The 497,809-nt window shown below is 35.8% G+C and overlaps 2 protein-coding genes across 9 annotated transcripts; both read right to left on the bottom strand.

Moving 5' to 3' along the window:
• Window positions 1-19,180: 19,180 nt before the first annotated feature.
• On the bottom strand, window positions 19,181-329,585 carry Pam (peptidylglycine alpha-amidating monooxygenase). 8 transcript variants are annotated; one of them, XM_046459986.2, is made up of 26 exons: window positions 329,448-329,585; window positions 215,192-215,656; window positions 214,099-214,219; window positions 170,095-170,152; window positions 158,055-158,142; window positions 146,918-147,003; window positions 145,285-145,368; window positions 110,482-110,530; window positions 105,968-106,035; window positions 104,878-104,958; window positions 104,521-104,597; window positions 103,927-104,030; window positions 96,811-96,995; window positions 95,679-95,750; window positions 80,920-81,243; window positions 70,843-70,972; window positions 58,820-58,936; window positions 49,085-49,157; window positions 47,549-47,759; window positions 46,943-47,143; window positions 44,261-44,376; window positions 38,645-38,744; window positions 29,335-29,388; window positions 23,875-24,075; window positions 20,684-20,737; window positions 19,181-20,018 (listed from the first exon to the last, which is right to left on the bottom strand). In XM_046459986.2, exons 2-26 carry the CDS (start codon window positions 215,281-215,283, stop codon window positions 19,837-19,839), a joined length of 2,928 nt encoding a protein of 975 aa, XP_046315942.1. In that variant the 5' UTR covers window positions 215,284-215,656; window positions 329,448-329,585; the 3' UTR covers window positions 19,181-19,836. The 8 variants fall into 8 exon arrangements, with proteins under 8 accessions (XP_046315942.1, XP_046315941.1, XP_058440350.1 ...); XM_046459985.2 differs by having other exon boundaries at window positions 23,875-24,078; XM_058584367.1 differs by lacking the exon at window positions 329,448-329,585 and adding an exon at window positions 284,657-284,800 and having other exon boundaries at window positions 23,875-24,078.
• A 50,435-nt stretch (window positions 329,586-380,020) lies between these two features.
• On the bottom strand, window positions 380,021-381,154 carry LOC124103587 (nucleophosmin-like). The gene has a single exon (XM_046460276.2). The coding sequence runs from the start codon at window positions 381,067-381,069 to the stop codon at window positions 380,311-380,313; it is 759 nt and encodes a 252-aa protein (XP_046316232.1). The 5' UTR covers window positions 381,070-381,154; the 3' UTR covers window positions 380,021-380,310.
• Window positions 381,155-497,809: the final 116,655 nt, after the last annotated feature.

The following is a 497,809-nucleotide window of genomic DNA, read 5'->3' on the forward strand; positions in this document are numbered from 1 at the left end:
TGAGCTGATGTAAACATTGATGTGGCTGCATCACTGTATTGCTGATTTTATGTCCTTTGGGTATGAACCAAGAAGTGGGATAGCTGAGTCAAATGGTGGTCCCATTCCGAGTTTTCTGAGGAATCGCCACACCACTTTCCATAATGCTTATACCACTTTGCATTCATTTTTCTTTAATGTGATGCTGAGGAATGTATTTAGCAGGATTTTTTTTGTAATAGCAAAACATTGAAAATAAAATAACCTAGACATCCATTATGATGGAATGGATATATAAATTTGTTATACAATGAAATACTATATAGCAGTTAAAGTAAATGGCAGCTACCAAATGTAAAAATCATGGATGAATGGGGCTGGGGATGTGGCTCAAGTGGTAGCGCGCTAGCCTGGCAGGCGTGCGGCCCAGGTTCGATCCTCAGCACCACATACAAAAATGTTGTGTCTGCCAAGAACTAAAAAAAAATAAATATTAAAAATTCTGTCTCTCTCTAAAAAAAAAAAAAAAATCATGGATGAATTCAGGTTCCTAATGGGGAATAGGAAATTAACTTACAGAAGAGTGACATGTACAAAGTTTTCAAGAAAGCAAAAAAAGAACCTATGTGTTTAATTGGGGATGGTTCATTCAGGAGAGAATATATCCAAAGGATGTAAAATCAGCAATATATATATATATATATATATATATATATATATATATATATATATATATATTACTCAGCCTTACAAGTTCAAGGATGCTAAAGTATTTGTGTATCTGGTGTTTTTGAGGAATAACTGGGGTCAATGTCACTTAGAGTAAAAGGGAGTATAAAAGGATGTCAGAGAAGTAAGGTGGTGGAGAAAATCGTTTTTTGGTTTTTTTTTTCTTTTTTTATTATTAGTTGTTCAAAACATTACAAAGCTCTTGACATATCATATTTCATACATTTGATTCAAGCAGATTATGAACTCCCATTTTTACCCCATATACATATTGCAGATTCACATTGGTTACACATCCACTTTTTTACATAATGCCGTACTAGTGTCTGTTGTATTCTGCTGCCCTTCCTATCCTCTACTATCCCCCCTCCCCTCCCCTCCCCTCCCATCTTCTCTCTCTACCCCATCTACTGTAATTCATTTCTCTCTCTTGTTTTTTTTCCCTTTTTCCCTCACTTCCTCTTATATGTAATTTTGTATAACAATGAGGGTCTCCTTCCTTTACCATGCAATTTCCCTTCTCTCTCTCTTTCCCTCCTCCCTCTCGTCCCTGTTTCATGGTGATCTTCTTCTCATGCTCTTGTTCTCATGTACTTGTTTCTAGGAACTCACTCTGGTATGTGGGATGAGAGCAGACTGAGCAGTGGTATAGTAAGAGGCAATTGCTAAAAACTCAGGTGAGAGATGATCATGGCCCTGGTTGAAATGGAGATGGTGAGAAATTGTATCTGTTACATTTTAACTCTACTGACACATTGGATGTAAATGGTTACTTACTTACTTAGTTTTGAACATGTTGAGCTTGAGGTGATTATTGTACATCCCAATAGATCTGTTGAAAGGACATTTAGATATAAGTATCAGAGTTCAGAGGACAGGAATTCAGCATTTATTTATGTACACCTCAGAACTCTTAAAACAAAAGTTTGGATGATACATATTCTTTTGGGGAGGCCTAGACCTTCTCTTTGCTGCAGAGATCTGCATGTGCCAGTGACCTGACACACTTCTGGTTAATCATTGCTGAGGAAGCAACAATCCAAAGTTTCTGGTGATTGATTATATATACTCAATGACATTATTTACATTACTTGACAGAACAAACAAATGCTTAAGTAAATTTCTATGCTTTATGAATGGTGGCAGCAGATATATATACACTGTGGATTGAACTCAGAGGTACTTTATCAGACCTTGTATATTTTATTTTGAGACAAGGTCTCCCTAAGTTGCTTGAGGCTAGCCTTGATCTTATGATCTTCCTATCTCAGTCTCCCTGTTTGCTGGGATTATAGGTATGTGCCACTGTGCCCAGCAGGCTTTCCCATAGGGACCTCTCCTGTAGCAAGGAGGGAATGTTAAGGGACACCTGGGGAAAGAGTATGGAGCTGGCCCAACCAGGACATAGGTAGTATGTTTTCACATGTATTAAGGTACAGGTTACCTCAGTGAGGCCTCTTCTTCTATTGACGTTTTCTGAGATGTGTCTAGATTATCTCCTTATTTGTCTTTATCCTAGTTGGAGTTTGTTGAGCTTTATGGGTGTGTACATTATTGTTTTTGATCGAATTTGACATTCTCAACCATTATTTTCTAGCATACTTTTTCTGTTCCTTTCTTTTCTCTCCTCCATTACTTTCATTACACATATATTGTTGTGCTTACTAATATAACATATTTCTCCAAGGCTTCATTCCTTCTACATCCATACATTTTCTCTCTGATCTTCAGATCATATAATCTCTACAGAAAGATCTTCAACAGATTTTCAAATTTGCTTTTTTTCTGTTAAAGATTTTTTTTTTTCAATTTCAGTTTTTACGTTTTCCAACATCAGCATTTGTTTGGTATTGGGGATTGAGCCCAGGAGCACTCTACCACTGAGCCTCATCCCTAATTCTATTTATTTCTTTTAAAATGTTTTTTTTATTTTGATATAGGGTCTCACTAAGTTGCTGAGGCTGGCCTTGAATTTAGCAATCCTCTTGCCTTAGTCTCCTGAGTCAATGGGATTACAGATGTGTGCCACCATGCCTAACTTGGGTTTTAAGAAATAATTTATATCACTTTGTTGATATTCTACATTTGATAAGATATACTTATCGTGTTTACTTTAAACATGATTTCTTTTAGTTCTGTGAATATATTAATATCATGTGCTTTGAAGTATTTGTATGCTAAGTGAAACATTTGTGTCCCTCAAAATCAAGTTTTATTGCTTTTTTTCTTATTTATTAGTCACACTTTTCTGTATCTTTCCATGTCTCATAAAAGTATTGTCTCAAAAAGTATTGTAGGCACTCTTGATACTGATTCACTACAACCACCAGAGCTTATTGTTGTTTTTTTGCTTGTTCCTTTGTTTACTAACATGACTGAACTGATTTAGCAAAGTCTTATTTCCCCTTCAGTGTGCAGTCTCTGGTGTCACTATATTGCCATACGTGATATAGGAATTAAAATGTATTTATTTCATATAGAGGTTTGCTTTTCAGTTACTAGTATTCATAAAAATGCAGTGCTTATATGTATTCTTACTGTACACTATATAGTATAGTATTTCATGTACCAGTTCATTTATTATATTTTGTTGCATGCTAAAAAGTAATACTGACTTTTTTTATATAGGAGATTTTTTTTCAGAGTTGATAGGTTATTATTATATATCCAGATTTATATTTTTCTGTCTACAGTATAAAGAATACATTCTAACCTTACATGATTAAAATATGCCCCCCCCAATTCATTTAACAATAACTTTAAATGCATGAATTGTAGAAAGCATTTAAAATTTTCCTCAGGAAAAAAAAATTTTTGTTAAAATTGAAATGCATCTTTATGTTCTCACTCATCCTGTTTTCTAGCAGATGTCTGGTCACAGAAACTTTCATACAGAAAGGAGCTTCCCTTCTTGATGTTAGTTTTGGAAAATAATATTGGAAACAGCCAAAATGTAGGCCCATACGATCATGTATCATTTTATTATTAAACATGTTTTTTTCTCATTCTACCGCTAGTTCTGAAAGTTAGACTTTATGAACCTCAGAAGTTTGTTTTATAAGACATAGACGGTTTGAGAGCATTTTGCCTTGGCCAGGTTCAACTGGTTTCCATTTTTTTAATGCCAGTCCTACAACTCAGAAGATCATGAAATCATCATCAGTGTTTCTAAACCCTTGTTCATCATCTACTTGACACTAAGTTCTATAGATTTAATTGTCTACTTGCTACTTACACTGTTTACAAGATTACTTCAAATTCAAGTTATACTTATCCCATTTTTATGAGCTATTTGTCAATGGCTTGGAGTCATTCTTCTTCTTCTTTTTTTTTTCCTGGAAAATCAATTTAATGCATTGGTACACAACCAAATCTAAATCTCCATGTTCAAAACAGGTTTTGTTACCATGTTAATCTGTTGTTCATAAAATTTCTAAATCTGTCTTAGGAAACAAAAGTTTTATTTTTGTAATCATTTGATATTATTTTCATTTTTATTTGTTGTAATTAATTATACATGACAGAACACATTTTGGCACATCATACATAAATGGAGTACAAGGTCTCACTCTCCTAGCTGTACATGATGTAGAATCACACAGGTCATATGCATATAGGGAAATAATGTATGATTCATTCTACTATATTTTTACCACCATATCCCCTCCCCTCTGTCTAATCCACAATATCTTTATTCTTCCCTAGCCCCCACCCTTTATTGTGAATTAGTATCTGCATATCAGAGAAAATATTTGGCCTTTGGTTTTTTGTGATTGGCTCATTTCACTTAGCATGATACTCTCCAGTTCCACCCATTTACCTGCAAATGCCATAAATTCATTCTTCTTTAAGGCTAAGTAATATTCCATTGTGTATATATATCACATTGTCTTTATGCACTCATCTGTTGAAGGGTATTTAAGTTGGTTCCATAATTAAGCTATTGTGAATTGAGCTGCTATAAACATCGATGTGATTGCATCACTGCAGTGTGCTGATGTTAAGTGCTTTGGGTGTAAACCAAAGAGTGAGATAGCTGGATCAGATGGTGGTACCATTCCAAATTTTGTGAGGAATATTCATACTGCTTTCCATAATGGTTGCACCAATTTGCTGTCCCACAGCAATGTATAACTTTTCCCCACATTCTCGCCAACATTTAATATTTCTTGTATTTTTTTTATAATTGCCATTCTGACTGGAGTGAGATGGAATCTTAGAGTAGTTTTTTAAAAATTAATTAATTTATTTATTCTTATTTGTTATACATGACAGCAGAATACATTATGATTCATAGTACACAAATGGAACACAATTTTTCATTTCTCTGGCTGTACTCAAAGTAGAGTCACACCATTTGTGTCTTTATATATGTACTTAGGATAATGATGTCCATCTCATTCCACCGTCTTTCCTATCCCATGCCCCCTCCTTACCTTTCCCTCCACTTTGCCCTATACAAAGTTCCTCTATTCTTCCCATGCTTCCCCCTACTCCCATTATGGATCAGAGAAAACATTTAGTCAGAGAAAACACTCAGAATTTGGTTTGGGGGTATTGGCTTACTTCACTTAGCATGATATTCTCCAACTCCATCAATTTACCTGTAAATGCCATGATTTTATTCTCTTTTAATGCTGAGTGATATTCCATTGTGTATATATACCACAGTTTCTTTATCCATTCATCTATTGAAGGGCATCTAGGTTGGTTCCACAATTTAGCTATTATGAATTGTGTTGCTATAAACATTGAAGTGGCTGCATCACTGTGGTATGCTGTTTTTAAGTCCTTTGGTTATAAAGCAAGGAATAGGATAGCTGGGTTGAATGGTGGTTCCATTCCAAATTTTCTAAGGAATCTGCATACTGCTTTCCATATTGGCTGCACCAGTTTGCAGTCCCACCAGCAATGTAAGAGTGTACCTTTTCCCCCACATCCTTGTCAACATTTATTGTTGCTTGTTTTCTTAATAGCTGCCATTCTGACTGGAGTGAGATGAAATCTTAGAGTAGTTTTGATTTACATTTTTCTAATTGCTAGATATGTTGAACATTTTTAATATATTTGTTGATCAATTGTATTTTTTCTTTTGTGATGTGTTTGTACATTTCCTTAGCCCATTGATTAGGCTATTTGGTTTTTTGCTGTTAAGTTTTTTGAGTTCTTTATATATCCTAGAGAATTAATACTCTATCTGAAGTGTACGTGATAAAGGTTTTCTCCCATTCTGTAGGCTCTCTCTTCATGTTATTGACTATTTCCTTTGCTGAGAAGAAACTTTTTAGTTTGAATCCATCCCATTTATTGATTATTGATTTTACTTCCTGCACTTTAGGGGTCTTATTAAGCAAATCAGTTCCTAAGCCAACATGGTGGAGATTTGGGCCTACTTTTTATTCTGTTTGGCACAGGGTCTCTATTCTAGTGCCTAAGTCTTTCATCCACTTTGATTTGAGTTTCATGCACAGTGAGAATTAGGGATTTTTTTTTTAAGAGATAGGTATTTAACTTCCTTTTGCTACATATGGATTTCCAAATTTCCCAGAACCATTTGTTGAAGAGGCTATCTTTTCTTCAATGTATGTTTTTGGTGCCTTTGTCTAACATGAGATAAATGTATTTAGGTGAGTTTGTCTTTGTGTTTTCTATTCTGTACTATTGATCTATGTGTCTGTTTTTGTGCCAATACCATGCCGTTTTTGTTACTATTGCTCTGTAGTCTAATTTAAGGCCTGGTATTGTGATACTTCCTGCTTCACTCTTCTTGCTAAGGATTGCTTTGGCTATTCTGAATCTCTAATTTCTCTTGGAATCATTCTTGACTCAGTTCTCTTCCACATTTCCCAATGTACTGATGGTCTCCTAGTCTAGTCAGCATTTCCTTTGCAATACCTCAAGCCATTCTTTTGAAGATCATTTTACTTCAAACACTTCCCATGGAACTCTCTTCCTCTAAAAGTTGTCATAACTTCACAGTTAAGACTTTTGTCCATTCCACATTTATCTCCTTAATCGATATTTTTGATGTTGTTATTTTTTGTGTTGGTATTTTTGTTGTGTTGGTTCTTATTCCTTAGCACATAAACAGAAACAACCCTTAAAAAGTCTTCTGTACTCCAAGCTGCCCAAATAGTGTTCCACTATTTTCTAAGATATTGTATTCCCCTTTTCAGAGCACTGTTCCTGAGAATTCACTATTTTCATGTTCATGCCTCTGGCCTTTACTGATCACTATCAGCTGAAGTTTCCTCCATATTCTTTTTTAGCATTCTACTTTTTGTATTGCTGTTTTTAGAAGATCAGCTCAAATTCTATCTACTTCAGTAAATCTTACATAACTCCAATCTTTATAGTTTTTATTTTATGAGGAAATAAAAGCAATTACTTTCTTCATTAGATAACATACTGTTTCATACAGTTCTCTAATTGTTTCTTATTTGTTAGTCATTTCTTTTCAGTAAGGCTGTAATTTTTTAAGGAAAAGAACCAGGTTCTACTAATAATTCTTTATAATATGTTACGTAGAACTCAGCACAGAGTAGGCAGTCAATGTGTTTGCTGGCTAGCTGATTGATTTAATAACTTAAGCAAGAAACAATCCAATATGGATCAATATAAATTTAGCCAGGAATCTAATTAGACTGGGGACAATATTGTAACATTTAATTCCTTTGACAATTGCTGGGTTTTTCAAATGTTCCTTCTGATTTCAACACTCAGACTTAGCACACTTTAATCATATCCTTTTCAGTGTTAATAGTGACTCAAGAGTACAGAGGGTGTGGATACTTTCAGTATCTATATAACACCTCACATTCCAGATATTATCAAATATCTAGATGCTTTGGCATGATGCAGACATAACAACTGTATGACTAGCAGCATTTTAAATTATTCTTATAACAGAGCCATTAAATAACATTATGAATGCACAAATCCACAGAAATTTTTTTTACCAAGTTTTACCACCAGATGTCAGCCATTCACTGCAATAGTAATAACTCCCCTGAAGAACTCTATATGAAAAACTATATGTGAATGTCTCCTTCATCTCTCCTTCTCTTGCGCTTTCTTCCACTCTCTCCTTCTATGATTGTCAGGCTAATGATCAATTAAATTATAGCTTTACTTATAATCTACATATCCATGCTAATCTAAGTAATGAAAATGATACAGTAGGTATTTTGAGGAAAATAACATGTAAAACTGTTTAAATATTTACATATGTAAGTGATACTAAAATGTTTTATAGACTTTGGTGTGGAATTCAATCTGTATTTATTCTGATAACTTTGGGTAATTTTTTGGCATTTATTTCAAAACAAACTGTCACACAGTGTCTTTTTTTATTAGATTCTTAATGTGACTTGGGCATTATATACTTATTTGGAAGAATATCAATGGTGTGATGAGAAAATGATGCAATATTAAATTTTTAGATAGATTCTAGGGTGAATTTTTAAAGTTAAATATGGAGAAATATGCAACTAGCATTCTCTGCTCTCAACAACCAGCTACAACTTTCATTTTAATTATTTTTTTCTGTATAATGCCTTCTTGAACATTAACACACATCTTTGATGGTCCCTTGCTCCAAATTTTATCAGGTGTGTGTCTTTACATCCATCACTGAACTAAATTCAATGAATTTATGCATCCTTCTAGATTGTGAGCTCTTGAGGTCAGGAAGGTCAGAAGGTATCTATTAATGGATGAATTTTATTCTCTAAACATGGTCTGCAGCCAGCCTGTGGTAAAATTATTGTCTACTCAACAATCATTTTTATCTTCCTTTCTATCCAAATTTGTTTAGCATTTTTTCTGTGACATTCTAGGTCTTAGGGAAAGTTGATTCCACCCAAGCTTCTTATATGAATCCAAGTGGTCTAAAAGTAATCCCATTCTCTTTGCCATGAATCATCACAGAAATGATCATGGGATACATGTGAGAGAAGTTTTTTAAAGTCTTCAAGAACTGGTTGATAAATCATTGCAAATCCATTGTCATTAAAATAAAATAAAATAAAGTGATGGGAATACTGAATCAACTGTTTGAAACTTTGGAACTGCCCAAAGGCAGAGGTGACACTTCTCTTGAGAATTTCTCAGTGTGAAGGCATCACTCAAAAACTGCCCAGTTGATGGTGATGCCCTCTTCAAAGGGGAATTCTGTTGGAGCCACAGAACTTATTAGTTCATAGCCTTAGGTTCAAATGCTAGCTGCCTGGAGGAAGAGAGTCATGGGTGCAAGTTGATAAGCTCTAATGGGGCTGTTTTAATCACAACTTTATTTTTGTTTATCTTGAAGAAGCTTTCTCACAAAAAATATTTTGATGTTTAAACCTATATAATAAACATGCTAGCTTGCTCATGGTCAGTCTTTCTCCACCAGAGTTTGGCTGATCCACTGAATCCTGTTTTGTTTTTTGTTTTCTATTTTTGTGTCTGTCTGTCTTTTTTCCAATCCCTTCGATGCCGATGCCCAGTTTGGGAAACTGGTCATGCAAGTCAAGATAACAAATCCAAAACACTAGTGTTCTTGTGTTTCAGAATCCTGTGGTCTTTGTGTGTGTGTGTGTGTGTGTGTGTGTGTTCAGGGGGAGGGTGTGATATAGATATGAGAAATGTAAGGGAGTTTTGGTCTACTTTTGAAGACATCTGCCAGAGACATTTTTCATACCACATGGAAAGAAAATTCTAGAGAATGAAGCCAATATGGAGGAAATCAGAAATTTGAGCTAGAAATACAGAGAGTAAGATAAGACAGTGATAAAGATACAGACACAGAGACAGACATAGAAAGAGAGACAGAAAGAGATCCCTGATCTTGTGTGTCTCTAGATTCTCTTACCCTAGAATTTGTGAGCCCATATATTTCCTTCTTTTTAAAACACAATTATTACCCAAGTGAGGGAATATCTTTGAAAAGGGAAGTTTCTTGGGCAGCTGGAAAGCTGTCTTGAAGCTGGGTGGTCATTTAGTAAGTGTATGGTCATTTGAGAACAAACTTGAACTTGACCTTCTCTTAGAGTAAGAATAGAGGGGAGGAAGAAAAGCAGGGATGGGGTGGTTGAGTGATATGAGGACTAGAGAAGCAAGAAAGCCTTGAGGATAGAAGTCTCACTGGTGTTTACCTAATAAAAATATTCAGAGCCTTTGTGACATTCTTAAAGATTTCTGTGAATTCTATGACTGTTGGGTAATATATCAAATTGGATTTCACCAAAATTAAAAAACAACATTGAGGACTGGGGTTGTGGCTCAGTGGTTGAGTGCTTGCCTAGCATGTGTGAGGCACTGGGTTCAATCCTCACCACCATATAAAAATAAATAAATAAGTGGGTTGTTTCCATCTATAACTGAAAATTAAAAACAACAACAACAACAACAAGATTAAGAGAGAATGAATAGATAGCTCACATAGTGGGAAAAATATTTACAAATCCTTTATTTGATAAAGGATTTTTTTGTCCAAAATTTATCAAACATGTTTCCCAAGGATTCCTAAGACTAGCTTTAGCTTTAATTTAATTTTAATAAAACCATTTATATATATATATATATATATATATATATATATATATATATAAGGTTCTTTCTTTGTCCAGTTCAATGGAAAAAACAAAACTTTTCTTTTTAACTTTTACTACCAGATCTCATAATACACGATATATGATAAAATTATCATAATAAATCCAAGTATAGGACATTCAGCTAAATCCCAATATCTCTAAACTCAACCCCTCCTTGCACCAACATGACTTCCCAGGCCATCCACCTTCTGTGCCCTGAACTATCTGGAGCTCTGTAGAATCTAATCCTATTCCCAATCCTCCGCTGTGACAAGTATTTGCCTACAACCCTCCTCTCCTTTTCTCAAATGTCACCTTTTCCTATATTTATTTGTAGAATTAGTTTACTGGATTGTAGACCCTTAAGAGCAAAATCTATACGTTTTTTACTTGGTGTTTTTCACATTAAAAATTGTTAAGTGAATTATTTGCTTTTCATTTTATTTAATTTTTATGTATTATCTGGGTACATATTTTATATCAAATGTTGAGAATTTTTTTGGGGGGAGATTAAACCCAGAGGTACTTAGTCCCAGAGCCACATCCCCAGTCCTTTTAAATATTTTATTTAGAGACAGGGTCTTGCTGAGTTGCTTAGGGCCTCACTAAATTGCTGAGGCTGGTTTTGAACCCTTCATATTCCTGCCTTAACCTCCTGAGCCACTGGAATTATAGGCGTGCTCCACCATGTCCGGCCTGTGGTTGAATTTTTGAGAAAAGATCTGTTTCTTTCAAATGGAAGTGGGGAAAAAAAAGTCCTAGACATCTGAAACTTGTAAAGATTTTCATGAATTCTGTGAATTCTGGAGAATATAACACAAGAGAAAATAAACTGAAAATTTAAAATGCCAGAAATGAACTCAATCAAAAGAGGCATTGGAATTAGTGCAACTAGTCAATTCTTTTCTTTGGGCCATATTTTCTCAAAACTTCATCAATGTATAAGTAGAACACACCCAATCAGGGATTACATCTTGGATCTTAATAAAGGGAAAAACTTACATGCCACTAGAATGTAAATCCCATTAGAGCTAAAATATTGTCTTAAATGACAGGTAAAATGACAGAAATCACCCCCGAATCATGGAAGGGAGCATCTTAGAAAGGAATACAGACCACAAATAACCAGTCCCCGTTTAAAAAAAAAGTTTGATAGAATTCTAGGTTTGGAGGTTTGAAGGGAATGCTCTTGACCCCCAATGTGGATTATGAGGAGGGAAGGCAGGTGGTAGTTCTGTATCCATGAAGCACAGACATGAGAATCACCCCACATCAGAACTCTTAGGTTTCTGTGTGAACTAAAAGAACCCAACACTAAAAACTTCACTCCTTAGAAGCCATGAATAGCACCCAGGGAGGCAGTGTGGACCAAGGCAGCCAGCAGGAAGCTGTAGCCTTTTTAAGGACTGGTATAAACAATATTCAATAGTAACATAACAAGGCAGCAAGAAGCAACAGTAGAAATCTGGAATCACACTTGAATTCTCCCTGCTGCATCTGGAAGCCTACTAATTCTGTGCTCCATAGTCTCTTTTTTTTAAAAAAAATTGTTTTAGTTTTTCAACTCACAGTACACAAATGGAGTGCTACATTTCAATTCTCTGGTTGTACACAGTGTAGAGACGCACCATTCATGCAATCGCACATGTATCTAGGGTAATGTGACCATCTCATTCTGCCATCTTTTCTACCCTCATAACCCCACTCCACCCTCCCCTTTGCCCAATACAAAGGTCCTCCATTCTTCCCATGTTCCCCCTCATCATAATCATAATCATCATAATCCACTAGTCAGAGAAAACATTCCTCCTTAGTTTTTTGAGAACTTGATTTCCTTTCTTTGTTTTGCAATTTAAAAGAGGGAAATGCCAAAATTTAAGAGATTGACAACTGATATTTTTACCAATAGGATAGGTAAAGATCTGAGCAACCATCAAGAGAAAACATTCGGCCTTTGTTTTGGGGGGGATTGGCTTATTTCGCTTAGCATGATATTGTCCAGCTCCATCCATTGAACGGTGTGATTTACATCACATACAACCAGAAGGTTGAGAAATTATACTCTATTTATGTATTCTACTCTCATGTATAACTAATTAGAACAAATAAAAAATACTCAAATGATATTTTAAAGTGATTTATCCAATTACTTTCTAAAGACAAAGTGAAAATGGAACATAAAATGGAGAGATTTGGCAGACACCATATTAACTGAATTATCAAATTTAGCATCACTACTAATGGGGCAAACCAACATATGTGCCCCCTAATATGAGGCAGTAAAATGGAGGCAAAATTATAATCATTAATTCAATCATGAAATACATGAATCCAGACTATGAGACATTTTACAAGACAATAGGTCTGCACTCTTCAAAATTGTTGATGTTTTGAAAGAGAAAAAAATAGCAGTTTCTTACTACAGATCAGAATCAAAGAGATATGATAAATAAATGTATTATGTGAATCTTAATTAGATCCTGGATCAAAAATTAAAAACTCCAAAGGACATTTTGGGGACATTGAGAGTTTGGAATGGGCTATATATTGGTTGAAGATAATAAATCAATGCTAAAGCTCTTTGGTATAGTAATTACTTTGTAGTAATATAGAAGAATGCCCTAAGTCTTAATGATAGATGTGAAAAAATTTAGGCCAAATTTATGATGTTTATAATTATTTCCAGTTCCTCTTGTTTAATTTTTATTTTTCCCCCCAGACTTTATTGAGGTATACTTGTTACACAAAAATTACACGTTGAATGGCACAGAAAAAAACAATTACACATAACACAAATTACTTTCAAATGGTTCAGGCAAAAGTCTACAAGTTAAATGTGTGTGCATCTGTGAGAAAGAGAAAATGGCAAAATGTTAATCCAGCTATCCCACTCCTTGGTTTATACCCAAAGGACTTAAAATCAGCATACTATAGTAACACAGCCACATCAATGTTTATAGCAGCTCAATTCACACTAGATGGACTATGGAATCAACCTAGGTGTCCCTTGATAGATGAATGGATAAAGAAAATGTGGTATATATACTCAATGGAATATTACTCAGCTTTAAAGAAGAGCGAAATTATGGCATTTTCTAGTAGATGGGTGGAGTTGGAGAATATCATGCTAAGTGAAATAAGCCAATCCCACAAAATGTTAACCACTGGTGAGTTCAAGGGAAGAGATGCAGAGGTTTATTGTAATAATCTTCTATATTTCAGTAGCTTCGACATTCTCATGGTAAAGAGTGGAGACTACAAAACACATCATAATTTGCTTGCATGTTTATTTCAGAATAAATCAGACTGAGAACACCAAATATTATTGGTTTATTTATTTATTTATTTATTTATTTTTAACTAAGGCAAATACCTATGTTTTTGACTGTAAGTTGTATTTCCATCAACCTTGGTTGGGTAAAATTGTGATATAATGACAGTGTTTAGACCTCAAATTTCCATTCCTGGTCTTTTGCGTATTTTTTTTTTCATCGTTACTGTGACAGGCCAAAGTTAAACATTTCCGAGCATTTGAGGCTATCTGTATATAAACACGTTACCATTAACTCAGTCACTAAAGGCATCACAGAAATAGCTATTTCAGTAAACTCCTTTATCTCAGAAATATTATGGTTAAGTGGTTAAGGTTTCACTCTAACAATTGTGAATATGTGCAACCTCCATCCCCAGCCTCTACGCAGAATCTATTCTTACTCAATTAGCAACACTATTCCAAGTTTTGAGAAAAACACATCTTTCTCAATCACCAGTGTGATTTCTATGGGACATAACTCTACCCCTGAGTATGTAGAAGCCTGTCTAATCCAGCATCCAGTGGTTCTGAGGTTGGCATAGCACTCAAATCAGGTCAGTTAGTCAACGTATTGGAACTCTTTAGAAAGGAAAGCTAAACAAGTATAGTTGTGCACACCTGTAATTCCAATGACTCAGGAGGTTGAGGCAGGAGGATCCCGAGTTCCAGGCCAGCCTTGGAAACTTAGCAAGATCCTATCTTTTTTAAAAATTTTTTTTTAATATTTATTTTTTAGTTCTCGGTGGACACAACATCTCTGTTTGTATGTGGTGCTGAGGATCGAACCCGGGCCGCACGCATGCCAGGCGAGCGTGCTACCGCTTGAGCCACATCCCCAGCCCAAGATCCTATCTTAAAATAAAAATAAAAAGGCCTAGATATATAGCTCAGTGGTAGAGCCCTCCTGGGTAAAAAGAAAGAAAGAAAGAAAAAAGAACAAAAAGCCATCTTGAAGTTAATTTTAATACTCTGGCTTCCATCTTAATTGCCACCTATGTGGAAACTCTGCATGAAAGTAAAACTTATATAATATAGCCAAACAGGAATGGAGAAAAGCAGAATCCTGTTTGCACTATCTGAGTCTTTGGAATTAGTTATGCCTGAGATTTTCAGCTATGTGAATCAATTATTAATAATACTTTTTGACAAATTATAAATTTCTTATTGTTATTTATTCTACCATTATTTGTTCTTAATAACTAAGAACTGTTCTTAAACCCACTGGAATTGAGTTATAATTTATTACTAAAGAAGCTTCAAAAGTATGATTGTATATAAAATCATAAAATATAGAACTGGGGATTTCAGATCCTTAACCCAGTGTTCTTTCCAGACTTTAATGCCTAAGACAGCACCACACTATTGAATAATGCTTTCTCTTTTCTACATGTAGGATGTATGTATTTGTGTGTTCTACCCACATGCAATCTTGATAATCTCTTTCAATTATAGAGAACAAATTAATTATCAAATAAGCAAAGCAAAGTCTCACAACTAAAGGAAGTTTTATCATGAGAAATCCAGTGAGAAGATGAATTTATTAGGCAAAGAAGTATGAGGCTAGAACCAAAAAAAGAGATACAACTTAACTGGGTGCATACAACACGCCTGTAATCCCAGCAGCTTGGGAGGCTGAAGCGGGAGGATCACAAGTTCAAAGTCATCCTCAGCAACTTTGTGAGGCCTAAGCAACTTAGTGAGACCCTGTTTCAAAATAAAAAGGGTTGGGGATGTGGCTCAGTGGTTAAGCACCCCTAGGCACCAAAAACAAAACAAAACAAAAAACTAAAACCAAAAAAACAAATCTAAACTTTAGTGTATACACACATACACATATACACACACATACATGTATATATATGTATATATCTCTCTATATATAGTATGTATATCCCCAGCAATATATATATATATATACAAACACACATATATACATGTGTGTATACACACACACATATACATACACACACACATATCTTGCTTGGGATTAAATCCAAGTCCTCATGTGTACTAGGAAAGTATTTTATCACACTTAGCAATACTTTTCAGCCCCAGACAATATTTTTTTTTTCTTTTTGGTACCTGGGATTGAACTCAGGGGCACTCAACCACTGAGCCAGATCCTCTGCCCTATTTTTTATTTAGAGATAGGGTCTCACTGAGTTGCATAGTGCCTTGCTTTTGCTGAGGCTGGCTTTGAATTCGTGATCCTCCTGCCTCAGCCTCCTAAGCCACTGGGATTACAGGAGTTTGCCACTGCACCTGGCCCCAGACAATAAAAATTTTAAAGGCATGGAAAATTTAATAGTATAATATCAGAAATAATTAGAGCATTTTCAAGTGACCCATTTATCCATTTTAAGAATGTTTATATGATAAAATGCATTTTCACTCAGAAATGTTAAGAGTTCTAGAGTCAAATATGTTTTTATAAAACTCCTATTTTGTATACCTTCATATGTCTAAATGTAAACACTTTACTATTGGTTCTTCATTGGTAAACACCTTGTCTATACAGCGAATTCTGAAGTTTGTATAAGAAAATACATGACCTTGTTTCCTATCTATACTTTGGACATATGATTGGCTGACATCTTTGTGCTATATAGGGAAGTCACATCTGTCATCATCAACATATTCTCCAAAGTGAACATTCCCTTAATTAAATCACAATGTTGCAAAAACATACCAATGGGTTTGCTTTTGCCTGTAAATGGGATTCAAAAGTTTTAAAAGTAAGTCTAGCATGCAGCCTTGCTAAAGACCCCACTCGTATTTGTTTTTGATATTTTTCTAAAGGAGGTTCTCAGGAAGGCCCTATTATGCTTGCATGCACCTGTTTTTCCTAGTGGAATAATTGGTGTCATCGGACTAAAGAGAGAAGATTCTGTTAAGATTTGGTCATGCAGATAACTCACATTCCGGGTTTTTGTGATCTGAGTTTGAGGAACTGGGGTGGATGATTTCTGAGTCTATCACTCTATAGATTTCTGAGTCTACCTATCTAAGAATATGGACGTTTTAGGTTTTGTTTCTTGATGATAGACTATGAAACATGTGTATCCAAATCACCAAACGTGCTTCTTAAAAATGCAGATCTTTGGGCTTTATCTAATGAATCAAGAACTAAGGGAATGGGACCACGTCAGTTCTCTTAAAATAAATGCTTGCAGTTGATTCTTAGCCACATTTAAATTTTGAGACATTTTGCTATAGACTACATCAACTTCCAGCTACTGTGAAGATGTCTGGGGAATAAGCCCTAATACAAAGTCTATGGTTCCTATTGTCATTGTCTTAAATATCTGATTTATAGATATCTGGGTATAAGTTTCAGTATGAATGGGAATTCTGAAAAGAATATGCTGATTTAATAAACTAAAAAGCTTAAAATAAAAGATTTTATGCATTTGAAAATTGAGGGCCAGTGAATAACAAAGCTATTCTTTTAACTTCTTCAAATTATATTCCTCTAATGATTGAATATAAAAAAAATGAAAGCACAGCTGTTTTCCTTCACTTTCTAGTATATCAAAGATGCTCATTTTAACTATCCAAGAGTCATATCTAACACCTCAGATCCTGTCATGTCTTTCCAAACATCTGTAAACTATATGTGAAAATAAAGCTAGGTACTTGCTGCAATTGGCAGCCATTCTCAAAGAAAATGGTTTCGACTCTGGCTGCACATTGGAAGTACCTGGGGAAATTTAAGAACAAAATCTACACTTGTATCCCACTCTGGGCCAACTACCATAAATCAGGATCTCTGGATAGAGTGCCTAACAATTTTTTGTCTTAAATTCTTAGGTGATTGTACTCTGAACTCAGGACTGGGATCCACTCCACTACGATACTTCCTCAGCAGTCCAATCTCTGACTCAATAAACGACATTTAGCTAAGAACAATTATCAGTGGAAATATTGAACTGAAGTTTATGTAGATTATTAATTTTCAGTCTACCACCTTTAATTAAGCCAGATTAGTAGAATGGTAGTATGCTAGGACAGGATTATAATATCCTAGCAAACTTTCTTTTTTCAATTTCCCTTCCTATAATGTCATGTGCTCTTGTTAAGGGACATGTGCAAGAACAGACCTGCAAGATGGATTTGTCTATACTCTCTATTGTTGAAGACTTTGATTATTCCACATGGCACTGTATTTCAGAAGACACGTGGGAGCTAATTTTTCTGGTATTAATATTAGGAATGCTAAATATTTAACAGACTCATAAATTATGTAGGGGATCAAGTTTTATTTAATTAGCCAATAGAAAATCTGGAGCCAAGTTTGTTTCCATGAGCAGGTATAATAGGAATTATCCTGTTATTAGTTTTTTCCATTTTCATGTTTGTTTTCCTGTTTTTTCTTGTCTTCTTATATTTTATTACTATGGCCTTTGTGTCTATTCAGCTATTGTAAAACTGCAAGAACAACATTAAGTGTATATATCATTTAAAATGTAGCTAATAGAGCTTATGATTGCATATTACACTACAAACGCTATTACCTGGATTCAGTACAGGTGAAATAATTTTCTCAACTTAACAAACCTGAATAGCATCAAAGCCAACCTGTAAAACACATGTCCTGGGCACTGGATTAATTCTGATTTTGAAATAACATTTATAAGACAGTGAAAGTATCAGGTACAATCAGAAATATTGTGGTTGTGATTCTATATTTACCACTGATTTGGTGAAAAAAACATAGATTAATGGTTAGAGGAGAGAAAATGTATGTTTCGTTTGAGAAGGAAGAACACAGGAATCAAAAATAAGTGAAGCCTTCACTTGGGGACAATGCCCAATTTAAGCTTTAATAAGAAGGTGAGGTAAACATATGGAAAGAGACAAAACCTTTCTTTGGTATCAATTATAAGGAGAAAAATCTAAATTGAATTAATTTTTTCAAATGACATAGCTAGGAGGCATTCTAATATAATTTTTGTTTTTTGCAAAGTACCCTGCAGTGTTTTCATGATTAGTCAATTGAATCTCTAATATTTCAACTACTAAGGTACCTCTGATGCAAGTAAGCATTTTGGAGAAAGGGTTCTGGGGTTCAGTTATGTTGAAATGAAATATTACAGGTTCCTATTAAATTTCATTGATGGATTATGAAAAAGGTATTCTAAAAATAAAATGCAGTCACTGTAAGATACTTCCATCATGTCGTATATATATAGAAATTTGGGTGAAATTATTATTTAAAAAGAAAATTATCAATAATAATCTACACTGATGGATTCATTTGTATATGTAATTTGAGACACAAGCTTTCTCTTAACTACGATCGCCTTTTATTAAATTTACTCTCTGATTGATCCACTACAAGCAAAAATCCTCTGTGAATTTTCAAAGGAAGCCTGGTTTCATACATGTGTGTAAACTCTTAGCCTGGCTTTAATTTATATTGCTACATAACAAAATATTTTCTAAATTTTATACAGTACAACACATTTCTTTTGGTTGAAGACATTGAGCAAGTTTTACCATATCTGTGGTTTGTGTCATTATTACAAAAGTTATATACAAAACCTTGTAAATATGCAAAAATTGCAAAATACACTCTGACAGCTAATGCTCTGAAAACACTTTATTACACAAATTACATTCAGATTCTGAAAATAGTGTTCTAACAGTGTAACCATCTAAAAATAAGACATCCCAGAAATACACCAACCAAGGAGAAAATTAAAAAAAGAATTTAAATAGAGACTTTTTTTTCTTTCTTTCATTGCAATATAATGTTAGTGATTTTAAAAAAATAGAAGAAGATTTAGCAGCTTTGTCGTCATGTAGCACAAAGTTTCTCTTTACTGCCACAGGCTGAGAATGCTGAACAGGAAAGGCACCAAAGAAAGACGCTGGCAATGGGAGTGCTATTGGGAGAATACTGTGTCCAAGCAGAGAATGGGGCTATTTACATCCACAAAAAAGTCTCAAAAATGTAAATGAGCAAACTTCCATCATTAGATTAGTACTATAATGGAAGAAGAGGACTGCTTTTCTATTCTATATTCATATAAAGACAATGGCACTCTTATGAACTTTTAGGAAACTCCTCAATTAAAAACAGAAGCCAACTTAACCAAACAAAATAAAATAAAATGTGTACAGTCCCACATAGACTAGTACATATACAATTAAATGCACAAAACTTTAAACGTGCTGAAGGGAAAGGAATCTGGCATTCTTAGTAAATCTCATTCAACCTAAACCAAAGCCCGGTTTTCAGGAAGAGGGAGGTGGTGGTGCAGGCAGAGGTGCTGAATACTCCTCTTCTGATTCGCTTCCATCATCCTCATCTTTCTCTTGGTCACTGCCCTCGGTGCTGAGGCGGTCAAACCCTTTTCGACTATAGCCTTTACGGCTGGCAAAGAAATTTCCAAGGTTTAAACCTCCACTTCCCTTTCCTAAAGAGAGCAAACAACAATGTAGAATTGAAGTAAAGTTTGCAACAGATGAGACAGCTTCATTGTAAATTCTTAAATGGTAAATAAAGTTAGAGGTTGGGAAAAGGTAGATATTAAAAAAAAAGTGACAAACAGCAGATAGATATTACTCCACAGACTTATTAAAAGAAAAAAGAAAAAACAAAGCTCCATGGGCTTATGTGTTTCTGTAGGAATATTCCAGATTGACTTTTCGCCTCCTGTTTTCCCCAGCTCTCTGGAATTGTCATCCCTTGGGCAGCTCTTCATTTCAATGACTTTATGAAAAGGTCATCTTCACTCTGACAAGCTCTGACATGACAGCAGGAATGACAGAAAATTTACCAAAGACAAACGAATCCCGATAAAAGGCAGAGGAAGAGAATAATAGGGAATGGCAAGATGGAAAAACAAAACAAAACAAAACCAAACAATCAACCAACCAAACAAACTGGAAAATGTGCTGCCAGAGCCACACATTTGGTTTAGTTTATGGTTTGCATTCTGCATTTACTTTGGGAGATGTTATGCTGTATACCAGGTGTTTAATTTTCAGAGACATAATATGAAATATCTCCTTGCTCTTTAAAGACATGAACTTGTTGACTTTGAACCAAATATAAGATTCTGAAAGGTCACAAGCATACCTCTAAATCTTCCCAGCACTCTTCCTGAACTTGCCTCAAGTTTGTGTTCAGAATCTGTTTAAAAAGAAAAAAAAAAGATGGCACATTTCAAAATGAATCCAAGTCACCTTCCTCAACCAATGTTCAACACAAAATCAGAAAGTCTTAAATATTTAGGATAGTTTGGCTCATATACGCAATTCTAAGGGGAAAAAGGCAATCAATATGTTATTGAAAAACATAGATATTGAGATGTATCTAAGGGTTTAATTCCTGCCTGTCCCTTAGAGACTGTGCAATTTTGATATATTAATTCCAGAGCCTTGGTTTTCTCTTCTGAGAAATGAAGGATCAAAGATAATTTCTATATATAAGATGAGACTTTGCGTGTGGCATGCTTAGAACATATATATATATATATATCAAATGCTTAATACACTTTAGTTATTGTGTTAGGACAGGATAGAATTAAGTTACCAACAATTTATAAAATTTGAAAGCTTTGGTTACTACAATGTAGGAATATATGTGTTAGACTTTACTCTTTCTATTAAGAATATACATGCACCTCTTGAGAAAGCTTTGGATTTATGTACATCATTTCTCCTTTATGGAAAGTGAAGACACTCGATATGAAACTGTAAGTATTTTCCAGGTACACAAGGTGACCTAAATGCTCTTAACAGGGCTTCCATCTCCATGAAGAATTCTCCTTTCTTATGAGGATGCAGCAACCCCAGTGGATTTTATTGTTTCCTTATCTGTCTCCCTGCACTTTCTCCCTTGCTTACACCACTCTGTTGAGGGTCAGAGAAGCCAGGCCCAGGGTCCTCTTATAACGTTTCCCCAGGAGTGGAGGCCACGTCATGGTTGTATTATCTGTTGACAGGCAGATGACAGAGGAACAGCAGAAGAGCCGATGAGGAAGGAAATTGACAGAAAGGGAAGAAGCATCTACTAAGACTGTCAGAAAGCCAAAATTTAGACTTTCCGTTCCACAGGGATGCAGGACATCCCTCATCCAGTTTGTATCACCTGTGCTTGGCACAGTATTTGATATGAAACACATGAGTGTGTGATGAATAAAGGAAGGTCCTTTAGGAAGATTTCTAAATATTTCACCATGGGTGAAACCCATCAAGAACAAATGTTGGAAAAAAAGGTGAGAAGTTGATCTACTTTTAGAATCAAATATATTAAATGGAAGATTACAAAACTGCAAATTTCTTTAAGTAATGGATGAATAAAAGCAGTTTCCTATCATCTGACCTGTGCCTCTTCCTTCCCAATACATTCTTGTAAAGTCAGCATGAGAGAACAGTGCCATGTCACATGCCCTCAACAGCAAACAGGATAGATCAAACTTTCTTGACTCCTTAGTCACTTCCTCTTCCAATTTAGGTTGGGTACCACAATTCCCGCCATCTGCCTCCAGATTCTAGATGCTCCTAATATTCTCTGTATTTACCACCACACTTAGCACCCTCTATGATAGCTTTTACATGACATCTCTCTTTTTTTATGTCATTTATTCTGAGTGCCATTTATTCATTCAATCTTTCAACAACTACTTATTAACCCCCTTGTGACAAGAATTGTTATTTGTGTTAGGGACATATGAGTAAACAAGATATACAAAACTCCTGTTCTCTTGAAGCTTTTATTTAGCTCCATGAAGATGATGACTTTCTTTCTCCTTGCCCTGCTTTTGACAGTTTCAGGTCTGTACAGGGTCTTAACAGAAGTCCTTCTTGGTAAGAATTAACTATATTTTTGCTGAGATATCTGAATTCAGATTTTTAAAAAAAAGCATAAGAAAAATTACCCTTTGTAACCTATTAAACTGAACTTTGCTTCCTGTTTCTGAGTTCTTTCTGTGTTAGGGCTTTGCCATGGGCACTGAATCTCTGCCATGGCTGCCTTGACCTGGAAAAGGTTAAGATGCTGTTTTTTGATCTAATGCTGCCTCCCACACTGTCCCACTAACTGCTTCCTAGATGCATCTGTAGACTTTTGCTGTAGGACCTGGGACCCCAGTGGAAGGACTGCTATTGAGGAGTAGGAAACAGGGGTTGGGTCAAAGTTTATTTGGCCATTTTTTTTTTGGGGGGGGGGTTCCTAGCATCAAACTCAGGGGGGTACTCAACCACTGAGCCACATCCCCAGCCCCATTTTTGTATTTTATTTAGAGACAGCATCTTGCTGAGTTGCTTAGCACGTCACTATTGCTGAGGCTGGCTTTGAACTTGTGATCCTCCTGTCTTAGCCTCCTAAGCCACTGGGATTACAGGCATGGGCCACTGCACCCAGCCAAAGTTTATTTATTTGGATGTCCTGAAAGGAAATCAGCTGCTGGATTCTATACTGTGATAATGATTTTGTAAAATACTGTTTGAAAGTTTTTGAATAGTCACATTTAGGCCATCAGTATTTTACAAAATCATTATCACAGTATAGAATCCAGCAGCTGAGTTTCTTTCAGGACATCCAATTTTTTTTTTTTTTTTTTTTTTTTTTTTTTTTTTTTTTTACGAAATATGTGCTTTCTTGAGAAAGCTAAAGTTTGAGACAAGAATTTTCTATTACTCTATTACTTGTCACAATCACTGGTGGTGTTGAGTGTTTACTAGGTTCCAGGTACTTTGATAAATGCTTTACATACATTATTCTATTTCCTCTTTTACAACTTTGTGAGGTATTTTATCCAGATTTTATTCATGAGGAAACTGTAGTTTTGAGAGAGTAAGTAACTTGCCCAAAGTCATGTAACTGGAGCTAAGGCCAGTCTGATGGGGAAAAATACAACCTCAAAATAACTGACCCAAGTTCTTTGAAAATAGCCTGTTTCTAACTGAAGAAATCTTCTTCCTGATCTGTCAGCTAAATTATACTGACTCTACTATCTACAGCTTTGTGTGAAGATACTAATTGGGCTTAAGCCAATTGCTAAAAGGCAATGTTAAAGGTTAATTATAATCCAACTGTCTAAATTCCAGAGGCTCCAGACATATTTTCTACTGTGATACTAATTATAGAGAATATCTGAAACAGAGACAATAACGTCAAAAATGTAGAATGCATTAAAACAAAACAAAACGAAAAAACCAGACACACACAAAAAAAATCACAACCAGACTCCTGATGATAATTAGGCCAAACAATCTTTCAAAGGTAGGTTCCAAGTTCAAGTTAAAGGGGCCCGTTTTACTTGCCTCCAAAGGCCCTTGATTTTTTCCACCGAATAAATATGGCAATGGCCAGCAGGACAACCACAGGAATAACCAGAAGGGTTGTAATGAGAACAACGGGTACTCCCGAGCCTGGCTCTTTGATCAGTTTCTGTTTTTCTTGAATCTTCTGCAATTCTGAGGAGGTGGGTTTGTTGTCCATTTTGGTTTCAACAACTGCCTCGGCTTCTTCAGGGAAAGAAGAGTTCACAATATTCAACTGACTCAAAGATTCCAGAACCCTCTTACCCACCCCTACCCCATCAAATCACAATTGTACAGAAAGAACTTCTGAGTCCAGTTGCACCTGGGTTTCATATTTCAGTGTCTGAATCCAGCAATCTGCATACGTGATTAGTTATTTCGACAAAATGGTTTTTCACCTTGAAATTGGTTTTCTTTGGTTCTACCTTTAATTCCACAAACTACATATCCTTTTCTTTGCATTTGTCTGAGTTAAAGTCAGAGGAAGTATGTAGGGAAAAAAAATTGGTGTGAATGCTGGAGTCAAACAAACCTGAGCTCAAATCCCAGTTCTCCTATGTACTAGCTGTGTAACTTTGGGCAAGTTACTTAAATTATCTGGGCCTTAATAACCTCATTTGTAAAACTGACAATAATATCTCCTTCACAAAACCATTACATATAAATTTCTGTCATCAAGAAGGTACTTAATAAGTATTTGTTTTCTTGTAAGATATACAATTAGTTAATGAATTTTCTTTCATGTCTAAGGCAGTATTGGTACTTTACAAGAATAGCCCATATTAATTACAGGATTACAGATTTCCTTAAATAGTCTTCAGCAAAATGAAAGTGCACACAAATCCATGTATATTATTTTATTGGTGATGGAAATAATTTACCCAATTAGGCTGTGACATTGGCAGGTACTAGATAGGTATAGGCCTAAAATACTATTTGAGAAACAAATGTAATAAAACCATAGAAGTTATTTCAGGGAACTCGACTAATGAATTGAAAGTGAGGTTGGGCCTTGAGACATTTTTGCTCCCAAGAAGCACATATGTGTTTGTGTAGAAAACATAGGATGCAAAGGATGACAAGAATATTCTCAGGCTAAAAGTAACAAGCACATCTGCAAAAGACTCACAAGATTTCGTGGCATTATCTTCTGCCCTACAATATAGATAGCATGCTATGTATGGCCTAGTGAAGATTTTCATAAAGTAACAAGGATAGGTGGCTTAACCCAATCAGGATAGTCTTTGGTTAATGTTTAGTATGTACAAACTTAGTTTAACATTTTGCTGGGCACCAAGGAAATACTTCCCAAATTACCTAGCACACTGTGAATATAACTTATGGTACAAATGATTGGCAGGTTGAAACTCTCTTAATGTTCTGAGACAGCTTCCTCCCCAGTCTCATTACAAGGACTGAGCACTTGAGCTATGTCAGGCATTTTTCTCTTTTAACTTTCACATCAAACCTGTGAGTAGGCACTACTATTATTATCATTTAGCAGATGCCTCAAAGTCTTATTTCCTTTCCTGTTCTATGGACAAGGGGAAGCCAGACTTCCCTGCACCACCCCCTTCTTTTTAATCCACAAGCCTGGCTCTTAAAACTTGAAGGGGAGGGAAAGATTGATTCACAGACCCAGATGGTTAAAATTTAACTAAAGTCTCAGTTTCCAAAAGGAATAAAAGTGTGATTCCTGTCTCTTTACTGTAGAAAATATGTAAAAAATTGCTCTATACGTAAACTTACTATATTTAAGCAGAAAAAAAAACCAATAAAATATATCTTGGGATTAAAAAACATAATCTAGAGATGTAGCTTGACATTCAAGTACTTGTCGCTTTTGGAAGAAAGGTCTGTTTCTATTTGAAGGCAGGTATTACAGAGTAATTACCTAGCTCCATTAAATGGACAGAACTGTAGGTGATGTAGGTGACAGACTAAAAGAATCAGCTTAGCATTCATAAAGAGATGATGCAATGAATTTGCTAAGATATATGCACATTACTATAGAAATTTTTTATTTTCCACACCAATTCTGGTAATTTGAGGGTCATTTACTAGAAATACTTGAACATTCTAACTTTTGGAACCAACCGAGTTATATTTAAGATTTAAAAGATGCTCTGTATTTTTTTTTTAGAGGAGGCTAAAATTCTTAAATTTTCCGGTTTTAAAAAGAAGCAATATTGCTGTTCTTTTCAGGACCTTTGTAGATAGAGTAATAAGCAAAAATGATGGTTATCACTTACAAGTCTTATATATTCCAGTCTGAGCACAAACAATCTAAATTGTGTCACATCTACTCTTTAACCTAAATTATTTTTTTTATATCTTTTTAAAAAATTTTATTTTTATATGGTTCTGATGATCGAATCCAGGGCCTTGCACGTGATAGGCAAGTGCTCTACCGCTGAGCCACAACCCCAGCCCTATCCTAAATTATTTTATTAAAAATCTCAGTTAAGGGATGGGGCTGTGGCTCCATGGTAGCACACTTACCTGGCATGTGTGAGGCGCTGGGTTCGATTCTCTGTGCCATATATAAATAAATAAAATAAAGGTCTATCAACAACTTAAAAAATTATTGAAATAAAATCTCAGTTAAGTTGGAACACTCCTGATGAATAAGGAATGAAGATGCTGTAATATTAGGCAGGGCTTTGGGCTTCTGGAAAATTAAGGGGTATCCAGCATGACATTCTTCTGTCACCTAAGATGCCAGATGCCTTCTATCTAGAAGAAAAATGTCTTAAAATCTTACAATATCACAAGTTCTTATAGCATCTTTTTAGATATTTGTAAATAAACATAATTTTGAAAAGCTGACATATAAGAGGTTTTGCTTCTTTAAAGCAATGCATTTAGAAAGGGAGACTAGCTTCATTCCTGTGTGAGTGTACACATAGAAGTGTATGAATCTCTATTATTTGACAGAGGAATTAGAAAAAACTGGGATAGGAAGGAGGGACATTCTTAATACAGCAACACAGAAACTGCCACCCATTCATTGCAGACAAAACTAAAGGCTGATGGTGTTAGATGGCATATTAATAAGTAGCGGTTTAGAAGACATAAAAGTGCATACAGAACAATGAGATGCAGCTCTTTTAAATGCAATGTGCTTCCTCTACAAAAGGTCTAAGAGGATCAATGCATTAGGAAGTTTTGTTTTGTTTTGAATTTTCTTGAGTTGGCGTCATCATCATCATCTTTTATTGAGGTGTGGGACATGAGGGCTATTCTTTAGGTGGGATGTCTGTTTTAATAACTTTATTTGAAAATTAAAATCCCTTTCCTAACTTTTTTTTAATCATTCCAAATTCTTTTATTCCTGCAACTCCCTTAGAACATAGGTTCTGAAACCCTGTAATTTCTGATTATGTGACCATTTACAATGGGAATGAGTATTCTCAAAAGCAACTTGAATTAGGAGATTTGAAATGAACATGCATCACTGGGCTATTAAATCTGGGATGGTGTTTTTCCCTTTCTGCTTGAATTAAGCTTCATGATTTTGATAAAAGATATGATCTAGGGATCCAGTATGATTTATATTCAATTTGTAATAAGAATATAATCTTAAAATGTTTAATGAGAGTCACATAAACTGCTTGGTTCAAAGAAGAATAGAATAACTTCATCTGAATTGGGGTATTCCTATTAAAACTGGACTATTGTGGCAATATTTAAAAAAATGATTTTTGAACTGCTGGTTTCTGTCAAGATGGGGATGTTTTCTGACAAAATGGGCTCAGTAGTATGCACAGTGAAAATAGGAAATGGTCTACAGAAGATATTATTTATCCTTCATTGACCAACCCAAAGGGGTCAATGTGGTTGGTTGGGCTGGTCTCAACAGGCTAATTAGTACAATCAAGACTATTTTGGCGGGATCTATTTAAACAAAATTAGTTTGAGACCATTTTGAAGTTCTGGAAATTTCAGAGTAAACTACAACCATTCTCAGCCGCATTTCCTGGAAGAACTCACAGTAAATAAATTGGTGGGATCCATTTCTCTTCAGCAAGAGAATAGTAGTAAATAATAACAAAGGGTTTGACTCAAACAAAGGTTCACTTCAAACCTGGCTCTAACACTTAGTATCTCAGTAACAATTCTGTTCTTCAATGTCCTTAAATGCAAAATTGGGATAATAGCAATGATCACATGTTGTAAGAATTAAATGTGATAATTTCTGTATAGTCCGTTGATTATTCCACAAGTGATAGCTATTTTTACCAATCTTTCCTAGCATCTTATTCCAGGACAAATATGCTTATTAATATATAACAATGATAGAAAGGACCAGGAACCCCTTTGGTATAGGAATATGATATGAATGTCACTCGGTAGTAAGTATCACCTGGGTAGAATCTCTACAAATGCCAAGTAATTGCTATTTATTTACCTTATAATATTATCTTACCCCTTTTAACTTTGAGCCGGCTATATTTTCTTATCTGCCTAAATAAATACCTAAACTCCCTCTTGGTTCTTGCTTCTTTTCATCTCTTTCAACCTGCTTTCATGAGAAAGGAAAACAAGTAAGCCTCTGGTTAAGTCTGAATATCTAGGCAAATTATTTGTAAAGCAACTAATAAAGAAATTACTTAGTTACTTAAATATTAGGATCACCCCACAAGAAACACAGTGAGTACTTAACTATATAAATGACATGTCAAAACCCCGAAGATGGTAGAAAGTATAGAAATACAAACTGTTTCTAGGAAAGGGAGAATATAATTCAACAAGGATTTTCAATGAACCCAGTGGTTGCTTACCATTAGCTAAATCCCATTTCTGCATTCCTGATATTATATCCCAGTGATGTGGTTTTCATGTATTGGTAAATGTGTCTGTGTGCAATCTCCCTCTCATGCTCCTTACATGCTGTAAGTCTCCTGAGGTCAGGTAGTTTCATTTCCCTTGGATTTGCTATTGTGCTTTTCACATAGAAGCCCTTGGTAAATCTTTGAGGCTTAGTAATACTAGGATAGCAGCTTCGGGAACAGATATATCTTTTCACATCCTTACAGCAATAACTCACCAAAGATTTCTTCCACTGATTTACATTAGAGCCCATTAAGAAAAGTACTTTTCCAGAACACTGAACAGCATTATTCTGCTTGCTTGAGGTCAACATGTTTCCTAACATGACTAGCTGATGTTTTTCCTTTCTAAATGTCTCTGGATCGCTAATTATAGATTTCCTACATCCTTAATCACATTCCATCACTTGAAACCAGTGATTTGAGATACTTATGATTACTCCATTTATCAGAAAAAGCAGTGGCAATATGCAGGTTTAAAGGCTCAGCACATGGCAGAAGACATGGATCATTTACCAGATTGTATTATACTTTTTAGATTGATAATTCTAAAAGTTGCATTAAAGAGCCATAAAATAATTCAACACAAGTATCCTTTGGTATTAGTTATAAAGGAAATATAACCAACCTTTGATTTCCTGGACCTCGATGCCAGCCTTTTTAACAGATCGATGTTCCATTTCTGTAACAGCAATGCAAGAAGAGAAAAATCAGAATCTCTAAAAAGAACATTTGAAAACTTAAATTTGATATTCATTTTTTTTTTTTTTTTTAATTTTTTTATTGTGGGTTGTTCAAAACATTACAAATTTCTTGACATATCATATTCCACACTTTGATTCTAGTGGGTTATGAACTCCCACCTTCACCCCATACACAGATTGCAGATTCACATCAGTTACACATCCATTGATTTACAAATTGCCATACTAGTGTCTGTTGTGCTCCGCTGCCTTTCCCATCATCCACCCTCCCCCCTCCCCACCTCTCCCCTCCCCTCCCCTCCTCTCTCTCTACCCCCTCCACTGTATAACCCTGAGGGTCTCCTTCCATTACCGTGCAATTTACCTTCTCTCTCCCTTTCCCTCCCACCTCTCATCCCTGGTAAATGTTAATCTTCTTCTCCTGTTCTTCGTCCCTACTCTGTTCTTAGTTACTTTCCTTATATCAAAGAAGACATTTGGCATTTGTTTTTTAGGGATTGGCTAGCTTCACTTAGCATAATCTGCTCTAATGCCATCCATTTCCCTGTAAATTCTATGATTTTGTCATTTTTTAATGCAGAGTAATACTCCATTGTGTATAAATGCCACATTTTTTTTTATCCATTCGTCTATTGAAGGGCATCTAGGTTGGTTCCACAGTCTTGCTATTGTGAACTGTGCTGCTATGAACATCGATGTAGCAGTGTCCCTGTAGCATGCTCTTTTTAGGTCTTTAGGGAATAGACCAAGAAGGGGAATAGCTGGGTCAAATGGTGGCTCCATTCCCAGCTTTCCAAGAAATCTCCATACTGCTTTCCAAATTGGCTGCACCAATCTGCAGTCCCACCAGCAATGTACAAGTGTACCCTTTTCCCCACATCCTCGCCAGCACTTGTTGTTGTTTGACTTCCTAATGGCTGCCAATCTTACTGGAGTGAGATGGTATCTTAGAGTGGTTTTGATTTGCATTTCTCTGACAGCTAGAGATGTTGAGCATTTTTTCATGTACTTGTTGATTGACTGTATGTCCTCCTCTGTGAAGTGTCTGTTCAGGTCCTTGGCCCATTTGTTGATTGGGTTGTTTGTTCTCTTATTGTCTAATTTTTTGAGTTCTTTGTATACTCTGGATATTAGGGCTCTATCTGAAGTGTGAGGAGTAAAGATTTGTTCCCAGGATGTAGGCTCCCTATTTACCTCTCTTATTGTTTCTTTTGCTGAGAAAAAACTTCTTAGTTTGAGTAAGTCCCATTTGTTGATTCTAGTTATTAACTTTTGTGCTATGGGTGTCCTATTGAGGAATTTGGAGCCCGACCCCACAGTATGTAGATCGTAGCCAACTTTTTCTTCTATCAGACGGCGCGTCTCTGATTTGATATCAAGTTCCTTGATCCATTTTGAATTCACTTTTGTGCATGGCGAGAGAAAGGGATTCAGTTTCATTTTGTTGCATATGGATTTCCAGTTTTCCCAGCACCATTTGTTGAAGATGCTATCCTTCCTCCATTGCATGCTTTTAGCCCCTTTATCAAATATAAGATAGTTGTAGTTTTGTGGATTGGTTTCTGTGTCCTCTATTCTGTACCATTGGTCCACACGCCTGTTTTGGTACCAGTACCATGCTGTTTTTGTTACTATTGCTCTGTAGTATAGTTTGAAGTCTGGTATCGCTATACCGCCTGATTCACACTTCTTGCTTAGCATTGTTTTTGCTATTCTGGGTCTTTTATTTTTCCATATGAATTTCATGATTGCTTTCTCTATTTCTACAAGAAATGCCATTGGGATTTTGATTGGCATTGCATTAAACCTATAGAGAACTTTTGGTAATATCGCCATTTTGATGATGTTAGTTCTGCCTATCCATGAACAGGGTATATTTTTCCATCTTCTAAGATCTTCTTCTATTTCTCTCTTTAGGGTTCTGTAGTTTTCATTGTATAAGTCTTTCACCTCTTTTGTTAGGTTGATTCCCAAGTATTTTATTTTTTTTGAAGATATTTTGAATGGAGTGGTTGTCCTCATTTCCATTTCAGAGGATTTGTCGCTGATATGCAGGAATGCCTTTGATTTATGCGTGTTGATTTTAAATCCTGCCACTTTGCTGAATTCATTTATTAGCTCTAATAGTTTCTTTGTAGAGCCTTTTGGGTCTGCTAGATATAGAATCATATCATCTGCAAATAGTGATAATTTAATTTCTTCTTTTCCTATTTTTATGCCTTTAATTTCTTTCGTCTGTCTAATTGCTCTGGCCAGTGTTTCGAGAACTATGTTGAAGAGAAGTGGAGAGAGAGGGCATCCCTGTCTTGTTCCAGATTTTAGAGGGAATGCCTTCAGTTTTTCTCCATTCAGAATAATGCTAGCCTGAGGCTTAGCATAGATTGCTTTTACAATATTGAGGTATGTTCCTGTTATCCCTAGTTTTTCTAGAGTTTTGAACATAAAGGGATGCTGTACTTTGTCAAATGCTTTTTCCGCATCTATCGAGATGATCATATGGTTCTTATTTTTAAGTCTATTGATGTGGTGAATAACATTTATTGATTTCCGTATATTGAACCAGCCTTGCATCCCAGGGATGAATCCTACTTGATCATGGTGTACAATTTTTTTTATATGTTTTTGTATCCGATTCGCCAGAATTTTATTGAGGATTTTTGCATCTAGGTTCATTAGAGATATTGGTCTGTAGTTTTCTTTCTTTGAAGTGTCTTTGTCTGGTTTAGGTATCAGGGTGATGTTGGCCTCATAGAATGAATTTGGAAGTTCTCCCTCCTTTTCTATTTCCTGAAGTAGCTTGAAAAGTATTGGTATTAGTTCTTCTTTAAAGGTTTTGTAAAATTCTGCTGTATACCCATCGGGACCTGGGCTTTTCTTAGTTGGTAGTCTTTTGATGGTTTCTTCTATCTCCTCAATTGATATTGGTCTGTTTAGGTTGTCTATATCCTCCTGACTCAATCTGGGCAGATCATATGACTTAAGAAATTTATCTATGCCTTCACTATCTTCTAATTTATTGGAGTATAAGGATTCAAAATAGTTTTTGATTATCTTCTGTATTTTTGAAGTGTCTGTTGTGATATTGCCTTTTTCATCCCGTATGCTAGTAATTTGAGTTCTCTCTCTTCTTCTCTTCACTAGCATCGCTAAGGGTCTGTCGATTTTGTTTATTTTTTCAAAGAACCAACTTTTAGTTTTGTCAATTTTTTCAATTGTTTCTTTTGTTTCGATTTCATTAATTTCAGCTCTGATTTTAATTATTTCTTGCCTTCTACTTCTTTTGCTGTTGTTTTGCTCTTCTTTTTCAAGGATTTTGAGATGAAGTATGAGATCATTTATTTGTTGGTTTTTTCTTTTTTTAAGGAATGAACTCCAAGCAATGAATTTTCCTCTTAGAACTGCTTTCAATGTGTCCCATAGATTCCGATATGTTGTGTCTGTGTTTTCATTTATCTCTAAGAATTTTTTAATTTCCTCCTTGATGTCTTCTATAACCCATTGATCATTCAGTAACCTATTGTTCATTCTCCAATTGATGTATGCTTTTTCCTTCCTTCTTTTATTGTTGATTTTCAGTTTCATTCCATTATGATCAGATAAGATGCATGGTAATATCTCTACTCCTTTATATTGTCTAAGAGTTGCCCTGTGACATAATATATGATCTATTTTTGAGAAGGATCCATGTGCTGCTGAGAAAAAAGTGTAACTGCTTGATGTTGGGTGGTATACTCTATATATGTCAATTAGGTCTAGGTTATTAATTGTGTTATTGAGTTCTATAGTTTCCTTATTCAACTTTTGTTTGGAAGATCTGTCCAGTGGCGAGAGAGGTGTGTTGAAGTCTCCCATGATTATGGTGTGGTGGTCTATTAGACTCTTGAACTTGAGAAGAGTTTGTTTGACGAACATAGCTGCACCATTGTTTGGGGCATAAATATTTATGATTGTTATGTCTTGTTGGTGTATGGTTCCCTTAAGCAGTATGTAGTGTCCCTCTTTATCTCTTTTGATTAACTTTGGCTTGAAATCTATTTTATTTGATATGAGTATGGACACGCCTGCTTGTTTCCGAAGTCCATATGAGTGATATGATTTTTCCCAACCTTTCACCTTCAGCCTATGTATGTCTTTTCCTATCAAATGCGTCTCCTGTAGGCAGCATATTGTTGGGTCTTGTTTTGTGATCCATTCTACTAGCCTGTGTCTCTTAATTGGTGAGTTTAAGCCATTAACATTTAGGGTTATTATTGAGATATGGGTTGTTCTTCCAGCCATATTTGTTTATTTCTGTTACTAAACATTGTTTGTTTTCCTCTTTGATTGTTTCCCCCCCCCCCTTTACTGTCCTACCTCCCACTGTTGGTTTTCATTGTTATTTTCCATTTCCTCTTCCTGTAATACTTTGGCTAGGATGTTTTGAAGAGATGGTTTTCTAGCTGCAAATTCTTTAAACTTTTGTTTATCGTGGAAGGTTTTAATTTCATTCTCCATCCTGAAGCTTAATTTCGCTGGATACACAATTCTTGGTTGGAACCCATTATCTTTCAGTGTTTGAAATATGTTATTCCAGGATCTTCTAGCTTTCAGAGTCTGTGTTGAAAGATCAGCTGTTATCCTGATTGGCTTGCCCCTAAATGTAATCTGCTTCCTTTCTCTTGTAGCTTTTAAAATTCTCTCCTTATTCTGTATGTTGGGCATCTTCATTATAATGTGTCTAGGTGTGGATCTCTTATGATTTTGCACATTCGGCGTCCTGTAGGCTTCTAGGATTTGGGATTCTGTCTCATTCTTCAAGTCTGGGAAGTTTTCTTGTATTATTTCATTGAATAGACTGCTCATTCCTTTGGTTTGGAGCTCTGTACCTTCCTGTATCCCAATGACTCTTAAGTTTGGTCTCTTAATGTTATCCCATATTTCTTGGATGTTCTGCTCATGGTTTCTTAACAGTCTTGCTGAGCTGTCTATGTTCTTTTCCAGTTGAAATACTTTGTCTTCATTGTCTGATGTTCTATCTTCTAAGTGTTCTACTCTGTTGGTAGTATTCTCCATTGAGTTTTTAAGTTGGTTTATTGCTTCCTGCATTTCTAGGATTTCTGATTGCTTGTTTTTTATAACCTCTATCTCCCTGTATAGTTGATCCTTTGCTTCCTGGATTTGTTTGCGTAATTCGTTGTCGAAGTGATCTTTCATTGTCTGATTTTGCTGTTTAATGTCTTCCTTGATACTCCAGATCATCTGAAGCATGTATATCCTGAATTCTTTATCTGACATTCCATCTGCTGCAGCTGTTACCTCTTCTAAAGTTGCGTTGACCTGCATTGCTTGTGGTCCTTTCTTTCCTTGTCTTTTCATACTGCTTGCGTATCTTTCCTGCAGGTGCGGGCGGCGGCTCTGCTCTCTCCTTATTCCAATTGGGGTGTCGTGGCTACCACGCCGGCAGGTCACTGGGCCTGTTCTGGGAGCTGGTGGCGGCTCTGTTCTGCCCCTACTCCAATTGGGGTGACATGTCTGTCGTACCAGCAGGCCACTGGGCCTGTCCTGCTGGTCGGTCGCAGATCTGCCCACCTTTCGGGCACGAGTGGAGGCTCTGCTTTGCCCCTACTCCAATTGGGGTGTCGTGACTACCCCGCCTGCAGGATGCTGGGTCTGTTCCTGGCAAGGGAGGCGACTCTGCTCTGTCACTACTCCAATTAGGGTGGTGTTTGTACCCCGCCGGCAGGCTCCTGGGCCTGATCCGCCGGTCTGTTGTAGGTCTGCCTACCTTGAAGGCGCGGGCGGCGGATCTGCCCTGCCCCTCCTACCACGCCTGCGGACCCCTGGGCCTGATCTGCAGGTTGATCACTGGTCTGCTCACCCTGCGGGCACGGGTGGCGGTTCCGCTCCACCCCCACTCCAATTGGGGTCACGTGACCACCACACCGGCAGGGCCTGATCCGGGCGTGGGAGAAGGATCTGCTCTGCCCCTACTCGAGTTGGGGTGACGTGTGTACCACACTGGCAGGCCACTGGGCCTGACCCGCCAGGCTGTCACAGGTCTGTTTACCTTGCAAGCGCGAAGGGCGGCTCTGCCCTGCCCCTCCTACCACGCCCATGTACTACTGGGTCGTGGGTCTGCCCACCTGGCGGGTGTGGGTGGCGGCTCCGCTCCGCCCCCTCTCCAATTGGGGTCACGCGGTCACCACGCTGGCGAGCCGCTGGGCCTGCTCCGGGGGCTGGCGGCGGCCCGGCTCCTTCCCTCTGGCTCGAGGACAAATTGAGGAGACTCGGGTGACTGAGCCTCACCCCCCTTACCAGGAGACCAACTGCTTATGTCACCGCTGGTATTGATGAAGATCTCTCCTCCACCGCTTTCTGCTGACATCAGATCTCTGCCATGTTGGTATCCTATGCGAATGGCAGCATTTCGTTCCCCTTGCCAGGCAACCCAAGCAATGGGTGAGTCCTGACCTGCCCTCAGCAGGACCCGGACCGAGACACAGTTTCCGCGGGCTCCTAGCCCCGGTCCAGGGAAGTTCCGGGAGCCGGAACTCGGCCGCTCCGTGCTCGGTGTAAGCTCCTATAAGTGTAGGCTCCAAGAAGCAGCCCCCGCGGGCTCAGTTCCGGGAGCCGGAATTCGGCCGCTTAGTGTTTGGTGTATGCTCTGATAGTAGCAGGGTCCAAGAAGCAGCCTCCGCGGGCTCCGCAGCCCTGAGCCAGGGCGGTTCCGGGACGGTTCCGGGAGCCGGAACTCGGCCGCTCTGTGCTCGGTGTAAGCTCCTATAAGTGTCTGATATTCATTTTATTCAGTAGAAAACATTTAGAAATTACTCATCATATATATTACTATATTAGAAAAGAGTCCAACACAAACCATAAATTGGTTGTTGGGTCCACAAATCTTGTGTAAAATCTCCTAGGGAAAGCGGAATAGTATCTTTAAGAACTTTATGAATGAGGTTTTCCTTCTGGAGTCCATAATATATTGCATTGTTTCTGAAATATCGAGTAGTTACATTTGATGTAGCCGAAATCTTAGCTGACTACTAATTCTGCCATGTTGGATTATCAGTCTTCTACCTGACAAAAATGAATTTGACTAGTTAAACACTAAAATGCAAATTAAACTTGTTTAGTCTCCAGTGAAATCTTACTGTTCAAAAGGTACTATTTTCCAGATTTATTATGCTCTGGGTTATGCCGAGGGCTTCTTATTTTGAAGTTGTATGCTATGTTATAGGGCTTATCAAATAGAGGTTGCTCAAAACCACTTGGGAAGGCTTTACAAACTATATTCTATTATTCCTCTTCTTTCTCTAAATCTTGAGGGCACTAGCCATGTGTATTCTTAAGGTTTAGTTATGAGGTGTCTCCCAAAAGCTCATGTGTAAGACAATGCAAGGTAGTTTAGATGTAAAATGACTGGGTTATAAAACCTTTAACCTACCTAAGTAGGTCATTAGGGGCATGCCTTTGGGTTTATATTTTGTCTGTGGTGAGGAGAGCTAGCTCTCTCTGCTTCAATTTTCAGGTGTGATGTCCTCTCCTGCTTTCCTTTGCCACACTATTCCACTATAATTATCGGCCTCACCTCAGGCCTCAAGGAATAGAGTCAGACATCTATGGACTGAGGCCTCTGAAACTGTGAGCCCCCAAATAAATGTTTCTGCCTCTGAAATTTTTCTTGTCAGGTCTTTTGAAAAAGCTGACTAAAACATGTATTTTGAAAATCCTCCCCAGATGACTCAGATATGCATCCCTGTTGAGTATCAACCACTGGGGTGTTTGTTATAAATGGTCTTAGACTAGAATCTTGGTGAGTTAAAGAATCATATTCTTATTAGAAAAAAAAAGTGAAGGTATTGTCTAAATTTCTGTAGTCTTTCCCATATTTAAAAATATTTAAAGGATTTTTTTGTTCTACAAATTCTGAATTTAGTCATACAATTGGGGATTAGCCATCTATCTTTGCTCTTTTGTCTGCCCCACTTTTAGGATACTCTTTGAAGATACAGGTAGTGAAAGCCATATATATATATATATATTTTTGAAAGCCATATTTTCAGGGGGACTGTGAAGCTACTTCTGTGGTGGAGTATTCCACAGGCATCTACATGTACCCTATTATAACTGGGTCTTATTACTAGTTAAATTTACTCAAAGTATAATGCTGAATACAGTAATTAGCAAATTGGGCTCTAAGATCTATATTGCATCTGATTAAAGGCTTTGGATTCCTGGGTTTATTTTTTCTTTCTTATATTTTTTTTTCTTATTATAATTAAATTTCTTTTCTTCATCAAATTTATATGTTCTTATTAGTTCTCTACTGAATAATACCTGTTGCATCTCCTCATACCTCAAATTTATCATCCTCAGTTCTTTTCCTTATCTTTAATTTATCCTGCTGTTTGTACACTACCATGTTTAAAAACTCTGTGAACATTTATATTTGTGGTTTCAGTGCACTTATATTTAAAAAAAATTCTTGTCTCTAGCCTCAAATCAGGAGCTGGTTTGAAATGTTTTTTAAGAATCAGAAATAATATCAAAATTGCAATTATAAAATTACAAAACTAACCAGCTAGATCCTGACAAAGCAAATTTGTCCCCAGACAAAATTTTGAGTTACATGAAAAAATAGCAATTCAGTATGTGAATTCAGGAGAAAGCTGAACCCTAAATGGAAATGTAAAATACTTCCTGTTGGGAATAATATGTGTCTGACACAGATGCTGGCTTCCCTAGATGCTCAACAGCTCCTGAGAGCTAAAGAGCCATGTGTGGAGTGATGCCTCATGGAAACAAGTCATTCTGCTTTGCCAAAGCCATCTCTTCCTTCTGGAACTAAGCTGGAATTAACATTGGCTTTTAATGTAACAGACATTACTTCAGGCGTCAAGAATTTCCTGTGGAATATCTGTGGAAACAAGGGGATAACTGCCAGGAAAAAAAAAAAATGTTTCTCTCTACTTTCTAAAAATTAATTTAGTCCTTGAAATGCATACCAAATAGATTTTTAAACAAATGTCTTATAGCTTGATTTCCTACTACCATCACTAAAAGGAGAAAGTAATGTAAATGCTTCTGTTTCACTTTTTTTCTTTTTTCCCCAGTACTGGGAACTGAACCCAGGGCTTCACACATGCAAGGCAAATGCTCTACCACTGAGCTAAATCCCCCACACTTATTTTGCATATTTTTAAGCAATAAAATGGAGGGAAAATGTGGACAACAATATTGTAAAAGACTTACTTTCATTCAAGGTGAACTTCCACACGGTGTTTATGTGAGCGTCTCCAATGTACACGGTCCCATCTTCAGATGCAACAATATCATGAGGCATGTCAAAGTGCTGCCAAAATATAAAGGCACATATTAGGGTGGTGAGCCTTTGCTTGAATTTATGTTTGAGTATAACTCTAACCAAGGCAACAATAATTCCCAGCAAAGCAACTCTAGACCAAGTAATTTACTCATTCAATCATTGGGTCTTGACTTTGACGGGCATAATTCTAAGCACTAGGAAATGCTAACAGACCCTCACTGCTGACTTTTAATTCTTTTAAAAAGTGAAAATTTACAAGCAGTTTGTTTTTTAACTGCTGTTTAGTGTTTCATTACCTACCTCTTTTTTTTTTTTTTTTTTTTTTTTTAATTTTTTATTGTGGGTTGTTCAAAACATTACAAATTTCTTGACATATCATATTCCACACTTTGATTCTAGTGGGTTATGAACTCCCACCTTCACCCCATACACAGATTGCAGATTCACATCAGTTACACATCCATTGATTTACAAATTGCCATACTAGTGTCTGTTGTGCTCCGCTGCCTTTCCCATCATCCACCCTCCCCCCTCCCCACCTCTCCCCTCCCCTCCCCTCCTCTCTCTCTACCCCCTCCACTGTATAACCCTGAGGGTCTCCTTCCATTACCGTGCAATTTACCTTCTCTCTCCCTTTCCCTCCCACCTCTCATCCCTGTTAAATGTTAATCTTCTTCTCCTGTTCTTCGTCCCTACTCTGTTCTTAGTTACTTTCCTTATATCAAAGAAGACATTTGGCATTTGTTTTTTAGGGATTGGCTAGCTTCACTTAGCATAATCTGCTCTAATGCCATCCATTTCCCTGTAAATTCTATGAAAGGACCACAAGCAAACCTACCTAATTCTTTATATTTATTGTTGCCTTTGTGTTTCTTCTACCTTTTAATCATCAAATTTGCCTTTCTCCATCTATATAAGTGAAAAGGACCAGGTAACAATTTTGTTATTCTTATCAAGCTATCATGAGTTAACTTAAAAATCATTTTTACATTATTGATAAGGGGGTTATTTTAAAGATCCAGGGCATTTAGATTATTTCTGATATGCATACTAGGATATATGCAGTGATGTGGGGTTTTATATTCTTGAAGTCTAGTGTGTGCAATATTTTTAGTTAGCAGAGGAAACAAACTGAGTGCTACTTCCAAGAACTTCATGTACTTTTATACTTAATTCAGATATTTTATTTTTTAATGTTTTTCTTCATTTTACGTCATCCTCTCATTCATGAGGACCCAGGAGATAGAGAACACTTTATGTGACTCAGGGTTACTAAGCTGTTTCCTTATAATGTGCTACTGCAGCTTCCAAAAGTGCTTGAGGTCCACCAGTTGTCAGGACATGGATTTTTTTCCTTTACCTTTGCAGCCAACAGGCCTGCCTGAATTCACGGTTCTCAAAATTATGTCTAGTAAGTATGAACAAAACACTCCCTACATTGTGGACTCATCAGCCAGCAAATACCCACCTTAGCGTACTGAGTACAAAGGACACTAAGGAATCCAGCTGCTGTTCTTCACTCATTTCAGGACTGGCAGAGAAATATGTGCTTTGTAGATACTATTATGTTTTAGAAACGGGAAAAGTTTTGTCTTAAGAAAAATCGAAGAGCTATGTCAATGAGGCCCATTCCTTCATATTATCACACAAATTGGGACAAACATTTAGAGAAGGACAAAGAGTCAGAAATCGAAATGTTGTCATATTGAAAGCTCACAGGTGTGTCATAAACCTTCATCTTTATTTTGAGTTTAGCTAATGGCAATGAACTTCCAAATTACAGCAGTTCCTATTCTAGAATTTTATTCTATATTATAAAAAGTTACATTATAATAACTTTTAGAAACTGCTATGCAAAACATAGTTGTAACATACCCCAGATTTCCTAATAGAAAAAAAAAAATACAATGGTGAGGAAGTAAAGGTGAGGGGAGAATATGTGAGTATCTATTGGCTAATGCCTTTGTTTTAAATAAATCATGGTATATCATAAATTCAAATCTATAATAATAACAAACTTCTTTCAGTGGCTCTCAAACTGATCTGGAGAGCCAAGGTTTTTATTGGAAGTAGTTTGGAACCATTGTAGGGATTCAGGGTCAGGCTTAGTGGGTGGGACCTCAGGACCTCTATTCCTATTGTAATCAGAGAAACTCAGCTATATTTTTTTCTTTATTAGAGAATTATAGTTATTCATACTAGTTGGGCTTATCCTGAAAAAAATCATACATGTATAAAATTTGGTTAACTTTTTAATGAACTATTCTACTTCTCTGTGTTACCTGAAACAGGGAATTATATTGTTGAGTTTTAGGAATAAATATAAGATTTCAAAGTTGGACAAATGTAAAGTCTTCTAATGCAGGCTTTGAAAACTCCTCTCTTGAGTTACCTCTAGCAAAATAAAACTGACAAGAGAAAATAATGGTGGCATCTTCCTGGGGCATCAAGTGAAGAAGCCCCAGGCGGCCTGCTCACAAAATCACATTTTAAAAATTCATAAGGAATTTGTGTTCTGCTCCATATCACAACTATGCACACTTTTATGTAAGAATAATCTTTAAACCTACTTTACTTTTAAGTAAAGTATTTTTCCTAAGAACTTTTACCACATTTATGTTGTGATTTAATATAGCCCTTGGCAAATACGTATCTCAGGAATTAAAAGGTTAAGTGCACTTTTAGAGTTAGAAAAACCTAGGTTTGAGATCCAAGTATGCCACTTATAATCTATCTTTGGACAAGTAATTTAATTTATGTGTGAATCTTTCAACTTAAATATTGTCAAATACTATATAATTCTAATCTCCAATGTGAAAGTTGGAGAAATAACATGAATCTGGGCTTACTGCGCCATTCTTTTTATTTTTCTCTTTTGGGATAGAGGTGTGGGGATCATGCCCTTTCTTTTTTACATTAGATTCCTTGCAGAAGAAAGAAGACAAAAATTCCATTCTGAAGGGTGTGTGAGAAAGCAGACGATGAGGGACATCACCGTCATTAAATTATGAAGAGAAGAAACTAGTGGATGACTGTGTGTGTTTTGTACTCGTTTTTTGACAGCATTTCACAGATCATCTTCATGGTCCTATTATCTTAATTTCCCTGAATAAACATAAAGATGGAGCTCACAGATTCAGAGGTAAACAGTTCTATAGAATCCAATCATGAAAGAGGGAGACCTGAAATATGTGAGGAGATATGGATATGCACAGAGACACAGACACATTATATAAAATTTGACCTTTGACTTGAAGAACAAATCTCTTCTTAGAAGTCCATACACCTATTATTATTTCCTTCACCCAATTTTTTATGATGATAATCTAATTAAATGAAAATTCTGAGAGATTTGTTCATGAATTTCAGTTTACTGAGTGAACATAAAGGAAAAGCAAATCTCATCTGTTCAAGTTTGCTGTACTGACTCGCATATTGTACTCATTCACTGCTGAATGTCTGGTGAGTGCTGATGTTTAGGCACAATGTTTTCTGAAATTTTAATTCAAGGTTGTTCAGATTCTTACACCAGTAAGGTTCATTTAGAGTTTGGCCTCTTGCTTAGCATATAGTTTTGATTTCTAAAGGCATATTTTAGTTAAAAGTTAATATTCTAGTTGACATAGTACAACATCATTAAAATAAAAACATAAACACTCTATTAACACCAAGTGAAGACCTGAAAGAAAATAGAGTTGTGGGGATCATGCCTTTTCTTTTCCACATTAGATTCCTTGCAGAAGAAAGAAGACAAAAATTCCATTCTGAAGGGTATATGAGAAAGCAGACGATGAGGGACATCATCGTCATTCCTTAGATTCCTTAGAGAAGAGACTGGGTAGGGAGGAAGAGCAGGAGAAGAAGATTACCTCTAGATAGGGAAGAGAGGTGGGAGGGAAAGGGAGGGAGAAGGGGAATTGCACGGAAGATGGAAGGAGACCCTCATCGTTATACAGAATACACGTATGACGATGTGAGGGGGAAAAAAAGTGTTTCACATTAGTTTGGGTAGAGAGAAGTGATGGGAGGGGGATAGGAAGGACAGCAGAATAAAATAGACTTTATTATTGCTGTATGTATATATGTGACAGCATGACCACTGTGATTCTGCAACCTGTACACTCAGGAAAATGAGAAATTATACCTCATCTGATTCAAATGTATGATATGTCAATATCATTGTACTATCAAGTGTAACTAATTAAAACAAATAAAAAAAAAGAAAAAAAAGAAACTGAGGGATGACTCTGTGTACTTTGTATTCTTCACCAATAGATATGAGAAAGTTACCTCATAAGGACACAAATTAGCAAAGATCTGAAACACTATGAAAGCAAAATATGTATCATCAATGTAATGAATTTTCTTCTGACAACTGCTATGATTTGATATTTAATTGCTTAATGCTTTTCAGAAGAAATAGTTCTGTGAAAATTTTATTTGTGAAATACAAACAGAAACCCTAAGAAAAAAGCTTGTGTTGGAATCTTTAGTTCAGACTCACTTTGGTTTGATTTGTATACTTTAATTTTTGCTAAAAGCTCCATTGTAGAAGAGGCTGTGTCCACTGTCATTTGGCACTCTTTGTCATCATCAGTATTTGGGACAATATCTGACACAAAGCAGGTACTTAGTTCATACCTTCTCCAATGAAATGTGATAAACCCAGACTGCCAGTAGCCTAACATTAATTTCTAAATATTGAGGCCTTTTAAAGTTCTTTTTTTAAAAAAAAATTGACCAAACTTGGTATCTTATACTCTGATGGCTTAAGATAGTTGCATTTTGATCCAAGTAACGTCAATGACTACATATTTTGAAAAATAATGCTTATTTGAGTATTTTAGCTGGCTGAACTTTCTAAAACTGGTGTACCACAAACACATTCCTGCAGTGTATGTGAACATTGTGATCACTCTGGCAATCATACTGTAGAAAACATGCACTGGGAAGACAGACAGTCTATGTAAACACTGAGCCATAGTCACTGTGTGTGTAAAAAGCACTATTTCTAGAAAAAACAGTGGCAAACTTTTTGTGAAGCCAAAACCACACTTTAGGCTCTGACCTAAACTAAGTCTTTAGAACTTAAATAAATTCCAGGAAGTGCTATTTTCAAGCCTTTCTGCTTAGCAAAGTCACAATGATTAAAAAAAAAAAAAAAAACAGAGAGAACACGATTTCTGCTAGATCTAAGAGAATTATACATGTACATTTAACATGTGATGTCTTCACTACTTGTATTAAACCAGGAAAAAAATACTTTTTGGTATTCTAACTATAATATATTTAAATGTGCTACAATATCTAAAGTCTAATAACAACCTGGGGACTGAATGTAGAGCTCAATTTCATCTGCAGAAATAGATCTAAGAACAAATAAGGACATTTATTCTAAATAAAACATCATAATAGCATACTCCTATCAACATAGCTAAGAAAGTTTTATCAAATCATCTAAAAGTTTTTAAAGATTTATTCAAGATTCATATTTCAGTTTTATTCTCATGAAAATTAAAAACACAGGCAATGTGTGTGAATACCTTGCGAAGTGGCTTGAAGACATCTATAATTTCCCCAGTAGAAAAGTTCATCACAAATCCTTGAAGAGGTTCTTGGTCCCCAAAGAAAGGCTTCCCATTCACTGCAAAGAGCAAACCTGTGACACACATTTAGTTAGTCTTTCTCTAAAATACAGATTGACTGCTTTCAAATATATGCATGTACATTATACAAATAAATAATCCATTTATGTTTAACCTAGTAAAAACTTGAAAATGAAATACTAAAAAAAGTTGCCTCCTACATAACCATATCAGGGGCAAATTAGTTAAAGAACTAAGCTTATAAGGGAAAACCCAGAAATTGGAGGGTTTGCTGTACTTAGAAAGACAACAGAAATCGGGAATACATAGTGATCGACACATACATATACTAACATGTACATATAGATATTATAGGCATCCTATATAGGAATTGGGAAAAGTTAGATTATTTAAGTCAATCATTTGGGATGTCAAATCATTTGAAAAACATGTAAAATATGTATTATCTGCCTTAGCTATAAGGAGAGTCAGAAAGAAATATGCAAAGAAAGTAAGTGAAGTTACAGTATAAATAGAATAAATTTTAGTTTACCTTAGTTTAGTACTAGGGATAAAACCTAGATGTGCTTTACCACTGTATATATCCCTAGCCCTTTTTATTATGTTTTTAAAATTCTGAGACAAGATCTCCCTATGTTGCTCAGGCTGGCTTCAAACTAGCAATCCTCCTGCAAACTAGCAATCAGTCTCCCCAGTTGCTGGGATTAGAGGTGTGCACCCACACCAATGTTCAGCTGAATAATCTGATTTTAAACAACTGGGATTTGAAAATGTGAGATACATATTTTGAACTATGAAATATATTTTTCACTAAGTGAATATTTTATGACTATGTATATTTTATGAATATACTTTGTAGTAAAATTATATTTCTTAGTATGGTAATGTTCAACTGAAATAATAGAAATAGTTATGTTTTGGTTAAATAAACAATCCAGATGTTTGTATATGACATTTTCAGTGATTTAAAACATATTCAAAAATACATAGCACTAGGACTGGGTGTGTCACTCAGTAGAGAAGTGGTTGTCTAGCATGCAAGAGGCCCTGGGTTTGATCCCTAGCACCACAAAACAATAAAAAGTATGTATAGCCCTAAATCACTGTTGAAAATATTTCACCTTTATGTAAGTATTACAGATTTTTTTTACCATATCATACTGTAAAATAAAAATATAAACATCAATTACTGTTGTTGAACATTATACAGATAATGTATAATTTCTTTTGCTCAGATTTTGTTTTTAACCAGATTTCCATTTAATTTTCTCTTATATTTATTTTTGTTCTCTATTAACTTGATCACTTTCTTTATTAAGTGAATGGTCCTGGCAAATAATTCTTTAAATGTGAGGTAAAATGAACCAGAGTGTTTTTTCGTGGTTTATTAATGAAAATCTTTCCTTCTTGGGGAAGATAATCTTGCTCCCTATCCAGTCACCTACTTCATGTCCTAAACAAAATGGGTTTACTTGGGAAGATAATAGCCAAGTGAACCTTTCACAGTATAAAATATGTAACTATTATAGGGATGATTATAAAGAGTCAATGCTATTTAATATAAGTATAGACACATTTTGCAACATATATTTTTAAATTGTGTATAAATTTTATATTTTAAGTTGCTTGGCATTTATTATTTAAATGCTATGTTATGTTATAATATGAATTATGTATATCTTTTTTTTTTGAGAGAGAATTTTTAATATTTATTTTTTAGTTTTCGGCAGACACAACATCTTTGTTTTGTATGTGGTGCTGAGGATCGAACCCGGGCCGCACACATGCCAGGCGAGCGCGCTACCTCTTGAGCCACATCCCCAGCCCTAATTATGTATATATTTTTAAGTTTGGATTACTTCTCAAATTTCTTTTGATATTTCTATTTTTTGAGGGGGGGTATCGAGGATTGAACTCAGGGGCACGCAACCACTAAGCCGAATCCCCAGCCCTATTTTGTATTTTATTAAGAGACAGGGTCTCTTTGAGTTGTTTAGAATCTCTCTGTTTCTGTGGCTGGCTTTGAATTTGCAATCCTCCTGCCTCAGCCTCCCAAGACAATGGGATTATAGGCTTGTGCCTCTGTACCTGGCTGAAATTTCTTAAAGTTAATAAAATATATTTGAAAATAAAAAACAAAATTATATTGGTTATTTCTTCTAGTATTTAGACATAGCCTCACTTATTTAATATATTTATCTCATTTTAAAAATTGGCTACCACTTCTAAAAAAGATATGAAACAGAAATGTTTTGAATGCTGATTTTATCAGACATATACCATCTGTTGATGATGTATGAAGACAATATTAAACGTGTAATAACTAGAGCAGATGATCATAGTTAAGAAAAAATGAAAATCAATATTTGGGAACATTTAAAACCCAATACAAACAGCTGTTAAATCTTTTTAAGTTCTTCATTATTTCAGTACAAGGAATAGTGGCACTTGAGTTGAAAATGATTTTCAGTGCACTAACAATTTTAAGACACTTTAAGATATGATATAGAATTAACCCCTCAATAAGAAACAGATTTATTTTAAAAAGCAGGTAAAGGCAAATACTTTTTTAGGATAGAGTACAGTATAATAAAAACATACATAAAAAAGATGAAATACCTGGTATATAGGAAATTGCAAACACATTTCTTCCAAATGATGCATGCTTAATCTCTCTCACAAATTCTTTGGTGTCAGTTTTAAAACACTGGATCCGACCATTTTCCCTGTCTGCCACACACAACTGGCGCAAATGAGGTACAAGGGCCAAGCTGTGAGGAACACTGAACTGGCCAGGTTTAGGACTGCTCCCTGAAGACTCTATGGAACAAAGGAAAGCCTCATATATACAATTTGTAAAATTATTCAAAGTCTGACTCTACACTTTTGCAATTTTACAAATTCATGATAGGAAACATTAGATATCTGAAAATAAAAAAAAGTAAAGTGGTTTAAAAGTTTATTTCATAATGTCCCTCACTACAAATATCTAAATATTTTTGGCAGAAGCATTCTTTCTCCCTTATAACACGTGTGGGAGAGAGAGAGAGACAGAGAGAGAAAGAGAAAGAGAGAGATATGAAGCCAAATGGATGCATCCAATAGCCCTGTTTTCTTTGCTGTAGAGGAGAATTACATCCTAAAAAATGTGAGAAGTGGCAAATGTCTGGTTCCTAGTGATAATGGCTAAAAATTACAATTAGAAATGAAGAGTATTTTGGGTACCTTCTCCCCACTGTGTGATGAACTTTCCAGTTGGTGAAAACTGCACAATCCGGCTGTTGCAGTAACCATCTGACACATAGATGGCTCCAGTGCCTGGATCCACAGCCACATCAGTGGGCTGGCAGAAGTGATTTTGATCACTTCCTGGTTGCATGCTCCTTCCCAAGACTAAGAGAGGGCCTTCTTTACTGTTTGGATCCAGTTTGAATACCTTTTAAAACATGAGCAAGAGCTTTATCTACTTTATTGATGACCATTGACACACACCCAAATTTCCACAAGCAATTAAGAGTATTAGCTCCCAGAGAATTACTTAAAAGGAGGTACTTTTTATAACTGGACAGGACCCTAGAAATCACCTGCTGTGATTCCTTCATTGCAGAAATAGGCATATTGAGAGGAAGTGATTTGCTCAAGGCCATCCAGTAAATAAATAGTGAATAGAAACCAGTATGTGGAAAGGCTACTGTGCCCTCTCTGTGCTTTCTTCTCTTTCCTTAGCTAACATGACAATGATCTCTAGATAATACAACAGGACAAGAAATAAAGGTTTACTGATGAATGTTGAAGACTGTTGAGAGACTTCACTTAATGACTCATAGTGAAATCTGTGTTCTAGTCCTCCTCCCCACTAATTTTCCTATTTCTTTGCCACATGTATTATACTTAAACTTGTCTTCTGGGGTGAAAGACCTTAAGATATTCTGTAACTGAAGTATAACTTTTCCAAAAAAGGACAAAAATATTTATTTTTTTATTGATAAATTGTATTTACTAGAGACCTTGCTTCCATTTATTGAAAATAAAGATGGTAAAACGTAAGTGACAGAAATAAAAATAAGAAATAGAAATAAAATTCAAGGATAGAGGAAATAAAATCAAATGTAGAAAGCCAAGGTGCTTCAAGGGCCCACAAAGATGGGCTTCTAATGAAGCTCCACAACTGGCCATAAACAATCTTCCAACCCAAGGGGGAAGAGTATCGTCATAATTTACATATTACCTTTTGCTTGCATGAAGTGCTAGAAAAAAAATTGAAGATGTGGATTGATATGGACTGAATGTGTGTGTCTCTCAAATTCATATGTTAAAATCCTAAGCCTCAATGTGATGATATTAGGAAATGGGCATTTTGGGAATCAATTAGGTAAAAAGGGTGAAGACCTGGTGAACAGGATTAATGCCCTTGTTAGAAGAGACAAAGAGCTTGCTCTCACTCTCTCTTTCCACTATTTAAGGATACAATGACAAGTTGACAGTCTGTGACCCAGAAGAGGGCCCTTACCAGATCCCCACCATGCTGTCGCCCTGATCTCAGACTTTCATATCTATATCTGTGAGAAATATATTTCTGTTGTTTACAAGGCACCAAATCTAAGGTCCTCTGTAATAGCAAGCTAAACTGAGCAGAACATGGTTGATCCAATTCTTGTTTTAATGTTATTAAGTCACAGAAAAAGACCTAGATAACTTCAGACCTTTCTAGAGTTTAACCCTGTTATCTTCTATTTGAATACCACTCAATGGGGAGATTACCTGATGGAGAGCCACATCTGTGACCCAGTAATTTCCATCTTTGTCTATACTCAAGCCATGTGGCAAGTAAAACCTGCAAAATAAAAATTACAGCCTTAATTATATATTTATTCTCTAAGTATATGTAAGAGTAGTTTGTTTGTAATTAATCCTTCTAATTAATCTTTTAAAGCCATACACATTTATAAGTTAATAGATTTATATTATTATAGAAAATGAATTGTTAAAAGAACATAATAATAATGTCATAATATAGATTTCCTTGTGACAAAGCTTAAGCAGCATTTAATCAATCATATGAAAATCTATATAAACGAAGCTTATATGAGAACTATAAATATTATACAGTATGTTATATTAAATAACAATATCAAATTAAAAACAAATTTGATCATAAATATTAACATTTTAGAAATATGTATAAAAGAAATTTTCTGGAGAAATTTGATTTTCATAGAATGAACAGGTAAAATATACTGCAAAAATATAATGTTAATATGAAATAGTAAAAATATGACTCTAACTTTTTTAAGAGTGCCCCAAAACAACAAAACATAAAGAAAACAACTTTCAGTAGGGCCGTGATCATCCAGACCAAGTGAAGTGGTGAGCTAGAAAACCATTAATTTATTTAGCCAATTAATGTGGGTGACTTGAGTAAGAATTATACACTGATGTGGACAGAGGCCTGCAGGTTTAAGGAACATGAACAGAGTTAATCAGTACAAGGATAGTATGTTAAGGTTATTCTGGTCAAAGGATATCTGACAATCTACAAGCCTCATCTGTCAGTTTCTAGGCTCCTGGTGTGGGCACCAGTTTCCGGCTCCCACCCTGGCCCATTCTTCCATGGGCCAAGATGGTAACACTCTGATCTCAACTAACTAACTGAACTAAATCACTGTTTTGGCTATAAGAAGTAAGGGCTATGGAGGAGGGAAGATGGCGGCGAGGGGAGTGCATTACCCCCGTGTGCTGCTTCACTGTGTGGGAGTATGACAAGTCAGGACGGCTAAAGGATATCTTGTTAGGAATTTCCAGCAATAGTGGGGTGCGCCGGAACCTGGAGGAAGGATTTCCATCGCATGAGGATCGGCTACGGGGACTCAAACGCGAGAGGTTTGTCGCACGGAGGGTAACACTGCTTATTCAGCAAATCGCCCCGCGGCTAGAGTCTGCAAGGCGCGCTGGGATAGAGACGCAGGGTTACAGCGCTGCAGTTTCTGCCAGACGCGCAAGCACCGCACTCAGGGCTGAATTCTGGGTTCGAGACGGGGAAGGAAGCGGTCCATCTCGGTTCTCCACACCGGTCAGACCACAGAGGAGGCCAGCAGCCACCATGTTGGTAAACTGACGTCACCACACCTGTTTTTGACTGACCGCAGCTCATTCAGCCATAGAACAGGTAATTTCAGGCTGCAATTCGCCTGCGGCTTGCAGACAGATTGCTAGGGTTCAGCGCCTGGGGGCTTCTTAAAATCTGATCTTATCGGAGTGAACACGGAGCGCGGGGCGGCTGAGTCCCGGCTCCCGGAACCATCCAGGAACCGCCCTGGCTCCGGGCTGCGGAGCCTGCGGAGGCTGCTTCTTGGACCCTGCTAATATCAGAGCAAACACGAAACACCAAGAAGCCGAATTCCAGCTCCCGGAACTGAGCCCGCGGGGACTGCTTCTTGGAGCTTACACTTATAGGAGCTTACACCGAGCACAGAGCGGCCGAGTTCCGGCTCCCGGAACCGTCCCGGAACCGCCCTGGCTCAGGGCTGCGGAGCCCGCGGAGGCTGCTTCTTGGACCCTGCTACTATCAGAGCATACACCAAACACTAAGCGGCCGAATTCCGGCTCCCGGAACTGAGCCCGCGGGGGCTGCTTCTTGGAGCCTACACTTATAGGAGCTTACACCGAGCACGGAGCAGCCGAGTTCCGGCTCCCGGAACTTCCCTGGACCGGGGCTAGGAGCCCGCGGAAACTGTGTCTCGGTCCGGGTCCTGCTGAGGGCAGGTCAGGACTCACCCATTGCTTGGGTTGCCTGGCAAGGGGAACGAAATGCTGCCATTCGCATAGGATACCAACATGGCAGAGATCTGATGTCAGCAGAAAGCGGTGGAGGAGAGATCTTCATCAATACCAGCGGTGACATAAGCAGTTGGTCTCCTGGTAAGGGGGGTGAGGCTCAGTCACCCGAGTCTCCTCAATTTGTCCTCGAGCCAGAGGGAAGGAGCCGGGCCGCCGCAAGCCCCCGGAGCAGGCCCAGCGGCTCGCCAGCGTGGTGACCGCGTGACCCCAATTGGAGAGGGGGCGGAGCGGAGCCGCCACCCACACCCGCCAGGTGGGCAGACCCACGACCCAGTAGTACATGGGCGTGGTAGGAGGGGCAGGGCAGAGCCGCCCTTCGCGCTTGCAAGGTAAACAGACCTGTGACAGCCTGGCGGGTCAGGCCCAGTGGCCTGCCAGTGTGGTACACACGTCACCCCAACTCGAGTAGGGGCAGAGCAGATCCTTATCCCACGCCCGGATCAGGCCCTGCCGGTGTGGTGGTCACATGACCCCAATTGGAGTGGGGGTGGAGCGGAACCGCCACCTGTGCCCGCAGGGTGAGCAGACCAGTGATCAACCTGCAGATCAGGCCCAGGGGTCCGCAGGCGTGGTAGGAGGGGCAGGGCAGATCCGCCGCCCGCGCCTTCAAGGTAGGCAGACCTACAACAGACCGGCGGATCAGGCCCAGGAGCCTGCCGGCGGGGTACAAACACCACCCTAATTGGAGTAGTGACAGAGCAGAGTCGCCTCCCTTGCCAGGAACAGACCCAGCATCCTGCAGGCGGGGTAGTCACGACACCCCAATTGGAGTAGGGGCAAAGCAGAGCCTCCACTCGTGCCCGAAAGGTGGGCAGATCTGCGACCGACCAGCAGGACAGGCCCAGTGGCCTGCTGGTACGACAGACACGTCACCCCAATTGGAGTAGGGGCAGAACAGAGCCGCCACCAGCTCCCAGAACAGGCCCAGTGACCTGCCGGCGTGGTAGCCACGACACCCCAATTGGAATAAGGAGAGAGCAGAGCCGCCGCCCGCACCTGCAGGAAACATACGCAAGCAGTATGAAAAGACAAGGAAAGAAAGGACCACAAGCAATGCAGGTCAACGCAACTTTAGAAGAGGTAACAGCTGCAGCAGATGGAATGTCAGATAAAGAATTCAGGATATACATGCTTCAGATGATCTGGAGTATCAAGGAAGACATTAAACAGCAAAATCAGACAATGAAAGATCACTTCGACAACGAATTACGCAAACAAATCCAGGAAGCAAAGGATCAACTATACAGGGAGATAGAGGTTATAAAAAACAAGCAATCAGAAATCCTAGAAATGCAGGAAGCAATAAACCAACTTAAAAACTCAATGGAGAATACTACCAACAGAGTAGAACACTTAGAAGATAGAACATCAGACAATGAAGACAAAGTATTTCAACTGGAAAAGAACATAGACAGCTCAGCAAGACTGTTAAGAAACCATGAGCAGAACATCCAAGAAATATGGGATAACATTAAGAGACCAAACTTAAGAGTCATTGGGATACAGGAAGGTACAGAGCTCCAAACCAAAGGAATGAGCAGTCTATTCAATGAAATAATACAAGAAAACTTCCCAGACTTGAAGAATGAGACAGAATCCCAAATCCTAGAAGCCTACAGGACGCCGAATGTGCAAAATCATAAGAGATCCACACCTAGACACATTATAATGAAGATGCCCAACATACAGAATAAGGAGAGAATTTTAAAAGCTACAAGAGAAAGGAAGCAGATTACATTTAGGGGCAAGCCAATCAGGATAACAGCTGATCTTTCAACACAGACTCTGAAAGCTAGAAGATCCTGGAATAACATATTTCAAACACTGAAAGATAATGGGTTCCAACCAAGAATTGTGTATCCAGCGAAATTAAGCTTCAGGATGGAGAATGAAATTAAAACCTTCCACGATAAACAAAAGTTTAAAGAATTCGCAGCTAGAAAACCATCTCTTCAAAACATCCTAGCCAAAGTATTACAGGAAGAGGAAATGGAAAATAACAATGAAAACCAACAGTGGGAGGTAGGACAGTAAAGGGGGGGGGAAACAATCAAAGAGGAAAACAAACAATGTTTAGTAACAGAAATAAACAAATATGGCTGGAAGAACAACCCATATCTCAATAATAACCCTAAATGTTAATGGCTTAAACTCACCAATTAAGAGACACAGGCTAGTAGAATGGATCACAAAACAAGACCCAACAATATGCTGCCTACAGGAGACGCATTTGATAGGAAAAGACATACATAGGCTGAAGGTGAAAGGTTGGGAAAAATCATATCATTCATATGGACTTCGGAAACAAGCAGGCGTGTCCATACTCATATCAAATAAAATAGATTTCAAGCCAAAGTTAATCAAAAGAGATAAAGAGGGACACTACATACTGCTTAAGGGAACCATACACCAACAAGACATAACAATCATAAATATTTATGCCCCAAACAATGGTGCAGCTATGTTCGTCAAACAAACTCTTCTCAAGTTCAAGAGTCTAATAGACCACCACACCATAATCATGGGAGACTTCAACACACCTCTCTCGCCACTGGACAGATCTTCCAAACAAAAGTTGAATAAGGAAACTATAGAACTCAATAACACTATTAATAACCTAGACCTAATTGACATATATAGAGTATACCACCCAACATCAAGCAGTTACACTTTTTTCTCAGCAGCACATGGATCCTTCTCAAAAATAGATCATATATTATGTCACAGGGCAACTCTTAGACAATATAAAGGAGTAGAGATATTACCATGCATCTTATCTGATCATAATGGAATGAAACTGAAAATCAACGATAAAAGAAGGAAGGAAAAAGCATACATCAATTGGAGAATGAACAATAGGTTACTGAATGATCAATGGGTTATAGAAGACATCAAGGAGGAAATTAAAAAATTCTTAGAGATAAATGAAAACACAGACACAACATATCGGAATCTATGGGACACATTGAAAGCAGTTCTAAGAGGAAAATTCATTGCTTGGAGTTCATTCCTTAAAAAAAGAAAAAACCAACAAATATATGATCTCATACTTCATCTCAAAATCCTTGAAAAAGAAGAGCAAAACAACAGCAAAAGAAGTAGAAGGCAAGAAATAATTAAAATCAGAGCTGAAATTAATGAAATCGAAACAAAAGAAACAATTGAAAAAATTGACAAAACTAAAAGTTGGTTCTTTGAAAAAATAAACAAAATCGACAGACCGTTAGCAATGCTAGTGAAGAGAAGAAGAGAGAGAACTCAAATTACTAGCATACGGGATGAAAAAGGCAATATCACAACAGACACTTCAGAAATACAGAAGATAATCAAAAATTATTTTGAATCCTTATACTCCAATAAATTAGAAGATAGTGAAGGCATAGATAAATTTCTTAAGTCATATGATCTGCCCAGATTGAGTCAGGAGGATATAGAAAACCTAAACAGACCAATATCAATTGAGGAGATAGAAGAAACCATCAAAAGACTACCAACTAAGAAAAGCCCAGGTCCCGATGGGTATACAGCAGAATTTTACAAAACCTTTAAAGAAGAACTAATACCAATACTTTTCAAGCTACTTCAGGAAATAGAAAAGGAGGGAGAACTTCCAAATTCATTCTATGAGGCCAACATCACCCTGATACCTAAACCAGACAAAGACACTTCAAAGAAAGAAAACTACAGACCAATATCTCTAATGAACCTAGATGCAAAAATCCTCAATAAAATTCTGGCGAATCGGATACAAAAACATATAAAAAAAATTGTACACCATGATCAAGTAGGATTCATCCTGGGATGCAAGGCTGGTTCAATATACGGAAATCAATAAATGTTATTCACCACATCAATAGACTTAAAAATAAGAACCATATGATCATCTCGATAGATGCGGAAAAAGCATTTGACAAAGTACAGCATCCCTTTATGTTCAAAACTCTAGAAAAACTAGGGATAACAGGAACATACCTCAATATTGTAAAAGCAATCTATGCTAAGCCTCAGGCTAGCATTATTCTGAATGGAGAAAAACTGAAGGCATTCCCTCTAAAATCTGGAACAAGACAGGGATGCCCTCTCTCTCCACTTCTCTTCAACATAGTTCTCGAAACACTGGCCAGAGCAATTAGACAGACGAAAGAAATTAAAGGCATAAAAATAGGAAAAGAAGAAATTAAATTATCACTATTTGCAGATGATATGATTCTATATCTAGCAGACCCAAAAGGCTCTACAAAGAAACTATTAGAGCTAATAAATGAATTCAGCAAAGTGGCAGGATTTAAAATCAACACGCATAAATCAAAGGCATTCCTGTATATCAGCGACAAATCCTCTGAAATGGAAATGAGGACAACCACTCCATTCAAAATATCTTCAAAAAAAATAAAATACTTGGGAATCAACCTAACAAAAGAGGTGAAAGACTTATACAATGAAAACTACAGAACCCTAAAGAGAGAAATAGAAGAAGATCTTAGAAGATGGAAAAATATACCCTGTTCATGGATAGGCAGAACTAACATCATCAAAATGGCGATATTACCAAAAGTTCTCTATAGGTTTAATGCAATGCCAATCAAAATCCCAATGGCATTTCTTGTAGAAATAGAGAAAGCAATCATGAAATTCATATGGAAAAATAAAAGACCCAGAATAGCAAAAACAATGCTAAGCAAGAAGTGTGAATCAGGCGGTATAGCGATACCAGACTTCAAACTATACTACAGAGCAATAGTAACAAAAACAGCATGGTACTGGTACCAAAACAGGTGTGTGGACCAATGGTACAGAATAGAGGACACAGAAACCAATCCACAAAACTACAACTATCTTATATTTGATAAAGGGGCTAAAAGCATGCAATGGAGGAAGGATAGCATCTTCAACAAATGGTGCTGGGAAAACTGGAAATCCATATGCAACAAAATGAAACTGAATCCCTTTCTCTCGCCATGCACAAAAGTGAATTCAAAATGGATCAAGGAACTTGATATCAAATCAGAGACGCGCCGTCTGATAGAAGAAAAAGTTGGCTACGATCTACAGTCGGTGGGGTCGGGCTCCAAATTCCTCAATAGGACACCCATAGCACAAAAGTTAATAACTAGAATCAACAAATGGGACTTACTCAAACTAAGAAGTTTTTTCTCAGCAAAAGAAACAATAAGAGAGGTAAATAGGGAGCCTACATCCTGGGAACAAATCTTTACTCCTCACACTTCAGATAGAGCCCTAATATCCAGAGTATACAAAGAACTCAAAAAATTAGACAATAAGAGAACAAACAACCCAATCAACAAATGGGCCAAGGACCTGAACAGACACTTCACAGAGGAGGACATACAGTCAATCAACAAGTACATGAAAAAATGCTCAACATCTCTAGCTGTCAGAGAAATGCAAATCAAAACCACCCTAAGATACCATCTCACTCCAGTAAGATTGGCAGCCATTAGGAAGTCAAACAACAACAAGTGCTGGCGAGGATGTGGGGAAAAGGGTACACTTGTACATTGCTGGTGGGACTGCAGATTGGTGCAGCCAATTTGGAAAGCAGTATGGAGATTTCTTGGAAAGCTGGGAATGGAGCCACCATTTGACCCAGCTATTCCCCTTCTTGGTCTATTCCCTAAAGACCTAAAAAGAGCATGCTACAGGGACACTGCTACATCGATGTTCATAGCAGCACAGTTCACAATAGCAAGACTGTGGAACCAACCTAGATGCCCTTCAATAGACGAATGGATAAAAAAAATGTGGCATTTATACACAATGGAGTATTACTCTGCATTAAAAAATGACAAAATCATAGAATTTACAGGGAAATGGATGGCATTAGAGCAGATTATGCTAAGTGAAGCTAGCCAATCCCTAAAAAACAAATGCCAAATGTATTCTTTGATATAAGGAGAGTAACTAAGAACAGAGTAGGGACGAAGAACAGGAGAAGAAGATTAACATTTACCAGGGATGAGAGGTGGGAGGGAAAGGGAGAGAGAAGGTAAATTGCACGGTAATGGAAGGAGACCCTCAGGGTTATACAGTGGAGGGGGTAGAGAGAGAGGAGGGGAGGGGAGGGGAGAGGTGGGGAGGGGGGAGGGTGGATGATGGGAAAGGCAGCGGAGCACAACAGACACTAGTATGGCAATTTGTAAATCAATGGATGTGTAACTGATGTGAATCTGCAATCTGTGTATGGGGTGAAGGTGGGAGTTCATAACCCACTAGAATCAAAGTGTGGAATATGATATGTCAAGAAATTTGTAATGTTTTGAACAACCCACAATAAAAAATTAAAAAAAAAAAAAGAAGTAAGGGCTATGATTTGCTTTGAACACTAACACCCCACTGCCGGCCAAGTTGATTTAGCAGCAGTTGTTCCACCTTCCCTCTTAATTCCTTTCTGGGATGACGGTGCCTCTGAGTAATGGATACAGCTCCAAAGAGACAGGCTCAAAGACAAAGTTTGGCCCCTGATTCATCATCTGAGAATATTACAGAAAATTCTGAGTCTCATTATTACCATCTCCACAAGCAGCTGCATTCAAAGCAGTGGCTTGCTGCCTTTCAAAGAGCTGGCCTTCCCTGTGCCTAAGCAGATGGAGTCGAGTATAGTTCCTGAGGCTGCCAGGTTACAATGGTTGAGGAGACTCTAAGCAGGTGTCCCTTTCTTTCAATGACCATGAATATCAGCCAACATTTTTTTGGCTGTCAAATGCCATCTAGGAATAAGACCAAATAATGAATGGCATTCAGAGCCAAATTACATATGCATGCTAAGGAAAGCTAAAAATGATATTTGTTTAGTCTTCACATTTAGATGAGAATAGAGCATTTTTTCTTATCACTGATTACTTGATGCATTTAGTATGTAAATTTTCTGTTAAAAAAGTTTCTTTTAGTATCAAATCGAGCTGACCAGCATGTGTATCAGTGGCTTTAATCTATTCTTTTTTTAAAGTTTCAGATTGACACATTACCATTGTGTGTGTGTGTGTGTGTGTGTGTGTGTGTGTGTATGGCATACAATATGACATAATGATATATGTGTATAATGTACAAGGATTAGCCAGGGGTGATGATGCACTCCTTCTATCTAAACTATTTGGGAGTTTGAGGTAGGAGGATCACAAATTCAAGGCCAGACTGTATAACTTACACCTTGTTTCAAAACAAAAAATAAGGACTGGGATATAGCTCAGTGGCACAGTACCCCTGGGTTCAATATCCAATAAATAATAATAATAATAATAATAATAAAGTGCCATGATTATATTAAGCTAATTAACATATCCATCACCTCAAATACTTTTTGTGGGATAGTATTTGAAATTTATTCTTATAAATTTTAAAATGGGAAGGAAAAGGATATAAATACAGGTTTCCCAAAAGAGGAATTTTTGAAAGCTTCCCAGATGATTCTAATAATCAGTCAAGGTTTAGAACCACTTATTTAGAAAATAAAAGATGAACTGGCCCAATTAGTCTCCTACTTTCTTAAGGGGAGCTGTATAGCTGAATGAAGCTGGCTGTCTGTGGACTGAGACCTATAAAACTGTGAGCCCCCCAAAAAACTTTTTCAAGATTCAATGGTACATTTTATACAATGCATATAGTACAAGTGTTAGTAACAACATATGCCATTTAACTCACAGGTTTTTCCCACTGGAATGGAGTACTGCAGCATTATTTGGATCAATAACAAGAATGGTGTCTTCTTCAATTGGTCCAAGTCCTCTTTGTTGGTAAACAAACTTGCTGTCAAAAGAGCTAAACAAAACACATTAGAATGAAAATAAACAACCAGAAACTCAAGTGACCTTTCACTTGAGATTCTCAAGAGACCCAAAGAAGGGCTGAGATTCAAATGACTTCATTCTTGTCTCTTGGGTTATGATATATACCATTAGCTATTTAGGGTGGTCAATGGAGCTGTGGCATTGGTTTTATAGGGGAAATGTAGTCTCAGATCCTCCAAGCCTGAATCTGCATGTTCACAGAACCCTGGAAGACTAGGAAACACTCACTAAATCTAAATTTTTAAAAGCTGTCCAAATTTTATAATTCAACAGATAATCTTTCAAATTGCAAAACAAAGTGTAACTTATTTTCTTTTTCTGTAATGATAATAACAGTAGGAGGGTAGTGATAAAAATATGTTATTATGCATGCTATAGGTACATGTGAACACATTATAAGGATATCAACAGAATGTCAAAAATGGTTAAAAACCAAAACCAATTTATTTTAAACAAAAATATGCTTAATAACAGAAAAAAATTTCCATATAACACAACAGCTTTACTATGGAATAATTAACTAAAAAACTTAAGATGAATATGTGAATTTCTGCTTTTTAAGTCAGCACCTTTGTTATTATAAAATTTATGAATACACATGTTCACATATGTTTTAAATTTATATTTCTATCTAAATTGCTAGTAATATATTTTCTTCAATTGACAACTGTCATAGACATTATACTTATTTCAGTGCCTGTTTGAGAAATTACAGTAGTCTGTCTTTATTTTTATTTTTGTAGTTGTAGATGGACAGCATGCCTTAATTTTATTTGTTTTTTTATAGGGTGCTGAAGATTGAACCCATTGCCTCACACATGCGAGGCAAGTGCTCTGCCACTGAGCTACAGCCCCAGTTCCTGTCTTTATTCTTGAAACAAACCTTCCAAGACTCTAGTGGATGACTGAAACCAAACATAATACCAAGTCCTATATTTATTATGCTTTTCCCTGTACATACATATCTATGATAATATTTTTTATAAATTAGTCACAGTGAAAGATTAACAAAAATAACTAACAATAAAGTAAAATATAATAATATATTGCAAAAAATGCCCAAATCACTACTGTGATGGTTTGGATGTGAAGTGTCCCCCAAAAGCTCATGTGTGAGACAATATAAGAAGTTTTAGAGGAAAAATGATTGGGTTGTGAGAGCCTTAACCCAATGAATGAATTAATTCCCTGATGGAATTAACTGGTAACCAAATCAGGTAGGGTATGGCTGGAGGAGGTGGGTCCCTGGGAGAGACACTTTGGGGTATATATTTATATCTGGAAAGTTCTTAACTTCCTGATCATCATGTGAGCCACACTCTTTTGCTATGATGTTCAGCCTCACCTAGAGTCCTGAGGAATGAAGCTGGCTATCTGTGGACTGAGACCTCTAAAATTGTGAGCCCCCAAATAAACTTTTCCTCCTCTAAAATTGTTCTTGTTGGGTCTTTTAGTTGCAGCATAGGAAAAAAAAAGCTAAATAAAACAACTACTCTTGAACTTTGGGGCCATTATTAAGTAAGAGAAGGGTTAGCTTAACACAAGCACATGATACCTGCATAGTCAGCCTGATAACCAAGACATATACGAGTTGACTATTGAAAGGTAGCAGATCTAGCATAGGTACAATGGAGAAAGGGATAATTCACATTCTGGGAAGGACAGAGGGAGAGCTCATCAGGCCCCTCAGAACACTGTATAATTTAAAATGACTAACTGTTTATTTCTGTAATATCCTACATAATATTTTTGGATCACGGTTGACTATAAGTAACTGAAGCCATGAAAAAACAACAAATAAGAGAGAAAAACTGTATATGTCCATGGAAAGAATGACAAAGTCTTCTAATCCAAGCTTATGTAATATGAGGATAAATGTATGAAACACCAAGAGAACAACTTATATTTTTAAAACAAAGTATTGTATCATTACATAGACATGTACATAAACGTGTGTGTGTGTGTGTCTGTGTGTGTGTGTATTTCAGCTAGAGGAAGTCAATGGATGATCAATGCATATTTCTGTAAAATATTTCCATTATAGTATTGGGAAATGCTGTGTAAAAAATTATTAATATTTTGTAGTTCCACCGAATAAACAAAATAACAATTTGAATAACATTGAATATTTACTGAGATATATTTGCAATTTGGGAAGTTGACAGACTGCTTAAATTTGTCATATATCCATTGATTAGTAAGTTGATATTTTTATAGAACTTATGTGAAGTCCCAGTAGAAGAACAAAAATTTTGCAAATTACTTTCCCTTGCCATTAAAAATATTCATCACATCATTATCTGAGCTTCTTGACTATTACAGCCTTTTGTATATATCTTATTCCTGAAAGAAAACAATAAGTCCCTGAAGTAGTACTTATTAATGATGCATTCAATTGAACACAAAATATTGATTCAGCTTTGTCAACCTAAAACTTAAGTAAAACTGTTTACATATGCTATCATGTGCAGTTAAAACCACACAGCAGTATCTAAAAAATACATAAATTAATGAAATGGAAGTAGCACCACTAACAAAACAGATATAAGATGTTCATGGGACCATTATTACATTGAAATGTGTAATACTGTTGGATGTATAAGAATATACAAGGTATTATGAAATCATGAGAGACGGATTTAAGGGCAAACATGCAGTCACTCATGGTTGATACTATGAAAACCAAGAAATTAATATTATAATCTTAAGATATTTTCAATATTAATTTTTTACTTAAAATATCATAATTATTCATTAGGGAAACAAAAGTACTGGATTCAACCATAAATGATTTTTGTCTTTCAACTTGTCTGTGTTATTGGAAAACTAAATTTTGACACATCTAAACAGTATGCTCTAAGTTTCCCATCTATGTGTATGAAACAGGATGTAATCTCCTTATTCATTTTTTAAGGTTCAAGTTTTATATTCCTCATGGTTCAGAAACATTTTAGTGCTTGAAAGTCACCATAATTATATAAATAATGTGAAACTTATGCTTTAGGAGTTACTACGTCTCTCTCTCTTTTTTTTTTTTTAAGGAAATTTTTGAGATAACTGTGGATTCACATGCAGCTGTAAAAACTGACACAGAAATTTTCTCTGTATAATTTACCTAGTTTTCTCCAATGGTAGCATTTTGTAAAAGTATATTAAATGTCACAATTAGGAGACTTCTACAGACAAAATCTACTGATGATATTTAGATTTCCCATTCTCCTTTTTATTTCCTAAAATTTCCATTTATTCTTACAGTTCATTTGCTTGAACATGGAATATAATGGCACATTACTTTTCTACATTATCTAAAATTCAGTAACATGAGAAGTTAGCAAGTCTTCACAATCAAGTTTGTATGTAAGATAGTGTTCTAATTTACCACTGACAGCTAATAATGGCAGCAGTCCAACAGTCTATTACATATCTTATAAGACTTCAGTATATAAGAACTCAGTACACCTAACTCTATATCTTCTCTCTACAGAGTGATGAACCTGATATATTTACTTGATCCTGGTTTTCTCCAAGAATGGGTTGCAGTAACTTTGTAAGATAACTGCCCCCCCCAAAGCCATCTTGTTATTCATTTAAATATTCACCATTGGATCTAAATCTCTGGTCATTTTTTTTTTAATGTAAAACATTCTTACACTTACTGATGGGGGCAAAGTAGAAAGAGCAGAAAGGAGATTTTTCCTCTCAGGAGCATTCATTGAACTTGTATAACTTAAACCATTTCTTATAGATCTAGCTTATTTCTCTAGACACTCAAATATTTCACAATATAAATATTATTCACAGGCAGTCATGTAAGCTCAGAGTCATGGATCTGAAACATTGGGCTTGGCTTCCAAGAAAAAAAGCTGTGTTAAGGAAGAAAGATAAATAATCCAGACCCACAGTGCTGTTCCAGTCAAGTCAAATGAAAATGTTGTAGCTGATGAATAGGTAAGTGAAGTACATCCTTTATCCATGGTACTGTTCTGTACTGCTCACAAATGTAGAAAAAATATGTCAAATAATTTATGGTTTGCTGTCACAAACACAATTTGTGTGTGGGCCTCTAAACTTACAATCTAGAGACTTTAAATTTCTATGAGTGGTAATAAACAGTAAAATTAGGTAATTTGAAGATTATCTATTTTTATTTCATTACCTACTTTTTGGTGATGTAACAGTAAATTGTGAAACAGAAAGTGAAGTAACTGAAAAAAATAAGTAACAAAACTATGTAAGACAGTAAATATGTCAGATATTGATCATCATAAATTGGACCAACAGAATATATCTACTTTCTCAACTTATCAAGGTATGTATTATTTCTGGTGCTGGGGTTGTGGCTCAATGGCAGAGTGCTCACCTAGCACAAATGAGGCCCTGGGTTTAATACTCAGGCCACATAAAAATAAATAAATAAAATAAAAGTATTCTGTTCATCTACAACTAAAAAATATTTTTACAAAAGGCTTATTTTTTAGTACATATTATAATGTAACAACTAAGAATTTGGCCTTATTGTTTATTTCATTAGCTACCACAAAGTACACTCCTGCTATTAGTGTATAAAAAAAGAGCAATTTATGTATTTCTTAAGACTAGCCAATTTTCCATATCTTTATAATTACTTGTACATATTACTACTATGCTCCCCCTACATCTATCAAAGATCTCATTGATTATGCAAGTTCTTGAATTTATTAATTGGGGACTCTAATTTATTAATTGAGAAATGTAATTACAATCCATCAAACCAAGAAGAAAAATAACGGAGAAAAGAAAACATAACAAAACAGAATTCTAAGATGCTCTACTTATATTAATAGCAGTTTAAATATATTAATTTACTTTAGTAATAAAAATAGATAAGAAAATATAGAATTCTTAGGAAGAATTTAGCTGTAAAGGAGTTAACCACAACTCAAGAGGGCCCGACTGCTTCATTTAAAATCTTTGTTGACACCCTTTAACAGATGTCTATATGTTTAAACTGACAGCATCAAGGGACATTAAATCACTCAATTGATTGGGTGTCTAGTCCTAATCCTTTCACTGGGGATGGCTAGAGTTTCATGGAATGAACAGCTGCTCCCTCGTGTTACACAGGGCAAATAATAAAAGAAATGGACTTTTTTATTTAAATGAGAAATCTCTCTCTCTCTCTCTCTCTCTCTCTCTCTCTCTCTCACACACACACACACACACACACACACACACAGTCAAATAAAATAGTTTATAAACTCTTGTAATTCAAAGAACGCTAACCCTTGAACAGTTCACAAATGCAAGTCAGATTATAGAGCTGGATACACCGTTGCTATAGCAAACTGCCTATTAATGTTCTAAAGCAGCTACCCCACATTATAAGTGGCAGAGAGGTCTTTATTTCAACCACATTTAACTTTTTACAGGATATAATAATACCCTGCACATTTCACGCAGTGCCGGAAGCACTGATGATTTTTGTTTGCTTCTCTGAAAAAGCACTCAACTGAAAAGACTGAACTGAGGCCTATGGGCTGGAATTCATCTGTTCTTTATTTTAGCAGTTTGAATTCCCTATTAATGATTTTGCACATTAGCAGCTAATCAAACAGTTTAGATAAGGCTGAGAAGAAATGCACTGTTATATTCACACACACAAGAAGAGCTAGACTAAGGGGAAAACAAACTTCTGTGCCATCAATCAAAATTAAGGAATGCAAAATAAAAAGAATAGCAATGGAAGAAATAATTGAAATATAATGTTATTATACAATATATAATGTAATAATATAAATTTAAGGAGCCAGGGAAAGAACCATAGGTTTTTATGTGAGAAAATAGGTAGGAATGTACGGTTGCTGTTAGGAAGCAAAGACATACCATACAAAGGCCAGAGACTAAGTGGAATATAACTTAATATTATGTTAAACACAGCTACTCCTGAGTATTTGCACTTGCAAAAAATCCCTGTGATGAGGAAGAGAGGAAGGCAGACAAAAAAAACAAACCCCCCCCCCCCAAAAAAAAAAACTATGACTATTTAGAGCCCTGATGAGTCTAAAACGTGAAACACTCCAAATTGCATTAAAGAGAACAAAGAAATAGGTCTGTGGCACCTGCTCTCTCTGATTTCTGTTCAGTCAGCAAGACCACTTGGTACAAGTTGCTTAACAAAGTGCAGTTTGTCATTCAAGAGTATGAGACAGTTTGAAAGCCCTCGTGCCTTTTTTTTTTTTTTTTTTGATAAGGAAACTGAGAATCTTGGAGTTCAAATACCTTAATGTAGTCTCAAAGCTTAGAAACTGTAAACAAAATTCAAATCTAGGTCTCCTGTCTCTAAAAATAAGTGTTTTTTTCTCTTACTAGGATTGGCTTTACTAGACTTGAAAAATCTCCCAGATTCTAATTCAATGCATATATACAGAAGAGATGGAAGACGAGTCAAATAAGGAATTAGAGAAAGTGGCATAAAACTGAAAGAAATTGCTTGAGTAAAGTAAGAAATAGAAACATGAAAGAAAGGGGTGGAATATGTAAACTTTCTTTTTTTAGAACTCAGTCAGATGTGAAGATTCAAGGTGTCCTTCAGTCACTTTGAGTTCTGCTTCCTAGGCTTTTATTTTTTAAGGTGTGAGGGCTGGAGATGGAGCTCAGTGGTTGTGTACTTTCCTAGAGTATGTGAGGCCTTCTGGGTTTAATCCACAACATAAAAAAAAAAAAAATTAAGGTGCTAAGGAATTGCAGATGAAGAAGCAGAACCCCAGACAGATATCTTATTAAGGATCCAGACAACAGGTGAGAAAAATCTTGAACTAATTTTTTTTTTCTCCAAGTTAGGAAGAAAACAGATTTATAAAACAACAGATTAAGGCAAAATTCCACAGAGAATTGATGAAGAGATGGTTTGTGACCACGATTCTCTATGAACAAAACTTGTAAAATCAACCATTCAGGTATTCATATTTTATAAACAACACTTATAAAGATATAAAAGACATGCTTATCAAACAGACAACACAGGGCTGAAAGAAACAGCTTAACCTCTGGTTAATCAGGATTAAAATAACATCTGTACAATTGAAAAAGTGCAATGCTAAATCTAATGAAGTGAAATATAATTAGAATAAAGTCTTGAATTTGATTTTTTAAAAACACCGTATTCGTATAAATTTCTGCTAAAAATTTCAGCATAATTTTATGAAATAAAAAGATCTGAGATTACAAATTCAACATAAGGCAACATATCTGAGGTTAATACAATCATTTTAAACTAATCATTTAATACTAATATCTAGAATCCACATCAAAGAAAGTAATCACAGCATCACTGACCAGATAAATTATATGAGTTATTGTGGTCACTTCTAGACCACATTAAAGCCCTGAGAAGCCAAAGTGCCTTAGATGAAAGTAATCACATCAGCATGAACACTGGTTGAGGACCTGGGAAATATTAAGCATACAGAAGATACATGTTTCTTCAAAATGCAAATATTTAACATGGAGAAAGGGGAACAAATCCATCTGAATTATTGCCATAAGGGTGAATTCAGAGTTAAGTTTAACACAACGAAGAACTTTATAACATCTGAATGGATCTCATAATTATATAACACCTAAAAATTAGGGATAAGCCTCCTAGCTGTTAAATAGGTATGTAATGTGAATTATGCATGGCACAACCCAACCATAGCAGAGATACATATCCACATCTAGAGAATTTCTTGCCATCAAAATATTCAAGCATAGAACAAGTATTGAAGATGTTATAGAAAAAAATGTATGCATTAAGTGGGAGGCTGGAGATAACCCTCTGGTGGACATTTCCTGTTGAGGATCTCTGTGTGCACTGTACTGTTTTGTGTTAATGAGACCTCAACCTTTGTTTGGCTGACCCAACATTCTTTGTTTGCCTTACTCTCAGCCCATTTACTCTAGATGGTATCGACTGTACTCTCAGGTTCAAGGAGTAGAACAAGTCAGGCTAAGCCAAAGAGTGGATTTCATTTCTCCACTCACAATAACTAGTTCAAGGATGGAAGAGATAAATCAGACAAAGGAATGCTATAAAGGCTCAACCTAGACTTTTCTGTTCCCCTATCAGGGATGTAGGCTCTCTTTACTTCAAGACTAGTGAAATAATGTGATGCTGAAGCTGTGAGGGGAAAGGAAGGACATTAATCAATCTGGAAATGGAGCCAACCAGGAGAAAATGAATTGAAAAATGAATCCTGGTGATGTTGCTAGGGCCATCACATTCCTTGAAGTTTTCATTATGCAAACAAAAAAACTTTCTTTTTCCCTAAACTAGTTTGTGTTGGGTTTTCTCTCTTACTGGTAACAGAATCTTAGGCAACTCAACTTCTAAGGTCCCTTCCAAACCCCTGCAAAGAAATGACAAATGAAATAAAGGACACAACTTTAAACACCCCAAAATCCATGGCAAGGCTCATAGTTTAGTTAAGTGGGCGTGTAATGTGGATTCCATTTGATATAACCCAACCACAGTAGAGACACAAGAAAGAAAGGCCAAGATGCAAGGTTTTGATTGCTGTCCTGATTTTAAGATAGAGACCCAGGAACAGCAGTTACTGAGAGAAGTGCTACCAAGCCCCTGCTGAGAGGAATTTAATGATTAAAGAGCTGGAGCTGCCATGCTGCCCTAACATCAGGGCAGACAAGAGGCTCTTTAAAATTTCATTATTCCCTCCTGGCAATAGGCTTTTCCTACTTCTGCTGGAAGAAGCTTCTTAGAGTAGCCATATTGAAGTTAGGTACATATGGGAGGAAAATGGAAATCAAATTGACAAGGAAGTGGCAATCATTTTTCAGGAGGTTAAGTGGTTTATTATTATTAATAATATTACTTCAGTTGCCATGCTCATTTAGCAAAGGTTAAGTAGAAGAATAAGAGCTGATCAGGGCTATCAGATAATAATGATGAGTAATAGTATTTATAAAGATAGTTGATGCAATGGTATCAAAGGAATTTGGGGTACTAAATATTAATTAGGGATTATTAACTCCAACCACTGTCTGATTCATAAAAAAATGATCATCTCCTAAGAACTATGGGGTATAGAGTGCTTTGATTTGATTTAGAGCAAGCCATTATCTTATGGAATTTACAATTTTCTGAACTTAAGAAATAGGATAGGAAAGATTCTAAGAAAAATCAATAGTAGGATTTCTCACTACTCTGCCCAAATAGTATAGCAATAAGAATGCGATTTCCACCTAATCTTTAATTTACACTGTCCCTCATTAGCACATCATATATTCTGCTGGAAGGTGCTGTCTTCTTCTTCATACAATCCTTGGATTTTTAATGGAGAATGAAAAATATGTACTCTAATTAATACAGAGTAACATATTTATACAGTTTTATAGATAGGTAGATAGGATGGTCTTGCACGACCAAACAACAGAGCCACATCTAATTTTTTTCTTTGAAGAAATACAAATTTATTTTCTTAAAGAAATAATTACAGAATAATCCACTTCCAATTCTCTTCATGAATAATAAAGCAGGGACTGGCTTGGAAGCAGAAATCTGAGGGTTGAAAAAGAATTTTTCTTGAAACTATGGATTACAAAGACAGCCAGAGGCCGACATGCAATACCAGAAACACAGAGAGAATGAGAGATAATGAATGTTCTTACATCTGACAGATAAAGATGAAGTAGAAAGAAAAAAACAGATTTAATGAATAAAATCAGCAGTTCACTATAAAGCATTGCATTTTCAATGGTACCCATCGGTTGATGCCATTTGCCAGGGTGAACACACCAGGGCTTTGGCAATGAAATGGAAATCAACAACTACAAGATACTGGTTATCCAGATGAAAACTAGATGCCAGGAAAAAAATCAGTTCTTCAGATAGAACTGCCACATAAGCCACAGAAAATGTTCTTATATGGCTCTTTTTCATAGTTGTGTGTCATCTCCTACCCCAAGCTGGTCTTTATGGATCTCTCTTTCTATTGAACTATTCCAGCTTCTGCTGCTTACTTGAAATGAATATCTTGTTAAAAGGGAAACTTGGATTTTGTCCAATTTAGTTTTAGCCAGCTGAAACAGTATGAATGGGAGAAAATGATGCTGTAATTTTCTTGTCTGGTAAAAAGTGGCTGGAAATCCATGCAGAAAATGTAGCAAAATTCATTAAAATGATGAGTACAACACAGTGAATAGTGATAGTTTGCTTTTAAAAGCACTTGTTAAAATACCATTAGATGTTCAATAACAACTAAGATGATGTATGAATGGGAATTTTAAGTTTGATTGTTTGCTTTGAACTCTGAAATAATCTCTTTCTCAGAATTCACTTCCAAGTGTGACAACTAGAAAGAACAATTAAACGGTGACAGTTACCAATCTGTTTTGAAATTATGCCCAAATTCCATCTTCAAGTGCATAAAGAATACTGCATATATGTATATGTAATAGAGTGAGTTTAACATAAATAAGTTTGATCAACATCTCTGAAAGTGGATAAAAATGAATTATACGTGTAAATCATCAATATTCCAAATGAGACCCTGTGGTTTTAAGTATGAAAGGAGAAGAACTGTTAGATTTAATTAATAAGATATTTTAAATTTTACCTTCAAATGTAAACTTGTGATGAAATAAATGAATAAGAATAACTAAAATAACCTGTTAAATTTTGGAACAAAGTTTTCAAAATTCAATCAGGTGAGTGTGCTTATAAATCTATTAAATGCAGTATCACCAATTGGTTAAGGGGGCCCACTTGAGTTAGATGTAAAGGACCTGAAGCCATACTCTGCCATTTGCTAACGTGACACTGGGAAAATACTTGGTCTTTCATCTGAAAAATGAGTGGTAACAGAGTCCCCCTGTTATAAGATAATTTATGTAAATATTTATAACACTGGAAGGCCAGCAGTAAGCATTCAATAAGTGTTGGACATTTTCCATAAAAATCCCTCTAAAGAGATAGTAGAAGACAGAATGAAAGGACAACCCAGAGGAGAAAGCAGGAAAATAAGACAGCCTTCATTTTCTTTGGTGCTCATTAAAAGAACAAATTCCAGTAAAAAAAATTAATCTACATCAAAATGTGAAGGCCAAGGTATTGACCATCTGCACACATGTGGTGGCCAAACTGCTCCAATCACAGTATCCAGGTTAATTGTTATGTGCGCCATGGAATGATGGAGAGACAGCCCAATGCATTCAGACTCATTTTGTATTAGGACAGGAAATGTACCAGTAACCTTCCTTAGATGGTTGTATATAATTATTAACTTCTTGGTAGTCGTGAAATGTTTTAGCAAGTACAGAATGGACTACTTTTAATATTTTCCCCTTGGGAGGAGGTGGTAATTTCAAGGAGGAGGAAGATTGGTACAACTTTCTTTCCATAAACTAGTAGGTGAGACCACTGTGTTTTAAAAATGCATAAGATTTCCTCTCTGGTAAGGATTGCAGTCATACATTAAAAGAATAAACATATAAATATATTTTTCTCATAAAAATCATGGACACAATATGTAGGATTATGTGCAAATATAAAACATACATTTAACCATATTCCTGGATTTTAGAATTAGAGAATGAGGGGAAGAAATAATCAAAGAAATACTTCAATACACTTAGAGTACCATAATGTTGCATGTCATTTGTTAATAATGAATCCTGGAAAACTTATCACTAATGACTAACATCAGATAAGGAGAGCCATCCAGTGTTTGCATGTCTCTAGATGGATGTACCAGACACATTTTGTATAGTGTTCCTCCCCCAGCCCCAAAATCACAATGAAAATCAACATAATAGTCTTCTCATCATCATTCTTACTTTAATAAAAATGATACACACCACTTTTCATTTTCATTTATGCCATGAAGGAAAAATATTACTTACTTTCCATCCCAGACATGGTCTCCTCTGTGGAAAATCACCAAGTTATTCTTAGAGTCCAGAGCCACCCCAGAAACCTGGCCTGGCAACAGAAAAACTCCAGGCCAATCCAGTGCCTCCTCTACATGGAAATCTAAAAGATAAATCCATACATTTAGAGTAAAAACAAAAGCTGGGATAACTTCATCACTATTCACAATGGGCATAAAAAGCTCATGCATTAGCATCACTAGATGCAAAGAAATTGTCAAGCCGTGCTCTACATAAATCATACCACATGCACATGCTAAGTAGCTTCTTGTGCTATGAAATGTTACAACTGCCTGTAAACTTGTCTTGAAGCTATTTGTGTTCTCTCTCTCTCTCTCTCTCTCTCTCTCTGTCTTTTGATAGTAAGATGCCTGCCTGACAATTTGAAACTTCTACCTTCTTGATATGATTCTTACTTTAAATTGGTAACTTTGGAAACTATTGCAATGATATGGCATCGTTTTAATACAAAGTGGTTAAATGTTGTAAAGAAATAGCAAGAATGGGCAGGCAGTAAGTCTGTCACTTCACTCTCTTCTCTCACTCTTCTCTCTTTTGAGTAAATTCTGGATGTTCAATATACAATAGCGCTCATAACAAACCATTCATTGATTATCCCTTGCATAGGGAACATATAAGATATGAACCTCATTTCTCCTAGTGTACCTATAAAAATGAGACACTCTTTCCCTTTCTGTAATTCATTGTTGCCCAACACAAGAAAAAGGAAAAAACAAAACAAAACAAACAAAAAAGCATTGAGAGTGAATGATTTCCAAGTTATTTTCATTTCTGATCAGAAAACATTTATTCTCACAGAAGACCTGGGTTCATTTGTGTTAGTCCCTTTTCTAAACCTACTCATAAATAAACCGGTACAAGGTACAGAGTTGGTATACTAACTGAGGATATATAATCATGAAGGTTACTGAGAAAGCTATTATATCAGTGCCAATATTTCTTTCCCTCTCAAATGCTTCAACAGAGATGATGAAAAATAGCAATTCTAGTTTCATTTCTCCTTCCCACCCTCTGAAGGATGTGGCAACATGCAGTGGAATCCTCAAAAATAGGTATTAAAATGACTGATGAAAGAAGGGAAGCTCAGGGCTTGTATGATCAGCTCCTGAAAACTTGAGAGGATGCTGAGGTGAGAATAAGAACTTTAAAAAAACAATTCTGCCAAATATATAAAAAGAAAAAGTTCCTTTTTACTCAAATCATTTTTATCTTTCACATTTAATTTTTCTGTAATATAAATTAACAAAGCAGTATAATCAATAAAAGGAGTATACCAATCTGCCAACAACCTTTGCTGAAGCATCTTTGACAAATATTTCCTAAGTGTGTTTTCTAAGTGTGTTTACTAGATTTCTGGACACTATACTAGATTCTGGAAACATAAAGAAGTAAAATGTGTTTTTTGGCTTTGACAAATATAAAGATATAATAGAGATATTTAAAAAACAGGATGGGAATGTAATAGGATACAATAAGAACCAAATACTTTTGACACAACAGTGCAGGAAGGCAGGCATCAGTCTATACTTCTGACTGAAGTTTGCTTGGGCTGGACTGGGGTGGGGTAAAGGTCTACTTGGGAGATCTCCCAGAGGAGCAATATTTGTGTGGGCACTAAAAGGTAAGGGGGTGGAGCTTGCTGAGTCTAGAGAGGGCAGAGAATAGTCCACTCAGAACAAGGGAGGATGTTTATGATTTCAGAATGTGTTTCAAGATGTTTAGAAAACTGGAGAGGAATCCTGTCTGTGCTTGGTGTTTTGGGGAGAGGGGGCAGGCAAGGGGCAGGATAAGCCAACTCTGAGATCTGCTTTGAAATCAGAGAAGAAAATTATTGCATTGTATACTACACAATGAGACATTTAACAATGAGAGTCTGTAGTTTTCAGCTGTTGTGTTTTGACCTATGCTATGATTATGCTTAAGGCATCCTGCAAGTACATTATAAGTAGCAATAAAGAACAGAGTTGGGGAACAGTTTACTTTTGAAATACACCTGAGCTCACGAGGATGTCATTTTCACTCATGTGTATTATGATATGCCTTCTCGAGTTAAGAAGATGAGGCAGAGTTGGCACGCCTGAACTGGTACATAACACTGGGCATAGCAGTGGATCTGAATGGAACTGTAGATGAATTGCATGAATTGTCTATCATGCTTGATTGTCAAAGCAGGAAAAAGGGTTGCAAACTGCTGCCACAGGCAATTGGGAACCACACAAAAGGTTTAAAGCATGAGGTGGCATGATTAAAACTATATTTTTTAAAGTTAACTCCAGAAATAAGGTCTAAGAATTATAATCGGAGACACCAAGATAGCTCAATGGATGGATACATCATTTCCCCAAGAAAATGATTTAAATAGTTTGAATTTGCTTGAGATACAGGTTGTACTTTGTTCATTCTCAGCTTGGTTATAGTGTGTCTATTTAGTTGCCACTCTGTTATACTCACTCCCCAACGGCAGAAACTTCTGTTGGTACTCCACATGATTCTAGGTAGAATTCTTCCAAGGCAGGAATCACATCTCAGTGTTTGGTCAACTTGAATAGTGCTTGGCCACAGTATGGCCTAATAAATGGACTAAACTGAGTCTATGCTCCATTCTCTACTTGTTTATGTTGTGAACATAATGTTTATGTATTTACATGTGTTTATGTATTTACACATCCTTATTATCTTATAATTCAGTTGTATGGCCACTATTCATCCTTAGAACAGAGCTGATGATACTGTGAGGATACTGAATAAAAATGTGAATTGTTTAATTACTCTCATTTAATATCACAGAAACATATCACAGCTCCTGGGACCTTTCTGTTCAGTGGTCCACCAAATAGTACTGGGTGCTAAGTACTCATGAAGGTGCAGAGAAACTAATTCTGAAAGAATATGCCAATGTCACCAAGAGTTCTTTGTTCTGGGACCAAAAATGGAATTCATAAAATATTGGAAGTAACATGTAAAGAACTTTAATATCGTTGTGAATTTTCAAACTATCAAACACCCTTAAACTGGTTAAGAGCTTGAAAAGTCTGCAAAAAAGCATTGACACATGGATTGTTTTGAGCCTAATCATACCTGTTATGAAAATATTGGTTTGTTACATGAACGAATAATTTTTGGTTGAAAAATTTTCAGGGAGGAAAGGCAGTGTGAACACCGAGAACATATTCATTAAAATATCAACTTTTGGTAGATTTTCAGTATGGCAAAGGTGATGTATAAGGAAATGTATGAAGTCTAACACCATGAATAATCTGGTTATTTAAGTATCAAATATATAGAAAAGTTATTAAATTGTATTTGATTTTATTTAAAATACTTGACATTTATTAAGATTACCTAGCTAAGAGTTTAAAATTTGTAGAATATGGGTATCCTTATTTGCCAGAAATTCTAGATAGCTAAAGGAGAACCCAGTTCATGTTCTCCTCTGTGAATGCTGGTCCAGGATGTTGATGCCTCAGGGTCACTGGTTCTTTTTTCTTTTCTTTCCTTTCTTTCTTTCTTGTTTTTTTTTGTTTTTGGTTAGGTAATTCAAGGTTATTCCCTTTAAGATTAAATGATCATGAATTAAGTCTGTCATTTAAAAGAGTGGTATAAGTAGATGGAATTAATACAACTGTTTTTCCCATCCCTGCTTGTCACTACTTGAGAATCACACAACACTATAATGCTATTGGAATTATCCTGTCATTTTCTCCTTTGATGGGAAGACAAGTTTAGCCCTGAGCCAGACTTCAGACCCCATCAAGAATGATTATTTTAAAATCTCCAATTAAGTAAAATTTCAAATCCTTACTAAAAAAATACACACATATCTATATCTATATCTATATATTTTCCCCCTATCCTCTACTTAACACTTTCAATCATGGAGAAATTAAAAATTATAGTTTAGTTTCCCCTTAGAGTTTAAGAAACAAGTCAAAACATGACTAAGTTAATTCTGTAGATTTACAGTTTTAACTTGGAAATTAAATACAAACTCCTTACCTATGACCTTGGGCATCAAACACAGTCTCTAAAGTGTGAGCTACTTTAAATTCAGATGGTAAATGATAAGATTAATTAAAGCTTGATCACTTATGTTTTAAAATCTGGTTTTAAAAATTTATTAGAAGAAACAATACTTTTTTAAAAAAATAAATTTATATAATCTATTGATCTTAGTGGCTTTGATATAACTTCATTGTAATTTCTAAAAGATGAAAAAAAGTGAAAAAAATCCTGAGATTTTATTTATTTATTTTTAAAAATATCTTTATTTTATTTATTTATATGTGGTGCTGAGGATCGAACCCAGGGCTTTCCACATGGTAGGCAAGTACTCTACCTCTGAGCCACAACCCCAGCCCCCTCCTGAGATTTTAAAATGGTGTCATTTTTCAACTGATATATAACAATTTTTATAACAAGTTTAGTTTTCCTATGAAAATTACTTATACTCATTATAAATAAAGATAAATGTTTAGCTTCATATTATGTCATGTATTTAGAAAAAAAATACTACTGTTAGAAAAATTAAATATTACTATTAGAATTTCATCAATAAATTACTAAAACAATTGTACACTTTCCAAGAAAGATTAATGTTACTGATCAATGCTGCTTTCACATGAAATTATTAATAAGCATTTGAAAGGGCATTCATTTATCTGTGCTACATAAGGACTGGTAGAGATAGATGAAGTAAAAATTATATAATTTCAAACCCAGAACTATGACAATTTCAATGAAGCATCTTTGACAAATATTTCCTAAGTGTGTTTTTTATAGGGCATTATACTAGATTTGGGAATACAAAGAAATAAAATGTGTTTTTTGGCTTTGACAAATATAAAGATATAATAGAGATATTTAAAAAAACAGGATGGGAATGTAATAGGATACAATAATAACAAAATACTTTTGACACAACAGTGCAGGAAGGCAGGCATCAGTCTATACTTCTGACTGAAGTTTGCTTGGGCTGGACTGGGGTGGGGTAAAGGTCTACTTGGGAGATCTCCCAGAGGAGCAATATTTGTGTGGGCACTAAAAGGTAAGGGGGTGGAACTTGCTGAGTCTAGAGAGGGCAGAGAATACTCCACTCAGAACACATGAGGATGTTTATGATTTCAGAATGTGTTTCAAGATGTTTAGAAAACTGGAGAGGAATCCTGTTTGTGTTTGGTGTTTGGGGGAGAGGGGGCAGACAAGGGGCAGAATAAGCCAACTCTGAGATTTAAGCCTAAGGAAAAAGAGCCTGATAAAATTACTAGAACATTTCAAGCAAACCCAAAATGTAGTGGTTGCTTTTCCTGCACTTGCCAATTTCCACTGAGTAAAGAAAAGATGCTTTATTTTGATTAGGGATTGTTATTAATCAGAAGTGCCAGCAATAACCATAATTAAGTAGAACTATAGGAGAAATATTTATACTGAAGACAAAAAGAAAACAAGAAATAATTATAATTTTAACTTAATGGGGAAGAAGTGAGAAAGAGAGGTGAGATTCAACCAGGGGCTCAAAAGCATTTGCAGAATTAAAGTTTCTTTCATTGTAAATGAAATTTTAATTTTGGTCAAACAGTTTGGCAATTGACTGAGTAAGCATGATCAAAAGTCATCTACATCTATAGTGATTATAATTGTAAACAAAGATGATTAAATGAAAATTAAACTTCCTATGTATCTATCATCTATCTGTCTTTTCTATATAGTTTATATTTTTGTGAGATGCAGAATAACAAAGTGACTAAAAAATAAGACTCAGGAGCCAGTGGGCCTTGTTTTGTTTCTTGGTTCCTTAAACTGTGGAACTTGGGCACCTTTCTTTGCTTCGATTTCTTTCTATCTAAAAAAGGTTTATAAATAGAGTTATTGGGGGGATTAAATGAGTTAATGAATCTAGAACACTTAGCTGGGTTCAAAGTAAGTGCTATGTAGTTGCAAGTTGTTACTTGCTTCCTCTCCAGAGATGAAAGTTCAACCAAGAAAATGCCTTACTTTATCCTAGGAATTCTGTGAGACTTGCCCAGTAGTAAACATATGACTGAGAATGAGATAAGAATGGTCTCGAAAATAAATGAGTTGTTCATAGGAATTAATGAAAAAGCTCAATGATTGGTAAGAGTAGACTTTCTGAGTGAATCCTCTTACCTGATCAGAGTGTCACAGATGCAATGTAGTTTAACATCCAAAAGTTAGCAGTATATGCTGAATCAGTCTTTTATAGTTAATAAATAGTAGTGCAATCAATCCTTCCTGCTAGAATAGCTATATCTAGTTTTTCATTGTTTGTTCAATAAGCCCAGTTTCCAGAAGGCAACTAGTAGAAAGACAGCTAAGATTTTATTTCTATTCAATCAATTCTATCTCAAAGTAGATATTAAACTAATAATGGCAGTAATTAAACTACATGAAGGATAAAAAAGGAATGCATTTGTTGCCCAGATGACCAAATTGAATATTTCTACATTGTACATCATATACCACATGCAAACACCAAGGTAGATCAATGTAAGTGATGAGAGATGGGAAGAGCCACAAACTTCCATCATGATAGAACACTGCCAAACACTTTCTTAAATTACTAAAGTGTGAAATTTTGCAGCTTTCCTATACCCTGCAAGATAAATATCTTTTACAAATGCTACTTAAGTAATTAATATTTATACTTTGGTATTTAATTTTTGGATCTCAATTCAACATGACATTAAGCTAGTAATAATCATCATAAGTATTATTAAAGTGTCATAACATGTTATAAATGCTTATTATTTTTCACTGTTAGGAAAACTTTCCATATATGTTCATCTGACCCCCACTCAAAACCTATGAGAATTGTGCTGTTATAACCCTCATTTTGTAGTTGGAAAACCTAAAGATTAGAGAATGAAGCAAAAAAACAAAACTTGCTAAGGGCCCACACAGTAAATGGTATAGTTTGAATTCAAAGCTGGTAGACAGCCAGGAGTCTACTACATTCATTACACTACCTCCTTGAAGTGGGTTCCAAATTTTATCTTGGTCAAATGGAGAACTGGTTGGGGATAAACTGCATTGTTTGTGGATATTTGTACTCTTAGGGACACAATAAAAACATGTTGTGCAAAACTGGAAACTGTCTCTCCACTGTGCTCATTATGATGCTTGGTGCTCAATGATATTCAACCCTAAATCATGTGGAGAACCCAACATTAAAGGCAGATGCCAGGGTATGGAAGCAAGTAGAATCCTGATCAAACTAAAGGTTCACAAAATGGCACTGTTTTTGAAACTCTCACGTATTCCTGGGCCTACCATACAGAATCATACATAGAGTTTTGAGCTGATCCATTAATTGCGTCTCTGAACTGTAAGTTAGTCAGCTGGATAAGATATCATATTGCAGTTCCAACTGGTGAACCAGTCAATGAAATCTAAAGTGCTATTGCTAAAACACCTTTGGGACTGTGCTGGTTCCAAGAACTGGGGACATAGAATTGGGCCCTGAGTGGAAGCTTCCAGTTTTTAAGCAGTGAGGATCCAGAACTCCTAGGAAGTATACCTGCACTGAGGAATAAAGTTCAAATCTACTGAATTATAAGGAATTAGAAAGTGTACATTGGGATTCATAAAGTCCAATAATAAATCCAGACTTGTGACCTCATTCAAATAAGTTAATGTCTAATAATATATTTCATGATATCTGAAATTACTATGAGCTATAATAATATCAAGCCACACAATAGTCTTATATTTTTGTCAATAAAATTTCATATAAAAAGTTACTTTCTTCTTTTCAGTTCACACAATTCCTTATAGAAAATTAGGTACTCAGAGAGAGAAAAAATTCTTCCAGACCGTTAGGGTCCATTCTCAGCTTTGCCTAGAGTATAAAGAAAAGGCATGAGGAAAAGGATGAAAGATTATTCATCAAACTTATTCCCCTTGCCCATACCCTCAGGAATACACATGAATTAGACTACCAATATATATTCTTAGGGCTTTACATGTGAATAACTTCCTGACTTTTTATTTTGCAAAATGGAAGTGTCAGCTTTCCTTTGGCTTACCCAAAGGAGTGACACAACATCAAATAAAAACTTAGATATTGCATTGTGCAATAATAAAGAGTGAAAGCAAATTAAGAAAAAGTCTTAGGCTAACTAACTGTGAATTTTGATATATTTACTTTATTTATTTATTTATATATGGTGCTGAGAATCAAACCCAGTGCCTCATACATGCTGCCGCACTCTACAACTGAGCCACAACCCCAGCCCTAAAGTTTGCTTTTTTGCATTTAATTTTTAAAAACTTTTGGAATTAGTGAAATAACATTAAATAAGTCATTAAAGAAAAGAAACACATGTACATTTTCTTTACATAGTTAGGATTTTTGCTATGATTTTGATTCATTAAAATCAGACATTCATATATATATATATATATATATGAAACTAAATCCTGGAGAAACATTTTCTCCCAAGCACCTCTATGTGTTTAACCTGGAAGATACAGGAGATTTGGCATTTTCTTGTACCTTATGAATTTTTTTTCTTAGAAAGCAGGTTTCAGGTTTTAGAAAAAATATGCCTTATATCCTTATATCAAATTCTGATTTTATACTGATACTAGTAATGCTTATAAATGACCAGGATATCATTTCAAACCCAAGAGTAATAAAGACAAATCATGGAAAAAAGTGTGCTACAACTATAGTGTTTCACACCTGAACAGAATCCTATTCTCACAAAGAAGACTTTTTTGCCTTTTATAATTCCATATTGTTTGGGTTAAAATTCACTATGTTTAATATAGATCAGACAATCCTGTGTTTATGGAATGGGCACTGCATGATACACTGCACATCTTAACACTGAACCTTACAGGTGCCAATTCAGTTGTCATCTTAATTTTACTTAAAGACCTTAGGTGATTCTCAGGCAAGGAAGTCCAGGGACCACCTCTTGAGACACAGTTTTATTAGACAAATTTAGGATAAGTTAGAGCAGGGCTGAACCTGTTGAAATGTGAAGTTAAAAGTCCAAGTTCCAGTTAACATCTCAGAGAAACCATTAGACGCATCCCAAAGGACAATGCTTGAAACTTTCATGTGAGCAAAAGGCGCTGTATGCTAATTTTTTTCAATTATAAATAAAAATCAGCTGGGTATTGAATAATTTATGGCTTCCTGCAAAGCTGAATTTGAAAACATCAATCTGGCAGCCAGTGCCATTCCAGCCCACGCATGGACAGCTGCCATACATGCATATCTGTTACTTTTTTGGAGATTATCTCCACATGCTGTATTATCCGGCTTTCCACATTAGCAGGTAACATGAAACACAATCAATATCACAGAGGCCACAACACAATTAAAGACAAAGATGAGGCATCTACAGCTCGCCCATACAGAAACCTGAAGGGAATAAGGTATTGTCCTCTAATTATGGAAGCCAATCTTGGTTAGAAATAAAGATAAATCTGATAGTTATTGACTTACTGGAGGTCCCTTCAGAAATAAATATGCAATTAAAATAGCAACTGATAATGGAACTTGAGAAATCAAAGTCACAAAATGGTTACATTTTATAAGTCAGTTGGACTAGAATGTTGAAAGTATAAGATTCCTTTGAGGGAAATTTAATTACTGTTAAAGAAGATAGTGTATAAGCATCGCATACACTGGGACTTACATGTGAGGTTTTGAATTTTCAATTTCTTTCCATTGAGCAAAATGGAAAATGTTGATTTGTTACCCTGAATTTCATATGCCACCATCCCCCAAATGATCCAACTCTTTTTGGTCCTTATAGCTCTGGTTCACCTATGGAACAGACACTGAATTCATATAGTATTGGAACATTCCCCACTTCAAAAAAGAATTCCTCAACAAAGGTAGTATCTGATATCTTAAATCTGAGGATTATTTTCTCTAAAAAGTCTTTTTCATTGATGATTTTTTTCACCCATATATTTTTATTCCCTTCAGATTTTGCTAATGTGGATTGTAGCACTTTACACTTAAAAAAAAAAAAAAAAAAACCCTAAACGCACCTCCTGTGTGTTCTGGTTCCCGGGTACTTTCACCAGGCAGGGGCTGCTGTAATGAGAAAGCTCTGCTCTCTGCTGGCCTCAAATTAGATTCTAGTCTGTGGAATTTGTGAATTCTGTCTCTGACAAGAACAGAATTGCCCCTTTCCTCATGTTCTGCACCCTCTCTGGCATCAGACCGACCAAGATCCTTTTTTTGGACTACGTTTGCAATCTCAGCTACCAGGTCTGATTCTGATTCTGCCTTTTCTGTAGGATTATATTTGTGCACATGAACAACATCTTCCCTTTCTCCTAGCAGCTTGGAAAGCAGTGAATAGAAATCACCTGTGGAAAAGAGAAGAGATAAAGAGGTGGAGGGTTGATGAGATTGTAAAATTTACAAAATTTGGTGCCTTAAAAATATCAACTCTTGATTCTTCAACAAGTATAGGAAAAAGAAAACAAAGAATTACTCAGTGGAAGAATAATATACCTTCACATTTCAATTACCTTTACTTCTTTCTGTCAAGAGTACACATATTATGCCTATTGACATATTAGTCAAAACAAAATAATGCACATGTGATTTCATGGTACAATTCAATCAACAGCTTTCACAGTATAGTTTAATTGATATGAAAGTTAAGAGTTCCTCAGATTTGTAAAATAAAATACCAACAGCTATGTTAAAGAAAAGATATCTTTACAGGCAAACCCTGTGAAGGTTTTTTTTTTTTTTTTAATTCTATTAAAGTTTAAGCCATCAGAAAGAATTATATATTTTTTTCCAAGAAGATCCTGTAAAATACAACAAAATATCACATATGTGTTTGTTTGGCACTTGGTATGCCAGTTTTATCACTATTTTGTTAGTAATGCTACTGCAAATCATTCCACTTGTTTCCTCTAAATAAAAAATGAGAGAATAATTTTGTAAGCAAAGAATAGTTTGAAGTTAGTTTGAAACAAAGGAGAATATGTTAACAAACTAAAACCATTGGAATAATTTGCCACTAAGTGTGTTTTATATTTTCCTACATAGATAGTATGGAAGGAACTTAAAAATAATAATCCAATTCCCCCCCAACAATTATTTATCAAATATGGTCACAGATAGAAAAATGTCTACAGAAAGTTCTTGAATCATTTTTAATCTTCATCATTTACATCTATGGCTTAAATCTGTGTTGAATGAGAAACATGAAATCATTCTTATGGTAACCCCCAGTTCTTCCTGTCCTTACCCTCACCCTGAATTAATCACTGCTAATGAAGAAATTACTTGTGACTATAGAATCCTATTGCCTACTTTTTAATTACATTAATAGCACCAAAATATAACATTTATAAAACCTGTTTTGTGGATATTTGGAAATAAAAATGGTGATTGGTTTAGCCATGATACATTCCACCAAAGAATATATTAAGAAATTGGTGCAAGGGAATATGAAGTCTTTCCAAAATGTTGCTTAGAAATTCTGTCAGGTATACATATAGTCATAGTCAAATTATTCCAAGTAGGTTTTCAGTTCTTGCCCATGAAATCAGCTTATCCCAGGTGAAATACTCAATCAGAAAATAATTACCAACTAATAAGGGTAATTTCTGTAAAATGAACAAAGCAAATTATAACTCAACCAAACTGGTTAGGCCACAGGTGGCATTCTGCCTCTCAGAAGAAAAATTAATCCATTAATGTTAAATTCTCCTGCCCCACATGCTAAATATAAACAGTTTAATACACTTGTACAATAAGACATTTTATATAGAAAATAAGACACAAGGTAATTTCAGGGAGAGATTTAAAAAAAAAAAACATAGTTTAAAAACTTGATTAATGTCGTGGGGCTAATACTGATGCCAGAATACAGGCTCAAAATTTGCAGTCCTTCAGCTTTGTTAGGAAATATCTAACAGTGGTGATAAAATACTAAATGCAGATCACTCCAGTTTCTTTGAAATTGTCATTACAATTATCACTGGGTTAAGAAAGCAAAAACGGTTAAAACAATGTAATGATCTTGGCTGCAATGCAAGTTGCACTGAGCTTATGAGAGCATAGCTCCGAGCAGAATTTCTATAAATACCTCTTTACATAGGAGAAAGGCCACTAGATGGCTATCTCTTAATTCTCATATACAAGATAGAAAATTGCTTTATTTATTATTTTTGTTTTTTACCCCTCTTTAGGTTTATCAACTAGATGGGCAGATAAAATACTGAAATGTTAACCATTTTTCTTAAGTATATTAAGATCTTTATTTAAGAAACACCTCTGAGGAATACAATGGATGAAGCAAAACATGAACTAAGGAGGTTGGGTGACTGATCTCTGTACCATCTCTCAACTTTTTCTGTCTTTTCAGGTTATACTCCAGCTATCTTGGAATTCTACTTCCTTTAATGTCAACTTTGTTTCTTCTTCCTGGATAACTTGCTGTCACTCATCAACTAGCTCCTCAACCTTCAGTTCTTGGGAGCCAGTTAACCACTCACATCCAAAACACCTTCCTGACAATTCAAATTAGGGGTGTCTGCTGTGTGTACATAGAATACTCAGGTCTTTCCCTATACCCTTTTATTTTTGGTACCAGGGATTGAATTTAGATGCACTCCACCACTAAGCCACATCCCCAACCCTATTTTATATTTTATTTAGAGACAGGGTCTCATTGAGTTGCTTAGCACCTTGCTTTTGCTGAGTGAGGCTAGCTTTGAACTAATGTTCCCCGAGGAGCTGGGATTATAGCGTGCATCACCACTCCCAACTTTTCCCTGTACTCTTAACTGTCCCCTGCTAGTCTATATTTCATACTTGTGAAACCCTACTTAGTAGTTACTCTGTACCTTTAAATAAATTTCTTAACCTCAAATATAATAACTATATTTGAGATTTGTTTTGTGGATTTGAAGGTAGTTAATGTAAAATACCTAGTCCTGGGCATACCATGATAAAGCAGGTACCACTAACTGTAGCTTCTTTGATTACTAATTAAAAAGACAAACTTTAGTTTCAACATGTATCTGCTGCAAACTATGGCTTATCTAAAATTTTAAAGTCAGTACCTATTTCCTAGTCAAATATTGGGATATTCTTTGTTTCTTTGTTTTTCTCTACTGAACTTTATTTTATTTTTTGGTATTTTTCCTTTTTAAAATCAGTTCTTTTTTGTTTTATATAATAATAGGATTCATCTTGACATCATTATAAAAGCATGGATAAAATGTGTTCTAATATAGTCCTCAGTACTTCCATTTTTCTCCCCATCTCCCTCCCCCTGTTCCCTCCCTATATGCTACTGATCTTTCTGTTATTGTATTATAGTTTTTTAAATTAGTATCTTGTGTATCTACATGATGATGAAATTCACTGTGGTAAATTCATGTATGTACATAGGAAAGTTACAAATAGGCAAAAAGAAAAAAAAACTTCTTTTTAAAATTTATAGCACTCTATTTTCTCAACAGGTCAGTATGGCTGCTATAGTTATTTGCTCCTTGACTTTGCCTAAGGAGCCACTGTATCTGTACTTTTTTCATCTATTACAGAGAAGGAACTATTCCTACTATAGTGTTCTGGATGCCAGCCCTGCCCTGACACCCTAGTCTTTCTTATGTGCTCTCTTTTCTCTTTTAATACAACTTCTCTGCCTCACTTGCCTCACAGACTATAAATACACTCACTTAAGGCTTATCTTGAGTGATGTGGAGGTGGGGAGAGATCCTCCCATGATACAACATATCTTTCAAACTCTTCCATCTTGCCATTTCCATTACAAATTCCAGCACTGTACAAAAACCCTTTCTGTGATAATGGAAATATTCTATGTCTGCCCTTCCAACATTATAGCCACCAGCTAAAGGGGTTACTGAGTATTTGTAATGTGGCTAGTGTAACTGAGGAAATTCTAAATTTTACTTACTTTTAATTAATTTAAACCTCCATGCGTGGCCAGTATCTACTATACTGGACAGTGAAGGGGGGCTTTTTGTTTTCCTTGTCCTCACATCCTCTTCCCTCCTTAAATAAAGACATTTGCTTTTATTTCCTTCTTCACCACTATATGGCTTCTTCATGAATGGATCAAGAGATCCACTCAGGTTGCCAAGTTTCAGCCCAGACTTAGCAACTGCCAAAGCCAAAAGACTCATCACTTCGGCCAACTAGAGACATGGAGGATGGATGAGTCTCCATCAGAAACTCCCCTTCCACAGTGTTCTCTCTCTCTCTCTCTGGACACAATACCTTTATTTTATTTTTGTGGTGCAGAGGATTCAATCCAGTGTCTTACATATGCCAGGTGAGCGCTCTACCACTGAGTCACGATCCCAGCCCCTTCCACGGTGTTCTTTACAGAGCTCTACCTGTTTTTCTTTTGCCTATCAAAGGAAAAGGTTGGCATTGCATAACATCTATTTTTAGCATATTTCCCCTCCTGGCTACAGTTTTTTTTTTTTTTTTACTAAGTAATCCCAGTCACTCACAAGGCTTAAACTACCACCTCCAGGCAAATGGTGTCAAAATCTGGAGTTCCTCTAACACCAAACTGTTACATAAAACTTCTGAAAATTTCCACTTGCATGTCTATTTCACAGGCATATGAATTTATTATGTATACAATTGAGTTCTTTATCTTCTCTCCATATTTTTTTTTAATAATAGTATCTCTCCCAGTGACAATACTGTGTTTTGAGCCGATCAATCCCCAAAAAACCTGGATCTGGCCTCTTTCATCAGTGAATCACAAACTCTAAATTATGCTGACTTGTCAACATGATATTTTCTTTCCCTACCAACTGTACTCCCTTGGAATTCTTATTATTCTTCGACTGACATACTGAAAGGCTGGTCTCCTTCCTCAGAACAGGTTTCCAGTATGGTTTAGAAAGTTAAAACCTTCTGGAATGTTATAAAGGCTGCTTTAACCAGGCATGGTAGTGCACACCTTGTAATCCTAGTCACTCAGAAGACTGGGGCAGGGGGTTTGTAAGTTCCAGCCCAGACTCAGCAACCTGGTGAGACCCTGTCTTGAAACAAAAAATAAGAAAAGCTGGGGATGTAGCTCAGAGGTAGATCACCATGCGTTCTGACCCTAGTACCACAAACAAGACAAGACAAAGCAAAACAAAAACAGCTGCTATGGAACTAACTTGTGATTGATGGCACCTCACTTTTTCTGATTCTCCTGGGTTCTATTTCACAGACAGTTTTTCCTCAGCTCTGTCAACGTATGTTTTTCTGGATGGTTATCCCTAATTCTGAGACCCACTGCTAAGGTAACCATATAATGTATTTTCCAAACTGGAACACTTGTGAGAAGGGAAGGGTGTTATTCATATTTTTACAAAAAATAAAATGGGACAGTGCTAGGAAAACTTTGGAGTTTCTTACCATACCTATTATTGACAAAAATAACATATAGAAAGTACTTTATAGACCAAGGAGTGGGATAGCTGGGTCAAATGGTGGTTCCATTCCAAGTTTTCCAAGGAATTTCCATAAGGCTTTACAGATTGGTTGCACCAATTTACAGTCCCACTAGCAATGTATGAGTGTGCCTTTTCTCCCACATCCTCACCAACGTTTGTTGTTGTCTGATTTCTTTTTTTTTTTTTTTATTTTTTATTGTGGGTTGTTCAAAACATTACAAATTTCTTGACATATCATATTCCACACTTTGATTCTAGTGGGTTATGAACTCCCACCTTCACCCCATTGTCTGATTTCTTGATAGCAGCCATTCTGACTGGTGTGAGATGAAATCTTAGAGTAGTTCTGATTTGCATTTCTCTAATTACTAGCGATGTTGAACATTTTTTCATATATTTGTTGATCGAACGTATATCTTCTTCTGAGAAGTGTCTATTCAGCTCTTTAGCTCATTTATTGATTGGGTTGTTTGTTTTCTTGGTATCCACAGGACTTAAAATCAGCATACTTTAGTAACACAGCCACATCAATGTTCACAGCAGCTCAATTCACAATAGCTAAACTGTGGAAGCATCCTAGATGCCCTTCCATAGATGAATGGATGAAGAAACTGTGGTATATGTACACAATGGAATATTACTCAGCATTAAAATAGAATAAAATTATGGGATTTTCAGGTAAATGGATGGAATTGGAGAAATATGATGCTAAGCAAAGTAAGCCGATCCCAAAAAAACATAGGCTGAATGTTGTCTCTGATAAGTGGATGCTGATCCATAATGGGGAGAGGTGAGGCATGAGAAAAATTGAGGAACTTTGATTGGGCAAAGGGGAGAGAGGGTGCATGGGTGCAGGAAAGATGGTAGAATGAAATGGACATCATTACCCTAGGTACATGTATAACTAATTTTTTAATGGTGTGATGCTACATTGTGTACAACCATAGAGATGTAAAGTTGTGCTTCGATTGTGTATAATGAATCAAAATTTATTCTGCTGTCATATATACCTAATTAAAATAAATAAATAAATAAATATTTTAAAAAGTACTTTGTAAACTATATACAATAATAATAGCACTTAATATTTTTTAGAGCTAGTAAACCCAGTCACTTTGCTCAGTATTTTATGCAATTTAATTTCTATGAAATAGTTATTATTGTTGTCCTCATTTTAGATGAGGAAACCAAAGGCATAGTACTAATCTGCACAACCAGTAGGAAGTTGAACTGGGATTCTTTTAAAAAAGACTGATTGGCAGTTGCCTTCGAATTGAGTTTGAACTCAAGGGTTCACATGTTTAATCCCCAATGTGAGGTATTTAGAGGGTGGAAACATATTCTGACTATTGTGTTTGGAGGAGGAGCTTTGGGAAGTGATTAAGACTGGATGAGGTCATAAAGTGTGATCCACCATGATTGGATACTGCTGGTTTTATGAAAAGAGAGAGAGAGAGAGAGACAGACAGACAGAAAGATACACCAGAAGAAGCACATATGTGTGCTCCATTTCTTTCACCATGTGATGCTCTATAGTGTGGGACTATACCATCTGGAAAGCCATCACTGGATGTGGGTCCTAGGCCTCCAGAAGTGTGAACTTATTTGAAAAATTTTTTTTCTTTGTAAAGTTATCCTTCCACAGGTATTTTGTTATAGTAATGAAAACTGACAAATAAACCTTCTAAAACTGGTCAATGTAGTGAATCTAAAATTTTCTCTCTTTCCTGTGCTGACCATTAAACTTTTTCATATGAATTCACCTATTATCTAGCAATCTTACTCATTTTTTTTAACTTTTCAAATTAATTTTCTCCTGAGTTCAGGAGCTGGATTTATTCTTTAACTGAATATTTGTTCTAACTGTCCATACCATAACATGAGAATCTTGTAAACTCGTCAAATACATATACATCATAGCATTTTGCACACAAATTGGCTTAAATAATAGACTAATAGCCAGGTACAGTGATGCACCCCTGTAATCCCAGAGGCTTGGGAAGCCAGCCTCCGCAATTTAGCAAGGCCCAGAGCAACTCAGTGAGACTCTATCTCTAAGTAAAATATAAAAAAATGTTTGGGGATGTGGCTCATTGGTTAAGCACCTTGGGTTCAATACCTGGTACTACTACTACTACTACTACTACTACTACTACTACTACTACTGATTAGTTTTCATGGATACAAGAAGTAGTAGAGCCAGACATGGTGGCATACACTTGCAGTCCCAGTTATTCAGAAAGCTGCAGCAGGGGGAGAGCAAGTTCAAGGCTTGCCTGGGCAACTTAGTTAGATTCTGTCTCAAAATAAAACATTTAAAAAGGATTTGGGATATAGCTCAGAGGCAGAATGCTCCTGGATTTAATTTCTCATACCACCCTCTACCAAAGAAAAAGATTAAAAAAAATTTAGAAAATTTTTTTGTTCTTTTCAGTAGTTTTTACTTTCAATTGTTAAGACACTTTACATCTATGATCAAATTCTATACAATGTTCTAAACAGTTTTTATACATTTAAATTACCTCTGGGAAGGTATAAATCACAGGACATGAAAGCAATAAAAACCTCTCATTTCTTATTCACTGTCATATTCCCAGTGATTAGTACTGTTTCTATCGTAGTAGATATTTTAGTGATTCTAGAATGAAAAATAACTTGTTAAAAATATCACCCTTTGTTTCTGTATCAGTAGATAATTTTTTTCCTTGATGATTTTATACTGCAGTGAATTCCCATTTATTTTCCCCAATCATTCCTTCACGCTTGATTCTTATCTTATGAAAGGCAGAAATGCCCCTGGTCTTTTAAGTAACTTGACTGAGTGGGTTTGGTATTTGTAAAACATAACTGCAGTGGCAGCTACTGTGTTGAGAAAAGGAGAATGCAGGCACAACCAACTAAACTCTAGTCTGTGTGCTTGTATCGAACACCTTATGGCTCAAAGCACATTTTTTATTTAGCAAGGAACATTCACTGTTCCCTCCTCCCAACATGGGAATTTCACTGGTTTCATTTCACAACCATGATGAGAATTAACCAAATAGAAACATAATATTGAAAAGCTGCCCTATGAGTTTTTTTTTTAATAAAATAAAATGCTTTAAAATTACTGGATGAGAAAAAAAATTATCTCTAACTTTTGGACAGTATAAGTTCTTTTTTAAAAATATTTTTTTAGTTTTCAATGGACCTTTACTTAATTTATTTATATGCAGTGCTGAGAGTCAAACCCAGTGCCTCACACATGCTAAGCAAGTGCTCTACCACTGAGCCACTACCCCAGCCCCCATGGACAGTATAAATTCTTAATTGTGTTGCTGTTTTACTTTTAAAAATGAGTAAGACTATCTTCATAACTTTCCAGAATATAAATTCTGATTCTCACATAAATAACTAGTACTTCATTGCCCAAAACAAACAGCTCTTAACACTGCTCTATGATTTCTATGATACATAGAGAGTAAATAGGATGCTCGTGAGCCATTTAACCACTGACAAAACATTCCAAGTAACCAAGTTAATGAGCTTAGAACCATGCAACCAACTGATTAATGAGAGGGATGTGAGGAATGGAAAAATAAAAGCATCCCATTTTAAATTTTAATACTTTGTTCTATGACTCAGTCACGACTGATTTTCCCTTCTGGGTAAAGCCAATTTGGTTTATTGATTGTTTACTTATTAGTTATTATTACCACATTTATTCTCAAGCCTTAAAGAAATAAAACACATCATCATCATGCCTAGCTCAAGGATCACAAGTGAAGTCAACTTTATTATATTATTTTTCCCATTATAGGGCTCATCTGATTGAAAAAACAATCAGAAATGGGTTTTCCTCTTTCTTAAGAAAATGAGAAAAATGCAAAATAGGAGAAAATAGGAGATGATGGCTTTTGCAACTACTGCACAAAGATCTGTATTGGAAAGCTCAACTGTGTGATAAATGATCGTTCACATCTGCCTATCTCGTTATTAGGAAACCAATTCAAAACAGCATTCAGTCAGCTTCCTAGAGCCTTGGGGGGTATTTGGAATTGTGTTTGATAGATGAGTTCAATAAATAAAGACTTGTGAGCTGCTCATAAATCATAACAAACAGATACATTTTTACTGAATGGGACTACACACAAGAATTGTATCTTCTTTAAAACTGCAGTCCAAGTGGCATTCAGAGTGCTTCGAATTCTCCGAGAAGATGATAATAAAATCACTTGGACTCTTTTAGGGGGTCAGAAGGAATGTCCCATTCTGAACAAGGCAAAGAAATATAATCGTATCTACCAAGTCTCACCTTTGTTTTACTCATCCAGAAAATGTTTACCAATGGTTACTTCAGAAAGCCTTTACAGTATGCTGTTGTGTTTTTAACTTGCAACCCTGTTCCCTTGATTCTGCTTATTTGATAAAACATGCCAATGGTAATTCATTTTTGTTAGCATAAAACCACTGTGAAATTATTCTGTTTCACAGAAGGTGTCTGAAGACCTTTAACTATCTGGGGTCATGGAGTGTTTTCCCTCTACAAATTGTATTTTTGTCATATTCTCCCTGCCTTGGGAATGTAGTAGCTCATGCTGACCTTTGAGTGGAAAGATTGATTATGTGAGGGCACAAAGACTACAATGAGAAGAGTTTGGAGCAAACTGAATAAAACATGCTAAAGGCCCTTTCTGCAGAAAAAAAAATGTTGCACAGAGCATAATGCACAATAACAAGGACACACTGGTATTGTAGACTTTGCCTTTCAGTTCTGTTTTGAGTTCTTAAAAATATTGAATATTCCCAATACAACTGACACAAATTTGACCACTACATTTATATTCTGAACTTTAAAGAAGCAAAATGCTAATATTCAAAACTTCTAGATGTAGTTATATAGATTCTTGCTTGCAGCTGCCAACCTTCTTAGTTTCACTATTCTTTGCCTAAACAATGTTAGTAGAAAGCTCTGGATGAACCTATGGTTACAGTAAACATATATAAGAAATCATAAAGCATACAAAATAAAGATAATTTACAAAGCGTGCATTTGTTACCTAAAAGTGCCAACCATAAGACATAAGTGAGTGATATCATTGTGTGTGTCTTGTCTGCTCTAGAGACCTGCACTACCTCTGCTTTTCATATGACTTCCTGAGATTCACTTACCTAGGATTTCCTCCACCCAGAATCACTGTCCAATTGGATTTACTGTTTAATTTATTGCACTTATTACTTACACAGGTAATTTTCCACTTATAATGTTCTTAAAAGATACTGACATTTGTTTTGAATATCCATTCGTGCTTTTCTGCAAGAAGGTAGACATAATCTACTTGTTCACAGAGAAACTCAGTTTATATAAATTGGCTGTTTTAACACTGGTAGAAATATTCACAAATTATGCAGCAACTAAAAATCATTTCTGTCAATAATTTCTACCACTGGAGAAAATATTCAAGATATAATTTTTTTTAAATTTTTTATTGTTGGTTGTTCAAAACATTACATAGCTCTTGATATATCATATTTCACACTTTGATTCAGGACAAATGAATGTCAGTAGAGGGGGCAGAGAGAGAAGATATAATTTTTTAAAGAAAGTTTTTTTTTTTGTTTGTTTTTTTGGTACTGGGGTTTGAACCTAGGGGTGCTTTACGTCTAAGTTACATCTTCCGTCCTTTTTAGTTTGTTTTATAAATTGTGAGACAGGGTCACGTTAAGTTGCTGATATTTTCGCCAAGTTGCTCAGGCTGGCCTCTAACTTGTGATCCTTCTGCCTCAGCCTTCGGGAGTTGATGAAAATATAGGAGTGAGCCATTGCCCCTGGCTAAGATATTATATTTTTTAAAAGGAAACAAAATTGTATATATATTATGATCTAAAATATTGTTAAAATTATGTGTATATGTATATATATGTGTGTAATACGTATTTCAAATACAGGTATATATTTTTTACTTACATATCTGGGTACTATCAATTTTACTTATTTATTCATACTTTATATAATTATGTTCTATAATGAATATTAATTTTTTAATTGGTCAAAATAAACATTATTTTTTAAAAAAAATCTCTGCAGACTCACTTAAAGCCTCATTAAAATTCTTCCAATTGTTTCATGGTCCAAGACAACCTAAAAGGTAAAACTCTCCTATAATGATGCTTCTTTGGTGTCTTAGTAATTACATCTCTTGAGATAGAATCTAAGATACACTTGCCTTATGTCAAACCTTCTTCTATGGAGAACAGATGTAGACAAAGATATTGTCGAAAGTTGATGTGTTTGTGAATAAGCAGAGGCTGGGGGAATACAACATAAATTCATACAACTCAGATGACTCTTTCAAATGCTAGTTAATTTCCAATCAAGATGAAGTCTCTGGCAAAACTTTTATAGCTAGGGTTTTAGTGACAAGAATTTCAAAGAAAATAAAACATTTAGGTTTTTCCTAGAGAAATAAGATAAACAAGGATAATAAGATAAACCTATGTTAAAAAGATTATTTGGTTTCTTTGGATTTTTTTCTGTATGTTGGACATAACCACAACTTCCTGTTCATATGTGCACAACTACATTCTTTTTTATTACAATTATTTAATCATATTAATTGTATAAATTAATGGGTTTTACTGTGACATTTCTATACATGCATATATTGTGCACGGCTACATTTCTTTATTTCAGTTTATTAAATAAGACCTTCCCCCGAATGCATTTTTCACAATCTTAGTAAAGGTCATCTCTTCTTTCTTACATAGTATTTATCACATCATCTTGACCTTTATCTTCCTACAGACTTTCTTATGTTTTGATATAGAAAGCTTATATATACATAAAATCCACATATATAGTTTATATTATCTAGGTAGAACTATTTATATCATTTGCAAGCAAACTGCATCCTGAGTACAGAGCTTGGTTTTGAGTTCATGTCCTCTTGTGTTTTAAGTCTTTTTCTCCCTGCTTCAGAACTGTTCTGTTTCCTATCAGAGTCTGACATGTTTTGTGGGACCAACATAGATAATGTCTGTTTGTTTGTGAATAGAACAACTAAAGTATTCAGAACTTTGATGCATCAAGGTTAAAATGTATTAAAAGAATGAATACAATCTGGAAGAATGCTTGAACACAAATTGTTTGAGCTGAGCATCAAAATAAGGCAGTGGATTAACACTGAGGGTTTACTTTAAAAATTAACACACATCGAATAATTTATTTGAATAATTAGAGTCCTCTTATCAGCTATTTGGTCAATTTGACATCCACAGGAATTAATTTAAATAGATGCTCATGCAAATAAATATCTCTGAATGGTCTTTTAGTACAAATAAGTAGATTTGTCCTGTGTATTTTAAGGAGATAGATTGATTTCATTAGCACATCAAATGAACTAGCTATCCAAATGTGCATTGGCTATATTTCACTACTTCTCTTTAAATTCTCAGCTGTTGGTTCCCAGGGACCAGCAGGTTAATACACAGACCACACTGGCCACCAAAGTGGCTTTAGTGAGGTATTGTCTTCACATAACTCAGGAGGTGACTATTCAATGGACCTGCTAATTTCAATAGCTTATTTTCTACAGTATGAAAATTAGAGTCAGAATAATACTTTTTTCCTTTTTAAGTCATATCACTTTATTTACAGAATTTTTATTTATAAGTAGAAGAAAACAGAAACTATAGGCAAATATTTAATATATGACCATATAATTCTTCTCTGGAACAAATAAGAGTTTGGGTACATTTAAACCTCTCCCTGCACTATAAAACATAAAAGGGTAAATGTATGGCAAAATATGAAAGCGTTTTAAAGGATTTGGTTTGTAGGCATATATGACATTTCCTAAGTCCTACTGTTGGAAAAGAAAAGATTGAATCTAACATTTAAGATTGCTTTGCTCACAATCCTCTGGGTTTCTAACCTTCCAGAGGTATCAATGTCTCCCTTGATCAACTCAGCTAACTTTAAAATTAAACCATAGTCCAACCTCAGTTTCCATAGAAATGCACCATTTTACAAGATGCATCAATTAAATGGTGCTCTCCTTCCATATTATGTCATATATGTTGGTATTTGCAAATGAATTTTAAGATCATTCAAATTATTTTAAAGACAGATTTCAAACAATTTGTGCAAGGTTAAAATAATTCATTCTAATTCTGAATAAGCTTCAGTGCAATTGCAGTAAACACTGTTAATACTAGTATACTTAGGTTGCTATTACTGACATCCTTACAGATATCTAAACACGTTGAATACAATTAGCTATTTTAAATTGTACTTAACAGCCCATTACTATAAAATCATCTCCCAAGTTTTGGCCTAACACACAAACAGAAATGACTTTAAACTAAGCTGTGTTTTTTAAAAGGTTACTTTGTTAGAATAAGATAGAACATATTCTATACAATTTTAAAGCCTTTAGATTGGAGTTTACTTATGGTCTTGAAGACTGCATTTCCCCTTTTCAAAAACAGATTCTTCATTTTACAAAAATAATTAGAGCACAGGTGTTATCTTTGACCTAATATAATACATTTGGAAGAATTCCAATAGCAGTTGACAATGTCTAAGAAATAGGAAAGTACTATATGTTGCTAATAAAAAATTCTCTCTTGTATGCTTTATGTTGTTATTAGACGTGTATTTGTACTAACATTAAGCTAACATTTAGGCCAAAAATCACTTGGTAGGATAATGTACTCCAACATCCTAACATAAAGCACTATCTTCCAAACAACTGGCAAGAAACTAAGATCATGAGAGTAATTGTTCATTATTAGCACATGAAGTATCTGACACATGAGCATCAAACATTCCCCCTTTAACTAAACAGAAGAGAGGCTGAATGGGTGCTTTCCTGACTCATTAAATGACACCTTAACACAGAACTATAAATGCAGAAGACAATGATCCCTCCTACCTTGCTGAAGGCAAAGAAGAGTGCCTTATAGAGACAAGATGCAGGTTTAGTTCTTAATTTCTTTTTCTTGAAACTCAAATATAGTTAGCAAACATACCATACAAGATATGCAAGAACTTAATTGGTAGAGGTCATTAAATTTAAAAAGCAGTGCAATCATTGTTTTTCATGATTATATTTGCACTTATTTGTACTATTCATAAAAGTTGCAATAGTAAACCTAAAGGAACTAAATTACACTAATGAATTTTACTTCCAAGGCCAAGTGCAATAATTGACCATTTCCTTATGAATTATGCATTATATAAGAACAGCAATAATAGCATTTGAGGCTGATACAAAGCGACCTAAAATATCTCATGACTTTATAATTTGGTTGGCTATTTGAATAAGGAATACTTCTATAGGTCTGGTTACAGAAATAAGCATACATACCCTGGTCTAACACTTCTTCTTCTTCCCGTTTTGGCTGTGGTAGTAAAGCAGTCTTATCTTTATTCTCTGTTTCTATAAAGGATCAAAGAAGTTGAGCATAAATTGGCAGCATATATTATACACTTTAAATAGTTCATTGGAATTATGCCATTAACATAAAAATATCATTCAAGACCTTGTGTTTATTATATTATTAAGAATTTATATAGAAGAAACGCTCTAATTCACAATCTTCTCCACCCCAGCATAACTACCAATTACCAGACTTCTGACATAATAACTAGGTCAACTATTTTTTCAGTGATATATAAATGATACTAAATTTTTAAAATGTTTTAACAAAATTACTCATGTTTGTTTTTTTTAAATTGACTCTAGTAACATTCTAAGAATATGTTAAGAGATTTTAAGGTATTTTCTATAAATATATTAGCATCTTAATACTCATTGCTATGCCATTTTCATTCATAAAATATCCACTAGAAAGAAATAAGGAGCTGCTCTGGCATTTTAAGATTGAATCTTCAAAACTCAATAACATCAGCATATTTCATGTAATAAAAGAAGGTGTGGGTTTTGCAACTTTAAACTAAAGGAAGACAATCAATATGACATTTTGCAGACAAACAATAAGTTACTGAACAATCCTAAGAATGAGGCCAAAAGAGCTAAGATTATTAATATCAAGATGGGATCTTTGCTTGAGGAGGCCAATTAAATAGATAATTTAAGGTATTACTGGACATGGTAACCATTTTCACTGGCCAACTGTAGCACTTTTTGTTGCAATTTATAAATTCATAAATTGTCTATGACATTACTGACTATTGGAGGAATGGGATGAAGAAACTAGAAAACATGAATTAAAATGAAGAAGGGTCTACATTTATGGGATTAGCCACCAAAACTAATTTGTTTCATCACTGGCTGAGATTTGTCTTTTTAACTGTTTTGATGGGGACATGCCAGAAAGGGGAGGCACATATGAAAGAGGAAATAAGAATACATATATACAAGTTGATTGAAGAAGGGAATAAAGATGATTTTAAATACTAATCATACAGTCAAGTAAAACACATGAGAATATAATATACAAAAGCATATGCTTCTTTATGTTAAGCACCAATCTCACCTTTGTGATGCCCATGCATCATCACCATATCGGACTTCACAGGAATTGGAATATTGGCCTCTGGTGGTATAGTTCTGAATATATCTTGAGCCACATTCTGTGTACAAGTCATGAAAGAAACTGCATGCTTGGCTTCCATGTAATACATAATGTATAAGTTACACATTTCATCAATAGATGTGCCACTGTAGGCAAATAAAAAAAAAAGTAGATACAACAAATCAGCCATTTGCATAAAATGCATTCTTAATGCAAGAAAAATGCAACCCGTAAACCTGCCAACAATGGAGTCAATGGTGGGGATACTGTGAGTTTGTTTTGTAGTTTTCATTAAAACTCATTAGTTTTCAACATCAGAAGCCCAGTGTCAAAGGCATATTTTCACCTAACAATGTAGAATCAGTCTGTAGATAAACAGGGATATTAGCCAACAACACAGATGGAAATGATTTTTCAGTAGTTGAGATATATTTTCTTTTCTCTTCTAAATCTTTTTATTTTTCAGTTCTTTTCTGTTTGATAAAACGCTTAGACTGGGCAGTTCCTTTTCTCTTAAACAATCACATATTTACTTAATGGTAACATTTAAAATATGTCAACAGAAATATATTACTTATAAGTCTTTTAAAAATGGCTTTTCTACTTAAGACCAAGAGTTTTGAACCTTATTTTTGGTTAAGTGCCTCCTTTTTAATGGTGAGATGAACTGAGAATCATGTACCACACTAAGATGTCATGATATATGATGTCACAACTAGACTGCTACCACAGGGAAGAAAAGAACACCTCAGAAATGATTCAGAATGAAATCAACACTAATATTTTCTCTCAGACCTGACTGGGGTAATGCTACAGAGTGGAATGATTCAGTGTTAAAAATAGATTTCAAAATGCTGTGGATGTTTCCAAGAAAAAAGTTCCAAGTGGTACAAATAATGTCTCACAGCTTACAAAGCATGTTCTCTTCTTCAGTTCACATGGGCTACTTCGTATTTTAGTCTCTTTACTGTTATTAAGAAGAAATGGCTCAGTATACATTTAGAACACTTTTATACAGCAAAGGAATATTTCCTGTTTGCTATTAGTTCTGACAGCTTTTAGCAAGCTTATACAAATAAAAAACAAGCTATGAGGTGGATTATTTGCTCTACAGAAATACATCAGTGTTGACTTTTCCAACAATATAATGCAGCACTCACTTCTCCATAGCAACAGTAATGACATCAGCAAGGGAAAGAAAAAAAAAAGTCTTTTCCAAGCAAGGATTTGATTTCTCTAAGCTTCGAAAATGTAGAGCCCCCAAGAGACCTCAGGAAAGAGCCCCTGTCATGAGAAGCTCTGTTTATGCTTTAGAAATCATTTGGCTTCTCACTCTCTGAATCTGATACCTGTCACTGTAATTGCCTCTCCCATGAAATATAAGCAAATAGTGAAGTGCAACCCCAAACAAACACATGTTCATTACACATATCTTCCTGGTGTCAAAACACCATTCCTAAGAATCACATTTTAACCGTTTTAGAGTGGGTCAGAAAATTATGTGCTATAAAAGGAATGTCTGGTGCCAAAATAATAACCTGGAGGCTCCCCCTACACTATCCTTCCCCTCCCTGTTCAAAAGGAGGAAGTATTCAGGAGACCAAGGAGGAAAAGGAATTTAAAATGTGGCTCTTGCTTAGAAACGGCATCCTCTTGTACAGAGGAAAAGCAAAAAATAATCATTTAAAAACAAATTAATGACAGGAAAAATTTTAGTAAATTCATATGGGAATACATGAAATTTGCAACTAATCCATGGACAAATCCTCATATAGCTTCTCTGTTTAGAAACAGCAGTGCTCATGCTATCACAGGGATGGTACACACACCCACAGCAGCACAGGTAATACAACCAGTATTCAGAGCTCTTTCCTTATTGTTAAAACAACAGAACAAAATAAAATTAAAAAGTTTAATTGCTGGTCTAAATGTTGTTGGCCAACTGGGCCAGAGTGTCTTCTGTTTTATAAATTTATTCTGTGAACTATTATGTTTTCATAAAATACAAAAAATTGCACTATGATACTTGTGATTTAACTCTTAACTATGTAGGAGTATGTATAATCCTAGCACTGGTTAGAAATTACCAACCAAAAGTGGTTCTTTAGTACTTTGTAGATGCATGTAAAACATCTACTGTTACTTTTGGATAACAACCATCACACAATAGACCAAGGTGTGTGCATCTAGTCTAGTTACATAGAACTATCCAAATGCCATAGATATGCACACAGATGTGTATGTAGGAATTTAACATGCTTTATATATAGACAAACATATATTAAATCTACTTATATTATTTTTAATCCATCCATCCAAATATACATTTAAATTTTCAGAAAAAATCTGTTAGAAATTTTCAAAGCAACTAATATCATAGATTTCAAAATAACTAAATAGACTATCTTAATATATATTCCCCAACATATAATTTTGGTGTTTCTAAACTAGTTACATGTCTATTTGGAGGACTTGTTTTTAGTATGCATCTTAAAAGAAATTGTACTGAAAGAGTTCATTTCAAATAAGTAAAAGGTAATCAATTAGAGAACAAAGAACTAAACTGTGAAATGTGTGCTAAGTGAAATTATCAACCAAAGTAATGATCAGGGAAATAATTTACTAAGTCATTTATTCACTGCTATCATTATCAAATCAGTGAACACCAGGTTTTTTTTTTTTAAAGAAAATTATAGAGAGTGATAATAAGGTAGAATATGACATAAAAAGTGGCATAAATTTGGAATAATTTAAAAAGTAATATTGGAGACAAAGACAGTAATTACTATTTTAGAAATAATGAATATCAAGACACAAGATTACATGTTTGAAAAATGCAGTTAACTACACCAAAAAGAAAGCTGTAACTTTTTAAATAACATAACAATTTGTCCTATATGACTGATCATCAAATTTTATTATTTTAATTAGTGAATTTGAGAAAACAAAAAATAAAAATATAAGCTAATGCTCCAAGTTACTTCCTGCAAAGTGAATTATCTTGCCACTTATTAAATCATTTTTTGAGAAAAAATTATACATATATATGTGAAAGTATACAGATATGTAAATGCTTGCATCCACACATATACATACAGACAATACACTAATTCAATTGCACTTACATATTATGTGCTAACTATTCAGAGATATAAATATGTTCATTGCTAAATATTTTTGATTTGGTGAGACATCCTAATCAGTTCATCAATATAGTTCATTTGAGATACTGACACATTGATACAAAATTGAGTTGCTCAAATAATCTAGGAATCTTTGATTTCAAAGAAAAATTTCACAGAATGAGCTGACCATAAAGAAAGGAATCTTGCTTTATTCCTTCCTGTGATTGGACTTGTAGTCAAGGTAACTCTGAGCTCCTATCTGACAGAGAAACTATTATATGTTAAAACTGTGAAGATTCAAATCATCCTGAGTATCAGCATCATAGTTTGCCAATTTTATTCCACATTCATCTTTCTTTTACCAAAAAAACAAAAACAAAAAAGACTTGCACTTTCAGCCTATCACTTTCTGTATTTATTAGGGGGATTTTTGACACACACATCCTTATTTTTCACAGAGCTCAATGTATGCAATTCAAGTCTGCCAATCTGAATGATCTACAGAAGCAGGGAGGCAGGCATGTTCCCAGGTCTATCTTGGCTCCACCGCCTGGTCCTTTTAACATTCCCCAATGTCAATGTGACTCTTTGAAATAATGACTGCAGACATTATCTGTATCCTAATATTGCAGTATGGAATTTTTCATTCTCTTCACAATAAAGTGCTTATGTGATAACCTCCTCTTTTGTAATGGCTTAAAATAAAGCTTCAAGTCCAACACAATGTGATGAGCCCCAAAATAATAAAATTTTAAAAATACATGTTAAATGATAGAAGGATGAATGACTTTGCTTAATAAATGTCTGCAACTTATTATGACATAATATATTATCTCTAAAATATTACACTGATGAATAATGAGTTAAGTAAATTTATGTACTTTCTATAGTATTTCTGAAAAATATTTATATCTCTGCATATCAATCAATTTACTGATATCTATCAGGGTTCTATAGGAGGTTTTATAAAAATAATTATTTTCTATTAGAAAGATACTTAATAGTTATTTAGGAGAGTACCAAGTAGTCTGAAATGTATCACTTTGAAGTCTCCACATGTTGTGTATCAGGCTTGGGATGTAGGTTGTAGCACTCTATTAATTTAATGAGTCTCTTGCCCCTAGCCAAGCCCCTTAATAAACAGAGCCAGGCTTCAATATAACCAAAACAGTTAGTATTAATTTTATTACCTGAAAAATTTAAAGAAAAACATTTTATAAATATGGTACCTTTAAACTTATACATTAAGGAGTTATTATTTATCATATAATTTTATCTTTGTATATAATGTACTTTAAAATGCTGATTAACATACTATTTGGTATACATAAATATTTTTTAGACATTGTCATATTCTTTCAAGTTCATATTCTCATGAAATGATCCATTTTAAATGAAAAGTATGACCAAAATAATTGACTAAATAGGTAAATACTATCTATTTATTCCAAGAATTATTTTGAAATTTCAGTCTATAAACTTTTAGGCTGACTAGCTGACTTAATTAGCTTAAATGGTTGACTTAATTAAATTCTTTCTTTTTTGTTTAAACTTGACTAAACATTTGAAATGAATTTAGAGAAGCATCATATTGAATATAAAATATGTAATGCAGTCAGGCACAAAATATTGCTCCTTCACAGATTAATTAGTACTGTAATCACTATATACTTAGTGCAAAATATTTGTTTAAGATATGCTATTCATATTTACTATGTTAAAAGAAATATATTTGGACAACACATTTTACCACTAAGTATAGTTACTAATATATCTTGTGTTAAATTCACCTATTTGGAACTAAGTGTTTCAGGCTCTGAGCTCAAACCTGTGTCCAGTAGGAGTGCACGTGATGTATGTGGGGTGGAGGTGGAGGTGGAGATGGAGATGGAAGTGGAGGTGGAGAAGTGGGAGAGGAAAATAGGGAAATTTATAGAGTATCATTTAATTTAATAGGAAACATAAAATATTTCTGTTCTTTTTCTTTCTTTCTTTTTTGTTGATTACATTATCAACTGTGACCCTGTAGTACCCTTTGGATGTTGTACCTATTATTTTGAAAAATAGAGATGTATTATTGCTATTACTTTTCTAAAACTAAATAGCAGATTAAATGCTATAATTATTCTGCATTGTTATAAGAGTTGTTATTCATGTCTAAATTCATTCAAACTTGTCTTATAGCTTATCATTCTATTTGGAAAAAACTGATTTTGCAGTATGAATTAAATATTTAGAATGTGGACTTGCCCAATAACTTAATTTCCTATAATTCCTTTCAATTTCATTTATATTACAAAATGTGTTTTTCCTTTAATCCACATGAGATTTATACAAAGCTAGAGTAGTATAGTCATTTTAGGGCATTATTCTAATACAAACTCACATTTTAAAGAAGACTAGAATTATTCTAGACTCATCAAAATGAAAGAGCCCTCTAGAGATTACTTTGGCCTCCCATCCTGGTATTATAACAAGTCATTAATTTCTCTGGCTGATATTACCTCAAAGAGAAAATGCAAAAGATAGAAACTGGCCAAGATGATAAGCCTCCTAAAACTGTAATTTTTGCCTTTGGCCAAACAGATTAAAAAATCTACTTTTTGCACACTTAGAAACTAATACATATAATGTTTTGAATATAATGTTTTGAAGGAGATTTCTTTACTACTTCACTTACTTATTTCAAAGGTGAATAAAATAATCAATGGCATTTAGGTAAGATGTCTGTGGATTTACACTAACATAAAATAGAGAAAGCTGATCAATATCCTCCATATCATTTTACCTAAGGAATTTAAACACTGCCAAGAAGTGAACTCTCAGATTCCACCTTTCAAATCTCATTATGTCTACTTTGTCAACCCTTTCCTTACACTCACCTTTTCTGGAACCTAATAATTATATTGCTTTCTTCAAGTCTCTTTCCAAATTTATCAAATTTATCCAAAAGCAAAGCTGTTGGAAAACATCTTGTTTAATATAAATTGAGAATGTTTTTCTCTTTGTTCTATATTTTGCTTTAAAATTGGTGCTTATTAAAATAAAAATCTTTTGGAGTGACATAAAATCCTTTTCATCCTTTCATTAAATGCCCCCTTTTCAACCTGCATCAGCAACTTTTCCGTTTTCCCTTACAACCACCAGTTAGTGCTGTTGTAAGAATCATCTTCAGTGCATTTAATCCAAATTTTCAGATCCCTACTTTCTGTAACTTCTCTCTGATCAAGAGATAAATGGTTTAAAACTCCAGCTTCCCAGTGGTCTCAGTAAATACCTTAAAACAGAGTGTAACACAGAGAGGAGATTCATTGATGCTTTTCCAACAAAAAGCATAATAAGAAACTTTCTCTTTCATTTTTTAATCTTTTATCTATTTATCTTTTTTGAAAGAGTTCACAGTGCTTTGAAAATTTTACTTAGTGTTATAAAGCGTAATTATTTCAAGGAAGCTTGGCATTTGAGAATTGCATTTTGAAAATTATTTGATCTCCCCCTTTTCGAAGTGCTGCATATTATTATCCTAAAAAACTGGAACTTATAGAATATTCAGAAATTTTAACAGGCAGAAGAAAACATGTTTCTGAGTATTTTATGAGTATTACTAAATAGAAAACTTATTTTCCTAAAAGAAAACCTTTCATAATCATGATATTTTCTTCATTTTTATGTGTCTAAAGAAGTAATATATGGTTTTCTAACTATATAATGGAGAGGCATGATGTTGAGGAGCTTAATGAAGCAGAAATAATAAAAGCACATAAAATAGGCATGTTCTGGGGGTTATCCAAATTGATCAATTTTAATGTTAAAATACTAGTTTGTTCTAATTGTCCATTACAGGGCAAAAAAAATGTACATAATCTATTCACAATAATAACTGTCACCTATGATCATGCCTTGTGTTAAAAAAAAAAAGTCTCTTGAAATAATGAAAGGTGCAGAATCTTACCCAATGTGTGTGGCTTCTGTCCTGCCCTCACCAGTGAATACACATCTTGCTGCTAGTATGTCACCAAAACTAACATCCACTGGGTGTTCCACAGGGTAAAAAGCCTGCCCGGAAGACAAACACAGTGATCCATTGAAATTACCAATAAAACCCAGAACCATATGCTTAAAATATGTGAGGCTTGGAGCACTGCATATGGAGAGGACGAAGAGATAGACATATACACAGATACTCACTAGATAGAAGAGTTCATCTCTAATTAATCAATTCCACTTTACAACTTTGAAAGCATATTTACAAATGCATTCCATGAAACACAATTCGTACAATAACAGAAGAGCTATCTGAAACACTTATGACTAAATGATAAAGGACTTCACTAACATGTTCAGATCATATTGAGAGAACTGGTAAGGAAAACACCAAATTGGAAGTTGTAAAACAGGAGATTATGTAGCTCAGATTTACAGAAAAGGAAAATATGGAGACTGTTAGATGCTAAAGAAATGAACAAGGTATTACATAAGAATTTTTAAAAATTACTTTCTGTTGGTTAGTATTTTTCCTCCCCAAATTAAATTTGATCCTACATACCTGTGGTAGCTGCGGGCTCTGGCGTCCAATCAATGTCCATTGTCCGTTTCTTACTCTGTATCCACTTACTACCTTACCTTAAAAATAAAAATAAACTGTAACCATATGAAATAACACAGAAAAGAAAAACCACATTTATTTTTCTTTTTAAAATAAAACCTGAATCTTTTCAGAACCCTAAGTAATGAGTATCTTCATGAAAATAACATGATGAAACAGCATAAAAAATTCAAGGTATTGGCTGAAATTTCTTTGAAACAGACTTAAGATCAAGTACAATCAACATTTTACATTTACAGCACTAGCAAGCACAATGGTAAATACTTATAAATTTAACATGTAGCTTAAGGTTCTTACCTAAATGGTGAGTGTGAACTCTGTAGGCAAAAACATGCATTGGATAAGTTTTATAATGGCATGAAATATCAGAATTCACCACTGTGAGAAAGAAAAACACAGACAAAAGTCACTATTCAACTGGAAAACGACATTCTTCTTTTCTAAAAGTGAGCTAGTCACATGCACTCAAACCCAGCAGATAGTAAGTGCTCATCCTGTGCCATCCATTTCACCAAGACAGATTAAGATCTTCCTACTTCAGATATTAAAATACCCTGTCACAAAACAGGCTTAATTAATTTGTTATCTTTAACTTGAAATCTATCCAGTTGAAAATCTTAAAAAAATGGCTTTTGTTTTTGGAACAATAGATTTTTGAAAGATTGAATGCAAATACAAAAATCATCAGGCTGAACAGTTCCTGTTGATAAGGGGCTGTCTTCATATACTTTATCTTCCTTACAGTGTAACACATACTAGCAATGCAATAAGTTTCTTTTGGTAATAGATCAGTGGACAAAACAAAGTGCCCCTACTGAATATTAACTTTGAAATTACCAGTAATAACAAACAATATTTAACATGACACTTTTGTTAGAGGGTCTTTAGATATACTGATAAATAACAATTATTCTCATAGCTTTTTGCCAGTTTAGGTGAAACAGCTATTATCTCATTTTGCAAGTAGGGAAATTAATATATATATAAGTTCAAAGACTGAGCTGATGTTGAATTTGAAGCCTGTCGATTTTTAGCCTTCCCATGAAGTAGTTTACATTGTCGCACATTATGCACTTTATCTTTTGCATCTCAAAAATGGGTGACTGATTTATAAAATATTCAAGATTTATTCTTTAATTTATACACCCACTACCTGCCCATGAGTCTCAATTCTTAGCATTTCAATAAATAAACATTGGAAATATAACAAATAATTGGCTTGGAACAATACCAGATCTATTTTAAACATAATGACAATAAAGAATTAGCTTATTTTTCAGATACAAATATTGGTCATTTTTTATAAAGTTGATAAAAAATAAACTGTAAGTCCATTCTTATAGATTACTTAATGAGGTAATGGAAATACAAAGAGATCATTCCTCACCTTTCTCTCCTGGTGGTATAACAGTGTCAACAGACATCATAAGGTACATGCCAGCAATTAAAGGCTGTCTGCAGGAAAAAAGTGATATTTTTCTCAATAATGAGATAATGCCAAAACTATTTCATTGGACAAATAGGTATATCTCAATACATTAGTTTATAGAATGTTATTTTTTGTGAAAATCAAAATGAAACAAACTAGAAGAGGTGGACAATTAAAGGTAGACTCTAACTAGTCTCAGTTATAACTCATTTTATGTGTCAACTTTGTTAAGTTATGTCATCTGGTTGATGGGTCAAACATTAGCTTAGATATTTCTTGGAAGGATTATTGTGTTTTCAGATATGATTAACATTGAAATTAGACTTCATGTAAGGCAGTTTATTCTCCATAATTTGAGCAGGTCTCATACAATCAGTTAAAGGCTTTAAGAAAAAAAACTGGGATCCCCTGAAAAGTAAGAAATTCTGCCTACAAACTTTCTTTGGACCCAAGAAGGCAACAACCTCTACCTTTCCCTAAATTTTCTGTTGGCCTTACAGATTTTGGATTTGTAGGTCCATACAAAAGCATGAGCCAATCCCTTAAATTTTTTTTTGTCTTCCTCACTATCCATCTACTAATTCAGTTTTCTTTGGAAAACCCTGACTAATAAAGCTGTCATGATTCCTAGCTGAGATGAGCATGCCTTGTCTAATTCCCTCCCTCACGTTGAGGGTGGGCACAAATAAAGGTACTAACATATTTCTAACAAATAGAATATGGCAAGACTGATGGTATGGTCACCTCTTAAGATTAAGTTACAAAAAAACTCTGGATTTCATCTTTCACATAATCCCTTGCTTGCTTTTTTACTTACATTCTGTGATGGAAGCGAGTTGTTGTATTGTGAGCTGCACTGTTTATAGCCCTTATGGGGAAAAAAAATGAGGGAGACCTTTGGCCAACACCCAGCAAAGCAATATATCCTGTCAGCAACCATGTGAGTTATCTAGGAAGTGGCTGTTCCCGGGTCTAGCCTTGAAATGACTGAATCCCCAGCAGAGACTCTGCTTGCAGCCCCTTTGGACAACACTGGACAGAGGAGCCTGCTACGTTGTGCCTATGTTCCTGACTCACAGGATGCTGAGATAATACTCATGACTTTAAAACAGTAAGTCTGACTTTAAAACAGTAAGTCTGAGTTAATTTGCCTTCCACAATAGTTTGCAAAGATCTTAAGGTTATTGCTCATTTAAGAAAACCCATCAATTTCAAACAGTGAAATAGAAGACACCATCAAAAGCCTACCAAGGAATAGCATGGATGGTGGAAGGAGACTCTCATCATTATCAAAATACATGTATGAAGATGTGAATTTGGTGTCAACGATACCTTGTATACAATCAGAGACATGATAAATTGTGATATAAAGGTATATTAAGAATTGTAATGTAATAATAATCATAGGAAAAAAAATTAAAAATCCTACGAAGACCTTCAAAGAAGAATTAACACCAATACTCCCCTAATTATTCCATAAAATAGAAAAGTAGGGCACCCTTCTAACTTCATTCTATGAAGCTTGTATCACTGTGATACCAAAACCAGACAAAGACACATCAAGGAAAGAAAACTTCAGACTAATATTCTTGATGAACATAGATGCAAAAATTCTCAATAAAATTCTGGCAAATAGCATACAAAAACATATTAAAAAGATTGTGTACCATGATCAAGTGAGGGTGCAAAGTTGGCTCCACACACAGAAATCAATAAACCCAATTCATCACATCAATGGATTTAAAGACAAGAATCATACGATAATCTCAACAGATGCAGAAAAATCATTTTCTGCTCAAAACAACAGAAATACTAGGGAGAGAGTAAGAACATACCTCAACATTAATAAAAGCTATCTGTGATAAACCAAAGGCCAACATCATTCTAAATTGAGAAAAATTAAAACCATTCCCTGTAAGAAATGGAATAAGAAAAGGATGCTCTCTTTCATCACTTTTATTCAACATTGTCCTTGAAACTCTACCCAGAGCAATTAGAGAGAAGAAAGAAATCAATGGGATACAAATAGGGAAAGAAGAACTCAGACTATCACTATTTTCTGGCAGTATGATTCTACTTACAAGATCCAAAACATTTCACCAGAAAACTTCTAGAATTAATAAATGAATGCAGCAAAGAAGCAGGATATAAAATTAACACCCATAAATCAAATGTGTTCCTATACATCAAAGATGAATACACCAAAAGAGAAATTACCCGATTCACAATAGCCTCAAAAAAATCAATAAATAAAATATGTGAGAATCAACCTAATAAGAGAGGTGAAAGACCTCTACAATGAAAACTACAGAACACTAAAGAAAAAATAGAAGAAGACCTTAGAAGATGGAAAAATCTCCCATGCTCTTGGATAGGCAGAATTAACATTGTCAAAATGGCCATACTATCAAAAGCATTATACAGATTTAAGGCAAGCCCCATTAAAAACCCAATGGCATTCTTTATAGAAATAGAAAAAGAATCATGAAATTCATTTGGAAAAAGAAGAGACCCAGAATAACCAAAGTAATCCTTAGCAAGAAAAGTGACGTAGGAAGCATTACAATACCAGACCTTAAATTATACAACAAAGCCATAGTAACAAAAATGGCATGGTTTTGGCACCAACACAGACACATAGACCAATGGTACAGAACAGAAAACATAGCAATAAATTAATATAAATACAGTTATCTCATACTAGACAAAGGCACCAAAAACATACATTGGAAGAAAGATAGCCTCTTCAACAAATCTTGCTGGGAAAACTGGAAATCCACATGTAGCAAAATGAAATTAAACCCCTATTTCTCACCCTGCACAAAACTCAACTCAAAGTGGATCAAAGACTTAGACATTAAAACAGAGATCCTCTACCAAATAGAAGAAAAAGTAGGCTCAAATCTTCACCATGTCCACTTAGGAACTGACATCCTTAACAAGACTCCTAAAGCAATAGAATTAAAATCAAGAATCAATAAATGGGATGGATTCAAACTAAAAAGCTTCTTCACAGCAAAGGAAACAATCAAGAATGTGAAGAGAGGTGGGAGGGAAAGGGAGAGAAAAGGAAAATTGCATGGAAATGGAAGGAGACCCTCAGGGTTATACAAAAGAACATACAAGAGGAAATGAGGGGAAAGGGAAAAATAATACAAGGGGAGAAATGAAGGTCAGTAGAGGGGGTAGAGAGAGAAGAGGGGAGGGGAGGGGAGGGGAGGGGGGATAGTAGAGGATAGGAAAGGTAGCAGAACACGACAGTCACTAGTATGGCAATATGTAAATCAATGGATGTGTAATTGATGTGATTCTGCAATCTGTATATGGGCTAAAAATGGGAGTTCATAACCCACTTCAAGCAAAGTGTGAAAGATGATATATCAAGAACTATGTAATGTTTTGAACAACCAACAATAAAAAAAATTTAAAAAAGAATGTGAAGAGAGAACATACAGAATAGGAGAAAATCTTTATCACATTCACCTTAGATAGAGCATTAATCAACTGAATATTATAAAGAACTCAAACAACAACAATAAAAACCCAATCAGAAAATGGGGTAAAGAATTGAACAGACACTTCACAGAAGAAATACCATCAATCAACAAATATATGAAAAAAAGTTCAACGTCTCAAGCAATTAGAGAAATGCAATTCAAAACTACTCTAAGATTTCATCTCATTCCAGTCAGAATGGCAGCTATCAAGAACACAAACAACAAAAAGTGTTAGCGAGGATGTGGGGAAAAAGGCACACTCATACATTGCTGGTGGGACTGCAAATTGGTGCAGCCAATCTGGAAAGCAGTATGGAGATTCCTCAGAAGACGTGGAATGGAACCAGTATTCGATCCAACTTTTGGTTTATACCCAAAAGACTTAAAATCAGCATATTACAGCCATATCAATGTTTTATAGCAACTCAATGCACAATAGCTAAACTATGGAACCAACCTAGGTGTCCTTCAACAGATGAATGGATAAAGACAATAGGGTAAATATTCACAATGGAATGTTGACTCAGCATTCATGAAAAATGAAATCATGACATTTGTAGGTAAATTGATGGAGAGGGAGGATGTTATGCTACATGAAATAAGCCAATCTCAAAAAACCAGAAGCTGAGTGTTTTCTCTAATATATGAATGTTAATTCACAATAAAGTGGGGGCAGGTGGCTAAGGAAGAATAGAGGTACTTTAAATTAGACAGAGGGGAGTAAAAGGAGGAGAGGGGCATGAAGGTAGGAAGGATAGCAGAATGAATGGGACATTATTACCCTATGTGCATATAGGACTACAGGACTGGTACAATTCCACATTATGTACAACCAGAAGAATAAGAAGTTATACTCCATTTATGTATGATGTGTCAAAAACATTCTACTGCCATGTATAACTAATTAGAACTACAACAACAAAATAGAATAAATATGAAGAAAAAAAAGAAAGAAAAAAAGCAGGAGGGACTTACGGCAGACGTGTGAGGTGTAAAGACACGCCAGAACAGTCCTTGTGGTTATCTGAAAACACAAAACACATACCTTCAATACAAAAATCAGAAAAAGGGATGCCAAACTAATAAATTATAAGTGTTTAAATATAAAACCTAAAAACTATGTTACATTTTCTGATTTTACAAAATACTTTCATATTCCTTAATTCCTTTAATCACCCACAGAAACAACAAAACTACCTGTTCATGCAGTCTTGGGTATTTCTTGGCTCATCAACTCATCAGTTATGGGCTTTCCTGCAGATGTACTAGCTGATAGAAGAAGGCTGTTGCTACTCTCTTTGCATTATTTATATTGCTAAAATACCCAGAAAAAAATCCAGTCAACTAAAAGATTTTTTTTTCCCATGGGAAACTAAACAATTGCATTTTGTGCTTTTCAAGAACTTTTGTAGCCCATGATTTAGGTTCTGAAGGCATTGTTTTGCCATTTTTAGTTTAATGTCTCAAATTATATATAGGAATCACCTTGTCTTGTAATTTTGGCCATGCATATCCCTACCTTTTAAATAAACAGCTGATCCTAATTCATTTTATATCCTAAGTTCAGCCAAAAGCCTCTGAGTACCTCTTTATCTTTGTCAAACTGCAAAAACTTCTTGCACATCCTCTCTCTCTGTTTCCCAAGTGCAAAATAAAGTAGGAATGAAAAATACCCATCTAAATTCTGTTGAACTTGCTGACCTTCCACCACAGAGATCATGATTAATACACTATTAATTTCTTGTATTTGCAGAGTGATTAAATTTTTTCTACTTCACACTTTACTCTCAGTAATTATAAAAGTTTATATAAAATTTAGAGTTTTTATACAAATAATTATTGTGTGCAATGGGTGTGTGCAAGATTGATAGAGTTATACTATACGCTAAGAAATAAAGTGTGTTAATAAATATCAGCAGGTGGAATGGGGTTTTAGTGGCTTTTTTTTTTCACTTGGTTATCATTTCCATGAGAAAGACTAAGGTAGCTTCATCTAGAAATATATAATAACAGGTAAATAATAAGATGTATTTTGATTTACTTTAGCTAATTAAAGAAACAAACACATCAAATCATGTATAATAGTTTGAGAATAAAATACAAAAAAATCTCTGTATAATATTAATTTTGATCTTAAAATAGTGAATAAAAGATAAGCATTTTTATTCAAACATTTTTTTTTTTGCCTTTTTCATTTTACAAAGGAATCTCTAACACATTGAGTCCATTTCAGGGAGGCAGTGTCTTCCTAGTTATTTCAGGGAAGTTTTTTCTCCATAATTTCAAGTGAGTTTTAAAGAAGGAGGAAGTTAATAATAATAGGAGCTTAGTACCCAGCTCCTAAATACTATTTACTAATTACTGAATGTCTGATTTTTGTTTTTATTACAAAACCAGGGAGACTCCCTCACAACAACATCCAAGAAAAAATTTCAATGTGCTCTGAAAATTATATTTTTGATTCTTGTTATATCTTTGCATTGAATGAATCAAATTTATCACGATTTTAAATATAAAAAGGATAACAGAGTAGCTTCTTCAGTTTTCAAAAAAAGCATTCATTTTTTTAGAACAAGCTCTTTTATATGTACTACGGTGATTTAATAAATGTGCCTCATCCGTACTGCTTTCAAAATGATTAGCTAATGACCTTACGGATAATCATGTAAATATCTCCACTGATCAAAAGAGAATGGTAGAGAATATACCACTCCTTCACACCAGAGGAAGGCCAAACTCCAGAGGCTTACTTAATTAGCTTAGTTCATTGCAGAAAACATTTTTTTCATGTGTATTAAAAAATAACCTGCATTATAAAGTTATTTTGAGAAATAAGAATCACCCATTTATTTAATTAAACTTATTGAGCAGCCAGAGTAATCCCGACCCTATGCTGTACACTTGGATACAGAGGAAAACAATATAATCCAGTTTCCTGCTCTCATGGTTCATGACAGATAGGAATAAAAAAACAAATAAAAAAAGTGTTACACAGTGTATGCAACAGGATGGGACTCTGGGCAGCTGTTTATCTGCTACAGTCAGTGAAGGGGGGGACACCAGACCTGGGGAAGAACATCCATGGTTGAAAGGACAGTAAAGACCTATAGAAGAACAGGATATGCTTATGGGACAGGAGAGGTGATTGTGGGAAGAAGCACAGTAAAAAACAGAATTGAGGTGGTTGTACAGGCCACACAGAGTGGATTTAGAGTCTGGATTTTATGTGGTGTACACAGAAATCATGAAATGAGTGACAGGATCATATAAAATGCTCAAATAGTTCAGTACCCAGCCCCTAAATAGTATTTACTGATTACTGAATGTCAGATTTTTAAGGTTTAATTATAAATTAAATTAATTTTAGACTCTCTCACAACACACATACAAGCAAAAAGTTCAATGTGTACTGAAAATTATCTTTTGGATTCTTGTTATATCTTTGCATTGAATAAAACAAATGAATCATGTTTTGATTTTGTTTTTCAGACTGGGGATGCTCCACCACTGAGCTTCATCCCCAGCCCTTAATATTTTTTATTTTTTTATTTTGGGATGGAGTCTCCCTAAGTTGCTGAGGCTAGTCTTGAACTTTTGTGATCCTCCTGCTTCAGCTTCCTGCATTGCAGGAATTACAGGCAGCATCACAGTGCCTGGCTCATTCTATTATACAACTTGGCAAATTGGCAAATCATGAGTTGTATAAAATTAAATGGAAGAAATTAATAAGTAAGCTAACATAACTCAAGAACTATTGAAAAAAATTTTTATTAAGGCTAAAAGCTGCCACCAAATTAAGAGTAGCAGGAAAGTTACTAATAGCATAATGACAGGTAGCTATTACTAAGAGCAATAAAACATAGCATCTTCCTATTAGAAATTATTATTTATTAGAAATATCTACATGGAGTAGTTTTTTCTTAAAGCACAAAAATTAAAAACAAATTAGAAACAAATTCTAAACTTGCATACTACAACAACTTGTAAGGAAAGCTCGATTCTAGTAACATAATTTTGTCAAACAGAAAGTAGTAAATCTTGTATGGGATTGGGCTGGTGAATATACATAGATCCAAAGTAAAAACCCTGTCTGTTTTATAAAAAGCTTCAGAAATTAAAACCTATAAAAGGAAAGTTAGCAAAGACATTTACTTTAAAATCATACTAGACAGATTCTGCATAATGGCCAAAGAAATTTGCTTCTATCAAATTTATTTGGTCAATATTATCCACTGCTTCAAAGCATTTTTAAAAATGTGGGGTGCATGTGAATGTGTGGGTAGATATTATTTTATATCATGGATAATGCTTTGGGAAATCCATCATTATTGAACCCTGAGGTGGTAGAATCACTATTTTAACTGTGACTTTAAAAAATTGTTCTGTTTATAAAAGGAATTAACATGTATGTATGTATGTATATATATATATATATATATATATATATATATATATATATATATATATATATAGTTTAATAACAATATTATAGTTTAACAAAGATTTAAAAGTTATCTCAAAGTAAAAACATATAAAGCATATTTACATACATTTTAGGCATTGCCAACGTTTATTAATCTTCATACATTCACTATTTCAACATCAAATTTTATTATTCTAAAGATTCTGGTCTCTTCTGATACATCTTTCTACAGTTTGACCTGAAGGCCTTACAGTTCTTGCATACACACAGAATAAGAAGTCCCAGTGGGAACAACTTAGACTCCACCAAACAAAGTGGTCTGGGGTTAAGGAGTGCTACTGGAACCACATCTGCTCTTATAGCAGGTAAAAACTTTGGTGAAAAGCATATTTTGGCCTTAGTGTTTGGCATGAAAACCATGGCCTTTTAACTCCAAATGATCCTTCTGACAGTGATGCATTATTATTTTCATAACCCTTACCCTGGATTTACTCTAGTGAACTCAGAAACTTCAGCTAGTTTTGCATATATCACTGATGATTTGCAACATACTCTGACTTTGACCTTCTGTTGTAATTTCATATCTTGTAGCCTTCTGTTGTAAGGCTACAAGATATGAAACCTCATAAGAATGTATTCATTTGAATTCACCAGGCTGTATATGAAATCTATCTCTGATTATGCATCATCATAAAAATGGATGGTAATTAAAGAGTTCATTATAACAAAGAAATGTATTGATACTTCTGCTAATATATTACCACATAAATTTTTTTAAAAAGAAATCAGAATTGATATATTTAAGAAATGTACAGAAAATGAACTCAGAATACCAAAACCATGAACTGGCTGAACAAGATGGTTGGAAAGACTTATTCTGGGACTAGAGTGAAAGAAAATAAGAGAGAAGAAAGGAGAAGAAGTAAAAGGAAAAGTTAATCCAGGGCAGTAGACCGGAAAAATTGAATAACATCCCTTAAAAAAAATATGGGCATAGCAGTGAGTAAAATAAAATGGTCTGAAATAATTACAGGACTAAATCTGTGTGAATTAGAGGCAGAAAAGGAAGAAACCTATTCCACTGATTTATTCTTTATTTAAAGAATCTTTAAGGTGTTTAATATTGACTTAGATGGTTTGTAAAAAAAAGAAAAAAAGGCATGCTATTGTTCAGTCTTCATCCATAGTGTTTCCATAACCACTTCTTTTTCTGTGGCTTCTTTCAGTGTCCAAATTATATCACATTTCTTTCTCAAGCCCAGACCACTGAAAACAAACAGACTCATATCCAGGGAAATCACCAGATCAACAATGTCCAAAACACAATGCAATGCCATGAAGTAGATAAATAAAATAGATAGTAAATAAATAAAATACATGTTATAGGTTCAGGATGCAGCAATGCAGAGCTCAGGAGCACAGCCATGTTTGTCTTATGTTGTTTCTCAAGTTCAAAAACACCCTGGGGACTATCTCAGGGTGACTGGATTTTACTGCTGTGAAACTGTAGAAGTCTCGCAAGCTCACAGGTTTGTTCTCAAGGTCTTCATTTTTGGATGCCTGAAGGATCATCTCATCCTAATCCAGCTGCTTCACAAAATTTGCTTCTACACTACATTGGATCTTATACATTTCCTAAATTCACAGAGCTCCTTTCTGAGGTTCTCTGCTAGGAGCTGGGTTGTTTCATAGCTTCCTCTTCTTGTCTATGTTTTCTTCTTTGGGGATGTCATCTGCTGGTGCTGTGTCCCCAACAACGGACAAAGTCTTCCACATCATGAACCAGGGCTTGGCATATACATCTGTTTTTGTTAAGGCAGATGTGTAAAATCATATATATACACATATAAAAATTACTGGGGATTGAACACAGGGGCACTTTGCCACTGAGCTATTTCATCCTCAGTCTTCTTTTTTAATTTTGAGACAGGGTCTTGTCAAGTTGCTGAGGCTGGCCTTAAACTTGGGATCCTTGTGTCTCAACCTCCAGAGTCTCTGGGATTACAGGCATGTTCCCCAATTCCTAGCTGTAGTGATCAATATTTATAATAGTAAGAAACTTTAATCTATAAATGAGATGTTAACTTATGAACTTGGCACTATATTTGAAGCTTAAGAAAAATTTAGTAAATGTTAAATGTTACTCCTTCTATTGACAAAAATTTAGCATATGGATATATTACTTTTAAGAAATACATTTTTCTCTTTATAAGTCTGGAATATCTTTAAAATGGAAGAAACTAAAGCACAACAAATTTCTCCAACTTATAACACAGGAATAGAAAGGGGAAAAGAACATGGGGATAGCAAAGAGGTAAAAAGACAGCTTGAAAACAGAATTACAATTGAATTTGTTCACTCTCTGGTTTATACCCCAAAGACTTAAATACAGCATACTGTAGTAACACAGCCATACCACAGCTCAATTCATAATAACCAAGCTATGGAACCAAACTAGGTGCTCTTCAACAGATGAATGAATAAAGAAATTTTGTATTTCTTTGGAATGTTCCTCAGCCTTAAAGAAGAATGAAATTATGGCATTTGCTGGTAAATGGATGGAGCTTGAGAATATCAAGCTAACCGAAATAAGCCAATCCCAAAGGACTAATATATATATTAGTCTGATATATGGATGCTAATTCATACTGGAGGGTAGGGAAGAATAGAGATACTTTAGATTAGACAGAGGGGAGTGAACAGAGAGGAGAGGGTATGGGGCTAGGAAGGATAATAGAATGAATTGAACATTATTATCCTATATGCATATATGATTACACAACTTGTATAATCCTATATCATGTAAAACCAGAAGAATGAGAAGTTATACTCCATTCATGTATGATGTGTTAAAATACATTCTATTGTCATGTATAAATAATTAGAACAAATTTTTAAAAATTAAAAATTCATATTAAAAACAATTGGTGTTATGTGTATTTGGAAAAAAAAGATACTGTGCAAAACAGATATTTCCAGAAAGTTCTAAACTGAGTAGATACAGAACACAGCAGAACAGGGTTGTCAATGAAATAAAGAAATTTTAGTAAGATGCCATGGTCTGGATAAAATGAAATTCTTGATTTAGAGGCCCTTGGGACTGTGAAGAAGTTGACAATGTCTGGTTTCAAGGTTCTTTTATGATTTTTAGCAATAAAGTTCCCCTTGATCAGACTCAAGACAAACTGATTCTTTCTGAGTTCTGGAAAAGAAAGAGTCAGTTCAATGGGATCCTGCATTTGCAGAAGAGAGAGTGAGACCATTTTTATGCTGATATTGAAGTTACTGTTCAACTATTAACATGCAAAAGTCTTGACAGCTCTTCTTTGAACATAGCTCCAATTATTTTTATTTTAATTTTCTTATTCCAAAGTAAATTACTGTCTTCACCTGATTGGGCTCTAGGCTTACTCTCTCTCCCAAGGCACACTGGTGAATATTGGCTGTTAGGTAATAATGTTCTGTATTTACAGAGAATTAAATGAAAGACATCCTTGTTAAGGGAATTTTTCATTTTTTTTTTCTGGCAGTAAGATAGAATTTTAGCCAAAAGGATCCGTTACGGAGGTAGAGAGGAAAATTCATTCAGTAGACAGGCATCAGGTGACATTGGGAGGGGTATTTCATTATGTCCTTGTATTCCATTACAGTGTCATATGTATGTACTAGAAATTTTATAATGGTGAATACAATGGAAAAGTTAAAAGAACATTTTTAAAAAAGAAATGTAAAATAACAGAAAATAATGATGCCTTAGAAATACATCACTACATAGGACAATACGGCAGTAGTGGTGTTTGAGTGTTAAGACTTCTAAAAAGTAGTTTGATGATGAAAGAAACAAATATCTCCAGACACTGGATGAGACTTGAAAATAGCATTCTATCAGAATCTAATCTTGAGCAAGATGAAAACTGGATGACTGCTTCACAAGGGTCTCAGCTTGCCTTTTCTGAGAAACAGTTCCCTGCTGAAGCAGAGATGTATAACCACAGCAAGACATTTTATCAAACATACTGACTCATAGAACTCAGAAGTGAAAGGAGCCCTGGAGATGGAGGAGTTCTACTCTTATACTTTATAGATAAGGAAAAAGAGGGTGTAGAGATTAAGAGTGTTGCCTATAGTAGTTCAGGTAACTGGAGACACACTGGCATCTCAAGTTTAATCCTCCAATGTTAATGATTAATATGTATTTTCTTTATTTTTTCTTTTTTTCTCTCTTTTTTCCCAAATAAAGGAAGTTTTGTTTTAAGGCATTTTATCTATGAAATATCCTAAATATAAAAAGAGCTGGGGATGTGGCTTAGTGGTTGACTGTCCCTGGTTCAATCCCTGCGAGAGAGAGAGAGAGAGAGAGAGAGAGAGAGAGAGAGAGAGAGAGAGAGAGAGAGAAACCCTGAAGGTAAGATGAAGGGATTAAGCAAGAATGAATAAGTAGCCAGTGGTATGTACCGATATCCACTTAAGGAGGAAGTTCAATTCTCTTAATGGGAGGTGAATGCATGGGATATGAGGTTATTCATCCCAAACTATTTAGCTTGCTTTTCTAATAATAGCATGTAGTTCCTGCTTGGATTCTTAGATAAGTAGTCAAGTAAGGATGAGGAATAATGCATGATAATAACCTATTACCTCTTAGGTTCTTAGAGTCTGCTGGTCTCTCCTACTTTTTCCCTCTAGAGATAGCCCTCTACATTGCATGAGCTCATCTCATCCTGGTTGTTTCCTGCTTTAATAAACGAACAGGTCAACCATTGTTCCTGAGGGAACCAATGTATTATTGTAGACTATATCCCACTAATTAGTAAAGTCCTTCAGAAAGCCAGTCATAGAATGGATTTCACTTCACCATACTTTTAGGAAGGCATACATAAGGAATAAAACACCCATTTCCTACTATGCAAAACCAGAGTTTTGGATAACGAATTTTTTTTCTCTTATGGAAGTTCTGAAAAGGTTTGCCTGTAATCATTAATAAGTATTAAAAAACAAAGCAGTAACATCTTTAATAGAGAAACTTGCTCTAGAAAACTTGGAGCAAATGCTTCTAAACTCTATCACACCTTTCAATCTTCCCTCCCCAGAGTGTTCTGAACATAATTTAAAGGACTCATTCTCTGCTTTCTTCCTGTCTTGAGCACATAAATGGAAATGAATCAAAGATAATGCAGCCATCATCAATAATTTTGTAATAATGTATGTACATAGATAGTGTAATAACTACTTAACTATTAAGCTGTCTTGATTTTTACCTTATGGTTCTTTGTTCTAAATTAGCAACATTAAATTAATGGGACAGATGATGTTTTGCTGAGACAAAATCATGGCTCCCAAGGTGATCAATAGCAGGAGATTATTTGGGGATTAATTTCTAAAGTCAGGAAAATTTTGATATAACTAAAAACGACTGGAGATCCCTTTGGAAAATGAAGAGTGATCTTAATAGATCTAACACAGCCAGTTTCCTTGGCATTTGCACAGACTGCTATCAGTTGACCCATGTTGTATTTTGTTTTGTTTCTAAAAAGGCGTTTCTATATTGTTAATCTGTGTAGCTATATCAAAATGATTATTTCTGTGCAACTGAAACCCTGCTGCTGAGAGATGCACACAGGCTTGAGAGGCAAGAAGGAAATAAACTCAAGTATGGAAACAGCAGATCTGTGTTTTATGCTCATTTGTGGCATGGGAATGTTGAATGTAGCTAAGTTTTGGAATAGCTAAGATGCACCTCCTCTGTTGGATTTTTCATAGTACTTTGATTATAAATGCATGTCCAAGTAACTTAACAGTACTGGTAATCATGCAAATTAACTAAAATATGGATATTCTACAGATATTTTTTAAAATTAGAGTTTCTTCAAAACATAATCCGAGTCACCAAATTTCTCCTGCAGAATTTACTGACCCCCGAAAGCATGTTCTCAAAGTATTAGGACTCTCCAGTGACAGATACTTCAAGATAAAATAGTCCCTGTTCATAAAGCACTAACACCTTAAAGTTATCACATCAAATGTATATCTGCTTTGCAAAATATAACTGAAATAGAGGCACTGTTAATATATGACATGAGCTACACACAGGTTTTCCTGGAGGTTGCTGAAAGCTGGCTTAGCAGACAAGTTTCAGTGCTAAATAAACTAGCACTATGAAAAAAAAATCTTCAAAAAAGAATTCCTTTTGAAGCTGTCACTGTAGTGAGTTAGCCTCTTTTGATTTGGTATTCACTGCTTTGGGACTAGAAATTGCTAGCTTCCATTTGCCTCGTGGCAAGGAAGAGAAAATGCATTTATCCATTCTGCAAGAAGACGACTTTCAGAAATGATGGCCTGTGCTGTTCCCAAAAGGGATCAAATGGAAGTCAGGCAGACTTACCTCCCTGCTTTTATAATCAATCGGCGAGAGGAGCATGTTGTGGGAAGACTAGTGTCAGAGCACGTTCCTGTTTCCATCATTTATGAATGCAAATAACAACATGAAGAATCTACAATGAAGTTTGAATTCTCACTATTTCTTCTCTCAGAACAATGAAAACTGCTTTAAAGTCACATATCCAGAGAAGTAAAATTAAAAGACAAAATCCACCAATACTAGGTAAATATGTCGTTTTTTAAAAATATGTATTGCACTAAGTTTCAGAATTCTAGAATTTTTTAAACTCCTTAGTGAAAAATAATATATAAAAAAGCAAAACTATCAGAAGATACAGCATTGGAAATCTGAAAAAGTGAACATGCTAATGTAATCCGCACCCAGATCAAGAAACAAAATTCTATACTGTTGTCTCTTTGCTGAGGGTGTGGAGTTTTTAGCTTTTTATATTTATAGACATACCATATTTAAACATGTATTTGTTTGAAGTAGTTGTCTTTTGGCTAAAACCAGACACCTTTAACTAGTTTGTGTACTAGCTCCTTTAGAGACGTTTAAATATTATACCTGGCTATTAAAAAATATATTTTTTTTAAAAAAATTTCTCTTTCTTTTAGCCAAAAGTCCAAATTTTTGCCTCCTTATTTCTATTGTTAATATATAGCCACTATTAAATAATAATCTTAATTTCCTTTTGCATTTTCCCAATTACTGTCTCTACTTTCCACTGAGGCCAGAACATACCTAAAAAAAGTCCTGGAACCAGCCAGAAAGTACTAAACAAAATAAATAATGGAATAAAACGTGACCTGAAGAGTGTCGATCAAGAAACCATTTTAAATATAAAGCTGAAAACATATTTCTCACATAAAATGCTCTTTTTTGAATTTTTCAATGGTCTTAGGGGTATTTTTAAATAGTATATACCCTTTGGAATTCTTAATTATTTTGTGCATCAATGTGTTACTCCTCTTTTATTTAAGTAAAACTCATGGTTTCTGAGTTATTACAAAAGCATAAATAAATAAAAATAAAAAAGGGCAGGTAACCTAACAGTAAAAACATTCATATTGTTCTGAAAATAGGATATTTATATTCTAAAAAGCTGTAATTTAATTTGAATGTTTTTAAAAGCTCAGCTCAAACTAAAATTAGTGGCCACATTTTGTTTTTGGTTTTTAAGCTCCATATTTTTTTAAAAGTTTGTTCTTTGCAGATATACCTGACAATGGAGTGTATTTTGACATATTATACATACATGGATGTATACATAGAAGCTACTCCAACACTTGAAGACTAAATAATATGCTATTGCATGACCCATAGATAACAGAAGACATCAGGGAGGAGGTAAAAAAAAATTCCTGGAGGTAAATGAGGACTCTGATACAATTTATCAAAATCTATGGGACACTATGAAGGCAGTACTAAGAAGAAAGTTTATTGCATCAAGTACATTCATTAAAAGAAGAAAAAAGTCAACAAATAAACAACCTGACATTACAGCTCAAAGCCCTAGAAAAAGAGAAACAAACCAACACCAAAAGTAGTAGAAGACAGGAAATAATTAAAATTAGGGCAGAAATCAATGAAATTGAAACAAAAGAAATAATCCCCAAAATTGACAAACACAAAAAAAGATGGTTCTTTGAAAAAATAAATAAAATTGACAAACTCTTTGCCACCCTAATGAAAAGGAGAGGGGAAACTCAAATTACTAAAATTTATGATGAAAAAGGAAATATCATGACAGATACTACTGAAATACAGAATATAATTAGAAACAAATTTGAAAATTTATACTCCAGTAAAATAGAAAACCTCAAAGACACTGACAAATTTCTAGAAGCACATAATCAACCCAAACTGAGTCAAGACAACATACACAATTAAAACAGATCAATTTCAAGCAAGGAAATAGAAGATGCCATCAAAAGCCTACCATCCAAGAAAAGCCTAGAACAAGACAGATTCACACCTGTTCTAAAAGACCTACAAAAAAGAATGAACACCAATACTCCTCAAATTATCCCATGAAATAGAAAAGGAGGGAGCCCTTTCAAATTCATTCTATGAAGCTAGTATCATCCTGCTACCAAAACCAAGCAGAGATACATCAAGGAAAGAAAATTTTAGACCAATATTCCTGATGACCACTGATGCAAAAATTCTCAATAAAATTCTGGCAAATAATATACAAAAAATATTTTAAAAATAGTGCACCATGATCAAGTGGGGTTCATTCCAGGGATGCTAGGTTGGAATGGAAATCAATAAATATAATTCATCACATCAATAGACTTAAAGATAAGAATCATGATTATATCAATTGATGCAGAGAAAACATTTGACCCAATACACCACGCTTTCATGTTCAAAACACTAGAAAAACTAGGGATACTAGGAACATACCTAACATTGTAAAAGCTACCCATGCTAAACCCAAGGCCCACATCATTCTAAATGGAGAAAAATTGGAAGCCTTCCCTCTAAAAACTGGAACAAGACAGGGATGCCCTCTTTAACCACCTCTATTCAACATAGCCCTTGAAACTCTAGCCATAGCAACTAGACAGACTAAAGAAATTAAAGGGATACTAATAGGAAAAGAAGAACTCAAACTATCATTATTTGCTGACAAAATGATTCCATACTTAGAGGATCCAAAAAACTCCACCAGAAAACTTCTAGAATTAATAAACGAATTCAGAAAAGTAGCAGGACATAAAATCAATACCCATAAATCAAATGCATTCCTATACATCAATGATGAATCCTCTGAAAGAAATTAGGAAAACTACCCATTCAAAATAGCCTCAAAAACAAAACAAAACCTTAGGAATCAACTTAACAAAAGAGATGAAAGTCCTCTACAATGAAAACTACAGAATACTAAAGAAAGAAATTGAAGAAGACCTTAGAAGATGGAAAGATCTCCCATGCTCTCAAATAGGCAAAATTAATATTGTCAAAATGGCCATATTACTCAAAGTACTACACGGATTCTATGTGATTCCAATTAAAATCCCAATGGCATTCCTTATAAAAATAGAAAAAGCAACTATGAAATTAATTTAGAACAATAAGAGACCAGAATAGCCAAAGCAATCCTTAGCACGAAGACAAAGGCAGGAGGCATCACAATACCAGACCATAATCTATACTACAAAGTTATATCTAAAAAAAATAGCATGGTATTGTCACCAAAATAAACCAATGGTATAGAATAGGAGACACAGAGACAAACCCACATAAATACATTCATCTCATACTAGACAAAGGGGCCAAAAACATACATTGGAGGAAAGATAGCCTCTTCAAGAAATGGTGCTGGGAGAACTGAAAATCCATATGCAGCAAAGCGAAATTAAACTCCTGTCTCTTACCATGCACAAAACTCAACTCCTGGTGAATCAAGAATTTAGGAATTTGACCATAGACCCTGACCCCAATAAAGGAAAAAGTAGGCCCAGATCTTTATCATGTCAGATTAGGCCCTAACTTCCTTAACAAGACTCCCAAATCACAAGAAATAAAATCAAGAATTAATAAATGGGATGGATTCAAATTAAAATGTTTCTTCTCAGCAATAGAAGCAATCAATGAGGTGAAGAGAGCGCCTACAGCTTGGGAGCAAATTTTTGCCACACACACATCAGATAGAGCCCTAATCTCCAGGATATATAAAGAACTCAAAAAGTTCAACACCAAAAACAAACAAACAAACAAACAGCCCACTCAATAAATGGGTTAAAGAGCTGAACAGACACTTTTCATAAGATAAACAATCCATCAACAAATATATGAAAAAATGCTCAACATCTCTAGTATTTAGATAAGTGCATATCAAAACTACTTTAAGATTTTATCTCATGACAGAATAGCAGCTATCAAGAATACAAACAACAATAAATGCTGGAGAGAATGTGGGGGAAAAGGCACACTCATACATTGCTGGTGGGACTGCACATTGGTGCAACCACTCTAGAGAACAGTATAGAGATTCCTGAGAAAACCTGCAATGGAACCACCATTTGACCCAGCCATCCCCCTCCTCAGTCTATACTCAAAGGACTTAAAATCAGCATACTATAGTAACACAGCCACATTAATGTTTATAGCAGCTCAATTTACAATAGCTAAGCTGTAGAAGCAAACTAGATGCCTTTCAATAGATAATGGATCAAGAAACTGTGGTATATGTACACAATGGAATATTACTTAGCATTAAAAGAATAAATTATGGCATCTGCAGGTAGATGGATGGAGTTGGAGAATATCATGCTAAGCAAAATAAGCCAATCCCCCCCGCCAAAAGAAAAAAACAAAGGACGAATGTTCTCTCCGATAAGTGGATGCTGATCCATAATGGGAGGGCATGGAAAAAATTGAGGAACTTCAATTGGGCAAGGGGGAGGGTGAGGAGGGGAGTGGGTACGGGAGCCGGAAAGATGGTGAAATGAGATGGACATGACATTATTACCCTAGGTATATGTATGACTGCACATATGGTGTGACAATACATCATGTACAACCAGAGAAATGAAAAGGTATGCTGCAGTTGTGTACAACAAATAAAAATGCATTCTACTGTCATATATACATAAATAAAATAAATAAATTTATATAAAAAAGAATCAATATTACATTAATAAAAAAATATTAAAACCCTTCAGTGACCCAAATTTCTTCAAAATTTTCTTAGAAATTAAGCAAGTCTTCACAGTATAAGATGTCAGTGTAGAAATGTCTATGGTTAATGTGTGATATATGATATGTCAAGAACTATGTAATGTTTTGATTAACCAACAATAAAAATTTTAAAAAAAAGGTCTATGGTTACCACACAAATTTTAGTTTACATTCAGTTATTAATTATACTACTCCTAATTTGGAAATCAAGAATAAGAAATGCCTATAAAGAAACGTGTTAGAAAGGTATGAAGCACAAATAAATAAATAAAATAATAAAATAAAAGAAGCAAAAAAGAAATGAAGCAGGACTTATAGCCTTACAAGAAGAAAGAGTGTTGGATGTTTTCTTTTTTTAAATTTTTTCTTTTTTTTTAATTTTTAATTTTTTATTGTGGGTTGTTCAAAACATTACAAATTTCTTGACATATCATATTCCACACTTTGATTCAAGTGGGTTATGAACTCCCACCTTCACCCCATACACAGATTGCAGAATCACATCAGTTACACATCCATTGAATTATATATTGCCATACTAGTGTATGTTGTGCTCCGCTGCCTTTCCCATCATCCACCCTCCCCCCTCCCCACCTCTCCCCTCCCCTCTCTCTACCCCCTCCACTGTATAACCCTGAGGGTCTCCTTCCATTACCATGCAATTTCCCTTCTCTCTCCCTTTCCCTCCCACCTCTCATCCCTGTTAAATGTTAATCTTCTTCTCCTGCTCTTCCTCCCTACTCTGTTCTTAGTTACTCTCCTTATATCAAAGAATACATTTGGCATTTGTTTTTTAGGGATTGGCTAGCTTCACTTAGCATAATCTGCTCTAATGCCATCCATTTCCCTGTAAATTCTATGATTTTGTCATTTTTTAATGCAGAGTAATACTCCATTGTGTATAAATGCCACATTTTTTTTATCCATTCGTCTATTGAAGGGCATCTAGGTTGGTTCCACAGTCTTGCTATTGTGAACTGTGCTGCTATGAACATTGATGTAGCAGTGTCCCTGTAGCATGCTCTTTTTAGGTCTTTAGGGAATAGACCAAGAAGGGGAATAGCTGGGTCAAATGGTGGCTCCATTCCCAGCTTTCCAAGAAATCTCCATACTGCTTTCCAAATTGGCTGCACCAATTTGCAGTCCCACCAGCAATGAACAAGTGTACCCTTTTCCCCACATCCTCGCCAGCACTTGTTGTTGTTTGACTTCCTAATGGCTGCCAATCTTACTGGAGTGAGATGGTATCTTAGGGTGGTTTTGATTTGCATTTCTCTGACAGCTAGAGATGTTGAGCATTTTTTCATGTACTTGTTGATTGACTGTATGTCCTCCTCTGAGAAGTGTCTGTTCAGGTCCTTGGCCCATTTGTTGATTGGGTTGTTTGTTCTCTTATTGTCTAATTTTTGGAGTTCTTTGTATACTCTGGATATTAGGGCTCTATCTGAAGTGTGAGGAGTAAAGATTTGTTCCCAGGGTGTAGGCTCCCTATTTACCTCTCTTATTGTTTCTTTTGCTGAGAAAAAACTTTTTAGTTTGAGTAAGTCCCATTTGTTGATTCTAGTTATTAACTTTTGTGCTATGGGTGTCCTATTGAGGAATTTGGAGCCCGACCCCACCGACTGTAGATCGTAGCCAACTTTTTCTTCTATCAGACGGCGCGTCTCTGATTTGATATCAAGCTCCTTGATCCATTTTGAATTCACTTTTGTGCATGGCGAGAGAAAGGGATTCAGTTTCATTTTGTTGCATATGGATTTCCAGTTTTCCCAGCACCATTTGTTGAAGATGCTATCCTTCCTCCATTGCATGCTTTTAGCCCCTTTATCAAATATAAGATAGTTGTAGTTTTGTGGATTGGTTTCTGTGTCCTCTATTCTGTACCATTGGTCCACCCGCCTGTTTTGGTACCAGTACCATGCTGTTTTTGTTACTATTGCTCTGTAGTATAGTTTGAAGTCTGGTATCGCTATACCGCCTGATTCACACTTCCTGCTTAGCATTGTTTTTGCTATTCTGGGTCTTTTATTTTTCCATATGAATTTCATGATTGCTTTCTCTATTTCTACAAGAAATGCCATTGGGATTTTGATTGGCATTGCATTAAACCTATAGAGAACTTTTGGTAATATTGCCATTTTGATGATGTTAGTTCTGCCTATCCATGAACAGGGTATATTTTTCCATCTTCTAAGATCTTCTTCTATTTCTCTCTTTAGGGTTCTGTAGTTTTCATTGTATAAGTCTTTCACCTCTTTTGTTAGGTTGATTCCCAAGTTTTTTATTTTTTTTGAAGATATTTTGAATGGAGTGGTTGTCCTCACTTCCATTTCAGAGGATTTGTCGCTGATATACAGGAATGCCTTTGATTTATGCGTGTTGATTTTATATCCTGCCACTTTGCTGAATTCATTTATTAGCTCTAATAGTTTCTTTGTAGAGCCTTTTGGGTCTGCTAGGTATAGAATCATATCATCTGCAAATAGTGATAATTTAAGTTCTTCTTTTCCTATTTTTATGCCTTTAATTTCTTTCATCTGTCTAATTGCTCTGGCCAGTGTTTCGAGAACTATGTTGAACAGAAGTGGAGAGAGAGGGCATCCCTGTCTTGTTCCAGATTTTAGAGGGAATGCCTTCAGTTTTTCTCCATTCAAAATGATGCTAGCCTGAGGCTTAGCATAGATTGCTTTTACAATATTGAGGTATGTTCCTGTTATCCCTAGTTTTTCTAGAGTTTTGAACATAAAGGGATGCTGTACTTTGTCGAATGCTTTTTCCGCATCTATCGAGATGATCATATGGTTCTTATTATTAAGTCTATTGATGTGGTGAATAACATTTATTGATTTCCGTATATTGAACCAGCCTTGCATCCCAGGGATGAATCCTACTTGATCATGGTGTACAATTTTTTTTATATGTTTTTGTATCCGAGTGGCCAGAATTTTATTGAGGATTTTTGCATCTAGGTTCATTAGAGATATTGGTCTGTAGTTTTCTTTCTTTGAAGTGTCTTTGTCTGGTTTAGGTATCAGGGTGATGTTGGCCTCATAGAATGAATTTGGAAGTTCTCCCTCCTTTTCTATTTCCTGAAGTAGCTTGAAAAGTATTGGTATTAGTTCTTCTTTAAAGGTTTTGTAAAATTCTGCTGTATACGCATCCGGTCCTGGGCTTTTCTTAGTTGGTAGTCTTTTTATGGTTTCTTCTATTTCCTCAATTGATATTGGTCTGTTTAGGTTGTCTATATCCTCCTGACTCAATCTGGGCAGATCATATGCCTTAAGAAATTTATCTATGCCTTCACTATCTTCTAATTTATTGGAGTATAAGGATTCAAAATAGTTTTTGATTATCTTCTGTATTTCTGAAGTGTCTGTTGTGATATTGCCTTTTTCATCCCGTATGCTAGTAATTTGAGTTCTCTCTCTTCTTCTCTTCGCTAGCATGGCTAAGGGTCTGTCGATTTTGTTTATTTTTTCAAAGAACCAACTTTTAGTTTTGTCAATTTTTTCAATTGTTTCTTTTGTTTCGATTTCATTAATTTCAGCTCTGATTTTAATTATTTCTTGCCTTCTACTTCTTTTGCTGTTGTTTTGCTCTTCTTTTTCAAGGATTTTGAGATGAAATATGAGATCATTTATTTGTTGTTTTTTTTCTTTTTTTAAGGAATGAACTCCAAGCAATGAATTTTCCTCTTAGAACTGCTTTCAATGTGTCCCATAGATTCCGATATGTTGTGTCTGTGTTTTCATTTATCTCTAAGAATTTTTAAATTTCCTCCTTGATGTCTTCTATAACCCATTGATCATTCAGTAACCTATTGTTCATTCTCCAAGTGATGTATGCTTTTTCCTTCCTTCTTTTATCGTTGATTTTCAGTTTCATTCCATTATGATCAGATAAGATGCATGGTATTATCTCTACTCCTTTATATTGTCTAAGGGTTGCCCTGTGACATAATATATGATCTATTTTTGAGAAGGATCCATGTGCTGCTGAGAAAAAAGTGTAAATGCTTGATGTTGGGTGGTATACTCTATATATGTCAATTAAGTCTAGGTTATTAATTGTGTTATTGCGTTCTATAGTTTCCTTATTCAACTTTTGTTTGGAAGATCTGTCCAGTGGCGAGAGAGGTGTGTTGAAGTCTCCCATGATTATGGTGTGGTGGTCTATTAGACTCTTGAACTTGAGAAGAGTTTGTTTTACGAACATAGCTGCACCATTGTTTGGGGCATAAATATTTATGATTATTATGCCTTGTTGGTGTATGGTTCCCTTAAGCAGTATGTAGTGTCCCTCTTTATCCCTTTTGATTAACTTTGGCTTGAAATCTATTTTATTTGATATGAGTATGGACACTCCTGCTTGTTTCCGAAGTCCATATGAGTGATATGATTTTTCCCAACCTTTCACCTTCAGCCTATGTATGTCTTTTCCTATCAAATGCGTCTCCTGTAGGCAGCATATTGTTGGGTCTTGTTTTGTGATCCATTCTACTAGCCTGTGTCTCTTAATTGGTGAGTTTAAGCCATTAACATTTAGGGTTATTATTCAGATATGGGTTGTTCTTCCAGCCATATTTGTTTATTTCTGTTACTAAACATGGTTTGTTTTCCTCTTTGATTATTTCCCCCCCCCCTTTACTGTCCTACCTCCCACTGTTGGTTTTCATTGTTATTTTCCATTTCCTCTTCCTGTAATGTTTTGGCGAGGATGTTTTAAAGAGATGGTTTTCTAGCTGCGAATTCTTTAAACTTTTGTTTATCGTGGAAGGTTTTAATTTCATCTTCCATCCTGAAGCTTAATTTCGCTGGATACACAATTCTTGGTTGGAACCCATTTTCTTTCAGTGTTTGAAATATGTTATTCCAGGATCTTCTAGCTTTCAGAGTCTGTGTTGAAAGATCAGCTGTTATCCTGATTGGCTTACCCCTAAATGTAATCTGCTTCCTTTCTCTTGTAGCTTTTAAAATTCTCTCCTTATTCTGTATGTTGGGCATCTTCATTATAATGTGTCTAGGTGTGGATCTCTTATGATTTTGCACATTCGGCGTCCTGTAGGCTTCTAGGATTTGGGATTCTGTCTCATTCTTCAAGTCTGGGAAGTTTTCTCGTATTATTTCATTGAATAGACTGCTCATTCCTTTGGTTTGGAGCTCTGTACCTTCCTGTATCCCAATGACTCTTAAGTTTGGTCTCTTAATGTTATCCCATATTTCTTGGATGTTCTGCTCATGGTTTCTTAACAGTCTTGCTGAGCTGTCTATGTTCTTTTCCAGTTGAAATACTTTGTCTTCATTGTCTGATGTTCTATCTTCTAAGTGTTCTACTCTGCTGGTAGTATTCTCCATTGAGTTTTTAAGTTGGCTTATTGCTTCCTGCATTTCTAGGATTTCTGTTTGTTTGTTTTTTATAACCTCTATCTCCCTGTATAGTTGATCCTTTGCTTCCTGGATTTGTTTGCGTAATTCATTGTCGAAGTGATCTTTCATTGTCTGATTTTGCTGTCTGATGTCTTCCTTGATACTCCAGATCATCTGAAGCATGTATATCCTGAATTCTTTATCTGACATTCCATCTGCTGCAGCTGTTACCTCTTCTAAAGTTGTGTTGACCTGCATTGCTTGTGGTCCTTTCTTTCCTTGTCTTTTCATACTGCTTGAGTATCTTTCCTGCAGGTGCGGGCGGCGGCTCTGCTCTCTCCTTATTCCAATTGGGGTGTCGTGGCTACCACGCCGGCAGGTCACTGGGCCTGTTCTGGGCGCTGGCGGTGGCTCTGTTCTGCCGCTACTCCAATTGGGGTGACAAGTGTACCACGCCGGCAGGCCACCGGGCCTGATCCGCAGGTCGGTTGCAGGTTTGCCTACCCTGCAGGCAAGGGCGGCGGCTCTACTCTGCCCCTACTCCAAATGGGGTGACATGTCTGTCATACCGGCAGGCCACTGGGCCTGTCCCGCTGGTCGGTCGCAGATCTGCCCACCTTTCGGTCACAGGTGGAGGCTCTGCTCTGCCCCTACTCCAATTGGGGTGTCGTGACTACCCCGCCTGCAGGACGCTGGGCCTGTTCCTGGCACGGGCGGTGACTCTGCTCTGCCCCTACTCCAATTAGGGTGGTGTGTGTACCACGCCAGCAGGCTCCTGGGCCTGATCCGCCGGTCTGTTGCAGGTCTGCCTACCTTGGAGGCACGGGCGGCGGATCTGCCCTGCCCCTCCTACCACGCCTGCGGACCCCTGGGCCTGATCTGCAGGTTGGTCACAGGTCTGCTCACCCTGCGGGCACGGGTGGCGGTTCCGCTCCGCCCCCACTCCAATTGGGGTCACGTGACCACCACTCTGGCAGGGCCTGATCTAGGCGTGGGAGAAGGATCTGCTCTGCCCCTACTCAAGTTGGGGTGACGTGTGTACCACACTGGCAGGCCACTGGGCCTGACCCGCCAGGCTGTCACAGGTCTGTTTACCTTGGAAGCGCGGGCGGCGGCTCTGCCCTACCCCTCCTACCACGCCCATGTACCACTGGGTCGCGGGTCTGCCCACCTTGTGGGTGCGGGTGGCGGCTCCGCTCCGCCCCCTCTCCAATTTGGGTCACGTGGTCACCACGCTGGCGAGCCGCTGGGCCTGCTCCGGGCGCTGGCGGCAGCCCGGCTCCTCCCCTCTGGCTCGACGACAAATTGGGGAGACTCGGGTGTCTGTGCCTCACCCCCCCTACCAGGAGACCAACTGTTTATGTTGCCGCTGGTATTGATGAAGTTCTCTCCTCCGCCACTTTCTGATGACATCAGATCTCTGCCATGTTGGTATCCTATGCGAATGGCAGCATTTCGTTCCCCTTGCCGGGCAATCAAAGCAACGGGTGAGTCCTGACCGGCCCTCAGCAGGACCCGGACCGAGAAGCAGTTTCTGCGGGCTCCTAGCCCCGGGCCAGGGAAGTTCTGGGAGCCAGAACTCGGCCGCTCCGTGCTCGGTGTAAGCTCCTATAAGTGTAGGCTCCAAGAAGCAGTCCCCGCGGGCTCAGTTCCGGGAGCCGGAATTCGGCCGCTTAGTGCTTGGTGTATGCTCTGATAGGAGCAGGGTCCAAGAAGCAGCCTCTGCTGGCTCCGCAGCCCTGGGCCAGGGTGGTTCCGGGACGGTTCCGGGAGCCGGAACTCGGCCGCCCCGCGCTCGGTGTTCGCTCCGATAAGATCAGGTTCTAAGAAGCACCCAGGCACTGAACCCTAGCAATCTGTCTGCAAGCCGCAGGCGAATTGCAGCCTGAAATTACCTGTTCTATGGCTGAATGAGCTGCGGTCAGTCGAAAACAGGTATGGTGACGTCAGCTTTCCAACATGGTGGCTGCTGGCCTCCTCTGTGGTCTGACCGGTGTGGAGAACCGAGATGGACCGCTTCCTTCCCCTGTCTCGAACCCAGAATTCAGCCCTGAGTACGGTGCTTGCACGGCTGGCAGAAACTGCAGCGCTGTATCCCTGCGTCGCTATCTCCTCGTTTCCCAGCGCGCGCTGCAGACTCTAGCTGCGGGGCGATTTGCTGAATAAGCAGTGTTACCCTCCGTGCGACAAACCTCTCGCGTTTGAGTCCCCGTAGCCGATCCTCGTGCGATGGAAATCCTTCCTCCAGGTTCCGGAGCACCCCACTATTGCTGGAAATTCCTAACAAGATATCCTTTAGCCGTCCTGACTTGTCATACTCCCACACAGTGAAGCAGCACACGGGGGCAATGCACTCCCCTCGCCGCCATCTTCTGGATGTTTTCAAAGATGTAGAAAAGAGGAATTGATATGCAATGCAAAGAAATGCATAACAGGTGAAAGTTTTCCTGATCGGACAAAGAAGAGAACAAATGTTTCTATTGGGAAAAATAGGGAGGATAAGAAGTTCTCTTCTGGGTTCAGGTAAGGTTTACTTTATTTTATGAATAGAACATTCTGTAAATATCATTAAATATTTCATTTGAATAATTTCATCAAATGATTTTTAAGGTCAAATATCTATTTATTCAGGATACCCTTTCCATTTATCAAATTAAACAGTCAACTAACAACATAAAAGAAATTAGTTGTAAGTGGGAAACGGAATGTGCAAACTCTAGCACTTCTCTATAATGACTTCCTTCTTTCCCCAAACCTCCTAGAACATGATAAAGAAATATCATGGCCATGGGGAGAGCAGTGAGGACAGTGTGAAAGGCAGGAAGCCTGCTGGATATTTGTGGTCAGTAAAAAAAATACCATAACTAGTCTTGCAAGGGAATAAGATTTCTCTAAAACTGAACTGTATGCTCTACATTTTGTCTGAGTCAATGGGCAAGTAATTTCATTTCTCCTCTTGATTTCCTTTAATAAAAAAATGCTGTTTACTTTAAGTGGAATTAATTAATGATTATTATTTTCAAGTTCTGATGAGGCTGCAAAAAGGAGTTAATAAAAAGTTATTAAAAAAAAAAAACCAAAGAAACAGAAATTGCGTTGGGTACAAGGGAGCAGGCTTGTAATCCCAGTGGCTCCGGGGACTGAGGCAGAGGATCTCAAGTTCAAAGTCACCCTTAGCAAATTGGTGAGGCCCTGAGCAACTCAGCAAGACCCTCTCTAAATTTCAAAAAACTTTAAAAAGGGGTGGGGATGTTGCTCATTGGTTAAGTGCCCTGGGTTCAATTCCTGGTACCAGGAAAAAAAAAAGCGTTATGAAAAACATAAGTTACAAAGGATGAATGAAGGTAAAGCATAAGACTTTCTCAAAAACAAAAAACAGAGATAAGCCTGAAATCTAAAAAACTAGATTGCATGTAGGAAAGGTTTCTTCTCCTGAAGACATCAATTTGTGTTGAATTGCTTTAAAAACACCCCATATTTTAAGAGATAAAGAATATTCTGAATATACTCTTTAAAAAGAAATGATAATGCAGTGCTTTATATATCTTTCTATAACTAGGTGAATGAATATGTAATTGTGAGGCTTAATGGCCATATTTAGGCATTAAAATAAACAGGTGTCCAATGAAATAAATGAGATGAATAAGGACCATTTAGTCTTCCATATTGATGATGATTAACCAAATTGAAATGCAGAAAGCTAGAGAATCAGAGAGCTCACATTCATATGATGAGACTGGCAAGAGCAAAAAATACTGTAGGATAATAGGCTTCTTTTGGATCATTTAAGAGGTACTGAGTAGTCCTAAAATCATTCGCATGACTCACATCAAGCTGCCTGTGCACAATGAAAGCTGGAGAAAAACATGAAGAACATCAGAGTATAATTTTGAGATCAGTGGGATTAGAGAGCAACATGATTTAGAAATAGCCCTTTACAATAAGGGAAATAGATTACTCTATACATCGGAATAAAAAAGCACAAACGAGAGGAGGTAAAACCATCCTGATCTTTATTCATATTTATTGTGCATGAGTTCATTCCTTTGGTAACTGTGGCCCAAAGGACTTTAAAAAAAAAAAAAAACTGACTCTACTACATACTAGTTTTATATTGTTAGGGCCTGAACTTTGGCACACATAAAAACTAGAAACCCAACGAAAATTAAATTATTGGTTTTTAATAATGTTCTAGTAACTACTGTTCCACCCTAGGCAAGTCAGATAACGTTTCTAAGGATCAATTTTTATTTCTATAAAATGGAGGGACTGGGCTAGACGGTCCCTTCTATTATGTTTTTCTCGTTCTATTACCCTGAACTCTCTCTGTTCTTAGTTTCTAATTTTAAAAACAGGTACTTTAAAAATAAATTTTATAAGACATAAGATGTATTGTCTTACTCCTTTCTTTTCAGAAGAAAAGTCACTTTGACAATTCCTTCTCAGCCCACATTTCAATCTCTTCCCTATAAGTGAAAAGGCCTAAAAGGCTGTAGAATTTGTGCATGTAGAATGTTACTTTCTTGTCAATCATTCCTTTCTCAGCTAGTTCCATGGTATTGTTCCTTTCTCTCCCTGTTTAGTCTCTGTTACTACATATATTTCACTCAAAAATTTAAAAATGTAAAAAATTAGTAACATAATTTGTTGTGGTCCAGTCTTTAAAAAAGATATCTAGATTAAGTGTGAGGAAAGGGGAATATGCACTGTAAGTGCCTTTTATTATTATATCGTAAGTATCTTTTGTTATTATATTTTAAAATTCAAAGACCAAATTTTGTGTAAAAGTTAAGAATAAAATAAACTCTCCTTCAAATTTCTAAGTGATACAAAGTATGTAAATAATCAGACAGTAATTAAGTGCATTTTCTTCTTTCAAAGTTCCCTTTTTTTCTTAAGAGAATTGAGATTTAATTAAGCTTATTTTGGTAAATGAAAATTATTCAGCTCATGTCCTATGCCCCAGGAGATTACTTTGGCACACCTATAGTACAGAAAAAAAAGTAGGTATGATTTCCATCCTTACTAGGAATATTTGAGTAACAGTTATTAAAGTTTAGCTTGTATAAAAATCAACTGGGGGAGCTTGTTAAAATTTCAGAATCCTGGGTCTAGTGGTGTGCTGGTAACACAACCAGACAAGTGTATTAGTTTATTGTAGCTTTTACTGTAAAAAATATGTAGCACAAACTTTATAAAAAATTTAAAATATACAATAATTTATGTCTTGTGAATGCCATACAAGCAGTTGAATTTCACAGCATTCTTTCCTTGATTTTTGTTGAACTCTTCCATAGCTTATCTATGGTTGCAATTGTCCAATTAGTTCAGACAAGAATGTTTGTTTATATTATCATTTCCTGAAACAACAAAGACCCACACTGGGACTGTACTTGCTCATTAATGATGTCAGCAAAATCTTGGCTGTAGTGGATAAGGGAATACTAGAAGACTATTTCCTCAAATTCTTTGGCCATTCATAATTATCTGTATTAACAATTTTTTTCTATCATTTTCTTTAATCTAGAAAACCTCTAAAATAATAAATCACAGTCTGAGGTACAGCATTTGTTGATGTCCATGGTGAAAACTTTGACAGTGTGGCTAATTTCTAGCCATCAGCTCCATGTCACTGAACACCGAGTTAGGAAGAAATGAGTGGCAACACAATGTTTTGTAGTATTTACACAAATACAACAGATGTAAAATCCCTCAAAAGCACACACAATCACAAAACACAGTAAAATAATTAGGAGGTGATAATTCTTTAGAAGTGACTGCCTTATCCAAATGATGCCTATTTTTAACAATCAGCTCACAAAATACCTGTAAATTGCCAGTTGGCATTTGTAAGCCTCTTGTGAAAGCCAGCTCCAGGACACCACCACCTGAGCCCTACTTGTGTATTGATCCAGTACGTTATTTGAGACAGAAATTTTCATTTTCACCAATGAAAAGTCTGAGTGTAAGTAGGTCTCAGATTAGATTTTCAGAAGTTTTGCTCTAGACTATGTATTTTGGAGGTAATTCTATTAATGCCTTCCATCTAATTCAAATCACTTTAATGGAACATTAAGGAGAGGAAAGCCTTTAAGAAAACCACCACAAAATTTTTAATATGTGAGAATATCTAGTGTATATAAAAGTGTGGGGTTTGCTCATTCACTATGGACTATAAATTATAAAAATTACACTGCTGGGTAATTTGCTTGAATCTGTTAAGAAAACACTGTGACCCCAAAAATTCTATTTCTAGATATCAACCCTATAGTAGCAAAACATGGTTACCTAATACATTTCTTAACATTAAAGTTCACTACAGCATTGCTTGTAATAGCAAAAACTTAAATCTTAAACACCTTTAATAAAGAACAGGATACATAAATTATAGTAGATCCATACAACAGGATACTAGGGAGCCATTATAAATAAGAGCTGCATGTGCTGTCTTTGAAATATGTCCTGGGCACACTGTTAAGTGGAAAAAAAAAACAGATTCAGATCATAGAAAATGTGGTCAGATTTCTGTCCAAAAAAAAAGCACATATATACATGTCTGATGTTTCTACATGTATAGGAAATGTTAAGATAAGTATATGAAACGCTGATTAGGTATAAACAGTAGTTGCCTGGGGGTTAGGGTGAGGAGTGTGAGGGAAGAAAGGGAAATGAGATCAAAGAGGGTTCTATACATTTTTTTTCTTAACAGTAGTGGTATTACAAATTTTTACTTTTCTTTTTAATGCTTTTTTAATATCCAAAAGATGGAAAAATTATTTTCAGGAGTGAAGTTTCTTTTAAATGAAAAACATGCAAACACACCCAGATAGATTCCTCCAATCCTTCAACTGTTAACTCAAATAGTAAGGAATAGGTTTCCTTGTCCCAACACTGGAACTTCTTGCATTCTAAAATCAGCAAAGCTACAGAAACCTGGTGCTTTTCATAAAAGTTTGGCAGCAAAATCTAACCTAAACAGACTGTAACCTTTTTATCTTTTTATCCCTTTTAGTGTCAATATTTGAACATCTGTTATAAGAATATGTGTGTATTTGATTAGGGATGGTGCTTCACATTACCAGATGTGATAGAATGTAATACATAATTTAGGCACTTGAACATCTTTCAAAAATATTAGAAATTCTTAATTCCAAACCACATCTGCCCCAAAATGTTTAAATGAATGCTTGTGTCCCCTCATCAAGGAATATCAGAGAAATTAGATGTGGCAGTTGCAGAGGGAAGGAAAGGAAGTTGGCAGATGGCATGAACAGCACAGCATCAGGAAAGAAAGGGGAAACTGAGGAAAGTGCACTCTTCCTGGAACCAGCAATGAGACTTGCTTATGCAGGGCTACTGTCCCTGCAACTGAGAACATGGAATCATTATGTGTGCTCCGGAATGCTCTGTTTTCTGGAAGGTGGTCGGGATTGCTGGGCCATGTGCATGTCAGGGTTCTGCGCAGGCAAGGTCTTATTTAGTGCTAGGCAGGTGCTATCTGTGTCTCCCTCTCAGTACTGAGATTCAATGGCTTTGGGGCACCTCAGCTGTGGATGGGAAAGAATTGATAATGCCCCTCCTCAATATTTGCAGTTTCAACAAAGATTCTTAAGTATGGAAAGCAATTAAAATGCTTTAAAAATATGTATGTATGTATGTATGTATGTATCTATCTATCTATCTATCTATCTATCTATCTATCTATATCTTCACAGTAGCACTCACTCTGCAAAGTGAGTAAAAGAAGGCTTGGTTTATCTTGCTGGAAAGCATGCAGGCAGAAGGTACCTGTACAGATTTGGGGAAGACAACAAGGAAGCATTGAGAAGCAATCTTTGACCCAGTTTCCCACTAACTTTGCAATCAGGTATCAGGGAGTCAGGAGCAATCAAATACTTACACTGAAGTCAGAATAGTCTGCTTTATTCTGGAATGAAATAATTTTAAGTGCAGTTGCCCTGCCACTGATCTCTGCTCTATCTTGTTCAAAAATGCATTAGCAAGGGATTTTTTTCCAGGCTCACAATTTCAAAGCTTTTTCCAATAGCTTGCTGGCAGTAGTCTTGTAAGAGGCAGAGATGCAGCTGGAGCCACATTGGAATTAGAATTCTTCTGGAGTCCTCTTTCCCCTTCATCCTGCCACTGTTAGCATTCCTGCCTGCTTGCTCTACTACTCCTTATAGGAATCTCTTACGTGTGCACGCATGAGCGTGTGCCTGCACAGGTAAAAACCTGTGTCCAGGAACATCCACCTGCACAAGCAATGCTGAAGCCACACCTAAATGGATCATAATAGCAAGAGAGCAAGAAAAACTCAAGTCTGAATGTCACCAAGTCCAGGCACTAGTGTTCCCATGATTTTATGCAAACAGTTCCCCGTGTGGGCTCCAAGTCAGTTTATTCTAAATTTCCAAATGAAAACAACAACAATGACAAATAAAAAATAAATAAAACAAGTAAGCAACCTAAATGAAAGTTATCTAGATTCTAAATATAAAGCATGAATTCAGAACAAGGAAACTGGTACCCCTAGGAAATCAACCTGGCAACTTTAAAAATCTAATCGACTTGTGATCTTACCTGCTTCTAAGTCCCCTCTTTCACTACACCTACTTTGACTGGTTCACAGGGTCACAGCCATTATTTTACTTGCATTCATCCTGATGGACATGGAACTACATGAGAGAGAACTTTTGTCTTTACTAATCTTTGCCTCCTTGTGGTGTTCTGTTCAAATTAAAATGACTTGAAGTAGCCAGGCAAGGTGGAACATGCCTGTAATTCCAGTGCCTCTGGAGTCTGAGGCAGGAGGATCATAAGTTCAAGGCCAGCCTCGGCAAAAGTGAAGCACTAAGCAACTCAGTGAGACCCCGTCTCTAAATAAAATACAAAATAGGGTTGGGGACTTGGCTCAGTGGTTGAGTGCCCCAAGTTCAATCCCTGGTACTAAAAACAAAACAAAAAACAAAAACAAAACAAAACAAAACAAAAACCAAGAATTGAGTTGAAGTAGTAGCCTGACAAGAAAGGGACTGTAGAAAACACAGAAAAGCACATAGGAGGAGGCAATAAGCTCAGTTCGATGGAAAAACCTCTGTGTACTCTTAAAAATTTGAAAGAAATCAGAGCACAATAGTGAACATTCAGTATGACATTCCATTATTATGAAGAAAGGGGAAAGGGAATAAGCAAGATTTGAAACTAACATTTATTGACAATCTACTCTGTATTAGGCACAGCTATAGGTATTTAACATACACTATCTAACTTATTTTCAAAAGATACATAATATATTTTAGAAAGACATCTATCCAAAATGATTTAAAGGTTCAGCACTTACAAGTCAAAAACTGTAGCTTTCTGAAAAATGTAGCTATTGAAAATGATGATCCCCTTAGGAGTCTAAAATTTTATGATCTAATTTTAATAATGCAATCCCAGAAATTTGGAGACTATACTTTTTAGGGTTCACATCAAGGAGAGTTGAAAATAGGATTTCCAAGTTTGACTCGTTTAATTTTGAATGTAAGTAATAAACACTCACTTTAAGAAAAAAAAACAATCTTTTTTGGCTATATTCCCAGGAACAGGCTGCAATTTATAAAATGCAGGTGCACATTGAGGGCTGTGATGAAGGCGTGGGAAGCAAGGTCTTGAATGTGTGTGTGTGTGTGTGTGTGTGTGTGTGTGTGGTGTCATTGACAACATCTTAGTTTTCCTATGTGTACCATCAGCTTAATGACAGTAGGTAGATGATAGCTTGGAAATTTTGCCAACCTAAGACAATAGGCCCGTACACTTGGGAAGATATCCTGACCTCCATTCTAAGAATATCAGTTCCAACTTCAATTGGTGAACACATAGGATTTCCAATTTGAGAAGTGTACTATTGTTGGAGATTAGGAAGCTTATGCCAGAAACGCCAGAAATCAGAAGGCAGTTTTCATAAGATTCTCTTGGGCCAAAACATTAAAAAAAATTTCAGCATCATTCTATAAAATCTCATAGGAATTTTGTCTTCAGAAAATTTGTTGGGGAAGAAAACAAACAAGAGAAAAACAGACTTTGCTTAATAAAAAATTGACCAAATCAAACAAAACACTGTATGTTTGTGGGGGTGCTGGGGCGGGGAGACAAGGTGGAATCCTCCATTTCCACTAGTCTAATTTCCTAAAAGGGCAAGAACGTGATCTTTGCCCTTTGTGTAGCTGAACTATAAATAATAAAAACGGCTGTGGGGAAGGAAACTCCACATAACTAGGAAAATTCTACTGGCAATGTGACAAACACGAACACAATGCTTTAGAAGGAACCAACATCCTCTATATCATGGGCAATTATGACCAACAGTTGCATTTGGGGAAATTTATCTTTATACAGGGGCTATAATAACAAGTAACAACTTACTACTTACCAGGTACTTTTATACGAACCATTACAATCCAATTTTATAGATGCAGAGAGCAAAGAGAGGCTTGGTGAGAGTAATACAACTAGCCCATGCCAATCCCAGGCTGTCTGGATTTAGGAGTTTGGTCACCAAGCCCTGTACCATGCTACCATGGGAATTTCACTTCTAAATAGACTATATTTCGTTTACATGAAATATTAATTTGTAAAATATTCAGAAGTCCACATTTGAAAAAGAAATCATTCTGACCTTCCTGATCCCCAATGTGGTTCTCTCTGGCTACCTACACACCCAATCCTTTCTACAGAGCTGTGGAAAAGCTCCCAGCATTGTGAAATAAAATTCCAATCAGAATACTTGGAGGAAGAACACTATGAGTGCTTTCAGAATGAAGTCCTACCAGGGATCTTAGTGGCCTTGTGCCTCAGTTTCACCTCTCTTCTCACTTCTTGCCTCTTTTCCCTTCCCGTCTCTTACTACGGTAATGCCAAATTGCCAAGAGCTCCCTGGGTATGGGAGGCTGTTTCACTCCAGTACCTCTGTGCATGCATTTTACCTTTATCTTTAAGGTATCTCCCACCATGTTCCTGCCTACCTGGGAGCTCCTGAACGGCCTTTGAAACCCTGTTCTGGTTCCACCTTCTAGGAAGCCTTTTCAGCCCCTTTTCCCTTCTAGGTCGACCTGTCTGCTCTTGCCTCTCCCAGCACTTCTACTATTGCCTATAAACACGCTCTCTTTGTCCTTGTCACTCCTGCTGGAACACAGTAAACTCTGCTGGGCAGGAAGGTTAGTATATCCAGCACCAGCACAGGCCCAACACTGTGATTGACATGGCATTTCATAAAGTTGACTGTTTTTAAATGATCTTTTTATAGCTTCACATTCTGTGCAATTTCCAAAACAAACAAACAAAATAAAACATACATCTCATGTAATCCCTCAGAACTCACAGCCAATCTTTTCCTACAAATAGAGAACACAGTCCATACAGATGGACCCTGCTGATTTCAGGTTATGCTGTCTCTGAAACTCTATCAAATTCCCACAAGTTTGAAAAGATATTTTATCTTCCCTGCTGGTGCTTTATTCTAGAAAAGTCTTAGGTTTCTCAAATCCTTAAAACCATCCCTGGGTGGAAAAAAAAATGTTCATTCCCCTAAACCAAATATTTCCTTACATTTCGGTAGAATTTGTTAATTTTCTAGTAGTGTTCTTCTTATTTATAATTTATATATATATATATATATATATATATATATATATATATATATATATGATACATCATCAATAGTTTTTAAATCATCAAGTTGTAATCTTCACTGACATTGGTACTAAAAATAATGATAAATTATATGAGTGTATATTTGTGTATGTGGATATATAAATATATGTGTATATAATACATATTTATTTATTTATTTCCCCTGGTACCAGAGATTGAACCCAAGGGTGCTTAATAATGGAGCAACATCCTCAGACCTTTTTAAAAATTATTTTTGCTTTTGAGACAGGGTCTTGCTAAGTTGTTTAGAGCCTCCCTAAATTGCTGAGGCTGGCTTTGAACTTATGATCTTCTTGCCTCAGCCTCCAGAGCTACTAGGATTACTAATATGCATGCACCTCAACACCTGGTGTATATGTAAAGCATTTTTAATAATTATAAGATATGATGATATTATTTCCACTTCTGGGTACATAGGAAGATAAGTAAGAGATTGTAATATAGAACCTATTTAAAACACAATTCATTCCTATAGCAAATCAGGCATATACAATAATTACATTAATTCTTTTGTTGTCATGAGGGAACCAGTGGGAAGGTAGAACACTAACCAGCAGATACTGAAGGATGTAATATGGTGCTACAACTTGTGGAATTTAAAAAATGTAATTATAAAGGTAACATTATAATATTTTAAAGGGAAAAATTCACATACTCCTATCTTTTTTGCTCATAACTGTTTCCCTTTTTTCCCCTTGTTCTTTAGAATCCTTATAAACATACAAGCATACATATACTCTTACATAGTCTGTATTAAATTTTACTATTTGTTAAACATATTGTTTTGCCATTCATTTAACCAGTCCCCTATTAAAAAACATTTGTTAGCTTTCCAGTTTTTCATATTAATAGTTTTGATGCACAAATAGCTGTTGGTAGGCAGCTCCTTGTTAGGAAAAAGAAATCTCTTTCTTCAGAATAAAAGCCTAGAACAACGGACTGGGGTGGTGGCTCAGTAGTAGAGTGCTTGCCTAGCACATGTGAGCCATTGGGTTTGATCCTTGGCACCACATAAAAACAAATAAATAAAATAAAGGTATTGTGTCCATTTACAACTAAAAAAAATATGTTTTAAACTAAGTTTTTTAAAAAAAAGCTTGGAACAAGATTTTACTCTTATATATTAGGTGCATATGGAATGATAAAATTGCTTTCCAAAATATTATACTAATTTATAAAGCCTCCCAAACTACCAGAGTCACTGAAACCCTTGTAATCCAGGGTTTCATAATTCAATCTTCACCCACTTCAAATTTAATAAATGTAAAATGCTATTTCATGTTTTTAATGAGATTTGTATTTTATCATGCAGTTATTTACCATTCTAAACCACATATAGCTTAAGAGGCAAGACAGTACCTAATGGTACTGGATGAATTACATGTTGAAGTTTTTTTTTGTTTTTTATTCTATTACAATAAGTTTTATGAATTCAAACACTAGTAATCATTCTACCTTATATATAACTTCTTTTAGAAAACCTGTTCTTAGAAGAAAATGAAAAATTACTACATTAAGTTTCTCATCTGTCTTATAGTAAAGAATTATATGTTTATGTATTTAAAGTCAGTACTTTATTACCCCTAGATTAAACATAAATTATAAAACAAAATTAACTCATCAGTAAGAAATTAAATTATTACAGTAATATATTTTTTAAAAAATACTAATATACGTCATCCATTTTCTCTCAGGTATTAGTACAGCATCTATGGTACTAAAAAACCAAGAGGAATTAGGATAAAAAGTGAAGTATGAGGTTTTAGAGAAGAATAGAGATGAAGGGTTAGGAAAATGTGTAGGGGTACAGTGTGCTGCCTTAATCTCATGGTTGGGAAGGTCTGCTTGCCATGTTGAAAAAAATTATGATTTTTGTCAATACTGTGGAGGTCAGCTGTCTTAGAATCTGCCTGTTTCACGGAAGCCAAGATGGTAAGTTTATAGATAATTTCTGCTGTTTTTTTTTCTAAAACACAAACAGTATTTTCAACAAATCCTTTTTTTTAACAGTACAGAGATCTTACAATTTAAGATTAGATTCTGTTCCATAACTATTTATGTAAAACTATTTGTGTAAAACTCAAAAGTGTATTTTTGATATAAAACAGTTTTGTTTGTTAGTTAGGTTCACAAGCTGGTCCACAGGAGATTGTTTAACTGATGATATGTGCAGCTATAGTGCTAATTAGTTTTTTAGTTATATACACATATTCTTTTCAACACTATTTTCTGAGGAAAACTATATTTACTATGTTTGATCTTAGTGCTGACAATCTATGGACCTTCCCACCATATGGGACTCTCTCAGGAAAGGCTCTAGAGGGTATTTCATAGGCTTAAACACACAACTACTTCTAGACTTTGTTGCCAGATGGACAACTAATGTATTTGGAAAAGAAAATATATCAGGCTAGTCAGTAGAGTTATGATGTTAAATAGAGAATACAGGAGAAAGTACATACGATTCAGCAAGACACAATAAAAAAGCCAACAAGCCAAAGAGAGCTCTATTTAATATTTACACTCTCACAAACACAAGAGTGAGAATCCAGAATGCAGCTGGAATGTGGCTAAATGCAGCAGAAGGGATAGCAAGCCCTGGAGCTGGTTGCCTTGGGAACAGGGCCCATGCCTCATGTTAATGATTCTATAATGAGAAAAGGGGCATTTAAATACAGTGCATAATACTCATGGGTAGAGCCAAGAGGTATCTGGGAGTACTTAAACAAGTCCACCAGTGGATGGGGTTTGTGCTGTGGACTACAATGACTTCATGAAGTAGCAAGTGTGGATTATACATAAAGCTTGGCATTTGCCTGAGTGTATGAGAACTTCCCTGGCACTGCAGAACCTGTAGACTCTCCCAATGCCTGGCTCATATTAACATAAATAAACACCAGTCCCTTCCTATTCGTTCTAATAGTGTTGCTTGGAATGAGTGGCATTTCTGATAGGGGCAGGAGCTGGCAGATAAGGCAATGCACTGAAAAGCAAAACAACTCTATAATGTCAGCTTAAGAGAAAGCACCGTTGGATGCATGTTTGCATAAGAGAAATAACTTAAAAGTCATTCCTTCAGTAATTCCAAATTAAAGGAATGGAAGACAGCTGTCCCTAGTGGGCAGAGGGTGTGAGAAAACCTTCATTTAATTACGTGGATAACAGTAAATCTACTTAAGCAATATATTACTAAAAATTATGTTCAGCCTGACAATTTAAAAACTTACCTCTAAAAGCACTAATATCTCCATAGTGTACCTGTAGTACAAAGTATTTGCTTCCAGTCTCTCCTCCAACTCTGAAACCAACACCTAAAAATTTACAAAAGATAAATTAATATTTTAGAAACTGAAGTCTACAATAGAGCTAATAATCTTGCTGTGCTGATCTATAATATCCAAAGGGAAATAAAATAGCATATAACATGAAATTATGTTACACAGAAACAAAAATAAACTAGGCATTTACAATTTCTAATATGTCATTTCTTTTCAAAGCTTTGGTGGAATTCCATTCATAGTTTTCACTTCAACACCAGAGTAATCACTGTTACTTTAACCACACAATTCAATCACTCTGAAAGAAACAGAACAAAACAAAACAAAAAACACCTCACTTTGTCCCTGCTGATTCTTTAAAAGACATACATAAACTATTCTTTCATATTGTTTTATATATGGACACATACATATATTCATTTTATTTTCTAATTAGTAAAGGGAAAAGACTTCTTAAGAGCATACAGGGGAATTACTTTTCTTCCCATATAAAAACAGGTATCTACAAACATGTCATTGAGGAAGCCAGTTACTAACTAAATTAAAAAGTCCAGTATGTCACGGAATTTTTGGAATCTAAAGAGTTCTATAATAGTGTTACTGTTAAGAGAGTTTATTACTGAGATTTTTTTTTTTTTGAGAGAGAGAGAGAGAGAGAATTTTAATATTTATTTTTTTAGTTTTCAGTGGACACAACATCTTTGTTTGTATGTGGTGCTGAGGATTGGACCTGGGCTGCACACATGCCAGGCGAGCGCACTACCACTTGAGCCACATCTCCAGCCCCAACTATTGAGATTTTTAAAAAAAGTTTTACAGACATAGAAAATAAAATTTTCCATCTGCTCTTAAAAGGCTGACAAATCTGTGACAGATTTTCAATACTCTATTAGTGTTTAAACTTGTTTGGTGGTAGCCACATGATAAACTATAGACAGAATCCTGAGGCTCACTTGAAGTAATGCAAACAGACATCAATTCGTGATGCTGGCATGAGTAAGGGAGGCAAGAGAGAAACACAAGACCATCCCCAAATCATGGTAGACCTATTCTGTAAAAGAACCACACTATCCCTTTAATATCAAGAAACATCCAGGTAATAAAAGAGAGTCTGGTAATTCAGTCACACACTGGAAGCTATCAACAGTTTAGAGGTTATGTTAGAAAGCCAGCTGAGGTTTGGCATCACATTAAATATCTAGGTTCCAGGACTATATATATAAAAAAATCTGTTTGCTGAAACAGCAATTTATTTAATTCCTAGCTCTCTTGGCTCATGAAATGTTCCTGCTGTCAAGAGCCAATGTGCTTTTTAGGCCAAAGGTGGCTTGAGGTATACTTGGCTAATTTTTAATTCAATCTAAACTGTTGCAAGGCCAAATTACTTACCAATGAGAAGTAGAGAAAAAGTAACTACCTAAATGAAACCTTTTAAATACAAAGTAACTGATGCAAAAACTTTTTAGTGTTATATTGCAACATAGAATATTATCAACAACTATTGGAAAGGATCATGTAAAAAGAACTTCAGAAACAGAATAAAAGAGCAAACAGGACACTCTTCAAGAAGTCTCCAAAGTACCTTTGGGAAGCCTGGTAGGAGGAGCATTTCTTGCCCAGGCATACAGAATATTGGCTTTATCTGTGCAGGTTCCTTCATCACAAAACCTGAAGAAAAAGATGAATAGCTATAATGAATATTCAAGTAGTAAAATGTATACATACTCCACATCAGGGAAAGTATTTGAAAGCAAAATACATCATGTATCATTACTATAATCTTATCAGCTTTAAAAGATCCTGAAAAAATTCTATGTAAAAAAAGCACCTACAAAAGGGAAGGATTTTTTTTTTGTTGTTGTTGTTGGTTTGTTTGTTGTCTAATAATCCTGTGCAGCAGATGCACAATTTATACTTGGATATGTTCATATGTGGAATGTGTTCTATCTAATCAGGGAGAAAAACAAACATTACATAGAGAGACTGCATAAGCCAACATTAATGCAGTGGAAATCTGGAAGTGGACCAAAAGAAATGTCATACACATTTCCCCCACGGGGATCAGTTTGCAGTCAGTAAATCTTTGGTCACAGCAACAAATAATTCCTAGTGTCATAAAGCGAGCAATACAAGTGTACTCCACTTAAAGGGTTCTTGATTTTGAAAATATGATTTTTAAAAGTTTATGAATGTTATGCAAGTCATTTAATTTTATGGAACCTTATTTTTTGTTTGTTTTGTAAAGCATGGAAAATTATACTTACCTCACAGTGTAATTCTATAAATCAAATGAGATGTAAGTGAAAGTACCTTATAAACCTTGAAGCTTTATACCACGGTAAAGCATTATTTAACAGATGTTCACTTTATCTAAAAATTCACTATTGAGGACAAAGTTGCATGGTGGGAAGACCACTTACACAGAAGAACATACCTGGAATTCCACTCCAAGTCCACCCCTAATAGCTATGACTCTTGGGTGTGGTAGAGGCCCTGAAGTCCAATTCCTGCATGGAAACCTCTCTGATAGGGATGTTTTGGTAAAGTGCGTAAGGGATCCAGTACAGCTATTAGATATCTGGTAGATTCAATTTAACAAATGATTAGTTGCTGACTCAAACTCATGCATATTTTTCTAATGACACTAGAGCTCATTGTCCGGTTATAGATGTGAATTTGTTCAAAACATTGGTAGACTACATTTTCATGCTGGTTTTACATGTTTGTGTTTTGGAAAATTGGGGCCTAATAAAGTCAGAGGCAGGAAATTACGTAGATCTGAAAGCTCTGAAGACTCTCAAGGACAAGTACAAACACAAGTCTATTGGGCAGGAATTGGTTTACATAGGAAGAATCCTGTGCTGTCCATGTCCTGGGAGGGAAGTGAAGACAGAGTGTATTGGCTTTCTAAACAGGTTAAAACAGATGCTAGAAAACTGGGCAACACTTGGAACACAAGTATGGAAACCACATTACAAAGTTCCTTCAAATTCAGAGACAGGGTCTCCTACCATGTTTATAGATAGAAATGGGGCTGGAAGATAGGCAGTCAAGTAGACAACTATGGAGTCGGTCTGACTTGAGAGGTGAGGGACTCAGAGCCACGAGGTCTCAATAAGGTTATGCATAGCCAATGCTCTTGGTTCTATAAATCAGCTACAGAAAGAGATTGTGTAATGTGCAATGTAAAACACATCAAACAGCAGTTTCTTACTGTTCACTGTCAAGTGCAATATACTTATGATGAAGGATCATTACCATGTGAGAATTGTGCTTTGGAACGAATGTCTATGACATCCTCATGCCAACTGTGTTAAAAGGCTGAGAGTGTTGGACAGTACCCAAAAGCAAAATTTTTCTTCTTGGCCCCATGCTATAATAGTACAAGAAATGAGACTGTCAGATATGATGAACTTTGTATCTTTCTCCTGTGAGCTACTAAAATTTAAAGATCTGGGTGGCAATTTTCAGAGCTTTCAACAAAGATCATAAATATACAAGTATCTAACATCAAAGTGATGACAGACTTATGTTAAACAAGATAATTGTTTCCTCTGATATGGAAGTTGATTTTCACTGTACTACTAGAATGAACCAGATTGAAATATAATAGAGAAAACTGCTTTAGTAAATGTTTCTAAGCTATGTTTTTGATTATGTCATTTGCTGGCTCAAAATCTTTCAAATGTTTCCCCCAAATAATGTCAAAACAAAATTCAAGCATTGAAGCCTAACACACAAGGCTTTTTATGATCTGGGACCTTGTTATGTCTCCAGACAGAACCCCCTGATTCATGCCAAGTTGCTGCCGGTTTCTAATCTGTCTTCTCTGCTGTTCCCTTTTGCCTGGAATATTCAATTCTAGTTCTCTGCCTAAAAAACTTGCACTCACCTTCTTCAAGATTTGGCTCTAGTTTTGCTCCTTAGAGAATCATTCTCAGACCCCACCCCTCCACTCTTCTTACCTGCAGCACTTGTCCTACCTATTAGCTTGCTTACCTATCTCTCCAGCCAGGTTGTGAGTTCTCTGAGGTCTGGAGCCAAGCCTCCATCCTACACTCCCAGCACCTGCAATCCTGCCTTGCATTTAGCAAATCTTCAGCAAAGGTAGGGTGAAGTTTGCTTCTATGTTAGTTTTTAACTTTTAGTGCACAGGCACTTAAAGAACTGAACTGAATGAAATTGTACTGCACTGTCAGATACAAAAATATTTTTTTAAAAAAACATTTAAAGCACAGTCACCAGTATATTTGAATTATTATTTTCCTGGTATTTTGCACAAAGCAGCTTATATTCACTCTGATATGAACACAGCAAAGAGGGGGCGGGTACTAAATAAGCTCAGAGAGTTCAAGTAACTTCAAAGGTTACACAGCCAAACGGCAATTCATAGCTCTGGCTGTCATACTCCCTTCTGGCTCAATTCATGACATTGACTTACAGGCAGAGGATATTATATGAGGATAAGCTTTGATTAGTAATATATCTAAACTAAGTTGCAATTTGTGTTTGCAATTAATTCTAAAATCAAATATTTGAAGACATATGTTGCACTGATTTATTCACAAAGAAAAAAATGATTTCTTATTTTATTCTTTTTTTTTCTGATAAAGAAGGGCACCACAAGCAAATGTTAGCTTCATTTAAAAAATTCTGAATTTTAATTTTTAGATTCATTAAACTGAAGATGGAGTAAAGAATGATTCACTGGAGGATACTGGGATATTGAAACTAATTCTAAAACTAAATGAATGAGAGGATTAAATAAAGAGGAAAACAAGAGGCTAAAAGAAATGGATTCTACAACTGATAACCACCCAGCAGCAAAGAACAAAGAGCAATTGGATAAAATCCTGGACCTCTTCATTTAATATTTCCATTTTAAATGAAAATGGCATCAGATTTTCTCCACACAAAATTGTCAAAAGGAGACAGTATTGAGTATTTTGATTTACAAAAAATTCTACAAAAAGAGGTGATTGTTACTATTTTTATTAGTAAGAAAAAGCTTTTTAAAGAACTTCTTTTGACTATTTTTATTGGTGCATTGTAAATTATATATAATTGTGGGATTTGTTGTTATATATCCAAATGTGCACACATTATAACAAGATAATTCACTAGATATCTATCAGTAAGAAAGTTTTAAGGCTAGGAGGCAATGTAAGCTTTGATCAAGGGCTCTTATAATTTCAAGTCCCATCACCAGATTTCTTTTTCTTATCATTCTAGTACTGTCTCCTAAAGGCTCCTCTAGATTAAGCCAATTAAATTGTGAAAAGGTTCACACAATTTCCCTTAGTATTCATAGTAAAAATGACAAGAATTAACATTTGAAAATAAGACAATTCTGGATTCTTGGACCTTTCCTATAGAACCCTTTCACCTCTAATCCACGGGGAAACCATTTGTATAGCATGAATATTTTCTGACTGTGCCAAGTACTAAAAAGTGCTACCCTGTCATTTTGAATTATCCAAATAAAGCATGACTGTGAGTTAAAGTACTCTCTGGTTGTACCTGTTAAAGTCTATTTAAAATCCAAGGTCACTCAGGGACAATCAAAACGGGTAACTCATTGCTTCTTTTAGCCAAATAAACAAGTGAATAAAATTGTCATACCCTCAAGTTAAGTTTATATGGCCTCAAATTCCAATTTTAGGTATCTAACAGAACCACAACCAGGAAAATTACCCTCAAGTTAGAAAGTTTCTTTGAAAAACACAACATAATATCAATGGCACAAATACAATGCCCTACCCAAATTATATTTGGCATATGTCAGGTATCCAAATATCACTGACTGCTATATAAACCCACAGAATATTTTTCCCAATTCAGATAATACCATATGCACTTCAAGGCAATGGGTCTGCATTAGCCAAGTAATGAGAGGATACCTCATTAGAAAGTTAAATAAGAACTGTGATTAAGAAGTACTAGCCTGATAAACAGCACTACAGGAACTACCCCCTACACTCCCTCTCCCCAATGAGATTAGAGAGGCAAGAAAAATCCCTAGGAGCAGAGGCTATAAGACAAGTATTCTCAGTGCCTGCCAAAGTGCTTGGCACATAGGAGCTGGTTAATACACACTATAACTATTAGAGACTGAGCTAATTGTCACAGCTATCACTTCTTTGTGCCTGGCACTTCACCAAGTACATTACTTTACACCACCTGATTTATTCTTCATTATGGTCCAATAAGGCAGAATTGGACCCATTTTATAAGTGAGGAAATCAACCAATACAAGTTAAACCATTCAGCTAATGTTTATTACAACTACCAAGAAACAGGGCTGAGATCTGAACCCAAGATGTTCTGATTTCAAAGTCCTGGTTCTGTACTAAATACATGACTGTACTGTGATATTGCTACTCTTTTTAACACAGATACTAGTCCACTGAGGAAAGAAGAACTTAACACAGATGCTAGTCTATCGAGGAAAGAAGAACACCCAAAATTATGGTTTGTTTCTATTGAAACTGTCAAAATGGTGACAACCATGACATTCTATTTTATAAAGTTGACATTAATCTACTAAGAATTGGTTAGTTGCTAAGGAGTTCCTATTAAATCCTCTAATCCAAACACCTAATAATTTTTAGATAAGAAACATAATCATTGATGACTAGAAGTCAGAAGCAGATACCAACTTTATTTTAATGAACTGATCCATTGTTACTATTCCATTCTGAAATATAATGTAACTTACAATAATAAGGTGGAATAAGGAAATGGACCACTTCATTTTAGCTGAGTAGAAATTTATGACCAAACTTTGCTACTGCACTCAAAGATACATTTTATAGTGTATACAACAAAAGATGGTACAGTTTTGGAGACTGTGTTATTTTTATTTATTCTGAGAAGGACCTTACTTATGTTTAACTTTGGAAGTTTCAAATGGCAGAAGAAACAATGAGGACTGCAGAAGATACTGTGTATCTTGACACAGAGTGTATGGATGACAGTAGCTGAGATCTGGAAAGGGAGTATAAAGGCAGCATATGCAAATACCTTTCTCCCTTCTCAACCAATGAATCATTACCATCATGAAGGAGGCAATGGAGTCATAGCCTTATCTAGAAAATAAAATCACTAAGGGGGAAGAAAAAAGTCATTTAAATGAGTAACCAAGCAGGGTGTCTCATATACAGGCTTTTTTTCTATATATATTTATATGTTTTAGCTACTTTTCTCTTTCTCCTCATCAGCATCTGTAACCCTGTGGAGATAGTGGCATTTAAAAAGACACAGCAGGTGGTTAATAAATAGAAGCAGTTGAAAGGGATTTAAGCTAAAGCTTCCTAGGATGGTAAAGCACTACTGCTTTAGTTTTAGACTGATTCCAAGTTGGAACAGCTGGATATGGCCTCATTTAACCAGCTGGGACTCTTCTTTTAAAAAAACATCAAACAACCTGTAGAAGCCATCTTTGATTTGTAAAGATTAGTTGGTCAAAGTGTCATTAGAAATAGTTTTTAAATCAAATATTAATTACAAGAACTAAAAATAATTTTAGCTATGCACAATCATAACCAAGTACAAGGCTAGACACACAAGAAGCCCACTCACTTTAATCACTCAAAAAAAAAAAAAAAAAAAATATATATATATATATATATATAGAGAGAGAGAGAGAGAGAGAGAGAGAATATCACTCTGTGTTTTTGGTTTTGGTTTGCATTCTTTTTTTTTTTCCATTAAATGATTCACACTTTTACTCTCCCAAAATCCTGTGGATATGTCAGTCCTTGTTTTTCATTTTTAACTGATACAAAAAACATCATGTTATGGGATACATGTAATGTTCAATATTATTCAATACTACACTATACAATATGCATTGTATAATGTTTAAATCAAGTTAAGTATATTTATTTCTCAGATGTTTATCATTTCTTTGTGGTGAAAATGCTTTCTTCTACCTTTTTGGAATATATAGTATATAAATTATCTGTAGTCAGTATATTGTGAAACAGTATCTAGGTTTCCCCATATTTAGAACACACAATCTTGAGGTTTGACAATGTTGCTTTAAGCTCTACATCCTGTGCTCACCAGAAAATTCACAAGCCTTTGATCATACATTTAGAAAAAAGAAAGCACTCAAAGTTACCCCAGATGCCAAACTAATTTATATGAACAAAAATCATAATTTTCAAAACTTGAAACTCTCAGAGGCTAACCATTCATCATTAACAAAAAGAGCAAAAACAAAATAAAGTACTCAAAGAACAGAGAAATGCAATATTTCAATTTCCAAGATGTACTAAAAAATTTCTATTTTCTAGTGGTGATCAGTATAAATTCTTACATTTAAGTTGCCCAGTTTTCGGGCTGGGGATGTGGCTCAAGTGGTAGCGCGCTCCCCTGGCATGTGTGCAGCCTGGGTCCGATCCTCAGCACCACATACAAACAAAGATGTTGTGTCCGCCAAAAACTAAAAAATAAATATTAAAATTCGCTCTCTCTCTCTCTCTCCTCTCTCACTCTCTCTTTAAAAAAATAAAAATAAAAATTGCCCAGTTTTCAGCACCTTCATTTCATTACCTTCCCTAAAAAATCCCAAAAGAGGGTTTGGTGATATGGCTCAGGATACAACACTTGCCTAGTGTATGAAAGGCTCTGGGATCCAGTCTTGGGGTTCTCCCCAGTGCATGCAAGTAAGTACACACACACACACACACACACAGCCCAAAGAGCTTCTGCTCATTCATGGCTCATATTCAGCTAACAAATCTGGGTAACTTAAAATTGCTATGCTTTGAATTAAGTCTGCAAGTACAAATAAAGTCCAACACATCATGCTATCACTCTACTTGTTTCAATTCTTGGTGCTGTTACTCTCCATGGGTCCCTACATGTCTCCTCCTTTAAAGCCTAAGAAAGAAGGTATTAGGCTTACACCTGACAGGTTCTGTTGCCTCCTTTACATGGGTCAGCAGAGCCGCTGCTTTTCAATCAGCTGGTCCTTATTTGCATCCTCCAGAGGTATGTTAATTTGGAATTGAGCATCAGGCCCACTCTAACTATAAAGGGACCACCCTACAGTATATTAAAAGGTTCACATCAATGTATGCAATTTAAATGCACATGCACATAATTAACTAGACACATTACCAGTGTGAGCTGCTAATTTGGAATGAGACACAAAAGACCAGAATGCATGTTGAAGGAAAAAAAAAAAAAACTTTAAAATTAAAATGACTTCATAATGAAAACTGCTTCATGCTGTGTCTACTATTTTCATGTAAACTTAATGTAACTGTAAATATATTTTAATGAACAGTAGAAAGGGGCAATTACAAAGAGCAAAGGAGGGCAGCACAACAGTGAAACATCATCAGAATAGCTCTTTGCCTTCATATTAAAAGTGCTACCTGAAGACACAGGATGAATTATAACTTCATAATTTCAGGCAAAAAACGTTTTCTATATTAAAGACATACCTATTTTCCAATCTGCTGGCAATGAAAACAGAACACTCAAGCAAAAAAGCACTGGGGAGTGGGGAGGGGATATCCTAAGAAATACAGACGAGAGAAAAATCCAAGTTTGACATTTTCATTTTGGTGTTAAAATATCTTATTAGTGTGTTCTTCTTTTGTTAAAATATCTTTGTATTCCCCAAAGATTCCTCTGAAGTGGGAAAGAATTCTTGACATATTTAAGCATCAAAAGTCATTCTAAGTACCATAGCCCAAATACATGTGAAGGTTTGGGAGTCTTCATTTAAATGCTGTCTATATCCTGGAACAACTGAAGAAAAGATTTGCCACTGTAAAATGAGTATGATAAATTTCATGACTCAAGAATTTAAGGGAAAGAATACAAGACACTTGACACCGATAGATTTTTGTTAATTAGTATTATAATTCAGGTGAGAGAAAAGGAGGCCAAACTATAGGAAAATACCTGAGTGTTACAGGGCTGAGCTTGTGAGGCATTGAGGGTGGAGGTGAAGATGTTCTGGTGAAGCAACCTAAAAGTTCAGCTCATTAAATATACTGTGAGCTCTTATTCTTTAAGTGGGGGATGGATTTTACCAAATATTGAGGGATAACTGAGGGATAAACATTGTATACCATCTTTATTTTTTTTTAAAGAGAGAGAGAGAGAGAGAGAGAGAGAGAGAGAGAGAGAGAGAGAGAGAGAGAGAATGAAAGAGAGAATTCTTTTTTAATATTTATTTTTTAGTTTTCGGTGGACACAACATCTTTATTTTATTTTTATGTGGTGCTGAGGATTGAACCCAGCGCCCCACGCATGCCAGGCAAGCGCACTACTGCTTGAGCCACATCCCCAGCCCTTATACCATCTTTAAATGGAAAATAAGACTTAATTATAAAGCCAGAGTCACCAGAACAGTTTTACTTAGTGCAGTTTTGGTGCAGTTTTATTTATCCTACTTTGCATATTGAACAGATCCCACATCTACTTTGGAATGTTAAATGAAGGCTCTGGGCTTGGTTTAAAGAAGATGAATAATAGCATCAATTATTGTCCTTGCTTTATGGTTATAAGGCCAATTATTACAAATCTATAGATTAAATGGTAGTATGGGCTAGCAGGCAGATACTGTACATTCTATTTAAATTGATATGGCTGTAGTGTTATCAAGAATTCTAATTACTCAATGATGCAACTGACTGTAAAACTCAGTGTTCTGCTTGCTTGAGGTGAGCAACCACTGCTGGTAATAACTCTTCTATATCTGACTCAGCATTAGTATGCAGTGTATACCCAGAGAATTATGGAATTTTAGAATAGAGTTTTATAAGTCATCTAGCATAAAGCTTTTGCTAAAATGAAGAAACCAACTCTGATACAAATGGGCTAAATATTCTACCCAGGAAATGCAGCCAGTTAGTTCACTGCTCTCTCATTCTTCCCTGTTGCCTTTCAAGTTGTAGTTTTAGCAAAATCATATATAGCAAATACATTAACAATTTCTGTTTTCACTTTCATATATATTTTCTTTGATTCTTCTCTTTCTTTATATTTTTGATACTTAGAAGTCTTTTGGTCAATATATTTTATAGACATAATTCCAAAATAGTATATTTAACTATATTAATAAATATTTTTAAAGTATCAAAATAATGTTCTTGTTTCGATATTCCTTTAACATGAAAACAATGAATTAGTCCAAATTTAATGTATTTTTTCTCAACCATTAGATCCATAATAGTTAGTTAGCATTTCCATGGAGATGAAGCTAAAAGAGATTTTAAAAGCTTACACCCTTTCCGGCAATTTTCAATAATTCTAATCCAAAGGTAAATATTGCTAATTTCAGAAGAATATTTTTAAAGCATGAAGCCAAAGGATATGATTTTCTGAATATGATTCAGAAAAGGCTGTCACAGAATAATCTTTTAATCCTAGAATTTTATTTACAAAAATTTACTGAAGAGCAAAGACTGGAATGTTGATATCAAAGGATATTAACTGTGATTTGCAGAGTCCAATTTTACATAAACCGAGTTACATGAGTTTGGATCCTATGTGATATGCCCCTTTCATCAAATAACTTAAGCCTATTAACAAATGCTTTGATGGTACTTGGTCCATAGAGATTTCCACTAATTACCCTGTATTTTTAATAGTTTCAAATACATATTACAATTGTTTATTATAAAAATGACTAGAAAGCTGTTGCTGCATGCCTTGCAGCAGACGAATGAATATTAGGATGCACAGTGAAAGGTCTATCAGTCTATATGATTATGTAGAGACAGGACATCAAAACTGATCCCTTCTCAGTGCAAGGCAAAGTACTCCTGTCATTCTGGACTGTTAAATATGTAACAGTGATTCTGAATATCAGGAAAAAATATGATGTTTAAGAACATTGTCTTTTTTTCAGAGTTCACTGATCTTCAAGGAAAAAAAAAGAAAAGAAGAAAAGAAAGAAAGGGAAGATCTCAAGCCATAATTATGGTGTAAATTTCTGGGTGTAAAAACATATCTAATTTAGAATCTCCCATGGTATCTACTACCATTCTGGCCCTTGGCATGCATCCAATAGAGGTTTACTAATTGTTCATGACATGCAATTTAAACTCACCAGAGTGATTAAAATAATTTCTAAAACTGCAATAATTATTTGAATAAACAAGAGTCAATGTGATAAAATGGAAATAATTTTGGATTTGGAACCAAAAAAAATTAAGGTTCAGTCCTTGTCTGTAACAACCAGCTAGCTGTGTTACGCTGAGCAAGTTACTAAATTTCTCAGAGCTTGAGCCTTCTTCTCTGTAAAGTGAGGATAATTATACATGCTTTGCAGAGATGTTAGGATGAAATGGTATGTCAAATCACCTTGCAGTGTCAGGGTCAAAAGAGAACTGAATGAACAGAATTACCATGTTCTTTGGGTGAAATCATGAACTTTAAAACAACTAACATCATAGTATCAATATTATAAAATTTTAGGCTTTCTTCTCAAGCCTTCTGCATCTGCACATATATATAACAATAGAAAATTATTTATTAAGTCAGTGACAAAGACTAATACATATGCTCCATAGTGAGCTCAGTAACTGTTATAAACCATAATAGCTACATAATGCCAATGAACAATGTTTTTTTTTTGTGAAAAAAATTCTACCTATTAATCAGTTGTAAAATACTTGCACAAATATGCTTGGTACTTATAAAATCCACACATTTTCTACCTTTCTGTATTGTGAGTGCAATATCCTTACCAGTAACTTCCAGTGGAGGAAGGCATGTTACATCCAAAAAGTAACATATGATGGACAGTATCCATGCTGGCCCGAGGTTTGAAGTCAACTGTTATTAAAAAAAAAAAATACATGAATGTGAATTCAAGTTGTACTTCTACCCACAATATCACAAGAGACTATGTCTTGGAACACTGAATACCTGTATAATAACGATGGTTCTATGTTCTAATGATAGAATACCCTGGTTCTATAAATTATCTTTTTCTTTAAGATAAGCTTGACTTAATAATTTTATTTAGTAGGACAGTACACTCTGATACCGTAAAAAGAGAAAACAATAATCAGTAGATTAAATACTACACATACACATACTTCTTAATGGAAAACCCCCTTTAAAGTAGTGAAAGTATTATGTGGGTATAAAATGAAAGCTATAGCCTATAGAAATCCATACTACATTTCTCTCCAGGTTTCAGCAGAGTGCTAAGGACCAGAGCACACTCCACAGCAGTTCAGTGAAATGGAAATCACAGTGAGCAGTCAAAGCGTGAGCAAAAACATTTATAACATAAGTTTATTACCTAAAAATGACAATAGTAGTCACTGGGATGTATGTGGAAATACGATTTATCAGGAAAGAAAAATAGAAGTGAAAAATATATCTACACAAATACATAGAAAATGTGAAATTAAGTCCTAGGTGAGTTCAGGGCACTTGTTAAAAGGATATTGAAACTTACACAGTGACATTTCTCTTTTTCTCCTGATAATAGTGGTTGTAAGATAAGTTTTATAAGCAAAAACTAGTGCAGAAGTAAAACAGAGAAATATTTCAAAAATTATGTTATTATATAGGTCAGTACCCCTACCCACTCCTGGTAGGGGTTTAGCACAATCCCTTTTTGTTCTGATATAAAATGCTGCCAGCATGTGGTAGAAGTTTATGAGTTGCCTTTACTTATAAAAATGCTAGTGTGATATCCAGAATATACAAAGAACTAAAAAAACTTAACACCAAAAGACAACTAATCAACAAATGGTCAAAATAACTAAACAGAAATCTCTCAATGAAAAAAAAAAAAAGCAAAGACCAATAAATACATGGAAAAAAATGTTCAATATCTCTAGCAATCAGTGAAATGCTAATGAAAACTACACTAAAATTTCATCTTACTCCAGTCAGATGGCAATGATCAAGAATACAAATAACAATATATAAAGGAACACTTTGTCAGTGGGACTGCAAAGTAGTACAACCACTCTGGAAAGCAATTTGGAGGATCCTCAAAAACTGAGTGATGGAACCACCATATGACCCAGCTATCCCACTTCTGGGTACTTTCCTCAAAGATCTAAAATCAGCATACTACAGTGCCACAGCCACATCAATGTTTATATCAGCACAATTCAAAATAGCTAAATTATGAAATCAACCCAGACAGGTGCCAGTCAATAGATGAGTGGATTAAAAATTGTTGTATGTATACACAGTGGAGTTCTACTCAGCCATTAAAAGAATGAAATTGTGGCACTTGCCAGTAAATTGATGAAACTGGAAAATATCATGCTAAGTGAAATTAGCCACACTCAGAAACTCAAAGGTTGAATATTTTCTCATATGTGGAAGCTAAAGTAAAATAAAGGAAAGAGGGAGAAAAGGATAAGATTACATAAGGAACAAATACGAATTAATAGATGAGCGAAAGGAATGCTAGTGGAATAGAGGAAGGAGAAAGGGAGAGGGGGAGGAGGAAGAATGGGAGGGAAGAGTGGGGATCATGAACTGAAATCAATTTCCATGCATGTATGAGTTTGTCAGGATGAACCCAACTACTATGTATAACCATAAAGCTGTAACAATAAAAATAAAGTTCAGTTAAAAAAAAAAATGCTAGGTTTTTTTTTTTTTTTTTTGAGGTAAATGACCTCAAGTCTCAAGTGTGTACAAAACTGCGTCTATTAACTATTTTGGTCTGTTTCACAAATCAAAATAGCTGTGTGGGCACCTGTCTGGGTTGATTTCATAATTTAGTAAAACATCATTTGTTGTTAAAATATGCAGCTGAGACATGAGTGTTTATCAAATAAAGAAGTGTTCTTTATCAAACTGTGGCCCCACCACTTGCAATGGGTGGCTATCAGAAAACAGAGGGGCCTTACTATGGGCTACCTTGACTGACAACTTTCAGAGGAAATAAAAAGATGTGTATTGATTGCACTGAAAATAAGAACTTACAGTCTAAAAACCAAAATTTGAGGTTTTCATGCCACCATTAAAAAAATAACAGGAAAGAGAGAATGTTGGAAAATAGACAATATAACTTAAGCTATATCACAGAAAAAGTCTATCAACAAAAGAAGTATTGTGGAGTGATATTGGCCATCATATCATTATATTGTGTACACATAAAAATATGTAACAACAAATTCCACCATTATGTATAACTATAATGTGCCAATAAAAATTGTGGAAAAATTTTTAAAAAATAATGTATAAAAAGAGAATATTGTTTTCTATCACCAAAGAATACAGTAGAACTATGAAATCGAAGATACCTTGGAAGGAAAGAATCAACTGGAAATTGCAACACTTCACAACTCATAGAAAATCATATTGATACTAAACCGAAGTTTGTTAGCAAGAAAAACAGAAAGAAGAAAAAGGGATTTCACTTCACAGACCACTCTCAGCATTAGTGCAGGAATTCTTTCCTCACTTCCAGAATCCTCCCAGCAGAAGTAAAATTTAAAAATCCCTAAGGCAGAAGGACCTGGAAGTTATTTATTATTTATTCACCTTAAATTTATTTTGGTAGATAACAGATTTGTAATTTTATATTCAATTTTGTCAAATTGCTTAATCACCCTATGGACATCTACTAATTTTTCATTTGACTGTATCCTTTCTTTCTTTTCTTCTCATCTCCCCTCTCCTCCCCTCTCCTCCCTTTTCTTCTCCTCCCTTCCCTTCCCCTCTTCTCTTCTCTTTTCTTTCTCTCTTTTTGCTTTGGTACCAGGGATTAAACTCAGAGTCACTTAACCATTGAGCCACATTCTCAGCCACTTTTTAAAGTTTTGAGACAGGGTCTCACTAAGGCCTTAGGGCCTTGCTAGGTTGCTGAGGTTAGTCTCGAACTTGCAACCCTCCTGCTTCAGCCTCCTGAGTTACTGGGATTACAGGTGAGTGCCACCATGCTTACATTCTTTTTAAATATTATCGCTCCACTAACCTACGAGGGGTTGTCAAACAATGGAAAGAGGCTGATTCCTCTGCTTTTTCATAACTCATGTGGATGATTACATGATCTCCAGCCTTGCGATTATTTTATTAGAGGTGGACAGACTTCCTATCAGAGAATCATCCTTGGAATTTTGGTCACAAATTAACAGGGTCAAGTGTAGTTTATTCCAAGATTAGACTGTTAGATGCAAAACAACATGGGTTTTAGGCATTAGCTACAAACTCAGGTGGAAATTCCAGCTGAGTTGGAATCCTATGTCTTCTTCAAGAAAGAGGTCAGAGAACTATCTATTTGGGAATCACTCAGGGATTAAACCCAGAATCTGTGAAGTTGGACAAATGCACTCAAGATGAATAAAACCAGAGGGAAGGCTCAGGGCAGAGCAATAGGGAAAGCCTTGAATTGTTGTGATTCATTTAGAAGACATCAATGACTTTTTAAAAATGTTAATTCTTTGTGCATGCTTCTTTGAAACAAGGCAAAATAACCTCTTTGGAAAAAGGGTGAGCCATCAGTAACTTTATAAAATTATTAATAAGCAAAAGATTCAAGTAAGAATCTGTGGGAAGAGGAACAGATCATAAAGACAACAACATGCAATCTCTGAGGCTTTTTATTGGAAAGAAAAGAGTTTTCCTGGCCTTTTGTTTATTGAAAAAGATCTGACTGTCTTCTGTGAAGTAAAAAGTAAATCTTAATTACTCAAAAACAAATTCTCTAACCACATTTTTTTCTCATTCTGACATAATCTTTAAGTATCATTTGTTTCATATTGAACTCTTATTAACTACGTTTAATTCCCATGTCTAAAAAGAAAAAAAAATCTATGTCTTTAAGCAGCAATAAAAAAAATTGTTCAGTTCCCTCTCTTGAAACTTTATTCAAACTGACTCACAAATTCCTCCAGACACTCAAGAAATAATTTAATTGATAGATTGGTACAAGGTGAAACATGCAACTTACCACCTTTGTTCATATCCTAAGCAAAAAGTTAATCAGTATTTATATAATTAAGCTTAATGTATAATTTATTGAAAATTGAAGTAAAAATTACCCCCAGTAAAAAAAAAAAGGCATATCAAAAATAAGTATAAAACAAACAGAAGATGCCTTAAAATAATGCAGTACTTAGATAATTTCATTGAAAGGCCTGCTGCCTGTGGTGGGAATGGGCCAGGTGGAGGAAGATTAGTCTGACAGGTTCTCTTCCTGGATTTGCTCCATTCCTACTTATTACAGAAATAATAATAAGACCCCATTCCTTAAAAATAAGAATAAAGTCTACTGAGCACAAGACACACTTATGACTATGTAGGAGATTTCAACACAATGCAAAACAGTATAAAAAAATTAAATCACATCTTAAAAGAGATTCCTTCTTTTTCTCCCATCAAATACCAAAAAAATAAAAAATAAAAAAAAATTAAAGGATTCAAAGGGAAGAGAGCTAGAGAACAATAATGAAAACAACTGCATTTAAGTGTGCAATTCTGACAGGCAGAATAAACAAAGGCAGCTTTGGGATGGTGATAAACAGCTCAAAATGCAGCCTTGTGCGAATGTGAGGGAATATTATATCCCGTAAGATTAAAAGTGCCACCACCTTTTCCAACTCAATACAGAGATGACAGCTGCTTAACTGGAAATGGTACTTCAGTCTCAACGGGTGTCAGCAGTTCAGATCACCTGATGTGTTCTATCAGAGCAAATTCTATAGGTAAGTCCTGGGAACCAAATATCTTTCAAGGCCCCAAACTTCAGAAATAGTGACTTGGACGATAATTAAAGGAAATATGATGCACCGAAAGTGCAGAGGTTGGAGGATTTCTCTAAGGTAGCGTCATCTGAAATGAAAGACTTTCAATATATGTATTGAGCAGAGAGATAACTAGGTATATTTTCTGGAGTTCTAAGCAAAATTTGTTCTAAGAATTTATTGCCTCTCTTAGCTAACATCAGACTACAACCAGGGCCACAAAATTCTCTAATAATGTGACTTAGGAGAGAGTTTCATTTAGCACTTGACTTTCAATTTTTCTTGCCCAAGGAGATATCCAGCTGTACATGTCAAATATCACCTTTTCTGCCATTCTCAGGATATGGAAGGCCTGTGACAAACGTACACAGCCCAGGGCAGGAACCAGCAATGGTGGAGATACCCATGCACACATCGTCAATCCTAAATTACCAGTGGGCATGGCTTCAACACCCTTTTTAGTTAATGATATATAATGGAGGGATATTGTAGACCATGGATATTAACCTAATGAACAAACTCACATTTGGATCTCCATTCTAGAACTGTTGCTTATATGTGCATTAGAGATAATCATTATTAACTTTTTCTTTCCTCCCAGTGGAATCATTATACATAGTGTTTAATTTATTATATAAATTGTTAAATAATTTTCTTCAACAGTATTTTTTAACCTATGCTGTGCACTGGAATTACCTATGGAGTTTGTTAAAAATAAAGTGCCCAGGGTTAATACTGGATCAGTCCCTTCCCATCCCCCATCAATATCTTAATCAAATCCTCATAAGTCAGAGGTGAGTAATAGGTGATTCTAACTGTAGTCAACAGTTTCAATGGCTGGATATATCCTATTGTGTGAGCATACTTAGACTTCAGTTAAGAAATCATAGTTAACTTGGTATTATATTGCTCTTTTAAATGTATAGCACAAAATAAATAATAAAAAGTTTTTGAAGATAAAAATTAATTGGCATTTTAGAATTGTTTTATTAAAAGAGATCACTGGGAATCTACTACATTATATAATCCTTTTAGGATTGAGGTCTGAAGCAGACATACAAATGAAACTTTGGTTATTATGTTTACATCTGCAAAAAAGAGTTTCCTAATGTTGCTAGCATTTTTAAGCTACATTCAACAGGGAGAACTGGTAGGTGTAAGGTTTAAGAAACAATAACATAAAAAGAAATAGCATGATTTAAAAAAATTTACAGGCTCCCAAATCTTAATACTATATCCTTAAGCTTTTTTTTATTTTCTAAAAATAAACTTTATACCTCAAAAAGTGTTCAAAGGAACTGAAGATAGTAATGCTCTAAAATGTAACTTAAGTGTAGGATATGATCAACCATAATGTTCACAATATTTCAGTTGGGCCAAGAAGATACAGATAAATGTGAAGCCCAGAGGACCACAGTCCATTTGCCAGCAATGTTAAAAAGCTGCAGCAATGGCATATTATATCATCTGCTAGCCTCCCGCATAACCATAAAGCAAATCTACACTTCAGCAAAGACCTTTTGCTTGAACATTTTTAATCAGAAAGCTTACTAGAGAAAGTGTCATTAACTCTTGCTAGCAAGGTCAATGGTGTACAATTCATAAAGAATCCTTAATGTAGTTTGTGGGGACTTTCAGCTGCTGTTATCAAATTAACCAAGAAATAAGACACCTGAGCAAGTCTATCTATTGAACTAAATTTAAAATGAAATAATCCTTATGCCTGAGTAAAGGAGTTCAACACTAGGAACAAAACTTCTAGGTGACAGGCTTTTAAAATTGAACTTTATGTTAGTATATACCAGAACTAACTTAAAAATCAATAAAGAGACTATCAGCCAAACCACACAAAATAAAAGAGGATAAGCATCACTAAGCCCTATTTTTGTAATGTAATTCCTATAATAGTCCTTTATTAATTGCCTACAGAATCAAATCCAAATCCTACTTCTTATATAATATCATACCAGTCTCTGAGCTCACCTCACTTCCAATATGACAGCACCCTTATATTCACCTCTTCACTTTCATATGGCATTCCTACTTACATAAGAATCATATCTGCTAACATTTACTGCCAGGCACCTATTTACTTCTTACAAAGACCCGGAGTCTGGTCCCTTTTCCTTACAAACACATGATCCTTGAGAAGAGACTTGTCCCTGGTTATGTATCTAGTAAGTGAGGTTGGGATTTGAATGCAGAGTCGTCTGGCTCAGAGCTTCCTCTTTTAGCCACTATATGATGCTTTCTTGTATCTTTGTGCCCCATGTGTTCCTTTGTGTTCATACTATTGGTCCCTATGTTTATATGTTCCTCTATGTAACATATAAACCATCTTCCCAGGTCCTGATCAAAGCTTGCCAATCTCCCCTGTGGCATTCTCTGACCAGATCAGTTTACCATGATCTCTTCAGAGCTTAACACCAGCTCTTTCTGAAATAACAGAAATGGATACTTCAGAAGGAAGTATACTAGGAAGGAGAAGGGAAAGGATTCTCAGTTAACTATTTGGTAGCAGAAAGGTGACAGAGCTCAAAATATCATAATTCTCTCCACTGATGGACATCTACATATCAAATTTGATTCAAACCTGGGCTTTCTGAATTGGCCATTTTACTAGGTAGGTGATACTTAATCATTGCATTAAAACAGCTATGTCAACAAGTTTTGTGACTACCAGATGTATCTAATTGAGGAAATTCCTTCTCTTAGCTTATAAAATATAACAAAATGGTTCCTACTCCTTTTCTCACCATTTTTTATTACCTGAGAAAAGTTTGGGAGTCATTAGGGGTTGTCATGTGGGTATGTGGATGACCAAATGTTTGAGGGCATTCAAGACAAACTGAGTGTCTGACAAAAGGAATATAGCAACAACTTCTCCTTCATGAGTATGACCAAGGAAATTGTGTTTATCTACTCATCAGAAACCTCTGGTATTAAGTATCATATTTACATCATCTATAATAATTCTTTCCAAGCAGCTTTCACTAAGAAACCAGAAAAAATTACCTATGGTGCCTGCTAGAAGGTTCTCAATGGTAATATGAGTCACAGAAAACTATTTGTTATTCATGTTGGAGAAAATTCTAGTAATGAGAAAGGAAAGGATACTCAATCAGCTCAGGTGATGGGTGCTCACACATGTATATGTGTGTTGCAACACACATACCCATGTGCACGCACAAATATACACCCTTCTAATAGCTGCTATCAAAGCTATAAAATGTGGATATAAACAATGTTCCCTGATAGACCTTGGTCTTTACAGTGACTCACAAGATGTTTAAAATTAGACCATTACTGCAGTTTTCAAAGTATCCCATTGTCACTTGAATATATAATGTGTTTAAGAAAGGTCACATTTGGAAATACTCAAACCTAACTGCAATTCTGTAATGGAAATTGTTCTACATACTAAGAGAGAAAGCCTAAGAAAATGAAAAACAATGAATCATTAGATTAATTTCATCTATTTCTGAATTCAATGGCAACTATCTCATTTGTATAGTGCAATTTGATAGATAGGGATCTACCATCATTCACTAAGGAAAAGACACATTTATTTACTGGTCGCCCATGTGAGGGAAAGCAAGTGGATGAAGATGACAGTCAAATTTCTTGGCTGAGTGGGCTGCTGTCAGAGCCAATTCCTCTGAGTGTCCATAAAACACCTTTTAGACAGCAACACAGTTCAGTGGTCAAATGCAGATTTTATCCAACCTTTACCAATTCCAATTCTGTGATTTCTTTTTAAAACAGTAAACAAAAGCAATGCATAGGAAAAGCTATGATTTTGTTCAAACTATTAAAAAATCATTTTCATTAAACTATATCCCCAAATGCCTACTTTAATTAATATTTAATACAGATATATAAACCCATCATAGTATATGCTTACATGTACATTTGTTACATATGTAGCATATACACATATATATACACATATACACATATATACCATCATGGTATTTTCTCAATATTAAGAAGATGTTTATTGAAAACCATTTACATAACTTTGATACACAAACATAAAGCCAAAATCGTGGATTACTCAAATGATATTCTGACTTTTAACACTATCAAGAATGTTGGTCTTAGTCATAATTAGCTATCTAAATTGTTCTCTTTTTGTGTGTTCTACAGAAATTTGAAAAATTCAAGGAGAAAGTCCTTTTTATATGTTTTTACATTTGTGTTATTGTCTTCTGGGATTCTGCTAAGCTCTGATTTCCTAAGTATTTATCATACTTCACATTCCCATTATCTACAAAAATGGCACACACAAAAATTTTATTTGCTGAGAAAATTAATAAGTGATTTCTTTTTTTTTTAAATAACCATTCCTTATACTAAAACAAGAATATAATTTGAAGTAAAAGAGTAAACTTCCTACTATTTGAAACACCATATTAAAAAATGGCCAAACAGCCAGGCACAGTGGTAAATGCCTATAATTCCAATGTCAGGAGGATCTCAAGTTCACCACCTGGTGTGGTGGTGCATGTCTGTAATCCCAGTGCCTGGGGAGGCTGAGGAAGAGGATCCCAAGTTCAAGGGCAGGCTCAGTAACCTAGCAAGGCTCTAAGCAACATAGTAAGACCCTGCCTCAAAATTTAAAAAAAGGTCTGGGGATGTGATTCAGTGGTTAAGTGTCCCTGGGTTCTATCCCCAGGGCCAAAAAAAAAAAAAAAAAAAAAAGCCATTAGTGGGTCTCCATCATATCCTGTGTCATATTTCCTTTTGGTATTCAAAAGTTAAAAAGGCCAGATAATGAAAGCAGAAGCTACAAAATTGTCTTAAGAATGGACAAATAGAGCTGCTATTTTTTAAAAAATGAATAAAATATTAAGGGTCTTCACAATGCTTCATTTCTAACCTAATCTTATAACGAGGCATTTATCTAATCTTATGACAAGGCATTCGGAGATTTGGAATTTGGGATAAGCCACAAAAGGCTAAAGCTTCATGTCTCCCTGCCACTGTCTAGTCTGACCCACTCTTGAAGTGGCAGAGCCCTGGTTATCCCACAACCAAAACTTCCACTGTAAGAGTTTGGAAACTTAGGTATAATCCCTTCCCAACATATAACCTATATAGCCAAGCCCCTTTCCCTTTCTCATTTCTTAATATAAATGACTGCTTGATGTTTCTCTTTGGTTTTCAATTCTCTAGTTTTAATTTGGCTACCTCTAGATTTCTGTGGCAAATGCCATGGAGGTAGTACATTAAAGGACTCACACCAAACAATCCATTTTGCACAGGTAGCTCAATCTTTAGCATTCAAGCAATTCTTTCAACAATAAAGAAAGGAAGAAATACTGAAAACAATTACTAACCTTAGAAGATCATTTAGAAGAGTTACTTAAGAAAATGAAGAAACATCTAGCACCCTGGTTCTAATACAGCCCTTGTGTGTTTCCTATGAATATTTTGTTTGGATATATTCACTTGTACTTTACAATTTTAAACTATGGAAAAGTAAACACATTTCTTTTAGGAGAGCAATAACACATTCCAGGATATATATTTATAGCCCTTAGAGGCACTAGCCCTGGAGTCATATACTACCTTCAATCCCCAGAAACAAGCAAGTAACTGTCAATGTGAGAACTGTAATATTACTGTGACACATGACTGCCATATTTATTCAGGTATGTAAGGCAGCCTCCTCTTCAAAGCAAGTATGAAATGGTAGGAATTAAGAATACCGCTGACCTTGAACAAAGAAATATAGTAGAAAAGAAATCCATATAAAATTCCATTTATGAGTAAATATTATTTTCTCCCAGGCTGTCAAACATGTGGATATGAAATTTTAAAAAGCTTTACTGTTAATATTTAATTATAAATAAAAATTCTAAATCCCATTTGGGGTTACTCAAAGAACTATAATTAGAAACTTAAATTATTATCTTTAAAGTTATTCAATTCAGGACCTGGGAGCACTGTCCTTCCTAACTTTTTCCTTGGTAATGTCCAAATACTATACAAAACCATAGTCAGATAATGTTCAACTTCTCGTGGTGTGACTTTCATTCTTAGGGATTAATTAGTGAGGCGATTTTATTGTTATGAGTTGTATGTTTTGTTGTGATTGCCACCAAAGTATGATGGAAAAATAAATGCATGTTGTGCTGGTTTTGCAGGTCTATTATGTCCATTCCTGTGGGGAATACCTCATGAAAATTCATCCTCAGACTGCCCCAAGGCTATGTGGTAGACATTTTACAACTCACATAATAGCCATTTCAGCCCACTTGAAGATTAGTTTCAAGGGACCAGAATACAACTCTCATTACCATCACTTTTCAAAATCAACATCTCAAAACAGAAAAGTAAAGTGGAAAAAAAAATATTCTTGAATAATTTTCCAATCATCCCTCTCCTCCAAACAGTTAAAAGTCTGTCATAGGGATGATTAAATTAAAACAACCTAGATGGAAACAGATGGTGCTTTGTCACTTTTCCTATCTGATTTAAAGGCTCCACTGGGGAAGGACCTGTCATTTAAGAGTCTTCTTTCTCTATAATATAAACAACAGGATGGATGTTCCTTCTTTCTTCATTCCTCCTTCCTTCTTTCCTTTTTATTTGCTGTCTCTCCTTCCATTCCTTTGTATCTACCTACTTTTCTGACAAGTAAAATATTAACATTCCCCAATGATGATTCTAAGTGCAGTCAATTTATAGCATGAACCAGCAGGTAAATAAATATACAGTCTGTCGAGTGGGGTGGAATTAAGCATTCAGCCACAGACAGAAAGCCAATACTATACCATATGGGACCACATGGTATTGGTGACCATTGACATCTGCATGCAACTCCTTAACTACTATTACTCATGAATCTCTCCAGATACAGTTTGTAATCTTGTCTTTCAGTGGCTGTCTCTAGTTTGTTTCTACATTAAGCATGATAAATGCATTTTAGAACTTGACAGTAAAAGATTAATATGCTCATAACCATCAAAGAGAACCTTCCACTGATTTCAAATAGCTGTTCTCTCTGCAACTGCCACCCCCCGCCCGCACACACCATCCAATTAATACTTACTCACGAAGGCTTCCTCATCCACGGGCAAACGCATTGACATGCAGAAGTATGTATCAGACTATTAAAGAAAGAAAGATACAAAATTCAAATTAAACTCTGCTAATAAGAAAGAAATAATAACTGCTAAATGCATGACCTTTATGACTGGAAAAGTCATACTGGTCCTGGCAGGTGAGGCTGACTTCTTGGGGAGAGATGGCAGATTATTAGAAGGGCTAAATTTAGAATGTAGATACCTTAAACATTTTTCTAAGATTCTTTCCTAAACAATTTTAGAGCCTATTTATAAAGCTAAGTATCATGAGTATTGTCACAGTTAAAAGGCAACATATAAGATTCCTATATATAATATGTGGAACGGTTTATTGTATTTTATTTGAAAATGGTGAGAGTTAGTTTTGAACATCTTTGCTATTTGCAAAATTAAAGTCCTTCAATTTCCTGAATCACTTTACAAATGTCCCAAATATTAGGAAATACAATGAATAAAAGTTGGTCTTAAATATAATATTGCATTTAGTTGTTCTCCTTTAATTTAAAAGTTGTATGGAGTATATTGGAGAAATCAATATTAATTCAAATTTTTCCTTCTTTACCAGTTATTGGCCTTCCATCTAACTGGTCATTTTTCCACAAATATATTAACATCAAGAATTTTCAATAAGCAGGGTGTGGTGGTGCACACCAACTACTGGAGAGGCTGAGGGTGTAGAAGGTATGAGCCCAGGGATTCAAGGTCAGCCTGAACAACAAAGTGAGACACTGTCTCTAAAAACAGAAAGGAAGGAAAAAAAAATTTAGTGACAATTTCAATTTAAGGACAATGAATTTTTGAGGATCTATGCACTCCAATTCCTTAAAGGAAGTTCAAACACTGCAAAGTATGTGCTATGATTGACCATATTCCCAATGCAAAGATAGGCTGTACTCATTTAAAAATTCATCATAGATTATTATTACATGCAGAGCTGTAATCAACAGCCTCCACCAACATGGATAAAGATCATGATATAAAGCTTCTAAAATTTTAGCAACTAAAAATTGTAAATTTAACCTCATTTTTAGTTTTGTGTTGGGAAGCAAACAGGTTCAAATAATGTCCAATATCTTGACATTTGATACAACATCAGTGTTATAATTCAGATACAATTCAGTGTTGCAATTTTTGTACGTGTTATGCACTGTGTTATTTTTCTCAATTGGGGAAAGAGTTAATTTCTAAAAGTCTTTACAATTATTTAGATTGAATCTTATTTTCTCTATGAGGAAATATTCTGAAAAGCATTGAAGGTTGCACAATAAGAGGTTAAGTCACATATAGGCTGTAGAAAATGTATTGGGGATCTTATAATCTTGAATGCAATTACTGATAAATATATTTCCAGTCTATTGATTAATAGTGTTCCAAAATATGCCTACTCTGCTATAAAATAAAAATAATAAGCTAAAGATTCTTTTGTATCTTACCATCATGAGCAATGAGTAATTTAAAACCAAAAGACATTTCGTGGTTCCTTTAGCTGCTGCTGCTACTATTGCTATTTCTAGCCAATATGCTTATTATAAGTAAGATGTGATTTTCAATGTTTTCCTTGCATGCCATTTGATAACTAAATTAATCAAATGTGGTAGATACTATAAACTTCATTTTTAAGATAATAATAAAATAACAAAACATTTACTGAGAAGTTACGAGGTGCAGGCACTATTTAAGCACTTTACATGTACTAACTCTAATCCTCAAAACACATACCTACTACATGGATACTGTTTTACCCATTCTACGGACAAGGAAAGTGTGGCAAATCAAGGTTACATACAAAGAATCTTTACAAAGATTCTAATAATCGACTGTCTCTTTGGAAGTATCTTTTCAGAGCTAATTCTGTTTTGCTGAGCCCCCTTCTCCACGAAGTAGCAATATTGGCTTTCAGAGTTTCAGACTCCCAGTTCAAATCATTTTGTCTGTTTCTCTCCCCATACACATTAATTAAGAGACTTGAGCAAACACTGGCAAATTTTCTAACAGCTCAAGTCTGCATCACTTGGATGACTGAGAAAGTTGAATGCTGCCAGAAAAAATTTGTTTGTTTTAGGGCTGGGGTTGTGGCTCAGTGGTAGAACATTTGCCTAGCACATGTGAAGCACTGGGTTCAATGCTCAGGACCACATATAAATAAATAATATATATATATATATATATATATATATATATACATATATATACATACATACATACATATAAAGTATTGGGTCCATCTACAACTAAAAATATATATATATTTTTTTAAAAAAATATGTTTGTTCCAGTGAAAACATGATACACAGGCATAGGCTCCTTAGTCCCCTATTAAAGCAGCTATTTTAGAAGGCATGCAACTATAAGTCCTTTCTCTGTCACTCTGAGATATAAAGCTTCTATTACTCAAAACCTTCTTCAAGTATTCAAGGAGATAAATGCTCAGCTCCCTGTCCCTTGCTCTAACCTACACTACTACTTCCTGTTGTAAAGTTTGTTTCTCCTCGGAATAAGAGGCAATTAACAAATTCAAAGTCACATATGCCAGCCCCTTTCACACTCCCAGCACGTTTCCCTCAGCATAACCTAATCTTTAAAAGGTCTCTTTCCTTCTGTTGTGGCAAAGTTAAGTACACAATGGATATTCCTCCCTATTTCAACTGTCACTACTGAATAAAAATCCATTCTTACCACTTTCACTAGGGTCAGGTTTATTTGTCTTTGATAATAATAAGTATACCAGCTGGGATCTGAACACAGACCATCTGACTAATGTATTACAGGTCATTCAAAGCACTGAACAGATGACTTTAAAACAAATATAAAAACAAAAGTAAACAAAGTAGCTAAGCGTCTATTTATAACAGAAAAGGATCAAAATGTGATAAGATGTAAATGAAACCAAAGTTCTTTTTCATTTGAACTAACAGTTTTTGATTTTACTCTTTGATTTTATTATAAACCATTGAAAGCTTTTTTAGGAATAGGCAAGTTATACATGTAAAGTAGATAAGTCAAATTCAGTCAGTTGGTTCTTTTAATAAAAACAATAACATGGCTGGGGTGTAGCTCAGTGGGAAAGCCCTTGCCTAGCATGCTTGAGGCCATGGTTTCATTCCCAGCACCGATCTAAAAATAAACAAAACAAAAAACAAACAAAAAACCCCAACCCATAAGACTAAGCACAATGATAACATATAATACACATAACAAAGAAAACTGCTATTTATACTCATAAATGATCAGATTTATATTGTAACTCTTGCTGTTACTATTAGTTGCTCAATTTAAAATGATAGAATAAATTGGGAATGTCTTTCTTTTATCAATTTATATTCTTGGCTTATAACTTCCTCAGTAATGAAAAATTGTTCAGATTCCAACTGTTTCTTTCCTGAGCTATTGAAGTCAGTTGGAAAAAAAAAAAAAAGGAAATGAGAGAGAGAGAGACCTGTTTAAAATTGCACTGTCCTACACAATTCTTTTGGAACAGCAAAGTTTTCCTTAGAAGGTGTACAATGCACCATTACACTCTGACTTAATATTTTAGTTTTATGCTCCATATTTTAGAATAAAGATTAAATTCTGTTGGAAAAAGAGAATGCAAAACTTTTTCTTCTAAATATGAGTACATTTAAAAATACACTCTGCATTGAATCAATAATGTGCCTTTAGCTGAAGGCTCTGAAGACCACAGTTCAATAGAACAGAGAATATCAAAAAGTAATTTATTCTTTTCTCTGCAACTGTACAAGACATGTGTGATTCTGTTCTGGAATATTTTGCTATCATGAGTTGGTTTCTGGAATTAAGTTGAGAGCTTAACATCTATGTAAAAAAGGTAAACCACTGGTCATTTGCACAATTCAAACGGAAAAGCCAAGCCTTAAAGATGACTCTTACAACCTCTGTCCTCCTCAGGCTGGAGGAATATGAGTAAGTACTTTTTATTTTTTTAATGTTACTTTATTTGATTCTTATAGGTATTATACCATTTTTTTTGGTTGTTGTTGTTGTTAACAGAAATGAAAACTGACTCACAGAAAGATTACTGTATAGATACTTTACATAAAGCTGTCCAGGTAGTTAGTGCTGGAGTTGGGATTAAAAGCCTTCAAGTTTGTGCCTTCAAGACCTTGAGAGATAATGAAATATATTTCTTGTAATTTTCTTATTGTCAAATTTACTTTATTTAAATTGTGATTCTGGTTAGTCTTTTTTATTTGTGGGGGTGGTGGTTATCAGGGATTAAAAAACTCAGGGCACTCAACCACTGAGCCACATTCCCAGCCCTGTTTTGTATTTTATTTAGAGACAGGGTCTCACTAAGTTGCTTAGTTTCTGGCTTTTTACTGAGGCTGGCTTTGAACTTGTGATTCTCCTGAATCAGCTTCCCAAGCTGCTGGGATTACAAACTTGCACTATCATGCCTGGCACTCTGGTTTTAAAATGTCGATGCTTTATTTTTCTCACCAAGAGACTATATTTAAATAAAATCGAACTTTCTCAATTCATCATAGGCAAGTGAAGACCTTTTGAAAATAAGACATATATTTTTTTGGTGTATGAATCAGACAGTAGCCTTTGCCAAATTATTATGAGCACATTAAAGCATAGGGAAAGAAAGATTATTCAGATGATTATAAAATATTATTTTATCAGTACAGGTTAATTTCTATAGTAGATCAACAAGAATTGATGATTACTTTAAATTTAAATTCTATGCTATCTATAAGCAGCAGTTATGTTAAAAATTTAATTGTATAATAATGTGTATCCATGTGGTTAACTGTCACAAATCCTGCGATCAAGCAATGTTGGTTTTTTTAAAACAGACTCTGAATGCAACAATATCAATAGAAGTTGAAAAATACAGTTCCTCAACAGAACGTTCCTATGTGCATACATAAATAAAGAGCCAGTGAAACTCCTCATCATGTACACCCACAAGAATGGGATCCTAATTAGAATGTTATGTTCCATGTAAGTATAATATATCAAAATACACTCTACTGTCATGTATACCTAAAAATAACAAATAATATACATATATATATATATATACATATACATTCTCTCTCTCTCTCTCTCTCTCTCTCTCTCTCTCTCTCACACACACACACACACACACACACATATAGTTCCTCAGGTAATAAAATCATTACATCACTGATATGACCAAGCAACCAGCTGGATTTTTCTTTTTCACATGATGAACACCAAGAGCCCCATTTTAAAGTACTTTGACTCTATAACCTCAACCACCCAACACTAGTTAAAAAATTGAAATAATTGAAGTACACTAATCAGAACTTAGCATACAACACCTTGCTAAGAGGAACACATTCATTGAGGCTCACTTTATTAAAAAAAAATTCCATCTTATTTATTCTCAAAATAATTCAGTGAGGTAGGTTATTAAATAGTTTTAAGGATGAAAAACTGAAAAAGGTACACTCATACACTGCTGGTGGGACTGCAAACTGGTGCAGCCAATATGGAAAGCAGTATGGAGATTTCTTGGTTAATTGGGAATGGAACCCCTATTTGACCCAGCTATCTCTCTCCTCAGTCTACACCCAAAGGAATTAAAAACAGCAAACTACAGGGACACAGCCACATCAATGTTTATAGCAGCACAATTCACAACAGCTAAACTGTGGAACCAACCTAGATGCCCTTCGATAGATGAATGGATTAAAAAATTGTGGCATATATACACAATGGAATATTACTCAGCAATAAAAGAGAATAAAATCATGCCATTTGCAGGTAAATGTATGGAGTTAGAAAAGATAATGTTAAGTGAAGTTAGCCAATCCCAAAAACCAAATGCCGAGTGTTTTCTTTGATATAAGGAGGCTGATTCATAGTGGGATAGGGAGAGGGAGCATGGGAGGAATAGAGGAACTCTAGATAGGGCAGAGGGGTGGGAGGGGAAGGGTGTAGGCATGGGGTAATTAACAATGGTGGAATGTGATGATCATTATTATCCAAAGTACACATATGAAGACATGAATTGGTGTGAATATACTTTGTATACAACCAGAGATATGAAAAATTGTGCTCTATATGTGTAATAAGAATTGTAATGCATTCTGCTGTCATATATATTTTAAAAAAGATAAAAAACCGAAACTAAAAAAGATAAGTAACTTATTTGCATTAAAACAAAAAACCTCAAAACACTGAAACTAAAAAAAAGATAAGTTACTTATTTGCATTTAAACAAATAACCTCGGAATTGATGAAATGAAATTCGTATACAGTTCTCTAAAACACTTCTCTTTTCACTACAGAAAAATGGCCACTCAAAGGTTATTTTTCAAACCTCCCTAATGTTTGAAAAGAAAATATTGTCAGTTCTTCAACACAATTTTGGTTATTTACCAAATAGAAGAAATAAGAGAATCACAGACATAAAATTCAATAAAATGTTTTAGTCCAAGTCCTTTAAATTTTTGATAGCTGTGAGAACACTTCACAAAAGCTGGTTGAAAAATTTCAGTGGACTAGATTAGAGTCACAGCTATTTAATTTTGTCACCATTTTGTTTCTGCAAAGTAATTTGAACACATACACATAACTCAGATCAATGCTTCTCCCTAACACCTTCTGAAGACACAAAAACAGCACCTTACTGTCCATTACAATAGGCTTTTCATTGGAACTCACTGTCCCAGAAAGAATGCTTCTATAATTCAACCCTCACTACTAGTGCAGCCTCTCACAATTTTCCATATATCATCATCATGGATCCTCCTTTTCTCTCTGTGGGAAGAACACTGTATCTGAGCTTGGTGCCAGGGGACTGTCTGTAAAATACTGTGGATTCAAACTGCTAACATAAGGCTCAGATGTACAGAAAGGGAGAAATAATGTGAATCTACATAGCCATGACTCCCAGCGCTATCCATTTTTGGTACATCAGCCAAATCTGAATCGAGAGGGATATGATATTGCTGATGCCTCTTTACTGCTGCTATTGGGAACTATCCAAGAAAAGCACACTTTTTTTTTTTTCTGACAAAAGAAGATAGTGTGCTAGAAATGGAGTGGGGGAAGCACCTATTATTAAAGAACTCCTGATAATATTCTATTACCACCCATTTTTAACCAAGCATTCTCACATGGGCTACAGTGTTCACCAAAATCCTGCTTAAACTGTTTAAAAGAAATTCATTCTTTATTTTGATTTAGTCATTGGTGAGACAGACATGTGGAAGTTAATAAAATCAACTGCTTATTTAAATTAATATGGGACAAACAAAACCATTTGTATACTATTGCACATGAAAACTGTTAACATAAACCCAGTAATTTTTGTTCTGGGAAACCAAAGGTACCATTCAGATGCTAGTGTTGAGCACTATGATTTGATGCTGATTGGATAATATCATTTTATTGTGCAGGCTTAAAGAATCCCCCAGACTGCCTTTTTAAAGAAGACTATGGAATGTTGTGACCACATATATGTGTGCACATAGACAATATGACCCAGTTTCACCTGGATATTACCCTCTTGCTTATTTTTGTGGCTATTTGCAAATTGGCTGTTCACTGTAAATAGGCTATAAACCTTAGAAATACTATACTGTGGATAGTATGGTCTGTAGTAGCTTTTCACAATCAACCTTTATTAAATAACCAGACTATTAAAAAATAAGATAACCGTGGAAGACGAGGGATATATATATATATATATATATATATATATATATATATATATATATATATATATATATATATACATATACACATACATTTTGTTGAACTGCAGTGATAATTTCACAATGTAAATTCACATTGAAAGAGTATGCTATACACCTGAAACACACTAACTTCAAAATCCTTAAACAAAATCTGATGCTGGCAACTGTGACCTTGTGGCTCAGAGTAATTTCTCAGAGTGGGAAGAAAACTCAATATTAACCCCAGTTCATGCATGTATAAAATTCAATCAGGATGCACTGATCGGGACCCATAAAGCCTGACATTTTCACCCAGCACTCATTCTGGGTTTAAATTACTTGGGTTCTACAAAGAAGTAGTAGAAATCTCAGAACTATTAGTCCAACAAAGGAAAAGTACAGAAAGAGATCAGGCGTCTAGACAGAGTTTGACTATGAGAGAAAGAAGCCATTGGAAATTTATTTTTTAAAGTTTTCTTTTAATTGACCTATTGGAAATTAAGAACTACTTAGGTGGTAAAACATTGTTTTTATGTGTTTCTGTGAGGGTGTTATCAGAGGAGATAGGTTGTGTGAGTCTGAGTGGACAAAATGGGAAAGAACCACCCTCAATGTGGTCAGCACCATCTATCTTCTGGGGGCCCAGAAAGAACAAAGGTAGAGAAAAGGCAAATTAAACTCAATCCCCGCCCCCCACCCCGCCATTCCCTGCCACTCTCCTGAAGCTGGGTTTGGGTTGCACTCTTATTCTCCTCCTTGTGGACGTCAGAACCCAAGCTCTCTGGCCTTCTGGACTCCAGGACTTAGACCAGCTATCCTTTAGTTCTCACGTTTGAACTTGTACTAAGCCATGCTACTGACACTCTGTGGCCTGCAACTGGCATAAAGCCTGTCATGGAACACCTCAGTCTCCATATGATGTGAGTCATTTTCCCTAATAAATCCCCCCTCAAATCTCTATATCTGTATTTGTATCTATATCTACTATTTGGTTCTGTGTCTCTAAAGAAACCTAATACTAATGCATATAACCCAAATAGGTAATAGAATCAAATTGCCATTTCTCAAAATGATTTGCACACAAACTGAATGAGTTTACATTGACTCAATGGAATATGTACTCTCCACTTCATCCTAATATACAAAGAAGTTGGAGCAAAGGAACACTATTCAAAAGCATGAAATTTTCTGGAGTGAAAAATCTCAGGCTTAAAAGCTGCCTCTTTGAAACCAGAATTTAAAATACTTCATTGCAGATGAAATTCCTTAGGCTGACATTTGTATATACTTATTATTATTTCCTTTTCCCTTTTCCCTTTACTATAGAAATTAAATATACATATAATATATGTATAGATATAGATATGGAAATAGATGTGGGGGGGGCAATTTATATTTGTCAGGTTCTAGAAGTAATAGCCATAGTGAAGATTTTATGTTAAAACACTCCAGATGATTCTCAAAAATGCTTCACTCTTACCCTCATCATTAAGGTAAGCTCTATCCACACCATCACATTTTATCTAAATCTAGAATGTAGTCTTCTTGTAACAGTGTGAATAACATCTGGCACATACTGGAAGTTCTATAAATATTTGTTAAATTTTGTATGTATCTACTTTCTTTGGGTGGCAATAAGCTCACAATTTAAGAAAGACTGAACTGAAACCTGTATTATAGATGCTGCTTAATTAGGGTTTTATACAGCATCACTTTTTCATATGAATTTTATCCTTCAGTTGATTTGTCCCAGAATCCCATTTGCATTTTTAAGCTATAATCACACTGTGGCTGATGATGACAAGTTTCTCAATGCCAAGTAGCTCAAATGGAAGCAACTTCCCTGGCAAGGACTCTTCTATGAGAATTAGTACAAATATGAATGAGCAAATGGTAGGGGAAGAAATATTTTGGTAAGGGAACAGCTGTTTTAGGGCTTTCACACACTTTTACTCATAAGTAAACAAGAAGGAACATACTAATAGTGGTCTATAATTAATTGCCTATGACACAACATGCTGATGATAGTGGTGGAGTCTCCCTTGGCTTCCTGGGTACACAGCGGGAGGCAGAATTATGCAAGGGAAACTGTGCTGTTTTGAACAGGAACTGGGGATTATCTGTACTATTCATCTGCCCCAAACTTAAGCTAATGGTTTATACTTTTACTTAAGTTTCCCTGAATGTGGAAGCAGTTGATTTCTGAATTTGTATTAACTATTCACATTCATGTTCCTTTTTTCTAGCACAAATGATTGGAATCGATCTGTACTTATTGAATCTATTTGGAAGAGCTCCACAATCACGAACCTGAGCACCACGCTTCTATGTTAAATGGCTTACATTTGTTACTGGAACAACACAGTGTCCTAGAAGAGGAGCTCTGGACTTGAAAGGGTCTGTCAACCACTTTACTACTTGAGGTATATTCTATTCTCTTGAAGTTTAAAATGAAGCATCTGAAAAAAACTTGGTCTTCTCTATTTTAATTCTTCTCAATCTATTTTAATAGATCTTCCCATAGTCATTTCACGAATATATACCTATTTTTTAATCTCTTTTAACACCAATTTTTTTAGTTAGCTTTTTCATTACCGTGACCAAAATACCTGACAAGAACAACTTAGAGGAGGAAAAGTTTATTTGGAGCTCTGTTTTAGAGGTCTTAGTCCATAGATGGTCAAATCCATTGCTCTGGGCCCTGAATGAGGCAGCACATCATGGGGCAAGGATCCATAGGAGTAAAGCTGATTGACTTATGGAGGGTTCAGGAAACAGAGGATCAGAGATAGAGCCAACAGGGAGTACTCACCCTTCCAGGAAATGCCTCCAATGACTCACCTCCTGTAGCGGCATCCATGTGCCTACAATTACCCCTCCAATCTATTTAACTAGGATGGACCAACTAGTTACCGCTATCACAATATAATCAGTTCACTTGTGCACAGTTCTGCATTAATACAGGAACTTTTAGGGTACACCTCATAAACAAACCATAACATTCCTCCTCTGACCCCCCACCCAAAGCTCATGTCCATCTCACAATGCAAAATTCATTTAGTCCATCTCCAAGACCACAGTCTTAATAGTTTTGACATTGTCCAAAATTCCAGTCCAAGTCCAACTTCTCCTCTGAGACTCAAAAAAATCCGGGCTGTGAGTCCTTGGAAAAATTAAAAGTGAGTTACATATTCCAAAAGTTAATGGCACAGAATAAATATTCCTATTCCAGAGGGGAGAAATAGAGGCATAGAAAGAAGGGACAGGGCTAAACCAAGACCAAAACCTAGCGGGGCAAACAGGCACATAACTTCATTCACAGCATCTACAACACTCAGCTGCTTTACTTGGCAGACTGTTCACATGAATGGCATCTCTTAATTCCTGGTCTCTACTCAGGCTTTGGTTTTACAATTTCATGAATCATGTTTTCAGGGAAAGCCCACAGGGACTCTGACTTTGCCTGGTTTCCCAGACCTTCCTTTGAAACCTCAGTGGAAGCCTCCATGACCACTTAACTTTTGCATCCTGTATTCCTGCAGAACCAGCACCACATGGATAGTACCAAGGTCTACCGCAAGCTTGTGCAATACTTAGGCCCCTTGGTGTCCTGGCAGCAGCAGCCTGCATGTGTGCCTGCATGGCTCAGTATGGTCAAATAATTTCTTAGCCACCTCCCCCCACCAGCCCCCCCAAAGCAGGGTGCCACCAGGATCTCTTATCAAAGTGATTTTTCATTTTACATCCTGAATCCTGCAATGGATGTGGTTTTGCAAATTCTTGAGATGCCTTCAACACATCTTTCCTACTGTTTCTGTGAAAAGTACTCTGCATCCTTTCAAGGGTTGCAATCTCTTCAACTAGCATGCTTTCCTTGGTCCTAGCTTTATGTGTCCTTTTCTGGACTGTTTTAATGACCACAAACTGTCAGCAAAGCTCCTGCTTCTCATAGTAAACCTGGCTAAAAGCTGCCAGAAATACCCATGGCACTAACTGAGCACTCTGCTGCCTTGAATTTTTTTCCAACAGATTAATCCATCACTTTTAAATTCAGCCTTACAAAAAATCTCTGGAAATGGTCAAAGGTAGCCAAGTTCTTTGCCAGAATATAACATGAATAGCCTCTAGTCCAATTTCCAATATAGTCTTCATTTCCCTCTGAAACCTTGTGAGCACAGTTCACATTTCTGTTGACATTTTGGTCTTCTGTGGTCTCACCAGAATTGCCCATTAAACTCTGCTTAGAATATTCTAAAGATTTTCCAGTTTGCATCTCTAAACTTTTCAAAAATTCCCCCAAACACCAGTCCCAGGGGCTTCTGAATCATGATAGGTTAGACATAGCAATGACCCTACTTCTCAGTACCAATTTCTGTCTTATTTATTTATTTATTTATTTTGTACCAGGGATTGAACTCAGGTTCACTTAACCACTGAGCCACATCCCCAGCCATTTTTTTGCATTTTATTTAGAGACAGAGTCTCACTGATTTGCTTAGTGCCTCACTGTTGCTGAGGCTGGCTTTGAACTCACAATCCTCCTGCCTCAGCCTCCTGAGCCAATAAGATTATAGGCATATACCACTGTGCTCAGCCTTCAGTACCAGTTTCTGATTCAGTTAGCATTTTTGTTGCTGTGACCAAAATACCCGACAAGAACAACTTAGAGGAGGAAAAGTTTATTTGGGATTCATGGCTTCAGAGGTCTCAGTCCATAGATGGCCAAATCCATTCTTCTGGGACCAAGATGAGACAGCAATCATGGAGGAAGGGCTCAGCTCATTGGGATCAGGAAGTTGGGCAGGAGGGGCCACAAGGAAGATGTACCTTTCCAGGGTATGCCTTCAGTGACCCATGCCCTTAGCCATTCACCAACTGCCTATAGTTACTACCTAGTCAGACCATTTAAATTAGGATGAACTGATTAGGTTACTGCCTAATCTAATAATTTCATAATCTAATAATTTCAACTCCAAATATTCATGTATTAATATAGGTGTTTTTAAAGGACACCTCATATCCAACTCTTAACACCCATGTAGAAATCCACTGTTCTGCCTATATTTTCAATCAGTTAACAAACACAAATTAGAACAACTCCCAGGACCCTGATATTGGGCTACACTTATAAATCTGTGGGCAAAAGCACAGTATCTATACTCTTAAGGCTAATAGACTACCAGCTTAGTAGAGAAATAGTCACACTTTTGCCATTGTAAGTGTTATATGAGAGATTTACAGGGTGTTAAAAAAGCCAATAATGCAGGGAAATGATCTGGGGAAAGGGAGTGAGCAATCTCAAATCTCTATAATTGGAGAGAACTTGGTGTAATTGAGAAAACAAAAGTCTTTTTGTACAAATAGAGGAATATGTTGAAAGTTGAACTGGAAAATCACATGTAGTATACAACACAGGGCCTGTAGTCCATGTTAAGACTTTGGCTATTTTGTTTTGTTTTTCTTGGCAGTAACAGAAAGCCATTAAAATTTTTTGTAAGAAACTGACATGGACAGAATTAATTAGATGAAACAAGTACAAAGGACATATGGTTGTTCAGAAAAGTGATGATAGTAGCTTAAAACTGGGTGACAGTAGTAGAGAAGGAAAGAATAAGACAGATTCTAGAGGCGTTTAAAAGGTAAAAAAGGCATGACTTGGAAATGGTTTTAGTAGAAAATATGAAAGCAGAGTCAAGGAAGAGTGCAGGATTTCTGGTTTGCATAACTGAATGTATTGGTGGTATCATGAGATATAAAACACAGACAACCAGGTTTAAATATCACAAATTTAGCATTAGACTTGATGAATTTTAGGAGCTTTTGAAAAATGAACATGCAAATGTCAATGGGGCATCTGGGTCAAAGGTCCGGAGTACAGAGAAAAGTCTGGCCTGAAAATATACATTTATGCCACAAAAAGTTGGGTAATTAATTCTCGCCATTGGCTATAGAGGAGGATGCTGAATGCAGTAGAGAAAAATAAGAAAAGAGACTGACAGAGCTGAGTTAGCTGGTCATGGAACAGAGGCCTAGGAGCTTAGAAAAAGTTAGCAGTCTGATGTCATTAAAACCAATAGAAGAGAATGATTTAAGAAGAGACAGTAGTTGACAATGTCACTAATCCAAATCCATAAGTTAGCAGTGTTATTATTGATATACCCACAATATAATATTAATATTTGGACATCTAATTTTTTGTTAATAACCCTAAATTAATTTTTTTAAATTATAGCTTTATAGTAGCTGGTAATTTCACCTTTCCTTATAAGTAAAAAAATCAAATATAAATAAATAGATAAGTGAAAGGAAGTCTAGCAGAGCAGAGGAAGGAGGATGGGGGAGGAGAGGGAGAATAGAAGGGAAAAGGGAGACTGTGAACTCAAACAGAATTCCATGCATTCCATGCATGAATGATTTTGTCCAATGAACCCAACTCCCTGGATTATTTTAAAGGCCCAGATCTTCCCTGTCAGTCCTCTTCTAAGGACTATAACTGTGGGAACTCAGGCTCAGGCTCTTCTCAAGGCCATGTGAAGCTAAAGCCACATTCACTGTCCTTATTACTTGGGCACAACCTCTATAGCACTGTCATCTACATCGCTGCCTGGTGGAGAAATACCTGCAGCAACAGTACTTAGCAGTCACCACAAAGTTTTCCCACCAGCTTCTTCAATGATGGCCACAGGGCCAAGGGTGACTTGGGAAACAGAAACGAAAGAAAGAACATAAGTGAAGAGAAAATCAAACAACAGCAATAGCAACATAAATCAAATAGGTGTTTAGAATACTTAAGAAAAACTATGAGCTATTAGAGCAATAAAAAATCCCAACTATTTCAAAATAAAGCAATATAAAGGAAGTTATTTGAAGAACACTGCTATCATAAATTTAAGCAATTTCTGCTGTCCCAAAATAGTGACACCCAGTGGATACCCACAGATTTGCAACTTAGGAAACTATTTCTGTTCCATACAGTAGTAGTGTCAACATAAATTTAGAAACCTGAATACCTGATTTACCCTCTCAGTACACACTGATTTTACTTTATTATAATGCATTGAGAATTAATGAATAGCTGGGCGTGGTGGTATACACCTTTAATCCCAGCAGCTTGGGAGGCTGAAGAAGGAGGATCATGAGTTCAAAGCCAGCCTTGGTAACTTAGTGAGGCCCTAAGCAACTCAGTGAGACCCTGTCTCAAAATAAAATATAAAAATGGATGGGGATGATAGTAGGTCTCCCAACTACTCGCCCATGCAGGAATACAGGGTACCCAAGCAGGACCATTGGCATATGCCCCCATGCAGAATTTTCGGCCACCCACCCAAGCAGAAATCACGAATGCTTCTCCCATTCAGGACAACTGGCAGCTGTGCATGCACAGAAACTCTGGCCGCCATTCCCATGTGGACCCCCTTCTACCAATGTGGGGCTCTACCAATCATCTCCATCTTGGGACTCTGCAGCAGTGGAGATAGTCCCCTAAATGCAGTAGACTGCCAGCACCTTAGAATTTCACACAGGCTCTGAAGACAGCCAACAGCCACACACTGCACACCACAGAGCTCATATCTGAACTCATCATCCAATGCCATCGCTCAGCTCCCCGCACTTGACCCAATACCCCATCACCAAAAGCAACCACCTCTATCTTGGGTCACCTTTATCACCATCTTTAGTGGGGGCAACTCCCAGTTTGGAACTTCGGCTGGCCTGGTACCGAGTTTCTAACTCCCTGCTCTCCCCAGCAATTGCTAAACCACAGTGATTGCCCAACACAAATCAGCTCAATGGGGCAAGTGCATAGCACGCCCAAAGCACCATGCCCAAGAGCTCCAGAGAGAAAAGCCCCTCAATAGGAAGTAGTAAGGGAGCGGGTGAGTGTGATACAGTTTAGAGACTAACACAGAGACCAGGAACTGGGAGGTCTCCAGGAGAGATAAGGAGAAAGACCAATTGCTCACATCACACAAGTGGGCCCAAAAAGAGATCCTTGAGGTTCAGTGTCCCCTTGGGGATTGGCCGGTCCCACACCCCACTTCCAGGTTCCTTCTACCCAGGACCAACCCTCCCACCTTGGTAACCTTCACCATCCTGAGGGAGAAGATACCAGCTAACGGAAGACCCCACCTATTGGATGAGAAGGGAAGCAGGAAAGACACTGATCTCCAACCAAAACAATCCCTGTTTCTTCCTTCAAGAATTTTTTTCTTCTCCCTCTCTATTCTCCCATCCTCACATCCCCAACATATGTGAATCCAAGTACTTTGCATGAATTAGGATTTTGAAAACTGGGATATGTAAATAGTTTATTACAGTTGTGTTGTATATTCTTTTTTTTCTTTTTTTCCCCACTAATTTTTACTATTTTAACATTTTTTAATTTTTTAAATAGACATACGTTTGTTTTATGAACTCTACTGTCTTCCCCCTTACTTGTCTACCCAAAATTACTTCCTCTCTCTTCTCCTGCTACTAATCTTCCTCTTTAGATTTCTTTTTTACACTTCCTAAGATATAATAACTTTACATCCTCACCTCCTACCTCCTCAGCATATCATCCTACTCCTCACCCCCAGATCTTTGTCCACCATCAGTAACTGTAAACCCTTTTACAAACCTACTGAGTATATTGTAGATAATAATTGAAGTTATCATTTCTGTGCATTAAAACCAAGGAGGGGAAGGCAGGGGAAGTGGGGATAAGAAAGATAGTAGAATGAAACAGACATTATTACTTTATGTATGTATGTGACTGTATGACCAATGTTATTCTACAATATGTATACTCAGAAAAATGAGAAGTTATATACCATCTATGTATGATATATCAAAGTATATAAGTGCATTATATTGTCATGCATAACTAATTAAAACAAATAATTTTTTTTAAAAAAACCCAAACTGTAAATGTCTTAATAGCAAATATTTGTTTTTAGGGTATATATTGTTTATATTGAGATCTGTTAACATTGTCCTTCACCTCAAAGGAGAGGTAGTGAAATCCTACTTGGGCACAATAAGCCTATAGGGTATAAATGGTAATGCCTCAGATCCACAGTGCTAGAAGGGAAGACATAAGCAATATGAAAAGACAAGGGAACAAAGTGCCCCAAACAAATCAAGACACCATATTATTAGAATCCATGGCCAGCATAGCAGAAAAAATTACAGAGAAGGAGTTCAGGATGTACATAAGTAAAATGTTCTGCAAATTAAAGGATGATATAAGAGAGCAAATACAGGCAGCAAAAGATCATTTTCCTACATAAACAAATACAGGAAGCAAAAGATACCTTCAAAAGGGAGACAGAAGTTCTAAAAAATAATCAGAAAACCTTGAAATGAAAGAAATAATAAACCAAATTAAAAGTTCAATTGAAAACATCACCAATAAATTAGACCACTTGGAAGACAGGACTTCAGATAATGTAGACAAAAATATATAATCTTGAAAAAAATGTAGACCACTCAGTGAAAATAGTAAGAACCCATGAGCAGAACATTCAAGAAATATGGGATAACATAAAAAGACCAGATTTAAGAGTTACTAAGAATGAAGAAGGCATAGAGTTCCAAACCAAAGGAATGAGCAATCTATTCAATGAAATAATATCAGAAAATTTTCCAAACATGAAGAATGAATTAGAAAACCAAATTCAAGAGGCTTACAGGACTCTAAATGTACAAAATCACAACAGATCCACCCCAAGGCACATTATAATGAAAATGCCTAACACAGAGAATAAGGAGAGAAAGGAATCAGATTACATATAAGGGGAAACCAATTAGATTACATGCAGATTTTCAACCCAGACCCTGAAAGCTAGAAGATTCTGGAACAACATATATGGGGTTCTGAAAGAAAATGGATGCCAACCAAGAATCTTATATCCAGCAAAATTAAGCTTTAGATTTGATGATGAAATAAAAATCTTCCATGATAAACAAAAGTTAAAAGAATTTACAACTTGAAATCTCAATGACATTCCTCATAGAAATAAGAAAAGCAGTCATGAAATTCATCTGGAAAAATAAGAGACACAGAATAGCTAAAGTAATCCTTAGCAAGAAGAGTGAAGCAGGTGGCATCACTATACCAGACCTTAAACTATACTACAGAGCAATAGTAACAAAAACATCATGGTATTGGCACCAATATAGACTGATAGACTAATGGTACAGAACAGAGGACACAGAGACTAAGCCACATAATTATAGTTATCTTATATTTGACAAAGGCACCAAAAACATACATTAGAGAAAAAATAGCCTCTTCAACAAATTGTGCTGGGAAAACTGGAAATCCATATGCAACAAAATGATATTAAACCCATCTCTCTCACCATGCACAAAACTCAACTCAAAGTGGATCAAGGACCCAGGAATTAAACCAGAGACCCTGCATCTAATAGAAGAAAAAGCAGGCCCAAATCTTCATCATATCAGTTTAGACCCCTACTTTCTTAATAACACTCCTATAGCACAAGAATTAAAATCAGGAATTAATAAGTGGGATGGATTCAAACTAAAATGCTTCTTTTCAGCAAAAGAAACAATCATTGAGGTAAATAGAGGGCCTACAGCTTGGGAGCATATTTTTACCACTTGCACATCAGATAGAGCACTAATCTCTAGAGTATATAAAGAACTCAAAAAGCTAAACACCAACCAACCAACCAAACAAACAAACAAAAAAACCCCCAAATACCTCAATCAATAAATAGGCCAAGGAACTGAACAGACACTTCTCAGAATGTAATATATAATCCATCAACAAATATATGAAAAAATGTTCAATATCTCTAGTAATTAGAGAAATGCAAACTAAAACTACTCTAAGCTGTTGTATTCACATTCTTCTGCCAAATAATTCATTGGGTTATGGCCCCAAAGAAGGAGACAGGGAGAGAAAGTGACATAAAGAAATACCCTTCCAGGTAGGAGAAGGAAGTAAAAGCAAGTCTTCTGGCCAAAGAGAAGTTAATTCAAAAGTGACAATTGTCAGAGTTGACACCATTTGAGGGAACAGAGCTAACGAACTGCACTCATTTGAGATGTCTTCCATTGCCCAACACCATGCATAAGACCACTCATTCCAAACACTCAGATACTACACTGACAAATTAAAAAGAAGGGGGAAGAGAAAGGAGCTTAAGAAAAAGTTGAGCTGATTGTTTAACCAGCATAGAGTGAGTTATTGATACTTTAAGGGTTCTCCCCTTGCTACCCAGAGGTCAGGAGATTAATATGCTAAACTAGGTCAGTTTTTTAAAAAAATATTAATTTTCTTAGCATTTTTGAAGACTAGTGTGTAAACTGTAATTCTGCGACATAAATGTGAAGAAATGTTGTAAATTAAGATATGAGTGTATTATTTGCATATCTATTATTAGTTAATCATTGATAACTGGTATTAGCATAATGTACATTGCCTGATTTCTGTGGAAGAGAAGATGTAAAATACAAAAATAGTTTTGAAAACCTCAACTATATTTATGTATATGTGACAACTATTAGCAGAATTTTTAGCTTGAAAGATGGTTAAATTTCTATTCTATTTGTATTCTATTTCAGTGGCACTTAAAATCAGCACAACAATTTTGAGAAAACAAAATGGCAATGCATTGATAGTGCTATAAAAGTTTTTATCAGAAACAGCCATTTGTCCTTAGGATAAAGAGTCATAGGGTCATCATATCACCAAGACCATGCCAAATAGAATACTTTACATAATGTCATATGTAAGACATTTAGGAAAATGTATCATCACTAAGTGTATTATGCCTAAGAATGCATTTTGTTGGAAATTATATAAGATCAATTCAAAATCACTTAGACTAACAAGAGATACACTATCTCACATATTGGGAAGTCCAAATGTAGAAAACATGGAAGAATGGTCATTTCATCTAGTAACTCAATAATGCAATAAAGAATCAGGTTCTTTCCATCTTTCAGTTTTGCCATATTCATCCCTTTGCTTTTTATCTCTAGGATTCCCCACCTACCTACCTCCCTCCCTTCCTCCCTTCCTCCCTTCCTTCCTTCCTTGTACTGGGGATTGGATCCAGGGGCACATAACCACTGAAATATATTCCAGCCATTTTTATTTTATTTTGAGATAGGGTCTCACTAAGTTGCTTAGGGTCTTGCTGAGTTGTTGAGTCTGGCTTCAATCTTGCTATCCTCCTACCTCAGCCTCCCAAGTCACTGGAATTATAGGCCTTTGCAACCACACCAGGCAGATTCTCTCTTCTTGCTACCATAATGGTTGCAGTAGCTTTCAGTATCATATTCACAAATGCAACTTCCAAAAGCCAGTGGAGGAACAGTCTCTTCCTTAAGACCCTCCTCAAGAAGAAAATTCTCCCATTTCTCCAGGAGATGTCCTCTTATCTGAATGGCCAGAACTAAGTCATGTACCCCTTTCCAATGCAATTGTCAGCAAGGGAAGAAGGAATGTCAATGATTGGCTTTGTCTAATTGAGGCTGCCTTTCTGGGCTAAGGAAGGCCAATACTAGAACAAAAGTAGGATAATAGGTCAGGAAAGAAGGGAAAAGATATCTTCAGAGTAGACAAACATTAGGTCCAATAACACATTCAGAAAACCAAAAGCAAAATCATCATAATTCCAAGTATATCCAGCAGCAGATGACCATTGAGCAACTGTGTCCATTTCAGTGTATTAACCTGAAATGTAGAGAATTTTTGGAATCCTTTTCACTAAAAAATAATAATGCTAATTAAATGCACTCATTTATATATTTTGTGCTGCATCTCTTTACTAGTGGACAAAGATATACTAAGATTTAAGAGAAAAAGAACAGATAAAATGCCAATTCTTCCTTCAATAAGCCTGATGATCTTAGGGAAAATAAAAAATAAAAAGACATTTCATATCTAAGTTAATATAAGGCAAATGTGTCTTCTGAAAAATGGTATTTTTTTCTTTCAAAGAAGGGGTACAACATACATTGGGTGCTTATGCTTAATGATAGAGTCATATATTTTACGACAATGATCCAAGGCAAAGTCATTCTGTTTCTTTCTACATCCCATGGTGATTCTATGACCTATTCATTTTCCTTAGACTTACAACTAATAAAGGAAACATTTCAACAGATTTACGTCCTTTGCCTTGAACTTTTAAGAAGAACTATAAAATCAAATATAAAAATATTCCTTGGAATGCTTATTGACTTTTTGAATGTAATAAATATCTCTATTTCAGCAATAGATAATTACAAAGTTCTTTTTTTGCTAGTCTGTCTTCTGGTACTGAACTGCTTTTTTAAAAACTAAAGTCTAAATTTATTCTTTATTTGTATTCCCCAAGACCACCTGGCATAGGAACTGGGTACACAGTGAAGGTGGGCCGAATTACATTGTTGAATTTTGTTATGTATGTGACTAATAACCTTTCATAAAGGGTCTGTTCCTATAAAAATAGTTCCCAGGCATTGAGTCATATTTTACCTTCAAGCACTTTATTCCTGCTTTTTTTAGTGGCTATCAAACCCAATTTATCCCACTGTAATTTTCCAACCTCTATTCAGAGACAATATTAATAATTCAAGAGAAGGAACAACTTTACCCAAGTTGTCTTAACTCTCAGGCATGGATACTGTCATATAGTTAATGGAGTTATTATCATAATGAGCCTAATAGCTTTGGAAACTGCTAATACCAATTTTCTGGAGATGTTTTTGCTTGTCATCAGTTCATTTTATATGTAAACATAAATATTGCACTTCAGTACATAATATCATTTAAGCCAGCTTGGAAAATTCCTAATATCAGACAAAAAAAAAAAAAAAAAAAAAAAAAAAAAAACAAAAACAAAACACCCAACAACACAAAAAGTAAATTCAATGTTTTAAAGTTAGTTTTTTAAAAAATTTTAATTATTTTTTAGTTGTAGTTGGACACAATATCTTTATTTTATTTATTTTTATGTGGTGTTGGGGATCGAACCTAGTGCCCACACGTGCTAGGCGAGGGCTCTACTGCTGAGCCACAACCCCAGCCTTAAAATTAGCTTTTTTAAAAAAGTGTTTTCTCAGGCCTACATACATACGTGCACACACATACAAGGCATGGTAAGTAAAATAAAACTAAATAATCCTAACTTATAGGATTATTATCTTTATAAACTTTAATCATTATGCAACTGAATTTCTATAGAACTTAAAACCAGCCATGGTTGTGTATGCCTGTTTCTCCAGATACCTGGAAGGCTGACAGGTGTAGATCCCTAAGGCCTGGAAGCTGGAGACCAGCTAGGGAAGCATAGTGAGACCCCTGAGTACAAAACTAAACAAAAAAGAGTTGACCTTCCGTATTCAGTAGTTAGAGAACATAAATAGTATTAACAATATAAACTGTGTTTAGGAGTGATCAAATAGTTTATGAAGGTGAGTTTCTTTTTTTTTTTTATATAAGCATTTCCATTGACAAACAGAAAGAATGGCAAAATTGAAATATTCATCGAACGCAACTTCTAATGAATCTAGGCAATGATAGTCATCTATGGCTCCTAAAACTAGCAAGTGGACAGCAAGTAGGAAATCTTATACATAATAGATTATTAACCCACAGTTCTCTGCTGTTGTTGCAGTACTGGGAATTGAACCTAGGGACACTCTACCACTGAGCTGAGCTGAATCTGAAATGTTTTTTATTTTTAGTTGCAGAGACTGGTCTTGAACTTACTATCCTCCTGCTCCAGGCACTTAAGCCCTTAGGATCACAGGTGTGCCCTACCACACCAGGCCCTCAATCTCACAATTACTAATGTAATGAGTAGTATTAACATCACAATAAAAGAGACAATCTTATATTGTGTATCTACTGTTGGTCATATATACTACCACTTATAAAATTTCTACAAAAAAATCTAAACTAATTTGAGCAAGTTTCTGGATGTGCCAGTAAAGAAAATATAAAGGACCAAAAGCTTGTTAAATGATACTACAATAATGCGATCAGCAAAACCTAAAATGCAGGATACTCTATCAAATACCCTGGTTTCTTTACGAATGCATTCCAAGGACAAACACAAAAGTTTGTCTTCAAGAATCTTAAGAGACATTTCAACAAGATGTGCCATGTGAAATACATTTGGACCCTGATGAAAACAAACTAACATTTTTTTTTAGAAAGAGAGAGAGAGAGAGAATTTTTTAATATTTATTTTTTAGTTTTCGGTGGACACAACATCTTTATTTTATTTTTATGTGGTGCTGAGGATCAAACCCAGCGCTCCGCACATGCCAGGCAAGCGCGCTACTGCTTGAGCCACATCCCCAGCCCACAAACTAACATTTTTAAAAATACAATAATCAAAGAAATTTGATACTGACTAGATATTTGATAATATTAATGGTGATTGTGGTTATGATAAAAATAAGGTACTTTTAAAAATTAGTACTAAAATACCATGAAACAAAGCAATCTAATCTATGCCTCAAAATAATTCATTGTGTGTGCTGGGGAATGAACAAAGTAGAGATTCAGAGATAAAATAAGATTAACCATGATTTGATAATCATTGTTGGGAGTGTAGGTGTTCATTATACAAGCCTCTCAATTTTCTGTATGAGTATTTACATCAAAATATTTAAAATATAAAAGAGGCATAGCTTGTCCCCAAGAATCATTGTTACCAACCAACAATGCACAACAAACCACACAATAAATATTTATTGATTTGATACAATTTTACTCCAAGGGTATAAAAATGATTATCAAAGTTATTTTATCCCCCAAATTTTAGAATGCAATGGAGGAGACAAAGTCCACCATTAGGAAATACTAAAGCATTAAGTTTTGTGGTAAGGACTAGAAAATGATAATAGTTCAGAGAAGGGAGAAAGCAGATGGCTGATGATCTTAGATGGAACCTAAGTGGGGAGGGATACATGAGGAGGGCCATTTGGCTAGACCTAACCCAGAGGATCTTGTCACCTCACAAGACTCACAGAGTCAGACAGAAAACAGGATTGGAAACAATGACATTCATTTTACAAATTTCATGTTGCATGTAGACTTAGCCACATGTAATATACAACAAATTAATATATTTTACAAATCCTATAATGTAAATAGCACCATATTATTACACTTTACCATTCTATAATTAAAGCATTAATTTTTAAGGTCAATATTTAAGAGATTCCATCCAAGTTTCTTTAGAAAACAGAAGTCACAAATACAGTGGGCAAGTGAGGAGAATTTAACCAAAGAACTAAGGATGAAGATGTCAGCTACGTTATGGGAAACACCTAAGGGATGTCAGAACTTACCAAGAACTTACAAAGCAGCAAGCAGTTACCATCCAAAGACATGGGAGTTAAGGAGAAGAACAGATGTCCAAACCATAAATTGACATGGACATAGAAGAAGATGATAGGAGCTATGGTTTTAGGAGAGAAGTGTAGTCACTGTCAATCTGCGTCCCAATGAAAAAGGAGCTAAGGAAAGAGACAGTCTGACTGCCTTCTGCTCTCATCTCTGCCAGTTCCTCCTTCGGATTAAAGTCAACTTGAAGCCAGAGAGCAAGAGAGCCCACCTCTGTGGTCCACAAAGGTCATCCTCTTGGAACTTAGAATAGGATGGAGAAGAATACAACTTGAGAAGCCAATGGATACTATCCAGCATGTAAAATACATCTCTGCTTTTATATTTCTGCTTTGGCATTTTTAGGTATTTAAAAAAATATAAAATGAAAGCTTCAAAGCAAAAGCAAGTGACCTAGTTTTCTCTCAGCATCGGAGAAGCCCTGAATAGAGAAGTTAAGCCTCTGCACAGGCTTTCCATAAACAGAGTCAGAGGTAGATTGAGCTGAAAAATTAGTCTGAATGAAATCCTAAAGTAGGAATGAGTATGGTGACAGCACAATAACGGGGACAGAGGCACAGAAGATACATTTTAGGAAGTTCTGAGAATGGAAATTGGATAGAATGAATAAAGCCAAATAATGAAAGGCCTTGGGAGATGGGGGAATTTAGATTTGACTTGAGAATGTTTTCTAATTTAGATGAAAAAAAATTTAATTTGATATAAATTAGAGTTTAGATTTGTTTAGATGCGATGTTAGACATGCTGAGTGAGTAAGGTTTGGGGCAGGAAATCAGGAGTGCATTTCTTTAGGAAGACAACATGAATGGATCCAAGAAGGAGTAATGGAGATACAATGGGAGGGGGAAAGTGGTGGAGTCTGAATACAAGACTAGGAGGTGTTGCTATCTGTGTTAGTCAGCATTTCATCACTGTGACAGAACACCTAAGGAGGAAAGACTCATTTTGGCTCATGGTTTCAGAGGTTTTATATTATGGCTGTTTGGCTATATTGCTTTGAGCTTGTGGCAGCACAGTATAGCATGGCAGGAACACTTTGTGGGAGGAGACCTGTTCACCTCATGGTAGAGAGGAAGCAGAGATAGGGGGAGGGGCCCAATATCTCATTTAAGAGCATGCCCCCACAGCCTAACTTACTGCTACCATTAAGCCCCACTATCTCCCAAAGGTGCCAACAGCCTTCAAACCATAGGCTATTGGGGGACGACGTCTAAGACCCATACTATAACACTATCAACCTGGGTTAAGTCTTTAATAGGATAGTGGCAGTGAAAACTCGCCCATTGAACTAGTCATATGTCCCACGTTTATCTATCCAAAAAATATACAGAGTCTATTATTGCCACACCCCGGACTAGGGAAGGGGGATATACTGATGAGCAAAACCAGATGTTTTTTCTGTCCTCATACAGTCTGTAGTCTGTTGAGGAAACAGAGGCAGTTATGGAGGGTACCCTGAAAAAGAGGCATAGAATGTTATGAGAGCAGAGAGCTTTCTGAAAAGTGGGAGGGTCAGGGGAGTAGGAGGGATAAAGGGAATGAGAGGTGACTGGGGAAAAGCTTCACTGGGAAAGGGATACTCAGTCTGAGATCTGGAAGATGAGAGGTAATTAAGCAGGTAAACTGGAAGGAAGGAGTTGGACATGGTGGAGAAGGCTTATAGTCCTAACCCTCAGGAAGGTTGAGCCCAGGAGTTGGAGGCAGCCTGGGCAATAACAAGATCTAATCTTAAAACAAACAAACAAAAAAACACTACAAACAAGAAGGGAAGAGCAATCACACAAGAACAGAACCAAGAGTCTGGAAAGGAAGTATACTAGGCATGAGTGACTAAAAGAAACCAGAATAACCAACACAGAGAGGAAAAGGACAGAGACAGATTTTTATGACATGAAAAACATACCGACACCCAAAATTGGACCATTAAGGAAGTAAACTGTCTAACACATTGCAACCATTTTTAACCAAGAAGATATTTACTATAAATTTCTTTGAAATCTAAGTGCCTAATCTGTTTTTGCTAATAAGCCCTTCTCCTTGACCAAAAAGCACAACTAATATATATCTATTCTGAGCAAATGTCTAGAAATGCCTGCTAAGTATCAGGTGCTTTGCAAAGCACTGGGAATATAGACAGACAGTATATGGGTCATCAGTCAACTTGCTTTCCTACAGGTACCCAAGAGCAGAATAAACAGCTAGGTATAGATTTAAGGAAGATCTATGAATCAATTAATATTCACAGAGAACCTTCCACGTCCAAGAAACAATACACAATACTATGCAAACCGTATCTCTTCGGCAGGTCAGGTAAGAAGCTGGCTTCTTTTAAATACGGATTGTGATGTTTTTTTTGCCTGTTATGAGCATACACTGACCAAAACATGCCCAGGGATGAATAAGATGAAGTCATTGGTTTCAGATATCCTTTAATGTGGGGGTATTTAAAACCTGAAAATTGATCACTGCAAGTGTCAATACAGTGGGTTTGAGAGTGGTACAAATTGCTATGGCACGAGGGTGAGTTTGAAGGAATCAGGTCAGTTGATGGGGAAAGGGACACACATTCCATAATTGAATGAATGGGGTATGGTTTCAATAGTAAAGATGCAGGGCAAAGAAATTAAACAGGTAGGGACAATATCACAAGTTTCCCATCTGCAAATGGGACAAGTGTATTAGAAAATGGGGAATTCAGGAAAGAACAGGTTGGGAATTTTTAAAATGGTAGAAATGGGGCCTACAAGACAGAGAAATTAAATGGCAGATAATGGAATAGAAATGTATTTGGTCAGAATGAGGAGTCATTGAAGAGTTTTGAGTAGGAGAATAGCATCGTCAGAGACTATTAACAAAATTTTATTGACTGAAAAATGTAAAAACTTAATGGTTAAAAGCACAGGCTCTGGAGCCAGACTGCCTGAGTTAGAATGCAGACTCCTCCACAACTACGCCTCCAGATCAAAAGGAATAAACAAATGATAAGCACAGTGTCACAAAGGAATCTGAAAAGCATTATGCTAAGTGAAAGAAGTCAGACAAAAAAGACGACTACCATGGTAATTACACTTTTACGTAACGTAGATCTCGAAAAGGCCAAATTATAGCGCCAGAAAAAGCAGCAGCTGCCAGGGGAGACAGATGATAGTAAAGGATGAGGGGTGGTTAAAGGGGCACAAGGGAACTTTTAGGGGTGATGGAAATGTTCCCTATCATGTCATGGTGGCGGTTATACAACTGCATACACATGTCAACATTCATCAAATTGTATACTTTGAATTCATGAATTTTTGTTTTTAAGTAAATTAAATTTCAAAGCTGATAAAAAAAGAAGAATCATGCAAAGGTACAAAGTTAGGCAGAAGATGAAATGAAATCACTGAACTTAAAAATATTTCTTATGTGTGAAGAGTGTGGTAGCAAGGGACTGTACTGTACAATCCATGTGTTCACACAGCAGTGCTCCAGTCACTAGTGTGTTTGGGAGTTTGAGGCTGTTGGGGGAGAGGTAAAGAATATTCTTGTTATGAAGAGAATTTCCTTTCCTTTTTAAAAATTATTCAACAAATCTTTACTGGGTAGTGGGCATTGTTTTAGGCCCAGAGGATAGAATAGTGGATGTCAGACAGGCAGGACTTTTCTCTCAAGAAACTCATATGGTATTATCTATTTATTTTAAACTGCCTAAAAAATGTATTCATCAACATGCTATTTTGAAGCACATATACATTGAGGAATGGTCAAACCTGCCTATCTTAACAAATGTATTGTCTCACATAGCTATTGTTTCTGTGATAATAACAATTCTAAGACAATTAAATAAACCATATTCCTAATAGTACATATATCTAAAGAAAAACAAGAGGTGGGAATACTTCAGTGAAGACATGAAATGAAAGTGTTCCAGGAATGGTGGATATTAAGATAGACCTCAGGCCTGTTCCCTCCCAAAGAAGTAATATCATAAATAATGATGACTTGGCAAGGCTGTTGTATTCACTGCAGTACACAATAGATTAGGTACATTATACAGGCTGACATTTAAATATTGAAAAAACAAATTTGTAAAGAACAATGAAACACAAGATCATTTGATTAAAAACCTGGGGAAGGGCAAGAAGTGATTTGACATACTGATATTTATAAACAGTTGGAAAAAATCAGCCTTGTTTACATTTTGATACTTTGGCAAGTAATACTTTAAAAATCGTTGGGGCTGAGGTTGTTGCTTAGTGGTAAAGCACTTACCTAGTATGTGGAGACCCTGGGTTCCATTCCTAGCACCACACACTCAAAAAAAATTTTCCTTTTCCTATATGCCTGAATTAACTCTGTGTAGTATTAACACATATACTTGTATTTCACTAGAAGGTTTTAATTTATCTTGTGGAAAAAGCATTTTCTCATTCCTGAACTGACAACCACAGTGAAAAGATCATTCTCGGTTTAATTAAGTTTCTACATGACAAATGTAAACAGGACAGTGAATCACAGGTTTGTGAATTTCTATAAAATTCTTAAATGTAACACATACATTCTAGAGGTTTTATTTTAAAAATGTAGGGAAACTGTTCTATATTGATGTATTTGCAATTTTTCTTGAGAGTTGACATTTTTAGATCCTGAAGAACACATGTTGAGGAGACAGGGAAGTGAGGAAATAAGTGAGACACAATCTTCCAATAAACTTCGGAGTCTTCAGACAGCAGCAGACTTGAAAGCATTGAAACAGAGCTAGATTTGGCTTTTATTTGCTTCAGTGGTGCTTCAAATCTCTTTGGCTATTGTAGAAGGTTTTTCAGGTCATCACAAACCAAAGTAGAAAGGGAATACTGTAGGCAGCAACTATATGAAACGCCTTATTTATTTCAACTGACTCCTGCCATAACTGATTGAAGGACTTGAAGTCCCCTTACACCAGCAACCCTAGACTTCCAGACCCACGCTTACTGTGTTGATTAAATAAATGATAGGTAGAAGATAGAACAGTATTTACCTCTGGCAGAGTCAAAGAATTCATGTTGAGTAAGATAAATTTTTGTTCTCAACTCAAAGCTATTTAGGGCAGGAACTTAATTTCCTCACCCCTGAGCACAATTTTCTCCATTTTGTATTACAGAGTGGTTATGACAGCAGAGAAACAACATAGGTACTATTTGTTAACTTCTAAACTCGTTTGACCCCACTAGCGTCCCCTCTTTAATACCTGCATTTTACTCCAGCTATCAATCTATCCTCTTTGTATCTACTGTGTCTGCCTTAATAGTCTGAGTCAAGTAAATGAAACCCGAAACAGTAAAATATCTATGAATATTGCCTTAGTATTTCCTATATGCCTTAGCATTTATTAAAACTACCTGGAGATAATATAAATATTCTAACATGTCCAACATGGGGAAACTAAATATTATTACTGATGTCAACAACTGTAGAGTAATGAGGTAAAGAGCACTTGCTTTTTTCATAGCAAAATGATCCTTTTATTAGAAGCAAATATTTCTATAACTTAGTGCAGCTTGCCACTCGAAATAACGTTTATTCCCATAAATAAGGTTGAAATATTTTAGTGGTATTTTTCTGCTTGTATATATTATTGTTGGTTTTTGTTAAGAGTTTATTGTTTTGTTTTAGATTCTGTTTCTAAATGACAACAAACAATCAAGTTAAGCCTTTTCAGTTATATATTAGAACTATTAAAGAAGGTTGTTAACTGTGTGTGCATCTGAAATTCACTAAAGGAAATACTCCAATCTTTCAGAAACATCATTTGCCCTTTTTAAATCAATGTTGCCATGGCAAATGTTTTCATTTAATATCGGATTAGCTGAGGGTGGGAGAGTGACACACTGTACAACAGAAATGCACTTGCTATTTTTATAGACCTTCCTCTTCTAAAATGCTCTGAGGTTGTTGGATGGGGTGACTTTTGACTGCAAAGACATAACTACTCCTCTAATGTGTACATCAGATTTTTCCCTTTATACATGATTAAGTATAAGACATTATCTGTGAAAAGCAATCTGTGCCTTGAAAGACTGTGTTCTGCACTTTTGCTTAAAGAATGCAACATTCATGTGGAATGGTTCCAAATGCTTTTCTTGAATAGGGTTATTGAAATATTAATTCAGACTGCATAAATCTGAAAATAAGTGAAACAAAGAGGATTTTTCTGGTGGCTAATAAGTGCAAAGAGAATCACTCTTCTTTCTAATGTGGAAAGATATGCATGGTTGCCTTCCCCAAATACCTTTAGGCTTACTATAATCAAAGAATGACCCCCCTACAAATCTGTTTCTATTTCTTTCTAAACATGTACCAAATTTCCTAAATTCTTCAATTAATCAGACTCTTTTAATAGCACTACTGCAAAGCAGAGAAATAGGAATTAAAAATTTATCAATTAGAGGCACTGTATGGAAAACCTCTCTAGAGATTTCTAAAACATTAGGGGCTTATATCAAAAAGGCACAAGATCTAGCACTATTCCTCTTGTTGGTAACATTATTTCTTTATTAATTTTTAATGGTTACAAAATAAAAATTATATTTTTATCGGTAAAACAACCTAGATAAATACCAAAAAAAAAAAAAATCCTGTCATCCTCTTCCACTGCTACCTCTCCAAGAGAACCAAGGTTTACAGCCCGAGGTGCCTCTTTCCAACTTCCTCCATGGCTATATAAAACATCTAACTAAATACAAACACATATTAGGATTTTGTGGTAATTTATTTTTATTAAGATGGGATCACCCTTCACCCATGACTCTGTAGTTTGCTTCTCTTAATATATGATGGCAATACTTCTAGGGCAAAAATGTGAACATAACTCAGTTTTTCATTTACAGCATAATATAGTATAAAGTGATCTCCCACAATTTTGAGGATGTATTTTCACTTTAAAAGGTATAACATACTATAAAGTGATCTCCCACAATTTTGAGGATGTATTTTCACTTTAAAATTCTAGATAAAATATTCCTAAAACTCTACCCCACTAGTAATGAGACTACCCATGTCACCTCATCCTTAAAAGCTCACCATATCACAGCTCTTTCAAGTTTTTGCCAAATTAATAGATGAAAAATGTTAACACCTTCTTCCTTAATTTTGATTTGATTATAAACAGGGTTAAATTTTTGTCATTCCATTTATTTAACATTAATATTTGTATTTTACTTTCTTTTGGTTTGCTTACCTTCTCAATAATTTGTAGTACCTCTTTGCATACTTGGTATATAAACCCTTTTTCTTTCACATATATTTTTAATAATTCTTTGTTCTTGGTTAAATAATTTCCATCCGTGTGTGTGTGTGTGTGTGTGCACGCGCATGCAGGCACACACATGCATTTTAACCTTTTCAGTCACTTCTAGTTAGTGGTGCTGTTCAGTTTTTTTTTTTTTTTATATCTTCTTAGATCAATTTAGATAATAAGTGCTTTCTAGAAAATCATTCTTTTACTTAAAATTATAAAATTTACCAAGACAGAGATGCACCCAAAACTGTCTAAATATTTTCCTTATTATTTATAATTCTTAAGAATGTATATTTTGGGGCTGGGGTTGTGGCTCAGTGTTAGAGTGGTCACCTAGCATGCATGAGGCACTGGTTTCAATCCTCAGCATCACATAAAAATAAAATAAAGATATTGGGGTCCACTTAAAACTAAAAAACAAATATTTTAAAAAATAATGTATACTTTTGGAATATTTAATCCTTAAATTTTCCATGAGTTTATCCATTTTTAGGAATGTTTCAAAGAAATGTTTTCTTAATTGATTTACTGCTTTCCATTTAAATTTATTAATTTCAGCTTTTTAATTATTAATTCTCTATTTTACTTGGTTTTATTGTCTTTTTCCTTATTTCTTAAGTTGAATATTTATATACTTTAACATTTTATGCTCTTTCATTATAAATGAATCCAGGTTATTTTTCTATGAGGATTACACTAGCATGAGTTCATGGACTTTCTTATCAAGTATTTTCCTTGTCACACTCTCCAGACCATTTACAATTCCAGTTTGTTTTGATTTTTTATCCTTGTTTTAGGGTTATTTAGAAGAATGGTCCTTCACTCCAAATTTTTATTTCACATGTTTGACCATGATGGTGTCTGGTACCTAAGGTATGTAACTGTTCTGTCTCTTAGTAAATTTTAATAATCACTAGATTCTTTTAAAGATAAATTATACAAGGAGAAATTCTGATTACTTCACCTATTTATGTTCCTATTACTAAAATGGTACCTTTATAAGGATTCTAAACTTTGTTTTACAAATCTCTCTCCATACCCCTTGCACTACAACCTTCAAATTCTACTGATTCCACAAAGACTTTCCTAAAGATGCAAGAGATAAATTTAGAATCTATCTGCTTCTATAATGTGCTCTGGAAAATTATTATTGCAATTTTGACTAAAGAATTGTTGCAATCACTCTCTTCATTCTCAGGTGTATGTAATTCTTTTTTATTTTGATATTTTTTACTTGTTGATAGACCTTAATTTTATTTATTTATGTGCAGTGCTGAGAATTGAATCCAGTGCCTCACTTATGCCAGGCAAGTGTGCTACTGCTAAGCCCCATCCCCAGCCCTGCTTCTGTGATTCTATATTTCAACTATGATAAGGTATTTACCATAGTATTATATTTGTTATTAGTTCACTGAAAACATGCCTTAACTCATCCATTAAAATTTCCTTCAGGGCAAAAAAATAATAATAACTATATTTACTGAATCTTCTACATATTAATTCACCAATCCATAATTCCATCAGATACGAACTCATTTTATTGATGAGGAAACTAAAGTACATGATGGTTTAAATGCTTGTATAATATCATCTAGACAGCAAGTGGTGGAACAAGTGTTCTGATTTGTCTTATACCTAGAATGACTGACAAAGATAATCTCCTTGGCCAAATCTAGCTCTGGTCCTCTGAACCTTTCTCTCAAATAGGCCTGAACAATGGCTTCTAAAGACTTGAACAAATAATAATTTAATATCTTACAATTACATACAACTTCCTTAAGATGACCCCATCCCTCCTTGAAGTGTCTACTTGTGAAAACTCAAGGCTGCCAATAAATTTGCTGTTTGTTTCACCTAATACCTGAGAAAATAAGGCCAGTGTCTCCCGTCTTTGTGGTAGGACAGAATCATAACTTAATATTTGCCAGCTAGTGAAACAGCTGGCTTAATAACATTTACACCAACTAAACCTTTGTAATACTTTATTTCCCTGATTCTATTAAGCCCTGGCTTGTCCGCTATGCCTCTCCTCCACTATTTCTTAATTCTACCTTTAAAATGCCCAGTTTCTTCTATGCAAATAGTAATTGAGTTTAATGGACACTGGATTCTCTTCTTTATGACAACAGTTATTACTGATTAAAATATGTTCTTGCTACACTTTATCTTTGACCTGACTTACAACACAGACACGGGGACTAAAAAAAAAAAAAAGTGGGAAAAGACAATAGGAAAAATAGAAGTCTTGAGGTCACCATATAGCTCTTGGCTTTAAATGTGAGTGGTGCAGAAAACTCTCAAAAGGTTTTAGGTGAAGGGTGATTTGATATGACTTTAGTTTTAATGGGATCTCTGTGACTGCTATGTGGAGCACACTCTAGGGATGCAGAGGTACAAGGGGGGCAATAAGAAAGGCTATTGCAATCATCCAGGAAAGAGAGGAGGGTGCTTGGCCCAGCATGGGAAAGATGGCTGTGGTGAGAGAACAGTAGATTTTGGATATATTTGGAAGGTAGAAGCAACAGGATTTTCCAGCATATTGTTTATAGGCCATGAGAAACAAAGAGGTGTCAACAAAGACTCTAGGGTATTTAGCCTAGAGGAACTAAACACTAGAATTGCCATTTACGGAGATGAATAAGACTGAAATACAATATTCCAAATAAGAGAACTCTCGTTTATGATCATTATTCACAAAAACTGAATAGGTAACTAAGAAACAAAGATTAAAGTGCTGTTAACCTTGCACTGATATATTTATTCTCTATGTTCTGTAAATCAAAAGATACAGTTCATGAGATGCCAAAGGTTAAATCCATTTATTAGCCTAAATGGCATATGCAATTGCTTCGATCAGGGACCAGGAAACTACAGACCGTGGGCTGACTGCCTGTTTTAGTTAATACAGTTTTTTATTGGAACACATCCAAGCCATTCATTTACATATTATCTATAGCTGCTTTCTAAAACAGCTGAAACCAGAGACTATTTCTCAGAAGTTAAAAATGTTTACTATCTGACACTTTAAGAAATAATTTTCTAATCTCTGGCTTATGTTTAGACAGGGATAATGAAAAAATTGTGTTAAAAAAAACTAAGGTAAAATCCATATTGGGGTGGGCATGGGATAAATGGAGGAACTTTGGGTAGGGCAAAGGGGAGGGGGACAGGAGGCAAAGTGGTAGGAAAGACAATGGAATGAGACGGAATCATTAACCTAGGTACAGGTATGATTGCACAAATGGTGTGACTCTACTTCATGCATAAACCGAGAAGTAAAAAATTCTTCTCCACTTACAACGAATTGTACAACAAATCAAAGAGTTTTCTACTGTCATGTATAACTGATTAGAACTAATAAATACATAAAGTAAAATAAAAACCTAAGCTAAGTTGCTTGAAGGTGTTTTATAATAGTCAATTATTTAGAATTATCTCAACAGATTCCAGAATAGTAGCATTTCTTTCTTCACAGGCATGAGAAGATATAAAAAAAACCGTCATTCAAAAATATATATGTAGACATAAATATATACAATATATTTTATGTATACATATATATAATTTAACTATATATAGTTTCATTCTGCTACTATATGTCATTTTTATTTTACATGTTTGACCATGATGGTACCTAAAGTATATACTATTCTGTAATTGGTAAATTGGACTATTAATAATTACTAGATGCCTCCACAGATAGGCCATTAATAGATTGGCAAATTATAAAAAGAACATGAGTCTCAGGTTCAAGTAAATATGTATTTAAGGCCTGTTTTTCCATTTATGGGCTATTTGGCCATGTACATTTTATTTAATGTTCTTGGGTCTCAATTTCTCATACAAAAAATAGGGATCATAAAATCTTGAACACAGATTTTTCATGAGAATTAATGAGACAATATAATGTGTTCAAAACAACAGTGTTACATAATGAATGCTCAAAATTACGTTTTCAGCTTTAAAAAATTTACTAGAAACAAAAAAAAAAGCATCTTTAATCTTTTGTGAAAATTGGTGGTAATAATGAAGCCTTTTATACCACAGCACTTTTCTAGTATTCTAATAAAGAAAGAGAAAATGGTCAATGTATACTGTCATGTGAGATTCTGAACCAGACATGTTTAGATTGTTCTCACAAAGGAAAACACTGTTAACAGGTCAAGTATGTCCTCCCTAAGTAGACATTAAAGGTTTCAATAAAAATACAGATGAAGCATCATAATTTAAACTTAAACAATTAGCAATGAACTATATACCACTTTAATTGGTACTTTACAAGATCCACTTAACATTTTGAATTTTATTTTATCTAAATAATTGAATCTTGCTGATAAATCAAGGCATGACTATAAAAATAAATATAATTTGAGAATTTGACATGAAGCATTTTAAATGATATCAATTCCAAGCTTTCAAAATAGAAAATGAAAAAAAGCCAATTTAATGTGAGACAGCTAAATAATACAACAAGGGCTTGGTGGCTGTCCTTTCTAGTAATCACTGAATTGTATCCACTATTAAGTTTTACCATTGGTAAAATGGAGATAATATTAATCCATCAGTAAGGGGGCAGGAGATACAGCATTTTAATATCTTTTGTTGTTTTTTTTTTTTCACAAGTCTTAGAATTTTATATGTATTGCCTAAGTCTTTCTAAATGAAAAGCAAATGCTGATCCAAAATTAGTACATTTCTCAATTTTCCTCTTCCAATAGCAAGAACACTCTGTTCCTTCATTTTCTGTTAAGGGAGAAAGAAGAATAAAAGTGGAGGAAAAGTAAACACTATGAGCTGTGACTTGTGTTCATTTTAAGACAATGACTTGATATATTCAATCCTCACCCATGGTTGGTTCTTTCTGACAACACAAATGCACTTTGCAGGAATGGCCAAAACTAGCCATTAAAGCCACCACTTTCCTCTGTCACTCTCTGGGGGAAATGTCATCATGTATCTGTACATTTGTCCACCAAGCCCAAATGAGGTCTCTCAATTCTTCATTTCTCAGGCATCTTCTCCCAATCAAATGGATTTGGCTGAAAATAGCAACCTCTACTTGCCATTTCTGATCTAATATATAGGCTGAACTAGAAAAAGAGAGGGATGTAGTGATGAACATTTCAGAGGACTACAGAAGGTAGAATGGAACATGGTCTCTGACTGCAGAGGAGGTCAGGAAATCCACAGTGTTCTGGAGTAGGGTGGGAATCTTCTTGAGTTGTTTCTCAGCAATTGTACAGCTGTTTTAGGAAGAGAATTGATTCATTTTCCCTAGTGAGTTTAACATATAAGGACCTTATGGTGCCCCAAAACCTGCTAATGGTCACAGATTAAATTTCTCTTCTACCAGGAGGTTACAATTCAGAATTAAGTTAGCATGCAAGGGGAATTGAAGAAATGGGAGTGCAGTGTGTCTCCCATCCTTTTTCATCCTCAATATAAAATTCAAACTTAAACTCTCAAAGAATGCAAAGATTACATGCTAATAAGTAGAGAGGCGGAGATGAGGAAATAACAACCTCTGACATACTAAAATTTATAACTTATTGATTGCTGGATGGCCTTCTGGGAAGGGGTAGAAACTGTGGGCAGGTGGGGCAAAGTTGGAGGAGGTAGGTCACTAGGGGAAGGGCATACCCCAAGGGATTATTTCTTGTCCCATGCCTCTTCCTCTCTGTCTCTATCTATCTAGGTCTCTTTCCCTTTCCTTCCCTGCTGTCCTGAGCTAGGTAGCTTTCCTCCATCTTTCCCTTCTGCAATGAGATTATCCTTACCTCAGACCCAAAGCAATATGTCTTAACCTCTTAAACCATGAGCCATCTTTCCTCCTTTAAATTGTTGATTTCAAGCATTTTGGTCACAGTGATGAAACCTGAGTAACACAGGTATCATATAGCCTCCAAAATAAGCAAATACCACACTCTGGTCAACTGTCTTTATATGAAAAAGTCCAATCAGTGTTCTGAACTTAAGATTAAAAAAAAATCTGCTTTTAATTTGTGTATTACCTCTGATAAAACACATATTCTGAGCAACTACTGCTTAGAAATGACATTATGATTATATCTTAATATTTAAAAACTGATTCCTTAAAGGGATGCAGAAAGCAAAACCCTGAGTTTTTACTGTGTGAATTATCAATACATTGTGGAGGCAAGAAATAAAGTATAGTAGTAAAAATTTTAAAAGATTATTCAATTGAGAAAAAACAAAGTGAAGTACAGTGGGAAGACTATGAGAAATTTTTGTAGAAGTATTTTATTCACTCTGTTACATTTCAATGACTACATTCTTTGGTCATTATTCTAAAATAAATGATGTTTTAATTTCAAGATTTTCAACCTGTTCCTCTGTAGTATGTGATGTGATCTTTAAATTTTGCATTGTTCTGTTTTCTGGAGATAGATATTTGTGTTCAGAAACACAGGGGAAGTATGCTTTTTTTTTATTTCAGAGCATGATCTGCGACTCTTCAAAAAAACAAACACTGAATGAGACAAGAATTTCCAAGAGGTTTCAGAAACAGTGTATTTTTCTGTATTTCTCAAACTATTCCCAAAGAAAGTAAGGAAAATGACCAAAGACAGCCTAAAACATCTTAATTAAAAGAAATTTAGTTAATATGTAGTTCACAGATAATAGACTTAAAAAATACTTAATTTTGTAGAATTGTGTGTTACAAATTAGTTTACACTTATATGTCCTTAAGCCAAGATGCAGAGGAACTACGTTGGGCAAATAGCAAATAAATAAAATGCTTGCACACACAGGATTTGAAACAACTTACATTAGAAAAGAATGGTTTTGTTGTTGTTATTTGTTTTTTAAATAAGGTCAATATCCAAAATCCTTAGGTGAGCTGACATTGAATAAATCCAGGCTGATTCAAACTAATACATGCATATTTTTTAAAAAACCTCATCAGGTCACTTCTTTAGATAACTTCTCTTCCAAGCAGTATAAAAAGATGTATAAAATCTCTCAGAAAAATACATCAATTCTCAATATTGCTTCACTCTCTTATCAAAGGCCTGTTGTTAGTGGAAATATCTACTTTAGAATTAGCACATTGAAGGATCTGTTTCCTCACTTACCCAGGCTTCTCGTATCCTGGTTTGTACTTTCTATTTTTCTTCATTTGGCTACCTTTCCTATCCCTCAAAATTATTTCCACATCTCACTTTTTCCATGAAGTCATGACTGAAAGTATAAGGGTTAGCAGTTTCTCATCCTGAGGCTTGTTCCCATTTCCCTCAACACACTAATAACCATAGCAACACCAGTGAACATTTTCTGAGAACTTACCACATATTTGGTCACTGAACTGAACATTCTACTGGTATTATTCCACTTGGTCCACAGAATACCCTGGGTAGGTAACCTATCACCCCTTCTGCAGATGAAGGAGCATGGCTAAGAAACATGCCTTCATTGACACTGCAAGAGCCAGGACAAGGATGCCGTCAGCCTGGCCCTACGTTTGATTTACAGTTAGACAAGAAACTTTATATAAAATCATTGTAATTAAGCATTCATTTATTTTATTTTAAAATGCTGGTGATGAGGTGGAGAAAAACTAAACATAGAACTATTATGTGATCCAGCTATCCCACTCTTGATAGCTGTATGCCCATGTTTATTGCAGCACTATTCACAACAGCCAAGATAGGAATCAGCATAGATACCCTGTCAACAGATGAATAAGGAAAATATACACAAAGGAATGTTATTCAGCCATAAAGAAGAAAAAGTCCTGTCACTTGTAGGAAAATGGACAGCACTGGAAGACATCATGTTAAGCAAAATAAACCAGACATAGAAAAAAAAAGTCTCAAATATTTTCTCGTACATGTGAGAAATAAGTTAAAATAAAATAAAAAGATGACCTGAAAGTAGAAGAGGGACTATTAGGAACTAAGAAGGGGGCTGAGGAAGCGGGAGGACAAGAGGGCAAAAGGGATGTGGATATGCTCGTCGAATGACCTATGCACATGTGGAAACGTCACAATGAAGTTCATCAATTTGTACAATTAATATGTGTTAATTAAAGCAAAATAAACACCCTAGGGATAGTTAATTCACCAAATTGATAACAGCACTTTATTATGATCATGAATGAACTGGCAATTTATCGAATTGTTTTATTTATTCAGGTGATAGGTAGGGTGAGCAGAAGTCCACAGGATCCCAGGTGAGTAAAGGAATCAAATGAGGAAGAAAAAGGGCTAAAAGACTATTCTCAAGATATCATCACTCTGTGGCTCTGCTAGATTTGAAGACAATGGCATTGGATGGCAGTTCTTTACTTCGGTTTACTATTTAAAAGTCACTACTCTTAACATAAGGTTTAAGGTTAAGGATCTTTGTTTTCTTTCATGAGGAAGGTAGAGAGGAAAAAAAGGAAAAGAAAGGTGCAGTGGATCTTATTGAAATTAAAGGGAGATCAGTACAGGAAAGGGACTAAGGGGTGGGAGATGGGAGAGATGGGAGAAGTACTGAGGAGTGATATTGGCCAAATTATATTGTTATATGGTGTTCATGTCTGAATGTGTAACAATAAATCCCATTATTCTGTACAACTATAATGCACCAATAAATGTAAAAGAAAAAATAAAAACAGGATTTGAAAAAGAAAAAGTCACTACTCTTTCTGCAAATCTTCTCAAATCCCCCCAAACACTGATTAACAGAAACTTTATAATAAAGAGAATGGAAATTATTTTAAATTTTTTCAAGTTAGAGAAAGAATGAACTCATTTTACTGTCATTCTCATGGAGATTAAATTCATATACTACATAAATGTTTATATAGCAAACTGTTTTTAATACCATATAGTTTGCATCTTTGTGCATTTATATTTCAGATAACAGAGTTCTCAATGATATGCATGGAGACTTCCAAATATGTTCAGCCTTTAACCTTGTGTATATATTAGCAATAGCTGTGCCCCCTAATCCGTACCTCTCCTTTTTAAAGCTATTTTACCACAAATATCTACAAGTCCCATGATTCACTTTCACTCTCTTTTCAATAAGTAGAAGGAAAGGTTGTTTGTTTGATCTTTGTTAAACTAAATATCTTTGCTAAACTATTCTTTGTTTATTTGAATGTTTTCTTTATAGTTTTTGACTAGAGTCATCTGTGAATTCCAGGTCTTTGATGAAGTTTTCCTCTATTGTTTTCCTATTGTCAAAAATTTAACTGATTTTATTTACTTACTTATTTATTATTTTGTGCTGAGGATTGCACCCAGGGTCTTAAGTATGCTCTACCACTGCATTATACTACCTGCCCCTGTGACCAGTATTTTATGTTGAATCTGTAAAGAACATTCAAGTTCTAAAATATCTAAAAACTTTTTGATTTTGTAATCAAAGTAAACTATTTTCCCTGGACTCACCTAATCGTGTTTAGTGGGAGTAATTTTTAATGGCCACTACGAAGTCCTGTGATATAGCTGAATCCATTAATGTGGAAGCCTGACATACTGATATCCTCTGATAAGACACTAATCTAGAATTGTATTTTATCTGGAAAATTAACTAGTTGTACTCTCTGTAGTATGTCTATAGTTCTCTCCACCTCTACTCTACATTTGCTTGTTTTTGTTTTTTTTTTATCTAAGCTTATCTAAGGACCTCTTTCCCAAAGAAAGGATTTACATCAGATGTATTGATGTAGCTTTCACTATTGACAAAATTTAAAATGTACTTTATAAAGGAATATATTGAGTGAATACACTTCTTTGACCAATCTGATCTGCCTGATCTACCAAAGGAAGTTCTTACTCCTCTGCTCCTTTTTCTTCAAATTTTATTGCTCTTATGGATCCTCTAACATTTAAAAACAATCATCTTATATATAATTAGAGATATAATAAATTATTGTATAATGATGTATTAAGAATTGTAATACAAATATAAATAAATAAATAAAAATCATCTTAACTCCTCAACTTCTTTCCTAGCTTTTGTATGTTTCTTAACTCCTCTTTTTTCTTATATTATTTTTAAAATATTCTGTTCTTCATATTCTGGTTATTCCTAAAATTTTCCCTTAATTTTTGTTCTTGACCATTTTATTTTCTTGGACATTTTATTTTGTTGTTGTTTTGGTCAACTCTTCTTACTCCACTTATACCTTTTATTTCTTCCCTCTAATATTTTATCATCTTTTCTTTTCTCGTTTTTTAAAATTTCCTTTCCTTTTAAGAACTTGTGTTAACACTAGTTTTATCTGCATTCTTAAATGTTCTTAAAACATAAATTTTTTTTCACCAAAAGTACTTACAGTAACAGCTCTGGGTCTGCCTCACCAAGAACACCAAGTTCAGGAAGAAAGAGGTTCCAGGGGTTCTATATCCATCTTTCCCTCGAGCATAGTTAATAGGGAGTCTATCATTTCCCACAAAAGCTTACAAGGTATATTATCTGCATGTCAGTCAGAAAATTTAAGTCCTCATGGCACATCATCAATGAACAGCATTTAGTGAACGTGGAAGAAATATTCAACAACCAGTCCTGAACTGCTCCAGCTGAGGAACTGGATCATTTACTAGATAGATTTATATGCAAATAAAACAAAATCCAACTCGACCTAGTTAAAATAAGAAAGGCTAACGTAACTGGAAATTCTGTTAGTGATGTAACCAAGAACTAACACTCTCAGTCTCTGTATTGCTTTTTCTGGTACTAGTTTTAGTCTAGGCATGGCTCCTTCATGCACAAACAGACCCTAGAACTACATGCCTATTGTGCTTGTGCAATAGAAATATGCCTTCTCAGCAGAAGTCCTGGGCTTTAATTGGACTCATCTAGATCACACACCTTTTTCTGAATCAACTGTTGTGGAAAGGGAGGTAAGATGTAGTTATTTGCTGATCCTAGTCCACTGGTTCCAACTCTGGAACCTTGGTAAATAGCTCTTGGGAGTCACAAGGTCTCAGAGAAGGAGCAAGGAGAAAACTAGCTCTTTGCTGAGAAGGCAACAAGCAAATTTCCACTACACAAAGGAAAGTTGAATACAGATAGTGCGAAGTAAATAGTGGTAACTTCAATAATCTATTTTCTTTTGTAATGGAATTATTTTAATAATTATAAGGTTACAAAAATGAATACATGTATTTTGTTTCATGAAAATGAAGCTGTTCCACATTTTTATAATCAATTCCAGTAATTATTCCTGAGATTATTGATCCCAATGGAGTTGCCTATTATTATTATAGGTGTTAAATAATTTAAATGTTATTACTCTTAAATAATAAGAAGAAAAAATAGCAGAATAATAACAAACAACAATAAATGGCTATTTGATTAAAACAATAATATTCTTGTGGGAAAAGATTAAAGACCAATTAGTAAATATCTTAAAATAAGTAATATAAGCTAAGGTTAAGCAAATAAAGGGGGAAAATGACTTTTAAGAGTGAGAAGAGACAAGAAGAGGCACCCTTTACAAAGGAGTGGCTGTTGTTTCTCTCTCCTCATTTTAATGTCATCACATTCTTCTTGGGCTAAATATCAAATAAGGAGTTTATGAAATTAAAGGCCAAACACGAATAACTGAATGCACAGAAAAGTCACCTGAATGGTCATTTGGGAATGGGGAGAGGGTGGAAGTCATTGTGACAGTAGTAGTTACTAATAGACATTAGATCATATGCAAGTTTTCAAGTAAATGAATGTCAATCCTTAGCCACTAGGGGTGGGGGCCCACACATCTTTTCTAGAGCTTCTGAATGCTAATTTTAAAAGAAATTCTTCCCAATAAGTAGAATACTTTTATTTTCCCAATACTAGAAAAAAAAAAAAAGAAAAGAAAAGAAACATAGAATGTTATCTGCAACAATGAGTCATCAGCCACTGCAGCTCTTCAACATCCAGGTCTCTGCAGCTCTTCAAAAGCAGAGGACTATCTTTTAATGACACACATAAATCCCTGCACTGCCTGCCTGCAAAACGTAATTAATTCTGGCCTTTTTTTGTTTAATGAAACACCTTGCACACATGACAGCAATGGCTTAAAGCTTCTCGTGTATACCTGAAATAGGGATAGCCCCAACAACAACTTAGTTCCACTCAAAATGCTCTATAAGACTCACTTGTCTGAGCTTTATCATTATTTCTTCAAAATATATCTCATAACAGACACATCAGCCTAAAGGAAACACAATCAGCCACCTGTATGAACAGTTTTCCTAACTTCTAAAAGTGTGGAATGTTTTGCTTTTAAACAAATATGTGGCACTTAACAAGTTTTTATTTCTCAAATTGTGGCTTCTATAGAAGAATATTTAAACAAAATACTCTCTTAGATGCAGCTGCTCAATGTCATTTTTATTAGAATAATTTTTCATGTTTTAATGCAGACTTGCATGCTGCATTACAAAGGACATTACTCTTTGGAGAGTCCCAGCATGCAAATTTATAAGGTTCCATTTCAAACAACAAATAGCAATATGAGTAAAATTTGAAAAACAAAATTTAACTGAAAGATTTACATTGAAAAATTTACCCCTCTTTGTAATATTCAGTTATTTTGGTCCTATCTGAAGAGATCTGAAGCAAATGCCTACTTTTGCAGAAATTACTGCCACTGGAAATATAGTTTCCCTACTTTAATTACAGATTGTACATAGAACACGTGAATAATTAAATAAGGAATGCCTCTCACCTGTTTAGGTGTGACCCCAGGCATGCGAATATCCAACGCAAAATCTGATGAATCAATAGGAATTACTGGCCTGGTGGTACCAAGACACTCATTGGCAAACGGTCTGGTAGTTTCTTTAAACCTTGAAAAAGAAGACATTTTCAACATTCTTTAATATAATGAGTAGAGGAAAAAAGGACTTCTATGACCTTAAGGTTAAATAATGTTGAAACAGGCCCAATGAAGACTCTATAAAGATGTGATGATCATACAATGTTATCAGAGACACTCAGAATTGCATTTTCTAGTCCATGACCAAGATACAACCAACTTATAAACAAAATATAATCAAAGAAACCAAGCAGCTACATTCAAAACTTGATTTAATAAAAACTTGTCAACATACACATTTGTTTCTAGTTAATGAAGATACAGTATTAATACATTACAAATTATAATTATAATACACATACCAATCTTCTAATGGCAAATATTAACCATAACCCAATACAAATTTTTGTAACTATGTTGTGAGTGTCCGGTATTACAGGTCAAAAACAAAAAAAACTGATCATAATCTTGCTGGAAGGCAGAGTTATATGAGGAGGAAATAAAAGGTTGTGATGTGAATTACAAATGTAGAAGTACATAAATATTTAATATGGTAATTATGGGGCGTGTGTATACAGCTCAATGTTTCTTAGTGAGCGATTACAGTCCATGATCTGCTTCTCCTAACCACTGATCTTGATATTTTATTCTCCGAGCTGTTATAAACAGGAAGGCATTCAAGTCTAAATGACTATATCGTACTTTCTGAAATATCTCCCCAAGAGGGAGTGATTAGTATTGGAAATCACAACTTCTAATTGGAGTTCTAGAAGCCAGAGCAGCAACTCAGCTACAAGACAGTGGGCTTTTTCTGCAAGGGAGACTTTACAAGAAGTTGCTGGGCTAAAATTCCAAATCGTTTCTGTAGAGAAAAATCAACCTTGTGTATTTCGCCAACACTTGTTCGTAAAAGTGATTACATTTCTAAACAGCATGCACAAAACCCACCCAAACAGTATTTCGCCTGTTAAAAAAAAATTAAAATAAACACAAACACACCCACCTCTTAAAGACAGAAAGTGGGCTTCTGAAACCCAAGCAGCTGCCTTGCAAAGTCAGGAGGAGAACTAGCAGGCTGCGCGCGTGGCCAGCCATGTCCGCGCCGCTCCGGCCCCGCCAGGAGAGGACCTGGCAGCGCAGCGCGGGGCTGGGGCCGGCGGTCGGGCAGCGGCGCCACAGGCAGCCGCTACTTCATGGCCGGGGCGCGGCGGGCGTCCTGCGGCGGCCACACGCCGGCTGCCTGCGAAAGCCGCGAGCTGGACCCGGCGAGGTGTCTCGGTCACGAGCTGCGGGCAGAAACCCGTGGAAAGGTGGTACTTCTGTCCTGGCGGCCAGCGGAAGCCTGCCTCCCTCCAGAGCTGCTGCTTCGCCTTGGTGCTGGGGCTAGACGTGCGAGTTCCTTATCACTCGGGAATGACAGGGACTGTAAGGACTATCACACAAACCCGCGTCAGTCATCATTCAGAACCTGCAAAAATAGAAGCAGATAATGGATGACTAACACATTACAGCATTTGTCCTCAGCAAATCCCAGCTGAGGTTCTTTAATACATTAGTAGTTTCACAAGCTTGAGCCCAAGCCTGGGGAAAACGCTGGTCTGTTCATCTTCCTCCCTCGACTACTGGCCCTCCAAGATTTCACAATTCCTACCGCCCCCCCCCCCCCAAGCATAGCCCCTCTTTTGCCTTTTGCTTGTCTTCCTCCCCCAGGCCCACTCCCAGTTTTTTGTTTATTTTTTTCATTTCTCCCCTTTTCACTCTCACTCACATCCATCCCTCATTCTGTGTATCTTCTTACTCAGTCTACTATTCCCCCCCAAAAGCACTTCAAAACCGCTGCTCAATGTAAACAAAGTTATTTGCATAAATGATCTACTACAATACAAGGGGGGAAAGAGGCAAGGACAAAGGACTTGTATACAACAACAATCAAATAGAAAAACACCGAGAACAAAGGCATGTTCATATACATGCATCCTAGAGCTACAGATAGAGAATTAAAATGCTCCCTACCAAGAACTCCCAAGAATAGCCAGAGAAGTAATTGCCCAAGTTCTGGGAATTATTTTAAAACAAACCAACACTTGGCAGCTAACATGATATTTAAATACTCATTTAAAAATCTAGCATCTAATATACAAAGTAATAATTTCTCACATAGAAGACTTGCCTCCCTAAAGATATTTTTTCCTAAGTTTGGAGATTTACAAAACGTAATGAGAAAAAGCAGAATCTTGGCTAGCTCTAAATGAATTTTCTACAAAGGTTAAGCATAATCAAGAACTTCCTATTAATATAAGTGAGAGATGTTAGGGCTCAGAGCAGGTTACCACCAAAGTATGTTTTTTTTTTTCTTTTTTGCATACTGAGCTATTTGATCTAAAGAAAATTTAAAGTCCTTAAAAGCAGGCTCAGAATCAAGGAAGGAAGGAAGGAATAAACAAACAAACAAACAAACAAAAAACACCAGTAAGATCATATAGAAGTGCTCAACTATATTAGCCTCTAAATTATCCTCTGGAAATTACAGCATAATGAAGCTAAACCAAAGAGAGAGAGAGAGAGAGAGAGAGAGAGAGAACACCAAAAAGCACTAACTAACCTTAAATTTAAATTTAATGGTATTCTTATGGTCAGTACTTTCCACATAGAAGAAACATAACATACACCAAATACAAATAAAACATAATTTATGGGGCTGGGGAGGTGGCTCAGTGGTAAAGCGCTTGCCTAGACGTGTTTGATCCTCAGCACGACATAAAAGTAAATAAATTACTTAAAGGTATTAAAAAAACATAATTTAGTATCCAACCAATTCAAAGATGCTTGAGGCTCACAAGCAACCAAGGACCCAGTTAATTTACATAAGCAATGACATTTTTAAAAGACTGATATTACTTGTTTGAACTTTCTCTTTGGCTTGCTATTTGAGCTTTCAACAACGCAAACCCTCAGCTCTGTCTTTATCCTGTGGGTAAAGGAAAAGAACTCTAGGGGGAAGAGAAACAAAGGGCCTAACAGCTGTGCTATTGCTTTTGCTCCAAACAAAGTAGAATCCTGTTGAATGACAGTACTTAACATCCTCCAATTTTGTTTTTTGTTTTTTTTTTTACATATAAATGTGAGAAAAGAATTATATTTTATAATTTCATTCAGAACAGTCCTTCCTCCAGTTGGCAAGGAGATTTGGCATTATACAAACACTTGAAAACAAATTTATTATTAAAATTCTCTAACAGAAGCACACCCTTCAGTACTAGCCTTTGAGGGAAGGGGGACTCCTCTTCTCTCTTTGATTGATTTACTACCTTTGATGTCCCTAAACCATTCACTTAAAGAAAAGGGAATTGAAGTTCTGGATAGAAGCAAGGTTGATATTTGTCACCATGAATAGAACACCTTTTATTATAGAAAAGAAAGGTAATTATCATTCTTATTTCTTGATGCCTTATAAAGACAAAATATAACTCCGTCAAATGAAAATATGTCTATTCCATTTGTTTTAATTCCTGATAATGCAGAATACATAATGTTCAAAAATCTTGTCTCTCATTTAAGATTTAAAATGTTTTCATGAGATCACTCATTGACTCATTCAAAAAAACTTAATTTCATATTTGATGTAAAATAATGTGATATATACTGGGGTTTTATAAGATCAATAAAACTAAAAGGGAATATAGTCCATTAAGAGATGAGAACATTGCACAATTAATATGAGATATGTTTAGAAAGTACTCACTTACAAAAAGATGGTGGAATGAGATGGAAAGCATTACCCTAAGTAGATGTATGAAGACACGAATGGTCTGACTCTACTTTGTGTACAACCAGAGATATTTGTGCTCTATAGGTGTAATATGATTTGTAATGAATTCTGCTGTCATACATAACAAATTAGAATTAAAAAAGAAAGAAAGAAAGTACTCTCCTAGAGGAGTACTTTAAAAAGGACTCTGGGAATTTTAAGGAAGAAAAGAAACTTCAAGAGAGAGTAAGAAAAAAGAAAAGGATAAAAGCAGTCTTCAATAGAACAGTGGCCATTGAGCAGGGCCCTTGGAGGACCCTTACAGTTTCTACTGCAGGAGGTAGACAATGAGCATGCCAGGTACAGGGCACAGCAGGGGCAAAGTTGAGAGCAAGAGTATGTGTTTGAAAAACAAGTAATAAGAGGCTTGCCTCCTAGATTCAAGTTACAGGCCCAGATTTACTATTTTACTGATAATACAAAGCAAATATTGTTTACATCTCTGTAAATTCTTCAGGGGAGAATGATTTATAGATACCCATGTGGATGTTAATTCTTGGTGCAGCATTATTAAAAGGTACTAAGTACAGGTTAGTCCAGGGAAGCGTAAAACCAATTTGGCTTTTGCAAAGTGAGCAATCTGTTCCCTCTAATTTTCATTTAAAAAGGAAAAATCAAAAACAAAAGTTAGGTGAAATTTGAAATTGGTTAAAGATTCAAATAAATATCTTGGCCATTGACTCATTTATGGATTAATTTACTTAGTAAAAGTAAACCAGTATAGCATAATAGCTACTTATAAACTGAAGGAAAAGTGCCTGATGCATGTTTTTTTCCATTTACTAGGTACCTGAAGCTGGGCAAAATAGAAAGAATCATACTACCTACCTCATGAAGACCATTGCCAGGAATAGCTGATTTAATATCCTTAGAACAGCGTCAGGCATGTAATAAATGATTGCTGTTATCATTGTGGCAATATATACATATTGAGTGCCTGAATGCTAGGGGTGGTGATAATCAAGAGAGATAAAGTTCTTACTCCTACAGAAATTATTTTCTAGTGGGGAAAAACAAAAATAACTAACAAATTATAAATTTCATTTTCTTCTAAGCAGATTTTATGTGGTTTTCTAGTATGACTTATGATTAAATTGATTAAAGGATGCATATCCATTCACAGCTATTTTGACTTCTGGGGATTTACTCTTGGGCAAAAACTGAACCAGGGAACCAAATTGTTTATAAGGATATTTAGCAGCACTGACAACAAAGAACTGAATGTTTATAATAGCAAAGAACTGGAAGCAATTTAAATGCCCATCAATAGAAGATTGGTAACAAAAATATATATTTTTTAAACTTACAAAAGCCAGAGAACTGTGCATCCCTTTAAAAAAGGACAATATGGGTCTGATTTTATAGTTAGAGCATATTCTATGATATATTATTTTTTCTTTTTGCATAATTCAAACAGTTTTAAATAATCTCAAACTTACAGAAACGTTGCAAGTACAGTATAAATAACCATTTTTCTCTGTAACCATTTAAGAGAAGAATGTTACTCTCCTGATGCTTTAATACCCAGAAATTTCAGTGTGATTTCCCAGAAACAAATACATCTAACTGTGTAACTCTACACAACCATAAAATTTAAAATTTCTCAGTGATACTTTATTATCATCTAATCTTCTGTCTGTAAACTTTGCCAGGCAATAACCTTTATAAACAAAATGATCCAGTTCAGAATCAGGCACTGCATGGAAATGTGTCGCTTCTCTAGTCTCCTTCACTCCAGGACAGTGTTTCAGCCTGTCTTTAACTTATATGACTTCAACTCTGATTATGAAAGACCACAGGGTAGTTATTTTGCAAAATGCCCCTCAATCTGCATTTGTTTTTTGTTTCATTAGTACTAGATTTGGCTATGCATCTTGAACAGGTATATCTCAGAAAGCGTGCTGGATTCTATGCAATGAACTGTCCATTGCTACATCAAATCTCAAAACTTAGTAGTAGTTGAAAACAGTAAGTATTATTTCACACAGTTTCTGTTCATCAGGAAAAGCTTAGCTGATTGGTTCTTCCATGAGACTGCAGTCAAAATGTTGCTCAGGCCAGTAGTCATCTGAAAGCTTCACAGGACCTAGATGATGTACTTTTGAGGAGGGCTCACTCATATAGCTGACAATTAGCGATGGATGCTTGCAGAAAGACATGTCCTCACCATGTGGTCCTCTTTCTAGGGCTGCTTGAGTGTTCTTACAACATGGCAGCTGGCTTTTTTTTTTTTTTTTTTTTTTTTTTTTGGTACCAGGGATTGAACTCAGGGGCATTTGGCCACTGATCCACATCCCCAGCCCTATTTTGTGTTTTATTTAGAGACAGGGTCTCACTGAGTTGCTTAGTGTTTCACCATTACTGAGGCAGGCTTTGAATTCGTGATCCTCCTGTTTTAGCCTCCTGCGCCCCTGGGATTACAAGAGTGCACCACTGTACCTGGCATGATGACTTTTATGATGTAGCATAAGAAGTCACATACCATCATTACTGTAGCTTCTTCTTGACTATCCACATCAGCAGCACTTGGTATGGGAAAAGAATGCCTAAGCACATAAATACTAAAAGGTGAGAATCATCTTCTTGGTAACTGACTTCACAGCTTATCTGTAGATAGTAGCATGAGTTTGACTTGTCTCATTACTGATGATGTTAAATTTGACCATTTGATTCAGGAGGTTTCCACTGTTCTTTTCCATTGTATAGTTACTACTTTTCCCTTTGTGATTAATATTTTTTGATGGAGAGACTTTTAACATTATAAATATTCTGCTTCTCATCAAACTTTCGATTTATTCATTTATTATATTGTAATGGACTCATAGTTGCCTATTTTCTTCAATGGATTTAATCTATTACCTTTGTATTGTTACATAACTTGATACTCAAATTGTCTCAGTCATGGTCGCTTCCAGCTAGCATTTGTGTTCCCTTGACATATGCCATCATACTTGGGCATACTTGGGAACCTCCTTGATTTTTGTCCGTCTCCTACTTGAATTCTCACAATTTTATGAAATTTGTACTATACTTCCTATTTTACTGAAATGCAAACTAGGATACAGAGATATTAGCAATCTTGCTGAGGGTACACAGCTAGGACATAAACACAGGCAATCTAAAACCACAATTAAGCCATTAACTACTCAACTATATGATGTAACCTACTCTCTTTTCCATTCCTATGAAAGGAAACATTAACATTTCCTCAACTAGCTTAAAAACATTACTCAGAAGGAAACAAATCAGAGGCATGTGACTGTGGTTCAAACTTGATCCAAAAGTTGGTTTTGTGTGGCTTAAAGAGTCTTCCCAACTCTTCCCCTAAACTGAGTTCTGAGTAAACATTTAAAAATGAAAGAGTTCACATAAAATCCTCATTCCCACAGTGCAACCATCAGCCATGGCATGTATTGTTTCTCTATAAATGTGGCCAGCAGTCTTCAGACTGCCACAGTCCCTACTGCTTCCTCTCTGCTCTCAGAATCTGAGGTCATGATTATTCAGAAATTTAGGGATAGAACACTGAATCTCTTAAGAAAAAAATATACCTATTAAAATATAGAACAAACAACTAGTGTGTATCCGTAGACGCGCAAAACAGCCCATAAGTTACTTTGTAATTTTCCATTCCCTGTACATTTTCTGGAATGTAGTAAATGAGAAAAAAAGACCTCCATAGAAAGAGATCATTCACCTCACTAGGCTAACATTTGATTGGACCATGACCTTCTTGCCCAATTACTCACTGGACCAACAGAGACATTGATATAAGCTGAAAGCTATATACCAAACTAGAAGCCCTAACGGTAAAACACTATCTTGCTCAACATTTCCCAGTCACCACAGGAGCTCAGCCCCTTTGAATCATACATTACCCATCTAATTTTGAACCCTAATTAAAAACCTGATATAAAGCCTGCTGTGCATCTCACTAGAGATTTCCCACATTGTTTTCTGAGAGTGCATACTTTCATCTTTCCCACTCTAATAAATCCTTTCCTCTCTTGCTAAGACCTGACTCTTCCTTAAATTCTTTTCTGTGATGGAATAAAGAACTTGGAAGGTCTGAGTAGAGGTCTCCTCCATCTCTTTTCAAACTACCACCCAGTGACAAAAAGTAGTTGTTTTACCACTAGCACATACTGTTCAGACCTCAGGAGTAGTTGCTTGTTCATTTGTTTTTTACTGTGTTTTTTAAAAAAAAAAAAATTGGCAGCTTTCCTCATAACATTACTAGGAGATACTTTACAATTACTTGTGCTGTGATCACTGAGATGCAGCACTTTTTCTTTCCATAGGAAAGTAAACTTCACCTTATATGTATAGCATAGGATTTGACTCACTTAAATGTGCTAAATTTTCTCTTTTTAAAAAGGCACTATTCATGGGCAAGGGTTGTGGCTCAGAGGTAGAGTGCTTGCCTAGCATGTGTGAGGCCCTGGATTTGATCCTCAGCACCACATAAAAATAAATAAAATAAAGATATTGTGTCCAACTAAAACTAAAAAAATAAATAAATAAATATTTTTTTAAAAGGCACCATTCATTAGCAAGATGCCAAATTGAATGGCATTTTCTGCACATGGATTTATTTGGGATTTATTTTTTCCAACATATAGCCAATTTGAAGTATCCTTTTCTTGTAAGTCAGAATTGACTGGGTACCTATTAGAATATATATGCTAAAAAAATCTCAGGAGTACCATTCAGCATATGATATTACTGCAATAAAAATATTCCAACAGTAAAAAATATGCACATTATTTATGTATTTATTTCATTATTAATTTATTTTTGGTTTCCATAATTAGTTCCAGATACTCCTTCAACATGTCCATTTAAATATCCAATTGGTCTGTCCTATAAATATATCCATGGGGAAAATAACAAGAGACATAATTCTTAATTAAATTTCTCAGCTTTGACTAATACAAATGTTACTTCCTAACACATGTATCTAAATTCAGTGCTAGCATATTTTAATGTAAAATAAAACAGATCCCCGCGTTCCAAACAGCACACGTCTTTTAGCTCAGAGGACTGCACTGGCATGTTCTCAAGAGACTACTGAACTACACGGAAAAACCATTCAATAGTTTCTGATGATGTCACGGAGGTAGAACAGCTCCTTTGTATTCTACTCATTTGCCCACCAGGTGTTTTATTTATTTATAAGCTTAGATCATCACATAGAATTTAGTTTCAGAAGAAGAGGACAAAATACTTCTGCAGGCATCACCTTGCTTCTTCTTTCAATATTCTTGTTGAGTTGGAGGACATGCCTTTTGCCTTGTTTTGCAGAGATATTTAGTGTGGATCCTTTGTGTTGGTATTTGATTCTATTTTTAAGAGGATATTAGTATAGAATGGAGGGAGAAAACTGCATTTAAGGGCAAATATTGCTCCCATGGATGTGGTCTGAAAGTTGGGCTCCACCTTTCCTTCTTTTTCTTGCCTTTGATCAATATATTTATGAGATGTTTGGGATTTTTTTTCCTGTTTATAACTACACATCCTTAGGCATAGTTACTCCTGATGCATTTCCATTTAAATTGTTAAATTCCTTCTAATGAGTTCAGAGGCAAGAGTTACTAACTACACATATAAACTGGCTCAGACATAGAACATGAGACTACAAAATAAGTCTTTTTTTTCTTATTACAGATATACAGCACAATTTTTCATATCTCTGTTTGTATAAAAAGTATGTTGTCACAGATTCATATCTTCATACACGTACTTTGGATAATGATGTCTATCACATTCCACCATCCTTGCTGATCCCCTGCCTCTCCCTTTCCCTCCACCAATCTGCCCTATCTAGAATTCATCTATTACTCTCATGCTCCCCCTCCCTACCCAACTATGAGTCAGCCTCCTTGTATCAGAGAAAACATTTGGCATTTGTTTTTTTGGGAGGGATTGGCTAACTTCACTTAGCATTATCTTCTCCAATACCATCCATTTACCTGCAAATGCCATGCTTTTATTCTCTTTTATTTCTGAGTAAAATTCCATTGTGTATTAAGAAAATCTAGGAAATGTTGAGATTTTCACTCTTAACCAACACTAAACTTTATCTTTTGCTTCTGTGCTACTCACAGAGAAGCATTTTCTCCCATAGCAGAGAATCATATTTTCAAACGATTCTTATGTTTTCCATTACAAATGTTCAAATCTATACAATAAAATGCCCATAAACACACCCCTTCCTATTATAAAAATTTTGCTATCTTTTTCTTCAAGCCTCTCAGCTATATAATTATAGTACTTAAAGTGAAAATCTATAATCATGTAATGCTATTATATAATTGAAAAACTTATGGGAATTTTTGTTAAAGACCATGAAAGAATGTCAAAACACTCTAACTTACATAATTCTGCTCAATTGCGTTTACAGTAACCTAGAGGGATTCTACAAAACATACACTGCACACTGCCCCTTCAATCATCCCAACTAGGTAATTTGAAAGTCACTAACATAAAGAGAACACAGTTGCTTAAAAAACATTTAGAGTATAGCTGCTAGAATAAAATTTAGCTTAAGTATAAGATGACCATTTGAATTTTTAAATGTGCAATTCACCATTAAAAGAATTGTGAGCTGTGGAAGTAGCTTATATGTAGATATTTTAATTTCTAGTTTATAATAGTAATAACTTTCTTTGATCAGTGTCCTCAAACTCCCCAAGAACAATCAATGAAGAGCTTCATAATTTTCTTTTGGCTGAAAATGATCAAAGCATTCTTATGTTTGTTAGAACTCTTTGATGCTGCTGCACAAACAGGTGGTGAGTTTATTTCATTGCTATTAAACTGTTTCTTGCTGTCTTGAGCTTAGGAAGAAGTGGTTTATTTTAACAAGGTACTTAAAGAGTGGCTTGCTCTTTTCCAATTTTTAATCCTCTTTACAAGGTTTCCCATAGTGATTTGCAATACACCCTAGAACTTAATTGAAAGCTGAAAAAAAGAGAAGGCCCATGATGCTCCAGGACTAAGAGACCCACTGAGTGCAGTCCCAGCTGTAACATTCCAAAGAGCCAGGTCTAGGCACTCCCAGTTGATCTCATCTGCCTTCTTTCTTCATTACTGAAGTTACATGCCTTAACCTTCAGTTACATCATAACTAAAAGTTGAGTTTTTCTGTTATAAATGTAAAATAGCTTTCCTGTGTTTGCCAATTTTGACCAAAATTTAAAAAAAAGACCCAAGACAGTATGGTATGGAGAAATGGTTCCTACCTTTATATCTTTAATGTAGGAAAGTTAAAAAAAAAAAAGTGTACTTTATGGTCTTATATATTAGAATAATGACACTATTAATAATTAAAATAATATTTAACAATTGCTGGGTATTTGCCAGATGCCAGTACTTTCTATGTATTATTTCATTTAATTTTCACAATATTCTCTGAGTTGTTATATTATTGTCTTCACTTTGCAGATATGAAAACAAAGACAGAGAGGTTAAGGAACTTGCTTGTCCTGCTGTGATAAGTGGTATAGTGGAGACTGAACACAGGTTCAGCTGACTTTGAAGGCAGGAGCTATTAACCACCAGGCCATACTAAAGGCTGTACTTTGGGTAGTTATTAATAAATGACATAAAAACTAACTAAATTACTACTGATTCAACAATGCCTTGAAATTAATCTGTATTTTATACCATATATAAGTGAAACCAAACCAATAGTACACTTTTAAGTGTGAGATGTGTTGCTTCCTGCCAGTGACTCCAGACTCCCCCCACTCCAAAGCTCCTTTCTCACAGGGGATTCTGAAATAACAGATAAATACCACTGGTATGAAACAGAGGGTGCACACGACTTGCACTTGAAGTCAGAAATTGTAGCACTAAATCCTGTTTTATAGATTCATTTCACATTTCTCAACTTTTGTTCCTACTGCTAAAATAGAGGGTATGGATGGCTCTATCAGAGGGTTGTGTGAGAAACAAAACTAAGCAAATTCTGAAAAGTAAGCACCAGAGCGATCATAAGTTGCTCTCTTTCTTTATCTTTCTAATTTTTCATTGTTCATTATTCACATATATATGTCTCATCTTCAAGTAACATTTCAGAGTACTAGAATACCTTCAGATGGCAAACACTTTACAACCATCATTGAAGAAGTCAAGAAAAATCAGGGCTAAAAGACCAAGTTACACACTTTTCCTAGCACTAAAACTGACAGCAAATACAGTAACTGTCAAAATATAACTAAAATCTCAACCTAAATTATTTGAAATGTAATCACTAATATTCTAATGGAATTATCAACATTATTTCAGGAGTATTAGGGAACATTCAGTGGGCACCAGCACTGACAAGTATTATGTGTCTTAGCCTCAAGTTTGAACTGCTCAAAGACATCCGCAGAGGAGGTAAATAACATGAATTCAAATTCCAAATGCAGTTAGATATTTATGAAATAAAATATAAATGAAAGTAAATTTATTTATCATAAAATTTGTATTTTGTAATATATATTTTAAATTGTATATAGATAAAATATAAATTTTATAATAAATAAAATATAAAATGGAAGATTCTTGGGATTTAAGTAAGACAGTATCTTATTAGTAACCCTTGATCTGCTTAGAGGAATATTGACAAGAAGTGTAAAAAATTACAAGAAGTGTAAAAAATGAAATACATTATATGGTTAAGTGTTACAGTGGTATCACATGCTGTATGAGTAGTCTAGCTTACTGTTACATGCTTGATTCTCTTGAATTCAATTTATTCCTAGAAAGATTAAAATTCATATGAATTTCTATTATGAGATTATAACTTTCAATCACAAAATCATGCAGATTTAAAAGAAAACTTCCTTGATCAGGTTACAACTAATCCTTAACTACAGGAAAAACTATTGATAAGGCAAACAGTGTTTCCAATAATCCCACCTTAAGAATGTTACCTCTTTTAAAATGTTACCTCTTTTAAAATGGCATATTCCTAGAGATTTGGTAAAAACAGAAATATTCATAAATATACAAAAAAGTAAACAAACAAAATAAAGGTATTATGTCCATCTACAACTAAAAATATTTTTTAAATACATTAAGATCATTGTCAAAACTTTTACAATTATAGTAACAAATATAACTATAAAAATAATCAGTAGACCCCACAATCTGTTGACCATGCTTTTAAAAAGCTGACCATATACAATTTTCAGGGAAACTTATGTCCCTGTCAATACATTTAAAATGCATGTCCTGTGCTTGACTGGCCAGTCATTTCCACAATCATGATAGCTAATGCAGATGACCACATCACTGATTTAAGGATGGATACCAACTGAGAAGGCAGTTTCTAAGCTGGCTGTGCTGAGTATACATTCAGAAGAATATGAATATATTGTGCTAATTACTGTTCTTTGACACGGTGAAATTTGTATTTTATTTCATGGTAACTTCATCTGTGATTAAGAAAAATTGAATGATAGAGATGAAAGAATGATATTGTTAAATGAGAGGAGTTAATTCAAATATCATAGGAATGTACACTTTAAATTTTTGATCAATTAAATCAATTTTAAGAGAAAAAGGTGAATTCCTTCCTCTTCACATAATAATATTGAACTAAAATGTGCTGAATTTATCTTGAACTCAAAGTTAAGGGTTTTTAAAGTATACTAACAGTACTATTGTTTCACTGTGAATTAGCCAAATCCATATTTTAAGATGGCCTAGCTTATTTTATTTCTGAAACTTCATAAATGTAAAGATACTTTTCACAAAATATTAAAAATGTTCTTGCTAGCAAAGAGGTCAACAATTTTTATCATTAAGTTTTATCTTAACCAAATGTTTATGTTAAAATCAGAAAAAAAGTTAAATAAGCAGCATTAATTATTTTCCTAAAAAAGAATAACATTTAGGATAGATTTTACCTATTATTTTGATATTAAAAGCACTATTGGTATATTATAATGAGATAAAGTTTCATTAAAGCTGCCTTTGTTACAGTAAAACAAAACAAAACAAAACTAGAAAGGAAATTCTTTATTGAGTTACAATTATCCTCCAAGGACAGAGCAAATGAGATATCATTAAAATATTTAAGTTTAATTATGCAACATGTTCCAACACATAATCAAAATGTAATACATATGCACACAACCTGAGCAGTTTACTTACACTCCTGAAACCTCCTGTATATTAATTTTCCTCCTAAGAAGAAAGTCAACACTAATCAAATTAGAGAAGAATTGTGAAGTGGAGCAATCACATGTTTATGCACACAAAATATTATTTTCTGAGCTAACTGGAGAGCACATCTGATTAATGAACAGAGTTTTCCCAATAGTCAGTTTTAGGTTCTCCAAATACTATGTTCCTACTGCTCCAGTAGATCCAATTAATGTACCGTTCTGCTTTTGCATTCCCAAAATGGAATCTGCTAATTTATGTTTCTCATCCCTCAAATGTGCCCCACAAATTTATGTATTTGAATCTTTGACCTAATGGTAGCTAATGTCTACTGCTACCTCTTGATGTTTTTTTTTCTCTCTCTATTCTTTGTATCAAAATTTCCTAAACATCAGATTTTTTGTAGGACATTGAAGGAGTGCAGGAACTATAATCCCAAAATATGCCCCCCAGGTATGTTGATCATTTTAAATTAAAGTAGCTTAGAGAGCAGCAAATGCCTGAAGAGGCTTTCCTCTGCTAGCTCCTATTTACAGTTAGGATCTACCCCCACCCCTAAAGGAAGAAAACAATTAATCATGGTATCTTCCCTGAGTTTCCATTAACCCATATTACAGGAAGAGAGAATGAAGTATGCCAGCAAACCTGGACAGACTTTTATTATATGCTTCCATATTTCAGACTCAAAGAGAATCATTTACAAATCATTATATGTGTTATTCAGACCAGAACTTTGTCTTAGGCCACTGTATGTTCTCCAAAACTATTGTTCTCCAAAGCCCTAAAAACCATTTACTGTTTTCCTGATATTCCCTGTTCTCCCCCTCACCTAAAGAAAAAGGGGGTATATAAGCTTCTGAACAATGTGGGGCTTAATGGGTAATTACACACCTGTGATTTTTTTCTCCTTTTGCATGTTAACAAATTTGTATATCTTCTCTCCTATTTAACCTTTGCCACTTTATTCCAGGGAACCTTCGAGGGGAAATTTGCTTTTACCCTTACATGCTGCATGTGCTGTAAAGGAATCTTAGTTCAGTTTCCCACAACTGTAGTAGCTTGAGGCCCAGCTGGGTAGGGAAGTGAAAATTAATAGCCACCAGGTGGTCACATGACTTCTTTTAGCTAATAAAAGAGGGGAAAAAATGAATTGTGTCCATGCTGAAGTTCTAAAATGGCATTATGTCCTTCAGCTAACTCTCCCTCTTCCAAAGACTACATATGTTTAGGAGGGGAGGCTGCTCCATTAGACTGAACCCAGAGACTCCTTTAGAAAGGAAGAGGGCCAAGAGGTGTAACAGCCTCTTAAAGAGACTTGAATTTACATGAAAAGAGAATACTAAAGCAGAAGAGTCACATACTTTTAATGGGTAAGTTTGATTATCTCCCAACTACCTGGAAGGGTGGAGGTTTATGAAGTTTATGTCAGCTACAGAGAAGGTAGGTGTGATTTTCAGTGCTTACTTCTATGCACTATACTTGCTTAGGACTAACATAATTATCTCTAGTTCAGAAGGGAAAAAAAAAAGGTGAGGGGACTCTTTTTCTCTTTCTTTTAATCCACTAAGCATAGAGCTTCATCCCATCTCTTCCAACCAGTGTATCCATGAACCTAGCACACAAATAATATGTTGATACACTCAATAAATACTAAGCAAACAAATGGGAACAAGGAATACAAAGCAATACATCACACAGTTATTCAGGGTCTCATAGTAAAGTCTGAGAAATTTGGGGTATTTATCAAGTTTAGAAATAGGAAATAATTCTCAGGAGACTAAGGCAGGAGGATTGCAAGTTCAAAGGCCAGCCTCAATAATTTTGCAAGGCCCTAAGCAACTAACCAAGACCCTGTCTCAAAATAAAAATTTAAAAAAAAAGGGCTGGGGATATGGCTTAATGCTTAAGCAAACCTGGGTTCAATTCCTTGTAAAAAAAAAAAGGAAATAATTATTTTTAATTAAAAAAAAACTCAGAGTAGTATGTATAGAAAATTAAAAGTGACATAGTTACTCAAAATCTGTGATGAAAACAGCAGTCCTCTGCCCAAGTCCACCAAATCCTGCTGTTCAGATACAACTCTTTGGCTGTCTCTTAAACAGGCTCTTCTGGCTTTCCCCACTGTGGTAACATTCTGGTTTACTGGTTAACAGTTCTATACATTATTTAGTGACTTTTTATTTTGGAAGATGAGAATTGAATGCTCTTATACTTTCCTTCCCATTCATCAGCTTTTCAATGTCACAAGTTTTAGTTAAATCAATATTTGAGTTGTCAAAGCTATATGAATACTATTCTCCCCTGAGACAAGTAAGTACCCCATGATTCTTACCTTTCTTGTATACATATCTCTTTATAAAATTTTTTTTAGTTGTTGAACGATCTTTATTTTATTTATTTATATGCAGTGCTGAGAATCGAACCCAGTGCCTCACACATGCCAGGAAAGTTTACTACCACTGAGCCCCAGCCCCAGCCCCTCTTTTTCTTTTTTACTAGAATTCAAGAAGTAGGGTATATTTCCTCAATCTTGTTTGGAATATTTTTATTCTATCTTTACACCTAAGCTGGCCATCATTTCCTCTAAAAATTTTAGTAGTATTTTTTTTTCTATCTTCGTACTTAATCCTATTGTTGAAACTCCAGGTGCCATTCTGACTTATTATATATTTATTTAGGATATCTTTCAATTTCTCCTTTCTGTTTGCTGGAAGCTTTTAATATTTTTTCCTTAGGTTCCTATCCTGAATATATTGATGAGCCCTAATATGGATTCTTTCTCATTCATTTTTCTGGGTGGTTCTCCTTCATTCAGCTATGCTGTTTCAACCGAAAATTTACACTATTGATGAATATTCTTACATGTTCTTTGATAATTTCTCATTTTATTCTCTTAACTTCTTTATAACTCCTTATTCGGGGTTGGTCCTGCTGAAATGACCCTCAAAATTTTTGACCATTTTGTTTCTACTTCTGTTTTGTCTCGATTTTTTAGAAATTTCCTCAACGTTATCCACCATCTCTGATTTTCTATTTTACCTCTATTTTCTATTCCTTCCTAAGTTGCTTATTGCAGCTGCGTTTCTCCCTCTCCCATCCCCTCTCCTCTCCTATCTCTAGAGACACACTAATAAGCTCTCTGGCGCTTCACTGGAAGACGAATGAGCATCAAGTTGGCTTCTTCTTTGTGGAGCCCCTATACACTAGTCTATGAATGGTTCCTACTCTCTGCCTTTGGCTTTTCAATTATCCAGAGAAGAATCTACCCATCTCTTGAAGGGGTGAAACATGCCACCAGTGATCTAGGAGCAGGGCAGTGGGTGGTTGCTGGAGAGGACTCCCACATTATTATCCATTTCCAGCTCCATTTATCAACCCACCCCACATTTTAAAAATAAGCAGGAGACCTTTTAAAAATAAGCTTGAGGCTATCTCCACTCTTTTAAGATCCTACATTACAATGTGCAACCTAATAGTGAAAAAACAAACTGAAACCTAATTTTAGAGTGTAACACCCCTTTCAGAAGCAGCTGAATTTCAGCCAATCACATACCACAACTCATCATCAAATAAAACAGCAATCTAGCTGTAGCAAATCAAATGACTTCTCTACTTTTCATCTGAGTCCTGCCCACACAAGTTAATGGGTGCTCTGAACCATCTCCCAAAGTTTCTGGGTGCTGCCTGATTTATGAATCACTCTTTGTTTAAATAAATATTGCTAAATTTAATTTGCCTAATGTTCTTCTTTTAACACTACTCTCTTCCATGGTACAGTCAAGACTTAGGTATGTTATATGATATGTGGGGCAGACCAGCTTGCCTCTTGGTCTTGCCTCAGGATAGGCACCTACTTGAAACAGCTTGTGCTGTACTGAGATTTCAGTCTTTTTTCCACTTTCACTTTTCCCGCTTACTGGCTAGGAAACTTCTCCTATGCTCTTTATCTTTGTAGGAGTATAACTTTTTAAATTCTTTCATCCTCCATTTTAGAAGGATTTGGGAAGGTAGAGAAGATAAAAATCATGTACTCAACTTGCCACAATGACCTGAAGTCCTAGAGTTACAATTTTAAAGTAGATTATCTGAAGATTATCTAGCTCAGTTCCTTCATTTAATAGCTAAGGAAAGAATCAAAGTTACATGCTCTGCTCAAAGTTGCTTCTCTAAGTTCAGAGCAGAATTAGGGATAAAATTTCACCAGTCTTGTTAGTCCAGTATTTCTAAAACACCCAACCTAATATCTTTCTAGGAAAAGCATTTTATCAACCTTCTGGATACAAGAAAAAGGAAATACACCATTGAACCATGCATTAATTACAAAATTAAAAAGAAAACTAACAACTCAGGGGAGCATAAGCTGAATGCCGTGGGTCAAAGATAATAATAAGCACTAAAGCACAGAGAAGGACAGATGCCTTAAGGCTGGGAAAATTTAAAGGCTGCATGAGGAAGCTGAGGCTTGCATTAACCTGCAGCAGGCATTCAGGTAAAAGATAGACAATGGCAGTGTGCTGGCACAGGATCTATGTATCCAGCAACAGGAATCACTTCACAGACCTTCACCAAAGCATCTCCTGTACAAGGTGGAAACTGCCCCTGCAACACCACCCATACCTGCCCAGTATTCTGAGCAGGACCCAGGCCACACACACCATGCCAGCACAGGGTGCCTTTCTATACTGTGTCCATAAGATTATGTTGTTGATTCTTACTTTCAATAGCTTGTGTTCTGGAAACAAAAGATAGCCCCTGCCGCCCCTTATTTTGGATTAGCTTCTGCATATCAGAGAAAATATTCCACATTAACTTTCCAGAGAAAGAGAAAGGAAAAATAAAGAGAGAGGGAATTTCATCAGAATAGAGGGAGATCAGTAGAGTAGAGAAGGGTATGGAGTGGGGGCAGGAGTGAATGGGAAAACAAAAGAAGAATGGAATGAATCAGACCAAACTTTTGTTTGTGCATACAAGAATATAGTGGAGTGAATCCCAAATTCAAGTATATCCACAAGACACTAATTTAAAAAACAAACAAACACAAAAACTATAAATAAATTGCAGAAAGATCAGTCGAGGGACAGAAGCAGGGGAAGAAGTGGAGGGGAGGGAGGAATTGCTGGGGACTGAATTAGAGCAAATGATATTCCAGACTTTTGTGATTATGTAAAAATGTATCCTAATGTTATATATAACTAAAAGGAATCAATTAAAAATAGGTAGTTTTTAATTTTTATATTTGCATTATATGATAACCATTTTCAAAGTACATAGTCCAAAATTTATAGAGCGAATCTCAATATTTTTAGGCAAGACACTGTGCTTAGGGACTCAACACATTAATTACAGGACAGAAATATGAGTGGATATATAATTTCAAAAATTCAACTGAATGATACTGACAACATCCAAAATTTGAGCACTTTTCTCTATTTCACATGTCAAAAGATTCTAGAAGGCCTAAGAAACACATTTCAGTCATCAATAAGAGCTTTAAATAACATGTTCTCTCTTAGGAAAACAACTAAATGTTTATTTATAAATGGTAAGACAGTGGAACAATGCAGCTGCAATTATTTTTGTTGTTGCTGATATTTCAAGGCAGCTTTTAAGCTAAAACCTCCACCGCTCTCTGACCTTGGCATGTACACTGCTTCATTTAATGGAAAACATCTAGTTTCTATTTAATTTTGTCAACCTAAGGACAAAGGTATAACTAGATGTTTCAAAATAAAACAAATGCTTTCAGAACCATAAATAAACAGAAAGTATTTCATCTGTTTTCCAAATGTTACCATAAATGTCCTCTTCATTTTAATTTCTTATTTAATTCCATTAAAATTTTAGAAACATTTAGAGATTAAAAATATGTGTGCTGTAGCTATTCAGGATTTTTTTGGAAGTCACTGCTATCTGGTATACAGTTAGACTATATTTTGATGAAACTATGAATCGAGGGGAGGTAAAGGGGCAAATTATTGAAATTCTTTTAAATTTAGTAAAAGAACTAGACCTGAGTATTATATAAGTGTAAATTCACTAATGAGCAGAAAATATTCTTGTCTTTGCTCCTGAAACAAGCTAATTCATGTCTATGCATCATGTCCAAGCCTGCTCTGACACTGAATTTTCCAGCACTCATTCTAATTGCAAGTATTTAAAGGAAACCAGCAAAACTTATTCTTGTGTTCCTTGTGTCATAGTGATTCTTAGAGGAAAAAGGATGACACTACTGTGAAAGACTGCTACATATTTTACTTTTAAAAACTTTCTTTCAAGAGGACCAATCAAGAAGAGAGGAAGCTGCTCCCAAAAAAGTCCAATATACTCTATCAAACTTGCAGTACCAAAGTGTGGGCTATGTCTATTTGCTGAGCTATCCAAAGTATTTTTGAAAGGTCAAAAGGCATACTAAGAGCATGGGAACATCTTTGTAGCTGTTTCTGAGGCAAAATTAAAGACTAGTTAAGAGAAGTCAAGAGTGTGTTTGACCCAGGAATCCTGTGACCATAGGGTCTAAGAAGCTAAAAAAATATTGTTAATGTTTAAGCTCAGACCTACACATTTCAGAACCTCTGGGGGTGATGAGTCATGCATAATTTTTTAAAGTTTCTCTTCTCTCAGGTCACTGCTGTTCTCACTGATGTCTCCCTGTTCAGGTCTACATGGACCAGGACATAAGCATCTAGCAGAAAGTTTTGGGATTCAGCTTACCTCTGAGTCTTCCTAAATCTGAGTCGGATAACTGCAACCACACAGACATGTTGTTTGAATTCAAGTATCACCCTCAGAACTTAAAATACAGAATCTAGGGTTCATATTTCTTGATTCAGATTTAGTTGGATTGGGAAAGGCCCTGGAATATGCATTTTTGATACAAGTGGGGTGACGCTCAGTTTTGGAAACCATGACCTAGAAGTTTTGACCACTCTACAACAGGCAGGGTACTCAGGGTCTTTCATCAGTGTGACCATTGTTTTAATTTGATACATAATATGTCCTACTAATAAGGAGTCCCAATCCAACAGGATGTCCTCAGGGCAATGTGGGACCAAAGTCTGACTATTATTCCCAATATGCTCTTCCTCTCTGCCTTTCTTTCTCTGTCTTCACTGTATTGGGTCAACCATATCTAGACTGGTCTACAACAATTATTCCACTGGCATTAACCTAGGATTCTTTATCTTATTCCTAAATGTGGTATCTGAGTAAGAACAAAAAGCTCAGAGCCTCCCATGAAAATATAAGGCTGTGTTTGATGTGGAAGGGAAAAAACAGGCAAAGCTGCATCATCTTCTAGCCCCCTTCTTTTCCCCACTCCCTACCCCCTTCCAACAATGCTACACTGAAATTCCTCTTTAGTCAGTGGCTAACACTGCAGGGCAAGGTGACAAGAGAAAGCCTCGTGAGTTCCCCTGTCTCCTACTGAGATCAGAAAAGAGTATATCCATGGGTGAGTATAGCCTTACTGTCCATCCCTGGCCCTTGGCATCAGCAGAGGCTTCAAAAGAACTGGAAAAAACAAAGCTGTCAGGGAGTGCACCACTTTTTAGAATTACAGAAAAGTTGATATTGTTTTGCACAACTTTATTCATTTTCCATATGGTATTTTTGTTGCCAGAAGGCAGGAAATTATTCAGTATAACAATGATGATAAGACAAACTTGGAAATTTGTCCAAGCACTGAAAAGGTAAAAAATGCCCAATGGTACACAACTGTAATCCAAATGACTCTGGAGACTAAGACAGGAGGCTTCAAGTTCAAGGCCAGCCTCAGCAACTTAGTGAGACCCTGTCTCGAAATAAAAAATAAAAAGAATTGGAGATGTAGTTCATTGGAAAAGAGTCCCTGGGTTCTTGAAGTTCCCTCTGCTTGCTAGTACCAGGGCTTGACTATCTATTGACTATATTATTATAACACTCCATGGAGAGGAATAACTGGTTATGCTATTTTTCACAAAATTCTTTTTTTTAAAGTTTTTAGTTGTAGATGGACACAATATCTTTATTTTATTTATTTATTTTTATGTGGTGCTAAGGATCAAACCCAGTGCCTCAAGATTGCTAGGCAAGAGCTCTACCAATGAATTACAACCCTAGCCAAATTCTTAGAATGTGATTTTGACACAGTAACAATGCCAAGTATATAAAGAGGGTCTCTAGCAAAATAGGCTAAGAAGAAAATGGCTAGCACCACTATGTTTACTTTGGCGGTAATCAACTAGTTATTGACCATCTGTGGTTTAAAACTCGATTTTGTGTCTGGTAACCTTGAAGTCATGGTGGTATATCCTTACTCCTGCCCTCCCCCTTCACCTTTCCTTGTCAGTGCCTGCCTTCAAAACACACATACGCACCTTATGTGAACCTGTTATTTTCCATGATCAATCTCTGTAAGGCTCAGCACCACAAAGTGCCTCACCATGTGAGCCCTGGTTCACAAGACAGACTTAATAAGAGCATGTGCCTGGATCAGACACTGGACAATCAATCACTAAACTAAACTACTAATCAATCACAAAACTAAACTACCTCACACTCACTGTGCATTGGCATCTACTGACTTCACACTAAATGGTAAACATCAAAAATATCACATAGGAGCTTTGAGATCTCTTCCAGCTAAGCTCTCTGATCTTGATTCTGTGGTTCCAGCCAAAGTGAAAGCTCTGATAACATCTTTGTCATGATAGTAACATAGAAGTTAGGCAACAGAACTGGTAGAGTCTTTATTACTCCATAATGATGGCTCTGATTTCTTGAGCACTTGGTGTTCTGCTGCTGTTTTGTTCACCAGTTACAACTCTCACACCCAGAACAAGGCCTGACAGATGGCAGACACTCAAACACATGTGTTGGATGAATGAACGAGTGAGCTGATAGGTGAGTAACTCACTGCTTCACACCAATCCCATTGTCTCTGGCACATAGTGAGATAAATGATGCACGCAAGGTTAAGTGACAGGTTCCAGGTTTCTCAGCTCTTGAATGGGAAAGCCAGGACTTGAAAGCAAGTTTTGCAACACCAAGTTCAATAAAATGCGAAGTCTTGCCCAGTAAATCCACTCTGCATATCACCTCTCATAGTCCAGTACAGTGAACTCGTCTCCTTCTTCAATAGAAGTAAGTCCTCCATTCATTCTGAATTGCCAGAACACTTAATTACTACTTTCATTAGGGTTCTGATCAGTCTTCTGGGCTTTATTGAAAGAAAGGAGAACTGCTGTTTACAAAATACTTATCATGTTCCTAGCCCCATGTGGGAACTTTCAGGAATGCTATCTTATTCACACTTTGTTCATTTTCTTTTAATCCCCTATTTCATTGATGAAGAAAATGGGAACAAAATCTTCCCTCATTATTTCCCAAACTTGCCCAAAGATAAGCATAATCTGAGGGGTTGTGTAAAACAGAACTAGGCCCTACTCCAAATCTTTTCATGCAGAATGTTCAGGCAAGGATCCCAGATCTGTCTGACTCCAAACTAAGTGTTAACTCTTTCAATTGAGGACACGTCAAGTCATCTTTGTTCCTTTTGCTGTATACACTGGGTCACAATGGTGTCTCATCTTTTAATGTGCAACAGTTGGTAAGGTACATTCACAAGATTGCCAAAAATAATCATAGGGGAAAAGCAGGGAGATATCAACATCATCCTTGTATTGATGGAAATAGTAATGTGCAATCAAGTTTGGTGATTTCTGGCTAAAGGATTAGAAAACTGCAGGAGAAAAGATGGTAATAGAGACAGTGAATATAATTTTTTAAAATTATATAGCTATTCTTATCTTTAGATATACCCTGCTTCTGACAGGAAGAAAATCAACTGACATTTCCTGAAAATTCCAGCATGAAGAGGTTTGTCAAAAGGATCACACAGATTGTTTGGAACAGACCCCTCAAAAACCAGTATTTTTTAATGGCAATAATCAATAAAAGTTTCACCATGCTCTTCTTTTCCCCATTATGTAGAACTGGTGCTTTATAAGATAAATTCTCAAAATAGGGCATTAGAAAGCATTTATAGAATATATTATATATTCAAAGAGAAAAACATCATAATTTTATGACCAATTTCAGCTTTAATTGAGTTTCTTTAGGATATTTCCACCTAAATAAGTTTTCCTAGAAGTTTTGCCCCTTATTATCTAAACCACTCTCACTGGAATAGTCTTCAGAAGTAGTTTAGAGAGCTGAATGATATTAACCTACATGTAATCTTACTATCTTTAGCTCACTCAAGTAGATAATTTTTCACAGCACAAGAGATGAAGAAAAAATCCAATTTTCTTTTAAATTTTATTTCAATTTTCCTTTTTCAAATAACAAAGATTTGAGTCCATTGCACCAACCAAACCAAAGTTTTTGTAATGATCATGGTGAGGTCCAGGCCATTTGAAAACAGAGTTGCTTTTCTTTCTTGGCACAAACATTTTGAGAGCGAAAACAAGTTCAGAATTTGGAGAAATTCTTAATATGAGGTAAGGTGTTATGTCCTAAAATCTGAGTACCCTAGACCCTTTGAGTGGAGGATAAGTAAAAATGTATGTTTAGGAGCTCAATAAAACAGGTTTTGGAGAAAGAGGAAAGACAATCCACTTCTGTGTGATAGAATCAATCATACCCTCTAGCCTTGAAAAAATGTGGCCCATGTAAAATACAACCCCATTCCCCTGCCATACCTAACTGACCACTTGACTTAAAGGAGCCCATCCAATATATCTCTGCTTGAGAATCTGAACTGGGAAAGAAGAAGCTAATTGAGTTAAAATTTCATTTAGAATCAGGGCCAAACTAACAAGGATGTGCCAAAACAAAGCCAAAAGCAACTCAAAGTAACAGTAGAGTAGGGAGGCCAGAACATCACTTTGCAAATCAATGAAGATTCATGTAGCAAAGAAGAAAAACACTTTGAAGTCAAGCAACATGCAGAGAGAGGATATGAGCAGTCTTGGTTCTTGGCTGTCCTTTTCCACCCCCTAAGTCCTAGCTCTATTTTTTTACCCTATTCTGGACGAAGTGACCTGTTCTTTTATTTATAGAAATGAGTTGTTTTTTTTTAATTTAAAATTAACAACTTTCACTGAAGCACCTTCGAAATGGAAGTAACACCTGAGCTAAGCGCCAGATGTTCAGGTAGCCATGGGAAAAAAAAAAAAAAAAAAAAAGCATCCCTAATAGAGGATGTAGTCTGTAGGTCAACCTTGAGGCAGGAGAGAGCATGTTGAACTCTAAAAACTTGAAGTAGTTAAGTACAGCCAGAGCAAAAGAACATTGTAAGTGGGGAGGAGTGGGAATTAGATCAGAGAGGACAGCAGCCAACACACAAGGAGCTCATGATCCATGACTAGGTATTTAGTCTGTAGCCTATAGGTAACAGGATCAGATGTGTGTTGTATAGAATCATTTTGGTGGTGGACAGTGGAGGTCGGGGGCAAGTCCAAAAAGACCAGAGAAAAAAATGAGTTTCTCGACAGTAGTTGTATGTGTCAACATTTTTTAAAATTCCGATTGAACCTCTGTGTATCAATATTTCTACCTTTTGGAGACTATTTTAAGGGAGAAAGAGAAGGAAAAGGAAAAGTACTTCAACTTGGTGCTAAGAAGCAAGTCAGCACAACACTTTATGAGACCCAAGTCTTACAGCTTGGTCAGCAGTATAGTTATACCATGTTCTTCCCCTTGGGCCTGATGTTTTAAAGAAACTCCTATAGCCTAAGGGCTTGTTGACTCATGAGCAAAGGCACCACCAAATGTGAGTTAGTACATCATAAAATATAGATCACAAAGGAAGCTCACACTTTGAAATACCACACAATTTCACACTTCATTTCCCCTGTTCTCATCCTCATTTATTAATTTCCCATCATAACATAAAGACATATCAAGTTTTAGTTACTTCAGGAAACATGGCACCTTTCATAAAGTCTGATAAAAGCATTAATAATTGAAGAATGACTTTGAAAGTAGGGCATCTAAGACTGGCACAATGTTTTCATGCTATTCAGTAATACAAAGGGAAAACATGCACGCTCCTGAATAAAGGGAAGCAATGGAAGTTCTGATCTTAATTAGTTTGATAACAGGACAAATCAAATCCCCAACCACTTACATGGATGGAAATGGAGCTGTCAGATTTGATGACAGTCTAGGCTTCAGACGATAAACGTCCTACCTTATCAGTAATTTCCCTTATGCACAAGTCTAGAAAGTGGACATTACATCTATAACAGCCGTTATTTTAGCAACTCACTGCACAGTGTCACTTCAACGGTATGCTTTTGATTTTTGAATATTTCTCTTTGCACACTCAAAATGTTTGTCTTCAGTCTTCATTTCAGTGTCATAAATGTCTACCAAATAAGAGCATGAAATATGCTAATATGATTTATTGGCAGAAAAGTTAAATAAGTAATATCCTTTCTTTCCTTATATGTAGATAACATACTTGAATTATAACCCAACAATGGTTTCCTTCTCTCTCACTCCATTGTCATGAAGTACAGCCTCCTAACCACATCTAAAATGCTCTTTGCTATAAGCCAGGCAAGTGCTCTACAACTAACCTACACCTCAGTCCATAAGGCATTTTAAAACTCTTTTTAATTATAAACAGCTACTCAATATTTGATCCCCAGACCATAAATTTAGTGTCACATGGGAGCTTATCAGAATTGCTGAGTCTCAGATCTCAACCAAGACTGAAGGTGGACTGGCATTTTATCAAGATCTCCAAGTTATCTTTTTAATGTCTGAGAAGTATTACTAGATATTTTGGTTAATATAAGTTGAGAAGAGTTTGACTATAATGAAGATCTGACCTCAATTTTCTTTGCTAGTCTAGAGAAATGGGCTCTGTGTCCTACATATAAAAAACACTGCCATTTACTTCAACTGTGGAACCTTCCAGAAGGTGGCACATGCTGTGGAAACAAAAACCCCAAGTTCCTCTGTTACTCATTTGCTCTGGAAACCTAGATAAGTTACCTAACTGCACTATTGAGCCTTTTGTCCTTTTCCCCTGAGTTTACAGAACTTTTTTGCTTGATTGTTTTGTTTTGTTTTGTATCATTATAAACACACATACTTGGGAGAAATAATACAAAAATATCCCACACGCCCTTCACCCAGTTTTCCTCTATCTTGCATGATTATAGCACAATAGCACAACAAGGAAATTTGTTCTCCATCTTCAAAGTTTGTCATTTCAAGAATGTTACATAAATGGAATCATAAAGTGGATGATCTGAGACTGTTTTGTTTTTTCACTCAGCATAATTCCTTGAAATTCATCCAAAATTACTGCATGTAGCTCATTCCTTTGTACTGGCTGAGTCTTATTCCATGGTATAGATGTAACACAATCTGTTTAATCATTCATGGTTTTTTTTGTTGTTGTTTGTTTTTTGTTTCACTTTTTGGTGCTGGGGACTGAACCCAGGGCCTCATGCATGTTAAGCATGTGCTCTACACAGTGCTATACCCGAGTCCTACCAGGCTTTTTCAGATATATGATTGACAAATATCTTTTCACAGTCCATAGCTTGTTTACATCTTCTTTCTAGGGTCTTTTGCAAGCAAAAGGTTTTAGTTTTGATGAGGTTTAGGTTCTTAATTTTTCCTTTCATGGATTATTGTTTTAGCGTCAAGTCTAAAAACTTGTCTTATTCTAGTTCCTGAAGACAAGAAGATTTTATTCTAAAATTTTCACACTTTTGCATTTGACATTTAGCTCTGGGGTCCATTTTGTGTTTTTGTATTCCCCCTTCCTTTTAATTTTTTGTTGTTGTTGTTTTTGTCTGTTTGCTTGAGTCATCAGTTTCACTGACCTTTAGACATCACATTCCACTTCTGACTTAAAACTGAGTACTTACTTCTAAGATACACTCTCAATTTAATATCAACTTTGGAAGGAGAAAAGAAAATGGTGTCCTTAAACTCAATACATACTGGATTTAAGAAACCACAGCTCTAGAAATACCAAAGTGTTTTATCTGTATTGGACAGATCACATTTGGTGGTACTCATACAAGCCCTCAGGCTGGTCGTCTCTCTAAAACATGAAACCTGAGGGTAGAACTCTGTACAACAATACCACCATCCACCAAGTTGCAAGACTTCCTTTTCATGTGAGCCTATGCTGGCTTGCTTCTTAGAACTACGTTTTCATGATTCTATGTCTTTATTTTTTTTTCCTTCCTCTTCCTCTTCCCTTAGAAGAATCCCTAATGCTAGAATGAGAATGCTTCTAGATTCTGGCAAAACAGCCCAAATCCTAACATCGTTGTGCATATCAAATGTGGAAGTTAGGTCTCTCTTAAAGTCTAAAATAGCTTGTATATTAGTTATTTGTTTTTTCACATACTCCTAATTGTTTTGATTCAATAAATAATAGATTAATTCATTACACTGCTGTTGCTTAAGACTTAATGCAACACAGTAGTACTTAGAGTAAACTCTTAAAAACCAACTTACACAAGACCCCTTGCAATCACATATCCTTAAAAAAAAGTAAGTTAATAAATCTCTGCTTATTTTTATCTCTTTTATATATGTTTGCATATATGTGGATGTATACACACATAAATTTAGTTTGTATTTTTATGGAATCAAATTATTAATATTTGCCCTTTGTGTTTCCTCCCATGTTTAAATCCTTCCCCTTTGAGATAACTGAATCATGGTTCTGATTCATTTCTGTCAATAACTTTTGGATCCATTGGAAATATGCTTTGTGTAAGGTATGTAACAGGAATCATTATTCATTTTTCACAGTCCCCCAATTTTTGAGTGCCAAATTAAATGCTTTCTAGATCATTCTGACACATGCTATGCACTATATAAATTAAGCCATGTTTTTTCAGATGTCTGTTTCATTGACTTATCTATTCAATTTCTTCTCAGGCTTTAATTTTATAATGAGCACATTTTGACATCTGACTACTGAAGTTCCACTTATCTTATTTGTCAATATTTTGTTGGTTAGTATTATTCCCAGCTTAATTTTTCAAAAGATTTTAAAAAGTTAAAAGATAAAGTCCTAGTGAAATTTTATGATCAACCTTCTAAATAATTTTTGGGGTGCTCTATATTTTGGCAATTCTTCTTTCATGTCTCTCAGTACAGTTAGGAAATGCAGATTCAGATAAATTGTTGAGAATGCTCCTTAAACTTGCCCAAAGCATTAAAATTCACATATTTCCTTTTTAACCTTTAAATATTTTTAAGTCTTTATGTACACTCAATGAAACCACCAAGATCAACAAAGAACAGAAAAACCACAAGCTGTTCATGTTCAGATAACTAGTTTGGGTTTGTTTTTTTAAAATAATTAACAAATAATGATCCTTATGCTTCAAAGTAGAGAAACAACTGTGTGTGTGTGTGTGTGTGTGTATGTACATATTTGTAGACATTTGAGAATGAGCAGGTGGAGCTGGTAGAAAAAGTAAGCCTCAGTTCTGGGTCCTAGAAAAAGAAACAAACTGTGCTATTCTTACTCCAAGTGAAGAGGACAAATTGCATAGTAAATACAAATAAAAATATCCTGAAAAATATTAATATTAATCGAACCAAATACAATTTGTTAACATAAATTGCCGGAATTAGGCAATTTCACTCTAAATAACCAAATTTTAAAGAAGCTTAGTATGTGCATTATTTCCAATTTTCATGTTAGTTTATTTACTATTTTTTATTAGTTGCTCGTGACAATATAATGATCTTGACATACATTTGAGTTTATTTACTATTTATAGTGACAAAAATATCCTTTAAAAAATCAACTCAATGACACACTATTCCTATACAGAAAGAGACAAGCTAATTTTTCTTCTAACTTTTAAGGTGTATCTTCTAACTTTTCAACAATTCAATGGGCTCATTTATTAAATTATTATAGCTATAAATGAAAATAGCTATCTATGATAGAGACATTTGCTTTACAGTACCCCCTTTCTTGCTCTACTTTCATCACAAGAACCCTAATTTTCAGCTGGTCACCCTGCTGCTCAATTAAAGTACATCATGCTTCAGCCTCACATCCACATAAATAAAGCCATGTGACAAAGCTTTGTCTGTATGTCCATATTTGCCATTTCTGTGCTGCTGGATAAAAGAGGCACAAGATGACTGGAGATTTAACAGCTAGATTGGACTATGGGGACAGGAGTTATAAGGATGGAAGTGTGGTAAGCTGGATAAACACTGGGTCCCTGATGAATATACAAAAACAACATGCTAGCTTATATGCCAAATTTTTTCATTTGTGATAGAAATTAACTCTGACATTCTGAAGATGTTTTCACTTGTTTTGTTCCATGCAACTGAATGCTCTCTATGTCATATTATATTCCACTATCATTATTTTATGATTTTTATACACCATTGAGAGTGAAGACTGTGGAATCCAATGTATTATAACAATTTTGTATAGAAATTCATCTTGAAATTATCATTGATATGAAAATAAGCTAAACCCAAATCAACATATTTTCGCTGAAGAATTTAAAATTTTTTTCCAAGAGGACTTGCAATACAGCTCAGAGATAGAATGCACACTTAGTATGTACAATGCTCTGGGTTTATTCCCAACACAAACAAAGAGTTAAAAGTGGAGGGTAGTTTTCAAGACAAAACAACCATTTTCTCTAAACTTCATTTTGCCAATGCTTTTCTCCCATCAGTACCAATAATTTTGAATACAATAAAGATAATCTTTATAAAATCATATGCAACATATGTAGATGATCTATCTAATCATCCTCCCTTTTAAGCAAAATCATTGAAAAATAGTTGGGCCAATATTTTTTCAAAGAAAAAATTATAATAATTATAATGTGTTTATTTTATATAAAACTACACAAATATATAAATATACTAATTTTAATTTAGATATATAGACTACTTGAATTTTTATTTTTCTTGTTTTATTGCTCTGGCTAGAACCTCTAGTACAATGGATAACAGAAGCAGTGTGAGTAAACTCATCTTATTTCTGATTGTAAAGCTATACATTTAATGAAACAAATTTCTGAGAGAGCAGGAATCTTGCTAGATATCTATCTGTAAGAAAGTCCTTTCTATTCCTAAAGACTTATCATTATGAAAGGACACTGAATTTTATCACATGCTTTTTGTGAAACCATTAAAAAATAAAGGTGTTTTTCTCCTTCAATCTGTTAATGTCAAGAATTATTTTAATAGATTTTGATATTAAGCTACTCTTTAACTTATTGGATAAAACTTCTTTGTAATGACACATATTCTAAATACATGGCTAGACTTAGTTTTCATTATTTTATTTGAGATTTTTATACATAATTTTACAAGTAGATTTGTCTTTAATTTTGCCTTGTATTTCTTTTCTTTTTTTTTAATGTGGTGCTGAGGATTAAACCCAGTGCCTCACACATGTGTGGTAATCTCTACTACTGAACTACAACCCCAGCCCCTCTTTCTCTGGTTTTGATATCAAGATGATGCAAGTCTTATAACAGAATCTGGAAAGCAAACATCTTTCTAGCCTCTGCATCAGCTGGTATAAAATTTGAATTGTTTGTATTTTGAATGTTTTAGAGAACATTCCTGTAAAAATATTTAGGCAATTTAGGTCTTTTGGTAAGTAAGTTTTAACAACAAATTAAATCCCTTTAATGACTATAGATCTTTTATATTTTCATTCCTTTATTCCTTTATTCCTTTATTTATTTATTTATTTGTTAGTTCTGTTGAACTATTTTCCCAGGATTGTGTCTATGTTGACAGTTTTATTCATTTCTATGTAGCAAAAAGAGCAGTAAATTTAGAGGACCTAGGTCAAACTCCCAGTTCTATCATTTACCAGATATTTTATTCTAAGAAAGCCACAAACACACTGAAACCGTTTCCTAATCTTTAAGCTGGACATATATCTACTCTAAAGAATTCTTAGGAGTATAATTAAATGTCTGAAAGTATTGTGGATTTATGGCATTATAATTTCACAATATGTTACTCTAAAATACAATTAAACAATGAAATTATTGTAACAGTGTTTTTTTTTTTGTTATGGCTTTGGGGTAAGGGAGTTCTAACTGAATTGCAGACTCTCAGGGATATAAAAGCAGATAGTTTAAGAACCCATCATCCTCCAAACTGTATGAAGCCACCACATCACCAGGCAGCCCTCGGTGTCTTCAGAGAGAATTAGTTAAAAGCTCTTTATGTTGAGCCACAAAATCCTATTCCCAAGACCTAGCTCCTCTTTATTTATTAAAGAAAATCAAATTTCCTTCCTCTTTGATAACTTTAAAATGTTTAAGTAACCATAAAAATCCTCACTAAATGGACTACAGAAAAATATGGATTTGGAATCAAGGCAGATCTGTTTGAATAGTGGTTTTGTTTTGTGACATCTATGTGACTTTGAAGAAGTTAATTATCATTATTGTACTTTATCTGAAAATATTAAATTATCTGAGTAGTGAGATATTAATTCAATATCAGAGTTGAGAGGATTAGCTGAGACACCATGTGCATGAAGTACAGTGCTTCTATAGTGTATTTATTCCTCTTCCTTCTTCCTTTATTTCCTACCCCGGCCAACATTTTCAGGACTTTCCTTTATCCAGGTCCTTCTTAACTTGTAGATCTTGAAAATGAAACGTAAAAATCCTAGCTACAGTTTGCATATGCTGAATATCCATGAAAATAGTTCACTTTTACATCCTTTTTTTCCTGGTAGCTGATGGAATTATAAAGATGTTTCTAAGCTACACAGCTTACTGAGTTCTTCACTATTGCATTAAATTTTATTCACTTCACTTCAACCCATCACAGATACTTCAGTCCTCGATTCCCTTATCAAATGTATTTGCTGTCCCTTCTAGCTTTTAAGTATTTGATAGTATGATTAGTTTGACAGATAAAACTGAATTAATAGATTACTCTTTTCATTGATTAGCAAGTTTTGGTACAAATTCTCAGTTATTAATCCAACTACCAGTTCTAATATTCAACCTAAGCTCCCACCACATTTTCTGCTCATGTATATTTTTTCATTAATTTAAGTAAGATCTTTATCCTCTTATTTAGAATTCTAATTACCTTTAAATGAAAATATTGACTTAAATAATAACATTTTTCAATAAGAACATGATATATGGAGTTGCTGTTTCCAAATATTGCCATAAACATTTTTTTTCATATTTTATGGTTATTACTTAAAGCTACTCTTGCTCATAAAAATTTTTCTATTTTAATCCTATTATATTTCTAAATCTAGGAAGAAATAATTATGATCTCTTTTCTTATATAGCGCTACCCTGCATTTATTCTGAGATATTTACACCTCACTCACAACTATAAATTAATGGAGAACTGTACTACACTTAGAATCACACAGAAATCAAGAAAGGTATCAAATCTAAGACAGAAAATATCTTGATTTAGCAACTCCATTTTGGAAACAAAAGAGATAATCAAATGTTTGTGTATGTTTATGAGACAGAAGCAAGGGTGCATAGGCATTTAAAAATAATTAAAAGAAATTTATATTTAAGAGTCATTTTCTTTTCTAATCTTCAGTTTTACCATTTGGTTTAGAATGCAACACCTAAGAAAGCTAATACTGCCTCGGGTCTATTTGTTTAGCTACAGGTAAATATAGCTATGAGACTCTGAAAGAGAAAGTAACAAGAAGTAGTGAGAGATGGCCCATCAATTATTTTATAAATATTAAAGAAGAATGAAATTATGGCATTTGCCAGTAAATGGACGGAGCTGGAGAATATCATGTTAGGCTAATTATGTGGATACTAATTCACAGTAAGCATGGGCAGCTAGGGGAAGACTAGAGGCACTGTGGATTAGAGGGGAATGAAGGGAGGGGAGGGGTAAGGGGGTAAGGAAGGATAGTAGAATGAATCAGACATTATTACCCTATGTGCATATATAACTATATAAGTAGTGTAACTCTACATCATGTACAACCAGAAGAATGAGAAGTTATACTCCATTTATGTATGATGTGTCAAAATGCATTAACTCTCATGTATAACTAATTAGAACAACAGTGAGGGATGGGCCATCAATTATTTTATAAATATTCATTTATTTAATAGTTTCCAGGTAACTATATCATTCAACAAAATAAAGATTTGGGTCCTTTTATAGCTCACTTTTCTAGCACGAAAATGAAAAATAAACACAAAAAATAAATATGTTAGTAATATAGTGTGTTAGAGAAAATTACCATCAGGGAAAAATGAAGCAGGATAATGGAGAGAGAGGTTGCAGGGTTAGGGGTAGGGTAAACTGTAGCACTTCATAGATGACCTTCCACCAAGACTCAGAGGTGATGAGGAAGTGGGCAAAGTGGATACCCACAAAGGTCTCCATGCCGATGAAAGAGCTGGGGCTAAGGAGTCTCAGGAGAAGAGTGTGCTTGAACAGCTGTGAGGAAGGCAGGTGAGATGGGTAATGAATGATGATTTGCAAAGCCTTGCAATTTACTGCCAGTAGTCTGGCTTGCATCAGAAGAGTCAACAGTCTAAGAGGGGGATGGCATGACTGACTACCTGTTTTAAAAGGATCACTTTAGCATCTTGATTGAGCAAGAACTTAGGGCAAAGGGAGTGGTGAGGTCATAAACAAGGATATTATATTATTATTTTACCTTCTTATGTTATCCAAGTGGTTTGTCCCTAGATGGTAGCAGTTCAGAAAACAAAATGTTTGGATTCTTGATACATTTTAAAGGTAGAGACAGCAGAGTTTCCTAATGGACTGTGTGTAGGAGGTGAGAGACCTAAACTAGGGATGATCTCAACAAGGAAAAGTAAAAAGGAAACAAGAAACCAATAGAGGAGGTTTTAAGACACCCAGGGAGGAATCTAGGATAGAATATTGATTAGCTCTTGTTCTTCACCCCAGCCAGGGATAATAAAACACATGACACTGTAACATGCTAAAGAATATACTCTAACAAGAGAACTGGGACTCCATTCAAAGATGCCTCTGAAGTCAGACAAGTGGTTTCAAAACAAACATACAGCATAGTGAATTCCCTTGATTTTCTTTTCAAAATGCAAAAAAAAGAAGACAAAAATTTCAGTAGCACATTGCAAACTTTGGAGATTGAGATCATCTAAAGCTACCAGTTGAAGATATTTTGTGTAGTAATTTTCTTTACTCTAACATTAAGCTTTATAGGTCAGAATCAAGAAGATCTATTCTGTCTTACCCCATAGTTAATGCCGTGTGTCTTGGAATGCCAAAGCATCTCTCTTTGAGAAGTGTCACATCTCTGGCTGATAGCAGCTTTGCCTTGGCAGCAATGATTATAAAGCAGATCTGCTACAGAGCATGAGAGTGAGTAAAAAGGGCAAAGAAAAATGAAAATGAAGAATGGTGTGTGGGGGATATGTTAAATATGAGAGGAGAAGAAATTATTATACTATTTAATTTTAATAAATATATTCGTTTAAGGATGATGCATTTTTGTCTTACTTTAGAAAATATAGACTTGTGCCTGGTTAATTTGCTTTTCCTTTTCTCCTGTTCCAGTAAACTGATCATAGATTATTATATTTTGGCAATAGCTCTCCCAACAGAATATTTTTTAACTGCAGAAACCAGCACCCATATATATGCTTCTTCATCACCAGCAACATTTTAATGATGTTTATAATTCCTCTTAAAGTACTAAAGTATCTTCTCCGTAATTAATAATTTAAAATACAATAAATACAAAACCAAACAAATGAGCCCAGTGTAAGAAATCAGCATGAGAAGTAAGTTGGAACATAATGCAGTGTCTGTCCAAATGAAGCAAAGCAACATATGTTTTATGGGCAAAGCACCGGGGTGTACATTTAAAGATCTAGTGTCTAGCCAGAAATGGCAGTAGACATTTTTTTCTTCTGAAAACCTAATTATATTGCTATTAAATCATTTGTCTGATGTCTTATTGAGAATTGCATTTAAGTAGCAGCCTTCTACTCTGCCATTCCTACAACTGATTGTAGTTTTACTGGATTTGCTATATTAACATGAAAGATGAGTTTAATCTGTACTAATTCAAGAATCCCTCTCAACCCCATCCACCCACATCTCCATAACTTTTCACCTATAACCTCTGCATTTAAACACAGGACAAAGGATGCTTCCCATACTTTATTCACCAAATGCAACTGCACCACTTTTCCACCCATTAAATGCATTTCAGAAGTGCCAGGAATAAAAATACCTCTAGCCTAGAGAGGACTTCTATGGAGTTTAACTCTTAATAAATCTTTGGAATTTTGAGAAAAATAAACAATGATTCCACATGTTATGCTCAAACACAAACCTTGAAAACAAGTGGAACTGGTTAACAGAAAGCAAATGAAGTTTCACCAGGAAACAGCATCTGGGATACTAATAATATTCCATTGCTTGATTGTGGTGGTGGTTCTATAGACGCACATAGCTAGTCTCCAAAGTGAAGTATAGATAAGCATCTGCATGTCTGACATATCTCATGAATTAAAAAGTAATAACATTTTCTATAAGATCCTTAGAAACTAAAATGCCTAGGTGAATTTCTTCTGAGATTCAAGGAATTAAAGGTGATATTTCAAGGATTATTTCCAGATCTTTGATTCCATATTTACTACATATTAGTCAATCCATCACTGCCAACTCTCCATATTAAAGAGTATTTAAAGGGTGAACAACCAGACACTCTTCCATCTTAATCAAGATTTTTAATCAAGAATTAAGAAGATTCATGATCTACGTATATCACTAATAAATTATATAAAGCAGAAACTGCAAGTCTGTCCTTTCCTCATTTTTCCTTCCTATATTTGTGTACTGATAATGAACAAAAATTTATGATGAAATAGCTATTCCCACTGAACTAACAGTAAATTAAAACCTAAACAATAAAAATCTCCTTCAGTATACAACTACAATGGTGACTGTCATTCAATGATAGCCTTATAAGTTTAAATGTTTCTGAAACACATAAAGGAAACATAATGTCATTAAGTAATCTTCATATCTTTCTCTTTCTCCACTATATTCAGCACAATTTGTCCTTTATTATTTACTAATTCATGTTTTTAGAAAGAATAATATAAAAATGTTCTTTAAATATAGCTAGCTTCACAAAAACATATTTAAGTATTTGTGTTGTTTGTATACACCATTAATTAATTAATTAATTAATTTTGGCATGATCCATACCCAAAGAACATAATGACCATTCTTTAAGGTTGCTATTCATAAAAAACGATGAAATCATATGTAGACTTATGAAGACTCTTATTCGAAATAGTGGGAAAATACACATGATGTTTGAGGTAATGACCACTAATCTTAAAAGTAGTGATACATGTTCAGTTTTTTTTTTTTTTTTAAATTTACAAGTAGAAATGGTAACAAACAGTGTTAAACTGTAAGAATTGGTCTTCAGGTATAGCTCAGTGGTAGAGCACTTGTTTAACATGCTCAAAAACCTCAGGTTAGATCCCCACCATCAAAAAATTAAAAGAAAACATCAAACCTGGAGGAATAAATTTAATATGATCAACTCTGTTTCATCTTAGAGGTAGGCAAAAATATAAAAGCATGGTGACTAAACCATCAATATATAATTTAAAAAATATTATTATAAAATGACATTTGAAATTTTTCTGTGAAGAAATTATAAATATCTACACTGATTTCTGTAAAGGTATGCTGCCATTAACTACAAAAAATATTACTTAAAAACATGATGGTTTTTTTCAGTGTTACACTATAATTTAAGGTGAACTACATAATTGATTACATTATAATGAATCACAAACATCATCAAATGACTCATCTAATTTCACTTTGCAGTCTAAAAGTGCTTATATAATTATGTTGTTTTTCTACATGTCTCTGATGTTTCTCCTGATTAAATCTAAGTGTGGTTTGGCATCATGTTCTCTTGGACTAAGAAAAATCATAAATAGTGAAAGAGAGGAAAGTAATCATTAATGTACTTTTTACATTTCATTTCATTGTCAAGAATGCATTGTTATTCAAATTAACTCTGTATATTACATTTTATGTTTTTAATTAATCATAGGTATCAGGAAAGAGAAAACTATATTTGTGGGTTAGAGCTACCAAAGGAGTAAGCGCTATAAGACTAAACAATTTATTAGTCTGGCTTAAAAAATACAACACAGTTATTGAAACTAATTGACTTTTTGGCCTCTGAAACAACAAAGATGAATAGAAATTATGCTTACCTGGCATTTACTGTGGGAAAATAGGGTGCGGTGCTTTGGAAATGGGTGATAGATGGTTTAGAAGTTCAACAAATAAAAGGTGCTGTGTGGGACTAAGAGAAAGCAGTGGTGGTGGGCAGATCAGGAAAATTTCTAAAAAGCACAGTGGTTAGTAGTTCTTAACAGGAAGTAAGAAAGTGAAGATATACTAGGGAATGACAGTCTCAATATCTTTGCCATATACCTAAGGGAGGGAAAAGAGGCATAGTATCTCATTGACTTTATAAACCCTGGGTAAATGGAAAGCTCTGAAAGCATCCAGGCTTTAATGACTTTGTAGGCTACATTCAAGGATAAAACGGTGAGAGAGGGAAGAAACAATTTGTTCTTTCTTAGCATTCAACTTTCAGCTCACCTGGGAGGTGAGCTGCCTTCTTTCACCCTCCCTCCCTCCCTCTCTCTCTCTCTCACACACACACACACACCTCCCTCTCTCTCCCCCCCCCCCCCCCGTGTGTGTGTGTGTGTGTGTGTGTGTGTGTGTGTGTGTTTCTTTCTGGTGCAAGTACAGTGAACATTGTCATTTGTTTAAATTGTTCATTGTATATTTTCCTCATGGATGCCAAGTTTCAAGAAAGTAGGGAGCTTACAGTTTATAGAATAACACTTGGCATATAGTAGGTACTTGATAATATTGTTATAAATTGAATGAAGACAAGAGAAAAGGAGAGAGGGAATAAGGAGAATGTAAAGATTTTTGCACACTGAAAAAGGACATTAATAGAGATCAATAAACCACTGTCTCAAATGTCACCCAAGGCCCCATTCCTTCAGCTATCCCCGAGCCATTTCCAACCCACAGTATTCTAAGGGATATTTTGGAAAGACTATCCTACCATGCTGTCCATATATCACAGAAGTGTGTCAGATTGATAGCCAGAACATCAATTGCATTTTACCAATATTACTATTTCAACTGAAAAGTGAAAAAAAAGAAAAACTTTTAACAGAGTATTATAATTGAAACCTTTAAATAAGTAAGCTTTTCAATATAAAATATCCATATTTTCAATAATCATACTTGTAGGAAAGAAATGGATTACTGTTATGTGAACCACACATTTGAATTTCTATCTTGAGCACTTAAATTTTTTCACAAACATCACTATATTAATTTGCCCTTTTTTTGCATTTTACTGCTGTTACTTTCAAATATTCAATCTCCTAGACAAATGGCAACTTGAGAACACAATTCAAAGGATATATTATTTCCCTTGACTAGAAGTGTATTTGCCCATTCAGCTTTTTTAATTCAAATTTTGAAGTAGCTGCTATATGATATATTTCTGAATACAAAATACATGCCCTGCTTTCCCAACTTCTATAACATAGAACAATTTCTATCATCTTTCATCCTTTCTCTGAAATACTGAAAATATATTTTAAATTTAAATTAAATCATATAAAACAGCTACTTATGCTATTTTCTTTGGCATAGTTTGAATATTTTAATCGTATTCAATGCATCCTTTAGGTTAAAAGTATAATGACATGAGCCTCATTATTTAAATTTAATATGTGAAATCATCTTTGCCTAAAATATTTTGACATATACAAGGCAATACCATACCTAGTTTTCCTGCTCAACAAAACTTAAATACCTTTTGGTATTATAATTCCCTCCACATTTAAGGAGGGTGGGTATTTCCAGTGTTAGTACAGTTATTTTCTATTTCATCTTTAGATATTTGACTCCTACAAAAAGAAAAGTTGAACTTGAAAGGAGAAAATTACAAATGTTTCAGCTTATAAACAATGTCCTCTGAACAATTCACACCAATTCAATTCCAATAACAACCAAGTTTTTTCAGCGTACCAGTTTTTTCAGTGTACATCAAAGATGCACACTCTGCCGCAGTCTGGCTGGGCACACAATCATGAGCCACCACACAGCTTGTAGATTCAAACAGCAACTCTTTATTCCCACACTCACACCAGCCGTCTACAATCACGTTCTGGGGAAATCCACGTTCTCTTCCCAAATCCACCTCCACTGGGCTTCTATCTCCAAAATATACTGTCTGAATCCCGTGAGAACTCAAGGGGAACTCAGGCAGCAGGATACGCCCTATTCCCAGCAGGAATAATCTTAAACCTTAAACCTGGAACCTAAACTGGGAACGCCCTAAACCCGATTATGTTAAAACCGGGAACACCCTAATCTGCCTTGGTCCTTGAGCAAGGTCACTTACATTCAATGTCACTGCAACATGTCAGCAACATGGGGTACGCTGGCAAGGAAATTGTCATACCTACTTGGCTAATGGCTCCCAGCAACACTCTTTAATGAGTCAGGAGCTAAGTAAATTCCTTAAAGTGCACCTGAATCTCATCTCTCACACTGTTGGTTATTGCTTGGTTTGTACATATTCTCTGAGGCCAATATGCAAAATCCTGAAAAGATAAGCAATCAGCTATGTGACCCTAGGTATTCTTATAATTTTCAAAGCTATTATTCATCCAACATGTGCTACTGTGAGGGCTAAGTGTGGAGATACACACACACACACACACACAGTGTATAAAAATAGTATGAAAACTACAAACTGCCATATACATGCATTTTATTAAGGTTATTTATCATATTAATATTATTATCATATTATTATCTTATAATATTGTCATAGCATACTATTACTATCATATTAATATCATGGTATGAATATTAGTGACAGAGATATCTAAAAAATGTAAAACATGTAATTCTTTTTCTCTTCCCATTCCATGTAAGATTTGAACTACATGGGAAAAAATTTAGAGATTGAAAAGTGAACAGAAATGGCCTTTTTGCATTTGGTCTCTGTGTACGTTATGTGCAGCATTAAATGCTCAGTAAGGAGATAGATACCATCTTTGCATGCCCAGGGTTATTGTAATTGCCTACTAACTCATCTCCCTGCTTTTGCCCTTGTTACCTTCTAATCTGCTCTCAACACCCAGCAATCATTGTAAGCCTTTTAAAAGGCAAAGCAGTTAATATCATTCCTCTACTTACCACTCTTCAGTGGTTTCTCCAGTACAGACTAAGATCCTGAAGCCTTACACTGACAGGCAAGGTAGAGCCTTCTCCCTTGCCCTATCCCCACACCTCTTGCTTATTTTCCTCCAGGCACAATGACCTCCTTACTCTTCTTCCCGCAGGCAGCCTCCTACTTCAGGGTCTTTGTACTTGCTGTTAACTCTGCCAAGAATATTCCCCATGTATCAAAATGGTTTCCTCTCTGGCTTCACTTTGGGTCTTCACTCATGTGTCACCTTCTCAATGAATCTTCCCTGGTCCCTTATTTAAAAATTCAACCCTTCCTAAGCTCCCAGCATTCCCCATTTCTTTCTATTACTCAAAAATACTCAATTCCATTACCACATGACATATTTTATGTATTACTTAGTTCATGACTGTAAACTCTATGAGAGCAAAGATTTCTGTTTTATTGATTTCTGGCCCCTATTACCTAGCACAATGCCTGGCACATAAAACAGCATCAACAAATACTCATTAAATTATAGATACACAACTTTGACACCATATATATGGAAAAAATATAAAATTTCTCTTTTAAAAAATAAACACAAAACAAAATAAAGTAGATCATGCCTTGTGCTATATCGAAAAGTTGTCATTAAACTCAACAAATTTCCAACATATTCACAAAACTTTTCATTTGGTCAAATATCAAAGCAGGTTTAAAAAACATGTTTCAAATTATTAAATAAATTACATATGTCTTTGATTCTCCTCTATATAAATCAAGAGTACAAAACAAGTAGGAGATATCAATGCATCTGCATTTTTCTTCCACAAACACATAAAAATAAATTTTGTATCTTGGCCATTATACCATATTAGCACATTAAATAATCAAAATAGCTCAATGTAGAATCTGTTCTCAGAAAATATAGGTTCCTGGAGAGATAGGTAATTCAGCATCCTTCATTTTAGTATTTCTGGAATCCACTCACCAGAATGTGATAAAATCAAGTTTCTAGTTGTCTTTCAAATATTTGCACCAGTGAATCAAATATTTTTAAGAAATGTCAATTTCTTCCAGGAAATTAAAAACGTGCAAAAATGATCTGCTAAAATTATAATTTTTTTCAGAAACTGCTGCAGAATTATGAATCCTAGAATTCAACATATCTTTATGACATTTTATTTCAATGGTCATATTGGAACAGAAAAGTAGAATTGCGATTCATATGAAATTTGACCCCCTTCCATAAAATTCTGTAGCCCTGATCACCTTTGTGTAACAAGCTTTGTACTTTGTTTTATATACAGACATATTTCATCTAAGAGGGCATCATTTTCAATTAATAAATACTTGATTTAATAAGGATAAATCTCTATTTATAGCTTCATCAAAGCAAAACAAGTAAAAATATTTATAAATAACACAAGGGAAAGATATAGGCACTGGCACAATATTATCAACCACAGCCTCTAAACTTCCCTCAACAATAGGAGTTAAAGAGGAAAGGAAAAAAAAATCCCTTTCGAGCACCAAATGTCAAGCCAATTGCTCAACTTTTTAAATAAAATTTTCTTTTAATCTTTCTAATATTATGCCTGAAATACCACTATCTCCATTTTATAGGTAAGGAAATATTGGTCCAAGTGAAGTCACAGAGTTGTCACTTTAACTTGTTTATAGTGATAGAATGACTGAAAGAAAAGACATAAAACCAGGACTGCATGATGCAAAGCTGTTCCCCTGGTTGCTTTGCAGTTCTGCCTTCCTGTTTTGTCTGGTGTTGGTTATGTGCAAAAGTTGTGAGGTTTATAACATGTGCATGTAAATGAGTCCCCTGGGACTTATTCCTCCAACTGGTTCTTGCAGGGAATACACATACATACATGTATATGCAATTACATAGCAAATGGTGGTATACAGGAATCAAAGAGATTAGGGATATAGTTTGGGAGGAAGTTGATATGCAAGCCCCCTGGAAACTACACAAACCAGCTTAGCTTTGTCCAAAATGTGGGTTTGGTCGGTGTTGAGTTGGTGTTAAGAAGATAATAACTCCAATAATATTTTATATACTCCTTGTTAAGAGAAGAACTATTATATACTCCCAAATAATTGACATTGCTAACAAAGTATGACTCAAATACCAAGGCACTCAAAAGTTTGAAAAGTTATAATCGTGGCTAAATATGGACATTTCTGAAATTTTAAGATTATAAAGGACCACTGCACAATAAAAGTGAAAGAAATGGCCACCTCTAAAGCCTCAGTTTCAATGGAAGGTACAACATTTTAGTACTACCTGTTAATAAGGCAGTAAGGTGAAGAATGCAGATCATGACATAGGAAAGATGAATAAATGATGCTCTGAGTGTATGAGCATAACAGGGTGTACAGAGTTTGAGAGAAGATTAGTTCCTATAAAAGTGCAAATACTATCATAGAATGCCATGAAATTCAGTTAGCAACTTAACATACTTTAAAAATTGTGGGCTGGGGATGTGGCTCAAGTGGTAGCGCTCTTGCCTGGCATGCGCCGGGCGCTGGGTTCGATCCTCAGCACCACAAATAAATAAAATAAAAATGTTGTGTCCACCGAAAACAAAAAAAAAATATTAAAAAATTCTCTCTCTCTCTCTCTCAAAAAAAAAATTGTACCATATTAGCATAGTAGTAATTTTTTTTCTAGTCAAGTGAATACTGTATAGGGAAAGAGTTATCATCATTGTTGGATATTTTACTGTGTGCCAACAACATAACCAGGGAAATACACAAACTACACCCACTGGGCTTAAAAACTGTATGAAACATTGTTACACTATTCTTAACATCAAGATACTAGCAATTACTCTTAGCTATTGATAAACATATTTCTATTCCATATCCATATATATGCATATTTTGGCAATTATTTATAAATATTCAAACTAATTTCCCAAGATTTCATTCATGTTGAAATTCACCCTTAAACAAACTTATGACATTATATATTTATGCACATATATACATAAAGCTCAATAATGAAGGGTCATACCTATAAGACATGCATATTAAGATGAATTTCTCTTTCACACATCTTTTCTGTTTTCAGAAATGAATAATAAGCATGGTATTTTTAAAAAGATAATTTTCACTTTCTTTGCATATAATAAAAATGTCAGTGTCTTAATTTTTCATGCCTACATAATGAATTACAAAGTTATACAAATGCATTCAATGTGAAGGTTTCCATGAGGATTATGATAAAATGACTAGAAGAAATAAAAATGAGATTAGAAATTTTAAAAACTAGTTTCTTCTTGTTTTGGTCTGCTTTGCATCACTGTAACCAAAATACCTAGCAAGAATAACTTAAAGGAAGAAAAGTTTATCTAGGGGTTATGGCTTTAGAGGTCTCTCTCCATAGATGGCCAACTCCATTGCTCTGGACCCAAGTTGAGGCAGAATATCATCAGGGCAGGGTGTGGTGGAAGGGAGTTGCTCCATTCATGCATGGCAGCATGAAGCAGGGAGAGAAAATTCAGAAGAGGCTATGGGGTAAATGTACCCTTCAAGGGCATGCCTCCAGTGACCAAACTTTTCTAGTCACACGCCACCTGCCTATGGTTACCACCCATTCAATACATTCAAACTAGGATGAACTGATGAGGTTACAACTCTCATAATATAACCATTTCACCTCTGAATATCTCTGCATTAAGAGAAGCTTCATATTCAAACTAGAACATTCTGACTCTAGCACCCCAAAACCCTCATAAAGCAAAATGCTTTTAGTTCATCTCTAAGAGTCTCATAGTGTTAACAGTTACAGCAATGTCCAAAAGCCCAAGTCCAAAGTCTCTTCTGACACTCAATACAAACTCTTGGCTGTGAACCCCTATAAAAATCAAAAGCAAGTTGAATATCTTCAATATACAATTTCACAGAGTAAACATTTCCACTACCAAAAGGAGGAACAAAGGCATTGAAAGAAGGGATAGGCCAAAGCAAGGCTGAAATCCCATGGATGAATGGGTCCCATAATCCCACCCAGCATGTAGAAATCATGGCTTCAATATGTTATTTCCAAAGGGATGCAGCTATTCTGCCCCTTTGTCCTTGCTGGTTGCAGTGCACATGCCCTGTTTTTTAGCCCGGCTCTTTCCAAAGCCAGCAGTCTTTCTCAGCAGACAGTACACACTACTGGGATTTCTTAATTCCTAGGGTTTCCATTCCATTCCAGCTTCACCTTTATAGTTTCATGCATCACTCTCTTAGTAGCGGCCCACAAGGAATCTAATCCTGCTACACTTTGCCTGGCCTCCTAGGTTTTCCTCTGAAATGTCAGTGGAAGTGTCCATGAGCTTTTAACTTTAGAATTCTGCATTCTTGCAGAACTAGCACCACTTAAGATGACATTAAATTCTGCTGCCAGCTTCTGCAATATTTAGTTCCCCCAGAATCATGGCTGCAGGAGTTTTTGAGTGCCTGCAAAATTCAGCATGGTGAAACAACTTTCTAGGTCCTCTAGGCAAATAGGCATCCCCATGACATCTTCTCAAAGGGATATTTTTTTCCCCTACTATATCCTTGATATGTGTGTGGTCTTGCAAATTCATGAGGTGCCCTCAAGGATCTTTTCTATTGTCTCTGTGCAAAATCCGTAGCATCTCTTTAAGGGTTAAAATTTTTTCAACAAGCAAAACTTCCTTGGTCCCAGTTTTACATATACTTTTAAAATCATTTGGTTCTGCTTTCTGCTCCTATTTCTCACAGTAAACCTGGCTAAAAGTTGCCATCAATATCCATGCCACCGACTGAATGCTGTACTGTCTTGAAAATTTCCTCCACCAGATTAATTAGTCCATCACCTTTAAATTCAGCCTCACATAAAGTCTCAGGACATGTGCAAAGTATAGACACATTCTTGCCAGAATATAACACAAGTGGCCTCCAGTCCAGTACCTAATAGAGCCCTCATTTCCTCTAAAACCTTATGAGCAGAGTTCGAATTCTTATTGTCATTGTGGTCTTCTGAACTCCAACTGGAATTACCCATGTAAGTTCCATTTACAACCATTTGAAGCTTTTCTACTCTGAATTTCCCAAATTTTCAAAATTCCTTCTGCCAATCAACTTGAAAGGCTTATGAAACACACGGTCAGTTTAGTCACAATAACAATCCTACTCATGCTACAAATTTCTGTTTTAGTCAGCTTTGCATAATAGTTACCAAAACATCCAAAAAGAACAACTTTAGAGGATGACGAGTTTATTTGGGATTCATGATTTCAGATGTCTCAGCCCACAGACAGCCAACTCCAATCCTCTGGGCCCAAAGTAAGGTAGCACATCATCAGGGAAGGGTGTGATGAAGGGAAGCTGCTGCACTCATGGTAATAAGGAAGCAGAAAGGGAGGTGTGGGGAGGGAAGTTAAAGCCTTCCGTGGCACATCCCTGGTGACTTACTACTTCTAGCCATGCCCCACCTGTCTACAGTTACCATCCAGTCAGTACATTCAAACTAGAATGGACTGATTAGGTTAAAACTCTCATTCCACCCCTGAATATTCTTGCAATGACTAGAGCTTTGAGGAGATGATACCTCATATCCAAAACTCTTAACACTACTCTAGAATCTGCCACAAACTAGCTATATGACTTTGATCTCATTCAACAATGTTACGTCTACTGCCTCTAAGCAGCTGATATCCTTATTAATTATGATGATGTGAAAGTTGAGATTTATTATTCTTCCCTGGATTAGTAACTTAACCAATATGAACTTCACATTCTAAATTGTAGATAGAGTTGGCTTCTGAGTTACCTCCTTGATCTCAAATACTCTAAGATTAAAAAAAAAAAAAAAAAAAAACAGAGGTTGAATGTCTAATAAAAGAACTGTCTCTATAACATTTATGACACTCTGTTAGGCCCTCCATTTTTTTTTTCAAAGCAAAAATTCTTACTTTTTCATGTACAGCATTCTTAAATGATAGAAGACAAGCACTGTTCAGCAATAGGCAATATACCAGAGGAAACAGGCATGGGCGAAATTCTTAGCAACTTGGGCATTTGATCATTTGACAGTATCAGATCACAGATTATGGTGTTAATTGGCTAAGATGATTTAAATACTCCTTTTGAAATCTTATTTTTAATATTATCAAATCTCCCATAAACAATTCCACCACTATAGTTTAATATTTCTAGGATATCTTTATAACAAAGGAAATTCAAGGATTGAAGATCTAGGAGAAAAGAATCTTGGAAAATAGTGAACAAATAGTTCTATATCTACAAAATCCCTGACAAGCTCAATGAACAATGATGAAGGTGTCCAACAATATATTTTGGTGGTGAGGTGCCATTTCCTGTGTAAACTATTGAGGTTCAGTACAGTGGCAAAATGAGCAACAACCCAGCAGACAAAAGTGCTATAAAAAGATTTAACCAAGGCAATAAGAACCATACCATTTCAATTTTCTCATAGGGAAAGATAAAGAAAAAAAAAGATTATTTTTTTGGGGGGATGGGGAGAGGGGGTTACCAAGGAATAAACTCAGGAGAACTCTAACCACTGAGCAACATCCCCAGTCCTGTTTGGATTTTTTTATATAGAGACAGGGTCTCTCTGAGTTGCTTAGCTAACTTTGAACTTGTGATCCTCCTGCCTTAGCTTCCTTAGCTCCTGGGAATGCAGGCATGCACCACCACACCTGACAAGATTCTGACTTTTAAGTGAGAAGACAGGGATGCAGATATCAATAATAACAGTCCTAGGTAATATTCAAAATGTTTAACAACTGTACAATATTGTTAAAGATCTTTCAGAATGAATGAAATTCATAAAATCTGTACATCGGTGCATGGCAGCTGGACATATGCTTCATGAGTTCAATATCTGGTATTAAAAAAAAGAAATATTTACCTAGAGAAGGTAGATTGAGAGATATCTATATATGTTTTCAGATTAACCCAATATCAATATTGACCCATTTACCTAGTAGACCATAAAGGCTCAAAAACAGGGACTGGTATTCTTTCTAGATGCTGAAATTTCTAAAGGTAATACACAAAATCACTAAAAATGTGATAAAAGTCATACTGAAAATTATTTCTCACAATTTCCTAAAAACATAAAGCTCCTATTTGCTCATATTTGGTTCTTTTATTTAAAGATTACATATTAAAGATCCCAAACAGATATTAATTTTTATGAATATATTCTCAAAATTTAGTAATTTGAATTGCTAATTACAACCATTGAAAGCTTGAGTATCCAGAAAGAGTTTGCAAAAATGACTCTCAGCTAAATTTTAGAGAACCCACCTCTATCGCAGGGTTGCATCATTGTGTTAGAAATTGCTCATTTTATTGAGTGCTTAGTGTGGTCTAAGCTCTTTGGATTGTTATATATCTTGGAATCTTTCAAATAACTCTATGAGGTAGGGACTTTTTGAAAATGCAGTTGATTAAATCATATATATTTTGTAGGCCTAGCTGGAGAGGTGTATCATACTAATTTAGAGATTACATGGCTTAGTCTGTTTTGTAGAATAAATAGTGAAAAGCAAACAACCATTACCAAGGCCACAGCAACAGTCAGCATATATTCAGCTCTAAACCCAAACCTCCTACGTTTGCATTTCCCATTCCATCTATCATGAATTTGGATACTAAACTTTATAGAGTATCTTGTATATGCCAGACATAGCTAGGTACAGGGGGATCCCATATAATCTCACTACTGCCCTAGATGTATACCACCAACCCCACTTTATAGATCAGAAAACTGAAAGAGGATAAGTAACTCATACTAGTCTGAGAGAGCAGGGAGTAGATAAGGGCTCTGATGTTGAAGCCAGTGTTCCCTGGAGTGCACCTTGTGGTCTCTACAGTACAATGTTCAGTTCTGACCGGAAACCAGCAACATAAGGTGAAACTATGGTCAGTACAGTATATCTAAGAAGAATGGAAAATAAATAGGACATTTAGAAAGAACTGAGAAGAGTTTCAAATGAAAAAATTAGATATCATGTAAAATTTTACACTGCAACAATATTTGCTTTTTGTGTAAATACTTGGTACAGTCATAGAGTGGTTTTATATTAAAATCATAGTAATCTTCAAAAGATAATAAAATTTTTATTTTACATTTTGCTGGAATCCTAGTTATTAAAAAATTTTTTTCTGAAAATGGACTTGGCATATTTAAAATTTGTAGACATTTGCTTAAAATAGTGATATTTATAATGTTTAGTAATTATTCATATTATGAAGATATAATTAGAAATAAAGGTAAATATTAGAATATAATCAGGAATGTGTGATGAACAAGTCTGCTAAGATTTTATCTTGCTTTATATTTACAGATATGCTGTAATGTCACAGCATATCTGTAGTGTCCCTCTGGGAAAGTAAGAGATGTCTTTCTGAAAGATGGTAGAAAAGAGAAAAAACAAGTAGTTCCTGCCTTTATTCCTTGTATGTTGAATTCTTCCCAAACTAAATGGCTCAGAAGTTTTTGATTATCAGTCAATATGCTTAAACTGAAAATAATTAAATGTTGGAAATGTAAAATAGTATAGAAAGTTCATGAGGCCCTACTTAAACAACTGTTTAATAAGAATTTGATCATGTGGCTGTATCTGACATATATCAAAATTAGTAGCTTTTCTCTGTATAATCAGAAGTACAAACATTCTTATAAATCTTTTATTTTATTTTATTTTTGGTACCAGGAATTGAACTCAGGGGCACTAGACCACTGAGCTACATGTTCAGCCCTATTTTGTATTTTATTTAGAGACAGGGTTTCACTGAGTTGCTTAGTGCCTCGCTATTACTGAGGTTGGCTTTGAACTCATGATCCTCCTATCTCAGCCTCCTGTGTCACTGGGATTACAGGCATGCACCACCGCACTCGGCCATCCTTATAAATCTTAACTGACGATAATAATGAAGTTATAAAATACTAAGAAAAATATTTAACAGGAAACAACAAAGCCAAAAAAAAAATCAGTCTTTTTTTTTAATGGTTCCAAGAATTGAATCAGGGCCCTTGTGAATACTGTGCATGTGTTCCACAGAGCCATATCCCCAACCCATAAAATTAATCTTCATAATGAACATAAAACAAGTCTTAAACTTAACATTTTTTAAAAAGCACTAAAAAGTAAGGATATTAAAAAGAAAACTTTTCATTCATGGTTGAATGGCTTTTAAAAGATTCTTCATATCAGAGTATTCTAAACTCAAGTTACTTATAACATTGCTTCAGTGATACTGTCATTGGAGAATAACGATGTAGAACAGCTAATTTTAACTTTCTCAAGACTGAATCCTTCCTGTGAAAATCTTTGAACTTCCTAACCTAGCAGACAGAGAGAGGTATGAGGTCTGCATGTTCTATTCCAAGAGTGGCAGTTACAATGTAAGACCTGTCAAGGTGCATAATATTACTAGCTACAACATTTAGAAATAAATTTGTATCTTTCAGAATTGTAGTCCCAACAGAGCTGTTAATCCCATTACCGAAAGAAAGGTTTAAGGCTACCTCTAAATGGACTGTGCGATCTCAAGTGCATCTCAAATATGTTCTGTAGAGAGGGCATAGCTCATAGTGTCCTCAAATATGTTTTCCTTTCAAAATTTTAAAAATTCTATTCAATGTTATACAAGAGGATCATAGAAGCTCTTCCTGCTTTATATAAAATATGCCATCAAAATAATCTATAATTAATTGTTATCAACTATAACAAACTATAAATGAAAGGGCCATGACTATCGATTCCTCTTCAAGTCCATTATATCAGAAAGATTAAAAACATTACATACAAAGGGAACATTATCTGTATAAGGAGAACATATCTCATTCTGCACAAATATCTGGCTTAAAGATTATCCTTATTTATAAGAAAGTATGTGAAATAACAAGCTTTCATACAGAAATAAATACTGGAATCAGCTTTAAATGACTTTTTTTTAGAGAGACAGGGGAGATAGAGAGAGAAAGAGAGAGAGAGAGAGAGAGAGAGGGAGAGAGAGAGAGGGAATTTTTTAACATTTATTTTTCAATTTTTGGTTGGCACATCTTTATTTTAATGTGGTGCTGAGGATCGAACCCAGTGCCCCACGCATGCCAGGTGAGCGCATTACAGCTTGAGCCACATCCCCAGCGCTTTAAATGACTTTTTAAAACATAAGATTTTATTATGTCATTTTAAATCTCCCAATGACACTAAGCACATTTGTAGAGATTTCTTAAAAATAATAATATAACTAACATTTATTGTCTTCTTACCCTTCAGCAGTTTACAAAAACTGTACTCTTATTATCCTCATTTGATAGTTGTAAACAACAAGTCTTTACTGAGTTAAGTGATTTTTCTGAGACTACAAGGCCAGAAAGCTGGCAGATTCCTAAATAAAACCCAGGTTTTACACAGCCCAAGTTAATTTTATAACAATCTCATTTAATAGTCATAAAATTCTTGACTATAGAATATAGTATATTTTTTCACATATATTTTCATACATATTTGGTTTTTCTCTTTTCTACCATCTTTCAGAAAGACATCTCTCACAGCATACCTGTAGTGCCCCTGAGAGGGACACTACAGGTATGCTGTGACATTACAGTTGTAGGAAAATAAAGCAAGATAAAATCTTAGCAGACTTGTTCATCACACATTCCTGATTATATTCTAATATTTCCCTTTATTTCTACTTATATCTTCATAATATGAATAATTACTAAACATTATAACTAAACATTATGAATATTCATATATACTTATTTCATATATACTTTTTTTTAAAATTTTTTATTGTTGGCTGTTCAAAACATTACATAGTTCTTGATATATCATATTTCACACTTTGATTCAAGTGGGTTATGAGCTCCCATTTTTACCCCATCATATATACTTTTATTACTTGTGTCAAAATTGAGGCTCAAAGAGGTTCCAAGACTTGGACAAATTTACATCATACAAATTCCAGGAGTTTGAACTCTGGGCCACAGTTTCATGACTGCACATTAAATGCTCTTTCCCACATAGTATGATGATATTAAAATCTAGTATTTGATAATTGATCTTATACAGACAGTGAACAAGCAAATATCTATTAAGATTATCTTAGATTCTCTTCTGATTTTATTCTCCTGAACTATTAAGAATATATGTGGGTTGGATAATATTTAATTTGTCACTCAGAGTCAGTTTTTAATTTTAAATCTAAAACTAGCATAAAGAAAAGGTAACAATATTGGAGACTCTAAAACCATCCATATCTAGGGAGATCCATTTTCAAAGGTTTCTTCTTAGAAGATCTGAATCAAAATGTTCAATTTTTTAAATGAAACTATCAGACATCTAATTCACACAGGTGAAAAAGACTCAAATGAGATTATCTCTTTTTCTGTTAAGTTACACATGGGGCTGAAACACTACAGTTCAGAAGTCTACAGGGGTACCCTAAAGCATCAATGCTGGGTTAGTTAGGGTACCTCCCTTTCAGTTATTAAAGGTTTGGGATCTTAGGAACCTGTACAGTATCTGTTTCAGAGGTAGTTAATTTCCTATTTCCTGACCATTTCATCAGCTTGCAAGGTTACTGGAAGCATTATTTGGCACCTATATATAAGTTTAGATCTAGTAATAATATGTGAAGTATACAGATTATAACATTAAAAATGTGTATATAGATTGAGTCTAACATGGTCCATTTTCTGTTGCTATAAGATAACACCTAAGCCTGAGCCGTATATAGGGAAAGAGTTTTATTTGGTTTATGATTTTTGGAGGCTGGAAGTAAAGATTGGGCAGCCACACTGATTTGCCCTCTTAGATCCTCTGCCTGTAACATAACATGGGAGGTGGCATCATGGTACAAGCAGGTACAAGAGGGTGAGAAGACACACATATTGAGATAGAAAGCCTGAAGGATTCAGGGGCCAGGCTTGCTTTTATTTTTTTTTTAATAACAACTTGCTTTTCAGGGAACTAACCTGGGTCCCTTGAGAACAACATATATCTCTTCAAAGGGGACTCCTGTGATGACCTAACCACCTTCTACTAGGCCCTAACTTTTAAAGGTCCCACACCTCAACAGCCAAACTGGAGACCAAGCTGCCAGCACCTAAACGTGTGGGGGACATAGCACACCTCCACCATAGAGGAATACTCAGTCTAGAAATTTTACATTTCTCAATTAAGATAAAAAGAAAAATGGAGAATATATACTATAGATTTATAATTGCATTATATTAACATTAAATTTCCTGATTCTCATAATTGAAATAAATTTAAAAAAATATAGAAGAGCTCATAAATTTTTTAAATGACTTGTTTCTGCTCCCTTAAAATCAATTTAAAAAAAAAAAACAACAACACTGTCACTTGTATTTAATCTTGCATTGAAGCCTTCTTTTTCTCACTGAGATTGGGGCAGGGAAGAAACAGCAAACATTGAGCAAGAAGCATAAGAACTTCCACAAATAAAATGGTTATAGCAAAACAGAGTAATTTGAGAAACGGGAAATGTAACCAGATGCCAGCTATCACAGTTATACATGATACCAATTAATTATACTTAGCTTTTTAATCACTATCAGATATAAGTGTTGAGAAAATATTTAAAGACAAATCTTGGCAATTCTATGTTCTGTATGAGGAAGTTTTAAGCACAAAATAGCTATCCCTGTGATATTTCAAATGACAACTTCCTTTTGTGCAGAGAATGACTAAGATAAAGTAATGTATCTATAAAGTTTTCGCTGAATTCATTATAAAATTCTTCTCCACAGATTTATTAAATGTCATATACATAAATACTACAGATTTAGAAATGTTTGCAGAACTTTCTTGCCCAAGGAAGGGGTTTTTTGTTTCACATACTATGCTCATGAACACCTGACTTTTATTTTATTAAAAGTTGAAAAATAGTGTAGAATTTAACTCAAGGGCATTTTTCTTGGCATAGCTCTTCTTCCAGATGTAGCATCAACTATGGTCTTGAATTAAGGATCAAGTAGCATCTTTAATGCTGCTTCCCTAAACCATCTGCTTGTTTTGTAGGTTTTAAATAAGACAAATGTCATCTTAAATGTTTCCATTTCTAATGCCCCTAACCATGATAAAACAAAAATATGCTAAGATAAAATAATGAAAGCTTAAGTATTTTTCTCATAAACAGAGAAGAAGAACTGGTATCTTTTTGATGGTCAGGGTATATTTGAGATCAGTTAGTTCCCTTTCTTTTACTTGATTATTTCACATCCAGACTCTGTTCTGTAAAGTATACATGAGAATACATGTACTAAAACTGAACTTATAGGGGATGAGTGTGTTGCTCAGTGGTAAAGCATGTGCTTACCAGCATTAGCAAGGCCCTGGGCTCAGTCCCAGTATTAAAGAAATGAAATCAATAAGTTAACCTATAAGCATGGTTTAGATGGGTTAAGTAAACTTCATTTCTTTAAGAGTTTAGAGCTTGATTCTAGGTCATATTTTGTTTCTTTCTTCATGCCGTCACTTAGAATAAAATGCCATGAAACGAAAAGAATCCATAACTCCAATTCCTAGTTAAGTGTGCTCTCAGATTGTTTTAATTGCTCACCCTGATTGTAGTTTGACATCTGTTCCAGTGTTCCTTCCAGGAATCAAGCTGCAGATACAGGAAAGCCTGAATCACCCAGTTGTTCAGTCTTTCACATCTAATTATTTGCCACCCAAAGTTCTACATGATGGTCACAATGAATATGAAATATCTTTAGAAAAAAATATTCTTAACTTTTGATTTTTAAAAAGTGGGGGCATTATAATACACCAGTAATTTTTACTCATGTTTAAAGATTGTCTTTAATTTTCTTGTAACATTCTTCCCTGAAGTTTAGTAAAGCTTTTAAAGCACTATAACTCTGTTTCAATTCAATGGTGCCAAATAAAGATTGTCATTTTATTCTCTTTTGTAACAACTTCTGATATTCTTTAAACTCGCTGCTTTGGTGATAAAATTTAAAACATAGAGAACTATTCTTGAATAGCTAAAGCTCTTTCTTATATTTCTTCCTATCTTTCCTACAATTCCTACACCTCATCATCCCTCCTCTTCTCCCACCAATGTTTTCTATTTAAAAGAGAAAAGTTTTGAGAATTTTTCCATCTTGGTATTGTGCAATTCTATAAAAATAACCTCTACAAGACCCATTTGGAAAGTTTTAAATATGACAAAAATCAGACTCTGGAAGATTGGCAGTGGGGAATCAGAGGACTACTTGGCTGGCTGAAGAATCTTAGATTTGGATTTCTAATAATATCCTCAAATTACATTACACATCCAACCATTGTATTTTGTGAATATGTTAAAAGGGTTTAGTAAATGGAAACAGTATAATATGCTGCAGGTTTTGTAACCTGATCTTGGCATTCAGTTATTAAAATCCAAGAGTCTTGAAAAATTAAAGAGGTGTTGGGCTTCTCCTTACTAAGGAGAGACTTTTTGGGGGGAAGGGTACCATGGATTGAACTCAGGGGCAGGTACTTAACCACTGAGCAACATCCCCAGCTATATTTTGTATTTTATTTAGACACAGGGTCTCACTGAGTTGGGCTGCACAGAGTTAGGCAGCTCTCTTGAGAGCTGGAGCTATGATCATGTAGATTCCTGAGCCCCAATCTTTCCCCTTCCTGCTGAACTGAGCCTGGGTCAAAATATGCATTTACCTGCTGGGGAATGGGCAGTCAGTAGTAGGTTTCTTGGATCAGACCTTGGTCAGTTCTTGGATTGTGTTTATACACACACACACACACACACACACACACACACACACACTTAGTTGTAGATGGACACAATATCTTTGTTTTATTTATTTATTTATATGTGGTGCTGAGGATTGAACCCAGTGCCTCACACATGCTAGGCAAGCACTCTACCACTGAGCTACAACCTCAACCCCTGGATTGTGTCTTTTGTCCTCCTTAATTTTTTCCAGCACACCTCAATTACTTACATCTATGTTATCATTCTTTTTGTTCTTGCCCTCACTTTTGAGGGTGAGTTTTGCCTTTTGGAGTCTGGAATCAAGTTACATTGAGCATAGACTTTAAGAACTTCAGGAACTGAAAGTCCCAAAATGACCAACACTAATCTGCACAGCCCAGAATGAACTCAACTGGCAAAAATCTAGATAAGGGAACTCTGTTGATGGCATTGGGATAGAGTAGAATGTGAGAAGTCCTGAAGCAAGCCAGATACTGCTGCTTCCTCTTATTTCATGCATAATACTTCCATCTTCAAGCTGAGCATTATTCCACCTCTTTAAACTATTAACTTTCCTCCAATCTTTCCATATTTCTGAATGCAAGAAATTTTGATACAATACATTTTTCATTACATTATCTTCTAAGACTTGTGGCATCTAACCCAGTGGATCATAAATTGTCACTTTCTTTCTTTTAAACTGGATATAAAATAATTTATTTCCATCAGTGCCACAGTCCCTTTGCTATCTGCACATGTGGATAAAATAGTGGACCACAGGGGTCAAAGGAGGCAATGAAGTAATGGTTTAAGATTTCAACCAAAGATAGGAATTTTAAATATGAAAGGAGACAAAGGAAAATTTTAAAGCACTCTAAAACATACTAATATACCACCACTATAGAAAAAGCATAAAACAGTAGGTGAGCATTAAGTTGGCTAAACAGAAGACTGGGTACCATGCCAAAGCATAAATAAACAGTGATATAAATCCAATGATTCCATGTAACTAATATTTATTGAATGTTAACTATGTGCTGGGCACTGTCTAGGCCAGTAAGACTCACACAGTAACCACCAGATTTAAATTCAGCAAAATTTAGAAATACAATAATGAAAAAAAAATACAACTTAATAAAAGAAAAATTAATAGTCTCATAAATATCCTAAGAAACAAAATAGTTAAGGAAAAGAAATTAATAGTTTATCCCACACCCCAAAGCAAGGTCTATTACTGAGTTATTTTAGACCTCTATCACTTTTCCATTCTCAACCGATAATGCAGCTTGTCTCAGATTCTTTAGTTACTATTTGGAGTTTTAGTCAATGGAACTTCAACATTGACTCTGAGGTAATTTTTTTTAATAGGGATTAAACTCAGGGGCACGCAACCACTGAACCACATCTGCAGCCTATTTTGTAATTTATTTGGAGACAGGGTCTCACTGCATTGCTTACCACGTTTGGTTTTGCTGAGGCTGGTTTTGAACTAGTAATCCTCCTGCCTCAGCCTCCAGAGCCGCTGGGATGATAGGCGTGGGCCACCACGCCTGGCCTGAGGTAAAAAATTTTATCTTACTTAAATGTGTTTCTGTGCTATGTGTTTTTACTAAGATAAAATGCAAATGGGATGAACTGTCATCTTCAACACACAATTTTAGTTTTAACAAATTATACACCTAGGCAACCACCAAAACAGTAAGTAATTTCCTCTTCAATCAATCCCCCCCACCCTTATATGCAAACTCTTTTCGTCTTTCTTTCTTTTTTACCTATATTTAAACTTTTATTTGTTTGGTTTGGTCAGGACTGGAGACTGAACTCAGGAAATCTTTACCACTGAGCTGCATCCCAGTCCTTTTAATTGTTTTTGTTTTGAGACAAGGTCTCACTAAGTTGCTTACAGCCTTGCTAATTTGCTGAGGCTGGACTCAAATTTGCAATTCTTCTGCCTCAGCTTCCTGAGAGGCTGGGATTACAGGTGTGTTCCACCCTACATCCCAGGTATATTTAAATTTTTATACACATTTCTTGTGTCTCTTCCACTAGAACCAGAAGCTCCTTAGCATTACAAACCTTTTTCAGAGCTGGTGGGAACATTTAGCCCCGCTTTATCCTTTTACTCACAAGGGAACAAAGAACCAGAGAAAGTGAAAAGCCTGGGGCTCTCTCAGGGTAGTGCATTTCTACCATGGTTGAAGGGAGACTCACTTTGCCTTATCCCATTGAATACTTAACCTAGCTGCGTAGAAATCTCTTTTAACTGGGAAAAAGAAATGAAGTTAGACTTCATTTCCACTAAGGAGAACTTGGCCTTGCTTTATTTTTATCCATTGCATGTTAAACTGGACATGGGAGGAGGGGTCACAGACCAGAATGGGGTGGAAGCGTCTGGGTGGACCAAGCACAATAGAGTCTGTGTGTGGGCAAAGGTGACTGTGCCAGGGTAGGTGCAGATGTGCTGCATGTTACAAAGTCTCCTTCTCCACCCATTCTCTTCCTAGGGTAATTTTTATTCTCATCTCCTCTTTCCTCTATTTGGCTGACTTTCTTAGCCTGGGGGTATCTTCTCAGTATCCTCTGCTGCCCAGTCCTTTGATGGCATTGGGCATTTGAGTCTGTTAACTATTCACATTCAGGGCAGTCCTAGGAGTTGGGTATATTTCAATGGCAATGGAGCACAATAATCTGGAGCCAGTCTGCCTGAGTAATCCCAGTCCCTCTACTAGATTATTCGGGTTATATCAGGCAATTTCTTCATTTGTGAAATAAGGTAATGATAATAGTGTTTCTTCATAGGGTTTCCGTGAGAGTAAAATGAGAAAGTACTTAGAAAAGTGTCTGCCACACAGTAATTACTCAATAAATTTTGGTTGTTTTTAACCAAATGACATCTTAGTAAAGTTCTCTAGAGACTCATATCATACATGTAGTTCTAATAAAATGTGTGTTTGCAAATGTAAACCATATAATAAATGTCAACACAAAATAAAAGTGACACGGAAAGAAGAAACAGGTTGGGAAAGAATACAGCCCCGTTAGGAGAAGTGACGTGAACAAACTATATGTTCAGGTGTTCTCAATCACTCTCAATTTGGGAAGTCTCTTCCTTCCCTGAAGGTCCATTTCATTTATAGTAATTATCCCAGTCTTTTATATCAAAATTATTCACATTCTTCCACTTATGAGAATGTAGGCTCATTAGGATAAATATTTTCTACAGAAACTAAGAAAAAATAATAAAAATAAAGTTAAAACTCTTCTCTATCCCTTTCCACTTCCAATTCTTACCTTACAAAATGCCAAGCTTGAGTAGAGGTGATTATATATTCAAACAAAATAAGAAGTTAATTCAAAGTTCATCCTTAATGGAGTCTGGTTATAGAGGATAAAATACTTTTATACGTTCACAATTACTTTTTTTCTTTTCTGTTGGTTCATTTCCCAAACTCATCTTATTTTCCACTCTGTGAAGTAATTAACTTTATGTACTGATGTTCAAATTCTTGCCCCAATCCCAAAATAACTCTTGCCCTTTATTGTAAGTTTCCATAAGAACCATGAGTAATGAGTATATTCCATTGTTCTTCAGAATGTTTTTCAATCTCTTTATTCTTTGTCCTAACATTCTCTGTATAGCAGTTTAATTTGTTCAGTTTCTTCCAAAAGTACTATACTATTTTTCATCTTGTCAATCATAATTACTTATTCATTTGGACAGGGAAGGGTGAATTCAAACCAGTTTTCATTACTTAATTATACATAGAATTCATATTATAAGGCATAGTACAAATGTGTTTGTCACAAATCTAGACTATATCAAGTATCATGTTGCAAAATGTTTCCAGAACAATGAAATAATTATCTTTTTCATATTCTTCTTAAAAATATCATTGCATCTGTACTTCCAATGTCTTAAAATTATCCTTTTTTTTTTTTTAAAAAATAATCAACCTACCTTCACTTGTTTGCATCAAAATTGTATGAACATAAAATTCTATCCATTTCTTATCTGATATCTAAATAGAGAAGAACCATTTATCAAAATCTATTTATAGCAGTTATAAATTTTTTAATTAGCATATTCTTGGAAACTATTTTAGTGTTGGGTTTAGGCAAAAGCATACTCGAGTACTGCACTTTGGAACTAGAGCATACACTAACTATTCAAAACATAGGACCCTCACTTGAAAACATCTCTAACAATCTCACTAAAAACAAAATGCCCCATCAACTCAATTTATTTAGAAACTTTTAATTTGTCAAGATATAATGATTTAATATTAGGCTCTAAATATTTTAATCAGAAAAAATAAGTTATGGATTTTGTTTGGAAAAACACATTTTAATGAATATTTCATTAAGTTGCAAACTAAGTGTCATGAAAAATCTTATACATTATATGTAATTTTTCACAAATCATTAGGTGATTTCAGCAAGAGAAATATACTCTATTTAAGCTGGTTCACATGAGAATGAGGAAATTCCACTTCGACCACCCTCTCTAAGCAGACTGAAGGCAGATGGTGCTGATGTGTTCAGCAGAGAAGAGTGTTGATCACAGAGTGTCTGCCAATCAAACACTTGGGAAAGAAACGAGCTCCATCTGTGTTTTAATTACGAGAGCAAAACCATCCAGTGTAACTGCCAGAGCTGCACATTTTCATAGAGTACAAGAGACGTACATGTACTTCCTTTCATAAATGAATGTAGAAATTTCCATATATAGCAGTGGCCAAAGAAACAAGAATTATGAGCAGTGCCAATTAAGAACAAAATCAGTGATAGTATGAAGGTGCTTTTAAAAAATATTTCTATTTTCCTGCAGTGCTATGGACCATATTCTTTTTTTAAGGCAATTGTAGTGAATATGAAAGAATTACATAGATAAAAGTGGAGAAGTGATATCTGAAAAAGTTAAATAGTATTGAAATATTAGGTTTATTTAACAGTTCTCTCACTAAAATTCAATAAAGTGGAAAATTTTAATAAATTTATATTACTATATTTTTATAATTATATATTTCATGCATTATATTAATACATTATTATACTCATATAATTTAAAATTTTATTTTATTAAACAAAATATCACCACTTCAGAAATTTCTAGCAAGTGACACCCTATCCATTTTCTCCCAGATGATATTGGGTTGTTTCTTTTATTTCATAAATAAATTTATTCTAGAACATATCTTATTTTCTCAGTATGTGAATAGAAACCATGAAAGCATAGATAGGACCTAAGCTTTGCATTTCTATGCTAGAGGGTTTCAGTCTCTGTTTATGCTGGGGAAATGCAAGGAAGCAAGACAGGATACAGATGGGATTAAAGGGGGAAAACTTCCCCTCATCTTCCCATTTGTTTCTCTTAACTCCATGTTTTCTTCCACCCTCTCACTTGCTCCATATAGTTAGTATTGAAGATTAGAGGGTAGGTTCAGAAATTCATAATGGTCTCAAAAGATGTTTTGAAGTTTGAAAAGAGATATAAGTATGTATATATTCTGATGATGAAAAGATTTCTAAACCCTAAATGTGTTTCATAATAAAAGAATTGGTTCATTCAATAAGTATTTATCAAGTGCTTATTATATATTCACAGTTGGAATATAAAGAGGGAAAAAAAAAGATGACTACTACATGAAAAGATCCAGAGTCTAGCAAAGTGACCAAAAATATTTTAAAAGCCACACATATAGTAAGATATTTAATGACTGCTGCATGATTCATGGCAGAAAGAAGGGGAGAATTAATCTTCAAAGAATTTCAGAGGAATAAGGAAGCTATCTCTCAGGCAAATGAGGAAGAGGGAAGGACCAACTAGATTGTGGCAGTGAGCAAACGTGAGAGTTCAAAGTTCATGATACTTCTTCATGCCTACTTATTTCTTGGGAATGCTGATCTCCAGAGTTAAATACTCCCAAGAGATTATTGGGATAAGGCCTAAAAGGAGAATGTTACACTTAGCCATTTGACAGCAACGAGTGACCTTTTACAGAACAGTTTTAGATTTAAAGAAAGTTTCAAGGGAATGGAAAGAGAAGTGGGTAGCATTTTGGCAGTGAGAGAACAGAGGGAGGAAAGGGTGAGGGTCAAGTAGGAAACAGGGTAGAAGAAGGTGCAAGACTTCAGCAAGTCGAAATGTGACACAAATGGCTCTCAGTGATGCCATATAGAAGATGCTTTCTTAAATTAGTTGAAAAATTCTGTTCCTTCATAATTAGTTATTGAATTATTTTAATTAATTAAATATTTCTTTTTAAATAATGAATAATCAAAAAGCTTATAAAATCATATGGAAATGCTTATCGTTTGCTAAAATAATCTGTTTATTCCAAGTTATTCAACACTTTCCACCTTTAATGCTACTAACCTTTTCATTTTTATTTCTCATTTGTATGTCCAGAATGAACAGTGACAACACAGATACTGTATGCTTTCTTTTCATAGCACTTGTAAAAACATGATCTTGCTTTAAGTCAGTTTTCAGATGTACCTTGGAATTTATATATGGATTCATTATCAGATACCCAGAATTATGGATAATGCAGATTTGAGTGTATTAAGGCTTTCAGTATGTTCTAAATACATATTGGTCAAAGATAACCACTATAACCCTAAAATTACCAGTATTTTATAATTATCAGAAACTTAGTTCCCAATTAAATATCCTTTCATCAACTTACCAAAGGGACCAGATGACCAATAAGTTTTTTCAATGATTATTAGTCTCTCTTCTCTTTTTTTAAATTTTGACTAGAAGCCACATCACTCAATGTCTTTTTCCCACTCCAACCAACCAACCATAATTTTTTTAAGAAAATGTGTTTTCCACATAGTAGGCTATTTATTAGACCAAATTACTAATTTTGGAGTAGAACATAATTAATTATATGCTTTCTTACATGGCTACAATAAAGGTCTTATTCTCCTTACACAAATATACATGACTCAAGCGCTTTATAATTGCAACCAGCAGTTCAAGTAAATAACATGATGAGGCAATCATAATCCACTACAGCAAAGAATAAACATTTCAGAAAATGAAAGATTCTTTACCTTGAGAAAGACAGGGGATTTAAAATTAAAATAGTAGGACAAAAAAGGAATCCTAGTGAGTGACAGGTGAGTGAAAGTAAATTCTTTGACATTCATAACCTTTGAAACAAATAAACAAAAAACTTGGTCTTACAAAAAAAGTATGAACTATTTTATATTTCATCAAAAACAATCAGGAAATATCACAGTGGAATTTATTATCTGCTATACAGATACTCTACCCTACAAGATGTCCAGACCAAATACTTCAGTTTAGTCATTTCTTCCCGGTGTGTTCACACTCTGGGAAATCCTCTCCACTCTATCTTCAAAGCACATTCTGAATCTGACCACTCTTCTCCACTGCTCCCCTGTCCCCTGTCACTTCTCATCAAGATGAGCTCAGTTCCTTCCAACTGATGCCTCCACTTTCATTCTTGGCCCCAAGTTTTGTCTGGAAGCACAGGCAAAGCAAGCCTTGAGAAAGGTATGTCAGGCCATGTTGCTTCTGTGTTCAAAGCCTCCAGTGTCTTGTTCTCTGACAGGGACCTTTAGGGCTCTGTAGGATCTGATTCCCTTGCCTGTCTGCCCTCATCTTCTGCTAAGCCCACATAGTTCACCAGCTCTATACACATGACCTCATTGCTATCAAAACACTACATTCCTTTGACATTACTGCAAAGATGAAAAGAAAATCTCAAATATTGAAAGTAGATAACTACTAGCAAGATATCTTTAATGACACAAAAGGCTTGGATTGTAAACCAAATCAGTAAGGAGATAATTATAATAAAACATAAACTGACCAGAAAAATAAATTCTTCCCACTATCAACATTTTACTAAGTTTGGACAAATTTAAAATTTTTGTTTCTGTACAACTACTCTTTAAATGACAGTTCAACTTACCTGGAAAACCATCACAAAGCTAACATGGAGATGATTCTAAATAACTAACAACATACAGCTGAATGTTGACTCAGGGCACATGAATGCCTTCTTTATGTTTCATTAGGAAACCACAGTTATTTCTAAGTAGAATGAATGTAAAGGCTTCCTTTCCAAACGTTCACATCCAAGATTGGGAAAAGGTGGCCAGAAGATGGGCAGGAGAGTGAACTAGCTGCATCGATGTCAGAAAATGTAAGATTTTGAGGTTTTTCCACTTGGGTTGTAGCTAGTTGAAAAGGATAAACTGCAATTTCATGCAGTAAGTTCCATGTGTAAATATAGTAATCCATTTCACTCCATAACACGCCTGATAGAACACTCAAAAACACTGTGCTGCCGCTGCTGCTGCCCCTCCTCCAGCTACCATAAGAGGACTCCAATCTCCCAACACAATCTCAGAGCTGTGTAAGGTTCCTTCCTCCTGTTAAAAATTCTATCTTTGGTGTCTTTGCTCTGTAACCAACCATGTCCCTTCCATTTGCCAACTCTCTCCTTTAATTTCTCCTACCTTCTATCCATCAGAAGGCAAGACTGATAACTGTACAAGCAGAGATCTGCAGCAGGGGAAAAAGGGGGCAGCAGCCTCAGTGTGGAATGTGAGGCAGTACACTCTGTGCATGCTCAATAATCAGGAGTTGGCTGCTTAAAATAAATGTTACATGGAGCTGTTGCTTAAAATAAATGTTATGAGGAGCCTGAAGGAAGACAGGAAAAAAAAAAGAGTAAAAAGAAGGACTAGGATTGAAATAGCTCATTCTAAAGTAACTGTATTTGAGTGGACATGTGCTGTGCCTAAAGGTGTTTATGAAAAAGAATGAAAAACATTCTATGATGAAAAGAACTCTAGGAAAAACCTGAATTTTACAGTCAGGTAAATGGAACTGCAAGAGGTAAGGGGACACAAGGTTAACAGAATAACAATATATCTCTCATCAGGTAAATAATCAATTCATTCTGAATTCTAAGAAAAGCATACTCTTTGAATGCAAATCAAATAAATTTATTATCTCTCAATTGAAATTTACCACTTGGAAAGAATTAACATGAAAATAAAACAATAATTGTTATTAAGTGATAAGAAAGTTATTCTCCACCTAGCCATGCTCTTAGCTGAAATTCCTTGTAATCAGAGGTCATGTTGTCCTTTGATTAATTCTGTATTGTGCACAGTGCACCATTACGCAAGGGAGGGCATTCAATAGTAATTACTAAGATTGCATTTTGATTGAAGAGGACAGAACTGACCTTTCCAATAAGAAAATAATGCCACCTGACTCTTGTTATATGCTAATATTACAATTGGTAGTTCATATTCCTTTGTCACTTTCTCTACTGAGACTCTTGAGACAATTTTTGAGTTTAAACTCTGGCATAAATTTCTGATTGAAAAGTTTAGAATTTATGAAATATTTTAGTTGGTAAGCTCAGCCCCTGACTTATGAATATTGAAAGATGGACTGATAGTCTCCAATTGCCTCCCCTCTTCTTTACTGTTAGTATAAAGAAAAAGCTCTTAGGAGTGACTCTATTTTTTAGCATGGCTGTGGCTACATCCAGGAACCAACCTCCAGTCTCTACCAAAGGCTCCTTATTTTTTTGTAAAGTCTCCTTGAACTTGAACAGAGAGTAAACAGCAGGCATGGTCCCAGTCCTCCCTAGCTTCCCACCTGACTGGTCCACATGCACTGGTCACAGCATGCCCCTGAAGAAGTCTGCAAGCACTTGTTCCTAGCCTTTGCAAACAATGATTTGCAACTCAACTCTCTCCTTCTTTGCCCTAGGCCACAAGATTTTGCTTACAGAAAGTGTATCCTTTATTTCCATTAATCCTCAGTCCATAAAACTATTTTAGAGGAATTAATAACAAAAATTGCTCCAGTTATAGAATCTCACTTCCATAGCATAAATTGGCAGGAATAGGGGAAATAATAATTTATTTCAAATTATTGAAAACAATTTCAATAATTTCTTTTCTCCCTGTAAGTTTCCTTTTGTTTTACAGAGGGAAGTAAGATTAAAACAGCAATACATTTTTTAAAAAATATAATCAAATACAGGATCAGGGAGCAAATGCATGGGGCTTATGATGGTTCTCAGATTTGCAAAGACTTTGGGGCAGTCAAGACTTAAGATAACTTGCTAGTGCCATTACTTCCTTCATACTTGACTTTACTGCCATTACTGGGGAAAATTCCCTCTAGAAACAAAACTCTGAACTAGTTTTCAAAATAGGGAGAAATTATACAGTCTTTGAAGTTTTTGATTTTGAAGTTTCTTTCCATCTTATCTACCACCCACTGACCAAATAAGATTCAAAAACCTCAAAACTCTCATTTCCATTAGTTCCTTTATCTCTGATTTCTCTCAAAGATAAACTTTTAAGATAATTTTTAACAAAGTAAAAAGGATTAGTACAGCAACTGAGCCAGTTCAAAATGATTTAAAGATTAAACAGTCTCTTCTATCTCAGAGAAGGCAGCTGCTCTGTGAAGTGCTTTTTTTTTTTTTTTTAAGAGAAATAGATTTAATCTCTATTCACTCTAATTTACTGGAACTGGAGAAAATCGGTATTATATTGAATATTTTGTATATTTCTAAAAATATGAGCACATGTTAAAGGTTTTTTTTTATGTTAGCACTTGAAAGGGTACATACTATCGATAAAAGAAACTAAACATTGAAATGAGCTTAATATGTGCTGAAAGCAAAACACTCAACTAATTGTGTGTTTTTATTTACAATGTTATAGATAAATAACTTTTGTTATTTATTAAATTATATAATTTGCTGATCTGATTTTTCTAACTGCTTTGTCACTTAAAATCTTTCCTTTAATGATGATATTTCAACTGACAAACACAATCCTGATGATATAAAACCAGATTTTGCATTTACATATAGTTTGAAGTTTCCTGTACTACTATGGTACCAAAAAGGGTCAAAATCAAAAGAAGAACTTCTTGCAAAGTAATTTTCACAATCCCTCCTTTGTATTCTAAGCAAAGGTGATAAGATACCACTTAGTCTTTCCCTAGAAAGTGATTTTCCAAAAAAAAGAAGAATGCAAGCAGGATAACCATTTTCTTTTCATCTCCTTTTCTTCAGAGAACCAGAGCAAAATGTAATTTTAGGCATTTCTGTCTAAAACTCACCTATACAGTGGTTTCTCTTCTACAGTTTTTTTTTTCCTAGTGCTTCGCAAAGGTTAAAAATCTACTACTATCTATAAATTACCATATATTTAGTATGGATGGACCCAGATGTCATGAATCAGTTCAAAGTGATAATAAACCCAGGATATAAACAATAAAAGAAAATTTTGCTGCTGTTGACCTTAACTCTAGAGTTATTGATTATGGTAATACATTGTGCCTTTCCTAGAAACCATGTAGGGCACACCTGCCAGATTCATCTTGTAGGTCTTGTGACTCATGTGGATTCATGCCAGATCAATGAACAACAGTCTTATTCAAAACTTAGGGTTACTAGTTCTCATGTTTGGGTCTCTAGAGGCCCAGCCATTACCCTTCAGTTTCTAAAGAAACCGAGGCTTACTCACACAGGAGTTAACTGATAGAATTTTTGTAGTCTCAAATCAGCTTTGTGTAATTAACTTCATCTGATGTAAGCTTCTCAATAAAAATATTAAATGAAGAATAGTGTCACTTTATGAAGCTGGTCTCTGTACCACAGAGTTTTGAATATTTGAGTTGGTGAAACATATCTAATTTGATTTTCCCTCATTAATTATCTTGAGGCATTTTAATATCCTTGGGGATGATAGCATCCAGTGAATTAGGTTAAAATTTCACATTCTCTGTTGGCAATCATTGCTTAATTCATGGCTTTCAGTAAAATTATCAGATTTGTGAATTTAAGGTTGATAAAATTGGCTAGGCATTCCGTATTCCTTCTGCAGCAGACAGAATACTCCCCTATACAAAAATATCCATATCATAATTGCCTGAGAAGCTTTTCTGGCTGCAGAGAAAGAGAACTGGCAGCAGAGGGATTTGGTCTCCACTTGCCATCTGTGAAGTTGGAGGAAGGAGGCCATGAGCCCAGGAATGTAGGCAGACCCTAGAAGCTGGAAAAAGCCTCTTGAAAGGAAATGCAATCCTATTGACTCTTTGATGTTTTTAGTCCACTGAGACTCCTAACCAACAAAACTCTAGGGTAGTAAATTTGTATTCTTTAAGTGACCACTTCTGTGGTAATTTGTTACAGCCAACAACAGGAAACTAATAGACCTCCCTAGTTATTACACTATATCAATCACTCCTTTTGTGGAAGAAAATAAGTTTAAAATTTGATTAGGAAAAAGTGCCCAACTCCAACTAGGAATGTAGTGCCATAAAAAATGGAAAGTGGCCTAAAAAGTGTATGTGCCCAGGTTCCAGCCTTTAAACACAGACCACTGGGTAATGCACTGAACCAATCCCTCACAGCTCAAGTATCTTTTCTATCACTGGACAAAGACTTATTTTCATGTCTGTGTTCTCCTTGAGGCTTCCTCTAATACTTTTGGATACCGGTTCCATTTAACCTGTTGTGTGCCTGGTGAGAGCCAAGGTAATCTCTTTTCTGTTATATTTCATTTGTTTCATGCAGGTGAGGTATAGAGAAATGGCATTTCCATATTTCAGCAGGAACAAGTTAAAGTATTAAAATATAAAATATTCTTACCATTGCATAAAAATAAAATTAAAACTTCCCAAAACCAATTTTTTAAATCGCTCTCCCCGAACTGCTTGGAACCACTTCCTGACTAAAGCATAAAGGAAATTATAATCTTTGACATACATTCCATATAAAGTGCTACTTGTATTGGTCAAGGCAGCAGAAGGAGATTTTCATAGGTTGAATTATACCGTCCACAACATTAATACAATAAGCTCAAAAACCTGCTGTAATTTATCCTAGAACATGTTAGTCTAGTTTTCAACGCAAGTATTATGAAATTGTTCCAACGAAAGAGTTTTTAAAAGTATGTTGACATTTCAAAGTGATTCAATTTCTTTAATATTTAATCTAAAAACTAAATTTGGTAGTATCATAATTCCTTTTTACGTTTTTACAAAACTTTTCTGACACAACAAACTAACAAATTTTCAAACACACTCAAGATTAAATATCCAAAATAGTGATGAAATTAAGTCAAGCCAGTTTAAGCATATTTTCAGGACAGAAATTCAAACAAGTATTTATGACATTTAAAGTAAGTCATATCCTTAATTTACTAGTAGTAATTTTAAAGTTAAACATTGTTTTCCACTCTCTCACAACTGTATATCGGATTCTTTATAGAAAGAAAAATGAAGAGTACCATCAGTCCATTGACATAATATCATGCAGAAACACAGCAAACTTAGAGAGCAGGGTATATCCCAGAAGACTCCAAAAATACAAATGGACAGTCCAAACCACTTACCTACCTCTCAACAAAGCCATCTGCCTTTCTTCTACACAGAATAATGTTTCTGCTATATAAAAAGCTGGGAACAGGCCCCACCCCATCCACTCTTTCTTATTTCTCTTTCAAAACTATGAGTTGGAAACTGATTTTACCTACTATAACTTCCTAAACCTCATATTATATTCTTCACAGAATATACTGAAATATTCCATTTGGAAACAAGGAACAGAAATATGGACAGAACTCTCAGAATGAAGACTGAGAAAACCAGTTGACAGAGAACTTGGTTTGGTGTGCCTCATCATTTATTGCTTATTGATGAGACATACAATAGGAGAAAAAATTAAATATAATTAACTTTTCAAGGAAAATATCTACTCATAGTTCTTCTATCTGAATATTCTTTTCATAAAGTATTCTTTTCATAAAGCTGAACACAGCCAGCCTTAAGGGTGGACATGTATTGAAGAAAAACTTTCATGAAGCACACATTTCATTCATCACAATAATAGAAGCTGTGAGAAGGCAATAAAAGTGTAAGTATGAAATGATGGCTATCAATATACTTTGAATTTCATAAAATCTTTCCATAACTAAATCTTTATCCTACAATATAAGTTTTAATCTCTGATATATGCTGGTACTTATAATAATATCTTCCCATATTTACATTAATATTGTTTAATCTGGATAAAGTATATAAAATATAAATTATAATGTATAATTCACACACTTAAAAAATAGCCTTGGTTGCCCTGTGACACCTGTCAAAATATTTTAGGATATTTACGTTTCAAATAGTTTAGAATTAAAAGCCCTACCGAGTGTGCTACTGCTACTTACCAGGGAGAGTAGCAGGCATTACATTGTGTGTTCAGTTATTTTTATAAGCTTACTCCACGTGTGCATGCATACATGCACACATACACACATACTTTAAGTACAAATTGAAATGGTTCTAGCTAACTGTCTGAAATTCTCCCATACACTAGGATTTCAGTTAGTAGTATATCTTAGAAAGCAAGAAACCTGAGACAGAATAATCAAGGCATTAGTAATTCTTGCAATTCTATGCAAAACAAGGCACTTACCTTCCATTGCTAGGGATGTCTGAAATCACACTGGAAAGCAAGCAACGGGAAAGGGGCTTTATTGCCGGGTGAATCATCCCCACGTAGATGCTCTGAACAACCCCTGTATGCATACTGACATCATCAGGAGAGACTTGGAGGCAGAGGATACTATGGTAACCGAGCAATGTGCTGGGAGACAGAAGCCTTTAATTGCTTTAACAACTTCCTGGGGCTCAAGCTACCAGACTTGGATTTGCTAAGTAGGAAATGAAGGTTGTCACAGAGGCAGCAAGTGTGACACAGAGCAAGAGGACTCAATGAATTCTGAAATTATTAATTTCACTGTGACTTTTTAATGACAAATATCATTACATGATTCCATCAGCAACATTCGTCTCACATCTGAGGCTGTGACAAAAGGCACAGGTCAATAAATAAAGCTCCCAGGTAGCAACAGTCTAAGTATTCATAGATGGCTTTCTCAGTTAAGAAGCATTAATATTATCGCATCACAAATACCCCTTTCCTTGAGGGTGAATATTTGATTCCATTTGAAAGGAAACCCCACTTCAGTGCCTCTGCCTTCCGAAGTCAGTGTACTGATAACAATGAAAACTGATTCTATTTACTACTCCAGGAGGTGGCAGCTGCCCGTTCCATTTATCTCGGAGCTCCAGTAAATACTTGCCAATACATCACTTATCCAGAAAACACCTCCAGTGAAATGGCTAATTATGACACCCAGATAAAACCGGGATAAGATCCACAGACTTGCTGTCACAGTTTTCTTGATAAAAATCTCTTCTATCATGGGCAGAATTGCTTCTACTTCTGAAGCCCCCCTAAAGTACACATAATTTAAATCTTTCCTTTGGATTATTTTGTCCTTCCCTGCATCTGTCACCCACATTCAGAAGAATACAAACCTCTTGAGAATACCAGGTTTAAATCAATTGCTTAAATTAGCTATGCTTCAACATCAAACTGAGTCTACAATGATATACTACGCTTATTTGATCAGATGCAACACATTAATAAGTAAATAATCCATCACCTGTACTAAGAAACCTATTGTTTTCTTCTCCACGAATACCAGATTGACATGTTTTTAAACAATATCATGGTCTAATTTTTATTGTAAATACTGTAATTGTAAAGGTAAGCAAGTAACTTGGCAGATCTTCCTTAAGATATTCGTAACACAATAAAAAATGAAGGCTGTCATTCTGTACTACATACTTAGATCTCAGTTATTTCAAAGAAACTATTATTATCTCTATTTCAATTTAGATGAAGCTAAGCCTGTCTTTTAATATTTCCCCTGTGAGTAAATAGTGTACAAATGTCTAACAATAATACAGCTTCAAAAACAGTAAAATGGAATACAACAGAACAAATTTACAATTTGGAAAAACACAAAGAATTTTAACCTAGTTGACAAGTTGGACCTTTCACTCCTATAAAGATGAAGAATTCTGAGAGGAAAACAGTAAATTCAGCCCTCACAAAAAAACAACGTAACTCAATCTTACATATGGGGAAAAAACTAAATGGAATTACTCCTATACTTTCATTTGTTCATCCTGCTATCCTGAGTTTCAGAAAAAAAATTCACCAAGTTTACCATGATATGTGTGAATACACACACACACAAAGGTACTTTCTGTGTATGGTAAGGTATATATGGTATGAATTCCTTTAAAATAAATACACTTGTTTATCTGAATATGCTTTAAAAATATCTAGAATATTCACTCAGCTGCTAGAAGTGGTTCTTCTGGTGATTTTAACTGCAGACTAGGTTTGAAGGAGAGTCTTCCAATTTTTTAAATCATGAATATGAATTACTATTGTAATTCAAGAAATGGAAATTAATCTAAATATATTCTGAACTTGTAATCAGGTTACCTACTCTCAGGAAGGACCAATGACAGGTGGTAGACCAGGTCCTACCATTTTAAGGTGGTTTCAAACAACTCTTAAGAGGACACGATCCATCTGTCTAAACAGAGAGTTAGGATGGGGAAAGTAAATAAAGGTTTTCTAGCAATACACACAAAAGGGAGCAGGTGCAATGATTTTCCAGAGATGAGACAGTCATAAAGGAATGGTCCAACAATAAAGATAGTTTGTTAAATTTTTTTTAAGTATACTTTGAAAAAGAACACACCCCAAAATAAGACCAAACCAAGAGAGAAAGATGATACTACAAAAGACTGGAGGAACAATGGAAAACCATTAGCATAAACAGAAATTTCCCCAACTTCCATTCTCATTCATTTTTATTCTCCTCTTAATCTACAAAAATGGTTCAAAGTGATGTGTTCTAGTCCATATTCTATCTGCTCATGCTACACCATTAAATTTTTTTGATTAGTGCAATTTCACTGTCTTTTTAGAGAATATCATAAACTTGTGTACTGCAAACATTGAACAAAAACTACTACCTCCTTTGTGTTGATTCTCAAGGATAACAACAGAGAGGCCTTATGCATTACACACCCACATTAGGCCACCCACAGCAGCACAAGGTCCAGAGGTTAGACACACAGAGCAGGGAGAAGGGAAGAAATTCACCCAGGAACACAATCAGCTTCACTGAGCTATGGCATGCTCCTGCTAAATAACTGTACACATTTTATCTCTCCTGAACCTCAGAAAATTTACTTCTTTTTTATTAGTTCTTTTTAGTTATACATAGGATTCATTTTGACATAATTTTAAAAACATGGAATATAACTTATTCTAATTCAGTCCCCAGAACCTCTCCTTCTCCTTCTCTCCTGCCTTCCCTGTTCCCTTCCCTCTACTCTACTGATCTTTCTGTTATTTGCTTATAGTTAGAAAATTCACTTCTTTTTTTCCAGAAGGTCTTGAGGCTCTGCAGACATCAAAACAAGACTATAATTTTTCAAACTGAAAGAAAACAAAAATTAGAAGGTGAAATACCCTTTCACAAAAAAATAAATAAATAAAAACAGTATATTTTCCAAAGAAATCACCTCATCAACCGCCAAGCTATGATAGATTACCTCTAACTCCCAGGCAACCACTTTAGCCTTTATGTTGAAGTTTGGGGATAAAAAGGCCCTGAGCCTAACTTGTTCTTAAACTAAACTGAATTCATGTTGGCAAGTGCCAATTCAGAGGCAAATGGGGGTCAAAGTTCCACTTCCGAGGGAAGATTTGGCTGGAATTTCTAGATCCTTGACTAGTCAGCTAGTGGCCAGTCTGCTCCTTGCCCAAATCACCTTTCTGAGGACAATACAAAACACCCTTAATCCTAAACTAGCTTTGCTTCACAATTCATGTTGAACTTCCTTCTAGCCCAAAGGAGCAATATTCTTGGCTGCTCTGCTCTTGACAGAATGTTTTCCTAATTCTGGGTAAGCATATTATAAGGATGAAAATAACAGTGGTATTTGAGACTATATTTTTAGCATTTGGGTTTCAATTTTTTAATTAAAACAAATTCATATTAATTTGCTGAAGTATCACAAAAATTTCAGTGGCAAAACGGTTGTGAATCTCCACCATATTTAGACCTAGTCAGTGTCCAAATTTCTCTGCTCTGTCTCCTCTTCGTTCTCTCCCTAATGTTGCCCCTCCATTTTAGGTCTTCTCTGTCAGGCACCTTATAATGTCTGTTCTCCTAACTGGTCTCCATGTCTTCAGAATGCCTCACCCTTTAAATTGTTCTATGCATCCACGGTGTCCTAGATAAGTCTTCATAAAACATTGCTTTATCCAGGTTACCACCAAAATTAAAAAAATGCCAAAAGGCTCCCTTTATGGGCAACTGTATCAACTGCAGATTTCACATTTTTAACATAAACCTTGTCCTTGCCAGATTTACTGCCCCCATCCATCACTTTGAGCTACAATTAGAGAATCTAATGCACTAATATGTCCCTGGACTTTTCCTCCTGAAGACTTTTCTCTGTTTCCTGATCCTGGTACTCCACATCTACTTTTCCATTGACCCCATGTAACCCCCACATTTCTCTTGTCTCTTGTCCCTGCCAATCCAAACCTAGCAGTCCTCAAGACCCAGCTCATCTCTTCCATCAAAAACTGGTTCCTCAGAATTTCCATTAATTTCTACCTCACTTCATTTCACTTAAAACATTCATGGGGCTATGGATATAGTAAGTGGTAGAGTGTGTGTTTAGCAGGTGTGAGGCTCTAGGTTCAATCCCTGGCATGTACACAAAAAAGTTATATTGCTTATTTATTATCATTTTTCTTATTTTGCTACATTCTTCAATCTGCGTAAAGGTAGAGAAAGTCTATGTTCACTTCTTATTCTCTATACAGCATCATGCATTCCATTTGGCATTCACTGGATGAATACTTATTTGATATTTTTCATTTCCCACATACTAAGATTAAATTCTTTCACTTAAAACTTTTGAATAATCCAGTGTGGTAGGATGAGGGAGAAGTCAGAATTTCACTCCCAGAAATGAAAATAAAAATGATGCCATGATTTTTCTTGTGCCCCAAAACTTCTAAGTACCTGATTCTCAACATGTTCTTTACCTGATGTCGCCTGCTTGTAATATCTGCCTCTTCTGCAACCAAACCAAACAGAGGACCTGACATATGGGTACTTTACTCAGTCTTTGCCGTAGATTGAAGTTACTCAAGGTTTTTTTCCTCCTGGAGTCTTAATTTTGCTTTCATTTAAAGGCCCAGAACTGCACCCTTATACTACCTTTAAATTCACCCAAGAGTCAGTTAAGTTTAATAATTTCCCAAAACTAAAAACAGAAAAGAAAGACTTCAATATTTTGAATCTAAGAGTCAAAGTAATTATAGATGATGGCTTACTTTAATACCAAAAACTTATTTCGACATTTCATGATTCTAATTTTGATTATAAGTCCCAGAGGAAGTAGCACTGGATTAAATTCTAATATACTTTTTCTAAAGAAGCAAGTTTAAGATAAATTCTCATTTGAGTCTCTCAATTAGTGGAATTTAAAATACCTTTTCCCTAGGACACAAATAAGAAACTTTGAGGGAAATGTAGAGCATTTATGTGGATATAGGCAGAGACACTATTTTCTGTGAAATAAAAAGAAGCCTAAAGGGTTAAGGATGATGCCTGCAGCCTAAGAAGACTCACAGGGCTCAAAGGGTCTGACAGCAGGATGTGGGTTGTGCAGTTTCTGAATGAAGACCTTTTGTGCAAGGGTCTTGCAAAAGGAGTTCAGGCAAGACTGTGTACATTTGGATTTAAATTAATCAGCCAGTCAGTTTCACAATGCTGAGATTCCTTCTGCTTAACTGATTATGGCAGGTTTACTGGCAGTTCCCAATTGATGTCAATAGTTTCTAAAAGGTCAAATGCAGCAACATACACCAAATGTCCCTCTTGGAGTTAAAAAGTACCAATAAACTATCCCCTCTATAATCTGCTAGGCTATGCAGTGGATTATCCTATTTTAATCAACTGCCCTGGTTTTGTCTTTTTCTTGTTGTGTTGTTGTTCTTTTTCAAAACGGCTCCACGTAATTTGTATATATCAATAGTATAAACTACAAGAAAGCATGTTTTATTCTATATCTGGTTAAAACAGTATAAATATCTCAGCTTTAGCACCATTTGGAGGAAAGAGTAGAGGGGTGGAACATTCCAGTCAATAGGGGCCAAATACAAAACAAGCAAGTCAAAATCAAAGCCATATCTGTGTTATTAACACAAACTCCCCCAAAGAAAGCTATAGCTATAACCATTGTCATGTAAACAATGAGCAGAAAAACAGTAAGTATATGAAAAGGTAGAACCCGGGCCAGGTGGAAAATTTCATCTGGGATCAAAACTAGATTCTAGCCCCCTAGGGGGATTCTTTAAAATCCAGTGTTTCACTGTTTTGCTCAAGCAGTAAGGGATTGAATGCGTTCTTGTAAAATATTAATCATGCATGTCCTGGGCACTGAGTCTAAAAGGAAAAGGGAAAAGAAGATAAGCTAGGGATAGCAGAGTATAAAGTGATCAGGACCAGCTCTCTTCTGGCAAGGCTGTGGAAACAGTAACTGCCAGCCAGGGACTCAAAGGAAGTTCCACCAACTCAACACAGCCCCTCCCTCCCATTAACATCCCTGACCTTCTGAGAAGGGAGGCATTGGTGCCTAGCTTTTCAGAGAGGAGTCTAAATCTGAGCTCTCCCACCTACTGATCTCTGTGATCCTAGGCAAGCTACTTAACCTCCCTGGGCCTCACTTTTGTTACTACAAAATTAAGAACAATCATACCTCCAAAGGTTGCTGAGAGCATGTCTGTGATTCAAGCACTTGTTCAGTTACTGGCATGGTGTTGAACAAGTCCACTGCTCTAAGAAAGCTTGCATTTCAGTGCAGAAGATAAAACAACAAGCAATTAAAAAAAATAAATAACAATTTTATGTAAGTAGAAAAGCACTCAGAAGAACCATACCACAGGAGATAAGATAAGCACTGACTGGGGGAATGATGATTGACATATAGTTGTCAGAGAAAAACCTCAGTATCAGGAGAAAAGACATTTGAATAAGAAGAAACAAGAAGCATAAAAGGACAGAGCCTTCCAGGCATAGAAATTAGCAAGAACAATGGTTCCAAGACACAAATGAGCTTAGAATGCTCAAGGAATGTGAAGAAACCCAGCATGGCTGCAGTATTTTGAGTGGTGAACGCAGGAAATGTAGAAACACATTAGACAAATGAAGGAACTAAGTAGAACAGGAATGCATGAATGGAGCTTTAGGTTAAGGCTAAGACTGGAAAGATCAATTTGGGAGCAATCATTTTAATACAAATCTCTATAAAGCACCCAGCACACTGCCTAAAATATAGATAAGCAAACTTTCTCTTCCTACCTTTTCAAGTAACTGAGTTAATATTTGCATTAGGGAGGCTGTCAGCAAAATTAAAAGAAAAATGATGGGTAGGGTTGGATTCTCTCAAGGAGAGCAAATGAGTCTCATGTTCAGTGCCAACATCTGTGAAACTGTAGGGACTTCTTGGCATTTTGTGTTAAGAAGGATTCTGTGCTCCATTATATAAAAAATACACAAATAGTAAAGATTTCCAAGGCTTTGGAACTTGCAGTTTTGTTTGTGTTTACTAATAGTTAGTAAATCTAAAACTCAGAAAGAATAATTTATATGCCTAAAGAGGCCAGCCTTTGAATTCTGAGTGTATCTAACCCTGGAGGTCATGTTCCCACCCACTGTGATATGAACATGGAAATGTGCAAAAATAAGCTCCTTCTTTGTATTCCCCTAAATATATCTCAAGCTCTTTCCAACAGAGTCTAGTATAACTGGCTTAGGTGTGGAGTGTCTTAAAGAATCATTACTCTAGTTCTGGCACATTCTGTGGTTTCTAAATTCATATATTACATTCTGAAGCAAACATACAGGCACAATTTTTTTCTGCATTGACGTTAGTGAAAAACATCCTATTTGTTAAAATGCCAAATCCTGTTTGATTTAGTGATTAAGTAATCTTATAAGCAAGCTGACTTAATTTTAGTAATTGTCAGAATTCCAAGTAATTTTAGCAATAGTTGCATCACCAACCCTATTCCTCAGTTGACAGCTTCTTATCTAGCTGTTTTTAAACACACACACACACACATTCTCACACTATTACTGCCATTGTTATTGCTACTTCATCTACACAACAGTGAATTCATACTTTAACTAATGAATAGGAATCCTCAGGAATTTGGTCCTAAAGAATAGGAATTTTAACTTTAAGGATTTAGGACAGTGAGGATTCAGCCTCAAAATTACACAGTAAACACAACTGGACAAAAAAGCTAAAATATATTTAATCCTGAATTACCTTTTTCACCACCCATCCACCCACCATGCTTTCCTTCCTCCCTATTTTCTGAGAGAGGGCTTCATAACAAGAAAAATGTATGACTTATACTACATTGATTTGATTCCAGCAAACTAACCAGAAATGGAATTTTTATTAGCAAGAGCCATAGGCAGGAGCAGTAATAATACACTATACCTATCAGAGTAGTTAGTTTTATTCATGAACTCATGCTGAGTTAAGAAAAAAAAAAAGAGGAAAAAAGCAAACTTCAAAGCATTATTGAAAGATGATTAACACTCTAGCCACAAATGAGAATCAAAAGCTACTTTGATGTGAGAATTTTTAGTGCCTAAATTTAAAGAAAGGACATCTACTATATGAGTTTAACCATTAAAGAAAATCCAATAATAAAATTCCTTTGCATGCTGAAAACCAATAATTACCTAAGGGAATAAACAAAATTAGAACTCTGTCTCAGAAATTATGCCTTAAATGCAAAGCCCACAGATAATATTCCTCCCTTATACAGTTCAATGGCAAAATGCCAGCTCTAATATACCCAGAACATTTCTCTTCACATTGTCATTTTCCTCTCTCTCTCTCTCTCTCTCTCTCTCTCTCTCACACACACACACACACACACACACACACACACACACACACACCCGCAAGGTACTTTGGGCACTAAACAAGCTGCATGCACAACTACATTGCAAAATTCCACCTAAGTTCAAGTCCAAGTGATGTTATTCAATGTGATACATGGTTGCAAAAACAGTTGGATAAAAACTTGTACCAGGGCTGGGGTTGTGGCTCAGTGGTAGAGGGTTTTCCTCATATGTGTGAGGCACTGGGTTCAATTCTTAGCACCGCATATAAACAAATGAATAAAATAAAAAGGTCCATCAACAACTAAAAAAATATTTTTAAAAATTTGTACCAGTACTTAATTTGAAACTAACATTAATAATGATCTGAAATCACTAATCTAGGAACCATGAACCATTGCTGTCATTTATACAGTATATGTCAAGATCTACTTTTGCACAACATTAGAGAATTATTCCTTAGCATGTAATTTTCATACTCTGTGTGGAAATAGACCATGGAATATGCTGTATGAATTTCAACAGAAATAATAGATAATAGAACTCACTAAAGAAAAAAGTGTCGTTTTTCATAAGAACAGTTAAAAATATGGGAAAGATGGAAGGCTGGCATCACATGCTTTAAATGGTTTTAATATACAAATACATTAAATCTGATACTATTTATTAAAATATTTAGTTATAAATCCTAATTAAATATACTTAAAACCTCAGTGCTGGAAAATTAACAATGTTCTCTTCCACATTTTATTAAATTGACACCAATGTATCAACAACTACTTGGAAAAATATGTAAGGCAATCTAAAAAAATTACTGTGCTTTCATTATGCAAAATGAAATGCATCTTTTAAAAAAAATATTGAGTCTGACATTCAGTTCTGTATGCTGCTACAGCAGGTCAAAAGCCATTAGCCACCTGCTGAAAATACATGCTAGGAAATAAAATGTCCTTCAAAATTATTTTGCATACAGTATTTTCAAAGTAAAATGGGTGAGTTATATTCTAAATGTTTAAAACTGTGATGTCTCAAAAGAAATATATTCACAATGCGAGAAAATAATTTTAAAATAATATCTGATAATAGTCATAGAATTTAGAATGTTCAAATTCAATTTTTAAAACACCTTATGGATTATGAAAGAAATAAAAGTTATAGAAGACATAAAATAACCAACCAACTCAACACTATGTGGCTACTGTTTTCTTCTTTTCCAGTTAGAGACTCAGTATGCTTCATAGGATTCTTAGGATATTCTCTCTATGCCAATAATTTTCTGGAGACTGACCCAACAGTCCTTTTGCATCTTGAAGACATTTTACAAGTGTATTTGCGCATAAAAAATCAAATCATCATCCCTTGTGAGGCTGAACATTTAAAATAATTCAAAACGTTCATGTTATTTAACATTTCAAAACTTGGCAAAGAAGTATTTTATTAATAGATCCTATTAGCAATTATTTAATAACTGGTTGCTCAGCACTTTGGACAACCAGGTACCAAACTAAGTGTTTTACACACTTTAATGCATTTAATCCTAATAACAATATTATAGATTAGGGAATATCGTCATTTTATAAATAAGGAAACTGAGACACGGGGGTTAAGCAATCAGCACAAATAACAAGTGGGTAGGTTTTAAGGATAGAAACTTAAAGTTTCTCTCATGGAAAATGAGGGAATGTGGGGTCCTTAATGTGACTGGCAACCTGAGGAAAGAAAACATAGGAGGCAAGCAGTGTCAAATGAAGTGATGACATAGTAACAAATGCTTTCTCTTTCATGATTTTCTCTAATCTTACTTGGCTCAATAGTGCTTAATAAACAAAAATAAAAAGATAACAGCTGTAACCAGGTTTGCAAAAGCAAAGGTTACTCCTACCTGATTCAAAACATTAGGAAGCTCTTTTTTTTTTTGCCTCACTTAAAAATATGGATTTTGCTGTGTGGAAATGTAAATACCCAATCTCTGTGCCCAAACTCTGGATAGCAACTGGTAAGTAAATAAACAAATATTTCGGTACCATGTTAGATTCTCTGGTTGCCAAAGCACTGATAGGTCTGTAGGAGTCCTAGACTATGAACCTGGTCCCCCCATGGATCCAAGGCAACTCGTGAAGATTGAATTCATAAATGGTCAAAAGAATGCACAGTTAGCCCTAGAGGGTGTGGCTCTGCAGGTGTTGTCTTCATTGAACCAAATCAATCAAAATGAGTTTATAAGAAATCTCAAATTGACTCCTGATTTAAATGCTCAGGGTTCTTCCAAGGAATGAAACCCAAGCTATCATCAGATCATGGAACTTTTTATTGATATCATTGAATTTGATCCTTTAACAAAAGATCACTCTTTTAAACACAATATTGTAGACCTCTAAATCTACAAGTATATGTGCAAGTAAAAATTAAACTAAATAGCTCTTGATTAATAATCTATAAACTACAATGCATCTGTCAAAAATATTTCAGAAAAAAAAATCACTAAATCCTCTAATAAAAAGGTTGGGAAAGATTCTCTTTTCCACACTCAAAGGAAAGGAAATTTAATTCCCTGCTTTCACTGGAGACAGTTGCTATTTGTTTTGTGGAGAAAGGCCAAATTATGCATATTCTTGTGACTTTCAGTCAAGAATCAAGGTCAATCAACAGATTTTCTCTCATACCAACACCACAGCAGCAGCATAAATACAGATGTTCTTCATCCCTTTCACTGTGAGTTTTTAACTTTAGTTTTCTCTCTCAGAGCAGCTAAGATTTCTACATTTGTCAAAAGGGTAGCCATTAAGAAAATCATTTAGCTAATAAACAAGGAAATTAGCTAGGAAGCCTGATACAAAACAGATAGTAACGACACTCACAGCAATCTGTGCACACAAATTAAGGCAGTAAGAGTTGCTCTGATAAGCACTTTTATACTGTTAGTGATACTCAAAAATAAGCACTACCAGCATAGGGGTTAGACAGCAGTTTAAAACTTCTTATTTTAAGTCGGTTTCCACAGAAATCTCAAGAATAATTTTTGAGTTTCATCTAAGGAAGATTACAGCAAAAAGAAGAAACTAAAAAAGTACCAGAGTGGGATACCCTATCTTCCCTTCCAAACACTCCTATATTGTTTTATTTGTCACTGTCTGGAGCAACCTGCTAACACTTCTTCCATTTTGAGAAAAGTCTGAGAATCTAAGTAAACAACACAATGGAAATAAACCTTCTCACTCTCATGAAAGATACCAGATTTTGAAGTTCAGAGTTTTCAACTGAAAAAATTAACAACAGAATTTCACAGTCACGTTTTATATGTGTTCTCTCTCTCTCTCTCTCTCTCTCTCTCTCTCTCTCTCTCTCTCTCTCTTTCTCTCCACACACACACACACACACACACACACATACATATATATATTCATAGTCACATGTTTTATATTTTATAAATGTAAATATATATAAACATATATATTTGAATTGATAATCCTCATACACAATACTTTTTGGTAGATTAATCAACATAACTGTAAATATCACTACATTTCCTATTTAATCAAAATGTCTTCTGTTTTCTATAAAACTTCAATCTTTCTTAAAAGTCTACCCTGAAAATAATGTAGATTAGGAAGAATCAGCTAATTCAATAGTAATAATAATATTTTCTCTCTGAGTAGGAAAAGAAAAATGTCTTTGATGCAACCACATCTTTCAAAATGCTTGGAATTCTTTGTTCAACCCCGGGTTTAATAATCCCTGCATTTAGTTGGTTAAAAATATATCAGTAAGAACCTACTTCTGGCAATTCATTCAAGGAAAACAGCTTTCCACTTGCCCAGATCATCCCTCCACACCAGGCTGTGGAACATCCTCCCTTCTCTCCCATTCCCTTGGGACCTGGTCATACTGGTCAGAGCTGCATGATACTGACCCCCAGTATGAGGGGAAATGGGAGATACTCTCTACTAGCAATACATATTTAAATGATCATTTAAATTAATTTCATAGAACAGAAAGTTTCAAGAGGTAACTGGTCAAAGATAAATAAGCCATTTCAAGTACATTATAAATTCAAAAGCATTAAATAAATAATGCATTTTTAAATCCCCCACTAAAGAGCTCAGTAGTTATATAAATATGATCAACACTTTTTAAAAGGGAAAGAATGTGCATATAATCTGTTAAACACAAAGTCTCAATATGTGAAAAATATGTGAATATATAACATCCAGTATGTTTCGCATATTTCTAAATTTTAGTGCTTTATTCTAACTGTAAAAAGTAATATGCTCTAACTCTAATTCCTTGCAAAATTGCTAAATTAGTTTTGTTTATAAATTGAGGATAAAAGTTTTGATATCATTGTTCAATACACTTTATATATTCAAAATTATTTTTAAATCTTTTACTAGTTTGGTTTTTTAAATGTAAAAGAAAATTTCTATATCATTACTGTCTACACTCTGAAATGCAAGCAGTATTAGTATACTCAATATATACTTAATTATATATGTATTCAGTAACTTAAAATACTGCACTTAACCAACAATTATTTTAAATATTTTCCAAGAGTGTAAACATTCTAAAAATTTCCACTTACGAGTACTTTTTGAAATAGGGTCTCATTAAGTTGCGTAGGGTCTCACTATGGTGCTAAGGCTAGATTAACTTGGGATCTTCCTGCCTCAACCTCTCAAATCACTACAATTACAGACCTGAGCCACCATATGAGGATATTCTAGACCTCTTAAATACAAATAATCTTAGGTATTCTACAAAAGCTTCACATATTCGGTGAAGGTAAGTTAACATTTAATTTTTTTTTAACCAGTGGAACATAACCACTGAGTCACATCCCCAGCTCCTTTTAATTTTTATTTTGAGGCATGATCTCACTAAATTATTTAAGGCCTCCATAAATTGCTGAGGCTGGTCTTGAACTTGCAATCCTCCTGCCTCAGCCTCCCAAACCACTGGGGATTACAATAGTGCACTACTGTTCCCATCTTAAAATGTATTCTTAATTGAGAAAAAATAATCGTGATATTTGTGAGGGACATGTAATGTTCTGATCTATTATAAATTATGGGAAAATTCAATTCAGTTAATTAACAAATCCATAATCTCATCAATTTGTCTTTTTTGTTGTTGTTGTTAAAAATCCTAAAAGAAAAAAAGAAAAGGTAAGACTAAGACATTATGTTCGTGTAGAAAGAGTCCTTTTCCTATTAAGACCAAGCCTCCTAATCAACAGGGAAATTTTTTAGAGAATTTAAAAAAGTATTTACTCAATGTTACCTGATTAACAATAAACTGCTAATAACAATTAACAGATAAGCCACTTGAGGACCTGACGCTTTCATGTCACTTTTCCCCCCCCCTAAGATGGCCTCAAGAAGCACATACCCTGCTCATAATCAAATATGTGAAACCATCATGAGTCTCAAAAACTGTGAAGCTGCTGTATGTGGTGGTAAAAAACTGTAATCCCAGGGACCTGGGAGACTGAGGCAGTTCAAAGCCAGCCTCAGTAATTTAGTGAGGCCCTAAGCAACTTAGCAAGACCATGTCTCAAAACAAAAAATAAAAAAGGGGTAGGGATGGGGCTAAGTTGGTTAAGCAACCCTGGGTTCATTCAGTCTCCAGTACTAAACAAAACAAAACAAAACAGCAAAAACAAAACTGTGAAACTACATTCTGATTGATGAGAACAATAAACCAATCATAATTCTTTGTTACAAATTCTTCACCTGACAAAATTATGGTTTGTGGGATTCCTTTAAATAGGGAGTAGTCCCATCTAGTATATTGAGAATAGACTTGAAATTCCAAATTTCCCACTAGCTTTCCACATTAGTGCACAGTCCCTACTCCACCTCTTCACACTGCCAGTCAATGGGAGATGGGTCACCATGCATTATATGTTCTTCAAAGTTAAGAGACTACACACCAAGTACTCCAGGCAACCAAAGAGACCTTGCCAGGAAAATTTGGGTAAGTACAAAAAGAAATAACCTTGTGCAATTTGTTAAGCGCTTTTTATACAAATATATTCACTTCCTGGAACTTGGTAAATATTTGTTTTAAGAGTGATTTCCACAGTCTTTTTACATGACTTTAATCACTATTGGATTGGAGAGCAATTGTAACAATAAAGATTTAATTTACTTTCAATATTTTTGTTGATATTATGATTTTTGGCATTTAATTCCTATCTGCTCCAACATATGCACAAACCCACATATGCACATACAATAATATTTCATATGTCTGAAATAAATTTCTTAAATTTCATGAATACCAATTTAAAAAAATTTTGGCTGTAGATGGACACAATATCTTTATTTATTTATTTTCTATGGTGCTGAGGATCAAACCCAGTGCCTCACACATGCTAGGCAAGCACTGTACCACTGAGCCACAATCCCAGCCCCCACATAACCAAGTTTAAATAAAATCAACACCAAAACAATAAATGACTCTAATCTCCAATTTGTTATTATCTTTCTTAATATCATGGATACAACGTCTCTTAATGTTTGCATACTGCCCAGAAAAAATGACAGTTGGCATTGTATTTCAACAATACTTGGAGTAATGGAACATTTCCAAATTGAAATGTTCACCATAGCTGTACTTTCCTTCAAGACATTCCCAGCAGGTTTTAGATAAAACCCTAGAGACAAGCTATCTGAAGTTACTTGGTTATCTACTATCAGACTGAATGCTTTACAACTAATTGGCTGACAGGATATGTTTTTCTCACCAGGAGTTGAAAGAAGGGAATTTATCTTCCATTCAGAAACAAATGCCAAGTAAAGTTGTTAACTGGAGTTTTTGTTTTTAAAATTTTATTTTGTTTCTTTTTTCTTGGTACCACGTGGGAAAATATTTTAAACTGAAAAATCCACTAGAGAAAAAGTAATTGTAAGAGAAACATACTACTGGGTTACCTTTTACATGTAAACAAAATGTACAAGTATAAAAAAGAAACACATCAACACATTAACTGGAACATGTAAAAATGCATATGGCCAACAGTTATATGAAAAGTGCTCAAGTCACCAATGTAAATTAAAATAATGATTACTATTTTATACTTCTCAAATTGAGTTTAAGAGAAATGAAACAAGTGTTCTCCCATAGAGCACTGCAGAAGTATAAACCCACATGATTTTTTGAAGGACAAGCTAGCATATATGTATCAAACACTGTGAAAAGTGTTCAAACCCTCTAACTTAATTTAACTTCTAGAAATTTATTTTCAGGAAATAGAGATAAGCAAAAGGCAATCTAAAATATTTTCATTATAGTGACTTTTACAATAATAAAAAAAAAACTAAAATCCCAATAATAGAGGATTAAGTACAGACAAAACAAAATGCAGTGCAGCTACTTAGAAGGCAGCTGTAAAAGAACATTTAATGATATGAGAAAATGAACTTTATCTAATGCTCACTGAAAAATGCAGGCTATAAAATACAATAAACATGATCTTAATTTTACATCTCCCAGCTTTATATCTATCTCTGTATGTGTTCACATATACATGGACAGAACAATACAATGTATAAACAAATGTTTAGCACTGGGTGGTAAAATTATCGATAATCGAAAAACCATTGTTCTGTTTGTGGTTTTTATTTTTGTATTGGCCGATTTTCCACAATGAACAAGTATAATTCAAGAAAACAATGGAGGAAAATATAATTACTCAGAAAAATGAAACCTAACTTTTTATTCAGGTGCAGTTTCTCATATCTAGAGGTAACAATACTAATAACAATGAAAATTACATTCCTGCAAGAAGCCAAAATTGACCCAATGCCTTCAGAAATGCAGCCATACAAAGCAGTGATGTCGAACCTAATACCACACTATTAAGATAGCATCCCTCCCTCTACTCAGATCTATTCTCAGGAGAATAGTCAAATCACCCTCATAACCATCAGAGACTTAGGGAAAGCCTCCATCGTAATAAAGTAAGTAACAACATGGCCAGGAGTCCCAGTGTAATCTCTCTAAATTCTTTGTACATCCATAAAATGGGGGATAATAGCACTCTTGATCCTCGACACAGTTTTGGAATCAAACTAGCTGTTCATTTCTCAGGTATTACTCTTCTTTTATCAACAACAATTTTTGGTGTATTTTACAACAGCTAATACACATTAGCTTTTATAATCTAGTGTATTGCATGTTACCTTTTTTATGTTCTTGTTGTTGTTTGTTTATTGATTTGACCTTTTCTGAACTACTCACTAAGGATGTGAATAGAGTTGAAGAGTTACAGTTAAGCTGATGGCTTTGCATAGGAAGCTATGCCTATAACTTCTGGAAGAAGTATCAATCAGCAACTATTTATTGAGCATTTTCCATGTTCAAAGAATTATGCGAATTACTTATGGGAAAACCATTCCCCAGATCATATACAAGATAAGGAAGCTGTATTTTTAACAAACTTAATCTAACTATATAATATGAATAATTAGCTGACCCTTAAATTTGTCTTGTTAATTTCTTCTCTAAATCACTGGAAGCATTTATTACTTTATAAATTTCATTTTTGTAAATTTTGCTTTTTATATTCTGGTAAGGCACACTTATCCTAAAATTTATCATTTTAACCATGTTTAGCTATACATTCAGTGTCATTAAGTTGTGAACCCATTACCACTATCCATTTTCAGAATGGCTCATCTTCCCAAACCAAAACTGTACCCATTAAAAAATAACTCCCCATTCCCTTGGCCTTCCAGCCCTTGCCAGCTAGCATTTTATTTTCTATCTATGAGTCTAACTATTCTAACTACCTCATGTAAGGGAAATCATACTATGGTCTTTCTTTTGAGCCTGGCTTATTTAAATTAGCATAATATCTTCAACGTTCATCCACGTTGTAGCAGATGTCAAAATTTCATTCTTTTTTAATGTTTAATAGTATCGCATTCTATGTATATACCTCATTTTGTTTATGTACCATCTGTTGATGGACACAGGTTGTTTGCACCTTTTGGCAATTGTGAAGACTGCTGCAATAAGTACACTGGCTTATACATATCAATTTGAGTCCCTGTTTTCAATTCTGGGGGCATAAACCCAGATATGGAATTACTGGTGGAGTTTGCTTTTAAAAACAAATTTAAATGAACATTTTTTGACGTTTGAAAACTTAATTATCATCAAATTTAGTCTTCATATTGAGTTTTTAACAGGAAAAGAATTGTTTTCTTTCATTGTATATTTTGAAAACTCAAAAGTAAAAGTACTATTTATACATATGACTTAAAAGTACTGTTTATACCTATACTTATGATTTAATGTAAATTTCCCAATAATGTCAGTGCTTTTTATAGAAAAGTTCATTACTCTGTAGAAATGTCATCCTTCAATATTCATCATGTCCTGACACCTACATAGTTCCTGTTAACTTCTGATGGTGTCAACCATCAGGGCACTTAACCACCAAACCTCTGTCCTCACAGGCTGTGATGTTCCCCTTGAACTATTAATACATTCTTATCTTCACTTTCCAGATAACACACACATATTTTACTAATGTCACCACCATGCTCATAATTTTGCTGTTAAGATAGTAGTTACTTAATAAGAAGAATTCCAGCTAAAGGGAATAAGAACAAAGTAACATGCTTCAGATGAAATTATGACCCTCTCCAAACATAATATTTGATTTGATACCACCTTAAAAAACACATATAACACAGCTGGCTCATAATACAAATGTTATGATCTGTTACCTGGTGGTGTCACAAAAGGATTCTACTATACTTTTAAAAAATGAGCATTCTGTGAACTTTCTTAAATTATGTAAATATAAGTAAGGCATTTTGTCTCTCTTGTGGGTGAAAATAGGACGTAAAGCCACAAAGTGATTATTTTTAATTCTTAACTGTGAATTACTGACCACTTGTGAAGAGAAATGTAGTTTCTATTGAAAAGAAAAAGAGTTATTATGCCTTGCATACGATCTATAACTTTGAGACTGCAGTGGCATGATGAAGTTATTAAAGTCTTTCTGACAAAGTAAAGACCATAATAACTCACTGCCACCTTCATCAAAGCTGATGAGTTATGGAGTATATGAAGGGTAATTACCCTTCAAATAAAGTATGTGGGCAGTTTCTTATTATAAATTTTTATTTTAATACATAAATTGTCACACCTTGTTAACAAACAATTTAAAGCAGGCTGAATTATGTGATTAAATTATAAAAGAAAATTACATTGTATTTGTTCATTTCTCATCCAAGACATCAAACATATGATTTCTGTTACTAAAAAGTCATTGGAGCTGTATACATGCAATGAACTGAAATAGGACTTTCCTTAACTATTTTTACAGTGAGGAAGAGTAAAAGAGGTGACATGATTTTAATAAAAAACAAATTAATCTATTTTACCAAACCTACCAACAGTGATAGTAGCAACCTAAAATCTACCATTCATGTACCATTTAATAAATTCCAACCCATGTATTCACTATGCAGGCTAAATCATAACTTTAAAAGTCTCTGATTCTTTAGACAGGGCTATAAATAAATACTGGGAATATTCAACATTTCCTGAAAATAGATAACATTATTCTTTAAATCTCTGTAAAGTCATATAATTGGTTGAATTTTCCCTTCATTCACCAAGGGATCCATGCCTCTGAAGGGAACCACAGGAGTATCATGAAAAATGGATTTCCTTGCTGAGAGTTGCAAAATGGTTCTCTCTCATAGCAAAATAATTGGGGTCCTTGTTTATGCTTAGTGTTAAGTCCTTAGAGGACAGAGCAGCATATTTTACTGAGGCCAGGAAATGTGTTCCAACCATGGGGCAGTGTCAGAATTTAAGAACTCCAAGTTAGCACAGAATAGTGGTAGCCATATTTAGAACAGGACTGGATCTTGGACCAATTAAAAAATTGTGTGGCTACTGTAGGGTCTAGACATACAAATACCAAGAGCTACATCTAGTCCTCTTCTGCCAGCTCCCCATCCCAACTGAAATAGGTTGAAAAAATGTGATTGTGAAACTGTTTTGAGAAGGATGAATAAAAAGTTAAAGTGAAGCACTTGTCCTGGCCTTTCCATCAGCATAACGATTTGGAGACTAAAGGAAGATTTCAAGTGAAATTGAAATCATTATAATTCAAGAGCAGTGATGAACAGTCTTAATTTACAAATCTCAGATGGTAGAGTGCACTTTCTCTCTGCTTCCAGAGGCACTGCCTTCTTGTTACACTCCATGGGTCAACTGTATCTGTTGAGATTCATCATTATTATCATTATTACTACCACTAATAATCACATTATGCTTGACGGTTTTCTCTCTTAAAACTTTTGATGCTTAATTTTTTCCAATATATTCTTGACTTTTATACCACACATCAAACTAGTAGTTATTTGCTTGTTCCTGTAAATTATTGATTTGCTACTGACTATGCTCAGAATGAAGATGAATAAGTGAAGAATCTGAGCCTAGTACCTTCCTGAGCCCCCAACTTTGAGCTAAAAAATAATTGTCTAAACTGAAAGGCAAATTTTAATTTCTATATAGTTAGGAATTATATGACTTCGTTTTGGTGCATCTCTACATTTTCTCCATGGAGGGACTGAATTCCTCAGAAGACTCATCCAGAAACAGGCAGGGCACAGGGCAAGGGGGATTCTGATGGAGTCAAGTGCATGGTCCATGGCCCACACACTTGCAGAACCCAATGGTTCAAAATTCATTTCCTACAAATCCAGTGGTTTGTAATCATTACCATTAATATTGCTATTAATAGCAACAACTTAGAAAATAAAACTAAATGACATAAAAATTTCAATATTAATAACTGCAAATTTATTATTATTAATGACAGTAAAAACTTACAGTTAATGATAGCCAACTAAATACTCAGCACTTTTCAAAGTACTTTTATAGGTATTAATTCATTCAATTCTTATAAAAACCCTAGGATGATAATATTAAATTCTCTGTTTTGCATAGGACCAAACTGAGGCACAAAAAGCTTGAGTAACCTGTCTCACCTTCTGTGTGTTCTGTGATGGTGGTGATGGGGGCGGGCGGGGTAACTCAGTCTGGCTCCATAACCTGTGAAATTAATCATGATAAAAAACTGCCTCCTTTAATAGCTGCAATGCAGAATTTATTCTTGTTTTTTCTTTCTCACTTCTTTCTCTGAAGATGGATGTGTTTGGTATAAATTTGACCCAAGAAAGAACAATAAGTTTACATAAAGTAAATTTTGTTTTACCATAATTCTGCTAACATAGTTTACAAATTCTACCAATTACTAAAAATAACTTCATACAAATAATCCAAATGTAAGGGACCATATTTTTGTAAAAGGTGCAATATCTTTGGCTCAATTTGAAAGGAATCAAACATGTTTAAAAATTTAGTACATGCACTGTATAATCATTTGAATGGATGATTTTTAAAAATTTAAATACAAAGTAAGAACTCTCAACTCAGTCCCCATTTGTTTGCAAAGCAGAATTTTGAATTTGATCCAAGAGCAAAAGTAAACCATTCAAGTGTTCCTGCAATTAGGTCTTTATGAGGCTGTCACCCTCCAGCAGGCATCTTCCCCTCTGACCAGAACCCTCAAATGCTACATTCTGAGCCCAGGAGATGCCTGAAGACTTTCCTGGGAGTAAGTGGCACAGAGGTAATTTTAAGAGAATCGCTTTCTAGATGCTCAGTCTTCATTTATATTCTTTCCTAAAACTCAACAGCCTGAGAAAGAGTCTGGAACCTGAAAATTCCCTTTTCCTACCCCAGCTTTCAGGCTTAATTTTACTATTCAGTTTGTCTCACAGTGGAAAAACTGTAAGTGGCCCAAGTAAAGGGATGATTCTAAACACTGGTGTTGGTAGTTAAAAAATGAACAGCTTTAACAACAGGGAAACACAATTATTAACAGCTTAGATGAGTTTTAATCTTTGCTTTTCCTGAAAGTAAAGGTGAAACTATGCAATAATTATTTAAAATAATTTGTGGTGATAGAATACTCAATAATATTTGTCCTATGTTATTTAGGATATAATCATACCAAAAATTATTTGTTACCTGAATTCAAATTTTACGAGGCATCTTCTCTTTATGTTTGCTAAATCTGAAACACTACCCACATTTTAATTTTGAACTGGACCCCCAAATTATGTAGCTCATCCTGAGCTGATGACAAATTTAAACATAACTGAATGATATAGGAGACACCAGTTGATATCATCTTTAAAAACTTTCTCTTCATTTGGGCTATATCCCTGCCTTTATACACACGCCTACAAACACACACACACACACACACAGAAATATAAATATATCCTGGCATACAATGTTCCTACCAAGTTTTCATCTTTGAGAAGGTAGAAAGGGCTACTGCCAACTAAAAACTAAAAACCTGGGCATGAATGCTTGTTGGTGTCTCAGATACAATAGCAAATTGAAAAGTGAAATAGAATAAAAAGAACTTAAAAAGGAGATTTTTCATGAGAGCACCATTTCTACAAAGAACAGTGATTGAATTTAAAAAAAAAGAAAGTCAACATAATACCTGTACCAATATCACTAGCAATAAATAAAAATTTTTTAAAAATTGTTTTTAGTTGTAGTTGAACACAATACCTTTTTTTTTAATTTTTATGTGGTGCTGAGGATGGAACTCAGTGCCTCACATGTGCTAGGCAAGCACTCCACCGCTGAGCCACAACCCCAGCCCCAAGCAATAAATAAAATTTGAGAGAGAAAGAGAACAGGCACTTATGAAAGGCAGAACTTAATTGATTCTGGCTTTTCTACTACCTGCAACTTAAGAACTTAATATTGACTTTGGAAATATTTCTAAACCTGTGATGCTATTTTCTTTTTAAATATCATGTCTGAAATGTTTGCATCCACTTCTCATTTTCTCAACAAATATAGATTTTTTTTCTTCAAATGTCTTACTGAACTAAGGGTTGGATTTTTTTCTTTTGTATAGCTGTCAATCACATATATTATTTGTGTCTATTGCAAACTCATTTTGCAATAAAGGATTTCAAAATCTTCTCTCCTTCCTCTTGGGGAAAAACAAAGGGTGAAACAAACAAGGAAAATGACTTTATACAATCCTTTCATTTCTGATCCTGATTCCTTCCTGCTATGAACTTCATACCACAGCTCTCCTTTACTGTGCTTCAGAGATGAAAGAAGCTCTTATATCCTATAAAAAGCAAGTTCATCTTTGGTGTAAATGTTGTAGAAGTGTGAAGAATGATTTAATCTTTGAAGAAAATATAATGCATTCTGAAAGAGTTCAGGTTTGAAATTCTCCAAATGTTTGAGCTCCTGAGAATGTCAATTGCAAGGACAGGATATGATATCAATCTATTCTTCAGTTCAACACTTAAGGCTTGACACAAGAAGACAGGAGCAGGTGGCCAACAACAGACTGCCCAGCTTCAGATCCTAGCTCACCCATTTACCCTCATGACCCCAGGCAGGGTTTAAACTCTTAGTACCTATTCTACATGAATGGAATGATAATTACATTATTTATTTCATAGGGTTGTAAGCATTAAAAAGGTATGGGGCTTAAAATAAAATCTAGTCCACAAGAAGAGTTGTTACTACATCAGCACTAAAAGTATTTCTGGGCCTAATCAATAAATGCAAGTCCCTATAGATAGTAGTTAACATTCTTGTTTATTTATCTTGGCATGTGTAATAAAGATCAAAGATTTTTTTTAATGTTATTTTTTTCTTTTATTTCCTGTCAAGTTTCAATGCTTGCAGAACATTAAGAATATTTTACAAATATAGCCTGGTTGAGAAGCATTGCATTGTGTTATAAAGAGCAGCACAGGGGCATTTAAGACATGAATTAAAGTCCCAGCTCCTAAGTAAGCTGTGACTGTACTTTAGCATTTAGTTTTTTCTTATCTGTAACATGAGAAGGTACCCAATGAATTTCTAATATTTCCTGAGGAAATAAAATTCTGATTTTGTAACCTTTAACATTAATGTCCAACTTGTCAGAAAGAAATTCAGTGAACTTTTACTTACCAAATGACCTTCTTGAAGCGGTCTTTCTTGAAATTCCAGTTCCCTATGAAATTTATCATCTTATATTGTAAATACTTCCTACCCCTCTAAAGCCAGACAATAAAATAATCCCAGTGTTAAATGACCAGAAAAAAAAAACAATGAGGAATTATTAAAAGCTCCCCTTACTAGGTAAGCCTTGCAGAAAAAAATTAATGTCTGTTACTGTGGTATGAAAGTTTTTAATCCACATTAACAAATATTGTATCATTCTAATGACAGATTTTTGATGCTGGTAGAGACCTCAGAGTAGTGCTTCTCAACCCTGGGGAAATTTTGCCTCCCAGGAGATATCTGACAATATCTGAAGTCAGATTTTTGTTATCATAGGTTAGGAAGTACTCTGGCAGCTACTGGGTAAAGGCCAGGGACTCTGTTAAACACCCTCCAATGCACAGAAAACTCCCTACAATAAATGTTGAAAGTGCTAAGGTGGAGAAACTCTGCCTTAGAGCAATGTTTTTATCATTAGGGGGAGGGGGCTACAACCTCCTGTTGGGTGACTCAGAAATCTAGTTGTTACAGCTGGTATGGGGAGAGTGCTGCTGGCCTGAGAAGGCAGAAATTCAGTTCAGACACACCATGCAATGTTCAAGATAATCCTTCTGAATGAAGTACTCTACTACACCCGCTCAACTCTCAGAGGGCCCATGAATTGTATAAGTGATAATCTGATCCTAAATCCGAATTCTATTTCATAAACATGAAGAATTTTTTTGCATGATTTAAAAATCCTTATGTTTAGAAATGAAACTGCTGTGTAAATCAAAAGAAGACAGTATTTTGTTTAATTTGAAACTCTGCCTAGAGTTACTCATCATTTTGGGAAAAAAATCACATCAGCAACAATAATGCCATTTGTGGTATTTGAGCAGCCAATAAAACAAAGATGCATCCATCTGCATGGGTGGCGCTGTTGTATACTCTGTGGGTCTATCTACAGGCACAAGCTTCTGAACACTTCATTCTATTTTTCAAATAACTAAACATTTACATATTAAAATATATTATCTTATTATAAACTACTTTTATTTCTCTTATATTACAATTAAGGATTATGGAGGCAGTTATTTTATATATGGGTTTCATTTCATGGTAGTCCAGAGGGCACTGAAACACTATTAAAAAAGGAGTCATTGTTTGGATCTAGTAAGGTTGAGGATCTCTGTTTTATACAGGTTACCCTCTTTCACTTTATGGAAGCTGAGTGAAGCCCAGAGAGGAGTCCTCAAGCTTGTAACGGCAAGTCCAGGGGGTTTCCCAGGACAGCACATTCTCTTCTATTCTGATCTTGTATACATCCTATCAGTAGATCTCTGAGTACTGAGGGCTGCCTGATTCAAATTCGTACAAAATATCCCTTCCAAAAACACAACATAAACCTGCCCTGTACAGCATCCGCATATAGAATATTACCATGGGAACCATGACAAGGACAAACCAAGAAAGCTGTCATCACCAATCCACCAGAAAAGCAAGCTTCATTCATTTTGTTGTTTGTCTACACAATCTTTTCCCATGTAAAAACAAACTAAATGAAAATGAGAATGACTCATTTCAGAGGTTTCTAATTTGGCAAGATTAAATCACCACAGGTCTAAAGTTTCCTTTGGAACAAAATGCCACAGACCAGGCTTTGGAAGGAAAACAATAATAATCATCTACTTGAACAGTCCCACAACTCATTTTATCCATTCATATGGGGTCCAGTTTTCATTTCACTCTAAATGCCAGGGAGACCAAATGCCAGTTTTGATTACTCTGACTCCTTAATATGATTTTTGGTAATATTACAATCTCCTTCCTGAAACCTTAATTTTCCCTCTTGTTTACTTGTTAGGCAAATGTTAATTGAGTGCTTCTTGTTTAAAATACTGGGCAGAATGCTAGAGGGAATTACAAAGTAGAAGACAAACTGTCTGCCTTTGACAATGTTACCACCTAAGAAGGAGACAGAACAAATATAAACACATAAACACAATAGGGCAAAATCAAGGAGACTGTAGAAAAGCAATATGCAAGTACTAAAGAAAGCAAATCAAATCATAGGAAAGACTAGTGGGGAGATGAGAGCTGACAGGCAGTGAGCTGACAGGGAGATCTTCCAAGTCTCCTTTTTAATTTTCTGTAATTTAGGCATTTTCCCTTTTTCTCTCTAGTGGGGATCCAAGAGGTGTTTACTTGATGTCCACCCTGCTTATGCTCAAGATGGTAAAATTCCATTCATGTGTGAAGTCACAGGTAACAGAGTGCTGCTATAAGAAGAAATGACCCCAGGTCTCTTTTGGGCAGACTGAAATTTGACAGATGACCTTTCATTTACAACATCACAGAAGCAAAATAAACAGAACCATTCCAGATTAATCTCGAATCTAGCAAAACAACTTTCCTTCTTCTTTTGCTTTCATCTATCAAAATGAAAAACAGTAATTTCAGTGACCTATACTTTGCAGGGTAAACGAAAAAGGTCTTAAGTCAATATAGTCTCTACTTCTGGGGGTGGGAAATACCTTCCTATAGTAAAAATAGGCCCTAAGACAACACTCCTTGTTCTTCACATATTTAAGTATGAATCACTTACCTCTCAGCTGGAAGGTTGTATTTTTTTAAATGCATTTCACCCATAGATGCCTTCTGGGAAGGAAAAAACACCTCATCTGGGTTCATTTTTAAAGTCTCTAGAAGTATCATTTTCTGAAACAACTAGGTCAATGTTTTTTTCAAGAACACCCACTTTAATACTAATTTTCCATCTAAACTTTTATTCATTCAACTAATATTTATAGATTACCTGTTAGTTCCAGGGACCTGGTAGAAACCACAGCCTAACAAAGATTCAGTACTAGAGTGGACAGACATAAGGACTAGGGAGAAAATATATTATTTGTTAGATAATAATAACAAATTCTATGGGAAAAAGAAGGAGTAGACAAGAATTAGAGACGAAGGTTCGCAATTTTAAGTAGCGTAGTAAAAGTAGTTCTCAATTAGAAAGTGATTTGAATTATTTTCAATTCATAGAAAACTCTCCTTTTTCTTTAAATTCCAAGTCAATTCACAAGTTGCATTATGTTTCTAATTTATATTACTATATTTTATTGCTACATGGTGATCTTAAAAAAATATTTATTAAATAAAATGAAGTTCCATAAACAGAAAACTAATGCACAATAAAAATATGCCTCCTACCAAAAAACTATTCTGCACATCTGCAAAACAAATTATAAAATATAGGGATGCAAGAGAGAAGAAGTGACTCCTTACAAAATTAAAAAAAAAAAAACAACCTCACTAAATATGTAGTTATAAGAAGTGTGTCAGATACAGAAAAACAATTAAATTTTGCTGAGTCTTATAAACTACCCATACAACAATGTCAAATACATATTGTTACCCAGTGTGGTAATATTACCAAATATCCTGGGGACTCTTGAAATGATCTGAACAGCACACTTAAAAAGGCTAAAGTTAACTCTTATATATTTTTTACCAAAATATTTAAAAAATTTCAAAGACAGAACTTTTAAAGGAACACAAAATTCTTTCTATTACACCAAACAAAACTACTTGTAGAGCAGATTAGTGTCATATTGATGACCCTACTTTAAATTTTTTTTCAAGCTCTATTACATTCAACCAAATTGCCTAGAGTCGAATAAATATAGTATTTGAAATCAGCCTGGAAGAAATGGTTATTCAATTGATGATGTTGAATGAATTTGGAAAATCTCTGGTAGGAATATACTTAGATACTTACATGGTGATATACATAAAATTAAATTCTAGGATTAAATAGTTCAGTATAAAATGTGACATTATAAAACAACTAGAATAAATACATAGGCAAATATTATCTGATCTTGGAATGATAATATTTCATAAAAATAAAACAAGATAAACATACTAAATTTATCTTCAATAATTGAATTACTGAAAGGTTATCTTTAGTAATTGAAATAAATAAAAATCAAAACTTTGTATCTATTTAAAATCCACCACATAAACCACATCAATGTTTATAGCAGCGCAATTCACAATATCTAAGCTATAGAACCAACCTACATGCCCTTCAACAGATGAATGGATACAGAACATGTGGTATATATACACAATGGAATATTACTCAGCCATAAAAAGAATGAAATTATGGTATTTTACAGTAAATGGATGAAACCAGAGACTATCAAGCTAAGTGAAACAAGCCAATCCCAAAAATCAAACGCCAAATGTTCTCTGTGATATGTGAATGCTACACTCAATTAGGGATGGGAAAGAAGAATAGAAGTTCACTGGATTAGAAAAGGGGGAATAAAGAGAAGGGAGAAGGAAGGGAATAGGAAAGATAGTAGAATGAATTGGACATAACTTTCCTATGTCAATGTATAAATTGACAATCAGTGAAACTCTACATCATGTACAAACACAAAAATAGATCCTAATCAGAATTAGTTACACTCCATGAATGTTATAATATGTCAAAATACACTCTACTGCCATGTATATCTAAAAATAAAAATAAAATTTAAAAAAAATATGGCTGGGTGCAGAGGCACATAACTGTAATCGCAGTGGCTTGGGAGGCTGAGACAGGAGGATCATGAGTTCAAAGCCAGCCTCAGCAAAAGCAAGGTGCTAAGCAACTTGGTGAGACCCTGTCTCTAAATAAAATACAAAATAGGGCTGGGGATATGGCTCAGTGGTTGAGTGCCCCTGAGTTGAACCCCCGGCACACACACACCCATTTTTTTTTTAAATAAAAATAAATAAATAAATAAAATCTACTGCATAAAAAGATAGGCCAGGACAAAAATGAACTGCAAAATACCTGACAATGAATGGGTTGATAGCCTTAACACAGTTTATAAATAGCTCTTGTGAACCAATATGTAAAAAACAAACATAGTAATGTAGAAGTAACAAAAATTAAAATGTTCAATAAACACATGATAAAAACTGTTCAATCTAAATAGTAATTAAAGAATAGTTACAGTGAGCCACAGACTATTTATTCAATCTACACATTGTTCAAACCATTAAAGTTCATATTAATTTTTATATTCTCACAGCTGTTTGAGATGGAAAGAAAAATTTCCTTTGTTATCCAGATTTAAAACACAGAGTCACAAAAGGGTCTCCTTTCAAGGCCAGACTCACTTCAGAGCTGCTCTCTTAATTACCCCTTACCCTGTCTCCATAAATAAAAAGAAAGGGAAAGTATCAAAGTTGTCTAGGACAGGCCTCCACCACCTAGGCCCACAAGCCAATGCCCTGCAGCTGTTATTACAGTGTTCAAGCTAAAACTGACAGGTTTCCAAATCACTGAAGAAAATTTTAAAGAAGAATACTTTGTGACACATGAAAATTATAAAAAGTTTAAATTTTAATGTCCCTCAATAAGGTGTTTTCAATGTGTCATGAATGGCCACTTTTGTGCTATAATGGCAAAGCTGTATAGTTATAGCAGAGACCATGTGCAGCCTGCAAAACCTAAAATATTTACCCGTTGATTCTTTACAGAAAGTTTGCTGATTCTCTATATGGGGTATGGTAAATGGGGTTTTCTGCATTGTCATGGCAAATGGCAATCAAATATAACACAAAGCAAGAACTGTATATACTTGTTGGCACAGTAATTCTAGTTTATCACAAAAAAATGCAAAATTCATAGATTATTTTATATAAGAAAAAAATACTGTAGCAGGGATGGAGATGTAGCTCAGTGTTATAGCACTTGCTTATTATGTGCAAGGCCCTGGGTTCAATTCCCAATATAGCAAAATAATCAATCAATCAATCAAAAAAAAATGTAACAGTGTAAATCCAGAATATGGGACTCCATGTACTACAGTTAGGTCTGGGATTAGGAAGCATGGGATCTAGGCTTAAATACTGAGCCAATGTCTCAACTTGCCAGGGTATAAAAAAGCTTTCCAACTTTGCAGGTAACATCCATTAAAACTGGTATTTCTGAAGTCTTATTGTTCTAACCTTAAAATTATTAGTATCAATTTTTTAACATTTCTTTAAAAAGGCATTCTTTAGGTTAAATCACATGAAACTGCAGATACTCAAATGTTTATTATCTATTAATACCATGATATCAAAAGACTGATACAAATTAAACATACATTCCATCTCAAGTGGGGATGAACCTAAAATTGATAGTTTGTTTTTAGCAAAATAATATCTATCAAAAAAGTTACTATAGTTGCTCAAATTGTATTTGTTTCATAGTTTGTTTGACATTTAATTGGTAAATGGTTTACTTTATAACTGTGTAAGTTCTATTACGTAAGACATTTATTCCATGTTTGAGTATATTTAAGTAACATTTTGACAAATGTAATTAAGTCAAAGTGGAAGTAAGAATATTTCCCTTCAAAAGAGGATGGTGCATTTAACAACTTTGAGAAACAATGGTGTATCTTTTGAATTGCATAACCATTCTAGCATATAATTTGAGAAAAAGAACAATTGCATTTCCTGGCTGGTCTCTCTTACAAGCAATGTGTTGGTGGACAAGAGCAGAGAATAAGCTTGCAGATAAGGAAGATATAGCACCTGACAGACAACTTCACATTCAAAACAAAGCAATTAATCTTTGTAAATCACAATTTTCTCTTCCATAAGACAGGGATAATGGTTGACATGGCAGGGCCATATAAAACATTAGAGATACTCCAGGTAAGGCACACATACAATATATCATCTAATATTTTCCAAGAAATTAACCATGTGCCGAGTTTTTTGGATGCATAAAACATTTTTTATGCATTACCTCAAAGAACAATTCCAACTAACACACCGTATGAAGTATGCACCAACATATTCCTGTTTTAAAGATGAAAATGCTGAGGCACTCAGAGTCTCAGTAATCTGCACAAGATCATGAAGCTGCCCACAGGCAGAAAGGGAGACTTGACCTACCTGCCTAATGCCAGAAGGAGACTGGCTTTCTTTTCCACAAAATCCTCGATAAATGGGAGCAATTTTATTACATTGCTGATGTCCATAGTTCAACAGGATGAGAACTAATATTTCTTCTTTTAAACCCAGCCACAGACTTCTGGTATACCACAACTACTGAGGGGGCCTGAGAGCCACTTGGGGTTAGAATCTTTCCAGAATGCTTCTTTCCAACTCACACTGGGTTTCACTCAATAAAATTTGGGGCCTTAAGAGCAACTTTATTTCTGAAAGAGTTAAAAATCCTAGCAGACATCAGTGTAAACATCAATTTCCTCTCTTCTTGGGATTCTGAAGTTCCCTCCCCTGACTTTCCATCGTTTGTGCTCATCCAGTGGAAATCTCCAGACTAAGCCAGGAGATACGCAGACAAAAACTCTTAAGAAAAGCAGCTGGAAGCATCACCAAGTTTGGCTGTCTATGGATGAAAAGCAATTTGGCTAACAGGACAGAATTGTGGAGCTTAAGGCCCAGCAGGGCTGGGATTTAAGAATAGGACCTCTCCCTTTCATTTCCTTTGTTTACCCATCCTTAGAATAAAGCACTGAAGACAAAGAATTTCCATTTCATTCCCATCAAAAAATATGGCATTTTCATTTTTAAAAACAATTTAAAAAGTTGAACATAAACATAATTTTTAGAAATGGGGGAATAAAAGCTTATTAGGTTGTATAGTACCTGTCATGGTTTTGATATGAGGTGCCCTCAAAAGCTCATGTGCGAGATGATCAAGAAAGTTTGATTGAGGTGAAAATGATAGGGTTATGAAATTTTAACCTAATAGGTGCATTAACAACCTCCCGGCCCCGCCATGAGGATTAACTGTCAAAACTGTAAGCAAGTATGGTGTGGCTACAGGAGGAGGTCACTGGGGACATGCCTTTGGGGTATATATTTTGTCCCTGGTGAGCCAAGCTTTCTGTCTTTCTGCTGCCTGGTGGCCGTGTTCTGAGCTGCTTTCTTCCACTGCACTCTTCTGCCAAGATGTTCCGCCTCATGTTGGGCCTAGAGCAATGGAGGTAGGCATCTGTGAACTAAGACCTCTAAAATTATAAGCCCCTCTTCTAAAACTGTTCTTTTCATTCGTTTTGGTCACAGTGACAAAAAAAAAAGTTGACTAAAGTTGATCCCACAGCCCCAAACTCTATCTCTGGGAATCAATTATACATTATACTAAGAAGTAAAGGCTTTAAATTGCTACAGAGCCTACCTCCCTCAACTTCTTTGGAGAGAATTTAAAGGCCAACAGTTTATAACTACCAAAAGCCTTAACCAAAACTCTTTGGCTTTTTTTTTTTTTTTTCCTGTGCGGGGGCGACCTTCCAATGGCTCCACTGTACCAAAATACTTTATTATATGGAAGTGCTAAAATACTAAGTTTAAAAGCAAACATAAACCCCTGAGAACCAATACAAGTATTATTGCCTTGAAACAAACAAAAAATCCAGAGAGACACTATTAAAGCCATTTCTCACAAACTACAGATTATTTGGGAAAATAATTAACTATTATGAAAATACAGGTATGAATCAAAGCAGATAAAATTAACAGTAGTAAGACTAGTCCTCACCATTTTAGTAATCACAGAGGGAGTAGTTGCCTCCATTGTGGTCTTCTTTATCTATGTGCTGGACTCCGTCCTGACAGCACTGCATGAATGATCTCATTTATTCTCACACACCAAGCTTGCAGAGTGACACAGGCACCCCAAGCCAGATTCTGTGGCTTTAGATCCTGGCCTGACCCCTTAGTAACTATGTGACCTTGGACAAATTTATTTTAAACTCTCTATGCCTCATTTTCCTTAATTCTAAATGGAACTAAGAGTGGGCAATTGTGAGGATTAAATATATTTAAAATATGTGACATGCTTAGAATAGTGTCTGGCATGTAATATATACCTTAAAGCTACTGTTACTAATTACTAGTATTATTATTCAATCTCAGAGATAAGAAAACCAAGGCATAGGGAGACAAAATCACATGATAAAGTCACACAGCTGGTAAATGCTGGACCCAGGCAGTGCAACTCTAGAATCCACACCTTCTCAACCACCTCAGAAAAAGTCCCCTGTAGTTTTCAAATATGAATGTTTTTATATTTATATCTCAGGGGAAATGTAAGATATTCATCAAATATGACAACTGGTATCAACTGTGGTTATGATTACCATAGGATCTGATGGCTACATACCACACACACACACACACACACACACACACAAATATATATATATGAAATAAATAATACATATAAATATTATATAAATAATATAATATATAAAAATAAATTTATATAAATATAGATTTATATTAATATATAAATAAATTTATATGAAATAAATAATACATATAAATATTATAGAAATAAATATATAAATATTTCACCTTGGAATAACAATGGACAATTGCACACACAAAAGCAAAAAAAAATTTAAATGGTTTTAAATGGTCTTTCCTGACACCAGGAACAAATATGTTTATTTTAAATGTTCTGCCTATACCTCCCCACAGGTCCAAAAAATTCCATAACTAAATCACCTTCTTCACCACATTTTTATGGTTGATGTTATCATCACTTCAGATACTAATCTGACCTTTGTTTGATATTTATGTTTAAAAGGGAAACTATTTACACCAAAAACTTTACCTAAAAGCAAGGAAAGATGATGAAGACTAAAGTAGCAAATATGTAATGCCCTTATCACTATGTTATCCTTTTGCATAACTCTTTCATTCCTTTATAGTTTCAGAAGAAAAAAAAAAGTATTGCATTAGGTTTGAAAGATTAGAATCAAAATGGTTATTTCCCAGGTAACAGCTACTTGATAGGATACCAAGAAGAAATTTCTACAATAGCAATGAAATCTGAAATTCACTGCTTGTTTTAATTTTTTATAAAACCAATAAGCAGGAATAAAGTCTATTGCTGTTTTCCTTTAGCAAATATCTCCATGCAGCTGTAATAATGAAACAAAATTAATAAAAGTACAGCAATTATAAACCTTCCATAGCACATAGCTATTGAAATGTAGGAAATGCACTAAAAAACTCTTCTGGTTGACAACAAAACAGCCACTTTTCAAGGTAAAGGTCAAGTATTCAATTTCTATTCACTAAATCTGAATGACTTCTTATAATAGCCTTCTCAGAAGTGATCTATGTGCCAGTCTGTTAAAAATAAAAAAAAAAAAAAAACAGTTAAACTTTTAAACTGGTCAGCCAGGTGCATGAGGAAATAGCACATCGGCTTCAGGTACCAAGGAGGATACCAGTGCCAAGAAGCTGTTCTAATGTCAAAAGTAGAGGCCCTGTGAAGATCAATTCGTGCTTGCCAGGTAAAATGGGACTGCTTACTGCCAAATCCAGATAAAAATCCACAAAAAAATCTGCTCATATATTCTCCAATATCAACAGATCAAAATATATCACACTCTTTCTGCAGTACCAAAAAATAACCCAAAATAAAAACAATCAAAAAGTAACTAATACAAAAGTACATAATAGTAGTGAGATTTTTAAGTTTAAGGGAGGAGTGAGTTTTTATCAACTAAGGCAAGGCCTCTCATAAGATTCACCCATAGACCTTCAGGGTATTTGCCGAGAGGAGACATTCTGTGTCATAAGACATTATGTGGCCTTTCAGAAAGTCACAGAAAAACACAGAGGGCCAAAAAGCAAGTTGAAGCGATAAAATAATTGAAATATAAAGATTATATGACTAAGCACATGAGTTACATATTTTTCCATTGACTTAAGTATAATAATTGAATATACTATTAAAATTTGGAAGAAAAATGAATAGGTTCCTTTATTCTTTCTTCTTGGCCAGACTTCTCTACTCTAATTTATACCACTTTAAAATTTACACAACTTGCATAACTCCAAGTAAATATGAACATTCAGAATCTCACATGTAATTTTCATCAAGTATTTTATTTATTTCATATATATATATATATATATATATATATATATATATATATATATATATCATATGCTCTTTACCTAGTTATTCTCCTCTATGAATCACTTTAGTAACATAGGACAAATTCACACAAAACTAACTCATCATGCTTGCAATTACCTTTGTATATACCTTTTATATTGCACCATGCTGACTTGGGTTAAATTGTGTCCTGAAAAAGATGTTCAAGTCTTTACTTGCAGTACCAGTGTAAGTAGGGTCTTTGTTTATGACCAAGTTAAGAGGTCATTAGAGTGGGCCATAATCTAATATGACTATATACTTTATAAGAAGGGTAAAGTTGGACAAAGAGACAGACATGCAGAGAAGAAAGACCATAAAGGTGATGTGGAGACACAGAGAGAAGGAACGCTTGAGACTGCCAGAGTCAGGAAAAAGGAATGATACAAATTCTCCCTCATTGCCATCAGAAGGAATTTACTGCAGTATGTGGATCTTAGATTTTGTATTAGTTTGTTTAGTGTTGCTATAACAGAAGTACCACAGACTAGGACATTTATAAAGAAGAAAAATTTACATTTCATAGTTCTAGTGGTGGCAAGTCCAATATCAAAGTGCCTGCATCCAATGAGGGCCTTCTTGCTGTCTCATCCCATGATGGAAAGTGAGAGGGTGAGAAAGGGGTAGAGAAAGTAAAGATATTGAACTCACAGCCTCAAGCTCTTCTATAGCCAGCATTTAAGTTGTCGGACTTACTCACTTCCACGAGGCCCACCTCCATGAGGTCCCAACTCCCAAGTTTGTTTCCAACATGAGCTCTTTGGAGGACACTCTTAAACCATAGCTGACTTCTAGACTTCAGAACTATGAGACAATATATTTTGGTTATTTAAGACACTCAGTTTGTGGTACTTTGTTCCAGAAGCCTCAGGAAACTAATATATGCTGCAGATGGAGTTGGCCAAAGCTTGCATAGTGTGGTTGGAAGCACCGGATGCATCACAGAATTCCTGCAGCACACATATGGCTTCACACTGTCAGAAGAGGTATGAAAACCCTGCAGGTCAGATGGGTATAGGAAATATGCTGCCCTAAAATATTAAAAACAATATCTTGCATTTGCTTAAAGCACATTCTACATGTTGTACTTTACTCCTCCCAATACACTGGGAATGTAAAAGAAGAAGATTATTATCTTCATTTTATAGAAAAGGAACATGATTTTGGAGAACTGAATGGTATTGGGGCTGGTGCAGTATGTGGCCCAAGAAAAAATGTTCGGGACTGAAGAGACAATGACTCTATTTACATGTTTTCAGTTTCAGCTACTGGCAAGACATCCTTGATACCTTTTTCTCCCCTCAATTCCACATTTCTGGACACATTGGTCTTTGTGGTAGTCTTTGACTGGGGGCAGGATCCCTCTTGTACCAGCCTGGAGACCTCATATTTGTTTCCTCTGTGAAGCAGAGGCTCTTTGAATGATTAGTTCTACTTTATTTAGGCCTTTGCTCAAACTACTTCTTCAGAAATGTCCCTTTTGACTATCCTAAGAGGACCCTTCCCTGACATTCTCCACTCCATTATACTGATGCATTTCATTCTTTATAGGACTTATTATTACCTAAAACTATATTTTAATGATTATCTGTCACTCATATAAATGCATAAGTTCATGAATACAAAGATCTTATATGTCTTGTTCACAGTTTTATTCCTAGAGCCTGGCACAGAGCTCTACATTAAGTAGGAGCTCACTAAAATGTTTGTTCAATAAATAAAAACATCCCATCCTACTCCCAAGTTCAAGTGACATTATCCCCTAAATCATTTTTGATCCATCTTCACTAGCTGTTTTTCAGTATGCACATGCCATCTTTTCCTCTTGGATTAATGCAGCTGCCACCCAACTTCTTCCCACTGACATTCAGGCCCCCTTCCAATTTATTCCTCCACAGACAACTTCATCAAACATAAATCACATCAAGTCACCAGCATTATCTATTGTTATCAGGATGGAAACTGAATTCTTAATATGGACAAGAAGACCTTGCATGGACTGGCCTCAGCCTAGGTGCAGCCTCATCTACTAACTCTCCTTTTGATTCTCCTCAGTTAGTTGATTTGTACTTCTTCCTTTCTGTAAGAGGTTCTTTACACAAAGGATAATTCCCTCTGCTTTCTGGAAGACTCTTCTTCCCACCCTCTCTCATATTCTTTTACTCACACTTCAAGTATTAATCAAATGTCACTTCCTTAGGTTTCAATCATGCAAGCTCCTAAAATCAAATCACTGTATTTTAGAGCATTTACCTTTGTAACTATATAGTCACCAGTTATTGTTAATGATCTGTCTAATTAGTGACTGTCTTCTTCATGGACTCTTCATTCAAGGATAGCATAGACCATGAATTTTTTTTGCTCACTTTCAGGTCTTTAGAATCAAGCACAGTGGAATGTAGCTTAGTGGTAGAACACTTGCCAAGCATGTGCAAGGGCCCAGGTTTGATACCCAGGACCAAAAAATAAATAAATAAAACAACAAATAGAGCCAAAGAAAAATACCAAAAAACAGAGTTTCATACTCTACTGGAAACCAAAGTGCTAGAAATCAATGTTAATATCAAATACAGAGATATAAAAACTTTCTGCAAATACTGAAGTAAAGCTGAAAGCAAAGATATCAGTCAGAACCAATTATATGACAATGAGCTATTACTAAAACAAAAGAAGAGATGGGAAACCCAGGACAATGCAAACTTTGGAACAGCCCTGACTACTGACTGGAAAATAATGGGACTGAGAGAATCTGTTTCATTAAGAAACTAGAGGAGAACCAGTTTAAACAATTTAGTTATGACTTAGGTAGTGACAGGAACTAGGTGAAAGGTTACATTTACATATCCTATTCAAAGATCCTTGACTCATCAGTCTGCTCTGGAAACATTTATCTATGCAGAGAAACCAACCAAACTTTCCTCTCCTTAGCATTTTCCATTATCAAAAAAAAATCTCCCCAAAGTCCTTAGTTCCCTGGAAAATGTTTTAAAGACATTTCACTGTGGTCGATTAGGCATACAGTAATAGCTAAGTGAGGCAAGGGCCATGGAGAAAATGGCATATAATAGAAAGAACCCACTTTGCTCCTGATTAAAGTTACTCATGTGCAGCTTGAGAAAATGTATACACTAAAAAGTTCTGAGCACTACATGGGTTAAAGGACAAGGCCTGATTTTTTTAACCTCCATTGTTACTGCTTTATTCCCCAAACATTAGAATCTATATAATTCTAAATTCTCTGGGGGGAAAGAAAGAGCTTATTAGTTTACTTTTATTTCCTTATTTTGGGCTTCTTTTAAAATAAAATGGAACACTGATGAGTGTGGAAAAAAATCTGTTTTCTTTCACTTGAACTCATCAGTGACTCATGCAATAAACAGCAAGTCTCCTGGTTTTATTTTTGAGGAGAGCACCAACAGTTTCAACAGCATACTCCAGTTTTACAGGAATCAGTTTTCCAAAGATGACTTACTGATCACGCCCTGCCTGAGAAAGGACAGCATAAAGCTGGTGAAAATTCTGATCTTCAAAAATACAACAGACAATGAGTATTTCCAATTTCATGCTGTTTCTGTAACAAGAATGGAGGCACAAGGAAATACAAGCCTGAAGCACCGATAAGAACTGTGGCTAACAAAACAGAAAGGAAAAATGAAAGCACATTGAACAACTGACTGTACAGATTTAGGAGGTTAAAAGGGGGATTGGAAGGGAAATAATAAGCCTCTCCCATCCCTACAGAAATGAGCTTTCAAAACTCACAATGGAAAAAAAAAAGACATTTAATAAGGTAGCATTTGAAAACTAAATGAAGTAAAATCTCACTAATTAACAAATGCTGGCTTTATGAAGAGTCTACATTGGTACAAACCTATTAGCACATGACCTCTGTTCTTCCCAAATTTACTAAAATTTGAGGATTACCTCTGAAAATAAGGATTTGTTGACATAATTCCTAAACAAAAAGTTCATGTGTAACCTACACCAGTTTTCTTTAGACACTTAGAAGGCTCCAGTTACATGCAAACAGTTATCATGCTACTTCAAAATTAACTTATCTTTTCATAAAGGTTCCCTTTAAGAGTTCTAAAAGATGACAGCCTAAGCAGATTCTGCATTATATATATAAGTGCTTAAAAAATAAATTGAACTTCTAACATCTTCTAAAACTCAGATTTTTGGAAGTTTTGATTAGCCTTCATATAAATAAAACTTTACTACATTACACATAAGTACTATTTAAAAGAAAACTTTTTTTGCATAGGTAAATTAAATCCCCAACATCTGAAATATATTATTATAGGGCGGTTCTAGGCATGGAGATAGCAGGTGGTGGCAGGATTCTTTCATAAAGTCCTCAGCTGTGACTTTTGTGTATTTATACCACTATCCTTTGTTTTGTTTGTGTTATACCTGACTAGCAGTCCACAGCAGACTCAGTGCAGGTAAAAACTGTCTTTCCTGGCTGTAGCTATGGTTTTAGCTGGACTCTCATTCTTTGTGCTTTCACTTCCCAGTACTTGTGGTCCATGCCCTTATAATAATGTGCTTCTCCCATCTGTAAAGTGTCATGAATGGGCTGCTTTGTTTCTTGGCATTTCCTAACATCTCTGCTGTGTCAATTAAAGTTAGGCTTTAAAATATTGCATCTTTAATTTTCTGAGTCCAGCTCCCTTCTTTCTTGATGCTGTCCTCTTAAAATCCCTGAACAAAAACCATCTGGAAATCTTGTTCCTATCTCCCCTTCTTTATGTGAGTCCAGGCCAGAAAAGCTTGGGTGTAGCATACACTACTTGGGTGCCATTGGATTGTATGTTTTAGAACCTCACTGCTAATATAAGGCTCTTATTCTTTTGTGTTTAGGATAGCAAGTAGATGAAGCTCAAGAGAGTGTTCAGAAGTTCAAATTCCTTTTAATACATATCCTAATCTCAGTCACATGATTTTGAGTAGTGCCAAACATATGTGGAACTTCTGTTGCCACACAACCTCAAATTGACATTGTAGATAACTGTACATTTTCCCCCAAACTATACATACTATCCAAATTGAAATATATCCTCTAGAGGAATATCTATGAATCTTAACACAAAGACTAGCACCATGCTTATGTTATCAAAAGTCAACAACTTCTATTATCTCTATTTACCGATCAACTCAAAAAATTCTGAAGATTTAAACAAGCAATATCCAACAGAACTTTCTGCAGTAATATAAATGTTCTCTGTCTGTTCTTCCCAATATAGTAGACACTAAACATGTGGCTATTAGGCAGTTGAAAAATGGTGGTACAACTGAGGAACTGACATTTTAAAATTTTATTACATCTAATTACTTTAAATTGAAACAGACAATGTGGCTAGAGGCTCTTGAAAACTGTTAAGATTTAAGATTTTACCGTACTTGCAAGCCAATACATTAGCATGCCAATTTCACAGATGTTGGGAGAAGACACAAGTTTCTGAGATCAAATACAAAGGATTATATTACTCATAAAAATAACAGTAATAGGAATAGCAGAGTAGCTGTGCCAATTCCTGACACACCAATTCTCACAGTATGATGTGAAGGGACAAGTGATACCTGTATACTAACTAATTTACAGTACAAAAGGAGAACCCTGGGCTTATGGTACCTGCATCTTTTATACTGGATAATATGCCTAGGTGTCAAAGAAGCAAAAAAAAAAAAAAGACTTCTATCTTCCAAGGCTATCTAATATATAAATGGCCTTGAGAAGAAATTCTACAATGAAAGCAATAACTTGCCTTGTTCATAATCCATACACAAATCTAAGTGAATAAACGAGAGTGGTCTCTAACAGTGTTAGTATCATACACACCTCTGAAATCTACCCATTACTCTCCATCTTGCTTGAATAGATCTTGCTTGGAACTCTAGTTAATTCTTGCTAGGACTTCTGCAAGCTTCCCAACTGGTTATCCTGCTTCATCTATTTCTTCTTCTCAGGCATTGTTTATACAGTAGCCAGAATTTATTGTGTGATATAAATCTAATTGTGGCACTCTTGTTTCAATAATTGATGTCACCTACTGTCCTTTCTATGTCACACAATACCCTCCTCAGCAAGTTCAACAAGTCCCCGCATGATGTAATGCTGCCTCCATCTGTGGTCACTTCCCTTGTTTGTCCTTCTAAGATTCATTCCTTTAGCCACATTAAACTTTTACTTCCTTAAAAAGCAGAAATGATAAAATGACATCCTTGAATTCCAACTACAAATTTGTCTGGTTTGGTTAACATAATAGTTTAAAAAGCATTTGGGCCATTTCACATTTTGGGAGATTCATATTATAAAATGTGAATTTTAAGCTCCTCTTTAAAAATCTGGGCATCTGGCAACACTTGGCCTACATCCCAACCTGACAACACTTGGCTAAAGCTGAGTATCTACTGTTCCCTTTAAACAAAACCTGGATTCTTCAGGTTGCCATACATCTTCCTTCTGTTCCCTTTTAAATTTTTTTAAAATATATTATTCACCTACATCCAATCTAATGTCCTCTTGATCTGGATGGAACACTCTTTCAACCCTCCAAATTCTTGAGGTGCTACTATTCATGCTTCAAGTCTTAGTGGATTCATATCCTCTGGGATGTTTTTCTTGACCACAACACCACCAACCCAACCAGGATGAGATGATTAAGTGTAGTATGCTCATCCACCAAGGACCTAACATCCCCCATGTCTTCTGTGATTCCCTACACTATCCCTGTTACGGCACAAAGAACACAGTAGTATAAAAATGCTAACAAGTAGGCATCCTTTCCTAGACTTATATAGGTCATTATAGAGCAACTATGTCTGTCTCATACATCACTGTATGCTAGTGCTTAGGAAAGAGCCAAACACAAAGAACTCAATAAACACTTGTTGTTTTTGTTGCTGTGGGTTTTGATCGTACTGGGAATTAAACCTAGGACCCTGAACATGCTAGAGAAGTGATCTGTATTCCCTGCCCCTTTTAAAAAAACTTTATTTTGAGATAGGGTCTCACTAAATTGCCCACACTGGCCTCAAACTTGGGATCTTCCTGCCTCAGCCCCTTGCAGTTAGGACTACAGGCAAGTGCCGCCATCCCTGGCTTCAACAAACACTTGTTGAATAAATAATGGACACAAGTTGCCTGAAGAGTGGCTACTTCAAATTGTTTAAGATATGTGTAAATTTATGTATTTTAAAATATTATTTATTGTCAAAATGTGGGTCTATGAAATGCCATTACCCCCACTCCCATGTGTAGCAGAGTAATATCTATAAAACAAGGCAGTGAGCTGAGCTCTTCTCATAGATGAGCTCACTCAATCCCTACAACAGTCCTTTAAGGCAAGCACTTCCATTATTCCTATTTCAGAAATGCAAAAACTAAGGATTTAAGAAGTTAAGTAATTAAATTAGCAGGTAAATAACTGGGGAGAACTCAAACCCAGCCCCATTAGAACCCAAAGAAAATCCTTAACCATATATGATTTAAAAATAGAGAATTTTAATGTGCCCAATAAGAAACAAAATCACACAGTATAAGGGAAAACCACAGAACCATTTATCAATCAACTAAATTATAGCCCTAATCCTTCCACTGACTAGCTGTTCAACCTTGGATAAGATAAAGTTCCATAACAGTACAGTACATAGTAGGAGATACTAGATGACTAAAATTTCTCCCAGAAGACCTGAGAGCACTGACATCAACAACTTTATTCACCACCTATTTTTGAGGTTTTTTTAAATGCAGTTTTAACAATTAGCTCTTCCCTAAAAGAGCTGTAGAGATAAAGAATATTTTTGCACATTCTGAAGCTCTCTGGCTCAATATTCAACTATTATACCAAACCATAGTTTCCAGGGCAGTGACAAGAATCTTTAATCTCATTTCACAAATAGGAAAATAAAGGTACTGCACAATAAGGCCAAGTGTAAAGTTATCGCTACTTTTCTCAGCCTGCCCCTTAGCCTGCCATGCCTTACTGTATGTGCTCAATCAAAGCTCTAAAAAGCTCAATGGTACTTAAACCCTAAGAAACTCAACAAAGCCAGTAGTTGGATACATCAGAAATGTCATTGGGTCATGTGAAATACAACCTAGCTGGGAAGGAAAGAATCCTGGTCTATCTTTTCCAGATGGAATTCTTGCTCATCTTTTGCCCTAAGCACACCCCCCCCCCAAAAAAAAGGGTGGTTAAAAGAAAACTTTCACTACTGTGTCTTAATTTTTTTAGGTCAAACTTCCAGAGTCAATTCAATACCCATCAGGCATATAAGTGTTCAAGTTCCAGCCAATTAAAAATTTTATTAAGGAAAAAAGGAAAGCGGGGCGGGGGGGGGGAATAAAATGAACAAACATTTTACAAGTAACCTCTGAATACTTTTCTAGGATTAAAATTTCCTTTCCCAAAAAGCTAAGGAAAAATTGCATGTGGGTCCCATAAAGTTATTGACTTGCTTAGTAAATTTAGGATTGAAATTACTACAACATTTAATATTTGATGACCACAGAATACATGTATAGGCTGCTTTTCTAAGCTTGCATTCTAAAAAAGAGGAATTCATTACGTTTCCATTATATTTGATGAAGTAGAAGCATTTGAAATTTTATTCTAGAAACTACCTCCCATATATTATTAATAAGTGGCTGGGACTGTAGCTCAGTGACAGAGTGGTAGAAAAAAGAAAGCATCTCCTTACGAAATCTGATATTTGCTCCAGTCTACCAAGCAGATTCACCAAATTATGATCTGAAAGTGCCTTATATAATGCATTCTTAGCATTGTGTTTGCCACATTGTTATTAGAATATGTTTGATTTTCACATAAAATATAAAACAATATGTCTTCGATTTAGATTGGAAGGCCCTTTAGGGCAAGGATCACATTCCATTAATTTTCTATCTTAAAGCACACAGCAAAGTGTATTGCACAATATAGGAACTCATGAAGTTGTTTATTAAATTAGAAATACATAAACAAAAGGACTTGGTCATTTGATACCAAGTTTAAAGATGATATTCTTAGGCCATTTACTTGCTTGTTTTGTGGAAGTAGAAAGGCACTAACAATGTTTCTTGTGCCTGTGATTAACAGAAGCTGGACACATGATACATCACAAGTAGTTTGAACTGTCTGAAATCATTTTATGAAAATGAAGGTCTCTTTCCAGAATTATAAACACTAACAGTAAATTTAAGTTTGAATCTAGGACGCAAAAGACATTATAAAGAATAGAAAGCATCTGAAGAGAAGTTCTGATTTCCAAGGACTAAGACCAATAAGATCTTCCTGCTATTTAAATTTCCATGACCATATTGGTATAAGATGTAAGGTCCTTAGCTTCATAAGTAGGGGGTTTGGTGAGAAAGAAACGATTTTAAATAAGAACCCTAAAGATAAACTCGAGGAACACCTGTCTTTTAGCTCAACAGAGATACTGACCAAAACATCTAGAGAAACAATCTCATCTCAGCTAAACGATCCGAACTCAGAATTAGGACAGCATCGGCCAGCATGCAGTTTCAGCAGACAAAAGATCTTGGCTCAAAACCCATATAACACCCCTAAATTGTCCCACTGAATCTTCACAAGGGCCCTCAGGGGCAGGCAGAGTAGATGCGCATGTTGCAGATGACTACACTTAAGTTCCGATGTACAGGGTCACAGGCCACTCAGATGGAAGATAACTGAAGCCAGTCTTAACTAGTATCTGAACTGGCGGATACTTTCCATTCTGCCTCAACGACTGCCCTTCTCCGGTATATTACAATTACTCTTAAGGCTGGAGGAACCGCAGGAAGAGCAGAGCTGGGCGGGCACAGCAACGGGAAGGACAGGGAATTTCCACGCTTCCCGGCACTCGCTGGTACACCAGCACCCCCAGGTCGCTTCTCCACTCGGCTGCTCTCCACCTGCGCGACGGCCTGTTTGCCCCAAACTAGTCTCAAGGGCGGGCCAGGGAGACTGGGGGCTTTCCCGCCGTCCCGGAAAGTTGTTCAAATTAGGGGTAGAATAGGCACAGGGTGAGGACACTAGGAGAAGTGAGAAGGTAAGAAGGACAGTAGGGGAGGGTGATCCCTCAAACATTGGCCAGGGAACCAGCGGTGCTGACGGATGGTCAGAGAGAGGTTTGGGGAATGCGTGGAGGTTCGGTCGACACTGGATCCCCCGACCCTGGAGCCTGGAGGAAATCGACTACAGTCTCGGGCGCCAGGAGGCGGAGGCAACTGAAGCAGCAGGATGTTCGTCCCGGGCCCAGCATCTGCCCAACTTCCCGCACCCCGTTCCGCGCCCCCACCCTCATCCTCTCCCGGTCCGCCCCGCGGCGGCGGCGGCACCAACCTGCGCGACCGCGGGCTCGGTGCGGGACGGAAGCCGGAGCCGGCGGGCGGAGTTAGTTGGAGGCTCCGGGTCCCTGGGCGGGGACAGCTGAGCACGCGGCGACCGCGGCGGTGGCGGGCTCTCCCTCCTCCCCGCGCGCGGGGCCCACCCCGGCCCGCAGCTCGCCCTCGACTCCGGGGCAGCTCCCGGTCCCTCCCCCGGGGCGGCTCCGGTCCCGCCCCGCGCCCGCCGCTCAGCTCCGCCTCTGCCCCTTGCGCTCGGGGCCCGAGGGCTGGGGAATAGCCCAGCGAGTCTCCCCGCGTCTCGCGCAGCTTCCCGGAGAGCCGGGTGCCCTAGGTGTTTGGACTCACATGCCGCTGGAGATGGCCACGAGCTGGAACTCACGCCCCATGGCCCCTGGGAAGAGAGTGAAGGCCCAACCTGAAAGTCTCTCTTTGACCCGCCCGAGTCCACTCTCCCTAAAAGCAGCCCTGTGAGGTAGCCACGTCAGCTGCCAGGAGAGAGGCCGAGGAAAATGTCCGGCTCTCCCTCCTCTCTGCTCCGGGTCAGGAGGACGTTTCCCGAGGGAACGAAGGACCTGCCCACGGGCTCTGGCTCTGAACTGGGCTCTGCCAAAGAGTACGCGAAACTGGACGCGGGTTTGAACCTCAGAAGCGATGCATTTTCTATACACACCACCTCCTGTAGCTCGGTCCCCGGATTCAGGCCACCTTGCTTAGGTCTGCGCGGTGCTTCCCTGCCTGTACCACAGGGCTGGGAGGACGGAGGTACTTTCCTAGCCTGGCTTCCCACCTCCTCTGCACATTCCTTTTGGTGAAACCTTAACCCTGAAAAGCCCCCAGCTTGCACACAAAATCCCCTCTATCCCTAAACTGGGAGCAAGGAAATCAGGCCAACTCCAATCCGCTGCAGGAATCCAGGGAGTGGGGAGTTCCAGCCCTAAGGTTTTATACCCTAGGGACTTCATAGTGTGAGTGTGTGTTATTGACAACAACCCCCCGCCCCCCCCCCCTCCAAATTGATCTGCATTAAATTGCGAGCAGGTATTTGCCTCTCCCCTTCTGCAGGCAGGTAACTGTTTGAGTATTCACTGATCCTCTTCCCTTCCCCAGTGCCAGCCTCTTCTCATTCTCCCAGAGTTTTATTCCTTCTTTCCCCAAGTTCTCCCATGCCAGCTGCATGCTGCGCCAGTTCAGAGCCAGGCCAGGCTGGGGGAGGCTGGGAAAGGGGACTCTGAAGAAGATGAAGAGGAAGCCAGTGGTTGGAGAAGAAGCAAGGAAAGTTCCAACTTAAACAGGATAGCCAGGGGAATGAGTTCTATTCCTTAAACCATGTGAAAGTTCCCAGAAAGAAATCATATCTCCATTTGGAAACCACCCATTATTACAGTGAAAAATCTGGACTGCCTCCCAACAGAAACTCCAGGAGCTATGCAGAGACAAGGATAAACCAGTGGGTCCTATATAATAGGTCTCCTGGAGCTCTACTTCTCAACCTAAATTCCAAGGCAGGTTGACCACCCCAGGCTCACAGCCAGCAAAGAGAAATTCATTCTGGAAACTGAAGGTCAGGTAGGCTGCAAGAAGACACAGAGCCCGGTCAGTTACCCGCCCCTCAGGACTATTCTTCAGCTTTAGGCATCTCCTAGATCATTTGATCCTTCCCCCTGGTCTGAATTAGAAAGGGAAAAAAAAAATTGAGAGTCTCCTTTCAATCTGAAATTATGGGTTAATCACTAAGAGTATGCACCGTTAATAATTTTTGTATGCCTTTATCTCCTATTTAAAAATTAAGTTATTTTTTGGTGACAGGATATAATATGCATGGGTAGAAGTCCTTTGCTGTTGATTTGCTGCTTTTCAAGTTCAATTCAGTACATTTTGGTTTCAAGATAATTTTCTTATTCAATGGTGATTGCATTTTTAAATGTGGGAGAGAAGCTAGAATAAAACTTCTAAATGTAAGATGATGGTTACCATCTCTCATACTTTCAAGTCTTGGTTGGCACAGCCAAAGTTTTGGCAGAGAACCAATCCTGTGCCTAATGAAGTTGTCCCGGAGCTCGGAGCCTGGGAGTTAAAACCTCAGGGCATTTCAGTCTGTGCACAGGCCTGACACAAACATGAATTAGCATCCACTTTGGGTGAGAAGTTACCTTTCCCCATGTTCTCAGGGTTCTACCCACCTGAGATAGCCTCTGACTCTAAAAGTGTCATTACAGAAGCAAGGCTTAGTGTCCCAGTTTTACTTTCAAAAAGACTACATCCAACTTAATTGTAAACTTTCTTTTTCTTCCCTTATTTCCTCTAATGCTAAAAAGGCTAGGACACTGAAAGTTCAAGAGGCCGGAAGAGGCTGGCCTGAACAAAGTTTCTCATTCTTTTATTAAAAGGAAAATCATCCCTGAAAAGGAACTAATTAAACTTAGATCCTTTCTGAATATAATAATCTCTGCATATAAATTAATTTTATATTAATGGCATGTATAGTGTTATTGCAAAAGCTATTCAGTCAGCTCATGTGGATAAAGGTCCATTTTTCCTGTGAAAAATTCTTGCAGCTATAAAAAATGAGAGGGTTTATTTACAGGTAACAACATTGGTCTTAGGCAGTGTTTCAAAGTACATGGAAATGTACATTCATTCCTCCATAAAACCTTCCTTTTTTTTTTTTTTTTTTTTTTTGGTGCTGGAGATTGAACCCAGGGACAGTGAGCTACATCTCCAGTCTTTTTTATTTTGATTTTGATAAAGGGTCTTGGTTAAGTTGCTGAGGATCTTGCTAAGTTGCTGAGGATGACCTCAAACTTGTGATCCTCCTGCCTCAGTCCTTCAAGTCACTAGGATTACATACATGCACCACCATGCCCAGCTCTGCTTTTTATTTTTGGTTGTTTGTTTGTTTCGTTTTCCTGTTGGAAAGTGTTTTCCAATTTGCCCACTCAGGTCTCCAACCCCTTCTATCTCATACAAAACCTTTAGGAACCTCAGATGCTATCCTTTCCTAGTGTTTGAAAAGAGTGACATTTCAAGCAGAATAGAGACAGTAGAGGCAGATTCATGAAGACTCTTTTCTGTATCCCTTATTTTTATACCTTTCTGATAACCATATCATTCATTGTAAAGATGGATCCAATGTCAGAACCTTATGCTAGACAACTTGAGAAATGCTCAGGTACATAGGCTCTTCTGAAAAGAATTAAAAGTGAGTCCTTCCTCATTCTACAGCATTTCAAACACGATTTAAGAGTCCCCAACCATGATTAAGAACATTAGGTTATACTGATATAGTAAAATAAGCTTCAAATTGAGTCAAATAGTCAGATTTGCTTATGCATATTCAGAATGACAAAAGAAAATATTAATTTCAATTTACAAGTCATCAAAAATTACCTTGTGGGCCACATAATGAATAGCCCTATGTTAAAGTAATGCATGTTTGTTCTTTCATAAGTAAATTTTCCTCTGAAATACAGACATCTGTCATGGAGTCAATTATCTTGCACAGCATGTGGTATAAAAGCACATAAAGGAAATAATATACTACATTGCTTATTTGAAAGTGATCAGGAATATGCAGCTCCATGCTGGCATGTCTTTAATTTCATGGTGTTAAGAAAAAACTATAAGAGTATGAAATAGCAAACCTTTCCTACTGGAGTACTAATTCAATTACCTATCATGATGTATGTAGGAGAAAAAAAATATTCCTCATTAACTGGCAGAAACACTATGGAACTATTCTCGTCTTACTCTACTAACCCCTGTAGCGAGAATGTGAACATGGAGTTTCCTTTGAAAACAAAGGGATCACCACATTCTGATCAGCTCCAGGGGTGTTCCAGAAGAACAAAGCTAGAAATGGTATTCGAAGGACATAAATTATCATTTAAATGAGGCTAGACTCTTATGAAATTTAGGCATCAAACAGATCTCAAGATTTGAAAAGTGCGATAAGAGATATTTAGTCCAAGTCAAACTTCCTTGATATAATGCAAATGTGAAAACTTTTTCTCTCTTTTCTCAGGCAAATTCTGCTCTCCCCTCTCTCACTGCATGATGCACATGTAAATAAAATGCCAGAATATTCTGTAGAAAACTCTGCCAGGTTAAGTACACAGCGCTTTCTTGAATACCTCATAATACTTTCTCTTGTGACACTTTTAAATAGCCTTGAAAAAAAATCTTAAGGGGAATATTTAATAGCTTCCCAGAGAGTAGAAGGTATTATCATTATGGTACAAAGGGCATCATTCATTTTTAATTCTCTACTCCACAGGTGTTCCCTGCACAGGCTGGGTTGACACTGAGAGAGTCTAATTATGATTCATATATCCCACATTCCCCAGGAACTAGTCCCTCTAATTTCACACAATGCCATTATTGAGAGGAGAAAAATAAGTTTCAGTCCTAGTAGCTAGACATACTGATTCTCAATCTTGTCCACACATTAGAATCACCTAGGGAGTTTTAAAAATCTTGATGTCTCAGTTCTGCCTCAGATCAAATAAGCAAAAATCTCTGGGGGTGGAGCCTGAGGATAGGTATTTATGTAATTCCCAAGTGGTTTTTATGTGTTGTGAGGCCAAGAACTGGTAAAGTTAACACCAAATAAAAATAAAATCATTCTATATAGAAAGATAATATTTAATGTTAATTGGTCTACAGACTAGATGCAGTTCTTTGCTTTTTTAAAAATCAAAAAGATGTTACTTTATTTTGACAAGTTTACATACCAAGTCAAATTCTCTCTACCTACTTTAGGTATCTGGCTATGATAGCAAGACTAGTTCACAATAAAAATCCATGACCTAAATTTGGTGGGTTTGTGACTGGAATCAAAGCCATATATCACTGAAGAAAAACAGACTTGGGGAAATTAAATCTTATAAGTCTCACAAGTAATCCCCTTGAGCTATTAAGGCTATTATCTAATTTAGTAGTTAAAAACAGATACATGCTTATAATTAATTCTTTCTACAAAGTCCAAGTTTAGAAACAAAATAATTATAAGGAAAACCAGGGCCATCAATTATATGTAGATTCATCACTAATAAAGAGCAAAATATTTGATTCTGAAAAATAAGTGTTAAAATACTGCTGACAGTGTTATATGAATAGCTAATCTGTTCAGTGCTAATCAAATAGAAATAATCTAACTCCAAAGAGATATATGATCATTTAGATACAATATCATAATATAAGAAACACTAGGTTTCCCTACACAATATAGTATGATGGAATGATGAAATAAGGTGGAATCAGGAGATTCAGGGAGAAAATTAGTTGATAAGAAATATATATACAGTAGACCCTATTCATCCATGAGGGATATGTTCCAAGATTCCCAGTGAATGCCAGAAACTACTGGTATAGTTCTTAACCCTATGAATACTGATTTTTTTCAATACCCATATGTGCCTATAATAAAGTTCAATTTATAAATTAGTAAGATAGTCTAATAATAAAATAGAATAATTCTAACAATATATCCTAATAAATGTTATTTAAAGTTTAAAAAGTATTTATTTTTGGAATTTTTTATTAATGATTATAGGACTATGTTAGTTAACTGTGTATAATTGAAACCATGAAGGTAAAAACACAGGTAAGAAGGACTATTGTATTGGAGAAGTCTATTAAGCTAATATTATTTGGACAGTGGAGATTGCAAGGTCAAATAAAGACTATGTGAATACTGCTTCTTTCCACTGCCTGATTTGGAGAGATTGGTGTGATAATGATGGGGGCTAAAATAGCCAGTGATTCACAAGAAGTTTCTGGAAATTGATGTCTCTGACACTGCTTCATAAGTTTGATTTTTGTTTTTGTTTCTGTTTCCATAAGAAGTTTATACTGAGGTTGGCAAAGTAGCTCAGTGGTAGAGCACTTGCCTAGCTTGCTCAAGGCCCTAAGTTTCATCCCCAGACCCATCCCCCCAGAAAAAAAAAAAAAGAAAGAAAGAAAGAGACCTCATGCAATAGCACACTCCTGTAATCCCAGAGGCTCAGGAGGCTGAGGCAAGAGAATTACAAGTTCAAAGCCAGCCTCAGCAAAAGTAAGGTGCTAAGAAACTCAGTGAGACCCTATCTCTAAATAAAATTCCAAATAGGGCTGGGGATGTGGCTCATAGGTTGAGTGCCCCAGTAGTTAAACCTCCAGTACCAAAACAAAACAAGAAAATTAATTCCCCACCAGATGGACTAATTTAATTTCCTTATAAAGTCCAAAGGGAATCACACATATTTTTCCAGTGAAAGATATGTATCAAAAGTTATTACATGTAAATCACATTGAAGGACTGATAAATTCTTTAAAATATTTGCGTGAATAATCTCAATTTTATCAAACTATGAAAAATACATTATACATTTCTGGATTTTCCAAAATACTTATTATTGGAGAAAAGATCAATATTATTTTTAAAAGACATAATCCTCCTCCTTTGTCATAACATTTTGTATCTTCTCAGTCATCAAAGTATATTTGCTACGTAAATAGTTTTCTTTGTTAACATATTTGTATTCTTTTTTCATTTTGCAGCTGTAGATTTGTGTCTCTATTTTAGGTTCTTAGTGATAAGGCATTAGAGATTTGGTCTGAACAAGAAAAATCCCCAGATGTACAAAAAATGACAGATTTTTCAGTCATATTTAGCAGAAAAAGAAAATCGCATAAGAATATTGAAAGTCTTTTTATCATAAATAGAAAAGGGTTTTCAAAATAGCACATAAGAAGTCACAATATATAATCCTCATTATTGTGTATTTATTGCTAATTAGCTGTGTGCTAGCATTTCTCTCTGAGTCTCAGATTTTCTATTACACAGGGAGGGGTTGGCCTACAGGACTCCAAGTTTCCTTCCACAAGAAATAATTATATGAGAAAAAATAATGCAAAATTAATGTAAGGAAGTGCTTTGAGAATCAAGCTAAGACCCATGTTTCTAAAACATTGATGGCTGCAAGACCCAGCTATTTTTAAAAGCCTGACTTTTCTTGATGCTTCAACAACCAAGCACTATGCTATTTTCATTTGTAAGATGCTATTTTGCTGTGGGAAGGTACTGGTGGAAGTTTTACTCTCCTAAAGACCAGTACCTCCTCAGGACAGGAGACCTGAGGTATTTAGGATGCCTGAGCACCTGAAGCAGGTTTGAAGGGATTGCTTGAAGCATACTCTGGCCATACTCTGACAGCTAGGTTGGTCTTTGCAGCAGAGAAATAGAGGAAAGATAGTCAATGGGAAATCATTGTATAAGGGTATAAGTAAAAAACAAAAACAAAACAGAAAAGAGAAATAATTAATATCTAAGTTTAGGTTTGTCTGCCTGCATTGAGTTTATTTTCTCAACCACATAGCCTGGTATTGGCTGAACTTTAGAGAATGAAGAGAAAGGTATGGGTCTGTGCTTAGGGAGGAGCTGTGAGAACCATGTCACTGCTTGTGACAGCGGGAAAAGATGATAGGTGATCTGCAGAAAAGCCTGGGGTAGCAGTGCAGAGTGGGAGAGAGGAGAAATTCTGGAACTGACTTGTGCAACATGTCATGATCCTTGAATTGACAGGGAAGTAGAACCTAGTAAAAAGCAGACCTAGATGGCCTCTATCAATCTTACTAGGTGGGAAATTGGATTAATGTTTGAGTGTTAGAGGGAAGGCACCTAAATGTAGGACTATTGAGAACTTTGAGGTTGCAGAAGATTTCCTATTTTTTGAATGAGTACTTTGTTTATGTTGAATCTATATTTGTGTATGCCCCTCATTTATCTTTCTCTCATCCTAGAAAAAGACATATGAAAGTGCAAGACAAAAATAGTTTGTTCTAAGGTGCCAAGTTTGTGCAATTGGTTAAGGTAACAGTGGAAAAGAAATAAATCCACTAAATCTAGTATTAGAACTAAGATCTATGCCTCTCTGCCTCTGACTGTCAGCACCTTGTACAGGATTAACATTGGTCTGTGCACAGTTAACAATGAATGAGAAAAGAAAGTAAAAAAAAAAAAAAAAGACAGCAAAGAGGGAGGGATATTGCAAATCTTCAATTTCCATAATTATTTTTAGAAAAGTGAAAGAGAAATTCTGTAGTCAAGGAATCAACAATAGCTCTGAATGGAATTGCTAGAAAGGAATAGGAGTGGAACAGAAGGTCAACATGTTTGGAGAGCCTTATTGCATTCTACTTCTAAATAGATGAAAACATCGCTGGCTTGCATACTGTTCATGCTTCTATCCTACATAAGCTCCTTCCTTCCTTCCTTCCTTCTTTTTTATAAAAAAAAAGTTTAGGAAAAAGACTTTAAGAATTATTCTTTCATAACAAATCTAAGTAATAATACTAGAGCATTATTGATTCAAATGTTCTTCCTCTGCTCTAGTATTGATAGCATAAAAGTGCTTTGTCATCTAACTCAAATGTCTACTAAATGCATCTCTTCACCCATATTTCCTTACCTGTCCACTATCATTACTTTAGATGAAGTTGTTATTTATTTTAAAACTTTTAAAATTGTGAGATATATTACAATCACCAAAAGGTATATAAAAGTACCTATACTGCTAAATAATAACAAAGTAAACTCATATAAACACATTTTGGTATGAGACATAGTTTATTGCCAGAACCATAGAATGGTCTCAATGGTACACTCCTTCTTTCCCCAGAGTTAAATAACATTTGGACTCTTGTCATTTCCTTACTATTCCATATAGATTTTCTACATTCAAATGCATTCCCAAACAAAATGTAGTTGTTTTGTATATTTTTGAAATTCATAGAAATGAAATAATCATGCTATGAAAATAGCTCACAACAAATCTTACATATGTACAAACACATATAATCAGCATAAAAATAAGAGAAATTCTCTTGTGAATTTTCTTTCCAGTCAACAGTATGTTTTAATAGTTCTTAGATGTTGATGTAGTTATTATTCTCTCATTGTCATTGCTATGTATGAATATACTTACAATGTCTTTTTTTCTTTTCTTAATAAATATTTGAGTAGTTTCCAGGTTTAAACTAGTACAAATCATGCTGAAACAAACATTCATATACATGTCTTCTGATGCACATGTGAAGAGTTTCTTTAGAGAGTATATCAAAGAAATAAAATTGTTGGGCCATGAACTATGTGCCTGTGCAGTTTTACCAGGTAATGTCAAGTTCTCTTCTGAAATGGATTCACTAATTTCATCCTTACTAGTTTTCTAATTAAAAAGACTCCTAATTGGTATTTCTGCCTTCAGTTTTCATCCAAATAAGTCTGTCCTTCCCACTAGCATTATACTGGTTTTCCTAAAGTGCTGCTTTCAGCCTTTGTTTTCCTCACAATCTAAATCCATTTTTACTAAGAATTTTATAAAGAACGTACTATAGCAACCTATTGTCTACATCAACCAATTCAAACTCTTGACATGTTTTCAACTGTCTTCATATTCACTACTTCTCAAAAACTCAGGGCTAAATAAGCTGATCATTGTAGTCTCTATCAGTAATCCATGTTCGTTTTTGCCTTTGAAATTTTGTTCCCCAACCTCCTTATCATGCCTAAAATCCATTCTTTCTCTCTACACCTAAGTATTACTCAAACTTCAATGTCTCACTGATACCCTCCTTTTCTGTGAAACTTTCCCTAATATTTCATTTACATTCCTGAAGTCTTCCAACTCTGAGTATAGTGTTCAGTCATCCATCAAAACACAACTTGGGAGTTCATATTATGTGAATCTATGATGTATGCAAGGAGAAAAGATGAGGGTCCAAAGAGAGGAGCTTGCTTTCTGGAAAGTATGCTCATCAATTATGCAACTTTCCGCTCATAGAGGTTTGTGATTGGTGACTAAAGAGGGAATCAAGGGTTATCTGGTAGCTTGGATCTGTTCCTCACTACTGCTCCTGCAAATGTTTTTCAATGAGTCCATGACTTGCCAGAAGAGATTTGGCATAATAAGCCCTCCACATTCTGATCTCAACCTCTCTCTCCTCCTTTATTTCCCACAGGGACCAACAGAACTGTTTGTTCTAATCTTACCTTACAAGGTCCTCCCTATCTTACAAACTTATCTTCCTGCATGTTTCCAAGAATACTTGAGCACCTTCCTCTAAGTAGGAGACTTCAATACCTCATCCTGCTGCTAAGAGCTCTTCATCTTTAGAAGCCTTTCTAACCATCTCAACTTGCTGTGATCCTCTTCTCTTATAGAATTTTTGGTGCTTCATTTACATTTCTTTATATAATTAGCTAACTTTTAATGTGTAAATATCAAAATCAGGACCTGAATTAAACTCAGTCTATCTCAGAAATTTGAAAAGTGATTTGATTTAAAGACTAGCTTTGGATTGACAGATGCCAAGTACTGTTAAAATAACTCTGATTTTGATTTCTATTTTGGTTTTATAGGTGTCAGGTTCATTTTGTATTCAAAGAAGATGATGTTTCCTATGCTGGATTTATCCATATCAGCAGGAATTATGCTTGAATTCTTAACTGGAATATCATTTTTGTGATGGATATTTTTATTTTGTTTAGTTTTCTTTCCAGTCTACCAACTTTAAATGCTGACTGAAAACCAGTACTTGGGACATGACCAACCTACGGATGATGCCAATCTTCTGTGTGTATTCATCATAGGAATACCTGGCATCTGTGATATATCAATATAATATAGGTCCCTTAATTTTCACTTAATCTTTAAGCTCTTTGCACATTTTCTATTGCTGTGTGTGTGTGTGTGTGCACGTGCACACACATGTTAGACCTAAGAAAGACCTGCTCCTAATACAGGGCAGTTTGACCTGAGATTATTAAAAAATTGTATCTTAGTTTTTGAATCTTAGCATTTTTTGATGCATAATTTCACTTTTAAGTCTGGTCTCATTTAAATGCTAATGTCTGTTTTCATATGGCCAGTTTCTTGTTCTCCTCTATATACCCTCAGAGCTGATCTGAGTGTGGAGATTCCCTTCACTTCAAAGGAAACTTCACGCTTGGATCTTCTCCACAGGGGTGCTCTAAGACAAGAAACATCCCTATAGCCTTTTTCTCTCTGCATTTGTGAGAAATGCAAACCAAAAATAGAGATTTCCCAATGCGTTTAACATTTTAAGTAATTGAATAAGTCCTATATACTGGAGCATTTGTACACTATTGCTAGTTCATAATCATAAAGAGCTTTTTAATGCTGAGACATTAAAGGTATGTTGGTATGGTAGAATGTTACAGTGCACCTATTACTTTCAAACAAACAGTATTTTTATGTTATTACTCTCATGTGCATGTGTTGGGAATGGTCTCATGCTGTGGGAGTAATTGAGTACATAAAGGATAGACATATTTTACATGCAAAAAATATTTTCAAATGAGGACAAAATGTATTACTTTAATGTAGCTATTAAATGTTCAATAAGGTATTTTTTCTGTGGTCTGTAAATTGAAATTAATCCTTTTTTCATTTGTTATCTGGATTTTAAAATGTCTTTTTTTCAGTTTTAATTGGGAGACTTAGAATGTGCATAATTTGGAGCTTATCCATTTGGAGATAGGAAATGATTGTTTACATTTCTAATATTCTTTGTTCTCAAAATAAGTTATTTTCCTTTATTTTTAATATTCATAATTGAGAAAATTTGTCTTTTCAAATATTTATATGCCTTAAGATGACTTAAATATAACCAATGTAATTCAAATTGAAAAATAAACATAACTATCAGTTGATTTTTTTCTTACAATTTGTAAACCATTTTCACATGCATTACTTCAATAAAACAATTTCTTTGATATGAAATTAATTTATATATGAGGGAACTAAGAATTAGATAAATTAGAAATTCACTCTGGAACTTAGCAGAGCTAGAAAAGGGTAGAATTGGGATTTCAACCTCAATTTTGTTCCTTTGAACCCCAACTTTTCTTTCTACTGGGGATTTATTTCTAGGGCACTTTACCACTGAGCTACATCTCCAGTCATTCTTTCTCTTCTCTCTCTCTCTCTCTCTCTGTTTTTTTTTTTTTTTGGTTTTTGTTTTTGGGTACTAGGGATTAAACCCAGGAGTGCTTAACCACAGAGCCACATCCCCAGCCCCATTTAAAATATTTTATTAGAAACAGAGTCTCACTGAATTGCTAAGTGCCTCACTAAGTTGCTGAGACAGGCTTTGAACTCACAATCCTCCTGCCTCAGCTCCCCAAGCCGCTGGGATTACAGGTATGACCACTGACCCTGCTATTTGTTTTGAGACAGGGCCTTCCTAAATCGTTGAGACTGCCTTTGAACTTGCAATCCTCTCACCTCAGCCTCCCTAGGTGCTGGGATTACAGGCATGTGTCACCATGCCTGGCTTGAATCCCCATCTCTTTGGACTGTCCACTTCTGCCTGTGAATGGTATATATGTTATTCAAGGTGGAAGGTACTGAATTTTGCTTTTTATTCTAATACTACATTATGTGACTGACTCTCTTTCCCTATGTTTTAGGTGAAGAAGTCTTCTGTTTTATAACAAAAAGTATAGTAAAGAATAAGACCTAATGAACAGAGTTTGATCTACTGATATTACTGTAATAAAATAAAGATAATCATAATAACTATATTAAACATTGTGATAATAATACTAAAGGAATATTGTCACAGGAATTTTTTCCCCAGAATAATCTTAAAAGATTTTTATACACTAATGATAAAATCCCTAATATGTTAAAAATTTGTCATCTTTCTCATCTTACAAAAAAGTCACTACCATCTTCCTTTGGACTTACATGAAAGGTGTCCGTAAAAAGGAATATGTGATTTCTGGAATGCCTTATGAATATCTCTATTTTGTATATATATTATGCTTACTCATTTTTTTTGCATCTGACTTTATGTATTAGACCTCAAACAAGAACAGTTTTTTTCAATGATTTGAAGTCAATTAATTAATTTATGGATAAATTATTGTCTTTGTATATCTCTCGAGTGGTAAAGAAATTTCATATATAACAAAGCATCCACTAAGTTCATTCATTCATTCTTTTTTTATTCAACAAATATTTACTGAACACCAACCATGTGCCAATCACTATTCTATGAGCTCAGAAACACTAACTGAACTGAAGAAGCAAAAGGTATTTTCTAACAAAACAGTGGCTGTCAAAATGAGGTCCCTATGACACTATGGGTCTATTATACACTTTTAGGGGTCCATGAACTCAAACCCTTTAATAATAATGTTAAGACACTGCTTAACCTTTTTTCTGTGTTGTCATTTCAATGATGATGCAAAAGAAATGATGAATAAAACTGCTGGTGCCTTAACATGAATCAAGTCAGAGCATCAAACTGTGTTAATGATTATGGTTTCCTTCATAGTCATATATAACTTGAATTAATAAATTAGTGCCATTTTACTTAAGAATGACATAGACATAGCAATAAAATATCTTTATTACATTTGATGCTATTAAATACACATTTTTTAATGTTCTTTGTAAAAAAAAAAGTGAAGTATTCAGGAATCACTTCTACACACTGCATAGAACTATTGTCTTGAGGAGAAGCCCTTGTATGGTTGTGTTGTGAGCTGAAATATTAACTTTTTCCATGAAAAAAAAGTTTTTACTTGAAAAAAATTACTAGCAGAGAAAATATAGCTTTTTAAGTTTAGGAAATTGATAGACTTTTTTTAAGCAAATGAACAATATGGACCTGTGATTTCAAGAAAAATGACAACTGTACAATTTAAAGCAAAATTTGAGTTTTTGAAAACTTGTGTTTGTCAATGCTTAAAGACTTTTTAAAAAAGGTCAGTGATGGTATTAACAATTTTTTTGATATTGTATAATGTAACATGTCAACATTTGGGATATTTGCATAACTTAATGAGCCAATATTTTTCAAATGATGACTCGTAAAGTTACAAAGTAATTTTGGGGTAAAAGATCCACTTACAATGTAAGATAGACCAACAGATTTTCATGGAAAGATTTAGTATATATCTATTGATGTTATTTCTGATATCACTAAATCACCAACCTTTAGGAAACTACCACTTGTTGAATTTATGTATAGTGTTAATAAAAAAATATAAAAAATTAACTTAAAAGGCTTTTCCAACTACATTTTCATAATGTCACAATTTCTTCATAATACTTCTCCAAATCAATGTATGTTGACAGATTGAATGAAGAAACAGATAGGAGAATCCATCCATTTGTATTAATTCAGCATTGAAGAAATTTGCAAATACTTCAAACAATACCCTTCTTCTTACTAAACTTCTTGATATGGAAATTTTCTTTCATAAAACATGAGATTTATCTTAAGCTGAGTGGGGTTTATTGTTGCTATTTTAAAAGGCAAAATAAAAATATTTTTTGAATTTCTGTTATAGTTTCTAATATGATAGATATCCAGGAGATATATACATAAACAAAAGTTTTTGGTGAAGCCTATTTTTAAAAATTTTTAAATTTAACTTTCTATTTTCTGATAATCATAGGTTCATTTGCAGTTAGAAGAAATAATACAGAGTACTAATGTATCCTTTACCCATTTCCTCTGATGGTAATGTTACAAAACAACAGTTAGAATATTGACTTTGATATAGTGAAGATGCAGACCATTTCCATCATCATGGAGATCCTATATGTACTCATTTCTAGTCACATTTACCTTGATCCCACCCCACTGCTCAGTCGTTGGCAACTACAAATCTCTTCCACATTTCTCTAATTTTGTATTTCAGGAAGCTTATGTAAATAGAATCATACAGTGTATAATCCTTTTGGACTGGCTTTTTTCAGTCAGCATAATTCTTTGGGGATTCATTCAAGTTGATATGTGCAGCAATAGTTTATTCTGTTTTCTTGATTTGTATTCCAAGGTATGGGTGTACCCTAGTTTGTTTAACCATTCACCCACTGAAGACATCTGGGTTGTTTCCAGAGTTTGACTATTACGAAGAAAACTGCTATAAACATTCATGGACAGGAATTTGTGTGATCCTACGTCTTCATTTTTCTGGGAAAGATGCCAAAAAGTACAATTCCTAGGTTGTGCAGTACTTCCATGTTTAGTTTTTTAAGAAACTTCATTTTTTCCTGTTATATTCTACCCAGCAATGTGTGCATGATCCAGTGTCTCTACTTTTGTGTAAGCATTTAATGTTGTCACTAGTTTTTATTTTAAACATTATCATAGGTATATAGTGATTTCTTATTGTGGTTTTAATTTACATTTCTCCAATAGCTAAAAATGTTGAACACCTTTTCGTGTGTCTTAGTATATTTTGTAGTGCTCTATCAAAATACTAAGACCTTGAAATTTAGAAAGAATAGAAGTTTATTTGAATCACAATTCTGGAGATTGGGAAGTCAAAGATTATGGGGCTGGCATCTGTTCAACATCTGGCAAGGGCCTTTTTGCTGCATTATAAAATGACAGAGGGCATCACAGAGCAAGGAAGACACTAACAGCTTGCTTCTACAACAAAGCCTCATGCAACAAATCATTAATCTACTAATACATTAAACCTTGGATTCATCCATTCATGACGGCAGAGCGTTCATGATCTAGTCATTCCCAAAGGGCTCACCTCTCAGACATGATTAACATATGTCTTTGGGGATTAACTTTCTGACACATACAATTTGGGGATACATTCAAACCATAGCAATGTGCTTATTTGCCATCTGTATAATCTTCACTGAAAAGACTCTTCATTTTCTTGGCCCATGTTATAATGAAATTGTTTGCTTTTTATTAAATTTAAAGAATTCTCTATATAATGTAGATACTAGTCCATTAAGAGGTAATAGTCATATACTTTTAGAACACTCTGTAGCTAGTCTCCTCATCCTTTCAACATAGATTTTCTCAGGAGTAAATTATTTTAGTTTTGTTGAAGTCCAGTTCATCAAATTTTCTTTATATGAATTGTTTTTGATTTTGTGTTAAATAACTATTTGCTCTTATTCTGAAGATTTTCTCCTGTTCTTTTTTTTTTTTAAAGTTTTATAGCTTTATGTTTTGTGTTTCAGTCCCTGATAATTTTGAGTTTAATTCTGCACAAGGTATGAGACACAGATCAAGGTTTTTGTTTTTTCCTTTATTGTTTTTGTTTTTGCTTATGAACATCCAATTCCTCCAGCACTGTTTATTAAAAAGTTATATTTTTGCTATAGCCAAAAATAAGTTGAAGAAGCTGGGTGTGTTGGTGCACACATAGAATCCCAGTGGCTTGGGAAGCTGAGGCAAGAGGATTTCCAGTTCAGAGCCAGCTCAGCAAAAGCAAGGTGCTTAAGCAACTCAGTGAGACCCTGCCTCTAAAATAAAATACAAAATAGGGCTGAGTTGTCAAGTGCCCCTGAGTTCAATCCTGGTACCCCCCACCAAAAAAAAATTAAGTTGAACATATTAGTGTGTTTCCATTTAAGGATTCTGTATTATGCTCTAGGAATTCTAGGGATCTATCTTTTTGCCATTACCATATAGTCTTGATTACTGAAGCAATATAGTAAGTCTTCAATTCAAGCAGAATAATCTCTTCAATTTTATTCTTCCTTTTCAAGTTCCATTTAGTTATTCTAGTAACTTTTCTTCTCCATAAATAAATTTTGGAAAAATCATGAAGATTATTTGTGTGTTTCTATACATATGTATTAGTCATAGCAACTACTAAAATCTGCCTTGGATTTTGATAGGAGTGACATTAAGCATGTATATCAAGGCTAATTGACTTTATTTTGTGAGTTTTATAATACACAAGCCTGAATAAGGAACATATTTTGTATGATTTCAAGTCTTTTAAAGTTGTTGATGTTTGTTTTATTTCCAGGATATAATCTACTTTAGAATGTGTTACCTGAATACTTTAAAAGAATGTGTGTTCTGCTATTGTGTGGAGCGTCTTACAAATGACTGCTAGATTCTATTATAGATTTTGTTTGTTGAATCTTACTGATTTTTTGGTTTAATTTTTCTATCAGGTATTGAGAGGATGGGGTTAAAGTCTCCAACAATTGTCATTTTGTGGATTTGTCTATTTCTACTACCACCTGCTACCATTCCTCCTTTTCTTTCCTTCTGGACTACTCAACATCCTACCCAAGGATATAAGCAAATAAATTACCCTACTGTTATGATAGTTTCAGCTGGGTGATTTGGGTTGCTTAAAATCCTGAGTCTTAACTAGTTCTATTCCTGAAATTTGATTTAATACCCAGAAAATAGAAAAAAAAATCAACTAGGCATGCTATAACATTGTTTCTCAAACTAGAGTTTACAAAAACATTTTAAAGATGACCATAAAACTATATGTGAATCTTAAATGTTTATTTTTATTTCAATTATAACTTAAAATAATTAATGCAAAAATATTTTAGTTTATCTGGATGAGTCTATTTGTTGAAAACCAATTAGCATGTGATTTCATATTTTATATTTATCATAACTTGCTCTTATGAGCCAAGGAGAAAAAAAATGGTGCTTTATGATTTGAATACAAGCTCTGGAAATTGACTTCCTAGTAATACCTTTTATAACTATTCTACCCTTTGGTTACCAGTCTTTGTAAAATAGAAAAAATGATAGTACTCATTTTGGTTAGTGTTGGGTTAGTATAAATATTAAAGGGTTGGGTTAGTGTAAATATTAAAGCATTAGTATGTGCAGAGCTATTAGATTATTATCTGTCAACAGTAAACAATAATTATCATCTGTTCTTTTTTATACAACATAAATAGTGATTTTGAGTCAACTGAAGGGCATCCTGTACTTTAAATAGAGAAAAATAATAGAAGAAATAATATTTTACACATGCACAAGAGAAAATGTGAATAAAAATGTTCAGAGGAGCAAACAGCATAAACAATAGAAACAACCCATTGCTCACCAATAAAAAAATGACTGAACAAATGACTGAGTATTTACATAATAGAATACTAGACATCAGACAAAATGTGTGAAGAGCAGTACCACACAGCAATATAATATGGATGGATCCCAAGGGAGAGGCAAGATGAAACTGCAAAGCAGGCTGTAGGTCCCAACTTCTCTGTGGTTCACTAGTCAAAATAGCTTGAGAGTAACTATTCAGTGAGGTGGATGACTAAGGGAATATGCTGAGGTTCAATATTGAACAGTTAGAACTTGCAGAGACTCAGTGTCTCTGGTTACTGGAATATAGAATGAGAAAGACTTTATCATTTCTGAACCTGCAACATGTTTCCAGGGCAGGTCAGGGGAGAGGGGTCACACAAAGGGGAAGAAAGAGTGGCATACCTGACAAGGTTATTACAGAAGCAGTGATAGAAGAGAATATCAATCTGAATTTAACCAAACCAGAAAAAGCATAGAGAGCTACTGTGTGAGAAGTGCTCCACTTTTCTCCATGTATAAAGGGAAAACAAGGGTGAAGAGCCATCTTGTTGGTATCACAACTAAACCTGCACCTTAGCGAAGTATAATCCCTTGCATCTTCATCTCCCCTAGAGTTGGAGGTAAATGGTGTCATGGAGGGACGACCTAGTAAACAAACTGTGTCAATAATTTATACAGTGAAACTGCTGTGAGTCTTAAACCAGGAATACCACCCTCAGCTGGAAGGAGCAGGTTCCATTCCACTACCCTGTGCAGTGCTTTTTTTGGGTACATTGAAGACTCCTGGATGAACACACCAGAGAAGGTTCAGTCTGCTGGGCAGGGAATGCCCTATCCATCATCATCCTGTCTGCAATAGGGAGGGCCCACAAGTTTCCAGGCTAGACAGGGAGTTTACAGAACAGTCTAGGTCTGCACCAGAAGAGGGCAGGGGAAGGTTTCATAATTTCCTGCCCTGCTCCAACCAAGTGATTCTCCCTTCCATCAAGAAATCCCCATAAGCACATAAAACTGCCCACTGTACCAGAGAGGGATCCAGTTACCTGATTGGGGTGACACAGTCCCTCAAAAGGTCCACCAGCTCATGGGTACACAGCAGAACATCCAGATGGCCTGTTTTCACTGGAGGAGAGGAAAAGAAGAGAGGGGAGAGAAGAGAGAGATGGGGGAAGGATATAGGGAAGGGGGAGAAGGGGGAGGCAGGGATGTGGGGATAAGAAAGATAGTAGAATGAAACAGACGTTATTACTTTATGTATGTATGTGACTGGTATGTATGTGACTGTATGACCAATGTGATTCTACAATATGTATAATCAGAAAAATGAGAGATTTTATCCCATCCATGTATATCAAAGTATATAAGTACATTCTATGTCATGTATAACTAATTAAAATGAAGAAAAAATATTACATACATTGATCCTATCTCCAAAAAATAATAAACCATAAACAGAATATATATATATATATATTAGGACAACAATAAAATAACCAACTTATTACTCATGAAGAAGTGTGGGTAGACTAATGGCATAGAAAGAAGACATATTCAATAAAACAATAGAAAATTACCTTAATTTGGGGAATGAAACTAACATGAAGGTAGTGGAGGAATGTAGAACTTCAAATAGACATGACCAGAAAAGGACCTCACTGTGACATATTATAGTTAAAATGCAAAAATAAAAAACAAACAAACTGAAAATAAAGGAAGGATTTTAAAAGCTGCAAGAGAGAAGTACCAAGTCACTTATAAAATCTAATGTATTAGAATAATAGAAGTTTTCTCAACAAAAATTGAAGGCCAAGAGTACATAGTTAAAACTACAACAGATATCTTGAAAACAAACAAAAAAACCAAAAAACAAACAAACAAAAAATGTCCATAAAACTATGTGCTTCAAATCCTAGGAAAAAAATAACTACCAACTGCATTACAGAAGACTGCAAAGGTTTCCTTCAGAACTAAAGAGAAAGAAAACCTTCCAAAGATGAAAAAAATTGTCACTGAGCCAGAATTGCAGAAGAGACTTGAAAGCAATTATACACAAAGAAGAAGATAAACACAATGAAGAGATCATGAGAAACAATAAATTTCATCAGAAGAGTAAACAAGCAAATGAAAAATAGAAATGAATCAAATATTAGAAGTAAAATGAAATGACAGCAAGCAGTATCTATCTCTCTATAAATACACTGGATGTAAATGGTCTTAATTCTCCAATAAGAGAAATATACTGGCAGATTGAATTTAAAAAATAAGACAAAACCATATGTTTTCTTCAAGAAATAAACCTCACTGGCAAAGATATTTCAAGACTAAAAATAAAAGAATGGTAAATGAAATTCCATGAAAATTGAATCTAAAAGCAAGTAGGAGTAGCTATTGTCATACATGATAAAGCAGACTTCAAAGCAAAATTAGAAGAGACAAATGAGATGAGTGTATGTTTTTAAAGAAAACAATCCAACATGAATATATAATGATTGTAATTATTTATGCTCTGAATATCAGTGTTCCCTATGCAATTATAGTGGGTAACTTCAATCTACTACTGTGTGTTTTATGTCATTCAAACAAAAAGTTCAACAAAGATAATTCAGAGATAAACTATACTATACTTATTGATATAAACTATATATATATATATATATATATATATATATATATATCAAATGAACTTAAAAGACATCTATAGAACATTTCCTCCAACAATAGCTGAACACATTTCTTTTCAACTTTCTCCAAAATAGACCATATATTAGATCACAAGGCAAGTCCTCAACAAATACAAAAGATTTATATAATTCCCTATATTCTATCGTATCATAATGAAATGAAATTAGATGTCAACTGCAAGCATAATTACAGAAACTATATAAGCACATTGAGATTGAACAACACACATGAGAATGGTGAGTGGATCATTTAAGAAATCAGGGAGAAATTTAAAAATTCTTAGAATCAAATAAAACACAATAATAAAAACACAACATTCCAGACCTGTGGGATACATTGAAGGCAGTTCTAAGAGAGAATTTCATAACTATGAATGCTTTCATGAAAAAAGTTATAAAGATCTCAAATAAATAACCTAATGATGCATCTCAAGTCCTTAGAAAAACAAGAACAAACAAATTTCAAAACCAGTAGGAGAGAAATAATGAAGACCAGAGCTGAAGTCAATGAGTAGAGAATAAAAGAATAATACAAAGGCTTAATGAAGCCAGGCACATTGACACACACCTGCAATCCTAGCAACTTGGGAGTCTGAGGCAGGAGGATGGTGAGTTCAAATCCTGCCTCAGCAACTTTGGGAGGCCCTAAGCAACTCAGTGAGACCATGTCTCTAATAAAATATAAAAAATGGCTGGAGATGTGTCTCAATGGTTAAGTGCCCCTGGGTTCTATCCCTGGTTAGAAAAAAAAAAAGCTTAATGAAACAGAGTTGATTCTTTGAAAGGATAAACAAGATTGATAAATTATAAGCTAAACTAACCAAGAGAAAAAGACCCAAATGAATAAAATTAGCAAGTAAAAAGTAAGAACAGACACTGCTGAAATGCCTAGGGTCATTAGGGACAATTTTGAAAACTTATATTCCAATAAATTGAAATAGCTAGAAGAAACTGATAAATTTCTAGACATATAAAACCAGCCAAATTTGAACCAAGAGAGTATAGAAAAACATAATCAGATCAATAACAAACCTTGAGATTGAAGCAGTAATAAAAGGCCTTCCAACAAAGAAAAGTCCAGTACAAGATGGATTCATGGCTAAATTTTACCAAATCTTTAAAGAATAATTAACATTGATGCTCCTCAAATTATTTTAGGAGATACAAAGGAAGAGAATGCTTCCAAACTCATTCTATGAAGCCAGTATAACTCTGATACCAAAACCAGATAAGGAGACATCAAGGAATGAAAATTACAAAACCATATCCTTGATAAACATAGATGCCAAAATAATTAATAAAATATTTGAAAACCACATTTAACAACATATTAAAATAGATTATACATCGTGATGAAATTTGTTTCATTCCAGAGATATAAGAATGCTTCAATATATGCAAATCAGCAAATGTAATATACTACATGAATGGAATCCAGGACAAAAATCACATTCTCATTTCAATAGCAGAAAATCACTTTGACAAAATTCAATGTCACTTTATGATAAGAATCCTGAAGAAACTAGGTTTAGAAGGAACTTACCATCATAAAGGCTTTATATGACAAACCCAATGCCAACATCATTTTCGGTGGAGAATGACTGAAAATGTTCCCTTTAAAATCAGTAAGAAGACAAAGATGTATATTCTTCACACTTCTATTCAATATAGTGCTAGAAATATTGGCCAGGGCAATTAGACAAGAGAAAGAAATAAAAGAATACAAATAGGAAAGGAAGAAGTAGAATTATCCATATTTGCAGATGGTATGATCCTACACTTATAAGATTCTAAAGGCCACAGAAGAAGACTTCCAAAGCTAATAAACAAATTCAGCAAATTAGCAGGACACAAAATCAATGTACAAAAATCAATAGCTTTTCTATATAACAATACCAAACCTGCTGAGGAAGAAATCTGGAAAACAATTTCATTCACAATAGCTTGAAACAAGCAAACAAACAAACATAAGAATAAAACTTACCAAAGAGGAGAGAGACCTTTACAGAATACTGAAAAAATAAATTGTAGAAAATGTGGAAACATGGCTAAGATGGAAAGACCTTCCATGTTTGTGGATATGCAGAATTAATATTGCTAAAATGACCATATTATCAAAAGCGATTTAAAAATGCAGTACAATCTCTATCAAAATACCAATGACATTTTTCACAGAACTGAAAAAAAATCCTAAATTCCATATGGCAGAACAAAGACCCAGAAAAGTCAAAGTATAATCCTGTACAAAAAGAGAACAATGCTGGAGGCATCACAATATATGATTTCAAGTTACACTGCAGAGTCAACAAAAAATAGCATGGTGCAGACATAAAAACAGACATGTAGAAAACTGGAATAAAATAGAAGATACAGAGACAAACCCACAAAGATACTGTCATTTGATTCTCAACAATGGCGCCAAAAATATGTTAGATAAAAGACAACCTCTTTAACAAATGGTGCTGGGAAAACTGGGTGATCACATGTTGAAGAATGAAAGTTGATCCCTGTCTCTCACTCTGTACCAAGTTGGCCCCTTGGAAGGCAATTATGAAAATCAGTATATATGTTCCTCAGAAGCTAAATACAGCAAATGTAATATACTACATCAATGGAATGACCCAAATATACCGCTCCTTAGTGTTTACCCAAAAGAATTAAAGTCAGCATACTTTAGGGATACATGATTACCCATGTTTATCGAAGCATAATTCATGATAGCCAACATATGGAATCAGCCTGCATATTCACCAACAGATGAATAGATGAAGAAAATGTGGTAAAAATGCACAATGGATTTTTATTCAGGCATGAAAAGAAATAAAATTATGTCATTTTGCAGGAAATTGGATGGGTTTGGACAGTATCATGTTAAGTGAAATAAACCAGATTCAGAAAGACAAGTATCACATGTTTTCTCTCATATGTGAAAGATAGAGGGGAAAGTGAGGTGGGGGGGGAAGGGATTTCATGAAATGGGAAGATTATTAAGGTACAGGAAAGGGAAAAGGGAAGGGGTAGGGGGAAGGTAAGAAAAGCTATTAGGAAGTGAAATTGGTCAAAGTACATTATATGCTTATACCGGTATGCCATGATAAAACCTGCTATTTTGTACAATTATGCACCAATTATAAATAGAATATATTTGAAAGATTAAATGAGAAGATTCCTTAATCAAATTTTCATACTCTAAACTAGTAGCAAACATACAACACAGAAACTATAGACTATTTTTATCTTCTCTTGTTTACTAATAAAAACCAATTTTTAAAAAAATCAAAACAAATATGGGTGGATCATAGCTATATAATATTAAATGAAAAAAAATGACATCTCCAAAGATTGTGTATATTCTTTCTTTGAAAATAAAACAACAACAGTACTTCTCTGGAACACAGAAATATACTTTTTTTAGGAATATACAAAATTATATATATAATATAAAACTGTATTTTAAGTGACAAAATGTTTGATAAACTCAGAAGTTGAAATGATGGTTGCCCTGAGTAGGAGGAGCCTAGGAGACAAGATTGGGAGGATCATATTCTTAAATGTAAACTATTGTCAAGAAATTAAATTTTGAGTGATGGATTTCCTGTAAGACTACAAGCATTATAAAAAAAAAAACTACCAAACAATTAAGTAAAAGAGAAACATGAATAGACCAATTATGAGAATGTGACTTTAATTAGAGATCATGATTTATCCAATTTGATGTACCTGAGTTTCAATGAGAAAGAGAAAGAAAAGGAGACCTGTGTTACACCTGGCAGATGATAGTACACATATAGTCTATGAACCTTGCTATTACAGCAGTGAGTTTTATATTCACATTGTAAGAGATGATTGTGTTTCAGCAAAACAACATCAGTTGTGATAACATCAATGTTAAAGCCCAGAAATTATATTATGCTTATAATTTTGTTTATACTTGCTTTGTAAATTTGAATGTTAGTTTAATAGTTGTCCAAATACAAGTTATTAGTTTGTACAAAAATTACATTAGAAATAATTTAAATAATGATTGGAAAGTTCATAAAATTATTTGTATTTCAAAAGAGTTCGATTCTTTATTTGCCTTTAAAGGGCACTGCACTATACTCTCAATAGTCCCTTTTCAGATTCCTTTATTCTAAAGATTTTAAAAGTGTAATCCAGAGACACCTGAGGGATTCTGAGACTTTTTTGGGATTATGTCACACAGAATATAAAAATCCCCACAATCAACAAGCTCAAGCCAAAAGAGGTATTTATTTGCCCACTCAGATGCGTATGGTGACTTCTCCATTATCTCTATGACATATGTCACAAGAGATTTACGGCAGAAGCAGATAGGAGAAGCCAGAATTTAAATTTGATTCTGGCTATTAAGTCAGGCATTAAAGAGATTAGCCAAAATGTAAAATAGTGACACTCTTTTTGTTAAATTTCTTTCATTGTAGGAAATACATTTTGCTTCCATAAATCCATTACAAATGTGATTATGTAAAAAGTTTATGATTAATATATTTATGAATTAATTAATAGGTATTTTAAAAAATATCTGATAGTACTCTCTGATATAATGAATATCTGCTGTGGTTTGAGTATGTCTGCCAAATGTTCATGTATTGGATCCTTAATTCCTCAATGCAGCAGTGTCAGAAGTGGGGCCTTGTGGGAGAAGCTTGGATCATGGGAACAGAGCCCTCCTGAATACACAAATTAACTCAGTAAGAGAATGGCTGAGCCTAATTTTCTCTCTGATGCAAGTGCTTTGTCCTCACTTCCAACTGACTTCAACCATGTTACCAAGCAGTGCAAGGCCCCTTATCAGATGCAGCCACCTGATCTTGGAAAGCTCAGTCTCTAAAACCATGAACCCAAATAAAAAGTTCTGTTCTTTATAAATTACCCAGTATCAGGCGTTCTGTTATAACAGAAAACAAAGTAAGACAATGTTAAAAGATACTGTTCACATAAACAAATCCTCTTTGGGATCCTCAGTAATTTTTTTAGGATATGAAGGGATTCATAGAGAAAGGATTTTGAGAACTGCAGCTTAAATTTATCCCCTTTTACTTTTATATTCTAAGTAGAACTACACTGCAATTCACAAGACATGAAATACTGTCATGTCTCACACTATATTGAGCAGCTGGGAATTTATACATAACTGAGAGGAAACAGGGGAAGCACAGAAGGTTGTCAAGGTGACAAGATCACGAGACAACTAGGAGGCAGATTCTTGGTTAGGTGAGCAGGTGTTCGCTAAGGGATAAGTAGGTGATTAAAATTTGTGGTATTTCTAAAAGAACCAACTCAGAATTTTCATATTAATGGCATAAAAGAACACCAAGGATAGCAGGGGATGGAGAAAAAGAGGGCATGGTCGAGAATGCCTGCCCTTCACCTGGCAAGCTACAGTGCTTTATATGCCTGCTCAGTGCTGTCTGGGGGAGGGACTGTGGTCAGTTTGCCAGGAAGCCCAGAACATGGAGAACAGGATGGCATGTTTTGTTTAAAATGTGCAAGTGTACACACAGACAGCCACCCACCCACACAATGAAAAATTCTCAGATCTTTATCAAATATGTACAAATAACTTTCCAGAAGCTCTTGGGGAAAAAATTGCATTTCATAGGTAATCTATATTTCAATATTTGATGAAAAATTAAATGTCTATTTCTTTTTTTTCTCTTTTGGCATTCTTGTCACTGCCGTGAGATGAGCCATATTTTCAGCATTTATAAAACTTCCTAGGTCTTTGCTTAAACCCTATGGGGATATAAATCTGGATAATAGACTCAATAAGATAAGCATTTTTAAAGAAAATTGTGCTATATGGAGGGTTGGATAATGAAACCCATGAAATATATCTATATTTTAATATCTAATATGAGCATAAATATTTTATTTAATGAAACTAGATAGCAGCACCTTCATTACATGCTCTGAATTTTGTCCCTTGATTTTGTTGTTTTCTCAGGGAAAAAAAAAAATGAGCCCTTTAATTTATGAAGCTTGGGAATATTTTTAGATCCATGCACCTCATTCAATATGTAATTGACAAATTGCTTCTAATCCTGAAATTTTTAATGGAAGTTCTGCTTCCCTAGGTACTAGGCCAGTAAAATTTTGTTGCCTTTGTCAAGTTTTATGTAAATATCTTATACAAATACTTGTTTTGAGCATATAAACAACATTCATATAATAATATTTAACAATATATCTGATCCATGTCATTTGAAAAGCTTGCTACTTTTCTCTGTCCTTCACTCAGATTGTCATTTTCTTTAGTTTTGTACTTTAAAATGAATGTGCCAATATGGCTGTGTTTTTATCTTGCTCTTCTGGGGTACACAAACACAAAAATTATCTTATTTCAACAGAAGACCCTGCTGGTAACAAGAAAGCATGAAAATCTTCAAAGACCTCTTTTAAGGATGGAAATTATCCCATAAATTCCTGCAGGCTTAAGAACCCTTCATGATGTCTTTTCTGGCAATTCCTCACCCTTGTGTCCCACCCTCTCCCCAGCCCACCCTCCAATCCTAATGGTTCATTCTCAATTCCCTTGCATCTAGTAGAAAGATAATCCTGCTGAGATCCAAACTCTCTATCCATCAGGACACAGTCCTTTTAAATTGATGTGCTGAGGCACTAATATTAAAGAGAAGAACAAATTGATTTTTAAAAGTCAATAAAATACAAACTATATGAATTCGAAAGCAGTGTTTAGGATTTCTGTTTTCTATCACATCTTTATATCTGCATAAGCATGGCATTGCAGGATAAGGTGACTGGAAGAGGGTACAGTGCATCTTATCTACTTCTACCATAAACAATTGGAAAAAAATAATTTTTTTTCTGTAGAGCACATAATATAGCAGTTTCACAATTCTAGCCTTGCCTTAAATTGCACTCAAAGGAAAACTAAAACAATTATATGGAAACAATTTGGGAAATGAGATATCTTAAAAACATTTGATATTCAATTATAATTGCCCATTCAATAAAATGCTTTATTTTCTGCCTCTTGTATATATTTTTTTATATTCCAGTTTTAAAAGCTCAGTTTAACTGATTGGACTTAATAGCTATTGTCTTGATACTATATTCTTCCCTAATTATTTGAGACTAGAAAAATAGAAATGTTAATTCATCTTAAGGTTTTGGTTTTTTGGTACTAGGGATTGAACCCAGAGGTGCTTAACCACTGAGCCACTTCCCCAGCCTTTTTTTTTATTTTTTCTTTTGAAACAGAGTCTTGCAAAGTTGCTGAAGCTGGTCTCGAATTTGCAATCTTCCTGTCTCAGCCTCCTGAGTTGCTGTGATTACAGGCAAGCACCACTATGTCTGGCTAAAGATCTTTATGTTCAAAGATTATTTAGAATTTCATCAGCAACTTTTTTTTCTTGTTTTCATTTGTTCCCCATGTTTTCTCAATCAAGTATATGAATCATCTTTTATTTTTATTAAGAAAATGTGGGTTTACATTGTTTTGATTAACATGGTAAGGCATTCATTAAGAATACCATAAATCCATTAAGAAATGATAAATGAGAAGACAGATTTGATCACCCTAGTGTAAACATTATACAATATATACACATGTGGTAATGTTACATGATACCACATTAATATGTACAATTTTCATGTTATATATATATATATATATATATATATATATATATCAGCTAAAATAAATAAATAAATATGTCACAAGGGATGATTCATCTCAAAGATGTAGCTTTGTATTAACTTAAGACCTTGAAAAGTAGGACACTATGGAGAGTGCTATACTGATAATGTTACATAAAATGAAAACATGGTAAGGAGAGAAAAAAAGCATGTAGCTAAAACACATTGCATTCCATTGGAGACTTATTAACATACTTCAGTTGTGGGTGAGTGTGTGTAACTGTGAATGTGTGGCTAGGGGTGTATATATACAATGAAATGCAAGTAGAATTATATGATCTTTAAGTTTTTACCTATTAATTGTTTTTTCAAAAAGTACCTTTTTGAGCATGCTACAGGGACACTGCTACATCCATGTTCATAGCAGCACAATTCACAATAGCAAGACTGTGGAACCAACCTAGATGCCCTTCAATAGACAAATGGATTAAAAAATGTGGCATTTATACACAATGGAGTATTACTCTGCATTAAAAAAATGACAAAATCATAGAATTTGCAGGGAAATGGATGGCATTAGAACAGATTATGCTAAGTGAAGCTAGCCAATCCCTAAAAAACAAATGCCAAATGTTTTCTTTGATATAAGGAGAGTAACTAAGAACAGAGTTGGGAGGAAGAGCATGAGAAGAAGATTAACATTAAACAGGGGTGAGAGGTGGGAGGGAAAAGGAAAGAGAAGGGAAATTGCATGGAAATGGAAGGAGACCCTCATGGTTATACAAAATTACATACAAGAGGAAGTGAGGGGAAAGGGGGGAAAAAACAAGGGGGAGAAATGAATTACAGTAGAAGGGGTAGAGAGAGAAGATGGGAGGGGAGGGGATGGGGGATAGTAGAGGATAGGAAAGGCAGCAGAATACAAAAGACACTACTAGTATAGCAATATGTAAAACAGTGGATGTGTAACCGATGTGATGCTGCAATCTGTATACGGGGTAAAAATGGGAGTTCATAACCCACTTGAATCAAACTGTGAAATATGATATGTCAAGAACTATGTAATGTTTTGAACAACCAACAATAAAAATTAAAGGAAATAAAAATAAAAATAAAAAATAAAAATAAAAAAAAGATTTTGCATTAATGCTAGATTCAAATTTAAGTTGCCTTCAGTTTTCCCAAGTAGAGATTGAAAAAAAAGTACCTTTTCAACCAGGTGTCAAAACCCTTATGTAGATTTTCCAAATGAACCCAAACCATGCTTCCTGCTGTAAATCACTTGTGGTCTTAGATTTGCAGGGGCCTTTTTAAAATGGCCAATCTTTTCTTTTTCTTTCTTTCTTTGTTTTTTTGGAATATGGCTAAGAGAGAAAATTTAATCTTGCTTTTTAAATAGAGGGAACAATCCAACTTGAAGGCCTGTTACATTCGTGGAGTACAAGAGGGGATTCATGTAGTAGACAAGAGCAGAAACACGAGCTAGACACCTTCATGCAAAGCCTGACTCCATTCTTACTGTTTTGTGAATTTGGGCAAGTTATTTAACCTCTCTGATTTTGTATTTTATCAATTCATGGGCTAATAATAGAAACTATTTCTTGTGGATATGGTAAAAATAAAATGAGATAATGCACTTAAAGTGCTTAGCAGACTTTCTAGTACATAGATATCTGTAAATACAAACTCTGGTAAATTATGTGGGATTGCTGATATTATTATATGAGAAATATAAAGAATCCTTACTATCAAAGAGTTGTGTCTAGTGAGAGAGGCAGCCAAATACACAACTAACATAAACCAAGGGTATTCTGCATTCGGGGAAGAATGAATAGGCCTAATAAGAGGGTAGGAGATGCTGGGTTGTTTGTATGGAGGAAAGAGAAGTTGAACATGTGCTTCAGGAAAGGGTAGGCCTTTGAAAGAAGGAACAGCAGAGGAAATACACTCCAGGGAGAAGGACAGATGATCAACAAGGATAAGGAAGGTATTTACAGAACTTAGGCAAAGGGGGGAAGAAAAAACATGTAGCTAAAACACATGATGATGTCATGGTAGACTGAACAATTCTAGCATCAGTTTCGAGAAGAAAAGGATACTCTGAAGTTGGCCCCTGGGGAGAAAATAAAATACCATTCTATCTATTCACTGTTTGGGTCTATTCTTCAGTAGGCCAATATTCAGGTGTGTGCTGCTGAATGCTGTAGGTTTTATGTTGAGAATCCAGGAATCCAAGAAGGTGTGACTCTGGAGGGAGCCATAAACTGAAGGTGAGTCAGTTGCATTGTATTAGATCCTCCTATTGAACATACCTCTTCAGAATTTTTTTTAATCTTTTGTTATTCCCAGGCCTTCAGCAATGTCCAGTTAAATACATCAACCTTATTTCTGGTGTGCCTTGAGTGTAAAGGGAAGACATGTTCATGTACACTAAGAGTTGCAGGTAAAAACAGTGTTTCTTCCCAAGTAGTGGGCATTAAAAAGAATAAGTTTCTTAGAAAATTTGAACTAACAAGGCAGCAATATCATTCTAAATACCAGAATAAGAATTTACTTCAGAGGGCTTTGGTACTTGTGATTTAAATGTATGACAAAGTTATTTACTGAGAAGGAGGTTGACAGGTATGAGTTAGGTGCCTTGAGATGCATTTTTCAACAGTTGCTGTGGCAAGTGCAGTAGGGAATCAATTAGAGTTAAATACAAAAATTGCTGAGTAGCATTTAGGGTCCAGCTAAGAAATCTACTGCAATGCAATTAAAAAGAAAGAGGGTGTGTGTGTGTGTGTGTGTGTGTGTGTGTGTTAGACAGAGAGGAAGAGACATTTTACTAGTAATGAAAGTGAATATATAACTGGGATGTTTTCAGAAGGGCTCAGTTTAAAACCTATAAGGAAGGAACTTGTCAAGAGTGATTAAGAATGATATTGAAAAGGTATAATAATAGAGTACGGTTTCCAGTAGAGATAAGGAAGAAGTTTACATATTGCTGTTCATCTAAGTGATTTTTTAAAAAATGGAATAAAATAAACTGGAAAAGTTCATTGAATAAACAATTAAGTTACTTAATGGTCTGTGCCTTTGTTTAATTGGCTAATTTCTGAAAATACTGTACTGTTGGTTATAGGCAATTTCAAGGGGATGATAGATATAATGAAACCAGTAGCAGGAATATGAAAAAAAGTAAATACAATTAACCAACTGAGACCTAAGGTTGATAACTAAAATTACTTATTGGATTTAAAGGTGGGATAAAAAGTTTTGTGCCTTATTGTGTTTTACTTTTCCTAAAATCGAATAAGCAATACTATAGACTGTGAACATATTGAGACTAAATGGATATGAAAGCAATCAGAAAACAATAGCCTACTTTACAGTTTCTGTGGGGATTTCACTTATCAACCAGGTAGTGGAGCTATTTACTGTATAGGCTGCACTGCTGACTATATAAGTTGCAATGCACACTGTGTGAAAAGATTTTGGAAGCAAACCTGGCTTCAATGTTTGAAGTTTCAGAGATGTCTTAGGTATGGCACACTGTAGTACCAGGAACTCTGCCATTATTTATTCATTCAGTGTGGGTACTGACTGCACTGTAATATTTAAGATATGCCTGTTAAAATGAAACCATCTTGATAAAGAACGAACTGGTGTGAAGAATTAAATGTTCATTTTCCAGCTCTAATACAGAGAAAATCTCTTTGGGTGGATGGAAAGGAATTGGGAGAGTAGAAACTTGTAGTAAAAGTGGAAGGGTATTGAAGGCAACTTTTATTTCACATTTTCCTCTTAGTACTAAATGTTAAAGTTCTTTTATAATTATTTTTAACATTAGAATATCAACAAGTATACCCTATAGTGAATATTAAGTTCTTCATGTGATCTACTTTACCATCTTAAAACTCATTTTTTAGTTAAAAAGGTATTTTGTTCTTTTTTAAAATGTTTTTTTTTTTAATTTTGGACACATAGTTAATATCCATACTTATGGATAGGGTATAGTGAAACATTTCAACATATTTACACAACATATAAAAATCAGATCAGGCTCATTAGCATATGTATCACCTTAGATATATATCATTTCTTCGAGTTGGGAACAAAATTCTCTGTACTAGCTATTGAAACACTCAATTCTTTTTTAATATTAATTCTAATTAGTTATACATGACAGTAGAATGCATTTTGACACATCACATACATAAATTAAGTATAACTTCTCATTCTCCTGGTTGTACATGATATAGTACACATAATCATATATGCACATAGAGTAAAAATGTCCACTTCATTCTATTATAATTCCTACCCCCTACCCCTATTATTTTTAGTAAAGGAAAATAATCACAGTTTTTATTAAAATTTACTTATATATATATATATATATATATATATATATATATATATATATAAAATGGATTAACTCATCAATGAAAAAATTACAAGATTTGTAATTTAACCCAATTTACTGTACTTTACAGAACTTTAGTTTTGAAAAGCAACTTGACTAAAAACTTGTTTTGTCAATGGTGTGTTAGCTTTTCATCACTGTGGTCAAAATACTGGACAAGAACATCTTAGAGGAGGACAAGTTTATTTTGACTCGTGGTTTTCAGAGGTTTAATCCCCATGGTGGGCAAACTCCATTGCTCTCAAATCAAGGTAAGGCAGCACATCGTGGGAGAATAGTGTGACAAAATAAATGCCACAAAACCTCATGGTGACTGGGAAGCAGAGAGAGGGAAAGGGGTTTCAGTGAAGATGAACCCCTTTAGAGCAAGCCCCCAGTTATCACCCCCTGTAGCCATGTCCTATCTGCCTATAGTTATCATTCAGTCCATTCAAGCTAGGACAGAACAATGAGGTCACAGCTCTCATCATCTAATCACTTTACCTCTGAACATGCCTGCATTAACACAGGAGCTTTGGAGGACACCTCATATCTAAACTGTGAAAATGGCTTAATCTCTATTGTAAGGCTGTCAAACATACATTACTCTTCCACCAACATTTTATTATAAAATGTTTTCAAAATATGTAAAAATTGAATGAAAAGTGTACAGTGAATATGCATATGATTATCTCCTAGTTTCCATGATTATCATGCCACTATTTTTTATTATATATATATATATATTTATAAATACATAAATTACATAAGTACGTATATATTTATAGATGTACCCTTTTATTCATCCATCATTTCATCTTTTTTTGTATTGATGTTGTGTTAATCAACTTTCTGTTACTATGACAAAATACCAGAGGAAAACCACTTAAAGGAGGAAACATTTATTTTGGCTAATGATTTTAGAGGTTACAGTCCGAAGTTGCTTAGCCCCATCACGGTGAGCTTGTAGTGAGGCAGAATATCATAGCAGGAAGCACAAGGCAGAATAAAGCTGCTCAGTTAGACTGGCCAGGAAACAGAGACAGAAAGCAAGGAATAGGCAGATGACCAGATATGCTCTTCAAAGGCATATCCCCAGGGCATGTCTCTTCTAAATAGGGCAGCACCTCTTCAGTTTCCATCATTCTGAACAGTCCATTGAATTATGAACCTTTCAATGGATTAACCCATCAATGAAATCAGATCCCTCATGATCTAATCACTCCCCCAAAGTTCCCCCTTTTGAACATTGCTATATTGGAGACCAAATTTTTAACACATGAGCCTTTTGGTGACACTCCAGACTCAAATCAGAATAAGAGCTCTGTACTATTTTGTAAAATAGGAATAGATTTATTAGTATGTGAATGTGCATTGACAGCAACTAGAAGAATTGTAAAAATATTTTCCCCTCAGTGGATATTCCTTTATAAAGGACCATGCTATTTTCCTATGCCACTGAAAAAAAGCTACTACAAACTGAGTTATTTAAAACAACATGAATTTATTTACCTCACAGTTCTGGAGGTGGGAAATCTGAACTGGTGCTCACAGGTTAAAGTCACTATGTCAGTAGAGCTGTGTTCCTTCTGGAGGCTTTAGATGAGAATCTGGCTCCTTGCCTGTTCTAGGTTTGGAATGACCCCTTGATTCTTGGCTCATAGTCCCTTCCTCCCTCACTTGAACCTTTGCTTCCATCATTAAATACACCTCTAATTCTGATCTTTTTGTTTCCCTGTTATAAGGGTCCTTGTGGTGCTTTGAACCCATCAGATATGCAGTCTAGGATAATCTTTCCATTTCAATATTGTTGTCTACAAAAATCACTTTTGCCATTTAAAGTAATAGAGTCACAGATCCTAAGGATTAGAAGACAAATATCTTTGAGAAGCCATTATTCAGCTTACCATAGGATACTGTATGGTGTGTTTTGCTATCAGTATGCCTTCATACTGGGAGAAAACATTGGAGTTTAGCCCTTTGCTTGATCCATTATACAAAATGAGTAATACTCTATTATTTATGACTTTTACCACATGAGGAAAAAAATCAGTAATCTACTAGATTTCGTGATCACCAAGATATTATTTTATGTATCAATAAATAAGAAAAAATTAAAGCACTCCCAATTAAACTGATTCTTTCATGAAAGATGCATTGCAACTTTGATATGTGTTAAAATGAAATAAAAATGTGTCTTAAAATAGATGAAATATCTCATATTGTGATCTCAGTGTACAACATAGACAGAGATGGTCCAGGAAGTTTCTTCCTTTTCCATTAATCATATGACTGTTGAAACGTTCCTATTTGCTGTGGTTATATTGGTCCCCTCCAATGTTAATGTGTGTGAAAGTTAATCCCCAATGCAGTGGTGTTGGAAGGTAGAGCCTTTGGGGATTATTTAGGTTATGAGGGTAGAGTTCAAGAACAGATGAATGATAGTTTGTGGGAAGAGGCTCACTTTCCTTTCCTCTTTTTCCTTACAGAGTTCATCCTCTCTTGCCCTTCTGCCTTTTGTGGTGCCAGGATGAAGCAAGTCCCACAGCAGTTACTGACACCTCAAGTTTGGACTTTCCAGCCTTCAGATGTGTGAGGAAAAAAAATTCTCTTCTTTATAAATTACCCAGTCTGTGGCATTATGTTACAGCAGCAAAAACATACTCAGACACTATTTCATGTAGGAAAATCTATTTCTCTTAAAATACAGCATTTGAAAGAAATACCCCAAATGACATGATGCTTGCAATGCACATTTCCACTGTAAGTTAGATATGTCAACTTTATTCCAGTCCTCTGTAAACTAAAAGTAAGAATACTAGTTCAGTGAAGGCCATGTCTTTTGAAGATGGACCTATTATTTTGTACGTCCCAGTCTCAAAGTGACAGTGTAATCATCTATAGCATGCATTAGATACCTAAAGGGCACTAAAGTAATTAAGTCTACATTATTTAACTGGAGTTTCCAGATCTTTTGGTTGACAGTTTCTTCATAGCCAGGATGGATAGGAATGAAACGGAAACACAATTTTCTTTAAATAAAAAAAAGCAAATAAGCTGTATCTTGATGGTCCTTATCTGCATTTCACCTTTATTGTCTCATGAGGAATTATTCCAGCACACACTACAAACCCTTGTGTTTCCATTATTTTCTGCCAACAATCTCTTTCTTTCCTGAGAGAAGCATCTAAAGTTAATAAAGAGATAAAACCTATTTTCTTCCAGCTGTGGTTTTTTAGATTTTTTTTCAATATTCAATTAAAAAAGGGCAAAAGTTACAGACTGCCTTAGAGGAACACTATTAAAATGCTCTGATCCCTAGCCACCCCTCCTCACCCCAGTGGCATTTCTCAACTTGGACTGTGAAATGAAGGCTCAGTCTGTGAAACAGTGATAATACTTCTGAATTTCAGGAACACTTGAAACAAAAAAGATTTTCAATTCTCAGAGTTCTGCATTGTAGAATGCTATCCCATATTCAAGAATATGTTTCTGAAAATTTTTAGCAAGATGTATAGCTTAAGGTCACGTTTTCTTGTCAATTGCAGTGAATAGCATGTCTTGAGATGCTGATCTCATGAGTAAGGACCTCTTGGGGTCAGAAGAGCAGCTTTGTTTCTTAGCCCGGTATGGACTATTGCAGTCATTGAGAGCAATAGAATTAATCTAGACTCAAATCCTTAACTTTACAAGTTAAGTAGCCATATTAGAACTGGTACTGTAGATAAATTTTTCCAGTGTGGGGCATATTCTCACTTATTGGTCAATTTCTTTTAGATTTTAAGTAGAAATACAAAGCCAAATTAATTTGTAGTTCTAAATTAAGGACATTGACTAGGATAAATTCAAATAAAACTGAAGTAGATTTTATTTATTTTATATTCCTAGAGGAAAATGTCTGCTGCGGAAATTTCAGTAGCTGAGAGTTGTATGCAGCATAGTATTTGGGACTAATATGCAAATAACGTCTATGAAAAAAGACTTTTTTCTCAGAATTTAGTTGTAAATGAGACTAAATATATTATTTGGTTTGTGGAACTTTTTGGTTTCAGATTTTTTTTTCCTAAAAAGCAAAATATATTTCCAAAGATCTGAGTTTTTTTAAAAAAATATTTATTTACTTGTAGATGAACACACAGTATCTTTATTTATTTTTATGTGGTGCTGAGGATCAAACCCAGTGCCTCATGTGAGGCAGGCACTTTACCACTGAGCTACATCCCCAGCCCAAGATATGGGCTTTTGTGTCCAAGAATTTCCCAGATCTGGAGCAAAAGTGACATGGGCAGCTCAGATCCTTGTTGAGTTAGTGTAACGTGTTGGTGAGTCCTTGAACTTCCTCTTTTGCTAGTGGAAATTCCTAGGGATGGTATCTCACATTCTGAGAATAGAATACAAACAAATTAGAAATTTGTAGATTAAACATCTTCTTAAGAATCTTGGAGCACATTTGCTAAGCTTGTTGTCCTTCTGTGATTTATGTGACCATATTATTTATATGAGAATCACATTCCCAAGGCACATCCAGCTCACAGACTGCCCTGCAGACAACTGAGGTGGAAAGTACTGCTTTTCCAAACTCCCAGGAAGCAGCTGTAATGCCTCCATTTTTCTTTCCCAGTCAAGAAAACAAACTTCATATTAAGTACATGAGAATGTTGGAAAAAATACTGGTTCCACTGTAATTTATTTTAAAATTCATTCTCAAAGTTTGATACATTAGTATAAGGAATACTTGATATCTGATAGAGACAAATGCTTCTGAATATCATGACTGAGAACAGCTTTTCTGAAACATTTGACGATTCGATGTTGAAAAGGTTAGGAATAAAACTACTAGGTTTTGTTTAATTTTTCTTTCATAAACAGCTAACATTGCTATTCAAAAATCAGTGTGATATAAAATCATACACACTGAGAATCTCATCTCATCAATCCTTTTCCTTTTTTTTGCCTCTTTGGGTATGCATTTGTGTTAAGTTTCCTGTTTGTATTTCTTTATGTAACTACAAATATAGGAATATATATATTCTCAGTGTCCTCCTCCTCCTCCTTCTTCTTCTTCTTCTTCTTTTTTTTTTTACAAGCAAAGCCTGCTATATTCACAGTTGTGCGCCAGGCTTTTTGGAATTTGATAATTTGTCCTAGAATATTTCTGTTTCACACACTGTGGCACTGCCCTTCCTCCTATGCTTTTCCTTTACAGCCAAGTTTCCTGAAGGATGAGTTTTCATTCTCTGTCTCCAGTTTTCCCTTTCATATTCCTGAGTTGGGCTTGTCCCATCACATACTCCAATCTATGAGTTTATTAGTAGTCCCTGATTTTCAAATGGGTGAATACTCCCTTCTTCATAGTACTTAACCTGTCCTATAAGAATTTGACACTTCAATAACTTTATGGAAATTTTGTCCTCCTTTGGCTGTTTTCAATATATTCTCCCTTCAATGTTCTTTAACTATTCTGTTCTCTCTATCGTCTTCATGGAACATGTTCAAGCATTTGACTTCTGCTTGTAAGTCACGGACCCGTAAATCCATGTCTATAATTCTGATCTCTACCCTCCAAGATCCAGATGCACATGTCTAAATGCCACATGGTGGGTAAGCCACTGATACCTCTTGCACATATGATCAAAATTAAATCTCCCACTTTTCTATCTCTTAAATTTCCTGCTAGTGAATGGCCTAGTCATTCAACTAGTTACTCAAGCCAGGAACACAGGAATAGCCCAAGGTGTCCCCTTTTATTCTCTTCAATATTTAGTCTTTCTCTTATTTTTTTGTTGTCTTCCTTTTACCTCCTTAACATTTCCACTGTTAACTAGCATTAGAGATCTTCTTATTAGGTACCTTTTAATAAGTTCCTAATTGATCTACTGTCTCCAGTACCCCTGTGTTCCAACGCTTTCTTCATAACATTGTGAAAATGTTTATTAAAGATGATCATGTTACTATGCTGCTTACATTTTATCAATGCTTCCCCATTGCTTTTTGAAGAAAATTCTCACTCTTTGGATTGGCTTATGAGACTCTGCATGCGTTGGTCTCCCCTATGTCTTTAGCCTCATTTGAAGAGTTTAAAACACAGCCAGGTTTGGATCTGGTCCAGCTGTGGCAAGTTGCTGGAGGGTACGTGATTGGTTCATGCTTTCATTCTCTTGCTAAAACAGTCTTCAACCTCCTCCATTCACTTCTATTTTCTCTCTCCCCCTCGCTTCTCCTTCTTGAATGACTTCGACCAAGCACTTTGCATCTTGATTTATTAATTTTCAAACAAGATCTGTAATGTTACCAACCTTATAGGACTATGTTAAATATTAAATGGGAAAATAAACACAGAATGCTGGCAATGACCAATCTCTTCATATTTCCCCTTCCTCTTTTTCTCCACCTTCAAAATATGTTAATGATTGCTAATAGTATTACGACCATTAATTATTTTTTGAAAAATTTTCCAAGTATCTCCTTTACTGAAATGTGGTTTCTAGCAAGTCACTTTATGGCAGTGATTCTGCTTTCAAGAAATATAAATCTAGTGGAGAAAACAGACAAGACAACCATTCCTGGAAGTCATGAGAAGTACAGCTATAATGAAAAATGACAGATTAGAAGTAAGACATAGGGCATAGAAAGCATTGCCAAGCTAGCAATATGCCTGGGACACAGTAGATGTTCAGTAAATATTTGTGGATGGAATCAATAAACTGGTGATTACGACCGTAACAATGATGTCAAAAGAATATAATGCATAAAAATCATGTGCTGTGGTCTTAAAAAATCTACTTACATTCCATGATATTAGGATATGCTGGCAGTGAGCTTTCTTGCTTTGTTTCCTAGTAAGCATTTATAGGGCATATATTAGAGGCAATTTAAGCTCTCCCCAACCCTTCCGTAGAATTAAAAAAAAAAAAAAAACAACTATACATTATCATTAGAATCTTTTGAGTTTGTGATAAATGCTGACAAGTTAAGCAACCAGACATTTGTTTCCCCCCTATCAAACCCTGAAGGATTTCTTTAGTCCTAGAATTAGTTTTCAAAAATCATTAATTCTATAAATTGTTGGAGCAAGACATTTTATAATATCTTAAATGAACTGCATTCTTTTCCTCCTCACAGTACCCTCTATATTTGTCCACTGCTTATGTCACTAGATCAGGAAAACAAAAGGCATTTTACAGCAAAGGTTCTTAGAATATCTTATAAGAGGATTTCATGAAAACCAAATAAACTAGAACAAAAGGAGAGGTACAGATATAAATGCTCTCAAGCAATCTGATTTACTCTTTAAATTCTAGGGTTTATTTTCATGTCTGAAACAGATGGAGAAATACGGTTTTCTGACCAATGTCTTATTGTTATATCACATTTACTGACATTGAGAAGCATAATCTGAATGTTGATAATTTGTCTTTGAAGTGTAAATCATTCAGTATTTTCAGGGTGGAAGTCATATAGCTTAGAGTCACAAGAAAGTCACATCAGCATTCCATCTTTATAATGCATGCCTGAGGTTTATTATTCCATTGACCTATGAGACACTTCAGAAAATTAATGTACTGTACTGCCTGCGTTATATACTAGGCTTGACACGTATAAATATTGTGAAAAATTACTCAGCTGAATCATTTAACAGATTTAGCAATGATGATAATCATTTTAGTAAATATTTATTCATAATGCCTAAATATGTATTTAAATTTTTGTTAATTATGCACATGATTTGTATATAGTTGTATTAAAAAAGATTAAAGTCACCATATTTCTGCAAGTTATTTTATCCCATTTTACTGTATCTTCAATTTCTGATATATATAACATGATCCTATCTTCTTTAATCTCTAAGATTCTATTAAATATCTTGACCCAGAACTGAAATCAAATATGATGCCTGTCACTGTATTTTATCTAATGCTGAATTGTGGTTCAGAAACAAATTTGACCCTTGGCTTAACATTCAAAGGGTGATACCCTCCTTTCTAAGGCTGAACACAAAGAGTTATATCATCTAGTTGAGGATTACAGTATTCCATAGAAACCAAGGCTCTCCTTTTTATATTTTTTGAAAGTTGCCTTAACAAGTTGCATTTATATTGTTTAGAAATCTTCAAAATTAAGAATAGAATTATGATGTTATTTTATTTCCAAAATAAAGGAGGAAGAATTCAAGTCTCCTTATTACTTCTCAGTTCTAAAATACTGAATTCAGATAATATAAATAGATGTAACATCCAAAAGTTGGACATCAGAGTGAAAGTAATTAACTTGGTATTTAAGCAATGTGCTTCAAATGATAATAATTTCAAATTTATGTATGTGTGTTTAGGGGAGATGTTTTCAAATCCAACAGAGCCTTCCTCAGATGCTACTTCTACCTAGTACGCCCACAGAGATAATTTGGGCTTAGGTTTTAGATAAAGAAAAGGACTTTCTTGGATGTTGCTTTATCAGAGTATGATTGTCTCCCAAAATGTTAGAACTTAGTCCCCAGTGTGGAGATGTCAGAGATGGGGCCTTTGGGAGTTGGTCCTTTGTGAAAGTTCCCTTGCCCCTCCTGCCTCTTGTGTGTGAAAACAGTGTTATCCCTCCCACCATGTGAGGATGCAACAACAGGGCACCATCTATGAAGCAGACAGAGAGCCTTCCCAGACACTGTACCTGCTGGTACCTGGATCTGGGACTAGCTTCCAGAACTGAAAGAAATAAATTTCTATGATTTATAAGTTACTCAGCTTAAGGTATTTTTTTTATATCAGCCTCAACAGTCTGGAAAGTGTCAAGTCTTGAGTCAAATCTTTAATAATCTCTGAGTTAGTAATATAGCCACATTGATTTGGAGGCTCAATGTGGCTATATCAACCCTACCTTCAATTGAATAATATATGCCAGAAATTTAGCTTTCTTCTTACAATAGTACAATACATAGCATGTGTGAGTATAGTGAACTCTTTGGTGGCATGGACATGGTTTCCATGAAACTTAAGAAGGGTGGGAGGGAAAGGGAGAGGGAAGGGGATTAGCAAGGATGGTGGAATGTGATGGTCAACATTATACAAAGTACATGTATGAACACTTGAATTGGGTATCAACGTACCTTATAAACAAAGAGAGATATGAAAAGTTGTAATATATATATATATATATATATATATATATATATATATATATATGTATTAAGAATTGTAATGCGAAAAAAGTACATGTAAAATGACATAAATTGATGTGAACATACTTTATATATACAGAGATATGAAAAATTGTGCTCTATATGTGTAATAAGGATTGTAATGCATTCCATTGTTGACATGTATTAAAAAATAATAAAATCAATTAAAAAAAAGAAGTTTCAAAGTTTCAACCAAATTGCTCTAGGATTCTGAACATTAGGAACATTCAATATATAAATTGGATATGTGCTGCTCATAGAGTACAGATGATACAAATTCCAGAAACTGTTTTTCATAGTAGGAGCCCAGTAATGTTTGCTATATAGATATAAGGCTATGAGACATCCTTCTTAAATTTTTTTTTTCCTGCTGGTTTTTGACAGAATTTTTGTAAGACTTCCATTTGTGATCATTAACACTATGATTATGTGTTCAGTAGGGGAAAAATAATTACTTTGTGTATAACTTTTCCTTATTCCAGTTACACTCACAGAAGACCAGTGGACATAATTGGTGGAGTTTTGTTAATCAGTACACTTGGTGCCATTAGTCTAACTCAGAGTTTCTCAACTATGGAACTATTGATATTTGGGGCCAGAAAATTCTTTCCTTTGAGGGATGTCCTGTGCCTTGTGTGGTGTTTAGCAACATCCCTGACCTTTAGCAACTGGGCGTCAGTAACACTATTCCAATTGTGATAATGAAAAACATTTCCAGACATTGAAAAATATCTTGTGGGGCAAAAACACTTTTGGTCAAGAATTACAGTTCTAAATGATTGCTTTGATGATAGTCTATAGTTGAATGACTCTTCCACCAAATAAGTAGGTGACCTTTTCACGGATCTGCGTTTCTTTAGTCATACATTTAGGATAACCCTGGTCCTATAGGTCTTCATGGGGATGCTATGGAGTCCCAATAAAGATATAAAGATATATAATCTACCAGTGAAAATATGCTGTGCCCATATGGTACAGTCAAGGGGTATCTTTCTCTGTTGCCACAGGTGAGGACTTTATTAACAATGTAATTTATAGTGACTGAAATAAACAAGTAAATAAATAAATAAAATACTGAATAAATTATAGTGACTTTTGTAGTTGCACCTTCATTGTTAATAAATTGTAGAACTCTACATTCCCTTCATTGCTGAAATCTGGAGTATCACCAAACATATACAAGAGAATTCTTTGGATCAGTAATCATCTCTTTGTCACATGTTCTATGGCATAGTTGAGAACACTTCTGTGTTCTAACCAGCTGACTCACCTAGTGAAGGTGTTTTTCCTCTACCTAGAAATAATTAGAAAAACATGAAAATTCCACTAAGAAACTGTTCAGTGGAGTTTGTCTTCCAGAGCCACAGATGTTTTCTTAAAAACTCACTGAATTCAAGAGCAGAGAGTTCAGGTTTCTTAAGTACTTACTTACTATGGTTTTGGAACTTCTGTCAATAACTCTAGCTCAAGAGGAGTCACTTGACTTTTAAACTAGCTGAGCCCACTGTATAGTTGGGCTCAATAAAAATCTACTGATGTGTGGATAAATGAGTAAATATCTATAGTCATCTGTCCAGGACATTTGATTTAAAAACTAAAGGAATTTTTAAGAACTGAATGGCCCATGTTAGATTTGGGTCATTCTTCTCTGTCAGAGCACTTAATTGAGGCTAGAGCACCAGTAAAAGAGTAAAAAAAAAAAGTGTCGTCTTCAGGCTGAAGACATAGTTCAGCAGTAAAATGCATGCCTAGCGTGTGTGAGGTCTTGGGTTTAATCCCCAGTACTGAAAAAGGAAATTGTCATGTTCATGAATATTCTTTGGTTTCATTTCTTTTTGCTGTGGTTTACATGGATCAGTCATGATTGGAGTGGCTGTGTGCCAGTTTATTTATCAGTATAGGTCAATGCAAACTTGCTACAAACCCTTATGAGTGACAGTGACAACTTTTCCAAAGGAGTAATGGAAGTGTAAAATAGGTCCACTCTTGGTCACAGTCAATGTATGAAATCTTTGGGACTGTGCTTCACAAGAAAGAATATGGTTTCATGTGGAAAGTCAGTAAAATACAATTTTTCTATTAGGAATGTATATTTTATGGAAGTGCCCTCAGGTGTTCATGAATATGTTATTCTAGATATTTTATTTTTTCTTTTTTTTTAGAGAGAGAGAGAAGAGAGAAGAGAGAGAGAGAATTTTTTTTTAATTTTTTATTGTTGGCTGTTCAAAACAAAAGCACTACAAGAGAGAATTTTTAATATTTATTTTTCAGTTTTCGGTGGACACAACATCTTTATTTTATGTGGTGCTGAGGATCGAACCCAGTGCCCATGCATGCCAGGTAAGTGTGTTACCGCTTGAGCCACATCCCCAGCCCATTCTAGATGTTTTATTTTTTTAAAGAGAGAGAGAGAGAGACAGAGAGAGAGAGAGAGAGAGAGAGAGAGAGAGAGAATTTTAATATTTATTTTTTTTGTTTTTGGCGGACATAACATCTTTGTTTGTATGTGGTGCTGAGGATCAAACCCGGGCCGCATGCATGCCAGGCAAGCGCGCTACCGCTTGTGCCACATCCCCAGCCCTAGATGTTTTCTTAAATGTATTAATAAACTCACATCTCATTCTTCATGATGAGTCAAATGCCAAAATGTATGTTTTTATATGCAAGTGTGTTTATTTTCTAGGTTTTTTTCCTCTTTCTCCTCAAATTTCTAGGGTTTTTAAGAGCTTCCAATTTAACAAAAAAACATGAAATAAATGTGAAAGAATATATGGAGAGTCTCATCTAATAACTATCCCACAATTCACTCTCAAGGATTAAGTGAAATTGTTTGTGTTTTGGGAAAAGAACATAATTCAAGGTCTAGCACATAATAGGAGTTTAATAGATACTAATAGCTTATAAATTTTAGTCTGGCCATTCATTGCTATTGTGCCTACTCTACATTTTAGTGTTTACTACAAAGAGAATATCGAAAGTAAATCTGAGGCATTTTCCTGAGGCTTAATTCTGTTTATGTGGGCAGGAAGACAGCACAGTTTTAGAAACTTTACTCTCCCTGACTTACAGTGTTTTTGTATCATGATCTCAACTTTTATTAACTTAATTTGGAATATAGCAACAAGAAAACAAAAAGAATTCTACTTTTAATAAAATTTACTTTTATGTCATTATATTAAACATTAAAATAGAGAAATCAATAATGAAACTTTAAGAATAGATACAACACTCAGTGTGTTCCACAAAAACACTGTAATGTCCAGTCCCTGTTAGTTGCAGCCAATCATTGCTCAGAATGAGTGTCCACAGAGCTGCCTCAAGGGAACACTATGGTGTTCACTTAGTAAGGGGTGTCTCACTTATTTCAGGCATATAGACATGATGGGTATTCCAAACAAGAACCATTTTCTTGAGTACGTTTTTCCTAGCTTCTGACAAAAGGTTTATTGAAAAATTATTTTTGTGTATACCTCTACATGCTTCTTCTTTGGTAGTCATTTCTAACTTTTTATTTTTCCTTTCAAGCACACAAGAAAAGACAAAGCCAAGTCTATGACCTGAGTACTTTGACAGGTAAAGAAATGAAACTTTTTTTTTTTTTTGCATTAGAGAATTTATTACTTATATAGACAACAAAAAGGAAGAAGTTGCTAGCTACCAGATCCTTGTTACATACAAGGGAAAGGGCAACATGGAAACCAAAGGACAAAATGAGGGGCTGAGGATGTGGCTCAAGCGGTAGCACGCTCGCCTGGCATGCGTGCGGCCAGGGTTCGATCCTTAGCACCACATGCAAAGATGTTGTGTCCGCCAAAAACTAAAAAATAAATATTAAAATTCTCTCTCTCTCTCTCTCTCTCTCTCTCTCTCTCTCTCTCTCTCTCTCTCTCGTCTAAAGAAAACAATTTTTTTAAAAAAGGACAAAATGACTGCAATGTAATGCACCAATGTATCATCTCTGGGCTTGATGACTCCAGACTGCAGCAAGGAGGCTTTGTAGTCTGCCTCAATTCCCTGAGAGAGCCAGGGCAGAAATCTTCATATAACATGCCACCAGAAGGTGATGAGAGAAATGCTCATGACAACCTTCCTGGAGAACTAGAAAAGCAAGGGGGAAATAACTTCCAAATGGCACCACACCAGTCTTCCATCCTCCTGTGTTCTGGGAGGATCACAATGCAAACTGCTAAGACCCATATTGGCTAAGGTTCAAGCCTTCATGCATGGGATTTATTTGGGTGTGTGGAATTGCCAGAGCATCACAGGAGAGACATTCTACTACATTTCCTAATTCTTCTTTTGTTTTAACCCCTTTTCTACTACTTATTAGGATGCTTTACAGTGAGTGGTATGTGCTTGTGGTCCCAGCTGCTGGGGAGGCTGAGGTTTCAGGATCACTTGAGCCCAAGAGCTCAACACCAGCCTGGGCAACACAGAAAAAACTTCCAGGCTTAAAAAAAAAAAAGTCAATTATACTTCATTTTTTGAACCAAATTGCTCATACTAATTATAAAACTTCCATTCATTAATTTTAATTAATGTGATTCCTTTTCTTTGGGACTAATTCCAAAGTGGAAGAGTTTGAAGATATTCTCAATTTTGTTCTCTACTTGTTAGTGGGAAGACCCTCACCATCCAAAACTACACAGTCAGTGTTTGCCTCTTTCCCTGTTCTGCTTGCATGTGGGATTTTTTATAAGATTGTCAGTATCCACCTAGTTTTCAGCTTTTGAGGCTTTGGGAATGGGGAGGAAACTCAGCCATTCTTCCAGGCTCTAGCAGGTATCCTGGGTGTAATCTTGCCACTTTCTGAAACCTCCCTCCCATACCACTTCCCTTTCCTTATGAGTAAATATAGCCTCTCCTGAATGGGATTTTAGGGACACCATTTTTTTCCTTTTTAGGGGTGAATGCAAAAGAATTGAAAATTAAAATCAATAATATTTTTTTATTTTTTTGGTACTCACCCTGTTAACCACATTGAATCATCAGTAGATTATGTGGTGCATGAGCAGCATACCTACAGAGAACTGACCTCATCATAAAAGTTACTGATGTTTTCTTTCCATCAGTTTTTAAATAGACAAATATTTCTAGAACCCAAAACTTATTGTTATGAGTCTGTGTTAGAGGTATGCCAATAATACATGGAGACATTTTTAATCTATTATTTTTATCTTCAAAATTTTCCATTCTTCTCTAATCATTTGAGAAGGAAAAGTCAATAATAATATTCTAAAGCCAGATCTCATTCTAGCTTATTCCTATATACTTACAATTATATCAGTTTACTAGTTATGATGGTTATTTAATTATATTAATGCTGAGATTGGGGTCAGTATAATTATGGGGTAAAAACTAGGATTGAGTGATGAATATGACAGTCCTTGCCTTTCAGCTTTTGCTCAGTAGAATTCACTGGGGGCTGAAGATAGCTTAAAACTACCTAGTTCTTGGGACAATAGTGGCTAAGTCTGCCAATGTATATGTTAGGATACTCCCACCTTCCATCAGTGGGGGTTTGAGATTTATCTTGCTGCTATAAACTGGTGGTGTGTGCAATGAGCCCCTTAGTGTCTGCCTCATCACCATATGCAGCTTTCCTCACAACCCACAAAAAGATAACACTTAGCCCATTGGGTATTCCATTTGCTCTCTAGTAGAGCTCTAACGCCAGCTCTCTTTTTTGGAGATTAAATGTCTTGGTTATCTTAAAGCTTTTGCTTTCTATACCTATGATTACTGGTCCAAATCTCTCATTCAGAATTGCCACCCACAGCCTAAAATTTCCTGCCTCTGTAGCACTTGTTCTAAGCCTGTTAGTGCTAAGCAAGGCCTTGTTGGATCCAGAGTTCACCCTGGCACTTTGGCAACCAATGTTCACAGCATTAGTCACACTTTGAGTCACAAACCCTGGTCTTCCCTGTTCTCTCCTCCCTGACTCCTTTCCTTAGCATACATCATTGCTAAGCCCATATGGACTTTGTCCCCATGATTCACTGAGTGACTATGTAATTTGTCTTGGCTACCCATTCTTCAACTAGACTTTCCTATAAACCTAGCCTTAGGAACCACACTGAGAATAGCAATATGTTTCAATTTTTTGTAAAAGTATAGGTTTGATTTTTTTTTTTTTAATTTTACTTTTGGTTCATAAAACTTCCTGTCATAAAAACTTTTTGTTAGAGATTATTTTAGGGGAGGTTTTCAAAATATGTCCCATGCTGAGACACTTCATTGTTTCCTCACTGTGGAGAAAGGTGAAGCAAACCCAGGACAAAGTCAGGACCCATGATTGTCAGCTTCCTCCTAGAAGCCTCTCTGTTCACTAACAGTCTAAGGCCTAACAATCATCTCTGAGATGCAGCTGCAGATTTAAACCACTCACAAAGATGGCAGCACTTGCAGTGAATGCCAAGCTGGTGGTCAAGTGGGGGTTTTGAAGGCACAGGTTTTGTTTTAGGAGCACTGTGATTCTGGCTTGCACTTTTGCTCTGACTCAGTTAACTGATTTTTACCAGGTTTGGCTGATACAGATGTTTCCCTTGTATTGGCAGAGTCACCAGTTAATGAAGCATTTAGCTCATGAATGTCTCTTGCCACCAACCCTGACGAGCTGGAGAGGAAAAGACTGCCTACAGATGGTGTTTCAAGTGTGGGCTCTAAACACATGCAGGCTTTGTTCTGGTTGCCAAACTCACTGTGCTCTTACATGTAGTAGTATGAATGTGATAAAAAGAGACCAATTTATAAGCAGTGTTTTATGATTAAAGGGGAAAATATTGGCTTTCTTGGCTAAGGAGAAAATTTAAACTGAGGCATTATGGATGAGAAAGAAAAAAAAAAGATTTACGCATTTTACAGAAACTACTCATTCTAGATTTTCCTTCTTGGCACTTAATTTTTCCAGTAGAGGAGGTCTAGCTGATGTGCTGTGTCAGATCATATGTAGCTGGGGTTGTGGACAATGACATTAAAGCCATTCAAAGAGTTTCCTGTTTCCTGAAATGCTCTGTAAGGTTTTTCATTGGTGACAGCTTTTTATTTCCTCACCAAAGGGATGGAATTTAATCTCTGTGTTGAGTGAAGGGTTCAAAGTTAGAACATGGATTTGTATTACATGGAGCACAGATTTGCATCAAAGACAAATTTTGAGAAAGACTTATGAAAGTTGAGGATACCTGGAGAAGTAGAAAATTTAGTTTGAAAAACCAAACAAACAGGTATTCTTGGTTGCTTTGTAAGACTGAGAACTTCTTGAAGCTATCCCACCCTGTGCCCATACATAGTCGGCACTCAATGCATGTTTTGGGAAAAGAGTAACTGGCATTGACTATGACAAGGATTGACACTGGTCTTGGAGTAGATGGCTTTTACTTTTCTTCATTAATATTCTCTTTGGAGAGTACAAAAGTGAAAGCAAAATGGAGAATTTTAGAAAGAGGAGTTCAGGGACTACTGTGATCAATGCTTTTATTTTGGAGATTATGATGATGATTTTTATTTAGTATTTGCTATGCCAGACATTTTGCTGAGGTTTGAACATGGCATATCTCATCTAATCTTTATAATAATGCTATAATTAATTGTTACCTTGTGATAATATGATAGTCCATGACAAGGATATTTAAGCACAGAGACAGGTCACACAGCTAGCAGGAGAGAAAGCCAGAATTATCCTCCATCATTTTACTTCAGAGATAGCACACATCCTTGTTTTACTGCTTTGGCTGTCACCCTAGCCTCAGAGAGGTTGGATGATCTCTACAAAGCTGTCACAGGGTCAGTCTCTAGCGTCATTCCATGATTTACCATGTCATGGTGTTTTCTCTTAAACATGTTTGATTGAATAAAAAAGTTCTCATGTAGCACATGCTTCTCAAACAACAATCTAAATTTCAATATAACTGGAGAGTTAGTGTTTGTGAGGTGGTATATGCTGGAATGCTCTCAACAGCAAGCAGTAGAAAATCCTCCATCAGTTGCTTTAATGATAAGTAAAATTTATTATTCTCAAAATAAGCAGTCACAAGTTTGGGTTGTGTTGCCAAACAACCTAAGTACACTGACACCCTTATATTGGCTGTACTATGCATTATTAGTAAGCAAGTATTTACAAACAGAAATTATATAACTTGCTGGATAGGTTTGAGGAAGATCCAACCCCTTTTGCTTTTAGCATCTCAGACTATCATCTTGTTTCATAGGTTTTCTGAAGGCAATTGCCAATATTCCTGAGGCAGCATTCTACCAACATTACAGGTGGTTACAGGCAACCAGAATTTTAGATTCCATTGCTAGAGACTCTGTTGTTGAAGAATTTAGCCTAGGGCTAGATCCCAATGAATATAGTTTCTAACCTGCTAAATTATGTATTTTTTCAAGTTTGAGAAATTTTATTTTGTATTCATATAATATTTTCAGTTATTTGTGAAGTATAATGTGATGTTTTGGTTCATGCATTCATTGGTTAATGTTCAAGGTAATTGATTTATCTATCACCATATCATTTCTTGATGGTGAGTGCAAAGACATTTCTATTTTGATGTATGCAATAATATATATATATATATTATTTGATATATGCCCAGTGCATTATGTTTAATTACATTCACCCTGTTGTTCCATAGAATAGCAGAACTTATTTCTCCTGTCTAACTGTATCATTACAAATTGACCCGTATCTCTCCGTTCCTTTCTCTGTTAATCCTCCCAGTCTCTAGTAACCATTATTCTAGCTGCAACTTCTGAGATCAACATTTCTAGATTCCACATATGCGTGAGATCAGGCAATATTTGTTTTTCTGTATCTAACTTATTTTTTTTTATTCATTCAAATATTTATTGAGAAGCTAAGGAGATACAAAGGTGATTAAAACATGGTCCAAGAGATGATGAGGCATATGCACAAGAGAGAGCAATATATAAGGTTCAACTGAATTCACAGCAGTCAAAAGTGCTTTAGGAAATCAGGAGATTGCTTCCAGCCTGCAAGTGGGTGTGGGTGGCAAATCAGGAAAGGGGATTGAGATTAAAATAGAAGACTTCAGCCTGGATTGTTGATGATACTCAGTATGGACTATATTTGTCTCTCCTTTTCCTTTCTCCCCATCTTTGGGCTTAATTTACCAGTAGTGCCCAGGGCTGTTCAATGTGCTTTTTCTATACTTGCTTGCATTTTTGCTTTAATGTCTTCTACAGAACTAGGTCCTTTTGGTGTTTTAGGAGTTTTTTCCCGTTTTTTGAAGGATTCTTGACCTTTTGATCTTGGTGTTGTTGGTTTTGAGTCTTTTCCATTCTGGTTCGATTTTTGTGCATTTTTGGCTGGAGTATCTCGTATAGATTTCTTCACTGGAGCTTTTTCTTCAGTTTCCTCATCATCAAAATCATCATCATCATCATCTTCATCATCATCGACATCTTCATCAGCAGCAAGTTTTACTTTTTTCTGGAGAACCTTGCTACCACCTCCAGGGGCAGATCGCTTTCCAGATACACTTAAGAGTTTCACATCCTCCTCCTCTTCATCTTCTGACTCAGCATCTTCCTCCACAGCTACTAAGTGCTGGCCACTAATATGCACAGGCCCTGAACTGCACTTCAACCTTAAGACCACAGGTGGTGTGATTTCAAAGCCCCCAAGGGAAACTGTTGGCTGTACTGACATTTTCAATGTTGCCAGTGTTACTTTAATTGGACTGCCTTCATAATTCATTGCCTCTGCTTCAACAATGTGCAATTCATCCTTTGCACCAGCCCCTAAACTGACCGTTCTTAATGATAACTGGTGCTCATTTTCATCATTATCCACCTTAAAGTGATAATCTTTGTCAGCTTTTAGCTCACAACCAAAAAGGTAGTTCTGGGGCCTCAGGGGGCTCATGTCCATATCCATCGAATCTTCCATGGGGTGGTAGCACGCACTTAGGTGGGAGAGAAGGCGGACGGAAAACGGGTGGCTGCTCTAAAGAGACGCGCAGGACGGAATCACGCCAGGGCTGTATCTAATTTATTTCGCTTAACGTAATGTCTTTTAGTTCCACCCATGTTATTGCAAATGACAGACTTCTGTGCCCTTTATGGCTGAATAGTATTTTGTCATGTACGTATGCCATATTTTATTTATCCATTCGTTCACTGAGGGACATTTAGGCTGATTCCATATCCTGGCTATTGCAAATAGTTCTGCAAAGAACATGGGAGTTTAGGCATTTCTTCTACATGCGATTTTGGTTCCTTTGGGTGTATCACCCAGTAGTGATATTTTTGAGGATCTCTGTATTGTTTTCCACAATGGCTGTACTAGCTTACATTCCCAATGACAGTGTGTGAGAGTTTCCCTTTCTCTGCATCCTTAACAGCATTTTTAAAATTTATATTTTGAGATGGTTGTTCTAACCTGGGTGAAATTTCTCTGTGGTTTTGATTTGTATTTCCCTGATGATTACTGATGCTGAGCACTTTTAACAAGCTTGTTGGTCATCTATATGTCTTTTTCTAAGAAATGTCTCTTTAGATCTTTAAGTACCAAATAATCCATTGAACAACTGGATTATTTGGTACTTATTTTGCTATTGAGTTGTGTGGATTCTTTACATATTCTAGATATTAACCCCTAGTCAGAGTTGTACTTTGCAGATTTTTTGTTCTTCTGTAGGTTGTCTCTTTGCTCTGTAGATTGTATCATTTGCTGTGAAGAAGCTTTTCAGCTGTTTTTTTTTTTTTCCATCTCATTTGTGAATTTTTGCTTTTGATGTCTTTGCAGTTGGGCGATATCTTAAATATCTCTGCAAGGCCAATGTCCTGTAGATTTTTTCTTAGGTTTTCTTCTTGTAGTTTCATAGTTTAGGAAGTTATATTCAAGACTTTGATACATTTTGAGTTGATATTCATAACTGGCAAGGGATAAGGGTCTAATTTCATTCCACTGCAAGTGCATTTTCAGCATTCTTTGCACCACTTACTGAAGAGATTGTTCTTTCCCCACTGTGTGTTCTTGGCTCCTTTATCAATTTTTGTTTGGCTGCAAAACAGTGGGGTCATTCATGAGCTTTCTATTCTGTTCTATTGGTCTGTGTTTCTGTCTTTTATGTGAATACCATGCTGTTTTAGCTACTATAGTTTTGTAGTGTATTTTGAAGTCAGGTAGTGTGATGCTTCCAGCTTTATTCCTCTAAATAGCTCAGGATGTTGGCTATTCAGAGTCTTTTACAGTTTTGTACGAATTTCAGGCACTTTCTCTTTCTAAATCTATAAGAATTACCTTGGTTTTTCATAAGAATCTCAATGAATCTGGAGATCAGTTTGGTAGTATGGATATTTTAATATGAACCCTTGTTCATGAGTCCATGGATATCTTTCCATTTATCAGCGTCCACTTTGATTTTTTATTTTTTATTTTTTTGTAGTTTTTTTGTAGACATCTTTCACCTTCTTGGCCAAATGTGCTTCCAGGTATTTTTTGTTTAATTTTTTTTATTTTTATGGTAGCTATTGTCAATGGGATTGTTCTCTTGATTTCTTTTGCAGGCAGCTTGTTAATAGTGTATAGAAATGCTTCTTATTTTTGAGTGTTGATTGGGTATCTTACTCTGCATTTCTTTATTAGTTCTGACAGTTTCTTATGGAGTCTTTAGGGTTTTCAATATACAGGTTTATGTTGTCTGCAAACAAGGGTAGTTGGATATTCTCCTCTCCAATTTGGAAGTCCTTTACTTCTTTCTCTTATCCAATTGCTCTGGCCAGAACTTCTAATACTAGATTGGAAAAAGGTGGTGAAAGTGGGCATCCTTGTCTTTTTTGGATCATCTAGGAAAATATTTTAATGTTTCCTTGTGCAGTATGTTATTAAGTAGTACTTGACCTGCTAGATTCCTATTCTCTATCATTCAGGTGTAGGAAGTGTCTTTACAATTATTTTATCTAATTCACATAACTTGAATAACTTCAATTTTACCAGTAATAGCCCAATTTTAACCTTCATCGTGATAGTCAACAGGCTGGTATTTTTGTCACTAAAAGCTTTTTTTTCTGACATTTAGTATGATAATTAGCAAAATGTAGGTTATGGGAAAGATAGAGATAGCAGAAATGCTTATTAGGGCCCTTCTGGGATATAGGCTTTCCAACGAGAACTCCGGCACCACTCCTGTGTTCCTGATTGCCACGCTCATTGACCACTCCTGCACAGTGAATCTGGTGAGAGTGTTTATAGCTCCTGCATTGCAGCTCAACACAAGTCTCACATAGACACACACATAGTATCAGTGCATGTATTAAAGTCTTTAAAAGTAAATTATAGTCATTACACAGGTAGCTTCCAGATTGGTTATTTTAACAATTAAATAAAATCCTCAAGAACCTAAGTCTCCCTGGTTTCTGTTCTGCCATCTGACTCTGACCTTGACTAACATACCTAATCATAGTGAGATGATGATGTTCAAGTTCTGTGTGTCATTACATAGTCTTGACACCATCTAAAACGATATGGGGGTAATGGGCGGCCTTTCATGTACTCTTTAGTAGCAAGGAAACTTCAACTAGAAACCACGCACTGGATTCCTCCTCACCCAAGTGGTCAAAATTGTGTGATATATTAATTTTTAAGCCAATAACTCTAAAGAAAATGGATGTTTTTTTCATATTAGCATACTCATTCCGATTAATTGTAAGTCACATGAGGAGGAGTGGGCACCTAAAAAGAATTAGAACTTCATGAGCAATAATGAAGAAGGAAGAGGCAATTGGAAAGGCAACCAACAGGATCTGTTATATGTGGAATAATTATTTCTGCCCCCTTTTTAAAAAAATAAAATCCTACTTTCTCTTTAACAGAGACTTTTCTTTCTTTGACCCTTTCTCCCATAGCTTCCCCTAGGCCCTGCGGTCTTTGTTCCTTTCTCGGTTGATTTGTCTTTGTTGCTGGTGTGTTCACATTTGCTGAGAGCTTCTGCCTTCAGTTAATTCCCCAACATCTTCAGTTATGGGAAGGAAGTTACAGCTTTAATGAGCGTTTCCAGCTTTAACAGTCAACCCAGAGTCATTTCAGGCTCCCCAATGCATTCTCTTCTCAGCACATGCTGTTTATCATGTTAAATCTGGGATGAATTCTTCAGGGAGTATTCCTGATTGTAGAATATGGAGGCCAAAGACCTACTAGGGTTTTGTAGTCACTGAAACCATCCCCAAAGAATATCATGGCCAGGTCATCTGCTTCGCTTCCCTGTCCAGCTGGAGTCTTACTCAAAACAAGTGCCTAGTATTTTTTTTTTTAATGACGTTTGATTTCAAGCAATCACTTCCAAAATTTCTTTCCCCCCTGGCTAGTTTTAAGATTAAAGAAATCACAGGGTGTTTTAAAACTCCACTGGAGAGATTGTGTCAGATGATAAGGGCATATTCACTAAATATTTACCTCTTCAGTGTCTTCAGAGAAAAATAAAATCGTGGAGACTGAACAAGTCAAGAATTAGTTTTCTAGAAATGATACAAATGATCTAAACTCTGTAGAGATTATAAAATTGGTTCTTAAAAGCTTAGACTTATTATCATGAAAAAACAGCAGGTCTAAATGGCAAGTGTCCAATGTTATTAAGAAGATGAAATCAGGGAAATAAAGACAGATTTAGTTGGTTTTTAAACTTTCGTTTTGTATGGGTCTAATTTTGTATTAGTGACAAGGAAACATAAACAACATTTAAAAACACCTACGTATGCCATAAATTGCATCCTAACATTTGTACCTTGCAGAAAGGTATATTTTTCAACCGCCCTCATGCAGCAATGTCCCAGCATGCATTTACCACTTCTATGCTGTTAGTGAGGTCATTCTTCATTCGTTGTTCATGTCCCCTTCTATAACATGCGAGTGCACACACATGCGCACACACACACATACACACTCTCACACACACACACACACACAAAACCTGATCCCCCTTTCATGGTGTTTACTTGCATTAATGGTGTCACCATATTTCTGAGCACCTAGTCTTGAAAATTTTTTACCTTTTCCTGTCAATTCTCATAACTAATTATAAATAAATGTCATGTATATTTTATCTCCAAAATGTTTCCTGCTTCCAGTTTCTCATTTCCTTGCTTTATTACTTCTTTTATTTACACTACTATTACATTCAAAGTCTTGCCATAAACTTCCAGTGGGATGCCTTGCCTCTAGACTGCTCCCTCCAATCCATGCTTCACACTGAACATGGAGTGTTTCTCCTGTAGAACAGTTTTAATCATCGCCTTCTGCAGTGTTTGAAGATCTTCACCCACATTCTATTCACTGAACTACACTTACGACCTTATCTTGTTTTGTGGTTCCTTCAAGCATCCTATTGTCAAGCCACTGTTCACCATTTTTACCTCTGTCTTCATTCTCTTTACCATAAACACTGTCTCCATGATCTCTCCTGTCTAGATGCTGCCTATTTTTAAAACCTGGCTTAGATACCACTCTGTCATAAACTTTTCCTCTGTGGCCTTCTGTATCTCTTTAATATTCTCTCCAGATTTTTTTTTTTACCCTACAGAACTCTATCAGTGTTATTATTATTTTACTTATTATGGTCTGTGTTGAATTGTGGTTGGTTGTAAATCTTTTTCCTCAGTCAGTTATGGACATGGTGCCTCAGTTTTGTTGTTGATTTGGATTGGATTTTAGAACTACACTTTAGAACTACATCTTATTAGCATATTTAGTGAAGAAGCTAATACAAAGAGGCTTTTTACTTTCCATAGAGTCCAACATAGAATATAATTCACAACTTATTTTACTTGAACCTCACTGTGATGCTTTTACATACCTACAGGAGCATTCTTTTTAGTCTCCTCTCCCCTCCACCCCCGTTTTCTTTTACATGCTTTCTGCACCTGCTAAACTAACTTTGTTGCTTCAGGCTCCTTTATACATATTTTGTGAATTCTATTTCACTCTGCTTTTTTTGTTATAACTTTCTTTCTTCAATTCTTTCTTTTTTTTTTTTTTATTTACATGGTGCTGAGGATTGAACCCAGTGCCTCATATGTGCTTGGCAAGCACTCTACCACTGAGTCACAACCCTAGCCCTTTGCTCTACATTTTTATACACAAATTTCAATGCTTCAGAGAACGATTTAGACTTTTATTTTCTAGGGTAATTCTCCCTTTATGAGTAAGAGAAGCTTATTTTTCTGTGGAGGATGATTGGCATTAGGAATAGATGGGTGACCCATATTAGATAATAGGTAGGTGAATCATATTCTAGCTCCACTGTCACGGTGATTGGCAAAGGACCCAGTTTGGCCCATGGAAACTCCAGCAAATGTGATAATGCTACCCTGATGATTGGATGATTGGAATGGTGAAGTTCTCTCTTTGGAGAGATTGCGAAAATGATGAAATCTAAATCTGGAAGTGTGAATGACTCTTGTTAGCACTCCAGGGAGAGCTGGTCTGAATGAAACCATCTCAGAGGAAAGCAGACCCAAAAGATGGAGAGACCAAGTGCTCAGGACATCATTTGAGCCTCTGGATCCAAGTTTTGGTTTATAGAAGGCAATATAATTCCACTTTGATTAAGCTGTTTTGAACTGAATTTTCTTCCCGTGTATACAAAAGAGTTTTCATTCTTACATATATAAAAATAGGCTACCTTTCTAAGTGTACTCTTCTTAGCAATTTTCCCACTGATCTTATAAAATTTCACTCCCCTTCTATTAAATCTAAAACTTTCAAGGGGAAAAAAAAAAAGGACAATGGTAGTAGCTTTGTGCCATATGGCTTTTCTGAGAGTCAAACAGATGTAAAATATTTAAATAGTGCCTCTCATACCACAATAGTGTTAACTGTTTCTATTTCCATCATTTTATTTTATTTTTTAAAGAACCACTATTTCTTTTTTAAAAAATATATATATTTTTAGATATCGATGGACCTTTATTTATTTATTTATATGTGGTGCTCAGAATCAAACTCAGTGCATCACACATGGTGGGCAATTGCTCTACCACTGACCCACAACCCCAGCCCTATTTCCATTATTTTTAAGATTTTTTATTTATTATAATTATTGGTGCACATGAATCACATAAAGAGTGAATTTCATTGTGAAATTTCCATACATGTGTATTTCATCTCCATTATTATCATTATTTTCATGTTAATCATTACAGTGATCAGGTTACAAAATTTAAGCTTAAATTTCACTGAAACCTAAGTTTTTTCTATCTTTCTTTCCTTTTTTGGAGTGGAAAAACTAGTTCTGTTTTTCTTATTTATATATTTTTATTGGTGCATAATAATGATACATAATAGTGGAGGTTGTTGTTATATTCTTGTACATGCACACAACATAAAATATAATTGTGTCAATTTTATTCCCAGTCATCTCCCCTTTCCCACTCCTCCTTCCTCCCCAAGTCTCCTTCTTCTACTTTACCAGTTTCCATTCTATTTTTATGAGATTTCCCCTTTTCCTCCTTTTTCCTTTTTAGCTTCCACATATGAAAGAAACCATTTGATGCTATTTTTTATTGGTTGCTCAAAACATTACAATGATCTTGACATATCATATATCATACATTTGATTCAAATGGGGTATGAATTCTTATTTTTCCCACATGTACAGATTGCAGGATCACATTGGTTATACAGCCACGTTTATACATACTGCAATACTAGTGTCTGTTGTATTCTGCTGCCTTTCCTATTTTGAGTTTGGCTTATTTCACTTGACATAACATTCACAAAATCCATCCATTGTCCTGCAAATGACATAATTTCATTCTTCTTTATGGCTCAATAGAACTTTATGTATATACCACATTTTTTTATCCATTCATCCATTGATGGACACCTGGACTAGTTCCATAATTTGGTTACTGTGAATTGTTCTGCTGTAACCATGAATATGCAGGTATCACTACAGTATGTGAAACTTCCATTTCTATAAACATGTATTTATGAATTTATTTTTTGGTCAGAATATTTCTTCTTTATACGTTTCACATTGCTATTTGCTTGAATGACTTTCTATAGGGTCTTAAAAAATCTGTTCTATTAGTTTTACATGACAGTAGAATGAACTTTCATACATCATACATAAATGGAGTATAATTTCTCATTCTTCTGGTTACGCATGATGTAGAATCACACTGATCATGTAGTCACATATGCACATATGGTAATAATGTCTGATTCATTCTACTATCCTTCCTACCTTCATACGCCCTTCCTTAATCCAAAGTAAGGCTATTCTTTCTGAGCCATCCATACTTATTGTGAATTAGCATCTACATATCAGAGAAAACATTTAGTGGCCTTGAGTTCTTTGGGACTGGCTTATTTCTCTTAGCATGATATTTCCCAGCTCCATCTATTTACCTGCAAATGCTGTTAGGGTCTGTAAACAAGTCAAGATGGCGCCTGGCATTTTGCCAGAGGGAGTGGTTTGTGAAGTAACGCCAGTGAGCCATTAAGTGTGGAGATTCCTTATTGGTTGACTGCTGTATCTAGTTTGTTAATTAAGATAAGCTGTGTGGAATGTATATATACCCCTCCTGTCCTACAATAAATGGGTCCCACTCCTGCTGTATCAATCTACATAAGTTGCTCATCACCCCCCCATTATTTTGCTGCAGCCGGACTGTGGCAAAATGCCATAATTTCATTCTTCTTTAAGGCTGAGTAATAGTCCATTGTGTATATATACCACATTTTCTTTATCCATTCATCCATTGAAGGGCATCTAGGTTGGTTCCATAGTTTAGCTGTTGTAAGTTGGTCTGCTATAAACATTGATATGACTGCATCATTGTAGTATGCTAATTTTAAGTCCTTTAGGTATAAACCTAGGAGCTGGGTCAAATCGTGATTCCATTCTAAGTTTTCTGAGGAATCTCCATACTGCTTTCCATAATGGTTGCACTGATCTGCAGTCCCACCAGCAATGTGTGAGTGTACCTCCCCACCCCATCCTTGCCAATATTTATTGTTACTTGTATTCTTGATAATTGCTATTCTGACTAGAGTGAGATGAAATCTTAGAGTAGTTTTGATTTACATTTCTCTAATTGTTAGAAATGTTAAACATTTTTCCACATATTTGTTGATTGATTGTATTTCTTCTTCTGTGAAGTGTCTGTTCACTTCCTTAGCCCATTTATTGATTGGGTTATTTATTTTTGGGGGTAAGTTTTTTAGTTCTTTATTCTATATGTTTTAATATAAAGCTGGTGACTACTGAATCTGGTTTTGGGAAATGCATACCAGAGAAAAAAGAAAAAAGTCACAGATGCCATTAGTGACTGTTACTACCTCATAGTATTTGGAATATAAATCTCTAAATTCCTTTAAGGTGATAGAGAAGGCTGTCTTTCACTTTGAAAACAAAAGAAAAGTGAAAAAAATCATGTAAGATTTATTAGTGGTAATCTATTAATGGGATGAAATATAAATCTTTATATTTCTACTAGAGGAAATTAGTAATTATTTTTTAGAACAATTCAGCATGATCATTTTCTTAATGTAACATTTCTTTCATTTGGAGTTAAATTACACAAATTCTAGTTTTTACTCTGACATTAGGTGACTGGGTAATTTGGAGTGAGCCTGGGAATCTCTGTTGACCAGAGTTTCTTCATCTATAAATGTAGAATGGAGACAATCTACATTAAATAAATATACATTCCAAATTTAAAAAAAAATCTCTGAATTCTTTTCAAAGGAAGATTTATCCTGAACATGTTTTAGAAATATTGTTATCTATAAGACAGAGGGACTACAGAGAGAGATACTGATATTCTTCCTTTAAGTATTCAGATATAATCAATTTATAAGATTCAATGAAAAGAAAAAAAAGAGGCATAGCATGTATAATGCAAAAGAGCTTAGGTGAATTTAAAATAAGAGCTTAAAGATGGCAAGTTGAGTTCATTTTAGTAAAATGTAAGCTAATTAATGTTGAAGTTGGGACTCAAATTGGGAAAACAGTATTGGATGGCACAGCCATCTGACAAAATAATCCGAAGAAGACTTTGGGGAATTGGACAGAAATCATTGAAATTATCATTTTGTGCCAGAGGAAGGTGAGTAGGGCACATTTACTGGTAGATTTGTTAGGAATAATATACTTGTCCAGAATTAGAAAGGGCCCTCAGATAGAGGCTTATTTTGCCTGAATCTCCCTCCTGAGGTACACCCAGACTTTGTATAACTTGGCAGACATCCTGAGTCAGTTTTTTTCCCCAAATTAGTTCTTGGACAAACACACTAAAAGTTTTATTTCTTTGGGGTTTACATTAATTGAATGCAATCAATGTGAAATCAATCCCTTATCAAAAGTGACAGGATTATTACATATAGAAAAAATTTAACAATTAGCTTTGACCTAATAATTCAAAGCATTTATTCACATACTGGGTCATCTATAGTCAGAATATCAGTATCTATGTAAATAGGCATATATGGATTTCGACAAGAATGCATATGCTGATGTATATAGTTGCATATTATTATAGGCTGAACTGCATCCCCTCAAATTCATATTGAAGCCCTAACCCTCAGTGTGACTATATTTGGAGACAGGACCGTTAGAGAGATAATTAATGTTAAATGAGGCCTTGATGATGGGACCCTAATCCAATAAAACTGATGTCCTTATAAGAAGAGAAAAACACACCAAGTGCTCTCCTTTTCTCCATACATGCACAGAGGCTATGAGATGACAGCAAGAAGGTGGTCTTCAGCAGATCAGAGAGCCCTCACCAGAAACCAACCTTGATGGCACCTGGATCTTGGACAGCTAGTCTCCAGAACTGTGAGAAAATATTCTATTATTTAAGTCACTCAGTCTTTCATGTTTTGGCAACGCTTGCTGAAAAATACATCTATCTGTGTATCAATATCAAGACCCATCTATCTATTTATTGTTTCAGTTCATTCTGTTCCAACTTGCACAATTAATGAACTCTTCAGAATCCAATCACTTCTGGTTTACTGAAATAGCTTCCAAAACTGGTCTTGTTTCTTCTCTCTATGATTGCTTACAGACTGTCCTCCACATAGTTACTAGAGAGGTTCTCCTAAAATTAAAATGAGACCATGGTTTTCCTCGGCACAGATTCCTCCAGTAACAGCTAAGACAAAGTACTACCTATAGGTAATTTATAAAGAACAGAAATCTATTTTCTCACAGATGTGGATGTTAGCAAGTCTGAGGTCAAGGTGCAGGTACCTAGTATGGAATGTTTTGCTGCATTCTAAAAGGCTATAAGGAGGAAGGGTAAGAAAGAGACAAACTATTTTTCTTACATGGCAGAAAAGTAGAAGAGTGAGAACCCACTCCTGCAAGCACTTTTTAAAGTGACATTAAACCTTCAAGAATGTGGAGCCCTCATGACCTAAACATTTCCCACTGGGCCTGACCTCCCAGCATTGTTGTATTGGTGATTAAGTTTTCAGCATGTAAACTTGGAGGGGCACATTCAGATATGGCATATGTGAATATCTACTTACATTTTCGTGTACAATTGAGAATGTCACTCATTTTCTTTGCCTACTGTCTCTCCAGTTTTCCTACATGTCGTCCCTCACAGTGAGATGTTAACTGTACACTGATTTTTAATTCTGAAATAAGGAACATAGCTCTCAAAATAGTCTCCTAAAGTTCAAGGTGCTGTCACTTTGGTGAGTGGTGCTCAACCTCAGGACTGATATAATCACCCAGGAAGCTTTTTCAAAATTTCTAGCTAGATCCACTTTCTTGGGTGGTATTTCAGAAATTTCAGAAGGAAGAAGAGAGATAGAATATGACTTTATAACAGCTAACTGGCAGTGATCCCAGAATGTCTTTTCTCCATCATCCCCTAACTTCAGGAGGAGAATATCTTTACCAGGCTTGTGGTGTTAATCTTTAAGGCTTTATTATCTGTCAGTAACATGCATGTTCTACCTGCCCAACCAAGTTTCATAAGTTCAGGCATGTGGTTTTTGTTTCTCTATTTCCATAGTCTAGTCCAATGCGATAGAAATTTAAGTACATCTCTTGGATGTGGAACAAACCCTTTGGGCTTATCCTGGCACTATCTATTCTAGCGGATAGACAGAGCCATCCTCAGTCAAGAGGACTAACACCACTATGTGCTAAAACAGTGCTGTCCAGATTTGGTCACACAATCATATCTCCTGTATTGTCATCTATTACCTGCTTTTTCACCTGCTTTACTGTGATTTTTGTTTTCACACAGTGGCAAGGGAGATCCTTTAGAAGTATCTGCAAGGGCCTTCCTTTTTTCTCACAGTAAATTCTGAGACTCAGGGATTCTGTAGTTACACTGGGAGTTCCTCCAATCCCCACTCAATATCTAGTAGGTTTTGGTTCATTGTAGAGGAACATGTCTCCCTAGGTCTTCCTAATGGGCACATTGTATCTTATGGGGCCCAAAGAGGGCATATTGTGGTACATCTTAATAAATGTTGACACCTCAGCTTTGAGTTTATTATACCATCAGTCTTCAGTCTTTCCAAATTTACGTGTTTCATTCCAGCTACTAAGTAATTTGATTCTTTTTTAGTTGCTTAACAAAGCTACAAACCTCTTATCTGGCCTGTCATTTGCATTGTTGAATCACCCAATCAATCTTATTTATATTCAATTGTATGACCCTTGTATGGGTTTTTATACTGCCAGGTTCAAAACTGGGAATTTAATCTAGACCTTAAAAAATAAAAAATAGCATATTTGAGAAATTAGAAGTTAAGCATATGAATCCAATTGAAATAAAAGAGAAGAAAATAGAGAATGAATAGCTCATTATATTTAAAAAACATGGAAGTGAACAGCATTGTAGAAAGGAAAATAATGGGACTAATTTTCATTCATTTGAGTCAATTCTAATTTGAACGTAAGTCGGAATTGCCATTTGGAAAGCCAAAATTATCTACAAATAAGTTCTCACCCCGCCAAATCATGGTAGAAAGCATGACATTTTGATTGTAACAATATAGCAAGAAATTGCATTATAAGAAGAGGTCTGTTTGAATATATTAGGAGCACATTTCCTTATATAGATTCACTGTAAATATTTAAAGAAATAAGCTATACTGGAGATGGCCCAAATCTCTAATATGTTGTTTTTAATTGCCAGCATTATCAGTGCATATTTTTAAGTAATTACACAACTATCAGTACAATAACTAAGAATCTAAAATGTATTTTAACACTATTATTGAGGTTAAAATAAGCACAAATAAAATGTTATAAGATACGAAGAATCAAATAATCCCTGACGAGTTTCCATTATTTCCAATCACAAGTAATCTACTTTGTGCTAAAACAGCAAAATAAGAGGAAATGAGCACTCCTTTTTATAAGACAAATGAAATTATACTGTGCACAGAAACTGTAAAGCTCTGATAAAAGCAATTGCAATAAGAGAAAACAAGTTAAGGTATCTAAACTGTGTTCAAGACATTTATTATCTTGTCTGTCTTGCATCCTTTTCTTTGGAAAGCCAACTTTTCTTACCTTTGTAAAACTTCTATCTCCTGCTTCCACCTCAACTATCACCACCTGGTCTGGATTGACCTTCCTACTGACACTTATTCCTGGCTTCCTCCTTGAATGAGTCAGAGTTGAATACCTCAATGGGTATCTGAGCCTAAAGCTAGCTGGTCAATGTTCAATCTCCTGAAGCATTAAAAGACTTGCTTGCCTCAGAAGAAATTGTGTGGTGGCCAACATACAGAAAGAAGCAGAGATGAAAGAACAAAAGGGTTCCAGTGGTGTATGGGCCTCTTGCTCCAGCCACACTTATTTTTTCTTTTATTATGAGTTAACGATGTCTCCACCTATGCCCAAGTTAAAGTTGGATTTCTTCACTTCAAATGAAGAGTCTAAATGTATGTCTTGAAATTATATTTAGAAATACTACATGTATATTTGCAAATAATTTACTCCAAAATGGAAGAATAATTGATTAAAGCAAGTTAGTCTCTTTAACTTACTGAAAATTTCCAACAAAGTTTTAGATAATAAAAAAAGTGACCTTAAAACATCTGTTATGGCAAAGAAATCCAGCATATGGGGAAAAAATTCTTTTTTCTCTCACAAAAAGACAATTCTGAGGTTCATCAATGTCCCACTTATCCAGATTTCAAAAAGAGCAAAATAACTTTCTATGATAACTCTGTTCATCTTAATGAAATTTGATTTCTCTCTCTTTCCCTGGAATAACTGGTAGACCGTTATCCCTTACTTCCTGTTCTGGGGCATGAAAATATTCCTTCCAGTTTACATGAATGAAAGTCTCATAAATAAGATCAGCTGTAGTTCTTGACCTCTCATTTACAGACTTTTATAATAGGTCCTTGAGTGTATCCCTTGTTGTGCATGAGAGTAAAGACTATGAATATTTTCCTTGGGTAGCCATGGACCTACCACTGTACATCTAATAGCTAGGAAATATTGTCAAATGAGTGACTGGTGGATTGCCAGTCCCAGACAACTCAGTTTTTTTCTTAAAAATGATTTAAATGCTCTCATCCTACTGCCTCTAATTGCATTTATAATTCTTTAGGAGGCACAATTACCAAATAGTTCACAAACAAATTGACTTTTTCTGATATCTGTGTTCCTTCTTTCTTGCTATAAACAAAACAAAATTAAAAAGAAAAAGAAAAAGAAAATCAGTGCTCTGTACTGTGTGTTTATTTACATTATCTCTGTGAGCTGGAAGGAGGCACCACATCCTGGGATTGATGGATTGGTGAGAGCTGGTGCCAGATGTTGACCGTGACAGGTGCATAATAAAACACTCTTTGTAGTTTTCCCTCAGAATTCCAAATATATTTGGAAATAAGCCAAACATCTGCTTGATACCTCTTTCAATGACAGGCTGCTACAGTTTCTTGAACTGTGATTTAAAAAAAAAATAGGGCATTATTTTCCTTTCTAAGTGCTTCATATAAATGTTCTTCACAAGAAAAATGCAAAATTCTCGTGCATGTTTTTATGCCATTTCACTTAGGAAATGGCTTCATTGTTTATTCCATTCCTGCCCATCTGTCTTTTGATTCAGAGCAAAGTCACAAATTGTTAATAAAAATGGAACAACTCTATTTATTATAATTTTAAGACTGCAAAATTGCACTGAAACCAGAGTCACCATATGGCTACCTGTTCCCCGCCCCCCCACCCCCCCAATACCCTGGCCTATGGCTTACCATGGTTTGACAGTTGTGACACAGTTTTTTTTTTTTTTTTTGTAACTAAGGACTGGTATCAAAGCTGTGTAAAAAGTAATGTCTTATATTTGAAATCAATGCTTCATTTTAATCCTCATGGGGTCTCACTAGACATGTACTATGACCTGGATTTAAAAGGAAAAGAAGTTCTCTCAATCCACTCAGCTTAGAAGTTTCTAAGGAAGACCACACAGAAGGAAGTTAGCCTTAACTTCTTATGGCATATGAGCTCGGTTTGTCTAATAAAATGAATGGATAAATGGAGATCTTTCTTAGAATTCTTAGTGCACAGACAAGTGCAGAAGAGTGAGTTAGTGGTCCCTGTTGGATAACAGTACTATAGCAGATGTAGACTGAGTCTGAGGCTAAAAGAGGAGAGAAAGGGAAAGGGGGCTCATAATGAGAGGAAACGGGCTGTATTATATCCAACAGAGGAAATCCTGAGGCTTCGATCACATTTTCAAAACAATTAGTAACTATATAATCCCCAAATTTCAGTGTTATACTCCCTTTCTTTAGCTTCATCAGAATGTAACACGTGGTCAAGCAAGACCTGTTTAAAGCAAATTTTATCCTGCATTTTGAAGCACAATGAAAAGAGTATTAAGGGTTATTGGAGGTGCATTATTATTTGCTTCAGGTCATTAGTTCTTAACCTGTGGGTGATGGAGAAATTATCAGAAAAGCATCTATAACCATGATGGGAAGACTGTTCTCCTTCATATTTTTTAATCCTTCCTTTCCCCATGTTGATACCTGTTGCAAAATATCTGTGATGGCCTCATTAGCTCTGATCTGAGATCCATGGGTTAGTACCTAGTTGGTTTTTGACAGAATTGTATCCCTGGATAAGTTGTTCAAAAGTTGGAATGAATGTATATATGTGCTATTGAACATACTCGTGGCAAAGTTTTCATAGATTTAGCAAACCATTAAAAATTATTTCAATAGTGAGGTTAAAAACAACTAGTTTGGTATTTAAAAATTACCTTTCACTTTTCTGTCTTCAGCTACAACGTAGTTTTTTTTTTTATACTTCCTCTTTCGATTCTTTCTAAGATTGCTCTCAAGAAAGAGACTGAAATTTGTCATTAACACTTCAGTGTGAATATAAATGTGTTACTTTTTAGGAATAATTGCTCTTTATTAATGTTATGGTTTGGGTATGAGGTGTCCCCCAAAGACTCACTCGTGAGACAATGCAAGAAAATTTGGAGGAGAAATGATTGGATCATATCCTTAACTTAACCAGTGAATTAAACCTTGAGGGAATTAACTGAGTGGTAACTGGAGGCAGGTGGGGTGTGGCTGGAAGAAGTGGCTCATTGGGGATGTGGCTGTAGGTTATATATTTTGTATCTGGAGAGTGGAGTCTCTCTCTCTCTTTGCTTCCTGATCATCTGTGAGCCACTTTCCTCTGCCACACTTCTCTGCCATGATGTTCTACCTCCCCTTGAGCCCTGAAGAATGGAGCTGGCATTCTATGGACTAAGACCTCTGAAACTGTGAGCCCTCCAATAAACTTTTCCTTCCCTACAATTGTTCTGGTCAGATCTTTTAGTCACAATAGCAAAAAAGCTGAATAAAACAATTTCATTTCTGATTATGGAAACTATTATGTTATTACCTCTATAAGGACTGTCAAGCTTTAAAAACTGAGAGAGGTAATGCTCTGTAGAAGAATTTATAGACTGATTTAAATCATATAGTACATTCTAGGAGGCTCTAGAATTTATAACTCCTGCATAAATCTATTTTTTTGTAGGGATTTGAGAAAGCAGCTGGGCATTATGAGTACTACTAGACTTGGAACTGTCCAGCTTTGGCTTTATTTCCTGGCTCCATCACCTACTAGTGGTGTCACTGTGTGTAATATATTTAATTGCTTTGAACATCAATATCGTCATCTATAAATGGCAGCTAACAATACTTCTATTACCAGGATGTGTAGTAATTTATGCAATGAAAATAGATGGTTGCTGCAATCAATGAAAACAACAGGCAGAAAATTGTTTCAAGAGATAATAAAGGCAGCATTAGTGAAGTAATAAGTTTTTTTATAAATGCTTTACATATGTTATTCTATTTAAGTCTCACATTACATCAATTATTTACCCCACTTTATAGATAAAGAACTGAGGCAAAGTGGCTCCATAGCTTGTTCATGGCAATTGATGGAACAGGTAAAGTCAGTGGGCATTCTCCAGAGCCTCCCCTTAACCCCTCACTCAGACCACCTTTCTAGGTTATGACAGTAGACATAGGTGAGCCGTGCACAAGCTTGAGAATTTTCAGCTTTGAGGATATGTAATTTGCATATTTGTGATGCCTAGGAGTGTAAGTTCATAGAATCTTATTAATACATCTGACATTATCTAATGCACAATTTTATCAATATTAAAATGAAAATTTCCCCCCAATAGTGGTTTTTAGTTTGGTAGGAATGGACTAAAACATAGCTCTTTTGAAGTCAATTATGTCCTAGGCATTGCAGTCACCCCATTAGCCTCGAAGAGCTTCAAATTCGTAGTAAGAACCAAATGTGGAAGCAATAATTTAAATATAAACAAGGAGTTGAACACAGGTGAATCTGGGTTACTGATGAATATAAGGAAAGAGAACTCAGACAGGGAAGGTAGAGAAGCTCCCTATCAGAAGGAGCAGCAAAAGTCAAAGCATAAAACAACAGGTGGCATAGGAGTCAAAGGGGTCCACAAAATTGCAAGTAGTTGAGCTTTGCCAGAGCTGGCATATGGTTTCAGCCCATGGTCTGCCATGGAACCCATGGTCTGTCATTGATAGTCTGGTTGGCTGTATGTCATTGTCCATATAGATGATGAGAACTATCAAAGGGCTAAGAAATAATAAAATAGTCAAATCTCCCTCCTAGCTCTACATGGAAAATGGAGACAAGCCAGGGACATATTTTATCTCCTTAATACCCTTATATTAATCAATGTCTTTTTTTAGATTTTTAAAATTTGTTCTAATCAGTTATACATGACAGCAGAATGCTCTTCAATCATTGTATGCAAATAGAGCACAATTTTTCATTTCTCTTGTTGTTCATGAAGTAGGGTTACACAATTCATGCAATCATACATGTACTTGGGGTAGTGATGTCCATTTTTCCAACCCCTATGCCCCATCTCTTCTTTTCCCTCCCCTTTGCCCAATTTAAAGATTTTCCACTCATCCCATTCTCCCCAACCCCATATGGAATAGCAGCCACTTATCAGAGAAACATTATGCCTTGGTTTGGGGGGTTGGCTTACATCGCTTAGCATGATATTTTCCAACTCCATCCATTTACCTGTAAATGCCATAATTTTATTCTCTTTTAATGCTGAGTAATATTCCATTGTGTATATATACCACAATTTCTTTATCCATTCATTTATAGAAGGGCATCTAGGTTGGTTCTACAGTTAGCTATTGTGAATTGTGCTGCTATAAATGTTGATGTGGCTGAGTCACCATAGTATGTTGTTTTTAAGTCCTTTGGGTATAGACTGAGGAGTGATATAGCTGGGTCAAATGGTGATTCCATTCCAAGTTTTTAAAGGAATCTCCATATTACTTTCCAGATTTAACCAATGTCTTTTATGGAAGGTTATGTTTCACTTATTTTTTCCTTTCTTCTCTCTTCTTGTTTCTACAACCCAATGGAGAGATCCAAATTTAACAACTAAAAACATTAAGTTAAGGGTAGCTTTCATCTCTTCTTTTATTCTTTTTCCAGTCCTTCATCTGTATATTTACTCTGATTTTCTCAAACTTCCTTTTAAAAAATATTTTTAATTGTAGGTGGACACAATACCTTTATTTCATTTATTTATTTCTGTGTGGTACGGAGGATAGAACCCTGTGCCTCACACCTCAAACTTCCTTTTTTATTGTATCTTATGCTCATTTTCTGACTAGCCGCAGATATCTGGCTTGTGTAAACTTAAGAGTCCTGGGCTTTTCCAGATATTCTTCAGGAGTTCTCCCAGAAGTGAAATAAGAATCCCCAAATCCCAAATCTGAAAATTGTCTGTATTGCTCTCTGTAAAACCTAGGAAAATACCAGAGCCAAAAAGCTGATTTAGAGGAGTAATGTGAGGAGATAAGAGAGAGAATATGTTCTTCACAAATAGAAAACATGGGTTCCCTGGAGTGAGAGGGAGAAGTGGGCTGATTTATACTTACAGGTTATAGCTAACTTCACAACTGTGTTTCTTAATTACATCAGAGGCACACATATAAACTCAACCCTCTCAGATAGTTCAGTTCTACCTGGCAGACCAGTGATTATCATGGGGGATTATGGGTACAAAACCAGCTCCCTAACCTTTTACAAGCACAGGTGTTTGTTAACAGTCTGATACTTTCCCATTGCCTACTCCTGCATCACATGAAAGTCACTGCCAAAGTGGGTTTCAATTACTGATAGGGGTGTATCACATCTCTCAGGCACATCTGTGTAAACAAAAGGCTGAGAACAACCATAGGTGTCTTCTGGTGGTACATCTTATTAGTATTCAGGGGGACCTAACAGAAACAGGGCATGATTGTACAAAGTTATTTGCCATGATTCTCTTGGCTGCCCACTGTCAGATATTTTCTTTTTGTGATAAAGGTGTAGTGACTTTTCAAATTGTTTTCTCTAGTTTTGTGAAGTCATTGATTTTCTGTGAAAAATAGCATTGATATTTTGATGGGGATTACATTGACTCTGTAGATTGTTTTTGGTAATATGGTTATCTTAACGATATTAATTCTGCCTATCCATGAACATGAGGGTGTCTATCTAAGTTCCAATGTTCAATTTCTTTTTTTCAATTTTCTTTGATGAGGTTTTTCACTTCTTTGGTTAGGTTTATTCCTAACTGTTTTGTTTTGAAGGCATTGTGAATGGAATTGTTTTTCTGATTTCTTTTTCAGTGGATTTAATATTATTGTAAAGCAAAGTTTTTGGCAGTTGTATATTGATTTTTGTATCCTGCTACTTTGCTGAATTTATTGGCTTTAGAAGTCTTCTGATAGAATCTTTAGGGTTTTCTAAGTATAGGATCATATCCCTGCAAACAGGGATAAGGTAGTTTCTTCCTTCCCTATTTGTATCTCTTTTTTTTCCTTGTCTTGCCTAATGCTCTGGCATAATCAATAATAGCTAGTTTATGGACCAGACTAAGTGTCTATCAACAGATAAAAATGTGATATATATGACATATATGTATACATACATATATGTGTGTACACACACACACACACACACACACACGCTTATATGCATACCATGGAGTTTTATTCAGCAATAAAGAAGAATGGCCTGGTGGCACATGCCTATAATTCCAGTGACTCAGTAGGCTGAGGCAGGAGGATTGCAAGTTCAAAGTTAGCCTCAGCAATTTAGTGAGACCTTGTCTGAAAATTAAAATGGCTGGGGATGTGGCTCAGTAGTTAAGCACCCCTGGTTCAATCCCTGGTACCATTAAACAAACAAACAAACAAAAGAATGAAACTGTGTCATTTGTAGAAAAATAGAACTGGAGAATATTATGTTAAGCAAAGTGATGCAGATTCAGGAAATAAAGTACCCTATTTTCTCTCATATGTGGAAGCTAGTAGGGACAAAAAATGGAAAAAAGAGGACATCATGAACATAAAAGGGAGACTAACAGGTAGAAGAAGAGGGAGAAGGGAAAGGTAAGGGAAGCTATTGGGGAATACATTGACCAAATTATGTACATGTACCAATATGGTACAAAAACCTACCATTTTTGTACCATATTGGTACATGTACATAACATAATTTTTATGTTTTTAATATACATCAATAAAAAACTAGTGACTTAAAATATGCTACAAATCAAATGCTGTTTTCTTACTTTTAGGCAAGGTCTGCATCTTATTTCATTTTTACTATTTTTACTACTTTTAACAGTGCCTCATACAGAGAAGTAGCCCAACAAAAGTACTACAAAATCAGTGAGAAATAGTCTTGGGGAGGTTAATGAACACAAAGGTGAGGATTTTATAAGCTTCTCATTATTCAAAACTTGTGTTTTCCTACAGAAATGTTTGAATTGAGTCTTTTACACATTAAGCATTTGGCTTATTTGGTAATTATTATTCTGTTACCTCACACTTAGAAAACCTAGTATTATGAATAAAACTAATTTGAGGGCTCTGAGCAACCATTGATTTTCAAATACTTTTCTTTCCTACAACAAATAATACTCTTTAGGGCATATTTTTTTCCCATGGGTTTTAAAATTTATCTTGATGAACTAAACAACAGTAATTTGACAGTGAAGACATTTAAATCATGCACTTTAGAGCAATTCCCAGAGCTAGAAAAGCCAGGCCACTGTGATTGAAGCAATGGATTGAATCTCTGCTGCCAGATGGCAGTTGAAATATAATGGGCTTACAGCCGTCAGCCACAGCTAGAGGTTTGCACGCAAAGGGTAAGCCTTTCAGTGATGGAAAATGGAAAGCTGGGTGGTTACTTTAAATTCCTGTATTGTTCCTAGTGGCTCATAAAGGATAAGGCAAAATTTAACCCATGCAAATTCCTTTTAGGATAGTATTTGTCATGGAGCTTTATAAATATACTTCTTGTATCCTGGTACTATTGCTCTTTTCTTTATATGCTGTGTTTGATTTTTAAACACATACATCAGAAGTCAGAACTCACATATTTCTTGATCCATGATATTTACATGATTTTGCTCTGGTAGTTCTTGAAAAATGTAACAATCAATGAAAAATGGCTTTCCTTGTCCCCAAAGCTTTTAAGGATGGAATTTCTAAATTTTCTCTAATGATTGATTTTTCTTGCTGCACTCTATGTTACAATTGGTTCAGAGACAAAGTGCCTTTGAGTTTCCTACTCTATCAGAATAGCCCTGAAACAATCTAATACTTGATAGGATGAAGCTGTTCTCCATGTTTCTGTAAGTTCTGTTAGAGAATGCATCTGGATCCATTCAACCATGTTCAATGTTTTTAAATGCCAAATGAGAGCTTCAGAAGAGCCCCTTGAGGAAGGAGAAATGACATTTGCCATGCTCTGCTAATATCAACTCAGGAAGAATATATCTGGCAACACATTTATCCTGATAAACATGATGATAGGGAAAATTTTTGTTTAAGCATTGGCTGCATGTATTTACTGCTACATCTGTACACGGGCTGTCAGGTTGCATAAAGGAGGCCAGAACAGAAGACAGTTGCAGGGAGTAGGTTATATAATAAGATCAAGCCAATGAAAGTCTGGGATCCAGCTGTAGTTCTACTAACAGTGTGAAGAGTCTGCTTATCCACCCAAGTCAAGGATATATATATTTTTTCTTTTTGGTCACTGTTCATGAAATTACATTGTTAGCCTCTTCAGTTGTTCAATGAGCCACTAGGAAGATGAATAAAATGTATAAAAATGGGAGGAAAAGAAGAAAGGCCTCAGGCTATAAAATTTATGGCTGGAGAACTTGATTTTTTTATGCAGGTTAATTTCCTAAATAGGAAAGGACCACAGAATTTTGAGCCATTCAGAAATAAATATGCTGTTCTAAATTTATGATATTCACAAAACCCTATAGTGTTATAACTCTTGTTCCTGCAAATATAGGACACTAGTCTTTTGAACAGCCTGAAAAATCATTCAAATGAGGGCAATATCAAAAACTAGTGAAGCAGGGATTACTTAAGTGAAAGTTAGTAGGTTTTCAATCACTTTAGTTTCACAATGCAATACTATTAAAACTAATATATAGGTACCTGCCATCACAGCTACCATTTAGAATCTATCAGTATTTCCATTATAAATCCCATTTTTCAGGGGTTAATAACTTGGTCATAAAAATTCACTGCAGGCTGAAATCAAGTCTTGAAAGGAAATCTTTTTCTTAGTCCCAACAGAAGAGTTTGTTCATGTTCCTGAGACTAAGATGGTCAGAAATTATGAAAGAGAGATGATAGATTACGTGTGTTAGAGTTCTCCAGAGAAAGAGAATATCTATAAATATCTAGATAGGGAGAGAGGTATTTATGATGAGGAATTGGCTCACATGATTAGGGAGACTAAGTTCTATGATCTACCACCTGCAAGCTGGAATCTAGGAAATTCTGTGGTCTACTTGCAATATAAAGCTGAGGTCTGAGACCAGAGTGGCCAGTATTGAAATTTCCAGTTTGGCTCTGCAGACCTGAGAAACAGGATCACCAATGTTCAAGAATAAAAGAAGGTGGATTTTCTAACTCAAGCAGAGTAAAAGTGCCCTCCCCCATCTGTTTGTTCCTGTCAGGCTTTGATGGATTGGATGATGCCCACCCACATTAGTGAGTGTTATCTTCTCTGCTCAGTCTACTCAAGTGCTAATCTCCTCCCAAAACACTTTCACAGAAACATCCAGAAATAATGCTTTACCAGTTATCTGGGAATCCTTTAGTCAAGTTCAGTTGATATATGAAATTAACATCACAATACCTCTAAGCTTTTGTTTCCAATAATTTAGCATCAGTCCTGGTGCAGTGAGATGTAGTGACAGGTATGGGTGTGGTGTTTGTCTCTTGGCTTGCTTCTTATCCTCCCCATCCCTTTCTTCCTTCTTTCCCTCCTTTCCATGTACCCTTCCTTCTTCTTCCTCTCCTCCTCTTTCTTTTTGGATCATGGTCCTGGGTGGAATTTGATCCTTCTAACATGATAAACACTGGATTTTGCTCAGTGGAGAAAGAGCAAAGAATTTAAATTTCTACTTAAAAGTCAGAACTGTACATACATCCTGCACAAAATAAGCTCTTTTATTACTAGATGCCATAATTTTTTCAGCATGAAAGCATTACACATAGAAATGTTATAAAATTAGTTCACTACAGAGTAAAAGTAAGTATTAATTTATGGCTAAGGTGAGTAAATCGATTTATCAGCTCACAAACTTTTGACTTATTAGCAAGATACTGACCTCTTTCATCTACCAAATGCATAGTAGTTATGAAGGGATGCCATACTAATATAGTAGATCAAGTAAGGAATTAAAATTTTTAAAATTAAATTAACTCAGATCTTTTATATCTGGCTTAATTTCCTTCAGGATCTAGCTTTCTGGGTACACACTAAAAGGTAAAGTGTAGTCTAGTCTACTTTTGAACTGAACATTTTTTTTTCCTGTAGCAAAGCAATATTGAAAGTTCCTCTTCCCTTATCCTAGGGGGAAAAATGGTCAACCTACCCTTCATCATAGACTGAACTATTCAAAGTATTGTGGAGATACTTTTCATGTAAGCTTGGAGGCATTGAGTAAAAGAGAAATAAGAAGCATAGTTATAATAGTGAGAAATCAGAGTAGGATAATTCTGAACTTCCTTGACAATTTTAGCAAGTTAGTAGGAGAATTAGAAATTGCTCACTCTTACTGATTTTTAGAAGCATTAACATGCACAGTTTCCCAGTTCCAAGCTTTACATTGGTGTGCATGAAATTTTTGACCTGTGTATTTTTTACCATCTCCTTCTATTTTGATGCTGCCATGTTTCATGTTGATCTCAGACACTTCTAGGTAACTTAGCCAGCCTCCTTCAAGTTCCAGACTTGGAAGGATCTGATGTGCCTTGCTGCCCCCTACTGGTCACCAAAGACTGTTAAGCGTGGGGCTCCAAAACAATTTTAGATTTTGTTGTCGTTTTCAAACCAATGTCAGAGAAGTATTTCTTATAAGAGCTTTTTATGAAGTTATTTTTGAGCTAAATAAAAGCTATGTAATGATTTTTGTTACTTTACAATTAGCGGTTTTCTTTTTAAATGTTTATTTTGACTTTGTTTCTCTTCATACATTTTTAAGGGCTATCCTTAGCTATTCTCTTGAACTTTTTTTGAACACTGACACTACATTACCGAACACACAAGGCAAAATTTTCTATCAGAATCATACAAATATTTTCTTTCTTTGTATACTTCAGCTAAGGAATTGATTTCTTATGGTTTTGAACATCATTCTTTATGTTGAAAACATGCATATTGGATTTGTTTAAATACGTTTTTAAATGTTTTATTATTTTCATGGCATATTAACTTTCTTGGGCTAACAGAGAAAAATACTGTAAGACTGAGAGGCTTAAACAAGAAGAATTAATTTTCTCAGTGTTGAAGGTTGGAAGTCCTGAATCAAGTTCAGCAGATTGGTTTCAGATGAGGGCACTCTGTCTGACTTGCAGGCAGCCATCTTTGCACTGTGCCTCTCATGGTGGAGAGGGAGAGTTCTAGTGTCTCTTCCAGTTACAAGGGCATCAGTCTTATTGGCTTCATGCCTCACTGTATGACCTCATTTAACTTTTGTCACCTCCTCCTAGGGTCTATCTCCAAATGTAGTCACAATGAGGGTCAGGGCATAAGTGACATTCCATCTACAACCAATGGTGATGTGGACCTGAAAAATATAACAGGTTTCCAATTAATTAATTATTTTTTTATTAAATAATCATATACTACTGGCTAAGAATGAATGGACTTGGTACTAGCATTTGAATGATCAGGCATAGTCCACACCACAATGAACTAAAAAAGAGGCTGAGAAAATGGATCTAAAGTCAAGAAGAAGAAACAATGAAAAGTAACAAATGCAAGTGCAAAGCATTAAATCATCATACTGTCTTTAATTACAAGAGAAATTGTAATGTGGGCTGAAATAGCTAGAGAAAGCCTCTAAGAAGAAATTATATTTAGCTTCCTACTGAAGGACAACTAACGTTTTATTAACTTCAGTGGGTAAGAGGAAGAATATTTTACCACTAGGAAGGCACTGGCTTAAGAATGAATATAAAATATGCATTATAGTTTAAGGATTCTAGCCTGCCTGTCAGAGAGGACGTTTAAAGGCTTTCTACAATCAAGTGCTGTTGCTTAATATTCCCTGAGTATCCATAGAATGCTGGCTCACAATATACACATGGTCTTTGTTCTTCATAAGTTTGCAATCAAAGACCATAAATGCTCAAGTTTGACAGCTTGGTGCTTTCAGCATTTGCTTAAATCACTTGATATTTTCCCAACAGGCTACCACTCCTGACTAAAGCAGTGGGTATGTGTCTTGGGCTGAAGCATGCCACAAAGAGTCATTGATATGGGTTTGAAAACAAAACAAAACAATACAAAACTCTCCCTTCTTTTGCTTCTTTGTTTGGCTGCCTTTCTGTTAGATCCAGAATAATTTCAGAGCATCCACTGGAACTCCTAGCCATTCCAGAGTGTCAAGGATTAGAAACACCAGTTGGTTTGAAAGCCTTATACCTAAGACTTTCCATGACTTCTCTGCAAATCCCACTGAATAGTTCTCATTTATTCCTTGAACCCTGGGGAAAGCAGACCTGAAAGCACCATTTTGTAACACCGGTTATGGATGTTAAAGACACATACACTGCGAGCAATACCTGTGGCAGAGCCTACCCCACTGTGGACACATGCATATTTCCAATTATGCCATCGCCAATTATGCCTCACATAGAGGTTCTGGTCTGATTACCAACAACAGAAAATATGGTGATTATCAAAATAAATTTGCATTAAAGTAGATTCTCTACCACCATCAGACAGAAGGTTTTTGTTTTTTTAAAGCCACTGTGATGTAAATCATATCTCCTTTTATAGAGTTTGGGCTGAAGGAAAATTTGCTGAAATTTGTCTTTGTCTTTTATTTCAAGATCATTTTCTCCCTTTCTGGATCCACTTCTGGGCCCAGGTTACTTCTCTGAATTTCCCTTGTGCTATCACCCCTGCTCATCCCACACTAATCAAAGAAAAGTGGTCATTGTTATCAGTCCTCTAAACCTGGTATGAATTCAAGTCATGGTGTTATCTCTTTTCAGGGATTTATACTTCTGGATTTATCTTCTAGTTTTTTGTTTCCTGTAAAAGAAGCTTTATACAGGAGCATATCAAACAGTAGTGTTTTGCAAGCCAGGAGAACTTTCTTTTTCTTTTTGGTACTGGGGATTGAACCCAAGAGCACTTTACCATTGAGCTACATCCCCAGTCCTTTTTACTGTTTATTTTGAGACAAGGTCTTGCTTAGTTGCTGAGAGGGTCTCCCAAATTGCTGAGGCTGAACTTGAACTTGTGTTCCTCCTGCTTCAGCCTCCATTGCTGTTGCAATCACACAGAAGAGCATTCAACATATTGAAAAGATTGGTATCCAAATTGTAAAAGTATCTTAAAGTTCCCTAACTTTGAAAAATGCAAGGTCATAACTACATTTACAGGACATATTAGGAAAGTATTTTGGAGATGGGGGAAGACAAACTAACATTTATTGAGTGTCTAGTATATGCCAGTCAGTGTTTCAGGCCTCTTCACATTTCTTCAGCTCTTATCAAAGTTGCAGGCAATTTTATAAACTCTTTACTTCATTTTTTACCATCGAGAAAACAAAGTACTAGATGTTGTTTTACAAAGATCCTATAACTATGGATGGAGTCTTAACTCACTGGCTTTGAAGTTTGATATCTTGATGCATTGGAGAGAAAAGTTACCAAACCACTTGATATTTTAATATATAACTTTAATTGTTCTATTAAAAAGTTGTTTGGGCTGGGGTTGTGGCTCAGTGGTAGAGCACTTGCCTAGCATGCGTGAGGCACTGGGTTTGATCCTCAGCACCACATAAAAATAAACAAATAAGTAAAAGTATTTTCCATCTACAACTAAAAACTATTTTTTAAAAAAGTTGTTTGACCCTTTTGAATTAAACTCCTTTAATCTAAATAAAGGCAGAATGTAACTTTGTACCCCATCACCTTGCTGGTTTTTAGTATGCAGGGAACATAAATTGCCTTTAGAAAAAAATTAATTCATTTGTGTGGTCAAAAAATGTCAATATAAGAGGGTGGTAAGGTTTTAGTGTAGAATGTTACAAGATGATCCAAGATCTGTCTCAGTCCTAGTTGGTATGTTATTCTCCAGCTAACCTCTATATATGAAAATTTCTGCACTAATTAAAAGTAAGCCAGCCAAAATCAAGCCACACAATCATGGGTGGAGTACTCATATATCTTTTTTTTTTAAATTTTTTATTGTTGGTTGTTCAAAACATTACAAATTTCTTGACATATCATATTCCACACTTTGATTCAAGTGGGTTATGAACTCCCACCTTCATCCCATACACAGATTGCAGAATCACATCAGTTACACATCCATTGATTTACATATTGCCATACTAGTGTCTGTTGTGCTCCGCTGCCTTTCCCATCCTCCACCCTCCCCCCTCCCCACCTCTCCCCTCCCCTCCCCTCCTCTCTCTCTACCCCCTCCACTGTATAACCCTGAGGGTCTCCTTCCATTTCCATGCAATTTCCCTTCTCTCCCCCTTTCCCTCCCACCTCTCATCCCTGTTAAATGTTAATCTTCTTCTCCTGCTCTTCGTCCCTACTCTGATCTTAGTTACTCTCCTTATATCAAAGAAGACATTTGGCATTTGTTTTTTAGGGATTGGCTAGCTTCACTTAGCATAATCTGCTCTAATGCCATCCATTTCCCTGCAAATTCTATGATTTTGTCATTTTTTAATGCAGAGTAATACTCCATTGTGTATAAATGCCACATTTTTTTTATCCATTCGTCTATTGAAGGGCATCTAGGTTGGTTCCACAGTCTTGCTATTGTGAATTGTGCTGCTATGAACATCGATGTAGCAGTGTCCCTGTAGCATTCTCTTTTTAGGTCTTTAGGGAATAGACCGAGAAGGGGAATAGCTGGGTCAAATGGTGGCTCCATTCCCAGCTTTCCAAGAAATCTCCATACTGCTTTCCAAATTGGCTGCACCAATCTGCAGTCCCACCAGCAATGTACAAGTGTACCCTTTTCCCCACATCCTCGCCAGCACTTGTTGTTGTTTGACTTCATAATGGCTGCCAATCTTACTGGAGTGAGATGGTATCTTAGGGTGGTTTTGATTTGCATTTCTCTGACAGCTAGAGATGGTGAGCATTTTTTCATGTACTTGTTGATTGACTGTATGTCCTCCTCTGAGAAGTGTCTGTTCAGGTCCTTGGCCCATTTGTTGATTGGGTTGTTTGTTCTCTTATTGTCTAATTTTTTGAGTTCTTTGTATACTCTGGATATTAGGGCTCTATCTGAAGTGTGAGGAGTAAAGATTTGTTCCCAGGGTGTAGGCTCCCTATTTACCTGTCTTATTGTTTCTTTTGCTGAGAAAAAAACTTTTTAGTTTGAGTAAGTCCCATTTGTTGATTCTAGTTATTAACTTTTGTGCTATGGGTGTCCTATTGAGGAATTTGGAGCCCGACCCCACCGAATGTAGATCGTAGCCAACTTTTTCTTCTATCACACGGCGTGTCTCTGATTTGATATCAAGCTCCTTGATCCATTTTGAATTCACTTTTGTGCATGGCGAGAGAAAGGGATTCAGTTTCATTTTGTTGCATATGGATTTCCAGTTTTCCCAGCACCATTTGTTGAAGATGCTATCCTTCCTCCATTGCATGCTTTTAGCCCCTTTATCAAATATAAGATAGTTGTAGTTTTGTGGATTGGTTTCTGTGTCCTCTATTCTGTACCATTGGTCCACCCGCCTGTTTTGGTACCAGTACCATGCTGTTTTTGTTACTATTGCTCTGTAGTATAGTTTGAAGTCTGGTATCGCTATACCGCCTGATTCACACTTCCTGCTTAGCATTGTTTTTGCTATTCTGGGTCTTTTGTTTTTCCATATGAATTTCATGATTGCTTTCTCTATTTCTACAAGAAATGCCTTTGGGATTTTGATTGGCATTGCATTAAACCTATAGAGAACTTTTGGTAATATCGCCATTTTGATGATGTTAGTTCTGCCTATCCATGAACAGGGTATATTTTTCCATCTTCTAAGATCTTCTTCTATTTCTCTCTTTAGGGTTCTGTAGTTTTCATTGTATAAGTCTTTTACCTCTTTTGTTAGGTTGATTCCCAAGTATTTTATTTTTTTTGAAGATATTGTGAATGGAGTGGTTGTCCTCATTTCCATTTCAGAGGATTTGTCGCTGATATACAGGAATGCCTTTGATTTATGCGTGTTGATTTTATATCCTGCCACTTTGCTGAATTCATTTATTAGCTCTAATAGTTTCCTTGTAGAGCCTTTTGGGTCTGCTAGGTATAGAATCATATCATCTGCAAATAGTGATAATTTAAGTTCTTCTTTTCCTATTTTTATGCCTTTAATTTCTTTTGTCTGTCTAATTGCTCTGGCCAGTGTTTTGAGAACTATGTTGAACAGAAGTGGAGAGAGAGGGCATCCCTGTCTTGTTCCAGATTTTAGAGGGAATGCCTTCAGTTTTTCTCCATTCAGAATGATGCTAGCCTGAGGCTTAGCATAGATTGCTTTTACAATATTGAGGTATGTTCCTGTTATCCCTAGTTTTTCTAGAGTTTTGAACATAAAGGGATGCTGTACTTTGTCGAATGCTTTTTCCGCATCTATCGAGATGATCATATGGTTCTTATTTTTAAGTCTATTGATGTGGTGAATAACATTTATTGATTTCCGTATATTGAACCAGCCTTGCATCCCAGGGATGAATCCTACTTGATCATGGTGCACAATTTTTTTGATATGTTTTTGTATCCGATTGCCAGAATTTTATTGAGGATTTTTGCATCTAGGTTCATTAGAGATATTGGTCTGTAGTTTTCTTTCTTTGAAGTGTCTTTGTCTGGTTTAGGTATCAGGGTGATGTTGGCCTCATAGAATGAATTTGGAAGTTCTCCCTCTTTTTCTATTTCCTGAAGTAGCTTTAAAAGTATTGGTATTAGTTCTTCTTTAAAGGTTTTGTAAAATTCTGCTGTATACCCATCCGGTCCTGGGCTTTTCTTAGTTGGTAGTCTTTTGATGGTTTCTTCTATTTCCTCAATTGATATTGGTCTGTTTAGGTTGTCTATATCCTCCTGACTCAATCTGGGCAGATCATATGACTTAAGAAATTTTTCTATGCCTTCACTATCTTCTAATTTATTGGAGTATAAGGATTCAAAATAGTTTTTGATTATCATCTGTATTTCTGAAGTGTCTGTTGTGATATTGCCTTTTTCATCCCGTATGCTAGTAATTTGAGTTCTCTCTCTTCTTCTCTTCACTAGCATCACTAAGGGTCTGTCGATTTTGTTTATTTTTTCAAAGAACCAACTTTTAGTTTTGTCAATTTTTTCAATTGTTTCTTTTGTTTCGATTTCATTAATTTCAGCTCTGATTTTCATTATTTCTTGCCTTCTACTTCTTTTGCTGTTGTTTTGCTCTTCTTTTTCTAGGATTTTGAGATGAAGTATGAGATCATTTATTTGTTGGTTTTTTCTTTTTTGAAGGAATGAACTCCAAGCAATGAATTTTCCTCTTAGAACTGCTTTCAATGTGTCCCATAGATTCCGATATGTTGTGTCTGTGTTTTCATTTATCTCTAAGAATTTTTAAATTTCCTCCTTGATGTCTTCTGTAACCCATTGATCATTCAGTAACCTATTGTTCATTCTCCAAGTGATGTATGCTTTTTCCTTCCTTCTTTTATCGTTGATTTTCAGTTTCATTCCATTATGATCAGATAAGATGCATGTATTATCTCTACTCCTTTATATTGTCTAAGAGTTGCCCTGTGACATAATATATGATCTATTTTTGAGAAGGATCCATGTGCTGCTGAGAAAAGGGTATAACTGCTTGATGTTGGGTGGTATACTCTATATATGTCAATTAAGTCTAGGTTATTAATTGTGTTATTGAGTTCTATAGTTTCCTTATTCAACTTTTGTTTGGAAGATCTGTCCAATGGCGAGAGAGGTGTGTTGAAGTCTCCCATGGTTATTGTATGGTGGTCTATTAGACTCTTGAACTTGAGAAGAGTTTGTTTGACGAACATAGCTGCACCATTGTTTGGGGCATAAATATTTATGATTATTATGTCTTGTGGTGTATGGTTCCCTTAAGCAGTATGTAGTGTCCCTCTTTATCCCTTTTGATTAACTTTGGCTTGAAATCTATTTTATTTGATATGAGTATGGACACTCCTGCTTGTTTCCGAAGTCCATATGAGTGATATGATTTTTCCCAACCTTTCACCTTCAGCCTATGTATGTCTTTTCCTATCAAATGCGTCTCCTGTAGGCAGCATATTGTTGGGTCTTGTTTTGTGATCCATTCTACTAGCCTGTGTCTCTTAATTGGTGAGTTTAAGCCATTAACATTTAGGGTTATTATTGAGATATGGGTTGTTCTTCCAGCCATATTTGTTTATTTCTGTTACTAAACATGGTTTGTTTTCCTCTTTGATTATTCCCCCCCCCCTTTACTGTCCTACCTCCCACTGTTGGTTTTCATTGTTATTTTCCATTTCCTCTTCCTGTAATGTTTTGCCAAGGATGTTTTGAAGAGATGGTTTTCTAGCTGCAAATTCTTTTAACTTTTGTTTATCGTGGAAGGTTTTAATTTCATCTTCCATCCTGAAGCTTAATTTCGCTGGAAACACAATTCTTGGTTGGAACCCATTTTCTTTCAGTGTTTGAAATATGTTACTCCAGGATCTTCTAGCTTTCAGAGTCTGTGTTGAAAGATCAGCTGTTATCCTGATTGGCTTACCCCTAAATGTAATCTGCTTCCTTTCTCTTGTAGCTTTTAAAATTCTCTCCTTATTCTGTATGTTGGGCATCTTCATTATAATGTGTCTAGGTGTGGATCTCTTATGATTTTGCACATTCGGCGTCCTGTAGGCTTCTAGGATTTGGGATTCTGTCTCATTCTTCAAGTCTGGGAAGTTTTCTCGTATTATTTCATTGAATAGACTGCTCATTCCTTTGGTTTGGAGCTCTGTCCCTTCCTGTATCCCAATGACTCTTAAGTTTGGTCTCTTAATGTTATCCCATATTTCTTGGATGTTCTGCTCATGGTTTCTTAACAGTCTTGCTGAGCTGTCTATGTTCTTTTCTAGTTGAAATACTTTGTCTTCATTGTCTGATGTTCTATCTTCTAAGTGTTCTACTCTGCTGGTAGTATTCTCCATTGAGTTTTTAAGTTGGTTTATTGCTTCCTGCATTTCTAGGATTTCTGTTTGTTTGTTTTTTATAACCTCTATCTCCCTGTATAGTTGATCCTTTGCTTCCTGGATTTGTTTGCGTAATTCATTGTCGAAGTGATCTTTCATTGTCTGATTTTGCTGTCTAATGTCTTCCTTGAGACTCCAGATCATCTGAAGCATGTATATCCTGAATTCTTTATCTGACATTCCATCTGCTGCAGCTGTTACCTCTTCTAAAGTTGCGTTGACCTGCATTGCTTGTGGTCCTTTCTTTCCTTGTCTTTTCATACTGCTTGCGTGTCTTTCCTGCAGGCGCGGGCGGCGGCTCTGCTCTCTCCTTATTCCAATTGGGGTGTCGTGGCTACCACGCCGGCAGGTCACTGGGCCTGTTCTGGGCGCTGGCGGCGGCTCTGTTCTGCCCCTACTCCAATTGGGGTGACGAGTATACCACGCCGGCAGGCCACCGGGCCTGATCCGCCGGTCGGTTGCAGGTTTGCCTACCCTGCAGGCGTGGGCGGCGGCTCTACTCTGCCCCTACTCCAAATGGGGTGACGTGTCTGTCGTACTGGCAGGCCACTGGGCCTGTCCCGCTGGTCGGTCGCAGATCTGCCCACCTTTCGGGCACGGGTGGCGGGTCTGCTCTGCCCCTACTCCAATTGGGGTGTCGTGACTACACCGCCTGCAGGTCGCTGGGCCTGTTCCTGGCACGGGCGGCGACTCTGCTCTGCCCCTACTCCAATTAGGGTGGTGTGTGTACCACACCGGCAGGCTCCTGGGCCTGATCTGCCGGTCTGTTGCAGGTCTGCCTACCTTGGAGGCGCGGGCGGCAGATCTGCCCTGCCCCTCCTACCACGCCTGCGGACCCCTGGGCCTGATCTGCAGGTTGGTCACAGGTCTGCTCACCCTGCGGGCACGGGTGGCGGTTCCGCTCCGCCCCCACTCCAATTGGGGTCACGTGGCCACCACACCGGCAGGGCCTGATCTGGGCGTGGGAGAAGGATCTGCTCTGCCCCTACTCCAGTTGGGGTGACGTGTGTACCACACTGGCAGGCTACTGGGCCTGACCCGCCAGTCTGTGACAGGTCTGTTTACCTTGCAAGCGTGGGCGGCGACTCTGCCCTGCCCCTCCTACCACGCCCATGTACCACTGGGTCGCGGGTCTGCCCACCTTGCGGGTGCGGGTGGCGGCTCCGCTCCGCCCCCTCTCCAATGGGGTCACGCGGTCACCACGCTGGCGAGCCGCTGGGTCTGCTCCGGGCGCTGGCGGCGGCCCGGCTCCTCCCCTCTGGCTCGTCGACAAATTGAGGAGACTCGTGTGTCTGTGCCTCACCCCCCCTACCAGGAGACCAACTGTTTCTGTCGCCACTGGTATTGATGAAGTTCTCTCCTCCGCCGCTTTCTGATGACATCAGATCTCTGCCATGTTGGTATCCTATGCGAATGGCAGCATTTCGTTCCCCTTGCCGGGCAACCAAAGCAATGGGTGAGTCCTGACCGGCCCTCAGCAGGACCCGGACCGAGAAGCAGTTTCCGTGGGCTCCTAGCCCTGGGCCAGGGCAGTTCCGGGAGCCGGAACTTGGCCGCTCCGTGCTCGGTGTAAGCTCCGATAAGAGTAGGCTCCAAGAAGCAGTCCCCGCGGGCTCAGTTCCGGGAGCCGGAATTCGGCCGCTTAGTGCTTGGTGTATGCTCTGATAGGAGCAGGGTCCAAGAAGCAGCCTCCGCAGGCTCCCCAGCCCTGGGCCAGGGCGGTTCCGGGAGCCGGAACTCGGCTGCCCCGCGCTCGGTGTTCGCTCCGATAAGATCAGGTTCTAAGAAGCCCCCAGGCACTGAACCCTAGCAATCTGTCTGCAAGCCGCAGGCGAATGGCAGCCTGAAATTACCTGTTCTATGGCTGAATGAGCTGCGGTCAGTCGAAAACAGGGATGGTGACGTCAGCTTTCCAACATGGTGGCTGCTGGCCTCCTCTGTGGTCTGACCGGTGAGCAATCATGGGTGGAGTACTCATATATCTTAAACCCAAAACAGGAATACCTCTAGAAATCAACTATTTGAAATTATGACTTTTTATATTTAGACTACATGGTTTAATTTAGTCTAGTCAGGGTTGAAGAGGCTCACTTTGTATTTACTTAAAGATTATCCTGAAGATTCACTTAGAATGTGTTTTAATCCTTTACATAATGAAACTGTCCATTTTTTTTTCATTTTATTGAGAAGTAAAGAGAAAATTAGGTGTCAAATAGAATCTATTAGTTTTTTATCAGTTAGCAGAGTACAAACTGATTTGGTGACTTATCTGCCAACCTCATTTTTTTAGAAAATCCACAGACTGTATTAGAATTCTTACCAATATAATAGTCTAAGAACTACACTGAAGGGAATCAAAAGGAATTTTGTTTAGGTCAACAAATACACCAATTTTTCTTTTTCTTTTTCCTTTCACTTTTATTGAGACCAAGCTAATCTTGAACTTCTGGGCTTAGTCCACAAGATCTTTGGGACTTACAGGCACTCACCACCATGCCCAGCTTCCAACTTGAGATTTAAATCAAAGCCATTCATATGAATCAACACCAGTTTAAAGCTCCATTTTTGTGTTAGAAAGACCATTTTCAAGTCATAGTACTACAGGCTTGTGATCTTAGCTATTCAGGAGGCTTGACTCAAGAGGATCACAAGTTTTGAGCCCAGCTTGGGCAACTTAGACCCTATCTGAAAAAAAAAAAAGGCTGAGGATGTACCTCAGTGGTAGAGAGCTTGCTCACCAGGCAATGGGTTCAATTCCCAGTACCATAAAAAAACAAAAGCAAACAAACAAACAACAACAAAACAAACAAAAATAGCCCGAAAACAAAGCACAATAAACACATATGTATAGTGATTATTTTTCCAAAATATTAAGAGCTTATATCAAATCAATGTGATTAATAACAATAAAGTTTGCTAACTTAAAAATGTACTTTTTTTAGAGGTATACTTCATGTTATTTTTTTTTTTTCTGGGAATTGAACCCAGGGCTAGGCAAATGCTTTGCCAATGAATTATATCTCCCTGTCCTTAATGAACTCTTTTAAAAAAATCAGATAGATATATTAATCTATAACACAATAAGAAAGATCTTATTAATGTTAAATTGATCAGTCTAATGTGAAGATTATACAGTCTCTTTGTTTCGCCTAATTTCCATCTTTTGTCTGCTCTTAGGTAATCTCTTCTGCTTTTACTTTTCATGATCAGAGATTAGATAGGAAAACAAAAGAACAGACATTTACTAGTGCTTATTTGGTGCTTATCTATTATGGTGATAGGGAAACAAATAGAAATAGGTACATAACGTAGTTTGGGGGATTTCTAAGGGTTTCATCTTGGTCTATTTGAGCTGGTATAGCAAACTAATATAGACTGGTCTGACTTATAAACAACAGAAATTTATCTCTCGTAGTTTTGGAGGCTAGGAAATCTTTCTAGTTCATAGGTGGCATATTCTCAGTCCTTGCACGGTGGAAGGAGTGAAGGCTTCCATCATATAAAAGAGACTCTCTGGAGTCTCTTTTATGTTGGCACTAATTTGATTCACTTCCAGAGACCCCATTTCCTAATTCTTTCCATCTTGAGAGCTAGGATTTTGTCATATGAATTTTTTTTTGGAAACACTTAGACCATAGCAGGTTCATTTATATTTACTATTTCTATTTTCAATTTGTCATAAATAAATTAAGGGTCTGAGAATACAATTTATGAAACAGATCCATACCCTATAAAATTTGGCTCTATTAAAATATATTTTTAAATATTAAGACAAAATCTTCCCATCATCTTCAAAAGACAGATTTTGACGGATTTGGAATTGATCAGACCACTTTAAGAGAATCTCTTTAGTAGTCTGTGGACAGTAACATTTATAACAGCTTGAAACTGAAAGCGGAAACTCAGGGAGAAGCAGAATCAATAGCTTCCAGGATGACATGGATACACACTGTGTGCGCTTCTTAAACTACATTTCCTATTTCCATGGCCTTCCCACAGAGAAAACAATGTAGTTTTCACAGGAAAAAAAAAGTGACAGAGAATTCAGTGTAAAAAAGTGCATTATGAGAACTAACTAATGTACTCATAAGACAAATTAATACTTTTCTGCCCATAAGGAGTGTGGATACAGAAAGGATTTTCAGCCATGCCATCCTTCAAAAAACAAAATAAAACCAGAAATACATTGAGGGAAAGAATAAGAATAACTCTGGTATTTTTTAAACATCAGAACTCTTTTATGTGAGCTATTTTTTACTTAGCACAGTGGATGAAAATGAAGACTTATCAGATAGGGTGAAGTCCCATTAAAAATTGGTTGAGGTGAACCAATTCCCCAAATCCAAAGGCTGAATGTTTTCTCTGATCTAAGGAGGCTGATTCATAGTGGGATAGGGAGCGGGAGCATGGGAGGAATAGACGAACTCTAGATAGGGCAGAGGGGTTGGAGGGGAAGGAAGGGGGCATGGGGTTAGAAATGATGGTGGAATGTGATGGACATTATTATCCAAAGTACATGTATGAAGATACGAATTGGTGTGAATATACTATGTATACAGAGATATGAAAAATTGTGCTCTATATGTGTAATAAGAATTGTAATGCATTCCGCTGTCATATATAAATAAATAATAATAATAATTTTTTTAAAAAGAAGTGTTCTCCACCCCCACTCCCCCCAAAAAAAGTTGGTTGAGGAGAGAACGGTCATGATGAGCACAGTCAACAGAGGGCAGTATACTGGATGGTGGTGGCCTTAGGTTGTTGACAAGGGCTGGCTCTCCTCTGGGGCCATGGGGCTCACTGTGTAGATAGGATAAGAGCTGAGATATCCCAGGCAGGAGGAAATTGTTACCAGGACTAAAGAAACAGGAGCTGGGGAAATGTGGAAAGCTGGTGAGATAAGTCAAGGATACAAATTTTTGTCTTCAGAGCAAGTCATGAAGCATGTCATCAAGAATTTGATCAGGATTGAATGACTTTGGCAATTTTCTTATAAAGTGACTCTTGAAACCATGAGCAGTGGATCTCATGTGTGGACTGCACAGAAGTCCCATTATAAGTTAAAAAATAGATGCAAAAAAACCAAAAAAAAAAAAAAAAACAGGAAGAAGCAGAAATTTTAAAATATTTAAGCACATAGGTGAAAAATAAGATATATTGTTTGTTGCTGCTGCTTCAGCAGCAAAAAAGAAAGAAAAAAAAGAAAAACAATTTTTGTCATCTGTTAGTGAAGTTGAATATTTTACAAACATCTAAAAAATGGAATTTTAACTAATGTTATATTTCTACAATTGAATACAGTGCCTCACATTTAGTAAGTATAATTTACGTAATGTCTACTGAACAGATACTATGTATTAAATAATGTGCCAATATTCTGGAGGTGAGAAGAAATTAAAACAATAACAAATTCCATATCTCAAAATGTTATATTAAGTGGAGAGAACAGCAGGTGCAGAATAATATGAATTAGGGGAGGAGGGAAATGGGGGAGGGAGTGCTAAAAGCAAACACACTGAGACACCGATGGCCATAAGGTTCTCAGCAAAATCACCAATGAGTGGCACTCATATGCCTCCTTTGAATTCTGACCCAGTGGTCCATGTGGAAGAATTATCTTTGTGTCAAGGCAGAACAGTCCAGACGAGAGATACAAGGAGCCCTCTGAGCCTAGAGAAGGCTTTATAATGTTAACCTGCTAGATCATAAGTTGAAAATGGCAAGGAAACTTCAAGTCTGACTCTCAATTAAGCAAAGCTGTGTTTTGCTGAGAAGGTCCTGCAAAGGGCTCACTTAGGCTCTGGTCCTTATTCAACACGTGTGTTCACAGTGGCCAGTTCCTAGGGCTATTTGATGAGGGCCATTTTCATTGTGGAAAAGCAAACTGCGCCTTGAGTAAAGGATATTTTTTAATCCCATGTTGTACCCTCCTATGGACTTTGACAGTGTACCCAGCCTTCTGTAGGGAGGGTCTAATTTGTTTACTTTCCTGCTGTCTTTGATTAATACCCAGGACCATTCAGTTCATTCACGAGCATGATAGTGACTTTCTCAAGGGTTCTCAACTGGAGAAATCAGCAGATGGAAGGAAATACCCACCTGCTGTTTACAATCAGTGTGAAGCTTGTTAATCTGGTTTATCCAGGAATTTCATGTGGACAAGAGTAGCCACCATGCAAATTGATACATAATTTCAAAATTTCTCTTTTTGCTCTAGGTTCAAGTACTAAATGGTTGAATTAATTAAGTAAAATATCTTGTAGTTTCTTTCTTTGATATAAAATTGGTTGGATATCTATATAAAGACAGTGAAAATTGTGTTATAGATAGAACACTGTTAATGTGGACATGAAACTTGATATATTTGCTAAAACATGGTAGTCAATCCATCTATCAATCATTTTCATAGTAGAGAGAGAAGTTAGATTCTTTTCCTGTGCATAGCGTCGATTTATCACCTTAGTGACCTTGGGTTTTCCAGCTAATTACTATACTCAATTACAGTTTCCTTTGATCTGTAAAATGGGAACTTACAATACCAAGTCAGCATAATTCACTGGATTATTATTAAGTATCTATAAAGACTACATAAATGAAAGAATTTACACACAATGAAGCATGATACAGATATCAAAGGCTGTTATGGCCAATAAGTTGTGGGTGCAGATCATCTGTTGTGTTCTTGGCATAGCTCTTGGTGATTTGAAAGACACAAGTGGATAAAAGATGTGTTGCTTACCCTCAAAATGTATATAGTTCAGGAAACTGAGAGCAGCATAAGATCATACTAATCCAGGTCTGAAGGGCTATTGGAAATAAGTGCTATTGGTGTTTAGAGGAGAATGACACCACATAATCAATGCTAATATGAATATTAGTGATGTTAAGGAAGAAGTAGACATTGATCTCACTTAGAAAAGAGAAGTGGGAGAGTTGAGTGGACTGATATTAAAAGTTAATTCAAGTTCTAAATTTATTCTTTTTCCTAAAATATCCTCTTTCTACTAAATATCCTCTTTTACTTCTTATTTGTAGGTTAACCACCTGCCCCCCCCCCACCCCACACCCGCTTCAATTTCCTAGGAAATCTTTTCTGATCCCTCTCCCCCATGGAGCTGTTACTTACTAGCTTCTGGCCTAGAACAATACACATTCATGTTACTGAAAATGCCATATTGTGTCAGATTAGTAGAGTGATTATCATTTTTGAAGTGAGATAGAGAGGTTCTAGACTCAGTTTCACTGTCACCTGGTTCTCTGATTTGGGGCAAGTTGCTTCCACTCTCTGAGCCTCAACTCTTTTATCTGTTAACTGCAATGATATTACTGACACAGTATTGTTATGTGCATCAAATAAGGAATAGTGGTTAAATAAGTACCGCATAACCAAGCACTTACACAGTGACATCCATTTCTAAGTTTTATGAATCTGTTATCCTTCCTTGATTATGTGGAGCTCTCATTATGCTCTTCTTTAAATAATAGTACTTAGCACAGGTGCAGGTAACTAATAGGTACTTGATAAGGGCTCAAACCAATATGAGTATTCATGATGGAAACACATTTTGAGAAATGACAGCACAAAGATATAGAAATAATCTGTGTGAAGGAACTGTGCAGGGGTGGGAAGGGAGAGGTAATTATTCCTTTGGTGGAGCAGATTAAATTTTGCTGATGAAGGATGACATGTTCCAGGAGTTTGGATATGAGGTGGTAGGTAGTAGAAAGTCTTAGTTTTTTGAGAAGTGACATGATGAAAATGATGAGTAAATTTGTTAGGTCTTTTGTCATCCAACAAGCAAACTATTAAAACTAGGTATAATCTCTATGAACATCAATGACTTTAACCTGATACCTTTTTGTTTGGTTATGAGAGGAAGAAGTTCATCTTTTTCACCTCATTCCAAGTTTTTAAAGAAAAGGAAGCATTTCCTTACTAGGTATGACTGTGGTAAGGAGTTCTTCAGTGAATATGCTCCATTATGGAGAAATTGGAGTGGCTTAAACATAATGGTGAACGACTTTAGGACAGCCATAAATCTGAGGAATGAATGAACCTCTATTAGAACCATATGTTGCCTTCATTCTTTTCATGGGACTTCACAAGAGTCATTAGGAGTGCAGTGGAATTACGAAGGGAAGCATATGGCACCAGATCTGAACTAAATTAATAACAGTATGAAAACACAGTTAAATAGTGATAATCCCCCCTGTTATCCAGCTTTTTTTTTTCTTTCTTTCTCAGACAACCTCACAGTGTATATATAGTTCAGCAACAAAAAGACACTTGTTAATGGGGAGAGCTGACATGTGAGGAGAAACCATGTGGCAGATCTTTGAAGCAAGCTGAAGAGTCAGTGATTTGGGGCTTTCTTGCTCAGGACTGCCATGGAGACATTTGGAGATCAAGAAAGAGCCTAAACCTGACTACACTCGAGGCGCTCCATCTGGCTCTGCCCCACAACTGTTGCCATAGCCACCCATCTCCTAGCAACAATGAGCAGCATTTTCATGTTTCTAAAGTGACAAAGCATGGTGTAAAAAAATACAAGTGTAATCACAATAGGCTAATAATCAGAGAGGTTATCTTGTTTTAAAGTTCACCGTGAAGATCTATATGAATCTTTGATTTCATGATTATGTCTTTTTTGTAATGAGTTTTGATAAGAAAATGACTTGGCTTAATTTTGAGCCAAACTGACAACCTGTTTTTAAATATAAAAACTATAAATATCATTACATGAACCATAATAAAGTTTAACTTTCTTTTAAATCATGTGGAAAACACAATTATCATTTTGAATAACCTGATAATTGTCCTCCAGAACTCTGGGGAGGATGGACAAAGGGTGGAAAAATCTGGTCTTGGATCTGGGAACAAGGAATTTTCCATCCTGACACATTCAGGCTCTAACAGTCCATTAGCAGCCTTTGCAATGAGAAATGAGTCTCAATTGAGGTCACTAATCAGAAGCAGTAAAGAAGCTGAAATAAAGATAAAAGGAAAAGGCTCTATGCGTCATGCTTGTCCTTGAGGCAAAGTGAAAAACAAACTATGTGACAATTATTAGAGGAGTCTTAGTTGTTTATTTCTAAGTGCTTGTACCATATTTCAAGTTAACTTTATTTAAATATTCTTCCAAGAGAAATCTATTGAGATACTAGTCTCATTTTTTAAATGTCATATCCCTGAATCTTAATAAACCTTGCTTTTCTACTGACCTCTATGCATAAAATGGCAATCCAGAAAAGTTTAGCATTCATAGAGATGTTAGGAATGAAGAAATCAATGATAGTTTTCATTTGAAAATGCTATCTCTTGTATTATTTACTAGTTCCATCAGCTATATCCCAAGACCCATCTTTCTTTTAGAAAAAGATATATATATATATATATATATATATATATATATATATATATATATATATATATATATCATGGTTTGAATACTGCTTTCCTGAATTTTTTTTTTTATCAGAGCCTGTGCCTTTGGTAAATGTCAATGAAAGATGCACACAGTGGGAAGTCGATTCAGGAATCTCATGGAGAGATTTCACTGGAGGGGAAGCAGAGCATCCAAACAATGTTGTCTCCAAAATGAAATAAATAATCCCGACACTTAGGCAGGCCATTATAATGTGTTTACACATTGCATGCAGAGTCGGGTTTAGCTGTGCTAACTGTTTTGTGAAAGGAAAATCCTCCTGAAATTAAATAATCAGAGAAGATAGGTGAGTGCTGATTTTGTGAAATAAACAGTGATTGAGGAAAGAAGAAAAGCCAGCAGGACTCAGCATGAAGCAAATTAATTCATGCTGGAGATTTACTCTCATGAAGAAATTAAATTGCCCACTTCCTAATCAGTACAGTTCTTGGCATGTTGTTTCTTTCTCTTTCTTCCCAAATTTGTTTCATGTTAGAGCCCTTTAATTTTTTTCACTCATTATTTTTAAAATGACAATTTGAAGTTTTAGTTCTTTGTGTGTGTCTCAATTTCTGCATTCAGTTTGCTTACTATTTATTTGTTTTGGAAAATAAAATTATTTTTCAGTCATCTCATTTGCCTATCTCATTAGTCTCTTCTCCAGAGGGGATATAAGGAGCCTCTGTTATTGTCTTTTCTGCATTATGCTGGCTCAATTGCTCAATGCATAAGCATGCAATATACTGTTTTAGAATAACTAAAGGAAAACCACATCTTACTGTCCACTCATGATGGACGGCTGCTCAAAATAAATACAATGGGTTCATTCATAATATTTGCATGTTACAGGAAAAGGGTAAGGTGGGGAGCGGGACACAAATTGTTGTTCTTCCAGTTATTCTGCACACAGAGAAAGATGTCAACACACATTAAAACTGAAACCACATTTGAGAAGACACACGGAATTTTGCAAATGCCATTGCTGTTTGTGGAGCTTTGAGCTGGAGGGGGTATCATATGTTTTTCAGTCTGTTTTTTGCTCTTCTGCTGTCTTAAAATAAACCATGTAATTCTTGTTCTTGGCCTTAGAACGTGAGTTATGACATTAGTCTGTTGTGATTCACTTGCTAAAATATTCCAGGGATGAATGCCTTTTCCCTCCTATAATAACTGTTGTGTCTTTTGGAAGGCTGAGAAGTAGGGAAGGGCAGCTATGTGGCAGAAGCACTGGATGATAATCAAAGCTTGGAAAATTTTATTTGACTTTTTTTTTTTCCCTTACAAGCACAGTTGGCTGGTGAGAAAATTCCATTAGTACCACTTGCACATCAACTTTAGCATCAAATGGTGAGACCATATTCTAAGAGTAAGGTATTGTGACACAGCCACGACTAAGAATTAAAGCCAGTATTACCCTTTGCTCCATAACTTATGTGTGTAAAAGAAATACTTGTGAGGATTAACAAATCTAAGCCATCCCCTTTTGTCTAGCATATCTGAATTTGGTTTGTAAAAAGGGGTAAACTTGATATTAATACCCATTATAACCATCATAAGACAAAAGGGCTACCCTGAATATCTAAACAGCTGAGTTACTGCCAAATATATAATTAATAAAGGGAAGGGAGAGGTGTTTCTGTGTTTTTGTTTTTGGCTGTTAATGGAAATTGAGTCTGTTGTTGCTACTGTGGTTTGAAGATACTTTAGTATTGTAAAAGGTCTTTCTCCTCCATGGGATGGTTGATGAGCGACATACTTGAGGGGTAAGTGAGACATTGATGAAATAAAAGATCTCAGACAGCAAGGACTTGATAGGCCATTGTTCTTTGGAATGTTGGAACCTTCTATTATTTAACCTCACATTGTAAATACAGCTTGAAATAAGGTAAAATAGAATGATGTTTTCAAAACAAGAGATGAAAATTTGCTAGGGCAGGATATAAGGCTGTTGATATAATTATGCCTGGCATCTATGGCACATGACATCCAGATATTGGCTAGAATACAAGGTGAAGGATAGAATGAGCCTCAACACCTAACTTAAAGATAGTTGTGATACCAAATAATACAGTGGAAATTTAATTGTCCTCCTCCTCCTAGTCTAATATACAAGCAAGAGTCTTTCCTCCATGTAAGGTTCAGAGACCTAGGCTCCCTGCATCTCATGGTTCTGCTATAAGGAAAGACCTCAGAGATCTTGACTTAACTAGTGAAGGGAGAATAAAGATCATGGGGGAATATGCACCTACTTCTTATCCCTCTTGGCCCAATAATAACTCAGTGCTATGCAAAGGGAAATATAAGTGACTAGTCACTGATCAAATATGTCAGATAGTTGGACATGGCAGAAAGAAAAGAGACTTGGGAAATTAGTTAACTCTAGAAAGGAGAACCACAGTCTTTCCATAAGAGGCAAGAGAGAGGACTGAAAGATAAAAATACAATACAATATACATCTTGGGGAAGGAGTCTTCAGATCTCACATGGGAAAGTATTCTATTTACAAATGTGTGAAAGCCAAGGACTAGAACAGTACAGCATAGATATATATACAGAAAGAATCAATTTTCCTAGAAGAAACTAGGACGAGTCAGACTTCATAAAAGGCTATGGATTTCATAAGAATTTATGGCAACGTCAATACAAAATTTTATAAAGACAAAGCTGAGTAGCTGGGTCCAGCATTATCAGAAAGGTTGGGTTTTGAGTCAGATGTTGAAAGAATGCATACATTCACCAGATTAGAATTTGCAATATCTTGCAGGGTGATGAAAAAGGAAAAGACATTTCCCTTCAAATGAGGTCTGAATTGAAGCACTTGATGCAGCTTCTTTCATGTTTCCACTAAATATCATTAGAGATCGAATTAGTCAGTTTTTCTTCACTGTGACCAAAATTTCTGACCAGCACAATTTAGAGGAGGAAAAGTTTATTTGGGTTTCTAGTTTCAGAGGTTTAATCCATGGTTGACTAACTCCATTGCTTTAGGTGAGGCAGAACATCATGGCAGAAGGGTATGGTACAGGAAAGCTGCTCAGTTTGTGGTGGCCAGGAAGCAAATAGAGAGCAGGAAGAGTCAGGAGAAAAACATATTATCTCTAAGTCATGCTCCCTAAGGACCCACTCCCTCTAGCCATGCCCTATATGTCACTTAAATTATTAATCCATCAAATAGATCCTTCTACTGATTAGGTTACAGCTCTAATAATTTAATCTTTTTACTTTCTGCCTTAATACAGAGGCTTTTGGGGGGCATCTCATTTCTAAAGAATAACAGAGATTTAAAAAATAAGGTAGAAAATATTACTGAAAACTATGATTGTCAAAAAAAAGCTAATGTCAAAATCTGGGATATATTTTTACCAGATATGAGGAAGATAGAACTGGACTGAGAAGAAAAACTGCTATACACACATATGTTGGCCTGTACTCACCATAAAATTGTTCAGATACCCCTCTAAAGTAACTCTAATATTTATCCCTGTTTCATCTTTTCCCAGAAAGAAGCAGTGAAACTGGGAGTCCATATTGGATCCTGCTGGATAAAGACAAATGGAGTAAAAAGAAAAGAATCTGGCAGCAGTGTGTGCTGCATGCTTTTGTTATAAGATTTATTAAGTCAGAGAACCAGGCAGGGGAGGTGGTGGAAAATTCCACTTTGGTACAAGAAAGCTGCAGTTATAGGAATACCTGTGAGGCACTGGGATTGAGCTGTATGAATATTCATACTAAGTGGGATCAATTAAGATTATAAATAACCTCATGTCAATTCTAGCTAGGTTTTGATGTCAAACAAGTTTGATGCCAAATAAAAGTTATAACTTTACATCTTCAAAGATTATAGAATTTTATTACTGGCACAAATGTTTATAGAAGTACATATTGCAGTAAAGATTTTGTGAATCTGTCTTTCCATAAGTAAGTCCCATTCTAACCCCACCCCTGTAGGCCAGGTGTAATGACCAATAGAATTGATTTCATTCAAAGGCAGATCCGGGTTTCCATATTTTGTGTGGCCTGAAACTTAATTTGGTGAAACTCCCCAAAAAGAAAAAATAGTTTTAAATTACATATGAATATTGAGTCTGAAAATGACCATTTATTTAGAATGATAATAAAAGTATAATGAAAAAATAAGATAATAAATATCACAAATATTTTCTTTTGGTGTATGATTTTGAATTTACCTGAATATCTCCTTCTTAATATATGTTAATTTTGGTGTGCTTAATAATTCTGAAAAAAATAACAGTAATTTGAAGCAAAGAAATACACAGGAGAAATTGAAATGTATTTCAGAATTGATGCTATGTTGTAATGGGCTACATAATTGCATTAGCCAATTATTCTCATATAATATACTGAATAAATATGTGTGGGAGGTTGGTCATAGAAATACTCATATCTTCAGGGTGTTTTGTTGCACTGGTAGCATTTTTGCATGTCATTTCATCTGGAACCTCTGGTCTTCATTAAGACAGTACATCACTTTTATTCTTATTTGACTATATATATATATATATATATATATATATATTATATAACATATGACTTTGTATTTATGGATATTGATATTTTACAGTACTTCTCCAGCTTTGTGTCTTTACACACTCAAAAATTCTGATACATTCTTTTTTTGAACTCTTTTAAAAAATGTGCATTTATAATTATGTATGCTACATTATGAAGTACATTTATGGTAGATGTGTTAGTTTTTTGTCACTGTGACCAAAATACCTGACGAGAACGAGTTAGAGGAGTGAAAGTTTATCTTGGGCTTCAGAAGTTTAGTCCATGGTTGATAGACTCCATCATTTTGGGACTGAGGTGAGGTGGAGCATTGTGGTGAGCCGCTTCTGCCGTTTCTGCAGACTATGGTCGCCATTACAAGATGGCGCTGGCTCCGCTGTGGTCTGTGACAAACAACTCCCTATCTGGGAAAGTTGGCACATGATTTTTCACCACCCTGTGAGAAAGCTCCACGCGGCAGCTTTGCATTGGGGCTTGGGATGCTTTATTAAGGCTGGGAGGGGCATCAGAGAGAGAGAAGAAGAAATATCAAGGGCCTGAATAAACTGTTGAAAGAAGATTCTCGAGTTGCGTCTTCCTTGCAGGCAAGGGGTCGCGACAAGTGGTGCCGAGACCCGGGAACCAGAACTTTCAGCAGTCAGGGGTGGTGCACCGGTTAGTCCCAGGTAAGTGGGATCCGCGATCAAAGCGGGGTTAGTCCCAGGTAAGTGGGATCCGCGATCAAAGCGGGGTTAGTCCCAGGTAAGTGGGATCCGCGATCAAAGCGGGGTTAGTCCCAGGTAAGTGGGATCCGCGATCAAAGCGGGGTTAGTCCCTAGTAAGTGGGATCCGCGACCAAAGCGGGACAGCTCCTCTGTAATGAAAGAGAGAGCCTTACATTTTATTGCAGCTGCACTGTGTACTTTCAATTCTACTTTCGCTTTTGTTTTCTGTGTTTCTTTTGTTGTTGTGTCATTTCACTTTTGTTTTTTGTGCTTCTTTTGTTGTTGTGACGACAGGGACGCTCCCCTGTAAAAGGAAGAGAGCGGGGACTTTTGTACTTTCACTTTCTTTATAGCTCTAAAAACATTATGGGCGTTGCTTCTTCAAGCCCAATTTTGTTGGCCCTAGATGGGTTGTTACATTCAAAAGGACTTAAGATAAAGCAGAGTACTTTGCAGATGTTTTTAAGAGAAGCTGATATAGCGGCTCCTTGGTTTGCTTTTTCAGGGAGTCTTACGGTTCCCAGCTGGGCCAAATTAGGGAAAGATCTAGATTTCGCTCATGAGCAAGGTACCTTGCAGGGTGGCATTATACCACTTTGGAAGTTAGTTAGAGGATGTATAACAGATGGTAAATGCCAGGAAGCTGTAAGTGAGGGTCAAGCTATTCTTGAGCAACTGCATGAGGAAAAATCTGAAGGATCATGTAGTGAAGTGGCAGAGAGTATTAAAAGTAACAGTAGTGAGAAGGCAAAAGAGCCTGAAGATAAAAATAGGAGAAGGCTCTACCCAGACTTGACCGAATTAAAAACGCCTGAGAACACAAGCGACTCAGAGAGTTCTGAGGACCTTGATATATTGTTACAACAACTACATAAGATAAAAATGAAAAAGAAGAAAAAGGAGACACAGGGCACGCAGGCCTACTGTAAGAAGGGGAAGGGAGTTAACATCGGTCAACAAAACTCTGAGGAGGAGGAGGTAGAATATCTAGAAGAAGACATGGTGCCGATTGCCCCACCTCCGTATGTGGGGGGGAGCCAAGGTTCCGGGAGATCTTTTCATGCACAAGTTTGGAGGACAGTTAATACAGATATGGGACTTGTATACCCTGTATTTCAGGACAATAACAGGGGAAGATATCATGAGCCTTTAGACTTTAAGATAATTAAAACCTTGGCAGAATCTGTCCGCACTTATGGCATAGATGCCGCTTTCACTCTCACTCAGGTGGAGGGACTTACTAGATTTTGCATGACTCCCTCAGATTGGGCTAGTCTAGTCCGCGCTTGTGTTTCCCCAGGGAAATATTAGGAGTCCAAAGTTGGCTGTTTAATGTTTCTGGCAGTACCCAAGACTCGGAGCGAGGTAGGAGGCTTAAAATTTCTGCAAATAATTCACAATTATCTAATGCTACATTACCCTCCGCAGCAGTCTGTCTCCAATCTCCGTTCCTGTTTCTTTTGGCTAATGTTACATCACAGGGGATGCTTAATTGCTCTAATATTACCTGTTATTTGTCTGAGTGTTGGAATGGCTCTTGGACTACGGCAATGGTTATGAAATTTCCAACCTTTGTCCCGATCCCGGTTACTGCAGATCCAGAGTCATTTCCTATTGTTGAACTGATTAGAGCCCATAGGGATTTTGGAATTACGGCAGCTATAGTGACAGCTGTGGCAGTGTCTGCTGCTGCAGCAGTTACGGCCGGAGTGGCCATGGCCAGTCAAGTACAAACTGCTGCCACCATTAATCAAGTTGTTCAACAAACTTCTACCATACTTGAGTCCCAAAATTCAATTAATCAACATATTTTGTCAGGGATTTTAGCTGCCAACCAAAGAATAGATTTACTCCAAGCTCAGGTAGAAGAATTGGCAGACTTGGTGCTTTTGGGTTGTGTTGACCAACGTGCACATTTATGTATAACCTCTGTCAGATTTTATGATTCCAGAAATGCCTCCCGCATCATCGGAGAGTATCTATCCGGAACCTGGTCCATGGAAGCAGAAAACTTGATCCAGTCTCAACTAACTCGGATTGCTGTTTTGAATAGCACCCGTGTCGAACCAGTGACTTTGGGTCAATTCACCATTTGGCTATCCTCTGCCTTTTCCTTTTTTAAGGAATGGGTGGGAGTAGGCATTTTTGGTGCTATGTGTTGCTTCAGTGTTGTACTCTGTTTGTGGCTTCTCTGTCGCCTTAAAACTCGCCATGCACAAGAAAAGGCTGTGATCATACAAGCTCTTGCAGCTTTAGAAAATGGCAACTCACCTCAAGTCTGGCTTGCGCATCTTAAACAGTAAACCTTTGACATGGTCGTTACACCCCAAGTTATTATAACATTGCACTGGGATCGACATGACTTTCCTTGTTATTCTCTTAGTGTTGGAAAGCCCTTGCACTCTGCCGGTCTTACTGCCATTGCACACAGATGGGTTTCCACACTAGTGCTTTTCTATCGTCTTAAAGTCCGTGCCTTTCTTTCAGGGTGCTGTCAACTTGTTTGTCGTTATAAACAGCCACAGTTCAGCCTCAGCTATCCCCCTTCGTCCACCATCGTCACGATACAGGATGCGAGGCAAGGCACTGCACTTGAGTGATCCTTGACGAGGACCTCAAGGAGAGCATGTCCTATTGCATGCGGGTTAGACGCGTTCACGCCCCGCCCCACGAAAAAAGGCGTCGGCTGATATGGCTTCAGATCTGGGGAAGGCGCCTCCTTAGGACTGAGTCATACTATGCGGCCACTTCTGCACAGTGGGATAGGACCTCTACTCTCGCCTGTATTGTTTTAAGAAAACAGAAAAGGGGGAACTGTGGTGAGCCGCTTCTGCCGTTTCTGCAGACTATGGTCGCCATTACAAGATGGCGCTGGCTCCGCTGTGGTCTGTGACAAACAACTCCTTATCTGGGAAAGTTGGCACATGATTTTTCACCACCCTGTGAGAAAGCTCCACGCGGCAGCTTTGCATTGGGGCTTGGGATGCTTTATTAAGGCTGGGAGGGGCATCAGAGAGAGAGAAGAAGAAATATCAAGGGCCTGAATAAACTGTTGAAAGAAGATTCTCGAGTTGCGTCTTCCTTGCGGGCAAGGGGTCGCGACAGAGCATCATGGTGGAAGGGTATGACAGCAGCTGCTCACCTCATGACAGACAGAAAACAAAAAGAGGAGAGGGCTGTAGGGAAGATGAACACTTCCAGACACTCCCCAAGTGACCCACCTCCTCTAGCCACATGCTTACAATTACCACCCAGTCAGTCCATTCAAACTAGGATAGACTGATCAGGTCACAGCTCTTATAATCCAGTCATTTCACCTTTGAACACTCCTGCATTGACACAAGAGCTTTTGGGGGACACCTCATATCCAAACCATAGCAATAGGAGAGGTTATTAGCTTTTGATTACTCATGCATGTAAATGGATTCCTTTTGTTATAATACTACATATCTGATGATTAGAAGAATGTCCCACAGACTAGCTTCTGACTCTGGACCTTAAAACCTCATTCCTCTATTACACACATACTTAAACCACAATAAACCTTTGGTGTATATATTTCTGCAGATGAATTGTCATTCAGTCAGTCCTGCACACAGATGACTAGCAATGCACCAGAAGTATGTATGACCAGAAGTCACTAGGAGCCTATATTAAATGCATTTGCATTTGAAATTTCTTTTAGCTGAGTCTCAAAATGCTCATGGTTACTTCTGTGCCACCAAATGCATAGGAAAATATGGTGGAGTGGAAGACAGAAGGGAAAGAGATGATAGACTTACTTGCTTGTGGTTAAAATAACTTATTCAGCAAAATTTCAAATACAAAGACTCATACAAATGTTTCATTAAAAACTCTCAGGGCCATGAAAATTCCCACACAAGTGAAGGCCTTGAAGATTAAGCTTCATAAGAATATACCTGTCTTGGGCTGGGGCTGTAGCTCATTGGCAGAATGCTGGCCTAGCATGTGCCAGGCACTGGGTTCAATCCTCAACACCACATGAAAATAAACGAAGGCATTCTATCCATACACAACTACAACACACACACACACACACACACACACACACACACCTACCTGTCTTTCCCTTATAGGAAAAACTAAGACTGCTAGGCACTGGAGTAACTCACTTTTATTGTCACATCTGGAACATCCGAATTTTCTCAGGTCCTGAGAAATGTGAACAGCTGAATTTGAACAAATCCATTTATAGCTATTCAGAGCTAATGTGAGTTAAATGGGCCTGTCCAAAGCTCAAAGCCTGATACTGAATAAGCTCTCCTTTTGGGAAGCAGTAGAAGCAATGAGAAGCAGGCTCAAACATTAAGAAAATGGGCGGTGAACACAGAACCCTGGCACTACTACTCTGTTCTATAACTATGGGCCTCAGTTTCCTCATCTAAAAAATAAGGTGATAGCACTAGTGGCTTCAGAGGGCTATTTAAAAAAAAAAAACACTCATTGCATGTGAAGTGTTCAGCATTGTCACAACACGGGTGAGTCATTCAATAAGCATTGGTTAAATATAAACAGAAGGAAAGAGCTCAGGACAAAGGCCATTTCACATTACTACATTATTTTTTTTAACTTTTAACCAGCCAATATGACTGACTTTTTCAACATTTGTTGAGAATACTCTTTTAATGAAAGTAACTGTGTTCATAACGATAAAAGTTTGTGTTACGCTCAGTAATAATATCTTATCACCAAAGACTTGCACACACTATAGATTCCATGCCTTGTTATCAGAGGCTGCCAACAGTGTTGGAGTTAGTATGATGATAGGAAATTATGCGGCTGCTGTGGACAAGATTAGAATAATTTTCTTGCCTTAGGTTTTGCTCAAGTTTGAATTGCAAATGAATACAGGATTAAGTTGCATCATTGGGCTCTCCTCCCTTTTAACACTTGATGGTCTCTGTGTTGGAAAAGCACCAGCACAGGTCCTTTAGCTCCTCAACTCAGATGCTGCATTGGAGAAGAGGAAAATAGGCTGAAAATAAAAGCAAAGCTGACTAAACTGATAGCGTTTTTAAAATGACAAAAAAAAAAAAAAGAAAACTTCTCCTCTAATCACACATCTGACAAATATTTCCACAATACTCTATGTAAAGGTTATAATTTTGTTTTTATTTTTAACTTAATTTTTTCTTTTCTTTCTTTCTTTTCTTTTTCTTTTTTTTCTTGAGACAAGTCTTGTTACGTTGTCCAGGCTGGTCTTGAACTTACGGGCTCAAGTGATTCTCCCACCTTAGCCTTTCCAGTAACTTGGACTACAGGCTCATTCCACTGTGCCTGACTCAAGGGTTAATTTTAAAGAGGCTATCTACTATCTATCTAAAAATGGGATTACATCTCGTTAAAATTCTTAGTATATCTAGGAGAAAGCATGCCATTAGAATCTGCCACGTTTGGTGTTAACAGTTGGCAGTGTTTGAGCTAAGCTCACACTTTGTGAGTGCTTTTGCAATTCACTTATAACTGTGCTCTATAATTATAGTGGACCCCTGACAACTTCTACCCCAAGGACAACGGAAGCATATATATAGCTACTGCTTTCTGTACAGCCTTTGTCCTTCTCTATCCAGGTGTTACTTCCTCCACAGCATAACATTCCTTGTAGAAGCAAACCTAAACTGTAAGAGTGGTAATGCTGGGTTCTTTTTCCTGATTCTTAGGATTATTGTCAAACAAGTCTGTTAAAATTTCTTGTTCCTCTTGTTTTCTGAAGAGCTGTCTCTACAGTAGGATCATGGAGCACAAGCAAATTTCAAATGACTTTACAGGTAGTCCATATACAAGTATTCAGAGATCAGGCATTTGGAAGGAGAAAGCAGTATCTTCTTCTTTAGACTTTATACTGTACCTGTTCCCTATGCTTTAAATCATAAAACAACTGTCCAAATACTCATTGGAAACTGAAAATATATCATGAGTTTTAAAGATCTTGCATTTATTGAAGGCTGTTTTACTAATAAGATAACTGTACAAGAGATGTTAATCAAATTATGGTTGAGAGATAAGAAGCCAGGAAATATCTGTAAACACTTATGCATAGATTAAGGAAGATAAAATTTAGTTGCATGATGTTGCAGAATGATTTAAAGCTTCTAAATTTATAGTAATCTATAAAATAACCATATATATAGTTATTTTATAGATTACTAATTTACACATTTTTGAATTTGTGAATTTAAAAATTCGGAAAAAATGGTCTTAGAAAATTATTCAACCTATCATTTTTCTGATGGAGACACCATACTTACAGTTATTGGGTACAACATAATTAATTAATTAATTAATTAAATAATTAAATAAATTTTAAAGACTGCTTTAAACCAGTTCTGCTCCACATACTACAATTATTGAGGAAAATACACTAGTTTTTCTCAATGGCAAAGCCGAGTGTAGAATGTGTGTTCTCAAGTCTGTAAAAGTGTATCAGAAGAGAGAAGACCAAACATTAGGGCTTGTTCTCAATCTAATTTTTCTAATTCACAGCTGTAGTGACACACTCTCACCTTTAGAGGGCGTCACAGGTTCCGATTCTGTTATTTTCCCCTCCTTACTTCCCTATCAAGATTCTACTCTCTTACTCCTCACCAACTCTAAGATGTTTGACTTCTGAAGTGAATTAAACAAAGATTTAGTGGGTGCAGGTAGGAAAGAAGTTAAATGATGTGTCTTCTGCAGGTCCTCCCTTTGCTTGGGTCCTTCCTGAGACATGCAGTCAGATATTCAACACTACCCTGGCTTGGGACCTGCCCTTCCTCTGCAGTGGGAACTACTAGAACCACGGGAACATGGCCTGTGCATACTATGTACCTGAAGGGCCAAAAGAGGCCTTAAACCTCAACTAGATTCATGGAGATATAAGATGACCAGGAGGGGTGGAATTGTAATCTTAGCTGGTCAGTAAGAATTGATTTGCCTCCAGTGTGTTTTGTGCACAAGCTTTTGGGGCATCTATCCAGTAGAATTTGTGGACTTGTGATTCTAGGCAGAGTCTCTTCACTGGAGACCCAGCTAATACAGGACAGGCACATTGTATTATCTTTCATATCACAGTAACCCCCTTTTTGGAGAACAGTAATTTTAGTAACCAATATTCTCAGAGTCTTTTCTTCTTCAAAGGCCATTGAGACCAACAGGTAAGAATCTAGTAACTTAAGAAGTCTGAATTATAACTGAGAAGACTACTTACTATCCAGTGTTTTTGTTCTGTTGTTTTATTTTTTGTAATAAACTGTGGCAGAAACCTTGGATTATTCTGAAATATATATGTAATAAACAAAATAACAAATTTTAAAAGTTCAGGCATCTGGAACTCCCATGTAGGAGAGATTCTGAAGACTTCTTTGCACTTTACAAAGGCTCCTCAGCTATGTCTGAGGCATGGGTGGAATGCCTAGCTGCTGGTGCCCACAAAAAGTGAATCACTTGGTTGCTTAGTGCCCAGGGAAGCATCATATGTAGGTCAGTTTTCTAAATGCTGGATAAAGCAGGAAGGATAATGGAGAATCGACCTCCTACTTACTTCAGCCATTTCCATGCTGGCTGCAAACAATATTATTGAGTTAAAATCTCACCACTTACAAGTGACTTTGTAATAAAAACATCTTATAGCAAACTGGAAACAAATATTTTACCTTCTTCCCTGTGGTTATTTGGTACCAACCTAGAGAGGTAAACGAGTGTAGAAACGCCTTGTAGCTCTGAAAACACTGTGATCTTATTCTATAGGTTAATCAGAAAATTCCTGGTCTTCCAGGCTACCTAGACTGCCTTAGAAGCTTTTGTTCTCTCTGTAAAACACTTTTAAAAAGTACACTGCACTATTAGTTAGAAGAAAGAATGACTCTGTTTATTTTATGTAAACAGTTGTAATCTGTGTCTACAATCATAACTGAACGTCCTGACAGCATATGAGGGCAGCATGGCCATAACATCTGTCATTCCTTTTCTAGGATTGATTTGACCAACTTTTTGGTTAGGGTAACTCTTATAGACTTTCCCCACAGTGTGGGTATTATTATGATCAGTGAAAGTAAAATTAATTTCCCATAGGTAATGTGCCTTTGAAAGTAGCGCTTTGTGTGATATAAAATAAAAACAAAATCCCAGATATGAAACATTTATTTGTTGACTTTTTACTTAGCCATCTACCTTCTCTACACAGTTTTGGCAAGATTGGGTAAAGTTGGCCCATTAGCTTTGTGTCTACCTGGAGGAGATTGTCAATTCCATGAAGTTGTCAGCTCCTAGGGTGGGGGTGGGGTCCCGTTTTCCCTCAGTGCCAGAGGTCTGCTGTGCTTCACAGCACACTGGGTACTCTGGTAACTGATGGTGGACTGACAGCAAATGTCAATCATGGTAGAAGTGAAGTGGGTTCAGTAGAGAAAGGATGGTTTGGAAAAATAACTTCTTTAAGAAAACTTTCGAGTCTTACATATTAGGGTCTGTAAACAAGTCAAGATGGCGCCTGGCATTTTGCCAGAGGGAGTGGTTTGTGAAGTAACACCAGTGAGCCATTAAGTGTGGAGATTCCTTATTGGTTGACTGCTGTATCTAGTTTATGTTAATTAAGATAAGCTGTGTGGAATGTATATATACCCCTCCTGTCCTACAATAAACGGCTCCCACTCCTGCTGTATCAATGTACACAAGTTGTTTGTCATCCCCAGGTTATTTTGCTGCAGCCAGACTGCGGCACTTACACTTATTGATTGATTCAGTCAGTCATCAATTCATTGACCAATAAATATTTTTCATGAACTTCCCATATGTTAGTTAGCACATCCAGAGGTATTAGGTAGAAATCCTCCCTGCCCCCATGTCTTCATTCTGAATTGAGAGTCCACTATTTTATGATGCTATTTGTCCAGAATTAAAATTCATAACCCATTTCCAAAACATTCATGGATTTAAATCTGGAATTAATCTTGAAGGATTAGTATTCTAGCTATGCTTCCACTCTCCCTTATTCTTGATTTTTTTTTTCCAACTGCCATATGAATGGCCAGGAATCTCGACTCTGCACTCTCAGCACTTACAATAAGCTGGAGATGAATTCAGTGAGTGATAGGAGAGGTCTTTAAAAATCATGATGATGGGCTGGGGATGTGGCTCAAGCGGTAGCGTGCTCGCCTGGCATGTGCGGGGCGCTGGGTTCGATCCTCAGCACCACATTAAAATAAATAAATAAATAAAGATGTTGTGTCCACCAAAAACTAAAAAATAAATATTTAAAAAATTCTCTCTCTCTTTCTAAAAAAAAAATAAATAAATAAATCATGATGATGACAAGTAAGGGAGAGAAAAGCCAGGTAATTACATTTATATTTAAGACTGTTAAAAAGACCTGGAAATCTTTAGGGAAGGGAAGTTTCTTCTCTCAGCTTTGCTGGTAGGCAAGTAAGGAATGTGTCTTGGGTGTGGGTGAGGTAATTGCCCTGGAAGATCAGAACACTGTGGTGTTCAGAGATGTGAAACGCTTCAGTAAGCTGAAATTGTTAAGAAAATTATAACAGTGAACCAAGGCCGTGGCACCTGGAATTAGATGATTGCTTCATTTGAAGGATGAATAAGAAAAGAAAGGTAGAATTAGAATGGTTCTGCAACATCCCTCAGCTGTTTGAGCTTGCCTCTAGCCCTCTCTAGGCCTCTCTGCACCTGCATGAATCCTGACCTCATTGTCGAGTGGGAAGAAGACAGATCATGATGTGTATCTAAGCGTAGCCAGCATGCACTAACAACAACTTTCAGTTAGACATCTGTTTTGCTGCAGGTCTATTGAGGGGCATAGAAATTTAAATCACCAGGTGAGTTGCTGAGTTCATATTAGGAGAGAGATCTTTGAGACTTTGGCAGTGTGCTTAGAATAATTGCTGTTGGTCTCTCCCCTCGTTTATAAATAAATTTAATCAAATGAGAGAGGAGGGGTCATTCATCTCCGTGTCACCAGAGTTTTGACATTTGAGTGAAACTGGCCTAAAATAAGAATGGGGGAGGAATGAGGATTGTTGTAAACCAGAACAACACATTTCACTTTCTGTGATAAATATTAATTTTAAAAAATTTCGAATTGGTTATGGCTAATACTTTTGTAAAGTACAATAGAAATTAAGTATTAGGTAAAATTATAAATTCAAAGACATAGCAATAAGGCTCTCACTTTTTCATTCTTGGATCACATACACCTTTGGAAATATTGCCAAATTGTTATAAAAGTTTCTAAAAGCTTATGCTTGATTTCGTAATTTTCTTTCTGTGGACCAACAAAAGTTAATGAACTCATACCAGTGTTTGAGTAAAATTTAGAAACGGCTTAGAATATTAATATTTGGAAGCTTAAAAAAATATGTGCAGATGAGATAAAGTCTACCTTTGGAGAAATCTGACCTGTAGCCTCTAGTTTTGATATTTAGATTAGGTGATGACTGAAGAACTTCCAATTTTTTTTTATTTTTCATAATTTCATCAGCTTTTCCTGCACTATGTAAATATGGACTAAGTCTTTTAATGTTTACTTTTCTTTATGACCTGGGTTTGATCTCTCATTTCATTCCAGGCTAATCCATGTAGTTTAAATAATTCATGTAACTTTCCATATAAGTTTTTCCATCTCTCTCTCACACACAAATAAAAGTACAGTGACATAATTTTCTAACTTATTGGCATTTACTTGATTAAGCACTCACATACATAAAACACTACTGCAGGAAATCTCTGTTAAAAATCTTCATATCTGAAGTTCTATATGGTAAATAGATCTCCAGCTTTCCTAGATGATTTTAGATCATTGTTTTCAATACCCCATCTAGTAATGACATTAGGAGTTGTCATGTAGGGCTGGTTGTCAATTATCTTTTCAGAAATTATTCTCAGATTTCTTCTTTCATGTCCAATCAAGACTTTGTAATTTTGTCAGGGAGCAATAAGGAATCAATGAAAAATTTTAAGCAGTACTCTGAGAAAATCAGGTTTACATTTTAGAAAACATTGTTCTGGCAGCCATTTGGAACAAAGGCTTTTCAAGAGTGAGGCAAGAAGCCAGGTAATGTAAAAAAATAAAACATGAAGATACTTGGACTTTATGCACACAGTGCAAGAATAACAAAAGATAAAAATTCTATTTATAAAAATTCTTGTGACATATTTATTATAAAATTTCATTTTATGAAAGCACATAGTAATGGTGGAATTATAATAATATATTCAGTTTAAGAATCAAGTTAGAAAATTTATTTGTGCCACAGTAGTTTCAGATGTGAAGGCATGAAGATATTTACATAAGAGATTTAATATTTTAAAATAATTTAATATTTATATCTTTATTTTTAATTGACAAAAATTAATTATACATATTTAGGAGGAACAGTGTGACATTTCAATATATGTATACAATGTCTTATGATAAGAGCAGGGTAATTGGCATATCTATTATCTCAGATATTTATCATTTCTTTGAATTGGAAGCATTTAAAACCTTCCAGCTATTTTGAAATATTCAAGTAATTGTTGCCAACCATAGTTATCCTACTGCATTATAGAGCATGACAAGTTACTTTTCCTACTGGCTTGCAGCTCTGTGCCCATTAACCATCTTCCTTCTATCCATTTGCCTCCCTATGCCTTTCCCAGGTTCTGATAATCACTCAATATTTCTATGAGAGCAAAAATTTAACTTTCACATATATATACAGTATTTGTATTTCTATGCCTGACTTGTTTCATCTAATATATCTCCAGTTCCATTCATGTTGTTGTAAATGACAGAATTTCATAATTTTTATGGCTGAACAATATTCCACTGTGTTTGCATACCACATTTTTTTTCTTTATTCATCTGTTGATGAACACCTAAGGCTGATCCCAGAGGATCTGTGAATAGTACCTGCAATAAACATGTGGATGCATATGTCTCCTTGACCACTGACATCAAGTACTTTGGATGTACACTGGGCTGTGGGATTATGGGATCATATGGTAATTTTATTTCTAGCTTTTTGAGGAATTCCATATTGCTTTCAATATGGCTAGGCTAATTTATGTTCCCATCAACAGCTCATGTGAGTTCTCATTTTCCATATACTTGCCAGTTTTTTTTGTTCTTTCAAATACCTGTTGGTCATTTGTGTGTCCTTTTTTGAGAAATGTCTTTTAAGATATTGCCCATTTTAAAATAAGATTATTATTATTATTATTTTGCTATTGAAATTTTTAGTTCTTTGTATATTCTGGATATTAATTCTTTGTTAGATGAATAATTGGAAAGTATTTTCACTCATTTAATAGGTTGTTTCTTTATTCTGTTGATCATTTTTCTAGCAGAGAAGCTTTTTAGTTTGATATATATCTCCTTGTAAATGTTTGTTTTTCTTTCCTGTGGATTTGGGGGCATAACCAAAAAATCTTTGCCCAGATTAATATCATGAAGCATTTACTCTATGCTTTATTCTAGTAGTTTCAAAGGTTAAACATTTCATAAACCATACATTTAAGTCTTTGCTCCATTTTCAGTTGATTTTTGTATAGGGTGAAAAATAGTAGTCTATCTCTTTCTTTCTTTTCTTTCTTTCTTTTTTATGCATATGGATATCTAGTTTTCACAGTACTATTTACAAACAGGCTGTCTTCTCTCTCTCCAAATGTATATCCTTGGGGCTTTTGTGAAATATTAGTTGGCAGTAGAGGTGTGGGCTTGTTTTTGTGTTGTCTGTTCTGTTTCATTGGTCAAAGTGTTGATTTTTTAATGCTGGAATCATCTTGATTACTTAGCCCTGCAGCATATCTTAAAGTCAGGGATTATGATGTTCTAGCTTTTTTCTTTTTTTTTAAAATTTTTTATTGTTGGCTGTTCAAAACATTACATAGTTCTTGATATATCATATTTCACAATTTGATTCAAGTGGGTTATGAGCTCCCATTTTTACCCCATATACAGATTGCAGAATCACATCAGTTACACATCCATTTATTTACATATTGCCATACTAGTGTCTGTTGTATTCTGCTGCCTTTCCTATCCTCTACTATCCCCCCTCCCCTCCCCTCCCCTCCCCTCTTCTCTCTCTGCTCCCTCTACTGACATTCGTTTGTCCCCCTTATATTATTTTTCCCCTTCCCCTCACTTCCTCTTGTATGTACTTTTGTATAACTCTGAGGGTCTCCTTCCATTTCCATGCATTTTCCCTTCTCTCTCCCTTTCCCTCCCACCTCTCATCCCTGTTTAATGTTAATCTTCTTCTCATGCTCTTCGACCCTACTCTGTTCTTAGTTACTCTCCTCATATCAAAGAAGACATTTGGCATTTGTTTTTTAGGGATTGGCTAGCTTCACTTAGCATAATCTGCTCTAATGCCATCCATTTCCCTGTAAATTCTATGATTTTGTCATTTTTTAATGCAGAGTAATACTCCATTGTGTATAAATGCCACATTTTTTTTATCCATTCATCCATTGAAGGGCATCTAGGTTGGTTCCACAGTCTTGCTATTGTGAATTGTGCTGCTATGAACATCGATGTAGCAGTGTCCCTGTAGCATGCTCTTTTTAGGTCTTTAGGGAATAGAACGAGAAGGGGAATAGCTGGGTCAAATGGTGGCTCCATTCCCAGCTTTCCAAGAAATCTCCATACTGCTTTCCAAATTGGGTGCACCAATTTGCAGTCCCACCAGCAATGTACAAGTGTACCCTTTTCCCCACATCCTCGCCAGCACTTGTTGTTGTTTGACTTCATAATGGCTGCCAATCTAACTGGAGTGAGATGGTATCTTAGGGTGGTTTTGATTTGCATTTCTCTGACTGCTAGAGATGGTGAGCATTTTTTCATGTACTTGTTGATTGATTGTATGTCCTCCTCTGAGAAGTGTCTGTTCAGGTCCTTGGCCCATTTGTTGATTGGGTTGTTTGTTCTCTTATTGTCTAATTTTTTGAGTTCTTTGTATACTCTGGATATTAGGGCTCTATCTGAAGTGTGAGGAGTAAAGATTTGTTCCCAGGATGTAGGCTCTCTATTTACCTCTCTTATTGTATCTTTTGCTGAGAAAAAACTTTTTAGTTTGAGTAAGTCCCATTTGTTGATTCTAGTTATTAACTTTTGTGCTATGGGTGTCCTATTGAGGAATTTGGAGCCTGACCCCACAGTATGTAGATCGTAGCCAACTTTTTCTTCTATCAGACGGCGTGTCTCTGATTTGATATCAAGCTCCTTGATCCATTTTGAATTCACTTTTGTGCATGGCGAGAGAAAGGGATTCAGTTTCATTTTGTTGCATATGGATTTCCAGTTTTCCCAGCACCATTTGTTGAAGATGCTATCCTTCCTCCATTGCATGCTTTTAGCCCCTTTATCAAATATAAGGTAGTTGTAGTTTTGTGGATTGGTTTCTGTGTCCTCTATTCTGTACCATTGGTCCACCCGCCTGTTTTGGTACCAGTACCATGCTGTTTTTGTTACTATTGCTCTGTAGTATAGTTTGAAGTCTGGTATCGCTATACCGCCTGATTCACACTTCCTGCTTAGCATTGTTTTTGCTATTCTGGGTCTTTTGTTTTTCCATATGAATTTCATGATTGCTTTCTCTATTTCTACAAGAAATGCCGTTGGGATTTTGATTGGCATTGCATTAAACCTATAGAGAACTTTTGGTAATATGGCCATTTTGATGATGTTAGTTCTGCCTATCCATGAACAGGGTATATTTTTCCATCTTCTAAGATCTTCTTCTATTTCTCTCTTTAGGGTTCTGTAGTTTTCATTGTATAAGTCTTTCACCTCTTTTGTTAGGTTGATTCCCAAGTATTTTATTTTTTTTGAAGATATTGTGAATGGAGTGGTTGTCCTCATTTCCATTTCAGAGGATTTGTCGCTGATATACAGGAATGCCTTTGATTTATGCGTGTTGATTTTATATCCTGCCACTTTGCTGAATTCATTTATTAGCTCTAATAGTTTCTTTGTAGACCCTTTTGGGTCTGCTAGGTATAGAATCATGTCATCTGCAAATAGTGATAATTTAAGTTCTTCTTTTCCTATTTTGATGCCTTTAATGTCTTTCGTCTGTCTAATTGCTCTGGCCAGTGTTTCGAGAACTATGTTGAACAGAAGTGGTGAGAGAGGGCATCCCTGTCTTGTTCCAGATTTTAGAGGGAATGCCTTCAGTTTTTCTCCATTCAGAATGATGCTAGCCTGAGGCTTAGCATAGATTGCTTTTACAATATTGAGGTATGTTCCTGTTATCCCTAGTTTTTCTAGAGTTTTGAACATAAAGGGATGCTGTACTTTGTCAAATGCTTTTTCCGCATCTATCGAGATGATCATATGGTTCTTATTTTTAAGTCTATTGATGTGGTGAATAACATTTATTGATTTCCGTATATTGAACCAGCCTTGCATCCCAGGGATGAATCCTACTTGATCATGGTGCACAATTTTTTTGATAAGTTTTTGTATCCGAGTGGCCAGAATTTTATTGAGGATTTTTGCATCTAGGTTCATTAGAGATATTGGTCTGTAGTTTTCTTTCTTTGAAGTGTCTTTGTCTGGTTTAGGTATCAGGGTGATGTTGGCCTCATAGAATGAATTTGGAAGTTCTCCCTCTTTTTCTATTTCCTGAAGTAGCTTGAAAAGTATTGGTATTAGTTCCACTTTAAAGGTTTTGTAAAACTCTGCTGTATACCCATCCGGTCCTGGGCTTTTCTTAGTTGGTAGTCTTTTGATGGTTTCTTCTATTTCCTCAATTGATATTGGTCTGTTTAGGTTGTCTATATCCTCCTGACTCAATCTGGGCAGATCATATGACTTAAGAAATATATCTATGCCTTCACTATCTTCTAATTTATTGGAGTATAAGGATTCAAAATAATTTTTGATTATCTTCTGTATTTCTGAAGTGTCTGTTGTGATATTGCCTCTTTCATCCCGTATGTTAGTAATTTGAGTTCTCTCTCTTCTTCTCTTCGCTAGCATGGCTAAGGGTCTGTCGATTTTGTTTATTTTTTCAAAGAACCAACTTTTAGTTTTGTCAATTTTTTCAATTGTTTCTTTTGTTTCGATTTCATTAATTGCAGCTCTGATTTTCATTATTTCTTGCCTTCTACTTCTTTTGCTGTTGTTTTGCTCTTCTTTTTCTAGGATTTTGAGATGAAGTATGAGATCATTTATTTGTTGGTTTTTTCTTTTTTGAAGGAATGAACTCCAAGCAATGAATTTTCCTCTTAGAACTGCTTTCAATGTGTCCCATAGATTCCGATATGTTGTGTCTGTGTTTTCATTAATCTCTAAGAATTTTTTAATTTCTTCCTTGATGTCTTCTATAACCCATTGATCATTCAGTAACCTATTGTTCATTCTCCAAGTGATGTATTCTTTTCCCTTCCTTCTTTTATCGTTGATTTTCAGTTCCATTCCATTATGATCAGATAGGATGCATGGTATTATCTCTACTCCTTTATATTGTCTAAGAGTTTCCCTGTGACATAATATATGATCTATTTTTGAGAAGGATCCATGTGCTGCTGAGAAAAAAGTGTAACTGCTTGATGTTGGGTGGTATATTCTATATATGTCAATTAAGTCTAGGTTATTAATTGTGTTATTGAGTTCTATAGTTTCCTTATTCAACTTTTGTTTGGAAGATCTGTCCAGTGGTGATAGAGGTGTGTTGAAGTCTCCCATGATTATGGTATGGTGGTCTATTAGACTCTTGAACTTGAGAAGAGTTTGTTTGACGAACATAGCTGCACCATTGTTTGGGGCATAAATATTTATGATTATTATGTCTTGTTGGTGTATGGTTCCCTTGAGCAGTATGTAGTGTCCCTCTTTATCCCTTTTGATTAACTTTGGCTTGAAATCTATTTTATTTGATATGAGTATTGATACTCCTGCTTGTTTCCGAAGTCCATATGAGTGATATGATTTTTCCCAACCTTTCACCTTCAGCCTATGTATGTCTTTTCCTATCAAATGCGTCTCCTGTAGGCAGCATATTGTTGGGTCTTGTTTTGTGATCCATTCTACTAGCCTGTGTCTCTTGATTGGTGAGTTTAAGCCATTAACATTTAGGGTTATTATTGAGATATGGGTTGTTCTTCCAGCCATATTTGTTTATTTATGTTACTAAACATGGTTTGTTTTCCTCTTTGATTATTTTCCCCCCTTTACTGTCCTACCTCCCACTGTTGGTTTTCATTGTTATTTTCCATTTCCTCTTCCTGTAATGTTTTGCCAAGGATGTTTTGAAGAGATGGTTTTCTAGCTGCAAATTCTTTTAACTTTTGTTTATCGTGGAAGGTTTTAATTTCATCTTCCATCCTGAATCTTAATTTCGCTGGAAACACAATTCTTGGTTGGAACCCATTTTCTTTCAGTGTTTGAAATATGTTACTCCAGGATCTTCTAGCTTTCAGAGTCTGTGTTGAAAGATCAGCTGTTATCCTGATTGGCTTACCCCTAAATGTGATCTGCTTCCTTTCTCTTGTAGCTTTTAAAATTCTCTCCTTATTCTGTATGTTGGGCATCTTCATTATAATGTGTCTAGGTGTGGGTCTCTTATGATTTTGCACATTCGGCGTCCTGTAGGCTTCTAGGATTTGGGGTTCTGTCTCATTCTTCAAGTCTGGGAAGTTTTCTCGTATTATTTCATTGAATAGATTGCTCATTCCTTTGGTTTGAAACTCTGTCCCTTCCTGTATCCCAATGACTCTTAAATTTGGTCTCTTGATGTTATCCCATATTTCTTGGATGTTCTGCTCATGGTTTCTTAACAGTCTTGCTGAGCTGTCTATGTTCTTTTCAAGTTGAAATACTTTATCTTCATTGTCTGATGTTCTGTCTTCTAAGTGTTCTACTCTGCTGGTAGTATTCTCAATTGAGTTTTTAAGTTGGTTTATTGCTTCCTGCATTTCTAGGATTTCTGTTTGTTTGTTTTTTATAACCTCTATTTCCCTGTATAGTTGATCTTTTGCTTCTTGGATTTGTTTATGTAATTCATTGTTGAAGTGATCTTTCATTGTCTGATTTTGCTGTCTGATGTCTTCCTTGAGACTCCAGATCATCTGAAGCATGTATATCCTGAATTCTTTATCTGACATTCCATCTGCTGCAGCTATTACCTCTTCTAACGTTGAGTTGACCTGCAATGCTTGTGGTCCTTTCTTTCCTTGTCTCTTCATACTGTTCGCGTTCCTTTCTACTTGGTGAAACTGTTGTGCTATTGAATTTTCCCCCTATATATTTATATTGGTCTTGTATAGTTGCAAAGTCTCCCTCACAGGCGCGGGCGGCGGCTCTGTCCCTCTGCGGGCCGCTAGGCTTGTTCTGTTGGTGGTCACAGTTCTGCTACTTTGCAGGCGCAGGCAGCGGCACTGCCCCTCTGCAGGCCTCTGGGGCTGTACTGCCAGTGGGTCGCAGGTCCGCCTACCTTGCAGGCGCGGGGGGGGGGCGGCTCTACCCTTCCTCAGATCACTGGGCCTGTTCTGTCTCTCGGTTGCAGGTCTGGCCTGTTCTGATGGTGGTCACAGTTCCGTCTACCTTGCAGGCACGGGGGGGAGGGGGCGGCTCTGCCTCTCAGCAGGCCGCTGCTCCTCTTCTGCCGGTGGGTCGCAGGCCTGCCTACCTTGCAGGAGGGATTGGAAGCTCTGCCACTCCGCGGGCCACTGGGCCTTTTCTGTCAGTGGTCACAGTTCCGCCTACCTGACAGGCGCGGGGGGTGGGGGGTGGCTCTGCCCCTCAGCAGGCCGCTGGGCCTGCTCTGTGCGTGGTCACAGTTCCCTCTACTTTGCCGGTGCAGGGGGAGGGGGCGGCTCTGCCTCTCAGCAGGTCGCTGCTCCTCTTCTGCCGGTGGGTCGCAGGCCCGCCTACCTTGCAGGAGTGATTGGAAGCTCTGTCCCGCCGCGGGCCACTGGCCTTTTCTGTCCGTGGTCACAGTTCCCCTACCTGGCAGGCGCGGGGGGTGGGGGGTGGCTCTGCCCCTCAGTAGGCCGCTGGGCCTGCTCTGTGCGTGGTCACAGTTCCCTCTACATTGCCGGTGCAGGGGGCTTTTTTCTTTTTGCTCAGGATTGCTTTAGCTGATTTTTTTTTCCGTGAATCCATATGAATTTTATGATTTTTTTTTTTTGTACTGGAGATGAAACTCAGGGACACTCAATCACTGAGCCACATCCCCAGTGCAATTTTGTATTTTGTTTAGAGACAGAGTCTCACTGAGTAGCTTAGTGCCTCACTGTTGCTGAGGCTGGTTTTGAACTCAAGATCCTCCTGTCTTAGCCTCCTAAGCCTCTGAGGTATGCCACCAGGCCTAGCTGAATTTTATGATTTTTTTTTCAATTTGTATAAGAAATGACATTGATATTTTAATTGGGATTACTCTGAATCTGTATTTTGCTTTATGTGGTATGGGCATTTTAAAAATAGTCTTCCAATTTATAAACATGAATGTTGTCCCAATTTTTAGAGTTTTCTTCAATTTTTAATTCAAATTTTAAAATTTTCATTCTATAGGTCATTCATGTCCTTGGTTAAACTTATTCCTAGGTATTTTTCTTTGTAGCTATTGTGAATGGGATTATTTTCTTAATTTATTTCTAAGCAAGTTTGTTATTAGAGAATAAAATGCTACTAATTTTTATATATTGATTTTATGTTCTGTAACTTTACTGAATTTACTTACCAGTTCTCCTCCTCCTCCTCCTCCTCCTCCTCCTCCTCCTTCTCCTCATTATTATTATTATTATTATTATTATTATTATTATATTTTGGTGGAGAATAGGTTTTTCTATACATTAAATCAAGTAGTCTGCAAAATGGAATAATTTGACCACATTATTTCCTCTTTGAATGCCTTTTTTTTTTCCCTTTATTACTCTCGATAAGACTTCCAATACCATATTGAACAAGGCTGGTAAAAAATGAAACTTCTTGTCTTTTTCCTGGTCTTAAAGTAAGTTAATTCAACATTTCTCCATTCAGGATGATGTTGGCTCTGGATTTGTCATATAAAATACTTATTAAGTTTCTTCTATACCTATATTTTTGAGAGTCTTTATCTTGAAGGGATGTTCAGTTTTATCAAATGTTTTCTGCATCTCTTCAGGTGAGCATATATGGGTTTTGTCCTTTATTCTGTTGAGATGACATATTTATTAGTTTGCATATCTTGAACTATACTTACATTTGTGGGATAAATTGCTGTTGGATTCAATTTGCTAGGAGTTCTGTATTATGTTCATCAAGGATATATGTAGTTTTCTTTTTTGTTGTTGTTGTGTCGTAGTCGAATTTGGTGTCAGGGTCATGTTGTCCTCATAGAATGAGTTTGGAAGAGTTCACCACCTCTCAAGTTTCTGGAATAGTTTGAGAAGAATCAGTGTTAATTCCTTAGAGGTTTCATAAAATTCAGCAGTGAAGCCAACTAGTCCTGAACTTTTCTTTGTTGGGAGACTTATTACTGATTCAATCTATTACTTATTATTGATTTATTCAGCTTTCCAGTGTTCTCATGGTTAAGTTTTGGCCAGTTATAAATGTACAGAAATTTACCCATTACTTTTAGGTTTTCCAGTTTGTTGGCATACAGTTATTTGTAATAGATTCTTGTGATCTTTTGTATTTTTGTGGCATCAGTTGTAATATCTAATTTGTTATCTATGATTTTATCTATTTGAATCGTCTCTCTTTTTTCTTGGTTAGTTTAGCTAAAGACTCATCAATTTTATCTTTTGAAAACCCCTTTTCATTTCATTAATCTTTAGTATTTTTCTTTAGTCTAAATTTTGTTTATTTCTGCTCTGATCTTTGTTATTGCATTCTTTCTACAAATTGAGATTTAGTTTGATTTTGCTTTTTCAGTTCCTTGAGTTATTTGAAATCTCTCTTTTTCTTAATGTAGGCACTTATAAGTATAAACTTTCCTCTTACTAGTGCCTTTGCTGTATATCATTTTATTTATTCTACAGCTGTTGAATGAAACCTCCATAAATATCTGTTAGTTTCATTTGGTGTATAGTGTAATTAATTTCCCTTGTTTTTTGTTGATTTTTTAAACTCTGGGTAATGTATCTATTGACGAAAGTTGTGTGTTGAAGTTCCCAGTTATTCATGTATTATAAATCTATATTTCTTTTTAGATCTAATAATGTTTGATCTAGATATTTGGGTGTTCCAGAGTTGGGAATTTATATAATTACAATAGTTATTTTCTCTTGTTGAATCTATCCCTTTATCATTACATTGTGACCTATTTACCTTCTTTTATTGTTTTGGACTTATTGTCTATTTTATTTGACATAAGTATAATTATTTTGGCTTGCCTTTGGTTTCTGTTTTTATGTCATATTTTTTGTCATCTCTTCACTTTCAGTATATGGGTGTCTTGTTGAAGTGATTTTCTTGTAGGCAGCATATCATTGGGTCTTGTTTTTTAAAAATATATATCCATCCAATCTGCAACTTTTCTTTTTTATATAAATTTTTTTATTTATATATGACAGAAGAATGCATTATAATTCTTATTACATATACAGAGCACAATTTTTCATATCTCTGATTGTATACATAGTATATTCACACCAATTTGTGTCTTCATATGTGTACTTTGGATAGTAATGATCATCAAATTCCACCATCATTAATTATCCCATGCCTCCTTCCTTCTCCTTTAAACTCTCTGCTCTATCTAGAGTTCATCTATTCCTCCCATGCTCCTGCTCCCTATCCCAGTATGAATCAGCCTCCTTATATCAAAGAAAATATTAGGCATTTGTTTTTGGGGGGATTGGCTAACTTCACTTAGCATTATCTTCTCTAACTCCATCCATTTACCTGCAAATACCATGATTTTATTCTCTTTTATTGCTGAGTAATATTCCATATTCCACATTTTTTAATCCATTCATCTATTGAAGGTTGGTTCCACAGTTTATCTATTGTGCTGCTATAAACATTGATGTGGCTGTGTCCCTGTAGTATGTTGTTTTTAAGTTCTTTGGGTATAGACCAAGAAGAGAGATACTGGGTCAAATGGTGGTTCCATTTCCAATTTTCCAAGAAATCTCCATACTGCTTTCCATATTGGCTACACCAATTTGCAGTCCCACCAGCAATATATGAGTGTACATTTTTTCCCACATCCTCGCCAACACTTATTGTTGTTTGTATGCATAATAGCTGCCATTCTGACTGGAGTGAGATGAAATCTTAGAGTGGTTTTGATTTGCATTTCTCTAATTGCTAGTGATGATGAACATTTTTTCATGTATTTGTTAATTGATTGTACATCCTCTTCTGAGAAGTGTCTCTTCAGGCCCATTTATTGATTGGGTTATTTGTGTGTGTGTGTGTGTGTGTGTTTTTTTGGTGTTTAGCTTTTTGAGTTCTTTACATACCCTAGAGATTAGTGCTCTATCTGATGTGTGAGGGGTAAAAATTTGCTCCCAAGATGTAGGCTCTCTATTCACTTTTAATTGGGAAATTTACTCTGTTTGTATTCAAGGTTATTATCAATGAGTGAAGACATACTTCTGGCACTTGGTTTTTGTTTTTTGGATTTTGGGGGGAGGGTTGCTTTATATATCATGTTTTCATTTCTTCTTCTTTCATCCATTGTCTTTGTGGTTTGCAGTTTTCCCTGCGGCATTTCCCCATTGCATGATGTGATTCTCTTGTCTTTCTGTTTTGTGTATCTTCTGTATTAGCGAGTTTTGTCCTTTTCTGTTTTTCATGATGGTAGTCATCATCTTTCATTTCTAATATGTCTCCCTTAAGCATTTCTTTTGAGGCTGATTTAGTGGTGATGAATTCCCTCAGTTTTTGCTTGCTTTGCAAAGACTTTAACCTTCATGTCTAAAGGATAGTTTTGGTGGGCATAGTAAACTTGGTTGGCAGTTTCTTTCTTTTTCTCTATTTTGAATATGTCATTATATTCTCTCCTGATCTGGAAGGTTTCTACTGAGAAGTCAATTGTTATTCTAATGTTAAGTTGACTTAAAGAATTTTTCTTGCTGTTTAAAAAAAAATTTCTCTCTCTCTCTCTCTCTCTCTCTCTCTCTCTCTCTCTCTCTGTAATTTTGACCATTTGGCTATAATATGGCCTTAAATCATATATTTTAGTCAAATCTATTAGGGATTCTATGAGTTGTCTGGATCTAGATGTCTGTATCTCTTCTGAGATTTGAGACTTTTTCAATGCTTATTTTATTGAATAAGCTTTCTAAGACTTTTTCCTTTTCTTCTCTTGAAATACCCAAGATGTGGGTATTTGTTGCCTAGTTGTGACTCAACAGTCTTATAGGCTTTCTTTTTATCTCCTCTCCTTTTTTTTTTTTTTGTCTGACTGAGTTATTTTAAAAGCCTGTCTTTAAACTCAGAAATTCTTCTGATCAAGTTTACTGTTGAGGCTCTTAACTGTATTTTTAACCCCAAGGTTTCTAATTGGTTCTTTCTAATGATCTCCATATATTTCTTGAATTTCTCATTCATGTTATGATTTCTCTCCCTGATTTCATTGAATTTCTTTATTTTCTGTTCTTTTTCTTTTTGGTACTGGGGATTGAATCAAGAGATGCTTTACAACTGAGCTACATCCCTGGTCCTTTTTCTTATTTTGAGATGGGGGTCTCACCAATTTGCTGAGGGTCTCATTAAGTTGCTGAAGCTGGCCCCAAATTTGTGAACCTCCTGTCTCAGCTTCCCAAGTGGCTCTGCTAACAAGCATGTACCACCATGCCTAGTCCCATTGAATTGCTTGTCTATATTCTCTTGTTTCTCACTGTTTTCTTAAAATAATATTTTGATTTTTTTGTTATGCAGTTAATTGATTTTCTCTTTTTAGGATCTGTTACTAGAGAATTATTATTTTTCTTTGGGGACATTATGTTACCTAATTTTCTCATGCTTGTTCTGTCCTTACATTGGTATTTGTGTATCTGGCAGATCAGGTACCTCTACTAAATATGTAGTGTGATCTTCATACTAGTAATGCATGCCAGGATACTGATTGTTAGACTGTGTTGGTTTTGGTTGAAGGTTGACACTTTAGTGTAGTATCTGTGAAGCTTCTTTATCTATAACCAGTGTTTGTGATATTTTAGCATGTTTTAGTGACTATGATGCAGGAGTTGTGAGATTATGTTTCTAGCTGGAATGTCTTAGGAGGACAAGTTTGCTTGTGTTTCTAGGTACAAAGCAACTGTTTGCTAGTGTGGGGCACCTTCTAGTTTCTGTGGGTTGCATGGGAATGGAGTTGATCCGGTGGGCCTATGTAGGTAAGGCACAGCTGGTATGCCAACAGAAGTGTGATGCCTGTCAGTTTCCAAGGGCCAATTTGGGATGGAGCTCAAGTGAGTCTGCAGCCCAGCATGCCTATTAGCAGGGTGGGGTGCTTCTTAGTGTCTGAGGGCCATGGGGGGCTAGGTTACACCAGTGGGTCCTGAAAGAGTGCCTGTTTTAGTGCTGTGTGGGAAACTTCTTGGGGCCTCTTGGGGTCAAACTTCTTAAGATAAGCTGGCCAATTTCTTCCTGGGACTGAGAATAGGTGCATGACATACTATTCGTGTGTTTCTCAGGGCCTCAGTGGACTGAGTTTCTCAGAACTGGTGCCTGGCTTTGTCTTAGAACCACAGGAGAATGGGGATGGGGGGTTGAATGTTTTCTGTGTTCCTAGGTAGGATGAGTCACTCAGGGAAGGTTGATTAGCTGCTTCCTGGGGATGTGGTGAGTGGGCACAATGCCTGAGTCTCAGAGCCTCTATGGGCCAACTTCTTAAAGATGACTTCCTGGCTGCCTCTTGGGGCTGCAGATGAATGGATGGGACTGCCAAGCTGCTTCTGAAATGACAGGAGATTAGACAGGGCCACCTGGCTGGTTTTGCAGGGATGGGTTGGCTGAGCTGCTGGGGGTAGCTGTCTGGCTGCTTCACAGGACCTTTAGGTGTCTGCAGGGGCCTGGAAGCAGGCGTTGCATGGGGAAAAATGTAATGTGGGCTATATTCTCTGGGGCAACTCAGTGGTATGGTACCTGGGAGCTCCCCAGGGATTGTAAGCACTGCCAGCTTCACCAGCAGCACATGCTTCACATGTCTGTGGCATGACTGGGGCTTGTGGGGAATGTCTGCTCACCCTTCCTCCATAATGTGAAATTCCTCTTGGCTCAGAGTTGAAACTGAGAGACAGGATGGTAGACACTGCATGCTTAATTCCCTTCTTTATAGACCATCATGTGTCTCCATGCTTTGCAATGACTCTTACTTGTCCACACTGCACTGTAGCACTCTGCCTCAAACACCATTCAGATAGTTGTGTTTTCTTTGTTTTGGTCTTTTCTTTTGTGGAGGGAAGTGAGCCAGGCACTCCAATCAGTCATACTGATCACATCACAGCTATTTTAAACATTTTTTAAAATATATAAAGCATAAGGATGAGTCTGGAGGTTCATCAGGAGTAAAATCTTGATTCTATTGCAGGCTACTGAGGCACTGGCATTGGAGTTGGAGAGGAAAAAATGGAGGTGGGTGTTTTAGAACCATTAAGGAAGTAGGTGAGCAGACTTCAGTTTTTATTTGGATGTAAAGATTGAAGGAGAGAGACTTGTCAAGGATATCTCTTGGCTTGGGCAACTAGGCATGTGATATTGCCCATGAGGAAGATATGGAATAGAAGTGGAAGGAGAGAAAGAGAGAGAGAGAGAGAGAGAGAGAGAGAGCGAGCGAGCACAAGAGGTGTGATGATAGGGAACATAAAGCATTAATTTGAAAAATGTTGAATTTTAAATATGAGTAGGGCATTGAAATAGAGAGGTCCTGGGGATAGTAAGATAAGTAGAGCTCAGACAGAAAGCTGAACTAGAAGATCATTCCGGGGTCATTAACTCCTGGATAGTGGTTGAAGCCATACATTTGGGAGAGATCACTCATTTTATGCATAAATGCTGCATTAGAAAAACGGAACCAAGGGTGCAAATGTGGAATAATAATGCTATTCAGGAAGGAAGTATATGGCTTTTGCAGCATCTTCCTTATCATTATCATAATTGCTAATCAAGATTGTTAGAAGTAGGTGTCAGAGTAAATAGCAGCTGAGTAAAGTCTAGAAGAAACTGAAAGGACTGGGGATGTAGCTCAGTGATAGAGTGATTGCCTAACATGCACAAGGCCCTGGGTTCAATCCCTACCATCAAAAATAACAACATCTAAAAAAAGAGCAGTGCTGGGAGCCATTAGCCAAGTAGGTATGACAATTTCCTTGCCAGCGTACCCCATGTTGCTTAGTGGAAGGACTCCTGGAAATAGGACATTTTGCAGTGACATTGCATCTAAGGTGACCTTGCTCAAGGACCAGGGCGGATCCGGGTTTAGGGTGTTCCCGGTTTAGGACTATCAGGGTTTAGGGTGGTTCCAGGTTTAAGATTATTCCTGCTGGGAATAGGGCGTATCCTGCTGCCTGAGTTCCCCTTGAGTTCTCACGGGATTCAGACAGTATTTTTTGGGAGACAGAAGCCCAGTGGGGGTGGATTTGGGCAGAGAACGTGGATTTCCCCAGAACGTGATTGTAGATGGCTGGTGTGAGTTCAGGAATAAAGAGTTGCTGTTTGAATCTACAAGCTGTGTGGTGGCTCGTGATTTTGTGCCCAGCCAGACTGCGGCAGAGCAGGTTTGAATATTTGAGTATCTATGTTGGACACTCAGATACTCTTTCATTGAATAATTTTTATTTTTCAATTTATTAGAATAGTTAAAGTAACTAGAAATGTTTTATTATAATACATTTGTCTACATGATTCATGTGAGTACTGTAAAAATATAATGCAAAATATTAAGCAAAAAGGAGAAAAATTCACTAGAGATTATGATGAAAAGGAAAATAAAATTTCTACGCAGAATACAGAAGAAAGTATTAAGTGGAGATTATCAAACTTCTTTTCCTTGGTAAGCCAAAGAGATGTTCCCCATCTCCACCTTTTTACCATAGGAATGAGAAAATATGGATGCAGTATCCCCTTGGCATGAAAACAAGAAACATAAAGTTGTTCATGTGTGGATAGTAAAGGAAAAGAGGATTGTAATAAATTTGGGAATAGCCTTTTAAACAAAACCATGGTGTTTTTTTTTTGTTGTTGTTATGATCCTTGTAGATTTATAGCTGAACACATATGCCCTAATTTTTGTGGCCAATGACATTAGCCTTCCCCACCTTCATCTTTTAGGTAATCTGTGATTTCATGAGCTTGCCACACCATGTCTCCAGGAAGAGGAAACTGGACAAAATTTGCAATTGTTTCTGTCATATGAAACCAAAGACTAGAGAATATACTATTATGTAATTCACTGAAATGAAAAGCTCTAGGACAAATTACCAGGTTTATCAGTCAAAATAAATATATCCAACTTGATGCACAGAGTTTAGGATGTTTCCCTAAAGAAGACCCAGTTTTATATTGAAGCCTGATGAAGTCACTTTTTTACACACCAGAAGCTATGGCAAGCTGACAGCTAAATGCAAGCAAAATTTGGGCAAGGTCAGCATGTTCTGGGATATTCAAAAAATTATTCACAGGACAAATAATTATATTTGATTTGCAAGAGGTCAGAATGCTTATAAATGATGTAACACTTTAGCAATCTGAATTGTGAATGGATTAAGTCACACAAACTTGTTCATTACTAAAGACTATCTGAATATCTCTGTGAAGGCACAATGATAAACCACAGTTAGAAAATAAGACCTTCAGGAAGATTAATTGAATTGGGGTTACTCTGCCTGAAGCATGAAAAGCTAATGAGAAATTTATTAGCTGCCTGTTTATATCTTCATTGCTTTTATAAGTTAAAAATAATACATGCTTGTGTAAAAAAATTCAAGTGCTACAGAAATATATGTGCATAAAGGATCGCTGTCACCTCCTAGTGACAACCTTCAATGATGACTCATTGTAATCCACCGAAATGAAAAGCTTTAGGACACTCTTTCCTGCTTTTTATGTACTTATCTGAATATCAATAGTGCTTTTAATTAATAAGGACTTTCAATTCCAGATCTCACATTGGTGGCGAAGGAAGGAAAGGGAGCAAGGTGAGGTGTTACGTTTACTACAGGGCTGGAGAAAACAGTAAAAGGGGATCTGATGAATATTGGTTTCTGTGAAAAAATGACATATTGGGCTACAGTGAGGAAGAAAAACCGTTGTCTCTAAGATTATGGAGAATGCACATTCCTCCCTTTTTTCCTGCATTCCCAGACCTCAGTGTGGAGGGGAAGGACCAAGTTCACATCAACATAGACAAACCCTGTGGTGTGTCTTGCTTCCCAATGGCACATACTTGGCTAGACCACCCCACACACATTCCTGCCTTCATCTCTATTGTCTATCTCTTAGAAGCTGGTAACCCACATACTTTTCCTTGGCCAGAGGTGGCCAAAAAGATATATTTTAAAGTCTGAAGAAAGAAGGGTTAGATGCAAACATTTTCCCCCCTCTTTTTCCTGTCTTGAACTCAACATGATATGAAACTCTTGTGGCCATCTTGAGAATATGAAATAACAGGATTGACTGAGATCAATATATTTGAGATAGAAAGCTGAAAGACAAGAAGATCCTGTACACCTGATGGCATCCCTGAGCAGCATTAACAGTGCCAGAACCTCGTAACTCTAGACGTCTCAGTGGTGGAAAAATAACTCTGACTTGTTTATGCTTCTGTCACTTGGAATTTTTGCTACTGGTAGCTAAAAGCATTCCTAGCTGACACAATGTCAAAGCCACTTCTATAATCTGCCTGGACAATACTGGCGGATAGAATCCCAATGTCAATATCTTTAGGGATCAGAATCAGGTTCCCTCTTGTAAGTCCAAGAAATATATCAAATAAAACCTGATTTTCTAGGCCAGAAGTCTATTAGAGAATCATCACAATTTTTTTTTCTTGAATATTCTACTATCTGAGGGACGTAGATAAGAGAAATTTATCTTAGAAACATCCAAGAATACATCTAATAGGTGTGTGGAGCACTATTTCCATAGGGAACCAGAAGAGAACCTACTCTGTAGTCAGAAAGGTCTAGGTTGAATCTTGTATCCGGAAATCACAACAAAAATGCCTTCAAATGAACATGAAGAGCAGGCATTCTGGCCCTTGTTCATATCAGGCATCATCATAGCCCAGCAGGTAAAAAGGCAGGCTATGGTTGAATACCTGTTTGTTTCTACTATATCAGTTTCCATTTAGAAGTCTTAGGACTAACTTACTTCTTTGTGCTCAAATGAAATGACACTTACGGATTTCTTACAAAAATGCTTAACCCTTTTTAAGTAGTGGGTCAACATATGAAGGTGTTGTTACTGAACATGGTGTCTCTCACATGAAAAATTCAGGAAGAACTCTATCACTTAATGACATGTTGGCCTCAGGAACAGAGTTGCATTGGCTAAGTTGCATGGTGCCATGGGGCACTTGGGGTGGCCTGTGGCTGGGGTGCCTGATGGGAGTTTTTGGCGGGTGTTGGGCACCTTCAGTTCCCATCAATCCCACTGAACAGGTAATTCAGAAGGCCCATTTAAAACGTATTTCCTTTCATAGTATTTGCTGGTATCTCTAGGTGGGCTAAAGCTAGGAGATCGAATTCCTTTCAGAGCTGTAGGTTTAGGCATGGTCTCTACAATGTTGTTTCCTGACAGTTTTCTCCCACCAAACTGAGAGATGTTGGGCACTACTTTTTCACCAACTCGATTTTGGCTCTTGTCCTAGATAAACTCAGATTGACTTTCTCTTCTACCAGTTTCCTGAGGCAAGCTTGTCATCTTCGTCTCTCCCCTTTTTCCCTTTGGTTACCCCTCCCTCCAGACCTACACCAGAGTTGTTTCAGGGATATTGAATTTTTTTTTTTTTTTTTTGCATTTTGTGTTCCAATAACCAGAATTCCCGAACCTTCTTGAGTCTCTGACTGTCAATATTGTGTCTCCTTGCATCCCCTCATCACCCACCTCCCTAATCAGCTTTTCTCTCATTGTTTTGCTTCCAAACTGTGGAGGAGGAGTTTGCACCATCTTGTCAACTCTCCCCTACTGTGGTTTCCAATTAGGTTTATAATCTTGTATCTTTAAACAGGAGTTTTTTTTTTTTTTTTTTTTTAATGCCTTTCTTCCTAAGGAGGATTGCATTTTTGAAACTTTGATGTGATCTTTCTGTTGAAATTTATTTTTTTGAGAAGTAAAAATTAAGATCAAACTATAGGATTTAGACTATTACTGCTTATAAAGTCATAAGTAAACATTGACAAAAAGTAGTTTGTGTGACTCTATAAAAGCAACCACTCCTTTGTGAGTTGTCCTTTACAAGATTACTTCCCCTTCTTTTCCTCAGTGGTCTAAATTCTAAAGAAAAGTTGCACTTCAAATGGTAACAATGTTAACTGTTAAATAAGCTTCTTTTGGATTTATGAACCCAATCATCTCCTGACCTTCAGATTATATCAGAATATGTAATGCCTCTCCTTTTCTTGAGTTTTGTGCATCAATTAACACAGAACATATAAATTGCCATGAGGGTTAACTTGTAGAAGAATAATATATCTTTCAAAAAGTAACATATCTGCAGGAAGTGGCTTCAGAGGTTGAGGTCCATTGCAGATTCTGGCCAAAAATGAAGGAGGAAAAATAAAAAGGAGACACACACCCTAGGTGATGAAGTCCATACTCAGCTTGTAGTCTTCCTGCTCATTTTCCCCTCCACTTCCTTTCACTCTCTATAAAACCCCTGTCATGTACCTGGATTCTCTAAGATGAAGCTTTGAGGATGAAAGCTAATAGCTCCTTCCATTTTCCAGGGTTCTGTTCCTTGAATGAAACTGATCTCCTGTCCACCAACTCTCATCTCCTGAGCATTGGCTTTCAATGGGTAAGCAGCCAGACCTGGGTCTGGTAACAACTCTGCCCCATTGAGAAAGTGTGGTATAATTTATATGTATCTTAGCATCTCCTCTCCCCATCCCTTTTTCTTTTTCTTTTACATATTTGTTTTTGTCTCATGTCCATCCATGTCACACTAAAGCCCCAGAGTTTTAAAATTGACTTACAAAGGGAAGTAGAACCCTCTTAGCTGTGGAGACTCACAGAGTGATGAACCTGGGCTGCAAGACACTACTTAATAAAATAATTTGCTTCATGTGGAGGTTGATTTGAAACACTGTTTCCAGGCAATACTTTTTACAGTTTACTTAGAACACTTTAAAATTATCAATATGTAATTTCTTTCATACTTTAATGATTTAGTCACTGATTTCTAAAATGAAACCCCAAGTCATTAACTCCAGCACATTCTAAGATCACACCCAAAATTTTAAAATGATTTTTAAAATACATTTTTATTTATAATTGACATATAGTTATTATACATATTTATGGAATACAATGTGAACTTTTAATACATGTATAATGTATGATGGTCAGATCATGATAATTGATATAGCTGTCACCTCAGGAATTTATCATTTTATTTGTGTTGGGGAACTTCAAAATCCTGTCTCTTAGGTATTTTGAAATATTCAAATCCCTGTTATCAGCTATAGTTATCCTATGGTACTATAGAACATTAGAAGTAATTCCTCCTATCCAACTGTACTGTTAACCATCCTCTCTCCTTTACCCCCTACCCCACACTTTCCCCAGGCTCTGATAACCACTATTCTATTTTCTTCCTCTATGAGATACAATTTTTTGCTTCCATGTACTTATAAGAATATTTACCATTTATCTTTATGTGTCTGACTTGTTTAACCTAACATAGTGCTCCCTAATTCCATTTGTTGTTGCAAATGACAGAATTTCACCTTTTTTTATGGCTGAACAATATTCCACTTTGTATATATACCACTTTTTCTTTATGCATTTATTTGTGGATGGACATCTAGGTTGATTACCTATCTTGGCTATTGCGAATATTGTTGCAATAAACATGTAAATGCAGATGTCTCTTCAGTAGCTTAAAATTTTTATTATTATTTGGGATTGAATTTTAAAAAACATTTTTTCTCTACTGAAATTATCATATTGCTTTTTCAGTCTGTTAATGTGTTCATTTACAATAATAGAATTTCTAAGGCAAACCATCCTTGAATTTGTGGAATAAACCTAAGTGAATTACAAGCATTTTTTAATTTAAGTTTGCTAAAGTTCAAAAGACCAGGATCTTTAGTTCTCTTTCAGACACTATTATGTGACTTTGGAAACAACAGAATTTTGTAATGAGTTACGCATATTAAAACACACTGTTGGAAGTATAGAAGATAGATTAGCAAAGCATAGATGAAAGTAGATTGGCTAGGAAGCTATTGCAATAGTCTAAGTAAAATAAACTTTGAACTAAGAAAATAGTAATAGAGATGAAGAGAAAGAGGGTGAAGTATACATCTTTTTGCCAGAGTTAATCTTCACAACTTGCCCCTTCTAGTGGAATTTAGACAAATGTAACTCAGGATGTGGTTTTACTACTTTCTAGTTTGGTTTTATGCTGCACATAATTCAATACACCAAGCATGGCTTTATTCATGTAATACAGATATAATAGCATCTATCTCATTTAAGCCATTGTGAAATTCCATGGGATATTATAAGTAAAGTTTCTGTTAAAATGTCTGTAACCTAGAATGTGCTCAGTAAGTTAAAAGGAATAATTATTTTCAGACACTTTAAAACAATTCAGATCTTGAATATACCTTAGCCAAGACCAAGTGAAAAAGAGAACTGAAACAGGATGTAGAAATCTTGGTTTGTAATCCAGCTCTGCTACTTACTGAAAAAGTGGATAGATATTAGGAAACTTAAGCTTCAGTTTTCTAATTTTTAAAATGAAGGGTTTATAATTTAAGCAGCACATGTGTGACTAGTGAGTCATAGTAGTTGCCTGTGTAGTATGTCCACAGGTGGCAGGTTTAAAAACTTGGTTTAAAACCCTCTTCTTCAGCCTCTATGACCCACTATCACTTTCCAGTTCTCCTCTCACAGGTTACCCATCTACAATTGAGTTGCCAGTGATGACTTTGAATTGCTTATTTATATTTCTTCTGTGTACATACCTAAACTTGTCAAACATACCTTCTCTTGTCTGTACTAGTCAACTAGGATAATCCACTGTGAGCCTGATCTTTAGCCACCCCGTGAAAGCCACCTGTGAGAAGAAGCAACCCTGATGACTCATGGAGGACATCTTGAAGGGTTGGTTGGGATGAAAACAACCTCCTGCTTCATGCCCACCAACTGACACCTCCTGGTCCTGTGTTCCTCAAGGCTGTGTATTTTCCCTCGACTCCGTGTGGTTTAAACAGTAACAACAACCTCAAGTCAGTGATGTGGGTTCCTTGGTTCTTGTCAACTCTTCCTTTTCTTTTGGTATTTAGCCACCCTAAAAAATTGGTTGAATTTATAATTGAAAAGGGTTAGTTACATTGGAAAAAGTAATTTCTAAGCTCTCTTCAAACATGAATACTCTAATGCCATTCGAGAGAGGCTTCTTCTAGAATTAAAACGATCAGCTTAATGTTTAATTGTGGAATTGTTCTTTTTTTCTTCATTAAAGAAAATGTAATGCTTATTCAAGGGTAGAAATAAAGTCATGGTTGTCATTATGAAAGATGTACCTGAGATTTGAAGAATTGAGATTAACGTGGTTAGAATTGTTCCCAGAGTAGGAATAATTTCTTAAAATGCATGTATTGTAGGTAAATGGTTCTTAGAAAAATTAAGCATTCCATTTTGTAAGGATAAGAGGACAGCATTAAGACAAAAGCTTTATGGACCTTCTAAGTGCTGAGACATCCCATTATCATTCCAGTAAAGTCGGTGATGTTCTCATAGGGCATCGGGAACAAACAGTTTAAAAGTTAGGTCTGAGGGCTGTGTGTTGTTAATATGATAAATGGTTGAGTTACAAGTGTCAGCTACATCTCTTCTCATCTTAATTAAACACCTCACTAAAACTGCTGGTGGAGCCTGAGCCACTTCATCAACAGACTCATTCTCTGATGAATGATCTTGCAAATCACACCCTGCTTATCCTCAAGGGTGTGAAAGAGGTCTCAGAGGGTATGCAAGCTGTGTGCTCTCCATTTAAGGAATGGCATGTAAAGATGAGCTATGGAAATTATCAGGTTTAGGGTAAGCTGGGTCAAGAGCATGCCACACAGACACAAAATGCTCTCTTAGACCAGAATGAAACAGGCCAGATACTTTCAGGACAGGAATCAGGGTGAGCTTTTGCTATAGCAATCATTGCAACATATTAATAGGTATTTCTGACAGGAGAATATGAAAATTCCTAGACTTGTAAGGTGGTCAGTTGATGTCAATTTATGATACTGATGGTGATTTTAGTGAAATGGGCTGATAGGTTAGGAAGTCTAGCAATTCACTTCTCTTGGACTACTACAAAGCCTTATATGGTTATAATTTCATCTTCATATTTACCAAGACTCAGAGCCGAGTAGCACTCATTCTCATTTTATTCAGTATCAACCATCCAAATATTAACCCTCTAGTAAAGGAAAAGAGTAAGGTTTTTAAGAATTACAAGGTTATGGAATTCTATCTTATGAGTATAGAATAAGTATTTGAATACTACTATGGTCTGTAAAGCACAGAACTTATAGCTAGCACTGGATTGTTGCTGTATTCAATAAAACAGGCTTCATTAGAATTATTAGACAATTTAACATTAATATGCAATAATACATTGAATGTTGTTTGATGTATGTGTTTCAATTATTTATTAATTTAAAGAGGTATTTCTGTCTTTCCAGTAGACCATAATTCATGGAGGATAGATAGTTGTATTTTATTCATCATAGGGTCTAGCTGTAAACAGATGCTCAATAAATGTTATTTAGATAATTGACAGAAAAATTACTAGACCTGTAAGAAATTAATATGAGTACTCACTATGTACATACTATATAAACCTGATCTAATTTGCTCCTAATTACCATTGTAAAACCCAACTACTTTATTATTTCTAATTTAAGGAAAGAAGAGATGGAGGCATAAGAGGGTAAGTGATGTGTCTGATGTCATTCTTCATGAGAGAGAGCCTGGATATGAAGCCAGATATTCATAGCTTTATAGTTAGAGCTAATTATCAGTTAAAATGAATACTTAAAAAAACATTTTGAGAGTGTATTCTATTGATAAAAAGAAGGGACCTCATAATATTATTTTTTTTTGTAGAAATATGAAGTCAATATGAAGTTTGGACTAATGACTCTATGGAAGTTGATTCTTTGAAAACTCCATGACCTTAGACAGTAACGATGTTTAGTTACTCAGCTGAAGTTATTATTCTACGTAAACAGGTCTGAGCGGAAGAAGCTGATAACTCTAAGTATGTATCTGGGAAGATGGGGCTGAGTCAGAGCTCAGTGACCTTCTCAACACCATCTGGGAAATCTTTCTGTCAGCTAGGCAGAAGGATGAGTCATCCAGGGGGTGGAAAAAAAACACCCACTGTATTTTATTAGTGGAAAATTTGTCATCCTGGTTTTAATTGAAAGATTAAAAAAGAAGAAATGAGAACATTTCAGATTTGAATTTCTACATGGTGCAGGCCTATAGGCTTCAGAGATTTCTCTTGGACAGACATAGAAGGCATGGCATTGCTGGAGGGGCACCTCAGAGTTCAGGAAGCTAAGGTACTCTGTCCACTAGCTTCTCCTTTGTCATCAATTGAGGGCTACTTCTAAGATCAGTACTGGCACTTTGTCCTTCCCCTGAGTGTGCTGATCTTTCTCTTACTCCCTCAGAGATATTTTGAGTCAGCTGCCTTGGGTATGAAAAAAATCCTGAGGAAATGTAGATGGGGTACTCAGTACCAGGTAGAGAGGCAAAAATAATAATGCCCAAGAATGGCTATAGCACTTAAAAACTTGAAAAATATTTTCAGAAGTAATACTTGACCTCAGTTTGATTCTCACAACCATTCAGTGAAACAAGAAGGACAGATACTATTATTCCTATTTCCGAGACAAAGAAATGAAGGCATATGTTGGTGATTTTGGTACTTCCAATATTGCACTGAAATATTGTGGGGACTCATACCATTAACTTTTACAGTTTGGGCAATGTTTTCCATCTTAATATTGGAGAGAAACACAAGTAAATGAGAAATTAAGGAATAGTTTTGAGGTAACTTGATTGTAAAGGAAATAAATAAATATAGGAAGAAAATGGAACAAAGAGAAATACAGGATATGAACAGAACTAAGTATTTCCATTCCTAATCTTTTCCTTTCTCTTTAATAACTTTAATTTGTATACTAGTCAGTCAAATCATTGACAATAATGACTTTCTAAGCTATTTAAACTGCTGACTAGAAAACCAAGCTCTCCATTTCCATTCTCACATCTAGTCCTAAACATAGCACAACTGTGTTTTTTTTTTCAGTCTTTGTAGAATAGACAAAGATGTTATTTTGAGTCATTTTCAAGCAGTATATGCTATATCTATTATGAACATTTTTGAAGTTTTCATAATTATTCATTTTGGAAATGCTATGAAATACTGATTACATAGATCCATTTGTAACATGACATTTTGAAGACATTAATGTGCATTTTCTGTTATTTTCCTAATAGGAAACTTCTGGCTAGTCCACTTGAAGTACACTTCTCTCTGGGAGATTAAAATATTTAGGTATTAATCAGCTTTTGGCATGCAAAATAGGATTGTACAGAAAATTAATATCCTTAGAAGCCAGGCTGTTGTCTTGAGAAAGGATTTTAAAATTCCTTTGGTTCCCTCTCTTGCCATATTAACAACAGAATTTCTTGTTCTATGCTGTCAATATGATGTCATATTAACCCCCAAGATGGAGGCCTCACCTTTTGGCCAGCATGAGGCTGAGGTCGAATCTGGAAGAAGGAGGCTATGATGTAGGGAACACTTTCTTGATTTCTAATGATTAAGATATATAAGTGAAAAGTTGCCTCTTTCTGGCCCTTGAATATTATGAGAGGAATACTTTTAGAAGCACAGCAGAAACATTTACATGGGTGCTTATTTGGGCTTTGTCTAGAGAGGGGCAGGTCTATTAGTAAGTGATGATACATACTATACGGATAGAGAAGGACTCTTTTCTTCCCCCATGTAATCTAACAGACTTCCCTATATTGGTATAGATTGAAACATCTTCAAATATATTTGATGGCTTTAGCATGATCACTGATATAGGTCCTGATGATTAGCTTTCCTAACTTGTTCTGTTTTCCTTGTGTCACAACAGTGTAATTTAGGAACCTTCTAGAATGATTTGGTGCACTGTCAGGGGGGGTGTCTCTATAGGAAGAGCTGCTGAGTGGACAGCCTGAGGTCCAAGACAGACCTCAAAAGACTCCACAGTAGATGCTTAAGGGAACCCAGGTTAGTCACAAACCATCACCAGAGCATCAGTTGAGACAAGAGAATTAAACTCAAATTTAAAAATTCCAAAGCTTCTACACCAGTGGTCTGCAGAGTTGAATGAGATAGCTGGGGGCCTCCCCCAAGGACACGAGATTGAAAAGAAAGCCTAAGAATCCCTATAGATCCCCAATTTCACAAAACCTTATAATAAGTTCCCCATGACCCTCCATCATATACCTATTCACCACTTATGGAGTAAAGAAAAGGGAGGTGAGATTGTCTAAGAAAAAGAGCTTTACTGAGATTCTAAATAATCTAAAGTGATTATTTAAATTATCAGATTTTTCAAAGCTTTAAATAGTTGTATATTTAGTTCACTTTTTGCCTGCTTAGGAGGGGAGTGGGAATCAGGAATCAAAAGGAAGTTTACACCTGCTAAGGACAGAATGAAGACGTTACCCTTTGCTTTGCACTTCCAAATGAGTGACAACATTTTCTACTCTGATATGTTCATCTCCTTTAACACATTAGTTCTCCTAACTCTTAAAGGAGGGGACCTCAAGATGGACTTTACCAAATCCTCTTCGTTCTACCTTTGCAATATCTCTAAACCCTCTTTTCCCTGGTCCTTCTGCTAACTTCTCCTTCAACTAGATGCCTTTCAGCTTCACTTGGATTAACTTGTGTCTTCAATTCATGACTTCTTTTACAGGCCATCTAGACATTTAACATGTGAATTTTTATCAAAGAGAACCTCATATCTTGCTATTTCTTGCTCCAAAGTCTTGCCTAAACAACAAAGCCCATGTTCTTTATTCCGGGATTTGAAGTTTTCTTGGATAGGGTCTCAATTCACCAATAGGCTCTTTTAGAATCTCTGGAACAGCCCACATGCCCCCACTTTGTGTCTTTGTACCTACTCTACTTCCTGAAAGGTCCTTCTCTTCTGTCTGTGCAAGTCCCATACTTGGAAAATTCAAGCTTCAGAACAAATACAATCTCCTTCACAAGAATCTTTCCTGACACATTAAAAAATTATTTTGAATATGCCCTCTCAGTTCTGTTTTCATGGTCAGTATAGTCCTATCCCCCTTCTAAGACTGTACTCTTTACAGAGCCTTGATAGTACAAATGTTCAAAATAGTTTGATTTTTTTCTTAATGATTAGAGGGAGTCATTATCTTTTCAACAGTAACATCTAATTAATAATGTTAAACAGCTTTGTATTATTTACTTTACATGGACACTGGATGATCTTTAAGAGGTACAGATTAGATAAAAATAATTTCTTATGCCATGTAGTGCATCTTTAAATGTTGTTGCTGATAAGCGTGAAAAGTCATTGTAAACTATTATAATTGGAGCCTGCCCAAGGCCTGTAAGTATCTGAAGAGGACTCGTGAAGACTGAGGGGATGGTTTTGATGGCGCAAAACTGTTCCATTTAGATTACATAAACACAGAGTTTTAAAAATACAAAATTAGTATCTTGTTTGTAGTTCTCTACTCGTGAAATTTTTGCAGACGATTTTCAAAGCACTTGAAAAGAAATAAATGAAAATTTATATTACATGAATGAGTTTTTATATTTTGATCCTATATATATATTTTTTTTTCTAGTAGGAGATTTTTCTTCCTCTGAATCATCATGGGCAATGTTTATTTTAAGGATGAACATATTTTCAGCTTAATAAGCATCCTGTAATTTCATAGTGGAGAAGCAATATTGATTTTGATTTTCCATGTCTAAAAATGTCATGAATTTTTGTGTCCATAGTCTGTATTTCCAAGGATGTCATACATTTTGGTTCCAAATATTGTTTTTTTTTTTTCTTTTTCAATTCATATCTTCTGTAGAGTAGAAAATCTTGGATGGCAGATAAAATGAAATTTTTTGGCATCTCTATCAAAAATAGAGTAAAAATACTGAATAAACAACCTCTTAGATGCTTTAGATATTTCATAGACTTATTTGGTATGTTTTCAGGAAATCTTTAGTATAGGGAACTTACTTAAGGTAGGTCTTTTCTTCCTATAATTTTCCATACTTCCTGTTCCTCCTTCAAACAAGGTTTAAAAAAAAATGAAACTTGATCCTGGCATAGAGGTGCATGCCTGTAATCCTAGCAGCTTGGGAGGATGGGGCAGGAGGATGGAGTTCAAAGCCAGCCTCAGAAACTTAGCAAGGCCTTAAGCAACTCAGCGAGACCTGTTTCTAAATTTAAAAATAAATAAATAAATAAATAATATATATCTTGTTTAAAGAATCTGAGAATTATAAAATGAACACGGAAAAAGGAAATCTCTGTATTTCAAACGGAATTAACTCTTGTCATCAGGGACACCACAGAGTGAGCCAGTTTTAATTAATTAGTGGCTCGGGATGAGTCAGCTCATGAATGACATTACATTTTAACAGACTAAACAACAGGAAAATGGCCAGTCCTGAAAAAAATGTATGTATATATGAGTGTGTGAGCCTATGTTTTTGTGAATGTGTGTGTTTGTATGTGAGAGAATATATCTCTGTGTATGTGAGAGTGTTTGTATAATTGTGTGTTAGTGTCCCTGTGTGTATGAGACAGTGTGTGTCTCTGTGTGTATGTTTAAAAACACTGATTGGGAAACTGGGCTATCATCATGTTTGTTTAACCATCACCCAGCAGGTCTTTCCATTGCTCTTACTGCTCTAATGCAAGGAGAGACAGGAAAGAGTTCTGCTTCCAGAGGCCTCCACTTTCCTTTCTTTTCCTCTTAGGCACCCACTGATTGACAGCCCCTCACATCTCGTTTCTCTCCATTTGGTTTATATGCACAAGGTGACTGTTTTTTGGGCTACATGAGTGGGTATGTTTATCTGGTAAAGTTGATGAGCCTTGACCCCATAAAAACCGTATTGGAATGATGCAAAACACAATCGTTTTCAAATTCAGTAATTTTACAGCCAATTAGAGGACTCTTTAGAGAAATCATTATGCATCTTATCAAGCTAAAGAATTCACTGTATTCATGTGAATGCATGTTACCTTTTTTATTGTTGTGGTCGTTCTTTTGAGTTTCTATCTTATGAGAATGGCGCACCAGCCATGGACAAATTTGCAAAGCAAATATTATAGACTGATACTCTATAGTGTTTTTACTACATGATTAGTTCAGATATCTTTCCTTTTTCCCTAGTGTAGCATTTTCATAATTAGTTGCTTGCTTTCTGAAATTTAGATTCTAATTCATGCTTTAAATCTAGCCAGGAGGAAATTTAAGTTAAAATGATAAACATTGTATCCCACATACTAATTAAATTGTCTTAAAAAAAGATGGCTTGCATGTGTATCTGTTTAACATGTTTCATTGAAACTGTTGCAGTGGCATGTAATTTTAATGTAAAATAGCCCTCTTTGCAGGGAATTGAGCCTGCTGCTGGATCTTTAAATTTTCAGTGTCTGTTGTCATGGCAACCAGAATTGACTCTGGTACCCACTGTGTTCGACATAAATTAATTTAAAGACATAGCATTTGAAACAGTTTAGTCAATTTTAAGTATGTGTCTGGCTAGGCCTCAGATTTCAATGATGTTTTATACTTAGAATGTCATTAAATGTGTTCCTTTTATGCTAATTAGACTTATTTGTAGGATTTAGTGCCTTAAATGTGATTTAAGAAAAATGTTGGAAAACTGGCTCCTGAATGGTTTGTGAGATGTAAGCTTTTAATAATGTAAGGGGAATTTCCCTTTTTAAAGCACTGGAATGGTACTGTTTATTCTGCCAGAATACCTAAGTTTGATGTTGCCTAAATAAATCCTCATTTTTCATGTGTTAGTCAAAGACCCCTCAGGCCCTGTACTATAATAATCTTCTTAAGAGAGGGAAACTAGCTATCTTCTGCCACTTTTTATGCCTAATTATCTTAAGGAGATATGGATTTTTCTCATTAAAATATTTCTAACTAGTTTTAAAATAATTTTTTTTCTAATATAAACTTCGGAGCTTTTGGTTTTCCAGATTGATAATGTTAAGAACTATTATAGTGAAGTTCAAACTCATTCTGCTTTCGTTTTTTGACCTGGGCCATTTGTTCAGTGAATATTTTATTTTTTTAGTCTATTATTATTAAAGTAATTATGTGAAGATAGAATACACATTGTGATAGATGTCGAAGTTTCAGGAAGAGAGCAATAACAATTTTCACAATCATCTATTAATAGTAGGAATAGATTTATAATAGGAAAAGTTTTCCAATATTTTCTAGTAGTTCCAGTTTATCTGATAAAAGATATTATACCTCATTCTGAGAAATAACTTTGTTTCTTATAGTGCCACTGAACTTTATTGTGCTTTTTTCATCACAGGAAATATTATGGCTACCATATAGAAAATAAAATGCATGTTCAAAATTTTCTCCTTTTTAAGAAAAAAAAAAGTGTGGCTTTTCTCTGAAAGGGGTTTCATTTCGTCTGAACCATCTAATGTCAACTTGAAGTGATTTGAGCCATAATCTTTCATTTTAGCATGTAAAACTATAGACCAGCTTGCAGGACTACAGGAACATTGCCTTCACATTTCTTCTGAAGTTAGAAAGTACCCTATACATTAAATATTTAGAACTAGTTATAAACATAAAACTAAGCTGCTACATCAGCCTAAGGTTTATGTGCACGAGTTGTTTTCTAACCCAGCTATACTGGTAGAAACTAGAGCAAAACATTAAGGAAAGATAGGAATCTGCTGCATCCCTGTGTGACTCATTGAAGCCCACCAGACAGTGTCATTAATAAAACAGCAAAGACAATTCATCTGAAATTCACTGCTCCTGAGGGGATTTGTTCTGTAATATATACATACATATAATCAAAATGGGTAAGTTGAAATTTTTCCTTGTTTGAGTTAAATCCCATGAACACCTGTCCCTAAATGAGTATGCCATTAATCATTATGCTAAATCTTTTTTTGTTGATTACCAAAAGTAAACTTTGAAATTTATTACTACGTTCACTTGACAACATGTTCTTAAAAGAAGAGTGAGGATTACTTCAATAATAAACACATACCTGGGAATTTAAAACAATCATAATTTAGTGTGATAATTTGATCTATAAATCAAGGCTTGATATAAGTGCAATGTAATATAGTTTATAATGACCTGGAGGAGGTAACAGTTATGGATAGAGAAAAGAGCATACTAAGAAATTCATAGGCTGAGATACTATTTATTCCAAATTTTTGTCACTTCCATCCTAAGAAACTTAAATTTGACATGGTGACAGATTCCAAGAGTTGGGAAAAAGAGTCACTTTCATAAAGCAATATGAGACTCATGACCATAGCTATACCTTTTCATAAACAGAGAATCCCATAATAACAAACTCTATCTGAAATGCAAGGGAGGTAGCAGCCAGGGGCTTCAAGATTCACCTGATTATCAAAATTATCCTGAAATGGATTTATACCCTACAGCTCTATCCACACAGTGTAATAAAATAAAATATTGAATAATAGTAATATTTTGAAAAGTCTTACTATGCCTTTTTTCCTCCTCTCCACCCTGTTTTTCTCTCTTTCTTCTTTTTTTTTTTTTGTCCTGGTCAGTTTCAACATTCCATATGTCTAGGAAGAGATCATAATTTTCTGGAAAAGAAATATGAGACAGATGCTAGTGGGACATGCCTGTAATTGCAGCTGCTCAGGAGGCTGAGTCAGGAGGATTGTGAGTTCAAAGCCAGCTTTAGTAATTTAGTGAGAACCTGAGCAACTCAGAGAGACACTGTCTCAAAACAGAATATAAAAAAGGGCTAGGGATGCGACCCCGTAGTTAATTGCCCCTATGTTCAATTCCTGGTACCAAAAAATTAAATAAATAAAAAATAATAATAATGGAGAGTGTGGGGTGCCGCAGTCTGGCTGGGCACAATCAGGAGCCACTTGTCAAAAGAAACTAACTTTATTTTTAGAACCACACACGCCAAACAAAACAGCCTCTCAGGAAAAACCCTCAGAGCCTCAACTGCCACCACCGGCTTTCCACAAGCCTCTCTCTCCCCCACCAGCTTCTCTCCACCTCCCACAATCCTCCTGCTCTTGAGGCTGATTGGCTGAGTCACGTGGGCGGAGCCAAAAAAGTCCCCCAATGAGCAGCTCCATGGTATGAAAGGGCAGGGAAACAGCCCAATGAGCATCACCGCAGAGGAGCCAATCAGCTAGATGTTGCTGGGGCCGAGGAGCCAATCAGCTAGATGTTGCTGGGGCCGCTGTGAGCCAATCATCAGCCAGCAGCTGGAAGTTTGCTGGCAGCTGGAAGTTTGCTGGGGCCCCTTTGCCTGTGGCTCTCAACATCTCCCCCTCTCTGTTTAAACAACAAGCATGTGGCTTAGGGACCGTGCCTGTTAGGCAGTCCAATTCAACATATGGTCCTTACCCGTCATCGGATGAACTGACCTCTAGGCGTCAGCCTCCTGTCTTAGGTTGGTACCACTGCAATTGGATCATACCCGTCACTGACTACCGGTCCAGCATACAGCCATACTTGTGGATAGGCCTTTGCACCTGTGGGGGGGTGAGGTTCTTTGCCTCACCTCTGTTGGCCCCCAAATTTTAGACCATCACTAGTAGAGGAGGATGCAAAATGCCATGACATTAAGCCAATTGAGGGCTCCTTTGAAAAATTGTACCACCAGTGACACCATCAGCAAAAATACTCCAGCACTACCACAATTCGCTGTACCAACAGATAGTTCACAATGCATACAGGTGAGCTCACAATGTGTCCAGGCAAGTTCTGCAAGCAGTTCAGTGATGGCTATTGTAGAAGCTGTAGATTGGTTTTATCTTTGACTTCACCAGCACTGGGATGAAGATAGGAATTCTGGCAATAATGGCTAAAGAAAAAATTATGTAACATTACAGAAGGCACTAAAAGAAAACAATTTTCTTAACAATTTACATTGTCTTCACCAGCACTGGGATGAAGATAGGAATTCTGGCAATAATGGCTAAAGAAAAAATTATGTAACATTACAGAAGGCACTAAAAGAAAACAATTTTCTTAACAATTTACATTGTCTTCACCGGCACTAAAAGAAAACAATTTTCTTAACAATTTACATTATCTTTAAGAGAATTATTAAATATAATGAAAAGGAAAGGTGAAAGTAAACAAACAGATCTGTTAACCTTCTTTTTTGTTTACATATTAAAACAATCCTCAACAGTTGTTTACCCAATTTAAATTAAACCATATAAATCACGTGAAAAAAAAAATATTTGGATCCATTTTATCATGAGCCCTCATCATATATGATATATGGACATACATACATTCAAACATATAACACAAAACACAAGTGTGCACACATAATATAATACATACAACACATAACATTATAGTAAAGGCCTTATAACTTTTTACAGGTGAAATCTCCATTGCAATGTTTAAAAACTCTATAGTCAAAAAATAGAACTGATCAGCAAAACATTAACCTAGGTCTGTATGAGCTCAAAAAACAAAATAGAACTTCATGATATGGCAAAGGGCAATAATAAAATAGATATTGAAAAAAGCATCCTGGTTCTGTTGCAGATGTAAGAATAGCCAAACTGGAGTTTTGGATATCAGTTGTTATGGATTTGAGCCAAATCATCTTCTTTTTGGTCTGTAGAAATCGCTTTAGTTAATCTTTCTGGAATCCAAATCGGCTGCTGTTCTCCCTGTGGAAACACACAAACAGACCCCCGACTCCAGACAATTACTGGGTCAGGACCTTTCCATTGTCCTGTTAGAATATCCTTCCAAAGTACCTTGGGCTTATGCACATTTTTTGGACACATATGCCTTTCTGCAGCACTAAGTCCTGATGAATCCAAATTTAAAAAGTTTAGAGTAAAAAGGGTTATTTTAAGTTTATCTTTGGGGAATATATACCCCTTCCCAATTCCTTCTTTTTGCTTTAATAAGTACATTTTAATAGTTTGATGAGCTCTTTCAACTATGCCTTGTCCCTGTGGATTGTATGGGATTCCTGTTATATGAGTAATGCCAAATGTTGAGCAAAATTGTTTAAAAGAGGTAGAAGTATAACCAGGGGCATTATCTGTTTTTAACTGTTTTGGAACACCCACAGTGGCAAAATTTTGTAAGCAATGAGCTATAACATCTTTAGTTTTTTCTCCGGCATGAAGGGAGCCCATCAAAAATCCAGAAGAAGTATCAACTGTAACATGCAAATATTTTAATTTTCCAAATTCTGGCAAGTGTGTGACGTCCATCTGCCAAATATGGTTAGGTATCAATCCTCTAGGATTGACTCCAAGATTAACTTGTGGTAAAAAGGTCACACAATTTTGACATTGTTTTATTATTTGTCTAGCTTGTTCCTTAGTTATTTTAAAACGCTTTTGTAAAGTATTAGCATTGACATGGAACTTTTTATGAAAATTTATAGCTTCTTCTAGTGTAGAGAAAATATGTATGTCATGTGTAGTTTTATCTGCTAAATCATTGCCCAAACTAAGGGCTCCAGGCAATCCTGTATGTGCCCTGATATGTCCTATAAAGAATGGATCTTTTCTGTCCCAGATTAGACTTTGTATAGTGGAAAGCAAAGAGAAAACAGTAGAAGAAGGGGAAATCCTACCAGCATCTTCAAGAGATACTATAGCATTAACTACATACTGACTATCAGAAAATAAATTAAATACAGAATCTTTAAACATCACAAAAGCTTGTAAAACTGCATTAAGCTCTACCTTTTGAGCTGATTGTTTGGGTACTAAAAATGTAAAAGTTTGATCAGGGGTAACTACTGCTGCTGTACCATTATTTGACCCATCAGTGAATATATTTGGAGCATTCATGATAGGTGTTTTTCTTGTCATTTTTGGAAAAATTACAGGATGCAATGACCAAAAAGACAATAAAGGATTAGATGGTAAGTGGTTATCAAATGAAACATTAGATTTGCACATGATTATTGCCCAAGTATTTAACTCATTAGCTAACTCATCAATTTGATTCATAGTATATGGAGTAATAATTTTATTGGGAGAAATTCCAAACACTCCCTTTGCTGCTTTGATTCCTTTGAGTATTAATTGTCCTACAGCCTCAGGATACCTAGTAAGAATAGTGTTAGGAGAATAAGATAAATGTATCCATAATAATGGACCTTCTTGCCAAAATACTCCTGTAGGAATATTTTTTGTTGGTAGTACAATAAATAATAAAGGCAAACTTATATCAATTCTATCCAAATGCATATTTTCCATATATGTTTCAATGATTTTTAATGCCTTTCTTGCTTCAGGCGTTAACATGCGGGGTGAATTTGGATCTGATGGACCTTTTAGGATATCAAATAAAGGTCCCAACTCTCCTGTTGGTATACCTAAATAAGGCCTTATCCAATTTATGTCTCCTAATAACTTTTGAAATTCATTAAGTGATTTGAGTTGATCTACTCGTATTTGAATTTTTGGTGGACGGACCATGGTTGAGGATAATAGAACTCCTAAATAATTAATTGGAAAATTTAATTGTACTTTATCTATTGCTATCTCTAGATTATAATTTTTTAATAAGTTTGTAAGTGTGGCATAACATTCTAGCAATGTGTTTTTATCTTTGTGTGCTAATAATACATCATCCATATAGTGAAATATTTGTAGTTCAGGATTTTGATTTCTAAGTGGCTGGATTACTTTGTTAACATAAATTTGACACATAGTTGGGCTGTTAGCCATCCCTTGAGGGAGTACTTTCCATTCATATCTCTGATCAGGACCTTCATGATTCAGTGCAGGGATAGTAAATGCAAAACGTGGACTATCCTCAGGATGAATTGGAATTGAAAAAAAACAATCTTTAATATCTATAACTAAAACATACCAGGTTTTTGGCAAAGCAGACAACTGAGGAATCCCTGATTGAGCAGGTCCCATAATAACCATCTCATTATTAATGGCTCTTAAATCTTGCAATAATCTCCATTTACCAGATTTCTTTTTGATGAAAAAATGGGAGTATTATGGGGAGATACAGAAGGTTGTATATGTCCTTCTGCTAATTGTTGTTTGACCAGGTCATGGGCTGCTTGTATCTTTTCTTTAGTCAGGGGCCACTGAGGAACCCATACTGGTCTTTCTGATTTCCAAGTAATTTTTATTGTCTCAGTGGCCCTTTCTGAAAATCCAACCCATGTCTGTCTGTTCCTTGATCTATTTGTATTGGTGCTGCTATACCTTGTTCTTGTTTTTCTAATCTTTTTCCTTTCCTAAAACCTTGTCTAGTCATAATAGTGGGTGCATTTTGGTTGATGTTATTTGTTAATGTCAAACCTAATTGATCTAGGACATCTCGTCCCCATAAATTTACGGGAAGATGATCCAATACATATGGCTGTATAGTTCCTTCACATCCTTCAGGATCCTTCCAATCTAATACCATTGCACTTCTATGGGGATTAGTCGCCACTCCTAGGCCTCGAAGCGTTTGAGTGGCTTGTTGTAATGGCCAATGTTTTGGCCATTCTTGACGAGAGATGATGCTAAGGTCTGCACCTGTATCCAGTAGCCCATTAAATTCATGTCCTTGAATATTTAGTTTTAGCATGGGGCGAGAATCTAAATTTAAAGAAAGCATAGCCCAATCTACACCTGTGGAGCCTAATCCCTTGGAACCTCTTTCTACAGTACGACTGGAAAATTTATCATGTAGGCTGGGTATTATTAGTAACTGTGCTATTCTATCTCCTGGTGAAATTACTGATATACCCTTTGGAGAACTGGCTATAATTTTTATTTCACCTTCATAATCGGGATCAATTACCCCAGGACTTATCATAAGTCCTTTTAGAGTAGAAGAGCTGCGTCCCAATAATAAGCCTACTGTTCCTTTGGGAAGAGGTCCTTTCACCCCTGTGGGAATGATTTGAACTCCCATCTCTGGAGTTAGTACTGCTCTGGCGGAGGCGCAGATGTCCAACCCTGCGCTCCCTCTGGTTTGTCTGATGAGGGATCTGATGGACAATGTGTCCTGGGCACTACCCTGATGGGGTTGCTGGGTTCCTCCAGTGCTCCGTATATTTGTGGTTTTGGGCCCCGGAGCATTGGGCCCCCCTGTCCGTTTTTTGGCAATGGAGCCCGATGCCTTTCTCCACGATATCGTGGATAAACACCTGGTCCTTGTTCATTTTTTGATAATGGAGTACCCTCTATGGTGGTTTGAGAACGGCATTCATTAGCCCAATGTCTCCCTCTACGGCATCGTGGGCAAATACCTGGTATTCTACTCCTTTGATACCTAGTTTTGTTAAACCCTCCTCCAATGGGGCAATTCCTTTTAAAATGTCCTCTTTGTTCACAATTGTAGCATGTTCTTGGCCTGGCATCTAAAGCCTGTTTTACTGCAGCTGCCACAATTTGCCCTTGTTCATTAATGTCTCTGGCATCTAAAGCCTGTTTTACTGCAGCTGCCACGACTTGCTCTTGTTCATTAATGTCTCTACATAATTTAATATATGTGTTTAAATCTTCATGTTTCCATGGTCTAATGATATCTCTGCACCAACGATTCGCTTGCTCATAAGCCAGGTGTTTTAGTAATGGCATTGCTTGTTCTGTATTCCCAAAAACTCTGGTAGCTGTTTGAATAAGCCTATCTACAAATTCAGCATAAGGTTCATTAGCTCCTTGTATTACCTTAGATAATTGACCTTGTAAACCTCCATGTCCTTGTAAAGTCTTCCATGCCTTAATTGCATCTGCAGCAATTTGTGCGTATACGCCAGGATCATATGCAATTTGTTGCTGCTGATCCTCATAAGGTCCCTTTCCTAACAACATATCTAGATTTCTCTGAGGATAACCAGCTGCTGCATTTCGCCTAGCCGTCTCCTTGCAAAATTCCTCATTGGCAACCTTCCATAACAGGTATTGTCCTCCATTTAGCACAGCTTTACACATATTAGCCCAATCTGCTGGCGTCATGTTCAAGTTGTTAATGGATTCAACCATGCTTACAGTGAAGGGTGCTTGAGGACCATAGGTTGTTACAGCCTCTTTTAGCTGCTTCACTGTTTTGAAATTTAAAACTTGGTAAAATCGCTGCCCTCCTGCCTCAAATACAGGGCATGTTAATATTTGAGATCTTGTCTCAGGATCCCAACTATCAACTGCGGGGGTTGGGGGCCTCCCAGCATATGGAGGTGGCGCTGTTGGTTGGACACTTACGCCCTCTGGTGATAGAAAGGTGTTAGTAGCAGTCTCCTGTAGAGGTGGTGCTGTTGGTTGGACACTTACACCCCCAATGAGCAGCTCCGTGGTCTGAAAGGGCAGGGAAACAGCCCAATGAGCATCACCGCAGAGGAGCCAATCAGCTAGATGTTGCTGGGGCCGCTGTGAGCCAATCATCAGCCAGCAGCTGGAAGTTTGCTGGCAGCTGGAAGTTTGCTGGGGCCCCTTTGGCTGTGGCTCTCAACATGGGGGGTGAGAAGGAAGGAAGAAGAGAGAAAAGTCCCTACCTGGGATTCTGAAAAGCTGTCACATCTCTTCTTGTGCCCGTATGATCTTGGAGCCAGATCACATCAGTCAGACCATTCTGTGCTCAGAAAGCAGGCTCCAGTGTGTTCAGGTTCCAGTGTGGTATTAATGTGAATTGAGTCTGCGAGTCTATTTCAGCAGTAGAAGCTACATAGATCCAATAGACCCAGAGGCTGGAAGAAGATATGCCAGATAGGTGAGAATTGCTAGCAGCAAGAGCTGAGGTGAGGACTTGCTAGCCTAGGTCTGCCCATGACAGATTTGAGTTCCACCAAACACTATCTACTCTTTGGTGCCAGAAGAATAACTACATTCAGGTGGAAAAGGATGATAATCACACAGATTGGAGAACTCTGTGCCCAAGAACCTGATCTTCCCCCTACCATAGATGAAGCAACTCTTCCCAGCATACATCTAGGCATCACCTTCAGAAAAGATGGAACACAGTCACCTATATATTTAGATTTTCAGATTGGATTAAGTTTAGGACTGAATTTATATATATATATATATATATATATATATATATATATATATATAAAATATAATTTATATATATATATATAAAATATAATTTATATATATATATATAAAATATAATTTATATATATATAATTTATATATATAATTATGTATAATTTATATATATAATTATGTATAATTTATATAGTGACTGAAATTCTCTAATCTCTTCACCCATTACACCCAAATTTTCTTTCAGATCTTTTTACATGTTTATTGTGGTTATTTTGAAGTTGTTATGAACTCTAATAGTCAATTATTAGTAGTTTTCTACTAACTGTTCATTTTCTCTTGATTACAGATAATATTTTCCCTATTTGTTCATATCTGATCATTTTTAGTTGCATACTGGGTATTGTATGGATACATTATAGAAACTCTGGATTCAATTTCCTTCCTCTGAAGAGCATAAATTTCCCTCATCAGGTAGCTTAATTATTGGTGAATTACCTAGTCCTGACTTCAGCCTTTAATACTAAAATGTGATTAGCAAGGCAGTGGACAGAACCCTTAATTCCTAAATCTTAACTGTCCTATAGTGTATATTCACTGAAGTCTGTAACAGTTGCTTTCTCCAAACTCCTTGGAGTCATATTCTACAAATCTGAAGTTTATGAGTTAGCCAAGAATCTGAGTAGGGTTATATATAGATTTTGGGGTTTTATCTTTGGTAGTGTCCTCCTTTCCAGAATTTTACTCTCTCAGTATCCAGCCACTATGGCAGCCCCCAATTCTCTCTTCTGATTTCTCAAGCTAATAATATTTTGTTTGAGTACTATTCACCCCAGGCTGAAGAATGGGGAGTACTACAGGGGGAAAAGCATCTATTTGTGTATTTCCAACAATTTGACTTTTTTCTTTCAGAGATTGGATCTCCTTTAGTTTAGATCAATTTTGTTACTTCTCGGTGCCTTCAAACACTAGTTTTTTCTCACCCAAGTTTCTAAGAGTTATCAGCAGGGGAAGGAGTAGACTGACAGAAGTTACTGGGTCATTGGAAGTTACTGGTTATTGGAAGCCAGAAAGAAAGAAGTAAGAAATAAGACATCAGTATAGATATCAAGGAGGCATGGTAGAAGATAAGGTTCTATATATAGAAACTTATCTTTATATATACATATATACATATACACACACATATATGTATATATACATATATACATTTATATATAAAGCTTAATCATGCATGGCTTTAGAGGCCTCTGTAAGGAGGTTGAAATTTAATTTAAGCATTATAAAGGCATTAGAAAATCTTAAGCAAAGAAATTATTCAATTTTACTGAAAAATCTAGTGATAATGCTACATGAAAATATGGTAAATTATAGTATTGGTAGTTTTACATAGATATAGATGGGAAACGATGATATGAGATGGTGTTTGTTAATCATAATACATATGTCTAAGACAGCAATAGGTGATATAACAAAATTTCATAGTGGAGAATGATGGGATGTACACAGGCAAGGATACTCACCAACTGACTTATTAGAAAAGATAAAAGGATATTTATGGCTTTAGAAAATGAGATTGTTCTGGTCACTGAGGTACAATCTCCTCATTCCATTCATTTGTCAAATGCTTCCAAGTGATATGTACTACTGTTCTAGGTAGAGCTAGAGCTACAACAGAGAATAAATACAGTTTGTTAGAGAAACATTAGACAAGTCTATATAATTTTGACATTTCATCTTTGACATACTCCAAACAAACTTAAAGAGTTACTTTCTCAGTAAGATCTGGCAATCAAGCACTTCTTTAGCTTATTTTACTATTGATAAAATATTAACCCCAAGTTATAGAAAAAATGCATAATTGAAAAAAATCCTTCAAACCATGAGTTCAAATTTTACTAAATCCATTACCATTTGTTTTTGTTATTAAAGATTATTTATGACAGCATGGACTACTTTATATTTTTCCTGGAAAAATTATAGCTAGAATTGTAGTTTATCTGTTAATGTTTTAGTCTCAGTAGGAGACTGTAAAAAATGATTTAAATTAAGAAGAATTCCTACTGTCAATTCCAGAATGAAAACCCTGTGCCTCCTAAAAAAATTCTCTGAGATTTTTTGTGGGTGTGTGTGTTGGTGGTGGTTGTGTGTATTTTCAGCTCAAAAGCCAACAGTCAAGTAATAAAACTAAAAAGAATATTTACAGATCCATTACATGCAAATCTGTTCCCTTGGTTTGTCAGGGAATCTTGCTTAACTTTCTTTTTACAGAGCTAGCTGTTGGCTCCATTCTGAATAAACAGGGCACATCCATGTGGGAGCAATGAGAAGGAACTGTAGCATCTGTCATGACTTTAAAAATAACTTCTTACTTATATAACTGAGATTTCACCAAAGATCAATGAGATTTTTCAAGTCTGAGACCTAAGGAAATAGTTCCCTTGGAAGCTGTTGATTCATGTTGCACTGTTATTTTGAGAGAAAAACATTCTTACCCAAGAAGCAGATGTTAACAGACCTTGGCTCTAAGAGTCATAAGTCTAGGTTATTGAGATTTGAGTTTGTGTTCTCAGCTTCATTTACAACCAGTAAGAGCCTTTTGCTTTTAATTACTTCTTTATTGATCTCACATCATACACATTTCTTCTAGTCCATACAAAGTGTCAACTGAAGTTGAGTACATAGCTTTGTATCTACAATCAAGCTAGCTTACTGAGTTACAACACAGAATGGTACCTACTAGTTTATTGTTTTGGGATAAGAGTGTTATTCAAGGAGATGTACTCTTGTGAGATAAAAATCACCTTACTGCTTTAGCTACTCAACCCTGTGCTTCTTTTGAAATATGATATTGTAGAACTGTCTAGTTTCTCACCTCTGGGGAACTGTGGAACATGTTGAAATCAGGACTTATTTGGCCAAAGTGAAAAACATTTTTCATCTGGGCCCCCTTTTAAACTTTCCTTGGAGGATGCTTTTCTTCAGTAAGAAGTCTGTTTGTATGTGGTTCCTGAAGAATTCTTAGGTTTGACATTTTATAATAAATCTCCCATCTCTGATAAGTAAAAGCTTAAAAAAATAACTAGGCTATGACCCCAATATGTAACAAGTTAATGTATAAGTCTGATGTAGTACATTTTAGGGGATAGGCAGGATTAAAAAGTGTGTACTCAGATTCAGTTCTTGACAATTTATAGAACAGTGCTATGACTTATCCCCTTTTCTCATGCTCCCATTTCCAATTCTGTGTTCTCAATGGCGCACAAAATTTCTACTCCCAAGGAATGAACCTGAGACTCTGGGGACCCAAAAGACTGAAACTAATGTATATTATGAAAGAAGACATTTCAGAAGTCTACTTGCACATATCATCAAGAATATACAATGGAAAGAAAAAGAGAGAACACACATTTTAAAGGCTGTAGTGAAATCCAGGATATATTAATGAGTGTTATTCTGTCATCAGGTCATTAGCAGTTGATTTAGCTGTTATGGTTGGTTTTAATAATTTCTGTTTTTTTTGAGTTCCAGGCAAAAATTTGTGCATCCTAATTGACCATCTTTGCCTTATTTCTTTGAATTATGCAAATTTAAATCATTCCTATACCCCAAATAATTAAATTATTGTGTTAATAAAAACAGACTGTCTGTGCTTAGACCACAGATTCTACCATCTTGTGTGACAAGCAACACTGTTGCTTTCCTAAATCAGATACTGCAATAAAGAGGATTTTTTTTCTTTCCTTTTTTTCATGGAAAAGAAAATAGAGTCTGAAAAGTTTTAGAAAAGCATTATGTAATGTGGAAAAGAATAGGGAAAGCATTAAGGAAATAGATTTGATAATATATTGACCTGAAGTTAGCTCAGAAAACTTCTTTCACACCTCTTTCCTTCTTTCTCTCCTCTGTTTCTCTGTCTCTGTCTCTGTCTCTCTCTCTTCAATAAACACCAAATAATACCAACTTATTTTTAGTTATTTATTGTACCCCTAATGTGTACCCAGAATTCTGATGGAGGAACATAGACAAAATTCAAGTCAGGACTCATGATGCCAGTACCCAAATTACCATGTTCTCCAGGTGACAGGCTATGCAAAATATCTTTAGGTTTGGCATATTCCCTCCATGTTCTTAGACAGTCATAACTGAAATATGATTGGATGGATATATCTGTTAGCCATTGATAAAGCTGAATATGAGATTACTGTACTGAAAATTAACTCCTAGGAAATAATGTCAATAAATTGCTTGTGAGAACTGAAATTCTCCATGCTGACCCAATCCCCATCTCTGTATGGCCTTCTCTTTACTCGGAGCAGATGGTACTCTTGTTTTAAGGGTTCCATGAGTATTTTGTGCCTGATCTCAAAGTAGTCCTCCAACCTTCCAAATGGATATTCTCTTTTCCTGATGTGTCCAAGGTCTCCTGGGTTATTTTGAATGAATTTCTTCCACTTTGTGCCTTTATGGAAAGAAAAATTGGAGCCGTAATGAGTTCTTTCTTTGTTTCTTATTGTTTCTATATTTTCCCTCCTATTGAAAATATGCTTTATCAGCAAATATAATACAATTTTCAAAGTCAAACCAAACCCAGCATATTCACTTATGGTAATTCCTTTCTCAACGTTTCCGTTTCTTCCAGCCTTCAATTTGTAACAGGGCGTTCTGGTTCAGTCAGTGCTGAGACTTATGAATGTTGTTTGTGTATGATTTGACAAACTCTATCTCCTAGTCCATTATCCTAGACTTCAACATATTTTTTCTTTGTACTCTGAGCAGGCAAAGCCTTCTCAACCATCAAAGGATATTTAGGGAAGTTACTGGGCTCCAGAGAGAAATATTCCTTTATGAGAAAAAAAAATGATTCATCAGGATAGACAGGACTCAGCTGCAAGCCCTACTAGTGTTTGAATCATCATATCAAGAACCTTAGCAGCATCTACCTGCAGTGAGAAGGTGAAGGTTAAGGATAAAGGTATTAGGAAAAACCATATTACTGGGGTCTCTATCCTTTGTTCCTGTGTTAAAAAGAGAAAAAAAAGAGGAAACCCAGGAGTGGGTATCAGCAAGGGGAAATGCTTTAAGGTACTGCATCTCAAGCTTTAGCTATCTCGACCTGGAGAGCTTGTTATAGTAGAATCCAGAGATTCTAATTCTGCAAATTCAGAATTCAGCCAGAGAATTTAAATTGTAATAAGCTCCCAGGTCAAGGTGATGTTGAGATCTGTGGACCACACTTTGTACAGTTTTGCTCTAAAGCAGTGACTTTCAAATTTTATTGAGTATTAGAATTAACTAGGGCTTGTTAAGCCATAGATTTCTGGACATACCCCTAGGGATTCAGACTCAAAGTCTGGACTAAAACCCAATAGTCAACATTGCTAGCAAGTTTACAGTTCATGTGAACTGGGGTCCCTGGGCCACACTTTCAGAACCATTGCTCTAAAGCAAGGAGGTTCAGCGTGGGCCATTATCACTGTGTGGGGAGTCCGAGGAGCTTCTTAGTCGGGTTTGGAACATAGTCCACCTGCAGGCAGGCTGAAATGAGGAGGCACTGCAAGCAGTAGCAGTGACATTAAGGTTGTAGCAATCCAGGGATTCCTGGAGATATCTGAAGATGTTGCATTGTGTTCAAATCAAATTTTACTTGAATCTCAATCAACAGCATGACTTCACCTGCCCCCTAGTCTATAAAATTTATAACAGTGAAATTGCAGTGTACCAGGCATGACTCATTATGTGTAAGAAAGTCTCTCTTCTGAGGATTCTCCAAACAGCACAAAAAGATAAAAGACTAAGTGAGACATTCTTGCCACTAGCAGGGGTGACTAAGTGGGTGGTCTAGAGGACAAATTCTTACCATACATAGGCCCTCTGAGAAAAGAAGAAGAAGGAAGGCTTCTGCCAGTGAAATTGCAATGAGAATAGTAATATTTGTCACATTCCAAAAGAACTTCATTTTCCATTTTTGAATTGTAATATTTGCCCTTATCTCTTTTTACCAAAATGTTGAGACTGAGTATTTTACAGGATCTCAGGAGAATTTCTCTTAAAAAAAAAAAAAAAAACTTCAAAGAACTCTCTTCTCTTAGAAGTAATCTAGTCACATGCAATTCAATTCCATCCAGAAATGAATGTCCTCAAGGGAACTCTGTACCCAAATCTTCCACTGGAATAAACTTCTTTCTGGGACAGGGACAGTAGAAAAAGGAGGCTGGGAATCAGCTTATCATGGAGATGCTTGATCAGAATCATACCATGAAAAAAACTCTATGTCCTCCTGATATTCAGAACGGCCTCTTGAGATTTTCTCCTTCCCCTCCCTATTCCCTTTTCCTCATATGCTGAAAATCCTACCTATAGATAAGAATGTGCTGGATTTCACAGGGACATGGAGGCAGAGTAAAGTTGATTAAATATTGGATTTGAGCCTGGCGCATTAAGATTGCATCCATAGACCCCACCCATTTGATATTCAACAAGTCATATTTTCTCTTTCAGTGGCACATGTGTGCAATCTCTGCAGCTTGGAAGACTGAGGCAGGAGGATCACAAGTTCAATGCCAGTCTCAGCAATGATGAGGCACTAAGCAACTCAGTGAGACCCTGTCTTTAAATAATATACAAAATTGGGATGGGGATGTGGCTCAGCAGTTGAATGCCCCTCTGTTCAATCCCTGGCACCAAAAAAAAAAAAAAAAAAAAAAAGAGATTTTCTGTTTCCCTCAGACTATTTATTTTTCTCTTGTGGGAAACTTGAGAGATAGTTAAATGGTTGAGCACAAATGTTCCTCCTAGCTTAAAACAACGAGAGGAGTATTTATGTCTTATCAATTGTGGGTAAGTTGATTTACTTTCCCATGAGAACATTAAGAACACACATATCATTAATAGCTTATAGAAGGAAACAATTATAATTAGATCCCATTTGTAAATGTTTTTAAGATTTGGGGAGAACATGCCAATTATAGCTTAAGTATGTTTGCTTGAATTCAATGTCTAAAATTCTTTCCCAAATTTGAGACCTCTTCTTGCTAAATTAAGATTTGGAATTCAGAATTGGAGAGCTAATATTCTGCTTCTTAAAGCATGCCCAGAAAACGATCACTTAAATCAAATATATAACTATTAAAATGACGACAATCCTGTCTTTTGATTTCTAACCAAAAGAGAGTATTGAATTTGAAAAGCATCACATTGGACCTCTATTTAATGATCTAAAATGAAGAAAATAAATTTAGATAAATTCCAAGAAGTAATCAATGAAAAGAAGAGCAATGCTGAATAAAACTGATAAGATTTGCATTTAAAATATAGTTTGCTTTAGTTTAACAAATATTTGTTGAATGCAAATTCGAGGTATTGGTGATACAGAGATGAATAAATCATTGTTCCTATTGCCAGTTAATCCCAGTTAAAGGGTGAGAGAAGTTAATGTAAACAAATAATTCTTGCAGAAATAGGAGGCAGAATATGGTAGTGGGTGATGCATAGAATTTGGAGCAACACAGGTTTTGATTACAATCCTAGTCCTTGGTTTGCATTTAAAAAAAAAAAAAAAACAGGGGATGCTTAACACCTGAGCCTCATCCCCAGTCCTTTTTATTTTTTTATTTTGAGTCAGGGTCTCACTAAGTTGCTGAGGCTAGACTTGAATCTCCTGATTCAATCTCCTGATTCACTGGGATTATAGGCATGCACCTTTGTGCCCAGGTATTTTATTCTTCTTAAAAATTTTTTTCTTTATCATTTCTGGCACAAAATAGGCATTCAATAAATGAAAGCTAACAATAATATCAAAAATATGTCGAAGGTACAGAAGTTATATCACAGAAGAGGGAGAGGGCTTTTCTTAGGAGTCTGCACTCTAATAAATTTAGACTGGATTTTAAATGAAGATATGATTATCTTTTGATGAGCTTTCTGTTTCTGTTTTATTTTATATTTGTTTATGTCCTCTAAGCTTTAAAAATAGGGTTATTTTGCTTAAGTCCACATATTTTTTGGCTTCTCTTGAATATTTGCTATAATAAAACTGTTTCCTCATAACAAAATTAGTTAGAGATGAGTAATGGCTGCCTTGTGGCTGACCATGTGCTGTCTTCACAGGCAATGAGAAAGCTCAGAGAGTTCTAAGGGTTGTTTATGTAATAGGAACTCTCCTTATTTTTTTCCATTGTACTTTAAGGCTAGGAGGCCAGGAATTGAGAAGGGATGATTAGATATGATACCTTCCAAGGCAAGGTTAATGGAAGAAAGATTTCTAAGATTACTCAGCCTGGTAAGGGGCAGATATATATTTTTAACAAAGCAAAAACAAAATAAATATTGCTCTGGAAAAGGGGATAATGAATCTTATAGAGACTTGGTAACTGTTATAGGCTGGAGGTGAACCCATGCAGAACAAGTTTCTTTTTTTTCCCCCAAATATACCTCTAAAACAATTAAAAAAAATAAAATTAAGTTACAAGGGGCTGGGGCTGTAGCTCAGTGGCAAAGTGCTTGCCTCACATGTGAGAGGCACTGGGTTTTATCCTTAGCACCACATAAAAATAAACAAATAAGATAAAGGCATGCTGTCCATCTACAACTACAAAAAAATTAAAAATTAAGTTGCAGAGTAAAGTAGATATTTAAACCAATATCTTTTCCTTCTCCTCAGAAACGGAAATTAGCCTTTTTTTCCTTAAGCCATCTAAAGAAATAGATAGGCGCCCACGCAACTTAAAACCAACAACCCTAGTATGCAACTGGGAGACCACATGGATTTTCAAGGTCCAAGATAATTGTTGGGGGCAAATCTTTAACCAAGAATAGGGAAGAAGAGGAAGTAAAAGCTCCAAGCATAGGAGCAGCAAGAAGAGGATAGCATAGAAATGGGAGGAGTCCCTAGGATCAATGAAGGGAATGTCCCTGTGGAGACAAGCTAGGAGTCTAGGCAAGGGATCCCTATTGCTCCTTTACAAGCACGGAAAATAGATAAAATAAGGGAGGCAAAACAATTCAAAGTTCACCCTGGTCCCACCTTGTCCCTCTGTATATATTGTATTTTATCATCTAAAACCTTAAGTAAAGGCCTGTTTAAGGCTTCTTTGGTATTCCTTGCATTTGGATTCACTGGTGAGAAAGAAGGGTAAATACCACGGCTCTACCCTGGAGTAGCAGATATCTATGCACCTTTCCTGTGATGATTGGGCAGCAAAGGGAGCCACCTTGTGAACTCTACACAGTCAGCATTCATACCTGGCCATTTTCTCCCCTCCCCAGAGGAGTACTATATATTGCTTTCACCATGAGCTGAAGGTCATGTATTTGGGTTACACACCAGTGTATAATTTGCTGGAGAGAAAAGGATGAAGTGAGATGTATATGTGGGATCAGTTTGAAAAAATTTGAAATAATTCTAAAAAAGAGAAAGGCCTGAACGGAAGCTCCAGGATACAGTTAGAAAGGAGGTGAATCGGGATATCTTTTATCTCTGGAACTCTGCATATTCCTCTTGCTCTACCTTGACTATGTTTTCCTCATTCCCTTGACCATTCAAAGTCAATACTATTTCCACTGTGAAGACTTTCACAAGAAAATTCAAGTATCTCTTCTTTTTGGTATATTCTCTACCTTATTAATAAGTTAATTTTAGCAAGGCAATGTTGTATTGGATTGACTGCTTTCTCAATAGCAGGTAAGTTCCTTAAATATCAGACACAATGTCTTTTAGAACTGTGATCACCGACATCAAGACTGAGAACAGAGGATACCTGTGTTGACATGAATTAGTGTTTTGTTACAGGAAACATTTGCCCAAGAAAGATAAGACAGTAAACCAATAAATAGTTGCACTATTTGCCTAGGGTAATTCCTGCAAATCAATTTATCTGAGATAACAGTCTGTTCACTTAGATAAATAGCTCACCTATCAAACAGAAGTTTACTTATCAAGCCCTCATCTTACTATGATGGCCAATCCTAAATAATTATGTCATTACAATCCTTTAATTGCCATCCGTTTTCTGCTTTGAAGGTTCATTCTTTAGGTATTTGAATCAGATCCTCAAATCCTGTGAACGCCCTCTCTTCTATCTCTACTAGCCTGCCAAGGTGGCATTCTTTCTTACTGCAATGGGATAGGTCATCAGATGGTGATTTTTGTGGATATTGAACATCTTTCAGTGTGAATCTAGTCTACAGCATAGTAGCACTTAAATCTTTAATGGAACTTACGAGAAAATAAACATGACAATATTTTGTTTGGATGTGGGCAGACGGGAAAGGGGTTAAGAATGTTTCTAAAGTAATAAGGGTTAACTTGTGCTATGATATAAATTAATGGCAAAAACAAAAGAGTACATCTTCAGTGAAAACACAGCATGGGCCATGGGAGCTTGAGATTTCTGAGATATTCAAATAGAGGTGTGCAATTTTATGTTCAGTGTTGGAAGGCAGATATAATGTTTATAGGAGAGGTTGAGAATATGTTTTCTTAATTAGTATTTTTTTACAATATAATTTTCAGAACAACAGCATTAGCACCACCTGGGAACCAGACCAGAGCCACTGACTTGAAGACTTTAGGAACTGATTTCATATATCAGGTGTTTTAAGAAGTATTCTAGTGATTGGATGCACTATAAAATGGAGAGCCATTGCCTTAGAGATTAACAGAACAACCAAGCCCTAAGACAAGAGACTGGATGTTACTCAAACTTCTAGTGATATACTTACTAAGGCTTGCTAACACTGTGCTCTTTGCATAATCTGGTCTTCCTAACATGGAGACTGGAGAGTTGTATAGTAGAGCCACTAAATCTTTTATTTGCTGCATTTGAAATCTGGCTATACTACTTTCTATGTGAATGCTTTAGGGAGTAAATTGCTTGACCTTTCTGAATCTTCTCATTTCTCATTTGCATTCTGTATATTGAGAGCACCAAGAGTAGCTACTTCATTGAATTCTTGTGATGATTAAATGAGTTAATATGCAAAGTGCTTAAAGCTATAATATATTTGGTGCTTTTAAAAATCTTTATGTATTTAGAAAAATCACTTGCACTTTTACCTGCCTAACTAAATATTTCATGTCTTTACAAGTTCACCTCAATTCCTCTGAACTGTCGAAAGCCTTTACTAGTTAGTCATAACATTAATTATAATACATTGTTTGGCCCACAGGAGGTTTTCAGTAAGTATATTAGTTGAGTGAATGAACACTCCAATCCTCATTTCTTTATTTCTTCTCTGAATTTTATAGCTTTTATGATTGGTACATTTTATTTTGGCATTAAATTATGTACTGTTGTATTTATGTCTTGCCTCCTAATTATATTATAGGCTCTTGGAGAGGAAGTATTGTGCCTTGCTTATCTTGTTTACCTACATAACACCTGACAGTGTTGACTACATGAAGAAATATAAAATATAACATATTTAAAATATAAAATAAAGAGCTACATTATTTTTATTTCAGGTCATGAATTTACTTACCTTATTAAGATTTTGCAATTTATTATTCTCCTACCTCACAACAATTTCAGTTTCTTAACCTTCTACTGACACTTTCTGTGAAGGATCACAGGATGAAAAGAATAGGGATCCTCTCCTGTTTCTGATGTCAGCCAGTAAAATGGCTCTTATTCTTTGGAGCCTCCATATCAATCTCATAAATTCAGACTAATATTCCTAAAATTGCTTCTTGAGCCAAGATAGGGTATTATGTTTGACCTGTTACTCTTAAACCAGAATAATGGTATACTATATCTCTCTCTAGAAATACACCTTTATGACTAAGACACCATGGTTCTTATTCTCTTTGTAGTCCTGTTTTCACTGGTAGCTGCCTACAGCTATCCTTTAACCTTTTCAGTGATCTCCTGGCTCTGCTCAGCACTGAGTTGAAATTCTGTGGGCACAGTGGATCGAAAATGGCCCTCCTTATGCACTTGCAAAGCTCTTTTACATATACAGAAAATTAGTGTAATATGTGTAATAAAATAAGATGAATAGATCTGAGATCAAAATTTTACCTCTCCTATTAATTTGCTGGCCTTGAGTAAATTATTCAACACATCTAAACCTCAATTAACTCTTCTATAAACAACAACATATATATTCACGTGGTGTCATTTGAGAAGATCAAATAAGACAAGTTATGTATAGTATCCAGGACACAGAATGTACTCAGTAAGTGATGACTATTACCACAAAACAAAGGAAGATGAGCAAAGTACTGCAAATTCAGAAACAGAGGCCTTTCTAGAGTCTACATGTTGACATTATCTATAAACTATCATCTCTGGTATTATGGACACTAGTGATATTCTGATATTTTGTTTAAATTCTGCTCAAAAGTGTCCTCATCAAATCTCAAATTATATATATATATATATGTGTGTGTGTGTGTGTGTGTGTGTATTTTAGTTGTAGATGGACACAATACCTTTATTTTATTTTTATGTGGTGCTGAGGATGGAACCCAGTGCCTTCCACATGGGAGGCGAGCATTCTACCACTGAATTACAAAAAAACCCAGTCCTCAAGTTACTTTTGATAAGTGATTTTCAAGTGAGATCCCTTATTTGTGTATTACATAAAGGATCTCTCTTATACAGTTGGCATCCCTGAGAGGCTGGTCACTGTTCATCTGTGACTCAGTACCCCTGGAATTCTAACCCATGGGCAAGGGCTGGCTGTGGCTGACTGTTCACTAAGCGTATCTTATTACTTCCTCTGGGAAACCTTGAGTGTCCTTTCTCCAGGGTCTGTCAAGAGCAATTGTTCTCCCCAAGGGCTCTTTGACTTTTTTAAAAAAACTAGAGAGGACAGTGAAAAACTAAATCCAATGACAATTTTTTTTTCTTCAATACAAGGAAATATGCATTCAAAAAGAAACCAGAAAAGTCTTTTTGGTTGGGCAAGATCCAGTGGGTGGCAGAAAGAGTTCCAAAGGGGCTTTTGGGAGATAAGAAAATATTATCATGAAATACAAATAAGTCACATGGTTTGTATGGATATTATTATTATTATTATTATTGTTGTTGTTATTATTATTATTCTCAAAATTTTTTGGTTGATATCCTGAGTCCAGTTGTTTGTACCAGTGCATCACATATAAACATAGTTCCTGTCATTCCTACCTTCCCTCAGGGCCCATACCTACGTTGAGACCCACCCAGCAAGAGTGAACTGGCATCTTGTATAATCTGGGGTTTACAGCAGAGGCCAAGAACAGACAAGGGCTGGTTTATGGAAAGGTGACTAAAAAGAAGAACTCATGTCTATCTTGTCTGAAGGCCTGCTGCAACTTTCTTCTTCAGATTGTCAAATGGAGCTTCATTTATATTAATAGGCTCTATATTTTAGGAGGCAAATCTCTTTTAGAAGTCTAGAAACTCAAGTCTTTTTATATATTGATGGAAATTGTTTACTTGCATTCAGTAAGTTATTACTGATGGGTGTTCTCCATTATGAAATCCTTAGAAATTTGTGATAGATTCAACAGAATCACAGAAACCACCAACAGTTATAAATAATAGTTGTGCTGATTAAATTTAAAAAATTATATATAGTGCTATAAAACTATTATTGCTCCTTATTATTTCTCCCTTATAAAGAAAAATAAAAAAGCATTTTTTCATTCTTGAATCAATGTGATACCTGACCGTTTCATTTATGACTATAAAAAAATACGTGTGGAATGAGGAACAGTCAGAATGTGCTTGCTATTCGGGTTTGTTTGGAGTTTATTGAGGCCTCCTCCTAGCATTGTGCTAACTGCTTAACTTGTTGCTCAAAGTCACAGTCCTAGTCATTGTCTCTTCACTCCATTCCTTCTAATATCTTCAAAGAGTAGGTCTACGTGTGCTTCTACTTCCTTCTCTCCATTTGCTCTTCAAAACTTTGTAACCTGAATTTTGTCCTCACAATTTTACTAACACACAACACACTTCATAAAGAAAACTGGTATCTAGGACTGGGGTTGTGTCTCGGCGGTAAGCCGTCACCTTGCACGAGCCATGCCCTGGGTTCGATCCTCGGCACCACATAAAAATAAGTAAATAAAACAAAGGTATTGTGTCCAACTACAACTAAAAAATAAAAATACAATTAATTAAATAAATAAATAGGATCTTCACATTAGTCAAAATTGCAGGCCTCTTTTATATTCTCATGCACTCAGTTTTACTGCAGAATTGAATCATCTTCTTGTACTTTGATTTGGTGTTTCTTTTTCTCCCATTTCTTTGAACAGCTCATTGATTCACTCCTCTTCCAGTTGCCGTTGTTCAAAAGATTTCCTTAAAGAGAATTCCACATCTTAAATCAGTTGTTCACACCCTTGGCTGTATATTGGAATTACTAGGGAAACTTTAAATACTAATGATGCCTGCGTCTCACCTCAAAAGGTTCTGATTTAATTGTTCTGGGGTGTAGCCCAAGTGCTGGGAGTTTTAATTAACAGTTCCCCAGGTGATTCTAGCGTTATGTTAGAATTGAGAACTGTCTAAAACTGTAGCTCAGATTTCAGGGCAGGCTAGAATTTTCTCTGAAGCTCAAAGGCTCAAACTTCATCCAATGGGAAGCCCCAGGTCCTCTATAAATAACGGTGAATATTGGGGGTGACATTCTAACTGTCCCTTCTAGTTCCAAGTTTCTAATTTCAACATTTTGTGTCTCTTGCATCTTGACTCTTGACTTCCTTTTGTCATTGTTCCACACAAGCCAAGATGAACCATTCGACCTCTTTCTTCACTATCTTGTGACCGAGAAGATATTTTGATGGTGGCAGCTGCTGAAGGTTTGGGTCAGTGTAAAGGTCTCACATTAAAGCTAAAGGACATGGGCAATTTTCCTGTAGACTCCAATCCCTGTTATATACCTGAACCTTCTCTTGCCCAAAAGACCTTTCACAACACCTCAATTATCCTCATGCAATTATGCTAAGTAATTTAGATTCCATCCCTTTTGGCACACCTCTTCACAACAATCTTCTGTTATCACCTTCTAAAGGAATTTTGTGGTGTATAGATTATTTTTATATGAATTATACATCCTCATGCCTCTTTACCCCTACCCTCTTTATAAGACAAAAGTTCTTATATTCAATTCTGATTTTCAGTTACATTTTCTTCATCCTACTACATACCTTCAGTCATCAATTACTGTGGTAAACAGAATCCTAAATATGCTCCCCACCCCAAATTCCTAGCTTATGGTTATTCAATCTAACACTAATCTATATACTGCAGTGAAGGACATTTGCAGAGGTAATTAAGATTCTGGACCCTCAAATAAGGAGATTATCCTGGATTATCCATGTAGGATCAATTAAATCATGTGAGTCCTAAAAAACAGAGGTCAATAGTAGTCTTGCCAAAGACACCAATATACAAAGAATTTTGATGTACACTGAAGATATTTTCATCTGTGTGTGTATTGGATTTCTAGCTCAGGTGGAACAACAAATGTATGATTGGATCACTCTCTATTGCCCAAACATATCGCAGTAGTAGAATGTAAAAAGAAGGTGAAAGAGCCATTTTTAAAAATACAAAGTATCCAGTTACCTGGCAATGAAATAAAAATTAAATTTAAACAGATAGCTTGTAAAATGCAACCCCAGAAATGTAATACGAACACAACACTAGGTTGAATTCCAAACTTATTGGTCCAAGTGTAATTTATATTTGGGGTTTGGGAATTTTTAGGGTAAAGTGTGGGGTCAGTGGGGCAAGAGGTGAAGGACTGGGATGAGACTGCCTCCCATAAGAAAGGAGTTTTAAAAATAGAAACACTGTACTAACTTCTGCTTTGGAATTTGAGGAAGCTATAGGCTTAAGTAATGCAAAAGGAAACAGTCATGACCAATAACTGAGCCAAGTTGGTCCTCATTTTGTGACCAGCTATGCAAAATCTACAATATCTCTACAATCAGGACCCAAACCACTGTAATGGGATCTGGAGCACTGCAGAGGAAACTGAAAAATCAGTACACTAGAAGAAATATGGACATGGGTCTGAAAATGAGAACAAAAAGGACTTTTAAAGTGTATTTTAAATCCTCCCCAAAATCATGAAGAAATCAAATACCAGAACATATAGACAACAAAAATTAATGGTGAAAGATCTAAAATAAGTATGTTTAGGATCTTCAAAGAGTTGAATGAGGTATGGCTTCCATTTTTAAAAGGCAATAATTATTGATCTGCATAGACAAAAATGAAATGAAATAGCAGATAGATATGAAATCTTAGGAATGAAAATACAGTCATTGAAATAAAGTGCAATCCTGTCAATTATCTATTACAAATGTGATAACTTTTGCTATTCAGTGTAGAAATTCTCCCCAAATGTAATGGTTTCCAACAGTAGCAATTTTCTCATGATTTTGGGTCAGAACCTTGAGCACATTGATTGCAGTTAACTTTTTTTGACTGCAGTTCACTGATGGCTAAGTTGGTCTAGAAGCTTCCAGAAGTCTTCATTGACATGCTTCTGAGTTTTACTATGTGACTTCCCCCACTCCATATGATGTCTCAGTATTCAGTAGTCTAGACTGTGCTTTTTTAAAATTATATTTTTATAATTGTTGATGGATGGAATGCCTTTATTTTAATTGTTTATTTTTATGTGGTGCTAGGGATTGAACCCAGTGCCTGATGCATCCTAGGCAAGCCACAGAGCTACAGCCCCTTGTCCAGCCTCTAGACTGTATTTCTTTAAGACGCAGTGGATGATTTACTTGAAAGTGTGAAACCAACAGTGCCAGACTTTTTAAAGAACTGGAATGATCACAGTGACAATTCTGTCATAGTTCATCAGTCAGCCAAATCATAAGATTGACCCAGATTCATGGGGAAGAGACGTAGACTCAAGCTCTTCCTGAGGTGAATGGCAGTCTCATTGCAAAAATCATGTGAGATGGGAGCTATGATCATCTTTGGATATATAGTCTATTATAGTAATAGAATGAATAAATTTTATAGGAAAAAAGAACAAGTTGAAAGATGTTATCAAGGAATGAATCTAGAAAGCAAAATGGAAAACAAAACTGTAAGGGTAAAAGAAATTGAAGTTAAAGCGTAAAAGTTAAAGGGTAAAAGACCTGGTGTTGTAAAAGTTTCTAAGCTGCAAGGTCTGAGTTAAATTTCTGTAGCTGTTAAGACAATGCTTAGAACCGCCCAGTAAACATTTCCCCTGATTGTCTGATTGTTGAATAACTGAAGGGGTCTGTGTGGTTGCACGCAGGCATTGCAGGGCCTGAACCAATCAGTTTGAATGTGTACTCTCCTTAGGAATGACCTATCACTCCAGCCTGACCTGTTCCCGCCAATGAATGAACCAATCATGTTTAGGAGTTGTTATTCAATTTTCCCGCGCCTCATGATGATTTGTTCTGATGTATACAAAGCTCTCCGCCCTCCCCAAAAAGTGTACTTAAGCAGTGCTCAGCCCCTGCTCGGGGCTCTGGGCTGCTTTCCCTTCTTGAGTGGGCATGGAGCCCCAGCATGTTGGTTCAATAAATCCCCCTTCTGCCAATTGCATGAGTGGTCACTTGGTGGTCTCTTTCTCCGACATTTCGAGGGATCCTTACAAAACAAAACAATGAAAGAGCAGTCAAGACCCTATAATCCCAGTGGCTCAGGAGGCTAAAGCAAGAGGATTGTGAGTTCAAAGCCTGCCTCAGCAAAATGGAGGCACTGAAGCAATTCAGTGAGACCCTGTCTTTAATAGAATGCAAAATAGGGCTGGGGATAGGGATGTGGCTCAGTGGTCAAGTACCCCTGAGTTCAATCCGTGGTAGAAGGAGAAGGAGAAGGAGAGGAAGAGGAAGAGGAAGAAGAGGAAGAAGAAGGAAGAAAGAGCAAAAGCAATTAAGAAAAATAGAATTGAGAAAATGACAGAGGCAATATTTGTGAGATAGTTGCTAAATTTTTTTTTCAAATGAAGAAAATAATGTTATAAGATCAAAGTAACTCTGAGTAACAAGAATAATATATGTCTAGAAATACTATAGTTACCTGACAATGGAATAAAAATTAAATTTAAACAGATAGCTTGTAAAATGCAATGAAGTATTTTCAAAGTATATAGAGAAAATCATCTTTAATTTTAATTTTATATCCAGCTAAGCTATAAATCAAGAATGGGTAAATGTATGACATTTTCAGACTTACATTTTCATATAAGCCTTCAGGCATTTATAATCCATGCATTCCACTTAACTTTGTAAATGGAAAATAAGCAGAAGGGCACAAGAAACAATGGCAAACATAATGTTGGTAAATTTAATTAGGCAATTAAGAAACAAGGCTATAGTTTTAAAAATTCTTGATAATAAAATCTTAAACAAAATAATAAGATGGGAGGTGGTAATATTAAAGACTGTCAGTATCCTTGTTATTGTCAAAAGGAGTATCACGGTGTAAAACAACAAGGCTATGTCAGAATTTATGATTTTTTTAAAATAAAATTTAAAATATATTTTTTAGTTGTAAATGGATCTTTATTTTTAAATTTATTTATATGTGGTACTGAGAATTGAACTCGGTGCCTCACACACATGCTAGGCAAGCAATCTACCACTGAGCCATGACCCCAGACCTTTATGGTTTCTTATACATGATAAAATTTAAGATTTAAGATTAAAAACCAGCACACAATTATATAGAAAATACAGGATAGTTTTTCAAATTACCCAAATGCAAGGGGTTAAAAAAGAATAAACAGGAAGTTAACAGAAAACAAAACAAAACAAAAAATAAAGATGCTAAAATTATGTGCAAATGTATCTGAAATTGCAATAATATAAATTAATTAAGTGTAGCTATTAAAGAATGATAGATTGGGCACTTTAAAAATCCAGTTTTATGCTACTTATAAACACAGCTGGAAAATACAAATCAATTCATAAATTACAACATGGAAAATACAATTTAAAACAAAAGGTCATGACATCACATAATAATAACAATGAACAGTCCAGCAGAAGATATAATTTTTTATATACAATGTAGCCTCAAGACATATAACCTCCCCACCAAAGGAGACATATAAAATCAAAGTTGACAGAATTAGAAAGATAATTGGACAGACCCATAATCATCATGAGAGATTTAAAGACATTCTATCAAAAGTGAGTAACTTCTGATGCAACATACCAGAAATTAATGATGGTAGATATCAGAACTGTGGGTACTTTGTGAGTTTTGGATATTCTAGGATATTATATTCTTGACTATTGTGATTTCTGGGTAGTCCTGGCATATCTGAAAAACTCTTTTCCCCCTATAGTTGCTTCCAGTTGTAAACTCTTACAAC

Source organism: Marmota monax, unplaced genomic scaffold (genome assembly GCF_021218885.2).
Source record: "Marmota monax isolate L192 unplaced genomic scaffold, Marmota_monax_Labrador192_F-V1.1 WCK01_AAM20220418_F8-fsc00006, whole genome shotgun sequence".
NCBI lineage: Eukaryota > Metazoa > Chordata > Mammalia > Rodentia > Sciuridae > Marmota > Marmota monax.

Bases quoted from the DNA above. Each gene is read 5' to 3' on its own strand.
- Pam (XM_046459985.2), bottom strand. From the start codon at position 215,283: ATGGCTGGCCACGCGCGCAGCCTGCTAGTTCTCCTCCTGACTTTGCAA. The intron at 47,760-49,084 runs GTAATCTCCCCA...ATGTTTTAAAAG, and splicing joins CAGATGTGGCTCTCCATCAG to GTATTCAAACTGGATCCAAA. The intron at 24,079-29,334 runs GTTGGTTATATT...CTTTCCCTGAAG, and splicing joins CGAGGTCCAGGAAATCAAAG to AAGCCGAGGCAGTTGTTGAA.
- LOC124103587 (XM_046460276.2), bottom strand. From the start codon at position 381,069: ATGGAAGATTCGATGGATATGGACATGAGCCCCCTGAGGCCCCAGAAC.